General features: G+C 52.3%; 28 protein-coding genes, 2 long non-coding RNA genes and 2 other non-coding genes across 66 annotated transcripts; 14 read left to right on the top strand and 18 right to left on the bottom strand.

Moving 5' to 3' along the window:
* Nucleotides 1-21198: 21198 nt before the first annotated feature.
* On the top strand, nucleotides 21199-117724 carry LOC136113431 (fibrillin-2-like). 3 transcript variants are annotated; one of them, XM_065858607.2, is made up of 65 exons: nucleotides 21199-21399; nucleotides 25095-25397; nucleotides 38800-38882; nucleotides 41212-41310; nucleotides 45482-45577; nucleotides 47941-48036; nucleotides 63772-63969; nucleotides 64758-64883; nucleotides 72111-72236; nucleotides 78385-78537; nucleotides 79193-79390; nucleotides 80031-80174; nucleotides 81175-81294; nucleotides 82627-82752; nucleotides 83210-83332; nucleotides 84027-84302; nucleotides 84766-84819; nucleotides 86136-86261; nucleotides 86642-86767; nucleotides 87595-87714; nucleotides 88709-88846; nucleotides 88929-88979; nucleotides 89946-90071; nucleotides 90501-90728; nucleotides 90842-90967; nucleotides 91328-91456; nucleotides 94273-94398; nucleotides 94688-94813; nucleotides 95137-95259; nucleotides 95940-96065; nucleotides 96196-96321; nucleotides 96429-96551; nucleotides 96956-97078; nucleotides 97453-97578; nucleotides 97982-98104; nucleotides 98350-98472; nucleotides 99043-99204; nucleotides 99668-99736; nucleotides 99979-100104; nucleotides 100397-100522; nucleotides 100950-101099; nucleotides 101512-101583; nucleotides 102364-102489; nucleotides 102957-103082; nucleotides 103922-104047; nucleotides 104775-104891; nucleotides 105437-105565; nucleotides 105960-106079; nucleotides 106447-106572; nucleotides 106653-106805; nucleotides 107773-107838; nucleotides 108126-108251; nucleotides 108480-108599; nucleotides 109022-109144; nucleotides 109928-110059; nucleotides 110599-110724; nucleotides 110944-111150; nucleotides 111231-111356; nucleotides 111464-111586; nucleotides 111937-112053; nucleotides 112318-112446; nucleotides 113046-113165; nucleotides 113372-113603; nucleotides 114120-114288; nucleotides 115015-117724. In XM_065858607.2, exons 2-65 carry the CDS (start codon nucleotides 25228-25230, stop codon nucleotides 115387-115389), a joined length of 8622 nt encoding a protein of 2873 aa, XP_065714679.1. In that variant the 5' UTR covers nucleotides 21199-21399; nucleotides 25095-25227; the 3' UTR covers nucleotides 115390-117724. The 3 variants fall into 3 exon arrangements, with proteins under 3 accessions (XP_065714679.1, XP_065714677.1, XP_065714678.1); XM_065858605.2 differs by lacking the exon at nucleotides 21199-21399 and adding an exon at nucleotides 22377-22528; XM_065858606.2 differs by lacking the exon at nucleotides 21199-21399 and adding an exon at nucleotides 23495-23632.
* Nucleotides 117725-118907: 1183 nt separating this feature from the next.
* CTXN1 (cortexin 1) lies at nucleotides 118908-139783 on the bottom strand. Of its 2 annotated transcripts, XM_071799553.1 has the most exons (4): nucleotides 139627-139776; nucleotides 122252-122306; nucleotides 121106-121210; nucleotides 118908-120439 (listed from the first exon to the last, which is right to left on the bottom strand). In XM_071799553.1, the coding sequence occupies exon 4, from the start codon at nucleotides 120298-120300 to the stop codon at nucleotides 120046-120048; it is 255 nt and encodes an 84-aa protein (XP_071655654.1). In that variant the 5' UTR covers nucleotides 120301-120439; nucleotides 121106-121210; nucleotides 122252-122306; nucleotides 139627-139776; the 3' UTR covers nucleotides 118908-120045. The 2 variants fall into 2 exon arrangements, with proteins under 2 accessions (XP_071655654.1, XP_065714681.1); XM_065858609.2 differs by lacking the exon at nucleotides 122252-122306 and having other exon boundaries at nucleotides 139627-139783.
* Nucleotides 139784-154426: 14643 nt separating this feature from the next.
* On the bottom strand, nucleotides 154427-174474 carry TIMM44 (translocase of inner mitochondrial membrane 44). Its single transcript, XM_065858582.2, is given in 15 exon segments — nucleotides 154427-155711; nucleotides 160408-160518; nucleotides 161762-161851; nucleotides 163263-163313; nucleotides 165229-165353; nucleotides 165698-165790; nucleotides 167530-167615; nucleotides 167852-167991; nucleotides 168789-168938; nucleotides 170028-170108; nucleotides 171180-171350; nucleotides 171829-171933; nucleotides 173588-173758; nucleotides 173761-173821; nucleotides 173823-174474. Coding segments are annotated over 15 exon segments (1689 nt in total). The 5' UTR covers nucleotides 173957-174474; the 3' UTR covers nucleotides 154427-155591.
* A 910-nt stretch (nucleotides 174475-175384) lies between these two features.
* On the bottom strand, nucleotides 175385-190705 carry HNRNPM (heterogeneous nuclear ribonucleoprotein M). 4 transcript variants are annotated; one of them, XM_065858499.2, is made up of 13 exons: nucleotides 190572-190705; nucleotides 190395-190488; nucleotides 186606-186803; nucleotides 186066-186219; nucleotides 182590-182639; nucleotides 182238-182298; nucleotides 180471-180572; nucleotides 179833-179877; nucleotides 179427-179501; nucleotides 178223-178321; nucleotides 176959-177740; nucleotides 176632-176683; nucleotides 175385-175818 (listed from the first exon to the last, which is right to left on the bottom strand). In XM_065858499.2, exons 2-13 carry the CDS (start codon nucleotides 190470-190472, stop codon nucleotides 175655-175657), a joined length of 1860 nt encoding a protein of 619 aa, XP_065714571.1. In that variant the 5' UTR covers nucleotides 190473-190488; nucleotides 190572-190705; the 3' UTR covers nucleotides 175385-175654. The 4 variants fall into 4 exon arrangements, with proteins under 4 accessions (XP_065714571.1, XP_065714569.1, XP_065714573.1 ...); XM_065858497.2 differs by having other exon boundaries at nucleotides 178223-178366; XM_065858501.2 differs by lacking the exon at nucleotides 180471-180572.
* Nucleotides 190706-191252: 547 nt separating this feature from the next.
* Nucleotides 191253-200591, bottom strand: LOC136113365 (heterogeneous nuclear ribonucleoprotein M-like). The gene is made up of 3 exons (XM_065858504.2): nucleotides 200400-200591; nucleotides 197070-197239; nucleotides 191253-191457 (listed from the first exon to the last, which is right to left on the bottom strand). Exons 1-3 carry the CDS (start codon nucleotides 200537-200539, stop codon nucleotides 191393-191395), a joined length of 375 nt encoding a protein of 124 aa, XP_065714576.2. The 5' UTR covers nucleotides 200540-200591; the 3' UTR covers nucleotides 191253-191392.
* A 1437-nt stretch (nucleotides 200592-202028) lies between these two features.
* Nucleotides 202029-208776, top strand: YJU2 (YJU2 splicing factor homolog). The gene is made up of 8 exons (XM_065858502.2): nucleotides 202029-202136; nucleotides 203180-203280; nucleotides 203603-203747; nucleotides 204108-204242; nucleotides 204567-204748; nucleotides 205189-205309; nucleotides 206240-206405; nucleotides 207854-208776. Exons 1-8 carry the CDS (start codon nucleotides 202113-202115, stop codon nucleotides 207937-207939), a joined length of 960 nt encoding a protein of 319 aa, XP_065714574.1. The 5' UTR covers nucleotides 202029-202112; the 3' UTR covers nucleotides 207940-208776.
* Nucleotides 208777-209866: 1090 nt separating this feature from the next.
* SHD (Src homology 2 domain containing transforming protein D) lies at nucleotides 209867-212484 on the top strand. Its single transcript, XM_065858443.2, is given in 7 exon segments — nucleotides 209867-209977; nucleotides 209979-210161; nucleotides 210715-210805; nucleotides 210920-211132; nucleotides 211303-211441; nucleotides 211913-212032; nucleotides 212231-212484. Coding segments are annotated over 7 exon segments (981 nt in total). The 5' UTR covers nucleotides 209867-209929; the 3' UTR covers nucleotides 212418-212484.
* A 563-nt stretch (nucleotides 212485-213047) lies between these two features.
* TMIGD2 (transmembrane and immunoglobulin domain containing 2) lies at nucleotides 213048-214827 on the bottom strand. Its single transcript, XM_065858178.2, has 5 exons — nucleotides 214693-214827; nucleotides 213847-214200; nucleotides 213626-213649; nucleotides 213455-213547; nucleotides 213048-213262 (listed from the first exon to the last, which is right to left on the bottom strand). The coding sequence occupies exons 1-5, from the start codon at nucleotides 214727-214729 to the stop codon at nucleotides 213120-213122; spliced, it is 651 nt and encodes a 216-aa protein (XP_065714250.2). The 5' UTR covers nucleotides 214730-214827; the 3' UTR covers nucleotides 213048-213119.
* Nucleotides 214828-215919: 1092 nt separating this feature from the next.
* Nucleotides 215920-222674, top strand: FSD1 (fibronectin type III and SPRY domain containing 1). Its single transcript, XM_065858251.2, has 13 exons — nucleotides 215920-216017; nucleotides 216583-216678; nucleotides 216754-216885; nucleotides 216959-217060; nucleotides 218824-218846; nucleotides 219002-219123; nucleotides 219481-219690; nucleotides 219841-219939; nucleotides 220058-220217; nucleotides 220307-220386; nucleotides 220815-221066; nucleotides 222113-222201; nucleotides 222311-222674. Exons 1-13 carry the CDS (start codon nucleotides 216006-216008, stop codon nucleotides 222419-222421), a joined length of 1488 nt encoding a protein of 495 aa, XP_065714323.1. The 5' UTR covers nucleotides 215920-216005; the 3' UTR covers nucleotides 222422-222674.
* A 1049-nt stretch (nucleotides 222675-223723) lies between these two features.
* Nucleotides 223724-227940, top strand: MPND (MPN domain containing). Of its 3 annotated transcripts, XM_071799538.1 has the most exons (13): nucleotides 223729-224021; nucleotides 224804-225027; nucleotides 225103-225333; nucleotides 225407-225569; nucleotides 225642-225726; nucleotides 225817-225913; nucleotides 226042-226114; nucleotides 226201-226277; nucleotides 226345-226513; nucleotides 226592-226662; nucleotides 226789-226878; nucleotides 226998-227136; nucleotides 227604-227940. In XM_071799538.1, the coding sequence occupies exons 1-13, from the start codon at nucleotides 223784-223786 to the stop codon at nucleotides 227855-227857; spliced, it is 1911 nt and encodes a 636-aa protein (XP_071655639.1). In that variant the 5' UTR covers nucleotides 223729-223783; the 3' UTR covers nucleotides 227858-227940. The 3 variants fall into 3 exon arrangements, with proteins under 3 accessions (XP_071655638.1, XP_071655639.1, XP_071655641.1); XM_071799537.1 differs by having other exon boundaries at nucleotides 223724-224021; nucleotides 225407-225726; XM_071799540.1 differs by having other exon boundaries at nucleotides 225407-225726; nucleotides 227044-227136; nucleotides 227604-227830.
* Nucleotides 227941-228059: 119 nt separating this feature from the next.
* On the bottom strand, nucleotides 228060-255270 carry SH3GL1 (SH3 domain containing GRB2 like 1, endophilin A2). Of its 3 annotated transcripts, none has more exons than XM_065858131.2 (10): nucleotides 255135-255270; nucleotides 238432-238500; nucleotides 238259-238331; nucleotides 237523-237666; nucleotides 235796-235929; nucleotides 234745-234903; nucleotides 234171-234274; nucleotides 232527-232651; nucleotides 232005-232058; nucleotides 228060-229774 (listed from the first exon to the last, which is right to left on the bottom strand). In XM_065858131.2, exons 1-10 carry the CDS (start codon nucleotides 255177-255179, stop codon nucleotides 229578-229580), a joined length of 1104 nt encoding a protein of 367 aa, XP_065714203.1. In that variant the 5' UTR covers nucleotides 255180-255270; the 3' UTR covers nucleotides 228060-229577. The 3 variants fall into 3 exon arrangements, with proteins under 3 accessions (XP_065714203.1, XP_071655649.1, XP_065714204.1); XM_071799548.1 differs by having other exon boundaries at nucleotides 232005-232061; XM_065858132.2 differs by lacking the exon at nucleotides 232005-232058.
* A 1234-nt stretch (nucleotides 255271-256504) lies between these two features.
* On the top strand, nucleotides 256505-272190 carry CHAF1A (chromatin assembly factor 1 subunit A). 3 transcript variants are annotated; one of them, XM_065858225.2, is made up of 15 exons: nucleotides 256505-256727; nucleotides 257490-257540; nucleotides 258010-258827; nucleotides 261009-261065; nucleotides 262995-263236; nucleotides 264329-264389; nucleotides 264723-264791; nucleotides 265177-265400; nucleotides 265518-265686; nucleotides 265868-265948; nucleotides 266037-266126; nucleotides 266338-266599; nucleotides 267190-267671; nucleotides 270262-270355; nucleotides 271688-272190. In XM_065858225.2, the coding sequence occupies exons 1-15, from the start codon at nucleotides 256520-256522 to the stop codon at nucleotides 271786-271788; spliced, it is 3009 nt and encodes a 1002-aa protein (XP_065714297.2). In that variant the 5' UTR covers nucleotides 256505-256519; the 3' UTR covers nucleotides 271789-272190. The 3 variants fall into 3 exon arrangements, with proteins under 3 accessions (XP_065714297.2, XP_065714300.2, XP_065714296.2); XM_065858228.2 differs by lacking the exon at nucleotides 256505-256727 and adding an exon at nucleotides 256927-257068; XM_065858224.2 differs by lacking the exon at nucleotides 256505-256727 and adding an exon at nucleotides 256939-257103.
* UBXN6 (UBX domain protein 6) lies at nucleotides 271454-279213 on the bottom strand. 2 transcript variants are annotated; one of them, XM_065858229.2, is made up of 11 exons: nucleotides 279053-279213; nucleotides 278527-278681; nucleotides 277414-277475; nucleotides 277139-277270; nucleotides 276471-276568; nucleotides 276062-276137; nucleotides 275892-275976; nucleotides 274947-275166; nucleotides 274733-274863; nucleotides 273946-274091; nucleotides 271454-273304 (listed from the first exon to the last, which is right to left on the bottom strand). In XM_065858229.2, the coding sequence occupies exons 1-11, from the start codon at nucleotides 279133-279135 to the stop codon at nucleotides 273176-273178; spliced, it is 1317 nt and encodes a 438-aa protein (XP_065714301.1). In that variant the 5' UTR covers nucleotides 279136-279213; the 3' UTR covers nucleotides 271454-273175. The 2 variants fall into 2 exon arrangements, with proteins under 2 accessions (XP_065714301.1, XP_071655644.1); XM_071799543.1 differs by lacking the exon at nucleotides 278527-278681 and having other exon boundaries at nucleotides 279053-279134.
* A 1516-nt stretch (nucleotides 279214-280729) lies between these two features.
* On the top strand, nucleotides 280730-291373 carry HDGFL2 (HDGF like 2). 3 transcript variants are annotated; one of them, XM_065858481.2, is made up of 16 exons: nucleotides 280730-280884; nucleotides 283126-283202; nucleotides 283285-283423; nucleotides 285045-285224; nucleotides 285503-285619; nucleotides 285734-285805; nucleotides 286062-286209; nucleotides 286400-286475; nucleotides 286578-286863; nucleotides 287789-287883; nucleotides 288268-288338; nucleotides 288688-288758; nucleotides 289213-289314; nucleotides 289411-289624; nucleotides 290260-290383; nucleotides 290533-291373. In XM_065858481.2, exons 1-16 carry the CDS (start codon nucleotides 280813-280815, stop codon nucleotides 290606-290608), a joined length of 1920 nt encoding a protein of 639 aa, XP_065714553.2. In that variant the 5' UTR covers nucleotides 280730-280812; the 3' UTR covers nucleotides 290609-291373. The 3 variants fall into 3 exon arrangements, with proteins under 3 accessions (XP_065714553.2, XP_065714554.2, XP_065714555.2); XM_065858482.2 differs by having other exon boundaries at nucleotides 287795-287883; XM_065858483.2 differs by lacking the exons at nucleotides 283126-283202; nucleotides 283285-283423 and having other exon boundaries at nucleotides 280738-280884.
* Nucleotides 291374-291811: 438 nt separating this feature from the next.
* Nucleotides 291812-294217, bottom strand: LOC136113169 (uncharacterized). 3 transcript variants are annotated; one of them, XM_065858177.2, is made up of 5 exons: nucleotides 294116-294217; nucleotides 293600-293652; nucleotides 293299-293494; nucleotides 292751-292851; nucleotides 291812-292659 (listed from the first exon to the last, which is right to left on the bottom strand). In XM_065858177.2, exons 1-5 carry the CDS (start codon nucleotides 294123-294125, stop codon nucleotides 291892-291894), a joined length of 1128 nt encoding a protein of 375 aa, XP_065714249.2. In that variant the 5' UTR covers nucleotides 294126-294217; the 3' UTR covers nucleotides 291812-291891. The 3 variants fall into 3 exon arrangements, with proteins under 3 accessions (XP_065714249.2, XP_071655647.1, XP_071655646.1); XM_071799546.1 differs by having other exon boundaries at nucleotides 291812-292422; nucleotides 292606-292659; nucleotides 293600-294217; XM_071799545.1 differs by having other exon boundaries at nucleotides 293600-294217.
* A 98-nt stretch (nucleotides 294218-294315) lies between these two features.
* On the bottom strand, nucleotides 294316-298109 carry LOC136113228 (perilipin-3-like). Of its 2 annotated transcripts, none has more exons than XM_065858293.2 (8): nucleotides 298034-298109; nucleotides 296882-296939; nucleotides 296437-296632; nucleotides 295954-296036; nucleotides 295570-295867; nucleotides 295246-295436; nucleotides 295055-295171; nucleotides 294316-294974 (listed from the first exon to the last, which is right to left on the bottom strand). In XM_065858293.2, exons 2-8 carry the CDS (start codon nucleotides 296930-296932, stop codon nucleotides 294630-294632), a joined length of 1281 nt encoding a protein of 426 aa, XP_065714365.1. In that variant the 5' UTR covers nucleotides 296933-296939; nucleotides 298034-298109; the 3' UTR covers nucleotides 294316-294629. The 2 variants fall into 2 exon arrangements, with proteins under 2 accessions (XP_065714365.1, XP_065714364.1); XM_065858292.2 differs by lacking the exon at nucleotides 298034-298109 and adding an exon at nucleotides 297058-297156.
* A 250-nt stretch (nucleotides 298110-298359) lies between these two features.
* On the bottom strand, nucleotides 298360-303776 carry LOC136113229 (perilipin-3-like). 2 transcript variants are annotated; one of them, XM_065858295.2, is made up of 8 exons: nucleotides 302857-303776; nucleotides 301817-301866; nucleotides 301544-301739; nucleotides 301052-301134; nucleotides 300745-300964; nucleotides 300041-300228; nucleotides 299841-299954; nucleotides 298360-299081 (listed from the first exon to the last, which is right to left on the bottom strand). In XM_065858295.2, the coding sequence occupies exons 2-8, from the start codon at nucleotides 301853-301855 to the stop codon at nucleotides 298659-298661; spliced, it is 1263 nt and encodes a 420-aa protein (XP_065714367.2). In that variant the 5' UTR covers nucleotides 301856-301866; nucleotides 302857-303776; the 3' UTR covers nucleotides 298360-298658. The 2 variants fall into 2 exon arrangements, with proteins under 2 accessions (XP_065714367.2, XP_071655645.1); XM_071799544.1 differs by having other exon boundaries at nucleotides 301817-303776.
* Nucleotides 303777-303869: 93 nt separating this feature from the next.
* On the bottom strand, nucleotides 303870-305622 carry LRG1 (leucine rich alpha-2-glycoprotein 1). The gene is made up of 2 exons (XM_065858299.2): nucleotides 305302-305622; nucleotides 303870-305205 (listed from the first exon to the last, which is right to left on the bottom strand). Exon 2 carries the CDS (start codon nucleotides 305166-305168, stop codon nucleotides 304137-304139), a length of 1032 nt encoding a protein of 343 aa, XP_065714371.2. The 5' UTR covers nucleotides 305169-305205; nucleotides 305302-305622; the 3' UTR covers nucleotides 303870-304136.
* Nucleotides 305623-305722: 100 nt separating this feature from the next.
* Nucleotides 305723-324907, bottom strand: SEMA6B (semaphorin 6B). Of its 5 annotated transcripts, none has more exons than XM_065858283.2 (17): nucleotides 324776-324907; nucleotides 314156-314296; nucleotides 313546-313663; nucleotides 313269-313329; nucleotides 313121-313183; nucleotides 312568-312669; nucleotides 312353-312443; nucleotides 312146-312265; nucleotides 311953-312041; nucleotides 311409-311626; nucleotides 311156-311287; nucleotides 310897-311046; nucleotides 309326-309520; nucleotides 308244-308384; nucleotides 307917-307994; nucleotides 307656-307714; nucleotides 305723-307558 (listed from the first exon to the last, which is right to left on the bottom strand). In XM_065858283.2, the coding sequence occupies exons 2-17, from the start codon at nucleotides 314268-314270 to the stop codon at nucleotides 306573-306575; spliced, it is 2718 nt and encodes a 905-aa protein (XP_065714355.2). In that variant the 5' UTR covers nucleotides 314271-314296; nucleotides 324776-324907; the 3' UTR covers nucleotides 305723-306572. The 5 variants fall into 5 exon arrangements, with proteins under 5 accessions (XP_065714355.2, XP_071655634.1, XP_071655636.1 ...); XM_071799533.1 differs by having other exon boundaries at nucleotides 307656-307729; nucleotides 324776-324883; XM_071799535.1 differs by lacking the exon at nucleotides 324776-324907 and adding an exon at nucleotides 317403-317463 and having other exon boundaries at nucleotides 307656-307729.
* Nucleotides 324908-346969: 22062 nt separating this feature from the next.
* Nucleotides 346970-353605, top strand: TNFAIP8L1 (TNF alpha induced protein 8 like 1). Of its 3 annotated transcripts, XM_071799551.1 has the most exons (3): nucleotides 346970-347174; nucleotides 348490-348903; nucleotides 352320-353605. In XM_071799551.1, exon 3 carries the CDS (start codon nucleotides 352322-352324, stop codon nucleotides 352880-352882), a length of 561 nt encoding a protein of 186 aa, XP_071655652.1. In that variant the 5' UTR covers nucleotides 346970-347174; nucleotides 348490-348903; nucleotides 352320-352321; the 3' UTR covers nucleotides 352883-353605. The 3 variants fall into 3 exon arrangements, with proteins under 3 accessions (XP_071655652.1, XP_065714373.1, XP_065714375.1); XM_065858301.2 differs by lacking the exon at nucleotides 348490-348903 and having other exon boundaries at nucleotides 346972-347174; XM_065858303.2 differs by lacking the exons at nucleotides 346970-347174; nucleotides 348490-348903 and adding an exon at nucleotides 349777-350002.
* A 563-nt stretch (nucleotides 353606-354168) lies between these two features.
* Nucleotides 354169-358464, bottom strand: MYDGF (myeloid derived growth factor). The gene is given in 7 exon segments (XM_065858300.2): nucleotides 354169-355016; nucleotides 355344-355416; nucleotides 355969-356050; nucleotides 356272-356333; nucleotides 356768-356818; nucleotides 358239-358416; nucleotides 358418-358464. Coding segments are annotated over 7 exon segments (573 nt in total). The 3' UTR covers nucleotides 354169-354936.
* A 583-nt stretch (nucleotides 358465-359047) lies between these two features.
* LOC136113230 (procathepsin L-like) lies at nucleotides 359048-363723 on the bottom strand. 3 transcript variants are annotated; one of them, XM_065858297.2, is made up of 8 exons: nucleotides 363513-363723; nucleotides 361647-361772; nucleotides 361391-361513; nucleotides 360766-360915; nucleotides 360333-360557; nucleotides 360097-360265; nucleotides 359821-359935; nucleotides 359048-359251 (listed from the first exon to the last, which is right to left on the bottom strand). In XM_065858297.2, the coding sequence occupies exons 1-8, from the start codon at nucleotides 363513-363515 to the stop codon at nucleotides 359152-359154; spliced, it is 1011 nt and encodes a 336-aa protein (XP_065714369.2). In that variant the 5' UTR covers nucleotides 363516-363723; the 3' UTR covers nucleotides 359048-359151. The 3 variants fall into 3 exon arrangements, with proteins under 3 accessions (XP_065714369.2, XP_065714370.2, XP_071655650.1); XM_065858298.2 differs by having other exon boundaries at nucleotides 363574-363715; XM_071799549.1 differs by having other exon boundaries at nucleotides 361647-361852; nucleotides 363574-363715.
* A 560-nt stretch (nucleotides 363724-364283) lies between these two features.
* On the bottom strand, nucleotides 364284-385313 carry DPP9 (dipeptidyl peptidase 9). Of its 3 annotated transcripts, XM_065858286.2 has the most exons (22): nucleotides 385162-385313; nucleotides 383256-383343; nucleotides 380466-380568; nucleotides 380315-380369; nucleotides 377469-377581; nucleotides 376327-376500; nucleotides 375960-376128; nucleotides 375713-375826; nucleotides 375298-375426; nucleotides 374728-374789; nucleotides 374128-374228; nucleotides 372546-372723; nucleotides 371803-371968; nucleotides 371615-371694; nucleotides 369927-370079; nucleotides 369578-369713; nucleotides 368482-368627; nucleotides 368055-368201; nucleotides 367762-367914; nucleotides 367096-367238; nucleotides 366328-366439; nucleotides 364284-365614 (listed from the first exon to the last, which is right to left on the bottom strand). In XM_065858286.2, exons 2-22 carry the CDS (start codon nucleotides 383309-383311, stop codon nucleotides 365522-365524), a joined length of 2583 nt encoding a protein of 860 aa, XP_065714358.1. In that variant the 5' UTR covers nucleotides 383312-383343; nucleotides 385162-385313; the 3' UTR covers nucleotides 364284-365521. The 3 variants fall into 3 exon arrangements, with proteins under 3 accessions (XP_065714358.1, XP_065714356.1, XP_065714357.1); XM_065858284.2 differs by having other exon boundaries at nucleotides 380315-380568; XM_065858285.2 differs by having other exon boundaries at nucleotides 380315-380568; nucleotides 385113-385310.
* Nucleotides 385314-385680: 367 nt separating this feature from the next.
* Nucleotides 385681-385752, top strand: TRNAG-UCC (transfer RNA glycine (anticodon UCC)). Its single transcript has one exon. It is a non-coding gene; the product is annotated as a tRNA-Gly (tRNA).
* A 305-nt stretch (nucleotides 385753-386057) lies between these two features.
* On the bottom strand, nucleotides 386058-386130 carry TRNAV-CAC (transfer RNA valine (anticodon CAC)). Its single transcript has one exon. It is a non-coding gene; the product is annotated as a tRNA-Val (tRNA).
* Nucleotides 386131-386922: 792 nt separating this feature from the next.
* LOC139825682 (uncharacterized) lies at nucleotides 386923-390104 on the top strand. Its single transcript, XR_011735895.1, has 3 exons — nucleotides 386923-387196; nucleotides 387910-387974; nucleotides 389902-390104. It is a non-coding gene; the product is annotated as an uncharacterized lncRNA (long non-coding RNA).
* A 26701-nt stretch (nucleotides 390105-416805) lies between these two features.
* Nucleotides 416806-419600, top strand: LOC139825681 (uncharacterized). Its single transcript, XR_011735894.1, has 2 exons — nucleotides 416806-418130; nucleotides 418286-419600. It is a non-coding gene; the product is annotated as an uncharacterized lncRNA (long non-coding RNA).
* A 3490-nt stretch (nucleotides 419601-423090) lies between these two features.
* Nucleotides 423091-427197, top strand: FEM1A (fem-1 homolog A). The gene has a single exon (XM_065858289.2). The coding sequence runs from the start codon at nucleotides 423247-423249 to the stop codon at nucleotides 425287-425289; it is 2043 nt and encodes a 680-aa protein (XP_065714361.2). The 5' UTR covers nucleotides 423091-423246; the 3' UTR covers nucleotides 425290-427197.
* Nucleotides 427198-429636: 2439 nt separating this feature from the next.
* TICAM1 (TIR domain containing adaptor molecule 1) lies at nucleotides 429637-433129 on the bottom strand. 3 transcript variants are annotated; one of them, XM_071799541.1, is made up of 3 exons: nucleotides 432781-433129; nucleotides 431766-431888; nucleotides 429637-431648 (listed from the first exon to the last, which is right to left on the bottom strand). In XM_071799541.1, the coding sequence occupies exon 3, from the start codon at nucleotides 431646-431648 to the stop codon at nucleotides 429876-429878; it is 1773 nt and encodes a 590-aa protein (XP_071655642.1). In that variant the 5' UTR covers nucleotides 431766-431888; nucleotides 432781-433129; the 3' UTR covers nucleotides 429637-429875. The 3 variants fall into 3 exon arrangements, with proteins under 3 accessions (XP_071655642.1, XP_065714362.2, XP_065714363.2); XM_065858290.2 differs by having other exon boundaries at nucleotides 429637-431888; nucleotides 432781-433128; XM_065858291.2 differs by lacking the exon at nucleotides 432781-433129 and adding an exon at nucleotides 432191-432485 and having other exon boundaries at nucleotides 429637-431888.
* Nucleotides 433130-433429: 300 nt separating this feature from the next.
* On the bottom strand, nucleotides 433430-438505 carry LOC139825673 (uncharacterized). The gene is made up of 6 exons (XM_071799484.1): nucleotides 438434-438505; nucleotides 437772-437967; nucleotides 437112-437194; nucleotides 435901-436988; nucleotides 434993-435572; nucleotides 433430-434901 (listed from the first exon to the last, which is right to left on the bottom strand). Exons 1-6 carry the CDS (start codon nucleotides 438491-438493, stop codon nucleotides 434338-434340), a joined length of 2571 nt encoding a protein of 856 aa, XP_071655585.1. The 5' UTR covers nucleotides 438494-438505; the 3' UTR covers nucleotides 433430-434337.
* Nucleotides 438506-449499: 10994 nt separating this feature from the next.
* On the top strand, nucleotides 449500-464407 carry UHRF1 (ubiquitin like with PHD and ring finger domains 1). Its single transcript, XM_065858287.2, has 17 exons — nucleotides 449500-449613; nucleotides 450555-450717; nucleotides 453323-453583; nucleotides 454260-454432; nucleotides 455221-455436; nucleotides 455620-455726; nucleotides 455873-456059; nucleotides 456728-456851; nucleotides 456943-457050; nucleotides 457750-457854; nucleotides 458718-458824; nucleotides 459663-459825; nucleotides 459928-460065; nucleotides 461074-461185; nucleotides 461304-461461; nucleotides 461705-461803; nucleotides 462951-464407. The coding sequence occupies exons 2-17, from the start codon at nucleotides 450565-450567 to the stop codon at nucleotides 463095-463097; spliced, it is 2358 nt and encodes a 785-aa protein (XP_065714359.1). The 5' UTR covers nucleotides 449500-449613; nucleotides 450555-450564; the 3' UTR covers nucleotides 463098-464407.
* A 1950-nt stretch (nucleotides 464408-466357) lies between these two features.
* On the top strand, nucleotides 466358-547830 carry KDM4B (lysine demethylase 4B). 4 transcript variants are annotated; one of them, XM_071799555.1, is made up of 23 exons: nucleotides 466358-466501; nucleotides 476649-476796; nucleotides 478885-479060; nucleotides 479786-479900; nucleotides 480374-480567; nucleotides 496694-496743; nucleotides 498839-498942; nucleotides 505056-505193; nucleotides 519255-519451; nucleotides 519915-519947; nucleotides 523828-523997; nucleotides 526804-527288; nucleotides 528011-528131; nucleotides 530718-530896; nucleotides 531948-532170; nucleotides 535007-535083; nucleotides 535273-535328; nucleotides 535777-535885; nucleotides 540836-541021; nucleotides 541125-541289; nucleotides 541992-542111; nucleotides 544736-544840; nucleotides 546523-547830. In XM_071799555.1, exons 2-23 carry the CDS (start codon nucleotides 476662-476664, stop codon nucleotides 546703-546705), a joined length of 3321 nt encoding a protein of 1106 aa, XP_071655656.1. In that variant the 5' UTR covers nucleotides 466358-466501; nucleotides 476649-476661; the 3' UTR covers nucleotides 546706-547830. The 4 variants fall into 4 exon arrangements, with proteins under 4 accessions (XP_071655656.1, XP_065714393.2, XP_065714394.2 ...); XM_065858321.2 differs by having other exon boundaries at nucleotides 466360-466501; nucleotides 544736-544828; XM_065858322.2 differs by having other exon boundaries at nucleotides 466360-466501; nucleotides 526804-527273; nucleotides 544736-544828.
* Nucleotides 547831-551878: the final 4048 nt, after the last annotated feature.

The following is a 551878-nucleotide window of genomic DNA, read 5'->3' on the forward strand; positions in this document are numbered from 1 at the left end:
CTGTCCCCCAAGAATGTCTCCTTGACTCCTGCTACTTCTTTGCTGTGACACACAACAGGTCACAGGCTGCCTGTTTCCATCCTTGTCACTCAGGGGTGTCAGAGCGATGTTGGGCTCTGTGGCTTTCTTAACCTCTTTAAGCCCTCACTTATTCTTGAAATGAACCAAATGAACCAAAAAATATTTACATTGCTGCAGAATATATTACCAAAATTAAAGGAATTCTGGTTGAAGAAGTTATAGCGGTGACTACACAGAATGCACTGAAATTATTCCCCAAACTTCGGAACTTTCTTCGGATATAGACTTAGAAATATGTAATAGTGCAGGAACTATTATTTATGGTACAATTAAAAACCAGCGTGCAAGTTTCTGTGGAACTTCGACATGTTGGTGGCACTGCTTCCATCTGGTAGAGCGTGAGATAATGGAGTTTATTGTGAGTATGTGATGGCTACACTCACATAAAGCTACACCAGGTTGCCTAAGGTGACACCATAACTGCCCCTGCAGTGGGAGTTGTTGATGTTTGCAAATAGGCAAAGTCCTGAAGAACGGGGATGGTATCTGATGGGGGTAAGAGAACTGATGGGAAGAGCTGGAGACGTGGTGCTACTGGAGATATCCCAGTGTTAGGTGAGCACCTGGGCGTGTGTAAACACTCTGTGTCAGTAACATGGGCCTGAACCCCTGAGAGAATTAATCTGCATTGCTAGGTCCTTCACGTTGACCGCAGGTGGTGGCCAGGTAAGATTTGATGTATGTGAAATTTAGGAGATGATGCAAAGGGGACGGGTGGAGGGGAAATGAAGAGTTTGCTGATATGATGCTACCAGGTGGTGCTAAAGCTGGAGAGAGAGCAACCCGGAGTGTCTGCAGTACTCAGGAATCAGAGCTCCCAGGGCTGTCTTGTTTTCTGTGCAATTAGCTGGTGCAAAGTATGGCAATGACTGTAGACCCCTGGAAGCGCTCGGAGCAAGGAGTTGTCCCTCTGCCTTCTAGTGACAGATGTGCTGTCCATAGCGGGTGCTGGAATGAAGCATTACGGTTGCCCTGAAGTGATTCTGGGCACATTTGGTGTGTTTTATAGCACACTGATATTCATCTATTCCTGTGTAACCTCCTTAAGCGGGAGGGATCAAGGATCCCGACTCTAAACCAGCGACTCCCGTGGGGACGCGACTGGGACAAGACTCATTCTGGGGGCTTTGAAGCGGCCTTAATGTGGAAACAGTGACACCGGGGCAGTTCCCATGAACCAGGGGGTCTCCCGCGTGGGCACGGGTGTGGTGCTTTTCAGCCAAAAAAGGGTGAAAAATGAATCATAACACCTTGGGGGAGAGGTCAGTCTTCCCATGATGTGTTTGCTTCGGGCTCGGCTGTTGCTGCTGCCACCGCGGGAAGAAGAATCCCAGAGCAGCGGCACAGTGTGTGTTGATCAGAGCTTGTACATGGCGATGGAGAGGAAGGAGAAATCTCCTCTGGTCACACAAAGAATGACAGCAGAGTGGCTGTAAGGACATTCATAGGTGGTAATTTGCAGACTGGGGAGATCACAGCTCTCCTAAATCCTTTTGTACATACTGTCTCCCCCAGGTCTTGCTGATGGTTTGGCAACACAGCAGGGCCTGTTGCGATAGGACAAGGGGTGGTGGTTTTAAACTAAAGGAGGGAGATTCAGGCTGGACATGAGGAAGGAATTGTTGGCCCTGAGGGTGGGGAGAGCCTGGCCCAGGTTGGCCAGAGAGGTGGTGGATGAACCGTCCCTGGAGACATCCCAGGCCAGGCTGGACGGGGCTCTGAGCAACCTGAGCTGGTGAAGATGTCCTTGCTCATGGCAGGGGGGGACGACATGATCTTTAAGGTGCCTCCCAAACCATTTTGTAATTCTATGAACATCCCTCTCTGTCCCACCTTGGACGTAACTCGGGCAGGGCTGAGCTGAAGCAGAGCTCCTGGCCCAGGGACAGGGTGGGAGTGATGTCCTGGCTGAGGCTGCTTGGGGACAATCACGACCTTTTAGCGCGCTGGAGATGCCGACAGAAACGCATCAGTCGCACGAACCGGTTGTGGCCTCAAGCAAAGGCCGTTTCTCCGCCGCTGGCTCCCGCCAGATCTTCCCAGCCCAGACTCAGGGCCTCACATACCCTTTCAGATCTGCTTTTCATGTGTCTCTCCCCAAAGAAGGGCTGGGACGACGCCAGACTCCAGTAAACCGTTCTGACCAGTCACCCAGCGCTGGCAGGTTATGTTGCTGGAACAAAGTCCATCCATTGCCTCTCTACGATGCTTCTAGTCCAGACATCCTCCTCCGCTTTTTACTGCCAGCATTGTAATGAAAAATGGCTCTTCTATTATGTCTGCTTCCATCTGAATCCCTCTAGGAAAGATCTCGTGTTCTCCAGCCTTTTGCTGCTGAAATTAGCACTGGCATCCTGCAGCATTTCAGGGCTTGACTCTCCCATCTAGCGCTGGGAAGAGTTACTGAGGCTGCAGGGACAAGAGGTGTTTGAGAGCCAAAAGTGTCCCAAAGTAGATGTTTAATAATAACACAGTGCTCCAGCAACGCAGCAAAACGATCCTGCAAAGGATGAAAAATGTATATATATATTTATATATATATGTTCTTGGGGGCTTGTGCAATCCAGAAAGGGTTAAGCTGTGGCACAGCATTTGGGACAGCTGCAGAATGCTGGAGTGGGCACTGGGATTGGAACCAGAATGACAGTTTTAGGTCACTCACAAAGCTTTCTAATTATGCTTTTTTGGAAAAAAAAAAAAAAAAATAAAGAAATGGTGTGTTTTATTCTGTAAGTGCTGAACATTCCACAATTGCTGTGTTTAATAAATACAGCGGGGGCTCCTAGGAGACTGAATGGGGCTGAATGAATGAAGTATGTGAGACATCTGAAACCTATTAGTTGGAGCAAACTGTTAGAGAGGCAGGAATTCTTCTCTTTTTGAAAATATTTATATATTTTGCTTTAATGTCAGGCCAACATCTTATTTGGGGTTATGTTCCAGTGGAAGGAAAGGTGTGTCGGGGGGAAACGCAGGGGGAAGGGAGGTACATTTTTGGTTCATTCCCAAAAGGAGCAGAAGGGCTGTGTGGCTTTAGCAGCATTCTTTCCTTTCGGAATTGAACCCGGCGGATGGAGACGTATGGCGACATTGCCCCGGCCTCAATGGGGGATTAATTTCTTGGGACCCCATGAGTTTTGGGTAGCAAAATGGGCTCATCAGACCCAGAGCCGCTTGCCTGGGGCACTGGGAGAACTCTGCAGTCCTCCCGAGATTAGGTTTATGGATGATTTAGTTTGTTTAATCTGGTTTTGGTATTTAGAGAGGGATTAGAGCGCACAGCCAGAGTCTTCTCCAACACCCGACAGCTCTATGAAGTCAGATTGGTGTCCAGACCAGCAAGAATGACGCCACATCCCTTCCTGCTCTGTTCCCTGCGACGTAAGGTTTCCACCCAGGCTTTTCCGTCTAGTGCAGGAATTAGCTCATCTACTTCTTAAAAGGCAAACAAGTAGGGAAGATGGATGGGAAGAACCAGAGAATAAGCAGAGCTAACAGCTCTTTAGGACCCGTTGCACAGGTGTCTCTGGAAGGGGGTTCAGCATGGAAGGAGCTGACAACACCCAGCTTCAGGCTGGACTTACTTTGAGCCGAACTTGCCCTTTTCTAGCGGCAGCCTCGGGAGCAGAACGCACCAGGGAGGGGACGCAGCGTTGTTTTATCTGTTGGACAGATTTTTCCACCCTGGACATGTGTTAGTGGGAGTGCCAGTGAGAAACGCTTTGGAAAAAAAGTGTCCTAAGTGTGAGCCAAGAGTTTCCTTCATCAGCCTTTTGCTAAGGTGTGCGATTTATCATGACCTTCGCCTTGCTCATACGTGTTTCTGAACGTTTGTCTCATCCAGGCCCCTTGGGAGCACCATTTCTTGGTCTCGCAGGACTGTCTGAACACGTTGCCCTGCAACCTCCCGCCCTGCAGCTGGACTTTGGGGAGGGCGAGAGCTCCTAACGGGTCGTTAGGAGGTGAAATGACCCATGTAACGTGATGAAGATGAGCTGGAGCCTCGGCATTGAATGGAGCAGCTCTGTCAGGTGCTGAGCAGTCGCTGAATTAAACACAACTCTGTTTAATTAGAAGCAAGTGAGAGCAGCACTTGAGGTCAGGGAAGGCAGAACTGCAGGCTTAGGATGATGGCAGGGAATTTAAGTGATGTCTTGAACCTTAGACACAGTGACTGCTGGAGGACAATTAATCAAGTCGTTAGAGAGAGTCCAGCGCAGCCACCAAGATGCTGAAGGGAGTGGAGCATCTCCCGTGTGAGGAAAGGCTGAGGGAGCTGGGGCTCTGGAGCTGGAGAAGAGGAGACTGAGGGGGGACTCATTCATGGGGATCAATATGGAAAGGGGGAGTGTCAGGAGGATGGAGCCAGGCTCTTCTGGTGACAACCAGTGACAGGACAAGGGGCAATGGGTGCAAACTGGAACACAGGAGGTTCCGCTTGAATTTGAGAAGAAACTTGTTGGGGGTGAGGGTGTCAGAGCCTGGCCCAGGCTGCCCAGGGAGGTTGTGGAGTCTCCTTCTCTGCAGACATTCAAACCCGCCTGGACCCCTTCCTGTGGAACCTCAGCTGGGTGTTCCTGCTCCATGGGGGGATTGCACTGGATGAGCTTCCCAGGTCCCTTCAACCCCTGACATTCTGGGATCCTGTGATTGATGCAAGGGAAGGTCTGCAGTGGTCATTAAGGGCTCAAAAGAGTGGGCAACACTCTGATCTGATTTATGCAATAGGTAACTCTGGTATAGTAAGAAAAAGGTGTGTGACACCCAAACCATTAGTGACTCAAAGTCAACAGCAGATGGGTCGTGGTGTGGCTGGCAGTGCCAGACAAAGACAACGTTTGCAAATAGGCAGGAACTCCAGTGGTTTTGTGGCTTCGGGATGTGCAGGTGTGCACGGCACGGATCCCGGGCAGGAGAGACTGGGAAGAGCCGCTTTTCATAAGAAAAATTGGAGAGCAAACCCAACACTGGTTAACTCTATGTTGGGAGGAAGTTGATACCAAAACTACTGACATTAGAAGTAGATTAACCGAGTGAAATGCAGCCTTACAGAGATGGTCTTTTCCCCACTCCCCAAATCACACCGCTTTAAAATTTGTCCTGTTAAGAGATTAGAAGTGTAACTGAATAGCCTCAGTGTGTTAGGAATTCCAGGGTAGGTGAACGACCAAACAGTGCTCATGGCTGGTTATCACATACAAATAAATCCATCCTTGATGCTGGGTAGGCAGCGTTCAGCAATAGCTAAAACATCGGTGTGTTATCAGCACTGTTTTAGTCACAAATCCAAAACTTCAGTGAGCTACTCTGAAGAAAAGTAACTTTATCTCAGCCAGAACCAATATAAGTCATTAATCAATAGATGGCATTGAACTGAGGAGGAATCAGGGCAGCATTTCAGGTAGAAGAGACGTGTTGCTGTTGTTATTGGATCTTCCAGATCTGACAGCTCTGTGCGGTGACAAGATGTGGCCTTTTGGTGATTTTTGGCACATGGCTATTAGATACTTTCAGTTTTATTTTCACAGGGATATTCCTGCTCAGTGGACACGACTTACCCGCTTCCCTGGACTCCAGCTTCTACTGTTTCTCTGGGAGTTCTCAGCTGTACATAATGCAGTGGAGTTTTGTGGTTTTCTTGCCTCCGTGGGTCAGCCTGAGTTTGATTCCAGCCCTTCCTTGTAGGGAAGGACCAAGTCTGTCAGCACAGTGGCTGGAATAGAGAATTTGCATCACAAGAAATAGTCTGAAAGCTTTGACCAGAAGCGCAGTGTTCTTGGGCTCTGAACGTCTTGTGCTCGCTTGCTGTGCAAACAGCAAATTCGGGCTCCCTTGCTGCTTAGTTTTGTCTGAACACAGAGGCTAAATACCACAAGAATGGTTTGTTTTATTGCCAACTTGCCAGAAATGAGGTTCCTGGGAGATGTCCAAGCCCGTTGTTAAACCCAGCTGGGTTTTGGTTGCTCTGTCGCATGTGAACCTGAAGCTCTGGAGATCCCGGATCCCCCAGCAGTGCCACTGTCCCCACTCCCTCTCCTGGCGTCACACCGACCCTTCACAATCGCTCTGTGTTCACGCTTTTAATTTCTCTCCTATCCATCTTACAGCAGCTGGATATTTCTCTGGTTTCTCTCCGAGGCCATGAACCATGTCAAATGCTCTAATAAAGCAGAGCGATATGACTCCCAGTGCATTTTGTCTCTTCGAAGTGTTACTCTGCGAACAAAAGCAATTAAACTGCTTTCTCAGGGTGGTTTTCATGGGCCCCTATTCCCCCATGTTCTTCTAAAGCCTCCGTTGCTTTGTTAAGCGTAGCTACAGTTGTCAGGTTTTCTAACATGCTCTGTTCCTGCCCATGGCTGCGGTTGTCACTGGCTGGTAAATGTTCTTGTTGCATTATAGGCAGATGTGCCCAGAGTTAATGCTGGAAATGCCCCATTGGGTGACTTCAGGGAAAAGAAAAGGAGACAGCGCAGAGACTGAGTGTAAACTGCTCAAACAGGAGCCGAAATCTGATGCAGACGATGTGGAAGTGACAAAGGAAGTGAGAGGCTGACTCTATACAATATTTTTTAACAGCTTGTAACACTTTGGATTGATGCAACAAGTCCTTCCGCACCCCAGACTGGCACAGAATGAATTTCCTACCTGCCCATTTTCTACATCTACGTCGACAGAGCAGCTGAAACGCAGAGCACACCTCGATGGGTAATTTATATTTGTCATATTTCTCCGATTCCCAATATATGCAACGGGATGCGTTCTGCTTGTGTGAATTATTAAAGACGGGGTTGTTTTAAACTGAAGTCACGGTTGTGTGTGTGCACCGCTGCAGATAATTGTGAGGAGGTGATAATTGCGCTGCGGCTCCTGGTCCACGACGGGCAGTTCCTTGGCCGAGCTTGAAGGGACTTGCCGGGCATCTCCTGGGAGCTGGTTTGCTGTGTCGCAGTGGCACGTTGGGGCTAAAACACCCCAGCAGGACTTCTGTGTTATGTCCCCAGCACTAGAAATGCTCAGGCTGAGCCCGGCACATCCAAACGCGCGGCGTGGGGACGCGGCCAAGAGCTTGGCCGCCGTCCTGGGCTCCGAGCGGAGCGCGGCCCCGAGCTCAGCGCCGTGGCAGCCGTCCACATGGAACGTGACGGCGTTGGAGAACTGCACCTCTGCGATCCCCAGTTCCAGGAATGTTCTAGGAAGTGGGCAGAATCCTACTGGTTTTGGTGAAAGTTGGAAAAAGCCTTGAGATTTCCCCTTGGGGTCTCTCCGAGCGCCCATGTGGCACAGCAGCCCGCGGCGTTTGGATGATGTTTAGGGGTCCGAGAGCCACTGTCCCCCATTTAACCTGTTTTCCTTTCTTTATTCCCTTTCATTCACCTAAACCTCTTTCTCTACAGCCAGCAGAAAATGGGCTTTTCTACCTAATACCAAAATAAACACATTACTGTCCAACGGGGAGGGAAGAGAGAAGGGGGAGAGCGTGGGGCTCAGTTGTAAAAGGAGCAGAGTGGCAGAGGGTTGTACGTCCCAGCCTGGGGAGTTTTGGAGGTGATAAAGTAAAATACCAATGGGCTCAGCAGAGCTGGGATGGGACCTGAGTCCTTTTCCAGCTCCTACAGCCTTAGGAGGGTTAATCGAGGGATTTCTTTCCCTTTTTACTTGGGCAGAGACTACGAAACCAGTGCTGAGCATCTGGGGTTTGTTCCAGGGCACTTCTTAGCGATGGGGAAAACACAAGTGACTGCAGCAGATTCATTTCCCTGCTTACGAACAAGACGATGTAACAGGAATAAAACGGGAAGTGGAAAAAGAGGCTGGTGGGGGTGAAGGGTCTTGCAGTGGAATGGCAGAGCGTGGAGATCTCCAGGAAAACTCTGGGCATCTGAATATTCTCTCTGTCTTAGTCCGGGTTTCATCCACCCACTGGGAGAGATTAAAATCGTGCTCTTATCTGTTGGGAAATTGCTTGTGAGCACCAAGAAAGCATGAAGGACTTTGAAGAATCCAACTGTAGAGGCTGAAGTTGTTTAAGAAGGAAGATTAGATAAAATATTTCAGAGCATTTGGGGCTCCTCGACCACTCCGTTGTTGCCCATCACCGGCTGTCAGACCCTGAGCGATCCCAGGAGGAGTTAATAGAGACCTGGGCAGGAGCCAAGAGCTCTTGCTGGCAGCTTATCTTCCCCACCAAAATATCTGATGTCTGCGGCTACGGACATGCTATTGTCCTCATAAAACACAACAATAACAACAAAACAAGCACTGCTATTCACTGCTCAGTATTAAAGAAAAGGGCAGTGGAAATGTAAGAATATTTATTAAAATGGAACCATGTGTTTCGCATAGTCCCATCCTCATAAGCTTATGCGCATCGCATGGATGTTTATGTTCTGTTCTGGTGTGTGAGGGGTTTTTTCCACGCCTGTTAGTGATTAGCCGGAGGGAGCCGGGATGAACTCATGTCTCCAGTGAGCAGGACCAGGAAACCCGGGTGATACGCAGCTGCGGGAGGGACACAAGCGTCCTGCAGAGCCAACTCGCTCGTGTCCCTGCGGAAACAGCCGGGGAAACGCAGGAGACGGGGCTGAAAGGACACGGGAAAGAGAGGATTCCAGTGGAAAAATGAAAGAGGAGACAATTGTCCTCTGCCTCGTTGCAATAAGTGAATTCAAGCTGTGGATTGAGAATCTTCCCTGGGGATGTTCCCTAAAGCTGACATGGATCTGCAGCGATCCTGTCCGGTTTGGGGTCACAGCGGCCAGCATGGAGGTGGCTGTGGCCGCTGGCGCTGGCTGTTCATGGCTTCAGAGAATCCCAGAATGTCAGGGGTTGACGGGCCCTGGAAAGCTCATCCAGTGCAATCCCCCATGGAGCAGGAACACCCAGCTGAGGTTCCACAGGAAGGTGTCCAGGCGGGTTTGAATGTCTGCAGAGAAGGAGACTCCACAACCTCCCTGGGCAGCCTGGGCCAGGCTCTGACACCCTCACCATGAAGAAGTTTCTTCTCATATTTAAATGGAACCTCCTGTGTTCCAGTTTGTATCCATTGCCCCTTGTCCTATAATTGTTTGTCACCGAGAAGAGCCTGGCTCCATCCTCCTGACACTCCCCCTTTCCATATTGATCCCCATGAATGAGTCACCCCTCAGTCTCCTCTTCTTCAAGCTCAAGAGCCCCAGCACGTCCCCATCCCCTTCTGCTGGGAGACTCAGCAGGTCTCTGCGGTCTCCACCACCCATTAGGTGTCCAGAGGAGGGCAACAAAACTGGAACCACATCCTCTGAGGAGCAGCAGAGCTCTCTGGGTTTATCTCCTTTGGAGAAAAGGAGGTTGAGGGGCCACCTCATGGCTCTGCAGCTTCCAAGGAGGGGACATGGTGAACTCAACTCCTTGGGATCTAGAGACAGGATGCCTGGGAACGGCTCAAAGCTGCATCAAGAAGGTTCAGACTTCAGCTTTTTTGTTGAGGCTGGGTGTCATGGACCATGGAGGGAAATAGGTTGGATATTTGGGTATTTTTAGCTGAAATTGTCACTGCCATGGTTGTTATTTTTGTGTGGATGAACAGCCTGGGTAAGGACGGGGAAGGCGTCACACGTACAGGTGCGGTGACATTTGCATGGTGATACAGCTTCACAGATCCGGAGGCCAGAAGGGATATTAGATCATCCGAAGTGACCTCATACGCATCAGAGATGACTGAATTTCACCCATTTATCCTGGTACGGAGCCTAATCCCTCCGTCTGACGGGTGCATTTCTGCATTTCCTCCTGCGGGTCGCCCAGACCAGGGGATCCGCGGCCTCCTTGGCAGCTTGTTGCGATGGCAAACCACCCTTACTATTAAAAACGCTTCCCTTATTTCTAATTTGTAACCATCCAGCTGTTTATGGGGTTTTTTTTCCCCCAATGGTAAAGAACTGTTTTCTATCCCACATTCTCCTCCTGCCCCAGTGATATTAATGCACGGCAACCAGTTTACCCTTCAGACTTCCCTTTGTTTCAATAAACTGGGTAGCTCAGCCTTCCCAGCCGTGTGACCAGGGACTTTCTTTAGGCCTCTGATCATTTTTGAGCTCAGCTTTGCAGCCGCTGTGGCTCAGCTCGCTCTCTTTGATGGCCCTGTCCTTATCCATATCGAGAATTTGTCCACTTCAGGGTCTGCAAATACTCCTAGCAGTACTTTTACATTTATTTCTGTGCATCTGATGAAAACATGGAAGTTCAGAAAGCCATAAATATTGTATGCTCATGATCCATACCAGTAACTGTCTTTAACAACTCTTAACCTGTTGAGTACATATGTTATCGATGTAATTTGTGTGGTATCTGCTCTGCCAGTGTTTTCTGTTACATCCACACTGTCCTTGAACCAAACTTATTTATGAAACGTCACTGGTCCAGCTTCGCTGTATGGACTGATATTAGCTGAACCATTAGCCTTTAACTTGTCATTAAATTACTCCCACAGATTTTTATCATAAGCAGTATAGAGAGCAACACAGGCCATACGTGTAAGCCTGTGTTATTCAGGAAGTCAAAACTGGTTGTCATTTTGTTCCTTCAGGCTTTTAATTCCCTCTCTTGGTGAAAGTCTGGAAAATGCACCAAAAATCAAGACCTATGGGAGCGGAGTTGGTGGAGTTGGGGAATGACCTATTAGAGAGGAGCGTAGGGGAAAGGGACCTGGGGGTCCTGGGGACAGCAGGGTGAGCATGAGCCAGCACTGGGCCCTTGTGGCCAGGAAGCCAATGGTACCTGGGGTGGGTTAGAAGGGGGTGGTCAGTAGGTCAGAGAGGTTCTCCTGCCCCTCTGCTCTGCCCTGGGGAGACCACACCTGGAATCTTGTGTCCAGTTGTGGCCCCTCAGTTCCAGAAGGACAGGGAACTGCTGGAGAGAGTCCAGCGCAGCCACCAAGATGCTGAAGGGAGTGGAGCATCTCCCGTGTGAGGAAAGGCTGAGGGAGCTGGGGCTCTGGAGCTGGAGAAGAGGAGACTGAGGGGGGACTCGTTCATGGGGATCAATATGGAAAGGGGCAGTGTCAGGAGGATGGAGCCAGGCTCTTCTCAGTGACAACCAGTGACAGGACAAGGGGCAATGGGTGCAAACTGGAACACAGGAGGTTCCACTTGAATATGAGAAGAAACTTGTTTGGGGTGAGGGTGGCAGAGCCTGGCCCAGGCTGCCCAGGGAGGTTGTGGAGTCTCCTTCTCTGCAGACATTCAAACCCGCCTGGACACCTTCCTGTGGAACCTCAGCTGGGTGTTCCTGCTCCATGGGGGGATTGCACTGGATGAGCTTTCCAGGGCCCTTCCAGTCCCTGACATTCTGGGATTCTGTGATTCTGTGAGACCAGCACCTTTGCTGGCAGCACCCCCGTCCCTCGGAGGCCACGTCCGCTGCCTGCACCGTGTCACACGTCAGCCAGAGCTGCCTTTTTCAAGGGAATAACTCACGGAGGTGTTGGCACTGGGGAAAATTTGCTTCTGCTGTTAGTTCACAGCTGGCACCAGGCAGGGAGAGCTGAGAAGAAAGAGGGTGTTTTGCATCTCCCAGGGAAGGCAGAGAAGTAAGAGCTGAACTATTAGCTCGAGTCTATATATGTTAAAAGGAAACAGATTTGCTGCTGGCTCTTGGTTTATTCTCTTTACACTGAACTGGAAAAGAGACCCTGCAGGCGACGGACTAAAGACATTTGGGTTATTGTGGCCAAACAATGACATCAGCTGATAGACTAACTCATAACAGAGGGCGACGGTGACTCGCACACGACCCTGACAAGCAGAGCCTGTTAATGAGCCAAAGGAATAAAAAGGAAAATCTATTTCCCCAGACCTTGAAATATTAATAATATTTGCAAGAGGACAAAATAATGATGCAACTCCCAAGGGGCGCAGAATGATCTTCTGCCAGACAGCCCAAGACACAGAGACGTCTGCTCTGTGTTTCTGCTGAGGATGCTGAAGGCTGCGCTGATCTCATGATTTAAGACAGGAATTCTGCATCCTCGCGCTCCAAGCCATTTATAAATGTCCCTTGTAACTGAGCGACTGGTGGACACAGATTTGTTCTCATCTTTCTGTGGTTTTCAGTAATTCATTTCAAATGTATCCTGGATTATTCTTAGACAACAGGGTGAGACCAGTAGCCAAATAGACCCTTGCATGGGGTTGGCCCTTGGTTTGTGATAGTCCAGGTGGATAAACCACCCGTACCCAGGTTTGGAGCAAATCAGTGAAAACTCTTCCAGCCAGTTACCATTTACTGTTTGGGGGATAAGTAGGGTCATGGTTCAGTTTAGATGTCACAGCCTGGTTTAAGGGTCTGGACATGATCCATGATGTGATAATTGTTTTCAGGGCAGGAGAACATCCTTGTTACGCTAATATGAATGGACCTACAGCCCTCATCTTTTGGTACAACATGACTTGTGGGTGGCAGAATGGGGCTTTGCTCCAGTGTTGCAGTTTCCTGCAGAGAGAATTCAGGGCTGAATCTGCTGCCGGGGATGGTTGTTGTCTGTGGCACCGGGCTGCAGTTACGAGGTGGTAAGAGTGTTCCAGCACACGCTGTACTGTTCCAGCTCCCAGGTTGCCTGTGTGGTCTGGCAATGTTCGCAACGCAGATGCAGTTTTGTGCAGCACCTTCTGTGGAGGCAAATCTCAGGACAAGATGTGAAGAGAATGTCCAGGCAATATGAAACCTGAGAGAAGTTTGCGTTTACTAAGTGATTCTGCACAGGCAAGCAAAGCAAAATCTGTGGAGCTCCTCTCCTTCAGTTCCAGAAGGACAGGGAACTGCTGGAGAGAGTCCAGCGCAGCCACCAAGATGCTGGAGGGAGTGGAGCATCTCCCGTGTGAGGAAAGGCTGAGGGAGCTGGGGCTCTGGAGCTGGACAAGAGGAGACTGAGGGGGGACTCATTCCTGGGGATGAATATGGAAAGGGGCAGTGTCAGGAGGATGGAGCCAGGCTCTTCTGGGTGACAACCAGTGACAGGACAAGGGGCAATGGGTGCAAACTGGAACACAGGAGGTTCCCCTTAAATCTGAGAAGAAACTTGTTCCCGGTGAGGGTGGCAGAGCCTGGCCCAGGCTGCCCAGGGAGGCTGTGGAGTCTCCTTCTCTGCAGACATTCAAACCCGCCTGGACACCTTCCCGTGGAACCTCAGCTGGGTGTTCCTGCTCCATGGGGGGATTGCACTGGATGAGCTTTCCAGGGCCCTTCCAGTCTCTGACATTCTGGGATTCTGTGATTCAACAGAGCAAACCAACCATGTGATACAGATGATGTGTTGCTGGAGAAGAATAAGAGAGAATCCATCCAGGGTAATGCGGCTGCAAGAAGAAATGCAGCAGTGATGAATGAGCTGGCTGGGATATGAGAATCACAGAAGGGTTTGTGTTGAAGGGACCTTCCCAGTTCCCCCAGTGCCCCCCCTGCCATGACAGGGACATCTTCACCAGCTCAGGTTGCTCAGAGCCCCGTCCAGCCTGGCCTGGGATGTCTCCAGGGATGGTTCATCCACCACCTCTCTGGCAAGCCTGGGCCAGACAGAACATGGGCACATGGGGACTCCTCCACGTGTGAACATGTAGGAAGCACTGTGTAAATCCTTCACGGGACGTAGATGAGGTTCTTAGGAACATGGGCTAGTGCCAGGGTTCAGTTAAAGGTTGGACTTGATGATCTCGAGGGTCTTTTTCAACCAAAATGATTTTATGATTCCATGACATCCACATCTCTACCCATCTAATGTGCATCCCTGTGCCCACCTAGAGCTCCAGAAATGGATTAGTTGAAACTCTCTGCTTTGAGTAGAACTTGTACAAGAGTTCAAGAAGGCATCATTTGAAAGAAAACTATTGAAAAGCATCCTGCCTTTGCTTGATAGGGAGTAGAGATCCCAAGAAAGAGTCATTATTTCAGGGTGGGATCTATTCAAACAAGAACAATGCAGCTTTAACACAGTGTTCTGCATAACTGCAAAAATTAATAAACATATCATGCTTCGTATTTGGTTTTAAAGCCCTTTACAGACCTTGGCTTGCATGCAGCTGAAAGCTGTAGTGCCTGGTACATTCTTTTCAGTGACTTCTCTAGAATTTACTGGGTTGAGATGGGTTGAAAATGTCTGTGTTTGAAACACCGTCCAAAGGATGGTGGGAACATCCCTTGTCGTTCCCATTGCGCGTTCATACTCTGCTCCTGCTTTTGGGAGTCCTGAGGAATCACTCGTTTGAAGTACCAAACATAAATGGGTTTTGGAGGATAAAACTTCAGATCTCAGTGGTCTCCACCAACCTGAATTGTTTTGTCTACTGAGAAAGGAAAACAAAATATAATATAACATCATGCATTGGCAGAGAATACACCAGATGACCTCACGGGTCTTTTCCATCTGAAAAAAAAGTCATACACAGGACAGCTTTTATTCTTCAAATAAATAGGTAATTAGCCCAGCTGCTTTCACCTTTACGTAATGGGATGGTTGTTGCTTGCCTCTGTGCGATCTGTGAAGAGGTGGGTTCAGTCGGGACTGGACAACGAGTGAGGAGGCAGCTCGTTTGGAAAACACTCGTTAGGCGCAGAAAGCGATGGTGCCTTGGAAGCCAGCGGGGAGAGAAGCAGCTGGCTCAGAACACGCACGTTCAGATCTTAAAACCTCAGGTTGGATGGGACCTCCAGAGATGTCAAGTCAACCACCTGCCCAAAGCAAGTCCAGTTTGAGCACATTGTCTGTCCATGTTGAGCGGGAGTTATCTTCAAGAATGAGACTCCATCGTCCCTCTGTGCCTCTTCACTGCGTTTGACCCTTCTTTGTACAAAAACGCCAGGCTGGACGGGCTCTGAGCAACCTGAGCTGGTGAAGATGTCCCTGTTCATGGCAGGGGTGGCACTGGGGACCTGGGAAGGTCCCTTCAATGCAAACCATTCTATGATTCTAAGGTTTTATATCGAAGCTGAATTTCCCTTGTTCTAACTTGCATCCATCACATTTTGGCCTTTCATTGCGCATCTCTGAGAAAAAGTGTCTTTGTCTTCTCTGTCCCCTCCTGTGTGGTGGCCACAGATGGTAACAAGACCCTCCTCCCTTTGCCTTCTCGCTGAACAAACTCATTTTCCACAGCCTCATACATCATGTTCTCCAAGCCCCGACCATCTCGGTGGCCTCCGCTGGACATACTCCAGTACATCCGTGTCTTCCTCGTACTGGCGAGCCAGAAACTGGAGACAGTGTCCAGATGTGGTCTCCCCAGTGACGAATATTGGGGAATAATTGCTGCCCATGACCTGCCGGCCACACTTGTGCTGATACAGCCCAGGATGTGGTTGGTCTTTCAAAGATGATGGAGAGCAGCCTCGCAGTGACTTCGGCCAGCGCCATCAGCACCTTCAGATGTGTCCCAGCTGGTCCCCTGCGTATTTTTGGGTTTTGGGGAAATAACAAAACGTGAAGTTGCCGCTTTCCAAAAAGTTTACGTCCTTTGTTTTGACTGCAGGAATTTGCGGATGGTTCCAGAACTTCAAACGTGTTTTTTTTTTTCAGAAAATTTACTTTCCACGGGAAAACTCTGATCCGTCATCACTTCAGATTTGTTTGTAAACTTCATGAAGTTGTGCTTATTGTAGTTTTAACTAATTGGTCATTTTTTTGCATGTCGTAAAAAGACCAGTAAGCAGCAACCTCTCCAGTCCCTGTGGGTTCACTCCTTTGCTCCGTCTCCTTGCGCCAACTGGGCTTGGATTGTGCACAACGATCACGAGCATGAACGTGTATTTTAGTAATTTATTTGCACTGAAAGAAAAAAGCACATTCTTTTTCCCAAGAAATGACTCCAACCTGTGTTTTGCTCGTAGCCGGACTCAGAAGTGTATGGATGGGCTTGATCTTCGTCTTCAAAACGAGCTAATTGTGGATTTCACCACACCGATGCTTCTACAGAGTGAGTTGTAGGGAACAATATTACCACTTTCTCTAAAATTACCCTCTTATTTTCACTTGACATTAGTTCACATGGAATTTGCAGATTTTGGACCTTCCTCTGGGGAAGTTGCTCGTGTGTTGACTGTGGGTTAGAGGGGAGAGGTTCTCCTGCCCCTCTGCTCTGCCCTGGGGAGACCACCCCTGGAATCTTGTGTCCAGTTGTGGCCCCTCAGTTCCAGAAGGACAGGGAACTGCTGGAGAGAGTCCAGCGCAGCCACCAAGATGCTGAAGGGAGTGGAGCATCTCCCGTGGGAGGAAAGGCTGAGGGAGCTGGGGCTCTGGAGCTGGACAAGAGGAGACTGAGGGGGGACTCATTCCTGGGGATCAATATGGAAAGGGGCAGTGTCAGGAGGATGGAGCCAGGCTCTTCTGGGTGACAACCAGTGACAGGACAAGGGGCAATGGGTTCAAACTGGAACACAGGAGGTTCCACTGAAATATGAGAAGAAACTTGTTCGGGGTGAGGGTGTCAGAGCCTGGCCCAGGCTGCCCAGGGAGGTTGTGGAGTCTCCTTCTCTGCAGACATTCAAACCCGCCTGGACACCTTCCTGTGGAACCTCAGATGGGTGTTCCTGCTCCATGGGGGGATTGCACTGGATGAGCTTTCCAGGGCCCTTCAACCCCTGACATTCTGGGATTCTGTGATTCTGTGATTCTGTGATTACCGATGTCCTGAAGAAAATTCCGACTTCTCTATCTGAAAATCGTTTTTAGGCTTGGCTTTGGCAGATCCGAGCAGTAAGTGGCTTGAAATCCTGCACACGGCGTTGAGCAGAAGTTTCTGGGATCTGGGGAGCTGCTCCAGTGTTCTCCATCTGTTCCAGCGCCGTTGCCAAGTTAAACTTCTGTGCTGCAGATTGCACAGGGGGGAGAAAAAGAGCTACAAACGAAAAAAATTTAAGAAAAGTTTGAAAAAGGGAGACTTTGAATTCAACCGAGGGAAAAGAGAATAATGTGGGCCTCTCTGGGGCTGGAGCAGACAGCTGTGGTTGGGGAGACTTCACATCTGGCTGGAATGAGCACATCTGGGGGAGATGTCCACCCCCTGGCCCCCTCGAGCCAGGGCAGGACGCAGCCCCCCGCCCACCGGAGGGCAACAAGAAAGGTGTTTGCAGCCCTGATTTGAATTGCACAGGAAACCAAGGGATCGCCTTACTCCTGGCAGGAGAAAGAGGCGATTTTTACATTCTAAACAAGGCAGCTCCCATGTCAGAAGTTCCACAGTGAAATCCCACTGCACTCACTGCATGGCTTTTTATGAATAAAATCTTAATAAATGTCCAGTGCTTGATTTTTCGCAGCAGACTCGCCTGGCTTTGATCTCCACTTGCCTGGGCTCGGCGCGGCTGCTGCTGCCTGCCAAGCTAAAGAGTGAAAAAAAGAAGTTACTTTCCTTAGGTTTAAATAAAAGTGTGGTTTTTTAAACGTCTTGGCTGTCGAGTTGTGTGTTATACATCATGCCTCGGCCCCAGCCCTTCTCTCCCAATCCAGAGCGCACACTGAAACAATTTCCCTGTGGTTTCCCTCCTTGGTGGAGCCGAATTCCTAGAAAACAAAAGGAATGTTGCAACTGTGGTCACAAGCTCTAAGGCTGGAAATCGTACACACGGACGGGAGCGCTGGCGGGAGCAGGACGCTGATAGCAGCTTATCACGAGCGGGGACCTCGGGGTCCGTCAATGCGAAGGAGATGGGTCTGTCCGGTTCAGTACGTGTCCCAGTTCCCACAGGAACATAATGATGTGTGTGCAAAATCAGGGAATATTTCTACAGCCCCGGGAAAGGCAGAAAGTAGCGAGGATCCAGTTGTCTCTGTTGGCCCTTTTCACCCATCCCTGAGGTCAGCTCAGATCTTCCCGTGGCTTCCAGAGGCAAATCTGTCAGGATCTGGATCTGACCTGGACCCGTCTAAATACCCCAGACTGGAACACAAGTCGCAGGGTGGACACAGACTTATCCAAGTTCATCCACATTGGAGACTTTTGAGCAGGACCTGTTGCAATAGGACAAGGGGTGATGGTTTTAAACTAAAGGAGGGAGATTCAGGCTGGACGTGAGGAAGAAATTGTTGCCCTGAGGGTGGTGAGAGCCTGGCCCAGGTTGGCCAGAGAGGTGGTGGATGAACCATCCCTGGAGACATCCCAGGCCAGGCTGGACGGGGCTCTGAGCAACCTGAGCTGGTGAAGATGTCCCTGTCATGGCAGGGGGGGCACTGGGGGAGCTGGGAAGGTCCCTCCAACCCAAACCATCCTGTGATTCTATGTGGTCAAGCAAAGCTGATAGAGCCAGGAATGCATATCGCTGGTGCTCACAGTGGTGACCCAGTTTTCCTCCAGGTGCCCCAGAAGGCTGACCCAGGGCTGCTGGTGGAGAGCTGGGCTGGTCATGGGAACCTCATCCCCACTAAAGAGGTTTTGCTGCTCTTGAGGCTTGTTCAGAGCCGTGTGCCAGCGTGGCCACTGCGCTCTGGGTGTCACAGGGAAGCCCTGGGAAGGATTGGCCTCAAGTTGCACCAGGGGAGGTTTAGATTGGATATTAGGACCGGAAAGAGCTGTGGGGCATTGGAACAGGCTGCCCAGGGCAGTGGTGGAGTCACCATCCCTGGAGGGGTTTAAAAGGCATTTAGACGAGGTTCTCAGGGACATGGTTTAGCGCTTGAGTTAGGTTAGGTTATGGTTGGACTTGATGATCCTGGGGCTCTCTTCCAACTGAAATGATTCTATGATTCTGTGTGTTCAGAAAACATCATCATCCAGAGCACGGGGCTGTATCCTGCTCCGCAGGTGGGATCCTGTCCTGGTGCAGAGGGAAACGTGGACTCATTGCTCTGCAATGACTTCGGTTATTGGTTGGACTCGGTGATCCTGAGGGTCTCTTCCAGCCAAAATGATTCAGTGATACTATGACTCCAGCAGGACCTGAGTGATGCCAACCCCACTGCAGGGCATCCAAAATCATGGCGGTTCCTCTGCCAGCTTGGAACCGAACCCTGCCAGCGTGAGCAGAGCCCTTTGCTGCCCTGCCTCCATCTCTTCTGTCCTTCACGAGTGAGCACAAAATCCGGGCAATGAGATCCAAAGCACAAAACCAATGAGTAAGTGCCACCCTCTGCTCTGTGTTTGGCATTTCAGCAGCTTTATTTAAGCCATCCCACTGCTCCTCACGCTTCTGAGCTTTTCCTTTGCAGAGCTTTCTGGACCATGAAACAATCCAGCTGAGAAACATCAACTGTTCCACCACTTCTTGTTTCTCAGAGGGCTAATGTGCATCCCAGTGTTGCCTGAAAGAATGAAGATTTTGGCTCCAGCTCCCTTGCCCATCCCCAGCTTGAGCTCTGCTATGAAGGTACATTGGGTGTGAACAGCAGAGGTAGGTTACACACTAGGGATATTCAATTTACTCCTCCAGTTTCCCTGGGACCCAGGTAGACCCAGGAATGATTGGGGTGATTACATTATTGTGGATAAATGCAACGTCAAAACAGGCAGCAACCCGGGGGGAAAACAGATGGGGAGCCAGACAAACAAACCACGAGTGTTTGTGACTCCCTGTGGCCAGCAAGAAGGGGTTGATGGCAGGGAAATAAAGAGCTGGTTGGAGGCTTGAATGAGACTTTGAAGGAGATCTTGCTGGGATGCCTGGATCCTGGGGCTTGCTGTGCCCTAATCGCATGCAGCTGTGCGGAAAAGCCCTGCTCTAGAAAATCAGGGAGCTAAAAGCATTGTGTTTGTAGAGGTTTGCTTATATTGGGTGGATTAAAACGCTTCTTAGCCCCCCAAACTGGAATGCAAGGGGGGGAAAGTGAGTATTTCCCTCTTGTGCCAGTTATTTGTAGGGCTGTATCCCACTGCAGCCCTCAGGAAATGTTAATTAAATGTGTTCTCTGGGATCAGTTACGTGTGAATTAAGAGAGGGAGTGGATTGAGCAGGATTGTACCTGGAGTATTGTGTGTGGCTCTGGGCCCCTCAGCTCAGGAAAGAGATTGAAGTGCTGGAGCGGGTCCAGAGAAGAGCAACAAGACTGGGGAAGGGACTGGAACACAAGCCCTATGGGGAGAGGCTGAGGGAGCTGGGCTTGTTCAGTCTGGAGAAGAGGAGGCTTAGAGCTGAGCTCAGCACTCTCTAGAACGACCTGAAGGGCAGTTCTAGCCAGGGGGGATTGGGCTCTTCTCCCAGGCACTCAGCAATAGGACAAGGGGGCATGGGCTTCAACTCTGCCAGGGGAAATTGAGGCTGGAGATGAGAAAGCAATTCTGTGCAGAGAGAGTGGTCAGCATTGGAATGGCTGCCCAGGGAGGTGCTGGACTCACCGGCCCTGGGGGTTTTGAAACTGAGATTGGCCGTGGCACTTAGTGCCATGATCTGGTCAATGGGCTGGAGTTGGACCAAGGGTTGGACTGGATGAGCTCTGAGGGCTTTTCCAACCCAGTCCATTCTGTGTGATTCTGTGATTGTGCCAGAGGTGAGACACGGGATAGCATCTGTTTCTAAGCACAAAGAACACTCTTCACTAGGCAGATACCCTAGACCCAAATAGAATCTAACTGGCATTACAAATGCTTTCCAGAAGTAAAGATCTGTGATGGAGCACCTGGAAGAGAAACAAGAAAACTCCTCCATTTATGTAATATCACCTGATTTGCACACTGGAAAGTCTTTTTTTAGATATGTGGTGTTGCAGTTAAATTTCTGGGAGCTTCTGCAAATACAACAAAGCCTCTGTGTGCATTTCTAGGTGCCTGAATACCTTTAACTATTCAGTGCTCACATAAACAATGTGGTGATCACAGTATAGGAATTAGCAAGGATTAAACCAGACTCAAAAGGGAATCTTTTGCCTTGACCAACTTTCTGTGCCCTCGAGAGGGAGGAAAATGCAGTTTCTTGCGCTTTTCATTGCTATTCTGCTCTATACAATGTCCCGGTTCTGCCATTCGCAAGCAGGTAAAGTCCAGATTTATTTTAAACTGAAATAGGTGTTGCAGGATCAGGCCCAGGAAATAGTTTTTGTATCTCGTGGGGCTCTGCGGACGTGTTGACAGAGCTGCATTCCTTGCGATGCTCCATTATTGGCTGCCTGGGCAAACCAGCTCTGCCTTTTCCCTGTTAGTCCCCACAAGTTTGCTGTTAATTAGGCTGAGCATCATCCTGACTTCTATAAAGCTGGCGGGGGGTTGATTAGGAAGAGCAAAAAGAACAAAGGAGGCAGTGAGGACATTTCAAAGGGAGGCAGGAGGAGAAGGGACGATGGTCTCCCCGTCAGCGTGGGGCTCACCCTGGAATTTCTGCACCTCCGGGAGCTGCGTTTGAGCCTCCTTGGCTGAGTGGAAGGAGGTAACCGAGCCCCGAGCCAGATGGTGGGATCACAAGGGGGGATTTGCTAAACGCACACAGCCGTTTGGGTTCCGTTTGGTGCAAGAAACTTCTCTGGAGCTCTTTGAGCTGAAAAGCGGCTGGATTGGGGCTTTTTGGGGAGGCTTCTGGCACCCATCTGTCCACACTGGGGAACTCCAGCCCTGGAAAAGCTGCGGGTGTGCGGTGGCAGAGGGAGCTGGGACGGGGGGGCATGTGCATTTTATTATATATTATTTAAAGAAAAGCCATCAGTAATGATTCCTAAAGCAAAGAGGCAGAGGAAAGATTTTTTGCATTATACTCAGAGCTGACATTCAAAGTTCTTCCTTAGAAGAAAGACTCAATACTTCCTTTTAAGTATTTAAGTAAGTAAACTTACTTTTTTTAAAAAATATATATTTATTTGGAGAAAATGCTTCCAACTTCAAAGATCTTCTGTGGAACCGAGGTGACTTTTGAGCGTGAAGGTCCTGGGCTGGGTCACCTATCCTTCCAGCCATCTGTCTTTCCTTAATTGTTTCACATTAATTGCACAAAGTGTAGGAAAATGATCAGCGAGAAAAGTGCATTTACTTGAAGTATTTTTTGTTGTTAACACAATATCATTAAGAAAAAAAAATAAATACAACAACAAAACAACTGAGGAATGAATCCCGAATTAGGCAAACTGATTTTCCCCAACTCTTTTGATGTGAAGTCGCTGTCACTAATGCCCTCCTGCCTCCCGCAGCTCCAACCCTGAATTTGGGTCGAGCGCCCACCGCATCCAGCCGAAATGAAAAGCATTCCCTAATTAACCGCACCAAACGAGCCCTCGGCCGGGAAGGTGATAATCATGTCTGCGTTCGGGAGGCTCTTGCTAAATAAACCCAACCTCTCCCCCAGCCCCTCCTTGAAGTTAAGAACTTTTGGCTGAAGAATGCGGTTGGGTTGTCCTCTCGCTACTCCCACTCCTCCTGCACCCCTTGGCCCTCCCCCTGGCCAATTTGGATCAGGCTGTACCTTTTCTTCTCTCCTTCAAGAGTGAGGGTTTTATTCCCTTCTTTTCTGCCCACATCTCCACTAAACAAAGGAGCTCTGGGCACATCACCAGTTCCAGGACGTAAAGGTATTTAAACAGTTTCAGACTAAATCCAGAGCGGCGTAGCTAAGAGCTGATTTATTTCTCTTTATCTGCCTAGTTATTTGTCTGCCTAATTGTATTTTATTGTGTTCTGCACATTTTTTTTAATTGATTTAATTTGCACCCTCGCAGGCATGGTTTTGAAATGTCTTTCCTGACTCCCTCCAAACTTGAAAAATCAGTTTAAAAATCAGATTTAGCGATTGATTCTCTCTTTGCTTTCTCAGTGCGTTTCTTGCAAGTGGTGTTCGATGCGATTTGTCAGGGCTGAAAGTCACTTTTAAGCCTTCTTTTTTTTTTTCTTTTTAAACTGTCTTTTGATGGCGCGAATGACTTTTCCATCCCCTCCGTAAGACCTGTGTGAACGCTCCCCGGGTACGTGCCTGGTTATCGATCATTTGTCACGCTCCCCATTCCTCCGCGAGGAAACGGACGCATCTGGACTTTCTTCGCTTTAAATTTCTGCACCGAAGGCTGGAAATCTCTTGAAGCGCAAATGTTATTTTGATTTCTTTTTAGGGCTTCGTTTTCCATCTGGGCTGCACCTCCAGAGCTCGGGGAGCAGAGGAGGCTTCTCCTATTGTCTCGCTGGAGAACACGGTCCCGGGCTTGCCCGGCCGGGCGTGCGGAGCCCAGCGCGGAGCTGGGGGCTCAGGAAGGGCCGTTTCTTTGTCTCTGCTCCCAGCCCTTCCCACTCCTCTTACTCATTCACTTACATTTGAAATATTAGCCTGAAAAACGCGTGCCCTCCGGAGCTCAGTTTCCCAGCTGGGAACACAGGGGTTTTGAGCTTTTTTTTTGGTTGGTTGGTTTTTTTTTTGTTTAGTTGGTTCGGACACATTTTCTGCCTTGTCTAGGCTGATTTTTTCTTTCTTTTTTTGTGGTTTTTTTTTTTTTTTGCCTGCTTTGGGGCTGGGCTGGAACTGGAAAAAGTGCTGCTGTGGGAAAGCAAGGGGGACAGTCAGGGGAGGCTCGGGGGCCCTGTCCCTCCCCACAGCAGCCGGTGCCTCTCGCCAAGTATTTCCAGCTCTGGGAGACCCGTGAGGATTCATTCCTTCCCTGAAGGAAACAAACTTTTTGGGGCTCGAGGTGAGAGATGCTTTCCCACCCCCCTGGCAGGAGGGGGAAGGAAGGGGCTCGCCGGCCCCGTTTGCACAGGCAGGGCTGGGAGATTTGGGGAATGGCGGAATGGGGGGGACGCGGGGCCTGTGGGGAGAGGGAGGAGGGGGTACAGGCTGTGGAGCGTGTTCCTCTCGCCGTGTTTTACAGCGGCTTTTCCTTGGGATTTTTGGTGCCTGCCACCCTCGGCCTGGCCTCCCGGCCCTGCCCGCCCTCAGCCCGGGGCCATTTGTCTCCTCACAGGCGGCACCGTGACCCCCGGGGGTTTTGCTGGGATCTGAACCCCCCACTCAGGGCTGTTCCCCTTTGCCACTCAGTGCCTGGAGATTCTCAGACACAGGATGGCTGTAAGGACTAAAATAAAGCTGCTTCAGGCAGGGACCTCAAGACCCCTCCACCATGTCACCCACCCACCCCAGGGACACAGGGCTTGTGCCTTTTTTCCCTCTGGAACGGACCTTGTTCATCAGGATGGGCTTGCTCAGGGCAGAAGGTTGCTGGGGGGGTGAGGACATGCCCTGGAGTGATTTGGGGCCAAAGCCTGGATCTGTCCCAGCCCAGGGGACGTCTCTCAGGCTCAGTTACTGGCAGAACTGGTCACTCTGGGCTCGCCCCAAAGGGCGTCCGCAGTCTGAGGTGTGAGGGGTCTCCTTGCCGCCTCCATCGAGCCGCTCCCTGTCCTGAACAGAAGCTTTGGACCCCATGTCATCCCCCTCCCCATGGCCTCTCATGCTCAGCAGCCTGTCCCAGCTTAGGGGCTCTTCTTCTGCCTCCCCCCACCTTCTCTGTCCATTCACCCCCCATGGAAACCAGGTTTAGCTTACTGGAGTGTGTCTTCACTCTGGAGCCCCACCTCATGGTCTCGCATCTCACTCCAAACCGCTCCCCTCAGCCAGCTGGAATTACCAGGTATCTGGGAGGCCGTTTTCCAACAACCGATTGATCTCCATGCCATGGCCCATCTGGAGTATGATGTAGTAAAACAGACCTGTGGGACCTGGGAAAATGGTTCATAAATAGGATCCACTCGTTCTTGAAGACGTGGTCTCTTCTTGCTTTGTAGCCCCGTGTCTCCTGTTGCACTGCGCAAGGTCGGTGTCATAACCCACCGCCGTGGGCAGGCCCAGGACAGATGTGCTTTTGTCCCTCTTCATTTATCCATCAGGAGGGCAGGGAAACAGACACAAGGGTAGAACGGTGACTCTTGGCGATCTTCTCTTGGTTTCCAGCTCTTGGGAAGGCTTCTCAATGCTGCGGTGGAGGATGACAGCGTGAGCATGTTGGCTGCAAGTACGAGGAGCCAAGCTCAGTGTGTCTATAGGACCCCATTGTATTAACTCCAGGGAGGGGCTGTCTGGGGTGATTTTAAAACAGCAAAAGCCCTTGAGAACACTTACATCTCTCTCCTTCTCTTTTCTCTGTTTACTTCTAGAAAGGGAACGGCAGGACGGCACCTCGGCACTTAGGGGCTGCTGCCAAAAACCATCCTCCACCGAGGCAGCAGGGACCCTCCGGCTGGAAGAAGCTTTCGGGGCAGCCAGGGCAATCGAGGATTCCACGCCATCATGGGGGTGTTGTGGCTGGCCAGGTTCATGCTGGGATGTACAGCAGTTATGTATGTGGAACGAGCCCAGGGTCAATATGAAGGGGACTTGCATACCGACAGATTTGCAGGCTACGAGGAAAGACCGCCAGCAAACAGAGTGAGAAGAAGAGGCCAAGACAGTTTACGAGGGTAAGTTTAATGTTCTTTTCTATGTTACAAAGCAGAACTCGGTTTATTGTCATAGCACACAGAGACATGCTTGCAGAAATGTGTTTTCTATCCTTTCCTCGAGCTCAGGAAGGAGTCTGCTTTGCAGCAGGAGGAAAGCTCATGCCACAGGGGGACAACCAAGCAGACTGGGAGCTGCGTGCTGAGCTCTGCTGCTTTATACAGGGGATCGCAGCACCTTAGAGCTCACCTGCCAGGACTGGGAAGAGCCATCCTCGCTCTGCCTGTTCGTGGGAGGGATGTTGGGCATTTCGCTGCAGTGATGGCTGTGGCTGGGCTTTCCGCTGTTGCTAGCAGGGATGCTGTCAACTCAGGTTTTGACTACGGAGTCACCTTTGTCTGCCTGCTGCCAGTTAGTGCTCTGGGCTCTATTGAGAGGTTATTGCCCCTGGTGGCTGCTTTTACGTGATGATAGTTGCTAAAGGAAAGGTGTCATACTAAAGCCTTTGTTGTGAAGCATGGTTGTGGCCTCGTCTATAGACAAATGAGCGCGAGAGCTGGACCCGTGAGCGTTTTCCACCTGAGGAGGGAGACAGGGCTCAGCTAGAAAATCCCGCAGCTCGTGCTGGAGCTCGGCTGTATTTGCATGCTTTCAAGATGGTTCCTGGCCGCGGCGTTGATCCTGGGTTATTTTAAGTCTGCCTGGCTGTAGTTCTTGGAAAGTGTTCCTGTGTTCAGTGGGCAGAATCGGAGCAGAACGTGATACACGCGCGAAGCCTGGGCCGTGCCAGAGTGCTCCGGCGCTTGCTTGGGGAACGCTTCGTGAATGGGCTGGAGCGCCGCGCAGTCCGCCCAGACGGTCAGATGTGTTTGGGCTGGAGCCGGAGCGCAGAGCTGGGCCGAGGAGCTGCCAGGGGCAGGGCCCTGGGGCTGGCGGCGGCCGCGCTTGGGATTCCAACCTGCACGGCCGCTCCCTCCCGCTGCGGCGGGTTCGGAAAAGATGGACACGAGTGTCCCAAGGGTTTGGTCTTCTCAAAATGACCTTCCGAAAGCAGCCATTAGCTCACTCGCAAGGTAGGGACACCCTGTGTCACCCCCAATGTGACCCATAAATGCTTTTGCTATGCTCCTCTCTTTGAGTCCATCATCCCTCAGATAAAACATCCCAAATCTGTATGACTAACGGAGATAAAGGCCATTCCTTGGAAAGGATGTGGTGACAGTCTACCGGATCCAGAGCCTCTTGTTCATCCTGGCTGCCCAGGGCTGCATGTGTTTGATCACTGTGCTCGTAATGGGGATAGAAAGGATGGGAAGCAGTTGACCTGTGCACTGATAATCACAGAATATTAGGGATTGGAAGGGACCTTGAAAGGTCATCTAGTCCAGTCCTGTCTCATGCAGCCCTGTGAAGAGAAAGGATGGGTAGAGCAAGGAAACAATGAGTGTTTCCATTCCCCACGGGACCTGTGAGAAGGTCACTGGTGTCCCGTGGTCTTATGGCACTCAGTGACTTATGTGACCGGATCCTGTTTTCAAAAATGATTTACGGCTTAAATCCTTTTGGCTCTTGGCTAGTCTGAAGGATCCAAATCCCAAGTGCAGTTTAAAAATGGAGCCCAGATTTCCAAGTTAGAAATCACTTCTGAAAACCGTTCTCTACTTTAAAGCCTCAGACGTGGCCCAACATGTAAGTAAAGCAATGCCAAATTATCGGTTGTGTAAGTTCTCAGCGGCCACACAGTAAGTTTGGGCCATGATCAGGATCAGACCTGAAGTGTCTGGCTCCCAGTCCCCTGCAGAGAGCTGAGGACCACACTGCTCCCTCCTTTTTCTCTTCTGCAGCAATGGCTGTAGGAAAAGAAAAAGAAATCCCCACTGGGATAAGTGCAAGGTCTGTTTAAGGAAGTCTGTGCAACTGTAATTTGACTAAAGAATCATTGTTCCTTGGCCCTTGGGAGTCTTGTTTCAAGGGTGGGGATTGTGGTGGGCAGCAAAATGATGGCAAAACTCAGCGTGGCTGGAGCTCCTGCCCCCGGCGCTTCCCATGCTCTGTGTCAAGTGACCCTCACAGTCCCCAAGGTTTTGTGTCCAAACCTCTCCTTCAGGATTCCCAGCCCTTCAGCAATCTCTCTCTCTTTTAAAATCTCTATTTTACAAGCAGAGAAAACCACTTGAGATGAGGAGCCTACTGAAGAGCGACGTTTTAAGTAATGTTCTACTGGGCTTAGAAAACAGCTACAGATGTCACCAGCTGCAGCGCTGGAGATGGGTCTGGCAGCCGGTGAAATCCATCTCCTGCAGAGCCACAGACCCACGAATTTTTGCTGTAGATTCCCCCGAACAGCCCTAGTCCCTCATCCTCATGCTCTGGCTTTAAGCAGCTCTGTAGAGTTGCAGCTATGGATCAACATCTTCCCTGACCCGAGTTTTGCTGCCTTAAGGTACTGGGATTCCTTGCTGCTGTGAATTTTAACCGAGTGTGATATATTTGTTTGGGAAAATCAGATAAGTCCTAATTTAAGATTTGGTTTACTCACAGACCAAAGAAATGAATAAACAGTGAGTTTTCTTGGTGGAACTTTAAGTGTAAAGGAAGGTTGTATTTTTCAGCTTGGTGTTATTTTACAATGTAGGCGTGCAGGTGGCTTATCTTGACTACTGCAATTTGAGGAATCATGTATTCTGTAATGCCGCACCTCTAAACACACATCTAAATCTCCAAACATGTTTACTGTGGTGTATATTTTAATAGCTTGTGGCACCATTTCAAATATTTGCTTTGGCACTTGCTTTCAAAGACCCACAACGTTCTTTTTTCAGAGAGATACACTGATTTCAGTTCAACTTTCATCTGGAATAGCTTTGGTTCTGAGACTTTCTTTGGTTCTTAGGCTTGCCTGGAAGGAATTTAAATAGAACTGGAATTAAAATAGAGCAAAGCTTATCTGCATCACACAGGCCTGAACTGGCAGGTTCCTCAGTGCCACCACCCCCAACCGCTGCCCTCAACACTCTGGATTCTTTGAGAATGTCCAAAAGTTTCTATATTGTTCCGAAAGGAAGGAAACAGCAAACAGACTTGGAGGACTTGCTGGGTAGATATAAGGGTGGTGCAGAATCCTCTTCTTTGTGGAAACCTTCCGCTCGGGGCTTCTGGATTCTCCATGGCTCTGTCTTATGCGTTCCTTGAAATAATTTGTTTTCCAAGCACGAGTTTTGAAGAGTTTTCCTTTCATACACGATGCTGATACCTCCTATCCTGCCCACAGCAGAAATAGTTTTGCTCCCAGGTAGATCAGAGGACTCAAAGGACGACCATCTATCTCGACAAGCTAGATCTGGCTTTTGCTCTACCTTTTATTCTTAAATGCGCCTCCTTCTCTCTTGGGTGGATGGAACCATGGATTCCCATCATCTCTAAATTGTGTTATGTCATAATTTGGACAAGAAATTAGAATCACACCAGAAATGCACAGAGAGGTGCAACCCAGATGTCTTCATAGGGAGATTTTTACCAACTCTGGAAGAATCAAACGCCCAAATATATTTGGCGCTCCTTCCTTCATTTTCTCTTGAATATCTCCTAGTACTAGTAACTTCTGTGGGTTTCTCAGGCAAGTCTTGAGTAAGCCCAAATGCACAGAATATCTGCTCTTTTGGTGGCAAGTTATTTGTTATGAAGTCTTAGTCAATTAGTACTAATAGAAATGCGCTCAATAACTTAATATCATAGAGACTGTAGTGAGAAACCGCTCTCTGGTAACTCCAATGTGACCAACACGAGCTCTTCTTGCTGATGTCTGGAGCGAACGGGCTGAGCGTGAGGACAGTTTTAGGTGCCTTCTTGGTAATGCAGGAGGAAAGGTTGTATATTTTTCTGCTGGAAACATATTTATCTGGAGCTCTGTTCCCACCCCAGTCTCCTTTAATGAAGGGAAAAGTATGAAGTAAATGCAAAGCATGAAATAAATGCAAAATAAACAAGCCCGTTATTCACCAGTGCTTTTACAAATAACAATAAAGTGATGTGGGGTGATAAATCACAGCCAAAGCCAAAATTTAATCTGTCCTTAAACTCATTAAAGTAGAGACAATTTAAAATGACCGTCTCCTGAAAGGAACAGCACTGACAAATCCATTTATGAGGCAGGATTTGAATGGGATTATTAGTTTAATGAACTACTGAACAGTTTCCAAGAGCAAGAATGTGTTTAACAAAGGGGAAAGAAAAGATGATTAGTCTGCAGCCAGCTGAGCTCTTTGCTGGCAGCAAGATTTCCTGTAAGTTCATGGCTGCCTGTTTTTTCAACTAAGAATAAAGGCTCAGCTATAGCCTGACTTTAAACACAACTAATTATGTCAAGCCCATTAATTATGAAATGGCCACTGCAATTGAGAAGATGGATGAAGAGAGGAGGTTTGGGGAGGCGTTTGCCGTACCTCTTCCATCGCTCTGACTTAGGCAAAAAGACAGAGGTGTCTAAATTAATTGTGGGGAATACGAGGAGTTTCCAAGTTGCTCTCCTGTAGATTTTTGACACCTTATTAGTTTCCAGCTCAACACTGGGGAATGGAGAGGAAAGGCACGTTGCGACTGCAAAAAACCAGCACAGGAGGAGCTGCTGGGATGTGGATGAACTCTCCATCCACCACCTTAAGCTTTGGAGCTGATTCTGCACCACATGGCACCAGTTTAAACTGGAGCTGATGCTGGGATGATGTTTAATGTCAAGGGGAGATTGGACATAGCAGAGAGGAGCTTCACCACTTTTGCGAGTTGCTCCAAGACGTGCACTGAGAGCACACCAGCGTTTTGATCTGACTCCATCCCTGACATTGCAGTCCCACAAACATCTTAGTACAGGAATTACTAAAGGTTTTTTTGGACCAATTGTCGTTTTCTTCCCTCTCACTTCACATTTATCAGAAACACGTGCTTTTGAAAAGAGCTGATGCCCAAAACACAACCTGCGCTGTCTGTTGCTTTGTGGTTCAAGCCCTGATTCTGCACCTGCCAAGTTCAAGCATAACATTTGAGCTGACTTCATTGGAAGGAATTAGCCCTACGTGGGATCAGCAAGTCTTTTCTGCAGTGTTTCCATCTCTGCTGCTCCTGTAAATTTAGTGAGAGATAGTGATTTCCTCCAAATCTCAGAAAGAAGTCCTTTAAATGCTGAAGCTCAGTTTTCATTCCTTATAAAAAATCGTTTTCTTGACCTCAAAGTTGTAGGAAACTTCCTCAAAAATTAAATCCTCTTTAGAGTAAGAACCAAGGTGCTACTCAGTGGAAGTTAAAATCACAGAATCACAGAATGGACTGGGTTGGAAAAGCCCTCAGAGCTCATCCAGTCCAAGCCTTGGTCCAACTCCAGCCCATTGACCAGATCATGGCACTAAGTGCCATGGCCAATCTCAGTTTCAAAACCTCCAGGGCCGGTGAGTCCAGCACCTCCCTGGGCAGCCATTCCAATGCTGACCACTCTCTCTGCACAGAATTGCTTTCTCATCTCCAGCCTCAATTTCCCCTGGCAGAGTTGAAGCCCCTGCCCCCTTGTCCTATTGCTGAGTGCCTGGGAGAAGAGCCCAATCCCCCCTGGCTAGAACTGCCCTTCAGGTCGTTCTAGAGAGTGCTGAGCTCAGCTCTAAGCCTCCTCTTCTCCAGACTGAACAAGCCCAGCTCCCTCAGCCCCTCCCCATAGGGCTTGTGTTCCAGTCCCTTCCCCAGTCTTGTTGCTCTTCTCTGGACCCGCTCCAGCACTTCAATCTCTTTCCTGAGCTGAGGGGCCCAGAACTGAACACAACACTCCAGGTGTGGCCTCCCCAATGCAGAGCACAGGGGAAGGATCACTGCCCTTGTCCTGCTGACCACGCTGGTTTGGATACAGGACAGGATATGTCTCATCTCCTAGCTTAATCCTGTAGCTGAAGTAGCCAGACCTTGTCCTACTCATTGTGTGTGTGTTTGAGAAAAAGGCCCTGTAACTGTGGTGATTTAAATACTTTAAAAAAGCAAATTTGCGGGGTGTGTCACTCACTACACCAACTGAAACTACAAACACATGTAGCCAAAGAGTAACAACAGGACTCCAGTACTTACTGGAAGTCGTGGTCTGAAATGGACTGTGCTGCCCACATGTTAGACTTAGATGATCATTGTAGGTTCCTTCCAGCAGAAATATTCTGTTTTATTCTAAATAGCCTTTTTTTTGCTTTTACAAGTTGGTGAAATGCGTGTTCATGGGTGCGTAGAGAGCTCTCCATCTTCAAGGAGGTGGCATCTCCACTTAGAAATGATGAGTAAGAACACGGCGGGGAAGAGCATGGTCAAACTCTAGCAAAGCTTTCTTGCCTTTTCCCTCCGTATTCCTGCTTTGGGCTTACTAAAGCCGGGCTTAGAGTCAGCGTCCATCACCTCAGTAAAGGTACAACCGGAGCTGGTGTCACCGTGGCCCAATCACTTCATATCTTGGCTGCTTCCAGGTCCACACATGAAAACCTTGATATTTATTCACAGAGCCAGAGATAAAATACTACAAACAACAGAAGGAACAAAGTGAGGGCAGTAGTTGGAAACTTCTGACTTAAGACTTCCATTCCTAAATTTTCCTTGTGTCTTGATTTATATCGTGAAATGGTTGATCTTGGACTTCTGGCCTAGGCTGGTTTCTCTTGTTATTGGCAGAAAAAGAATGAAGGCAAATATTGGCATGGCAAAAGATTATCTGGCATACAAGTTAATAGGTTATAGGGGTTTTGTTTGGAAGTTTTAAGAACTGGATTTGAAGTGTTGTTTTATTACAGAATTTAAGGGGGATAAAAAAAAAGGGTGGAAGAGTTGCTAATGCTGCTTTCCAAATGGAAGTGTGAAGCAGTTCTTGGAAATCAGTTGCATTTTTAGTCTTTTTCAGATGAAAGTCTTCTCTATGGTTCCTTGCTGGGTTTGCCTGGATAGGAACAGCTGGTTTCTCTGCTTTCTCATTTGAAAATTACTTATCAAACTATGCATCGCATGTGCATATATAGGCCTGGGGACGTAAGCAGTGAATGTACAGATAGCGTAGCCCAGAACTCATAAAACTGATAAATCACTGAAATAAATACTTGCAGTACTTCTGAGGGATCTTTGAAGTCAAGAATAGGAGGGCACAGATATGCTCCCCTTTAGGCCAAGGATCCAGAAGTCAGCATTGTTTCCAATCTGTTCTCACGCCATGACACAATCCTGAATCCCCCTGGGCGTGGAGGCGCGTTATGAAAACCACTATCACATTTGGCAGTGATTATTGTCCCCTGGTGGTGTCCACTGAGGCCAAGGACGGGCGATGGTTGCAGTCGTGTTCCCCAGTTGTTGCGAGAGATGATCCATGGGGCGCAGCACAGAATGGGGCTGAGATCAAAACCAAAACTAATCGTGAGCCATAGGAGAAATTTCCAGCTTGGATGGAGAGGTGGGATCATCGTTCCTGGAAAAGCCATGTGCTTAATTCATACTAGACCAGAGAATGTAGTGATGATATTCATGTACATTCTTTTTATTTGACTCTTTGCACAGGCCTGAATTTCCTGATAAGGGGAAGGCTGCAGGGGGGAGCAAATAATCTGAAAAGTGCCTTTTCACTAAAATGTCTCTTCTGTGGATAGCAGGCAGCCCTCCTTTTTGCAGTATAAATCAGAAATCCTCATTAGCCTGCTGTTAGCTAAATTGCCATTGAATTGGTGAATTTACAGCAAAAGGTAACTGTGAATGGTCTGGGGAAATCTAGAGCAGGATTTGGGACAATGGCCATTCCTAAAGCTGGACAAGCAGAAGTGCTTTGAGAATTGGCCAGATCTGCTGCTGGATGGTTTGATTTCCTCATAAATATTTCTAAGCTGAAACTTGAAGACAGGAAGAACCTGAAAATAAGGGCCAGGGAGGGTAGTGACTATAAGTTTCCATTCATCCCATGTAAATTGTTGGAACTGCTGCACCCCAACCTGGATGCGTTTGTAGAGCAGGGGAGAGATTTTCACGTTGCTGAAGGTACCCAGAGGACAGAAAGAGAGAACTGAGACTGGTCAAGCTTAAGAGAATCCGAAAATTAGGAGATGATGCTCAAGCAGGCTGTGCTTCTCCTCATCTAGCCCAGGATGTGGTTTCCTTCTCTTGTGGATTTCTCCTCCTCTGATGAATCCACCCCACCTATTTTGAGGACCAGTATCATGGATGAAGTCTCTTACCTCTCGATCACTAGGTTTGTCACTGGGTAGTGAAGCTGTGGTGCCTCTCATCCTTAAACCACTGGGTGTTGATCCCATGTGCTGGTGGGAAAGTTGCTTCTCAGCCTTTTATTATAAAACACTGGGCTCCAGCCCTACTACGAGCCTTCACGGTTGTACTTTGGCAGGGCAGGAGGGTGGTTTTTACTGAGTGTTTTGTTTGAAACACTTGGAGAAAAAGGAATTTGTGCTTGGTCACTTGCCCGACTTACATCTGGGGCCTGGTAAGAGTGCACGCCGTGCTTCTATTAACAAAGTCTTAGTTTACAGGATGAAGTGGGATGAATTTCTGAGCGCGCCTACTCTGTAACCATGAGTTGTTCTCGTCCTAAAGAGTGCAGAGAAGACCTGAAAGAGATGTAAAGTGCTGGCATCTCTGCCCTTCCCGAAAGACTCAAACTGGTCCAGAAAATAATTGCTCAGTGCAGCCAGAGCCTCTTAGCTCAGACTCCTTTTCCCATTGAACAGGGAATATCTTGGAAGGTAGAGCCCAGGAGACAGTCACAGCACCGAGGAAGAAGTTCTAGCTTGTATCAAGGGGGGAAATAAAGAATGACTGTGATAAATAAGGACAAGGACCCCCGTGCTCAGGCAGCAGATACCCAGCCCAGACATTTCCAGGCAGACACAAAGAAAAGGTTGAGCTGGGAGAAGCATTTGTGCCGCGAAACATGAACCCACATGGGCTAATTACAGCGTTACAGACTCAGGACATCTCAGTCACTGGGCAAAGGGCTCTTCTTGGTAAGAAGAGCAGTAAACTGGCCCAAAGTAATGTACTATAATGAATTCTTCCTGATTTAATATGTTGAATCCCCTTAGATGAGGCCAGCGAGAAGGAGAACACGAGGACCCAGGGAGCGATCCCTGTGCAGAGCACCTCGGAGACCTCCCCCAGCCCTGGCAAGCCACCAGTTTTCATTCACTTCTGTCTTCCTTTAATTTAAGGAATGGAAATACCGCTTCTGCAGGCCAGTGGCAACCGAGGTTCACTGATTGCTTGTGACAGGGGAGACAAATCCCGCTCCTGCTGTCTGGAAAGCACACGCTACGTGTAGCCAAGGGTTCGTTAGCTGGGGGTTTTGCTGCACGGCAGAAGTTCTCGTTACAGGACACTGCGGTTGTCACACGAATCATAGGATCATTTCAGTTGGAAGAGACCCTCAGGATCATCGAGTTCAACCATAACCCAACTCTGACACTAAACCATGTCCCTAAGAACCTCGTCTAAACGCCTTTTAAACCCCTCCAGGGATGGTGACTCCACCACTGCCCTGGGCAGCCTGTTCCAATGCCTGACAACCCTTTCCTAATATCAAATCTATACCTCCCATGGCACAACTTGAGGTGGTTTCCTGACTCCCATCACACTTGTGCTCCAGACCTTCACCAGCTCCGTTCCCTCCTCTTCACTCTCTCTAGTCCCTCAATGTCCTTCTTATGACGAGGGGCCCAAAACTGAACACAGGAATTGAGGTGCAGCCTCCCCAGTACTGAAATCAAACCCTTAGTGACTGTGCAGGGCTTTGTGAAGGAGGTTTGAAGGGTTCATTCTAACTGGAGGTTCTTTCTCCATGGCTGGAGGAGCAGACAAAGACCTGCATGTGTATTGAGGATGTTGCTGTGGGTGAGCAGGAAGCTCAGGACAACTTGACTTGTAGTTTTCGGCTGATGCCTGAGTCCACACAGCATCCTCAGCTGGGACTTCACACTCTGCCCTCTCCTACCTTTAACGACTAATGCAATTCTGCTGGGGTCACGTTAGGCATCTGACATTAATTAGCAGGACCGAGTCCTTTTTGGCCACTCCCTCAGCTTATAGGCAACCATTCTCTGCTCTGGGCTGGCTTTCCCAGGCTGCTGCAGCCCCAGCCAGGTGCTGTGTGTGTCATGTCCCCACTGTTTGGTGGGATGGACCATGTCCCAGTCCTTGCTGGTTCCTCCGGCTCCATTGTGGGTGTGGGAGCAAGGCTGCTTGTGCGTTTTCACACTGCACAGCCAGGGCTCTGCTCTGCTCCAGTGGGGTTTTGTTTCTTGGCATCTCCCTGTTCTCTGATGGAGCCACCGCCAGCAGGCAGTGTTTGGTGCCATCAATTGAAATTCAGCCTTACTTTGTCCCTGCTTATCTCTATAATCCTGTTGTTTATTTAAAATGGACAAAGAAGACGCTGTGGCCAGCATTGCTTTTCCATCTGCCCTGCCTTAGTATCACTCTCTTGGCTGTGTTTACTTTCCTTTAAAATAATTCTCTTTAGCTGTCGAGCTCTTTTCCTACACTGCACAGAAGGTGATGGGGGAAGATCTGCCTCATCCTGGCAGGTCTGTTTTTGTGTTGACTGAACTGTGGAAGAAGAAGAGGAGGCTTAGAGCTGAGCTCAGCACTCTCTAGAACGACCTGAAGGGCAGTTCTAGCCAGGGGGGATTGGGCTCTTCTCCCAGGCACTCAGCAATAGGACAAGGGGGCATGGGCTTCAACTCTGCCAGGGGAAATTGAGGCTGGAGATGAGAAAGCAATTCTGTGCAGAGAGAGTGGTCAGCATTGGAATGGCTGCCCAGGGAGGTGCTGGACTCACCGGCCCTGGAGGTTTTGAAACTGAAATTGGCCATGGCACTTAGTGCCATGATCTGGTCAATGGGCTGGAGTTGGACCAAGGCTTGGACTGGATGAGCTCTGAGGGCTTTTCCAACCCAGTCCATTCTGTGATTCTGTGGAGGTGGATCAGCAGCACAGTCCCTTGCCAGAAAACATTGCTAGAAAGGACTGGCACAAATATTTCAGATTATCTCTGTGGCTCTGACACCCCAAAGAAAAGTCGTGGGGACGCTGGCACTATCTCAGCAGCACAACTGTGTCTCTCCAGGACTACAAACAAACCAACACCTCGTGATTTTTAATTTAGGACTGATTGTTCTGAAGTTTCTCAATAGTTCTGAAATATCTGTGGATTCTGATAATCAGAATGTTGTGGGCAAGTTTACTGAATATAAATGATTTTTTTATCTAACCTTGACTTTCATGTTACTCTTCATCACAAGCTGTGATTGCCATGTTCTGTATAACAACTAGATGACGTGTCTCTTATCTCCACCTTCTTGCTGATGAGAACAGGTTTCCAGCTTGTATTTCCCAGCATCAACATAACTGCTATTAATTTAAAAAGCCATTTTGTCACAACTTTGCTAAGGATGTTATTTTTTCTTACAAACCAGCATTGTCCTTGTTGAGCTCTTGCTTTGGAATCTAATTTCAGTCTCTCTCTAGGTCAGTTCTGTGACACCATTAATTTCAACCCATTCAAAATAGATTCTCCCCCATGTTTTGTTTTGCAACTCTGCTAATTTTTAGCATATGTTTTTGAAGGTTTGGTTTGGGAGGAACAATTGTGATGTTGTGGTTTAGCGTCCTGTGGAACAGGGTGCCCAGGACCTCTCCCAGGATCCCTGATCCATCCAGAACTTGATGAAATCCTGGTCTGTCTTTTAAAAAGAGGTGGTACCGTAGTTTAAAATACCCACTTCATTATCAGTTTAATTCAAGCTCCACTTCTGTTCTAGTCCATGGGACTGATGCCAGTTGCTTCTTCGTCCACTGATTTTTGACCAAAAAAAGCCCTCTTAGTCTTTTGTCTGATAAAATGTCTCTAAAATATCCTTTAATCGTTAACAAGGTTTGAAGCAGCCTGAGGCTAGGTGTGAAGATCATTAGTGCACTGAAGTTAATGACTTCTTGCCCCGTACAGCTGTTAACATCCCAGTGTTGAAAAGGGATTCAGATGGAAGTCAAACTGCAATATTTGGTGCCTGGTTGTGAGTTCTCTGGGTGCCCTGTGCGTTGTATGGAGAGTCCTGTATCAAAAAAAGATCACCCACCCATCCACCCATCGTGCTGGGAAGCCTGGCTGAACCTAAGCTTTACAGGTCCCCCATCTGCTCAGAGTGAACTTATCTTCCAAATTAATGCCAACCACAGGCATGTGTCTGCTTCTCACTGGAGATTTACACTTGAATTTCGGTGACAGTACTAGATAGCTTTGTATTTTATCCAGCCTAATGCAACCAGGAGCTGCAATCCAAGACGTTCCCCCATCTGCAGGGAACCTTAATCTATCCCAGCAGAAAGTTCGGCGTTCACGGTCTCGTTTAACTTCTAAGCACAGAAGAAGCAACAGAAACCCAGACTTTTGGGGAATGTAGGTTCTTTTGAAATCAAAATAGAAATTTACTCTCCACCCGCAGCCGTAGAACTGAATTATTTTAGCAGAACGTCCGATTCCGTGTTTGCAGGGCTGGTGAAGGACTCTCCGCTTAGCACTGGGCAAAAACAGATCATGGGGAAAGACGAATGCCACAGTTTTACAGGGGTCATCATGCGCTTGGGGAAAATTAGGGAAAACCTGGTGGTTAAAGCAGTTTCTGCACCGCCACGGGCAATGGTTGTGGAGTTGTGAAGGAACGGAGGGAAGCTGAGACAGTACCCGTGTTATGCACGTTCCTTTCTGGCAGCAGAATAACAGGGAAATAAAGAGAGAGTGCTCCTTGGAAAATTAACCTAATTTGCTGGCCAGGGCCCAGGCGGGGTCTAAACTCTGTCTACACTTCACCTTTCTGCCGCCTTCCCCCATCTGTCTGATCCCGCCTTAGAGCCCCAGCATCTCTGCAAGGGGCTGCGTTCTCGTGACTCCACGCCTGACAGCATCACAAGAGTATGAACATTACAAAGGTTTGTGGTTTTCGTGTTTTCTGTTGGGAACTTCTCTCGGGAAGTCTGTTAGTTTGGGTATGGATGTGTAGCATGGCACGATATGGTGTAAATGCCCTGCTGAGGTTTCTGCTCGGGTTGGGTTTCCTGCTGTATTTGCTAAGTGATGTTAGTTAAACCATCCAACAAACATCAGGGCTGTGCCGCCGTTCCTCACCCCTCCATATGGTCCTCAGAAAGTCACTGTAAAATGCACAGGGAGCTCAGAAGCCGGTTATTAAAATACTTTATGGTGGCTCCTTTTGGTGGGGATGAAACCTGTCTTGTTCAAATGGAAAGGAGCTTGGCAGCGAAACGTCCCACAAGAGGCCGTTCAGCTGATCTCCTAGCACGGTGATACATGCTGAATTTATCCAATAGCGCTGCATAGAGACGTAAGGAAAAACTCTTTTTGGTTTTCAGCCCCAATGTCTGTGGTTCGAGGTTCCACTCCTACTGCTGCCCCGGTTGGAAAACGCTGCCCGGAGGGAACCAGTGCATTGTCCGTGAGTATCTGTTCTCCTGTTAAAGGCACCAAGGGCTGTGTGGGAAGCAAAACACATCTCACACTTCAGCAGATGGCACAACATCTCATAATCCACCAGGACAGGAGCAGCAATGGCTGGGAGCCCTCGTTCCTGCTGCCCTTGATCAGAGCAGGGTGGTTGCCATTGCTCCCGTTTATCTTCTTATCCCTTTTATCTTCTGCCAAATTGCCACCGTGTTCCTCGTTGCTTGGTGGCTTGTGCACCTGCTTTTTGGCAGATCAGCCTCGAAGGAAAGACTTCTGAGAAAGTTCTTTCCAAGCTGCTTGTTTAGATGAAATAATTTAGTCGCTAGAACAGCAGCTGGATGCTGACATTGCAAATGTCACATCATGAGACAGTGCCCACAAGCAGCAATTTGCATTGTTCTTTGAGTGGCCGTCCAAAGCAGGATGCTGATTTAGATAAATCACAGCTCTGTTTTGGCAGGTAGCTTTCCTCTTTGGAGGAGAGCATTATTGGACTCTCAAGTGCTGATATACACCTATAAAATCCATCAAGGGGGCAATGTGTTTTATTTCTGTAGGTTATAAGCAAAAGCTATAGGGCGATGAAGGAGCCTACCCTTTGGAGGATGCTCCCAGGGGAAGTGAAAGTCAGCTCTGGCTTAAATAAGTGAGATTCTAATTAGAGATAATAGGGGTAGTTGTACCTGCATTGGTCACGCTTCGTTCTGAAACACAGTAAATACAGTGTCCTGGGGATATTAAGCATAATCTGGACATACAAACATCCCATAGTACTGTCCGCTATTCTGTATCTGTCAGTATTTTAGCCTTCTGAATAAATCTTCTGCATTAAAGCACACTTGGAATTGTATGTGAATGCACTTTTCCAAATCTTCCTAAAAATAACTGACAAATTGAGGAAAACAATAGGCTCCTCTAGCAGGATCTCCCCCAAAATACAGATCACATATTTCAGAAGTTATTCCATGTTCAGAGTCTAAAACTCAGCCATCTTAGAGAGAAATGCCTCATGTTTCCTAATATAGAGCTGTCTGGGACCTCAGAATATGGCATTCTACTCGTTAAAAGGCAATAAAGAGGTGCGATAACTCAAATTTAAATGCATCTGACTTCAGCCAAGGTGATGGAAAGACAGAGTTCTGTGCCCTTTTGTATTTCCCCACGAGAACAAGCGAACTCACAAAGTCCTTCTCACCATCCCGTGAAGAGCAGATGCCCCACCAAGGCTTGAGCTCAATACAGGCTGCAGCGAAGGGTTAAGGAAATCACAGCCAAATCGCTGCTCCGTGGCATGCGGGGTTAGTGACATTTCGGGGTTGTCTGCTGACTTTTCTCATAACTGTAAAACATGCCATCTGGGCTGGAGGTCCTCAGGGGACCGCGGGTTGTAATTGTATTTATAAAACACACAGAGATGAGATATTTTTGTGGGGCTCTAATAAAAATCTGTGCTTACACAGGTGGGATGGGACTGCCAACTATGCTCTTGGCTCCCATGGCACAGGAAGGGGAAGAGATTAGCAGGGGTTCTAGGCAAGAAAGGATGGGGAGGGATGTGAAGGCATCCTGCTGGTGCATCTCTGGCTGACTCAGGCTCAACCCTCATTCAACAGTAACAGCTGGTTTCCTCCATGGACTGCAAAATGCTTTGTGAAAGCACCAAGATTTGAAGGAAAAGAACAACCTGGCTCGATGTCAATGTCACTTGTCTCTGTTGAGAAGCTTTTCTAGCAGGCAAAAGTAGGGAAATGTGACTCCCCCACCCTCTGCTGCCGAAAAGCAAAGTGGTTGCAGGACCAGACGCAGTCTGTGATAAAAGGAATGTGTCTCCAGGAATTCTCTGTGAACCATGGGATCATAGAATGGTTTGGGTTGAAGGGACCTTAAAGCTCCCCCAGTGCCCCTCCTGCCATGAGCAGGGACATCTTCACCAGCTCAGGTTGCTCAGAGCCCCGTCCAGCCTGGCCTGGGATGTCTCCAGGGATGGTTCATCCACCACCTCTCTGGCCAACCTGGGCCAGGCTCTCACCACCCTCATGGCCAACAATTCCTTCCTCATGTCCAGCCTGAATCTCCCTCCTTTAGTTTAAAACCATCACCCCTTGTCCTGTCGCAACAGGCCCTGCTCAAAAGTCTCTCCCCAGTTTGTCCTTCCCACTGTGGTGCTGCCCACACCAGTGTCCTCAGTAAGCATCCCAGCTTCCTTCCCAGGTTATTTTTCTTAAAAGAGACAAATTCACACCCTTCTGGCAGCCAAAACCACATCTGTGGGCAAATTCACAGCACATTGTGCTAATCACTGTGTCCTTTTCCTCCTCCAGCAATTTGCAGGAATTCTTGTGGTGATGGCTTTTGTTCACGGCCGAACATGTGTACGTGCTCCAATGGACAACTGTCCCCCAACTGTGGCTCAGCTGGAGGTAAGAGAACGTTGCTGGTGATTCTCCTCTCTCTGGAGTGGTTACGTGCTCGCTTAAAAAATGCCCAGTCACAACAAAAAGAAACGTCTCTCTTTGCATCTCTGAAATATTTCGTGTTTTGGCAGCCAGGTTCTAATCTGAATTGGGCAGTAGTCGTAAAATCTTTCATTTCTTGCGGTGCTTTTACTGAGGGTCTTCACTGCTCCTGATACCTGGAGAAAACTGACAACCTCCTTGCAATTTCTGCTACTTCGGTGTGAGTAATCCTCCAAAAAGCACATCCTACAGCAGCAAATAGCAAAACTGCTGCCAGAGAGAACATCCAACCCTGGGTGTTCTTTGAAGCAGAATTAAATCTGTCACTGCTTTTGTTAACCAAATAAGTACTTTTTCCAATGGAAATAAAAAGTATGACATTGTTCTTAGGCTGTCATTTGGATGCCAAGGAGAATTTCCCGGTGTTTTTAGCAAACAGCAGTGACATGATGAATCACAGAATGGACTGGGTTGGAAAAGCCCTCAGAGCTCATCCAGTCCAAGCCTTGGTCCAACTCCAGCCCATTGACCAGATCATGGCACTAAGTGCCATGGCCAATCTCAGTTTCAAAACCTCCAGGGCCGGTGAGTCCAGCACCTCCCTGGGCAGCCATTCCAATGCTGACCACTCTCTCTGCACAGAATTGCTTTCTAATCTCCAGCCTCAATTTCCCCTGGCAGAGTTGAAGCCCATGCGCCTTTGTCCTATTGCTGACTGCAAGTTGCGCCCTGGCAGAGATGCCAAGCGAAGGAGCAGAGCTGTGGTACGGTGCTGTTTTAAGAAGGCTGATTTAGCTCATACCCTATGTAAAGCGCAAAAATTGATGGAATTCTGTGGAACCTTTCAAGGTCTCCAATGGCCATTGCCAGAGACAACCCACAAATTTTCCATTGTTGCCCATCTGTAGGCAAGCTATTGTTAATAAAGTGACTTGCAGGCATCTGATTGAAGGCCAGAGAATCAGCACAGCCCCCCCACCAAACCTCAAAACCACATTCGGGGTGTGACTCCGAGAAGGAAATTCCCAGAATCTGTTTCCAAAGTGCCACGTTGTGCTCCGGCCCCGCCGATGTCCCCAGCGAGCGCTGCTCCGCAAACCTTCCCCGCGCTTCGCTTTGCTGGGAGGAAGGTGCTGGAGACACAAAAGTTTCTGGAGCGAGGGTCCATATGTTTGCAATCACGGAGGAATGTAAGGAATGCTGTAAGCTGTATATACATTTGGGCGCAGACCTGGCGTTCCCCTGAGCCTGGGGTGGATTTCAGCGTGTGCTCGAGGAGAGGGGGGGGTCCGTTCCTCTGCAGGGGCTTCCTCAAATCTGGCATTCATTGTGGGGATGTTTGGATCTGCATTTATCATGAACGCTTCAGGGGAGGTAAAGCAGACAAATTGTGCATTCCACAGGCAATAAAAGCCACTCTGCCTCTCTCTGTCATAACAAAAAGCTTGGTTTCCTACTTTGGGGAGTAAAGATATTTTAGGAGTAATTTGCAAGTGACTGTTTAGATAGTAGCAGGCAGTAAGCAGACAGAAAACCTGCCTGCAAACGCCACGACTGATGGCAGAACAGCTGCAGCCACTGATCCTTTAAAATAAATTGTAGAACTAATCCAATCCAGCCCAATCACGGGAAAAGTGAACTAGGGCGAGCTGTCGTTCTCTTCTTCCTGGAACTTTGGTCTCCTCTACCCTGGAAAAACCTGACAAAGTGTAACAGGCCTTTAAATTCTTGGTTGAAAGGTGTTCTCCTGCGCTCCAAATCTGCAGGGGGTTCTGACAGTGTGAGACTCAGAGATAAGTCAGACAGTGATGGGACCTCAGGGCTTTTGGGATTGTAACAGAAGAAATGGGACCTACTCTCTGCAGCTCCAGGAATACTCTGTGCTAATTAGTTGGAAAGTTTCTGAATGAGCACCAGGGCTCTTCTTATGTCCAGACCCTGAAAACTCCCCAATTTTCTCAGCTTTGCTAAACATTACCCCTCGGTGAACGCATCGCACGCGAGGCTCGGGATGCTGCGGAGGGAAGAGCTCTGACAGACGGACAGCTCCGACAGACAGACGCTTCCTCGCTACCTCTGGGCAGCCCTCCCGGGTTTGCCGTGTGTAATTGCTTTCCCAGGGCTGATTAATTGTAGCGAGGGGTGAGCGTGTGCTGGAAACGGCGCCTTTCCCGGAGAGGCTGCTCTCCCGTCTGACAATCCGGGCAATGCTTTGAAGCCTCAAGCTTAGTTTCCTTAATGATTAAGCTTTCATCTAAATTTGGCCTGATCTCTGGCCGTAGAGCCGTAGGAAGGATAGTAGACATCACGACTAATTCAAACCACACCACGGATTAAATGTACAGCACATGTGCCGAGCTTTCTGAACACAGAGCTCTGCGACTTCCCGCTTCCTTTCGAGCTTCCTATGAACAAGGCGTCAACCAAATAATTGTCCCTATCGGACACTTGTGAGTTCTGCTGCCTTTTGGACAGACGTTTTGCTCTTCCCTGCTTGGAGCTTTGCGGAGGAGACACGAGGCGCAGCTGAGCATCCGCTCCCATCCAGCCCCATCTTCTTCCAGCCGCCAAGTCACAGCTCCTCCTACCCCTGGCAGACACGAACCGTGGTGTACATGCCGAAAAAACAGCTTTCACAGAACCCGCTATAACCTCAGGCACTTGCAGCTGGAATCGTCACATCTTACAAAGGAAAAATGCATCATTCCAGGCCCTTTGGTCAAGAATTAAAGCTGTTTGACCTGTGTTTACAACCCCATGTTTAGTAGATGTCCCATTCTGGGCTCTTCTGCTTTTATACCATGTTTCTTAAACATTGAGTAGTGATGCAACAGTTAAAGCAAATACTGGCTTTGTGTCTACATCAGTATAAAACATCCCTACTCTTATTTATTGCTATTGTTTTCCTACAGTGCGTTAGTCACACTCAGTGTGTCGTAATCTAGTGTGAAAAGCTGAACTCTAACGTAGGAAGAATAGATGATACGTGCTTTTCTGTTCAAATTTCTTAAAAAAAGCTCTCTTGTATTAAATCTTGTAAATAAGGCCACATAATAATTGTAAAAGGAAAAGAAATGTCTTAAAAGTTGATGATTTTCCTCCACGAAAGACATTGTATCCTCTAAAAACTGTTTGCCACAAGAGAACCAGGGTAATTCTAACACGCGTTACACGGGAGGTGTTCGTCTCCTGTCACAGCCAACTCATTGCATCCTTGTGTAATATTTCGCTGCTCTTCTCAGGAAGACAAGAATTCTTCTTTACAGTGAGTTTGCTGGTGACACCAAGCTGGGAGGAGTGGTGACACTGGAAGCTGTGCTGCCATCAGAGACCTGGACAGGCTGGAGAGCTGGGCAGGGAAACATTTAATGAAATAGAACAAGGGCAAGTGTAGAGTCTTGAATGTGGGCAGGAACAACCCCAGGTTCCAGTGTAAGTTGGGGAATGAGCTATTAGAGAGCAGTGTAGGGGAAAGGGACCTGGGGGTCCTGGGGACAGCAGGGTGACCATGAGCCAGCACTGGGCCCTTGTGGCCAGGAAGCCAATGGTACCTGGGGTGGGTTAGAAGGGGGTGGTCAGTAGGTCAGAGAGGTTCTCCTGCCCCTCTGCTCTGCCCTGGGGAGACCACACCTGGAATCTTGTGTCCAGTTGTGGCCCCTCAGCTCCAGAAGGACAGGGAACTGCTGGAGAGAGTCCAGCGCAGCCACCAAGATGCTGAAGGGAGTGGAGCATCTCCCGTGGGAGGAAAGGCTGAGGGAGCTGGGGCTCTGGAGCTGGAGAAGAGGAGACTGAGGGGGGACTCATTCCTGGGGATCAATATGGAAAGGGGCAGTGTCAGGAGGATGGAGCCAGGCTCTTCTCAGTGACAACCAATGACAGGTAATTGGAACAAACTGGAACACAGGAGGTTCCACTTAAATATGAGAAGAAACTTGTTTGGGGTGAGGGTGTCAGAGCCTGGCCCAGGCTGCCCAGGGGGGTTGTGGAGTCTCCTTCTCTGCAGACATTCAAACCCGCCTGGACCCCTTCCTGTGGAACCTCAGCTGGGTGTTCCTGCTCCATGGGGGGATTGCACTGGATGAGCTTTCCAGGGCCCTTCAACCCCTGACATTCTGGATTCTGTGATTCTCCACAGTCCAAACCTGCAACGTGAGGTGCATGAATGGTGGAAGCTGCAATGAGGAGTCGTGTCTCTGCCAGAAGGGCTACACTGGAACGTACTGTGGGCAGCGTAAGTACCTACAAAACCTGCTCTGGCCAAGGCTGGGTTCAGGTTCTCGGGACTAGAGAGGTTATTTGGTAGGGGGGCCTCATTTTTTAGATGTTTATTTGACAATGCTGACTTTCTATAGGGAAACTTCAATATAGTCGTTGAAAGTCATTTTACAATGTTTTATGACTTGGTTTTCTGTTTTGTCAAAGTATTTCATAGGGAGAAATTGAATTTCTCTCTCCTAGTTTCCCATGAAAGTTATTTGGCAATTTAAAATCATTGCTCATGCACATTGCAGAATTAACCAGACAGTTCAGGCATCATCGTTAATAAGTGTGTAGTTAGCAATGGTTTTGGAAAAATCTCTGATCAAATGGAACTTTCCAGGCAGATCCATGTATCAGCATCAGAATCACTGAAGTTCTCCGTGAAGTCTATGAGAATTTTTTAAGATAGGCGAAACACCATATTTCCCCTAAACTTATCCTCAGCTCTGACGGATTCATTTTTGCTGAAGCTTTCCAAAAAGTTCAACTAAAGGCAGACGCACCATATGGAAAATTTCAGTCTGAACAGCTAAAGCTTGGGAAAATTATAAGTAAAAGCAAACCAGGGCTTATAGTGGAATGCGCTAGGCAACCTTAATTATGTGCTGCTACCAGCTCCACCTATAATATCCTCAGTAGAGTTTTCAGAATGGTTCAGATATTGGCAGGACAGCGCTGAGAGGGTGGGGAACAGTGGAGAGTCGGGTGTAGCATTAGAAGGCTGAGAAATGCAGCAGCACCTGCCTGGTTGAGGGCTGAGGTGTCAGATAAGATTGCTGTGGACCTCACCTTTAACGAGATTATATTCTTCTGGTCTTCATTATGTCATTATTAAGTCTGATGGGAGCGGCTGAGGGACCTGGGGGTTCAGCTGGAGAACAGGAGCTGAGGGGAGACCTTCTGATCTCTGAACTGCCTGAAAGGAGCTTGGAGCCAGGGGGGTCGGGCTCTGCTCACCAGGAACAAGCGCCAGGAGCAGAGGAAACGGCCTCAAGTTGCACCAGGGGAGGTTGAGGTTGGATGTGGGGAACAATTTCTCTCCCAAAGGGCTGTGGGGCATTGGAACAGGCTGCCCAGGGCAGTGCTGGAGTCACCATCCCTGAAGGGTTGGACAGATGGACATGAGGTTCTCAGGACATGGGGCAGTGCCAGGGGTGGGTTATGGTTGGACTCAATGATCTCGAGGGGCTTTTCCAACCAAAATGATTCTGTGATGCTCCTATGAAGCACATGCCAGTCCCATGCATGTGTTCTTGGTCTGTTGTTAAGCCTGGGGACTCTGACCTGGCTGTGCTGTGATTGTGGGATACCTGTACGTTTGGAACAATCCCCAGGGATTGTGGGGTGCTGAGGGATGAGAAAAAAGTCACTGTAAAGTGCACCTTTTGTCTGGCATCTCAGGCCATTTTCTCCAATGAGATGAGAAGAGGTTCTCAGGGACATGAGACAGTGCCAGGGTTGGGGTAATGATTGGACTCAATGATCTTGAGGTTCTTTTCCAACCCAAATGGTTCTGTGATTCAGTGCATCGATGTTGGTAACTGAGGAACTCAGGGAGTGAAGCTCTGCATAGGAACTTTAGTAGTGTCATAACAGGACTCCTCTCATCAGTCGTTACAGCTGCTGAGATGTACAGAATCACAGAATGTCAGGGATTGGAAGGGACCTTGAAAGATCGTCCAGTCCATTCCCCGTTTTAATAGGTCAGTGGCACCTGTGACCAACCAGCAATCGCTCACGTCCCTTGCAGAAGTGTTGCTGCATCCCGTTCAATTAGCTCAGCTTCAGCACAGAACCTAATTAGCAACCTACTCCTTTCACTTCAGTCCTAGACTGTTGACTGCAGGTTTTCAACTAAGACTCTAACAGGCCTAATTTTAAGTCAATGAATACTTGTGTGTTGATCAAACTGTTCTTTGCTTTGGGTACGTGGGATTAAATGGCTGAGTAGTCTCCTCTCCTCACGTTTCACTGTTGTCATTCGTTAAACATTTGCCTTTGTGCAGTTTCTCATTTGTATTAGTTCATCTTGACCTTGACATTTAAATCCCAAAGCTGACCTGAATGAACTGAGATTCCAGAGCGCAGGAAATCCTCTCAAGTGAAATAAGAGTTTATGGCCTTTTTATAAATGGTTTCATTCATAAACAGGAAGTAATTTTCCAGGAACAAAAATATCAGACTTTTCTCTGTATGTTCGGTGTGTGGAGGAGACTCCTGATGGGTGAGCAACACGAAGTAGATGACATGCCAAATCCTTCCAGCACCACACATCTCACCTTGTGGTTTCACTCCGAGCAGAAATCCCTGATTCCTCTTTCTATTCCAACGCAGCTGTCTGCGAGAACGGCTGTCAGAACGGAGGTCGATGCATCGGGCCAAACCGCTGTGCTTGTGTCTATGGGTTCACCGGTCCGCAGTGCGAGCGAGGTAAGGAACGCGTTCTCATGATGTTATCACTGACAGGAGTTGTGTATTTAAGCATGTGTATTAAAAATCAAATTCCTGCAGCAACGCAGTTTATTGCCTGAATTTGACCTGTCCTGTGTGCTTCAGGAGACAGTTACGTTTGGGGGAAGCAGGTCAACACCATGTTCCATCAAAAATTGAAACTAATGATGTCGCCAATGCTAACAGCCAATAATTTGACAATGAATGTGGACCTGAAACCCCAAAAGTCAATATTCCGACCTTAGCAAAATTATTTGTATGGTTTAGTACTATATTTACTTGAAAATTATGACCAGAACGTAAGGTTTTCCATGAAAGAACCTTATTTTAGTAGAAGTGTTTTGAAGGGAAACATAAGCCAGCTCTGGTTTATTGAAAACCTCACGCGGTTCGATGCCAGCTGCTCATCCAGTTTGAATCGGAACAGCTCCAGTAAGAACCACAGCTTTCACCAGCTCAGAATGTGGCTCTTCGGGACATGTGGCTTTGCTGTATTTCGTCCAACCAGTGTGTGCCGGGTGGGTAGATCAGGTTTACATTTGGGCACTGAGGTTTTGGCTGAGATGCGACATTTCTCCCTTTCCTGTTGGCTTAAATAGACATCTCACAGCACTGCTCTGATATGAGTTTTGGCAAGAGTCAGAGTGGCACCGAGCAGAAATGAAACCGAAACGCGAAGCCAATGTGCAAACTCCCAGGATTAAGATCAAAGCGCCCTGGAAATATCCTGCTTTTCTAGCCTCTCGCTTTCCTGAGATCGGACTAATTCTTTTTAACTCCATGTCCAAGAATTGGACTGTTCTTGCCTTTACATTTTTCTCTTTTCTTGGGATTCTTGGCAACGTGGTTTAGAGGGTGAGATAGCAACAACAGTTGGTTTCCGGTACCCAGGCATCAGTCGGCCCTGTTGAACAGCGGCCAGCAGAAATACTACAGCTCCACAGACTTGTGCAACGTTCCCGGGGTTGCAAAAGTATCTACTCAAACCTAATGGTGCAGGTGCCCCGTAAAAGGCCTCTGCTGTGGTTTGAGCTTCGCATTTATTGGACGCAGAGAAGGGAAAGCTCTTTGAAAGCCTCCACACGCGTTTACTGAAATAACCTTTTGTTGTTGCAGTCTCCTTCTTTGTGCTCTCCTGCAAACACAGATATCGGTGGAGCATTGTGGTCAAATATTCTTTAATCCTTCTCCTTGTCTTTTCTAACACCTATGTGGGCACACACACACGTGCACACGCAGATATTAATTGCCGTAGTTTTGGAAAGGTGTGATGATAACAGCCTTTCTCTTTCAGAATCTCTACAAGATTCCTTCTCCTAAACCCGAACTCCAGAACTGTGTCTATAGAGCTGCTTTGGGGTTTTTATTCTCACTCACGGGTATCTGAAGGATTTGGGTTCATAAATCGATACGGGCATTGGCTGTGTTTGAAAAGAAAGCTGGAGAGTTCTTAAAGAAACTTCTGGGTACAGAAGAGACTGAAAAATCCAACTGTCCTGACTCTGTAGAGGAGGGGGTGGGAGAGGCAGGGGTCTGAGCAGGGGCAGACTTTGGAGACATCTTGTAATGTATGAAATTCTTTAAATAAAGAGAGCATTTTTACAAAGCCTTTAGAGATTTGGTTCAGTCCAGACTTGTACTAAGAGACAAAACAAGCTCTCCAGCTGTGTATACACAGGTCTTCCCTGCCAAGACAAACAGAGCGCTTTGCTTTGCTGAGAGATGTTAAAAGTTACACTTTTCAAAGCGGCTCCTGGCTGGGCAGGCTGCGAGTTTGCAGCCAGGTGAGGCGCTTGTGACTGACCTACCGAGAATAATTAGCGTGACAGCAAAGAACTTAACCCTTCCAGGGAGAAAATGAATTCCTGCTCCATCACAAGACCTGTTAAGATGAAGTCTCCAAGCACCAGACTTACTGGAGACGTGAGTGCTGCTGAATTTCTGTTCCATTTCTCCATTTAAAGCAGCCATGGTATTTGACATGTTTACAAGCATCCTTGGAAGTCTCCAGTAACAGGAGACTTGAGTAGCAACCTTGGAAGCAACACAGATCACCTGTAGCTCTTGGTGTAGTTCTGAATCTCATTCCTGAAGATACATGTATAGATTTTTAAGAAAGATTCGTTCAAAGCAGAGCCTGAAAACCCCACTGGCTTCATCTGCAAGAAGTGGAGGTTTCAACCCAAGGCGATGCTCTCAGCACGGCTGGGCACCAGTTGAGCAAAAGCACCATGCGAAGGTACTGACTTGTTTCAAAGAACAGATTTATTTAGGATTCTAATTCTGCTACAACCAGAAAAGCAGATAATTTCACTTTTACTCTATAATAAACTAAATTCCTGAAGGCTAAAGCAGCAGCTTCTGCTGCTGTAGCCTCAACAAGCTGCGTGTTCAGCAGCGCAGGGCTGCAGTAAGAGGCCGCTTTGTGATGGAGCAATCTAACCACCTTCACACTTCATTCAGGAAATACCCCACTTCAGAGGTAAATACCTTAATAGCTCGGTACTCAGCGAATCTTAGCATCATTTCCTCCTCCTGCTTGACATCTTCAGGGATGAAGAACTAGTGAATGTATTGTATAACCCCAGCAGCCTTTGGTAACATGAACTCGCATTACATCAGTGTCGGAGGAAAAGCCGCAGTACAGAAAAAATGAATCTGTGGGGAGAGAGGCCAATTTTGTTTTAATAGTTTTGCAGCAAAATGAAACATTTTGATGTCATGTCTCTCAGTTCGCCCTCCTTCAAGTAGGAAAAAATTTGTGGTAAAAAGTTACAACATTTGAGTGAGGTGAAGGTGTGGAAGCTCCTCCTGTGTTCCGAGGATGAGCTTTAAACGGCTTTTTTTCCATCCAAAATGTCAAAGTCTTCACGGACGCCAGCTGCTATCTCTCATGAAAGAAACAGAGAGTAGAGTAACGTGCTTGTAGAGTAACGTTCTTGATCTTTGTGGAGGTTTTCTGTGGTTCCTATGGCGTGGTTGGGTCAGAAAGCCCTTGCTCTGTCTCTTGGCCTCTTCTCTTGATGGTGCCAGGTTTCCAAAAGTTTAACCGACAAACTGACTGGGACAGGAATTAGCAGGGCTCGTTTGGAGAGCTTTAAACTAGACTTGAAGGGGGATGGGGTTGTAGCTGGGCTTGCATCAGTGGGGCATCACTCTAGAGCTGATGAAGGCTGGGAGGCCTCCCATAGCCCTGGGTGAAATGGGTGTGCTCAGCTCGCTCTCTGAAATGCCTGCACACCAATGCATGCAGCACGGGGAATAAGCAGGGGGAGTTAGAAACCTGTGTTAGGGCAGGAGATGATGACCTGGTGGCAATTACAGAGCTGTGGTGGGACAGCACACGTGACTGGAATGTGGGCATGGATGGCTGTGTCCTTTTCAGGAAAGACAGGTCAGCCAGGCGTGATGGTGGAGTTGCCCTTTATGTGAGAGAGCAACTACAATGTGTTGAGTATTGTCTAGCACGGATGAGGAGCGAGTTGCGAGTCTATGGGTGAAAGTTAAGGGGCAGGCTGGCAAGGGTGATACTGTTGTGGGTGTCTGTTATAGGCCACCAGATCAGGATGAGCATGAGCCAGCACTGGGCCCTTGTGGCCAGGAAGCCAATGGTACCTGGGGTGGGTTAGAAGGGGGTGGTCAGTAGGTCAGAGAGGTTCTCCTGCCCCTCTGCTCTGCCCTGGGGAGACCACACCTGGAATCTTGTGTCCAGTTGTGGCCCCTCAGTTCCAGAAGGACAGGGAACTGCTGCAGAGAGTCCAGCGCAGCCACCAAGATGCTGAAGGGAGTGGAGCATCTCCCGTGGGAGGAAAGGCTGAGGGAGCTGGGGCTCTGGAGCTGGAGAAGAGGAGACTGAGGGGGGACTCATTCATGGGGATCAATATGGAAAGGGGCAGTGTCAGGAGGATGGAGCCAGGCTCTTCTGGGTGACAACCAGTGACAGGACAAGGGGCAATGGGTGCAAACTGGAACACAGGAGGTTCCGCTTGAATATGAGAAGAACTTGTTCCTGGTGAGGGTGGCAGAGCCTGGCCCAGGCTGCCCAGGGAGGTTGTGGAGTCTCCTTCTCTGCAGACATTCAAACCCGCCTGGACCCCTTCCTGTGGAACCTCAGCTGGGTGTTCCTGCTCCATGGGGGGATTGCACTGGATGAGCTTTCCAGGGCCTTTCCAACCCCCTACATTCTGGGATTCTGTGATTCTATGAAACCAGAGTGGGCAAGAGCAGCTGCCAGGTGTGAACAAGACATAGTACATGGGAAAAAGGACAGATAGCGTCGTAATCGCTGTTCAGTACATTTTACTTTAAAGCTGTTTCTAATCTACGTCTGTTTTCTTCCTGTATCTCCATTATTCTGCTTGTACCAAGGTCCAGCTTTTTATATTTTAGCATGTACATAACGTGAGGATCTCCTTTGATGTGCATTCAGGAGGATTTATGAGTCTCCATAATGTGTCTGTGCCAATGTTTCCAAAGGAATTTGGTATCGTGTGAATCCAGGGGTCCTTATAACACGTACAATTCCAGTCCTGGAAGAAATCTCTCTTAACAGTGAGTCAGACTAATACAAGTCCCCAGATCGGCATATTTTTATGGGCTATATTGATTTCCCAAAGATCGTTATTGTATAGGACAATAGTTCTTCTCATCCTCCTCATTTCATTGACTATCAGTCTAACTGCCACTCAGCCATTGTCCTGGTGTATTTAAGCACTAGAAGAATTGTGTAAGGACGATGTGAATTTTCATATCTGTAGGTGTTTAGGAGCAAATTGTACAAACATTGGTTCGGTTTGACTCTTGTTCTCAGTCTTGCTGAAGGGAGAGAGGAATCCAGAATGATCTCTGGCGTTCCCTCCAGCCGTAGCTTTTCTCGTGACAGACAGGCCAGCCATATATAAACAGAATACATGATCAAAACCACCATCTCGTACCATACAGATGGATGCTAGCGCATGTCTCAGCATAAACTGCGCTTTAATCCGCTCTGATTCCCAGATGGTGGGAATATTACTCTTGCTTTTAAGGCCTCTCCACCCCCAGTCCTGAGAAGAGTTATTATGAGTGGCTTTGTCTCAGCTTTTCTGTTTCCTCTTCATAATGATTTTAATTTTTTCCCAAATTTCCAGTCTTATTTGGAGGCTTAGGAGAAATGGAGCAACCTCATGGGATTTGTCTGATCCCTGTGCGTGCTTGAAAAAGACGTAGTAGGACGGAGCCAATGGCAACGTGGTCCCTTTGTTCACTCCTGTCCACCCCAGGTCACAGCCCTGAACCTTCAAAATGCTGCTCCTAGTCCAGTCATCAGTGGAGACAGATGTATTTGATTCCATAACTAATGATTTCATACCTACAGCTGGAAACCCCCCCAGAGCCAAGGCACGCAAGAACATGCATCATGGTAGTGAGAAAGGGGCCGCAAATAGTTAATGGAAATTCAATGATATCTGAGATAATTCTGGTCTTTAATCTGAGATTTTGCATTTCAGAGGAAGAGACATCAAATTCATTAATTTGAGCTGCCCAGTAGAATTTTTGTTCAGGTTGGCAGAAATATCTCCTCCGTATAACCTCTGGCTGTGCCTGAGGTCCGCGCACGCTGTGGAACTGAGGAATGCTATTGGCAGGGTTAAGATTCTTCCCCCCAGATGAGATTTTTTAACAAAAGACTCTGTTTACAAAGAGATTTCTCATCCTCGTTAGAAAGCAGCCGTTCAGCTGATTTTTCCTAGTGCTCTGCTGATCCAGATGTTAAGACATAAAGCAGAACTCGTAGCTGAGGTACGTGATGGAGTTCCTTCTCCTCGGCCCGCCGCTGAATCACAGAATGGACTGGGTTGGAAAAGCCCTCAGAGCTCATCCAGTCCAAGCCTTGGTCAAACTCCAGCCCATTGACCAGATCACGGCACTAAGTGCCATGGCCAATCTCAGTTTCAAAACCTCCAGGGCCGGTGAGTCCAGCACCTCCCTGGGCAGCCATTCCAATGCTGACCACTCTCTCTGCACAGAATTGCTTTCTCATCTCCAGCCTCAATTTCCCCTGGCAGAGTTGAAGCCCATGCCCCCTTGTCCTATTGCTGAGTGCCTGGGAGAAGAGACCAATCCCTGAAGGTGAGGCGTGAGCTCCCATTTCTCTGCATTTGGTAGGAAAAGCATTTTGATAATGAACTGTAGTCCAAAGAGCTCCGACATCTACTGCTACAACTTGTCTGTGTTTATGCAGAAAGGTCTGGCAGAAGTGTCACCATGAGCGGAGCTCAACTCCGTACTCAACTGTAGGTTGCCATTTTCCTCCTGCAGACAGGCTTCCTTGACACAATAATTATAGTTCTGCAAAACCACATTTCCCTCTGCAGAAAGCCAGTCGCAGTCTGCTGGGAGCGCTGATGGGATGTAGATGCATCCTGCATGTATAATTTTCCTGCATGGCCGTGGGCTTTATGGTACAATCTGTAATGAGACAATCACAGGCTACTTTTCCCCCTGCCAGTGGGTGGTCAGGGCTCCCAAAACACAGCTACTTAATATCTTCATTTTCTGCTTGTTGTTCAGCATGTGGCTCAGAGGTTCACTGTGCACAACAGGAACCAGCCTCTGGAATTGGAATTAACTTCCTCCAGAAACCCTCAGGGAAGTAGCATTCCCAAGATTTATCTTAACCTGACAGGAGTTGTTTTGACTGGAGTTCTCCAAAACTTCTTAGCCTGGGTAGATAGAATTTGGCAAAGTCATTGCAAAGTGGGTCTTTGCATGAGTTGACCTTGTCCATAGACAAACCATATGTGTTGTGTTGCCACCAAGAAGGACAGGAGAATTTGAGCCAGCTGTAGTCGAGTGAGCTGAGGAGGCCAGACCATCACAGGTTGGGACCTTCTTGTCACTGCAGCTGTCACCTCATTGCCTGCCCTGCGTTGTGCAGGAGGTGACCATCTTATCTGCTGACCTTCATCTCTCTTGGATGCAGTGACGTGTGGCTTTCAGTCCCTCATCCTTTGGAGGGGGGTGTCCGTGAGCAAAGAGATCCTGATGTTGTCGATCCTGCTGATCCTTGTGGGAGAAAAGTGGCATGAAGATGAATGCACGGTCTCACATTTCACCCAAATCTGGAGATTCTCTCTGCAAGGGCTGTGAGCAGCGTGGCGGAATGTCACCTCGCAGTCACAGGCTCGGTGCTGCGCCTTCGGAGGTCAATGCATGAGCGTCAGCCGTGTGTGCTCTTTGTGCTTCAGATACTGCTGGAGTGGAGAACCCTTGGAGGAGAAGTGTGCATGGACCTCTATCTCAGGTTTCATCAGGCTAAGGCTTTGACAGGAAACTGTAAAAATAGGGCAGGAAAACTTAAAAAAGTTCTCCCTTTACTGTTTCCTTTGAATATGTTTTTTCAGCACTTGGAATGTCTGGCCTTATAAACTGCTCCAGCCAGCTTTTTCTTTTCTGCAAAAGTCCAAACAGTTAAACATCAGGAATGTGGCTGTGTTTGTATGAGGTAAGGAAATGACTAGGTGGAGAAAGTATTCCATGAGAAAGGAGCCCTTGACGGAGACCCTCGCGCTGTTCTCCCCGCGTCCACCGTCCCCCCTCCCCCGAAGCCGTCACGTACCGGCACAGCCCGAGGGGCTCCGCGGAGCCAGAGCTTCGCTGTGTGCCCGGACCCGCGGTCGGGGCTGTGAAACCCCCGCGGTCACGTTCGGCGCAGCAGAAATAATCGTGGTTGGATTGTCTCCGTTGGTTGTTCGGCCGGTGGCTTTTGGGTGCTGTTCCTGGGGTGTTTCAAAAAGATGGTCCCAATTTGAAGTTGTCTCTGAAATTTGGTCCATGTCTTTGAAACACCCTCTACTTTCCCTTATGTTTGTGGCCTTTGAGCAGGGTGTGAATTTCCCTATTAAGCATTTAATTTGCAAGTTATTGGCTTTCCCGGGAGGTCCCAGAGGGCACAGCCAGCCATGGGCTCTAGAGAACACTCCCATCACAGGCAGACAGAATTTGGGAACGTGTCTGGGTAAACGTTTGCAGAGGGATCTGCCGGCTTAGTGCCTTGCTCTGTTGCATCGGCTCCCACTGCCTGTTCCCCTCCAGAAACCCCAGAAGGTCCCACATAGACAGAATTGCAAGGCCTGGGCAGGGGGCAAATGGAAATCATTCATTGGAATGAGAAAAATAGATATCGGCCTTGATATCCACTCTCCTCGCTTTCCTAGACGGGCTCGCTGGAGCTTTGGAAAGCAATGTGGAAGGAGGCCAAGGCCTGGGGCCTGTGTCATGGTGACCTCATCCCAGCGAGGTCCCCCGAGGGGGACTCACAAGCAACGTTTGTCCTCACTGTTTGAAGAAAAAGCCTTCAGTGAAAGCATTGTTTATTATGAGAAGGAATTCTGATTTTTAGCAAAGCAAAAGAAATCTCTTCTTCCTCGCTGCTCTTATTTATTTGGTAAAGAAGGAATTCACCCAGCCCATGGCTTGGCTCACGAGGGGATTCCAGCCAAATGGTGCCAGAGAAGGGATGGGCTGAAAGACGTATTCGTGTTTCTGGGATTGTGGTTTTAAATAGCAAGGAAAGTAGTGGAATTGTTCCTGCTTTTTTGCATCTTTACCCAGGGATCTGAATTCCCAATGCAAGCGGTAATTTACTTGGTGACACTCCACCGTGTAGATGGATGTTAGACAAGAGGGCTCAGCTCCCCTTTTTCTTGTGAAAATCTTCAAACAAAGTGCTTCTTTGCCAAAAACTAGTGGTTTTCCCAAAGGGACAGCGAGAACCAGTTAAAAGGGAGTAAAATCTTAGATGTTTGGTTTTGTTTCCTGCAGCAAAGCAGTAATTTAAATTGGAAATGAAGCTGTAAATATCTCAGGTTCAGATGCTGTTGCCATTCAGGTGTTACACACCATTTGAAAAATGTGCTTGTTTGTGGAATGGTTGGTTTGAGATCTCTTTCGAAGAAATCAGTCTGAGTTGCTGAAATTGCCATTTCCAGGCAAAATAATAGCGTTGAGTGATGCTGTATATCCCAGGGATGCTTTCCCTACTAAAGATTTCTGTCGTTTTCATTTAGCATTGCAGAAACTGAGCAGCAGAGCCTGTGCCTTCCAACTGCTGTGCATAAATGTTTGATAGCCTCGGAGTGGTAATTTTAAATAGTCTGCAACTGATTATTCTTTTTTAACAAGACCAAGCTGCATTTCTGGCATAAATTAGAGCCGTGGTTGGCAAAGAGTCATGCATCATTCTTTATTACCTCTTGTAGGAGCTGAGACAGGTTCTGGCAAGGCGAGCTTGGGTTAAGTAGGGTAGGTGAAGCATCCCTGGTCAGCTCAGCACCCCAAGTGCTGGAATTGGGGAAAAACACACACAAAAATATGGGGTTTGTGCTGGTTCAGCTGAACCAGAGGTACTTGAACCCACTTAATGCACTTTATTGTCCCTTCCCTTCAAGCAGGACGCCATGCAGCCCGTTGGTGAAGGTGGATGTCCACAGCAACTGTGAATCGTACCCCAACTTCCATCCCAGACACACTAATTAGGAGAGTTAAAAATGCCTACAGGGATGTTTTCGGGAAGCCGTTTGCAAGTGCAACAGCACGGCTCAGCGTGAGAGCATGTGTGATGGCAGAGATCCCACCCAGTAACTCCCCAAGGCTTTGCGGCTTGGAAGTGTCAGGAATGACCGCTCATTAGCCATGGGGATTCCTGACGATCTCTGTGACAACCGGCCAAACATGGGAACCGGGACTGAGGTCTATTCCTGTGACGCTTCCTCTTCTGAGCACATCTGGGGCCTGTGTTGGCCGCAGGGTTGGGTTGGTAAGACTTGCTGGAGCCCCAGCCTAGTCCCTAGTCCAGGGTGGTGCTCCAAAGCCTCGGTGGGGTGGGGGCAGCGAGGGCTGGAAAACAAAGAACGTGGCAAGGAGTCAGATTTCTGGTGATGAATGCGAACACCTCGATGCTTCCGGGCTGGTTCCTTGGTGCCTTTTGCAATTGGAGCGCTTGCCGTCCTCGCTGGCTGCTCGAGGCAAGTGGGCACGGGTAGTAACCGAATCTAACGCTGCGGCGATAAGAAATCTGCAGGTGGGGTGTGCCAGGCACAGTCTGCCTGCAAATTAATAGGGAAAGGAAGAGGAAAGGAAGAGGAAAGGGAAAGGGAAGGGAAAGGGAAGGGAAGGGAAGGGAAGGGAAGGGAAGGGAAGGGAAGGAAAGGAAAGGAAAGGAAAGGAAAGGAAAGGAAAGGAAAGGAAAGGAAAGGAAAGGAAAGGAAAGGAAAGGAAAGGAAAGGAAAGGAAAGGAAAGGAAAGGAAAGGAAAGGAAAGGAAAGGAAAGGAAAGGAAAGGAAAGGAAAGGAAGGAAAGGAAGAAGAGAAAGACAAGAAAGAAGGAGAGGAAGGAGGGGAAGGAAGGAAGGGAGGGGGAAAGGAAAGGGAAGGGGAGGGGAAAGGAAAGAGAAAGGAAAGGGAAGGACAGGGGAAGGGAAAGGGAAGGACAGGGGAAGGGGAAAGGACGGACAGGGGAAAGGAAAATGGGAAGGGAAATGGGAAGGGGAAGGGAAACGGGAAGGGGAAGAGGAAGGGAAAGTGAAGGGAAGGGAAAGTGAAGGGAAAGTGAAGGGAAAGTGAAGGGAAAGTGAAGGGAAAGTGAAGGGAAAGTGAAGGGAAAGTGAAGGGAAAGGAAAGGAAAGGAAAGGAAAGGAAAGGAAAGGAAAGGAAAGGAAAGGAAAGGAAAGGAAAGGAAAGGAAAGGAAAGGAAAGGAAAGGAAAGGAAGAAGATCAGTGCATGGATGAGGCTGGTGACAGATGCTGTGAGAGATGCTCATGTCTGTCCTATGCTGAGTTTTCCGTTTGCAAAACTGTTTTTGGGGAGGTTAAGTCCCGCAGTGAGCTGCCATGTTTCGCAGCTCCAAGTGATCGGTAAAGGACCAGATACATGTGGCCCTGCTGTGTTAAAAATCTCTTCTGTAGAGGTGGAAAGATTCTGACAGATTCCCAAAATAAAGCCTGATCCACTATTTCTTGCAGTCTCTTTAATGAGAACTTTACCTGCAGATGGAAAGGTGGAACTGATCCAGATCCTACCACTGGACACTGTTATTGTAGGGCTGAGTAAGCTCGACAGAGGGAACAGGATAAAATCTCAGCTTTTGGTGAGGAAGACACTTTTTCTCTGTTTTTCCAAGAAAAGTACAAGCAAAGACCAAACTTCTGAAGGACAAGTACCTGCGACAGGGTTCCTGGAAGATGGGATCCCATGCATGGACTGTGAAAGGGATTTAGACATCTCCTAAGTGTGCATATTTCCTTAATAAATTTTGCTTGGTGCCTCATTAAAAATTTAATAATTTCACCATTAAAATTAGCAACAGATGGGAGCTGGAGTGCAGCCAGGCTTTCTGGACTCCAGACTGCAATTTCCTTGGCTTCATTCGCTCCAAAGAAGTAATCTACATATGAAAATCTATTTTTGTCAATTATTTGTTTAAAAGAGGGTGTTCTCCTTACAGTCGCACATTCATTATCAATCTCAAGGAATTCTTGCTGTGGAAACACGATGATGTGGAAGGTACAAATTTACCCCTTTTCTATATGTCTAGTGCTGCCGTGCCTCAATTTTGGGTTATACATTTGTATTATATTTATGACCTTCTAAGTCAACCAGAGCCCTTCGTACCTACACACCGCAGTGACAGCAGACACGCGTTATCCTCCACGCTCCTTTTGACTAAGGAAAGGGGAACCAAACCCTCTTTATTAGGTGTTTCTACATTGTCCTGGAGGTAACAACGCTTCAGAACAGCTCATAAAATGGATGATATTTCACTGTCCTGACCAACCTGCAGGCCACCAAACCACAGTTACGGAACGCAGAGGCTCCAGCTGAAACGATGCTGGAGCACAATCCTGAACCAAAACCAACTCGAACATTTAGAATAACTGTCCGGATGGCTTGCAGAGTGGTAAGAGTGGATTCACAGCTCTTGCCTAGGGTGATTTTGTGCCTCGAAGCTTTGGCAGCATCCATAAGTGTCTAGGGAATAGTATAGGAACAGGGCAATCCTATATGATCCTTCTCTGTCCTGGGCTCCAAGAAACTGTACCTTGATTTTTGACAATTCACAACATCCTCTGTTAGAAGAATTCCCCTTAACCCATTGCCTGAAAAAAACCCCAAACCAAAGCACTTTCCTCCATTTATCTTAAGCCAGCATCACTTCTTATCTGCCTGTGACACCTCCTGGTCCTGGCTTTGCAAGTCTGTTTCTACTTAAGCCACTCTGAATTTTGCACCCTGCTATCAGGTCTCCCTCCAGCCATTTTCCCACACCTTTTATTATCACTTTTTATTAACATCACCCTTGTTGCCCTTTTTTGCTCCTTTCCCAATTCTGCTTTTGGAGTTTTGGAAGGATGGAAGCAAACCGTGAGTTTAGTGGTGATGCTCTCATTTGCTCTTTATTCCTCTCCTAATACTTCAGTACAGTCCGTTAGTCTTTTTGTCTTTGTGGAGTTGATTTCTCCACTGACATACGATCACAAAGCAATTTATTTCGTAGTTCTTTGGGCTTGATTGTAGAGAAGATGTAAATCGTTTGTGTGGTGATGAAGAGCTCTGCTCAGCTGCTTCCTCAAGGTTGAAAATTTGAGCTAGAACCTCTCAGTTTAAAAGACCAAAAGAACCCAAAAAACAAGTGAGCAAACAACTCAGATTTTGTTGGTTTCTTTTCTAGAAGTGAACTAGAACAAACTAAAGCCTTGCACTTGGCGTGACAGGAGGCATTAATGAGGACCATGTGCTTTGGTATCTTGTTAAAATTGGGGTCAAAACCCAAAAGGTGATTATTTGGTAACTCAGCATTGCAAACATAGCACATATTTCTGTTCTGCTTTCCAAACAAAGACGTTTTTATGAGATCATGTCAGCTTTACACCAATGTAAATTCAATATAATTGCCCTTTTACATTTTTTTCTCCCAAATCCCTCTTGCTCTTTGCCTCTCAATGACATCCACAGACCAAACTTCCTTTGACACTTTTATCAGCATTAATTTATAATATGACTGTGCTCCCAGCCGCTCAAGAAATACAAATCAGAAGGAGCATTAAGCTGGAAATAAACAATTATTGTACTAATTGATTATTTCCCAGACATAGAGGAGGATTTCTTGTGTGGTTTCCATGTAGCTTATGGTTACCCTGGTGCCAGGTGGGATTGGGATTGAGACCATCATCATCACAGTTGCTGATGACACCAAATTGGGAAGGAGTGTGGACCTGCTGGAAGGCAGGAGGGCTCTGCAGAGGGATCTGGATAGACTGGAAAAAGGGGCCGATTCCAATGGGATGAAGTTCAACAAGGCCAAGTGCCGGGTCCTGCACTTTGGCCACAACAACCCCTGCAGCGCTCCAGGCTGGCACAGAGTGGCTGGAGAGCAGTCAGGCAGAAAGGGACCTGGGGGGACCAATGGACAGGAAGCTCAACAGGAGCCAACGGTGTGCCCAGGTGGCCAAGAAGGCCAATGGTGTCCTGTCCTGTATCCAAACCAGCGTGGTCAGCAGGACAAGGGCAGTGATCCTTCCCCTGTGCTCTGCACTGGGGAGGCCACACCTGGAGTGTTGTGTTCAGTTCTGGGCCCCTCAGCTCAGGAAAGAGATTGAAGTGCTGGAGCGGGTCCAGAGAAGAGCAACAAGACTGGGGAAGGGACTTGAACACAAGCCCTATGGGGAGAGGCTGAGGGAGCTGGGCTTGTTCAGTCTGGAGAAGAGGAGGCTTAGAGCTGAGCTCAGCACTCTCTAGAACGACCTGAAGGGCAGTTCTAGCCAGGGGGGATTGGGCTCTTCTCCCAGGCACTCAGCAATAGGACAAGGGGGCATGGGCTTCAACTCTGCCGGGGGAAATTGAGGCTGGAGATGAGAAAGCAATTCTGTGCAGAGAGAGTGGTCAGCATTGGAATGGCTGCCCAGGGAGGTGCTGGACTCACCGGCCCTGGGGATTCTGAAACTGAGGTTGGCCATGGCACTTAGTGCCATGATCTGGTCAATGGGCTGGAGTTGGACCAAGGCTTGGACTGGATGAGCTCTGAGGGCTTTTCCAACCCAGTCCATTCTGTGATTATAACATAGACGAACCTCACACAGCTTTTATTCAGCACTTGGTGAGGAAAGTTTTCTGTCTCAATCCACTTATTTGATGCTTTTCCTTGCTTTTTATTCTTCGCACATGCGTGTCAGGGTTTAAATAGAAGGGAGCTGATTGCAAAGATCGTGGGTGCAAGATTTGTATCTGAGAACTTGCAGGCCAAGAAGTGGAGCTTTGCTTTGTTGAGCATCTATATATCAGTAATAACAATAATAATATAAAATTACATTATTATGTTATTATTATCAATACCATTGATAATAATATTAATATTATTAATAATATTAAGACATTTCTGGAAACAGAGCTGTGATTAGATGTGGGTGCCGGTGCTGCCCATGGATCACATTTTAGGTATAACCACCCTCCACACAAGATTTTTGTTGCTTTGCATGTCAAATTCAAACATTTCACTGCAGAGACAGCTGGGGGCTAATCTAGGTATTTGGGTTCACAGGCAGTTACTAATTACTGGGCTCTCCAACATCAAAATTCTCTAAGCAATTTCGCAAATCTCAGCCAGACTATTTGAAATAACAGCTATTTGACCAACACCTAACTGCCTTAGACAGTTAACGTGGAATTTTCTGGTCTGACAATAACATGGTTAAAGGTCCTTTTTCCAGCCACAGATCAAACACTTGTACGCACTCATCTATTCCCAGTAGAAGGAAAAAACATCTTGTTTAAGAGTTTTGTTTCCTGATGGATGCCTGCTGTGCTAATATCCCAAATCAAGGGTCACAAGAGCCCAGACAGTGGCAAAACCACATTCCTTAGTGCAAACAAGCCCTTCAAAATCTCTTTGGTTTTAAGGGTTAGGAGGATCCTGTTGGGAATGAGAAGCAGGCTGGCTGTTTCTGCCGTATCTGGGCTTTAAAGATCCAGGAATAATTGCCAGGAGACCCTTAGGAGTTAAACCAAAGCAATTAATCCCAATGAGGGGTATTTCTGCAGGAAGTCCCTTTGTGGGATTTACAGTAGACATCGTGGAGAAAGGTTTGGAATTTCTCTCCCAGAATGTTTTGTGGGCAAGATCTAGGGCTCTTCCTCCGCCAGCCAAGCCGAAGCGATGGGCAGGAAGGTATTTCCATCATCCTATATGTATACATGACATGGACTCTTAGGCCCTAAGGCTGTCCGTGAGATGCGTGTATCACATCAGCTCCATATGTACCTTTGCCCCGAGCTAAAATGAAGTTTGACGGCTTTGCTGACCCCGGTGCTTCCACAGAACAGGTGAACTTGCAGCCTTGACATTGCCCCTTGCCTTGATGTTTCGTATTTTGAGTTTGTTGTAGGACCGGTCTTTAAAGAGAGCGACTCAAGGCATATTACTACAATAGGTATAGTTCATGGGATGAGCCTGAGGGACACTATGAAGAGCTGGCTTGGAGAACCTCTAGATGAGCACGTGAAGCACACAGCAGAAAGGAGGTCACCACCTCCAGCTTGATGTTCATTTACGGTTCTTTTCATGAATTTTCCCCAAAATTTGTTGACTTTGAAGGAAGGAAATAGACACTCTGTGTGTCAGACAGAAAACTTTGTGTTCGTGTCTCGATCTAACCTGTGGATGTTCTTGTTCTCCCTCAGACTACCGTACCGGTCCCTGCTTTAGCCAAGTCAATAACCAGATGTGCCAGGGCCAGCTCAGCGGGATCGTCTGCACCAAGACCATGTGTTGTGCCACCATCGGACGGGCCTGGGGTCACCCGTGCGAGATGTGCCCTGCCCAGCCTCACCCCTGCCGCCGAGGTTTCATCCCCAACATCCGTACTGGAGCCTGCCAAGGTAAATGCATCTCGAGGGTGTTCCCTTGTCCATCCTGATGTGCGCTGGAAGGGTGGGCGATGAATGACTGCCAGGAGCCCCAGTACAGAGAACAATTCTCTGTGTAAACTTCACTAAATCCATCATTGTATGTTCCAGAGCATCACCATGGGTCTCTTACGGGATCACCCATGATCTCTTAAAGATTCTGGCCATGCTGTGGTTCTCCGTTGACATTCCTCCATCCCACAAGATGTAGCGAATCAGGCTGGTGTTTCTCCAGGTTTAAAACTAAGCTACAGCCTTCCATATACCCTCATTCTACACTGCCGTTGTTGTTGGAGCTTCTGTCCCAGCACTGGAACACGATCAGCACTTGTATCGGTGCTCTGTAAATGCTATTGTTAGTTCAAAACAGAAGTTGTAGCTCCTTTGATATCACACAAGCAATTAAGATGTGTGTCAGTCACATGCTTAGGAGAATGTCTAGGGCACTCAAGCAAAAACAGCAGGATGGTCCACAGAGTTCCATCAGCAAATCCCGTTCTCAGCCTTTCTGGAGTCGCTGTTGCTTCTCCCCACTGATCTCCATGTAGAGTTGCCTGAATTCCTTTCTGCGTCTAATTTCAGCCTTTAAATGCCACAATCAAAAGCCAAAATTGCAGCCCAAATCCCACACTGGCCAGTGTCTATAGGGTAAAACTGAGAAGGCTGAAGAGGAGAACTCTCTTGCTGTCTATTGTAACCTGCGTTTCATGGTCTTGTCGCAGTGGTTGTACTTTCTAACGTCTTTAATCTTCTTCCTGTAGATGTGGATGAATGTCAAGCCATTCCCGGCCTCTGCCAAGGTGGCAACTGCATCAACACGGTGGGTTCTTACGAGTGCAAATGCCCCGCGGGACACAAGCAGAGCGAGACCAGCCACAGATGCGAAGGTAAGAGCGCAGACTTGTGCGCGGCTTTGCCAGACTGCTCAGCACGGTGTGCCTGGATACGCTGCGAGAGCACAATGGTATCTGTAAACTGGAGAATCTCCCATTGCCAGATATACTCTGAGAGTATTTAAAAACTTGAGAATTATTCTGCTCACGGGGTATCTTCAAGGCTGGCAAAGTTGAGGTGGGAAGTTGCTCCTATGCCAGCTTTGATCCCAGCGTCCAGGTAGGAGGGAGTACTGCAAGCGTCGAGGCATGTTGGAAAGTGGACTTGGGATAAGTTGATCTGCTGTTTTCCTTGAATTCAGGACTCAGATAATGAGAGGCAATGTCTGGTCCATGGTGTAAGGCACGCATTTCTGTAGCACAGGCAGGATGATGCATTCTGTTAAAACTTCACAGTGCCACCAGTCTGAGCCCTCTTCATGAGTCTGTCTCCGGTTCCTTAATATCCAGTCTCAGCATCTCCTTTATCACCACTCGACGTGTCTCCAAGGGTGTGCAGAGCTCTCTAGGGACAACACGCTCTCCCCAAGTGTTTTGTAGTGGTTCTCATGGGCCAGACACACACCTTGCCAGGCAGGCTGCACCTCTCAGAAGTAGGGGAATAAACATTTGCTGTCTATTCCAAACATCTGGCAAATGAAAAGGAAAACAGCATTAAACTTTTCCTGCCTTGGTTGTTAAAGCTCTTTCCCACATACCCTAATGAAACCCGGCTGGCGTGTGTTTGCCATTTTAGGGATAAAACATGTTTGTTGCGCTGGTGTGACTGCATCCCACCTTACTGAGCTTCAGAAACTCCCCTTTCATTCTGCTCCAAGGCTCTGTTGTAACCAAGACAAGAGATGATGAATGCGCTGGAATCCAGACGTTTAACCTGGAATTTGTTTCCAGGTGGCAAAGTTACACAGATAAAGCTCTTAAAGGAGTCAGCATCACAGCAACCCACCCCATGGCACCGGGGTTTTGACAGCACGTGTCGTCCCGTGGGGTTTCTCCCAACAGTCAGTTCTTGGGGAAAGGAGCATCTCTGCTCCTCCACCCCCTGCAATCTGGACTTATCCCTTGCTGGGATGATTGCAGTAGTCTCTGTGTCAGTGTGTGACCTGTGTTCAGCCCACTCTTCCAAAGTGAGACACCCACTACAGAGGTTAATCCTTCTCGTGGTGGATGGACGTTATGTTGAGAAGATCTCTGTGCCTGTGGATCTTCCTCGGCGGGATGCCAGGACGCTTTCTAAAATGTTAACAGAAGGGTTTCTTGCAGTGCTCTGCCATCCAAGGACTTGGAAGAAGTAGAATCCAAACAAGCCTTTTTATGTGCATTTTGGGTGAAGAACTGGTTCTCCGTACCCAGGGATGCCCCGTGCAATTTGGCCGGCCAGCAGGCTAAGGCTGGACTGCACTAGAGCCATGGGCCTAACCTCAGGACACAAAAATTGACTCTCGCCTTGCTCTGCCTCACCCGTGCTGGCTGGGGACCAGGCAAAGCACATATGAAATCAGTTTAGCTGGAATCTCCTATATACCAAGATTAAAAACAATCCATTGTCTGAATCTGTCATCCAGATGCGAGGGGCCTCTGTGTGGGTCCCCGCTTCCCAGAACGCCTGCAAAAGCAGCGTGATGTGGCCATAAACAGTTTCCTTTCACTCTCCTTCCTGGATGGCCATAAAAAGAGACATCTCCAGCATCCTCAGTGTCTGTTCCATCACTTATCTTGCCTCAGTTGCTAAGGAGACCACCAAAAGAGGATGCTTTCCTTTGCTGTGATTTACTGACCTATGGGTCCTTCTGTGGGAATGACATAAACATGAGGCTTGCTCTAAACTGGTTGTTTTCGACGTCTTGTTTCCCAGACGTGAATCACCAGCGTGTCCCCACCAGGCAGTCGGGAGGTGAAGGGGACACCTGATGCTGATACAACACCAAATTCCTGATTTGCTGAAATTATCTGTACTGCCAAAGTTGCTGGAATCGGTCCACGTAACCTCCTCACTCAGCCAAGGGTTTTAATCAAAATAATGACCACAAGCAGGTGTGCTCCAAGCCTAAAACCTCGGAGCTGCAGGAGTTCTCTTGTTGAGTGTGTTTGCACTAACTTTATAGCTGGTGAAAGGAGGGATTTCTCAGCTTGCGCTGACACCATCTTACTGTAGGAAAAGGAGACGGTTTCCTCTTGTTTTCAGATGCCTTATCCAAGCCTAGCATCCAGGAAATACTAAAACTAGATTAAATGTGGATGTTAAATTCTTCCCTAATTCCCAGGAGCTTGTATTTTTCGCTCAGAAGAGGGAGTGAAGTCAGCAGATGGGATTGCGTTTGAGCCAAAGGTCAGAGCTCGTGTCACTGTGTCTGCTGATTAATGACGTCTCCCTCATTAACACAGCAGCATGTACCACTAATCTTCCCTGGGCTGTTTATTGGTGGGAATAGGCAGGAGTAGAGATAATGTTGTTTGTTTCCCATAGTGATAGTTATCTCTTAACACAAATGGCACCTGGTGTTCAGGCTCCGTTTTCAGTCCCTGAATCCCTGAAGAATGAAGATGCTTTTCTTACGCGAGATCTTCTGTGCTGATAATGGAGGGGCTGCAACTGGATACGCTGGATGAATTTTGGTCAACGCCAGAAGGAAAACGGCGTCCTTTTTCCATCCACAACACACAAAAACGTGCGCACGACATCGTGTTTGGATTTGGACCTAAATATCCTCCACGTCCACGGTTGCTGCATTCCTCAGTTATTTCTGCAGCTCATCTCTAGTGAATGTGACACTTTCAAATAGTGGCTTATTTTATGCCCTTGTTCGTTGTAATCTGAGGGGAGCTTGAGGGATCAAGAGTTCCTGAGCTTGGAGCTGTGCAACATATAATGAGAAATTCCTGGCACAAATAGTTGCCTGCTCACTGTCTGCAAGATCCACGAAACGCAGCGGTGGGGAGGGATGGATCGAGGGTAGCGAAGGGGAAGGCTGCAAACATAACCAGCTTTGCAAATGCCAAAGGATTTTTGCGTTTATATCGTGTTTGTGTGAAAAGATGAGCAAGGAGGGCAGATGTTGTTGGCTTAGGGCTAAATCGACAGCTAATACGCTTGTTTTACGGGGGGACTGGAAAACCGCAGGATCCGCTGGGGTTTGCAGGGGGATGAGAAGTGTGTGAGCAGCAAAAGAAGGGCGGTTTTATACCCAGCTGACTTCTTGGCACTGCTGGAAGACACGAATTGTTGAGGAGGACACAAGAAAGCGCTCCCGGCAATCACAGTGCGAAACGAAGAAAGGAAACATCAAAGCTGAAATCAGACGCGTTTTCCTGCTACAAAGACCTTTATCAATAAATCTTAGAGGGCCGACGGTTGTTACACAGAGTGGCATTATCCAAGAAGCAACCATAAGAATTACGCTTAAGGGAACAATTCCACGGTGTGTTCTTAAGGGTGGAATCACCGGCTGGATAAAGCTTTTCTTTCCATAATTCTAGTGGTTCTCTGCCAATAGTTTAACTTATTTTTCTTAATAGCCCTTTCTCTACTGCGTAACAAAGCGCTAAGCCAGCTCCGTTATCAGTGAAGTACGTAATGCCAGTATCTCACCCAGGATGCTTTCCAGTGCCCCAAAAGGAATAAGTGTCTCACATCCAAAATTGTTTCAGGATGATAACATACAAGATGAAAAGGACATGGAAATCACCAGGCAAGGGAGTGAAAGGCAGCGCAGGCTTTGTGCAACAAGCTCCGCTCAGATCTGTCTGGGGTAGATCCTTGTTGAGACTTTGGCATCTCCAGGAGATTCTGCCAAGAGAGAAAATATCGTTTAATTATGAATCTCAACTCTTTTTATTCACCTCTTTGTACTTAGCATTTACAGGGTGGCATATTAGATAGTACTTATGTCCCTACAGGCTGGTCTTTTGTCACCACCGCACAAAATCCCTAATTTTCTATAGAAGACAAGGTTCTTTTTCTATTCAGTTGAATCTCCTACATGTTTCTGAATTGGGAGGAGCTTTCCTGCGTTTTCCATGAGCGAAGCGGGTAGTCTGGCCCACTTTCCTCACAAATGGAACACGATAGCCGTTTTATTAGCGTGTTTTCAGCTTGCTTACAAAACGTCCACAGAAGAGCCCATTGTTTGCATGCATTAAAAGCTCATTTCCATGGATTTGGTGTGGTTTGGAGGGTTCCGTTCCCCTCCTCTGTGGTTTCTTTGTGCTCGCTGGAAGGGCAGGCCCGGGCGGCCGATGAGGCCTGACCTCTGCTACTTGACACACAGAGATTTTCTCCATCAATCCCTGTGTTTTCTTTAATAGATGGAAAGGTTGGGGTTTCAACATGTCTGTGGGCACCCATTTCGGATGGGCTTTGCAGGCAACTCTCTCTTCCCGAAGCTCTTGTAGCCTTTGGCTTCCAGTGTTTTCAGCCTTAGCGATCAGGCCAACTCCAACCCAGCGAGCTGGAGACCAGGTCCAAAATCAACGTTTGCATTGAATTCTGCCATTGTCTGAAGAGCAGAGCTCACAGAATATTGCTTTAATTTTTAACAGAGAGTTGGAAAAGTTGTGAAGTAGCCAGGTTGGAGTTGGAAGAGTTCCCTACCCGGGGCTGGTGTTAATGAGAGGTGTACAAACCCGTCCCGCTGTGTCCAGCTCTCCGTGGGCTTCAGCTCTGAATGAATCAAAACTACGAGACGCTTTACAAAGAGAAAATAAAGGCGGCAAATGCGGTGGGGAGGAACTGAAACAACAACAGAACGCAGAGCTCGGTTTCTCAAAGTACAGGATGTGCGAGGAGTCTTGAGAAATTCTGGCTTTATTTTCCCCGTTTCTCGGGTTGTGAACGCTGCTCTTGTCTGAGCCGCGATTTTCAAGGGGAAAAAAAAGCTGAAATTTGATTTAACCTTTTGAATTAACTCTGTTTTTCCTTAAGAATGGAATGCAGTTGCTGCCCCCACGAATTGTCTGCTTTTTCTTGGATGACTCAGGCTACGTCCCGAGTATGGGAGATGCCTGCCCGTCAGCTGGCCTCCAGACCTCCGATACAACAAACCAGGAGAGCTGTGCACAAGTTTTAAGCTCTTATATCTAATAGCACAACCAGCTTTTGCTTCATAAAGCTCTTTCCCTTCCAGTGCTCTGCAAATTGTAACCAAACACAGGCCTGTAATTAAAGGACAGGGCAGGCTGTAGTGATAAAATCTCTTTTGGCTGCAGGGGCCCAGGTGGGGGAAGTGTTTTCTGGAGATTTGCATTGCTGCCTGTGGAGGTTTCCAGTCCTGTCTGTCTGCTGTGGGGGCTCTGGGCATCAAAGCAGCTTTGCAAGGACAGAGGCGACAGCTCTGCTGCTTGCAAAAGGCGGCTCGAATCTTCGGCTAGCTGAAAGCTGGATTTCAGAGCTCCTAAGAAGCCAGAAATGCGTCTTCCCATCTTGATAGATGAGCATATAACCTGCCCTGCGCACTTGAGCTTAATTTTGTGCACGTTGAAATCGAGATTTCACTTGTTCCTTCAGGAATTGTTTGTAACAGGTTGTGCGAGCGAGGAGGAGAGACTGGAGATTATTTCGGTCTCGATCAGTACCGTAAGCCTTACTTCAAAATGGAGCTCAGCTCATTTCAACATGTACATTGTCAGGGTCTGTCGCTGAGCTTTCTGGCCAACCTGGGCCAGGGTCTCACCATCTTCAGTGTCAAAAATTCCTTCTTTATGTCTAGTCTGAATCTCTCCATCCCAGGCCTTGGAGAACTAGCCATATCTCTGGGTAGGTAGGCCAAAGATTATTTAAGATTGGTGTAAGTCTGTCTGCTTCATTCCATTCTGCATTTATAACGTTTCAGCTTCGGTTTTCACCTTCTCTTTTGGGGACTGCAGAGCACTGTGCTCTCAACACCATCCTGTGCATTTCTCCCCTCCATCTGCAGGGCTGCACTAGCATCGCCAGCCACTGCATGGCACTGTGCGATTGCACTCACACATCTCCTTCCTAACTCCAGTTTTTCTCAGTTTCACACTGGGTACACACAGCCCACACCTGTTTGTTACAGAAATGTCTCCGACCTGCCCTTGCAGCTCATTTCCATCATCACAGCCAGGTCTGCGGGTCCCAGCACAGATTTCTCTTGGTCCCAATGGGTGGGTTCATGTGCCTCTTTCCCATGGCTGTGTGCTGCCTGCACCTCTGCATTCTCATTCATGTTTACAGATATAGAAAGGGTGGGTGTCAGGAGGATGGAGCCAGGCTCTTCTGGGTGACAACCAGTGACAGGACAAGGGGCAATGGGTGCAAACTGGAACACAGGAGGTTCCACTGAAATTTGAGAAGAAACTTGTTGGGGGTGAGGATGGCAGAGCCTGGCCCAGGCTGCCCAGGGAGGTTGTGGAGTCTCCTTCTCTGCAGACATTCAAACCCGCCTGGACCCCTTCCTGTGGAACCTCAGCTGGGTGTTCCTGCTCCATGGGGGGATTGCACTGGATGAGCTTTCCAGGTCCCTTCCAACCCCTCACATTCTGGGATTCTGCTGGATGAGCTCTCCCCAAGTCATCCTCCATCCCTGCTCCCAGATGAGAGGCCTGTGCTGTTCTGCATTTTTTTGTTGTCTTTCAGATTAGTTTTTGCCCTGCAGCAGCTCCAACCCCCACACATGCTAATGCCATCAAACCGTGCTGTTCACATTGGAAAAATCCCCTCGGAGGAGCAGAGTTTGACCAGTTCCTTTTCATTACTTTCCTGCCAGCCCCAGGCAATTGCAGTATAAAAATTTCCTTATCCATTCACAGCAGCATGATAGATTTAAAACACAATAAATAAAGGTATAAAGAAATAATTTATTTTACCAATTGCCAAGACTTTTTTTGCCATTGTACAAACTATCTGGCAAATATTCCTTCTGCCTTTTACCAGCACCTGGACCATGACCACCAACCAGCTGCTTTGGGTGGATTAATTAGAGGTTGGATTTTAATTCCATCTCAGTTTCTGAAACAGATTTCAGTTGGTAATAGAAACAAAACCTGCAACCCTGCACCCAGAGTCCTGAGAGCCAAGTGCCCACACACAGGTCGCTTGATTCATTGCTCAGAGCTGAATTACGGCCTCAAGTGTCCCATCACAACCTGTAACACCAGCTGCTGTCCCCTGAGATCCCAAATCTGATCCCAGACCCACACTGCAGGTAGGAGAGGAGATGCTTCGCATGGAGACAAAAACACTGTTGTTTTTCTATTTCCTAGATGTGGATGAGTGTGGCGCGATCTCCGGTGTGTGTGACGGCGGCGAATGCACCAACACCGCGGGCAGCTACGTGTGCACCTGTCCACGCGGCTTCATGACCAGCCCCGATGGATCGCGCTGCATTGGTAAGGAACTATACAGATCTCAGGACCACATCAACAAAGATGCTGAAGGGAGTGGAGCATCTCCCGTGTGAGGAGAGGCTGAGGGAGCTGGGGCTCTGGAGCTGGAGAAGAGGAGACTGAGGGGGGACTCATTCCTGGGGATCAAGATGGAAAGGGGCAGTGTCAGGAGGATGGAGCCAGGCTCTTCTGGGTGACAACCAGTGATAGGACAAGGGGTTCAAACTGGAAAACGGGAGGTTCCACTGAAATTTGAGAAGAAACTTGTTTGGGGTGAGGGTGTCAGAGCCTGGCCCAGGCTGCCCAGGGAGGCTGTGGAGTCTCCTTCTCTGCAGACATTCAAACCCGCCTGGACCCCTTCCTGTGGAACCTCAGCTGGGTGTTCCTGCTCCATGGGGGGATTGCACTGGATGAGCTTTCCAGGTCCCTTCAGCCCCTGACATTCTGGATTGCTCCTGCAATAGCTGGAAAATGCTCTTTTGTGTGTGCTGTCCTTTCACACGCAGTGGCTGCTGCCATCTGTCCCAGTCACAGGTTTTGATGTGGTTGCAGTTCAGAGCTTCCTCCATCTCTGTAACTTGGACTGCAGGTGCCTCAGTGCTTGAAATGTTTGACAAGGGACATGAGGACATGAGGAGGAGGACTGGGGTGGAAGGTGTCTGGCTGGGGTTGCAATGTGTTTGAGGAAGGATCAGAGAATCACAGAATGGTTTGTGTTGAAGGGACCTTCCCAGCTCCCCCAGTGCCACCCCTGCCATGACAGGGACATCTTCACCAGCTCAGGTTGCTCAGAGCCCCGTCCAGCCTGGCCTGGGATGTCTCCAGGGATGGTTCAGCCACCACCTCTCTGGCCAAGGTTTCAGTGTAAATTCCCCATCCTGCAGACTGAAGGGCTCGATGGGGCTGCTGGGTGCCGCTCCACTGGCTCCGTCCCTGTTCACCCCACGCTCAGGGTGTCTGTATTTCCAAAACTTCCCCAAACTGGCATCACTCCAGACAAGCTTCCCCCAGGCTGCCAAGCTCTCCTGTTCCAGACTACAGAGCCTGGAGTGAATCTTGCATGTTTAACACATCAAAATTCCTTTTCAAGCCTTGTAAATATTTGATGGTCCGTTTCTCTTTGTTACAGACAACAGTTTCTGTGATAAATAGATCAGCTTTCTGTTTACTTGCTCTCAGTGGGGTCACTTCACTTTTGTCAGAATGAATCCCAGGGTTTGTCTGCTTGTTTGGAAAGTTCATTCACTTTTAGAAAGGCAAATATGCAAGGATTTGTAAAGAGAAACTACAACAGAAAAGGCAAAGATCATTGTTAGTGCAACGGGAAATGTCAGGTACAGCTTTCTGTTGGGAGTCCTGGAAATTAAGACAGAAAAAACCCCCAAACATTTCCAAATTCTTTTATATCCGTAGAACCTGGACTGAAAATTAATCATGTTCTAGTTCCGGAAAGAAAAATGTTGTAAAGTATAACATACGAGTCACCGTGTTTGGGAATCTGATAGAGTTTAATGAGAATGAAATTCTTTTCCTCGCTGTTTCCCAGACCCAGAGGGTGTGACGCCTGTCGGATGAGTCATATGGACATTTCCCCACTTTCCTTGAAACCAAGTGCTTCGAGAAACGAGCACCAAATAAAATTAGAAAGCCTACATTTAAAAATAGTCCGAAGCTTAGTTAGCTGCAGTGGGCTATGACTGCATCTGAACTCAATACATCATGCTCCAGCCATTTCCCTGAGCTCATATATTCTGCTCGTGTGCTGTCACATTTTGGGACAGACAATATTTTCTCTGGCAAAACGCACCGTTACCATCGGGGTGTTGCTGCCCCGGGATCCGTATTTTGCAACCTCCGCTTCTATCGTTTGAGGGGGTTTTAGCGCATCTTTTGAGAGCGCGGGGTAGTTTATACCCGCGATTTACATCCTGTGACATAAATCAAACAAATAGTTCGGAAAACTGAGAATTAGTAAATAATGCGGCCACCCCTAAAGCACAAACAGCATCGGGAGAGAGCAGAAGAGATTGTCACTGCCACCTCTCAGATGTTTAGGCTGGAAATGACCACAGTGTCTCATATATCACGGGGCACCGGCACTGCGTATGTGGTAACTTTATGGTGGCAGCCGTGATATATTCCCATCCCTTTTCCCTCCCTTTTTACTAAAGTAAACACCTTTTTATTGCATTTGAATAATCTCCTGTAGTTTTTGCAGCTGAAACAGCAAGACACTGAGCTTGAGCTGATCCCAAATCTCATTAGCTGCTTGCAAACAGCAGCGTAGCTGGAGAAAGTCAGTCATAGCTTGAAACGAACATTTATTCATTTATTAAATGATTCAACCACCTGTGCTTGACACAAAGAATCCAGCTCCACACATTTTCATATAACAGTTCCATTCATTTTCGCTTGTAAAAGGCAGGCTCGGGGTTTCGCAGGCAGCACAAGGATCTGCTCCAGCAGCCTGCAAGCTTTTTGTAAGTTATTTTCCATTATGATGGGTTGGTTTTCAAGAACAGCTTAGAAGAATAATTTTCAAATGAGAAAAATGGCCTTTTAGATGCATTTCCAGACATGCACATGATGTTCCCGTGTTCATTACAAGTCAGCGCTCCTGCACTTCGCTTTCTTTGCTCTTTTTCCTGATAGTGCAGCAAAGCTCTGAGAGATTTGGGGTTTATCTCTTCTTGGGCAAAATCAGCAGATTTACTGCCTAACGATCCAGGTTGGGCCAGATCTTGCTTATCATTGCAAATCCTGGGCTCAGAGAAGGCTGTGAGGGTGTTACTGAGGACATCACCTGCTTGGAGAAACCTTTTGTCCAGGAAGGGAAAGAGCAAGGGGAAAAAGGAAATAGGAGGAGACAACATTTCTGAGGGCAAGAAATGACAGAAGGGATGGGGTGTGAGGGTCAGAGGCTCAAAAGAGATCGATAAGGAGCTCGGGAGGGATGTTGAGCTCTGCCTGGACATCTCCAGGAGCCAGACGGTGTAGAAAGGCTCTGTAGTGTGAACCTGTATAAGAACACAGACTGGGTCATTCAGTCCAGATTTGTAAAGCGTTTCCTGCTGGAGACAACCAGATTTTATCAGATCATTTCAGGGATGCGTCTATACCTTGACCTTACAACAGCTGAACTGGGAGGTGGATGTGGGGAAGAATGAACAGCCAGGGGCTGAATTTATTTAGAGCACTTGCCAGCAATGAAACCGTCCTGCAAGAACACCCAGAGCTGCCCTGTTTTCACCGTGGTGGGTCAACAGGAGCGTTGGTGGCCAAGATGTGCGGTGGACATCACACTTTGGTGAGACCTGTCCCTAGAGGGATGCTTTGTGCCTTTGGTTTGGCGTGGCTCTTCACCGAGACAGATGCTGCCATCTAATCTTACCCAGGCAAGAATGAAATAGGTCAGTTTTTCAGAACCAGAGAACACATGATGGCATCGTTGGTCCAGACTAAGTGTCCCCACCACAGTATGAGGTTCCTTTCGCACCCTTTTTCTTTGCAAGCCCAACACCATTGGGCATCTTGGGTGGGAGAAAGACCTTTGGCTCCATGATGCTGTGTTGCAGATCCATTCTGAGCTGTTAATAATAGCCCTCAGGTCTTTTGTAGTCAGAGCCTTTTGCAAACAATAATTTGTTTGGGTTTGGTCACTCGAGTTTCTCAGTGACAAGACACAGAGTGAGAGGAATCCTCACCCCTCCAAGCTCTCCCCTGAGAAGCGGTGCCAGCACTTTCTATCCCCCCATCTCTCCCTGCCCCACCACCAAATAAACAAACCAGGTTTTCATCAGGTTGCAAACTGCAAAATCACTCCCAGGTGCACTTCAGGTCTTGGACACCTTGCACACATTCCAGAGAGGAAGTCGTAGAATCATTTTGGTTAGAAAAGACCCTCAGGATCATCAAGTACAACCGTTAACCTGACGCAGAGATGAGCTGTGCTGGATTGCCACTCTGGGGTGCAGGTGCTGGTGTGGGGCTGCTCCTGCCATCGGGACACACACCCCAGGACATCCCGGCCCAGCCAGGAGGGGCAGATTCTGCCCGAGCCCAGCAGGAGGGTCCAGCCTGGAGTCGCTCCTGTCCCGCTATCACAGGCAGACCAAACTCCATCCCTTGTGCTCCCGCTCCTGGCTGGACCTCATAAAGCATCTCAGAATCAGAGATTCCGACAGACCTGCACCTCTGTCCCCACCTCTGCGCGCTGTCTGATCTCACGGGGAATTTTACCTCCTTCCTCGCCTGCAGCGTTATCTGATTTACTGAGGTTATTGTGCAGACCTGTTCCCTTAACAGCTGCAGAGGAAGGCGGAACAAAACCACAGCGGCTTTGTGCTCGCACCTCCAGCGTGTGGGTGGTCGTGCAGGAGGTCACAGAGGGACCGCAGGGACCCGCCGTTCTTTCCATCCACCCCTCTCTCTGCCCAAGGCAGCTCCAGATGAGTTTTCAATTAGTTGTGACCTTCATTTCTGAGTGAGATTATTACAAACTGCAGCAAAGACAGCTGAATTTAATAAACATTTGTCCAGATGAATACGGGCTGGACCGTTCCCTCCCTTACACAAACTGCTGTGACCTCCCTGCCTTGTCAAACTTGTCAGCACTTGTCTGCAGGGAAGGAGGTTGGGTGCTCCAAATCGCTCTTTGTCCCTGTATCACAGCTTTTGGGACAGCGAGCATCCCACAGGAGAAGAGAAGGAGCTGGGTGGGATCCGTCCTCTCTAATGGCCGAAGGGTTTATTCCGAGCTACCACCCTCAGATCTAGAATTTCACTTAGGCTCGGCCCTAAGCCCTCACTTAGCTAAACACCCATCAAGGGTTTGAGGTAGGGGTTTTCCAAATAGCCCCTGCTCTCCTGCCCTGGCTTGTTCAGAGAGCAGGGCTTGGGGTGACCTGAACACCCATGTGGCTTGGACTTCATTAGGATTAGGAGCTAATCCATCGTTGCATTCAGTCCCCTCATTCAGGTTTCCCTTCTCCTGGTCTGCCTTTCTTTCTGCAAGTCCCTTGGTGGAGAAAGTTTCCTAAAAGGGACTAATTCCTGCCGAACTCGGTGCTGTGGAAAGGCGGAAAGGGCGTATCTGGGAAAAGACCTGCTGGTTTAGTCGCCCTGGCTTTAGACGGGGTCACTGTCCTCTGCAGGTCGCTGAGCTGTGATTAGAGAAGAAAGGTAACCACAGCCCACAGATCAAACAGCCCCATGCAATTAATTTCAATTATATTTCAGGAAAGTGTCAGCCTGCTGGCTAATGTCAGTCTAGAGGCACAGATGACAAATCAGACTAGACTTTCCCCCTCATTAATTTACTTGAGAAACAAGAACAGGAGATGAATGAGTGGAAGATTCCAGGTTTTCCTAGAGGACTTGGTGCCAGATGGAGCTTGCTAGACATGAGAAAGACCCTCAGTCTCCTGGGCCTTGTCCAGAAGCCACACACACCGAACGCCGGTGCCAGGCTTGGTGTCTGTGGCTTTGGCCAGGCTCATAGGCTTTGACCACCATCCAGGGCTCATTCTCCAGTCCAGGGTGTGGGAACTAACTCAGGACCTGAAACAGCATCCACTGGGAATGGGAGCGATCCGGCTGGGGATGCGGAATTGCGAACAGCTCCATTTGCTTGGTGGGAGATGCTGGGACCACTGGGACCTGGTGGGGAATGCTGGGACATGGGAAGGCTGGGACATGGGACATTTGCCATTGAATCAATTCTGGGAAGGAGAGTCAGGTCCTTGCCGGGTTTGAGATGTGCAGGACTGCACTGGACAGTGGTGGCTGTGGAAAGGTCATAGAATCATAGAATATTTTGTGTGGAAGGGACCTTCCCAGCTCATCCCCTCCAACCCCTGCCATGAGCAGGGACATCTTCACCAGCTCAGGTTGCTCAGAGCCCCGTCCAGCCTGGCCTGGGATGTCTCCAGGGATGGTTCATCCACCACCTCTCTGGCAACCTGGGCCAGTATTTTACCCTGAATCTCCCCTCCTTTAATTCTATGATTCTATGATCTGGGAGGATGAGGCAGAACAGGAGGTCAGACTGGGTCACTGGAAGGGGAAACCATTGGGAACAGCCGGTGAGGACCTGAGCAGGAGTACGGCAATAAGACGTTATGGATGCATCTCCTTCTCTCCCTCTCCACAGACCAGCGTATCGGGACGTGTTTCTCGGCTCTGATCGGCGGGCGCTGCGCCGGGGACCTCCCTGGCCAGTACACCAAGATGCAGTGCTGCTGCGACTCCGGGCGCTGCTGGGCCATCGCCCAGACCCCGGAGATGTGTCCTGTCCGCGGCTCTGGTAAGTGTGACACAAAGGACCTCTCCTCTGCACGCTGCTTGGTGGCTCCCATGGCCCAGGGGGTGCCCCAGGCTTGCACAGACGTGGAAAATCATCAACATTAACACCCAGAGAAAGGTCACACGGGGATGCTGGCTCTCCTACGTGGGTCTCAGCTGAAGTTGAGCCAGATGAGTTCAGCCAAGGCAAGAATTTATCCCTTTCCTCCTACCTCTTCAGCTCGCTTTGGCTCGTGCTGTCGCTGAACCTCGGGGCCAAACGAGGGTGAGCCCGGGAGGCCTTGAGGAGGCCCAGCACTGTAGATCGATCCTTCTGCCTGTCTTCTTCCATTGCCAGCTCTGAACAGGGCAGAGCTTTAGTGTCTAGCACCCTCCTGTGTCCTGTCCTTCCTGCATGAAGGGAGCCCACAGTGCCAGCTGACCCCCACACACCGAGAAGCTGTTGCCAATCACCCTGGCAAGCTCTGTCTCATCATCTGCTCCAGCCCAGAGGGTGTTAAAACCCTCCTCGCCCATCTGTCCTTTTCCCATCAGCACCCACCCTCTTTTCTCCCCATCAATCCGTCTCCATCCCTCTGTTCTCTGCATTCTGGCAGAAGCAGGAGAGGGATCCAGGCGCTCTTGGAAAAAGCGCTAAGGCAGCTGTTTTGTTTCAGATGAGTACCGCAGGCTTTGCATCGAAGGACTCCCAGTCGTGCCAGGGTTCCCTGGGAGCTTTCCAGGAATTCCTGGATTCGGGCCCAATGGTGTTGGGCCGGGACTCAACGGGCCTGGAGGCATCGGACCAAATGGGGCAAATGGACAAGGCGGGATCCCAGGTCTCCCTGGAATGGGCCCAGGAAGTTCAAGCATTGGTAATTAAAATGACTTTCTTACTGTGCTGACCCGATTTGGCTGCCTGTCTCAGAACACAGGCAGCGCGTCTGCCTGCGTGCTGGCCCGCTCCTCCGAGCCCTGCACACACGAGCAGAGCGCCTGTGCTCCACGCCAGCTACGAGGTTTATTTTGACACGGGGGGAGCGGTGGGATGTGACACTAACACTGTGCAGGATGCTGAGCCCAGAAGCAGATCAAACAGCGTCTGCTGGCAGAGCAGGGGAGCCGAGGCTGGCTCCGGTGCAGAATATCTATCTAATTACCAAATAGGAACGAAGCTTTCATGTCACCACCTTGCTCTCTGCCTCCCCTAGACAAAACTGTTTCTCCCACCACCTTACACACCCCTCTCGTGTGCATCCCTGCTAAGGGCTGGAGCCTGTGATCATGCGCTGGGTGTCAATAAATATTGATTTCACCTGGCTTTTGAGAGGCGGTGCCACCGTGTGCATGTCAGTGGGGTAGGGCCAGGTACCACAGCGACTTCAGAGGCAGCTGAGTCTGCAGCCCCATGTGTGCAGGGCACAGAACATCACTGGTTTATTACCCACCCTGCTCCCTGGGGACCATCAGGGGGAGCTGCAATCCGGTCCCTGATGTTGTCTCCGTGCTTTCCAGGAACCGCCACTTTGAATCAGACCATCGACATCTGCAAGCACTTCACTAACCTCTGCTTGAACGGCCGCTGCATCCCCACCCCGTCCAGCTACCGCTGCGAGTGCAACATGGGCTACAAGCAGGATGTGCGCGGAGAGTGCATTGGTGAGTAAAGTATTAGTAACTGGAGTATAGGTAACTGGAGTAATTAGTAATTGGAGATTCCTTACCAAGAGGTACTGCAGCGCCAAATTGCCATCCAGCCAGTTTCTCCAGACAAGTTTGCTGCCTACGTTTGCTCACATTTGCAACATCTCTATGAAACTGGTGAACCCTCCAGATTATCCTCCCCTCCTACTATTCCCTGTAGAGTCCAATGATACTGCAACAACGCAACTTAGAACCACCAAAAGAGACTGTATGTCACTGAGAGCAATGTTAAAAAGAACCTGGAGCACAGGTGGTGGTCTCCTCTGCCCTCCCAATTGGGGTTCCAATTTAACATGTGAATGACTGGCTGCACACTTGGTGTCTCACCACCTTCAGCATCAACAATTTCTTCCTCATGTCCAGCCTGAATCTCCCTCCTTTAGTTTAAAACCATCACCCCTTGTCCTATCGCAACAGGCCCTGCTCTAAAGTCTGTCCCCATCTTTCTTATTGGCCCCTTTTAAGTACAGAAAGGTTGCAATAAGGTCTCCCCAGAATCTTATCTTCCCTTCCCTTCCCTTCCCTTCCCTTCCCTTCCCTTCCCTTCCCTTCCCTTCCCTTCCCTTCCCTTCCCTTCCCTTCCCTTCCCTTCCCTTCCCTTCCCTTCCCTTCCCTTCCCTTCCCTGCCCTGCCCTGCCCTGCCCTGCCCTGCCCTGCCCTTCCCCTCCCCTCCCTTCCCCTCCCCTCCCCTCCCCTCCCCTTCCCCTCCCCTCCCCTTCCCCTCCCCTCCCCTTCCCCTCCCCTCCCCTCCCCTCCCCTCCCCTTCCCTCCCCTCCCCTTCCCCTCCCCTCCCCTCCCCTCCCCTCCCCTCCCCTCCCCTCCCCTCCCCTCCCCTCCCCTCCCCTCCCCTCCCCTCCCCTCCCCTCCCCTCCCCTTCCCTCCCCCCCTTGTTTCCTGTCCTGGCAGTTTGCTGTGTGTAACAGTGACTCATGCATTTGGGTTTTCCTCCTTGCAGATGTGGATGAATGCTCCAGCAGCCCCTGCGTGCACGGCGACTGCGTGAACACCCCCGGCTCCTACCACTGCAAGTGCCACGAAGGCTTCCAGAGCACCCCCACGAAGCAGGCGTGCATCGGTGAGTGTGCTCCGCATCCTTTTGGGAGGACGCAGGGTGCTGTGATATGGCCAGCGGGTTTATCAGAGACTCAGGTACCAAAGGAAGATGGCTGTAAAGGGAAAACAGAGTGAGGAGTCCCCAGCACAGGTGGGATTTCAGAACAACTTAGATGAATTGCCAAGTGTCCTGCAATCTATCTGGGAGAAGAGGTTTCCTTTACTTTTATCTACGTTAAAATTGGCTAGCAGCAATGAAGGAAATTACAGAGTCCTTTTCAAGAGCAGAGCGCTATTTCAAGATGACAACACTTTGTTTTGAAAAAAGAGGATTTTGAGGAATTTTTATATCAACGTAAGGATTGTGGTTTCTAGCAAGGTTGTTCTGTCACTGTCTTGCAGCAAGATGGTGCTCTAGGTGAGCGACTGCTAAAGAAGAGTGATGGGAAGGTGACATCCCATGTGAACAAGAAGCAAAGGCAAATTTCCCTCTCAGTGCCTGATCTTTGATTTTTTAAAATTTACTTATTTATTTTGCTGTCTGGTGGCTTCTGCTGAAGGGGTTTCCAAAGCACGCCCCCACTTGCCTGACAATGTGAAAGGCTTTTCCTGATTTCCAAACTGAATCTTTTAAGCCGAATTATTTCTGGCCATGAAAAATTGCTTCATCGCTATCTCATTTACAACATTTTCTTACATCTTGGGAAACTGCAACTTGTAAGCCCCCTGTCACTTCTCCCTTCTAGACTAAACAAATGCCATTCTCTCAGTCTCTCATTGATAAGGTTTCCAAGCTTCTCATTGTCCTTGTTTTTATCTTCTCAGCTTCCTCCATTTTCTCTTTATCTTTTCTTGCCAAAATTGGATGTGGTTCTTCGGCTGTGACCTCCCTAGCTGTCAGGACAAGAAACTGGCCCACATGGGTCACACAGCTCTTCTGCTGAGGTTTCCTTCTGTGAAGGGACACCCTGTTGCATCTGTGATTCAGATCCCTTTCTGGCTGCCCTCAAGCTGATTTTTCCATGTTAGGAGAAGTCTCCATGGACTTGAACAGCCCTGGGACAGTTTGAAGTGCAAAGGTGGCCCTAGGGCAGGAGGTTCACAAAGATGTCGTGGAGAGGCTGAGGTCCCAGAGCTCTAACCTCACAAATGTCATTCGTGCTGCCTCCAGAGCAGACAGAAAGCTTTCCCCACATCTTTTCCATCTCCTGAAGTTTGCACAGAGTGTGGTCCTGGAGCAGGGCACACTCTGAGTGTCTCAGAGCACTTGCTTGGTGTTCTCATGCACCAGATTAAGCTGAAACCACTTCTCACTCCACCTGCCACTACTTTCTTCCATTTATTTCCCTGCCAGATATCGATGAGTGCATCATGAACGGAGTGATGTGCAGGAACGGCCGCTGTGTTAACACCGATGGCAGCTTCCAGTGCATCTGCAACGCTGGCTTTGAAATCACCCCCGATGGCAAGAACTGCGTTGGTAAGCTGTTTCCTGATCTGCCATCATCTGTGGCCTCGAAGAGGTTGGGACTGGGCTGCAACTGTGTCCTCCTGGTTGATTAGTCTGTGCTGTACTCCCTTCATCTCGGGTAGACATCTTAAAATGAGAGGAGAGGATACAGTCACACTGAAATAGGAAGGCATTTTTGTAAGGGTGGTAGTGCTGAAGTTTTTGGGGTCCAGGAGCATAAGCAGGACATCCTCCATCACCATGAGAGTTGTTATCTCCAGCAGCAAGTGCCTAAGTCCTGTTACGAGCTGCACCGACCGACCAGGATACCAAGAGCAGCGGGGATGCAGCAGGACAGCTGAGGCTTAGCACCCGCTGCCATAAGGAACAATATGACCATGAAATGGGGGACAGGGAGTTTTGGAGCACAGAAGAGTCTTGCTGCAGCTCTCGGGCTCAGCTCATGTTCTCTGTTTATCCTCCCTAGATCATGACGAATGTGCCACCACCAACATGTGCCTCAACGGGATGTGCATCAACGAGGACGGCAGCTTCAAGTGTATCTGCAAGCCTGGCTTTGTGCTGGCTCCCAACGGGCGGTACTGTGTCGGTGCGTAGCTCCCAAAGCCTGGGCTCTGTCCTCTTCCCAGCCTGCTGTCCATGTTTCTGGAGACTTGAGATGTGTCTGAGGCCAAGGAGAGCTCAGAAAAACCAAAGCTATTACCAGACATCCGCTCTGCCACCAGAAAGCAGCCCCTCTCAGCAGAATGGGCACAAAGGAAAATGTTCTTGCACCTCCACTGCTTTGGAGCAAATTAGAGCTTAAATCCTCTTCCTGAAGGAGGTTAAGTGGGGTTTTTAAGCTCTGTATGGCCAAAGTGAGCTGGCAGTGGTCATCTCCATGGCTTTCCCAGCCTCTAGAGCATGTTCCACTACAGTTTGTGTGCCACCTCCCAAAGCCAGGGAGGTCAGGATGTGAAGGCAGAGTGAAGAAAGGAGGAGAACACAGCATTTCTTTGATACGCCGCTGTGACACAGAGTGAATTCTCTGGACGCTGCCCAGTTAACAGCAGAGACAAAGCTACTCTGAGAAGGGGCTGGGTCTCAGGAGACTGAAGAAGTCCAGATCCCTCTTCCTTCCCTTCCCACAAGGGACAGCAGAGCACACAGGGGATGTGATGCTCTGAGCTGCTCCTCTAGCTCCCTCTTTGTCTCCAGGTCTCCCAGAAAAATAGCCCAAAGCCCCATCTGTGTGTCCTGCTGCCCATGGGTAGGTAACACCTGGTTTGTGCTTCTTCTTTCAGACATCGACGAGTGCGAGACGCCAGGAATCTGCATGAATGGCTGGTGCATTAACACCGAGGGCTCCTTCCGCTGCGAGTGCCTGGGGGGCCTGGCGATCGGGGTGGACGGACGGGTCTGCGTGGACACCCACATGCGCAGCACCTGTTACGGAGGCATTAAAAAGGGCACGTGCGCTCGTCCCTTCCCAGGAGCCGTCACCAAGTCGGAGTGCTGCTGCGCTAACCCAGACCATGGCTTCGGAGAGCCCTGCCAGCCCTGTCCAGCCAAAAACTCTGGTGAGCTTCTCTTCCATCCGAGCTTGCAAAAGGCCAGGAAAGTGTTCAGGGACATCCCGGGGTCCTGGCACGTTCTTCTGAGATGGCCCAAACAGCTTGGCAATGACATGATGAGGTTCTCAGGGACATGGTTTAGTGTCAGTGTTGGGTTTGATGATCTTGAGGGTCTCTTCCAATCAAAGTGATTCTATAGGAAGGCCGTAGGTCGGGGAGAGGGATGCCATACATCAACAAATTTAGGTTGGATCCATGAATCTGATGCTGATCTCACTGCAGGGATTCTCACAGTGCTCGGCTATTAACTGCCAGTATCAGCTCTAAAACAGACGCTTCATAAGTATAAACAGACACTGCTTGGAAGCTCAGAGCTGACATTTTAACAAACAATAATCCAACACTACCCAGAATTAATGTTCCTGTGCATGAACTGTCTAGAAAACCTGATGTTGTGCTTTCTCCACAGCTGAATTCCAGGCTCTCTGCAGCAGTGGCATTGGAATAACAGCTGACGGCAGAGGTATGTGCATCCCGTGTCCCACATCCCAGACAGGCACATCTGATGTCGGTCTCAGCTCTTTAACCGAGTGTGCGTGCGCCCGTGTGACTGTGGGAGCGTGTGCTGTGAGAGACTTGGCACTGCGGAGGTTGTGCGAGAAAATCAGCACATTACACCCATGTACGTGAGAGCTGGTTGTGAGTAAGCGCAGGGCAGCTCGCATAGCCTGGGTGGGTGGGAGTGCGTGCAAGAACCTCTCTCTGTGCTCATGGGTGTCTGTGGGTGGGATGTGAGCTCTGGCGCAGCGGGAGAGGGGATGTGCGTTTCTTTTCTCCTCCCTGAAGCACCACGAGTTAACGTTGAGCAACCATCCCCAAGGGCTGTGCTTTGAATCAAGCGGTTGATTCCTGGCACCCTGCAGGAACTACATTTCTGGGGATGCACATGAGGGGTTTGGCTTCCCTCCCTGCTTTGATGGGAATGAAGAGCGTGACCAATTGCATCCTCTTGCTTGTTTGCCCTCCAGCTTCTTTGGTTTCGGGAGAGAAGGGTTCGCGGTCTCCCAGGGAGGTGATAAGCGCGTGTTGGGATGTGTTGCCAAGGGGCTGCTTTGAATTCAACGGCCGCACGAGAGGTCAGGCCAGCGGCTGCGCTGCCAGCCCTGGGCAGTGCTTGGATCAGCAGGGAGAGCACAAAGCAGCCAGACAGCTCCAGCCTTGCAAAGCTTGCTAAATGGGAACGAGCCAGAGGCAAAAACCCTGGTGGCTTCTTGGGCTTCGTTCCAGGGCACCGTGTCTTGGCCGAAGTCAGTCTCAGGCTAACGATAAGATGCTTTCTAGCAAGAAGCAAATGTCAGACGTGCTCTGGTCGGCCCATCGCTGCCCGCAACCCGGGCTCTGTGCACTCAGTGCTCTCCAGGGCTGCGTTTCTCTGGGGGTGTAACTGAACTCCAGCTACATGGAGACAAAGGCCAACAGTGTCTGGGAAGCCCTGGCCTGGGCGGGAGGTTTAGATTGCATGTATTAGGAACAATTTCTTCCTGGAAAGGGCTGTCGGGCTTTGGAACAGGCTACCCAGGGCAGAGCTGGAGTCACCATCCCTGGAGGGTTGGACAGACGGACATGAGGTTCTCAGGACATGGGGCAGTGCCAGGGGTGGATTATGGTTGGACTCGATGATCTTGAGGGGCTTTTCCAACCAAAACCATTCTATGATTTCTGCTGAGGGGTGCCCCAGCTGGCTCTTGACACCAAGGAGCAATAAAGAATTAGGAGGTAGAAGTTTTCTGTGTTTGTGTTTGCTGTGGCCCATCTCATTTTACTTCTTTCTCTGTGCAGACATCAACGAATGTGCCCTCAACCCAGACATCTGCCCCAATGGCATGTGTGAGAACCTGCGTGGGAGCTACCGCTGTATCTGCAACCTGGGCTACGAGTCAGATCCCACGGGCAAGAACTGCGTGGGTGAGTTCAGGGGAGAGGGTGGCACACACAGCACGGAGCGCGAACACAACGTGTGAGGCTGGGAGCCACATGCAGACCTGGAAAGGGCTGTGGGGCATTGGAACAGGCTGCCCAGGGCAGTGCTGGAGTCACCATCCCTGGAGGGCTGGACAGACGGACATGAGGTTCTCAGGACATGGGGCAGGGACAGGAGTGGGGGAATGGTTGGACTTGATGATCTTGAGAGTCTTTTCCAACCAAAATGATTCTATGAAGAGCACAAGGTGCTATCCAAGGAACTACTCATATGAATTAACATCCATGCCAGAGGTCGGTAGGGCTGGCAGAGTAGAAGGGTGGACGCTGGTAGTGTAGCTCAAACCCCATCTCTCTGCTCACAGACGTCGATGAATGCACCGTCAACCGTTTGCTGTGTGACAACGGACTGTGCCGCAACACACCCGGCAGCTACACCTGCACCTGCCCCAAGGGCTTTGTCTTCAGGACGGAGACAGATACCTGTGAAGGTAACGTGACTCTGAAGGCAAAGGAGAACATCTTCACAAGGTGTTAAGCATGAGATATTGCTCAAGGTCCCTCCTGAAAGGGAGCTCAAGGTCTAACGTGTCTTTTGTTCACTTTTGACCGCAGTGGTTTGAACTGGAGTAGGTCCAGGCTTTGGGTTTGTGGGTTTGGGGTTTTTCTTTTTCCTAGGCAGAAATTTCACAGCTCATTCAAAATGGTGGCCATCCTAACCCAGAACATCTGGGCTTTTCAGTGCCTGAAAACCAGGACAATTTCCTCTAGGCCCCGAAAATTTTAGCTAAAACCTGACCAAAATTGCACGTTTTGGGGATTTGATTGCAAGCTTAGAGTTTGGAGTGGGGGAAATTGTTTCCCGACCACAAAATCCTCAAACATTTGAGAACTGGTACTTTGCACGTAAGTGTCTGTTTGGAGAAAAAAAGGGATTTTCTGTAAAGAAGGTGAAAAACGGCACACATCTGGTTCAGACAGGTACGTGAAGGCCAAATCCAATGCGATGACTGCTCCTGTCTTAGCCAGGAGCAACCCTGAGCAAGTCCATCATTCCCCAGTAGTCCCACCAACCAGCCTCAATCCCTCTGTTCTCTCAATCCTGAAGAAGGTCAGTGATTTCATGGTCTCTGCTGTCAGTGCCCACCCCGTTCAGATGGTGCACGCTTGAGCTGTACATGCTGGACACTTGTGGCCTGGCCTGATGATGCTCTGAACAGCTGAAAAACTCTTTTCTTCATGTTCTTTGCTTCTCATCTCCCCCAGAAAACTGGGTCCCGTGACACTCAGGACAGTGATGTTCCCTTTCTTCCTGCAGATATCAATGAGTGCACCTCAAACCCTTGTGTGAATGGCGTCTGCAGGAACAACGCTGGCTCCTTTGCTTGCGAGTGCTCCCCGGGCAGCAAGCTGGACCCCAGTGGCACCATCTGCGTGGGTGAGAATGTGACCCTCTGATACCAACTGTTCTGATACCAGCAGTGCTCATCATCACCCCTTGTTGGTCATCTGAAGCGTGTCCTGTGCTCCTGGTTTGGGGATGGTGATCCTTTGCGACCTCTCTTTCTCAACTAGTGTTTCTGTAACAATTAACACCTCTCTTAATGATCTAGGAAGCCCAAAAACCTGCATATTCAGGCAGTGCTCTGAGCAGCCTGTGTCAGACACAGAAATCCCCAAGTGTGCTGCAGGAAGACAAAGCACAGACATGGGCTCCCAGGGGATGCTGGTGGGTTCTCATCCACCAGATGGGTTTGTGATGTGCCGACATTAAGGTACGTCAGTATGAAGCAGATCCCTCTCAACAAGATGACAAGTCCCTGCTTCCCAGTCCTAGATGTTCAGGACCTTGCAAAGCATCACAGTGATAGCTGTAGAGAAAGGAGGTTGTAGCGTGGAGGGTGTTGGTCTCTTCTCCCAAATAACAAGGGACAGGATGAGAGGAAAGGGCCTCAAGTTGCGCCAGGGGGGGTTGAGGTTGGATCTGGGGAACAATTTCTTCCCCAAAGGGCTGTGGGGCATTGGAACAGGCTGCCCAGGGCAGTGCTGGAGTCACCATCCCTGGAGGGTTGGACAGACGGACATGAGGTTCTCAGGACATGGGGCGGTGCCAGGGGTGGGTTAACGGTTGAACTCCATGATTTCAAGGGTCTTTTCCAACCAAAATAATTCTGTGATTCAATTGTATCACAGAAATACTGCTGCACAGCTCAGCAGTGGGACAAGGCTGTGGGGAGCAGCACGGTTGTGTCCGCGTTGCAAAGCACTTGGCCCCACAGCCTAAAAGACAATTGACACCAGAGAGCAACAGTCACATCGCAGCCCAGGGACAGTTTCTCCGAGCTGCTTCTCATGGCAACCTGGCTTGCATAGAGCTGGGAAGCTCCGTCAAGGATCACCTCTTCGCTCACACCTTGACTTTGCCCCTACAGACAGCATGAAGGGGACCTGCTGGCTGAACATCCAGGATGGACGTTGCGAGGTGAACATCAACGGGGCCACACTGAAATCGGAGTGCTGTGCCACACTGGGGGCCGCGTGGGGCAGCCCCTGCGAGCGCTGCGAGATCGGTGAGGCTCTGCTCGGCGCAGGGGTTGGGAAGGCAGGAGGCAGCCCATTTATTTGCTGACATTCCTCTGTTTTGTCTTCCAGATACTGCCTGTCCCCGGGGATATGCTAGGATGAAGGGGGTCACGTGTGAAGGTAAAGTGCTGCAGGATGCAGAAGGCTTTGTTTTTTTTGAATTGGGAACGTGGTCATTGTCTATTTGTTGCCGTCCTGCATCTTTGAGTCTTGGGCGGGGGGATCTACACGTCCTGGCACTTTGTTGGACTCTCTCCAGTATGTCCTCTCTCTCATACTGGAGAGCCCAGAATTGGACACATCACTCCAGCTGTGGCCCCACCAGCGCAGAGCAGAGGGGAAGGATCCCATCAGGCTTACTGGCCTCACTCCTCCTAACGCAGCCCAGGATCCCATCAGCCTTTTTTGCAGCACGTTGCTGACTCACGTTCAACTTGGTGTCCACCAGGACCCTCAGGTCCTTTTTCTGCCAAGCTGCTGGGTGACCCCCAGCGTCTCTTGGTGTGTGGGATTGATCGTCCCCAGGGGCAGCCACCTCACTCTTTGCTCATCCAGTCTGTACACCAGCAGCTTGTCTATGAAGATCTTATCGGACATAGTGTATGGGACATAAGGCTTGGTAGACAATATCCACCACTCTTCCATCGCCTACCAAGCCAGTCATTTAATCACAGAGTTTTATCAAGCTCATCAATCATGACCTCTCCTTGGTCAGTTCACGCTGATGATTTTCTTGCCATTCATGTGCCTGGCAATGGGTTTCCAGGTTCAGCTGCTCCATCAGCAGCACTGGCATTTGTGAGTCCTGGTGCCACTCTGCCAACACTGTGCCAACTATGGATGTGGCAACAGGACCACCCTGTCTGTCTGTCTGTCTCTGATGAGGCTTTGTAACGCAACCTCCTTGCAAAAGCGTCTGGGCATGGCTCTGTGCATGGAGCATGTGTTTTTCATTGTGACAAGCTGCCAGTTTTAGGCTATTGGGCAGCTCTGGGTTCCTTCTGTCTCCTCCAGGAGCCCCTCCAGGCCCCATGGGTTGACGATATTCCACTGCCATTTCTGTGTCTCTTGCTTTTGTGCTGGCAGATGTGAACGAGTGCGAGGTCTTCCCTGGCGTCTGCCCGAACGGACGCTGTGTGAACACGGCCGGCTCTTTCCGCTGCGAGTGTCCACAAGGACTGACCCTTGATGGCACTGCCAGGACGTGTGTGGGTAAGGACACATCTCACCCAGCCCCTGGCCCCTGCTCAGCCCTCTCCAGAGATCCAACCGCCCCCTACCCAATTTGAAATTGCTATATCTCTGCAACTGCCCATGAATCAAATTCTTACAGTCAGTACAGCAGGTGGAGGGAACATAGAGCATTTATAAAAAGCTTACTGAAACTTGTTAACTCATTAAACCGTTTGTAAATTTTTGTGTAATTATAACATGTTGGGCTCGTCTTTCTGAAGCACCCTGTATTACATCTCTCATAGCATCCCAAACAAGGTGGCCTCATCCAACCTGGGCATTGTTTGGAGGATGCCCCAGCCAAAGATCTTGCGGGAACTTTGCTGACCGTGTCATAGAAAACGATATCTCTGGTTTTACCAGAGGTTGAGCGCTGCAGGTGAGGGCTGAGCTCTGCTCTCTCCCCAGATGTGCGTGTGGAGCAGTGCTACATGAAGTGGGATGAGGACGAGTGCACAGAGCCTCTGCCGGGCAAGTACCGGATCGACATGTGCTGCTGCTCCGTGGGCTCCGCCTGGGGCATCGATTGTGAAGAATGTCCCAAGGTTGGCTCCAGCGAGTACAAAGCCATCTGCCCAAGGGGCCCCGGCTTTGCCAACCGAGGAGATGTGCTGTCAGGAAGACCCTTCTACAAAGGTGAGAAGAAAGAGGGGAGCTACAGCCCAAAGAGCCTGCTGCCTGCCCTGGGAGCCCAGGTTCATTGCAGACATCCCCTCCCTGAAACGCTGTTGTTGTGCCTTCACCCACAGATGTGAACGAATGTAAAGTCTTCCCTGGCCTGTGCACTCATGGGACGTGTCGAAACACCATTGGCAGCTTCAGGTGTATCTGTGGCAATGGCTTTGCTTTGGATGCTGAGGAAAGGAACTGCACAGGTAAGGGAAGAATAACCCCCCTCCTGACCACTCTTGCTGCCTTGCCTGCCTTGTGGGATGTTTAGCGTGATGGTGAAATCTGGAGGAGTTGTGGCAGTTGGGACATGCTCGTCATGTTGGGGATGTGCTGAGAAGCCAAAGGCAGGAGGACCATGAGCTCCTCCTTCCCTTGGGATAAAGGATCACTAGTGCAAAAGCTTAACTGCTGTCTCTCCCTTCAGGAAAAGAGTTCCTTGGTGTGCCGGGTCAGACTTGCCAGTCCTTGTAATTGAGTCTGATGTGCAGAACAGGCAGCCCAGTGCCAGCTGTGATGGTGCTTGTAGCCTGTACTGCCTCCTCCAGCTGGTTTTGTCCCCACAGACATCGACGAGTGCCGCATCTCACCGGACCTCTGTGGCCACGGCACCTGTGTCAACACCCCGGGCAGCTTCGAGTGCGAGTGCTTCGAAGGTTACGAGAGCGGCTTCATGATGATGAAGAACTGCATGGGTAAGGACTTGTCCCTGGGCAGGGCAGCACCCTCACTCTTTTACAACAGGGGAGAAAGTACCTGGTGCCAGATCTGTCAAAGGGGCCAAAACTAGGTACCGCCCCTCAGAGACCTCTGCTGTGAGGTCCTCCTGGGACAGAGGCCGGACCCCGTGCTGGTGGTGCCCCGTGGGCTGGGGAAGGAGACCAGCAGCCCAGACCAGTTTTCCGAGGACTCTGGGTCTAGCACCAAGTCCAGGGGGGCATTTTGGGCTCTTCTTGCCATGACACTCATGGGACGTCGTTGGTCCTGCCCTGCCACCTCCTGGCCACCGTTCCTTCAGCTGTGGGAGCCCAGGTGGCCACCAACCATCTTTTCTCAAGTTCTTTCCTATCGCTTTGCTGCTTGCTATACCCAAAGGGTATAGCAAGATTTATCCCTGCTATGTTGCCTTCCTTTTTTTTCATGCAAATCTAGAGCCTTATATCTCTTTTTCCATCTCTTACAATGTTCATTTTTCATTTTGTGCTCTTCCTTCACTTGGATCCTTGGATCCTTCCCTCTTGTTTCAGCCACCAGCAGCTGGAGCTTGAGCCTGGCATTGCCACACAGGCTTCATGCCTGGTATTTTCATTCCTGCTCCGCAGGGAGATGGCAATCTATTCTGGGGATTGGCAAGTCCACAGTGGAGCTCTGCCAGCCCAGCAGCTTGAACTCGGTGACTCTGAGCTCCAGTTCTCCTCCACACTTGGCTGTTTCCCTTGTGTGACGTCTCATCTCCCTCTGCTTCCCATCTATTATTTATTCTGCCACTGATTATTTACATATCCACACTCTAAACCTACACCCGTTTCCAGACATTATTAATATCATATGTTCAACTCTTGCATGAAACCATTTATTTTAAAACACCACTGCAGAATGTTTCTCAACTTGTAGATCTTTCTCTCTGGTACGCCATCCATGCCACCATAATTATCTTCTTACCTTGGTTCATCTACATGTGCTATATGATGTCCCACATACCACACTGGTCATCTTAATCCAGTTGCATGTAGCTTGGTCCTGTTTCTAGATAATTTATGTTCCTTGCAAGTAGCTGTCAGTTATATCATCAGATCACTGCTGAGATTAGTAGACCTATTATTTCCATTCCTTCACTAGTATGGAGATATAAGTATATTAAGCTTTGGTCTGCATAGCACTGTGTGGCTTCCCGTTGTCATTGCCCATCCTACAGCCACGTGCCATTAAATCAAATACCTCCACTGGCGTGAGGACATGGAGATAAACCTCGCTCAGCAAGAGCTTCACTATTTGATAGCTTGTGTCTCTTCCGACTCTGAATCTTACTGATTTATCCAGTTTTTCTTGGGTTGCTTTCCACTGGGTCTTTTCCAAAATGACTTGCAACCTGGTATCATATGTGATATGTGATCAACTGCTGCTGTTTCCGCACCTTTCTTTAGGATCTGCAGCAATTTCGTAGCAGCCTCAGCCATTAATCAGGCCCCTGTCCACTTCCTCGAACATTTACACAGGTCAAGTCCTTCATGAGAAGTTCTGATAGACCATCTGCATTCCTCTCCATTTCCACTTAGATTTGTAAGGACTTCCTTTCGCCTGCCCATTAAATCGTCTTTTATCCTCAGCTAATTCTTTACAGCTCCTCCCATCTGGCCAACGCTTGTTTTTATTCTGTCAGATCCTCATCTGTTTTCAATTTAATAATTCTTCTTTGTAGCTTAAAAAAATGAAATCCCATCAATGACCTCAGTGCCTCAGTTTGTCTCCAACAAGTCAGCCAGACTCTTGCTGTCCTCTCATTCCTGGCATTCCGTGTTCCTCTTCCCTGTCTAGCCAGACTCACTTGTCTGACTGACCTAGGCTTAATATTCTGCTCTTCCTACTTTGGCTTGGACTTTCAAACCACATCAATCTGTGGCACGATTCTGTACCATTTATTTATTTTTCATATTGGATTCTCTGGGTTCTTTAAACTGTATCACCGCTCTGCCACTTGCATGGGTTTCTGTCTTCTCTGTAGAGTGTGTACGTGGGTTATCACCGATCATCTTCCTCCTCCTCCTCCATTTCTGAGATGTGGAGAATGTCACAGTCCCCACTGTGTTTTGTTGGTTTTTTTAATTCTTGCATTTATTAACTTTTCTATCGCTTCTGGTTTCCTCTTTGCTCAGCTGGATCACATCTCTCTCACAGCAGTTGCATTTACTTCAGGAACTTTTCCAGTTCCTAGTCAATTCGATCCCCTTGTCCATATGTGATTTTCTTCAGAAATGTACAGACTATTTCCTAGCCCTGTGTGTGTGATATGGAACTACTCTGAAGGCTGTTACCAAGACAGCCTGTCTGTTGGTCTTCTGTCAAAGAAATGTAACATTTTCCAAGGAGCTCTCCCTCTGCTGATGGGACTTGTGAAAATGTACTAAGACGGGTGGGATGTGAGCTGGGAACTGTCCTTCTAGTCCTTGCTGGCTCATCTGCACAAAACCGATAACTTCTTTCCTCCTGACGTTCCACTTCATGTCCTACTGAGCTCAAGGTGAGAGTGGCGACTTCCCAAAATGCAGAGCTCAACCATAAATCCACAGGACTTCCCCAAGCCCTGCGTTCGCTGTTCCATTAATTTTGTGATGTCCCTCTGTTTTGGGATATATAGAATCATTTTGGTTGGGAAAGATCTCTGAGATCATTGCATCCAACCATTAAATCTCTCTGGTGATGGGACGGTGGTACGTGGCACCAGCACCACCCCATTACCTGGAAAACCCAGCTGAAGGGGACAATCCGCCACATTTCGTGTTGTTCTCTGCAGATATCAACGAGTGCGAGCGGGACCCACTGCTGTGCCGAGGTGGGATCTGCATGAACACAGATGGCAGCTTCGAGTGCATCTGCCCACCGGGCCACGAGCTGACGTCGGAGGGGAACACTTGCATAGGTGAGATGGTGGAAAGTGCGGTTGTGACCAAAGCCTGTGCAAGGAGAATGGTCCAGGGAGACCTGGATCTCATGCTGGACACATAAAATGGGTAGAACACACTTGTCCAGGGAGGACCGAGGTCACTCCCAGGGTTCTGTTGATCTGTGATGTCTATTTTATCTGCTCTTCACTGAAGACTGACACATGGGGCAATGCCAAATTGGGTGGGGTACCAAGGATGGGTACCAAACGATGCTCAACGTGGCCTTGCCATGGCCGGCTGCTCAAACTGCTTTTCCCACCACAGATATCAACGAGTGCTCCCTTAGTGACAACCTGTGTCGCAACGGCCGCTGCGTCAACGTCATCGGTACCTACCAGTGTGCCTGTGATTCGGGCTTCCAGGCCACGCTGGACCGGCAGGGCTGTGTTGGTGAGTGCTGCCCTTTGGCAAACAGCCATGCCAAGACCCTGGTACGGATCCAGAACCCCCCGGTCTCACACCTCTTGTAATGCTCAGTGGGTGTCTGAAGGTAGGACATGGGGGGAACCTCCTGGCTGAGCTACAGCCGGTTGGTGCTACTGGTGAGAGGCTGTCATCAGCTGTGACAACTTCTGAGAACTGCAAAGGGTTGGCAGAGAAGGCAAGAGGTGCTTTGTTCTGGCTGGAGGAGCTTTGTTTCCTCTTCAGCACCTCTCCCACCCTGTCTCTGTGTACTGCGCCGTGTCTGAGCCTGACCTCTCCCTTCTCCGCAGACATCGACGAGTGCACCATAACCAACGGCGGCTGCGACACGCACTGCTCCAACTCGGAGGGCAGCTACGAATGCAGCTGCAGCGAAGGTTACGCGTTGATGCCGGACAAGAGATCGTGTGCAGGTGAGCGGCCAGCTTGGCTCTCATAGGTGCTGCCCAGGGACCTCTGCGTCCATGGCTGGTCAGCCACAGTGTTGGCTTCCGAGTGAGGTGGTCTCTGGTTTAAGTCACTTCCACAGAGGTGATTTCCCTTCACAGATGTTTTTGCTTTGCTCTGCAATGTCCAGCTCCTCATCACAGGCTCCAGAGTTCTGTAATTACATAGAATCATCCTTCTAGCAGCTGTACGTGAAGATCGTTAACAGTTGGACACAATCTTAAAGGTCTTTTTCAACCAAACTGATTCTATGGTCATCAAAGGATGATGCCTGATCTCAGCAGAAAATAGTGACTTTTGTCTGGAAGACTTTTAATAACATTCCACGCAGTTTTAAGTCCAATGTTAGCATGTCCACTAGTATGACATTTTAGAGCCACTATATGCAGAATATTTAAAATGCATTTATCTTCATGATGTTGAGGACAATTAGAAGCAAGTATATTGATTAATATGAGCTTCAGCGTAGGTAAAACTACTACATTTGCCCACATTCAAGTTGGAATTAAAGAAATCAGTAAAAGAAAGGAGACAAATAGGGATGTGATTTGGAGCAAAGCCCCTCCTGTGACTCCCTCTTGCTCCCACAAAAGCCTTTCACTGCCTCTAATGTCTTTACTCTGGCAACAATCTCCTCTCTCTCTAGATATTGATGAATGTGAGGATAATCCAGACATCTGTGATGGCGGGCAGTGCACCAACATCCCCGGGGAGTACCGCTGCCTCTGCTTCGATGGCTTCATGGCATCCCTGGACATGAAGACCTGTATCGGTGAGGACAAGGGGGATGTGCCAGCACTGTGTCACGAGGCTCCTTGGAGGGAGGAAGGGATGCAGCGGGCTGCCCCAGAGTCATGCCGTGGTTCTTGTGGTGTCCCGAGCAAGTGCTTTTTCTCTTCCAGATGTGAATGAATGTGATCTCAACCCGAACATCTGCCTGCATGGCGAGTGTGAAAACACGAAGGGCTCCTTCATCTGTCACTGCCAGCTGGGCTACTTTGTCAAGAAGGGAACCACGGGCTGCACAGGTGGGAACTGGCCAGACCTGCACCTCAGGGTGCTGGTGGGAGCCCTCACAGACACCTCCTGCCCTGGAGAGTTGTGTCCGTTCTGATGTCCTCCTTCCTTCCTGCAGACATCGATGAATGTGAGATCGGGGCTCACAACTGCGACATGCACGCCTCCTGCATCAACGTGCCTGGGAGCTTCAAATGCAAGTGTCGGACAGGCTGGCTTGGGGACGGGCTGAAGTGCAACGGTGAGTTCTCATCCCAGGAGAGGATGTTTGTGTGTCCAGGTGCTCTGTGAGCACCTCTGATGTCTGTCTGGGCTGAGCTGGCACCTGCACTTCCAATGCTTGTGAGCCCCGGAAGCCCTGCATGAGGATTTATAGAAGCATGGAGAGATGTGGGTGTGATGGAGGGGGACTGTAGGTGGGGACGTACAGGTGTTTTGTTGTCAGGCTGTACAGCTGTGTCTGTGAAGCCATGAAAGGGGCTGATATGAAAGATGGGGATAGGCTTTTTAGCAGGAGATGTGTAGGGATATGACTGCAATCTTCTGGGCCATTTGTGTCCCCTACTGGGCCCTGCACAAGCTGCCTGGGCTTAGAGGGAAGACCAGAGGCAAAACCCTGATGAGGGTGTTCTTCTCCCTGCCCAGATCTGGACGAGTGTGCAACTGAAGAGCATAAGTGCAACCTCAATGCCAATTGCGTCAACACACCGGGCTCCTACCGCTGTGCCTGCCGAGAAGGCTTCAATGGGGACGGCTTCTCCTGCTCAGGTGAGGCCCGTAGACTCCACTGGAAGCAGGAACGTGGCCTGGGTGTCCTGCTGGGACATGGAGTCACCCCTTCTTAGCCACCAGCCTGGCTCAGCACCTGGCTGCCTGTGTCTGGAGTTCCCTAAAGGAGATGTCCCCCAAAGGACACTGCAGCCTGTCCCACACCACAGCCTGCTCAGATACCTTTGACTGAGATCCACCTTCTTCTCAGTGTGTGTTTGGGGAGTATCAAGGCAATGAGAAATATTGTAACCTCCTCTTCTCACAGCCTCCCAGGAGGTGGGAAAAAGCTTGAGTGAATTTTCTGGGCAAGTGGAGGAACACTCCCATCTTTATGTGGACACCGTGTCAGTCTCATGCTTGTCTCTCTCTAGATGTGGACGAGTGTGCAGACAACGTGAACCTGTGTGAGAATGGACAATGTCTCAATGCACCTGGGGGTTACCGCTGCGAGTGCGAGATGGGCTTCAACCCCACAGAGGACAGCAAGGCCTGCCAGGGTAAGTGCCCAGAGTTCCGACCGCTGCTCCAGGAGGTGCAGTGTCCTACTCCTTTCTGGCCTTGGTCTCTCCATGGCACTGTCACCACCTGATCCATTACTAAGGAAGACCCACCATCACCTGGTGGTGTAAAACTCCTGAGGTGTCAGCTCCTCCACCTACAGGAGTTGGTCCCCAGCCTGCAGAGAGGTTGGGCTAAGCCAACGATCAATTTGAAATGTGGACAATGAGCAAAACAGGAATGAGGGGAGGGGACATACACACAGGAGATGGTATCCCATGGCACCAGAACCATCCTGAGATGGGTTACCCTGGGCTGTGGCTCTGCTTTGAGGTGGGAGCAGGAGAGGCCTGTCCTTGTACTTGGCCAGATCCTGAGTCCCCAGCTCTCCTTGTTTTGCAGACATTGATGAATGCACCTTCCAGAACATCTGTGTCTTTGGGACCTGCCAGAACCTGCCCGGGATGTTCCGCTGCGCCTGCGATGATGGTTATGAACTGGACAGGAGTGGAGGCAACTGCACAGGTACAGGATGTTGACGGGGCTGTTGGATGAGGATCAGTGCTGTGTGACCTGCTGGTGTGAACTTGTTCCGACCATGACAGGGAGTGGCACTAGCAGCCTAAAGCCAGTTAAGTGTCCCTGAATGATGTGGTGATGTCTTTGCTCTTGGCAAGGCCTTGATGCTGCTGTGGGTAGGACCGGGGCTGTAGTTTCTGTGGAATTCTTCATCTGTTATTTTTTCAGTCTTCCTCTTTCTGTCCTTTCAGACATCAACGAATGTGCAGACCCTGTGAACTGCATCAATGGCCTGTGTGTCAACACCCCAGGCAGCTACCTGTGCAACTGTCCGCAGGACTTTGAGCTGAACCCCACCGGTGTGGGCTGCGTGGGTGAGTGGGGACCTGTGTGGAGACCACACCTTCCATCCAAGACCTTGGTTGTTCTTCTTGTTGATCCCACGTAGCTGGAACTGGTTACTACCAGGGATTGGGGGGACTGACCATTGGGTGTCCATGATGAGTATCCACCTGTTAAACCTGGCCCACCTTCTGTCACTAGTGTGGGTGCTCTCCTGGTTGAAACAATTTTATTCCTGGGCAACTCTGGAGCTGTTCTTTAGTGGTTTATTCTCAGAAGGCCCTGGGTTACTGACAACATTATTTGGTTTGTGTTCATTGACCACACTGAAGACACGCCACCATACTATGACCTCTGTGTGACATAGTGTGGCTTTTACCAAATGAGCTGGGCAAGCGTTATTCTTGAAAGGTTCCCAAAGTTGCAGGGACAGTCTGGACGTGGTTTATTACAACACTGGTACCTGATAGCGTGGACATGTGGTTCAGGGCCGTGGCCTTATTCCTATCCCTGCTTCTGGAGGCATCAGAGCCATTCATTCCTCCTGTGCACACAAGTCTTTACAGGAGAGGCTTCGCTCACCCACCGCTGTCTTTGTGCAGATACCCGCGTTGGGAACTGCTTCTTGGACACCCAGGATCGAGGAGACGGAGGGATCTCCTGCAGCGCAGAAATTGGAGTTGGGGTCACTCGGGCATCCTGCTGCTGCTCGCTGGGTCGTGCGTGGGGCAACCCCTGCGAGCTTTGTCCTCCTGCCAACACGAGTGAGTTGGGAAGACGCCTGGGATGAACTTGGGCATGGGCCAGCTGGGCAGTGCATAGCAGAGGAGAGATGCATCCACTTCCCTATGAGTTCTAAACTCAGGCTGGGGGTCCTGGGTCCAGGATGTCATCACGATGGAGCAAGGGAAGCCGAAGGGAGAGGTGAAGTGGGATGGGAAGACCAGGCTGGTTGTACCTGAGGGATTCAGGTTGGGATCCTTTGTTCCTCGTCCAGTGGGCAGCAGGAGGGCACTGAATGTGGAATAACCCCAGTTGAGGGTGGGCGGGCAGAGGCAGGGCAGCCAAGTTGACTTGGCATGTGCTGAAAGTCCGGCTGCTCCATCTGGGCCACTGTCACCATCCTCATGGCCCATTTCTCCTGGGTTTCTCCTGGTTCTTCCTTACCCCTCCTGTTTCGTGGGAGTCTGCTCAGCTAAGGATTCCCCTGACTGACTTTTTCCACAGCTGAGTACAAGACCTTGTGCCCTGGAGGAGAAGGTTTCCGGCCCAACCCCATCACCGTCATCCTGGAAGGTAAGATGACCCTGGGTACTGGTAGAGTCCAGCCCCAGATGGACACTGTCTGCCATGGCACTGGTCTGTCTGGGAGCCTGCTGGGCCCCCTGACCACAGAATGATAAACAGCAAGTGTGTGCTCTCCTCGAATGTGCTCTGGGTTCCAGCGAGGGCTGGAAGTGGTGGGATGAACCCAATGTGGATCCTGGGCTGGGCTGACAGGTAGGTGCTCACACCTTCCGAATTCCCTCCCTCTTCAGATATCGACGAGTGCCAGGAGCTGCCGGGTCTCTGCCAGGGTGGCAACTGCGTCAACACTTTTGGCAGTTTCCAGTGCGAGTGTCCCCTTGGCTACTACCTCAACGAGGACACGCGCATCTGTGAAGGTACCTGCACCCCGGTGCTTATGCTCGGCTGTGTGCCTGGTGCGCATGGTAGCCCTGTGCATGGGTGCAACAGAGCTGTACGTGTATCTAGGCTGCCCTAGGAGCAGTTGGCAGAATTCCTCCCCACTTCTCTTCCAGATTTCCCACCCCCATCACACACCCCATCCCCTTTTCTCAGTGCCAGGCCAGCCTGGTCCCCATGCCAGCCCTGTCCATGCTTTGTGCAATCCCATGTCAGGCCGTTCTCTACCTGTGCCCAGTGCTTTGACCTCCCATCTCCTTTATTTGGCAGATATCGATGAGTGCTCTGCTCACATTGGGATCTGCGGCCCTGGGACCTGCTACAACACCCTCGGCAACTACACCTGCGTGTGCCCCCCCGAGTACATGCAAGTCAATGGAGGAAACAACTGCATGGGTACGGCATGGTCCAAATCTGTGGGCAATTAGACTCAAGGAAGAATTCTTTTCACGCTGAGGGTGGTGAGAGGTTGGCCAGAGAGGTGGTGGATGAACCATCCTTGGAGACATCCCAGGCCAGGCTGGACGGGGCTCTGAGCAACCTGAGCTGGTGAAGATGTCCCTGCTCATGGCAGGGGCGGCACTGGGGGAACTGGGAAGGTCCCTTCAGCCCAAACTATTTTGTAATTCTCTAAGGGGGCCTGGCAGTGCTGTGCCTGGGCTGTGCAGTGGGCAGCACAGTGTGGGCAGCTACAACCCAGCACTGCAGCCACTTTGCTGGGCTCCTTGTGTGTCGCCTGTGGTCCCTGAGTGCCAGGACAGGAGAGGGTGGCATAATGAGCACCCTGGGGCTGGCAGAGACAATGTCTGGGCTGCTTTTGCAGACATGAGGAAGAGCGTGTGCTATCGCAACTACAACGACACATGTGAGAACGAGTTGTCCTTCAACATGACCAAGAAGATGTGCTGCTGCTCCTACAACATTGGCAAGGCCTGGAACAAGCCCTGTGAGCCCTGTCCCACGCCAGCCAGCCGTAAGTATTGAAAACCATCTTGATATGGTGGCTGCCCTCTTGCTTATCCAGTGATCCTATGCACTTTGAGTCACAGACACTTAACCAAACAGGGGGGAGAAGGTCTGGGAGGCAGCATTTTTGGTGCCCAGAGAGGTGGTGGATGCCCCATCCCTGGAGGCATCCCAGGCCAGGCTGGACAGGGCTCTGAGCAACCTGAGCTGGTGAAGATGACCCTGCTCATGGCAGGGGTGGGACTAGATGAGCTTTGAAGGTCCCTTTGCCTGGTGCCATATGTGTCTTTGGGGTTCCCCATGTGCTGATCCCCTCCTGCTGTCACACCCCCTCCCCGCTCGCTCTGACCACAGCTGCCTTGTCCCTCTCATCCTTCCCTGCACTCGCTCTGGCCATGACCTTGGTGTTCCCCTTCCAGCCGAGTACCAGATCCTGTGTGGGAACCAGGCCCCCGGCTTCATCATCGACATTCACACAGGGAAGCCCATCGGTGAGTAGGGACCCCACGTCCTGCGGAGCCTACGCTGCTCTCTCCTGCTCTGTTCTCCTCCTGCACTGCCTGTGAGCTCCTTCCCTTCCACTCCCTTAGAAAATTAAGACCTGAGCACAGGAGAGGCAAGAAGAAGAGGTGGCAAGCATGGCCGCAAGCAGCTGGCCAAGCCTTCAAGCTGATGCCCTGAGTGGCTGCGCTGCTCAGACCTCCCCACATTTGCGATTGTCCCGTTGTTTCTGTCCCATCTGGAGAGATAGGTGGCCAGTGACCACAGATGGTGGCCAGTGGCCAGGTAGATCCAGACCCGTGGCAGCCCTGGTGCTCACACTCCCAGGGCACTGCCAAGGGTTCTGGTGGTGTGTTGCTAGATGGGAAGCCAGAGGAGCTGTTGCAAGTCCTGAGATTTGTGGGCTGTCTACAAATATTTTGCAGTTTTCAAAGACAGACTTGCTGGTAGTTTGTGAGACAAATGGACCAGTTAATCCTTGCTTTGCCTGGCGTTGGCAGTGCCAGCTGGGGACAGAAGAGGAGATGAGTTCATCTCCTGCCCCCAGGAAGAAAGCACAGCAGAGGGTGTTTCTGCAGAGCAGCCCCAGCCTGGGATGATCTGCAGGATCCAGCATCAATCCTCCAAAAACTGCTCCACTCTTTGTCTGGTGGCCCTTTTCCTGCTAGTCTTCTTTCTAGAAGAAACAAGGACAGCCATCTCCCAACTCTGGGGGATGTTCTCTCCCTGCCACCTTCCCGGGATGCTGAGAGATGTTTGTCTGTGCGCAGATATCGATGAGTGCAGCGAGATCCCCGCCATCTGCACCAACGGCGTCTGCATCAACCAAATCGGCAGCTTCAGGTGCGAGTGTCCCATTGGATTCAGCTACAACAACATCCTGCTCATCTGCGAAGGTAACGGGGCAGCTGGGGAAGCATCCAGGAGGGTGCTGGGGGCTCCCAGCGTGGCATTGGCACCTCCCCAGCTCATGGGGCATCATGGGCAGGGCTGTCAGCAGACGTGGATGGAGTCTACATGTTCTCAGCCTTCTTGAAATCTTCTACATTTTCCATACCAACAGTTGGACAAAAATTGCTGGTGTTCATTCATATTCTTGTCTGGTTTTCCCTTCCTCTGTTTGTGGGGTTTTTTGGTTAGAAAAAGGTTGCAAATATGAGTGCTTCAAAGTTTTTTAGTTGTAACTAAAATTCCCATTATATTATAGCAAAGCCATAGAAAAAGGCTGAAAATTGACCCTGATCAGAGCAAACCAAGGTTTAAAATTGAGTTGATTCTGCCGAGCCACTCCAGCCCTACCAGGTTGTCGGTGCCTGGTGAGCACTTGGCACACTCAAGGTTTGTGTTTGCTCTCATCCCACAGACATCGACGAGTGCAGCAACGGGGAGAACCTGTGCCAGCGCAACGCCGACTGCATCAACATCCCGGGCAGTTACAGGTGCGAATGCTCCACTGGATACAAGCTGTCGCCCAGCGGAGCCTGCGTGGGTAAGATGGGAGCTCTTTGCTACCTATTCCAGAGACACGTGTGCGAGGCGCTGACACCCCTGCCTAGGCGCTCCAGATGGTTTTGGAGACCACCCTGGGTGGACCCAAGAAAGGACAGGATGCAGGATGTGAAAGGAGGTTGTAGCATGGAGGGAGTTGGGCTCTTCTCCCAAAGATCAAGCGACAGGAGCAGAGGAAATGGCCTCAAGTTGTGCCAGGAGAAGTTGGGGTTGGATCTGGGGAACAATTTCTTCCCCAAAGGGCTGTGGGGCATTGGAACAGGCTGCCCAGGGCAGTGCTGGAGTCACCATCCCTGGAGGGTAGGACAGACGGACATGAGGTTTTCAGGACATGGGGCAGGGACAGGGGTGCGTTATGATTGGACTCGATGGTCTTGAGGGTCTTTTCCAACCAAAATGATTCTGTGATGCTCCTATGAAGCACATGCCAGTCCCATGCATGTGTTCTTGGTCTCTTGTCAAGCCTGGGGACTCTGACCTGGCTGTGCTGTGATTATGGGATACCTGTACGTTTGGAACAATCCCCAGGGATTGTGGGCTGCTGAGGGATGAGAAAAATGTCACTGTGAAGCGCAGCTTTAGTCTGGCATCTCAGGCCATTTTCTCTGATTAAACTGCCTTTTTTTAGAGATGACAGTGCATCAGTCTTGTTCCCAGTGAAGCCACCTCTCAGAAAACAGAAGCCCCATTCCACTGTGCTGCTACTCACAGACACAGCATCCCAGCAGCAGGCAGGGCTCTGCAGGAGGCCAGTGCCTCGGTTCTTCCCATTTGCTTCATCCCTTCTGCTCACTAATACCCATTTTTGCTTTGTTTTAGGTCGCAATGAATGCCAGGAGATCCCCAACGTCTGCAGCCACGGCGACTGCGTTGACACCGAGGGCAGCTACGTCTGCATCTGCCACAACGGCTTCAAGGCCACGGGGGAGCAGACCATGTGCATGGGTCAGTGTGGCTGCACAGCCCTGCCAGGAATCAGATATTGTTGTCCCAAAAATAGAGTCCACCCCATGTGCAATAGGCTACATTTGCACACAGAAACATGATATTATTTATTACAGAGCTGCACAAGTCTGGACACTGGAATAAAGCCAGCACACCAGAAAGAAAAGTGACAGGCATTATATACAAAACCTTATCAATACATTCGCAGCTTCAGGGCAGTCCTAAAGAGCCAATTGGTTACGTATTTGCATATGGGTTACACAACCATTTTAGCATATAATGAGCAACATTCATCTAAAGGACACTTGATCCAACAGTCTCGAGTTATGTGTTATGTGTTAAAACAAGGCTCAACTAATTGTGCAGGGTCCACAATGTCTAAGGTGGCAAGGTCAGTAATCTCTACTTACTGTTTTGGTGTTCTGCGAGTCCCTCTTTGTTGGAGAAGCTAAAACAGACAGGATTTATATATCTTAAGGTTAGGAGTTGCCAACAGGATTCATTCTCTTAAGTGGGAGTGACTACAATATCAGGATGGACAGGAGCTCTCCCCAGTACCCACTGGGTAGTGCCAAGGGCCACTGTGTCCCCTCCATCCCAGGCTGTCCCTGCAAGCACAGGGTGTTGTGCAGCTGCCTGGACCCTGTCTCCACAGCCAGGACAGTGGCTCTCAGCTCCCTCAGCCCCTGGATCAGCCCCAGGATCAACTGTGACCTTCTCTCTGCAGATATCGATGAGTGTGACCGACAGCCCTGTGGGAATGGGACCTGCAAGAACACGGTCGGCTCCTACAACTGCCTCTGCTTCCCGGGCTTTGAGCTCACACACAACAACGACTGCATGGGTGAGTTGTACAAAATCCTGACTGTGCGGATTGCTGCTTGGGGTCAATGTGACAACAGCTGTGGGGCACGGGGTGTCACCCAATGGCATACGGGGGGTCAGCTCTGGGTGTCACCTGACAGTGGCTGTAGGGGTGGCTGTATGTGTCAGACAAGGTGGCACACTGACACGTTCTGTCCATATTATTGCTCCCTATAACTGCCTGAAAGGAGCTTGGAGCCAGGGGGGTCGGGCTCTGCTCCCCAGGAACAAGCGCCAGGAGCAGAGGAAACGGCCTCAAGTTGCCCAGGGGAGGTTGAGGTTGGATCTGGGGAACAATTTCTTCCCCTAAGGGCTGTGGGGCATTGGAACAGGCTGCCCAGGGCAGTGCTGGAGTCACCATCCCTGGAGGGTTGGACAGACGGACATGAGGTTCTCAGGACATGGGGCAGCGCCAGGGCTGGGTTATGGTTGGACTCTATGATCTCGAGGGTCTCTTTCAACCAAAATCATTCTATGATTCTATGATTATCTCTTCCCGCTGTGCTTATCATTTCCCTCCCACAGACATTGATGAATGTTCATCCCTGGTGGGGCAGGTGTGTCGGAATGGCCAGTGCATCAACAGCATCGGCTCCTTCCAGTGCCTGTGCCAAGAGGGGTATGACCGGACCCCTGATGGGAAGAACTGTGTAGGTGAGTGTCTGGACTTGCCCCGTGAGCTGAGCTGGAGGCTGGTGTGGCTGGCACTGGGCAGTGCTGTGACACCTGGCCCCCAAGCTGGTCCCATCACAGGCACCTGAGCAGTGGACTCTCCAGAACCATTCATTACTTAAAAGGGGCTGATAAATATGGGGACAGACTTTTGAGCAGGGCCTGTTGTGGCAGGACAAGGGGTGATGGTTTTGAACTAAAGGAGGGAGATCCAGGCTGAACATGAGGGAGAAATTGTTGGCCCTGAGGGTGGTGAGAGCCTGGCCCAGGTTGGCCAGAGAGGTGGTGGATGAACCATCCCTGGAGACATCCCAGGCCAGGCTGGACGGGGCTCTGAGCACAGACACTATCACTGGTTATTTCTTCTCCTCTGCAGACATCAACGAGTGCGTGAGCCTGCCTGGGACCTGCTCCCCAGGCACCTGCCAGAACCTGGAGGGTTCCTTCCGCTGTATCTGCCCCCCTGGGTACGAGGTGCAGAATGACAACTGCATCGGTAATTTTGGCTCTTGGCCTCCTCCATTGCCAGCACAGCATGTGGGCACCTCAGTCTATTCCCTGAATAACTTATTCCTCCTCCATGGGCTGGGGGTTGAATCACCACTCCCAAATACCTTCTTGAAAGCAATGGGACACTGAGTAAGACAAGGGCTGTTCCCGTGGCAGGGGAGGATGGGTGGGTTTGCTCTGCCTTGGCCTCTTCACTGTCCTGTTTCCCCTGAGGGTGGGTTAAGGGTGAGAACCAGAGTGAGGTCCTGCAGGCATCAGAATTCCCCAAACATCAAATTCAGATGATTTTGTTGCAACGAGGAAATGAGTGACCTTTGGCTACTCTGTAAGTAAAGTATCCCTGGTGCTCCCAGATATCAACGAATGTGAAGAGGAGCCAAACATCTGCCTCTTCGGGACATGCACGAATACCCCTGGCAGCTTCCAGTGCGTCTGCCCTCCAGGCTTTGTGCTGTCTGATAACGGCCGACGGTGCTTCGGTGAGTGCAGCTCGTCACAGTGGGGAAAGGACAGGTGCACAACCACCCCGGGTGTCTGCAATGTCCCCGTCCTCCTACAGATACTCGCCAGAGCTTCTGCTTCACTCGCTTCGACAACGGGAAGTGCTCTGTCCCCAAAGCCTTCAACACCACCAAGGCTCGGTGTTGCTGCAGCAAGATGCCAGGAGAAGGCTGGGGAGATCCCTGTGAGCTGTGCCCACAGGAGGGGAATGGTAAGTGTGCTGGGACCTGGATCCACGGGAGAGATGGTGCATGTGTCCCCAACAAGTGCAGAGTGTGGGGAAGGTGTGCAGGTCAGGTGAGACAACCAGCAGTGCAAGTGGCCGGCTGCGTCCAGCTCTGGGTCCTCAGCACAGGACACACATGGAGCTGCTGGAGAGGGGCCAGAGGAGCCCCAGGAATGATCCAAGCCTGGAACAGCTCTGCTGGGAGGACAGGCTGAGAGAGCTGGGGTGTTCAGCTGGAGAAGAGAAGGCTCTGCGGAGACCTGGTTGTGTCGTTTCCAGACTTAAAAGGGGCCCATAAGAAAGATGAGGACAAACTTTTGAGCAGAGCCTGTTGCAACAGGACAAGGAGTGGTGGTTTTAAACTAAAGGAGGGAGATTCAGGCTGGACATGAGGAAGGAATTGTTGGCCCTGAGGGTGGGGGGAGCCTGGCCCAGGTTGGGCAGAGAGGTGGTGGCTGAACCATCCCTGGAGACATCCCAGGCCAGGCTGGACGGGGCTCTGAGCAACCTGAGCTGCTGAAGATGTCCCTGCTCATGGCAGGGGTGGCACTGGGGAGCTGGGAAGGTCCCTTCAGCCCAAACCATCCTGTGATTCTATGAAAGTGGGCTCCTCCCTCTGGAGAGTGCTGCCTTGAAACCCAGTAGCCCTTACTTGGCTGCAGAATCCCTTGGATCTCCAGCAACCACAGTCAGGCTCTTGAGAAATGGATTGCTTTTTCTGCTTTGGATCTGCTCACAGTTCTCTGTGGGGCTTTAGATAATGCAGAAGCAGCTCAGTGCATCCAGATCCATGGCAAGCACAGGTGTTTCCCAGCCAGCCGGGGTTTTGTGGCTTCCCACGGACAGTGAGCTGTCGAGCTCTCTGTCATGCGCTAGAAGCCTCCAAAGCACATTTCTGCTTCTCGGAGTGGAAACACTTGTAATCACATCTCATTTTTCTGCTTTCTTCCAGTTGCTTTCCAGGAGCTGTGTCCATACGGCCATGGAGCCATCCCAGGCCCAGGTGACACCCGAGAAGGTACGGTCTGATCTAAGGAGGAGAATACATTTGGGGTTTTTGGGGGGGTGCATAGAAGCAACCAAACTTAGGCTATTTGGAGAGCAGAGTTGAATCCCAGTGGCGGGAGAGGAGGGACGTAGGGCTGGGTACCCTCCCAAGGTCAAGGTTGCTGACTGCTCACCAGTGGTTCAACGCCCAGTTCTGGAGAGGGAGTATCTGGGATTGTAGGGCCAGCCCTGCGAGGACAGGGATGATTCTGGCTTCATGCCCACGTGAGGTTTCGTTGCCTTGTTTTCCTTTTCCAGATGTTAACGAATGCTCAGAGAACCTGGGTGTCTGCATAAACGGAGCCTGCATTAACACCGATGGCTCCTTCCGCTGCGAGTGCCCCTTCGGCTACAACCTGGACTACACAGGCGTCAACTGCGTGGGTGAGGGTCTGCGTGGGGAGCGCCTGCTCCCTCCTGCTTTTATCCTCCTTGTGCCAGAGGCCGTGAGCGTGTTTGTGCCTCTGTGTGTGTGCAGAGAGAAGGAACTTGCTTCTCCCCTGCCCCTTTGTGTTTCACTCCTGGCTTTGCTGGTCTCTGGCTGCAAGAAGAGCCCAGCCTGCACGTTTCGGGTCTAACTCATCCACCTAACGTGGTCCTGGCTTCCTCCAGATACCGACGAGTGCTCCATCGGCAACCCGTGTGGCAACGGCACCTGCACCAACGTGGTGGGAGGCTTCGAGTGCGCCTGCGACGAGGGCTTTGAGCCGGGGCCCATGATGACGTGTGAAGGTAACGCTGCTGTGGGGCAACACATTTCATACTGGGCTGTGTATGTGAGCCCACTGGGTCACCACCTCCGATGGACAGGGCAGAAAACTGGCTGGGGCTCATCTCCACTTGAATGTGCACATCAGCACTGATCCCCTTTGGCCTCCAGTGAGGCCTGAGCCCAGGACTAGAGTCCTGCCTAAAAGCAGGAGCTGCCTCCCCAAGGAGCCAAGACCCTATCCCTGTCAAAGCTGCTGAGATACCAGGTGTCTGTCTGTCCCTCTGCAACTGAAAACCATTACAGAGAGCCTTAGGGGAACGAAGTTCTCATGAGATGAATGCTTGGGGTGGGGGGAGTCTGTCCTGGGAAGATCCCCCTGCTGTTACTACCCAGCTGACTCTGAGCACACAGGGTCGAGCTCTCCCCTCTCTCCTGCCCCCAGATATCAACGAGTGTGCGCTGAATCCCCTGCTCTGTGCCTTCCGCTGCATCAACACCTTCGGCTCCTACGAGTGCACCTGCCCCTCTGGATACGCCCTCCGAGAGGACAGAAGAATGTGCAGAGGTAAAATCCCCTTCTGAGCTCTCACACCCTCCCTGGGCCCCCGCACTTGGCCAATCTCTGGTGCTGTTTGGAGAGGAGGCAGGAGCTGATCTGGTGAGAACCCCTGCAGTGCTGGTCCAGCTCTGGGTCCTCAGCACAGGACACACATGGAGCTGCTGGAGAGGGGCCAGAGGAGCCACAGGAATGATCCGAGGCTGGAACAGCTCTGCTGGGGACAGGCTGAGAGAGTTGGGGTGTTCAGCTGGAGAAGATAAGGCTCTGCGGAGACCTTATTGCAACCTTTCCAGACTTAAAAAGATGGGAACAGACTTTTGAGCAGGACCTGTTGTGATAGGACAAGGGGTGATGGTTTTAAACTAAAGGAGGGAGATTCAGGCTGGATGTGAGGAAGGAATTGTTGGCCCTGAGGGTGGTGAGAGCCTGGCCCAGGTTGGCCAGAGAGGTGGTGGATGAACCATCCCTGGAGACATCCCAGGCCAGGCTGGACGGGGCTCTGAGCAACCTGAGCTGGTGAAGATGTCCCTGCTCATGTCAGAGTGGCACTGGGGGGGCTGAGGAGGTCCCTTCAACTCAAACCATTCTCTGATTCTGTGATTGACCTGGTGTCTCTGGGCTTGTGCTCACCTCACCTACCTCACTGTCTGTGCTGTGTGCCACCAGCCAGCATGGACTAGGGCAGCAGGGACTGGCAGAGTGGTGAAGATGTGACCACTCAGTTGTCCCCACAGTGGTGCAGAGCTGGCAGGTTGAACATGGTCTCATGAGGTCCTTTCTTGGTTGCAGATCTGGATGAGTGTGCGGAAGGACTGCACGACTGTGAGTCTCGAGGGATGCTGTGCAAGAACCTCATTGGCACCTTCATGTGCATCTGCCCCCCAGGAATGCAGCGCAGGCCTGATGGAGAGGGCTGCACAGGTACCAAGGACCAGGCTGGACAGGTTCACTGTGGGGCCAGAGGCCATCCTCTTCTAGACATTGTCTCTGTGGCTTTATTTTATGTCCCTCTATCCAACAGCTCCTCCTTGGGGCTTCTCATGTGTCAGAACTTCCTCTATGTCCTACCAGATGCCTGCACACACAGAACCTCTGTTCATCTCTGGTCTGCACAGTTCCAGCACAGGATGACACAGCGTTGTGCCCTGTGCCCTTTCTCTTGAGTTTTTCCACGTCTGTGTCAAGCTTCTTTGCACTGAGCTGCTTTTGGAAGGGTCAGCTCCACTCCTAGACCAGCAGCTTGGCCACTTGCAGATGGAGAACGTGCAAAGCAGAGAAGCCACCCTGCTCTGGGGGTTGTCCAGGGCAAGTGGACGTGGTTCTGAGCTGGCTGAGGATGTGGAAATGGTCCTCAAGGGCTGTGTGAGGGCATTTCAAACAGTGCTAGCGTGAGGACTCGAGAAAAGCTGAAATTTGTCCTATGCCTCACCACAGCTCTTTGGTGGCTCCTTCTTTTCTAGATGAGAACGAGTGTCGCACCAAGCCTGGAATCTGCCCCAACGGCCGCTGCATCAACACGATGGGAAGTTACCGCTGTGACTGCAACGAAGGTTTTGAAGTCAGTCCCTCTGGCACGGAGTGTATTGGTAATTACCACATCCTGGTGGGTCTTGAGTAGCCTCTTTTTAGTAGCACATGATGCTTTTCAAGTGTTTCAGGTTTCTGTGGATAAAGTTGTTGGGGCATCACCTTTACCTTTGGCATTATTATATCCAAAGCATGCTACCATGTGCTGGGCAGGCTGCTGGGTTATCCGTGGTGCTGACACTCAGATCCTGACCTTGTTTCCCACTCTCTCCATCCAGACACCCGCCAGGGATTCTGCTTCACCGAAGTGCTGCAAACCATGTGCCAGATGTCCTCCACCAACCGCAACCTGGTCACCAAATCCGAGTGCTGCTGCAACAGCGGGCGCAGCTGGGGCCCCCAGTGTGAGCTGTGTCCCCTCCCTGGAACTGCCCAGTACAAGAAAATGTGTCCTCATGGGCCAGGGTACTCCACCGATGGCAGAGGTGAGCTGGGAGGCAGCAGAGATGTGGGTACAGGCAGAATTCCCCTGGGAACCGGTCCCCACTGATCCTTCCTCCCGCAGACATCGACGAGTGCAAGGTGCTGCCCAACCTCTGCAAGAACGGCCAGTGCATCAACAGCATCGGCTCCTTCCGCTGCCACTGCCGGCTGGGCTACACCGCCGACATCACGGGCACGGCCTGCGTGGGTGAGTTGGGACAGGGAAACCCTCGGCATGTTCCACCCCTTCTTTTCAGGACCCCCATCCAACAGCACAACCTGTGAATGCTGATGTATCCTGTCTCCTGAGTCTAGATTTGGATGAGTGTAACCAGTCCCCTAAGCCCTGTAACTTCATCTGCAAGAACACAGAAGGCAGCTACCAATGCTCCTGCCCCCGAGGGTACATTCTGCAAGAAGATGGGAAGATCTGCAAAGGTATTCACCGAGCAGAGAGCTCTGGCAGCACAGAGGGGATGGCAAGAGCTGATTAACCTGGTCCAGAATAGTCCAGTCTGGGATTTGTGCATCGCAGGAAAGGCAGAGAAAAATCTCTGCATCTTTTAAGTGCATCTGTGTATGATCAGCAGCTGAGGTGGGGAGAGGACTTGTGATTCTCATGCAAGAGTTTTGTGTGTGTTGTTCCTGAGACTGGTCTGTGTCAGGTCCTGCTCTGCCCAGGGTCGCTGTGTCACCACCTACATGCAGGTGTCACAGACTCAGGCTGCGAAGATAAGATATCTCAGTAAGATAAATTCAGACACATGTTCTTGTGCTTGTTACTTTAGATTTGGATGAATGTTCCACCAAGCAGCACAACTGCCAGTTCCTCTGTGTGAACATTATCGGAGGATTCAACTGCAAATGCCCTCCAGGCTTCACTCAGCACCACTCGTCCTGCATCGGTGAGTAGAGGCATTCACTGCTCTGCTCTACAGCACCAGCGAGGTCCCCGTGGGTTATTTTTAAGCCCAGGAGAGTCTTTGCAGCCCCCTAGCTCTAGATCTAGAGCTCTGCCCCTCTCCAGTTGGCCTGGGGTTGTGCATCTGGCTTGTGTATCTGCTGCTCAGACAGGACTGAGCTCCATGATGCGATGTAGCTGTCTGCAAAGCTCACCCGCAGCCATGTCCTTGGGGACGGACTTACACACGGCCACCGGTGTTTTGCAGACAATAACGAGTGCACAGCTCAGCCCTCTCTGTGTGGAGCCAAAGGACAGTGTCTGAACACGCCAGGCAGCTACAACTGCGAGTGTCAGAAAGGATTCTCCCTGGACAGCTCTGGTGTCAACTGTGAAGGTGGGTCTGTGTCTCTGGGGCTTTGACAGAAACACGGTCCACGTGGAAGAGTTCCTGGTGCACTCACGGTCTCTTAGGCAGCTCTGTCCAGCCAAGAAGGGACTAATCCTTACAGCGGGGCACCAGAAACCCACACAGGAAGCCCTGGTGCCCGACCTGCCTGGAGAAACACTGGCTCTCAGACAAGGAAATGAAGGTCTTGGTGCTGCAACCAGAGCAGCCAAGGGTGGGAAGGGAATGGTCCTGTGTCTCAGTAGAAGAGACCTCATGCTGGCCAAAACCCACCATATGCTATGCTGAAGAGAAGCCTGTGTTCAACACGGGAAGCCTGAAGCAGAACAGATCTGGTAATGGTCCAGGCCAGACTTTAAAGCAAAAATATCCAAGCAGGGGATGTGCGTGGGCCTCGGGGCTGAGGGTGTTGCTCAGGTCCAAGCTGCAGAGACATAATTAGGCAGAAGAACCTCCCACCCACATGAGCACCCTGAAGGACGCTGAGTGCTGGCAGGTACCATGTGCACATGGTCCTTGGGCACCCAGTGCTGCCCGCAGCTCAGGGAGAAGTTTGTCTCACCACCACCTGTGTTATGTTGCTGCAGATGTGGACGAGTGCGATGGAAACCATCGGTGCCAGCACGGCTGCCAGAACGTGCTCGGGGGCTACCGCTGCGGCTGTCCGCAGGGCTACGTGCAGCATTACCAGTGGAACCAGTGCGTGGGTGAGTGTGGGAGGGGGGCTCTGGTGTCCTGTAGCTGTGGGGTGGTGGATCATAGGATCACAGAATGCTGTATGTTGGAAGGGACCTTCAAAGGCCATCTAGTCCAGCCCCCTGCAATGAGCAGGAGTTTCCCTTGGCCGTGCGGGGTGGGGGGCACCAGCAGCACCTTCCAGCACAGCTCTGACTCGTTCTGTCTTTGGGTGCAGATGAAAACGAGTGTTCCAGCCCCACCGCGTGCGGCTCTGCCTCCTGCTACAACACTCTGGGGAGTTTCAAGTGCGTCTGTCCGTCCGGCTTCGATTTTGACCAAGCCTTTGGCGGGTGCCAGGATGTGGATGAGTGCTCAGCGGGCGGCAGCCCCTGCAGTTACGGCTGCTCCAACACAGACGGCGGTTATCTCTGCGGCTGCCCTGGGGGCTACTTCCGAGCAGGACAAGGGTAAGTGCAGCCAGAAGGTTGTCCCCATGGGCACCTGGACGTTCCTGGGGCAGATTGCAGGCTGCCGAGTGTGTGGTGCCCACAGATGTGCTCCATCATCACGTTTCTGACACAATTTGAATAAGCCCCAGAAGCAAATAAGTTCCCATTCGCATGAGCCCTCAGCTTCTCCATGCCAGACTGTTCTTCACCCATCACAAGATCCTCATGCTGATGCCCATCTCCTCTTCCAGTTCACTAATCCCACGGTTAGTGCAGCTGCCCGCACTGTAGCAGATGCTCTGCAGGTCCATCTAGTCCAGCGTGCAGAGAGGTTAAACCTGATGGACGCATCTAAACAAGAAGTGGCCTGATGTTCCTCAGACATGTCCTGTGTCCAAGCCATCCCTGTCTTGTATCCAGGTGTGATCTTCCACGTGTTTGTGGGTGTCACATGGAGAACCTCTGAGGGAAATGGTAAGATTTCCATCTTGAAGCATGAATCTGAGATGGGTCTCTCTGCCTTTCTGCCACCAGACACTGTATTTCTGGCTTGGGTTTTGGGAAAGGCTCCTACATTCCTGCACCGCAAGAAGAGGACGAAGACAACCTGCTCTCCCCTGAAACCTGCTATGAGTGCAAGATAAACGGCTACCCCAAGAGGGGTCGGCAGCGACGCAGCGTCAACGGCACTGAGAAGCACCAGGTAAGAAACCGGTGGCATCCTGGGTGGGGTGGAGCAGAAGGAGAGCTGGGGCGCTCGGGGGATGTCTGTCTGGGGTGGATCCCACGTGATATGTCTGTTCCCATGGGGGTGTTTTGGTCCAGAGACAGCAACTCGCTGTGTGTCTGCCCACACCAGGTGCTTGGGTATTTGTTGATGTTGTTGAGTCCGAAAGTCCTGCAGAAATTGAGGGTCTTGCACAATACCTTAGAGAAGGTCAGGACAATACGCTTGTGTGGTTTGGCCACATATGACTGCAGATAGATGGAAATAAGAAATAAAGCATACGTTTCCTTGCAAGGAGAGCTGGTGGGGAAACAGCTACCATGGGGCCATAAAGGATTGTCAACCCTTGCTGTCTCACTCCAGACTGGACCTGTCACTGTAAATACAGGTTCTTCTTTGGAGGGAAGTTCTGGCTTCTGTCTAAGGCTCCCCCAAGAAGTTCAAAGGCCTGGGCAGGACAGATTGGACTGGGAGAAAAATGTCCCTGAATTTATTGGTTCTTCCCCTGAAGCCGAGGGCTGTGTACTGGCCGGTTCAGTCTCAGAGACACAAATGAAAAAAACACTTAAAGGAAAGCAAGGGCCTTCTCAGAGCTGCTTCGGGGTGACCCATGGGGCAGAACTCCTCTAAATCAAGTCCTCCTTCACCTGGCTATGAGCTTTTCCTGGTTTCTGTAAGTAACATGCTTGGTTCCTTCCGAAGGATCACGCCGTGAACTTGGCCAGCATGGATGTGGATGCTCCTCTGTCCATGACGCTGAACCTCTCTGACCTGGCTCACAAGGAGCACATCCTGGAGCTCCTGCCGGCCGTGGAGCCCCTGGAGAACCGCGTGCGGTACCTCATCTCCCAGGGGAACGACGATGGCTATTTCCGCATCCACCAAAAGGAAGGGCTCAGCTACCTGCACCTCGGCCGCAAGAAAATCCTGCCTGGCACCTACCTGCTGGAAATCGTCAGCGTGCCCCTGTACCGCAAGAGGGAACTGCAGAAACTCGAGGCCAAGAACCACCTCAACTACTTAGCAGGGGAGCTGGGCCAAGCACTGAGGATGAAGCTCCAGCTCCAGCTCTACTAACATCCGTGAGATCCACCCACCCAAGCGACAGTCCGGTCCTTCGCCTTGCCACCCCCACCTGGAAACAAGTGCCTCTTCTCTCGCTGCCCCCCCTGCCACCGCCTCCCCACCCTGCGCTGCACAACTGATGGGACGCGTCCCTCCGGGCTCAGCACCCACCTTGGCCACGCAGGGATCCTCCGCTTCTCGGGGTGCTGGAGTCCAAAACCCAGCCACACCACCAAAGAGCTGATGAAAGCTTGGCCAAAGGTTCCAACCCTGTTAGCAGGGACTCCCTCCCTCTGCTCAGCTCTTGCCGGGCTCCTTTAACCGAGATACTGTTAGTCCGAGCTGGTAAGGGCAGGACCACGGGGAAGCTGCGTGTCCTTCGCGGTCACAGGCCGTATGTCACCTGTGAGGGGGTTTTGGAAGCAGCACAGTGTGGGATCAGTGCATTTCCCAGCAGCTCATGTTACTCCTTTGCTTCTGCCTCGTGATGGTGCTGCAGAAACCATCCCATCCCCATGCTGGCTGGGCTCTGTCTTTATCTGTCCTTTCCATGTCCTCTGGTCCTTTTGGGCTCCTCTGTCAACCAGAACAGTCACCTCTGAGTGCCAGGACAGTTCAGGTTGCTGACCTTCCATCCCAAAGCAGCCAGGCCGTGGGACCACAGGCTCTTGTAGGGAACTGTGGGTTTTTATAGAGTAATAGAATAGTTTGGATGTGAAGGGACCTTAAAGCTCATCCAGTGCCCCCCCTGCCATGACAGGGACATCTTCACCAGCTCAGGTTGCTCAGAGCCCCGTCCAGCCTGGCCTGGGATGTCTCCAGGGATGGTTCATCCACCACCTCTCTGGCCAACCTGGGCCAGTATTTTACCACCCTGAGTGATAAAACTGTGCGATTTTCATCTGAAAGGGCTTTTCCAGAGCTCCAGCAAGTTCCAGGCTAAGGTGTCCTTCTATAGAAGAGGAGGAGCTCTGGGGAAAGACAATTGCATTGTTGAGTGTGGCTGGACAAACTAAACTGGCAGGAAAAAAAATGTTATGGAGTCTGGTTGAGAGCGTGTGGATGCGTCCTGTGACAGAGGACCTGGCAGGACACGTGTGACGTGCTGCAGGGACACATTTCCTGGCTGCCACCCACGTGAATGTTTGCAAATCCCATGCAGAATTTCCCAGCAGCAGGAGTAAGATGGGGATCGGGGGAGTCCCTGCAGCCGGGGGAACGAGGCAGAGCTTCCTTTGCCAACAGCCCTGGGCTCCGAGCCACCCCAGCTGTGTGACCCCAGGCAGGAGCACCTCTGAAAACACAGGGCCTCTGGTTGTCACACCATGGTCCGTCCAAGGTGACAGCGGCGATGGACAGTCTCTGGTTAATGCAGACAAACGAAATGCACTAAAAAAAGAGAGCCTGGAAGCTATTAATTGAGTGAACTGAGGTCTCCCTCCTGCCTCGTTCTGTCCGGGTGGGCTTTCCTTCCTCCCTCCCTCACCAGTCCTCACCCAGCTGCTCTCTGCGATGCCACTTGTTACTTTTGCATGAATTCATTTTCAGTCCTGGTCAACCCTGCGCATCGCCACAGGCGAGAACGGTGCTGATTCACTCCGGTGACACACAGAACTACCTTTGCACACAGCCACGGTGCTTTCAGGAGCTGGTGCTGGGATGGAATCGTCAGCGTTAGTGCACTGCATCCATCCACCCTCTCGTATTTATGTATAACCACCAAAGTTACGGTTGCTCGTTGTTGTGAGGAGTGCATATTCCTGTAGCTTTTTTAGTTTATTTTTGGTGCTCGGGGGGGTTGTTTTGTTATTTCCCAGCGCGCTGCCACCGCCCGGGGTGGGGGGTGTACGTATACTGTATTTGGGCTCATGTCAAACTTGAAAACTCTTTTACATGATGCAGCTCCAGACTCTGGATTGTGCAAGAGTCCCAGAGCTTGTGACAGGATGGGTGGCCTGATGTTTGGGTTATTATTTTTTATTATTATTATTTTGGTTTGGTTTGATTTGTTTTTCCAACAGGTGCTTTTTTTTTAAAAAAAAAAAAGAAAAAAAAACCTATTAATAATAATAAATTAGCAGAGATGGGTTTGTGTGTGTGTGTTGAGCCAGAAGTCTCCAATGAAAAAGCTCAAGGTTTCCTTCATTCCTCTCTGGTGCGGTGTTTCTTTGGTTTATTGTTTTGTATTGACATTTCTTACTGCTTGGTTTGGTTTGGTTGGTTTATTTTGGGGGGGAAGCCGTGAAACCCAAAACCTGTGCCCCTTGTCCCGCACAGAGAGGCGGCTCTTTGTGGAATTCCTTTTTGTATCAGAAGCAACAGCAACAATAAAATTATTTTGGGTTAAGTGGTTGTCGTGTCCTCCTCGGCGCAGCGGTGGCCGCGTCCTGCCCGCCGATGTCCCCTCAGCACCCCGGGGGGTTTGGGGTCCTTTCCCGATCCTTTGCTGGTTCCCAGTGAGGGGTTTCTCTGGGCAGGGAGGTGCCTGGGGACACAGGGGGGAATGGGGACCACATGGAGTCACCTCACCCCTCCACCATAAAGGATCATGGACTAGTTTGGGTTGAAGGGACCTTCCAAGCTCATCTGATACAACCGCTGCCATGAATCACATAATCCCAGAATGTCAGGGGTTGAAGGGCCCTGGAAAGCTCATCCAGTGCAATCCCCCCATGGAGCAGGAACACCCAGCTGAGGTTCCACAGGAAGGTGTCCAGGCGGGTTTGAATGTCTGCAGAGAAGGAGACTCCACAACCTCCCTGGGCAACCTGGGCCAGGCTCTGACACCCTCACCGGGAACAAGTTTCTTCTCATATTTCAGTGGAACCTCCTGTGTTCCAGTTTGCACCCATTGCCCCTTGTCCTGTCACTGGTTGTCACCCAGAAGAGCCTGGCTCCATCCTCCTGACACTGCCCCTTTCCATATTGATCCCCATGAATGAGTCCCCCCTCAGTCTCCTCTTGTCCAGCTCCAGAGCCCCAGCTCCCTCAGCCTTTCCTCACACAGGAGATGCTCCACTCCCTTCAGCATCTTCGTTGCAGGGACATCTTGACCACGGCTCATTCCACCCTTTAAATCCCTGTGGGTTTTTAACCAAGAGTCAAGAGCTAGAGATGGGTGGTGGATGGGAAAGCACAAGGAGTGTCCGAAGCAGAATCAGAGCCCAATCAGGGAAAGCAGCTGGAAAAAGTCTTTGAATCAGCTGGAAAGGAATTTCTGCATACTAACATTTCAGGTATTAGAATCATGAAATAGTTTAGGTTGGAGGAACCTTCCCAGCTCCCCCATTACCCACCCCCTGCCATGACAGGGACATCTTCAGCAGCTCAGGTTGCTCAGAGCCCCGTCCAGCCTGGCCTGGGATGTCTCCAGGGATGGTTCATCCACCACCTCTCTGCCCAACCTGTTCCATGGCACCATCCCCTGCAGAGCAGCTCTGGGGAGATGTGGGGTCTTGGCTCAGAGATGGGACACCCACCACTGCCTGGGCACCTGCAGGGAGGCAGCAAAGAGCAGCAGGAGAGCGGTGTGGGGTTAGCACAGTGCAGCTTTATTTCCGTGGTGGGGAAGAGGTTCTCCTCCCTGGGCTCAAAGCCCTTGGTACAAAGCTCCTTAGTGACCACAGCCATAACCCACCGTGGCCTTCGCTAGCCCTGTGGCTAGCTGCAGCACCCCGGCTCACTGGGCATGGTTCCCACAGAGGGGCAGGAAGAGAGCTTGGTTTTCCCCTCGAAAACTTCCACAGCCCTTTGGATGCCCAGATGCAGGATGGCCAGGGACGTGTCAGCCACCCCCAGCAGCCCAGGGCTTGGGGACATAACCCCAATCCTGCTGGAGCAGGGACTGGCCGTGGTGGGATGCTGATGGGAGGCTGCCAGGCTTGGGCTGGCTGAGAAGCATCTCCCAAGCATCATGTGGAGCTTGGAGCCCTCCTGGGATCCCAGCAGGGCCACCCAGGCAGGTCTGCGTGATGGCACCACATTCAGACCAGTTTCACCAGTTGGGCAGGGACAGGTCACTACGGTGTGAAGCAGAGAGCAGGCTGCAGGGCTGGATGCCAAAAGGGGTCTGCACATGGAGGGGGTCACCATCTCCCCCTCTCTTCTTGGAGGGGGCACTTGGGGCTGCCACACACTGAGGAACAAAGCCAGCACTTGGGTCTGGTGCCTACAAACCCCCCGACAGACACAGCTCAGCTACAGGGACACACACACGCGCACTGGACCATGGCAGCGCTCCGGGGGGACACAGACGGGGGGACATGGGGGGCAGGAGGAGGTGGGGGTCAAAGCTCTGGTCGGGCAGCAGGCAGAGCTGCCCCGAGCAGGAGCCCCATGGGCCGTGGCCAAGGGCAGGTCCCGCCGTGCCCTGTCCCATCGCCTCCTGCCCCACGACACCGCCGGGGGACACGGGGGACGGCAGGGACCACGAGTGACGTCACCCCTCCAACACATCTCTCCGAGAGTCCCGCGGGCTGCCAAGAGAACTGAAAAGTGCTTAGAAAAGAGAGAAACCCCTAGAAAACCCACCGCGGCCACAAGCCCCACCTCACCTCCCTGCCCGGAGCATCTCTGGCGGTCCGGGGTGACACCACGGAGGAAGGGGGCGCCGGGGCCAGCGGGGGTGGGAGGCACAGAGAGCACCCAGCCCCCCCGCATCCCTGCCCTCTACACCAAGGCGTAGTCGAACTGGCCCCTCTCCAAGCCCTCCTTGTGGTCGGTCCAGGAGGAGGCGGGCATGCGGCTGTAGGGGTCCAGCAGGATGCGGAAGCAGCGCACCATCAGCATCACCAAGAAGACCAGGAGGAAGATGACGAAGGCAAAGACGGTTTTCTGCTCGGCGTCCATCCCCGCGGCGCCGGCTGGGTGCTCCACCAAGGAGGGGGAGAGCAGTTCATAATCCATCGTCGATGCATCATTCATGGCAGAGGCGAGGAGCGCGCGGGCTGGGGGCGTTCAGCCGCCCGGCGTCAGGCTCCCGCTGCGCCCACGCACCGAGCACGGGTTACTCCATAGCTGCTCCGCCGAGCTCGGGACTCACTCCTGCACAGGACAAGAGCTCCTGGAAGGGAAAGCAGAGATGGTCAGCGAGGAGAAATTGGCCACAGGTTGCACCAGCTCTGCTAAATAACCAGGGATAGGGAAGTTCACAGGTGGGTCACTGGTTTTCCAGAAAGCTCAAGAAGCCACTCACGAGGGTGGCAGGGGACCATAGAATCAATCACAGAATAATGTTGGTTGGAACACCCGCTCCAGATCATAGAGCCCAACCATAACCCACCCCTGGCACTGCCCCATGTCCTGAGAACCTCCTGTCCGTCTGTCCAACCCTCCAGGGATGGTGACTCCAGCACTGCCCTGGGCAGCCTGTTCCAATGCCCCACAGCCCTTTGGGGAAGAAATTGTTCCCCACATCCAACCTCAACCTCCCCTGGCGCAACTTGAGGCCATTTCCTCTGCTCCTGGCGCTTGTTCCTGGGGAGCAGAGCCCGACCCCCCAGGCTCCAAGCTCCTTTCAGGCAGTTCAGAGATCAGAAGGTCTCCCCTCAGCTCCTGTTCTCCAGCTGAACCCCCAGGCCCCTCAACCGCTCCCATCACACTTGTGCTCCAGCCCCTCACCAGCTCCATTCCCTTCTCTCAACTTGCTCCAGCACCTTGGCACAATGAGGGCCTGTGTTTTGGTACCAGGGATAGAAGGACCCAAGTCCCGATGGAGGACGGCACCTACCTCAGTGCGGCTGCATGGGGACACCGGCATTGCTACTGCAGCAGAAGGCTCAGTTCAAACAGCCCCGTCACTGAGGGAGGATCTCCAGGGTCCAGCTTTCTTGGGCTAAGGGTGCAAAGGAGAAGGACAAAGACAACAAAAGAGGTTAAAAGGACCACAGTCACTAGGAGTCACAGCAAAACACTGCAAGGCACCTCTGAAGTTCATGGTGTCTCTTGTCAGACCAGCACTGGATGGAAAAGACCGTTTAGATCATTGAGTCCAACTATAACCTAACTCCAGTACTACCCCATGTCCTGAGAACCTCATGTCCGTCTGTCCAGCCCTCCAGGGATGGTGACTCCAGCACTGCCCTGGGCAGCCTGTTCCAATGCCCCACAGCCCTTTGGGGAAGAAATTGTTCCCCACATCCAACCTCAACCTCCCCTGGTGCAACTTGAGGGAGGGCAGGAGGATGGGGATGGGTGGACTGAGCTGAAGGAGCCTCCACCTGGGCAGGGAGCACCTGGGTCTCCCGTCCCCAGCCGACAGGCGGTGGCTCCATGTGGTCCTGTCCAGGGGAGAAACATCCACCCGTGGAGGAGCAGGGAGGGGACACAGCATCCCGCTCCTCTCCATGGAAGCCACTGGGGACAGGGAATGTTCTCCAGAGCCTCCACCTCCTCACAGCGCTCTGGTGCCCTCAGGAACCCCCTTCCCACAGACACATCCCCGTTAAGAAAATTCCCCTTCACGGTTCTCAGAGATGCAGGACAAGCCCTGCTAAAACATAAGCGACCCAAGCACAAATCACGTACCTGGAGCTGCCCAACCGGCTCACATCAAAAGTGCAGCGAGGGGAAGGCACATTCAGGACAAAACTGCAAGATTTTCTGCTAAATAGTACCCCCAGTATTAAATCCCATAGTATTCAGGATATACAATTTCCCCCACATTTGGGATGTGTTGCTTTTTCATTACTGTGTGAAGAATCAGATCTTAATTTCCCAGGAATTTTGAACAGAGCAAAAAAAAAGGATAAGAGAGTTAAATGAAGGCAGCTGTTATTTAAGGAACATTTGATTGAGTTTTATTAAGATTCATGTTCCCTTAGTAACTAAAAAGGATCCACGAGCAAAGAAATTGCTTAATAGGGACAGAACTCACACCAAAAGAGGATCAGTGTCAACAATTCAGCGACGCCGCAGTGAGATTCTTCTGGCTATGAAACACGAATTAAATGTTAATTTGGGCAAGGCAAACACTTAACGAGATGTTTCTTTTGGAAGCAGGAGGGGCGGTGCGGTGTTCGCCGGTGCAGGATGCCATCTGCTGTGGGGGGCTCACCTTTCCCACCGCAGCGCCTCCGAAGCGGGGTGTGGGTGGGCAGTGAGGGAGGCGCTGGGCTCTCGGCAGGGACTGGGTGACTCAGCCTGTTCCTGGACCACGGGCTCATTCCACCCTTTAAATCCCTGTGGGTTTTTGGCCAAGAGTCAAGAGCTAGAGATGGGTGATGGATGGGAAAGCACAAGGAGTGTCCGAAACAGAAGCAGAGCCTGATCAGGGAGAGCGGCTGGAAAAAGTCTTCGTGTCAGCTGGAAAGGAATTTCCAGATGCTAACATTTCAGGTGTTAGAATCATGAAATAGTTTGGGTTGAAGGGACCTTCCCAGCTCCCCCAGTGCCCCCCCTGCCATGACAGGGACATCTTCACCAGCTCAGGTTGCTCAGAGCCCCGTCCAGCCTGGCCTGGGATGTCTCCAGGGATGGTTCAGCCACCACCTCTCTGCCCAACCTGGGCCAGGCTCTCACCACCCTCAGGGCAACAATTTCTTCCTCATGCCCAGCCTGAATCTCCCTCCTTTAGTTTAAACCATCACCCCTTGTTCTATCACGACAGCCCCTGCTAAAACGTCTGTCCCCGTCAGACATCTGCTGCTCCGTGGGGGTCGGGGCTCTCGCAGGACCCGGCTCCATTAGTATTCATTGCATCTCTGCACAACCGCCTGTTGCAACCAGCCAGCAAACGCGATCGCCAGGGAGATCCAAAAGCAAACGCCCTCGCAAGGATTGCAGGCAAACAAGCTTCTGCCTCAGCAGGAGGATTTCTAGGACCTAAGCTCCTTAGAGATGGGAAAAGGCTTTACTTGCAAGTGCGGCAGGGCTGCGGTTCTCTGTCCTTCCACTCCTGCTCTCCCAAAGCAAAGGGTCCGTCTGTCCGCGGCGCGTCCGCTGGTCCCTGCTGGGTCGGAGGCAGATAGACGCCTTTTTGGGAAGAGCGCCCTGTGCTTGGCACCGTTACACGGAGCTCATGAGGCAGCTGAATTCTTTGCAGGGTTTCCGTTGCCTTTTTCAGTAAACGCTGGTTCAGACGGACGGCTCCCGCAGGGCTCCTGCGCGCTGCCAGGGCCCGCGGCTCTGCCAGGGATGCTCAACTTCCCGCGGGATGCAGAACCCGAGCACAGAGCCGCACGGTGGCCTCGGGGCTGGTTTTGCCCCATGTTCAAGCACCTTGTGAACCTCCTGGCTGGCCGAGGCTGTGAACACAGGGCTGTGTTCTCCAGCTGCTTTATGGGGTGCACTCTGGACTTGAGAGCAAACAGAGCCAGGACTATCCACATGGATTTCTGCCTGCCCGTCCATCCCAAAGCCAGGGAGGATGCTGAGATACCCCCCAGCCTTCAAACTGGCTGTGTCTGAACCACCTATGGGTGCATCTGGCCCTGTCCATACAGGCTGCCCAGAGACAGACAGTGCCAAGGGACCACAGTCCACATCTGGGCTCTCTCTCACCTACAGCAGGATGCTGGGGGCTCCTTCACGAACCATCCATCCCTCATCACCTTGGCCTTGTCAGAGCTCGGCATGTGGAGGGACGAGGACGTCTGGGACCCAGGAGACATCCTGCCATGGGTCTGGCCCCAATGCCAGGACCCGCACCCAAGGGAGATCCCAAGTCTCAGCAGGATGTCCCAGGTGGTCTGCTGTACCCAGAGGTCCCCTCGCGCTGCTCTCCGTATCTCCACCTTCCAGCACGAGGAATGGCAGGACAGGCTGGGACTCCAGCCCAGCACATCTGTACCCCAAACCCCGAGGTAAGAGCTTGGCCAGTCTTCTGCTAAACCAGCCCATGGCTGGGGAAGGCCACCACCTCCACCGCTGCTTCTCCAGCCTCGTGCAGCCACCGTGGAGGGGCTGTCCCAGCAAAGCAGCTTTACTGGGCGGGAATGTGCAGACCCTGGGCTTGGAGGGGGCAACCGAGCAGATCAGACAAGGGCAGGAGCCTGAGATACGGAGTGTCATGGATGTCCCATGCACTTTGGTGCAAGCAGAAGGGACAACCCTTCAGCCCAAGGGGAGGTCCAGCACACCAGAGATGTTTGTCCCCAGATCCCAGGCTCTGTGATGCCCTCATCCCCCCTTGGCAGGGGGGTCACAAGCCTGGTCAAGCTCTGCAGAACACCCTTCACGAGTCTGTGCTCCGTGGTCATCCCAGAGCACATGGAAAACCCACCGCTGCCAACCCAAGTCACCCAGAAACAAGATAAACCCCCCCTGAAAGGTTGTTCCCACCCCAAACCCCAGCCTCCTGCTCTCTCCACTTAGACCTGACAACCATCACCAGAAGATCCACTGGTCCCCAGCGTCACACAAACATCTCAGCCCATTCCCTGAACCCACCACTGCAAAGGGTGGGGGGCATCCCTGGCAACAAGGAACGACCCCCCCCCTTGTCATCCCCAGCTCTGCAAGGCCACCCTGCTCCCCACACCGGGGGCACACGGACGGTACCTGGTTGGCGTGGGCTCCCGGCTCCATCACTTGCCATCTTGAGGGAAGGAGCAGCCGCCTCTCTCCTGGAGAGCACGCAGGGAAGGCAGCTGCTCCTCACTCGCGCTGGAGCGGGTTCCTATGGCGATGCAGAATCAATTATAATAAAAGGTGGAGCACAGCAATTGGAGACGGGAGAAGTTTCGTGAGCTGCCTGCCTGGGGAAGCCAGACCTGGGGAGAGCGCAGGGCTGGGGCTGAGCCTGACGTGCAGGGACCACAGCGCCTGGATCCCTGTGTTCCCCCAAAAAGCCGCTCTAAACCCCCAGGCAACACGCCTGCATTGCTGCCCCTCCAAGATGCAGAATCAGAGAACCATTTTGGTTGGAAAAGACCCTCCAGATCATCGAGCCCAGCTGTTAACACACCCCTGGTGCTGCCCCATGTCCTGAGAACCTCATGTCCGTCTGTCCAACCCTCCAGGGATGGTGACTCCACTGCTTCCCAGCCCTGTACCCTGTTCCTCTGTCCATGACCAAAGAGCAGCCATGTCTGTACTGGAAGCCCAACTCCAACTGCTCTAATACTTTTGCCTCGAAATTCTTCTCCCCCCTTAAGTCTCTGTTAACAAGTCCGTGCCTGGGGGAGCGGCAATGCGAGGAGCTCCCCACTCCGCCCTCCTCCTTGGAAGCGTTTCAGAGCTGAAGGATATCCTTCTGCTGGAGATTTTGCCTCTTACGACAACAACATCAACAGAAAAACACTGGATGAGCCTCAGGGAAACTCAGGACACAAGTTCCCTGGGGCACACGGAGGCCTCTGGCATTCAGAAATATCGATCCCGACTGCACTTGAGAGCACAGATTTAATGCCGCACCGCAGCCTGCACAGTCACTGCCCCAAAAAAGCACCGGGAAGGGTGGTCCAGGCTTTAGATTATGCTAAACTAATTGCACCGTGGAGACAGCAAGAGTTCGTTCTGCCTGGACTTAAAGGACTTGATAATTAAATGAGGTTCAGCCTTTGCATTATCTCACCACCCGGCCAAGCACTTTTGAAAGCAAAAAAAAAAAAGAGCAGAGTGTTTCTCTAATCAGAAATCTATTCACCTATAAAATGCAATAAATCTCAGAAAGGGATCTAAGCACTTTTTTTTTTAGTGCTGACGAAGTGATATTGTAAAGCACTGCAGTGGTTGCACAGGGTAAAACCCTGTGGCATGGAATGACGGCTTTTGTCTTGGAGGACGGTGGCTGTAAACGCACACTTGGATGCTTCGGTTCAAGGCAAAAATGGTTGCCCGTGGCTCAATGCAAGCCGTTCGTTATTCTTGCGGCTTTCACAGATTGAAGATTTTAAATTTACCTGCCAATGGCAATTAACGAAGATTAACTTCTGATTTATGGCGGGGCCGGATTGCAGCAAGCGCCGCTGCTGCTTCCAAAGGGCTGGACCGCTTGGGAAAGCTTCTGGGCTCTCCCTGGTCTGAAGGCAACGCGCCGAGATGCTGCAGCCTGCCAAGGCGGTGCGGACCGAGCCAGGTCACATCCTCCAACCCCGTTTTAGTCCCCTGGGACTGGCAGGGATGGTGGCACAATCCCATTCCCTTTCCTGGAAAGTACTGAGCGCCGACCTGAACCTTCCTTCCAAAGGCTGGGGACACATTTCTCAGCCTGCTTGGGTGACAAAGAGGGAAGAGATTGCCTTTTCCTGGGCTCGTCCGGAGCACTCGGGAGCAGCTGACTCCTCCGTGCAGCAGCTGATCAAGCAGAGAATTGCACTTCATTGCTCTTCCCTGTGAGCCAAGTTCAGCTTTGCAAAGCTATTATGGATAACGTGAATGATGCTTCATAGCTGACCTGTTCTTTGATATCTGCACTTAAAAAGGGCCCATAAGAATGATGGGGAAGGACTTTAGAGCAGGGCCTGTTGCAATAGGACAAGGGGTGATGGTTTTAAACTAAAGGAGGGAGATTCAGGCTGGACATGAGGAAGGAATTGTTGGCCTGAGGGTGGTGAGAGCCTGGCCCAGGTTGGCCAGAGAGGTGGTGGATGAACCATCCCTGGAGACATCCCAGGCCAGGCTGGACGGGGCTCTGAGCAACCTGAGCTGCTGAAGATGTCCCTGCTCATGGCAGGGGGGCACTCGGGGACCTGGAAGGTCCCTTCAACACAAACCATTCTGTGTTTCTATTCTATGATTCTGTGACCAGTGGGGAGATCTCCAGAGCAGATCAGCCCACGCCTGGTGCCTGTTGCACCCTCCTGACGCTTCACCCCATCACAATTGCTGTGGTGGACAGGAGCGCTGAAGAATCACCACCCCAGCCCCAGCCAGAGGGTGAGCACAGACAGAGAACACAAGTCTGGAACCTTCTCATTTCCAGCTGCTTTGTCCCACCCAGGTACATGCACAGACGCCCAGACCTGCTGGTCACCAGGGACTGTGTGACACAGGCTGAGACTGGGCTGGTACCTCAGGGCTGGCATGAAACACCACCTACTGCTGTGGGGCAGAGAGGAAGCATGTCTGCTTCACTCTAATTAGCATGAATCATTAAATAAAATGTCCCCTTCCTGACTTCAGCATGTGTTAGCGAAATAGCTCTATCAAAGCCGCCTTGTCAGGGGACAAGAAGTATCCTTCTGCTGGGATTTTACAGTCGCGGAATTATCCCTTGCCATTGACAAGAGCAATTAATTACTTCAAAGTCATTTGCAGTAATAAATTAACTTCTCTTTTTTTCCTCCCTGTTAAGCTGGAGTGTAGCTGCTGAGTAAACAGACGTATCTGGGCAGGCACACGGTGTCAGCTTGAGACCCCTGTGGCCGGGCTCTGAAGCACATAAAGGCTCAGTTTTGCTCCCTGGAGGTCTCTGCTGGGTTCCAGACACACAGGAGGTTCTTGACAGAGCTCTAGGGTCTCCTTGTCTCACAATGTCACAGCCGTGGGCACACACAAGCTTTCCACCACCGCCCTGAACAGGCTTCTCCAAGCTGCAGAAGAGTTCGTGCCTTGCAGCCCAACTCATTCGTGCAGATGGGGTTTACCTGCCCATTTCTACCCGGACATCAGCTAGAACAGCACAGAGAGCTGCCCCAAATTGTCCCCACGTCTCCCTGAACTCCTCCCAAAGGTGACCACATGTGATGGGCCAGGGTCCCTGCTCGGGGAGTCTGTCTTGGGTTGGGATGGGAATGCAGGGTGGAGGTTGAGGGGCTGGAAGGGGTCCAGAGGAGGCTGAGGAGAAGAAGGTCCTGGAGCAATAGTTTCCAGGAGCTGGGCAGCACAAACAAACATAAGGAAGAAATCCAGACCTTGAGTCCCAAGGGGAAGACTTGAGGTCTCTCCAGACACCCACTAACAGGGGAAACTGAGACCTGAAGTGAGACCAACAGCGGTGAATGCACCCACGGCTGCAGACAACCGGCCTCCAAAACAAATTCCTGCAGCTTTCAGCCCAACCCAGCCGTTTTCTGGTTGTGCACGGGTGGTTTATCTGATGGACCTGTGGGTAAATGGAAAAGAACAAATGCAAGGCAAGTCCCTGGGCGGACTGATGTCCGATGGAGTGTGCCACGGGTGTCTCCTGCCCCTCGGCCCTTCCTTCAGTCCTGGTGGTGCAGCAGGACAGAGAGCACGGGAGGACATGGGCACAGCAACGCCACCCAGGGTCCAAGCGCTGGGTCCCACCAGCCACGTCAGGACAGCCCTGGTGACGGGGTCTGTCAGACGCTCATCAGCAGGAACTGAGCCATCAAACCCGCAGCTTTCTGGCTGCTCTTTTCTTGCCGTGGGTCTGCACGAGTAGATTTCATGTCCAGTTTAAGCCCTTGGCCCATCTGCCTGGCTCTGGAGGTGGTTCTTTCAAACCCAGGCCTACGCAACAGCAAAGGGAGACGCATCTGCAAAGCAACATGGTTTTCAACAGATATATTCAAATGATGCGTCAGCCCAGGTGACACGGAGGCTCCAGGACACAAATTGTGTTGACACGTTCACTGGGAGACATTAATCTGGTCCTAGATAATTCACGCAGAGAGTCCAGTGATAAAGAGCAGCATTCCCTGAGCAGGCTCTTTCTGAAAGAATTTGTCACCATCAATAAATTGCTGGGAGATTTATTTCTGCCAGCCCTAAAACTGCACACAAAGTAATGCGATTTGTTCAAACTCTTTAACATGCTGTTCTCCTTGATTTAAAGTCTGTTGAACTATCTTTATTTTCTTAGCACATTATTAATTCAGATTCTGGCTCTGACGTGAAGGAACTGAGATGCCTCTAGAGTCTGTAATGTGGGAAGGAAAGGAGGAAAGGGCACATGGAAGGGCTTAGGCAGCAAAAAAACCAGCTCAGCCTAACTTCAAGCTGGGAATAAGCAAACTTAATCCACGTCTTGCACATCACTTACATTCTTCTTCATGCCTACAGCTTTGACCACATCAAGACAACCCAGCTTCAGAGCTCCCAAGGGGTCTTTTCATCCAAGACTATGTAAATGTACTTTAATCTCCTCAGCTCCCCAACTTACAACCCCAGTTCCAAGGCCAGAACAACAGCTCTGAGACTTCACTGAGCTGAACTGCTGGCACATCGGACAACGGCCGCCTCCAACCCTTCGGGATGGTTTGCCAGCTTTCGCAAGACACCTGATCAGCCCAAACACAATTTAATTAATCTTTCCTTCATAGCAGCACCTCTGAGGCCCATGGTGAGGAATTTTATGGTTTTAGCTCGGCTTTGTGCCACAAAATATGGCAACATCTCGTCAAAACTGGCAGCTCCAGCATCTGCTGAACCCAGAGGAGAAGGGGTGAGAACCTGGGAAGTGTCCAGCCCAGGATGGAGCTGGATCTCCAAAGATCCACAAATAAGCATGGAAACACCCCACAAATGGCAAGGAACAGGTCTTCCACTATTTTTGTACAGAACCAGCTGACTTCCACCCATTTACAGTGGGTAAATTGCCTACAGGAATCTTCCTGCCTTTAACCTCCATGTCCCTGAGCTGCGCAAAACAACTTCAGCAATTCCTTGGTTGAAAAAAAAGCTCCCGGTGAACATCTGTTCTGAAAAGCAGCAACCCTTCACCGTCTCATTAGCAAATTCCCCAGGCGGAGGAGCAACCTTTGCAGACACTCAGCTTTTGTTCGCTGTGCCCTGGCCAGGAAGGATAATTCTTGAACTCTTGGGCCAACACGGAGCAGGGTGTCACCCAGCCCCAGAAATGGGAGCTCCAGCCCTGGACGGGTGCGCTGAGCCTCGTTAGTCTCGGTGGTGAAACCAGGCTGCACAGTCACTGCTTCTGGAGATGGAGACTCTGCCTCATCCATCCCATCGCCTTCTCTATCAGTTCAGGGCTTGTCCCATCCAGTGCTCCAAACTATTTATCCTCAAATACTTAACAACCAGCCCTGGAAGGGAAGTGCGGCTACATCAGCCACTCTTTAGAGCAGGGCCTATTGCAATAGGACAAGAGGTGGTGGTTTTAAACTAAAGGAGGGAGATTCAGGCTGGACATGAGGAAGGAATTGTTGGCCCTGAGGGTGGTGAGAGCCTGGCCCAGGTTGGCCAGAGAGGTGGTGGCTGAACCATCCCTGGAGACATCCCAGGCCAGGCTGGACGGGGCTCTGAGCAACCTGAGCTGGTGAAGATGTCCCTGCTCATGGCAGGGGGGGCACTGGGGGAGCTGGGAAGGTCCCTCCAACCCAAACCATTCTGTGATTCTATTCTCTGATCAGTGGGGAGATCTCCAGAGCAGTCCAGCCCACACCTGGTGCCTGTTGCACCCTCCTGACGCTCCCCGGTGCGATTACACTCCCAGCTCATCCATCCATCCATCCATCCATCCACCTCCCAGCCTGTCAGCTCCCGCAGCATCCCAGCAGCATCCCGACCAGCCGGTGGCCGATGCAGGTTGCCATGGTACCCACAAGGTACCTTAACTGCATTGACATTAACCGCAAGGTTACGATGCGGCTTTTCTACTTGTGCTGCTCTAGCTCGGTGGTCTCCAGCCTGGCACAGCGCCCGGGCAGGGTTCAGGTGCTCAGACCCAGCCACTGGCTCTATAGAGTTTACTCTGCCTTGAACGCGAGCCGAGCTCAGCGTGGGATCGCTGCCACCTCCCTCACCAGATTTTTCTTTATTTTTCCCTTAAATCACTGATTCATATTCTCAGTTTTAATTGCATCATAACCCAGTTTTGCCTGGGAATCTATTCCAGGAGCAGGAGGGTGCCTAATATAAAGTTACTGGAATAACTGCACCTGCTTGCACCTCCCAGAGGTTGGAGCTTCATTACAGCGAGGGCTGGTCCCAGCAGAATGTGTCTATCAAAGGAACATAGTGCAAAAGGGCCTTCATCAACATGTTTGAGGAGCTTGGAAACAACCCCAGTATTTCCCAGTTCTCCCAACAGGGATGGTGCTGCTCCTGTTGGGTTCCTCTGGATCGACTATGGAAAACCAAGTTCCAAGACACCCACCCAACATCTGCTTATGGTGTCCCAGGGACTCCAGAAACCAGACGTGGGCTATGACTGCTTTTCCCAGAAACTCAGCAATACCAACAAGACAATAATGAAAATCACAGAATAGTTTAGGTTGGAAAAGACCTTTAAGATCCATAAGTCCAACCGTTAACCCAGCGGTGCCAAGTCCACATCTAAGCCACATCCCCAAGGACCTCATGTGCAAAGAGCAAATTCGAACTGAACTTTGTTTATTCTCAACTCACTCTTCACAGTTTAATGTAAATTGTTAATTAACAGTGCTCCAGAGTCAGAGTCTGAACAGTGAAAAGCTGCTCAAAGAGAAGGGAAGTTGATGCCTTGTTTTTCTTCAGATTACCTAGAAATCACAGGAGAGACAAACCCCGGTGGCAGGTGGACCAGCTGGGTCCCGACAGGCGCAGATGTCCTGGTTTTGCTGGGTTTTGCTGGGTTTCGGAGTGAAGGGCTTGTGTGTTCACCTGAACTGCCCTGGGAGCCTGAGCTGTAGCCAGGGGGATGGAAAAAGATGCCAATTCAGAACGAGAGACAGGCACTGGGCCAGTGGGAACAGCTTGGGTGAGCTGAGCATCGCTCTGAGACCTAACACGCTTTAATCAACAAGATCAGGCAATCTATCCTGTGTCTCCCTTGGAAAACCAGTACTTAAAGTCAGGAATCTTTAGCTGGGATTGCTAATCACAGAATCACTTTGGTTGGAAATGACCCTCAAGATCGAGTCCAACCGTTAACCCAACCCTGGCACTAACCCACGTCCCTAAGAACCTCATCTATACATCTAATAAGCGTGTTGAGCCAGGATATGTGATTACAGGCTATTGATTACTCTCCTCTTTCTGGAGAACAGTAAATATAGTTCCTGGACTGAAGAAAGAGCAGTAGAGACAGAAGCACCTACAGACTCCACATAGACCAGCTCAGGGTTCCTAAAGCTGGGAACAAAGCAAAGGTGTATATGTGAAATAAGAAAACATGCTGCAGCACCAGCAGAGCGTGCCCATGCCAGGCAGGCTGACAGTTCTTTTCAATAACGTCATTGTTTACAGGAAGAAATTCCAATTAATGTCATCCACCAGGATTCCAGCAAAGCACATGGTGTGGTGAGAAATCTGTAGTCAGGCTGGGGGTGATGGTGGACAGAATAGGATGAGCTGTCTTGAAGGAAGAAGATGGGGAACGAAGCTCGATATTCTCCACAGGCTGATTTTAAAGGTCTTTTCCAACCAAAACAGCCTGTGCTGCTCAATTTTTTAATTTTAATTTGCATTTTTCCTCTTGTTTTTAATATCCACTAACAGAAGATGGGGCACATGCCTTCCATCAGCACAAATACAGGGAGAAGTTTACAAGATAACTGCCTAAAAGATGGAAGTGCTTATGCTCTGTGCAAGAAACCCCACAGAAATGCTGATTAATTCTTATAAGATGGTAAGTAACTGTATTATTTTTAATTAGCAATTGAATTACTTAGTAATTTCTTGCATTTAAACAGTAACATAAGTACAAACAATGCTAAGCAAATCGGGTCTTTAGCATTTAATTACCAGGCTCTCCTATGAATTATTTAGCAAGTGGGCAAATACGCTACTCCAAAGAAACCATTGCTGCAATTAAGTGATGTTTTAAACTGTTTCTTTGAGTTGCTGGCCTGCCCAGCACCATTCATGCCGGGGTATTTCTGTGGAAAACGGAGCTGAATTTCCAGTAAAACCACCCAGGCTGGCTGTAAATGTGCAGGAGTTGGGTTGCCCACCCCATGGGTCTGCATGGTACCACTGGCATCAACACAATCACAAGCTACTCTAATGCTATTTTCTACTTTCAGGAAGATTTTAAACATGGAATATCCTGGGCTCATGGATGCACGAGGATCTCCAAACCACACCAGCTCTGGAATAAGCCCAAGGATGCTCAGAACAGCCACTTGCTTTGTTAAAGCACAGCTGAAGGGGATTCTCCCAGAACTCATCGCCCATCTGCACCTCGCTCCTCTCTAACCTAAATCTCATTAGCTCCAAATTAAACTGATCACTTCTCATCTCGTCCTGGCAGATGTGAAAAGTGTTTGATCCCTTTATAACAGCCTTATGTGTTGGGAAGAGCTCCCTCCCTCTCTTTGCTAACCAAATTCAGCTTGTGCCGTCAGCCTCCCTGGTCCTTCTTCACTTTCTCGAGTCCTGCTGCTTTCTTCAGTGGGGTTCAGTTCCAGAAGGACAGGGAACTGCTGGAGAGAGTCCAGCGCAGCCACCAAGATGCTGGAGGGAGTGGAGCATCTCCCGTGTGAGGAAAGGCTGAGGGAGCTGGGGCTCTGGAGCTGGACAAGAGGAGACTGAGGGGGGACTCATTCATGTTTACAGATATAGAAAGGGGCAATGTCAGGAGGATGGAGCCAGGCTCTTCTGGGTGACAACCAGTGACAGGACAAGGGGCAATGGGTGCAAACTGGAACACAGGAGGTTCCACTGAAATTTGAGAAGAAACTTGTTCCCAGTGAGGGTGTCAGAGCCTGGCCCAGGCTGCCCAGGGAGGTTGTGGAGTCTCCTTCTCTGCAGACATTCAAACCCGCCTGGACCCCTTCCTGTGGAACCTCAGCTGGGTGTTCCTGCTCCATGGGGGGATTGCACTGGATGAGCTTTCCAGGTCCCTTCAACCCCTGACACTCTGGGATTTGCATGGGAGCAAAGCTGGGATCACACAGGGGTCTGCAGAGGGATGAACCCCAGGACAGGAACCAGGTCACCCAGGAAAAATTCCACTAAAGGCTTCCTGCCCACACCCCTCTCCATGGCTTCTCAGCCCAGCTGCAGAACACATTTCTCAGGTCTGGTGGAACATGGGACAACCCAAGAAGAAGATAACAACTGCAAGAGGAGCATTCCCTCCCATCACACCCCTACTTGGTGGAAGGATGGGATGCCTGGGATGCAGCCAGACACAGCTGGATCACCCCACGCTGTGCCGGAGAGACAATTCCTTCTGAGCTCTGTCAGAGGGCAGGAACTGGAGCCTGGCAGAGTCTGTTCCGGGGCTGAAATTGGATAATTTCTTATCAATTGTCCGTTTCGGCATCACCACTGAAGCCCAGCGCTTGCCAAGCAGCGCGTTCAACTGCAGCTCCAGTTTCAGAGAGGTAACATTAACAGAGGCAGCCTTACATTAACACATTGCCCCACACATTGCCCCCTCAGCTCTGTGCACCAGCACGTTTCCAAATGAGCAAACATCTCCTAGAGGACTCGAATTGTTCAAGCCATTTTGGCCCAGTAGCTCAAGCTTTGCCCAAAGAGCAAATATCCTGCCTTGGGCAGCTGAATGCTCTGGAATTTATCCTTTCCACCCATACCCTTCAGTGGCAAATGGGAGCAGGAGAAGGAGCGAGAAAAGTGAAGGCAAAACCGCACTGGAACTGGTTGAATGGGGGCTGCCCAGCCAAACTGCAGCCCCCTGGGAGGGCTTTAACCTGGAGAACGTCCCTCCAACACTTTTGCAGGCAGGTGTGGGACATTGCAGGGCCAAGCAGAAGACCCGAGGGGCTGAGGTGACCGACAGCAGCGACCCCCGGGCAGAGCTGCTCCCTCCGCAGCGGTGCCAAAACATCTCCCGTCCGCTGCGATGAGCTGGTAAAGACGCAGATCGGTTCCAGGGCTCCAGCGCGTGTAAATCGATGCTGCTCCCGTGACTGGAGCAGATTGCTCCTAACTCCAAGCAGTGTTATCTGCCATCAGCAGGAAGAGCCACGGAGCTGCAGGAAACCAGGGGATCCCGTTTCTGCCTCCCTTAGGGAAGGTGCGAATCGAATCTCACTTATGCCACAGTTCCTGGCACCTGGAGCACTCTCCTGGCCCAACCGAGGCTTCGACAAGCCACAAACTGGCCACGCAAAGGAACTGGGAGCTACCACGTGGAAGGAGCATCCCCAGAGCTTGAGCCTCAGGCAACAAATAGATCCCCAGATCCCTTCAGCCCACTGCTGAGACACTTTTCCCTTCCCACATCCACTGTGCCAGCCTGATTCTGCATGTGCGGAGAAGGAACAATATCAGGGACAAACAGGAGGGGACTTTCTAACCCTCAGTCCTGCTGCAGAAGGGCCATGGTCAGAGGAGACCTGTGTCCCATTCATGGGGATCTGTGTCCCGTCTGTGGGGTCCTGTGTCCCCTCCAGCCACCTGCTTCAGGCTGCGGTTTTTCGGTTCCACCGAGCGTGGCTCCGGCGCAGCGCCAGGTCCCTCAGCTCCCGGCGCTGCTCCCGTCTGCGCTTGCCTTGCGAAGCGCCCCTTGTGCCAGGACACTTTGTGCCATCTCGATGCCAAGCGCTTGTCGTCGCTTCTTGATTTGCTTCCCCGCCACGTAAAAGGCTGAGAAATGCATCCCCACGCGCATTCCTGGAAGCAGGTCGGGGTTGCTGCAGCAAACTCCTTGCACCCGCATCGTTGCGCCTTCTGTCGAAAAGCAAGGCTGGACAGACAGTGCCAGCACCCTGCCAGACAGACGGACAGCATCCCATGCCCAGAACACATATTTCCTCCCAGATATTCTGCGTGTGAGCTGCGATGCCCCTGGAACGTGTGGGGAGAACAGAGCTCGCTTTGCTCACCAGCCTGTGAACGCTGCTCAGAGAGATTTAGTGCCACAGAGCCCCAACGAAGCTGGAAGAGAAGCTCAGTAATTCACGTCCTGCCTGTTTTGGAGCTCCCAGGAGTTGTTTGTTCTTTTCCATGTGCTCAAGCAATCGCTCTCTTGTGGGCGCTACGATCTCCGCTCTTTAACACTTACATTAACTGGGTAATTCAAGCAGCAAAGTGCGCTTCAAATACAGCATCTGAGCACCAAAACCTCCGCAAACGAGGTTCTGCTTTGGTGTCTGGTGTGTAAAGACCCAGTAGGCACTAAGCCCTGCCAGGATAGGAAGAGAAAGGCAAATAAGGGCTGAAAGGCCATAAATATCCATGGCTACATCTGTATTGCGGGGTCCTGGCAGCTTCCCAGGCTCCAGGTCTACGCCTCAGCAACGTCTGAGCTTCACACCCGCACCCCACCTCCCCACACATGGAAACCTTCAACCTGTGCCGGGGGGCGGGTGCAGAATGGACTGAGCTCTCTGCTTCAAAGCCACTTCAATGGTGTTTCAACACAACCGGGTAACGAACCGTCCAGCAGCTCCAGCAGCCGCGGCACGGGCAGGAGCTGGATCCGGCCGCCCCGCGTGGGACGGGACGGGACTGAGTTAACGCTGGTTTTCCTGGCACGTGCAGACCCCGCGTCCTGCCCGAGGAGCTGCTCCGCTTGGCTCAACAGTGCCATCAAAAAGACCCTCAGGACAATGCGGGGCAGCAGGTCTGGGGCTGATTCCTGTGGCCAAAAGAGGCCACAAGTAAAACATACTGAGAGCAGAGCCAGGACTGGGGACCTCAGGGATCAGAGAAGCGTTTTGATTGGAAAAGAACCCCAAGATCATGGAGTCCAACCATAACCCACCCCTGGCACTGCCCCATGTCCTGAGAACCTCATGTCCGTCTGTCCAGCCCTCCAGGGATGGTGACTCCAGCACAGCCCTGGGCAGTCTGTCCCAGCGCTGCTCCCTGGATGCTCGGCCGTCTCAGACCCACGTTACACATCATTCCTCGGGTCACCACAGCTCCTCCTTCCACAGGCCTCCAGCAGCTTCCCCAGCTCTGCTCTAGGTCCCCTCGTCCTGGAGCAGCCAGCCCCCCACCACCCTCCACCCATCTGGCAGCCCTCTTCATTTATCTTTATGCCCTTAATTCTTCCGTTAAATGGCGCAGCTCTGCACTCAAAGCTGGAAAAAAAAACCCAGCCTAATGGCCATTAAGTTCCCCTACAGAATATTAGATTCAGATCCATCAATTTTACTTTGTAGAGGATATTTGCAGTAAAAATCAGAGCAGCTCCCAGGCGCCTGACAGCCCAACAGTGTTTTCTTCCTAAGAGCAGCTGTTCAGAAAACACATCGGCTCAGGATTTACTGGCAGTTGGCAATACGAGATAGTTCAGAGCCGCGAGCCAGAAGATGCCACCCGCTTCTGCCACTCATGTCAGCATCCGTGAAGAAACCACGGAGCCAATAAAACACGCCTGCTGCTCTAACCCTCCAGCTTTCCGGCATCCAGCCCTGGTCACTGGTGTGCAGCCCAGTTCATCCCCAGTGAGCACTGGGAAGGCTGCCCCAGCCGCGCTGCAGACAGTGCAGCAGAACCGGCCAACTGCTAGGGGGACAAAATAAAGAGCAGATTTCTCTGGCAGAAACACGGCGAGGAAGGCAGCACATTGCCTACATTGCCCAGCCGGTGCCATCCGCAACAGGTTGATGGGAGCAGCTGCCCTCTCCCAGCCCGGGGAGCAGGTTTGCAGGCAGACAGCGTGGTTGTGCATCCCTGGACGTGCGCCAGATCCTCTCCAGGGGGACCTGCATTTTACCCGTGCAATGTGTTTGCAGCTCGCAGAGGCGATGCCGGGTCTGTCCCTTCCCCTCCTGGAGCAGCCCTGAGCACACATCCCAGAGAAGCCCAGGGAACTCGGGGAAGAGCGCAGCCTTACCCTGAGATTTGCACATTTTCTGCCCGCAAGCATCGAGCTGGGGCTGTGCTGCTAACGGCAAGAGCAGGGGTGGAACAAGATGGAACCTGCTCCACCAGCCCACCTGCCAGGACAACCTTCCCCACCTCCCGTCCCACCACCAGCCCTACCAGAGCACCACCAGAACCTCTCACAGAGCAAATCCAGAGGATCACAGAGTCATAAAATTATCTTGGCTGGAAGAGACGCCCAAGATCACCAAGTCCAACCATAACCCACCCCTGGCACTGCCCCGTGTCCTGAGATCCTCATGTCCGTCTGTCCAGCCCTCCAAGGATGGTGACTCCAGCACTGCCCTGGGCAGCCTGTTCCAATGCCCCACAGCCCTTTGCAGCCTCCCAGCTGCAAACCTCTTAATGATACTAACAGCAAGAAACACCACCAGATTCATTTTTTAATGTTGCAGAGCCTTACCCACCTGGCCCCAAATTGGACATTAAAGGGACAACAAGCTCCCACTGGGTGCAGTGATTCTGTTCAGCTTCAAATCTGTGCCCCAAGCTGGCGGGTACTAAACTGGGCAAAGCAATCGGAGGCCTCGAGTCCCTCGTTACAGCATCGCAGCCTGAGCTTGGGGTGGCTTGCAGCACATACAGAGGGAGACTGGGCAAGCAGAACTGGAGTCACACTTCCCCATGTACTGCAAACAGGTCTGCCCCGCCAGGCTCAGCATTTCACCTCCTCTGCTTTTGGGCAGATTTAAGGCAAATAAATAATAGCTGGGAGAAAGCAGAGCATCTCTGGGAAGGGCAGGAAGGTAAGGATGGGAGTCAAGCGCTGGGGAGCCCCTAACCCTTGGCAAATCCACACCTGCCGCTGCCAACAGCTTTTATCCTCATGTTTAACATGAGGCTCTGCACCAAAACTGTCCCTGGCAAGCCCAGTTTTCGCAGGGCTCGGGAGAGCCGAATCCCCTCTGCCACGGGCAAGGCTCAGCGGCACTCCCAGCACCGCATGGAGACTTCCCGCAGCTCCAACTCTTCCCAAGAGGGCTGAAATTCAAATTAAACCAGCTCGTTTGGGAGGCCGCCTTGGCTCGTTCCTTTGTCCCAGGTCTCTGTGCAATCCTCCCCCAGTTCCGCACAGGCCCGCGGCTCCAGAAGGGAGAAATCAGCTCGATTTCATTCAAAAGTTTCACACCCCTCCACCAGCCCTCCAGCATCTTCCAAGGCCCCCCAGCACAAAGGGGTTTTTGCAGTCACCTCATCCTTTCCAGCTCTAAGAACTCTCAAATCAGCAGTTTTGCAGCAGCTGCAGAAATTCCCTGTTTTCGACTTCTTCTTCCCCACAACGCCCAACCCCATTTTCGCATCCAGTAGCGGTATTTCTTCCTAAATCCATATTATTTCCCGCCCCCCTCCAGGTTGTCACAGACCCCCGGCAGCGCATCCACCTCGGGGATACCTCAGTTCTCCGGGATCCCCTTCTCCGCAGGGCACCCCGGAGCCTCCGGGAGCCCCACCGGGCGGCGGCTCAGACCGGAGGGGGAGCAGTCGGTACCGGGAGCGCTCCCCCCGGCCCATCCTCCCCCCGCCGCCCCTGCGGAGCCGCTACCGGGCGGTTCCCGGTGCAGCCCCGGGCTCGGCTCAGCCACCGCCCCGCTGATACCGCCATCAAACTTTGCCGGGAGCCCCCCCAGCCCCGGCTCTCCCCCCGGTTCTCACCTGCGCTCCGGGCGGCAGGCGGGGGCCGAGCCCGCCCCGCGGCTCCCCGAGCCCATCCGGACCGGCCCGGCCCCGTTCCCGGCCGGGGGAGCGCAGCGAAGCCGCCCGGTGGTTGCGGGGCCGGGGTTTGAATTCGTCCAGCCCGCCCTGATTGGGCTGCGGAAGGCGGGGGGGGACATACACACACGGGGTGGGGCCCGGGATTGTGGAGCGGGGGGCGGAGTGTGGATGCGGAGTGGGGGGGGATGCAGCGACGGCGAGGAAGCAGGAGTGGGGGGGGGGATGCGGGGGAGGTGGCAGCGTGGGGATGAGGGCCGGGGGGGTGGGATAACTCGGGGATGCGGGAAGGTGTGGAGGATGGAGTGCCGGGGGGTGCAGGGGGATGTGGTACCTGGGGATGCAGGGGGTGTTGGGGTGCAGGGGGATGTGGTACCCTGGGGATGCAGGGGGTTACAGGGGGGTGTGGTACCCTGGGGATGCAGGGGGTGGGGAATTGTGATGGATATGGTACCCTGGGGATGCAGGGGGGTGCAGGGGGGTGTGGTGGATATGGTACCCTGGGGATGCAGGGGGGTGCAGGGGGGTATGGTACCCTGGGGATGCAGGGGGATGCAGGGGAGTGAGGTTCTTTGGTGATGAAGGGGATGCTGGGGTGCAGGGAGATGTGAAACCCTGGGGATATGGGAGATGTGAGGGGTGTGGGGGATGTGGTACCCTGGGGATGCAGGAGGATGCAGGGGAGTGAGGTTCTGTGGAGATGCAGGGGATGTTGGGGTGCAGGGGGTGTGGTACCCTGGGGATGCAGGGGGATGCAGGGGAGTGTGATTCCGTAGGGACGCAGGGGGTGTTGGGGTGCAGGGGATGTGGTACCGTGGGGATGCGGGAAGTGTGGGGGGTGCTGTCAGATGTCCCCACGGCGGTGACAGCATTGCTGCTGTTTGTGCTCAGCGCCAGCTCGCAGCTGGGAGCGTGATTTGCTGTCCAAGATCAGCAGAGCTCCCCTGTCCTGCTGGGCCATCTCCAGGGGACTTCCAGGGCCAGCACTGGGTGACAGCAGGGACAGGAGAACAGTGATGGAGCTGCTGGTCCTCTCTAGCCAATTGCTACCAGCACACCCTCAGCCCATCCCTGCAGCCAAGCGTAGCTGCTGCTGCAGCACAGCTGTCATGGAATAAAATCATAGAACGGTTTGGGTTGAAGGGACCTTCCCAGCTCCCCAGTGCCCCCCCTGCCACGACAGGGACATCTTCACCAGCTCAGGTTGCTCAGAGCCCCGTCCAGCCTGGCCTGGGATGTCTCCAGGGATGGTTCAGCCACCACCTGGCCAACCTGGGCCAGGCTCTCCCCACCCTCAGGGCAACAATTCCTTCCTCATGTCCAGCCTGAATCTCCCTCCTTTAGTTTAAAACCACCACCCCTCGTCCTATCACAACAGGCCCTGCTCAAAAGTCTGTCCCCATCTTTCTTATGGGCCCCTTTTAAGTATGGAAAGGTCTCCCCAGAGCTTCTCTTCTCCAGCTGAACACCCCAACTCTCGGTCTGTCCTCAGCATCTCCCCATCACCTCCTCCATCCTGCCCTGAGCCTGCCAGGACCAGCTTCCCAGGAGAGCAGCTGCTGAGCTGCACATGCTGGTGCAAAGCCTGGGTCAGAATTCATTACGGCCTCCTCATTAAATGGGAAGAGGTGCCCGTTGGTGAGACAGAGACCTTTGCTTCACAGGCAGTGGGATGCTCAGGGTGCAGAGAAGCTTTAATAGGGTGCTGCCTTGCATTGCATAGAAAAATTCACCATTTGTATTTGCTTATCATTCGCAGCCCTTGCTCTGTGAACAGCCCGAGTCATCGCTGACAGCACCGAAGAGAGGGGAAAAAAAGAGTGGCAAAGTGTTGCTGCGCACCGCTTATGTGTATCTATGGTTACAGGAGATCGTGCCGGAGGATGTCAGACGTTACTGGGGAAATCAGACGTGCCGGTGTCGATGGAGACCGCGGGAGCTCATCCCCCGCCAGGGCAGGGCTGGGCTGCTCGGCGCAGACCCACACGGCAACCGGGGGGGCTAAAAATAAAACGCCAGCCGTTCGGAGAAGAAAACGGCCCCCGCCCCATGGGCGAGGGAGACACGAGCACCGCCCGCTGCCGCAAGCGCCTGGCACCCGCTCCCGGGCACACCCACCGCGCCCGCCCGGGCGCCCCCCGCGTCCTCACAGCCCCGGGTGCAATTAGAGCTCGTCAGGATGTTTGGATCCGGCATCGCGTCCTTTCCAAAAAGCAAACGTTTCTGGGAGAAAAGATTCTTCCAAAATCACGGGGTATTTTCAGTGTATTTTAAGAAAACTGTTTCTGTTGCATTTTCATTTAAAAAATGGTGATGTGTTGGGATGTTATCCTTTTTCTCTTTCAAAATACATGTAAACCTTATCAAAGCATTCCAGTTACCAATTAGTAGTATTGCAGCAACAGAGTGAAAACGAATGAAAGCCATTTTACACAACACCTCCACTGAAAGCATACCAGGAAAATTTAGACCAAGGACAAAATAAACCCCATTTATTCACCTATTAATCTGTGGCCTTTTCTCTACCAAGAGCTGCTTTGAAAACCAGCAGTACGTGATAGCGTGTTGGTTTCACGGGGTAGTGCAGACGCGCCAGATCCCCATGGGATTCCCAAATCTCTTGCACTTCCCCTCTGCTCCCGGTGCATCCTCGGGAGCTTTCCCAAAGGTGCCCACAGGCTTTTTGTGTCTGTGTGTTTTCATTTTGCTGACAGATACCGGCTGTGGCGTGTTCGGCCACACGCCCGAACCGGCTTCAGATCAGACGCGCTGTGTCTGGTGCTTTGGGTTTTGGGCATGTGCCTCCGGACACTTTCACCGACGTTTGGAAGCGCTGGGAGCACTTTCCCTCTGGAAGGTAAATTGCTGATGGCATCTGCAGCTGCTGCCCAGCCCATAATTCAGAGCTGACAATCGGAGTGTGGCTGTTTTTCCTAATGATGTTCCGCGGCTCGGGTTGTGCCGCCCGGCTCGGTGCTGACGCCGTGTTGGGGTCACAGTGGTGACTCCACAGTTTAAGAGCTTGCGCGTTCAACACGTGCACCTTCAAAAGCCATTTGTGCACCTTCAGGACCCTCTGTGCACTTTCAAAACCCCCTCTGTGCACCTTCAAAACCCCTTGTGCACCTTCAAAAACCCCTTGTGCACATTCTAAAACCTCTATGCACCTTCAAAACGCTCTTTGTGCACCTTCAAAAGCCCTTTGTGCACCTTCAAAACCCCCTTGTGCACCTCCAAAACCCCCTTGTGCACCTCCAAAACCCCCTTGTGCACTTCCAAAACCCCCTTGTGCACCTTCAAAACCCCTTTGTGCAACTTCAAAACGTCCTTATGCACCTTCAAAATGCTCTATGCACCTTTAAAACCCCTTCGTGCACCTTCAAGAACCCTCTATGCACCTCCAAAATCCCCTTGTGCATCTACAAAACCCCTTCATGCACCTTCAAAACCCTCTTGTGCACCTTCAAAACCCTCTTGTGCACCTTCAAAACCCCTGGTGCACCTTCATAATCCTCTGTGCACCTTCAAAACTCCTTTATGCACCTTCAAAATCCTCTATGTAGCTTCACAGCCCCCTTGTGCACCTTCAAAACCCCTTCGTGCACCTTCAAAACCCCTTCATGCACCTTCAAAATTCATTGATGCACCTTCAAAACCCCCTTGTGCACCTTCAGCACCATCTGTGCACCTCCAAAGTCTCTTTGTGCACCTTCAAAACCCTCTATGCACCTTCAGAGCTCCCTTGTGCACCTTCAAAACCCCTTCGTGCGCATTCAAAAACCTCTATGTACCATCAAAACCCTCTACGGACCTTCAAAACCCCTTTGTGCACCTTCAAAACCCCCTTGTGCACCTTCAGTACCCTCTATGCACCTCCAAAATCCCTTTGTGCATCTACAAAACCCCCTTGTGCACCTTCAAAACCCCCTGGTGCACCTTCAAAACCTCTTTGTGCACCTTCAAAAACCTCTATGCATCTTCAAAACCCCTTTGTGCACCTTCAAGACCCCCTGGTGCCCTGGGAACCACCTCCCAGTGCAGAGCTCACGTGTCACCGAGCCACCGTCCCACCTCACCAAGTTCCCCAAGGCTAACGTTTCATTTCAGAAAGAACCTTTCAAAGCGTTGTTTCCTCTCTGTGCTTTCTGGAATTGGGAAAACGATTTTAAAGCATTTGCCTTAAAGAAGCTTCTTTTTCTTTTAAATGTGGGGGTATAGTCAGAGCCTGAAGAATTTCTCATTCCTCAGTAACTCATCCCTCTGACGAGCTCGGGTGCACCCACCGCTCTTCTCTTCAGTAGCACCCAGGGACAACTCGCAGCACTTTGGGCTGATCTAATAAAGGAGAAGAATAATTCTGGAGTCATTCACCGCAAAAATGAGCCCATCTCGGCGGCTTTGGCAGATGAGATGAGCATCTTGAGAGACAGAACAGAACAGTTTTGTTCTGGGGAGCTGCACCCGGGCCAGGCGGGTGCGTTGTGAGATGAAATACGCCCCATTCAAAAAATAACTTCCACCACTAATGAACTGTTCTTAAACGAGGTTGATGCATCAGGCTTGGCACGGTGTTTTCCTTGGAGCTGCAATTTGGCAGTGAAAACTTGGTATGCTGAAGTCTGGAAAGAAACAACCCTGTGCCAGGAAGCCCGGGAAGGACAATTTCACCTGGCAGCACAGGCTGCATCCCCAGTCTGAGCCATTTGGTGGAGGAACAGGGGACTGAAGTGGGTGGGGGTCACTGGGGACGTGTTCAAGAACCATCCTGATCACCACATTTCGTCAAAATCAAGCATGAAACTTGGAAATGTCTGAATAAAATCTTCAGTGAGAAGTGTTGGTCTGCAAATGCTAATTTCAAACACAGCAGGATCAACCATCTCCGGACGGGCGGTGGATGGGGGTGACAGACACAGAACCATAGAATCAAAGAATAGTTTGGGTTGAAGGGACCTTAAAGCTCCCCCAGGGCCCCCCCTGCCATGACAGGGACATCTTCACCAGCTCAGGTTGCTCAGAGCCCCGTCCAGCCTGGCCTGGGATGTCTCCAGGGATGGTTCAGCCACCACCTCTCTGGGAACCTGGGCCAGGCTCTCACCACCCTCAGGGACAACAATTCCTTCCTCATGTCCAGCCTGAAGCTGGGTGGACAGTGCCCAACACCAGCTCCTCTGTCCTACAACAGCTCCTACAAAAAGAGGGTACATGGGGAGCCCCCATTAAGCTCTTGTCCTCCATGGTAGACCCACCTCAGGTCACACCAAGACCCAAACAGCAGTTGTGTTCCTGCATCATGGAGGGGACAGAAGGACCGTGTCCTTGTTCCTGCACCACACACCGGTGTCCCAGGCCAGATGGGACCCACACGAGACCCCAAAGTGGAGGCAGCCCCTGCTCCGACCATGTTTGTGTGGGGCAGACCTGCCTCCTCCTGTGGTCCCCGGGGAGGGCTACAAATTGCTTTTCCCCAACCAAGAGTATTGATTGTGGTCAGGCCTGCGGCTCAGAGCTCGCTAATGAATTGTAATTGGAGAGAAGTTCCACTTTGACATGTTTTATTTTATTTATGTCGGGATTTGCCATGCATTAAGCCAGGGGCTCATTAAATTAGCGAGGCAGACAGTTCCCGTCAAGATGGCCTGAGCTGGGCAGACTTCAGCCGGGAACGGGCAGCAGCAGGTCTGGGAGAGACGTGATCTGCAGAGAGACCACGGGCCCTCCTGCTCCCCCCAGCGCAGAAAGGGGCTCCAAGGCCACCATGGCCAACACTGCTCAGCCCTGAGTTACCCCATATATTCCTCGCTCCCAACCCCTTTTTCCAGGGATTTTGCCCTCCCCGAAACATCCCTTTGTGCATTAAGGGTGAGCACATTGTAGGGCAGTAGGTTGGGTCCCGTCTGCCCTGCCTGAGGTTTCTCCTGGCCCAACTCAATGTGGAGGAGCCATCTTGCTCCAGTCAGTGTTCAACGGATGGGACAGCAGCCACACTATGGAGCGCTTGTCCATCCCTGAGCCAAACTCCAGTCTTAGGAAAGCCTGAGAGTGAGAGAAAGAAGATGGACCAAGAGTAAACAGGCCAGGAGAACCTTCCAGTTAAGCAAAGCAGGACCTGAGCCTGAAGACTAAAGCTGCACCACTAATCCCAGTACCACGGGTTGGGCTGCTGACAGAGATTTGCTGGTCTCTGAGGACCAGATGGAGAGATGCGGTTTTGTCCCCTCTCCCAAGACTGTACCCCAGTGTGGGCGCTTGCACCTTACATCTAAGCACTGGTATAGTCTTGAGATTAACCACAGACCATCAGTGACCATCAGCAACACGCAGCACCGGAAACCAACACAAGTACCTGGAGATGCCACCTGAAACTTTGCTGCGAGTCAAGGTCTCCAAGAATGCGGTTGCTGGATAGGAAAGAGTCAAATGGGAGCTTTGTCTCGGTGAAAACAAGTACAGGGAAATGGACAACACCAAGGGTCACAAAATAGATTTTCTATCAAGGTCTGCTAATTAATTAACGTCAAAATTAATCAAAACCCTAAACTGGGGCATGAACTGTGCTTAGTAGACTATTAGGTGACAAAGAACAAGGTGGTAATGAGTAATAACTCATATTTGCTATAGAAAGTAAGAACACCACGCTCCCAGAAAAAATTACAGTGCTTATAATGGACATGAGATTTTAGTACAAGACTTGATTCCAGATGACTTGTAGAGTCCCACCCTCGAGGCAACGCTGTAATGCAGGTCAAGAGACCTCCAAACTGGGGAGGAAAAGTGAGGGGAATTAGGCAGAGAAAGACGGATGCTGCCACGTAAAGATGGACCAGGCAGATCTGGAGGGACGGCATAAGGTTCTGAGCCAGAGTTACAAAAGCAGAGCTTAAAGAAGAAATCGAAGCAAAACTCTGAAGGCAAACGGAATAACATTACAGGAATTAAAGGCTGCATCGGGTGGGAAAGCAACTTGGATAGAAGCAGCGTCTTCTCTTTTTACCAGTCCAGATAAATTTCCAACAGCACGTTTAGAGCATAAACTTCTGGCTGATATTGTGAACAGATGGTACATGTGAAGAAATAAATCAGAGGAGGGTGTAATGTACCTGTAAAATATGCAGAGAGGTGCGGCAGAAGCAGGACCTCACCAGATTTATTAGTCGGAATCAGTGGGGAGATGTCTTTGTTCAGGGACAATTATACTGAATAAAAACGGAATAATTCTTACAAAATTAGGCCAATTCTTCTCTTTAGATCTGGTGCTCAAGTTAATGGCCTGCTTGAAGTTAGCCTGTGAAAACTAGAGAGAAAATACAGCTGCACAGAAATCTTCCAACTAAACCTGGACTAACACCCTGGGACGCCGCACAGCGGTAGTTTAACAGTGGGACTGGATGATCTTAAAGGTCTTTTCCAACCAAAATGATTCTATGATTCAATGACACCTGGCCCCAGAGCTGTGAACCGCGGTGGCGCACCCAGCGGGGACGGGTGACAACCCAACGGGACCCGCAATGTCTGCTACACCCAAGCGGGGACCGCCTGTGAAGATCATTGCTTACAACCTCACAGCACCAAAGGTGGGTCCTTGCTGATCTTCTGCGACACCGGACCAAGGTGGGCGCAGCTTTCAGAGCCCCCCAGCCCCCCAGGCATGAGGGTCTCCCTGGGGACAGCACACGTCTTGTGCAAGGAAAGCGGTTCGTGGGTGGTGGGACAGGATCCCCTGTGGGCTGTGTCCCCTGAGGGTCCCTGGTCCAGCCTCCCTCGGCCACCAAGGGCGGCCGGGATGACCATCCCGCGCTCGTTGTGTGTGAGGAGGCTCTGCAGCAGCTGGGGTGGGAGGCTGGGGAGCATCATCCATCACTGACAGGTCTTCCCGCAGCAGAGAAACACCCTGTCTGAAAGGCCTCATTAGCGTGTAAACGAGCTGCTCCTGAGCACAGCTGGGGCTTCCCTGGCCAGCGGGTCACAACCGCTCATTTACCAGTAACCGCTGCAGAAAGGAGAGACGCTCAACACTGGCTCAGGTTGGCCAGAGAGGTGGTGGCTGAACCATCCCTGGAGACATCCCAGGCCAGGCTGGACGGGGCTCTGAGCACCCTGAGCTGGTGAAGATGTCCCTGCTCATGGCTGAGGGGGCACTGGGGGAGCTTTAAGGTCCCTCCAACACAGATTATTCCATGATTCCATGATTTCCAGGCATCAGCGGGGCTGGAGCGAACAGAAAGAAGCATCACTGAGGGGTGAGGAGGATGCAACCCAAGGATGTGTTGAGATGAAGAGCTGGGAGGACAAGGGCTGGGAGGTCGGTCACCTACACAATCCGCCCCATTCATCCCACATCAACACCTGGAGCCTCCGCCACCCCTGCACGTGGTACCTGACTCTACACGTACCACAAAACTGAGCCTACACCCATAAAAGGGGCCGGGAGGGACGAGGAAAACCCCCCCAGTCCCAATGTCAGCGGGACAAGAGCTCCGCGCCTCAAGCTACACCGCAAACACAGAGGAAGTCACTTCCATTTATAAAATCAGGTCATGTCATTAATAACACGTAATGACTGTATTGCTGCGTGCAGCACGGTAAATATACACACCGCATTACCGAGCCCGGCAAATTCCCAGCTGCAAATTGCTCGCAATTTGCCATCGACTGTGTCTATAATCACGGTGACTGTGTGATTCTTGCTTTCAGCGCTGGGAATCTGGCAGGATAATGAGTGGATCTGCTAATTGGAGTTCCTTTAACTAGAGTTTCTTGCAGCGGAGCATTGCCCTCAAGGCCAAGCCTTCCCCCTCGCTGACAAGAGACCTGATCTTTCACCGATTAGCCCCATTCTGACCCCAAATGATTTTGCCTCAGACTTCTCTATCCCTGGAGACATCCCAGGCCAGGCTGGACGGGGCTCTGAGCAACCTGAGCTGGTGAAGATGTCCCTGCTCATGGCAGGGGTGGCACTGGGGGAGCTTTAAGGTCCCTCCAACCCAAACTATTCCATTATTCTATGGACAGTTGGGGTCCTGCTGGAGAAACCCCACAGCTTGAAGAGAAGAGAAGAGAACATGGAGCAACCAGGTGCCCAGGAGCCCAAAAAGAAGCAACCGAGGCTCTGCAGCCAGGTGAACCCGTTGGCACTCGGTCCCAGTTCAGTACAAGGAACCACCAAGGACGTTGCTTGGCTCCCAGAGCCTCACAAGCACTGTTCTTCATTTGTTGTTACTCCATGGAAGAAAATAAGCTCTTGAGCTGCGGACGGGCAGGCAATTGATTCATACATCACCGGGGAGAGGCTCAGACACTCCTGCACCACATTCTGTGCAGCAGCCCTGCGCTGCAATGCGGTGTCATCGGATAAATCTCCTACTCTGCGCTGGAAAACCATTTGGATTGCGCTCAAATTCTCAAACTTCCAACTAGGTTCCAGGCACTATTTTTGACTTACGACAACCGGGAGCTGCTTCAGAAATTCCCACAGAAGAGAGGCCTCGATGGTTTCTCCTCACCAGCCAAACTTGAGCGCTGTGCTCTGCAGGAACCCCCCCTGCTCGGGTGACCACCGGGAACCCCTGCTCTACAGGTCCTGCTGTTCAAACATAACCACATCTTTAGATCGTTGTCTTGGCTGACTCGGACCTCAGTGTCCCCCCAGGACTCTGGATGTTCCTTGGATGCAGCTTAAACCTGGTTCTCCACAGGCTCAACCAGTAGGTCCCTGCTGGCTCTGCCTGAGCACTCAGACACATCCAGCATTGAATCATAGAATTAGAGAGCAGCGTAGGGGAAAGGGACCTGGGGGTCCTGGGGACAGCAGGGTGACCATGAGCCAGCACTGGGCCCTTGTGGCCAGGAAGCCAATGGTACCTGGGGTGGGTTAGAAGGGGGTGGTCAGTAGGTCACAGAGGTTCTCCTGCCCCTCTGCTCTGCCCTGGGGAGACCACACCTGGAATCTTGTGTCCAGTTGTGGCCCCTCAGCTCCAGAAGGACAGGGAACTGCTGGAGAGAGTCCAGCGCAGCCACCAAGATGCTGGAGGGAGTGGAGCATCTCCCGTGTGAGGAAAGGCTGAGGGAGCTGGGGCTCTGGAGCTGGACAAGAGGAGACTGAGGGGGGACTCATTCCTGGGGATCAATATGGAAAGGGGCAGTGTCAGGAGGATGGAGCCAGGCTCTTCTCAGTGACAACCAGTGACAGGACAAGGGGCAATGGGTGCAAACTGGAACACAAAAGGTTCTGCTTAAATTTGAGAAGAAACTTGTTCGCGGTGAGGGTGGCAGAGCCTGGCCCAGGCTGCCCAGGGAGGCTGTGGAGTCTCCTTCTCTGCAGACATTCAAACCCGCCTGGACCCCTTCCTGTGGAACCTCAGCTGGGTGTTCCTGCTCCATGGGGGGATTGCACTGGATGAGCTTTCCAGGTCCCTTCAACACCTGACATTCTGGGATGCTGTGATTTGGGTTGGAAAAGCCCCTCAAGATCAGAGTCCAACCATTCCCCACCTGCCACTGCTCCATGTCCTGAGAACCTCATGTCCGTCTGTCCAACCCTCCAGGGATGGTGACTCCAGCACTGCCCTGGGCAGCCTGTTCCAGTGCCCCACAGCCCTTTGGGGAAGAAATTGTTCCCCACATCCAACCTCAACCTCCCCTGGTGCAACTTGGGAAGAACAGGCTGGACTCAGGAGAGACGACACCACTGAGTGGATTCTCAGTCACTGGAGATGCGCTGACCTTCCTGAGTCATGAAACTTGGCACATCTCAGTTGATGGAAACGTCTGGAAGTAAACCCAGCCATGTTCCAGCAAAGGGCAGCCACAGCCACCATCTCCAATTGATTTGGTCATGGAAGATCAGTAATTCACAGGGCAAATCGTGACTGTTCATCTCTAATGTGATTTCTACCTTAATATATGGCATGAAGGCTGGAAACCCACCAAAGGTGCAGATGGACGTCAGAGCGCTGCTGAACACAAAGAACTGAGGGAAATACGAAAGGTCAAACACCGTAAATCTGTCCCGAGCACTGAAATTCATTGCAAAGGCCAGGAACTTATTATCTCTAGAGCTGTCCAGGAGAAAACAAGACATCTCTGGAGGATGGAGTGAAGCTGGATCAGCTCCTCCTGTGCAGGGGAGCAGCAGAGCAGCAGGTGAGGAGAGGTGCCCGTGACCCACCGCCCACCAAACTCTGCTCGGGGAGGGAAACCTTTGGGTGCGAAGAGCATCCCTGAGCAAACTGAAGAAGGAGAGCCTGACTCAGCCCTCATACAAGCCTGGGCAGTGCACAAACAACTCTTGCTTAGTGACTGGCTTCAGCAACAGATCCTCATCCTCCACCTTCCTTTCTGCAAAGGCCAAAGAGCTGGGGGGTGATTCAGCTGCAAAGAGGCTCCACAGCTCAGCCTCTTCCTCTTGGAGAGCAGAAGTGTCTCCTGTTGGCTCTAGAATCTGGAAAAGGCCAGTTATGAGCATAGAGAGAGGATCTGGAAGGAGTGGAAATGCCAAGAAGGGAGAAGAGGGGCAAGACAGCAAAGGTTTGAGCTTCTACTTGTTCCTGCTCTGCTTGGGTGGCACCAACATCATCACCTCGTGTGGGACAGGATGAGGAGCAGCTGGAAGGGTCCTCTGATCCCAGGGGAAGGGATGAAGGGTTTGCTGTCCCACCCAGGAGGCCGGTGGGGAACAGGATGAGCCCAGGATGGACAGAACCAGAGCAACCCCCCCATTCCAGGGCAGCCGACCCACCCAACGCTCCCACACACCGGAGTGGTGGCAGCACCTCGCAAGGCTGAGGGCACGGCTGGATCTGCAGCAAAGCAGAGCAGAAACAGCACAAGACGTTGTTTATTGCAGTCACGGTCACTTAACTGGCTTAAATGAGTATTTAGGAGCCATTACCGTGAATCATGAGTGTGTCTGATCCCAACACGCAGCGCGGGAGCCACTGCAGGCAGGCTCCGAATTAGCTGGCAAAGATAAACGAAGAGAGATTAGAGTCTGGAGATGACCAAGGGAATATTTTTCCGTTCCAGGTGACGCACAGGAGGTGTCTGAGGAGCTGGTGGCTGCTGGGCCCACCCAGCAACGCGTGGCCAAGAGCTCCCCGTTTGCAGCACCCGCAGGGCTGTGAATCAGCTTCGGAACGGAGCAGCCGACTGTTGGAAATCAGATTTGAGTGTCCATGGGGGGCCAAGGGCCAAGTCACCACACTGAAAACACACTCATGCTGTTTTCTTTTAGGTTAATATATATATTTATGTTTTAATTATATAATTATTAACACTAGCACTGCTCCATGTCCTGAGAACCTCATGTCCGTCTGTCCAGCCCTCCAGGGATGGTGACTCCAGCACTGCCCTGGGCAGCCTGTTCCAATGCCCCACAGCCCTTTGGGGAAGAAATTGTTCCCCACATCCAACCCCAACCTCCCCTGGGCAACTTGAGGCCGTTTCCTCTGCTCCTGGCGCTTGTTCCTGGGGAGCAGAGCCCGACCCCCCTGGCTCCAAGCTCCTTTCAGGCAGTTCAGAGATCAGAAGGTCTCCCCTCAGCTCCTGTTCTCCAGCTGAACCCCCAGGTCCCTCAGCCGCTCCCATCACACTTGTGCTCCAAATGCAAGAGTCTGTTTGTACCTGATGACTAATTGGGTAGCGCTTCGTCACCCAGGCTAATTGCTGTCACCCTCCAGCGCTGCCTCACATCCTGCAGCACTTGGCCTCCCCAAGCTTGTTAAAGGCTGCAACGCGACACTGTTAATTGGCTTAGCCCAAAAACCCTCCACTTTGGCATGGTCCGGGCCCTAATTACAGCAAATTAGCCTTCATTCATTATTAATGAAATGCAAATTCAGAGGAGCAGACAGTCCCCTGGGGTTCAGCTCTGCTCCTCTGAGCTGATGGTGCCATAGGCTTCGAGAACCCTCTGCATCCCAAGGACACAATTGGCCCCCAAAATTCAATGTTCTCTCTGCTACATCATTATTATTATTATTACTAATATTATTATTACTATTATTATTTTCATCATCATAATACTTAATCCCTATTGGAACAGGCTGGACGGGTTGAGCCCCAAGACACAGCCCATGGGTGCCGATCTCCCCATCCCAGCCGCTCTCCCTGTACCAATCTGACCCAATATCTTCTCTTTGCAGAGATTTACAAGCCCACCACGCTCTCTGCACACACCGGTGCCTTTACAGCAGTGCCAGCAAGCCCAGGCCTGTGTGGTGCTGCCATAACTCAGCGCCGCAAAATATTTACAGCCCCCTGTAAATCCGCTCACTCGTGAGAAGTATTTAAAAATCATTTCAAATCCCCTTCCTGCTGCGTGCGGGCTGAGCGCTGCCTCTCCATCCAAACTGTCTGTGCCTCCCCGGAGATTGCTGCTTGTAATGACTTAAAAAACTCATCAAATTTCAAGATAATTAGCCCAAGAGTTAAAAAAAGATGAAGCAATATACAAACCAACCTTCCCACATGTAGATGACACCTATGACCTGCAAGAGGTTTCCATCCCATCCCTGTTGTGCTGAAAAATCAAGAGCTGGACTCAGCACCACGTCACCCCAAATCCTGAGTCACCCCAAATCCTTAGTCCACCAACAAACCCCGACTATGGTGAAGCCCTGGCAGATGCAGCAGCCACTGGTACAGAGCGATGTGGGTTGACCATCATGGTTTAAACCTCGTTTTGGTAATTACCTTCGTGCCACCGCATCTCTGGAGAAAAGCTGCTAATGGGGACAGGCCTGGCAGGGCCTGTTGTGACAGGACAAGGGGTGATGGTTTTAAACTAAAGGAGGGAGATTCAGGCTGGACATGAGGAAGGAATTGTTGGCCATGAGGGTGGGGAGAGCCTGGCCCACGTTGGCCAGAGAGGTGGTGGCTGAACCATCCCTGGAGACATCCCAGGCCAGGCTGGACGGGCTCTGAGCAACCTGAGCTGGTGAAGATGTCCCTGTCATGGCAGGGGGGGCACTGGGGGAGCTGGGAAGGTCCCTTTGACCCAAACTGTACTATGATTCTATAATTTAGATCATTTTTGCCCCCGACATCAGTTAAAAATAAGTTAAAAGCACACTAAATAACAGAAGTTTTGCACATGCTTCAGAGAAGCATCTTAATAGGTTACACGTACGTACCCCAGCCGGTGCAACTCCTGTCTGATCGGCGACTGCTCCCGAGGACACGGCAGGACAGGATCAGGCTTTATTTTCAGTCAATTTCTGCATGGTCTTGGCAATGAGACGTTCCCCATCCCTGAGGAGGTTCAAGAAGCATCTCAAAGACATTGTGTCAACACTGTATTTGAGGTCCAGATGTTCAAATAAATAAGTCTCTGCACAGACCGTGCGCAGATGCTGCATGAGACCTGTCCCAAAAAGAGCTGCACCAAATGAGGCATCAAACATGCACCCACCGCCTCCGAGGGATTCCTTATTCCATAGGCAATTCCTGCAGTGAGGAATTTATCCTGCTCAGATCTTCAGTTTGTGTACCAGTGCTTAAGATACGTGAGTAAACATTCTGAAATCACTTCAGCGGAAAACATAGCAGCAAGAAAACTGTGTGGTGAGGAGGGAGCAGAACACCCGGCGTGGCAGCAGCTCCGGGCATCTTCTAAGAGAAAGGGGATTCTGCTATCGAATTTGTTGCACTCATCGCAAGACACTGCTAAAGGTGGATGTCTCACCCAAGGGCTGTGAGATAATCCTGTTTCCATTCAAAGGAACCGATCCAGACACTCAGAAGAGAAGGAAGAACTGGCAATTATTCTCTTTAATCATAATGTCAAGGAAGTGCTGTCCTGCATCAGCCCGGTTTGTGCACAGGCAGAACACGGCAGCACATCAGTGCTTTGATTTCCTATTCCACGATCGATTTCTTCCCCCCCTGCAAACCCGACTTTCCATTAAGAGAAGGCAGATGGATCGACCCACATCACAGCCCCAACCTGAACCTCCAGCAAAGCCCAAACCCCAGAGGCCGTGTGTGCCAGCAGCTCTTCCCCAAGTGCCATCCCCCCGCATCACAAGTCATCTGGTGAAGAAACCATGCGTGTTCCGCAGGAGGTGTGTGAACTGCACCCTCTTCTCTCATGTCACATAATACCTGAGCTACAAGAGGCGACGTTCTGCCTGTTATTGCATTTTATTTACATATTTGCTGCTATTCTGTCCATCTCTACCCCTCTGCCTGCTTCCTCAGAGCCCATCGCCATCAGATTAACCCAACAGAGAAACACAGCTGTGCGCACTTGACACATTGAACAGAACACCAGAAATGATAATATTCCCTCTGGGAAGCTGTGGATATATAAATATTATCACTGGCAGCAAACTCCACCCCTGCAGCTGATCGGGAGATGATTCCAACACCCCCAACCCAACTATGCGTCGTGCAAAGTCCCGATTGTATTTGGTTCGGTAAAGTGCAAGACACGGCAGCACCGGAAGGCTTACTGGTGAAGTTCGGAACGCGAGATGTACGTGAGCTGAGACAACGTGCCTTCAAAGCACCTTTAAGGTATTTTAAGAGATGCTGTGAGGCCACCAGAGGATGACAGCGGATGGGAACTAGACCTGGCACATCTCCCTCTCCGATACCCACCTCTGTCCACCACTGGGAAACACACGGGACCCCAACCCGGCCTCCTTCCACCACAATTAAAAGAGGAGCCAACAGCAGCCGCTAGTGTCTGAGAGCATTCACGTTGAGACCCACCGTACGCACTTACAGCGCGGTACTACACAGCAAAGCGTAAGGCAGCCACGTCGTCCAGTTCGTTACGGGGGTTGGTGTTAACGAGGGCGCACCGAGCGGCCCGGTGTTGTGCAGAGGAATGGATCTGGCAGCAGTCGCTGCGCGGCCGGAGGCGGCGGCGCCGGGCGAGAGGAACAGGAAAGCCCTGGTTGTGCTCAGAGAACCTGCTCGGTGCTCGAGGAGGAAACGTCCAGCAGCCTCCAGGCAGCGTAGGGGTTGAGCTCGTCCTGGTCCCTGCAGAGCGCCCACACGTACAGCATCCGCAGAACCTTGTCCTGGAAGGAAAAGCCTCTCGTTAAAACACGTGGTCACCGACCTCCTAAGCTCAGAGCTTCCTGTATCACGATTTTGCCCCCTGGTTCTAAGCCCAAAGCTTCCAACTAAGGATAACTCCAGCAACATAAACTACATTGTGGTTAGAACCTTATCCCGCTCAGGAACAAATATTGAAGAGAAGCTGCCGAATTCATGTTCACTGTGATTCACTTACAAAAGACCTATCCATCATTAACCAAGTAACATCATCAACGCCTTCTGACCACCTGCAAAACGAGGGGATAGTTTTCAAGCTTTAGACCCTTCTGCACAACAAGAGACAGAATATGAAGTGACACATTGTTTAAGCAGAGCGCTTAGTTTATATTTAACTAACAATTAATAGGTGTAAACAAGAAACTAAACAATTATAACTAACGTAATCAATTATTTCTTAGTATAGATGTACTGTATGCCAAAATTGTAATGCATATGTAATAATCATGTGAATATAAGCAACTCAAGAGCATCATCCAGTCGCTGGAGCACTGATGCAGGATTATCCCCAGTGCTCCCCAGTGCTGATAAAGAACGGCGCTTAACAGTATCATTGACTCTACTGTTAGGTTTATTCCTTCGTTTCACTTTTGACTTCAGAAAAATAGAATTAAGGTTTCCAGGTTATCTCTGGCTGACATACATTAACTGGCACCGCTGCCGAGTTTGATAATATTTGACCTTATTTTTAAAATATAAATTTCTGGTTTCAAATGGGTTCAGCCACCTGGTTGTGCTGCTCTCTGTAACCTTCAATCAGGTTTAGGTGTAACCTGCCTGCCTCCCCCCGGCTCTATCTGTACCGCTCACACTGCAGTCTGACCACAAATGATCATTATCAGGTCTGAGAGACGGAGAGTCAAAAAAACCCCAAATTTATCAATGAAAATCAGATCATACCGAGTCCAGCCACAGTGTTAGCCACAGACTGATATTAATTCTGCAGGGCAGAATTAAGTGATATCAATCCTTCGCTGGGCAAACAGGGTTTTCAGACTGAAAAACACAATAAACTTTTCCATCCTTGGTGCACGCATCCTGGGGTGGATTAGAAGGGGGTGGTCAGTAGGTCAGAGAGGTTCTCCTGCCCCTCTGCTCTGCCCTGGGGAGACCACACCTGGAATCTTGTGTCCAGTTGTGGCCCCTCAGTTCCAGAAGGACAGGGAACTGCTGGAGAGAGTCCAGCGCAGCCACCAAGATGCTGAAGGGAGTGGAGCATCTCCCGTGGGAGGAAAGGCTGAGGGAGCTGGGGCTCTGGAGCTGGACAAGAGGAGACTGAGGGGGGACTCATTCCTGGGGATCAATATGGAAAGGGGCAGTGTCAGGAGGATGGAGCCAGGCTCTTCTGGGTGACAACCAGTGACAGGACAAGGGGCAATGGGTGCAAACTGGAACACAGGAGGTTCCACTTAAATTTGAGAAGAAACTTGTTGGGGGTGAGGGTGTCAGAGCCTGGCCCAGGCTGCCCAGGGAGGTTGTGGAGTCTCCTTCTCTGCAGACATTCAAACCCGCCTGGACCCCTTCCTGTGGAACCTCAGCTGGGTGTTCCTGCTCCATGGGGGGATTGCACTGGATGAGCTTTCCAGGGCCCTTCAACCCCTGACATTCTGTGATGCTGTAATGAGAACGCCGGCGGTTTAATTCCAAGTGAATAAGGACGAAAGCCACATCTCAGTGCATCCTGGGCCATCACTTAGGAAAACAACCCCCCAAGAGTCACCATGGTCCCGTGTGACACAGGGGACAGTGCCCAGAGCCTGCGCTGCTGGGGGGTCACACACCCAAATCAAAGCTTATCTCCATTTTATCATTTAACCATTAACCGCAGAGAATATCTCCCTCGGATAACAAGTATCGCCGGGGGATCAAACTGTGCGCTGGCTCAGCTCCCAGATGTGCACTTAACCGCTACGTTTTTGATTGAATCTGTGAATCTTTATAAGTTATAATTTAGGTACACAAATGTGAGGGGGGAGACTTTGTGTCCCAGACCAGTCATTACAAACCTAACGCTTTAGAAATATCACGTAAAGCCTGTTTTTTCCTTGCTCAGTGTTTCAGAAGATTCACTTGCTTCAGCTCTGCTGAGCAGCGGTAAAAGTGACTGAAACCTTGAGTCATGCGGATGTTTGGGATGTGTCAGAAGGACAGAGGGGACGAAAGAACGAAAACCAAACTTCTGCCTGCTCAAGACAGGCCGTACATTGTTGTACTATCCACAGCAACGCAAACAGAGCTTTTGCTGAGTATAAAACACTAAGTGTAAGCTCAAGATGAAATGGGTAACAACTGGTTGAACATCAGAACCTTAATTTGTAGGATTTTTGTGATTTTCAAAGTCCATTTCACAGGATTGCGTAGGAAACACAATTTAGTCGTGCGCTTCTGCATCAAAGCTCTGCTACACCCAGATAAGTTCACATTCTTCAACACGGGGAACAAAGGGATGAATGGTGGGTAAGCTGGGAGTTGCTGGGGATCTTTCAGCAGGGAAACGAGACGTGATGAAACATCACAATTCCACGTTTCTAAAGCTGAGAGATTTCTGGTGCTCTTATTAATAGGGTACATCTCAATCCTCAATGTACAGTGCATGCTGCTGCATATATTCACAGCAGGAGAGCAAACACTTGGACTCCTGAAGGCTGATTTCTAGCCTGGCCGTGCCTGCAAGGCGAAAATTTGTCCTTTAATCCCCCGATCTGCTGTGACAAACACCATCCTGCCTACTGGTCCTCACTTTAAAAAGCTCCCCTTGACTCCTCAGTGCTGCCTGATGAGTCCAGTTGAGGCCTGGATCCAGTGCAGTGCCTCAGGGGTCAGTACTGGGGCTGTATTATTCAATATATTCATCAGTGATTTGGATGAGGGAATAGAGTGACTGTCAGCAAGTTTGCTGGTGACACCAAGCTGGGAGGAGTGGTGACACTGGAAGCTGTGCTGCCATCAGAGACCTGGACAGGCTGGAGAGTTGGGTGGGGAAAAACCTAATGAAATATAACAAGGGCAAGTGTAGAGTCTTGAATGTGGGCAGGAACAACCCCAGGTTCCAGTGTAAGTTGGGGAATGACCTATTAGAGAGCAGTGTAGGGGAAAGGGACCTGGGGGTCCTGGGGACAGCAGGGTGACCATGAGCCAGCACTGGGCCCTTGTGGCCAGGAAGCCAATGGTACCTGGGGTGGGTTAGAAGGGGTGGTCAGTAGGTCAGAGAGGTTCTCCTGCCCCTCTGCTCTGCCCTGGGGAGACCACACCTGGAATCTTGTGTCCAGTTGTGGCCCCTCAGCTCCAGAAGGACAGGGAACTGCTGGAGAGAGTCCAGCGCAGCCACCAAGATGCTGAAGGGAGTGGAGCATCTCCCATGTGAGGAAAGGCTGAGGGAGCTGGGGCTCTGGAGCTGGACAAGAGGAGACTGAGGGGGGACTCATTCATGGGGATCAAGATGGAAAGGGGGAGTGTCTGGAGGATGGAGCCAGGCTCTTCTGGGTGACAACCCCATGGGGATCCCCAGCGTTAACATCCCCTCCACATCTCAGCAGGGCCGAGGCTGCATCACAGCGGCGGGAATTTCAACCATTGCAACGAGGTAAAACACACCAGCAGTTCCAAGCACGTGATTTCTCTTTAGCGAACTTACAACTGGAGGTTCCTCCTTTTCCCGAGAAGGTCATTTGTTCGGCGCTCTGCAGGAGCAGCTCAGCAGTTAACACCGAATCGCAGTCACCAGCCTGCGTCTGACATTTGATTAAAACCGAAGTTTTGTTTCCCGTGGAGAATTTTAATGCATCTCCTTGATTTATTGCTGCTCCAGAGAAATCAGGCAGCAAACAGACTTTGATATCCTGTTCAATAATTATCACATCAATATCCATCTTCTAGGAATGCGGTAATTTAATGCAAGAAATTACTATATCAGATGTTCCTCCCCTGCAGTGGAAGTGACAGGTTGTAAATCAGTCCAGATGGGCCCCATCATTAAAATTAGTCCCTTTTTTTTCTGTTTTTTGGAAACTTACAGCCTGGACTGAAGAGAACGGTTGCAAAAAGCCAATATTTATCAAACACATGTATTCATTTTAACAGAAGTCTGCTAGAAACTGCCAGCTCCAAGCATCTCAAATATCCCCCATTATATGTCGTTAAGTTACTTAAATATTGCGAGGCAGAGCTGTCTGGACAGCGAGCGGCTGGAGAACGGTGTTTGGAGAACACACAGGCTCCTCGAGCCGGCTGTGTCATTAACTCTCGTAACGAGCGCGTTTTGTGGTTCGTCTGACAGGCTCGGTGCAGCATCGCTCACAGCACAACCGGCTGGACTCGCAGCGTTAAGCGCGAAACCACAACGCAGAATCCACAGAGATCTGCTCCACAAACCACCCTAGACCATGGAACTTAACACAGCTGGATACGGGAGAGTGTTGATAAGGAAAGGTTTGTGGTGCTGTAGGGTATTTTGTATTAGTGTAGGGAAACAGCAGCTAAAAACACGAACTTCTGTTCCCAGTTGTTTGCAGTGATTTTCCTGCAAATTATATCGATAACTCCAGCTCCTACCCTGTTTACCAATCACCTTTGTGCTCTGTTCTTACAGCACCCTTTATGAAAAGAAAAGGAGAAAGAAAAGAACAGGGAAACCATGTGCAGACCATGAGCATCACTCACCGGATCACCTTCCACCACCTCCCCGCTCTGGTTCTTAATGACCATCACGACCTGAGCTTGAAAAGTGATGATTAAAACTGGTCCCTGCTCCATCATCTTCCCCATCGCCAGCTGCAACGGGAGAAAATTCCATCAGAAAACAGACGATTTCTGCGGATTAATGTAAAAGCATCAAGTATTTAACACAATTGCTATGGCTTTACAGGGCTAATAATCACACCTTCTCACAGAATCCAGAATGTCAGGGGTTGGAAGGGCCCTGGAAAGCTCATTCACTGCAATCCCCCCATGGAGCAGGAACACCCAGCTGAGGTTCCACAGGAAGGGGTCCAGGCGGGTTTGAATGTCTGCACAGAAGGAGACTCCACAACCTCCCTGGGCAGCCTGGGCCAGGCTCTGACACCCTCATTGGGAACAAGTTTCTTCTCAAATTTAAGTGGAACCTCCTGTGTTCCAGTTTTTACCTACTGCCCCTTGTCCTGTCACTGGTTGTCACCCAGAAGAGCCTGGCTCCATCCTCCTGACACTGCCCCTTTCCATATTGATCCCCATGAATGAGTCCCCCCTCAGTCTCCTCTTGTCCAGCTCCAGAGCCCCAGCTCCCTCAGCCTTTCCTCACACGGGAGATGCTCCACTCCCTTCAGCATCTTGGTGGCTGCGCTGGACTCTCTCCAGCAGTTCCCTGTCCTTCTGGAACTGAGGGGCCACAACTGGACACAAGATTCCAGGTGTGGTCTCCCCAGGGCAGAGCAGAGGGGCAGGAGAACCTCTCTGACCTACTGACCACCCCCTTCTAACCCACCCCAGGTACCATTGGCTTCCTGGCCACAAGGGCCCAGTGCTGGCTCATGCTCATCCTGCCTTCTCCTCGAGGAGTTACTTTAATCTAGTTAACTCTGGTTATTTTCATCAGGTTGTACCTGCTCTATTAACACAGATGCTGCAGGCATTACTGCAAAGTGTTTTCCCAAAAACTTTGCCTGTATTAAGAGCTTTCCCAAGATTGTTCTGAAAGTTTTACAGTTCTTCCAAGCCCAAATCACTGGGAAATGTGAACAAGCTCTGTTCCATGAAACCAAAAATAAAAGAAACTCTGCTCTTAAAAAATAACATTTCCTGAAGAAAGCACCTCAACCAAAGCTTCTTCCTCTTGCTTTTAAATGAACCTTCGACATGAAATTGTACTGAACTAGCTAAAAATAACTAACACAAACACTTCAAGGTGAGAACCTCTTGTTTGACAGGAATTCTTTCTCTGTTCTACGGTTGCTCCGTTAAATATTTAAAGAGTTTATAAACTGAAACACAAAGAGATTCATCCCCCGTGGTGAAAAATATAGAAAAGGGCACTCACGTCGATGTTGTCGATGTCGAGGATCCTGGAGTGGAACTGCAGCCCCATGGCCTTGGCTTGCTGGATCGGATGGGCGAGCTGGCTGTAAGTCTAAGGGAAGCAACAAACTTGTGTTATACATTTGAATTTGTTCCGTCACAAAGAAAAAGGTGTTTTCTGCTTAGAGGGAACCACCAAAAAGAAAAGTGCGTGCTGAACACGTATGTCTTGTGAGGTATTAAACACTCTGGGCTTCACGGAATCAAATTCGCACTAAAAATCCCATTGCCCCTGGCCAGGAGATCCATGATTCACAACAGAATCTGTACACTGAGTGCATCTGATAGCCAAGACTGCGATTTGACAGCAGACGAGGAGAAACAGTCTGGGAACCAAGCTATTTTCCTACTATTCAGCCAGGCCCTGGAGGCGGCCCAGCATTTCCTGGCTCCTTTTAGCCACGCGCATCATTATTTGTGTTATTTATGCATCAAGAGCAGTTGCTGAGGATGGAGAATTTCTATTTGCTTCCAGCATCGTCACCGGATTCTTGGCAGGTATGGAACGAACAGGAGGGAGCCCCTACCTGCCTCCCCACCTTGGAGCTTCTGACCCTCAACGCAAGCCTTTAAATGCAAATATCCAACAGAAGTCACTGGCAAAGTCAGCGAAGCTGGAGTTACAGAGCAGGGATTCTGAGGACGCAGGTCGAGGAACCACATCTTTTTACATTTTTAATAAGTTTTTGCCTTAGTGGTTTTATTCCGACACTTTAGTGACCAGTAGCACAAACTTAATGTGTGTGGAATGATTCTGCTCAAGAGCCTTTTATCTCCTGAATTCTAATACGACTCCCATCTCCTCCCTTGGCTTATTTTACAGATGATTCTTGATTTATGAGCTTAATATACAACTACAACAAGCTTAGAAGGGTTTGCTTTTTGTCTTATAAACTGCAAGAAATCTCCTATTATCCTCTAGAGATCTGAGAGGAGTTCTCTGGTGTCATTTCAAAGGTTGATAGAAGCAATAAAGAACTTGACTTTTATACTGCTTTAAATATCTTACTCTTATATACTGGAATATTGTTATAAACGCAATTAAAAACAGACACCAAATTGAATTTCAAAAAGCCTCTTCCAGTGTGAGCATTTCCAGCCCTCTGGTGGTGATCAGTAATATTCACTTAAAGCAGTTAAACTCTTTAGAAGCAGAACAAGGATGGGTGTGTGTTGCCTACAACACAATTATTTCAGAGCAAAGTGAAGAGCAGAACAAATTTCCACCTATGTTGTCAGGAAATGATCAGATTTCATAAAGTTAAGTGGCCAATACAATCACCGAATCACAATCAATTCACAGTCGCCGTTTCAAGAAGCGGATCCAATTCTGAAAACTTATCCCAGTACAAAAAGAAACCCAGTTTTTGTACAACAAAAGAGCTGGATGGCAAAGAAAGCACAAAACACCCACTTACAAGAGAGAAACAACCTTTTCGGGCATGTTTGGTAGCTGTACTTACCGCTTCATAGCACCAGTCTTTGAGGATGTCAAGCTCTCCAGACATCAGAGCCTAAAATCAAATAAAATACGAATGCTTTAAAACACCTCGTATATCAGAGAGCTGAAATTATCAGCACTTTCAGCAGCATGCTTGAAATCCTACGTCTGAGTCAGATGAACATAAATCTCCCAATAATTAACATCTTAAACTTTCCTGGCCAAAAAAAACCAGCAGAATGGACAGTGGCCAGAAATCCTGGATCTAAGAGAAGCAGGAGAACAAACCAGAATTGTATCCATAGTTTTCAAGGCTCTGAAGAATTCAGGGCACAGAATGAACAGAAGAATCACACGGCGACTCCTGCAAGGGCTTCTCTTTAAGCCGCTGTGTGATAAACACCTGGAATTCATGACAAGACATGCCTGGAGTTCAAAATCAAGTCAGCTAAATGTGGTAGGGTGTTTTTCAATATAATGTCTAGAAATCTTGACATGTGATGGCATCTGTAAGCTGGCTGCCTACAGTTTGAAAACCGCTCTCCTGTGCAAAGAGTCAAGAGCCCATTTTTTGCAGCTTGATTTGTGACACGGCACCATTAGAAAAGCAGGTTCTGTCTTTCTCTGGGGAGAGTCCAGCGCAGCCACCAAGATGCTGAAGGGAGTGGAGCATCTCCCGTGTGAGGAAAGGCTGAGGGAGCTGGGGCGCTGGAGCTGGACAAGAGGAGACTGAGGGGGGACTCATTCCTGGGGATCAATATGGAAAGGGGCAGTGTCAGGAGGATGGAGCCAGGCTATTCTCAGTGAAAACCAATGACAGGACAAGGGGTAATGGGTTCAAACTGGAACACAGGAGGTTCCACTTAAATATGAGAAGAAACTTCTCAGTGAGGGTGTCAGAGCCCGGCCCAGGCTGCCCAGGGAGGTTGTGGAGTCTCCTTCTCTGCAGACATTCAAACCCCGCTGGACCCCTTCCTGTGGAACCTCAGCTGGGTGTTCCTGCTCCATGGGGGGATTGCACTGGATGAGCTTTCCAGGCCCCTTCAACCCCTGACATTCTGGGATTCTGTGATTATTTCACTGCCGACACCACCGTTCCAGCCACACGTCTGATGCACAGTCGCTCACTGCAAAGACAGCAGTGACAAAAACAACTGCGCATCAGCTCGGATGCTGGGAAGCATCAAATCATTTTTTACTTGTCCTATAATGCTACCTCACGCCTAGGAGTACCATAAATATTTCTACATGCATATTAGCATGCATGAATTTGAGATACAATCATGCACGGTGTTGTAGGATGAGAAAATAACACTTTGCTCTCTATTAGCATCTGCTTCTCTCTTCAAGTCTCAGTTTTTTCAGCCTCAGATGAATCTCTCAAAACAATTTCTGCCGTACGTCTTCAAATCCCCTACTTTGACTGTCTTTTCTGACATAGAGTTATGGCGAGAAGAACTATATCCATTTATACGGAAGTCCCATCCTTCATCGGTGCTATCCTCTGAGTGGTTTTACACTTTAAAACATTAAGTTCCACATAGTTCCTTGACGAGTGCCTGAAATATTGTCACTGAATCACCTGTCATGACCTGCTCTTCTTCCCAAGCAGTCTCAGATCACTTAGAATCCAGCAGTGCATACACACTAAATTATTTCTCTTATCAATATTCGATATCAGCATTTGCCCAGTACTGCTCATTCGCCTCCTTCACGCTGATCTCCCTGATGCTATTTCTCACGGGAGAAGATGGTTTGGTGTTTTCCAGGTCAGAAAGAAAGAAAATGTGCTACTAAATTATGAAATACGGTTTTAAATCAAATCGTTACGTGGGATCCGACTCCTTTTCCCAAGGTTATCTCATGTTCTGTGCAAAGCTGGGTGATTGAAAAGTAAATACTGCTCCACCTTCTAACTGTAGCATCAGAAAACTTTATAGTAAAGGAAAACAGTGAAAGAAATGCATCATACTCTCCCCCCACCTTACCTCCAAGACATTGGGGATTATATCACGCTCACATTGCTTTAAAAAACGATCTTTATCAAAGGATGGATCCACTTTGAGTATCTCTGTTAAAACCTCGGACATTTCTGTCTTCGAGAACAATCCACCTAATAAAACAACTCAGTGAGACGGGTGGCACAGCAACTGTTGCCAGAAAACAAGAGAAAGCCCTTTGGTTTTATACCGGAGGGAAGGACGACCTGGGAACAACTGCAGACTTTAAGTGAGGCTTGAGATTTATCCCACACAAGCGTTTGTCATCGCACCGCACTTCGCATCCAGCAGCAGGTTGCAACGCTGCGTGATACTGGATAATGATCCGTGCAAATTGCCATAAAGCTCCAGAATTTGTCCCAAAGGTTGGGAACACACAGAGGACGGCAGCGCCGAGAGGCACTAGGACAGAGCTACAGGCTAAGGACGCATTCCCACAACAGCAAGGAAACGTTACCTATTAAGTCAGTGACTTTGTCCATGACAGCTCGGGAAGCTCGAATGAACGCGTTGTCGCTTTCATCGTACTTCATTTTCATTTCAAAGAACCCTGAAAGGAGAGGAGATGTGAGCAGCAGGGTCCTTACGCGACGCTCCCGACTGAGGAAACAACACGCGACGGGTCGCAGATCAAACCCGCTCGTTCTTTTCTACATCTCTTTGATGATTAACAAGTATCCATTTCCAAACTTACTTTCCTCATTTTCCTGCCAAGCTCTTAACTATCAATAACCGCCAGAAGAATGATGGTTTCTCTGACTTCAGCTACAAGGGTCTCCAGACCTTCTATGCAGATTTTTGGACTACACTTGCTCACAATCCTGATTCAATCTGCTACAAGAGGGAGCGGGATGTGAAACTAACACCAGAAAGTTTAACTAGGGGGGAGGAAATCAATAATAGACCTTCAGCCTTGCCAATTTTGAACAGAATAGGATGACATCAGTGAAGATGCAGTTTAAAGCAGCTCTATGTACTCCTCAACCTTGGTAAGAAAGCACGCCAAGCATGTCCCCAAACTACAGAAGTCACTGATGGGGAAGAAAAACTCCTGCAAAGCAAAATCTCAAAGGTAGAAATAAGAATAGGGGTGAAGCTAAAACATAAAAGTAATTTAAGCAAGCAGGCGTTGTTGCAACAAACTAAGGGCTCAACCAACTCATTAGCTGTCTCTGGACATGATCAGATGGACCAGAACTGCAGAAGGTGGTTGCAGGATAACAGGCCCTGCAGGGAAGATTCTTGCCGAAACGTCAATTAACATTTGGAATCCTGCCCTGAAGCTTTTGCTCCTTCCAAAAAAAACCTACACGGTGTTGTTGGTGCAGGTGGGAGAGGGAGAGCCCAATGCAACCACATCTGCAATGGTGCCTGAAATGTGAAAGCAGAGCCTCGGAAATACGCATAAAATGTGGAGAACGCGGAGAGCTGGTGCAGATGGCGCAGGAGCTGGGGAGGCAGCAGGTGGGGAGTTTTTGCTGTGAGCATCTCTCCTTGGAAAGGCTAACAAATGGCATGGAAAACCTGCTCTTGGAGAACTCCCAAGGCGCTCCGCTTTATAAGAAGTTGGGAAGAAACACAACCCAAAGCTAATTATATATTGCACTTTTATAGTCTGGTTTTCCCTCACCTCAACCCTGCAGTCAAGGGCAGCGATTCTTCTGATTTGTTGAAGGATTGTGGTCTCGGGCTTCTCGATGTCTTTCAGAAACGTTAAGTGTCTAAATAACTACCAAAAGTAATCACTCACCACGGTACAGATATTCAGCATTTTTTAGGTTTTGCAAAAGAAACAGAGAGGAGACAAAGTCCCACACCTCCCTGAGTTCTAAGCAGATGAAAACAGAAACCAGCTCACTAAAACCAACATTTTTCCTTGTTCTAAGCTCAAGGTCAGGGAGAAGAGATCTGAATGTGTGCACACGTGCCCTGTGCCAGAGCAGAGCTGAACAGAAGAAAAATACATAGAAGAAAAGAACAAGAGTTCATTTCTCTTTAAGCAATGGCAAAAGCAGGTTTTGGTGCCTACCGGGAGCAGAGAATCATCAAAACCAACGCCTGACCGGGGAAAGGGTCCAAACACAGATGGAGGAGCTTGGAAAAGCTGCGGTGTTGTCACCTCCGCCCACGTCCCATTCACACCACCTCCCAGCAACAGCGACAGCACCAAAAAGCCGGCTGGGATTTGCATTATGTTGAGACTAGTTGCACAGATGGCATCGGATCCAACACAGCGAGAATCAGAAGAGGGAAAATAACGCGCGACTCCTTTGGCTTTGGAACACTCACGATTGAAGACCACGTTGTTGTCCTTGAAATCTTTCCACTGCTGATACCATTTGGAGTCTTTATGCAGCACCACTCCCATGGCCTCTCTAGAAAGCACAGAAGACGTATAATAGAATTATGATTATAAGTGCCTGGTTTCACTATCAGAAAATTCAGTATCATCAGCTTATGCTGGACATTTGCTCTCAGACCAACCTGCTCTACAAGGTCACATCCTCACTCCAGTACTTGGGTTTTAACCATCCCTGACCGATAGTTATGATTTAAAGGTTTACTAAATCATACACAGAATTATTCGCCCTAAATCCCATTCAATACGTACTCGTTAGCTTCAAATATTCGCTCCTCTTTAATCCTCTCGCCGGAGAATTCTGTTCTTTTTCGGAGTCGCTCTGGCCGTTTGTAAGGACCAGTCTGCCCTAAAACACTTTCATCTATTTCCTTCTTAACGGTTTCTACTCCCTGAAAGGAAAATATCACTATTAGTTCAATTCGCCATTCCCCCTCATTTCCAAGGAACCGAAAACCAGAAAGAAACCACAAGTTGTTCTCTCCCTCCCTCAGCAAATGTGTCTTTATTGTGTGTTGACAAACACACCAAGACCTTAATTATTAATCAACCCCAAAAAAATGAACCCATATAGCAAAAACTATGGGCACAGTCGGCTGATAATGGGTAACGTAACCTCCACCGAGTTTAAATTGGAATAAATGGAGTCAGTGAAGGCAACATCAGCCCCAACAAGACAGAATGACAAGCCCCAGGTAAAAGGAAGAATGATTCCTATAAGGGAGAAGAAAAACTTCAGAAATCAATAACTAACTGCAAAGCCACCTAAAAGGTCAATAAAATCCAGGTTCTAGGCCCAAGCTTAAATAGAAGCACTGCTCTCCCCAAAACAAAAAGGAGCCTCGCGTTTTATGGACTTATCCACACCTTCTAATGGAGAAAACAGCTTGGAAGCAAATTGGGGTGCAGCAGAAGACATGTGCTACCCTGCTCCACAAACACAGCACCCAAGTTTTCCAGGAACGCAACTGAGCTGCTCGAGACGTAACACTTTTCTGGGGTGGTTGTGCGAACGCCAGACCTGCTAAACACATCTCCTGAACGTGTCAGCTTGTTCCAACGGCTCGCAAGGTCTCGCTGTAAGATTTTCGCATTGAATTTCACACTCGGCACAAAGTCGCAGGTAATTTCTGTGTTAACGAGCTGCGCCCGCAGCGCTGGGTCCTAAAGAGGCACAGGATGTACGGACCTGAGAAAGAGCTTTGAAGGCTGCAGTCCTGCCTAATTTCTCCCCTCCTTTTGTCACTGTTTCCGCAGACTGCTTCGCCGTTTTCGCCGCTTCTTCCACACCTTCCTTTATCTTCCGGCCAATATCGCTCTTACTTACTTCATCCAAACTCTGCCACAAAAGACAAAAGGAAAGAAAACGTTGTTTCGGGTGAAATGTGTGAAAATTTATTTTGAGTAACTCCTTTTTGTGAATGCTAAACATGTCCTATCACACACGCAAGAGTAACCAAAGCTAAGGTGAACGTACAGCGGAGATTTACCGGGACACTGCAGCATCACCCAACACCTCTGTGCAGAACAAATTTGGCTACTCGCAGGACCACACGCATTTGTAAGAGCTGCTACCCATAGATTTCTAAAAACGTTTCTTTTTCTTGACATCAAAGAGAAGGAGCAATGATGCAGAGTTAAAATACTCCAGCCAAAAGGTGCTTCGAAAGTTAAGGTATGGAAGAGATTGAGACATTTCTCCGCTATGCAAATCTTGAAATGCTTTTCTCAATCCACCGTTTTCATTGACACCACTTGGGTTGTGATTACAAAGTCAGGATCTTTACGTAAGGGGTGAAAAGGACTGTGCCAGTAGCTGGTCAAATGGAGCACCTCCAGTCTCCAAATCTGAGCGGAATTGTGGGGCACACCGAATAGCTGCTCAGTCTCCTTTTGTCCAGCTCCAGAGCCCCAGCTCCCTCAGCCTTTCCTCACACGGGAGATGCTCCACTCCCTTCAGCATCTTGGTGGCTGCGCTGGACTCTCTCCAGCAGTTCCCTGCCCTTCTGGAACTGAGGGGCCACAACTGGACACAAGATTCCAGGTGTGGTCTCCCCAGGGCAGAGCAGAGGGGCAGGAGAACCTCTCTGACCTACTGACCACCCCTTTCTAACCCACCCCAGGCACCATTGGCCTTCCTGGCCACAAGGGCCCAGTGCTGGCTCATGCTCACCCTGCTGTTCCCAGGACCCCCAGGTCCCTTTCCCCTACACTGCTCTCTAATAGGTTGCTCCCCAACACACTGAGTAAGATATTTCTCATACATTATTGCAGCAACTTTGTTAATAACTCTTGCCTTAAAGAATGAAAATTGTGATCACCTTTGCAATAGTAACCACCGTTCACCAAGGAAAAAGGGGTGATAATTCAAACGCAGACAAAACACAAAACTGCCTTAGGGGATGGTTCCTCCACAGCTGGGATTTACCTCTTTCACTGTACCAGTTATTTCTTCGAGTTTCTTTTTAATCACTTCTGAGGTCTTCACTGTTTCAGATTCAATTGTTTTCTGTGGGAAAAAAAAACAACACCAAACATGCTGCGTGTAACTGTGAGGACAGAAAATACTCCAGAACAGTTTAGCACTCAGCACAGCTCATTAGCGCGGTAATTGAGGGCAAAAAAGCTCCTCTCAGGGAGGTTACTGCAGTAACCAGCCTCAGCATCTCGTTTCTGCAAGTAATAGGGTTTATAGTTCTTCAAAGAAAGCGCAAAGAAAAAAGTATTTAAATACTGCCAACGTTAAATTTAATGGCTCATTATTTTATCTGTTCCTTAATAGGGAAATCAGTGAAGGGTCTGCAGTAAAGATTTTTCACTAAAAACAAAACTACCACCCCTCTAAGGCATTTACCAGTCAATATCAGCAGCCAAACAGAACTTCTCATCAAAACAGACACGCAGAAAGATCCAAATTTACATTCAGAACAGTAACAGCTCGGTGGCTGCTGAGGTACCGGAGCTGCGGGGGCTGTGACCCGTGGTCCTGGGGCTGCTCTGCCCCTCAGTGTCCCCGCTTGCCCGGTGTCCCCAACAAGGGACAGCCCGGAGCGCTCCGGGACCTCCCAGCGCCTTCCCAGAGCAGCTCCCCCTTGGCCTCCTGTGAGCTTTTCATGTGAACATGAAGTTCTTCCCCTCAGTCGAGCAGGTGAACCGATGCGTGGACTGAACGCAAAGGTTCTGCCTTTACAAGTCACTTTGTAGCCTGATGTGTTCCAGAGGTGGTTGATCCTCTGTGCCCTAAGCTGAACGTGGGATTAAGCATCTCTGTGTGTTTTGGGCAAGAGCTGCAATCGGTTAAATCCAGCAGACGGCCTGGCCCAAGTTCTAATGCTGTTCTTGCAGTTAATAGAGGTGTTTAAGTTATGCGTTTAACATCTAGGTTGTTCTTGCTTGCTTCAAAGCCTGGCCTAAGCGCTGACTTGGGCAGCAGGGTTTAAAGATAGGCTGTGGGTAGCGTTTCCTTTCTCGATATTGGCTTAATACTTTAATCTAGTGGAATTTAGTGGTAGCTACAGAGGCAATAACAGCTCGGTGGCTGAAAATAAAAACATCAAAGGGATTCATGAGGAAGACTCACGTATTTCCTCCTTGCTTCTCGAAGCGCGTCGGATTCTTCCAGCTTTCTGGCTTCATCGCGGAATTTTTTAATACTTTCTTTCATCTCCTTGTTTTTTGCTAATTCCTGTTTGATATTCTCCACAAAACCCGATATAAATCCCTTTCTTCCTCCAGAAGAGTAGCATCTAGACTAAAGAAAATCATTACAGGTTGTAGAATGCAAAGAGACATTAATTTAAAATGAGCATCAAAGCTGGTAGATTTACTTAAGCCAAGCACTGAGTCACTTCTAATGAAATTAAATGTCGTAAAAAACAACCAGCTCACTTGAAAAAGAAGTAGCTTCCCCCGATTGCCAAAATGTATCTAATGCCCCATGGAGTACATCCATACAGACATTAAAAAAGATGCTTCTCCAGGGGAAGTTTAACTGCACAGGTTAGTTCAGGCATAAATGATGTAGATGAAGTTACCAGAGCATCACTCCTGAACTCTCTCACTCGGACTCAGCTACTATGAAAATCCTTGAATTCATCAGATACACCTTAAGTGGAATTTTTCGACCTACAACCGATGCTTCTCAGAAACACACTGACATGCAGTAGATCAGCGATCTATCAGGAAATCACTTTTGGTTTGAAATAGAAAAAATGCAGCGGTTCACCAACCTGCTGGAGCTCTGAAACAGGTCTGCTCACTCTGAACGTGCGCCCGTGCAGCGCAGGGACGGGGTATCTGCTGGATATGAGCCATACGCCGCTGAGGAGACATTTCTGCAATGAAAACGCAACATCGGGTTAGTGCGAAACACAGCGGCGATCTCAGAGAGCCAAGGAGGAAAGAACGCTGCAAACAGACAATATTCACTGGTTTTCATGGGAATACACAAGTGCTGCCAAGAAGGCTGAGAAGAAACACTGAGAATATTTAATTCTGTGTCCAAACTAACAATGTGTCCACCTCTTTATCAAGCTCCTTGGTGTTTAAAGGGTTTTGTAAAGAGCTGCACTGTCTGGTCCTGGGGCTTCAGTGATGGCACTGCCAAACACCACAAGCTAAATCCAGACTTCTGAGAAGAAGGAATGGCTTAACTGTCCCGTACGTCCTGCTGGCCCCCGTTGCATTAATTCAGTGGTTTCTACACTTCTATTAACTCACATCAGTGAAATCTGGCTCCCTCCTATTTATTGCCTCTGTACCTACCACTAAATTCCACTAGATTAAAGTATCAAGTCGATATCAAGAAAGGAAATGCTACCCACAGCCTATCTTTAAACCTTGCTGCCCAAGTCAGCGCTTAGGCCAGGCTTTGAAGCAAGCAAGAACAACCTAGATGTTAAACGCATAACTTAAACAGTTCTCTTAACTCCTAGAACATCATTAGAACTTGGGCCAGGCCGTCTGCTGGATTTAACCGATTGCAGCTCTTGCCCAAAACACACAGAGATGCTTAATCCCATGTTCAGCTTTAGGCACAGAGGATCAACCACCTCCGAGCACGTCAGGTTACAAAGTGACCTGTAAAGGCAGAACCTTTGCGTTCAGTCCACGCATCGGTTCACCTGCTCGACTGAGGGGAAGAACTTCATGTTCACATGAAAAGCTCACAGGAGGCCAAGGGGGAGCTGCTCTGGGAAGGCGCTGGGAGGTCCCGGAGCGCTCCGGGCTGTCCCTTGTTGGGGACACCGGGCAAGCGGGGACACTGAGGGGCAGAGCAGCCCCAGGACCGCGGGTCACAGCCCCCGCAGCTCCGGTACCTCAGCAGCCACCGAGCTGTTACTGTTCTGAATGTAAATTTGGATCTTTCTGCGTGTCTGTTCTGATGAGAAGTTCTGTTTGGCTGCAGATATTGACTGGTAAATGCCTTAGAGGGGTGGTAGTCTTATTTCTAGTGAAAAATCTTTACTGCAGACCCTTCACTGATTTCCCTATTAAGGAACAGATAAAATAATGAGCCATTACATTTAATGTTGACAATATTTAAATACTTTTTTCTTTTTGTGCTTTCTTTGAAGAACTATAAACCCTATTACTTGCAAAAACGAGATCCTGAGGCTGGTTACTGCAGTAACCTCCCTGAGAGGAGCTTTTTGCCCTCAATTACCGCGCTAATGAGCTGTGCTACGTGCTAAACTGTTCTGGAGTATTTTCTCTCCTCACAGTTACACGCAGCACGTTTGGTGTTGTTTTTTTTTCCCACAGAAAACCACTGAATCTGAACCGGTGAGAAGGGAGCGAACCAGCACCGGGCCCGGCCCCGCCGAGGCGCTCAGCCCTCTCGCAGCACGCCCAGCTGCCTCCCGCCGCCCCACCGCAGCCCCAAGGCGCCCCGGTGGAGCCGTCACAGCGCCGTTAAACCGCCACAGCCCCGGTGCAGCCGTCACAGCGCCGTTAAACCGCCACAGCCCCGGTGCAGCCGTCACTCACCCGGCAGCCTCCGCCCGCAGCCGCCATCTTGCCCGCCCGGCGTGTCACCTTCGTGCGGCGCCGCGCAGTGACGTCACTCGTGCGCGCCGCCCGCGGCCACGTGGCGGGAGAAGGAGCGGGGACTGGAGAAGGAACCGGGACCGGGGGCGGCACCGGGGAGGTCAAACCCCCCCAGAGCATCGAGGTGCGGGACCCGGGAGGTAAAACACGCCCCCAGCATCGCCGTGCCGCCCGGTAAAGCCCCATCCTGCCGGCGAGGGCCCGGCCTCCCACAAGGAAACGCCAGCAACGTTTTAACGACGTTTTTATTGTGAAGTAAAATGCAACAAGATCTTTTTTTTCTCCTCCAAAATACAAAATCCCAAGCATCTGCTCCTCGTGCTCCCTCCAGCGGCAGCAGCCCGTGTTTCCTCAGTACGCTTTCTGCAGTAACAAGGCTGGTTTGAGGTTCAGTTTACAGTTCATTATTTGCAAAATGTAATATAAATAATTACGAACTACAACGGAGTTTTCATCCCACAACCCTTTCCAGGGTTGTTACTGAGGGGTAAGAAGGAAAGGGTAGGAACCTCTTACAGGCGACTTTCTTAACTGTAAAAGCAAGAGGCAATAGTAAAAATGGATGGTCTGAAACACACAGAAGGTGTTTCTGAGAGTTTGTTATCTTGATGCTGACAGGGAGGAGTAAGAGCCCAAGGTGGGATATTTATTTCCTACACTACAGAATCCACTGGGTTGGAAAAGCCCTCAGAGCTCATCCAGTCCAAGCCTTGGTCCAACTCCAGCCCATTGACCAGATCATGGCACTAAGTGCCATGGCCAATCTCAGTTTCAAAACCTCCAGGGCCGGTGAGTCCAGCACCTCCCTGGGCAGCCATTCCAATGCTGACCACTCTCTCTGCACAGAATTGCTTTCTGATCTCCAGCCTCAATTTCCCCTGGCAGAGTTGAAGCCCATGCCCCCTTGTCCTATTGCTGAGTGCCTGGGAGAAGAGCCCAATCCCCCCTGGCTAGAACTGCCCTTCAGGTCGTTCTAGAGAGTGCTGAGCTCAGCTCTAAGCCTCCTCTTCTCCAGACTGAACAAGCCCAGCTCCCTCAGCCTCTCCCCATTGTACTATTCTAATAATCATTAGGGCTATTTCAAGCTGTTTTTCCCCCATTTAGGATTTCCCCTGCAGTACCACAAAGCAGAGATCAGTGAGAGGCAATTGATAAGAGTTCTCTTAATTTCGCATTGCTGTAAGAAGAATTTCATTTTGGAGACTATGCCGATCTCAAACTAAGCGCAAGACATCCTGTCTTTGGCATAAAGCTTCAGCCCTCCCACCACAAGAACTCCCCCTTTTAATTTGCATTATTAAACTATATTTGTTGCAGAAGGTGAAACAACCCACCTCCTGCTTTTCCCCTGCACCCAGCAAAACGCTCCAAAAAACACCCCACAAACAAACCCAAAACCCACAAGGTTTTCCAATCTATTGTCGGTTCAGGCCTTCAGAACGGCATCGACACAGCTGAAGGTGGAGGATGTTTTATTTGGTTTGGTTTTTAAAATCAGCATTGCCACTGGAGAAAAACTATGAGTGGTCACGGGCTGGGTGTGAACACAGGAAAGGGACAGCGCCTGCACCCCGAAGACACTCGGAGCCCAACGCAAACGCATCTAAAATGAGAAAGTAAGACCAGAGGAACATTTCTCGACGCTTCACGAGATAATACAAAATTCTAGTTTACTGAGCTGGGTTTACAGAGGGTTTTGCAAGCGTGGGACGTGCTGCCAGTAACGGATGCTGTGACTGAGATCTTTAACTTGCATTTATTATCAAAGTCATACTGTTTACATCTGTAATGTCAACGAGATGCCACAACTACAAAAAAAGATTGTGCACATTGCTGTTTCAATGCAAAAACCAGTAAAATGGAAATCCATTTGTTAAAAAAGTAATTAAAATTACTCCAGAAAGCAACTGAATTGTCTTAACACCTTTACATCCAGTCAAATTAAAATGGTTAACAAGAAAAAATACAAATTCAAAAATCTGGTATCAGTGTTAAAAAGGCAACTACTTAAGCGTTTCTATCGATTCGCACATCGATCTCCCTCCCGCGGAGCTGGATGCCGTTCATCATGCGGCAGGCTCGCTCGGCCACCTCTGGGGACTCAAATCTAACCACGCCACAGCCTTTAGACTTCCCATTCTCCATCTTGATATCAGCGTACAGGACGTGACCTGAAACAGAAATGAAAGGCTCTTGTTTAACCTTGGAACGCTCTACCAAATCATAGTTTTCCATCAGAAGATACACCTTGAAAAATGAGCATTACTCTGAAACCTAAAGCCGCAGGACAACGTTAGCAAGTCGTCGTTTTAAAGAAGTGTTCTTGGTTTAAAAGGTGAATTAATTCAAGGTGGTTCTTGATTCTCACTCAGATGCAGATAAATGGAGCAAAGCACAAGGTAACGAGCTCCGAACCAATGAGGCTTTGCCATCGGATAAGCAGCACAAGAAACTGGGGAGCAAATCAGGGGACACGAACCATTGCCATGAGAAAACCCCCAAAAGCTCAATAGCGAAACTCAGTCAGCAGCTGAATTCCCAATTTTTTCAATTATTATATTTTTTAATGATAGTTTTCCCAGACAACCACGTTCATTTAGATATAAAGAATCTGTGCAGGTGCTTTTCACCAGTTGTCAGGACTTTTCTATCTCAATTCCTATCTCTTTGTGCAACTACAAAGAGGCTACAGGGTAACCCAGCCCCTGAGATAGGGGGCATAGAATAAACACTTAAAATAAAAAGCATGTGGTAACGGGGTTATCAAATGTCCAGGTATTCATCTCAGCATTGCAGAACTCTTGCTGATATAGCAGGGATGGTAAACATCCTCACGACACCTGTCAAGTTTAAGATGTAGTGGTTCAGCAAGTCCGAGTGAGATTTTAGTTAAGATAGTTGTGTCATGCACGCACAGAGCCAGGAGTTAACTGCTTAATTCATATTCAATTCTCAAAGTCATTCCCGCGGATAAAGTAACTTACCGCATTCATTAAATTTATCTTTCAGCATTTTCCATGTAAAATCAAAAGGCAGCTGTGAAAAGAGGAGAACAGACCATTACTGAGGGTCTGCCAAACAACCTGTAAGCACCACCAGCTCTTCAAAAAAAACATTTTCCATCCCGGGACAGCCCCAGTTCAGCATCTTCCTTTACAGAAGCTCTTCTCCGGTTAAGGAAATGGTTTAAACTCAAAAGCCTAACCCCCGCCTTGGCAGCATCCAACATTAGATATGCTGACTGCAGTCAACAGAGCGCAGAGGAGACCGCATCAGTAACATTTTCAGGAGGGAGGAAGAAGGCTACTCACATTTCTCACAAATATCTGACAGGCTTTTCTGGCCACCCCAGCTGCAGGTCCTCCAGTTCCTCCAAGGGAGCCTGCAAAATTGCCTGCAAAGTTTCCACGTTCCATGTCCATGGGTCTTTCAAAATTGCTTCCCATCGCAAGTCCCATTCGATCTATTCCTGCTCCCATGCCCTGACCCATAGCAGGACCCATTCTTTCCATATTAGTGGCTCCAATGCGCTCCAAGCCCATCCTCTCCATACCAGCAGCACCCATACGCTCTATTCCTATTCTTTCCATAGGAGTGGCACCTATACGATCCAAACCGGCTGGCATTCTCTCTATCACCTGCCCCATTCCAGTGCCCATTCCGGCAGGGACCATCCTCTCCATGCCTATCCCCATCCTCTCCATGCCAGAGCCCATCCGCTCTACGCCTGATCCCATTCTGTCCATGGTGGTGCCAACGCGGTCGATGGCAGCGCCCATCCTCTCGATACCAAAGCCTATTCCAGACCCCATCCGTTCTATGCCAGAACCCATCCTCTCGATAGCCGGGCCCATCCTCTCAATATTAGGAGCGATGTGGTCTATGCCCAGAGGGGCCATGCGGTCAATTCCTGACCCCATTCGCTCCACGTTGGAGCTCATGCGATCCAAAACGAGCCCCATCCTATCTATTTCTGACCCTACTCTCTCCATCCCGTGCCCCATCCCGGAAGGAATTCTTTCTATTCCCGAGCCCATACGATCAATGCCAGGTGCCATCCTCTCAATCCCAGGAATGCTGGCATTTCCACCACCTAGAACACAACACAAAGATCATCAATAATCATACAAGGACAAAAAACCCCTAACACATGTTTACACTGCTGAAATGCTTTAAGCTCTGTCATCTTTCATAAAAGTGACTGTACACTGTGTGCTTTGTTGCTGCAGAATATAAAGTTCCACACAAGAACCATGGCAGAACAGCCTCTGTAAAGTCACAACACGTTTGGCCTTTTCATGGGGAAAGAAATATACAGAGGCTGCACAGTAAAGTGTTCTCTTAAATCATCTAATGTGTGATGCCCATCTCTACCAGATTCCTAAAATGTCTGGGAGGAAAGGAAGGAAATTAAGGTTTCACCACATTTTTCCTCCCTACTGTCTAGACTGCAGAGTGGTTTAGTGACAGAACTGCATTGTGAATCATTCAGATCATTATAACCAAACAGACGTGATTTTTATCTAGAGTTCAGGTATGAAAAGTAGGTAGAAGTACTTTGCGTCCTGTACTTACCTATTCCTCTCTCCAAGGTATCTCCAAAACTACGAGACATTCCCATTTCATTTCTTCCAAATTCTCTTTCAAATCCTCCACCCATGGCACGATCCATCTCTGAAATATTAAGTTTGATACGTCCTTCAGGGTGTCTAAGTGACCCTGGAGAGAATGTTTTAATACAAGCATGATTTTTAAAGGTTCACAGAATCCCAGAATCCACTGGGTTGGAAAAGACCTCAGATCATCAAGTCCAACCCTTGGTCCAACTCCAGCCCATTGACCAGATCATGGCACTAAGTGCCATGGCCAATCTCAGTTTCAAAACCTCCAGGGCCGGTGAGTCCAGCACCTCCCTGGGCAGCCATTCCAATGCTGACCACTCTCTCTGCACAGAATTGCTTTCTCATCTCCAGCCTCAATTTCCCCTGGCAGAGTTGAAGCCCATGCCCCCTTGTCCTATTGCTGAGTGCCTGGGAGAAGAGCCCAATCCCCCCTGGCTAGAACTGCCCTTCAGGTCGTTCAGAGAGTGCTGAGCTCAGCTCTAAGCCTCCTCTTTTCCAGATTGAACAACCCCAGCTCCCTCAGCCCCTCCCCATAGGGCTTGTGTTCCAGTCCCTTCCCCAGTCTTGTTGCTCTTCTCTGGACCCGCTCCAGCACTTCAATCTCTTTCCTGAGCTGAGGGGCCCAGAACTGAACACAATACTCCAGGTGTGGCCTCCCCAATGCAGAGCACAGGGGAAGGATCACTGCCCTTGTCCTGCTGACCACACTGGTTTGGATACAGGACAGGACACCATTGGCCTTCTTGGCACACTACTGGCTCATGTTGAGCTTCCTGTTCATTAGTCACCCCAGGTCCCTTTCTGCCTGACTGCTCTCCAGCCACTCTGTGCCAGCCTGGAGCGCTGCAGGGGTTGTTGTGGCCAAAGGGCAGGATCCAGCACTTGGCCTTGTTGAACTTCATCCCATTGGAATCGGCCCCTTTTTCCAGTCTATCCAGATCCCTCTGCAGAGCCCTCCTGCCTTCCAGCAGCTCCACACTCCCTCCCAACTTGGTGTCATCAGCAAATGTGCTGATGATGGTCTCAATCCCATTGGTTCAAAGCAAGGCAAGTTTTTCTATGGTGTTCTCCTGATCATTTTATCATGTCTCTCCACTGTTACACACCCAGAGAACACAAGTCAGGAGTTGGATATATAAGAAAATCCAAATGCTCACCGCTCATTCTGCCCATGTTCATCCCAGCGGGGAAGCGACCGAGGTTTTCCAAGGCACCAAAAGGACCTTCCATTCCTAAAAGAGAATATTTTTCAGGGATTCTTTAGCACAACGCATTTCAACTCAACACCAGCTTCATCCACATCAGGAACATTCCCGCAAGCACCAAGACAACTCTACCACAGCTCTGCAACACAAAATTTGGTGACACCAGATCTCCTAAACCAGGAGCATCTTTAAGTCACACGACAAAAAAACATTGGCCATGTTTTATCTGAGGTATTAACCCTTCCCCATACACCTTTTTACTACCCAAAAAGAACAAGTTATTACTAAATTGGTGACGATTTCAAAGAACACAAATATCTGTCCAAGCTATATAGACGTGTCAAAAAACACAGCTTACCTCCCATTTTATTCATTCCAAAGCCCATGCCTTCCATTCCCATTCCTCAAAATAAAAGAGAAAGCTTTATGTAGCAGATGTAATTCTAGCAAAGTTCAGCCATTAGACTGGCTGGAGAAATAAAAGCCAATACAACATGTCCACTGTTTGGACTGAAGAGCTTACATGTGATAACTCGGAGTAGATTGCAACATTCCTTCTCAGAAAATAAAGCAAAAATAGGGGAAAAAAAACCCATAGGCATTTATAAATTGAAAGCTGAATGTGTGCTACTTTTTAGGTGGCTCTTTAAAACTTGTGCTGTTTCAACATATCCTAAACAAAGATTTGCAAGCCCACTAATAAGTGTTGAAAGTGACAGATGGTTTTAAAAGTTTAATGTATATTTGCAGTGTCTGCTGCTCATGCTCAAGAGTCAGAAAATGAGAGCTGTGCCTTGGCCATAGTGAAAAAAATACTGGAGCAATTGGTTAAATTCAAGTTTCCATCATCAAGCTCATTATTTAGCTCAACAAAAACTCGTTTGGTTTTTACACTCCTAATACACTTCAACTTTTTGTGTAGGCAAAACACAGCTATCTACCTTCTACACAGCTTAAAGCTCTCATGAAACAAAAGCATAGGAGTAATCTTCTTACCTCCAGGTCCCATGTTGCCCATTCCCATGCCTTTGTTTAAATGATTTGCATCAATAGGTTGACCTCCAGGTCCTAATCCCATGCCAATACCACCAAGACCATCTGAAGAAAATATTCAGATATCAAAAAAGCCTTCTTTCCATAGTTTGACAAAACAGCAAGTTTTATTCTTAAGTAATTGACTTCCATTCTCCAAAAAGCTTGCTGTGTTCCCACTTTGGGGTGTGTACGTAAAGCATGAATGTGTATATTCAGAGTAGATGTGTTTTGAAATATACTAAAAACTATCTTGATTTTTATTTCTTTTTTTCCTCATAATCCATTTTCCATCTCACTACTGAGAAAACTTGCTTGTTTGGTTGGTTTTATTAAGCTGACTCCTGAAAAATAACTGGCTAGAACACTGCTTATTTTGTGCAACTCCTCGATCTAAGGAGAATAGAGTGGGCAATTTAGTATAAAGATCCTCTAATCTTTGCACGATATTACCCTTGATTGACAAATGGCTTATTTCAACCTGTCATTATGATAGCCACCTATAGAATTCAGAGCACACAGCCAGCCTCTTCTCTGAGCAAACAAAATGTATCATTCCCAAGCAGAATTTTGAATCTTTCAATCTTAATTAAGGATTCCCCAGTCCAAAGAAAGAAGGAAAAAGCCCCCATATTTTCCTTATAGTTTATCAGGAAGAAAGAGTTCTCTGCTTGCACTTGCATCAAACAATACCTTAGTGGCATTTTTTGCCTATGGAAGAGGAGTTTCTCATTTGCAGCTCAGCATCATAAACACAGGAAGCATTGAACCTTGTTTTAAAACAACACAAGATATCCCTTCCCCGCTCTGCTAAAGGCCAAGAAACAGGCTTCCATTGGTACGTGTTGAGTTTTACACAAAGATCATTAAATAGGAACCCAAGGGCTTTCTCTTGAAAAAGAGATACACCATAGAGAAAGCCAAGGCAGCAATAGAACCCATCAATGATATTGTTGCTGATCCACAGAAAACTGAACTAATTAAGGGGCAGATTGATTGTCGATGGCTAAAATTGTGCAACGCCGCAGATTTGATTGCCATGCCTAAGAAAACAGCAACTGGCTGAATTAAGAGAATTAGGGGAACAGCCACACTTGCCATTTTTGCTGTATTTTGACAACTCACACCTGTGTTCCGCTGCCTCCAGCTCTTCCCTTCCAACCCAGGCCCTCCCTGCTCAATACTTCCAGTATCACAGCGCAGCTGAGGTTGGAAGGGACCTCTGGAGCTGAGCTGGTCCAGCCCCAGCTCGTTGCTTCCCCTTAAGAAACCTGAAGACCTTGAAGATTCTCAGGTCTTTAATTCAGCCCTTTCAATTGAAGGAAAGGCTTTAGATACCCAGAATATCATCACATTAAAGGAGGCACAATTTTCCCTATGGACTGATCAATTAAGTTTCCATTAAATCCCACTATTAACAGTATTTTTACGAGGCATTGGGGGCTTTGAATTGCAATTGAGAGATTTGGAAGCCTTGAGAACGTGAATGGGATACTGTTTTAAAACAAGCTTCTAGCTATGAGCTGAAAAAAGTAACAAAAACAAACCAAAAAAGACAAGACTGAGCAGCTCTTCTCTATTATTTCCCCCTTCGATATTATTGAGAGCATTTGGATCCCAGCTTTCCAAAGTTTGAACCAGAGCTTTACTGGGGCTGGGATCAGGCCCCAGTTGCTGAACAGCAATATAAGAAAAATATATAACATGTTCAGTCATGCAGGAGAGACTTACGAGGAAGTTGTTGGGGTCGCTCTGGAGGGAAGAAGTCTCCTTTGGGAAAGGCTCGTTCGTCCTAAACACAATTCAATACATTAAAGTTGGCGAGAAAACTATCGCTTGCCCCTTTTATTTTTAGTTAAAACATAGAAAGTTCAAATCAAAGCAATCCGCACTGTACTTTCGATTGTCTTTTAGCAAAATAAGCAGAATTCACCTTCCCCGATGGTGTGGGTTGATGTGACTGCGAATTAGGCAAGTCACAAGTTCCCTCCCGTGTTTTGACCCGACATTGCAACCTCACGTCATCCAAAATCCAAAAGCACCATTGGCAGGTCAAGAAGCAGTAAGAACTTGACATACTCACCATTTTTACATGCATCGGTCTGTCAAACAGCAGCTGCCCATTGAACATCGCTATTGTTTCATTAAGGATCATTGTTCAAGTGCTAGAAACACAAAGTCTTAAAGCTCTAAGCGCTATCTGATGCAAAATACAAAAACTCGGTCAGAAAACCACATCTGTCTGATCACGGATTATCAAAAATCCTTCTGCTTTCTCCAAAACTGAAAAGCTTTGAAATCCAAACAGCCAAACATTCAAAGAATAGCTTTGTATATTTAAAACGTGAGTTAAAAAGTTCATTAAGAGGTCACTCAAATGTGATTCCAAACAGCCCAGGTGTTTAAGCGTTTCATCAGTTACTTTAAACACTTAAAACAGAAGAAAACATGCAAAAGTTCTCAACATTTCCAAATCAAACTTCGAAATATGCCACGCTAGCGATTCATCTGAAATTTGCATAAGTCTTCATCCCACAAGGCTTAACTTTTTAGGTGCACATGCAGAAGGGAATTTGCATTCAAACAGAAACTGGTGCTGGCAGAGAGGATGAAGGAAACATTTTCCTCATTTCCATCCTATCGTGACAAGTTGAGAGATCATGCCCACAGTAGCATCTGTACTTTGTCGTTGCTTGGTTTGGTTTTGTAGATTGGCACCTAGCTAACCAGCGCTTGCACAGTGTAAGGAGAGAGGGAACAGAGGAACACACAATGCCACAGAATCCCAGAATGTCAGGGGTTGAAGGGACCTGGAAAGCTCATCCAGTGCAACCCCCCCATGGAGCAGGAACACCCAGCTGAGGTTCCACAGGAAGGTGTCCAGGCGGGTTTGAATGTCTGCAGAGAAGGAGACTCCACAACCTCCCTGGGCAGCCTGGGCCAGGCTCTGCCACCCTCAACTGGGAACAAGTTTCTTCTCATATTTAAGTGGAACCTCTTTTGTTCCAGTTTGCACCCATTGCCCCTTGTCCTGTCACTGGTTGTCACCAAGAAGAACCTGGCTCCATCCTCCTGACACTGCCCCTTTCTATATTGATCCCCAGGAATGAGTCCCCCCTCAGTCTCCTCTTGTCCAGCTCCAGAGCCCCAGCTCCCTCAGCCTTTCCTCACACGGGAGATGCTCCACTCCCTTCAGCATCTTGGTGGCTGCGCTGGACTCTCTCCAGCAGTTCCCTGTCCTTCTGGAACTGAGGGGCCACAACTGGACACAAGATTCCAGGTGTGGTCTCCCCAGGGCAGAGCAGAGGGGCAGGAGAACCTCTCTGACCTACTGACCACCCCTTTCTAACCCACCCCAGGCACCATCGACCTTCCTGGCCACAAGGGCCCAGTGCTGGCTCATGGTCACCCTGCTGTCCCCAGGACCCCCAGCTCCCTTTCCCCTACGCTGCTCTCTAATAGCTCATTCCCCAACTTACACTGGAACCTGGGGTTGTTCCTGCCCAGATTCAAGACTCTACACTTGCCCTTGTTCTATTTCATTAAATGTTTCCCTGCCCAACTCTCCAGCCTGTCCAGGTCTCTGGATGGCAGCACAGCTTCCAGTGTCACCACTCCCCCCAGCTTGGTGTCACCAGCAAACTTGCTGACAGTCACTCTATTCCCACATCCAAATAATTGATTAATACACTGAATAATACAGCCCCAGCACTGACCCCTGAGGCACTGCACTGGATCCAGGCCTCAACTGGACTCTGCCCCATTGACCACGACTCTCTGGCTTCTTCCCTTCAGCCAGTTCACAGCCACCTCACTGCCCGCTCATCCAGACCGCACTCCCTCAGTTCAGCTGTGAGGATGCTGTGCAGACTGTGTCCAATGCCTCACTCAAGTCAAGGGAGATCACGTCCACTGCTCTGCTATCATTCATCCATCTTGTTATATCCTCATAAAAGTCAATAAGGTTGCTCAAGCACGACTTCCCCTTGATGAGGCCATTTCCCACGTATCACTGTTTGGACTGGTGTCTTGTAAAACCAGCCGTTATCAAAGAACCCAAAGCCCTGCCTGTAGCACCAGTCCTGTAGGCAATTGTCTACAGACTGAATTTTTCTATTCCCTTCTATATCATCACCCAAAACTGGGAGGAGGGAAGAGAAAAATCACTTGAGTCCCATACTCTTCTACCATCTGTCCCAAGGCCTTGAAATCTCTTTTCATTCCTGTCAGACTGTGGGATGCAGCTTCCTCCCCACCTGTCTGGAAGATCAGCAGTGGGTAGTAGTCCATTGGGCGCACCAGGTTGGGGAGTCTCCTGGTGATGTCCCTGATCCGGGCTCCAGGTAGACTGCACACTTCCCTACGATGAGGGTCAGCTCTGCAGATTGGGCCCTCCATGCCTCTCAGAAGGGAATTGCCTACTACGATTACCCTTCTTTCTTTCTTATCTGAGGCGGTCTTGAGGCCTGGGGTCAACTGCCTCTTTCTATGTGACCTCGTAGGTGGGCCTTGCACCACATCCTCACCTACCTCCTCTTCAAGATCCAGGGCCTCAAACCTATTACGGAGGGGCACCTGGGGAAGCAAAGCAGGTAGGAAGGGGGATTGCCCATGGCCCTAAACTGGAACCTGCTTCCAACCCTCGTCATCTTTTCTGTCCCCTACCTCTGCCGAACAGCGACAGGGCAGGGGCTGTCTCAGGTCTTCTCCCTCTGCCCGACAGGACAAGGGGTTCGTCACCTTTTGGGGGGTATCTCCCTGGAGCATCTGTGAGTGGCACGCCAGAGAGTTACTCCACCAGTCAATTTCCTTTTCGCACTCCCTGATGGTCTCAGCATCTCAATCTCCTCCTTAAGCTTTGCAACCATGCTGAGCAGATCTTGCACCTGCTCACCCCTCACCCAGGTGGGATGCTGCCATCATCACCCAGCAGCAGCAGGCTCTGGCACTCCCTGCAGCCACAAACCTGAACAGCCACGGTTTGGGGCAGACAGTCTGTCTGAGTTGCTACAGCCTTCTTCAGACAAGCTCTCTTTCTGCTCGAGACCATGGTCCACAACAGTATGACACAGTAGCAACAGGTGAGAGTCTAACTAGCAAAAGGTGACAACCTCTACACCCTAGTGCTCTAATTGCTTCTCAGCCTTTTGGCTAAGATCAAGTGTAGCATATTGTGTAGGTCAAGCCATCATACACTGCAAATGGCTCCGCTGCACTTCTTCACCTCCCTCATGTCAATTTAAGACAGATTTTTCTCAGAAACTGCATTTTAATAATAGCTACAACTTAGAGATAGAAACTGACTACTTGACCTAGAAATGCATAAATCCATGTGGGAAAGGGAATCCACTTTGATGATTCTCAAACAACACCAATTATTTCAAGATGGACTTTTTCCGCTGGTTTTTTTTTTCAGTTTTCTTAATATTTTCTGTTCACTGCAATGGCCTGATTTACTGTGACATGGACTATCCTCACTCGTAATACTAAAATTTGTATTTTCATCCTGTTTACCAAGTTATTTGACTACCATTTACCATCATTACTCTTCAAGGATACATATAGCCTGAACAGCCTCTATAGCTTGCTCAAAAGTGACGGTGCCGATCCCACGACTTTTGCCATCTTTATCTTCTAGGATGTCCGCCCGCACCACGACACCGGCCATGCTGAATACTTCTTTCAGTTTCTTCCAACCAACCTTGTAATCCAGCTGCAACACAAGCAATGTTAGAAGGATGAGAAAGATTTCCATCAAGAAACCGCTTTAGTTTTCTTAAATTTCCTTTTCTCATACCAGCAATTTTGAGAATGGAGAGTCTTCAGAGATCAGATAAAATTTAAATAGCATAAAGAATGCTAAAGAGTTTAACGCAGTGTTCTTAGCTCTGTTCAGAAATACAAATTAATAAATGCCATACAAGCTACTTCTTAGTTTACAGCTTCGCTAGCACAGAGAATCAACAAGAGCAGCCACAGATTGAGTTACTCCTCAATTTTACTGGAGCAGAGCTGCAAATTTAAGGCTTTTCTTCTAATTAGTGAGATTTAACTCTGTTAGAACCCAGATGTTCTGCTCACTGATTCCACAGCACTTACATTTGCAACAAAGACAGTGCTCCCAAGCCTCCCTGCCTGCAAGGCGTGAATGATCTCGTTGGGTATGTTGGGATTGTTGAGGATGCTGGGTGGGATATTGATCATGCCGGGGCCGCCTGGGCCTGGACCAATTCCCATCCCACCGGCTGTGGCCATGACCTTCTGCATCGCTCTCCTGGCGTGTTCGCCATCGGGATCCTGCAAAAACACAAACAGAGGCTGTTCCCTTCATGCTCCACTAAACCCGTGGGGACTTAGTGGCATTACTAACGATCAAAACCTCCAGCCAACTACTTCACATATTGCCATCCACTAACCTATTTTCTTTTAACCAATATGCCAGCACCTTTCAAGTTATCAAGTTAATCCTACTCGCGCATTTCCCATGATTCTGAAAGTTTTTCTCTATTATTTGATATCAACACCAAAGCTCACAGTTCATCTGTTCCAAAGACCAATAAACCCAGAATGGTACTGGGAAGGTTTTGGAAAACCAATGTCAACTAACCCTTGACATCTACAAAACAAGGCAACAACTTGTTTACTTTGCACTTGGACTTCTTTACAAGACAGTGTGTAAAATTACAAGAAAATTAGCTTAAGCAATGCCTTTTTTCCCCACCCACACTGGCTTTCTAACCCCCCAAAAAACCTTATCCCCCTATTACTACACAATCTCCTGATTTTAGGACATGCTAGAGAAGATGGAGCATAGGATGAAGAATTCAAGGAAGGAAATAAGATGAATTATTGTCACTTTACACTGAAAGTGAAGGTAAGCACCTTCACAATACAAGGTGGACGTATGTTACTGAGGTTGGAAATGTCACACTATTCAGTGAGCAAAACGCACCAGCACTGCGAGACCGCTGAAGAAAGTCAAATAGAATTAATCAGTCAGAAATACAGGTGCTTTAAAAAGAAAAGATATTCAAGTTAATTTGAATCTTGATTTGAATTTTAAGCCTAAACAACAGACATTTTGAAAACAGGAGAAAGGATAGCTTTCACATGATTATTTCAGCTACAGAAAATCATAGCAGTCTGAGGTGAAGATCACATTAAATGAACACCAGGCCCTTCTCAATTTACATTGCCTATTTCACTGTTAAAATAAGGTATTGATTAAAACTAGATTAGTTCCAATAGGAAGCGTCTATTATAGGCCACCAGATCAGGGTGAGGAAGTTGCTGAGGCTTCTACAGACAGCTGAGAGCAGCCTCACAATCACAGGCCCTGGTTGTGGTGGACGACTTTAACTCCCCTGATGTTTGCTGAAAGGACTACTCAGCCAGCCAGCCACAGTCCAGGAGATTCCTCCAGTGCCTTGACAAGAACTTTCTGATGCACAGGGTGGAGGAGACTACTAGAAGAGGTGCACTGTTGGATCTCATCCTCACTAACAACGAGGGTCTGGTTGAAGTGGTAAAGATTGAGGGCTGCCTTGGTTGCAGTGACCATGAGATGGTGGAGTTCAGGATCTCATGTGGCAGGAGCAGGATAGCAAGCAGGAGTGGTTGACATTGGAAGCTGTGGTGCCATCCAGAGACCTGGACAGGCTGGAGAGTTGGGCAGGGAAAAATTTAATGAAATAGAACAAGGGCAAGTGTAGAGTCTTGAATCTGGGCAGGAATAACCCCAGGTTCCAATGTAATTTGAGGAAAGAGCTATTAGAGAGCAGTGTAGGGGAAAGGGACCTGGAGGTCCTGGGGACAGCAGGGTGACCATGAGCCAGCACTGGGTCCTTGTGGCCAGGAAGCCAATGGTACCTGGGGTGGATTAGAAGGGGGTGGTCAGTAGGTCAGAGAGGTTCTCCTGCCCCTCTGCTCTGCCCCGGGGAGACCACACCTGGAATCTTGTGTCCAGTTGTGGCCCCTCAGTTCCAGAAGGACAGGGAACTGCTGGAGAGAGTCCAGCGCAGCCACCAAGATGCTGAAGGGAGTGGAGCATCTCCCGTGGGAGGAAAGGCTGAGGGAGCTGGGGCTCTGGAGCTGGACAAGAGGAGACTGAGGGGGGGACTCATTCATGGGGATCAATATGGAAAGGGGCAGTGTCAGGAGGATGGAGCCAGGCTCTTCTGGGTGACAACCAGTGACAGGACAAGGGGCAATGGGTGCAAACTGGAGCACAGGAGGTTCCATTTAAATATGAGAAGAAACTTGCTTGGGGTGAGGGTGGCAGAGCCTGGCCCAGGCTGCCCAGGGAGGTTGTGGAGTCTCCTTCTCTGCAGACATTCAAACCCGCCTGGACACCTTCCTGTGGAACCTCAGCTGGGTGTTCCTGCTCCATGGGGGATTGCACTGGATGAGCTTTCCAGGGCCCTTCCAACCCCTGACATTCTGGGATTCTGTGAAGCCAGGAGCATTATTATACAAACTAAAGCCTTCTGATCAGGCAAAGAGCCTTATCTATTCTGTCCTTCATTTTGATTGTGTCACCTGAAGGCCTTCATGCTCCTCAGCAGTGAGGCAGCCAACGCAGAGAGCTGGCATAACCACTGCTAACGACCTCCCACAATAACTTCATTAATTCCACGGAGTCTGATTAGGGCACTTGGCTGGGATAGATATTGCTAAAGTCTCTAATATTGGTACACTACTGCTTCATTGATTTTGAGTATTATTTCTGTTCTGTCTGTATCATAGAGGCAGAAGCATTCAAGTATAACAACAGTTTCATAAAGAATCTGTTGAATTACAACCACCTCTTCTCGAGGACTGATACCAAAGGGCAACACGACTTCCAGTGTTCATGGTGTATCATTAACTGGAAAACTGATCCAGCGGCCCACTCGCAACAGCTTTTTCTTCCACAGTCCCCTTCGAGAGGCCAGTGCCTGCAGACTTCCAGGTGCAATTGTGTTTTTCTAACCTTCCACTTGACCTTGTCCCTCCTTTAAAGGGTAGCGAGAGGTCACTAGTGCCACGAGATCTCAGCAGCAGGCTCACTGCTCCCAGAACTCACCACTCAACTTACAAAATCTGCAAGATCTGAGAAGTGTCACCACTTGTTGTCCCCATCCTTCACTCCAAGCTCTCCTCAGATCTCAGCAAGAAGCCGCTATGGGCAGATCTTCCACATGTCTCCTATCTTAGACGCATGCGATGTCTTTGACCCATTAAGTGGGCAGGGCACAACAGAACATGAAGTCCACTTAGCCAAGAACACAGCTCACATACCCCAAGGCAATGCTAACACTGAAGTCAGTCTCTATTTCTGTTTCATTGAACTTTAAATGCAGCTACAGGTTCCAAACTACTACAATCAAACTTTAAACTTGTCAATGGTTAAGAACTCATGGTGCAGTTGAGCATGTCATACTGGTTGACAATAACAAAGCCACTAAAACGAAAGTAAATCTTGGAAGTATTTCAGAAATCAGCCTGTTTTATGGAATTGTTTGCAGAATAAATTATAAAGAGGCAGAATTAAAAGTGAAGGTAGTCAAGAACAAACAGTACTTGTGCAGGTTTCTTCTTCAAATCACTTAATAAGAAAAAAATACATGTGGTTAAAGCCAAATTCTTGCTTTATCCGACTTCTGCAAAGCTACCATCAGCACCTATTCTTTAAATCAAGGTTAGTCTTGATAATCATGTTCAAACTCAAGTTCAGCGGTACATGCTGCTGGTAAAAAAAGGCTGATTGCCTTTTTTGTTCTTAATCCTGTTTGATGAGTCCTGGCTCTGTCAATTATTATCTGCCAACGACTCAGCCATAAATCTCAACTAAGAACTACCCCTTCACCTTCCAAGTCAACATACAGAAAGAACACATGCACGTCTTACTTCTTTCACTTTCAACGGTCTTCCACCAAGACTATGCTTGTTCAAAACCTCTGCAGCCTTTTTCATGCTTTCTTCCATCTTGAATTCAACAACACTGTAGGGATACAAGACATCTAAGAACATTGCTTATTTCTTAAGGTTCCTCATTTCTTGCTATAAATTCGTAAGTGAACTTACGCGCATCCCTGGTGAGGCGATTTCACAGGCGAACAACAGGGAGAGAAGAAAGAAGAAGCAAAGTAAGTAAAAGCACAAAACACACAAAAACCTTTTTTAAAAAAAAAGTCAAATCACATTAGTTTGCCCTGATAGTGAAAATAAATGTAATCTTACCCAATAAAGCCTTCAATACTTGAATTCCATAAGATATCATTTCTTATGCGTTAACAGGATTAAACTGTAGCTTCTCAAGTTGTAACAAACAGAACTAAGTCCCGATTCTCCAAGAAAAATACCACACGCTTCATGTGACCTGCTCTTCTCTGTCATACAGCGAAACCCTTGCCATATTCTCTCACCCTAAATCCATATCCTTCAGTACACTTAAGTGTGCTCCTATTTTTTTCCTCGTAAGATACTGTCGCTGGACTAAAGGACTTAAGTACCTATGAAGGCAATATGCATTTACGTTTAGGAATGGGATTCTGTTTACTGGCACAGGAAGCGTAGTTTACAGAACCTGCTTTTGCGCACTGGCCTTACAAATTCAGCAAACCGCTACACTGACGTTTTCCAAAACGCAAGGATTACTTTAATATTCCGTACCGCTAGGGTCCCTGGGTCATTCGAACAGCCAACACCAACTGAACACAGTGGAAAAACCACCCTAACGCTGCTTACGAGGCCCCATCCCACCTCCTCCCCGCCCCAAAAGAAGCTGTAAGCAATCCTATGTAATAGCCACTAAACATACACACTGTCTACCTCCCTGACTTCCTTTCGTTCCACGCCACCATACAGTTACATTTGTCATGTAGAAAATCCACAGAAGAAATCTCTCAAACACTTACCCTTGACTTTCCTTCAGCGTCCATTAAGAGCTCCACGTATGTTACCTCACCAACTACAAATCAGATTCCAGACGACACATATACCAAGGGAGAAAAGCCAAGAAAACAATGGGAATTTAGAACAATCAACAACCGTGTATGGAGCCTCTGCCTTATAAGCAAGCCCAGAAACACTCCATGTTCTCTAGACCACAAAACTGGACAATTACAGGTATGCAGTAAAGTCTTCAAAGCAGTTAAACATGTTCTTGATTTTCCTCCACTTCAAAAGCCAGCTATTTCCACAATATCTGTTTCCTTGATCTTTAAGACCCACTCGTTACTTGAGGCAATCCAAATCCATGGGAAAATCTGCAAGAACAAGTTTCCTTTGCTTTACCAAGTATGCAATCTTGTCGCCACAATCTAGAACTTGAGCAGTTATTTGCTTTTCTTAGTTTTTGGAAGTTTGTCTTGAAATTCAGAGTCAGACTGAATCAAGAGATCATTGACTGCCCGCTATGTATTTCAGCAGGTTTCTTTAGCCTTTTGCTAAGCCACAATCAAGTCCATTCTTTAGCTTCCATAAGTGGTATTAAACAGTCTGCCATATTCACTCTCAAGACAAAATGCATTGAAAACTTCATCTGCACCTTTCCTCACAAGATTAGGATTGCCTTTTTATAACCACATAACCGTGTGCCTCCAGAATACAACTACCGAAATGGCTGCTGCCTTTGAAGTGACTGGCATACAGAAGAATCATCCAAGAAAACCCCTTTTCACTTCTTCTTTCTGGTTTTAGAAGTCCTCATTTGGAGGTTTAAGACAGGAGGACTCCAAGGTGCATTCTGGGAAAGGCGGAAAGCAGTCTTCAGGGGAAACCACGACCCATCTTGGTAGCGTGTTTTGAGCAAGGAACCAGAGTCACATCTCAGCAAGGGATGGAGAGAGAAGCTTGACCTCCCACAGGACCAGTCGTTTATAGGACAGTGTCGTTACGCAAAACGAACATCCTGAAGGGTCCCTCTCGAAGCTGGATGAAAAGGAATGCTTAGTGAAATCACTATCTTTTTAAAAATTTCCATGTCTTGGTCAAAAATAACTTGCAATATCAGCATTCCAGCCAAAAAGCAGTTAGCTAGACAGAGTAAATAAGCTCTGAATCATTAATGTTTTTATGAGGATAGTGTTTGAGATGGGTAGAGGCCAATGAGTCCCTTTGAAAGGGACAGGGCAGATCAGAGTGTTCGATTACTATCCAGAACTTCACTATCTAAACAATGCTTCTTAAAACGAAGCCTAACAAAATCCATCCCATCCTATAATCTGAACAACATGAGATGATGTAATATAGATGGAATTGCTTCCAGGGTGTGCGTACTGAAGGGACTGCACTGCACACAGCCTTCCTTGGTGGTACGTGGTGGCTGTGAATATTTCAATATTCAGCATTATCAAGTCATTCTGAAGCCAATCATCTCAACAGCAGCAGCCAGGGTCCAACCAAACCTGGATCGAGAATGCAAATGTGATTCAACAATTTATGGAGCGAGACAACAAATCCCCAGATTACCTACAGTACAAAACCACTCCGCTTCACAGAGGCCAGAAGTCTGTGACTTCGCTCCCAATAACGCTACTGAGCCCCTGGACTGAGGGCTCCCCTTTCCCAGCCACTAACCAAATTCAGCAACAGTTCTTACTTCAGATCCACACAAAAACTTCCAAAGAAGTTCACCAAGCTTGAACATAACATATTGGATATGATTTAACATCTACTTTTTTAATGAATCTGACCTCTGATTCACTGTTACAGCAGCAATTGTTAATACTTGGAAGGGTATGTGCTAATTTTGCTCAATGCTTCACGTAGCCCTATAGACACCTATGTTAAAAAATAAATATAGATCTTGAAATAGCTGTTTTCCTTCAGAGGACACTTGAACTTCCTCCAAATTAAATTTAAAAAGCAAGCAGGGGGAAGGAGAATGACACAAATAGTGTAACAGCTCAGTATCCAAGACACCAAGTCCAGAGTACAGAACAACTGCAATAAAAATGCCTATTTTTTTTTTCCACTTGAAAAACATGTGAAAATATTCAACATGATACTTCTCCCAGGAGACTGTTGTTTGGGGCTGGCAAAGGAAGCTTTTTATTTCTTTAAACAACCTGTGTTGGGTCACATTTTGTCATTTTTCTAGATCCTAAACCACAGTATATCAGGACATCAGGCCTTGGGGATAAAGCAGAGGGGTGGACAAGGGTGGCCTACAATAGTGCACCGGCAATTAAGCCATGGAAAAGTTATAACAGCAGATATCCACATACTAAACCCACCTCAGAGGGCAAAAGAAATGCAGAGTGATCCAAGTAGATGTTCCTTCTGCTAGAGAACAGTTGGTTTACATCAGGAAATGTAGCCTATAGCCACAAGTGAAGAAATTGCTTTCAAGCACATGAGATTGTTACTTAAGGAACTCAAGTTTATTAATGGACCAGCCTCCAAAGGGAGATAAAACTTGCATTGACTTCGAGCTAGTAATTTTTGCAAGCATAATTACAGAATGTGTTCCCCACGGTGTCTTTAAGACTTAACTTGGAGGAGACAGATTTATTTATTTTAAACCTCACACTTGAGATAGTTCAGAAACCTGATGTTTCTTAAAACAAGACATTAAAGCAGAAATCATTTGTTTGTATTTCTAGTTGTTGCAAAGGAATACCCAGTGTTACTTATTGCAGCCACCGAGTTTTTCCCCCTCGAAACTTGATATCCACTTTCCAAGGAAGTTTATCTGCATGGAAAATGGAGATGTTCAAGCCAGGCTGGTCTGCAGCGTTCAGATATTCTCCAGTGACTGCTGAAGAAGCTCAGACAAGTATGTCCATAGTGTGAGCTGAGCCATGGCTCAGATGGAATCACCCAGCCCTACAGACACATCTGGGAAGTAACCAGGATAACAAGCTCAGACACAGATGTCAACTCTGAAGATTCTGAAGTTGGGGAATATGATTTTAATAGTTAGCGACAAACCAAGCAGCTCTGAAAGGCATTAAAGGTGCAGAGAGGCAAGTCTGAGCAAGAGCAGAAGCACAGAAACTGAAAAAGGGGTAACTGCTTCACATCATGGTCAAAAGTAAACACTAGAGAAGAAAGCCTTTCAAGACATCACCAAAATGATATGAGTGTCCCATTATCTTCTGAAGTAAAGAACTACAAGCAATGTGACTGATTCAAGAGGACCCTGCAATCAAAAGTCTAATTAATTTCAACATAAGTCAATTCAGAATTAGTCACAGCTCCTCTTTCATTTACAGAGCTCACCAGTACTAACATCTGGGATCGAGTACAATACCAAGAGGGCACAAGTTACATGTTTAGAAGGCCACAAAGGTTCCCAAAATCTCTGGAAATGGAGCAAGCTGCCATGAAGCATTACCATTTTTCTACCTAAATCAGAGTCATTTGTTGGGGGACAGACTAAGACAGCTCTTCAGGATTCAATCATGTTGACGTTTAGACTTCACTTACATGCTAAAGAACTGCTGCCTCATTCTTCTCCTGAAGCCATTCACCAATTGCCAGTTATCAATGCTGATTACGTCAGTTGTGTTTGTCAGCCAATACAAGGGAGTTTCAAACAAGAACATTTTGTAATGTCATTAATAAGTATATCATACTGCATACCTGTAATTGAGTTTCACCAACAAATACACTGAAATGACTGAACCAAGGCATTACTCTTGAGAGAGAGGTCACCTTTAGAAGACTTCAGATGCACACATCTGAGAAAACCAGGTTGCAGAAATACGAGCAGACCTCAAAGCTCGTGGCTCCTAAACCATACTTACTGACGCAAACCAGCCCAGTGAGTTGAACTCCTCCTACGTTCCGCAACCTGCCAGGCCATTGCTGCTAACAGCTTACGTCTTCACGACTGCCAAGCAATGGAGCAGTCATGAAACGCCTCTGGTTACCGGTTGTGCACACATCTGTTTCACGTGTTCCCAAAACCTTGAACGTTTGGCCTGTAATTCTTAACACTTACAAACCAAGAATTCTAACATTTAGGTTTTTCCACGGTCACATTCCTGGTTCTTGGAACTACTATGCCTTGTATCAAGAAGTACCGATTGAGCAAGTTCAAGCACAGCACGAGAGCACCAATTTGGTAGAAGTCAATGACTGATTAGAATGAATCGCAACTACGCAGCAGATCTAAACTGTTGTATTTTAACAAGCAGTCCCAAAAACCAAGAACAAGGTTTCTCAATGTTTAGCATAACAAGCCCTGCAGACAGAATGAGGAGGTTTCAACGTTCCCCTAGGAGTATCTGCTGGAATGAGCAGCTGAACAGCAAGGCAGGAAACAATCTCACACCGGACTTTTCCATCCACGTGAACTGGAGAGAAACCACAAGACACTTGGAACGGAATTCAACATAGTACTTAAAATTAGACATCTACACATACTCCTATTAACTAATGTACCTTGCGTAGCAAAGTGAAAGCAGAGTTTAAGGCAAGGGACCATTCATAATTAGGGCCTGTTAAAGCAGTCTTTAAGACTGTAATTCTTCATATTACAGAAAACCACTGCTGAATCTCAAGCATCAACATTTCACACCCTCTAATTATGGAATTTTCCCAGGGCTTATAGTCCTGAAGTTCATTACGCAGACTCAGTTCCATTTTGCCTCCAAAGACAGACATTTTATAACCCTTTGGAAATTTGTTTTCCTGTTCATAGGCCACACCTTGTGAACACGTTAACTAACATTCCTTACCTAGGTCACACACAAGTGAACACTGATCACTATTTTGCAAGACATTTATGACTGATGCTATGTATTTTAGAAGTGACCCACAAGAGGAATGGTCGTATTAGTCACTCTTAACTTGGTTTGAGACATTTTAAAGATAGAGTAGCCAAGTATATTATTGCCCTTCTGCTGCATTTCCAAGGTGACTTGAAAACTAGTAAGCTTAAAGAAATAACGCTATTTTTAATACTTGTCACCACCTAAGAGTAGTCAGCTCCATTTCTTCATCTTCCTCAAGAGATGAAGACGCTAAGGTCAACAAACTAAGGCGGCTCCCATTCACACGGGACAGTTAAATACAAGTGGGGAAGGGGGAAACACCATGAACATGATTTCCAAAGCCATAACTGCGTTGCAGCACATGCCAAAGCACAAACCTGGTTTTCTTTTTTTGCAGGTCACCCTTAAATACATTTTACCACTATCAAACAGCAGTATGGATCTTTATCTAAGCACAAATCACTACAACGTTTAGGGACACGGCTATATATACACAGACCAGACCAGCAGTAAATAACTACCTTTATTAGCCAAAAGACATTAAAATGCTTCAGAAAGCTTTGTTGCATGTCAAGGCTAAAATCTGGTTAAAACCTTATTTTTCCCCCCTAAGAAAAATACTCTTTTATATCTGCAATGAAGGTCTATTAGCCGGATGCCAACATGCCTATAAAGGAACTAGCCATCTGCCAGGCTGCCAGCGAGATGTTGTGCAACACCCAAAAAGGCTTCCAGAAGACCTTTTACAAAACTCATGTCACTAAGTCCACCCAGAACTTCAGCTCTTAAGTTGACAAACAAAGTCAGCCACGAGTAAGATGACAGACATCACTTGGCCACCTGAGGCGTACATTACCTTTCTCTTTGACCAGGTCTTTCAGAGACTGCCACTTCACATCAAACGGAATATTTGTAATAAAAGCTCGGTATCTTTTAGCAGGATTAGCATATGGCTCAAAGCGATTTCCTCCTCTTTTGACACTTTTCTCTTTTCTTTTTTCATTTTGGCTTGGTCGTTCACTTTCACTGCAAGCAAACAAAGATAATCGCACACGTTAACTACTCTGGCATGTGATCAATGTCATACCACCTCTTGGAACATAACTTGATACATTCTTAAAACTAAATCAAAACTTGCAAAGCTTCATCCATTCATGTCATTTGCAGAACTGTAAGCCTTTCAACCAAAGCCGATACGCACAGTACCAGCACTACGTAGCGTATTGCAACACAGATTTACTAAGAGCAAACAACTTCGATCATGAAAACCCACTCACTTCTCCCCCATTTATCCCATGTAACCAAAGTTTATTTCGTAAGCTGAATCCCTTTAAAGCCAACCAAGCCTTACTCCATCTCCCCGCGATCCTCCAGACCAGACGTTCAATCTATTTATTTTCTCCTTATCACACTGTACTACTTCAACACCTTTAAGTGAAATAACACATTGATCCACCGTATTTGTAGTCTTACACAAGAACAATGTTTTTTGCAATCCTGCATTTAAGGCTCCCACGTCAGCTTAAAAAAAAACCCTCAAGCTTGCATATATCTGTAAAGAATTCACGCAAGCTACAGTACCTGTGCATAAAGCCAAGCATTAGCCTAGAACATATTCCTTATCATATTCAGTGTAACGAAGCCCAGTCAGGTCAAAAGAAATGTCAAGGAAACTGCTTCAGCTGCAAAGTTTTTTCTCTTTATAGGATTTCAGACACCACCTCCATGGGTTTCACACACCAAAAAGACATGGCCAGGCAGAGAGAGGTCCTCAGCAACCATTTAAAAGAGGTGAAGACAACTGAGCTTCTTTTAAGGGACGTCTAGACAGCAGGAAGGAATGAGCCCCACATCCCACCCAAAACAGACCCCACAATCCACCCAAAACAAACCCCACATCCCACCCAAAACAAACCCCGCCTGCCTGTGAGAGCCCCCAAGTTGGAAGGGCAGGTGAAGTAAGATTCCCACAGCAGCTTTGCTCATCCCAATAAGGAATCACTCAGAGTGACTGTGATACATTTACACCAAAGTTAATGCAATATCTACAGAAATTAATGTACTTCAATAATTATTTTCAGAAGATATTTCATCTATTTCTTTCCCTTGCGTTACAAAACCAAAATGCTTCATCAAGACTGAAGAAAACTTGTCCTGTTTCTGGTGTGTATAGAAGGAGGAGATGAAAGGGAAGTTCTTACTTCCTCCAAATAAATTAACCATTATGCACATTCCTCTGTAAGATCTCTTAAAAATACCTCCAAAAAGTGTACCAGAAACCACTCAAAATCAAAATCTAGTATACAGACAGATCCCCCTTCCCTGCCCCAACGACACCGTAAATACGTTCACATCAGTATTGGCATTATCACTGTAGATATGCGAGTTTTGCCACATGGAGCTTGATATTACAAATAGAATTGAACTTAGATAAAGAGATAAGCTCTCTGGAGGAACTCCACATATAAAGGGGAGCCACGAGAGGGAAGTGGAGGGAATGAGACCAAAGTAGACAACTCTACTTATACTTCCAGGGATAAATCATCTCCTCATATAAGATAAATTACTGATTACATATTACCTAGAGCTGCAGGTTCTGTTCCAATCACCAAGAGCAAGTTTTGAAGCGTAAACAGAATCCAAGACAAAACGTGAACATCCTCCATGTACCAACAACCCAACACACAGAGGAGAGAAGATGGAGGGAAGATCCTTCCTAGCCCTGCTAACATATTGCATGTCACCGTGTCACCTGAAATGGTGGTACTGGGATCCCCAGCTCTGGGATCAGAGTCGCTTCCACTCCTAAACAGGCATGCCTGTTTCTGTCTGGCAGGAAGAAGGCAGAAAGAGTTGCATGTGTCAATATTTTTTCTATTGCCATAAGCACAGTTTAACTATTTTGTGTTGGGGGAGGAAAACAAAAAAATTATGGATGTTTTTCCCAAAAAGTTACACTTGGAAAGCCGACTGCCTTCCTGGTCCTGTGAACCTCAATCCACAAACTCAGGCAGCAGAAGCAGATGAGAGCGGCTTTTCAAATTGAGACACACCGCCAACACCTCACCATACCCATATTATCTCCAATTAACTACAGCCCATCGAGCTGGCCTCTGTTACTGGGATCTGTCAGCTCCAGGTCAGACTACAGATATGCAACATGCCTGGGCGTACCAGCCCAGCAGCCTGATTGACACAGCTATGCAACACACCTCAGATATATCAACCTGACCTAAGGTCTGAAACATTACTCACAGCCCATCAGGTTCAAAACGCTGATTGTTATCTTCACAGCATTTAAGGCCTAGGGCCAAAAAATAAGCGAAGAAAACGTGTTCTTTATTCCACAATTTGGTGTTGAAAGAGCTTTGGTAACTGAAAAGCTTCCCAAAATGAGGTTGGGATCAACACACAAAAGTAACAAGCTTTTCAAGCTCTTTCTGCTCATCATCCCCATATTTACTGACCTAGAACTGTAACCCCTGCAGATTTTTTTTTATATTTCTGCAACATTCTATTAACATCACACACACAACCCTTACTTAGGGCCTGGCATCACCTGCAAACACTTGCTCTGGAGACATTTGTCTCTCGTGTTCCTAACCCACTCCACAGGTAAATCATGAACCACAAAACAAAGCACACTTTGCTCCAAACGTTTCTGTTCTACGATTCTATTAAGCGCTGTAGCAGTACGAGAAATGAGCTTAGCTACTACACCATGCCGTTGATAAACCCAGAAGTCACTAACTTCGAACACCAAAACCCGCCCCGCTGGCACAGCCTCTAGAGGAGGCTTTTAAGTTGTCCACTAAGGCCCAGAACAAACGTATTTCTAAAAGAGATACGCAAACCTCCCCCTGTGCGGTGCACAAAGCGGCAGACGCGGGAACGGCTCCTTCCGCGCTCGCCCCTCAGCCGGCGGGATCCTCCGAACGCGCCTTCCCGGGGCGGCTCCGCGCCGCCTCGGGTGGGCCCCGCCCGGCTTCCCTGGATGCAAACAGCAGTCCTAGCACCAGCAGCAGCTCTACCTCACCTCCCGGTCCCGCCGACATCCTCCCCTGCGCGGCAGCAGCCGCCCCGGCCCCCCCTCCCGCCCCAGCCTGGGCCCGGCCCGCGGCGCGGGGAGGCCGCATGCGGCCCGGCAGGCCCAGGCGGCAGTGCGCCCCCACAGCGGCCACCCTACCTCTTGGGGGGCGCATCCCCAGCACCGCCTGCCCCGTTAGGTGGTGGCGGAGCCGCCACCGGCGCCGCAGCCGCCGCCGGTTCCTCCATTTTGCCGCCGGCGCTCTCCGTGGCCGCCGCTACCGCCGCCGTCGCCGCCATTTTCCCAGCGCTGCGCCTTTGTGTGAGGAGAGCCCGCCCCGCTGGCGCCGCGCGGGGCACGCCGGGACGGTGGCGGCCGGCGATGGCGCCCGCTGGCGCTGCGCATGCGCACGGCGGCCTCCCGCTTCCCGCGCAGGGCCCGGTCGCCGCGGCCGCCCCCGGAGGGAACGGAGGAGCTGGAGCGGCCGTTCCCGGCCGGCGGGGCCTGGGAGGGAGCTGAGGGAGCCGCATCTGCCCGGTGGAGGAGGAGGAGGAGGAGGCAGGGCGGGCCACGCTGCGGGCGCTGCTCCCTCAGGGCCCGTCAGTCCGGATCTGCTTCGGGCGGGCTCAGCGTGGCGGGCGGGCCCAACGCGGAGCCCCGCGGGGGAGGGAGGTTTAAACGTAAATGCCTAAGTGCAGTTCCAGTGAGGCCCCACCAGCATGGGAGACACTCAGCTAACTCAGGGGATCTTATTATCAGGGGGTATTATCTTATTATCAGGAGATGTAGGTCGAGGGAATGGATTCTGCCGCTCTGGTGAGACCCCCTGCAGTGCTGGTCCAGCTCTGGGTCCTCAGCACAGGACACACATGGAGCTGCTGGAGAGGGGCCAGAGGAGCCCCAGGAATGATCGAGCCTGAAACAGCTCTGCTGGGGACAGGATGAGAGAGCTGGGGTGTTCAGCTGGAGAAGAGAAGCTCCAGGGAGACCTTAGTGCGGCCTTTCAGTGCTTAAAGTGAGCCCATAAGAAAGATGGGGACGGACTTTTGAGCAGGACCTGTTGTGATAGGACAAGGAGTGATGGTTTTAAACTAAAGGAGGGAGATTCAGGCTGGACATGAGGAAGGAATTGTTGGCCCTGGGGGTGGTGAGAGCCTGGCCCAGGTTGGCCAGAGAGGTGGTGGATGAACCATCCCTGGAGACATCCCAGGCCAGGCTGGATGGGGCTCTGAGCAACCTGAGCTGGTGAAGATGTCCCCAGGCCCACTGGGGGAGCTGAGGAGGTGCTTTCACAGCCAAACTATAATTTTGTGATCACAATTACACAGTGCGGCTGCTGAGGGACCTTTGGCAAGATGAGACCCCACAGATGGCTTCACAAACACACTCCTTCACTCGAGCTCTCGCCCTCACCGATTCCCCGTTTTTTCCCCATAAGTTCCAGCAGCGATCTCCAGTCCTTGCTGGACGTCACCCACGCTGAGCTCGGAGGATGAGGGTTCCCAGCTGGCCCCTTCCTATCTTCACAACACGGTTCCCTCTTCCACGATCCCGAACTTGACCTCGCACCTCCAGGCAGCTCCCGGAGGAGGCGGTTTGGGGACACTGGGGACAGCACAGACGGACGCGGGGACAGAGCCGGCGGAACCTCTGACCGGGCCGCGGCGGAACGGCGGGCTGCTGGCAGTAGCACCGCGGAGGTGGGCGGGGCCTGCTGACAAACAGCAGAGACAGCCAGTAATAAGCGAGAACCCGCCGAGCGGCGGCTCGTCCCGCCAATGAGCGGCGGAGAGGGGCGGGGTTACTTCCCGGAAGTGGCGAGCGGTGCGGAGGGCAGCAGCTGGGTGGCAGCGGTGGCTGAGGGTCGCAGCCATGTCGGAGCGGAAGGTGTTGAATGTGAGTTTGGGGGGATTCTCCGGCTGGGGGAAAATGTCCGGGGGTCCCCAGGCCGGGTTGGTTCTGGGGAGGGTTCCCTAAGAACTGTGGTTGGTCTCAGACCGGGGGTACGGGGAGTCCCTGGTCGGTTGGGGGCTCCTGGGGCGCAGAGGGGACCCTGAGGGGACAGTCGGGCTGGGAGGGGGCGGTTGGGTGGGGTCTGCAGGCTGGGGGCTCCTGGCATCTTGCGGGGGGCCTGGCAGGGGCAAGGGGATTAGGCCCTAAAATCATAGAACAGCTTGTGTTGAAGGGACCTCCCCAGCTCCCCCAGTGCCCCCCCTGCCATGACAGGGACATCTTCACCAGCTCAGGTTGCTCAGAGCCCCGTCCAGCCTGGCCTGGGATGTCTCCAGGGATGGTTCATCCACCACCTCTCTGGCCAACCTGGGCCAGGCTCTCCCCACCCTCATGGCCAACAATTCCTTCCTCGTGTCCAGCCTGAATCTCCCTCCTTTAGTTTAAAACCATCACCCCTTGTCCTGTTACAACAGGCCCTGCTCAAAAGTCTGTCCCCATCTTTCTTATCAGCCCCTTTTAAGTCTGGAAAGGCCACACTAAGGTCTCCCTGGAGCTTCTCTTCTCCAGCTGAACACCCCAGCTCTCTCAGCCTGTCCTCCCAGCAGAGCTGTTCCAGTCTCAGATCATTCCTGTGGCTCCTCTGGCCCCTCTCCAGCAACTCCATGTGTGTCCTGTGCTGAGGACCCAGAGCTGGACCAGCACTGCAGGGGGGTCTCACCAGAGCGGGGCAGAGGGGCAGAATCCCCTCCCTCGACCTAATATCTGTCCTCATCTTTCTTATATCTGCAAGAGCTGGGTTCTCTGGGGTTAGGACACAGACGCACACACCAATACCTGACTCTGGCAGGGACAGGGTGTTTAGCACCTGAGACCACACCTGGTTAGCAGGGACACGCTGGCTCCTGCTGTGTGCAGCTGGTGTGGCAGCTGAGAACCTGCCCTGGGTGACTGCACCCAGCACACACATCTGTGTTCTGTCTCTGCAGAAATACTACCCACCAGACTTCGATCCTGCTAAGATCCCAAAGCTCAAACTCCCAAAGGACCGACAATATGTGGTGCGGCTCATGGCCCCATTCAACATGCGGTAAGAGGAGCTGTAGGGGTCAGAAGGGACAGCTGTAAAGAGAGGAGCTTGCTTGGGAATTGTTCAGCCTCTGTTCGCCGTAGCGGAGCTGCTGGCAGCAGCTGTTGAGGAGACACAGACCAGAAGGCAAGGGGTGAGGGAGAAGGAAGAGATGCTGGGGTTGATTTGAGGCTTCTTTGAAGAGTAGGTACTGAATTTCCAAAGAAGAAAATAACTATTGCTCAGAACCTGGGCTGGCATGGCCCGAAAATCACTTAGACTTTTCTTGGTCTGTTCATTACCATTTTTGATGTGTTATGCACTTATATTTCTCCTTTTCCAGGTGCAAGACGTGTGGTGAATACATCTATAAAGGGAAGAAGTTTAATGCCCGTAAGGAGACTGTTCAGAATGAGGTGTACCTGGGACTTCCCATCTTCCGCTTCTACATCAAGTGCACGCGTTGCCTGGCAGAGATCACTTTCAAGGTGAAATATGCGCTGTATTTTCCACACTCTTGCTTTCTGGGGAGGTTGTGCAGTCTGTGGACATTTCTGGGTGCTGGGCCCACAGGGAAGGGGTGTCCCAGCAAAAACTGAGTCTGCGCATGTGCCTTTTGGTGTGTTTTCCCTTATTGTGGCAGTTTGCAGTTCTCACATGTCTCATCCATCCATGGGTGGGCTGCAGCAGCACATCAGCTGGAGCAGAACGAAGGCCATGGGTGTTTGGCTGCCCTGTGGTGTGAATGAAATTGGGAAACGTTTGCATGTGGCTCTGGAAGTGGCCACAGGATGGCTGGGGCAGAATTGCCCTGGTACAATGACGTGGCTGTCTTGTTTCTCCCTTAGACAGATCCCGAGAACACAGACTACACCATGGAACATGGCGCCACTCGCAACTTCCAAGCTGAGAAGCTCTTGGAGGAAGAGGAGAAAAGAATGCAGAAGGAGAGGGAAGAGGAAGAGCTCAACAATCCCATGAAGGTACGAGAACATGACCTCTGCAGAAAGCAAACAGCTCTCCTTCCCTGGCTGGTTTTCCCTGGTGAGGCAGGTGGCTTTGGAGCTTAATTCTCCAGGCTCCCAAGGTATCACTGTGCTCTGGGCAGGCAGGAGCCACTCTCTGCCCTCAGGAGGTTTCCCCTTGTGCTTGTGACAGACTTCCTATCCAATTAAGACCCCAAAATGAAGATGATGATGGTGATCCTCTTAGTGTTTCCTGCCCCATACTGGGTGGGGAGCTGGTGTTGGAGATTGCTGTCGGGTTCTGCTACCTCACATAAAGCCAACTTCCCTCTGGTCACCCAGGTCCTGGAGAACCGAACCAAGGACTCCAAGCTGGAAATGGAGGTTCTGGAGAACCTGCAGGAACTGAAGGAACTCAACCAGCGCCAGGCAAACGTGGACTTTGAGGCCATGCTGAAGCAGTACAAGGAGTACGAGGAGGAGCAGAAACGCAAGGAGCAAGAGGAGGATGAGCAGGAGATGAAGTGAGTGGGCTGGAAGCGTTCATGTGTGTATGAAACCAGCACCTCACCCTTTCCTCAGCACCCGAGAACGATTAAGAGAGGTCCCTGTGTTCACAGGAGTTGTGGGGGTGGCGCATGAGGAGACGGGGGACAGTTTGTCATCGCAAAGTGTTTAGAGGGGTGGATGTGGAGGGGTTTTGGTGCCGCTGGCCCACCTGCTGTGGAAATCGGGGCTGCCGCAGGAGCCTGACTCCTCACCTGGAGAGTTTCTGCGCCTGGCTGAGGCTGCAGAGCTCAGCGCTGTCAACCTTCAGGTGCTGCTTGAACATGGCTTCTTAAAAAGCACCTGAGAAGGTGGATCCCATTGCACTGCTGCTCAGTTCCAGCAAATGGCGCAGGCACGTTGCACGGCGGCGGCACGGAGCCAGCTCTAACCCTCCACCCGGCCTCTCTCCTCGCAGGGCGATGCTGGAGGAGGCGCAGAACCGGCGGCTGCTGGTAGACTCCGACTCTGACGAAGAGCCTGCGAAATCACGCACAAAACCTGTGGCGGAAGTTAAACCTACGGACATCTTGCAGGAGGTGAGTGGGGGCTGAGGCTTTCCCACCCACCCCAGCTCTTCTCCCACACCAAACCCGCTGTCCTGGGCTGTCGTCTGTTCTGTCCCTGCGATGCTGGAGCCCTGACACCTGTCACGCATGAGCAGCTCAGAAAGGCCATGTCCCTGTGCACTGAGCTGGAATGAGACGGGGATCAGTTTGTGATTTTAGACTGTGGCTGCTGACAAAGGCTGTGCGGGACCTGCGCTCGCCCTCGCTCAGGACGCGCCTTCCCTTTCAGCTTGAAAAGTACGGGCTCGCCTATGTCTTGCTCGTATTTCAGGCATGGTTTCAGCGCTCTGAAAAATCAGAGTGATGAGACCGCTGCCTGGGACAGCTGCGCCTTTGGTTCTGTTTTGTCCGTGTGCAGAACAAAAGAGCTTTCAGTGCCTGACTTGCAAGGGAGGGATTATCCCCACAGACCGGCCCCCGCGCTGTCGATCCGTGTCCGCGGGGACCTCTGTCCGGCTGGATGAATCGAAGCTGCCGTGTCTCTGAGCTGGGCTGGGGTTAATCTGAGCCATGTTCCCTGGCCCGGCACTAATCCTCCTGCCCAGGGGGGTTTGATTTGGTGGCTGTTCCACCTGCAGGCACGCGGTGCTGGCTCGCAGAGGTTGTGCAGCCCTGCGGCACGTCTGGGTCCTCATCATCTCAGGGCCAGCGTGTGGCTGTGCGAGGCTGGATTTAACTGACACAGGCAGCGGGATGTTTGTCACCATGGGTTGTTTTGCAGCCGTTTAGATCCATATCCCTGTTGTTTGTCCAACTTGTGCCCGTTGCTGCAGGGGGAGAATACCCCACTTGGCTACTCCAAGCAGCTCTTCTTGTGTCTCTTGTGCTTTTTGCTGCCGTTTTTCCACTCCTCCCCCTTCCAAGGCCAGAGCACCCTGAACCCTTTGCTCTGCTCCACAGGACCCTCAGCCCCAGAGTAAGAAGCTGAAGACTGAGAGCTGGGAGCGGAGCGTGGGCAAATTGAACACCAAGTCCCAGCTGGCCGGGCTGGTCACGGTGAAGAAGCAGAAGCCAGATCCTACGCTGGCTAATGGGATGGAAAATCAAGGCACCACAGCCGACACCGGTAACTGCTGATGTGGGGATGGTGAACCTGCTGGAGAGGGGCCAGAGGAGCCACAGAAATGATCTGAGACTGGAACAGCTCTGCTGGGAGGGCAGGCTGAAAGAGCTGGGGTGTTCAGCTGGAGAAGAGAAGCTCCAGGGAGACATTAGTGTGGCCTTTCAGTGCTTAAAAGGGACTGATAAGAAAGATGGGGACAGACTTTTGAGCAGAGCCTGTTGTGAAAGGACAAGGGGTGATGGTTTTAAACTAAAGGAGGGAGATTCAGGCTGGACATGAGGAAGGAATTGTTGGTCCTGAGGGTGGTGAGAGCCTGGCCCAGGTTGGCCAGAGAGGTGGTGGATGAACCATCCCTGGAGACATCCCAGGCCAGGCTGGACGGGGCTCTGAGCAACCTGAGCTGGTGAAGATGTCCCTGTCATGGCAGGGGGGGCACTGGGGCAGCTGGGGAGGTCCCTTCAACACAAACCATTCTATGATTCTTTGATCAGGGAGGGGTCTGGCAGTACCCAGGTGACATGCAGCTCTGTCTTCAGAGCCTGAAAGCTCTCAGGTCAAGTCCTTGTGGTGGGACAGATTGGGCCATGATGGTATAAGAACAAGGGCTTGTCCCTGTTTCCAGGAGATGTCCTGATAGAGGAGAGGCTCCTTCCTGGCCCTTGGCCATAAGCCAAGGCCTTGGAGACAGACTGTCAGGGCCAGAAGCTTCAAAACAGCATCTCAGTGGGCAGATATGATGCTGGGAACCGTCACAACAGCGAGATATGAATAGGAAAGCAAGAAAACTGCTTTGGTTTAGAGCCTGATTATAAAACCTGCCAAACTGTTGGAATTTGGAAGCTTTAAAGAAGTGGTGAAAACAAGCAGAAAGGCTTTCCAGCACTGCATCGTTCACTGCCCTGGGAAGCCAGAGGGTTTGGAGAAAGCTGATGAATCGATTGGTTCTGGGCTGATTGGTCCTAAGCCTTTGGCTTAACAAGTCCCTCTGCCCTCAGGGGATCCCTGGGCTTCCCCAGCCACAGCTCTTGCAGTTGCTTCATTTTTGCTGTGCTTTCCCCAGCCTGGTGGGGTCTGTTCAGCCAAATTATGCCGGAAGAGCTGTCTGTTTTCCAAGGACTCGAGTCTCTCGTGGTCAGAGCCGAGCACTGGCTCCTCTTCTCCTTTCCAGTGGCTGAAATCTCCTGGGGGGGCAGGGTGGAGGGAGAAGGGGGTTTTGCAAACCTTGTGCCCACCTTGCTGCAAGGCAGAAACAGGACATTCCAGCCGAGGGTTCTCCTCATCCACCCAGTTTAACCTCGCTGTCCTCATGGAGATTCGGGCTGGGGGATGAGGCGCCGCTCAGATTCCAGCTGCCTTGTGTTTCCGTACAGCTGGTTGCGTCAAGCTGGGGGGTTTGCCAGCAGTGGGAAGGGCCCTACCTGATGGTTTCTGCTCTCTTCATTGACTTCCAGGCTCGTTTCCCACAGCAACGGGCACCACGTCCTCTCTGAGCTTGTTGGGGGCGTATTCGGACAGCGAGGACAGTGCGAGTGACTGATGAGCGACCGAGCTGGCCCGGAACAGAGATCGCGGGCTGTTCCCCCTCCTGGCTGGCAGCAGCTGCTCTCCAGAGCCCGGCGCAGAGCTGGCAGGGCAGCCATCGCACCCAGCGGGGGTTCCAGGCCATCTGGAGTCCGCACGTTGTCACCTGCCCGGCCCAGGGTGTGCGCCCATCCTCCAACACGGGCGAGGACCCCGCAGAGCGAACCCGGAGGAGAAGTTGGCTTCCTCAGTGGAGGGTATCGCTGCTGCGTTGCAGATGAAAGCCCTGACGCTGTCCCAGGCTGGCTGTGCCCAAACCCAGTGTCCAGCCATCCCCAGAGCACAATGTGTCCCAGTCACACACCCATAAGGCTGGAACTGTGTATTTTGTCTGTTTTGCACTCACCCCCATGCTGGTCATCCCTGGGCTGCGATGTGTGACTTCCTCACCCTCCCATGGCAATAAAGGGACCTTGGGGCTTTCCTGCCGCCCTGCCCTGTGTCCCCGCAGGGGCAGGCAAGAGCTTGTCACCCCTCTTTTGCCGCAGGAGGACCCACCACCACTCTGCTGGCCCTGGGTGTCTCCTGACCCCACTGTGGGGCTCAGATCCTGCCCCATGAGCCAAAATCCCCTGTTGTTTTGCTGTTAGAGGTGACACGTTCTGCAACATGGACTCGGGAGGCACATCCATCCCCACGCTGCGGGGACTGGGCTGCCACCAGCCTCCCTCCCCTGCCCAGGTCCCCCACGCCCCCGCTGTCCCCAGCAGTTTGGTGACAGACCCCTCCTCACCATTGGGGTTCGCTCAGCTCGCCGGCAGCCGCGGCCCGATAATAAATGGGATGTGTCAGAGCCAGTTGTGTCTTCGTCTTCTAGAGCAGCAGTTTGTACACGGGCAGCGGGTCCCGAGTGGGGGGCTGGCAGGGGCAGCCCCACGGCCTCCACCCAGAAAAACTGACCCACGCTGGGGTGCCCACCTGCCCAAAGCAGGGCCCAGCATAGGGCTCTTCTCAGTATGTCCATTAGCTTTCTCCTTACCACAGCACCCACCTCTTAATTAGTTCCTCGCTAATTAACCCACTCTCAGAGCCTCACTAGTGCCTCTCAGGCCATGGGCTGGTGGGGTGTTTCTGAGCACTGAGAAGAAAAGGCAGCCCCCCCCCATCCCAATTAGCATTCCTCACACGTGCTTCATAATTAGCCTCTTCAAATATTAATGCTGGGTGTCAGGCTTGGCCCTGGGGTGTGTGTTGGAAGCAGGGCGGGGGGTGTCTGGTGGGAGGACTTTATGGGGATGGCAAAACCAGGGGTCCCTGTGTTCCCCCCAAGGTGTGTCCTGCACATGTGCCCCCCCAGCTCCCTGCACCCCCAGGTACCGGCCCAGGATCCCGGGAGAGGAACCTTTGTTCTGGGAACACAATACAAAGAGCCAAGTCAGGGCACAGCTGGGGGGTCCCTGTCCTCCTGCCCCCCCAATGTGGTCCCTGCTGCTCCCCCAGGTCAGAGGGGCGGCAGGGTCCTCCCTGACGAGCTTTCTGGGGGGGTGTGGGTGACCCTGCAGCTGGGGGGGCTCCATGTTCTCCCCAAAGCCCCCGGGTTCAACCCCCTCCCAGCTCTTTCCCTGTGCCCCGACCCCTCCGGGGGCAGCTCCAGGAGCCCGAAGGGCTCGGGGGGTTCCGGTGACCCCCACTTCCCCCAGTGCCACCGTCCCGGTGTCACTTGGGGGGGGGGTCACCGCGGGGTGGGGTCTGGAGCAGCCTTCCCGGTGCCCCCCGCGGGGCTCCCGGCGTGTCCCTTGTCCCCCGCGTTGCCCCCAGTGCCCTCCATCCTCCCGACATCCCCCGGTGGGTGTCGCCCCCCACCGTGAGGCGGGTGCGGAGCGGGGGTTTGGGGGGGGGCGCCGGGGTCTCCGGTCCGTGCCGCGCGCGGCGGCGACACAAAGCGGCTCCTGGCGGCGCGGGGGGGTCCCGGCGCGCCCGCGCTCCCGGTGCCGGGTGGCCCCGCCATGGCCAAGTGGCTTCGGGAGTACCTGGGCCGGGGGGCCCGGCGCTCCCCCCCCCCGCCCGCCCCAGCCCGACTACAGCGGCGGCGAGCGCCGCTCCACCGGCCCCGGGAGCGGAGTCCCCCCCGGAGCGCCCCCCGGCGCTGCCCTGCGCGGCCCCGCTGCTTCTCCGCGGCACCGGCTGGTGCGGGTGGGGGGCGCGGGGCCGGGGGGCGGCCCGCGGCGGCTGGAGCAGGTAGGAGCGGGGGGCACCGCGGGGACGCCGTGGGGGGGACGCACCGGGGCAGGACCCGGGGGAAGCGCGGGCACCGGGGAGGGCGGCGAAGGGAGCGGGGGTGCAGTGGGGCAGAGGGGGTGCGGGCTGCGGAGGGGAACCGGGGGGCACCGGGGAGGAACGAGTGGGGCACACAGGAGAGAGCGGGGGGGATGGAGAGCGGTGACCGGGGGAGATGGGGAGGACAACGGGGGGAGACCGAGAGGGACTGGGGAGGACCGGGGGTACCGCGGGGGACCGGGGAGAGCCAAGGGGTCGGGGGAGCCGTGGAGCACCCGAGGGAGGACCTGGGGTCACTGGGAGAGGGAAATGGGGGGAGGGCTGGGGGTGGCAGGGTCACTGGGAGAGGGGAATGGGGACAAAGGGATCAGGTGGAAGGGAGCACAGAAAGGGCTGGGGACACCCATATTGGGGACCTGGGGGAGCCTGCAGGGTCCCAGGGAGGGGACACAGGGACTGGTGACCTGTGGGGGGGCAGTGGGGGTGTCATCCCACCCAGGGCACCCACCTGCAGGGCCCTGGTGAGAGTGAGTACTCGGAGCCCTTTGAGGAGGAGCAGGACCCGGCGCCCGAGAGTGGCTGCGAGGAGCCCAGCGAGGCCACAGGTGGGTGGCACCCTGCGCACCCCCCAGCACCCAGCCCTGGGAGGGGGGACCCAGGACCAGGGTGCTCCCACCCGTCCTGTCCCCCCCGTGTGTCCCAGCCCTGCCTGTCCCCAGGGTGCCCATGGCAGGGCGAGGGCCGGCGGGTGAAGCCGCGGCGGGGACCCCAGCTCTACGACACCCCCTACGAGGAGTGGGAGACGGCGGGGGAGGGCCCGGGGGTGCCCACCACCCGCAAGAGCCGCCTGCCCCGCGACGACGAGCGCCCGGCCGACGAGTACGACCAGCCCTGGGAGTGGAAGAAGGATCACATCTCGCGGGCATTCGCAGGTGACAGCGTCCCGGCGACACCCTGGGGTCCCCCAGCATCCCCCAGCACCCTTGGGTGCTGCAATGTGACACACTTCAGCAGGGCAGAGCCATGCTGGGGACATCTGGGATGTTCCTCAAGGGTGCTGGGACCCTGCAGTGAGGTGACACCCCGCACTTGGTCCCTGCAGTGCAGTTTGAGAGCCCCGAGCGCTCCCCCAGCCTGTCCCGGCAGCTGCCACGGTCCCCCCGACCCCCCGCAGGTGCCAGGCCAGGGTGTCCCCCCAGCCCCAGGCACGTGGACACCTCGCTGCCCCTGGAGAAGCAAGCGTGAGTCTGTGGGTCCCTTTTCCACAGGGTGACATCAACATCCTGTTGCATGGGGACAGCCCTGTGGGGTGGAGGGTCCCCCATAGATGGGTCCCCAGGGGTTGGAGGGTGTCCCATCTGTGGTTGGTCGCTTTGATGTGGTTGGGTACCCCATGGCATGGTTGGTCCGTTTGATGTGGTTGGGTGCCCCATGGCATGCATGGGTCTCCATGAGGTGGAGGGTGTCCCATCCATCTTTGGTCCCTTTGATGTGGTTGGGTGCCCCATGGCATGGATGGGTCCCCATGTGGTGGAGGGTGTCCCATCCATGGTTGGTCCCTTTGATGTGGTTGGGTGCCCCATGGCATGGATGGGTCCCCATGGGGTGGAGGGTGCCTCATGGTGCAGATGGGTCCTGAGGTCCCAGTGCTGTGTGGCAGTGTGCCACATTCCGGGGTGCCACACGCTGGGGTGACATGTGCCACCATGCAGGTGGTACCATGGCCCCATCGGGCGGGCAGGCGCCGAGACGCTGCTGGCGCTGTGCCGCGAGGGCAGCTTCCTGGTGCGGGACTGCGAGACGAGCCCCGACGACTACTCGCTCTCGCTCAGGTGAGGGGTTGGGCACACCAGAATGACCCTGGTGACAACCCAGGCATTGGGGGTCCATTGGAGGGGTGCCCTGGCAGAGGGGCTGGGCTGTGAGGACGGTGCTTGCATCCACGTGTTCCCGTCGTCCGCATCGACGTGCACGTGCGTGTGCAGCCAGGTCATGCGCCGTGTGCCTCAGTTTCCCCTCCCTGCCCACAGGAGCAGCCACGGCTTCGTGCACGTGAAGCTGACGCGGACCCGGGAGCAGCATTTCATGCTGGGCCGCGCCGGGGCCGCCTTCCCCTCAGTGCCCGAGGCCGTGCGCCACTACACGGCGCGGGCGCTGCCCGTCCGCGGTGCCCGGCACCTCTCCCTGCTCTACCCCGTGGCTGTGCAGCCCCTGTGAGCCCCCCGCTGTTGCCCCCGCAGTCCCACAGTGAACCCTCCCATTAAAGGCCGATGTGCAGTCCCTAGACATGGCGACGCTCTGGTCTGTCTTGGGGCTCAGCTCTATGGTGTGGCCGGGATACAGCATGGTGGCCGCACTCCTGGTCCCATCGTGTTCCCTCCGTGTGGTTTCCTGCCCTTGTGCCCCCTCCCACCACCCCCTGGGATGTCCAGGCAAGGAGTAGGGGGGGATCTGGATGTCCACCCCACCCCACTGCAGGTCCTGGCCTTGGGGACAAAGTGTGAAGATGACACTACTCAGAGTCACCCGCCACCAACCTCACACCAGCTCGCCCACAAAGCATGGGGAGAACAGTGACACTGGCCCCCCCGGGGGGTCCATACTGGGGGGTGCAGGCATCGCGTGCTGGGTGCTGACACAAAACCAGGCCACCAGACCACAGAGTGACTTCCCCGAAACAGAGCGGGGGGGCCCTGGAGCCTTCTGCCCCACCCCTACCGACCCACACCCGGCGGGACAGGCTGGGTGCACCGGGGGGGCACCGGATGTGGGGGGTGCTGTGGGCGCCGCATGGGAGACACAGAGAGGGGTGGCAGGATGCTGCAAAACAGGTTTTTTGGGGGATTTCCTGCAGAAATGCAGAACCAGGGGGGTGTTTCGCCCCGCCCCCCCAAGGCTGGTGACACACTGGGGACCAGCTCAGGGTCGGGGGGTGCTGGGGGGGCCCCATGTCCCCCGCAACCCCCCCCGATACATGCTGTTCTCCATCACTGTGTGGGGTGGCGACAGCTTCTTGGGGCCCCCAGCCAAGGAGGGCAGTGTGTTCATGTAGATGTTTGTTTCTGGGGGGGCGATGGGTGTTGGGGGGGCACAGAGCTGGACATGGCCAGTCCTGGCCCCCGAGATGGGGGTACATGGGGCAGGGGGGCACAGGGGTATCTGGTGGGGGGGAGAGAGGGGCTTGAGGGTATTTGGAGGAACGGGGAGAAATGGGGATGGGGTATTTGGGACAGGGTGTTTGGGGACAGGGTTACCTGAGTCCCTGCGCCAGCGCCGGTGGCTGAGGAGGACCAGCCCCAGGAGCAGGGCTGTGCCCCCCAGGGCCCAACCCAGTCCCCACACAAGCCCTGCAAGAACGTGCAGCTGGGGCCACCCCCTTGGTGCCAGGATGGAGGGGACAGTGGGGACAGCAGGGACACGCTTACCTGTGTGATGTCCTCCATCAGCCGCTGGTGGTGAGAGGAGAGCAGTCAGGGATGTCCCTGTCACTGTCACTGTCCCCATTGCTGTCCCCATCCCTCCTGCACTGTGGCCCCCCCAAACCCACCAGGCATCTCCCTCCAGGGACCCCAAGGTGACACTGTGTCTCAGGGACCCCCCAAAAGTCCCCAGGGAGCAGGGGAAGAGCACGGACCCCCCCGTGTACCTGCGGTGACATTGAGCAGGGTGCCGTTCCCGGTGGCCGTGCCGAGACGGGGGATCTCGAGGGTGACCCGGCAGAGGTAGCGCCCGGTGTCATTCCCCTGCGCCTGGAGAACACTGAGGGTGGCACAGGGGGGGTCCCAGGCCAGGCAGAGGCGGGGGGCACAGGTGGACGAGGGGACAGGGGTGGTGGGGCGCAGGCGGGTGGTACAGAGCACCCCGTGTGCCATGTCCCTCACCCACTCCAGCCGCAGCAGGTCCCAGGGTTCAGCCACCAGCACCCGGCACCCCAGGGCCACCTCGTCACCTACCATCACCTGCACCTCTTCCTGGTCCTGTCTCACCTGCAGGGCGCCCACTGCGGGGGACAGCACTGGGGTCATGGGGGGTGTCACCTGCCACTCCTGTAGTCCCCAGGGCCACCCATGCACCTCGGGGACCGGGAGCCACCTTAGCTGCCTGCATGTCCCCCGTCTCTGATGCATGCGCATGTCCCTCTGTTCCCAGCCTCTCCCCACACCTCTGTCCCCACATGTGCTATCTGACCCCATTCTGTCCCCCCACCCATCCGCATTCCCTCTGTCCTGTCCTCCTGCCACAGCCATGTCACCCGCCCCTGTCCACCCACCCATCCCCATCCTGTCCCCGTGTCTGTCCCTCCCTCTGTGTTACCAGCCCCTCTCTGGTCTCCCCCCCAGGACAGATGTCCCCAGCAGCCCCCTTGCCCCAGCCATCAGCCCCGTGTCTCCCCGGTGTCCCCCAAATGCCCTGTCCCCAACCCCACAGCCTGGCCACAGCGTCCCAGGAACTGTCCCCTCTGTCGCCCCAGCCAACCCTGTCACCCACTCACCGCCAAGGAGGGGGATGAGGACCCCGAGCCCCCACATCCCTGCGCCAGCCCAGCCACCCTGCCCGGAGGGGCTGTGTCCCCAGGGCGTGCCTCTCCCTGAAGGGTCCCTGTCCGCAAGCTGGCCTTGTCCCCAGAGTGTCGCTTTCCCCAAAGCCTCCCAGTCCCTCGTCACCCAGGCTGTGTCTCGCTGTGACACCACGGCTTCCTGTCACCCCACCGCACCACGCAGATTAGGGGAGGGTGACAGCGACAATGATGGGGATGGATGGGGACACCATCTGGAGCAAGGACAGGGGACAGCACCGCCTTGGGCTCCCCCCCCAGGTGAGGGAGCTGGAGACACCTTCAGCCTGGCCCCATGTACAGGGACATCCCACCTGGGGACCCTCACTGGGACCCCCCCGTGGTGTGACACACCCTGAGCCCAAGGCAGGCTGGGGACCCAGCGTGGACTCACTGGGAGAGTGAAGATGCAACAAAGATGCTGAAGGGAGTGGAGCATCTCCCGTGTGAGGAAAGGCTGAGGGAGCTGGGGCTCTGGAGCTGGAGAAGAGGAGACTGAGGGGGGACTCATTCCTGGGGATCAATATGGAAAGGGGCAGTGTCAGGAGGATGGAGCCAGGCTCTTCTCAGTGACAACCAGTGACAGGACAAGGGGCAATGGGTGCAAACTGGAACACAGGAGGTTCCACTGAAATTTGAGAAGAAACTTGTTCGGGGTGAGGGTGGCGGAGCCTGGCCCAGGCTGCCCAGGGAGGTTGTGGAGTCTCCTTCTCTGCAGACATTCAAACCCGCCTGGACACCTTCCTGTGGAACCTCAGCTGGGTGTTCCTGCTCCATGGGGGGATTGCACTGGATGAGCTTTCCAGGTCCCTTCCAACCCCTGACATTCTGTGACTGTGATGCTGTGGCATGGGTCCCGCACTGGGACAGCCCCCGCTCTGTGTGGCCGTACCCCGCCTCCCACCATCCCTGCGGCTCCTACGCTGCATCCATGGGGGCCCAGAGGTGCATCTGCCCTGGGGTGGGGGGATCCCCAAACCCGCGGGGTCCCCGTGTTCCCGGGGGTGACACTCAGGCTCGGGGCCGGCGGGTCCCCCCACGCTTCCCACGGACTCCATCTCCCAGCGCGGGGCGGTGCCCTGGGACACGGCCACGCCCATTGCCACGCCCACGGCCACGCCCCGCGGTCCTGGTGACCGGACTACACTTCCTGTCGTGCCCCGCGGCGGGGCGGGGCGGGGCGGGGCCGGGGGCGCCGCTCCCCCTTTGTTGGTGTCGGCGGGGCCGAGCGGCGGCGGGGCCGGCCCGGTATGGGCGACCAGGTGGGGCCGGGACGGGCCGGGGAGGGAGGGAGAGCGCGGATGGAGGGATGGAGAGAGGAGAGGGATGGAGAACGGGGATGGAGGAAGGAAGGAGGGAGGGAAGGAAGGAAGGATGCAGAGGGAGGGATGGAGGAGGAGGGGATGAAGATCTGGAGGAAGGAGGGATGGAGGGGTTAGAGATGGCGAAGGAGGGGTGCAGGGGGGATGGAGGGGGACAGGAGGGACGGGGCAGGAGGGATGGAGGGTGCAGAAGGGATGGAGAGGGAGGGATGGAGGGTGCAGAAGGGATGGAGAGGGAGGGATGGAGGGGTGCGGGAGGGAGGGGGGCAGGAGGGGTGAAGTGGTGCAGGGGGATGGAGGGGGCCAGGGGTGATGGAGGGGGGCAGGGGGTGCAGAGCTGTGCCCCCTCGCTGCCCCCACTCCGCACTCCCACACTTGCCAAGTCATCCCGCTCCCGCCATGCCGGCACAGCCCCCCCCGCGGCGCCTGGCACCACCGGGCCCCGGGAGGGACCGGGAGCCGAGGTGGGGCCGGGGGTGCTGACCGCGGGCGGGGGGCCGGGCAGGAGGGGCTGCGGAAGATCATCACCACCCTGGCCGTGAAGAATGAGGAGATCCAGAACTTCATCTACTCCCTCAAGCAGATGATGCAGAATGTGGAGGTACCGGGGACCCCCCCCAGGCCCCCCGTTCCACACTCTTGGGTGGGGGGGCACCCGCTGATGCGTTGTCACCAGGCGAACTCGTCGCGGGTGCAAGAGGACCTGGAGGGCGAGTTCCAGTCGCTGTACACGCTGCTGGACGAGCTGAAGGAGGAGATGCTGATGAAGATCAAGCAGGACCGCGCCAGCCGCACCTACGAGCTGCAGGTCAGCACCCACCCTGCGTGTGTGTCCCCCCCACTGTCACTTTCACCCACCGCTGTCCCTGTTCCCTCCCCAGGCCCAGCTGGCAGCATGTGCCAAGGCCCTGGAGAGCTCGGAGGAGCTGCTGGAGGCGGCCAACCAGGCCCTGGGGACGGCCAACCACCATGACTTCTCCCAGGTGCGTCCCCACTGGCACAGGGGGTGTCCCTGTCCAGCTGCCCACCATGCTGGGGGTGTCTTGACTCCCCCTTGCTGGCCACTTGATGCTGCACCCTCCTTTCTTTCTGTGCTGGGCATGGGGGCAACACTGGGCTGGCTGTGGGGCTGGGGGAAGCATGGAGACCCCCTGGGGAGATCCCAGAGCTGCCAGGTGCCCCCTTTCTCCCAAGACAAAGGGACACCATGGCAGGGACACGGGGGACACCAGCGGGTGTATGGGGTGCTGTGCCATGGGGCTACTGTGGTTGGGGATGCAGGGATGCTGTGCTGCTGGGTACCACAGCAGGGATGCTGTGCTCTGGGGTAACGTTGTGGGGGTGCAGGGATGCTGTGCTGTGGGGTAACACTGTGGGGATGCTGTGCTGTGGGATAACTCTGTGGGGATGCAGGGGTGCTGTGCTGTGGGGTAACACTGTGGGGGTGCAGGGATGCTGTGCTGTGGGGTAACACTGTGGGGATGCTGTGCTGTGGGATAACTCTGTGGGGATGCAGGGGTGCTGTGCTGTGGGGTAACACTGTGGGGATGCTGTGCTGTGGGATAACTCTGTGGGGATGCAGGGATGCTGTGCTGTGGGGTGACACTGTGGGGGTGCAGGGATGCTGTGCTGTGGGGTAACACTGTGGGGATGCAGGGATGCTGTGCTGTGGGGTAACACTGTGGGGAGACTGTGCTGTGGGATAACTCTGTGGGGATGCAGGGATGCTGTGCTGTGGGGTAACGCTGTGGGGTAACACTGTGGGGATGCTGTGCTGTGGGGTAACACTGTGGGGATGCAGGGATGCTGTGCTGTGGGGTGACACTGTGGGGGTGCAGGGATGCTGTGCTGTGGGGTAACACTGTGGGGAGACTGTGCTGTGGGATAACTCTGTGGGGATGCAGGGGTGCTGTGCTGTGGGGTAACACTGTGGGGATGCTGTGCTGTGGGATAACTCTGTGGGGATGCAGGGATGCTGTGCTGTGGGGTGACACTGTGGGGGTGCAGGGATGCTGTGCTGTGGGGTAACACTGTGGGGATGCAGGGATGCTGTGCTGTGGGGTAACACTGTGGGGATGCTGTGCTGTGGGATAACTCTGTGGGGATGCAGGGATGCTGTGCTGTGGGATAACTCTGTGGGGATGCAGGGGTGCTGTGCTGTGGGGTAACACTGTGGGGAGACTGTGCTGTGGGATAACTCTGTGGGGATGCAGGGATGCTGTGCTGTGGGGTAACACTGTGGGGATGCAGGGATGCTGTGCTGTGGGGTGACACTGTGGGGATGCAGGGATGCTGTGCTGTGGGGTAACACTGTGAGGATGCAGGGATGCTGTGCCATGGGGTAATGCTGTGGGGATGCAGGGATGCTGTGCTGTGGGGTAACACTGTGGGGAGGCTGTGCTGTGGGATAACTCTGTGAGGATGCACGGATGCTGTGCCATGGGGTAATGCTGTGGGGATGCAGGGATGCTGTGCTGTGGGGTGACACTGTGGGGATGCAGGGGTGCTGTGCTGTGGGATAACTCTGTGAGGATGCAGGGATGCTGTGCCATGGGGTAATGCTGTGGGGATGCAGGGATGCTGTGCCATGGGGTACCTCTGCAAGGACTCCGTGCTGCTGGGTACCGCCGTGGGGACGCTGTGGCACTGGGGTGGGGGGCCCAGCCACGCTGCACTGCGCTGGCTCCTGGCGCTGCTCTCTTATCTGCTTTTTTGTTTCCTCCTCTTTTTCCTCTGCGCTCGCAAGGCTGCCAAACAGATCAAGGATAGGTACGGCACCCCCATGCCCCCCCGTCCCACTAACTCCCACCCTTCTCCCAGCCAGGGCGGGTGGCCCCGTGGGTGCTGGGGCGGGCAGTCAGGGCTGGGTGGGTGTCTGGCTCCCATCCCCACTGACCCTTGTCCCTGTGTCCTCCCCCATGCAGTGTGACAATGGCACCCGCCTTCCGCCTCTCACTCAAGGCCAAGGTGAGCGACAACATGAGCCACTTGATGGTGGATTTTGCCCAGGAACGTCGCCTGCTCCAGGCCCTCGCCTTCCTGCCAGGTATCACCCGCGGGTGACGGGGACATGGGGACACAGGAGGACAGGGCACAGTGGGTGCAAGGGAAGGCTGGTGCTGGGGACACAGGGGGCTGTGCCAACCTGGCAAAGGGACAGCACGAGGATGGGGGTCCAGGGTTTAAGGATGCCAGGGGAGGGGGTGAGGAGCTGGGGGTGCCAGGTCTGGGGTGCCCCCACCCAGAGGGGCAAGAAGGTGCTGGGTTGGAGGGATGAGGGGCAGGTTTGGGGTCCCCAGGGCGGGATCCGGGGTGCAGGGGCGGTTGTTGTGGACACCCTGGCTGGCAGTGGGGCTGCAGCAGGGGCGGGGGGGCACTCTGGCATGGCTGCTCCCATGGGCAGTGCCCAGCACCCCCGAGATCGACCTGGCGGAGTCGCTGGTGGCCGATAACTGTGTGACGCTGGCCTGGAGGATGCCCGACGAGGACAGCAAGATCGACCACTACGTGCTGGAGTATCGCAAAACCAACTTCGAGGGGCCCCCCCGCGCCAAGGAGGACCAGCCCTGGATGGTGGTCGAGGGCATCAAGAACACCGAGTACACCCTGTCCGGTGAGGGCACGGCAGGGGCAAAACCAGCCCCAAATGAGCCAGGGCGCCGTGGGTGGCGGGGGTCTGGGGTTGTGCCAGGCTTTGTAGGGGACATGGGGGCCACAGTGCCCCCATCCCTTGCTCTGCTTTGTGACCCTGCTGTGCCCACAGGGCTGAAGTTTGACATGAAATACATGAATTTTCGGGTCCGGGCATGTAACAAGGCTGTGGCGGGCGAGTTCTCCGAGCCGGTCACTTTGGAAACAAGAGGTGGGTACCAGGCAGGTGGCAGGGGACACGTCACCCCTTGTGCCACCCCTTCCCAAGTGTGGCAGGGCTCTGACACCCCTGGGGCTGGGGGCCACGCGCTGACGGTGGCTGTCCCCAGCGTTCATGTTTCGGCTGGATGCCACCACGTGCCACCAGAACCTGCGGGTGGAGGAGCTCAGCGTGGAGTGGGACGCCACGGGGGGGAAGGTGCAGGACGTCAAAGCGCGCGAGAAAGACGGCAAGGGCAGGACGGCCTCGCCCGCCAACTCACCTGCCAGGTAATGTCACTCCCCCTTGTCACCCCAGTGTTGTCCCCGCTCCCCCCGGGTGATGCCGACCCACCTCTCCATGCTGGTGTCTGTCCTAGGGTGGTGCAGTCGCCCAAGAGGATGACCTCAGGGCGCGGGGGCAGAGATCGCTTCACCGCTGAGTCCTACACGGTGCTGGGTGAGAGCTGGGGACACCCAATGGGTGCTGGGGGGGGCCCTGCAGGCACCCCGGGGTGCAGGAGGGAAGAGGGTGACCCTGAGGGTGCAAGGGGTGATGTAGGTGGGTAGAGAATCGCAGAATCATTTGAGTTGGAAAAGCCCCTCAAGATCATTGAGGTCCAACCATAACCCATCCTGGCACTGCCCCATGTCCTGAGAACCTCATGTCCGTCTGTCCAGCCCTCCAGGGATGGTGACTCCAGCACTGCCCTGGGCAGCCTGTTCCAATGCCCCACAGCCCTTTGGGGAAGAAATTGTTCCCAGATCCAACCTCAACCTCCCCTGGTGCAACCTGAGGCACAGGTCACCCAGAGGGACCTGGTGGAGCTGGGGACAGGATGTGGCACCCGTGGGTGCAGCAGGCAGAGCCGTGCCCCGTGCCCGCAGGTGACACGCTGATCGACGGTGACGATCACTACTGGGAGGTGCGGTACGACCGGGACAGCAAAGCTTTCGGCGTGGGGGTGGCGTATCGCAGCCTGGGCAAGTTCGATCAGCTGGGCAAGACCTCGGCCTCCTGGTGCCTCCACCTCAACAACTGGCTGCAGGTCAGCTTCAGCGCCAAGCACGCCAACAAGGCCAAGGTGCTGGACGTGCCCGTGCCCGACTGCATCGGCGTCTACTGCAACTTCCACGAAGGTGGGTGCAGGATGGGCTGGGAGACAGGCAGCGTTGGGGGTGGGTGCAGGGGATGCCAACACTGTGGGCATTGCCACCACCATGGCCACCAGCATGGGCATTGCCACCACCATGAGAACCTGGATGTCCTCCATGGGCATTACCACCACCATGGCCACCAGCATGTCCACCATTGGCATTGCTACCACCATGGGAACCTGGGTGTCCACCATGGGCATTGCCACCACCATGGCCACCACCATGTCCACCATGGGAACTGCCACCAGCATGGGCACTACAGTGTCCATCATGTGCATTGCCACCACCATGGCCACCACCATGTCCACCATGGGAACTGCCACCAGCATGGGCACTACAGTGTCCATCATGTGCATTGCCACCACCATGGACACCAGTATATCCATTGCTACCTCCATGGACACCAAGATATCCACATGGGCACTGCTACCACCATGGGCACTGCCACCACCACCACGGATACCAGCGTGTCCACCATGGGCATTGCCAGCAGTGTGGGAACCTGGGTGTCCACCATGGCATTGCTACCGCCATGGACACCAAGATGTCCAGCATGGGCACTGCCACCACCATGGGCACTAGGGTGTCAGTCATGGGCATTACCACCACCATGGACACCAAGATGTCCAGCATGGGCACTGCCACCACCATGGGCACTAGGGTGTCAGTCATGGGCATTGCCACCACCATGGACACCAAGATGTCCAGCATGGGCACTGCCACCACCATGGGCACTAGGGTGTCAGTCATGGGCATTACCACCACCATGGACACCAAGATGTCCACCATGGGGATTGTCACCACCATGGGCACTAGGGTGTCCACCATGGGCATTGCCACCGCCATGGATACCAGTACATCCATTGCCACCACCATCAACACCAAGATGTCCACCATGGGCATTGCCACCACTGTGGGAACCTGGGTGTCCACCATGGCCATTGCCACCTCCATGGACACCACACTGGGGGTCTGCAAGCTCTGTGCCCACCTGTGACCCCCTCCATGCCCCACCCCTGTGCCCACAGGCTTCCTGTCCTTCTACAATGCCAGGACCAAGCAGCTGCTCCACACCTTCAAGGCCAAGTTCACGCAGCCGGTGCTGCCCGCCTTCACGGTACGGGGCCGGCGGGGCTGGGCAGCTCCCGGGGGGCTGCTGGCAGGAGGGTTGAGCCCCCCAACCCTGTGGCAGCCCCTCCAGCCCAGCCACTCTCCTGTGCCCACAGGTCTGGTGCGGCAGCTTCCACGTCACCTCGGGTCTGCAGGTGCCCAGCGCTGTGAAATGTCTCCAGAAACGCAACAGCACGGCCAGCAGCTCCAACGCCAGCCTGCCCTAGAGCCGTGCCCCCCCCGGGCACCCCAGGCGAGAGCACTGAATGTACCCCCCCAAGCCCCCTTTTCCACATGCGCTGTGCTGGCAGGGCTGTGCCACCCCCAGAGCTGGGGTGCAGCAGCACCCGTGACCCCGCCAGCTGAACCCCCCCAGCTCCGTGCCACCCCCCCCTCCATTGCTGGCACCGGGCTGGGCACGTCCCCCCCACCACTGAGAGCTGCTTCTGGCCTGAAGAATAAATTGGGATGTAGGTGTGACGTGGTGGTGGCTGGGGCATGGGGGGCACCAAGGTGCGGAAGGGGTTTTTTGGGGGGTGTGGGCAGTGCCTTTATTTGGGGTGGGGTGTCCCAAATATATAGCTTGGGGGCTCCATTGCTGCCCCAGACGGAGCTGTGCCACTCGCACCCCCCTTTTCAGTGCCACCCTGGAGGGGGCACCACTGTCCCAGCCGGTTCCTGGCACAAAGTGGGGGGCACTGGCCCCCCCATGCTGGCACCCATCAGTCCTCAATACGCTCGGTGCAGCTGCAGCTTCTTGGCAGCTCCCCCACCACACCTGCACCGTGGGGGGATCCAGGCTCCCTCCCACCCCCTCACCTCAAAGGGACCGCCCCTGCTCCACCACTTGTCCCCATTGCCAGCGGTACCAGGCTGGGGGTGCCCCCCCAAGCAGCTCCCAAGCACGGGGGTCCCATCTGGGGGTGCCGACCCTGGGTTTCCCAGCCCAGGGGTGTCTCCACAGCCTCGGGGGGGGGCCACGAGGGGTCCCAGTCCCGGGGATCCTGCACCTCGTGGTCCCTGACCCCCCACAAGGTGCGCACAGCCGGGTCGGGACCCTCCGGTAGCCCCGGGGTGGGAGGGGACTCGGCACCGCACCGGGGGCTGCGGGGACACCGGGACCGGCGCACCGGGCGCTGCGGGGACGCAGCGGCGGAGAGAACCGGGTGGGGTCGGTGCCGGAGGGTCGGTGCCAGGGGGTGCCGAGGGCAGCTACCGGCACCCGGGGGTCGGTGCCGGGATGCTGGGTCGCGGTCCCGAAGGGTGCCGCCCCCCTGCTCCCGCCTCTCCGCGGAGCCCCGCAGCTGGGCCGGGGTCGGTCCCGCCGGGGCGGTGGCTCCGCCCGCCGCAGGTGCTGCCGGGCCGGCCCCTCCCGGGCTGCGGGCACCGGGGGAAGGCAGCGGGGGGTGTCCCCGGGCGTCCTTGTGTCCCATCTTCCTGTGTCCTCGCTGCTTGTGTCCCCATATCCACATCTTCCTGTCCCCACGTCCCTTGCATCCCTGTCCCGGTGTCCCCATCCGCAGTGTCCTCCCTTGGCCGAGGACCCAAGGTCGCTCTTGGAGGGACACCCACGGGTGCGCACCCCCCGCATGGCTGCGGGCACCGGGGAAAGGCAGCGGGGAGCGTCCCCGGGCGGGGCGCGGCCGCGGGGCGGGTCGGTGTCCCCGTGTGTCCCCCCGGTGCGGCAGGTGCGGGGCTGTTCCCCCCCCGCCCGGTGCCGGTGTCCGTCCCAACCCCCCCGAGCGGGGCGGGGCCGCCCCGTCACGTGGCGCCGCCGCTGCCGCGCGCACCGGGGGAGGCGGGAGCGGCGCGAGCGGATCATGGCAGGTACCGGCGGGCGCGCGCACCGGGCGCGCACCGACACGCGCACCGGCCGGGACACGCGCGCCGCGCGCGCACGCACGCTGGCGGGTCACGCGCACGCGCGCGCACATGCACCTGCGCGCACCACCCGCCGCCCCCCCCCCCCCGACCGTGCACACGCTTGTGCACCTGCGCGCGCGCACACACAAACACGCGCGTGTGCGCGGACACGCGGGACCCTCGGGGCACGAGGCACCCGCGGGCGCGGGGCTGGGGACACCGCGGGACACCCGTGGGGGTGGGAATGGGGACACCCGTGAGGGTGGGAGGGGTTGGGGACACCCGCGGGGAGGGGCTGGGGACACCCCGGGACACCCGCGGGCAGCGGGGCGGGGGCTGCGCTCCCCCAGGGGCCCCGTGTGCCCCCTGCACCCCGCTGGGTTCAGACCGGGCTCTGGGCACCTGCTGGGCCAGGAGAACCTCGTCCTGTGTCCCTGTGTCCCCCGGCCACGTCCCCATGTGCCCCAGTTCACTCTCGCTGTGTCCCCGTGGCCTCACACCCCCACATGTCCCCCGCTGCCCCATCCCTGAGTCCTCATGTCCCTGTGTCTGTCCCCCTTGTGTCCCATCTTCCTGTGTCGTTGCTGCTGTGTCCCCACGTCCACACCTTCCAGTCCCCATGTCCCTTCACATCCCTATCCCAGTGTCCCCATCTGCAGTGTCCTCCCTTGGCTGAGGACCCAAGGGTGCTCTCGGAGGGACACCCATGGGTGCGCACCCCCCGCATGGCGCGTCCCCTCCCGCAGCACTGGCGGCCGCCTCCCCCGGTGGGGACGAGCTGGAGGAGGACGAGGACGAGCTGGAGCCGGGGCTGGACGAGGCAGAGACCGAGCCGGACGGGGGCAGCGGCGCCAAGGAGGCAGGGGGCACGCGGGGGGCCGTGCTCACCCGCCGCGGCATCACCCTCCGCGTGCTGCTCCGCGACGGGCTCCTGGAGCCGGCCCGCGGCGTCCTCTCCATCTACTACCTGGTGAGAGCGGGGGACACGGGGTCGGGGACAGGGATGGGGGACAGGGGACCTCCCTGCTCACCCCAAACTCCCCAGGGCAAGAAGTTTGTGGGGGACCTGGGTGCGGATGGGACCATCACGTGGCAGGAGACGGGCCAGGTCTTCAACTCGCCCAGCGCCTGGGCCACCCACTGCAAGCGCCTGGTGAACCCCGCCAAGAAGTCGGGGTGCGGTTGGGCATCCGTGCGGTACAAGGGCCAGAAGCTGGACCAGTACAAAGCCGCTTGGCTCCGCAAACACCAGCCCAACGCGCCGCCCGCCGAGGAGGTGGGTTGGGGGGACCCTGGGGTGCCCCCCTGGTGTGGGTGGGGGGTGGGTGCCAGCCCGGTGCTGCCCGCAGAGCCTGGCCAGCGAGGGCGAGGAGGAGGAGATGCCCGAGGAGGAAGAGGAGGAGGCGACGAGGGAAGGTCGGGTGCCCGCGCCGGAGCCGGCAGCTGCCAAAAGAACGGAGGAGAAGGGCAAGAAGCAGCAGTGCAAGAGCCTGGCGGAGCTGGCGGGGACGGGTAAGGTGACACGGGGGGTCCTGGGGGACTGCGGGCAGCCCGGCAGTGGTGATGGGACATTGCGGTTTGCAGATCATGGCCCCCCGGGGAAAAGCCTGGAGAGCAAACCCCGGGTGCCCGTCCGCTACTGCACCCTGGGGACCCGCGACTCGGCCAGGTAGGGTGTGACAAGGACCCCACGGGTGCCCCCGCCAGCCCCACGGGTGTGGGGGGGCGGCTGTGGCAGGGGGGGCTGCGGCTCTTCCAGGAGCCCCCAGACCCTGGTGGAGGTCACGTCCTTCGCCGCCATCAACAAGTTCCAGCCCTTCAACGTGGCCATTTCCAGCAACGTCCTCCTGCTCCTGGTGCGTCCCCTCCCCGGCGGGGGACGGGTTGGGACACCCGATGGTACTGGGGACACCCGCAGGGAGGTGGGGGGTGTCCCCAGCATCATTTTGGGAACAAACTGTTTGATTTTAACCTTTTCCTTTAGGATTTCCACAGCCACCTGACGCGGAGTGAAGTGGTGGGGTACCTGGGCGGGCGGTGGGACACCAGCACGCAGCGTAAGAAGTGGGCTGGGGGACACGGGTTGGCTGGGTGGCCCCCCCAGCCCGCGGCAGAGCCTGTACCCTTGTACCCCCCTCGGCAGTGTTGACGGTGCTGCGAGCGTTCCCGTGCCGGACCCGCCTGGGCGATGCTGAAGCCGCCGGTGCCGTGGAGGAAGAGGTAAAGCAGCCCTGGGGGACGGCCCTGGGGGTCTTGGGGGGGTCCCACAACATTAACCCCCCGCTAGATCTGCCAGAGCCTGTTCCTGCGGGGGCTGTCGCTGGTGGGCTGGTACCACAGCCACCCCTTCGGCCCCGCGCTGCCCTCCCTGCACGACATCGATGCGCAGATGGATTATCAGCTCAAGCTGCAGGGCAGCGGCAACGGCTTCCAGCCCTGCCTGGCGCTCATCTGCGGTGAGAGCAGCACTGGGGGGCCGGGGGGGCCAGGGCTGCTGTCACCGTACCCGTGTCAGCCCCGTCTTTCACCCCCAGGACCCTACTACCACGGGAACCCTGGCGTGGAGTCCAAAATCACGCCCTTTTGGGTGATGCCGCCGCCAGAGGTAAATGGTTGCTGTTCCTGGGGGGGTGGGTGTTTGGAATGGGGGTGTCCCCAGTGCCATGGGGTGGTCTCGATGCCATGGGGTGGTCTCAGTGCCATGGGGTGACCCCACTCTCCCGTCCCCCAGCAACGACCCAATGACTATGGCATCCCAATGGAGGTGGAGGTGACCTACATCCAGGACGGGTTCCTCACCAATGATGTCCTGCAGGAGATGGTGAGCGTGGGGGGGGGGGGGTGTGCCTAAAATCCCCACCCGCCCCAGCAAGGACACGTCCCCACCTTGGTGTTAGCCCCGGTGACACTGACAGTCCCTTCTCCGTGCTGCTGGGGCAGGGGGCAGCCCCGGTGTCTGCAGCCCCCCCTCTCTTAACCCCCCCAGACGCTGCTGGTGGAGTTTTACAAGGGAGCCCCCGACCTGGTGAAGTTCCAGGAGCTGTGGAGTCAGGATCAGACCTACCTGGACAAACTGAAGGTGAGGAGGGGGAGTCAGCTCAGGCGCCCACCCCTCACTTTCAGTTCTAGAGCACAAGTGTGATGGGAGCGGCTGAGGGACCTGGGGGTTCAGCTGGAGAACAGGAGCTGAGGGGAGACCTTCTGATCTCTGAACTGCCTGAAAGGAGCTTGGAGCCAGGGGGGTCGGGCTCTGCTCCCCAGGAACAAGCGCCAGGAGCAGAGGAAACGGCCTCAAGTTGCCCCAGGGGAGGTTGAGGTTGGATCTGGGGAACAATTTCTCCCCCAAAGGGCTGTGGGGCATTGGAACAGGCTGCCCAGGGCAGTGCTGGAGTCACCATCCCTGGAGGGTTGGACAGATGGACATGAGGTTCTCAGGACATGGGGCAGGGACAGGGCTGGGTTATGGTTGGACTCTGATCTTGAGGGGCTTTTCCAACCATAATGATTCTGTGACTCTTAATTAACCGGGTTGTGTCCCCATCTCAGGGCTCCCTGGCCTCCCGCACCCCCAAAGACCAGAGCTTCACCCACGTCCTGGAGCAGATCTACAGCCTCCTCAAGCTCAGCAGCTGAAGGACCAGGACCCCCCAACATGGACCAGGTGCCCAGGCTGGGCTCAGCAGCCCATCCAGCCCCAGGGGCTCAACCCCCTGGCACGGGGCAGCGCTGGGGGACGCGGCATCGCCCGCTGCTCCGGGGAGCAAAACCGAGGGGTCCCGGCCCCCCCGGCCCGGGGGTGACAGAGGGAGGGTGGTGGTGACGGTGGGAGTTTCGGTTTTCAGTTGTTTGTGGAAGTGGTAGTTGATTAAAGAGCAGTTCCTGAGAGGTGGCTGGTGTGCTCGGGGACACGGTGCCTTGGGGACACGGCGCTGCTGCCTGGGCTCGGCGCTGAATCGGGGACATCCTGCTGAGGGACGTGCGCTCACAGAGGGGACGCAGCCGTTAGAAAGAAGAAAACATTTAATACTTTCATTCCGAGATACAAGTTGAGATTTGTGGGTCGTCTTTTTGTTTTTCCCCCTAAAAACCAGGAGAAACCATTACAAAAAAAGAAAAACAACAAAAAAAGGTCTAGCGAGTTGTCCCAGCTGACAAAACACGTTTCAATCCACCTGAGCAGGAGCCGGCGTCCCCGGGATGTGACCCCGGTCCCCAGCAGGGAGGGGATGGTCCCCTGGGCTCCATGTGCTGCTGGGATCCTTGGGGGCGACCCTGTGTTGGGGAGCGGGGTCACCGGTCAGCCCGGCCGGGGATGGACACACATGGACATGCACGGCTAAGGTCCCTACAGAGGGGCTGTGGAACTGTAACAGGAGCAGCGGGGACAGGGACGTGCTGCAGCACGAGGAGGAGGAGGAGGAGAGGTGGAAAGTGGCCAAGGCTCAGGAAATGGGGGACAAACCCCACTTTTCTAGCGAGAAAAACCACGGAGAGACGGTGTGAGCGTCACCGCTGCTGCCCCCAGCCTGACCCCCATACAGAATGCTCGGGGCGGCAGGAGCAGCTCTGAGATGTACGATGCCTTTTCTCACCAAACCCAGGGACAGAGGGGGACACGGGTCCCCCTGCAAGGAGGACAGAGGTGGGGGGCACAGGGAAGGCACATGAGGATCAGCCGAGCCCCGGTCCTGCGGGACAGGGGGCTGAGGGCTCCCCAGGGAGAAGCGCAGAGACTGGGGGGACCTGAGCCACGACCTGCTCTGCCCCATAGGGGGGAGACCCCGGGCTGTGTCCCTCGCCCCCCCAAATTATCCCCCAGCTCTGAGAGGGTGTAGCAGGAAAAGCCCAAGGTCCAGACACAACCTGACTTCAAATGGAGGGCAGAAGGGAACAGCCAACCCCGGTTAAACTCTGCGGGGAGGGGGCAGAGGGATAATGCAGGGAGGGGACATCCCCACTCTGTCCCTTGGGGTGGGGGGGACAGCACAGAGCCCCCGAGAGGGCTCAGCACCCGCACTGCAGGGCTGGCTTAGTGTTCGGTGGGTGTTGTAGTGTTTCTGTGCCGCAGCGTCCCCCCCGGGGTCCTGTATGCGTGTTGGGCTGTGGGGAGCGGGGTAGTGTTCAATGGGGTGGGGGGCAAAGGGTTTGCCCCTCCATGGGGCTGCGGGCTCCGTTCCCCCCACCGCTGGGCCGGGATGCTCAGCGGGAAGGACACGTCCCGGCTCTCCCACCCGGCTCGTCCCGATGCTCGACCCAAAGGAAAGACAAAAACAATCTGGAAAGGGAGAGGCCGGTGACAACGGTACAGCCGGGGGGTGCACAAAGTACCGAAGTTCAAGCACCAGAAGGACAAAAAAACCCAAAAATTAAAACAACCAAATTCACAGGGGGTGAGAGGGGGCCTGTTCGAGCCTTCCGGCTTGTTCCCTTGGGGGCAACTCGCCCCGAGGTGACGCAGAGAGAACGGGGTCCCGGTGCGGGATGGAGGTGGAATGGAGCGGGGACGGGAGCGATGCGGCTTCACTGAGGTAGCGGAACCAGCACGTCCACGTAGTTGCGGGGGAAGAAGCCGGACTGGCCGTTGATCATCCCCTCGTACCAGTTCTCGTCGATCTGGTTGGTCAGGGTGATGATGTCGCCTTCCTTGAAGCCCAGCTCGCCGTCGTTCTCGGGTTCGAAGTCGTACAGGGCCTTGCAGCAGGGCTGGTCCAGGGGGGCTGCAGGAGAGGATGGGGGGCACAGGTGAGTGAGACCCCCCGCACACCCTCTGCTCCCCGGATCCCAACACCGCACGGGATCATCGCTCGGATCAACTCACTTCCCAGCCCAGCTCTGCCTGGGAGAAGCTGCCCCATTGCTTTGCCCCCGATGGTAAAGAATTAACTCCAAATAAACTCCTTTAGCTGCTTTTAGCTCTTGAGTTCCTCTGCTTTCTTGCTGCTACAGGCTCGGGGAAGAGCGGCTGGAAACTGCCCCGCAAAAAAGGCCCTGGGGGTGTTGGTGGCAGCGGCTGAACATGAGCCAGAGTGTGCTTAGATGGCCGAGAGGCCACCAGCATCCTGGCTGCTACCAGCACTGGTGTGGCCAGCAGGCCCAGGGCAGTGACCGTCCCTGTGCTGGGACCTGGGGAGGCCAAACCACCAATCCTAGGGGCAGTTCTGGGCCCCTCACACCAAGAAAGAGCTTGAGGTGCTGGAGCGAGTTGAGAGAAGGGAACGGAGCTGGTGAGGGGCTGGAGCACAAGTGTGATGGGAGCGGCTGAGGGGCCTGGGGGTTCAGCTGGAGAACAGGAGCTGAGGGGAGACCTTCTGATCTCTGAACTGCCTGAAAGGAGCTTGGAGCCAGGGGGGTCGGGCTCTGCTCCCCAGGAACAAGCGCCAGGAGCAGAGGAAACGGCCTCAAGTTGCCCAGGGGAGGTTGAGGTTGGATCTGGGGACCAATTTCTTCCCCAAAGGGCTGTGGGGCATTGGAACAGGCTGCCCAGGGCAGTGCTGGAGTCACCATCCCTGGAGGGCTGGACAGACGGACATGAGGTTCTCAGGGACATGGGGCAGGGACAGGGGTGGGTTATGGTTGGACTCGGTGATCTTGAGGGTGTTTTCCAACCAAAATGATTTTATGTTCTTCACGAGCTTCTCCCAAAGCAGATCTCTGCCTCCTGTGTTGTCTGTTCCTGCCGGGAATTCCCCTACACAAAGTTTAACTCCAACCTAAATCAGATCCCATCACACTAGAAACCATTATTCCCGTAGATATGTGAGAACCTGCTGTGTGCTTCATTAATTAATGAGTGATGGGGTTGGACATCAGGACGTGGTGGACAAGGACCCCGGGGGTCCCTCTGCTCTAGAGGGGTCACCCCGAGCCTGAAGGCGATGGGATGGGGAGAAGTGCACTGGGCACAGGGCTTCAAAGCAATTAGCAGCTCAGTGTTGCATGCAAGACCCCCCCCCCAAAAAATGGGGAGAAAAGCCAAGTGTCTTTCTCCCACCTCAACTCCACGATTTAAGCATCAGATCTTTTCACTGCACAAGGGGATTTTTTTTGGAGCAGAGAAAGGCGCTGCTTGCCCTGTCTGCACACGCACGTTTTGGGATGGGGAAGGTGTGGGGGTCCTACCAAAAAGGGACTGAGCTCACAGACCCCCCCTGCACCAGAGCTGTTCCAGCCAGCGTGGAGGGAACGGCGCAGACAGCATCACATCTGGGCTGTGAACACCCCCAGCCAGACGGGACCCAGAGAACACCAAAAACACCCCAAAGCGGCAGCCAAGCAGATCTGTGGATTTTAAGACAACTTCCCAAAATCGCAGGCTGGCCCCACCACCACAAGCTGGTCCCACAGCGGCCCCTCCGGTCCTCCTGCCCCCCACCAGCTCTCCCCACGGTGACACCTCCGAGCTGCAGCCCCAGCCTGGCCTTGGGACCCCAACGGGGACCCCAAAGGGTCCCTTCAGCAGGAGTGTTGACCCACAGACCCCACATCACCCCACAAGGCGTTGCAGGTTCCAGCTGAGCATGCCGAGGCTCTGCCGCTGCCCCAGCCTTCGGCAGGGGTTAACGGGGGAGAAACGGGAGCTGGAGGGGGGTGATCCAAGCTGGGGGCTCATAACAAGAACAGGGTGACCCTCGAGATGTCGGATACCTCATGGAGGAGCATCTGATCCCTGTGCTCTCACGCAGGACGTGCCTGTGTGATGACAGTGGCTACAATTCCTCTGGCTGAGCGAATGCCCCAGCTTTGGGGTGGTAAACACCAATACAGTGCGGCTGTTTTAATCTGGGGCTTAGCTCAAGGCTTAGCTCAGCTCGGCTTAGCTGTTCTACCAGCCAGGCTCAGCATGGAGGTGTTAGCGGCTCCAAGCGGCAGCATCACAGGAAGAAGGAGCGAGGAGGGATGGGGAGAGATGGTTGCACACGCCATGCAGTGAGGAGGGAGGAAACTCACGGATACTCCTGATGGAGGCCCGGAACGGCTTGTCGGATCGGAAAGAGGAGGAAGCTGCTTCCAAACAAAAAGAAACATGCTTAAAACAACATAAACTGGAGAGAAGGGAAGGTCCAAAGGGAGGAGGAGCTGTCTGGAGAAACAGGGGGGGCACACATGCTGTGTTAGAAACCCGCCTGCCTCGCCGGGACCGGGGAGGGAGGGATGCAGGTGATGGAAGGCAGGGAGGGAGGGGAGGATGCTTCTTTTGCCCTGTTTGCCACTGCTGGGTGCTCCAGGAGAGTGGCCCAGGCTGGAGACACCGCTGGGACGTCCCCAAAGCCGCTATCACAAAGCCTGCTGGGTCCCAAGAGAAAAACAGCCCAAATCTAGAGGCACTGCTGACGTTTTCATGGCCACCAGCTTGTGCAGGCACATCCAACACTCCAGAAACATCATTTCCAAGCAGAGCAGTTCCCGTCCATCCCAAGGAGGCTGCTCCAGAGGCACCTGCGTGTGCACACACACAGAGGACAACTTTACCTGGGACTTTGGGGGTAGGATTGTAAGAGAAGCCCCCGTTAGATTGGTCAGGGTCTCCCAAGTCGTACGTCTCCCTGGGTTTGGGTTTGTATTCCCGCCTGGGACGCGAGGAAGCCTCTCTCATCCTAGAAAAAGGAAAAGAAATGCAGATAAATTGAAATACAAACCAGAATACGATGAGATCCGTGTGGTATTTACTCTCCTCTGTGGTTACGCATGGGAGCAAATTGGCTTGTAGAGAAGAATCTGCCCAGCATTCTGTGCTGGGGTGTTTTGAAGATGGATCTTGCCCAGGGTTTGGGGCTTTTCCTTTTGAGAGGGCCACACACCCCAGCCTGTGCTGCAGAGGTGGCTCAGGCAGCTCAGGCCAGCAGAGGACACTCGTGCTACAGCTGGAAAGCTCACGCTTGGCAGGTTCCTCCCAGCTCTTCCTAATTCAAGCCAGGCACAGCATCCACTCAGCAGTTTCTTCTTACAAGGAAAGAGCAGCAACGCCAAATCACCCGAGAGGCTGAGTCGCTGCTCTGGCTCTGTTCAAGCCATCTTGAGCCAGGCTTGGGAACGGACAAAGCCACCTCTGCTTCCTAAAGGGTGGTGAGAGCCTGGCCCAGGTTGACCAGTGGTGGATGAACCATCCCTGGAGACATCCCAGGCCAGGCTGGACGGGACTCTGAGCAACCTGAGCTGGTGAAGATGTCCCTGCTCATGGCAGGGGTGGCACTGGGGAGCTGGGAAGGTCCCTTCACTCCAAACCATTCTGTGGTTCTATGATTCCTTGGCCAGGGTTTGGGGAGACACTTGCTCAGGTGAGACAGAGCAGCAGGAAGAAGGACCTGTGCAAGTCACAGCAGCCACGTAAACCAGCTCGCTTGGTATTTCAACAGCAACTCTGTGTTTCTTGGCACCTCGGCAGGAACCGCACGTTCCCCGGGCCCGCTGCAGAGGTCGGGGACTTGAGGAGGGGCAGGGAGAGCAGCAAGACCAGGCAGCTCCGTGGCTGTGCCTGCTCCTGCCTGCCAGACACACATCTGCATCTCACCACCTCTGCAGCAGCACTGGCCAGGAGAGAGACTTCTGAACGGAGGGGAGAGCAGGAAAACACAGGGTCTGGGGGTGGATCACAGATGTCTGCCTTTACGGACGTGATCTAAGTGCTCTTCTGTCCTGTGGCCACCACATTGTCCCCATCACGCTGCATTCACCTTCTGGGGCACAAGTGTGATGGGAGTGGCTGAGGGACCTGGGGGTTCAGCTGGAGAACAGGAGCTGAGGGGAGACCTTCTGATCTCTGAACTGCCTGAAAGGAGCTTGGAGCCAGGGGGGTCGGGCTCTGCTCCCCAGGAACAAGCGCCAGGAGCAGAGGAAACGGCCTCAAGTTGCCCCAGGGGAGGTTGAGGTTGGATGTGGGGAACAATTTCTTCCCCAAAGGGCTGTGGGGCATTGGAACAGGCTGCCCAGGGCAGTGCTGGAGTCACCATCCCTGGAGGGCTGGACAGACGGACATGAGGTTCTCAGGGACATGGGGCAGTGCCGGGGGTGGGGAATGGTTGGACTCGATGATCTTGAGGGGCTTTTCCAACCAAAATGATTCTATGGTCTTCAGAGCAATCAGGACCCTCCCAGACTGACCTTTCTGGTACTCACCTGCGCTTGAGTTTTTCCGCCAGCTCGTCCAGGATCTGCACCGCCTGCCTGTGATAGTCCAGCTGGGCATCCACCAAGGCCGAGAGCTGGCTCACCTGCTCGATCTGCGGGAACCACACCAGAGTGGGATGATCAGAGGGCTGCAGCATCTTTGCTACAGAGACAGGCTGGGAGAGCTGAGGTGTTCAGCCTGGAGAATAGAAGGCTCTGGGGAGACCTCAGAGCAATCTCCAGTACCCAAATGAGAGCTACAGGAAAGCTGGGAAGGGACTTTTCACAAGGGCATGGAGTGACAGGACAAGGGGTGTGGCTTTAAACTGAAAGAGGGGTGATTTAGATGAGGTATGAAGAAGAAATTCATCCCCATGAGGGTGGTGAGGCACTGGAACAGGCTGCCCAGAGAAGCTGTGGATGCTCCTTCTGCTCTGGACAAGAGCTGGATCAGGACAAGGGGTTACAGGAATGACAAGAAGCCCATCAAGCAAAACCACACTGGCACAAATGAGATTGGAAATTAGTGTCTCATTCTGTGTCCTTCAAGAGATCCCACCCTGGTGCACAGAAACACACTCACATCGGTTTCCAGCAGGTTGTGCATACTGGTCTCGGCCACTTCCTTGGACTCTTCAAACTTCTCCATGGCCTGTCGAAGCTCCTCATCGGGGATTTTGCCCTGTCGTTTCTTTTTGTAGTCAAAGTCCAAGCGTCTGCCTTCCAGCTTCTTGAGATGGTGCTGGGAAGAGGATGGTGATGAAGAATAAAGGAAAAGAAGGAAAAGAAACAGACTGGGAGCAGTGGAGCTCTTCCGCTGGGAAGGCATCTCTAATTACAGGCCAAGTTCATTTGTGTCAGACATCTGATCTTGCAGCACATGTTTCTACAGCTCCCACCTTTGCTCAGACCCCAGAGAGGCTCCAGGATGAGATGAACAGCTCAAGGTTCAAGACAGTAAGGAGCGGACCATCCAAATCCAGTCTGGCAGAGGCTTATTGCTGCGGATAACCCTCAACAAACTGAAACAGGGACATGATTTCAACCCCTTCCAGCACAGAGCTGGAGGGAAACGCTGCAAGAAGCAGCCCAAATCTGTTCCTCATGCTACTTCCAGCTCCCCCAGAGCGACGAGCACCTCTGGAGATGAGGAACTGGGATGCAGGTTCTGGACGTCGCATCCCTGACTGCTCAGGGCAGGGCTGTTTAAATCAGCCTGCAGAATGGGAGTACAGGTAAGCGCTAAACAGTAGTTGGTGGTTATTTTATCCAGGATACCACCGTGAGTGAAAATGCACTTGAGAGAGCTGCCTTGTGAATTCCAGGTTAGGACAGATCCTGTTACAAAGCCTGGCCATGCTTTGCACAGACTTGTCTTTGTGGTAGCACATGGGAGCTACCAAATTGCCCAGCGAGACACCAAAGGAGCTTCTTGAGTTGCTGTGTAAAAACCTACAGGGAGGTTTGCTCATAGCTTGAAAATTATGGTATATGTGACTACAAACAGAATAGGGCCAACGGCTGTAAAGAACATGGTGAAGTTCAACGCCAGTGAGCGGTGACATGTGCTAACAGCCAGGAGAGGCCAGGAACTAAAGAGAGGAAGGAGGAAAGGAAACCACGGTGGTGTTTACCTGGATCTCTTTCAGGTCTTTGTCACACAGGTTCTGGAGGGGATCGATAAAATTTTGCTTGACTTCAATATCCAGCGAGTCCTTCACTTCAGCCAACCGCTTCATGGATTCACCAGCGTCAAGCAGCGCGTCACCTTGGAGCGAGAAAGGGAAGAGAGGAGAGGAAGGGAGGAGGGAGAAGGGGTCAGGCAGTTAAACAGAGCTGGAATCTGCATGCAGAGCTTCTGCCAAGACACCCAGCGCGTGCAAGCCCCGGCTGACCCTCCCGCATTTCGACCCGGAGCAAATCCCAGAGCCGGCGACCGCCCGTCGGTACCGACGCCGCGCAAGACGCGTCACCAACGCGCTTCGCTTTTACCTCTGGAAAACAGGGGCCATCTACCAGCTCCACAGAGGAAGGAAAAAGGTACAAATACTTTTGAAAAGCAGTAGTTTTTTAGGCTCCCTGTTAGCTCGCGGAGCTGCTGAGCTGCTAACTGGCTTTAACCTCAACCGCTGGCAAGCACAGAGCCGCATTTGGGCTGACCGACCCTTTTGTTCAAATCATTTTAAGCCCAGAGCATTCTGAACAACTTTTCCAGTTTCCTCAGATGCTGGCAGCAACCCTGCAACCTTTTATATTCATTTTAGACACCAACCTGCATCAGGCCAACCCGATCCCTTCTCTCCTCTTAATCACAGAGCTCCAAGTTGTTTATAGACATCTATTTTGTTTTGTGCTTTTCAGAGGCTCCTGCCACAACGACCACTAAGCCATAGGGACTTGCAGCAAAGCACATTTAGTCTTGGCTTTATATTCCAGTGAAAAGCATTTATAGATTAAATTATTCCTGTGCAGCTTTGGCGAATCAGTCATTTCAGCACAATATTAGCACAGGAGAATATACAAGCGAAATAGAGGGTACAGTGAAAACATCACTGTCCAGCTGGAAGAATAAATACGCAAGAAGAATTATTTCAATGGTGATATTTCTAGATAACCGGTCTTAGGGCTGTAGTACTAACATCAAAATCCATCACGTTAAGTGTTTCTTTCAAAAGAGGCTACTAAAGGAAATCAGGTTTGGTGTGTTCTTCTAAAAACTTCCTTCCCCTTCGCTCTCTGTAACGACTCCGGTTCCTGTGAGCCAAGAGAGATGCCGGGATTGGAGCTGGCCACAGAAACTCTTTGTCATTCCCACAAAGTAGCCAGAGCTTTTTAATCTTCCTACGGCCAAAAGGTTCCTCCGGGCACTGGGAGCCATGGGACAGCTGTTGCGCGGCCGTCACGTGCGCAGGCTGATGTTTTAGCGGATTAAAACTGATGCCAGAGAAAGGCTTCACCCCCCCCATGTCCCCGCCACGAGTCACACGTGGCTGTGAGAAACCGCCACGCGAAAAGAAATGAAGATTTACGGGCCACAGCCTCCCTGGGGCAGAGCTCGAGCTGGAAACCACGCCGTAAAACTCCACGTCTCGCTCCATCTGGTTTCCACGGCACGGTCGTTCTGCTTAGAAGCAAGGGAGCATTTTTTTCCCTACATGCGATTTTATTTTAGTGGTTAATAAGAAAGAATTAAGAGGTGGTTTTGCACGTAAGAGGTGGTTTGCCAGGGCACTTTTAAGAGCCCCCAGTATCATCCGGTGACACAAATGGTCACAAAAACCCTTCCAGAATTCGGAAGAACAGCTTGGAGATTTGGCAGCGGCCTCGGCCACCTCATCCGCACGCCTCACGGGACACTCACCAAAGTTGGAATCCTCGCCCAGCTCCTTGCCGTAGCGGATCATGCACTCCCCCAGCAGCCCCTCCGACTGCGGGTAGCCGGGGCTCTTCACCTGCCCGCGGATCTTGGACATGGTGTTGAGCATGGTGAGCTTGGCCCTGGAAGCTGGCACAGAAACAGCCGCGTTCGCGATTACTCGAACTCGCCAGCTGGTCGCTGCCAACATTTTTTTGTAGCTTTTTTTCCAAGCTAAACCCGAAGCCAAGAAACTCTATTGTCTTCATCTACCAGAAATATCATGCGCTACCCAAAAGAGAAGTTGCTTTTCCAAGACAGCGAGCAAAAATAGTTCCCCACAGCTCGCCAGCGAAGGCCAAAGGAGTTTCCCCAGCCCTTCCGTAGTCCCCGGAGTGCAATTGGAATCTGGCGGGGAGGACAGCAGGCTCCAGATGCCAACAAAGCAAGTCACCCCTTTCCAGCCCAGAAATGCCACTTTTTCTGGATATCCCAAGAAAAATGGGTCCCCTTCAGGGCCTCTCTAGGTCCAAGGTGAAAGATGTGTCTGGTCTTTAGTTCAACAGCAGTAGCAGCATCTTACGGCCCAGGGCAAGTGGGGTACTGGGATCATCACCTGATGTAGAACGTGGCCATGGGATGGTGACCAATATTTCAGGGACAAAAAGGTTCTGTTTGAGGTCCCCCTGCCCCTTTTGACTCTTTTCCCAGAAAACTGGGGCACAGAGCTTCAGGCACTCACCTGGGTTGGGCTGGAGGTACTCGATGGTTCTGGTCAACACTTCTGTAACAGCCTTGCTGGTCAGGTCCACTTTCTGTGGGGAAGACGAGACGACCAGCAGCAGTGAACCCAACCAGCTCAGGGCTGTGGCTTTATACGGGCAATTTGAGAGATTTCCCTCATTCGCTACTCACCTTTTCCATTTCCTTGAAGTCATCGTCGAGCTTGGTCCCTTCTGCCCCTCCAACCTTCTCACTGACCAGCTGCAGAAAAAGAACAAGGGAAGAGGAATCAATGGCTGTGACTCCTTAAAGCTGCTCATGGAGTAATCCCTGGGACAGAAAGGAAGAAGGGTTGTCCGGGCAGCATCTGCAAGAGAAAGGAGGTGGAAGAACAGCCCGAAGCATCTTAAAAATCATGACTTTTGGCTAACGCTGCCTCATTGCAAACCCAAATGTCTCCTGCTCTCCCCAAGCACGGCTGAGCCAGGATATTCCTCACCCGACAGAAGCGACACGGCTCCTTAAATCACAACACACGGCTCCAACTCCAACGCCTGCTGGAAAAGGCAAAATCGTCTCTCGGCTCCATTTTGAGCCAAAGCTTCAGTTTCGCACACGGTAAAATGCAAATAAACGGGGAGTGAAGACACTGTGCTCACAGCAGCCAGCACAGAGTATGGAGACAGCAGAGACCCCCCAAGCCCCAAACCAGCCCTCCCAGGGGAAACGCTGGAGGATCTGCGGCACGGAGGTTTGGAATTCTTTGTAAGCAGAAAATAAAAGAGACCCGCAGAAAAGCTCCGGTAAAGCTTTCAAATCCATTTATCAAAGCGTCTCTGACACCTTGTTCTAAAAGCAGAGAAAAGGAGAGATGTTTGATAAGCTGGAAAGCTTGGTTATTTGCGTGAAGGGTTTATCAGCTTTCTTCTAAATATTGCTCCATCTGAGAAAAGGCACTGCTCCCTGAACCTCCCCATTCAACAGCCCGAGCTGATAGATAATAAACGCCTTATTAAATCCACCTAAAATTGTCCTTCCCTGCAACAATCGGAAAGTTTCCTTCCCAGCCCCGCGCTGGTGCAGCAAAGCAAGCAGCAGCGCCTGGGGACACAGGACACATGGATTGGCCAAAATTAGGGATTATATTGCCCCAAAGTGGTCCAAACAGACAGCAAATCACCTACACAGACATCAAAAGTGGTCTCAGGATCATGCGCGGACTCCAGAGCCCCCAAGGCCTGCAGGATCCTCCTGTTTGGAGTCAAAGCTCCAGTTCTGGACGAACAATACAGGTTTGTTTACTTGGACATCAAATACCTGATTTTATCAAGTCTTTCTTCCTCCTGCTCCCATGGGGATGCAAAATGATGCCTTATTTTTTTTTGAGGAAAAGGCGAGGGGAACAATAATAAACCAACAAACCCTTTGGGTAATTATCCAGTTTCAAAAGCGCTCGGAGACTCCACACCAGCCCTGCTTGTCGTGTTCAGCCTCCGAAAATCAAGTTACCAAGCAGGAGGTGAAGAAGAAATGCTTGTTATTATGAGGAAGAACAAGATGGGAGTTGCCATCCCTGGAAGGGTTTAAAAGGCGTTTAGATGGGGTTCTTAGGGACGTGGTTTAGTGCTAAAGTTGGGTTCTGGTTGGACTGGATGATGCTGAGGGTCTCTTCCAACTGAAATGATTCTATAAGATCTGCAGCACTTCAGCAAAATCTCATTTTTCTCTCCAAAATAGGGAGGAAATATATATATATATAAATATATATATATATATAAGTGTATATTTAAAGACAAAAGCAACAAAAAGCCAGCACCACCAAAGCACGAAGCATTTGCTGTGCCTGCCAGGACAAGCTCAGCAGAGCAAAGCTCACTCTGACTGCCAAAAATCCTGCAACCTGTACGGCCAAAAAGGGGCACGGAACACTTTTGGTAAAGGTTACACATCTGGGAACCTCCCGTGTTTGTTAATACACCTGGGAAGGGTACAATTATCCCAAGAAATTCCACTCCCACTGTTTTCCACCCACGGATTTGCAGTCCAGAAAGCTGCAAATCACTCCCGTGAGCAGCTGGGCTGTAATCAGGGCTGCGTGCCATGTCCCAGGCACCCATCGCCAGGGATTCCGGAGGCTTAACACCCTCCCAGAGACGCGAAGAAAGAAAAACAACCCCAAAAAACTCACTCACAGACTCATTTAATCCTCCTTTTGACGTCCAAGCAATGCTACTGCTACCCTGCTGGGAAGGAATAATAAGGTTGAGGTTCTCTCCCCGCTGGCTCTAATTGAACCGTGAGGAAAGCAGGAGGGTCTGTGCCATCCGCAGCAGCTCCATCCCCGTCCCCGTGCTCCCAAATCTCCCAGGCAGGGAGACAAATGGATGCAGAATTCCCCCCACAACCAAGACACGAAGCCCTCGCTGGCTCCTTTTTTAACCTCGAGCTCCACGAACCCGAGCGGGAGCCAAGTTCCCAAGCGCTGCATCGTGCATCTCGTCACGAAGAGCCTGCGAAGGATGGCGAGGAGGCGGCTGAACTCCTCCGGGAAGCAAGAAGTTCAGCGAAAAGCTCGCTATTTGCTTGCAGGATGGGAGAGGAAGGACAGCAGGACGGAAGGAAACATCCACACATTGCTTGGAGAGTCCAGCTTGGCTTAAGTGAACCATGAGGTGGTGCAACATCCCAGCACAGCTTCCTCCAGGGGCTGGCTCGGGGGCTTTTCTGAGGATGTGGTGACAATTCTTCCGCACTTTTATTTCTCAAACAGCCAAAAAAAGACCTGGGACAAGCCTGTCTTGCCCTGGTTAGGGACCTGACCTCTCCTGAACGCTGCAACCAGCTGGGTGTGAAGCCAGGGAAGGGACTGGGCAAGGTAAGACGTGCAAATCGTTAACCAAATTCAGCGGCCCAAATACTCCCTGGCAGGTTTATGCTGAAGCGCATCAGCTGGCTCGGCGTGACAGATGAGAACACGTCTATACTCTCTGGTTTCTTCAATCTCCCAGCCCTGCCAGGACGCGACACGAACCAAAAGGTTAAACTTGAAGCAGCTTGGGTAGAGGAGCAGGGTTCAGCGACAAAAACCCTGCTACAGCAGCCCAAGCTAAATACTTCCTAAAACAAATATTAGCACAAGGCGACGCAGTTGGGCGTTACGGCCCAGCGAGACAACAAACTGCTTGAAAACGGGACGGCTGTTTACCTGGCACAACCAAACCCGCCGCGGGGCAGGGGACGAGGCCGGAGCGCGCGGCGCACGCAAACTCCAGCGGGGACGCGGGGAATCAATCCCTTTCTTCACATCCATGTTTAATTAAAAGGCTCCTGGCAGCGAAAAGATGCCCTAGATAGCTGAGAGCAGAGGCAGGGAGGTGCGTTAACTCACGGCTGGGGCCCAGCGAGCGTCACCATCACCAGGAGCACGGCGTCCAGCCCGGATGGATCATCATCCAAAGGGATGAGATGCGGCCGCTTCTTGTCACCCCATGACAACTGGCAGTTTCTGCAGCCTCACGGGGGGTTTCTATCGGTTTCCTTCACATGGATGTGGGAATGTGAACGATCCCAGCTTGCCCTCGCTGTTCAAAAGCCATGGAGGGCTGTGGTGGTGGAAGATCTTCGGAAATGAAAGACCAATTGTTTAGAGTAACTGCTGCGGCAGGAGGCTGGTTAGAGGGAGAGGCAGGAATGGTATGTGCACACACAGGGAGAACGGCCCATGAAGAGGCTTTTCTTTCAGAGCTGGGAGAGAAATGTAACTCGGGAACAAGGGCTGCAGAGCCCCAAAAAAAGCCTCCTTCTAACAGTACAGCCGGGAGAGGCCGAATCCTGGCTGCAGCAACTGGAAATGTCAGCACCAGTGCGGCCAGTGGGACCAGTGACCGGCCCTGTGCTGGGACCTGGGGAGGCCAAACCACCAATCCTGGGGGCAGTTCTGGGCCCCTCACATCAAGAAAACCCTTGAGGTGCTGGGGCGAGTTGAGAGAAGGGAACGGAGCTGGTGAGGGGCTGGAGCACAAGTGTGATGGGAGTGGCTGAGGGAGCTGGGGGGTTCAGCTGGAGAACAGGAGCTGAGGGGAGACCTTCTGATCTCTGAACTGCCTGAAAGGAGCTTGGAGCCAGGGGGGTCGGGCTCTGCTCCCCAGGAACAAGCGCCAGGAGCAGAGGAAACGGCCTCAAGTTGCCCCAGGGGAGGTTGAGGTTGGATGTGGGGAACAATTTCTTCCCCAAAGGGCTGTGGGGCATTGGAACAGGCTGCCCAGGGCAGTGCTGGAGTCACCATCCCTGGTGGGTTGGACAGACGGACATGAGGTTCTCAGGACATGGGGTGGTTAAACTTGATGATCTTGAGGTTCTTTTCCAGCCAAAATGATTCCATGAAAAACCCCGGGTTCCTCCCTGAGCACCCTGCACGTCTCTCCACCGCAGCGGCTCCTGCAGAACCAGTTTGTACTGGGAGGTGTCCCAGGGCTGGTGTCAATCCCCCACAGACACCTGAGCTCTGATGTGCTCCCTGTCCTCGCCAACACAAAGTGTCTCATTAAAAGTTAATTGTGACCTTCCTGGCATAATCCTGCGAAATGAAACAAGACTGGAAGGTGCTGGTTGGACAGCAAACACCATTTGGGATCCAGAGCACGCGAATGTCGTGTTGAGGCCTCACCATTCCTGGTACAGCTCCAGCTCCCGGTCATCACAGCAGTGAGCACCCAGGGCTGGAACTGGGACGACACGACCAACCAGCTCCCAACTGACCAGTTCCCAACCAACCAGTTCCAAACCAACCAGTTCCAAACCAACCAGTTCCAAACCAACCAGTTCCCGTGGAGCAGCAGCAACTGATGCAAAAACACAGGGAGCTTTACCGCACATCGCTGTCCTCCCAGCCAGCCTGCAGTTCCGTCTGTTCACATTAGCTTTGTAGATCTCTCTGTATTCTGCTTCCTCAGAGACTTTTAAGCTTTTTTTTTAATTAAAAACGGAAGGGATCCTTTCTTAAGGAGAGACCGCAGACACCCGGTGTAAGGAGCGATCGGCACGCCCACAGCAAAGCACACGCTCATCCCAGCAACTTCTGACCTACTTTAAGGAGAAGAAAACAGATCTAAGGGTTTATTGTGCAGAACAGGGCATGCACAATGATCACTGTCCTTGTGACGAAGAGGAGGGCACGTTCCCCAGCAGATGCCCGTGCTGCAAATGGGGGGACACCCGGCAGCTCCGTGGTCCTCACAGGCTGAGCACTGTTGCACCCACTGGACTTTTTCACCCGAAAAGCTGCCACTGTAAGGAGAGAAGACCAACAAGTGCGAGAAGAGGAAAGAGAATGAGAGGAAGTGATTTGTTTGCTGTCAAGAGCAGGTGAGCAGCGGAGCTAAAAACAGAAGGTGGATGCGACTCGGCAGACGCTGTCTCACCATTTCTCACATCCCCATTGGGCTGCAGGGAGAACCAGGGGAGGAGGAACAGCAGCTACAGCTTTGGCCATCCTGCCCGGCCAATTAGGACCTCACTGCTGGTCCCCAACGTCAGCGCAGCCATCGATCTAACCCGTCCTGGGGCACCCGACTGCTCCACCGGCACCTAAGTGGTCTGGTCTCCTTGCTAAATAGAGTCATCAAATCATTTTGGTTGGAAAAGAACCTCAAGGTCATCAAGTCCAACCATAACCCAGCCCTGGCACTGCCCCATGTCCTGAGAACCTCATGTCCGTCTGTCCAGCCCTCCAGGGATGGTGACTCCAGCACTGCCCTGGGCAGCCTGTTCCAATGCCCCACAGCCCTTTGGGGAAGAAATTGTTCCCAGATCCAACCTCAACCTCCCCTGGCGCAACTTGAGGCCGTTTCCTCTGCTCCTGGCGCTTGTTCCTGGGGAGCAGAGCCCGACCCCCCTGGCTCCAAGCTCCTTTCAGGCAGTTCAGAGATCAGAAGGTCTCCCCTCAGCTCCTGTTCTCCAGCTGAACCCCCAGGTCCCTCAGCCGCTCCCATCACACTTGTGCTCCAGCCCCTCACCAGGAGCATTTTTAGCCTGGTATCCAACTCTCAACGTTCTCCTGAACTTTCTTGCCTTTATTTTTCCCGTCTTGCACAAGGAGGGCCGGTCCCATCCCAGCCTCGCCACCCAGCCCCAGCACTTGTGCAAAGACACGTAGAGGTGGCTCCGCTGCCTCCAGACACGTGCGCCCGGAAAACGTGTCTAAAAACAAACGGAGCTTTCCACCCCCTCGCCATCTGAGCTGGGGATCTGGCCACTCTCCACCCAACACCAGAGGAACTGCCTTGATTTTGAGCAGGAAGGTCAGCCCACAACAATGAAGAGCTCCTTCCCTTCCCACCCGACCAGGCAAAAAGCCTTCAAAGTGACCTCAAATCGTAATCTTATCATATAGAAAGCGCAACGAAAGAGCCGCTGCATGCAAAGGCAGCTTTCTAGGGAGCCACCTGGCAAATCACCTCCTCAAAGCGCTATCGGGTGACTCATCTGCATCCAGCAGATGGGCTCAGAGGAATGAGGACAGCGTGAATTAAACACATAGAAGTAACTTAAGCAGCAGCCAGCAGGTCACGCTGGCCGAGGTCGGGCAGATACATGCACTGCAATGCGGCCCGTTTGCTCGGGATATTCGTCCTTTCCTTGTCTGGAGTATTTAAAATCACAGCTGTGATTATTATTAGGAGGTTTTTAGCTCCGTGTTCATCCCGGTGCTCTCTGAGCAAACTCTTCCAGCAGCAGAATGATGGTACCTCCTTCCCTCCCTGAGCAAAACCCCATTGCCCTGGCTTATACCAAACCAGGGCTGGGCTGCTGAAAAGGCACAAAACTGCCTTAAAAACACACTCACCCAGAGCAGAAAGGTTTCAAAATGCAGAAATGCTCTCGCTGCAGGGAAGGGGGCACCTCCCAACACCCAGCAACAGCCATTCGCGTGGTAAATATTTCTCCTATTATTAGTTATTTCTCGCGTGTTCTGCACCGAATGAGACGCAAATTCTATTCAGCTGGGAAATAAAACATATATAATTGGGTCATGTTAAGAGGGAAAACAAAACCACGTAAGGAAAAGAGCAGCAGCTCTTGTCTCTCGTCTCTCCCCTTTTCACCCGCCTGCAGTGACCACAGCAACTCAGAGGAAGCCAATAAACCGAGAGGAAACGTGGAATATTTGCTTTGCATCCAGATTTCCTGCGCAACCTCCCTCCATCCTCTCTCGGAAGAGCCCCAGTGAATCACGGCCTGACCTCTGCAAAGCTGCTGAGCCATCGTTCCGTGGCCGCTCCACCCCGCTCCGCGCACCCGGGGGAAAAAGCCGAGCGAGCGACTCGTGGCTGGGGCTCGGAGCCGCTCGTTAAACGCGATATAGAAGTACAAAGCGTTAGAAGTGAGTTCTAATAATGGCGATCCTTGGTTTCTCCTGCAAAGCTTCAAGGATAAAGCGAGGCTGAGTGCGCAGCGGTTCTGGCTTCGGTTGGTGGATGGATGATTGTACCAAAAGATCCGTGTGGATGATGCTCCTAGGGGTTTAACTAAAATAACAGGGGAAATAGGGAACAGGGGGCTTACGACACTTGTATTCCCTGTGGAAAACATTGCGGACACAGGGCAGCTTGCAAAAAAGCAGCGGACGGGATTTCTGCTGCTGTGCAAAGCAAAACAGATGAGAAAACACCTCCCTGGGGTGTGGGACATTAACTGGCATCGGCCAGCAAAAAATCCCCCAAAAACCAGCACCAGAGACTGTTCAAAGAACTGGGGAGAAGGCACAGGAACCTCTGGATTTGTAGCACGATGAGACCAAACCAGGTTGACAGGACACACTGAGCAATTATCTAAAGAGTTTAGTCACGGCTGACACTTGGTTTTGGGTGGCAAAGAGCATTAATGAGCTCAAGGTGAGTTCCGCGGCAGGTTTACGGACAGAAATGGGATCAAAAAAGCTCAGCTCCACCAAAGGGAAGGTACAAAACCCTCTTCCCAGCTCAGACGGGACAGCGGGAACCCCACGCAAAGCACGTTCAATAGAGACACACAGGCCAAGAGAAACCTCCAGCACGGCCCAAGCGCTATCTGAGTGTACACAGACATCAAAGAGGGTGAGAAATCATCGAGAACACTATAAACACGCGTTTTCCTTGTTCATTTGAATACTAGGAAAAGCTTGGCGGCTATCAGAGCAGAGCACGGCATCCGAAGGAAAAGGAGAGCGGGTAGGAGTGAGCAAACGGCCATACGGCTGCTGGGAGAGAGCGGGAACGGCGAGACCACAGAATCCCAGAATGTCAGGGGTTGAAGGGACCTGGAAAGCTCATCCAGTGCAACCCCCCATGGAGCAGGAACACCCAGCTGAGGTTCCACAGGAAGGTGTCCAGGCGGGTTTGAATGTCTGCAGAGAAGGAGACTCCACAACCCCACTGGGCAGCCTGGGCCAGGCTCTGACACCCTCACCCCCAACAAGTTTCTTCTCAGATTTAAGTGGAACCTCCTGTGTTCCAGTTTGCACCCGTTGCCCGTTGTCACTGAGAAGAGCCTGGCTCCATCCTCCTGACACTCCCCATTTCCATATTGATCCCCATGAATGAGTCCCCCCTCAGTCTCCTCTTCTCCAGCTCCCTCAGCCTTTCCTCACACGGGAGATGCTCCACTCCCTCCAGCATCTTGGTGGCTGCGCTGGACTCTCTCCAGCAGTTCCCTGTCCTTCTGGAGCTGAGGGGCCACAAATGGACACAAGATTCCAGGTGTGGTCTCCCCAGGGCAGAGCAGAGGGGCAGGAGAACCTCTCTGACCTACTGACCACCCCCTTCTAACCCACCCCAGGTACCATTGGCCTTCCTGGCCACAAGGGCCCAGTGCTGGCTCATGCTCACCCTGCTGTCCCCAGGACCCCCAGCTCCCTTTCCCCTACCCTGCTCTCTAATAGGTCATTCCCCAACTTACACTGGAACCTGGGGTTGTTCCTGCCCAGATTCAAGACTCCACACTTGCCCTTGTTCTATTTCATTAGGTTTTTCCCTGCTCAACTCTCCAGCCTGTCCAGGTCTCTGATGGCAGCACAGCTTCCAGTGTCACCACTCCTCCCAGCTTGGTGTCACCAGCAAACTTGCTGACAGTCACTCTGCTCCCTCATCCAAGTCATTGATGAATATATTGAATAATACAGCCCCAGCACTGACCCCTGAGGCCCTGCACTGGATCCAGGCCTCAACTGGACTCTGCCCCATTGACCACGACTCTCTGGCTTCTTCCCTTCAGCCAGTTCGCAGTCACCTCACCACCCGCTCATCCAGACCGCACTCCCTCAGTTCAGCTGTGAGGATGCTGTGCAGTCTGTGTCAAATGCCTCACTCAAGTCAGCCCTGATGCATCATTAACGCTTGCCGATAGCAACTTCAGAATGGTCTAAATGTTAAAAAACCCTCCGCAGTTTGCTTTTTGACTCGTGATGCCAGGACGCGTCACTCTCTGCAGCCAGAGCGGTAGGTGCACCAGAAATGTGGTGGATAACACCGAGGTTACGTTATCCCCTTCGAGCACAGAAGTGCGGATTTCCTCGGTCTTTAAAACTCATCCCGTACAATTAGGAGGATCTTTGCGAAGAGAAAACTACACCAACATCTGGCGCTCCAGATTTGTCCCAGCCCAACGGCCCCAAGTCCACCCAAGAGCGTGTGCGTGGACATGCAACAAATGATCTTTTCTAAATGCTCCACTTGAGAGCTTACAGAGAGAAAACCATGGCAAAAACACCACATTTTGGCAAGAACAGCACCTTCTTACGCAGTGGATTTGCTTCATACATAGATAATTGCTCACCATTTTCTGCCTTTTTCATCAGGAAGGTGGCAAGAATCAATGTAAATATCGCTAGTCCTGTAAAGCCAAAACAGATTGAGTCACGGAAGTGGTTAATAAATTATCACTGATGAATAAAGCCTGGGCCAACAAGAAGATACAGCCTGGTTTTCAAGCTCGAGGATGAATTATGAAGCTTTTTCTCAATTAGAAAAGGCCCTTTAAAGCTTTAATCATGCAAATTTTGTCTTCTCTCTGAAAGACAGAATTTCATTACGGAGATGCATTTAACTTTTTTTCGGAGCAAAAAAGCAATCTAATTAGTGACAGTATCATGAACTTTATTAATAGCCAGTTATTACGAGAGAGATTTCGATTTCCCAGTGGCTTTAAAAGGAAAAAAAGACTCCTTTTATTAATAAGGTATCGGCAATGAAGTTAATTACACGCACCAGGGGCTGGAGCAGCCCAGACTCTCTTGTGATCAATTCTTCACCTGCTGCAAAAGGTCCAGGACCTTGTGTTGGCCCCAGGGCAGGATGGAGATCTCACCAGCATCCTCCAGTACAACCCACAAACCCACATCAGCAATGAAACCCAAGAGCAGTGTGTTTATCCCAAATACGGCCCTTTCCTGTCAACAGGAACCTGTTCCTGAAAACCACGGGAGCAACAATGAAAGGGACGATGGGGCCAAGGGGAAGAGGAAACCTTTAAAAAACAACAACAAAAAAAAGGGAATTATCGCTTTTATAATCACAAGGAGAGGCCAAAAGGGGCTGAATCTTGCACTAAGTCGTGTCACTTAGGAAAAGAGCAGCTCAGGAGGGAGCAGATCTGCAGGAAAAGTCACCCCCGGGTGACAGGAGCTCTGGCTCCAGGTCCCCGACTTCACAGCTCATGCTGATGATTTAATCAGCGCAATTAAAAAGATGGGAAGGATGGCGAGCGCAGCCCTCTTATGAAACAGCATCCGCGCCGAGCTGCATCACCGCGTTTCCATGCGAATGAGCTCAGCTGGCACCACAAACCCAGCGCTTTCTGGGTTGTGGATTTATTTCTGGTCTTTCGGGGAGTTTGGAGCAAAGCTCCAATCTTCCCCAGAAGCGATGGCAACATCAATGCAGCAGGTTCAGGTTTTGTAATAACCCCTCGCACCCTGCTGTACACAAATTCCACCCCCCAGGGGCATCAAGCCCATCATTTTGATTTGTTACACTGGCATTTCTGCAGTCTCGGGTGGCAGGAGCTGCCCTGTTGTCCCTCTGGTTTTACCACACAGGGTTTGGATGGGGCTGTGAGCCCTGGCAAAAGGCGCTGGCATATGTAGGGATGGGGGAGACAAGGGTAAAGAAAAATGTGCAAAAGAAATGAATCAGCTTTTACAAGGCAGTCTGCCTGATCTCATCCCTATTTTGCTCTTTCCCAGGAGGAAAGTGTTGGCAGGGGGAGCGGGGAGGAAGGATTTCCTTCCACCGCATCCACAAACCATCCCCCTTTCATGCCATCACTTTCAGTAGTTCACCCAGAACCTGTGAAAACAGAGAGTTGGATAAATAGCTAATTTTAGATAGAAAGCCCCAGGGCAGACGGGCAGATGTTGATGAGGACTCAGCACTCCCAGTGCTGCCAGACCCCTCCAGCCCCGAGTCGCGGATCCTTCCCCATGATGTGTCTCCTCCTCTGCTTTTTCACCTGCTCTACGTGGATCTGCAAACACATTTCCAGGCTGAACTGAATTCACAGAATCCCAGAATGTCAGGGGTTGGAAGGGCCCTGGAAAGCTCATCCAGTGCAATCCCCCCATGGAGCAGGAACACCCAGCTGAGGTTCCACAGGAAGGTGTCCAGGCGGGTTTGAATGTCTGCAGAGAAGGAGACTCCACAACCTCCCTGGGCAGCCTGGGCCAGGCTCTGCCACCCTCACCCCAAACAAGTTTCTTCTCATATTCAAGTGGAACCTCCTGTGTTCCAGTTTGCACCCATTGCCCCTTGTCCTGTCACTGGTTGTCACCCAGAAGAGCCTGGCTCCATCCTCCTGACACTGCCCCTTTCCATATTGATCCCCATGAATGAGTCCCCCCTCAGTCTCCTCTTGTCCAGCTCCAGAGCCCCAGCTCCCTCAGCCTTTCCTCACACGGGAGATGCTCCACTCCCTCCAGCATCTTGGTGGCTGCGCTGGACTCTCTCCAGCAGTTCCCTGTCCTTCTGGAGCTGAGGGGCCACAACTGGACACAAGATTCCAGGTGTGGTCTCCCCAGGGCAGAGCAGAGGGGCAGGAGCACCTCTCTGACCTACTGACCACCCCCTTCTAACCCACCCCAGGTACCATTGGCTTCCTGGCCACAAGGGCCCAGTGCTGGCTCATGGTCACCCTGCCGTCCCCAGGACCCCCAGGTCCCTTTCCCCTACATTGCTCTCTAACAGGTTGTTTCCCAACTTAATTCGGTTGAATTGAATTGAATGCGGTTGAATCCAGCTCCCTCCTGGCCAGATCTCGGCTGGCAAGCGGAGCAGCAGGGACGTCACCCTATGCTGCAGCAAATCCGGCTTTCCTCCGGTCTCAGGAGCAGATTAATATCGAAAGATAAACTAGGGAGGCTGCAGGGGACTCCGAACCAGGTTAATATTAATAGAGCAAACACAAGGTAGCATGGGAGGGAAGGTCAGGCTGGCAGGAATCTACAAAATGCCTTCACTGCCCAGTCCAAATTCCCATTTCTAGATAAGGAACTTAGAGCCCGACGCTGCCAACTACCTGCCGCAGGAATTACCTGCTCGCACCCAGTCCTCGTCCTGCCTTCGTCACCACAACGCAGAAAAGCCAAGGAGCGACCTGCTCCCAGGGTTTCCACTTGATCCTGGGGATCTCAACCTGCTCCCAGGATCTCCTGCTCCTCCTACCCTGCTGCTGAGGTCAATTCGCTCGCTGGGTGCACATTATGGGCATGCAAAATTCACCAGAACAGCTCAAAAAGAACACGGGAGCCCAAAAATAGCATCTCAGCTCGCTGCTGGGTGTCTGGTTCCTCTATTGGTGCTCTCCTGGGTGAAGTTTCAGCCTCAGTGCACCAGCGAAGGCTTCCCCAGGGTGTCACACACAGATGCTGCATGGGAGAGCAGAAAAGCCACCGCACAAAACCTCCCAGGCCCACTCTTGGCTTTACTAACAGCTGGAGGATTCAAGACGAGTCAGCATGAAGTTCTCACACCACTGCAGATCTGGAAGAGCCTCAATATACGGAAGAAATTGTTGGCCCTGAGGGTGGTGAGAGCCTGGCCCAGGTTGGCCAGAGAGGTGGTGGATGAACCATCCCTGGAGACATCCCAGGCCAGGCTGGACAGGGCTCTGAGCACCCTGAGCTGCTGAAGATGTCCCTGCTCATGGGTCGGACTGGGTGAGCTGAGAAAGTCCCTTCAACATAAACCATTCTGTGATCCTATTCTCTGCTCTCCCACCCCACACAATCCACGCTTTAAACTCCAGCAGCAGAGATCTTGAGCAAAACCACACAGCTGAACTTGGGGTGTGTCGGTCTAAACCAGCGAGGTGGAGCTGGGGAACAACCCAAAGCATCTGCAGCGAGACCTGACGCAGACAGGCGAGCCCCGGCCAGGGGAAGGGGCCTCACGGGTTTGGTTTTCCATGCGGAAGGTTCTCCTGCTCACTGCGCTTCCCATTTCACTGCCAGCAGGAGATCCTGTGCTGCTCAGCACATCTGTGATATCCGGAGAAAACCATCACCCATCTGCGTACGGAGCAAAAGCAGCAAGCGGAAAGGCAACTCCTGCCTGCGGGAGAAAGCCCTGGAGAGCCAGATGCTAGAAGAACGGACTTATCCTTAAAAAAAATAGCTTTTAAAGCTGGGAAAGGGATGGAAAAAAACCCCCACATTTGAAAGCACAGCACAAACCCACTGCAGAAAGAACCTCAGCTGAAGAGAAATAAAGGAAATCCCACGTATGGGCAAGAGCAAATAACCACAAAGGGCAAAAAAAGGATGGGAATGGTTTGGTCTTTCTGGGCTGAAATGGTTCTTGGGCCAGACAGAAAGCAAGTGGGAGCTATTTGTGTTCATAAATATCTTCAGAAGCCTTGGGAGCAGTCATCAAACTCAGGAAAAAGCACGCATGTCAAGGGCAGGCTAGTTTTAATTAGCGCTTGCCTCTCCTTCTCTTGGAAAATTGGTTCTGTACTCTGTACGCGGAGGACGAGGTTGTTGGTCTGTGTCTCGGACCAGGAGCCACCACTTGTTAGCCTGGTTCCTAAGCCTAGGCAGGCCGAGCAGGGTTTAGGCTTGGACTACACAGGCTTTGAGAGCACGTTAATCCTGTTTGGGATGACAGAGGTGCCAAGGGCTGAACACCAACCCGGTTTAAAGCAGCGATGCCGCCTTCGTTTGGGCTGTGCCCACTCCCCAAGCACAGCAAACAGCTCTGGTGTCCCCAGAAGGGCTCTGGCACACCCCAAAATGACAGTTTTTCACCCTCTATCCCCAAGTTGTGCCGCTTCTCCTGCCCAAGTAGGACAGTCCTGCTGTCACAGAGGGAGGGGATGTGTTTGTCACCACCGTGTGTGTCACCACTGTATCACAGCAGCGCTGCCACCACCCTGGGGCTTGTCCCTTCAATCCAGCAGCTGATAACTAAACCTGCCGGTGCCTGTTCGATGTGCAGGTGGGGACAGACCCACTGAACTCAAAAAGTGTCATGTTCACCTCAAATAGCACAGGCGGGCGCAGTCGTGACCGGGAAGTTTCACAGGCTTTTAGCCCTTCCACCCATCTGAATAATAAGAAAATGGGGCAAACAAAGCCATTTATACAGCATGAGATCGCTGCAAATTCCCGAGCGGATGCCGATGGATCAAGGACGGTACCCAGGACTCCCCACCCCAAAGCTCTTGTTGTTTCTCCTCCTTCCTTTTGCAAGAATGTTTCCTACTGTTTTTTTTTTTCTTTAATAAGAACATTTTGCTTTGAACTAGCAAAACCTGTTCTGGATGCACACGCAGAACTCCTCACCATCTGCAGCATTTGCCAGCTTCATTTTCTTTTCGTTTTGCAGGATATTATCTGGGTTCTTTTTGGCGTGTGGGTGCCCGGGGAAGACGTGGGCTCGCAGGAATCAGACGGCAAAAGCCCACGAGCCAAACCTGCTCCTTCCCGCTACCGAAAAGGCTGGAACCGGCCCCCTCATCGCACGGGGAGCCGGGGGATCCCAAACCCGCTGCTCCAGCAGCACCGAGGGCCTCGCAGACCTTGGTCCCGGCTCCGTTTTCCTTCAATTAACAACAGCAGTGGAATGAAACATAACGTTTGAGGAAAGATCTTCCACATGTTGGGTTTTGGCAGCGTCCAAGGGCGTGAAGGGAGCCAAAAACATAACTAATCCTCCTCTTCTTCAGCCAAGGGGTGGCTGAGGAGTGGGACCGGTGGAGGGGAAGGGAAAGAGGGTGGAAAGGGAAGGGAGAAAAGACAAAGTGGCCAAACCAGCACCAGTCGCTCTCAGTTTAAGCATCTCTAAAGCATCCCCAGCGCTACAAAGGGGGTGGCAGAACCCCTGTGCCCCCACAAAGCCGGTCGCTTTGCCAATATCGGTGGCAAAACTCACACCAAAACGCGGTTCCTGTGGATTGAACCAGCTCCTGAAACCTTGAGGCGACGTGAGCCACGGACGGACACACGGCAGGACCGCAAATACTCCTTGTCGCCTCATTTAATGAGACACCGAGCACAGAAGCGCTCGAGCAAAGGACGTGCACAAGGCGACTGGGCCACCAAGTCCGCGTGTTGGGCAAGTTACTTCTCCCTGGGCGATTGCACCGGGTTGAATTTTCCGGCGAACAGCCCAAATGGTTCCTTTTGAGCAAAAAACCAACATCTGCAACCAAAACCAAAAAGCCCAAAGACCATATATGTTTCACTTCGCAATAAATCCCCCCAATAAAGGCGTTTAAAGTGACGTTTTAAGACTTAAGCCGCTTTTAAAATTATGTTTTTAGACTTTAGAAACGCGCTACTCCTGACTCACTGACGAGCTTTCACCTCTAATTGCCCCGCGACACCATTGCGGCAGCAAAATCCTCCCACCTTTAGTTCTCAGCACAACCTTCCCCCATGGAAATGGTAAAAAAACCCCCACGACACCGAGGTTTGCGAGGAAGGGGATGGGGGAACGACTTCAGGAATCTGTTATTTCGCTTTGCTGTTTAAGAAAAACGCCTTTTTTTACTTTTCTTGTTGTAAACACGGGTGAGAAAGGAGGCAATGAACATAAAAACACACTCAGGCTGAGCTTAAAGGGGTTTAAACTTTGCGCCTGGAAAAGATGTTGGTAGAACCGTGCGAAATCCATCTTAAATTTAAAAGCAGTGGCAGAAAAGCAGCGACCAGGGGAAGCAGAGAAGCGTGTGTGATTCCTGAATCATCCTAAAAATATGTTAATATACATAAAATACAGAAGATATATTGCAATGCATAAGGATAAATGGAAAAACGCTTAAAAATAAATACAAACTGTTAATTTCAGTGGCGTTCACAAGGATTTGGAAGGAAATCTCGACTCAGGGGGATGGGGAACGGTCACCCCCAAGCAGAGGGTGATGGGGAAGGTGCTGACGAACGCCAATTTGAGGCCGATTCCCACATCTTTGGGGACCGAGCCGTGGTCCCCAAGCTCCAAGGATGACACAAATTCCCCGTTTCCCATCAGGATCGAGTTGAATTTGGCTAAAAATCGCACATTCGATAAGTTTTTTTCCCCAAAAATCCTCAAACCCCCCAAAACCTCCTCACTTTTGGGGTCTCCCCAAAGACCCGGGTATACGGGGCCATCCCCGGGGGTCCGGGGAGGATCCGAAGCGGGGACACCGCGACACCCCCGCGGTCACAGGGACACGCACTGAGCACTGGGGAGGCACCGGGAGCGGTAACGGGGGTGTCGGCGGGCGACACCGGGACACCGGAGGGTACCGAGCTGGATCACCGGACACTGCGAAGGAGCCACCGGCCGGGGTTACCGTGGCGGGGAGAACACGGAGGGCACCGTGAGGGGATAACGGCACCACTGAGCCGCCCGCCCACCCGCCGGTCCCCGGTGCCTCACCTGGCTCGCCTTGTAGAACTGCTTCTTCAGCCCCGCCACCGACATCCTGCCGCCTGGGCCGAGGGACGCCTGGGCCGGCGGGACGCAGGAGCCCGGCCCGGCCGCTGCCGCTTCCGCCGCCGCCGCCAGGAAGCGCCCGCCCCGCCCCGCCCCCTGCCGGCCCGGCGGCAGCGCCGCGAACGGCACCACTGAGAAGCGGCGCTCGCACCGGCCGGAGCCCCCCGCCTCGGCCCGCCACGTGGTGCCCCCGCGCCCCCTGGCGGCGGGGCGGTGAGGGCGGTGAGGGTGGTGAGGGCGGTGAGGGTGGTGAGGTGACTGCGAACTGGCTGAGGGGAAGAAGCCGGAGAATCGTGGTCAATGGGGCAGAGTCCAGTTGAGGCCTGGATCCAGTGCAGTGCCTCAGGGGTCAGTGCTGGGGCTGTATTATTCAATATATTCATCAATGACTTGGACGAGGGAATAGAGTGACTGTCAGCAAGTTTGCTGGTGACACCAAGCTGGGAGGAGTGGTGACACTGGAAGCTGTGCTGCCATCAGAGACCTGGACAGGCTGGAGAGTTGAGTGGGAAAAATTTAATGAAACATAACAAGGGCAAGTGTAGAGTCTTGAATCTGGGCAGGAACAACCCCAGGTTCCAGTGTAAGTTGGGGAATGACCTATTAGAGAGCAGTGTAGGGGAAAGGGAGCTGGGGGTCCTGAGGACAGCAGGGTGAGCATGAGCCAGCACTGGGCCCGTGTGGCCAGGAAGCCAATGGTACCTGGGGTGGGTTAGAAGGGGGTGGTCAGTAGGTCAGAGAGGTTCTCCTGCCCCTCTGCTCTGCCCTGGGGAGACCACCCCTGGAATCTTGTGTCCAGTTGTGGCCCCTCAGTTCCAGAAGGACAGGGAACTGCTGGAGAGAGTCCAGCGCAGCCACCAAGATGCTGAAGGGAGTGGAGCATCTCCCGTGTGAGGAAAGGCTGAGGGAGCTGGGGCTCTGGAGCTGGAGAAGAGGAGACTGAGGGGGGACTCATTCCTGGGGATCAATATGGAAAGGGGCAGTGTCAGGAGGATGGAGCCAGGCTCTTCTGGGTGACAACCAGTGACAGGACAAGGGGCAATGGGTTCAAACTGGAACACAGGAGGTTCCGCTTGAATATGAGAAGAACTTGTTCCTGGTGAGGGTGGCAGAGCCTGGCCCAGGCTGCCCAGGGAGGTTGTGGAGTCTCCTTCTCTGCAGACATTCAAACCCGCCTGGACACCTTCCTGTGGAACCTCAGCTGGGTGTTCCTGCTCCATGGGGGGATTGCACTGGATGAGCTTTCCAGGGCCCTTCAACCCCTGACACTCTGGGATTCTGCGATACTCTACCGAGACTACAACTCCCAGAATCCCTCGCGGTATCATATGCGCATGCGCGCCGCGGCGCCGGCCGCTCATTGGTCACCGCTGCAGCCGCCATTTCGCGCCCTGACTCAGGCCTCTCAGTGGCGCAGCGCGGTGGGCGGCTCCGCCCCTCTGCCCGGTGCTGCGGAAACCTGCGGCGACCACTCCGGGGCCGCCCCGCCGCTCTCCCGGCTTCTGCCCGGCGACCCGGCAGGCCTCGAGCCCGGGTGTAAGGACCTAGCGGCACCCCGCTGACGCTCACCCAGCTATCCAATCAGCACCTCCAGCGGGCCAGACTGACAGCTTCCTCTTCCAGTCAGCGACGGCCGTCGCGTTAGCCAATCGGGAGGCAGCGGCGAGGCCGGCGCCGAGGCTCCCGCCCACCCTCCTCGCGAGACGCGGGCGGGAAGGGGGCGGGGTGGACGGAAGGGCAGGTCACGTGGGGTGCGCTCCGCCTATCAGCGCGGCGAGGCGCGGGGTCGCCCCGGCTCCCGCCAAATACGAGCGGGAGCCCCTGGGGCGGGACCGGGACTTGGGCCGGGACGTGCCGCGTCGGCCGCCGCTGCCGGGGTGAGCGGCTGGAGCCGCGGCGGCTGCCGTGGCAGGTAGAGGCGAGCACGGGGTGTGCGGTGGGGCAGGGGTGCGTTTCCGGCGGCGGTTGGGGTGCGCGGGGCCTGTACCGGGGTAACAAAGGAGGCCCCGCGCCTCAGCACCGGGCCCAGGGCCGCCTCACCCGCTGCCGTCTCCTCTGCCCAACCTCCGCTCCCTTAGCCGGGCCACAGCGGGGCGGCAGCTGTCCAGGGAGCCGAGGGGTGACGCTCCCCTCACCCTGGGGGTGCTGGCGGGGCCGCCCTGGTCCCTTTGTCCGGCCGGGCCCTGCTTTGCCCCGGGAGAGCTGTCGGGCGCTGCCGCCCGTCGGTTGTCTCTGGGAAGTGGGTGGGTCACCAGGAACATCTCACAGGTGTTTATTTATTGTGTTTTTTCCTCATAGCCATGGAGTGCAGAGACAAGGCGGCTGCTCCTCCGCGAAGGCTCGTCCAAGGTGAGGCTGCGGAGCGAGCGGCTGCCGCTCTGTGGGGGTTTACGGTGTTAAAAAGGTGTCAGATGCGGTTTTCTGAAATACATTGGCTTTACAGCAATAAACAGTCCCTAAGTGGCTGATCTGTTTCAATTTTTGTGCTTATGAACTAATAAAACATCTTGATATTTGATTCCACATCCTCCTGTCCCCCATAGAGTCACAGAATCACTTTGGTTGGAAAAAACTATTAAGATCATGAAGTCCAACCATAACCCACCCTGGCACTGCCCCATGTTCTGAGAACCTCATGTCTGTCTGTCCAACCCTCCAGGGATGGTGACTCCAGCACTGCCCTGGGCAGCCTGTTCCAATGCCCCACAGCCCTTTGGGGAAGAAATTGTTCCCCACATCCAACCTCAACCTCCCCTGGTGCAACTTGAGGCCGTTTCAATGACTTATATGACTAAAATAAAAAACGTTGTTGTTGCAGCTCGGTTGCCGTTCAAACGCTTGAATCCTGTACCAAAGGAAAAATATGATGCAGATTCAGAAATAAAGAAAGTAAAGAGCTCACAAGGTGGTTTTGGCCCAAGTAAGGATTCCTCCCTCGATGCATCTCATGCGTCCCTGGACAACGTGGAGAATGACTGTCAGTTGGATTCGGATGTGAGTTTTTCTCCAAAACTTGTCAATGAAAAGGGTCCTTTAGACCATTTTATACAGAAAAACACAAAAGATAGCACAAATGAAACTGTAATTGTTATTGACCTGACAGAGGGCTCTACCCACAGACTAAGAGATGATGCAGACCACGTTGATTCAAAAGCATCTTCATGCCCACCTATAACTAATGGTGCATTAGGAAAAGAGAGAAACCAGTTGAGTTGCCTGAATTCCACTCAGAGCAACCAGCTGGATGATTCGATGGAGACTGATATGCAGTGTGAAGCTGTAGCGAACAAAAATGAAGATTTGGTTCATGGGATCCCGTCACATTCTGGGTTAACAGAGTGTAGCGATGTGGAAAACGCAAAGGGAAACCAGAGCGAACTGAAGGACGTCATCTTCGAGGGGAAGATGCCTGTGGTGCTCCTGGAGGATATTATGACGGCAAAATCTCCCCAGGTTGCTTCTCTGGACGGAAGCATTGCGTCGGAAAACGAGACCATGGAATCGTCTCATGAAGGAGACTCCGGACTTAGCAATTCCTCGCTAAGCTCTCGCTGTCTGAGCTCTCCCGAGGTGCAGCCCGCTGCGGAAACAAAGAGAAACACGAGTCCTTTAGCTTCCTCGACGCCTGTTAGGAAGGTTGGTCTCTTGTTTTTGATTTGGTTTTTAAAGCTGTTGCACTGCGGATAGGCTGTGTGGTTTCCTGCGTCTGCAGTGGAGAGGATGGATAGGATGTTCACAACGATCGTGAGATGTGTGGAAGGTGGTGTTGATTTATTAACAAGATAATTGTTGCTCTTTTGAATCTTCCTTTAAATCCTATAGCTAAAGGACTTAAATCTTGCCTGCTTTTTAGCTACTGGTGTATTTAAAGTTGCATTCACACAATGCAAACTCCATTACAGGTGTGTTTTATGTATCTATATTTATTTTTATGAAATGTGTACCCTGGGACCTAATGTTTTCTAATTGAAATAAGGACAGTGTCAAGAGCAGTTTTGTCCATGATGTGATGTTTTACGGTTCTGGCCGCTCTAATTACTGTGTGGGGTTGTTAACCTGATACCAGTCAGTACAGATATATTTTCCAGCTCTGAATTTCTGCAGCCGTGCCACAGAAAATGCTTTTAAGTGGAAGCTCCGGCGCATCCGTGGAACTGCAGGGGTGTGTGTGAGGATGGAGGGCGAGCCTGGTGCTCTCAGTTGCTTGTTATAGGCAAGCAACCCTACAATATCATCATTTTTGGTACCAGACTGAAGGGGAAGCGTCTGAGGGCACCGGGATCTGCTGCGGCCACTGAAACATTCATGTGGCTCTAATATCTGTTTGCAGCTCAACTATTTTGGGGACCAGAGGAGTGGGGTGTAACATGGGGATCCACAGTGAAACCCATGAAGCAGAACAGTCCTGATGAATGTGCTTGGGCACTGTGGCTAAGCCTCGCCTACAGTTAGGCTGGACTATCTGGTTTTGCTCGACTCCATCACTAGAGGGGAAAACGGGGACAGTGTTGAGGGGTGGGTTGATGTTGTGCTGCTGGAGGTGGTGGCTTGGGGAAAGCAGCCAGAATCTTCCTGCTGATGCCACCCTGAGCCTTTTAAGAAAGATCTTAAACAATTATCCCCCAGGTATTAAAGGAGAAACGGTCCTGCAGGTGAGGAAAAGCCTCGCTGGCCTGGAGGAGGGCAGGTATGGATGGGTTAGAGCCTGGAGCTCATGCTGTGATGGGTCTTTCCATTTCTTCTGCCTGTCAGAAAAATGATTAATTCTGCTGTTGAAACCCGCAATCTTCGATCTCTGAGATAAATACATAAACTCAAGCAGGCGTGAAGTATTTCCAGTGTAGCAGAACAAATAAAAAGAGTACCTGTCTCCTGATGTAATACATCAGTGTAAACGAGTTATTGGTTTTCTGTGGCGTGAGGTGAGGGCGGAACAGCCCAGGTGGGATTCTGCACCTCCACCTGTACAGGTGTCTGTCCTGGCGTGTTTGTTTTCCAAGTTGGAAACAGCACCAATCAGCTACATTTCCCAGTAGAAATAACTTTTATGTTTTGTCAAATACATCCTTGGTACCTTATACTGCAAGTGATGGGAGAAAGAAGAGGAGGATACAAGAAACCAAACCATAGTATGCTGAAATAATGAACAATTCAGCCTCTGAAGAATGCTCTTAACCATAAAATACCTTATTTCCACCTCTAAATAACAGCTTTAAGAGAAATGAGAAGCGTGACATGTTGGGAGCTCAGGGTTGATTCGCTGGTGCTGGTGGAAGAGCAAAAGGGCTGTGATTACAAGAAGGAGCAGCGTTAAGATACGAGTAATAGTCCTTGTGTTCAAGAAGAGTTAAATATTGCAAGAGTAAGTGGTAGGATGCAAGAAAAAGAAAAACCAAACAAAATTAAACCGAGTTCAACTTGAAGGAAGTGACTTTGCTCTAATTAAGTGTCCTCAGTTGTGCCCTCGTGATTTGGAGCAGCTCTGGCTTCTGTTTGTTTTTCTGCACATGATATTCCCTTGCAAATGCTACTTTAGAGCTGAGTAGACCGGAGGGATTTGTTTATGCAAAGCGTAGTAATGTGAGGACTTAATGTAAACCGAAGCGTTTAGATGTAGTCAGGCTTCAATGGCAACCAGGGAGATTAGATACGTGTGAACTGTTCTGTGCCGAAGGAACGCTTGAGTTGCTGGATGTGCCGATCTGCAAGAACAATGTTCATATAATTCAGCTAAAACTTGCTGTTCTCTAAGAGTTCTTGTGCCTTGTGGAAGGGGAATGATGTTGATATCTAAAACTCAGGTTTTTATTGTTCCAGGTATCCCAGAAATGCCACAAAAGCTCGGCGGAGAAGGAGAAGCTGCGATTGCAAAGAGTAAGGCGTTTTCCCCAACGTGTGAACCTAACTCGCTGTGCTTTTGCACGGAATATTCCGCAAAGCCCTTTGGGTTTCATCTTAGTCTACTTCCAGCATCTCTCTCCCTGTTTTGCCTCATTTATGAATATGGAAGAACCTTAACACATGCAGTTAAAGCACTTGGCTTCCTCCAAAGCTTCCTAATGCGGACGGAACCAAGTGTGCGTGGCCCGCGCTGCGTTTCTGGGCACTTTGGGAAGATGTTTTAGCAGCTGTAAATGTTGCTGCCTGCTTGTCAAAACGCTCTAAGTGGACACATCCAAGCGGCATCTTCGAGAGCCTTTTATTTATTCCTTTCATTTATTCCCTCTTTTTATTCCTCCTTTGTCGTTCTCACCCTTCCCCCTTTCAAGCCAGAAAACGCAGGGTCTGGTCTTCATTAATAAATGAAGCAAATTGGCCCCTGTGTTTATATCTTACTGAAGAACCTGCTGGAAGCACTCAAGCTCTGATCTCTGTTTAAGCTGCACTTAAGGAGCTCTGTTCCTTAACAAAACGCCAATAATTTTGCTGCCTGTTCTGCTCTCAGTCCTAAAATGCTAAATATAAAGGAGGCTGATGGATCACATGGAGTTCTTGAGCTGCACGAGTGGGCTTTGCAAGCTGGAAAACTGGGTGTTATTTATATATTCTGATTGTTTCTTAGTAACTAGTTCGTTAAGCTGGTAGAAGGGACTGTTGTGGTGTTTTTGTACAAGCTGTATGCGGCTGAGCCTGCTCCCGAGATGCTTTTTACAGCGCCCCACATAGAAATCCAATCTGTTGTTTTCTTCCAACCTATATGCGTGTTAAAAATATCAGTAATGTGGGGGAGAGACGAGAAGGGAAGGTTTATTACACTAAAAATTAAATAGAGCCGCCGATCTTGCTGAGAACTTCACACCAAACTACCCGGTAGATTTTTCACTGGTGTCAGTTCTGACAATATTGGTTTGTTTGGGTTTTTTTTGCCATTGGCAGCACTTGGCGCGTCGCTCGCCTTCTGCGGTTATTGGTACGTCGTGCCGCCGTTTGAGCCTCGATGCTGCCAAGAGGAGACGCGAAATAAATAAAACTGGGTTGAAAATACATGGTGGGGAATATTTGTGTGTCTGAGCACAGACAAACCTCATTTCCTGCAGCATCGGGAGGCCAAATTTCTTGAGTTTGTAATCTTTTAATAAGCATTTTTCATCTTTATGTGTCAGCAGACCCATGATGAGGATTTCACTTGCTTTGGGAGGGAATACTGTGAAGGGCAACACTTTCAATGTGATTTTCCCCACATAGCGCCCCTTAAATAAGCTCAGGGCACCTGGTGGTGTCTGATTATCTACCAGACTGACACAAGTGATGATTTTTTGGTGAGCTCCAGGTCTTATGAAGCAGCTGCACAGTCCAGAGTTTGGAGACTTGTGTCTCCTGAGATAGAGGAAAAACGTGATCAGAAAATCCTTGTGGTTCTATAGGACAAAATCAGATTGAATGATCTTTTCAAACTCTACACCACGGTCCCCACGCGTTGATAGAAAAGCGTGAAAGCTTAGCTCAGATTTCTAAATAAAGTATTTTGGAAACAATTTGATATTTTAGGAGGACCCAAAAAAATTCTCATGTAATTTTCCATAATGCCACGTGAAGGTGACTCAAGTAGAACACAAAGCTTTCCTTGGTGCTTAGAGAATGGAAACACCTCTATTTTTTAGAGCAATTATTGCTGAGCTGGCTCGTGTATCTGCGGTTCACAACTTGGTGTCCTGCGATAACTAGAAATGATGCTGCAGGCCAAGGGTGCGGGCAGGAATCGACTCCAGTATCTCAGCTGAAGAAATGAAGTCCTTATTTTACTCACGTTTCTTCTGTGAGCAGCTATTACAAAAAGAAAATGAGTTTAATGCTTCGTTTCAGGACCAGGAGCGCGCGGACAAGCTGCAGAAGCTGCAAGCGGAAAGGGAGGAGAAGGGGAGGCTGAAAGAAGAAGCGAAAGCGGCGAAGGAGCGAGCCAAGGAGGAGGCCAAGAAGAAGAAGGAAGAGGAGAAAGAGCTGAAAGAGAAAGAAAGGAGGGAAAAGAAAGAGAAAGAAGAAAAGGAAAAAGCCGAGAAGCTGCGGGTGAAGGAGGAGAAGCGGAAGGAGCGACAGGAAGCGTTGGAGTAAGTGACTGAGGAATAATGTGTAATGATCACAGAATCACAGAATGGGCTGGGTTGGAAAAGACCTCAGAGATCATCCAGTCCAAGCCTTGGTCCAACTCCAGTCCATTGACCAGATCATGGCACTAAGTGCCATGGCCAATCTCAGTTTCAAAACCTCCAGGGCCGGTGAGTCCAGCACCTCCCTGGGCAGCCATTCCAATGCTGACCACTCTCTCTGCACAGAATTGCTTTCTATCTCCAGCCTCAATTTCCCCTGGCAGAGTTGAAGCCCATGGCCCCTTGTCCTATTGCTGACTGCCTGGGAGAAGAGCCCAATCCCCCCTGGCTAGAACTGCCCTTCAGGTCGTTCTAGAGAGTGCTGAGCTCAGCTCTAAGCCTCCTCTTCTCCAGACTGAACAAGCCCAGCTCCCTCAGCCTCTCCCCATAGGGCTTGTGTTCAAGTCCCTTCCCCAGTCTTGTTGCTCTTCTCTGGACCCGCTCCAGCACTTCAATCTCTTTCCTGAGCTGAGGGGCCCAGAACTGAACACAATACTCCAGGTGTGGCCTCACCAATTATGTGAGCACCTTTCCATACGCACCTTTACTGTCCCATCTAGAGGCTCCACTGTTTAAACAGCACGTGCCTCTGTCACAGGAATATTTTAAACTCTTGACAGACCCTGTACACCAGTTTCAGCGCTGCTGTTTGCACGCAGGCTGACCTGGGCTTCCGCTGCAAAGAGCCGTCGTGCTCCGCTGAATCTTCCCTTTATGACCAGTCTTGCTTGTACTTTTGCAATTTGCTGGCGCCCCGTCTGTTGAAGAAGTTGCCTGTAATTTGATAATACCAATAAATACCCTTTCTTGGTGTTGAGGGAAGCTTGGAGCAGCCTGGCTACTTTGTGGCTAAAACAGGTCAATATTTGCTCTCAAAGGGATGAAGAGAGATTTCTGCAGGCTTAACCAAGCGTGCTCCTTGGCTGAATTAATAGATTTACCTTCTTGCCTGGCGTGATGGGGTCTTAGTTAAGGTCTGGGGCTTCTCACTTCTTCCTCGGTGCAAATAAACACTTCATGAGTTGTGACATTTCAATTAACTTTGTATTAAAGGGCAAAACTGGAGGAGAAGAGAAAGAAAGAAGAGGAGAAACGGTTAAGAGAGGAGGAAAAGGTAAATGCTTCACTCTAGCTTGTCTCTAAACTGTCCTGCTACGGTGAAGTGACATTCATGAGCTCCTGGGGTTCTCCAAGGAGCAGAGTTGCTTTTACCTCTTAAAGTCTTTTCTGCCCATGAGTTGAACTCTCTCCTTTGTCTTAGCAATGACATTGGAATCCATAGAGAAGACAATGACTTATTTTTGTTGAGTTACAGGAGCTGGTAAATGACTGAACTTTGCGTTATGCCTCGCTAGGTTTGAAGTTGGGTCATGCATCAGCTCACCTTGAATTATAAGGCTTTGTCCTACCTTTGTGTTTGTAATTTGGCTTTTGATTCTGATTTCAGCGAATTAATGCTCAGAAAGCAGAAATTACGAGGTTCTTCCAGAAACCAAAGACTCCACAAGCCCCGAAGGTGAGGTGTTGCTATTCCTGCGTTTTGTTGATCTAACAAGGACTCTGATTTCCTTCTGATCCATCCTTTGGATCTTAGGTGGACAAAACATCAGTATTTCATACTTCCTAATTTTAAAAGTGTAACGAATTTTAAAGTCTGTGACCAGTGCAGAGGGACTACAAAAGAAGTTTTGTAGTCGCTTTAGTAAAGATCTCAGCTCTGTCTTCTGCTGTAAAGACTTAGACCCCCTTGGAAGGTCTGTTGGAGTCTCAGATAGAACAGGCTTAAGGTAAATCTTCATTCAGACATGACCTTGTATTGAGGTTTGGTTCATATCTTGAATGTGTTGCTACTGTGGTTTCTCAGGTGTTCAGACCCTAACAATCCTCACTTAACCTTTCAGATTCTCGCTGGGTCTTGTGGGAAGTTTGCTCCTTTTGAAATCAAGGAGAACATGGTCTTAGCTCCCCTCTGTCGTGTTGCCCCGGATCCGGACGTCCTGGAGCAGCTGGATAAGCTCCTGCGTGCACAAAACAGCGACGTTTTGTTCTTGAGGGACCTAAAGTGTCGTAAACCGCGTAAAACTGGACCTACTTTTGTCAATAACAGTGCTGACATAGTCAACAGGTTAGTCTGTGTTTGGGGGGTTTGCTTTGCTTTGCTTTCTTGTTTTAATGAAGTGCAGGACGGTTTGGGGGTAGTGGTGTTCTAATATGTACTGAGGATGGTGTCGTCTCTTTACAGCGATGTGGTGGTTGTGGATAACTGCAAAACAGACGCTGATCCTGAAAGGGGGAAATTTGGTAGAATGAAACTTCTGCAGTTTTGTGAGAATCACCGCCCCGCGTACTGGGGCACGTGGAACAAGAAAACCACTATGATCCATGCCAGGAATCCGTGGTCTAAGGACAGTGTAAGCGTGGTTGGATTCTTTTATTTCTTTATGCTCTCAAAGTGAATTTGTGGTTGGGCAAATTCACCTGTTCAGTTGGATTTCTGATCCGCTTGCACGTTCCCGTTTTGAAACCCTGGGTGGGGTCTGGTGTCGTGCTTTCAAATTATTGACAGAAATGGTGTGTTGGCTTCTCTTCCAGAAGCTGCTGGACTACGAAGTAGATAGTGATGAAGAATGGGAAGAGGAGGAACCTGGAGAAAGCCTCTCCCATAGTGAAGGGGTGAGGATTCCTGGAAGCTGGAAGAACAGCTTTCTGAACCAATCGTGCTTGTCAGTGTGATCTCTAATAAGCAGAGTTTTCTTTTTAGGATGATGAAGAGGAGGGAGAGGATGAAGATGACGACGATGGGTTTTTTGTACCCCATGGGTACCTATCTGAAGATGAAGGAGTGACAGAAGTAAGTGAACTGGGTGTCGCTGGATTTCTATCTTCATTTCCAATGAATCTATAAGAAATATTGGCAGAGGAAGAAAGCCTGTAGTCTTGGCAGTGATGTAACTCGTATCTAAACTTCTGTAGCTTAGGGAACATGGTAAAAACCTGGGTTTAAAAAGCTTTTGTTTTCCTTGGGCTGGACGTGTCAAGTTCTTTCTCTGCTGTGGCTTTAGGAGTGCGATCCAGAGAATCAGAAAGTTCGTCAAAAGCTGAAAGCAAAGGAGTGGGATGAGCTGATGGCCAAGGGGAAGAGGTTCCACGTTCTACAGCCTGTGAAGATTGGCTGTGTCTGGGAAAGCGCAGAACACGACAGCAGCGCCAACGCGGACCTGAAGGTTCTCCAGCAGTTCGCAGCGTGTGTCCTGGATTCACCGGTCGCGGAGGAAGAACAGCAGACACAGAAATGCAGTAAAAAAAGAGCGAAAGATCAGCAAAGTAAGACCTGAAGGGCTAAATAGTTGCACTTAGACACTGTTGTATGCTGCTTTTGTTTTGTGCTGAGTGTCAAATTCAGAGTGATCTGATTATGACAAATGTGAAATCAGAGAATATCTATAAGGGTTCTTGGAAAGGAGTTTTCCAGTGTTGTGTCCGCTGTGGCCTTAGTTATGCTCTCCGAAAACTCCTGTGGTGTGTAATGTAGGAGATGAAGCCAACAGGACTTGGTAGGCTGAGATCTAGGCTGGTTTACTGGAAGCGCTCAAGCCCATCAACCTGTTTATTCATAGGGAAAGGATTTAGTTTGTGTGCTGGGTTTCAGTACTGAATATCTCCTGCGTGCGTTGTAACACAAGGATGTCAATAGTGCACATAAAGGCTGGAATTGGGCTTGACGCTTTTACTTCAGGGGCCGTTATTATTTGGGGATGATTTCTCTAACATTCAATTTAGCTCCTGTTACAATATCTAAAATGAATCTCAACCTATTTGTCTTCCTTCTGGAGTGCGTGTACTGATGGGTTATGTCAACCTGGCTTTTCCTGACGTTTAATCTGTCGTTTCCCACAAACCTTTCCTCTCCGCAGTCCTTGGGCAGCTCCTGCCGCTGCTGCACGGCAACGTGAACGGGAGCAAAGTGATCATCCAGGAGTTCCAAGAGTGCTGCCGGCAGGGACTGTTCAGCGACGTGACAGTGGCTGCCGATGGTGACACGAGCCCCACGAGCCCCCACGCGTCCCGACCGCAGACGCCCGTGGGCGAGGATGGCGCCGTCCCTTCCAAAGCCAGGCTAAAGAGAATAATTTCTGAGAACTCTGTGTACGAGAAAAGGCCCGAGTATCGCATGTGCTGGTACGTCCACTCTGAGGTGCTGAAGAGTTTCGACCAAGAGCATCTCCCCGTCCCCTGCCAGTGGAACTACGTCACCCAGGTCCCTTCGTCGGGGAAGGAGGAGGGTGGCAGCGTGTTGGGAGCAGCGGCCCTGCAGACACCCCCCCCGGCAAAGAGGAAATCCAGCGGGACCGTGTCCATCACAAAATTCATGAAGAGACCTCGGGATGCCGAGCAGGTGAGTTCACAGAATGCCAGAATGTGGGGGCTTGGAAGGGACCTGGAAAGCTCATCCAGTGCAATTCCCCCGTGGAGTAAGAACACCCAGCTGAGGTTCCACAGGAAGGTGTCCAGGCGGGTTTGAATGTCTGCAGAGAAGGAGACTCCACAACCTCCCTGGGCAGCCTGGGCCAGGCTCTGCCACCCTCATCCCGAACAAGTTTCTTCTCATATTTCAGTGGAACCTCCTGTGTTCCAGTTTGAACCCACTGCCCCTTGTCCTATCATTGGTTGTCACCTCCATCCTCCTGACACTCCCCCTTTCCATATTGATCCCCAGGAATGAGTCCCCCCTCAGTCTCCTCTTGTCCAGCTCCAGAGCCCCAGCTCCCTCAGCCTTTCCTCACACGGGAGATGCTCCACTCCCTTCAGCATCTTGGTGGCTGCGCTGGACTCTCTCCAGCAGTTCCCTGTCCTTCTGAACTGCGGTGTTGAAAGACCGTGGGGATGTAGCCCTGTGTTTTCAGCAGGTAAAGGTCCTTGTGTGCCGCCTACATCCGCCATGAGCACACGCAAAATATTAAGCTACGGATCGTCATACAAAAAAAACCCCACTCCAACCTTTTTGTGGGGAAAGGAGCGAAATTATGTGGCTCTCAAGAGATGAGTTTCTTTTGTGTGCCTCCAGCTTGGTCTGTCTGTTCCATTGGAAATGCTGCTCTCCTGCTGTTCTTCCATTTTCCGTTGTTTGGCAGTGATTGCATCCAAGCTGTGAATAGTTTCTGAGTGGCTGCTTGGCCTTGATTTTACAGCTGTATATAATTTGTATGCAGGTTTTTATGGACATGTATGGCTGCCAGATGTATAGCAGGGCTGGTGACTTACATCAGTTGCATGTTTACTGGTTAAATGCAGTTCCCAAGTGCTGCGATGCAACCCGTAACAGTCTGTAAAGTCTCCGGCTTCTACTGTTGTACATAAAGCTTAATTTCAATGTTTTATAAAAATAATAATAATTCATAGGAACAAAATGAGGTGGATTTGGAGTTGGAGTAGTTACCTCCAAACCCAGAGGCAGGACGGGGTTTGTGCTGTTGCTGGATTTATTCCTCATGCCCTGGGGACAAGGGGCTGAGGAAAGAAGCCCCAGATGAGGCTTTTCATGCTTTTTCTTCCCACTCTATTCTTGGCTTCTTTGGCTTTTCCCCTGAAAAATCTCTGGATTCAAGCAGCGATGGGGATCAGAGACTCGGGAGAAGCTGCTCAGCCCCCAAATTCCATCTGCTTGGGTTGTTGTTCTTTTCCTTATGCACTAAATAAAGGCAGAGATATAAATCTCTGCTTGGCACGTGCTGGAAATTCTGCTTAGAACCAACTACTTGAGCAGAAATAGCGAAACAAAGGCTACTAATTCTACTAAAAAGCAGAATGACATCACTGGCCTGAATTCTTCAAAGCTCTCGGAAGCGTCTTCAAATGGCCTTTGAGGTGCGACTGCCCCGCGGCTCCGAGCAGAGGTCAGAGTCCTGAAAACCTTTCATTCCTGACCTCTAAATCAGCACTGCTGAGCAATTGAGAGCCTGTTTAGCGAAGCTGGAGCTTGAGGAGGACGTAGGAGCGATCAGAAAGTCACAACCAGCAGGTTTTCTGCCCCTGGCACTGATTTTTCTGCCCCTGGCACGTGTTTCTCTGCTGTGAAGCTCACGCTGAGACTCGTGCGAGTAAAGGTGCTCTTACATAAACCACAGAGGGAGGACAGCTCGGTGCTGCAGCGGGCAGCACCTGCACCGCGTGTAGGAGGCGAATGCTTCATCTGAGAGCTGTGACTTTAATAAGAGCTATAAATTTAAAACCTCTCCTCTTAGAACAGCTTGTAGGGGGTGGGGAGCAGGTTCTAGGTCTGAGGTTTCGTCCCACAGTTCCAGTTGAGGGGAAAAAACCCCGACAGAAACATTGGCAGCTGTTGAATTCAGGTTGTGTCACTCCTTGTATTCATTTTCTCAGTTCAAATGAAGTAGCTTGTGTTGCTCCCGCAAGGTCCGCAAGGAAGAACTGTCACCCTTCCCCGAATAAAAACTAATTGGCAGCGATGAGGAGGGTTTGGGGGGAGAACGCGCTTCAAACTTGACAAGCAAAAGGCATTTTTCATCTTCAGAAGGAAGAAAGCATCCAAAATAATCAGCGGGGGGGAAGGTTTCCCTGCCAGAAAAACAACACAACTGAGTCACTTCTCAATTAAGGTTTGCGCTGACTTTTCCCTGTGTAGGCTCAGCGTTGTGTAACATCGGAGCAGAGCTCGGTGTGTTCCCTGCTGTCCGTGCCGCTGCGGATGAGCCCTTTGATCAGAAACCAGTGTCTGTTGAAGCTGGGGGCTGCTTATTTTTCTTATTCTCTTATTTTTCTTCCCTTCCTTCCGATCCTGCAAGTGCCCATTGGGTCCTTGGCAGCGCTGGCTGCGCTTGAGCTCGCACATTATCACTTTACATCCTCAGGAGGAACAAAGTGTTCAACATAATCAGCAGAAGGGGAAGAGATTTCCCTTAAAATAAACCAACCCAACCCAACCCAACCCTGAGTCACCGGAACCTTTGTTTGGTGTTTTCCCACAGGCTGAAGCTGCAGAGATGGACGGATTTCAGGCAGACACCGAGGAAGATGAGGAGGATGACGACTGCATGATTGTGGATGTACAGCCAGGCCAAGGTGGGCAAATCAATTAAAGACGATCTCTTGGCCAACGCTTCTCCCAGAAGGGAGAAAACAAGAGCAGGACGGTGTCCGGCTGAACCTGTTGCAGTATTCTGCCACATTTTCATCACACCTGTGCTCTCGTTTCTCTGTATGTTATTCTACACACTCCTCTGCTTTGTATGTTTTATTCCACATGCTGCTTTGCTATTTATGGTCTCCTCTAACCTGCTCTTGCCTTTCCTTCCCTCCTCCCTCCAATGGACTAAATAAAGTGCTTGTGACTGGCATTTGGCTGCCAGTCCTACCATTGATTTCATTAAAAAAGTGAACACTGGGGTCAGTATCAGCAGTTTGGCCGATGTTGCTGCGCCGGCCTTGTCGCTAGAGCACCAATATTTATGTCCAGAGCCCTTCCAGGACTCACAAGGTCTGAACATAACTCCGCTCTGCCGCCTTCTCCAAGTCTTAGGTGGGCGCTGAATTGTCTGTAGGAAATAAAACCCAAGCTCTGTGTTGTTTGGCGGGCGAAGGATCTGAAAACACAGTTTGCTTTGCTCTAGAATCTAAGAATTGCTTTTGTGTCCCAGTTATCCCTTTGTAAAGAGCTTTCAGAGCTCTGCTGCCGCAGCGCATCCCATCAGGAGCGGGATGAGGATGTGGCTCCTTTCATCTGCGCGACGTTTTAACTGCTCGGTTGTACAGATCGGTGACGTTACACCCACCGCCCGATCTGCGTCCAGCGCCTCTAAACCGCTTTGCAAAGCCTCCGAGCCCGTTCTTACTTCTCACAATAGAACTAAACACGGCTGGTACAACCTAGATTAACTTTTTGTGTGTGTTCTAATTGATAAGAGCTCACACATATCCCTCAAGCCTTAAATTCTACAAGGTGTCTGACCCATTCTAGACGTTCTCCTTTCTACATTCCTCCTCTCGCCTCCCCAACAGCTGTTTGACAAGAAGCTTTTGCGTTTAATCTTAAGCTGCTTCTGCTCATTACGAGGCTGCAGCTGAAAAGCCTCGCGTCGGGTTCATCGCCTTCCTCGGGCTGCGTTGACACGTACGCAGCTCTGTTTGTTTAGCTCTGCACCGAAAAGATTGTGAAGATCCTTTTTATGCTTGAAGTAATTCTTTTTTATTGTTCTGGATTGCTGGTTAACCCAATATTAAAACCTCTTTTTTTAAATAGCGTCAAAAAGACTTGCAACAGATTGGGGCAGACAACCTGAGACAGATAAAGCAGATAGTTAAATTTGACAAGATTAATGAGGATTAAAAAAACCAAATAAAACAACAAAAAACACACAAAATAAAACCAAACCCAACACGTTTTCTCCTTTGCAGATTCAACATTGGCAGCTACTGAAACAGGCTCAGGATCCAGCGGCACAAGAGGCGCCGCTCACCAGGATACCAGCTCCATCAGCCCATCTAATCCAGTTTGAGACTTAAACGCCTACTAACTTCTCTGTATGTATGTAGAATGAGTTAGAACATCTTAAACCCTTGTGTATCTTTGAACGAGATACTTGAAAGTATTCCACATTTCTTGTAAAGAGAAGACAGCACTTTGTTCTGCTTCAGACCACATGGAAGCTTAAAGTTTTAGCTCTAGTTTTTAGCTTAAAAAAAATACTGCATATTAATCTGTCCTTAATAAAGCATTATTGAAATTTTGATACTTCTTTGTAATGGAAGGTATCTAAGTTATCTCAAACTAGCGGAGGGATTTTGAAATAAGCTTATTGTGATGCCACTGGGGGAATGACTCTGTTCATAATGTTGTATAGCATGGCCGTGGGTATAAATGATGTACAATTATATTTGAATTTATGCTATTTGTATCATCCTGTTTGTGGTCTTACTTGTTCCAGAGAGCAGCAGCAGGTCTTTACCCTTTGGAAAAGAGGACAAAAAGCCCTACAACTTATTTCTCCTGGTTTTGGGATTGGATGGTATTAATTACACCTCAGGGTAGGGATAGATTGTCTCCTGTGCCCATCGCTGCAGCTTGATACGTAAAAGCTGGATTCTACCCTAGAAAAACCTTAAGATTGAAGTATAAAGGACCAAACGTGCATCAAATTTCTTCAGGGATATAACAAACTTGCTGGGGGTTTAACTATATTTGGATGGATTAGTTTCCTAAACTTCTGGTGGTAATTTGAAGCTCAGTCTCTCACCCGTGGGCAGCACAATTATCTGTTGTCTGTCCCCCGATCTGTCTGCAAGTGCCATGAAGTGAAAAGGTGGGTGATGCCACAGCTGTACCAGTAACACCAGTACCAGCCCCGTCTGATTCCAAACCTCTCCCAGCAACGCGATTCAAACAACTTCCAACAGAACGGCGTCTTTAAATATACCACTTAATCACACTAAACATAATTTTCTCTAAATATATTCTCTCCAATAGGAGTTACAGTGCACACAGAAGCAAAAGGAAAAGCTGAGTTCTAAGCCCAGCCCTATATCCAGGCTCAGTCAATGGGTAATCCAGCCTAGTACTAGTGCCTAATCCCTCCGAGGAGGAGGAAACTTGTGCTTCATCCCCGTCTTGGAAACACCTCAGGCAGTCACTGCCAGAACCTGGTTTTTAGGGCCGTTCAGAGTAGTCCCGTGTCTTACTGGGCCAGACTGGTTCAGCGTGTGGCTGCTGGAGCTGCGGAGGTGGCGGCAGGGCTGGTGTGACCTGGCAGAACCAACACTCCCGCTCTGCAGAGCCAAACCAACATCGTTCCTGAGGTCCCGGAGCTGGAAGCTCCAACAGTCTCTATGGGGGAAAATAAGGGAAAAGTGTGAAAACCAGCAGCCCTGAATCCACTGCCCTTTATTTCATGACAGTGTCTGGACGCTGCAGAGAAGTTCTGGTTTCAGGGGACTCGCTGGCGGCTCCTCTCGCGACGCCTGAACATCGGCCATGACCGCAGCGTCCCAGGAGAGCGTCAGCAGCGCCGAGGGCACCTGCAACAGCAAAGGCAGAGCTGTTCAGCCACAGCGATGTTCTGCTTCGACCTCTTAATGCGCTGTGCGTGTTCACGCATAAAGAGCATCTGTGTTATGAGGAAAGGCTGAGGGAGCTGGGGCTCTGGAGCTGGAGGAGACTGAGGGGGGTGACTCATCATGGGGATCAATATGGAAAAGGGGCAGTGTCAGGAGGATGGAGCCAGGCTCTTCTGGGTGACAACCAGTGACAGGACAAGGGGCAATGGGTGCAAACTGGAACACAGGAGGTTCCACTTAAATTTGAGAAGAAACTTGTTGGGGGTGAGGGTGTCAGAGCCTGGCCCAGGCTGCCCAGGGAGGTTGTGGAGTCTCCTTCTCTGCAGACATTCAAACCCGCCTGGACACCTTCCTGTGGAACCTCAGCTGGGTGTTCCTGCTCCATGGGGGGATTGCACTGGATGAGCTTTCCAGGGCCCTTCAACCCCTGACATTCTGGGATTCACAGACCCAGACAAACTTAAAAAGCTTCAAAGAAAGGGGCCAGAGCACAATTTGGGGCACTGAAATCAGAACACACCAACGTGTCTCTCAAGTTATGAGCAGCAGATGCCTCTGACAACCTGAAGACCCTTTGGAAGGATCTTTTATTGTATACTCACCAGCCCACATTCATTGAAGGCCAAGTTGTCATCGGTGAGTTTGAGACCCCCGGGTCCCAGCAGCTCAAAGGGCAGCCAGTCGTCCCTGAGCGCTCCTCTCACAAAGCTGTACAGCGCAGATACGGGTTCTCGTGCATAAAAAGTCCCTGAGATGAGAAAATGAGGTGAGATATTGAAAGAGCCTCTGCCATTTACCAGATCTGACCTTTTTGTGGTCAATTTTGTGGGGCTCACGTACTGCTACTAATTTTCTGAAGTGCTTCAGTCACACAGAAAGAGCCTGATCCGACTGAGAAGCATCAAAGCAGAATCTCCAAAGTAAAAAGATATCACTGCAATTGTTGCAAACCCCCACCAGCCTGCAACAAAGGGCTGGGAAAGCCTGAAATGATTTCCAGAGTTCCACCGCAAAATTTGAAGAGGATTTACACCGTTGTGTAGCCTGGCACGGCACCGACCACCTCACGCTGGTTTCTCTACCAACCTGCTCTAATGAGCCCGGCTTGTTCCAGTAGCCTGGGAAGAGCATGCTGTAATTAATTAATTAACAGCGCTTTGAGATATTTTCCCCTCTGCTCAAGCCTGGTTTACAATCCCAGCCCTGTGGAGGGCTTGGAAATGGGAAGAGTTCTCAAAGAAATGTTACCCCGCTCTGTTTTGTGTGGTTTTATCCCACCAACTGTGTCCAGCGCACCTCGAGCCCGCTTCTCATCCAAGCTCCTGCACTCGCAAGTTTTCCTCAGAAGCTTTTGGGTGCGCACAAAGAAAGGGTAACAAGTCTTTTTACCTTGGAGGATGTAACCGTCAGGAAAGCGGACTCGCAGCAGCGTGTAGTTGTATTTCCGCATTTCCCTTTGTTCTTCTTTCTCCCGCATGGCTCTTGTCCTCAGCATCGAAGCTTTCTCCACTGCTTCTGTCCTTTAGGGAAAAAGCCATTTTTAGCGCAAATTACAAGTCCAAGACTCGTCCTGGGCCCTCAGGACCCTCCTGAGCGCACTCACCGGAGCCGCTGCTCCCGTTTGATCTCTTCTACGGTGAGGTTGTAAAAGTCATTGGGCAGCTCAAACCGAGCGGCTGCGGGGGACGGTTTAAACACGCAGAGCTGGCGATCGAGCTGGGCTCTCACCGGCCCAGAGCTCAACAGCTGCTCTTTGTAGGCCTTGAGGTCTTCCAGCCTGGTCAGCATCTCTTCCTTCAGTACGTAATAGTCCTCTGTGGTCTCTACAAGCAAAAGGATGGGATTTGAGTCTTTGTTCTTTAGAGGAAGAACGTATGAAATAGAAGGGTGAGGCACTCCAGAAAATGTGACATCTTAACGGGGAAATTGGAGGGTGAGAGGCTGTTTCTGTTACAGCCTTGGAGTAACATGGAAAGACATGGAGCTGCTGGAGAGGGGCCAGAGGAGCCACAGGAATGATCCGAGGCTGGAACAGCTCTGCTGGGGACAGGATGAGAGAGTTGGGGTGTTCAGCTGGAGAAGAGAAGCTCCGGGGAGACCTTAGTGCAGCCTTTCCAGACTTAAAAAGGGCTGATAAGAAAAATGGGGACAGAGTTTTGAGCAGGGTCTGTTGTGACAGGACAAGGGGTGACGGTTTTAAACTAAAGGAGGGAGATTCAGGATGGATACAATGAAATTGTTGGCCTTGAGGGTGGTGAGAGGCTGGCCCAGGTACCCAGAGAGGTGGTGGCTGAACCATCCCTGGAGACATCCCAGGCCAGGCTGGACGGGGCTCTGAGCAACCTGAGCTGCTGAAGATGTCCCTGTCATGGCAGGGGGGCCACTGGGGGAGCTGGGAAGGTCCCTTCAATACAAACCCTTCTGTGATTCTATGATAACAGCTTTTGTTACAGCCTGCGGAACGTTCTCGCTGCCTTGCCAGCCTCCCTGGGACATCCCACCACCACTCAAACACCTGACTCCAGTTTAATACACTTGAATTTCTTGCCTTGTCCTGGAACAGGCAGCGTTTTTGTCTCAAAACCGACAGCCTGGAAAAATCTTTGTGTCCCCTCCAGGCAGCTTATCCTTTCCTGGAAGAAAAAGAAAGAATTTCACTGTCGTCTGCTCCAGGCAAAGACTTTCTCAGTGGGGAACCTGCAGGAGTCTCGACCTCACCTGAAACACTTTGTTCTGCAGTTTGATTTTCCGGTACTTCTCCTCCTCTGGATGGGAACAGATGTTATCCAAGTATCTGCACAAAGAGGAACAGGTGGATCAAAGCAGGCGCTTCACCACACGCTACCCCAAGGTATAAAAAGAGACCTCACAGTATTTCTTGCAGATAAGAGCTGAAAAACTGAGGGAAATTAAAATAAATCAGCGTTTTGTGCCCAGATCAGACACAGGATGGTGGGGGCTGATGTCAACCCGCAGCTCTTGGACTACCAGAATAACTCTTAAAATGAGACGCTGACCTTATTTCTTAATTAACAGTTAAGATGGTTTGAGTGTTTGGCTTTGGATTTCCTTCCCAACAAGAAAATCCAGGGAAGGGACGAGCTCCCGGGTGCTGCATCTCACGTACTTGGCCACGGTCTCCACGCCCACGCGGACTTTCTCCTGGTCCTTGTTGAAGGTGTGAATCTCCATGATGGAGGCAGCGACCGGGTCTACGGAGAAATGCTGGAGGAGGAGGAAAGAAGCTGGTTGGGGAGGAGCCGCTGCTGCTCTGCACAAAGGGACATGGGGGTTTGCCGTGGGTTAACCCCGACCAGCAGCTCAGCACCGCGTTTGTTCCTCCCACGGTGAGACAAAGAGGGAGACGCAAAGGTAAAAATGCAGAGTAAAACCCCAAAAACCCAAAACGTGAGTTGGGCTAAAGACAAACTAACAGGTAAAGGAAAACTCTGCGTGCGAGCAAAGGGATTTATTCAGTGCTTCCCGGTTCAGTTGTTTCCAGCACGTAACTGACACTTTGCACTACAAATCTAAAACACGGCACCATCTGAGCTGTGATGAAGAAAATTAACTCTGTTCCAGCCAAAACCAGTATGGGGACAGTGCTCCCAGTCCCAGCATTTTCAGGCAGGGCGACAACGGAGCAGAGCTGCCCTTTCTGGGGACAGCGGAGGGTGAAGATTTTACAAGGAGAAGGCAGTGGGGTGGGGACATCCCCGCTCGAGGGGACCCACACCGCAAACCCGTTAACGCGGGAGGACGGGACGCCGCGCAGGTGGCAGACGTGACGCTTACCGACTCGATGGCTTCTCTGAGGTGCTTTTCCTTCTTGTCTTTCCTCACAACTGTGCCGGTCAACGGGCAGATGAAGTAAACCCCCGAAACCGAGAGAGCAGCTGCCCCGTCCTCATCTGGGGAGGTGACAACCTACAGGAGACAGAACCGGGCACCAAGCTGAGCACAGGATGCGTTCTTTGCTTCTTTTTTGTTTTTAAATGCCCTGACACATCTGCACAGGACAAGGACAGCAGGGCAGGAAGGTGTGGGTCAAACAGCAGCATCTCTCGTACCTTTTCCTCCTCAGAGAGCCCTTTCTCACTGGCAGCTGCCTCGGCCATCAGCTCCTTCCTCACTACGAGACACAAACCCGGGTTACGACGTCGCAGAGGTTCCGCCGATTCCTGAGGACTTCAGACCACACAGCGACACAAACATCCACCCGGCTGCTCTGTCCCTGGCTCAAGAGCCCATGGGAGAGTGTCACCAAGGTTTCTATGACACCCAGGCAGCCGCTCAAGGCCCAAAACGTCCTGGAGAGCTGAGCTATTCTGACCCAGGATCGGATCGGAGTTCCCCCCGTCCCAGCTGGTCACAAAATCACACAGAATCCCAGAATGTCAGGGGTTGGAAGGGCCCTGGAAAGCTCATCCAGTGCAATCCCCCCACGGAGCAGGAACACCCAGCTGAGGTTCCACAGGAAGGTGTCCAGGCGGGTTTGAATGTCTGCAGAGAAGGAGACTCCACAACCTCCCTGGGCAGCCTGGGCCAGGCTCTGACACCCTCACCCCCAACAAGTTTCTTCTCAAATTTAAGTGGAACCTCCTGTGTTCCAGTTTGCACCCATTGCCCCTTGTCCTGTCACTGGTTGTCACCGAGAAGAGCCTGGCTCCATCCTCCTGACACTCCCCTTTATATATCTATAAACACTGAATGAGTCACCCCTCAGTCTCCTCTTCTCCAGCTCCAGAGCCCCAGCTCCCTCAGCCTTTCCTCACACGGGAGATGCTCCACTCCCTTCAGCATCTTGGTGGCTGCGCTGGACTCTCTACAGCAGTTCCCTGTCCTTCTGGAACTGAGGGGCCACAACTGGACACAATATTCCAGGTGTGGTCTCCCCAGGGCAGAGCAGAGGGGCAGGAGAACCTCTCTGACCTACTGACCACCCCCTTCTAACCCACCCCAGGTACCATTGGCTTCCTGGCCACAAGGGCCCAGTGCTGGCTCATGCTCACCCTGCTGTCCCCAGGACCCCCAGGTCCCTTTCCCCTACGCTTCTCTCTAATAGGTCATTCCCCAACTTACACTGGAACCTGGGGTTGTTCCTGCCCAGATTCAAGACTCCACACTTGCCCTTGTTATATTGCATTAAATTTCCCCTGTCCCCACGCAGCCCGTGTCCCCACCCTGGTTCCTGATGGCCTCCTGGGACGCGGCCACCTTGGCCTTGGGCTTCAGCTCCATCCGCGCCAGCGCCGCGGCCGCCGCCATCTGCGCCTCATCCGTCGGGCCCTGCCGGGGCTTCGGCGCTGGTTCGGCTCTCGGCTTCTCCTTGGGGACCCTGCGCGGAGGGAGCGGCGGACACGGCGGCGTCACCCACTCGTGACAGGGACACGGGGACACCGGTTGCCGACACGGAACGGTAATTACCAGCCGGGGAAGCGGCTGCCCCGGTGCGGCGGCATCGCTGCCCGGTGAGTGTCGCCCCCGCGGGTCGGGGAGCGCCGGGCGCTGCTCAACAGCCGGTGCTGCCGGTCCCGGGGTCCCCCCCGCCCCGCAAAGCACCGGGGTCCCGCGACACCCGCCCGGCCGTGGTTACGGGCAGCCGGGCAGAGCGGGGCCGGCTCCCCCGGGTACCGGCAGCGCCCGGAGCGGCCTCACCCCCTCAGGCTGGACCCGCCGGTTACCGAAGATCCCCCCCCTACCCCGTACCGGGACGGATCCGAGAGCTTCTGCCCGGGCCCCGCGGTCTTGAACTTCAAGTCGGCCTTGATCTCCTGGAAAAACTTGCGCATGGCGGCGGCACCGGGACGGCGGCCCCGGGACTCGGACAGCGGCCGCCGCGCCCCCCGAGCTTCCGGCCCGCCCACGGCCCCGCCGCCGGAAGGGGCGTGTTCATCACAGTGCCGCTAGTGCCGATCTAGGCTCCGGCCACTCTATGACCTCCGGGGTCCTCCAGGGCCTGAGGTGGATGGCGGGGTCGGGCGAGACGGGGACCCCATGGCCCTCAACGTCCCCACGGCCGCCAGGCCTTGCTCTGCAGCCACCCCAGGAGGAACCAGCAGCCCTAGCCTGAGAAAACCGGCCCCAAACACTGGGAGCAAGCGCTTGCTCGCAGGGTGACATCAAGAAACACACAAGGCTGAGGGAGCTGGGGCTCTGGAGCTGGAGAAGAGGAGACTGAGGGGGGACTCATTCCTGGGGATCAATATGGAAAGAGGGAGTGTCAGGAGGATGGAGCCAGGCTCTTCTGGGTGACAACCAGTGACAGGACAAGGGGTAATGAGTGCAAACTGGAACACAGGAGGTTCCACTGAAATATGATAAGAAACTTGTTTGGGGTGAGGGTGGCAGAGCCTGGCCCAGGCTGCCCAGGGAGGTTGTGGAGTCTCCTTCTCTGCAGACATTCAAACCCGCCTGGACACCTTCCTGTGGAACCTCAGCTGGGTGTTCCTGCTCCATGGGGGGATTGCACTGGATGAGCTTTCCAGGGCCCTTCAACCCCTGACACTCTGGGATTTTGTGAAACCAAAGAAACCAAGGAACCAAACCTGCTGCTCCTGCCACCCTTCGCTCCATTAATTCCCCCTCACTGTCCCTGTCACACCACAGGTGACACACCAGGCACTGCCCATGGTTCATCAAATCATTTAGGTTGGACAAGACCTTTAAGATCACCGAGATGGTCCCGCTCGGCTGTCCCCAGCCCACAGGCGTCCTGTAATTCATTTCTCTCCTGAGCGTGGTTTGTGTTTTGTACTCACTGGCTCCTGCTGCCCTGTCAAGTGGGGACTTGGCACGGGCAGCAAACCCTTTGTGTTTCCGTGGCCTTGCAGAGACAACAGCCTGGGTTAAAACCAGGTTTAAGAACTAGACAAGCTTCCAGCCTGGCTCCTTGCACCGTTTAGCTCCGGCTTAGCTGCCTTGAGCTCAGGTTTTAAAAGCAAAGGCAGGTAGAGCTGGACTAACCTTGTCCCCCAGTGCCAGTGGCCCTGTCCTCACCACGGGGACAATTCCTGCCACCCCAACCACACAGGCCCCTCAGTCCTGGGGCATAGGGTGCCCCTGGCTGCTCTGTCCCATTCCCTATAGCCCTGTCCCTCACCCTATGACACTGTCCCCCTCCCTACAGCCCTCATCCTCACCTCATGGCCTTGTCCCCCTCCCTGTGGCCCTGTCCTCCCCCCAGCCTTGTCCTCCAGCCCCGTCCCACGCAGCTCCCCCGCCCCTCTGGCCACGCCCCCCCAGCGCCCCCCGCTTCGGCGCCACTGGCGGCGCGGCCCAATCCCGTTATCTCGGCGTGCCCTCGCCTCGCTCCCATTGGGCGAGACAGCGGAGCGACGTGGCGCCGAACCAACGGGATCTGGAGCCGCGGGCAGGGGCGGGACATCCTGCAGGCCGGGCCGTTCCCGCCCCGCTGCCCGGTGCTGCCCGCGGCCTGGGCCTCCGCCGCCGCCCCGCCCGCGGCCGCCATGCCGCACAGCTTCAAACCCGGAGACCTCGTCTTCGCCAAGATGAAGGGCTACCCGCACTGGCCGGCCCGGGTGAGACCGCGGGACCGCGCCGGCTTGGGAACGCACCTGGGAGGGGGGTGGACGCACCGGGCCGGGGGAGGGCCCGGGTCGGACCGGACCGGACCGGAGATCCCGTACCGCGATGGGGGGCGGTACCGGGATGGGGGCCGGTACCGGGGTAGGAACACGCACCGCCTCCTGTCCCGGAGTGGGGAACCCGTAGCGGCATGGAGGTGCCATAACGGTACCTGCACCGGGATGGGGTGTCCGGTACCGGGATGGGGTGTCTGCTACCGGGATGGGAACCTGGTACCCCCGCCTGCCCCGGGATGGCGCCGGTGTTGACATGAGGGACTTGTACCAGCACCCCTACTGGGATGGAGATCCCATAACGGCACCGTTCTGGTCCTGGCATGGAGCATCCCACACCGGGATGGGGGTCCCTACCGGGATAGGACCCTGTACCGGCTCGGGGTGTCCCAAACCGGGACAGGGGACCCATCCTGGTGTCTGTCCTGCGGTGAGGGATCTGCAGCAGCCCCTGTGCTGGTGTGGGGATTCCCATCCCAGCACCCACACCAGACTGGGACATCCCGTGCTGGCGTGGGAGCTCTGGCACCAGCACCTGTACCGGGATGGGGAGTCCTGTGCCAGGATGGGAGGTCCCATTCCAGCACACAGACTGGGATGGGCACCCAGTATGGGAATCCCGTAATGGAACGAGGAACCCCATGTCTGCACCTGTACTGGGATGAGGGCTCGGTGCTGGCACAGGGATCCTGTACGGGCACCGTGCTGGGGTGGGGGTCCCGGACTTGAATTTGAGGTCCTGTTCTGGGATGAGACCCTGCACTGGGATGGGGCACCCCACACCAGCACCCAAACTGGAATTGGGGTGTGATACCGGGAAGGGGTGCTGTGATGGCACCTGTATCAGGATGGACAAACCCAGACTGGGATGGGGGTCCCAGACTGGAATTTGGGGTCCTGTGCTGGCATCTCCACTGGGAGGAGATCCAGCACCAGACTGGGGGTCCCGTGCTGGCACCTGCACCAAGAGAGAGATGGGGTGTCCCCCACACCCTCTGCCCTTCATCCTCCCTCCTCATCCTCATCCCCCTGGCCCAGCAGGACCCTGCCCCTGCAGACACCCACATTCCCCTTCCCAGCATGGATGTCACCCAGCACTGGGTGGGGACAGAGCTGGGGGCTGGGGACAGCGCCTGGGTGTGACACGTGCGGGGGCTGCACTGGGCACTCATGGGGTGCTGGTGCCGTTTGGGGGCGCAGATGGAGCGCGTGTGGCGGGGGACACGGGGTCCTGCCGGCTGGGTGACAGCGTTGTGCCGCGGTGACACCCAAGACATGGGGGCCGGTGTCGGACAAGCTCCCGAGGGGAGCGTGAGGTGGCTCGGGGGCTTGGACGGGGGCTCCGTGGTGGTCGCCATCGGCGGGTTTGTCGTCTGAAGAAGCACGTTAGCGAGAGACTGGCAGGTGGAGACTGTGCGGGATTGGGGCCGGTGGGTACCGGGGAGGCTCCGGGTGCCAGAGATGCTGTCGCTTGGCCACACCATGCCGGGAGATCTGGGACGCCGTCCCCGCGCTGCCACGGCCGGCCTGGCGCCAACAGGACTCGCTCCTTCCAGGAGAGCCCTTGCGCTGCCGGTGTCTGCAGCCCCTCCTGCTTTTAGCTCGCTTGCTCTTTTGGGGAACACTTCCCCGCCGACCCGAAGACCTCCCCAGCACGTGGGGCACCCCCTGCGCACCCCGAGGCTCCCGCCCGACCACGTGGAGCAGCCGGACGGGCGCAGGGAAGAAGATGGGGTGACCCCCCGACGCGTCCCGCTGGCAGCAGGGGCTGCTCCTGCGGCTGGTCTCCAACCTGGAAGGACCCTCAGGAGCAATCGCCCCCCAACCCCGGGCTGGAGGGGCTTCCCTCGGGCGTCCCCCCCGCCGAGGCGGCCGGTGCGATGGATCTCTGGGGAGTAGCACAAGGCCCGCGCTTCCCCGGGCGGTGAGAGAGACGACCTCGCGCCGAGCTCTGGCCGCAGAGCCCCCGCGCCGGATCCCTTCTGTTACTCTTCTAGAGATCCAGACGCCGCAGCGGGACTCCCGTGCGTAGCGACGTCCCCGGCCGGGTGCTTTCTTGCTGTGCTTGCCTCCAAGCGGGTGCAGGTTGCCGACGCCGCTAGCCGGGGGCTTGACGTGCCTTGCGGAGGACGTGCTCCAGCCTCTCTCTCTGACCACCTCCTGCTTTGGGTTTCCTTTCAGATCGATGACATCGCGGACGGCGCCGTGAAACCCCCACCGAACAAGTACCCCATCTTCTTCTTCGGCACCCACGAGACGTAAGCGCTGCCTCGCTCTCCTCTCGGGGCTTTGTCCCGCTGCCTCCGCTCCGGCCTCACCTCTGCTTTGTTTCTTCTCCAGCGCCTTCTTGGGCCCTAAAGATCTCTTCCCTTATGAAAAATATAAAGACAAATATGGGAAACCAAACAAGAGGAAAGGCTTCAACGAGGGATTGTGGGAAATCCAGAACAACCCTCACGCCAGTTACAGTGCCCCAGGGGTGAGTGCGGGCCCGCGCGGGACTTCAAGGCCGTGGGCTGCCTCCCGCTCTGCTTTCCTCCCGATCGCTCTCTTTTTTCCTGCTTCCCGTTGCTCTGGTGTCTACGCGCTTCCAGCTCGGCTCTCTCAGGGTTGAAGTAGCTTCCCTACCTTGTCCTCTCCCTTCCTGAGGGAGTCAGCCCTCCTCATCCTCCTCCTCCTCCTCCTCTGGAGGAAGATGCTTTCGCCCCATTTTCGAGGTGGAATCGGGGATGTGCTTTGTGCCGCTTGCCCAAAACCACAGAGGGTTTTGTTATCAGGGTGAGAACTTGAGGTTTGCTCATCCCCCGCTCCCAGACCTGCGCCCAGACGGTTGGGCAGGCCCGTTCTTCATCCGTTTCCAAGGTCCTGACCTGAAAGCTGCTCCTTGAGCAGGCTGGGAGACGGGTCTTTGCTGTCAAAATGGCTTGTGTGGGTATTTCGTAACCATCATTGCGTGGTTGTAAAGCCACATTCAAAGAGGACATCGAGGGCAGCTCTGTAGGTGGTTGGTCTGAAGAGGCAGAGGAAGGTTTTTAAGATGAGTTCCCGAGACAAGGTGTTTTAGGAGCGGGGCAGGTGTGGGGAATGAGCCCCCGCTGCCAGCGCGGGGGAGAGGATGCGGCTTGAGTGGCTGTGGGAGACGGTTGGACCCAAAATCATAGGTGCAGGGTTAGGAGGGATCATGGAGATGCTTGAAAACCTGGAGAGCTTGAGCTTGTTGGGTGGGAGGTTGGTGCTGGTGAGGGAGCAGCAGCTGCATTGCCCAGGGCCTCCCAGAAAACCTGTTGGTGAAGGATCTGCTGTGATCAAGGGACCGAGGTGACACCAGCGGCCCCGCCAAGGCTGCGGGTTCACCAACGCCAACTGCATCTTGTGGCCAAAAGAAGAACAGCCTGAAGTTGAGATCTTTTTTGGTTTTGAGACCTCAATGAAGTGAGTTGCCAGAAACAGTCAAGGACAAGGAGAGACCTGGAAGATTCCCAGCTCCAGAAAACGCCTTGGGTGCGATGTCCTTGCGTGAGGAACCTCATGGAAAGCCAGGAGACCTTCCCTACGTGGGAACGAGGGAGCAGGACACCGGAGATCCCAACTGGGAAGAGCTTTGGGTGCCGCACTGGACTCCTCATGTGGACATTTTCCTGAACCACGTTGAGGGCTGGTGACCAGCTGAGCAGAGAACGGCTGCTCCCTGACACCGAGGGGGCTGAACTGAACCACCCAATGTGTCTGGTGCTGTTGGGCCGTCGGGTCTTGGCTCCTCGGGGGGTCTGTGGCAGAGCATGAGGATTTGGGGACGGGGGAAGCCGAGCTGGGGGATCCAGAGGGAGAAAGCGTTGCTGGTGGTCTCGGGGTGAGGGGCAGAAGAATTAGAAGGGGGTCGTTGATTGAGTGTCCTCGCTGAAGGGCTGGTGGTGTTGTCCCCCTGCCCCAGAGCAATGCTGAGGGGTTCTGTGCCATGGGGGGGCTGCCCCACACTCCTGCACCCACATCTCTGCCATCCATCGCTCCTCACCCCACTGTGCCCTTTCTCCTCTCACCCCAATGCACCACAGCCCCTCGGGGCGATGCAATAACACGACTCTTGTCTCCGGTGTCTTTAGCCCACGAGCTCCTCGGACAGCGACGTTCCCGAGAACGACCCGATGGGGGGAAGCGATGCGGGTGACGATGAGGAAGATGCTGCCATGGCTGCAGTCGCCACGGGGAAAATGGAAAGCGATGAGGACTCGGATCAAGGCAGCGACCACAGCGGGATGAAGCGGAAATCGCTGGCTATGAAAGTGAGCGTGGGGGTTGAGGTGGGGACGGGAGGGTGTCCTGGTCAGGGGTCACTGTTGGAAGGGGGCGGAGGAGCCACAGAAATGATCTGAGACTGGAACAGCTCTGCTGGGGGACAAGCTGAGAGAGTTGGGGTGTTCAGATGGAGAAGAGAAGCTCCGAGGAGACCTTAGTGTGGCCTTTCAGTGCTTAACATGAGCCCATAAGAAAGATGGGGACAGACTTTTGAGCAGGGCCTGTTGTGATAGGTTCTCTGACATTGTCACTTCTTGGATATCAGATGCCGGTGACAAAACGGCCTCGGAAATCCTCCAGTGACCTGGATCAGGGCAGCCCCTCCCCATCAGAAGAGGAGAACTCGGAAACGTCTTCCGAGTCAGAAAAAAACAGCGACCAGGTGAGAGGGTTTGGGGAAACGCTTGTGCGGAGGGCGGCGGCCTGAGGGAACCTGACCGGTTCTGAAACCCTCGTGAGACTCTTCCCTCATCTTCCTACCTGTGTTTTCCTTCAGGACTTCACTCCTGAGAAGAAGCCGGTGGCCAGAGCTCCGCGGAGGATGCCGGCAGTGGGGAGGAAGAAGAAGGTAAGAGTCTGGGGTCTGTGGAGCGGGCTGGGGGGTGTCAGGGCTCTGCTGCCGGCTGAGTGTAGATTCAGAGCACCAGGAGGGACCTTGCTGGTGCTTCTGACTTGGTTGTGCCTTGTGCTGCTGTGGTTTTGGGGCACATTGTTGTGGTTTTGGGGCACATTGCTGTGTTTTGGGGTGCATTGCTGTGGTTTTGAGGATGCTGCTGGCCCACTGCCACCCTCCCGGTCCAACCCCGCTCACTCTCTACCTGCAGAAAGTGGAATCCGGCTCAGACTCAGACTCCAAAGTGGACTCGGATTTGGAAATGAGAAACACGACTGTGGATATGACCAAGTCGGATTCCGACTCCGATTCGGACTCGGACGTGTCTGTGAAGAAGCCTCCACGGGGCAGGAAGCCAGGTGAGACCGAGGAGGCTTCTTCCACCACCTCTGTACTCCTCACGGGCTGGAGAGAACGTGAGGTTGGGGGCTCCTGGGGTCCCCTTCTGTCATGGCCGCCTTCCAACAGCCTTCTGCCCCCCTGATTTGGGGCTGTTTTAACAGAGGGACACCCAGGGCTCCTGCTGAACATCTCCCCGTTGTCTTGCAGCTGAGAAACCCCCTCCCAAGCCCCGGGGCAGGAAACCGAAGCCCGAGCGTGTCCCCACCAGCTCCAGCAGCGACAGGTGAGATCAGCTGGGACGCTGTCACCCACAGAGCTGGGCTGGGGAGGATGTCACCCACCTCCCCTCCGCATGAGGGGTCCGAGCGTGCTCTGTCCTTGGCAGCGACAGCGATAGCGACGTGGATCGCATCAGTGAGTGGAAGAGGCGAGATGAAGAACGACGGCGAGAGCTGGAGGAGAAGAGGAAGAGGGAGCAGGAGGAAGAGATCCGTCGGCTGCGGGAGCAGGAGAAGGAGGAGAAGGAGAAGAGGAAGGAGAAGGCAGAGAAGGGCGAGGAGGTGCGCTCGGATTCAGACAGCAGCGCGGAGGATGAAGTGGCCAAAAAGGGCCGGAAAGGCCGGGCCAAGGCTGCGTCCTCCTCGGACTCTGAACTGGAGCTGGAGAAAGAGGTGAGTGCAGCACCACGGGGAGCTGGGGACGGACAGGCAACCGGTCACCTCCCTGCCACCGCAGGGACCTCCAGGAGCCACAAGGACCTGCTGTCTCAGTCTGGGGTGGTCCATGAGCGCTGGGGAGGTTTGTGTCCGTAGGCACATCCATGCCAGGGCTCTCCCTGGTCCAGGACACCCCATCCAGCTGTGGGTCTTGCGTCCCAATGGTTCTGTCCCTTGCTCCACGGTCATTGGATTTGTCCCCTCTCCTTCCTGGAGCCAGAGGGAGCAGCAGCCAGACTCAAATCCTGGGGGCAGTTTTGGGCCCCTCACGCCAAGAAAACCCTTGAGGTGCTGGAGCGAGTTGAGAGAAGGGAACGGAGCTGGTGAGGGGCTGGAGCACAAGTGTGATGGGAGCGGTTGAGGGACCTGGGGGTTCAGCTGGAGAACAGGAGCTGAGGGGAGACCTTCTGATCTCTGAACTGCCTGAAAGGAGCTCGGAGCCGGGGGGGTCTGGCTCTGCTCCCCAGGAACAAGCGCCAGGAGCAGAGGAAACGGCCTCAAGTTGCGCCAGGGGAGGTTGAGATTGGATCTGGGGAAGAATTTCTTCCCCAAAGGGCTGTGGGGCATTGGAACAGGCTGCCCAGGGCAGTGCTGGAGTCACCATCCCTGGAGGGTTGGACAGACGGACATGAGGTTCTCAGGACATGGGGCAGGGACAGGGCTGGGTTATGGTTGGACTCTGATCTTGAGGGTCCTTTCCAACCAAAATGATTCTATAATGTGTTTTTTATCCTGTGCAGGGGATGCCCCTGCATCCAAAGGGACCTGCAGGGGTGGTGTGATGGGTGCCGGCTGCTCGCATTGCCAGAATGTGGCACCATCACCCTCCTGCAGCGGGGAGGGCTCTGCTGCTCTCGCCTGCATTGTTCTCTCCTCCAAGGTAAAGAAGCCTGCGAAGAAGCAGCCCTCGGAGTTGTCAAGGAAACCAAATCAGAAGGAGAAGAGGGGCCGAGCAGAGGAGAAACCACGCAACAAGTCAGCATCTCCCCTCCCCACACCGGTGCTTCCCTTCCTCTGAGGACAGGGCTGTTCCCGCTGCCACCCTGGGGTGGGGATGGGGCTCCCGTGGGGCTCCCCTGGGCAAGCAGTGCCTGGAGGGGGCTGGGCGGTTGCCCCCGTCGTGGAGGGGCTGGAGAAGGTGTTGAGGGACCCCCTGGTGTTTTCCATCTCACAGGGGCAGATCCTTGGGGTGTTGCATTGGGGCTGTGCCTCTCTGCAGTCCCGGGGAGCGTGGCTGGAGTGTGTTGGGGCTCTGCTGCCTGAATTGTCCTGGGGGGACATGCCGACAGGGGCTGTCACCCTTCTCATTACCCTCACCTGAACCGTAACCCTTTTACCTCTTTCCTTTTCCTCCTGCAGACCTGTGAAAGTGGAACGAGGCCGGAAGAAATCTGACCCTGTCCCCGAAAGGAGGATGGAGAAGAAAAAGGGTGAGAAAGCTGTTGCTTGCTGTCACAGAGGGAGAGAAGGAGACCAGGGTTGGTTCCCCCCTTCCAGGAAAGGGATTTTTCCCACTGGGATCAGTGTGGTTGTACTGGGGCCCTTCCCAGCGCTGCTGTGGTCCCAGTATCATGTTGGGAAATACTGGCAGGGTGTGCAGAGACAGTGAGCTTGCCGCATCCCTCCCCATCTTGGCACATCTCTGGAGAGGTCCCTGGGGCTCTGCTTGACCTTGGAGGTGCAGGAGGAAACCAAACCCTTGCTGGGTGGAGGTCCAGGGCTCCGGGCAGTGCTGCTCCGGTGACCTGATGTCTCAGCCTGTCTTTCTTGTTGCTGTAGAACCCACAGTGGAAGAGAAACTTCAGAAACTTCACAGCGAGATCAAGTTTGCGCTGAAGGTGGATAATCCGGTGAGTTCTGAGAGCCTTGGCCTGACCTGGGAGGTCCATTTGTCTTCGGCCATCGTGTGAGCTGTGCCTGGCTGCGATACCTGGGGGTGCTGCACCTGGCTGAGCCTCCTCTTCCTCATCTGCACGTGAGGAAGGAATTGTTGCCCTGAGGGTGGTGAGAGCCTGGCCCAGGTTGGCCAGAGAGGTGGTGGATGAACCATCCCTGGAGACATCCCAGGCCAGGCTGGACGGGGCTCTGAGCAACCTGAGCTGGTGAAGATGTCCCTGTCATGGCAGGGGGGGCACTGGGGGCACTGGGAAGGGCCCTTCAACCCAAGTTATTCTGAATCTACAATTCTGTGATTCCCCTTCGGGGTGCTGGGTGGCATTAGGGGACTGTGCTCCACGCCGCACTGCCCCGGGTGCCCACAGGGAGACTTCCAGGCAGCTGCTGATCTCGGTGTCACCCTTGCAGGACATCAAGCGGTGTCTGAACGCGCTGGAGGAGCTGGGCACACTCCAGGTCACCTCTCACATCCTCCAGAAGCACACCGACGTGGTGGCGACGCTCAAGAAGGTGGGACAGAGGGCTGAGTCCCTGCTCCAGGGAGCGAGGCGCCTGCGCGGGCCCCCCCGGCCGTCAGACCATCTCTCCTCCCTTTTTCTGGCGCAGATCCGTCGCTATAAAGCAAACAAGGACGTGATGGAGAAAGCTGCTGAGGTCTACACCCGGTTGAAGTCGCGTGTCCTGGGACCAAAGCTGGAGGCGATCCAGAAAGCCAACAAAGCTGGAACGGAGAAGGACAAGGGGGAGGCGGAGAAGGGCCAGGAGAAGCTGGCGGGTGGGGAGACACGGAACGAGAAGGGGGAAGAGGAGACAAACGCGGGTAACGTTCCCTGTGTGTCCCAGCGCTGCTCCCTGGGGGCTGGGGATACAGTGACACAGCACATCCCGCTGGGGTTACAGACAAGGGTGGCTCTTGGCCTTGGCGGCAGCAGGGTTAGTCAGCCCCACGTGTCACCTCCCCTCCTGTTTCACGGTGCCAGGAGGGGGAAAGGTTGGGACGGGGAGTGCCAGCAGCACTGGGAGCAGAGGGCGAACCCCACCCCGACTTTGGGAACCTCGGGGCTGGTTTTTGGGCCAGCGGCTCCTCTGCCAGCCCCAGCGCTGCCCCGGGAGCTGCAGGAATGCGGAGCCGCCCTGGGCCGCCGGCTCCGGCTCTTGGCAGGCGCTGGGGAGCGGGATCTTCCACCCTGCCCAGGGACATCCTGGCGATGCTTCAGGAGCCTTCCCGGAGGAGCTGATGGGGAAAATCCGCTCTGGGTGCGGGGGTTGGAGTCTTTGGGGCCCTTTTGATAGCAATCGGGGTCAGGCCAGGCCTGGGGTCCCCTTGCTCCAGTCTGCGTGTCCCCTGCCTGGATGGGGACAACCTATGGCTGTGGGTTGTGCAGCCCCTCGGGGTCGAGATGGACGATGTACCCCATGGGGATGGGATGTCTGAGCCTCTCTCTTCCCTTTTAGACTTATCAGGTCCTGTGAATGGTGAATCCCTGTCCCAAAAAGCAGAGGGCACGGAGGAGAAGGACAAAAGCCAAGGGCTGGGAGCTGGAGAACTGGAGGCGTTGGCTGAGGAGACGCACAACAAGTGAGCGCAGGGAGCGGGAGGTGCACAGGAGCTGATTCATGTCCCCCCTGGGCTCTCGTAGCGTTGTTTTTGGGAGATTTTGTGGGGTGTTTGGGCTTTTCCCAGCTCGGGAAGGAGGACACTGGCTGAGAGATGTGTTTTCCCCGCAGCGTGCAGGACTATCCCAAGGCCGAGCGAGCCGGTCGCGAGGAGGCAGAGGCTGCGGATGACGCCGAGGAGAGCTGAGGAGGAGGAGGAGGAGGAGGAAGAAGAGGGGCTGCAATGGCAGAGCAGCCTCTGCTTGAGTTACTTCACTAAGTCACACAGTAGCTGATGTCCTAGATCTTGTCCTGTGCCCCCCGCCCCGCCAAAGCACCGGCCACGGGGGGGCTGTGCTGGTTGTCTATGTTTGTCCCTTCTCTTTTTTTGTTTTGTTTTGTTTTAATTTTGGTTTCTTTATTTTGGTTGTTTTGTTTTTCCCTCCCACAAAATTTCTTGTGATTTCAACCGCCATGAAATGAATATAAAGGGTTTTTTAATGAAAAAACAAAACACAAGGAGCCCTAGTGTCTTGTTTCTTGAGGCATCGCTGACTGTGACGAGGGGAGGGCAGGAGCATCCCCCCCAACCTGGGACTGGAAAATGTCCCCATAAGCCAGGACCAGGCACCGCTGGGTGTCCCTGTCCCTGGTGAGGGGAGCGGGACAGCCCAACCTGGCTCTACCTTGGACACAGGGGCTTCTCTGAGCCCCCTTCCCCACCATCATCATCCTCACTCTGGCCAGAGGCAGCTGCTGGAGCCAGGTCCCTCTGCCCCAAGGGAGGCAGCTTTTGGATTAAAACCGGAATAAAACCGGTGTGTTCTCTCCTATCTCAACCAGGGAGGGACTGAACTGTGGCAGCATCCTGCCTTGTGCTGGGCAGCACCTTCGGCCATCTGTCTGTCCGCTCTTTTGCGAAAGATCTGAAGCTTTTGTATATGGAAAAATAAAGATGTTCCCAGCTCAACCAGCTGCCGCGTCCTCGTTTGTGCCAGCGCGGCGGGGGGATCCCCCCACCCCACTTTGAGGCTGCTCTTGCTGTAACTCGGCCCTTGGGGAGAAGCTGATTTCATTCTCCGTAAACAAAACCCAAATAAAACCTAAAAAAATATATATAAATAAATACAAAAAGCCCCATGTGCCTTTTACCCAATTGCTGGGAAGCAGGAGGAAAAATGGCGAAGATGGGGGTGACATGGGGGCTGGTGACACATAAGAGAGGAGGGGACAACCCGGCCCCCATGCTGGGGAAATGGGGACACGGACATGTCACCACAGCTCAGGAGGGGCTGGTTAAGCCCTGTGCTGCCCCCGCAAGGGGTTTGTATCAACCTCCCCCCCAGAACTCCCCTCTTGCCTTTGGCTGATGCAGCACCGAGGGACAATAACACCAGGACACAGACATCAGCACGAGCAGAGGCTTGTTGGTGGTATCGAGGACACCATGGGGTTTCAGGTCCTCGCATGGCTGGTTAAACTGGGGCAGTCTTAGGGCTGGGGGTCCGGGGGGGCAGCGTCTGGTGGCTCAGCAGCCTCAGTGCTGTCTGGTGTCACCGTCTCGGCAGCCTCGGTGCTGTCTGGTGTCACTGTCCCAGCTGAACTGGTTGTGTCTGGTGCCACCATCTCTGCAGATTTGGTGCTGTCTGGTGCCACCATCTCAGCAGAATTGGTGGTGTCTGGTGTCATCATCTCCGCAGATTTGGTGCTGCTCAGTGCCACCATCTCAGCAGAACTGGTGGTGTCTGGTGACACCGTCTCAGCAGAACAGGTGCTGTCTGGTGTCACCGTCTCAACAGATTTGGTGGTATCCGGTGCCACTGTCCCAGCAGCCTCGGTGGTGTCTGGTCTCCCTGTCCCAGCAGCATTGGTGGCGTCTGGTCTCACTGTCCCAGCAGCATCCTGCAGCCACCCCAGTGCCGGGTGCTGGAGCAGGAACACCCCCAGCGCCTGCCAGGCCTGGGTCACCACCTCCTCTCCCCGGGTCACCACGACCACCAGCAGCTCCTCCAGGGACCCGACCTGGACAAAGACGTCACGGAGCTCGGCCACCCTGCGCCGCGCTCTCCGCGCCGCCTTGCTCAGCGGCACCCGCAGCCTCTCGGCCCCAGCCCGCAGGTTCTCCGAGACGTCCCGCAGCCTGGCCGAGACATCCCACAGCTGCTGCACCAGCATCCAACCCGCAGCCGCCACCTGTCCCCGCACCGTCACCATGGTCCTGTACACCTCCGGGCCGCCACCTTCCCGCGTGGAGTCCGTCTGCGGGAGGAACGGCACCATGGGGATGGGGGTCCTGGGCACGGTGGGGATCCCCCAGCATCCCCCAGCATCGAGAATGAGCGGTTCTCACCAGGCCAAGGACACGCTGGAGCCGGGCGAGCTGGGGGCGGATGTCTGGTGGCCGTGGCCAGAGCTGCTGTGTTATGGCCACCACTCGTCTCCGGGCTTCATCTGTGAGGGAGCAGAGGGGAAGGAGGCGGTTGAGCCAGAGAACTCCGGCCAAGGCAAATCTGGACCCTCCACAGTGCGGGGGGAGAGGGGGTGCTGGCCCCCAACAGCATCCTGGGTGAAGAGGACATCCAGCAACATGCCAGAGCAAAAGGGACATGGGGATGCCCAGCAGCACCCCAAAGCAAACGGTACATGGGGACAACCAGCAGAATCCCAGGGTGAAAGGGACACCAGGATGCCCAGCAGTGCCCTGAGAGGAAGGGGACATGGGGACCCCAGCAGCACCCCAGGACAACGGGACCATGGGGACCTCCAGCAGCACCCTGAGAGGAAGGGGACAGGGGGACCCCAACAGCATCATAGGACAACAGGGCCATGGAGACTCCCAGCAGCACCCCAGGACAAAGGGGCCATGGGGACCCCCAGCAGCACCCCGGGGTCTCTTACCCGCCTGCCTCTCGCTCAGGTGCCGGTTCAGCCACCTCTGGGACGTGTCCAGCGCCCGCTGCATGCTGTGGAACACGATCCGGACCCCCCGGGGGCCCAGCACAGCACAGACGATGGTGCTCACAACCGAGGGGTCGCTGGCCCCGGGGTCCTGGGGGAGCCCCGGCTGCCTGGGGGGACCCCTCGGGGGAACAGCCTGGGGTGCAGGGGGGGCTGTGGTCAGATACCCCCCCCGGCACTTGGTCCCCACCAGGGACCCGTGGGACCGCAGGCAGGGTCACAGCCCCTGGGGACAGGGTACCTGCTGGGGTGGCTGCGCGGTGGCCTCATCCGCAGGGTCCCAGGTGGCTCTGCCTGTGGGAAGGGGGGGGCACAGCACTGACACTGGGGTGCAGGGGGGGCCATGGAGCCCCAGTGCCATCTCTGGGACAAGCAATGCCCGTGGGGGCAAGTTGTGTGGGGTGAGGGGCTGAGCGGCACTGGGAGGGCCCTGCTGGACCCCTCCATCATGAACATGGAGCCCCACAGCCATCATCACCCATGGTGTGGGTGAGACGCTGGTCTGGGGGACAGAGCAGGGTGCCACCAGATGGACTGGGGGGTGTGGGGTGCTGGCCCTCACTCCTGGGGGGGTGAGGAGCTCCTGCCCCCCCCAATCAGACCCTTCTGTTGGGACAGGCTATGCCTGAGCATCCCCCCCAAAACGAGCCTGCACACAGGACGGTCCTGGTGTCACCTCCTGCTCTTGTCCTCCCACCCCAGGACATGGGGGTCCCTTGGCCTTATGGGGGGGGAAAAAAGGGGGGTTGTTCCTCACCCTCAGCCATGGGCTCTGCTCGGGGTGGGGGGAAGAGGCCGGTGTCCTGGGGGCTCAGCACCTGCTGTCCCCTCCAGTCATTCCATTAGAAGCCAGGGACTCTGTGACATCACCCCTCAAACCCCTGGGGAAGGGGGGGGGGGCACAGCCATGACACCCCTGTCACCACCCTGTCCCCCCCAGAAGAAGCCTCAGTCCAGTGCAAAACTAACCAGAGTTTATTGCTCATGAGCCACCCCAACCCTACAAGAGCTCAAAGGCACCGAGGACAAGTGGACGGGGGATGCAGTCAGGGTTAGAGGTGACCCCCCCAGGCACTTGGGGAGGACCAAGGCACATTACTGCATGTCCCTGGTACAGGTGACAAGGGACAGAGCTGCACTTGGGGCAGGCAGGAGGTCCCCGTACAGGCAGGCACTATGGTTATGGGCAAGGTGGGCCAGGCTGGGGTTAGTAGATGCTCCTAACTAGGCTTGGGGTGGGGGGGACCAACATCACCCCACCCCAGAGGCTGCTACTTCATCTCCAGCTCCACCAGGCGCTGGCCCGAGGGGGTAAAGGGTCCCACGAGCCAGGTCAGGGGGGTGTTATGGGCCACGTGCTCCACCAGCTCATCCATCAGCTGCCGAGCTTTGGTGGCCCGGGCACGCGCTTGGGCCAGGACACTGCCCGTCACGTCCTGCAGGGAGGTGGCGGAGGCCAGGGCTGCCCGGAGCTCCTCCACGTTGTTCCGGACCTGCCCCGCTGTGTCCTGGATGCTGGCGGGGAGGCCCTGGAGACTGGACACCAAGGGCTGGCAGGAGCTCTGGAGCTGCTGCGTCAAGCCCTGCAGCATGGCCAGCGTCCCCGACTCCACCGGCTGCGGGGGAACAAGGCGATAAGGGGTGGTGGGGGACACACCAGGTGGCCCTGGGGACCCCCCTCTGCCCTTCCACCTACCTCTGGTGGCACCTTGTCACCACCTGGTTGCTTCTTGCTCCACTCCAGCCACATCTGCTGCAGCTTCTCCTGCCCTCCCTGCAGCTTCTGGTCCATGCCCTGCTTGAGCTGCTCCACCTGCGAGGAGACAGAACCCAGTGTGGGTGTTGTCACCGCTATAGGTGGCATGGGGCACATGGGATGGGTCCTACCAGGTCGAGGGTGCACTGGAGCTGGGCCAGCACGTCCTGGCTGCTGCGGCGGGCGCTCTGCAGCTTGCCCAGCGAGTGCTGGAGGGCTCGGTTCCGCAGCTTGGTCGAGAGGGAGCCCAAGCGCACGAAGTAGCTCTGCTGCTGCTTCTGCTGCTCAGGTTCGAAGCCCTCGACAGCTGTGGCCAGCTTGGCTGGGGGAGAGGAGCTGCTGAGGCGGCCCCCACCACCACCAACCCCATGGAGAGCCAGCATCACCCTGCCTGTGCTCTACCCACACCCCCCAGCCCACGGCACATCTCCAGGAGGTTGTGAGCAGCTCCTTACCCAGCTCTTCATCCGTCATGGGCAGGTAATGGTCCACCAGCTCCTCCGACTTCTCCAGCACGGAGCCCACCCCGCTCACCACCATCTGGCCCACGGTGGAGCCCATAACGGTGTTGACGCCGCTGCTCACGGCCGACTTGGTGAGCTCCACGCTGCCCTGCACGGCCCCCTTGGTCATGTCCATCACACCCGTCACCCGGCTGGTCACCGCGTCCTTGGCCCCAGCCACCGTGCTGGTCAGGACATCCTTGGCCCCCGTCACTGTGGATGTCACCAGCTGCTTGGTGTCCGAGATGAGCTGGTTAAGGGGTGGACAAGCTTCTGTTAAGTAGCACTGGGGGGGAGACATCAAGTGTGTTTGTTCCCTCCAGCCCACCCCATTACCTTCTCCGTGGGCTGCTGCAGGATGGGCAGCTTCTCCTCCAGCTTATCCAGCCCTTTGCAGGCGTATTCATTAGCGGTGGAAACTAGAGAGGTGAAAAGAGATGGTTCTTGATATCCTGCAAGAGCTCTGCTGGGGCCAGGCTTTGGGGCACCCCAAAACTCATGGGGTGCTGCTCCCCCCAGCTTCTCCAGCCCTTTGCAGGTTTGTTTGTCCAAGATGAAAACCAGAGATGAGAAAACACCTTCTTCCTACCCCGCTGCCTTGCAAGAGCTCTGCTAAGGTCAGTTTGCCAGCACCTCAAAATTCGCAGGGTGCTGCCCCCCCTCAGCTTCTCCAGCCCTTTTAATGCTTATTATTGACAATATAAACTACAGACACAAAACCAGATTATTCTTCTCCTGCTGCCTTGTGAGAGCTCTGCCAGAGCCATGTTTTGTGCACCCCAAAACCCCTGGGGTGCTGCCCCCCCAGATCCCACTCACTCTGCGGCTCCAGCTTGGTGAGGATGGGCTGGGCCCCGCTCACCGCCGCCGCCGTCAGCGTCTTCACCCCCTTTTCGGCGGCGTCGCAGACGGACCTGACGTAGGGGTGGCTCTCCTTGGTGGACGCGTAGGCGGTGGACACCATCCCATAGGCAGAGCTGACCAGGGGCAGGCTGGCCACCCGCGTCCCGATGCTCTGGTGGGGGCGAGAAGGGGGTCCGTGAGAAGGGGGTCAGTTGAGAAGGGGGTCAGTGTGTGCTTGGGGGTGATGGATGCCCAAATCTCACAGGGGATGGGGAGGCACTGCGTGTCTCCAAAACCCTGAGGTTTGGGGTACATCGAGGACTCTCCAAATGCACCCAAGGGCGGAATAATAACGCAATGTCTTGTCCCCAAGCGGGGACCGCCTGGACCCCCCCACACCAAGCCCCTTTTCCCCCCTGACCTGCTGTTCTTCAGCCTTAGGCTGCGCCGTCCCGGGCTCGCTGGTGGCCATGGCGGGGCTGGGGGGGAAATGGAGCCGTGAGTGGGGTCAGGACCCCCAAATCCAGCGCGGATCAGCCCCCACCAAGCTGGAGCTCCCCAGAACAAGGGGGTCGCAGGGATCGGGACCGAACTCACCTCTGGAAGCCAAGCAGAGCTCTGAACTCGGTCCCCTCCCTCCCCGCCGCCCTTTGTAGCCCCGAAGCCCGGCCCCGAGCGCATGTGACCGGACCCGCCCCGCCGGGGCCGGCCCGGGGCGGTCCGGGAGCACCGACCCGGCGGGAGCGGAGCGGCTGGGGCTGCAGCGACCCCTCCCGGGACAGAGAACCCCCCGGGGCTGCTGCGACCCCTCTCGGGACAGAGAACCCCCCGGGGCTGCTGCGACCCCTCCCGGGACAGAGAACCCACCGGGGCTGCTGCGACCCCTCCCGGGACAGAGAACCCACCGGGGCTGCTGCGACCCCTCCCGGGACAGAGAACCCACCGGGGCTGCTGCGACCCCTCCCGGGACAGAGAACCACCCCCCCCCGGGCTGCAGCGACCCCTCCCGGGACCGGGAACCCCCAGGGGCTGCTGCGACCCTTCCCCGGACCAGGCTACACCGGCCGCCCTGGGACCGGAGCTCCCGGGACCCGGTTACATCGACACCGAGCTCCTGGGAGTCAGATCCTCCGGTCCGGGCTGCACCGATACACCCACTCCCGGGAAAGGTTCCCCCCCCCGGGCCCCAGTTCCCCGGGACCGGACTGAGCTGATCCCCACAGGACCGGGTGTCCCCCGGGAACGGGGTTCACCGGCCCCCCCACCCCGGGCCAGACTGTACCGATCCGCCCCGGGACAGGGAACCCCCGGGGTCAGATTCCCCATTAGGACCGGGCTGCACCGATCCCCCAGCATGGGATTCCTCGGGACCGGGCTGCACCAACCCTCTCTGGGACGGGATCCCTTGTGATCGGGTGTCACTGACTCTCCTGGGACCCGATTTCACTCTCCCATCACCGGATCCCCCACGTGAGGCTTCACCAACCCCCCCTCCACCCTTGCACTGACTCCCCCAAACCCTCTCTCCCCTCAGGGGGATCCCCCAGCACGGGGCTCCCAGTGTTGCCAGCACCTCGCCCGGTGGAGGTCAGACTGGTTCCAGCAGGACGGGACTGGGCGCCGTGGCCGCGCTGCACTCGCAGCGTGGGGGTGTCCCAGGCCCAGCCCTGCTGTGGTGACAACCCGGACGAAGTCCAGTGCCACATGGCCGCAGTTCACAGTTCAGCCACCCCTGCACCCCCTGTCCCAGCACCCTGCTGGCACCCATCCTGCTGTCCCCACCCTGGCACCCCAAAGGGTGAAACCCTTTCCGTGGGGTCCCCCCAGCTCTGCCAACCCCCCGTTAGCCCAGCGTCACGAGGCGGCTCCATCACAGCCGGTGCTACAGTCTCGGAGTCATTTTAAGGCCTAAAAAGTTGTTTAATTCTTCTTTAAAGTGCTTTGAAACCACTAAAACAAGAAATCCTGACACTCTCCAGGCTTGGGGACACCGTGGGGACCCCCAGACGGGCAGGGCTGGGCACACGCTGTGTCCTCCATGTGCCACCGTCCCCTCCCTCCCCAAACAAGTCCCTGTCTGCAGCACCAGACGTCCCACGCCGTGTCACCGAGTCCATTGTCACCGAGTCCCTGGTAGGGATGGGGTTCACTGCCACGGCTGGGTGGGTGCTCCCCCAGTTTGGTGGCACAGGGGGGGCTCAGCGCTGGCTGCAGGGCCGCGGGGGAGAGGGCACGTGGTGTGTCCCCCCCACCGTAATGCAACCCTCCCACTTGGCCATCTCGACAGGGACATCCTCCGGATACTCCACCAGGGCAGGGGCGAAGGGTCCCACCAGCCAGGGCAGGGGCGCGTGTTGCCCCATGTGCTCCAGCAGCTCGTCGATGCTCAACTGCGCCCACGTCACCGTCTCCCGGCTCTGCTCCAGCACCAAATCCGACAGGTCGCGGATGGAGTGGACGCGGGACAGGGAAGCCTGCACGCCCTCCATGCCGTGCCGCACGTGTCCTGCCGTCTCCTGCACGCTGCCGGGGAAGCTGCGGACGCTGGTGGCCAAGCGGGTGCAGGCGGCGTGGAGCTGGCGCAGGAGCCCGCGCAGCATGGCCAGCGTCCGCGCCTCCACCTGCAAGGCAGCCAGTGGGCAGCGGTGGCCCTGGGGGGTGATGGTCCCCCTGTCCGGCCCGGCTTGGACCCCTGTACCTTGGTGTCCTCCATGGGATGGTCCCCAACCCATACTGTGATGTCCTCCATGGGATGGTCCCCCAACCCCATACCTTGATGTCCTCCATGGGATGGTCCCCCAACCCATACTGTGATGTCCTCCATGGGATGGTCCCCCAACCCCATACCTTGATGTTCTCCATGGGATGGTCCCCCAACCCCATACCTTGATGTCCTCCATGGGATGGTCCCCCAACCCCATACCGTGATGTCCTCCATGGGATGGTCCCCCAACCCCATACCGTGATGTCCTCCATGGGATGGTCCCCCAACCCCATACCTTGATGTCCTCCATGGGATGGTTCCCAAACCCCATATCTTGATGTCCTCCATGGGATGGTCCCCCACCCCATAACATGATGTCCTCCACAGGTACAGTATCCCACCCCATACCTCGATGTCCTCCATCAGATGGTCCCTCAAACCCATACACCTAGATGTCCTCCATGGGATGGAGCCCTAACCCCATACCTTGATGTCCTCCATGGAATGGATCCCCAACCCCATACACCTTGATGTCCTCCATGGGATGGTCCCCCAATCCCATACCATGCTGTCCTCCACGGGTACAGTGTCCCAACCCGTACCTTGGTGTCCTCCATGGGCACAGCCGCCCCCACCCCATACCTTGGTGTCCCCCAAGGGAAGTCCCACCCCATACCTCGCTCTCCTCCATGGGCACAGCGTCCTGCTGGCTCCACTCCAGCCACATGCGGTGGAGATGCCGCTGGGTGCCGTACAGGGGCCCATCCAAGCTCTGCCGCCCCTGCTCGATCTGGGGGAAGGGACAAGGAGGTGGGAGCACACCGGGGGGTGCCGGGCTGGCACCAGGAGATGTCATGGTCCCCACCGCATCCTTACCAGCTCGAAGATGCGGTGGAGCTGTGCCAGGACGCGCTGGGCGCTGTGCCGTGCCCGCTGCAGCTCAGCCAGCGAGCGCTGCAGGGCTCGCTGCTGCAGCTTGGCCGACAGCGAGCCCACCCGGACGAAGCAGCTCTGCCGCCGTCTCTGCCGCTCCCGCGAGGCCACCTCGGCACCCGCTGTCACCACTGTGGGGTGAGAACTGTGGGGCTGGACCGTCCGGCACTGGAGCTTCCCGCTGGGGTTGCCCCCTGAGTGCCGCACCCCATCATGGAGACAAGGCTCCAGGATGCTTGGTCACCGGGTCATGTGGAGGTGTCACCACAACGTCAGGTGGCCTCTCGGGTCACCTCTGCTGTGACACAGGGCCAGCTCTGCCCACTGCCACCCCGTGCCGAGCTATAAATACCCAGGGGGGCGGCACTGGGCTATATTTGCTTTCTGGTTTCCAGGTGAGAGTTCACCCATCACATTCCCCCGCTTTGGGTCCCTGATGGGTGGGGACCGTCCCCTGCACGGTGCCATGGTGGCCCCAGACACCACGTGGGGCTCAGAGATGTCCTAGCACTGTGCAGCCACCCAGGCATCGACCTGGGGGGCTACACAGGGGCACCAGGACCAAGCAACAGGGTGGGGATCCCAGGCGGGGCTTGGCACCCCCAAATTTGGGAGATGGTTTGCGGCACGGCGCGGTCAGCACTCACGTGGCTGCTCGTCCATCCCGGGCAGGTATCGCTCCACCAGCTCCTCCGACTTGCCCAGCACCGCGTCCACCCCTGTGGCCAGCAGTTGGCCCATGCGGGAGCCCACCACGGTGCTCACCCCGGTGCTCAGCGCTGAGCGCGTCCTCTCCACGCCGCCCCGTGCCAGGCCCACCGCGCCGCTCACCGTGGACGACACCAGCTCCCTGGTCCCGGCCACCACCTGGGAGGGGACAGCACAGGGACGCTTTGTCCCAGCACGCCATGCAGGGCTGGACCCCCTCACTGTGTTGCCCAGGGGAGACGTTACCTGCTGCGGGGGCTGCTGCAGGATGGGCAGCTTCTCCTCCAGCTTATCCAGCCCTTTGCAGGCGTATTCATTAGCGGTGGAAACTAGAGAGGTGAAAAGAGATGGTTCTTGATATCCTGCTGCCTTGCAAGAGCTCTGCTGGGGCCAGGCTTTGGGGCACCCCAAAACTCATGGGGTGCTGCTCCCCCCAGCTTCTCCAGTCCTTTGCAGGTTGGTTTGTCCAAGATGAAAACCAGAGATGAGAAAACACCTTCTTCCTACCCCGCTGCCTTGCAAGAGCTCTGCTAAGGTCAGTTTGCCAGCACCTCAAAATTTGCAGGGTGCTGCCCCCCCTCAGCTTCTCCAGCCCTTCTAATGCTTATTTATCGACAATATAAACTCCAGACACAAAACCAGATTATTCCTCTCCTGCTGCCTTGCGAGAGCTCTGCCAGAGCCATGTTTTGTGCACCCCAAAACCCCTGGGGTGCTGCCCCCCCAGACCCCACTCACTCTGCGGCTCCAGCTTGGTGAGGATGGGCTGGGCCCCGCTCACCGCCGCCGCTGTCAGCGTCTTCACCCCCTTTTCGGCGGCGTCGCAGACGGACCTGACGTAGGGGTGGCTCTCCTTGGTGGAGGTGTACGCTGTGGACACGGCGTTGCAGGTGCAGCTCACCAGGGCCAGGCTGGCCACCCGCGTCACCACGCTCTGCGGGGGGGATGACAATGAGCCGGAGCCCCCAGTGATGCCCCAAGCACCCCCCCAAACCCTCCTTGCACTCCTACTTTCAGCTCCTGCCCATCCTTGGTGTTTTCGCCTGACATGGCTGCAGCAGCTGGAAGAGAAAGATGTTGGGGTGTCATGAGTGGCTGAGCCCATCAGGGACCCCCCCGGGGTGGCCAAGCTCCATGTCCCCCCCTCACTGTACCGAGAAGAGCAGGACATGGTGGGGTTGAGCCCCCCAGCACACCCCTCCGAGGGTTGAGACCCACCAACTCATGACACGAGTGGGAGGCAGGTGGAGGCCCCCGAGCTGCTCAAAATGGGGGCTCATGGGTGGCCTGGGGTCAGGACTGACCTGCCCCGCCAGGGTGAGGTGGGGTGAGGTCCCCCCATTCACTTTTGGGTCCCCCCATCCCAGTTTGGGAGGGGTTTTTGGGTGATTCAGCCGGAAGCCGGGCTGGATTCGCCTTTCGCAAGCCCGTGCTGGGGACGTGCCGCTTGTCACCGTCACCTCGGCCGGGGCAGCCCCGGGGACACGTGCAGGGAGCGGAGCAGCCAGGACCCCCCACACCCCTCCCGCAGCGTCTCTGCCCTTTGGGGTGTCTCGCTGCACCCCGGGTCCTGGGGGGCAACTTCTGGGGGGGCTTTGGGAGGGGGCTGGGGGGCTCAGGTCCCCTTGATTCCTGGCGGGCAGGTCCCCGAGGGGAGCAGGTCCCTTTGTGTCTGTGCGGGGGGTCCCTTAGGTCTCTGGGGGGCAGGTCCCCGGGGGGAACAGGTCCCCTTGTGTCCCTGGGGGTTCCCCTCGGGGTCCCTGGGGTGCTCCGGGGCACCCCCCGCGGAAGGACCGAGGTGGAGACCGTCAGGGGACACCTGGGACCCCCCGGCCCCCGCAGGGCTCTCAGCAGCCCGAGTGAGCTCTGCCCCCCTCCAGCCCCCGGAGCTCCCCCGCGCCCTGCGGGGCCGGAGTCGGGGACCCTCGGGGAGCCCCCGGACCCGCCCCCGGAAACCCCGGGCCCCCCCGGGAACCCCCGGGCCCCCCCGGGAGCCCCCGAGCCCGTATTCCACCCTTCAGCCCCCGCACAGTCCCGTGGTCGGTACTTACGGGGGCGGGGGGGGTCTGTCGCGACCCCCGGTCGTGACCGTGACCCCCGGTCGTGACCGCGATTCCCGGTCGCGATCCACGACCCCCGCCCAGCGCCGAATTCATAGTTGGTGGCGGGAGCCAATCAACGAAGGGGAAGGACGCGCCGCCACCAATGAGAAGTGAGGGGCGGGTCCTGGAGGGCGGGGTTTGGGAGGTGTCGCCACGTGAGAGCTCCCACGTGGGGCCGCGGGGGGGCCCGATCCTGCCCCGGGGGCTCCGGGGACAGCGGAGGGGACAACCTGTTCCCGGGGGGCGGCCAGGGGCTCCGAGCCACCGCCCCATGCCAAGTGTCCCCCCGCCAGGTGTCCCCTTGCCAGGTGTCCCCTTGCCAGGTGTCCCCTTGCCAGGTGTCCCTTTGCCAAACATCTCCAAACCAAGCATCCCCTTGACATGTGTCCCCATACCGGGCATCTTCACACCAAGCGTCCCCTTGATGTGTGTCCCCATACCAAGTGTTGCCTTGCCAGGTGTCCCCATGCCAAGCACCTCCATACCAAGTGTCCCCAAGCCATGTGTCCCCTTAGAAAGTGACCCCATACCAAATGTTCCTATGCCAGATGTCCCCATGCCAAGCATCTCCATACCAAGTGTCCCCTTGCCCTGTGTCCCCATGCCAAGCATCTCCATGACATGTCCCCACCAGGTGTCCCCATACCAAGTGACCCAACAGAACGTGTCCCCATGTCAAGCATTCCATACCAAATGTCCCCAAGCCAGGTGTCCCCAAGCCAAGTAGAGCCTGCACAGGGTCCCAGGTCCCCCCAGTCCCTGTGGGTGCTCAGGTCAGGGGACAGCAGTGTCACCCAGCAGTGAGCAATGCCAGAGGGTGGTGGCCCCATTGGGGACCAGGCCAGCCTGGATGGGCATGGGAAGGGGGCACAGCAGGTGTGGGACAGGCACAGGTGGGGGACACGGTGCCTGTCATCGCTTCATCCCCTGGCCCTTCACAGGATGACACACAGGAGTGTGTGTGCAGTGGCACCAGGTGACCATGTTTAATGTGCTCTTGTGGGGTGGGGACAGGGACATGTGCCAGGTAGGATGGGGACAGGGACATGGGACAGCCTGGGCTGGGTGGGAAGGGGCTGGAGGCCACTGGGGTGGGCATTGCAGGATGGGGACAGGGGCCATTGGGATGGGGATGGCTGCACTCCTGCTCTCCCTGCCTCAGTTTCCCCAGGAGAGCTCGTCTCGTCTGGGGACAGAGTGGCAGGGAGGGAGGTGACACACAGAGTCACCTAGGGGGACACCAGACCCCTTGTCTCGGTGTCTGGCAGGTGTTGCACGTCCCCTCTGGGCTCACAGCCGGTGTCCCCAGCCTGGACGACAGCGGCCACCTCCTGTCCCCAGTGGCGCGGGGGGCTGGCACAGACGGTGTCCCGGGTGGCAGTGAGACGCGGTGTCACCCGCCGCAGCAGGGCCACCAGCTGGCACCCGCAGTCCCAGGGGTTCCCCGAGATGTCGAGGTCCAACGCGGGGCCGGGGGGCCGGGGGGGCAGCTCCAGAGCCCGCAGGCGGTTCCGCGCCAGGTCGAGGACGCTGAGGTGGCGCAAGGGGACGAAGATGCCGGCGGGCAGCGCCTGCAGCTGGTTGTCCTGGAGGAAGAGGAAGCGCAGGGCGGGCACGGGCACGAAGGTGGCGGATGACAGTGTCCCCAACCTGTTCCCCTCCAGGTCGAGCCGCTCCAGCGCCCCCAGCCCCGCCAGTGCGCCCGGTGCCAGGGACACCAGGCGGTTGTGGGACAAATCCAGGCTACGGAGGGACCCCAACGGGTGGAAAACCTCCGGTGGCACCTCAGTCAATGCGTTGTCACCCAGGTCGAGCCAGAGGAGCCGGGGAAGGTGCCGGAACCAGGCGGGTTTCAGCGCCCGCAGCCGGTTCTCCCGCAGTACCAAGTGCTGGAGGTGGCGGGTGGTGGCGAAAATGTCAGCGGGGAGGGTGGGCAGGAGGTTGTTGGTCAGGTCGAGGACGCGCAGGGTGGGGACGGGGCGCAGGAGGGTTCCGGGGAGGGCGGCCAGGCGGTTGGAGGAGAGATGGAGCTCCTGCAGGTGCGGCACCCCGGCCAGCGCGGTGGGGACAATGGTGGCCAGAGCCGTGAACTCCACCGAGATGGCCAGGGTGGTGGGGGGCAGCCCCGAAGGGAAGGTGCTCAGGGTGGGCTCGGTGCAGACGAAACGGGTGGCATTGGGGTGGGGGGTGCAGGGTGCAGCGCGGCACGGCACCAGCAGGAGCAGCAGCAGCGCTGACAGGATCTGGCCCGGTGGCATCATGGCGCTGGGCTGATTGTCACCGAGGGCTGTGCAAGCCCTGGGGGGGGACAGGCAATGGCTGCAGGCAGAGAGACACCCTGAGCCCCATGTCCCCCCCCCCGACCCCCTCTGAGCCCCCCAGCCCTGCCCTCACCTTCCCAAGTCCCCGGCGAGGCTCCTCGGGACCGTCCTGGCTCCTCGGGGACTGTCCCTTCTCCTCGGTGGCTGTCACCCCCGGGGGGGTTAGTGGCTCGGCCTCACGTGTTGGTTGGGAAACCGCTGCCAGCTCGCAGGGTGTTGGCATCCGGGGCAGGGTCAGCGTGCTGGCGTCCCAGTGTCCCCATTGCACCCCGCGGTTCTTGGGGACACAGCACTGACACCCCCTTCCCACCCTCACCGCACCCGCACGGGGAAACTGAGGCACGATGCTTCATGGGTGCTGGGGAGCGGTGGGACCCCACGGGTGGCTCTGTGCACACTGGGGGTCCCTGGGCGGCTCCGCGTCCCCCCCCTGCCGCCAGCGCCCCCATGTCCAGCAGGTCCCGGGGGGGTAAGAAGGTGCCGAGGCAGCAGCGGGGGAGTCGCCTCCGGTAAACGGGCGTTTATTGGGGCCGCGGGGTACAGACCGCGGGCGGCCGCATGCATGGCCGCTGGGGGGGGGGAACGCGGTCACCGCCCCCCACCCTATTTACAGCCTGCCACCCCCCCGGGGATCCACTGCCCCGGGGCCAGGCAGGGGTGGCACCGAAAGGGCACCCTTTGCCAGCAGAGAGTGGGTTCGGTGGGGACCCCCCAGCCCCAGCAGTGCCTCCCAGGAAGGGAGCGCTAGGGGAGGTGCCTGAGCCCCCCTCAAACTGGCACTGGGCAGGGGTTAAGCCCAGTCTGGGGGGGCTGTGAGTGTGCCCTGTCCCCAGATAACACCCACATTTGAGGGCCCCCCTACCCCCTGCACCCCAAATGTTCACCGTGTCCCATCACTGCCACCGACGCACCCCGGTGCCACCCCCAGGGTGCCGGCAGCACCCACCAGCCTCCCTGAGCACCCGGGCATGGCCGGTGGGTCTGAGGGGAGCGGGGCAGGGGGCACAGCCCTGCTCCACCTCGGCCGTGCCTGCGTCCGTGCGTCCGTCCTGCTGCCCCCCAGGGATCCCCCCCCAGGGTGCCGCCATCCCTGGGTCCAACCTGGGGAGGGGACGGGATGGACAGACCCCCCCAGGACCCGGGGCAAAGCAGCCAGAGCGCAGGGCACTGCCCCACGCCAGCTGGGGATACCCCAAACCCCAATGGGGGCACCAGGGGGTGCCTGTCCCCCCCCTCTCCCCATGCAGCATCTCATCCCGTGCCCACAGCTCCTGCCCAGCCATCCCCTCCCTGTCCCCAGGGGACCGCACTGGTGTCCTGGGGGGGGACACACTTGGCGGGCCCCTATTTTCCCGAGGGAGTCCGCTCCACGCCGTAGCGCAGGAGGTGGTGCAGGTCCGTCAGCGCCCGGGGGGGGCCGGTGCCGGCTGCCCGGGGTGCCGTGCCGTGTCGCCCGTAACCGCCCCCCGGCACCTCGCCGCTGTTGAACGTGTGGTTCCTCTTGAGGTGGGCGCCAGGGCGGCTCGTGCCGTTGTTGGCGTTGAAGTTCAGCTGCTCGGGGTGCCAGGGTGGCCCCTCGCTAAAGTCCCCCCCGTCCCCGCTGGGCGCCGAAACCACCCGCCGGCGATCGGGGCTGGGGTGCGGCGTGCCGGCGAAATCACCGTAAGAACCGCGGGGTTGGCGGCGGGTGGCGGCGGGTGGGTGCTGCCGGGTACGGGGACCCTCTTGGGGGTCCCGTCCCCAGTGCCCATCACCCGAGGAGTCGCTGAGTTCGGCCTCCAGCTCCTGGTCCACCAGGATGGCGTGACAGGAGAGGGGGGGGATGCCGCGAGCCGGGCGGCCGGAGCCGCTGTGCATCCGAGCGGTGCCGGCACCGGTCGTGCCGGATCCATCCCGCAAGGCGGCATTGATGATGTTGTGACTTTGCTCCCAGGTGCAGTTTTGGAGGGCGCCGGGGCAGCGTTTTTGCTGCAAGGGCGTTTGCTCCGGCGTGGGAAGAACCCCCGAGTCCAAGTCGTGTTGGGTGACTTTCCCCAAATCCTTGGGCCACCCGTTGGGCATGAGCGGGGCCAGCAAAGCGCCGGGTTGGCCCCCGCGCGCCCGCCGCTCGCCCAGCCGGCTGACGCTCACCACCGACTCGCTGTGCGCCAGGATCGTGTCCTTGTCCTTGCGCCGCGCCAGCTCCTTGCGGTCCCGGTGGCCGATGAACCAGCAGACGCTGAAGCCGGAGATGACGGCGCCGATGACGAAAGCGGCGACGGAGGAGATCACCAGGAGGTTCACCGACACCAGCCCGTCCGGCTCGTCCACGAAACTCTCTGTCACCAGCCCTGGCGGGATGGGGGGACGTCAGGGGACACCAGGGGACAGCTGCGGCGGAGCCTGGCGGTGCCAGCACCGTGTCCCCGAGCCCCATCCTGCACTCACCCTCGCACTCGCCCAGGTGGGATGTGCTGCTGCCGGCGATGTCCTGCTCAAAGGCCACCCTGGGGGGGCACAAATTGGGGGGGGTTAGTCAGTCCCTAATGGCCTGGCAGAGGGCTCCCAGCTCGCTTCAGCAAGCAATGAGTTTGCTGGATCTCAGCCACGGGGGGTTGCAGGAGCCGATGCTCTCTGGGGAGCCCCTGAGACCCACTTTTCCCCCCCACTGTGTCCCCCAGTGTCCCCTCTGGGGCCTGGTGGTGTTACCTGGGGCTGGGCTCCAGGAAGACGCAGGAGCCCTCGGGGGTCCAGCCACAATAGGGGTCCCGGCTCCCCAGGCAGTTCCTGGCAGGGAGTAGAGACATCAGGAGATAGGGGTGACACCCCAGACACCCACAAGGGACCTGGACCCCGCGCCACGCCGTGCCTCAGTTTTCCCGGCTGTGCTCCCAGCCATGCTGAGCCCTTCCCAGCTGGATCCCAGCCCGGGGCAGATTGTGGGGGTGTGATGTTATCCCCCCCTGCTCCCCTCATGTGTCCCCCCCTGGTGACTCCTGCCCAGCCCGGGGGGGTGGCTGAGCCCGGCGCACTCACTTCATGCAGCCCGAGTGCTGCTGGCAGCGAGCCACGGGCACCCTGGCCACGCAGGGGGGAAAGGCCAGCAGCAGCGCCCCCGATGCCTTGTCCAGCTCCAGCCCCAGCAGCCGCCGCTCGTCCTCGGTGTCCCGGCCACACCTGAGGAGGGGACAGAGCTCAGAGTGCCGCTGGTCCAGCCTGCGGGCCATGGACCCAGCCCCAGGACAGGCTGGTCGAGAGAGGGTATCTCACCTGTCCCCCCACCCCATTCACCCACCCATGACCCATTGCATCGCTCTGACACAGCCCCTTCAAACATCCATCCGTCCGTCCATCCACCCATCTGTCCCCAACCACCTCATTCATCCTCCCCTGTCGCCTTGCAACTGTCAATCAGTCCCTCTCCGAACATCTCATTCATCCACCCGCCCATCAGTCCAACCACTCCCACCCCATCCAGCTCTCCAACCACCTGTCCACCTAGCCATCCATCTCTCTGTCCATCCACCCATCTACCCAACCACTCACTCAACCATCCATCCATCCATCCATCCATCCATCCATCCATCCATCCATCCATCCATCCACCCATCCATCCAAACATTTATCCATCCAGCCATCCAGCCATCCATCCAGCCATCCATCCATCCACCCACCCACCCATCCATCCACCCATCCATTCATCCATCCACCCACTCAACCACCCACCCACCCACTCAACCACCCGTCCACCCACCCATCCATCCATCCATCCACCCATCCATCCATCCATCCACCCATCCATCCACCCACCCACCCACCCACCCACCCGTCCATCCACCCATCCACCCGTCCATCCACCCATCCACCCATCCATCCACCCACCCACCCATTCAACCATCTGTCCACCCACCCACCCACCCACCCATCCATCCATCCATCCATCCACCCATCCATCCATCCATCCATCCATCCATCCATCCATCCATCCATCCACCCACCCACCCACTCAACCATCTAACCACCCAACCATCCATCCACCCACCCACCCGTCCACTCAACCACCCATCCAAGCACCCCTTGACCCACCTGAGCACCCTCCCCACCCTCCCAGCACCCACCTCCCGGGCTGGTAGGTCTCAAACTCCTCCAGGAAGACGCTCTGGCTGCCGGGGGCTGCGGGTGCGGGGCTGGTGCTGGCGTTGGGCTGGATGAGGAACTTGAGGATGGTGCCGGTGCTGGAGCCCAGGAAGACCACGGTGTGGTTGCCCCACGGCCCCGCTGCCGTATCCACCACGATCTTGCGGAGCTGGTACCTGTGTGGTGTGAATGGAGCTGGCGCTGGGATGGGCGGGAACCCACGTGGCCCCGGGAAGGGGGAAACTGAGGCAAGGTGTGGGGCTGGGACCTCCCGGGGGGATGGAAACCCATCCAGATCCCGGTCAGGAACCAGCTCAGGTCCCACTCAGACCCCCCAAAGAACCAGCCCAGCTTCCCGCAGTCCCTCAGCAGGATCCCAACTGGTCCCCAGTCCCACATCACCGTCCCCAGCCTTGTGTCCCCATCCCCAGCCCTGCATCCTTGTCCCCAGCCTCGTGTCCCCATCCCAGCCTTGTGTCCCTGTCCCCAGCCCCGTGTCCCCAACCTCAGCCCCACACGTGCCCCTGCTGCCCTGCCAGCGGGAGGCTACGGCCTGAGCGCGCCGCTTGATTAATTCTCCATCAAGCAACAATTAAGGCAGATTTAATTAGGACGAGACAATCTCGACTGCAAAGTTTATGAGATTTATCAGCTCTCCCGGCGCTGGCACGCACAGGCAAGGGCAGCACGAGAGGTTCCAGACAGCGCTCACCAGCATCCACCATCACCTACCAGCATGCACCAGCACCCACCAGCATGCACCAGCACCCACCAGCATGTGCCAGTACCCACCAGAATGCACCAGTGCCCACCCGAATGCACCAGTACCCACCAGCACATACCAGTACCCACCAGAATGCACCAGTGCCCACCAGGATGCACCAGCACCCACCAGCATGTGCCAGTACCCACCAGAATGCACCAGTGCCCACCACAATGCACCAGTACCCACCAGCATGTGCCAGTGCCCACCAGAATGCACCAGTACCCACCAGAATGCACCAGTGCCCACCAGCATGTGCCAGTGCCCACCAGAATCCACCAGTGCCCACCAGAATGCACCAGCGCCCACCAGAATACACCAGCGCCCACCAGAATACACCAGCGCCCACCAGAATGCACCAGCACCCACTAGAATGCACCAGCACCCACCAGTATGTGCCAGTGCTCACCAGAATGCACCAGCATCCACCAGCACCCACCAGAATGGACAACCATCCACCAGCATGTACCAGTACCTACCATCAACTACCAGCATGCACCAGCACCCACCAGCATGTACCAGTACCCACCGGAATGCACCAGCATCTACCAGTATCCACCATCACCTACCAGTATGCACCAGCACGTACCAGTACCCGCCAGAATGCACCAGCATGCACCAGTACACAGCAGAGTGGACCAGCATCCACCAACACCCACCATCGTGCACCAGTACCCACCACCATGCACCAGCACCCGCCATTGTGCACCAGTACCCACCACCGCATACCAGTACCCACCACCATGCACCAGCACCCACCATCACCCCCCGTCGCCCCCCAGCACCCACCGGCCCATGGTGCGCAGGATCCAGGGCGCGTGGCCCAGCGCCGGCACCGCCTCGTCCATCAGCGGGTGGGTCTTGACGAAGGTCAGGATCTCATCGGGGAAGGTGCTGGAGGAGTTGTAGCGCATCCCCGGGGACGCGCAGCACCCGGGCCTGTGGCCACCACGTCACCCGGTGTCCCCACCGACACACTGGGCTTGTCCCCAGCGTTGTCCCCAACCCTACCTGTCCCCAGCCCTGTCCCCTGTGGCACATCACTCACCGGGGCTTGGGCACCATGTCCTCGGGCACCGGCGTCCAGATGGACTCAGGCGACTTCTGCTCCCGAAAACGTCCCTCGAAGACGGCGGCAACTTGGGTCATGTCAAAGGCGCAGACGGCCGAGCCGGGGATGCTGGGGAGGACACGGGTGTGTGGTGAACACCACGTCCCCTTTGTCCCCATGTCCCCTGTAGGTATGCAGAGGAGTCCCAGCCCAGCCCTGGGGCTCTCGGTGGGGCACAAGAGGGTCTGACCTGTTGGCAGGTGTGGAGAAAACAGCCAGGACCACCGGACGCCCGTCCAGCTCCAGGATGTCGGTGACGGCTTGGATGACGTTGAAATAGAAATGGGAATCCCCCGGCACGGAGCAGTTGAGTCGGGCTTTGAGGAACGAGGTCCACTGCTTCTCCAGCACCCGCTGTGAGCCCCCCATGTCATTCTTGCACACCCGGGCCACCCGGGACACCACCACCTACGGGATGGACACCCGTCACCACCTGGTCCCCAACCCTGATAGAATCATAGAGTCATATTGGTTGGAAAAGACCCTCAAGATCACCGAGTCCAACCATAATCCACCCCTGGCACTGCCCCATATCCCTGAGAACCTCATGTCCGTCTGTCCAGCCCTCCAGGGATGGTGACTCCAGCACTGCCCTGGGCAGCCTGTTCCAATGCCCCACAGCCCTTTGGGGAAGAAATTGTTCCCCACATCCAACCTCAACCTCCCCTGGCGCAACTTGAGGCCGCTTCCCCTTGTCCCCATCCCTGCCCCACATGTCTCAGGATGTCTCCCACCTTCTCCAGGTAGTTGAACTCCATGGCGATCTCCCTGAAAAAGAAGTAGACGTGGCTCCTCCATTCCACGGCGTGGACAAAGTAGGGCTCTGCGGGGACAGTGACAGGGTCAGGGATGTCCCAGGAGGGTGGGAAAGGGGGACGTGGCACATCTTGGCATGGCACATGGTGGCCACCAAGTGAGAAGAGGCACCTTTGAACCATTTGGAGTCGTGTTTGACGGTGCGGAGGGTCGGGCTGTCCCCCAGGCTGCGGTAGATGACGGCGTCGATGGCCAAGAAATCTGTCACCGTGGCGGTGAAGAGCATCCCCCCTGCGTGGGAGAGGGGGTGTCACCAGGTGCGGGGCAGGGGACACCGGGGCAGGAGCCCAGAATGGCCCCAGCGGTGCCACCACTGACCTGTGAACAGGGCCACGTTGGCATGTTTGGGGTCATAGGGACACCGGGCCATCCCACTGATGTTGTCCCCAACGGGCTCCAGCGTGTCCATCTGTCACGGGGGAGACGGGGACATGAGCGATGCCAAGTGGGCAGCAGGGTCTGGGTCACCTGCACACGGTGAGGGGTGACACATGGGGGTCCCAGGTGTCCCCATCCCCACGGGGGGGACTCACGCTGTAGTTGGCGCAGACGGGGTTGAAGGCGTTGGTGCCGCAGACGAACAGGAGGTTCTCGTTCCGCACCAGCAGCACCTTGACGAAGTTCCGGCACTCGGCCTGCGCGGCGAGAGGGGACGGTCACCTTGTGTGTCCCCCCCACCCCAGGTCCCCATCGCGACCATAGTCTGCCTTGAGGGGGGCGTTTTCACCCCAAAATGGCATTTACAGAAAAGAAAAAATTGGATTTCTGGCAGCTGCTGGGCTGTGCCTGCCTGAAATAATTAATTACAAACCCAATTATCCCAGTGGCCGATAAATCACAGAGACACAACCGCTGGCACGGAGCGGGGAGGGTGACAGCGGGGGGGACATACAGAGGGGGACACACAGCGGGGGGTTTTGTGGGGTCCTTGGGGGAGCAATGAGCATCCCCGGGACAGGGACGGTCTCACCGGAGCCCCTCGAGGTGTCCAACCCCCCGGGTGCCCCACGGCAGATTTGGGGTGCAGGAGGACGCTCAGTGCTGACCCGGGGGGGTCTCCGGGGTGCGGACCCCCCTAGTTTGTACCTCGTGTTTCCCCTTCATCCGGCAGATGCTGATGTCGTGCTGGTTCGAACGCCACGTCAGCTTCTGGGGGGGGCAGAAAAGCCAATGTGGGGCTGGGGTGAAGCCAGCAGACCCCATGGGTCCCCCCCCGGAACCCCCCGGCACATACCCGGTGGTAGCGCATCTCGCCAGCACCGCTGGTCTCCAGGCTCACCCTGTAGACGTTGTCCCTGGGGAGGGGGACAGGGGTGTCACCACCCTGATGGGGTGCACCCCCTCACACACTTTGGCATGTTGCGGGGGGCTGTGTGATCTGCCACCCACCCAGGGACATACGGGGTTCTGGGGTGGGCAATGAGCATCACCAGGGACCCTCAAGGTGTTCAAGCTGCCCCCCATGGCAGGTTTTGGGGTGCCACAGGGGGTTTGGGTGCTGTGGTTCAGACCTGTCCCCGATGAAGAGGGTCCGGTTGACCTTGAGGATGCGCTGGATGTTGAGGCGCGGGGTCCCCCCCCCGTCGGGGTTCGTCCCGTGGCCCACGAAGACAGCGTAGTGCTTCACGTCTGGGGGACACGGGGCGACACGCTGCTGGGGCACCCCGAAACCCCTTCCCATGGGTGCTCCCCCTTCCTTCACCCCAAAACCCCTTCCCATGGGTGCTCTCCCTTCCTTCACCCCGAAACCCCTTCCCATGGGTGCTCCCCTTCCTTCACCCCAAAACCCCTTCCCATGGGTGCTCCCCCTTCCTTCACCCTGAAACCCCTTCCCATGGGTGCTCCCCTTCCTTCACCCCGAAACCCCTTCCCATGGGTGCTCCCCCTTCCTTCACCCCGAAACCCCTTCCCATGGGTGCTCCCCCTTCCTTCACCCCGAAACCCCTTCCCATGGGTGCTCCCCCTTCCTTCACCCCAAAACCCCTTCCCATGGGTGCTCCCCGCTTCCTTCACCCCAAAACCCCTTCCCATGGGTGCTCCCCCTTTCCTTCACCCCAAAACCCCTTCCCATGGGTGCTCCCTGCTTCCTTCACCCCAAAACCCCTTCCCATGGGTGCTCACATTCTGGGGGGGCCACAGCGATGGGCCCAGGCTCCTCGGGGAAGGTGCCCCGGACCGTCCTCTCCACCGCCAGCAGGAGCAGCAGGACCAGGGGGACACGGGGGGGTAACCCCATGGTGTCCCCCAGTGCAGGGGGGGCACCTGTGGGCATGGGGAGAAGTGGGAGGGGGGCAGCACCCACCCGGATGCCTGGGTTCCCTCCCCATTGCGTGATGCTGACACCCATCCGGGTGAAGAATTTGAAATATGTGGGGAAAAGTGTCACCATGCCCCCCCCAGCACCACTGTCCCCCACTGTTACCCATCCCCGGGGCAGGGCTGGGTAATTAGCAGCTGGGCAGGGATTTAATTGATTATCAATTAATTCCGTGAGAGCAGGGAGCGGGTTTGATCGAACTGTCGCCCTCCTGCCACTGTGTCCCCACGGGGGGGGTGACATTGCGTGGGGTTGGGGGTCACAGTGCCAGGACACCGGGCAGCATCTGTGGGGACGCTCATCCCTGTCCCATGTGCAGTGTCACCGGCCCCTGTCCCCATCCTGGTCCCCTCTGCGGTGCCACAGCCTCTGGGGACATCTGCCCCCAGTCACCCTGTGTCACAGCCCCTGGGTAGGACCTGACCCTGGTGTCACAGCCCCTGGGGACAACTGACCCTGTTCCCACGGTGTCACAGACCCCAGGGACACCAAACTGTCCCCATGGTGTCATGGACCCCAGGGACACCCACTGTGTCCCCACGGTGTCACAAGCCCGCCCAGCCACGGAACACGGCTGTGCCTCAGTTTCCCCACCTGCCCAAGGCACAAATGGCACCGGTCTTTTAATTTCTATTAATTGCCTTAATATAATTCTATTATTTCTATATTTCTATTAAAAATGCCTCAATGCAGGTGACAAAGCGGGCAGGATGGGCCCCATCCCCTGGGTGCCAGCCCTGCCAATTCCTATTTTTTAATTCATTTTTGGTGTCTGAGCTGGTTTATAAAAGCCATTAACAATTTAATTGCTGTAATTAAAGTCTCCGAAGCTTTTACCACCCAATCACCCAATTTAAACATCTCCCAGATGCTGGGTGGGGGACACAACACCCCAAAAATCCACCCAAGGGAAGGGGGGAGCTGAGAATTCACCCATCGGGGGGGATTTGGGGTGCGGGGTGCTCGTGTCACAACTTCAAGTAGGGGGCCCAGTGTCACCGTTGTCCCCCCAGCCTGTGTGGTGACAGCGAGCGGGCGCGGGGGTAACCGGAGCCTCCGGCGACATAAATGCCTGTGATTGTACAGGGGAAGAAAAGGCAGCGGGGGGGAAGGAGGGGACACGGCGGGGAGGGGGTGACAAACAGGGACCCATTCACGGCGGTGGCGGAGGAGAGGGGATGGGTGGCGTGTCCCCAACGTGGCTGTGGGGAAACTGAGGCAGCGGGTGGGGACAGGGTGGCCGTGCCGGGGATGCGGGGGCGTTGCTGGCGGGGGGGCTGCATGTCACCAGCCTGGATGTCCCCAACAATGAGTGGCTGAACACCCACGTCCCTTGTCCCTGTCCCAGCGCTCCGTGCCTCAGTTTCCCCAGCTGAAAGCGCGCTCAGCCCTGCCCCTCTGCACACAACGCTTTGCTGGGGGGCGCAGCCGCTCACCCTGTCCTTCCCCCCCCAGCATCTCCCTGACACTGGGGTAAGGGGCAGGAAGCAGGGGCAGCCCCCCAGGTTTCCCCCAATGCTGATAACGGGGGGCTACAGCGATATCCAGCCCCGCAGAGGGGTCTGACAGCCCCCCTGCCCCCCAAAGGCTGGTTCACTGCTCCCCGCCCCCTCCTGGGGGTGCGAGGCCAACCCCGTGGGTCGGGGCCCCCCCGGTGTCCCCCGCTCTGCCCACCTGAGCTCCGCCGGCCGCCTCCGCCGCTGGCCCTACGGCACGGCCACCGCTGGCCCCACCGCTCGGGGGGCGCCCGGACGCCTGGGTCCCATCGCTGGGGGTGGGTCGTTGTTCCCCCCCCCCTCCCCCAGGACGCCCCAATGGCACCGGGGGCTCCAGCGTCCTGAAAGCGGCTCAGCTGTCACATAACCCCCCCCCAGGGACCCCCGGGGAGGGGACCCGCGCCCCCCACCCGCGCCAGGTGGGAAGGTAGGGCTGATGTCACCGTAACCGGAGCCACCGTCCCCCCCCATGCTGACAGCTGTCACCACAGCCGGGGACATGGGAACCCCCCCACGAAGGGCACCACGGTGCCAAAGAAGCACAGGAAAGCGCCAGCACGAGCCCCCCCAGTGACACCCCCCGTGCTCCAAGCCACGGTGGGGACGGTGGCACCGCTGTGTCCCCCCCCATCCTCACTGGCCATCAGCACCCAGAGCTGAGCCCGGCTCAGGGGATCCCAGAATGGGGGGGCACTGGGAGTTGGGGGTGACACTGGGAAAGGGGGGGGGGACGACACCTGGAAATTAGGGGGGGGCACCTGGAAATCAGGGGGAACACCAGCCCTTAAAATACAACTTCTTTTGGGGGGAACAACAGCAGCAGCAGCCCAGCACCACCAGCCCCCAGCCCCTAATTAATCAGGGCTCGTTAGGAGGCATCTGATGAGGGGTGGGTTCTTCAACCCCTCCAAACCGCGGGGGGGTACCCATGATATTATCTCAATATCTAAATTAATCCTTTTCATAGGGCTAATGCTGGATTTTCTTTGCTGTTTGGGGTAATTTCCTTTAGAAAGCACCAATAAGCAATTAGATATGCTAATGAGGCCCTTAGAAGCAGCATTAAGGAAAATGTCCCCCCCGCAAATGTGGCTCCTGACCCCCAGAGCATCCTTTGCTCAGGGGGGTCACACAGGGGGGCACCCCCCATCGCCATAGGGGGTCACCACCAGTAGCCCCCTCCTCCCCAAACTGGCCATGGGGACCCCCCCCTACCCCAGCTGCTGCTGCCGGGACTGGGGGGGCTCAGCCCCCCCCCGGGGTTTCCGTTGCGGGGCCGGTTCAGATGGCAGAGCCAGGAAGCAGCTGTCCCCACGGCGGGGACGGAGCAAATGTCACCCCGGCCACCTGGCACCACGGGCTGGCCCTGGCCCTGGCTCCCCCCATGGCCCCCCCAAGCCAAGCAGCACCTCCCAGGGGGGCTGCGGGCACCCCAGAGCTGCGGGGGGTGCCAAGAGGATGGGGGACCCCAGCATGAGTGGGGTCCTCATGCGGCTGACAGGGATGGGGGGTCACCAGTGTGGCGAGGGGGACACACACAACACCCACCATTTACCTTGGCGCTTCCGCGGCCCCGCCGGCGGCTCAAATGTCCCCCCCGGGCCTCCCGCTCCGGTTACCGGCTCCACTTACAGCTGCCGTTTATAGCCCCTGTCCCTGTCCCCTCCCCAGCGCCCACGACCCCCCCCGACTGGGGACCCAGGCATATGGGCCCCCCAAGACACCCCCAGGCACCAAGGGGTCAACCCCCCGCAACACTGGCTCTGGGGATGGTGGGGACCCGTGGTCACTATGGGTGGCTTTGTCCCTGCACTTGTCACCCACCGCGGGTGCCCAGGGGTGACACGAGCCGCTGGGTGCTGTCAGCACCTCTGACACCAGCTCGGTGACACCCATGGGTGCTGGGTGTCCCCACCCTGTCCCTTCCAGGGCAGTGCTGGTGGCTGGACAGCTGCAGGGGCATTCGCATACTCAATACATCCTCATCTGTATATTAAGGACATCGTTTCCTAGAGAGGAGGTGACACGCTTCACAACAAAATAATCCCCACGGTGGGGACAGAGGGGGTGACAGGCAGGGTGCTGTCCCTCCCAGTTCACAGCCCTTGTCCCCTGTCCCCCCATGTCACACAGATCCTCCTGTCCTGCTGGTCACCCCCAGGCACTTCTCCTTACAGACACACATCCCCACATGTCCCTCCTCTCACCGCCCAGACTGTCATCCCTCTCGTCCCCAAAGACACTCATTCCCTTGTCCCTAAAAGCACTCACCTTGTCCCCACAAAGGGCACTGTCCCCCTTGTCTCTCCTATCCCCCCAAAACAGCCATTCCCCTTGTCCCCAAAGACACCCATCCTCCTCATCCTCATCCCATGTCCCCAGGGTGCCCTGTCCCCCTGTCCCCGAGCGGGCAGAAGGACGCGTAGCTCCCAGTTCAGCCCCAACAATCAAACCCAGCTCTATATGGGAGAGCCTACAAAACCAAACCAGCGCACACAGCCTCCGCTCCAGCGGGAGACCCCGTAACCACAAACCATTGCGTTTGCACCCGGCTCCGAGTGGCAACCCTACAATAACAAACCAGGGCACAGAGCCCATCATTAACCCAATGGGATGTCGCTGTACGCACCCGCATTGGTCAGAAACAACACCAAAAAAACCCCAAAACAACACCAAACCCAAGAAAGCAACCCCACAATAACAAACCCACAGCAAGGAGGAGCTGGTGGAGGTGCTGGGGAGGCTGGGAGCGAGCGCTCAACCCTTCAGCCTGCTCATTTTTTAAGCTTTAATAAAGTTCAGTTGTTGGTTTGGGTAGTTTTATTTCCATTTTGGGCTCCCCGCGCCGGCCGCGCTCGGCTGCTCTGCTCCGGCCGCGATAATGGGGCTTTTAATTGCTCCAAGCCCAGGCGCCCGCGTCTCCAGTTCAGATTTCTGCACTTCAAACCGCTGATTTGGAGTTAAATAAGATTAAATATCCACTTGGTCAAACAGCGTAAGAGGGGAGGGGATGTGAGCGAGCCTGGGGACACCAAGGGACAGGGACACTTGTGGGGACAAGAGCCACTGCCACCACTGTTGAGCCAGGAAGGTGGGAAGCACGTGAGCCCAGCCTTCGTCCCACTACCTCCTCCTCCTCACAGTGAGGCCACAGGCTGGTGGTGTCACCTGCTCTGTTTTGCAGACGCCAATGTCAAAGGTTTGGTGGTGGCACCTGCCCCATGCACTGCAGGGTCCCGTTCCCGCCATGGCTGGGGACAGATGGGAGTCACAAGGGTGACACCCCAGCACGGGGGCACCCTGAGCCCCAAATGGTTGAGGGATGCAGCAAAGCCAGGCTGGCGTGGGCGCTGGGTGCTGGCGCTGCCGCGGTGCGGGATGGGACGTGGGATGCAGGATGCGGGGTGGGATGTGATGCAGAATGCATGTGGGATACAGGATACAGGCTGGGAGGCAGGATGGGATATGGGACACAGGATGGGATGTGAGATCCAGGCTGGGATGCAGGATGGATTGCGGGATGTAGGATGCAGGATAGGATGCGGGATGGGATGCAGGATGGGATGCAGGATGCAGGGTGGGATGCGGGATAGAGAATTGGATGTGGGATGCAGGATGGGATGCTGGACAGGATGCAGAATGGGATGCAGGATGGGATGTGGGATGCAGGGTGGTATGCAGGATGGGATGCGGAATGCAGGATAGGATGCTGGACAGGATGTAGGATGGGATGTGGGATGGGATGTGGAATGCAGGATGGGATGCAGGATGCGGGATGGGATGTGGGATAGGATGCGGGATGCAGGATGGGATGCAGGATGCGGGATGCAGGATGCGGGATGGGATGCGGGATAGGATGCGGGATGCAGGATGGGATGCAGGATGCCAGAGGCAGCGCGGAACAAAGGGCCATTGTTTGCGGGTGCGCGCCCAGCGCCGCCGCCTCCGTGCTCACCGCCTCGCCGGAAGGTCAGGTGTTTCCTCGCTGCCCCCGAAACGGCTCCTTGTTCTCCCACCAGCACCAGCAGAGCCCGCTCAGCCGCCGGCACCCACCGGGCCGGCACAGCCCTGCCCCCTCCCCGCCACCCCCACCGCCTGCTCCGGGACACCGGCACCGCAAAGCTCAGGGTAGGACGGGTGACAAAGGTCCCCTGGGTGGCCCCGACAGATGTGCTGGGTGTCATGTCTGTGCACCACGTGTCACACGTGTGTGCTGGTGTCAGTGTGTGCACCGGGTGTCACGTGTGTGTGCACCGGGTGTCACGCGTGTGCAGGTGTTGGTGTGTGCAGCAGCCAGCACATGCGTCTGGCACATGTGTGTGCCCCAAGTGTCATGTATGTACAGGTGGCAGCGTGTGCCTCGGCTGTCACATGTGTGCCAGCGCGTGTACATTACATGTCAGTGTGCGCAGGTGCTGGTGTGTGCTGTGCAGGTGTTGGTGAGCGTGTGCAGGTGTCTGTGCACCGTCTGCCACGCATGTGAGGGCTGTGCAGAGACGGGTGACGCTCAGGATGGGGCGCAGGTGGTGCTGGGGTTATTTTCAGCTCCGCACTCCCCACCTGTGCAGGATCCGGCCCCGTGTGGGACCAGGAAGGATCCAGCTCCCAAATCACCCTCTCAATGCTTCCCAATTTCCTGACGCTTTAGCTCGATGTCCCCCGGTGGGAGATGATGGATGGGGCTGATAATCAACGCCAGTTCTGTTTGCACTGCCCAAACTGGAGCAGATCCGGTCTCACCGGTGACACACGGGTGCTGCCACCAGACCCTCTTCCCACCGCCCTTCGCCGGCGCCTTGGGTTTGCTTTCGGTGCTGGAACACGGGTGGCTGCCACCCCCCTGTCCTGGTCCCCAGCTACTCCAAAGCCACATGCCTCTGTGCCTCAGTTTCCCCATCTGATGCCCAAGCACCTCTGCAGCCCTGCATCACCCTGACAAGGACATAGTGCCACCAGGGCCACCATGTCCCCACCCCAATATCCATCCAGCACCAAACCCGGCGCCGAGTTTGGCCGTGGCGCCAGGTTTGATGGGATTATCCCATCGGGCAGGACTGCACAGGGAAAAGCCGGGGATTAGCCACAGCACTTCGGCACGTCACCACCACAACCACGGCCGGCCTCACCACCAGCAGGCCAGACTGGGCTGAACTGGGAGGAACTGGAGCTGGTGTGACTGCGAAGCCCTGGGATACCCCTGGGAGCTCCTCTAGGGATCGGTGGCTTCACCAGCCGCTGTTTAATTAACCGGCTGCCAGGAATCGGTACAAAGAGATGAGAGCGATCTTTCTTTCCCCCCCCCCCTTTTTTTTTTTATTTGACAAAATTGTAATTAAATAGGGAGTAAAATCCTGTTAGCACAAGGCAGCCCCACTGGGATCTCCTCCGCACCAGACGACTGCTCTTCCTCTCCCTCCCGCCTTCGCAAAGGGAATCGAAACCTCCATCACCCCTTTTGGGGGACGCAACCAAAGCCCAGAGGTCCCCGAGGACAAGCCGGGGGGTACCCAGAGCCACCACATCCCCTCTGAGGTGGGGCTGGGCACTGCCAGGGATATGGCAGCGTCCTTTTGGGCACCAGCTCCATCCATCACCATCCTGGGGATGTGGGGATGGGAAGAAGAGACCCCGGAGCCCCCAGGATGCAGCACCCATGATGCTGGTGGCAATCGGGCAATGCCGGTGGCAATCAGGTGCAAATGGGTTAAGCCAGCACAGTGGCACAGCCCAGATAGAACCGGGCTTGCTCTTGGGTTTTCTTTACTACTATTTATGCTGCTGAACGCACAGCGGATGCCACTGCACCGGTACCACCGCGATACCATCCCATCCGGGCTGGTGACAACCCGCTCGGCCGGCACGGCGAGAGATGCCAGCACCAGCAAAGCCACCACGGCCTGTGCCGGGTGGGAAAACCTCACCCGAGGCAACGCCGGGAGATGGACGCGGCTGGAGCGGCCGTGGCGCGGGAGATGCACCGAGGGGCCGGCGCAGCTCAGCCCACTGAGAAAATGAAATCGCATCCAAACTGGCAGGTTTAATTAAAAATATTCGAGCTTGTCTAAGGATCCAAACCGCGGCCGGCACTGCAGCAGGGAGCTGCATCCAGCGCCGGCACCCGGCGAGCATCGCGCCGGCACGGGGCCTCGTGGCCGGGCTGAGCCCCCCCAGCACTGCTACAGCCGAACCGGTGGGGAGGGAAGGGCCCTGGCAGGAGGCACTGGTTTAACTGGGAGCCAACCCATCACGTGGCGTGTGCAGAGCGAGCTGCAAGGGATGCCGGTGGCGCCGAGGACCGAGGGGGCGTGCGAGGGGGACGGTGACACCCAGCTTGGCACGTCAGCACCCTGCCCCGTGACTCGGGACGGCTTGGAGGGCTGCAAAGCCACCGGGAACCTGGATTTAGGGAGAGCACCGGGGTCCCCGCATGTCCCCGGGGGGAGCGGCATGCCCACACGCGTGCAAACCCATGCACACGCGTGTGCCGACACCTCCAGCCCGCTGCGGTCACTGGTTTGCCGGTGGCCTTGCCGCCACCCGGGGGGGTTGAATTTAGCGATTTCTCTTTGTTTATGAGAACAGCAGCGAAACATCTCGGGAAGCAGCTCCTGGGGGGTAACGGAGCCGTTCCCCCTGCAGCTGAAACACCGGCAGCACCAGCAGGGCGGGGGGGGCTGAGCTGCCCCCCAGCATCCTCACAACGCAAACCTGTCCCCCCCAGGCGCCACCTCCAGCCCCACCACGCACAGAACCCGCCGCAGCCACGTGTCCCGGTGACAGCGGTGACCCAGTTCCCGTGTCACCCCGGGGATCCTGCGAAAGGGGCGTCTCGGCGGGGCCGGGAAAGCGTCGCTGCCGGTGCTCGACACCTCAGCACCCGGATCCGGCCCCCCCAGCACCCAGCGGGACACGCACCTGCAAACAGCCCCCGGGGGGGACACAGCGCTGCCACGGCCTGATCCTGCACCCTCCAACACGCGCAGAACAGGAGCTGCCCTCTAGTGTCACCAGTTCAGGCCACCAACTGTGGCTAAAACTGCCGGCGGGGACACAAAGAGGGGGCCCCCCAAGCCAATGCACCCCTTCCCTGTGGCTGGTTGGGGCGGGAGGCTCAGCCATCACCTCTGAGAGCAGGATTCAGCCCCACTGGGGCACCCCCAGAACCAACGCAGACCCAAAGAGATCAGGGTGCGGGGATGTGGGGGGGGTGGGGGATGGTGGTGCCACATGTGTCACCATCGTCCCCACCGCTCCCAGGCACTGGGGACAAGCAGGGGTGGGTGCCCCTGATGGGGGGTGTTGCTTGTGGCAGGTCCCCCAGCTACCCAGGGGGGTGGAAGGATTGGGTGCAGCACCCAACACCAGGATGGAGGGGGCTCCTTCTGCACCCACCACGGTTCACAGCCTCATTTGGCAGAGGGGAAACTGAGGCAGGGCGGGAGGCAGAGCTCACCCAAGGTCACCTCGAGGGGATGGCACAGCCCCGTGCTCCCCCTCCGGTTCATATGGGGGGTGCTGGGCCCCCCTAGAGTTCCCCACACAGGGTTGGGGCTTCTCACTCCCAAAGGGGGGACCAGGACCACCCCAGCCCTGCAGACGTTGCCTGCATGGGGGACCCCAGCCCTACCCTGGTGCTGGGGGGTGTCAGCCCCCCCGCCATGCATGGGGGGTGTTCGCTACTGCCAGGTGTCCCCCCAGTCCCCACCATGGATAAAATTACAGCTCCGGTAAGACAGTGCCAGACACCCCCCTAATTCGTGGGGCTCTGCCCCCACCCCAGCCCTGTGGGGTTATTTGCGGGGGGGCTGTATCACCAACCCCCCCGGCGGAGCCCTTGCCGCTCCCGTCTGCCCTTTCAGGGGCTGCATTGGCCGAGACCCCCCCCATTCAGCCTCTCTGACCCCCCCAGCCCAGCAGAGGTTGCATGGGGGGAGAACACACCAGCTCCCCCCTTTACCCTGCCCCCCCCAAACAAACAAGCAACCCTGGCTGCTCCCCAAAGAGGCGGCGGAGGCAAAACGGAGCCCAATGAAGCAGGGGGGCCCCAATGGGAGCTCGGGGTGGGGGGTGGGGGGCCCTCAGTATTTTGTACCCATCACCGTGTCCCGCGGTTTTTGTGGGGGGAGTCGAGGTGCCGGCCCGGGGTGCTGATGGGTGGGATGGGGGTGTGTGAGGGGATGGGGGGTGGGACTGGGTGCTGGGTGGAGGTGATGGGGTGTCGGGTGCGGGGTTGAGCTGCTGGGGGGGGCGATCGAGGTGCTGGGCTGAGGAGAGGGGTGCGGGATCGGGGGGCGGGGGAGAAACGGGGGTGCGGGATCGGGATGCTGCAGGAGCACCAGGGTGCTGGGGGGGACATGGGGGAGCAGGATCAGGATGCGGGGGGGTCAGCGGGGTGCTGGGGGTGGGCAGGGGGTGCAGGGTCAGGGTACCAGGGGGCTCAGCGGGGTGCCAGGGTGCGTTGGGGTGCGGGGGTGCCAGAGAGGGCTGGAGGGACGGACTGGGGTGCCGGGGGGGCCCCCAGGAGCGCTGGGGTGTGGATGGGGATGCAGGATGGAGGTGCCTGGGGGTGTCGCGGTGCGGGCGGGGGGTCGCAGGGCGCAGAGGGGAGGGCAGAGGGGTGCGGGCTGGGGGTGTTGGGGACACCGAGGGGTGCGGGGGAGTCCGAGGGGGCCCCTCCAGCCCGTGACCCTTCAAGGTTCCGCCCGCTCCACCCGGAGCCGCTAACAAAAGCGCCGCTTCCCAATGCAGCAGCCGGCGGCAGCGGGAGGGGGGAGAGCTGGGGAGGGGGCACCCCCCTTTCCTCCCATCCCCCCCACCTCGGAAAGGGGCAACCAAATGGGGAAGGGGGGGATAAACCGTAGCGGGGGGGGGACACACACCGAACCGCATCGCCGGGGGGGCGGGAGGGGGCACCGGCCGCGCTCTTACCTCCGCCGTCCCGGTGCTGGTCGGGGGTGTCCGGGGGGGGGCCCGGGGCACCTCGCACCTGCGCCCGCCGGCAGCGCCGCTCGGCCCGGCCCCGCTCCGCTCCGCGCCGCCGCGGCGGGAGGCGCCGGGGCACCGGAGCCCGGGCGGGGCGGGGCCGCGGGCGGCGCGGGGGGGGCCGCGGCCGGAGCCGGAGCCGGGCCCGCCCGGTGGCTGCGGCTGCACCGGGGCCGCTCCGGTAACAGCGGCGCTGGAGGAGCCGCTGCTGCCGCCGCTCCCGGAGCGGCTGCGTGCCCCCCCCCACCGCCCTGCCCCCGCCCCGGGGAGGCGGCCCGGCCCGGCCTCGGGCCCCCCCGGCGTTGAGAGGTGGGGAGAGGTAGGGGGAGGGGACCCGCCTGCCTTGTCCCCCCCCTCTCTGCCTTCCCGGGTACGGGAAAGGGCTGGGACTGACCCACCACACTCCCTGCCTCAGTTTCCCCCATCCCTGACACCCCCGTCACCCCACCTCAGCCTCACACCCCCCGACAAGGGGCCTCCCCCTCTTTGCTGCCGACACTGCCCTCCTGACTCAGTTTTCCCCTGCAAAATGTCCCCTCCCGCCCCTTCCCCTCTCTGGCACTACAGAGGTGGCACCGCCAGCCCCCTGCCTCAGTTTCCCCTCACAGAGCTGCCCTGTGCCCCAGGGGTGCTGCCCGACCACAGCAGGGGGAGGCCTGGGTGCGTACCCACCCGTGGGTGACCTCCCCACCCACCCCAGGGTGCAGGGGATGCCAGGGTGGGTGCCCGGGGCGGCACACAGGGTGGGGGCCGAGCGTGGCAGGTGAAGGTGCTTTGCTTTCACTGCTTTAATGCTTCACCACCATCCCCCTGCCACCATCTGCTTCCCCAGCCCATTTTAGCTGAACTTTCCCCAAATCAGGGCAGTCAGAAATAAACCAACCCCCCCAGGCTGGGAAATCTCAGCTCGGCCCCCCCACAGGTGCAGGGGTTCACCGTGGGCGATGCCACCGTCCCCAGCATTTGTGTCACAGAGCAGCCACGCGCGGATCCCGCAGATCCCACCTGTGTCGGTGCCATCGGTGCGCTGAGCTGTGCCCGGTGCTCAGCCGGCCTGGCCAGCGTTTCTCACGCTGCTGGTGATTCAGCTCTTCCTGCCTCTCCTCCCGGTCCCCAGGGTGGGGAGGGGACAGCCACCCCCGGGGGGGACACTGGGCTGCAATGTGGGGTCTGGGGAAGGAAACTGTGGCCGTGACTCAGCGCCTGAATCACGGTCCCCAGAGGGACACCGAGGGGACACCGCCAAGCGCCTTGACCTGTTCACACACCCCCTGGCCCTCAGCTCCCTGTGCTAGCCAAAGTCAGGCTAATTAAGGCCAATTAACACTCCTTTGAATTAATTCCTCCCAGATTCCTGTTTTTCCTCCAAGTATCGCTGAGATGCTTTTTGCTGAACATCGCCAACATCCCACAGCACCCTGACATCCCACATCACCCCACGTCCCACGTCACCCGACGTCCCACATCACCCCAATGTCCCATGGCCATGGTGGCCACAGGAATCCTCCCGGGCTGGGATTTTGGCCGGGAATCTGGAAAACCGTGGCTCTGGGAGGGCTGTTCTCGGCCACAGCCTCCACGTTGAGATTTATTCCCGGGCTGTGGGGTTTATTTGACCTTTTGGGAACAGAGCAAGTTGCAGAGGAGCTAATTGGCTCGGTGGAAACCCCGCAGCCAGGCGTGTGATGAGCAGCACCTTTTGCTGCTGCAGGGTGTTGGGGGGTTCCCGGAGCAGGATCGGCCTTCACAGCAGCCCCCATCCTCACTGGGGTCCCCAGCCCGGATCAGGACCCTGATGGGTTCCACTCCACAGGACAGGGACCCCTGTTTGCATGTGACAGACCCCCAATAGCACCCTGTTCCCTTTCCACACCTTGGGGGGCAGGACGGTGCAGGGCTGGTCCCCAAAGGGCCCTGGGGCACAGTGGGTCAGGGGACAGGGACACTGGCTGCCCCTCCAGCGCCAGGGGGGTGGTGGCACTGGGCGCCGTGGCTCAGGGGGGTCAGCTACCACGGCTGGGGGGTCCTCCCCGTGCTCCCTCGGCTGGTGAGGGCCAGCCATGGGCATCATTTCCTTGGGGACATCCCCTGTACCCACCCGTCCCCCAGCAGCCCTTCCTGGGGGGCTCGGGGGGCCAGACAGGACACGCAGTTCTGTTGCTGTCATGAACACCCCCCTGCCCACTATCAGCCCTGCCCCAAGCAGCCAGCTTAACCCCGGCTAATTGCCTGGCTCCTAATTAGCTGCTGCTCACTGCCTGCCTGCACCTGCGGGAAGGCCTTGCTTTGTCCAGCAGCTCTTAATGGGCTGCACTGGGAAAACTGGGAATTGTACAGCATCCAATCCAGGCTGAACCTCTCTCCTTGGCCAGCTGCATGTGTGTAAATGTGTGTGCGTACGTGTATGTGTGTGCATGCAGGGGTGTATGTGCATGTATGTGTGTATGTGTGTTCATGCATGTTCATGCGTGGACGTGTGTTAACGTGTGTCCGTATGTCCGTGTATGGGCATACGTGCATGTGTGCGCATGCACGTGTATGTGTGTGCATATGTGTGTGTATACACATGTGTGCATATGTGTATGTATACACATGTGTGCATGCAGAGGTGTATGCACATGTGTGTATGTGTGCGCATGCATGTGTATGGGTGCGTGCATGCGCGTGTGTGTATGCGCATGTGTGTGCATGCACGCGTGTATGTGCATGTGTGTATATGTGTACATGCATATGTGTGCACATGTGTATGTACGTGCATGTGTGCGTGCATGTGCGTGTCTGCACGTGTGTGTAGATGTGTGTGCATATGTGCATACATCTGTGCACACGCACATGTGCGCGTGTCCTTATCTACATGCGTGTGCCTACATGTGCACGCCCTGCAGCGCAGGCACCGCATCTCCCCAGCCCTTCCAGCTGCAGCCGAGGCCGCCGGGGCAGGTTCTGGGAGCTGGGTGCTGGGTGCCCCGGCTCTGCAGTGCTGGGTGCTTGCAGCCGGGCAGGCAGGCAGCTCTGCAGGCAGCTCGCAGGCAGCTCGCAGGCAGCTCACAGGCAGCTCGCAGGCAGCTCACAGGCAGCTCACAGGCAGGCGGCCCCGCGGGCAGGCTGCCCGCACACAGCCTGTGCCAACGCCACCCACCTGTGCCGGGAGCCGGGTACCCACCACAGAGCCGCCTTTGTGCCGCCGGGCACGGGTATGTGCACACATGTGTGTGTTTGCGCGCACACGCGTGTCCCTGCGTGCGCACGGCTGGCAGCACCGCCGTCACCCCCAAATGTCCCCAGCTGGCGCCACCCCCCCCCAAAAGAGATGCCACTGGGTCCCCAGCACCTGCCGCCGGCCGTGGCTGTGCCCGGCCCTTCCCCGGCACGCCGTGGCGCTCGGGGAGGAAGAGTGGTAATTAAGTTAATTTGCACATGCAAATCATCCTCAGTTTGAATCTGTTAATTTTATAATTTGATGTTTAATGTACATATCTGCTGTGTTTTCCCAGCCAGAAACCCAACATTTTCTGGGTGCTAATGATGGGGGCTGTGGGCCGGGGGGTGGAGGGGAAGGACCCCATGGGTGCACAGATGCGGATGATGCACAAGAGATTAATCACTCTTGGTAACGAGGGCACCCTGCGATGTGGGTGCTGGGAGATGGGGCTCACCCACCCCCTCGCCCACCCAGAGCAGCAGCAGCCGGGGCCATGCCGCAAACCGGCAATTTGAGTTGGGTTTTTAAATATTTACAAATCACTACCTGTCGGAGAGAAGGCGATGAGCTGCTGGACACGGCAGCTCCTGGTGCGAGGGAGGTGCTGCATACACAAGAGGAAGCCCCAAAACCCACTGAATTTGCCCTGTTCTGGTCCTTTCTGTCCCTCCTGACGGTTCTGCCCGGGGGTGTTTTGGGATGCGGGTGTTGAGCTGAGACCTGGTGACTCATGTCAGCCACCCACCAGCCTCCGAGGGACACGTGGTCACTGGGGTGTCCCCAAACCGCGGGGCCACCTGCAGCGTTTGCAGCAGCTCCCTGGGGAGCCCAGTACCCACTCTCAGCGCTGGGAGCTGCCGGGCATGGAGGACACGGCGTCCTTACCCCTTCCTGAGGCATCTCGGAGAGCTCTGCTGGCTCATCCCTGTCCCTGAAAGTCCTGCCTGAAGGGGGGAACTGAAAAACTGAGGCTGTGCTGAAGTTGGGTGTCACCCCAAGGCCAAATGTTGCCCTGGGTCATGCATTGCCCAAAGCTGAGCATCACCCCAGGGCTGATCATCCTGGACCTGAGCATTGCCCCAAGGTTGATCATCACCCCAGGGCTGAACATCATCCTGGACCTGAGCATCATCTCAAGGCTGAGCATCGCTCTGAGGCTGAGCATTGTCCTGAAGCCGAGCATCATCCCAAGGCCAAGCATCACCCCAAGGCCAAGCATTATCCCAGTCAAACATCATCCCAGAGCCAAGCACCACCCCGAGGCTGAGCATTTTCCCAAGGCCGAGCACCGCTGCAGCAGCCGTGGGCTGGCAGAGACCGACAAGCCACATCCCTGTTTATCTGCGATGCCGGCTGGGGTTTTGCATACGCCGGATTTGCAGGTTCCCTTTGAAGCTCCGGCTGCTGCCAGCCCCTCGTCTCTGTCTCGGTGCAGATAAAGCGGTTCCCCCCAGCCACCGAGCTCAGGAAGGACGTTGTCACCCACCTGCCCGGGGCTGCATCCGTCCAGGTGATCCCCATGTCCCCAACAAGGCAGGGAGCAGCCCTTGGGGAGCAGAGGAGGGGGATGCCGCCTTCCTAATGAAAACTAATTGCGATTAATCCCATCTCATTGTTTACTCGGAGCTGATTTAAGCACATTTCAGGCTAGACTGAGCAGTTGAACATTTCTAATGTATTTTTCTTTCTGCTTTAATGACCTCGTTCCCGCCACCCTGCTGCCTCTCCCTGCTCCAGGAGATGAGCAGTAACTTCATCAAGTTCATCCGGAAAGAGAGAAACCCTCCATGGCTGCTCTGGGGGTGACTGGGAAGCAATTGAACCCTGGGTTGGCCTGGTGCCAGCCCCTTGTCCCCATGAGTGTCACCCAGCCACAGCCACCACCGTCACCAGGGTCTCCCATCCAGCTGTTCCCCAAGGCCACATCCAGCTGTTCCCATTGCCAGCCCTTCACAGCCCCTCCGGCTGCTCTCCCCATGATCCCAGGGCTCTCCCATCCAGATGTGTCGCGCATGATCCCACCCCAGCTGTTCCCATCGCCACCCCAAGGCCACCACCCATCCAGCTGTTGTCGCCATGCCCCCAAACCAGCTGTTCTCACTGTCACCCAGATCCCCCATCCAGATGTGCCCAGTGTTTCCCTCCCAGCCATCCCCACACCTCAGCCTGTCCCCATATCCCCCTGTGTCCCTCCACCAACCCAGGGCTATTTTTAAGCTCCCCTTCAGGTCTCTCCTGCTCCGTTTCCTTCTGGAGCTTTTCCCAACCTCTTTTTCCCAACCCCAAGACTTTCTGTTCTCCTTCCTCCCTCTGGTGACAGCAGAACCTTGGGGGGACCCTAGGAGATCTCTGTCCCTTCGGGTCCCTGCCCAGGGGCTTTGCCACACTCACCTTTTCCTCCGCGGAGCTGTCGCCCGTCCTCACTCCTCCCCAGCTTTTCTTTCCCTTTTCTCCCAATGCGGACAAAACCCTTTGGGTTTCAGTCTCCTGCTGAGGAAGAGGAGCAGAGCGAAGCCTTTTGTGGGGGCGGAGGGGATTTCCCTACTGGGGAAAAACCCATCCACCCCCTAAACACTATTGCATCCCACTCCCCCACCTTGGAAACCCCTCATTCCCAACCCGTGCCTCAGTTTCCCCAAATCACCATGACCAAGGGACCCCTCCCAAACCCAACCACCAGCTTACCCCCCCCAGACGAGCTGTTCCCATGGCAGCTGGCACCGAATGCCACCGTCCCCCCCGCTTGGGTGCCCTTTGGCAGCGCAGCTCTGGCCGGGGAGGCACCGGCCCCCCCAGCGATTGTGATTTTCCCCTCAAGCGTGGTTAACGCCGGCACTCGCCGGGCGCCGCAGCCCAAGCCAAAGCATTTTCCACCCCCCCGGGGTAGCTCAGGCAACACTCACTGCAGAGACAAGTCCTGAGGGCTGGGGGGATTGAATCCCCTCCATTCCCTCCCACGGCCAGGAGAGAAAGAGAAATCACAAGAGTTTCACCCAAAATAACGGCACCAACTTGGAGTGGGCTGCTCAACCCATCCTGCCGTTTATTTTGTATTCCCCCCCGCCCCCCCATCACCTATTTAGCAGCTTTCAGCCCAATACTGAAGCTCTGATGAACCCACTCCAAGAGGATAAAAGCCCAGGAGCCAGGGATGCACACTCTGCTCCCTAAACAAAGGTCAAAATCATGAAATCTAAGGACAATCGGATGGGAAGAAGCTGGGGGGATTTATTATTATTTATTTATGATATTATTATTACAGTGGGTTGGTAAAAAAGGATGCACTCCCAGTTTTGAAGTGGAGCAAAGAAACTGCCATAAGTGGCTAAAATCCCCTAATTAAATGGTGAAAATCCTGCTCATTTTTCCTGTCTGAGGACTGGAGTTAAGGTCAGCCCTTTTTCCTCTTCCTTTCCTTTCCTTTCCTTTCCTTTCCTTTCCTTTCCTTTCCTTTCCTTTCCTTTCCTTTCCTTTCCTTTCCTTTCCTTTCCTTTCCTTTCCTTTCCTTTCCTTTCCTTTCCTTTCCTTTCCTTTCCTTTCCTTTCCTTTCCTTTCCTTTCCTTTCCTTTCCTTTCCTCTCCTCTCCTCTCCTCTCCTCTCCTTTCCCTCTCCTTTCCCTCTCCTTTCCCTCTCCTTTCCCTCTCCTTTCCCTCTCCTTTCCCTCTCCTTTCCCTCTCCTTTCCCTCTCCTTTCCCTCTCCTTTCCCTCTCCTTTCCCTCTCCTTTCCCTCTCCTTTCCCTCTCCTTTCCCTTCCTCTGTGATTTTTTACCGTGATAGCAATTTTCCCTGGGCTGCCAGCCGGTTGGTAAATGGCCTCTTTTGTCTTTACCCTTTCCTTCCTTTTCAGGAAGATGGAATCCTATTTTTCCCTTTAATTGTGTGTTATTTATCCACCGGCAGCGCGGTTCCCAACCCCCCAAGTCGGGGTGATGCTCCGGTACCCACCGCACCCCGGGGAGGCCGATAAACCCCCACCGGCCACCGCGGGACCAGCAGGGCCGGTTGCTTTGGCCATCAGCCCACAGCTTGTTTAATGTCCCCGTCTGTCACCGCCAGCGCCCGGGACGCGCTCCAGCGAGCAGTTTGCAGCGCTCAAGTGCCAAGCGGGCACGCCGCGGGCGCCTGGCAGGCGCGGGGTCGTTTCGGTGGCGTTTCCCATGGCCGAGCATCACACGGTTGTGTGTCCCCAACCTTTGTCCCCGGGAACGCTCCCCACTTTGCCTTCCAGCCCCCCAAGGCTGGATCCTGGATGTCTCCGCCCAGGGAAGCCTTCGGCCTCGCTACCGCTCAGGGCTTTGCTCCGATCGATGCTCCAGCTTCTCTTAACACCTCGCAGGGATCGATGGACAAGGCAGGGAATTGCCAGCACCGGAGGGACTTGGCTAATCCCCCTGGCAGGGCTCTGCCTGCGGCCACTCGCCTTAACCCTGCCGGTGCCGCGGTTGTCACCGCGCTCCCTCCAGTGTCCCCTGCCCATCACTGTGGCCTCTGGGCACCGGTGCTGCATCCCTGTGGCTCAGCCTGTTTTAGCCTCCTGCTCCTATCTCTGCCTCTCTTCTCTTTTCCTCCCACTGCAAAGAGCTCCCCGAGGACACAGCCACCGAGAGAACACCCGAATCCACCAAAATCTCCCCCAACTGGTGGCACTGGGGCTGTTTGCCTGGCTGCAGGGACACCACGGCGGGTGGCCGACCCTCCAGACACCACACTCCACTTCCACAGGTTCTTCTAATCACCAAATGGCAATTTGGCACCTTAAAATCACCCTCGGCACATGGGTGCCGGGGTTCCCATGGGGCTCCTGAGTGGGTACGTGTCCCCAGTGGGCTGTGGGGGCTGGAAGGGGGTCCCATATCATGCGCACACTGCTGCCCTGCACCTGGAGCACTGGAGCATCCTTAGCGGGACCAGGAACCGACTCGGCTGGTGCCAGAGCCGTGCTGAGCCCTGGCACAGCTCCGCGCACACCTCAGTTCATCACAACCTGGAGCCAGGTTTCCCCGAAGGGCAGCGGGATCCCGGGGAGCTGGTGAGGAGCTGGATCCCATCCTGGGAAGGCGGCTTTCGAGGAAAAGCGGTGCGGGGAGAGGGAAGAGGAGGCTGGAAAGGCTCCAAGATCAGCGGCGCTGATACGAAACCATAAATTATCCTCCCGGCTGAGGCGGCTGTGGGGAAAGGCGGCCCCTCCAAAAAGTGTCACAGCCGGCGCTGACCCTGACGCCGCCGAAACCGAGGTGAGCCGGCCGCCATCCTTAGCAGGGGTTGTAATTTCTCATCAATCCAAAGCGAATAATTAACGGGAGCCGGCGGCTGGGGCTGCTCCCTCCATCCATCACGGCACCGACCCGGGTTTGGCGGGGTCCGTGTCTATGGTAAATCACCAGCACCGGGGCTCGGTGCCAAAGCACACAACTGGCTGGCACCAACACTCACCAGCCCCCCAGTGGGAGCTGGTGCCTTGGTGGAGCAGAAACCCCCCAAATTTTGCATCCGCGGTGGGATGTAGCGGTTGGGCTGGGATGTCTATGGTTCCCTTCATCTCCCCCATGGCAAGCATTAACCAGTGCCGCTTCCCGGCATCCCCGCAATCTAATCACACCCCAGATGAAGCAGGGAAGGATACCTTGCCTTTAATTAATAACTCAGCAGGGCTGAGAGCACGAATGCCAGGTGCCGGCCATTCAGAGTGCTCAGATTTTCGGGTGTAAACCCCCTGCACCCACAGGCACCCTCCGAGCCTGAACGGGAAACGAGAGCTGAAAATTGACATTTAAATAATAAATCCCAGCTATTAAGGGGAGGCCGTACCTGGAAGAGCCAGCCAGCGCCGGCGGCCAGCCGGGTAATTAGACCGCGGCTGAAATGATGAAAAGATATTTGCAGGCTTTGAGGCCGAGGCTTTGAAGCTGTAAATCCTCTGAAGGCAGCATCCCCGCACGCACCCGCCGGGAGATATTTACCCGGGACTTGCTTTCTGCCATCCCCGCTGTGCTCGGAGCCTGCAAAAAGAAGCGTGTCCCCTCCCACGGGAAATGCTGAGCCCAGGAGGAGGCTCCTGGGTACCCCGAATCCTGTGCATCTTGCTCTGGGGAAAGACGACCCCAGAAACCAGTGCCAGGGAGCACCCGAGGCTTGGCTGGGGGGACCAGAGGGAATCGGGGAGCGCTGGTGCCTCTGGGATGAAGGAAAAGGCCCCGGTTCAACCCGGGAATGGAGGAGCTCAGCAACAGGGAAACGTGTCGCTGGGGAAGGGGGAGCATTGTGGGGGTCCCACCGGCCGGATGGGGCAGCTCCTCCAGCACACGGAAGGGCCTTGATTTGAACACCACCCCATCGGGTTTGCGTGCACGCCCCCATGTACACATAGACACCCCTGAGCACCTGTGTGCGCACACACACCTCTGCATGCATTCACCAGTGCATACATCCACCTCTGCACGCACCCATGCATGCGTCTACCTCTGCATGCACTCACCCTTGCACACATTCATCTCTGCATGCACCCATGCATGCGTCTACCTCTGTATACACTCACCCATGCACACTCACACCTCTGCATACACCCATGCATGCATCTACCTCTGTATGCTCTCATCCGTGCATACACACACCTCTGCATGCACCCATGCATGCATCTACCTCTGCATGCACTCACCCTCGCACACATTCACCTCTGCATGCACCCATGCATGCGTCTACCTGTGCATGCACACACTCGTGCACACTCACACCCACACACACACTCACTCCTCTGGCTCCCCAACACCCCCAATGAGCAGCAGTGAGAGCAGCACAGCCTCCCCGACCATGTGTCCCGCAGCCAGACGGATGGACGAGCTCCTGGGATGCCATCGTACCACCCTGCAGCTCCATGGATGTGGAGCTGTTTCTGCCGCACTCACCAAGGCCATGTAGGGATGGAGCCCACCTCAGGGTGCTGCTGAGGACCCTTTGGTCCTTAACCACCACCCAAAAGGATGCCACCAGCTCTGCAGCAGAACCAGGAGCATCCCGGGATGCGGGTGCCAGAGAGCACCTGCCCTAGGAGAGGGCACCCATATGGGAACACCCTTGGACTTGGCCTCCCACCTGCCCCAAAAACCCCCGTCAGGGGGGTCTGAGGCCGGAGGATGCTGTGAAGGATGCGGGTGGGATCCGGACGGACGGACAGACCCCAGCGGGAGCACCGCAGCAGCTCGGCACAGGGGTAATTAGCAGCTTGTGAATCCAGATCCTCATTAGGGGCTGGCACCCCCCTGCTGTTGCGCTCTGTGCAATTAGTCGCTAAGTAACACGCGGATATTTATACCCGGGTGAAGAACCGGGGCCGGTACGACGCCCGCATCACCGGGATGCTCCGACGGGGCCTGGCCGGCGTGGGGACGGTGACATCTGGGGACAAGCAGCCGGTCCTTGCAGGGCAGGGAGATGAGACCGGGGCCCAAGGGGCACCCTGGGGTGGATAGCGGTGGCACCCACAGGGATCCCCGTGACCCCAGTGCCACAGCCCTGGCACTGCCATTGGGGACTGGCTGCTCCCAGAGCCATTTCTATAGGGAAGTTGTTTTATCTTCCCTCTCACCCCGCCCTAATTAATTGTTTTAATTAAGGAAATGCCACTTCCACTCCCGACTGCCATTTGCCTGCAGAAACATTGCTAATTATGGCGAGGGAAATGCGCTGTGGCTTGTTAAACCCGTTTGCAGGCAGCTGGGAGGGGGGTTGCGTGTGTGGGGGGGTGGGGGGCTAAAAATATATGAGAAAGGGAAAACAAACGAGCTCCAAGATGCAAATCACCATCCAGGGAGCAGAGTTTTGGGGGTCCCCGGGGAGGGGACAGGGTTATCTTGCTCCAGGGATACGGCTGGAGGTGGAGGTACCAAACCTCATTAGCGGGCACTAACGAAGCCCGCTCTTCTTTAACGTGTCACCCAGATGGAGCCTGGCTTGAGACTCGGGGGTGGGGGGGGTGTTTCAGTCCCGAGTTTGCAGATGTACGGAGCTGTCACCAACGCCCCCCGCGCCGCCTTTGTCACCAGCAGCCAGGAGCTCGCGCTGCTTTCTGCTTTTTAACAGGTTTCATGAATTTTAATGGGCAGTTGCTGCTGGGTTTCTCCTTCTCTTCCCATCGTTTTCCCCCTCCAAAGCCCTTGGGGTCACTCTTCTCCTCCCCAGGGCACCTCCGGGCTCAGGGCCAACCTCTGTGTCCCCAAAGCAACCTTCCCCAGCATCCCCATCATCACCCCCGTGATGGAGATGTCACCCCAAAGGCACAACCCTCGGTGCGGGGTGTTTGCCACAGCGATGCCGCTGCTCTGGCCGGTGGCTCCAGGCACCTCCGTGGCTTTTCCCGAAATTCTGTGGATATAAAGGCTCCAGAGACGGCACTTCAGAAACATCCGTCTTTATTAGCAGCTGTTTAACACCTCCCCGAGGGACCATAACGAAGGGAAGCAACTTAATCACCAGCGTGCAGCAAAGTGCGGGCGAGCACGTCGCTCCCGCCGCCCCCACCGCCCGCCCGCCGCTTCCCGCCGTGTCCTCGGCTGCTCCCACTGGTGACAGTGTCCCTCTCAGCCCACCCAGATCTGTGGCCACGGCCCTCCCGGTGTCTGCGGGTCCTCTGGTGGTGTCTCTGATAATGTCACTCTTGGCCCTGCAGCCGTGTCCCTAATGGTCCCTTCAGGTTTTCCTGGTCCTGCAATGATGTCTCTCCTGGTTCTCCAGTGATGTCCCTCATGGTCCCTCCTGGTCCTACAATGATGTCCCTCCTGGTTCTCCACTGATGTCCCTCATGGTCCCTCCTGGTCCTGCAATGATGTCCCTCCTGGTTCTCCACTGATATCCCTCATAGTCCCTCCTGGTCCTACAATGATGTCCCTCCTGGTTCTCCACTGATGTCCATCATGGTCCCTCCTGGGCCTGCAGTGATGTCCCTCCTGGTTCTCCAGCCGCGTCATTCCTCCTCCCACACAACATCTCTCCTAGTCCTGAGCAATGATGTCCCCTTGGTCCTCCTGAACCCTAATGGTCCCTCCTGGTCCCTTTTGGTCCCTCCTGGCCCTGTGCAATAATGTCCTTCCTGGCTGCACAGCGATGTCCCCCACAGTCTTTCCTGATCCTTCCTGGCCCTGTGCAACAACGTTCTTCATGATCCTACAACCATGTCCCTCCTGGCCCCATGACAATGTCCCTCCCGGTCCCTTCTGGTCCTTGAGACATCCTTCCTGGTCCAGCCCCACATGGGACCCCAGCGTCTCCCCCCACCTGTGGACCTTTGCCCACCCCACCCGGCCAGATCCTGCACGAGGGGCTGGGAGGCGGTGGGGAGCTGGGCCAGGCTCTTTTCTTTCCCCATCTCCTTTATATTTGGGTCCTTCAGAACACAAAGCGCCGCTTTGAAACGATTTGCGGTTGCTGAAGCGATCGAAATAACGTTTTCTGGCAAAGATTTCACTTTGTTTTCGAAAAAAACCCTCTGCTTAGAAATCGCTCGGTGCTGTCGGTCCCTGCTCTACCACAGCCAAATCCTGGGAGATTTTGGAGCTGAGCCCGTCTGGCTCCAAAATTCCCCTTTTTCTTGGGAAGACGCTGGGTGCAGGAAAGCCAAATTTCCCAGCTCCATCCCCTCTGCCAAGAGCTGGTGTTGGACCCGGGTGGATTTTGGGAGGGAAGGAAACGAGCCTGGGCTGCCGATGGCTCCATTTGGCTCCCCGGGCTGGGAAAATCTTGTTCCAGAAAGGGTGCGTGGGAGGGGGGAAGGTGGGGGAGAAGCTGCATCAATCCTCCGGCTTCTGCTATGATGCTGAGCTGGATGTCACTGTCCCAGCGGGGTGGAGGGACCGTGGTGCCATCCGTAAGTGTCTGTCCTCCCGTCTGTGGTCATTGAATGGCCCTGTCTGTATGTGGAGAGATGGTGGTGGTGGCCATGGGGAGATGGTGGTTGTCACCATGTGGAGATGGTGGAGGCCATGGGGAGATGGTGGTTGTGACCATGGGGAGATGGTGGTTGTGACCATGGGGAGATGGTGGTGAAGACCATGGTGAAATGATGGCTGTGGCCATGAGGAGACTACGGTTTTGAAAATGGGGAGATGATGGTTGTGGCCATGAGGAGATGGTGGTTGTGGCCATGGTGAGATGGTGGTTGTGGCCATGGAGATGGTGGAGTGCATGGGGAGATCGTGGTTGTCGCCATGGTGAGATGGTGGTTGTCACCATGGAGAGATGGTGGAGTGCATGGGGAGATCGTGGTTGTCGCCATGGTGAGATGGTGGTTGTCACCATGGAGAGATGGTGGAGGCCATGGGGAGATGGTGGCAGTGGCCATGGGGAGATGGTGGTTGTCGCCATGTGGAGATGGTGGAGGCCATGGGGAGATGGTGATTGTGGCCATGGGGAGATGGTGGTGAAGACCATGGGGAGATGGTGGTGAAGACCATGGTGAAATGATGGCTGTGGCCATGAGGAGACTATGGTTTTGAAAATGGGGAGATGATGGTTGTGGCCATGGTGAGATGGTGGTTGTGGCCATGGAGATGGTGGAGTCCATGAGGAGATGGTGGTTGTCGCCATGGGGAGATGGTGGTTGTCATCATGGTGAAATGATGGCTGTGGCCATGAGGAGACTATGGTTTTGAAAATGGGGAGATGATGGTTGTGGCCATGGTGAGATGGTGGTTGTGGCCATGGGGATGGTGGAGGCCATGGGGAGATGGTGGCAGTGGCCATGGGAAGGTGGTGGTTGTCATCATGGTGAAATGATGGCTGTGGCCATGAGGAGACTATGGTTTTGAAAATAGGGAGATGATGGTTGTCGCCATGGTGAGATGATGGGGGAGGCCATGGGGAGATGGTGGTTGTGGCCATGGAGAGATGGTGGTTGTGGCCATGGTGAGATGATGGTGGAGGCCATGGGGAGATGGTAGTTGTCACCATGAGGTTTGCATCAGCTCCTTGAGTCTGCAACCAGGCAATTGGTCCCTGAGAGGTGAGTATCATGGCCCCATCTTCTGTTTTGCAGCCTTCATACACAAGGTAGGGTGAAAATGGGCCAAAAGGGGAAAAAATGGGAGGTGCAGCCAAGGGAAGCTGCTTGTCCACAGCCCCTTTGCCAGAGGATGCACATGTTCCCTGTGCTCCCCACCAGCCCTCCCCAGGGAGGGTCTTCACTCCCCACTTCATCCCCTGGCCCTCATCTTCCTCACCCCCAGCTCTGCCTTCACCCCTTGACCCCCATCTCCATCCCCTCTGCTCCCACCTTCATCCCCACCACATCATCCTCATCACCACCAGCTCCCGCATCCCTGCGAGAGGAGGGAGGCAGCGAGGAGCACGGGAACCGTCAGGCTGGAGATCAAGAGGAAAATGATCAAAGGAGGGATGTGGGTGAGCACCGGCAACCCCGTCACCCTGGAGACGGGAACCAAATATTTGGGCTAATAGAGCTCTCGGGGAGCGGGGCCGGGAGCTTCCCATTGTCAGGCGGCAATAGCGGCAGGCAGCCGCCCCGCTGATCCGCCGCGGGCCCGGATTCATTAGACACCGCCGGCGCGGTGGGGAATTCAGAGGATCGGCAGGTTCGTTAAGGGAATCTTATCAGGCAGTGCTGGATGCTTCGCTGGGGGGATGCTCGGCCAGAGGATGCTCAGCTGGGAGATGCTCATGTTGATGCTGATAATATTTTATTTTATTTTATTTTATTTTATTTTATTTTATTTTATTTTATTCTACTCTATTCTACTCTATTCTACTCTATTCTACTCTACTCTACTCTACTCTACTTCTATTCTATTCTATTCTATTCTATTCTATTCTATTCTATTCTATTCTATTCTATTCTATTCTATTCTATTCTATTCTATTCTATTCTATTCTATTCTACTCTATTCTATTCTATTCTACTCTACTCTACCCTACCCTATCCTATCCTATCCTATCCTATCCTATCCTATCCTATCCTATCCTATCCTATCCTATTCTATTCTATTCTATTCTATTCTATTCCTGAGCTGGCCAAGGGCCTTTGGCTGGTGCTGGGAGCAGAGCCGTCCCCGTCCGTCCCCAGACACGGTACCTGCCGTGCCGCCCGCCCGCCGGTTCCAGGAGCGTGCTGGAATTGGAGTGACACGGAGGAAAATCAATCTGAATGAATGAGGTCACCTGCCTCATAAATAATTCATCAAATCCGCACGTTAATACACCTCTCCCTGTGTGCTGCCGGGGGGAGCTGCGCAGCTGGGCTGGGCACCGGTAACTGGTACCAGTCCAATCCAGACAGGCTGGGCACTGGTAACTGGTACCAGTTCAGTACACACAGGCTGGGCACTGGTAACTGGTACCAGTTCAGTACAGACAGGCTGGGTGCTGGTAACTGGTACCAGTCCAATCCAGACAGGCTGGGCACTGGTAACGGGTACCAGTCCAGTCCAAACAGGCTGGTAACTGGTACCAGTCCAGTACACACAGGCTGGGTGCTGGTAACTGGTACCAGCCCAGTACAGACAGGCTGGGTGCTGGTAACTGATACCAGTTCAGTACAGACAGGCTGGGCGCTGGTAACTGGTACCAGTCCAGTACACACAGGCTGGGTGCTGGTAACTGGTACCAGCCCAGTACAGACAGGCTGGGCGCTGGTAACTGGTACCAGTCCAGCACAGACAGGCTGGGTGCTGGTAACTGGTACCAGTTCAGCACAGACAGGCTGGGTGCTGGTAACTGGTACCAGTTCAATACAGAGAGGCTGGGCACTGGTAACGGGTACCAGTTCAGTCCAGACAGGCTGGTAACTGGTACCAGTCCAGTACACACAAGCTGGGTGCTTGTAACTGATACCAGTTCAGTACAGACAGGCTGGGTGCTGGTAACTGATACCAGTCCAATCCAGACAGGCTGGGCACTGGTAACGGGTACCAGTCGGGTACAGACAGGCTGGGTGCTTGTGACTGGTACCAGTTCAGTACACACAGGCTGGGCACTTGTAACTGGTACCAGTCCAATCCAGACAGGCTGGATGCTGGTAACTGGTACCAGTTCAGCACAGACAGGCTGGGCGCTGGTAACTGGTACCAGTCCAATCCAGACAGGCTGGGTGCTGGTAACTGGTACCAGCTCAGCACAGACAGGCTGGGCGCTGGTAACTGGTACCAGTCCAATCCAGACAGGCTGGGCACTGGTAACTGGTACCAGTCCAGTCCAAACAGGCTGGTAACTGGTACCAGTCCAGTACACACAGGCTGGGTGCTGGTAACTGGTACCAGTCCAATCCAGACAGGCTGGATGCTGGTAACTGGTACCAGTTCAGCACAGACAGGCTGGGCGCTGGTAACTGGTACCAGTTCAATCCAGACAGGCTGGGTGCTGGTAACTGGTACCAGTTCAGCACAGACAGGCTGGGCGCTGGTAGCTGGTACCAGTCCAATCCAGACAGGCTGGGTGCTGGTAACTGGTACCAGTTCAGCACAGACAGGCTGGGCGCTGGTAGCTGGTACCAGTCCAATCCAGACAGGCTGGGTGCTGGTAACTGGTACCAGTTCAGCACAGACAGGCTGGGCGCTGGTAACTGGTACCAGTTCAATCCAGACAGGCTGGGCACTGGTAACGGGTACCAGTTCAGTCCAGACAGGCTGGTAACTGGTACCAGTCCAGTACAGACAGGCTGGGTGCTGGTAACTGGTACCAGTCCAGTCCAGCCATGCTGATGCAGGAGGGTGGCAGGATCCCTATGCACTGGAAGAACCCACAAGGTCTCTTAACACCCCCCCCAGCACGGAGGTGACACCACAGCACCCAGCTGCTGCCACCAGCTGCCACCGGCATGTGTCCCCACCATGGGCAGCGCTGGCAAAGGGGCTTTTGTCCCCGGGTCTGGTTGGAAGGTGATGGAGGTGCAGGCAGGACGGGCCGTGCAGGCAGGGATTACAGCGGGAAGAAAGCGATGCAGTGTGAGGCCAGCAAATGGTTTAATTCCTTTTAATTCCCCGTATCCCCACACTTGGCCACCACAGCTGGGGTCACCGTCCCCCCCCCAGTACACACAGTGCTCTTCCCAACCTCCCTCCTTGGAGCGAAGGAGCCCGGCAGCACCCAAATGTTGCAAAAGAACATCTTGAAACCGTTGTGCCATCTGTTGTGCTTTCAGCACAATTAAGCAGGCAGCAGCCGTGCCAGGCAGCGGGGAGCAACCTGCAACATGCACCCCGAGGCTGGCAGGTAACCCCGCGGGGCTGCGGGTGCGTTTTGGGGTGCAGGTGGGGAATAGGACGGGGATGGTGGAGTTCGCACCAATATGGAGGGTTGCAGCACCCCGAAAGCTGCCATCCTGCTGGCCTGGGGACACTTGGCAGAGGGAGCCAGCAATTCAGTGACACCACACACAAGAAGCTGCCATAGACAGGGCTTGGCATTGGGTTGAGAGCTGCCCAACTCGTGACATGACCCCTGATGCCACCCCCAGACCCACAGGCAGCGTCTGGGGGGGGATTCACCCCCAAAGCTGCGGCTGCTGCTGGCTCAGGGCTGGTCACCGCGTCCCTTGGCCTCGGGCAGCATTCGCTTTCCCGGTAACTGTTGGTTTATCCCCTTGATCTTGACGGGAAACGGGGAGGCGAGAGAAACATCCCAGGGGGAATCGCCGCTGCATGCGCTGAGCGTTAATTAGGGATGGGAAATCTCTGCCGACAGCCGCGCGGGTAAGCGAGCCCGCTGCTGGAAGAGATTACGACCAAAATCAAATTGCCTGTTCTGAAATGGTGAACAAAATGCTCCCAGCCCAGCCCCTGGCGATGCTGCGGGACCTGCGCTGTGGGTACAGATTTGGGGAGAAAATCCCCCCCAGCTGGGGGGGTCTCAGCAGGTGGTGGAGATGAGGCAATGAAACATGGGATGGATCCAGCAAATGGCAGCAGCTGTGGAGAGGAGGGTCTGGCGCCAGCTCAGATGGGGACAGAGGGTCCCCAGGACAGCCCCTCCGGGACACCCAGGCTGGCTGGGGACAGTGGGGACAAGGCCATACATGTGGCCTGAGCTGCTCTCCTGGGGGGTAACGTCCCTGCGGGCAAGACTGGGGTGACGCACCATGCAGGGCTGGTCCCCAGCACCCCAGTGCCAGGGTCCCCCCAGCTGGAGATGTGGGGACACACATGTCGCCTCCACCCGCATGGCCCAGATGGCACAAGGACATGTGGCAGGCGGCTGTGCCAGCTGCTCCACCGCCATCTGCCCATCCCACCTGCCAGGGCAAGTACCACGGTGACACTCACCATTTTGGGTTAAAACCCTGGGGGTTTCAGGTCACCAATGCACATGGCAGGTGAGGCCATCATGCGAGTCCTGGGGATCGCAGGATCATTTTGGTTGCAAAAGCACCTTGAGGTCATTAAGTCCAACCGTTCCCCACCCCTGTCCCTGCCCCATGTCCTGAGAACCTCATGTCCGTCTGTCCAGCCCTCCAGGGATGGTGACTCCAGCACTGCCCTGGGCAGCCTGTTCCAATGCCCCACAGCCCTTTGGGGAAGAAATTGTTCCCCACATCCAACCTCAACCTCCCCTGGCGCAACTTGAGGCCGTTTCCTCTCATCCTGTCCCTTGTCCCTGGGGAGCAGAGATGGCAATGTAGATGCAAACTACCCCTTCCCACTGGTGAACATTCCGTCTGATTTAATCTATGATTTTGGCCCTCGCTGCCACAGCAGCCCCGGCCTCGGCTCCTGACCACGCAGCGATATCCGGCTCCATCAGCATAAAACACCGGCTCTGAGTCTGGCTGGCGATGGGGAGGATTAAGCAGCTGGCTTCTTCTGCTAATTAATAATCCACTTGATTAAGAGTTGTCAGTCAATATGTCACCAGCACAAGGACAGGCTCTGCGGCCCCAAGCTGGGGACACTGCTCCATGGAACTGGCATCTCCCTCCGCCCATCGAAACACCCCCAAAATGCTGGGGGAAAGCCAGATCGTCTCCGGTGCTAAGAACATTGTCCCCACTGTCCCCAGCAGTGACATCAGGGATGCAGCATCTAGCCAGGGGGGTGGTGGGTTTGGGGGGCAATGTGCTCCTTCTTATTCCAGCCCAACCCCCCCCATCGCAGTGGGGTGCAGGGAACAGAGGGGACAGGACAGTGTCCCCTGGGGTGGCTGCAGCACAGGGAGAATGTGGGGCAGAGTGACAATAGCATCTCCCCCCACCCATGCATGGGAATACGGAGCAATTAGCTAATTGCAGTGGGATGTCGTGGGGGGTGCCTGCCCAGGCCCCCCTGGCACGGCCAAGCTCCGCATCGCTTTGTGCTTAACCTACATTTGCTTTTGTCCTGGCCAACACAACCAGACTGTGCCCGGGGCCTTGTGTTCAGCTCCGCACAGTGTCCCCAGGATGGGGACAGTGCTTTTTGCCTTCTCCCAGGTGGGGAGGGTGAGCTCAGGAGCCCCTTCCCCAGGGTGCTGCTCTGGAGCATCCTCCTCTCACCCTATCCCTGCCCGGGAGGCGGGGAGCGCTCGGCAGCGGCACTTGCTGACGAAGCTTCAGCGGAGCTTTAATTATCTAACGAGCCTCGGCGTTGGCAGCCGCTGTGCTGTGAACACACAGGGGCTGAAGGCACCCGCTCCAGCTGTGGCACGGGGGCCAGATGTGCAGCAAGGATGGGGGAGCACCCAGGGGGGACTCTGCTCAGTGGGGACTGTCCTGCTCTGAGATGTGGCCCTGGAGACCCCGGAGAGGTCGAGGTGGTGCAGTCGGCACCACTAACATGGCAAGAAGGGGCCATTGTGGCACAGCGCAGCTGCACGGGGCACGGGAGGGGAGCGAGGGGAATGCAAAATGCGGGCGATGGGAAGGACTTGGGGGATTCGCCACCCCTCTGAGGGTGTTTCCCCTCCCCATATGTGGACAATAGGGGCATTATGGGGACTGCGGTGATGTCCTGTCCCGGGAGCTGCTGGGGTCTGGCACGTGCCATCCCAATGAGCACGAGTGCTGGAGACACCTTGTCCCCACTCTGTCCCCCTGCACAGCTGGGTGCTGGGTGCTGTGGTGCTCCAGGGAACCTGGTGCCACCAGCAACCTGCTCGCAGGGCTGATGGGGATGGGGTCCGTGAAGCAGCATGACAAAGTGACACTGGGGACAAAGGGGAGGATGGAGAGTGGCTCAGTGCCCTTCCTCTGCAACCTGGCGGGCAGCAGCTCCTGTTTCTCTTGCTGAGCTCTCCTGAATTATTCAGATGCTCCCTCTCTCAGGATGCTCCCCCCTTGCTCGGGAGTCACCAGCAAAGACCTCATGCCCAGTTGTGGGGTGCAGAGGTGGGGGGCAGTTGGGCTGGTGCTGCTGGGCTCTGCTGGCCGCCCCAATGGGATGTGCCGTGCAGGGGGAGCGGGATGGGACGCGTGACATCCCCGAGCACGGGGCGATGCTCAGCGTGCGGGAGAGGAGCCGTTGCAAACAGCATTTCATTCCATTGAAAGGAGCAGAGGAGGAAAGGCAGGGCGGAGGGGGGGGACACAGCACGCGAGCTGGCCCAGATCCTCTTTCTTCTCATTTGTTATTCTCTGCTTTTGCGCAGCGCCAGCTCTCATCCCCCGCCGATCCGCAACGGCTTCATCGACGCCAGCGGTGCCCAGTGCCACCAGTGGGATAGGGCTGGGGGGGCCCCCGCAGCGAGGCTTTGCTGGGGTGAGCCCCAGTATGGCTGCAAGCACGCACTGGGGGGAGCAGGGTGCCCCCCCACATCCCCAGTCCATCCCACCACCTTCAGTAATGGCCTGAGCAAAGCGAGCACAGTGGCTGGGGACATCCCAGCAACGAGGATGTGGGACGGGGATGCAGAACAGGGTAGCAGTGGGGACACAGGACAGGGCAGGAATGGGGACACAGGATGGGGTAGCAATGGGGACATGGGCAGCAAGAGAGACACAGGACAGCAACGGAGACACAGGACCAGGCGGTGAAGGGGATGTGGTGCTGGGCAGAAGCCGGCTGGAAGCCCTTATGTTCTGCCAGTGCTTCCCCAGCTCCATTCAGCGCCTCTTCCCAATTTGTCACCGTCTCCTTAGCCCACAGGCCTGCGCTGCTCCCGGCTAATGGCTTGTTTCCCGTTGCGGCAAGTGGCCACCAGGAACAGATGAGCCTGGGAGGGTGATTTATGCCGGGCAGGTTGATGGCACAACTGTTCGGGAGAGCGGCAACAGCTGCTCCGGCTGTTCCATCACAACATGCAGCAAATCCTGGGCAGGAGCGGGCGCTCCGGGTGGACGATGCCCCGGGGATGCTGGGCATCTCTGTGGGGTGGAGGGATGGCAGGGCTAGGGGGTGAGGAGGAGCTGGGCGGACTGAGGCTCACTTCCCAGCCACTGTGTGAGACCAGGACTCAAGTCAAGGATCTGGTTAATTCGAACTTTAATCCGATCTAAATCCCACCTTTAATCTGTTTAATTCCTTAGGATCCTGTGCGGCGGCTCCTTCCCGCGGAGAGGAGGAGGAGGATGAAGGACGGTGCTCCAACAGCCCCAGTGCTGCGGAGCTGGGGGTTGGGGGTGCAGCCTCGGCACAGCACAGCGGGCAAGCGGGGATTTTACGGGACCCTCCGGTGCTGTCCGTGCTGAGCCCGATCTACCATCGCTCTCCTGAGCTCTCGCTCAGAAGCGCCCTCGCACCCCCCAGCATCCCACGCAGGTTCCACGCGTGACCCTCTCACTACCCCCCCAGCCGGGTCCCCGTCACCCCCCAGGTCCCCGCCACCCACGCCGCTCCGTTCGAACCCGAGCGAGGCCGCGTGCCCGGTCCACACCGCGCTCCTGGGACCGTCCCACGCGCGATCCGTGCGCACCCCCGGGACCGCGGCCCCCGGGGATCCCCGCTGCGCGCTCCCATTGGCTGCTTCGTAGCAAGCCCCGCGCCGCTATTGGCTGGCACCGCCCGCCGGCCCCGCCCCCTCGCCGCACCCGGCCCCGCTCGGGACTTGGCCGCAGCCGCGGGCGGGAGGCCCGGACCCGCCGGGCACCGGGCACCGGGCACCGGGACCCGCTCGGAGAGGCGCTGGGGGGAGCGAAACTCCCCGCCCCGTTCCGTCCCGTTCCGCCCCACCCCGTCCCACCGGGGGCACCGGAGCAGCCGCGGTCCCGGCGCCGCGCTCTCCCGAGGCAGGCAGCAGGTAAGGGCCGGCCGGGCTCTGCTGCCCGCCGGTGCAGCGCTGCCGGGATCGGGCCCCCCCTCGGTAGCCCCCGGTTCCCCCGGTCCGTGGGGGTGGGCGCGCACGGTACCGTCCCGGTTCGTAGTTGTGAGTGCGGGATAGGAGCGAAGCCTCTCGTCCCCGGAGGCGAGCGCAGCCACCTCGGTCCCCCCAACCGTGTCCACCGGGCACTGGCAGCCCCGCCCGGCCCCCGGGGCAGCGCAGCCGCTGGAGCCCCGAGGCGGGGGAGACACCGAGGGTTGGGGATCCCCGACTGGTGAGCAGAGCCCGGGGCTGTTCCCGGGATCCCGTGGCCGTGCCTCAGTTTCCCCAGGGGGGTAAAACACGGGGAAAGTGCGCTCTGCCCCCTCGTTCCAGTGCAGGGACGTTCGCCCCATGGCAGCACTTGGCTTCGTGCATCGCCCCGTCCTCCCCCTGCACCCGTCCCACGGGCCCGAAGGGACAAAATTCCCCCATTCCGGGACAGATTAAACCCTTTAGCGAGGCTGGATCCAGCCTAGAGCTGGGTTTAAAACTTCCCAACTCCCACCAGCCGAAGCCTCATCGGCTCCAGAGCAGGGGCAGGATTTGGGCTGTAAATCTTCTCTCCCGACCCCAAACTCAGCACCAGATCCACATGATCCTGCGGAGCTTTTCTCCCTTCCCGGAGCAGCTTTGTCCTCGCCGATCCCCGGGCGGGAAGCATGTGATGCACCAAAGCCCCCGCCGCGGGACGGACAGACAGACAGACGGTGGTTTGGCCTGTTTCCCCCCCTTTCTGCTCCGTTTTCTACTTCCCCATGAGTCTCCCGAGCTTCTGTCTGCTCCGAGCGACGGAGAAAGGAAGTTGCTGCCAGCGCGAGAGGCTTGATGGCAGCTCGATAAAGAAAAGGAGGAAATGGAAGGCGAGACAGATGCTCCAAAATAACCCCCCCTTCCTTCTCTCCATAAAATTACCCCCTCTTCCTCTTCCTCCTCCTCTTCCTCTCTGTGCTGCAGCTGCCTCCCCTCTCCCAGGGTACAATAGTCCTGGGGGGATCCCTTGGTTTTGTCCCCCATCCCAAGTCGGCACTGAGCAGCACCCCAGGATTACACCAGGTGTATCACCCCCCCAAACCAGAGCACCCACGTTTGGCACCTCACCGTGTGCCAGGATCCCATTCCCACGCCGTGCCGGCAAACGGGAAACGCCGGCGGGGTTCACCACCCACGTCCCGGGGTTGGCATCGCCGGAGCCCCCCCTCGGATCTTTGCACAGACACGTTGGGAGAAACCAAAAAGCTGCTCCTTCCCGCAGGTGCATTCGCGGCCCCGGTGAGGGAAGGAGGTGATGGGATAGGAGAGCTCAGAGGTGGCAGGGACAATGATGGGGACATGGCTGAGAACTTGGCAATGCCACCGGAGCGAGCGGAGCAAAATGCACCGTGCGGTGCCCGGCGAGACGATGCCGCAGCATCCCTGGTCCTTACTGGCTGCAAGAAGCTCCAGTGGCCGTGTATTTATTTTGCTGGCCTTGCCAAAAAATGAGGTTTTTCTCCCCCGGGCGAGGTGTTTACTCAGTGGTTTCCTCTCTGGCCTCACCCCGCTCGGCACACACGCGCCGGACCCAGCGGCTCTCGCTGCTGTTTGCACCCATGGCAACGTGCGAGGGACGGCTGCTGCAAAAGGCTGCGTGGCTCCTTCCTTCTCCTCCTCTGCCACCCCGGCACTGGTAAAATGGGGTCTGAAAGCCAGAGGGGTCACAAGTGGTGGGGGACGGGCTGGTGGCAGCGGTCGGGCTCTCCGGTTACATCCCCATGCCGCGCTGGCCATCTCCTGTAATCCAGCGCGGCGGCAGAGTTTAATTAATTAATGGCGATTGGAGGCACCGGGAGATGATGGAAAACGATGCGGGGGACGGGGAGCAGAGCGGTGGGTGAGGATTTTGGGGGACTGGGGATGCTGGGGTGCAGAGCAGGGGAGTTTTCTGGAGCAGCAGGAGGAAACGGCGCATGGGATGGAGGGAGAACTGGGGAAATCGCCACCATAAAGTGTTTCCCTGATGCTTGTGTGTTGGAGAAAACCTGTAGCAAGACAGCTACACATTACTATGTCCCCAGCGAGGAGGAAGAGGAGGCAGAGGTGTCTTTGCTCTCAGCTGCATTTCAGAGCCGTTCCATCACACCGCACGCTTGCTCCTGTAAATTATTTAGGGGCTTTTGCTTTCCCGCATGAAATATTCAGCCGGGTGTTGGATGAGATGCTTGCGGGCTGTGTCACCATGTTCCCACCTCATGCAGACGTCCCAGCTTTCAGCCGTGCCCTTGTACCACCGCTCAGGGCTTCGACTCCCCCCCAACCTGCAAAATGGGTGGAAAACCCCCCAAAAAAGGCCTGTGACTGTCCCCAAAGCCACCGTTGGGACCACAGCCCCACCGCGCTCTTCCGGAGCAGGGAGGGACTCGGTGAAAGCAACACCCGGTTGCTCTTTTTTTGGTGAAAGAAGCTGGTTTTCAAGGGCGTTTTCATTAAAAAGAAGAAGGGGAAGGGAAGAAAACAAGCCCTGAGCTGGAAACTTCAGCGACAGGAAGGAAACGGGGGGCGGGGGGTTAGTTCAGTCTCGAATTTGCTCATTGGGGCAAGTCTTGCTTCTTCCGTGTGCCGGCAGCAGCCCCTCCGCAAACAATGGGGTCGCGGGGCCCTTCCCAGCGGGAAAACGGCTCGTTCCGGTGAAACCCCCCGGCCGGTGCTGAGTCAGCAGGTTCTGGTGATGCTGCGGGTGGTGCTGGGTGAACCGGGCTGGCGCTGAGCAGGAGCGACGGCGCTGGGAGGTGAGCGGGGGTTTCCTGGGGGCTTGCAGAGGGCGGCCTGCAGAACAGGCACTGCAGAAGGAGCAGGTTGTGGTTTTGGGGGGCTAGGGAAGAACGGCTTTGTGCCTCAGTTTCCCCCCACGAGCAACACGTCCTCCTGGTCCCTGGCAGGAGAGGGCTGCGTTATTCAGCGCTGGGAGCGGAAGGTTAATGTGTTGTTATAGTCGCTAATTAGGAGCCGTGGGCGCGCGGGGCAGCTCGTGAGAGCCAGCACTTCCTATTTTTCACGGCTCCATCGCTGGAGTTTGCACTCGCTTTATGGCTACAGGCGTGCAAATTCTGATTTATCAGGGCACCGCTCCCTGCGGGGAGCACAGGACACCCCACAACCACCGTGGGACACAAGGGAGGGGACAGCCAGGGTGACAACGCCGCGGCAAAGCCCTTTGTAAAGAGGGAAGATGGAGCCGTGTGGGCTCTGCCCGTCCCTCCAGGCTCGGCTCCTGCAGCACCTTGTGGATGGGGCTGTTGGCCTAAAATGAGCCCAAGCTGCCTACAGCTCGGCGAGAGCAGCCTCTGCTTTGTCATTTCTCTCTTATTAAGAGCGAGAGCCTCGGCTCGAAGCTCACGCTGGCAAAAATCAATGTTTTCGCGTTGAGGGAAATACTTACAAACCTCCGTCGTTTTCCTAAGGGCTGTAAATAACGCTGCGTGTGGCAGCTCGCGTGGTGCCGCCGATGGCAGCTCCGTTACCGCTCGCTTCAATTCACGCCCTCGCAAAGCATCGGTCGAGCTCGGGGAGCCAGTGGCTGGAATGTTCTGAGGCTCAGTGTGCACCGTCCTTGCACAACGGCTGCATTTGCACCACAGCGCTTGCACGACGGCTGCAGTTTGCACCACAGCCCTTGCATGATGGCTGCATTTGCACCACAGCCCTTGCACAACTGCTGCATTTGCACCTCGGCCCTTGCACGACGGCTGCGGTGAGAAGGAACCTGGGCACCGTAGGGTGTCCAAACCCCAGGGGTTTGCTCCCTAGAGCCTGGCGTGTGCTCCATCGCAGGAGCAGCAGGATTGGGGTCCCCAGGACGGGGTGGTGCTTGGTGACAGGGACAGACTTGGTTCTGTGCTGTGGCTGCAGATGAGACCCCCCACTCCTCTCCTCTCCATATCCCTGGCCGATTTATCCATCCGTTCTCGCCCCAGCAGCGTGCTTGAGCTTCAACAGCTCCTCTCCCCTCCCCAGTGATGCATTCCTAGTGCAATCCCACCCCTTCCCCGCTCTCGCTGCCCGTGCCGCACACATAAAGCAACCCCGGTCCCTGCCCATCCATCCCGGCGCAGGAGCCGCTTGTTCTCCTGCTGTTTTTCGCCTTCCCCGTGATTTGTAGCTCTGCGATTTTACGGGGCGAGATACATCTTCAGGGTCAGCGGCGTTTTATTCATTCGCAGTGGTTTTTAAAGCCATCATCTGCCTAAGACGGTGGGTTTGGTCCCACCAGGAGTTGGGCTGTAGGTGAGGCGGGGGTGAGGTTTCTACCTTGCTGAATTATTCACCCTGGTGTTGATGCTCGTGCTGCTCCAGAGGACGCTGAGACGGTGGCAGAATGGGTCTGAGCTCCGGGAAAAAGGGCTTTGACATGTCGGTGGGTGCTGCAAACCGGCCGCGCGGCTCCGGCCTCGGCGGGCCGGCCGTGGCACGTGGCTGTGCCGGCTGCCGCGGTGACTCAGCCATCACCTGGGTTTGTCCCCAGCTCACCCTGCAGGAAGTGAGTCAGGTTTTAAGGAAGAAAAATGTGAAAATGATGGGGGAAGAGTCCTTCCGGCACCGGGAGGAAGGGCGGCGCCGGGCATGGGACGGGACGGGGATGGAGGCTCAGGTAGGAAGACCTTGTTCCCCTCCAGCGCTGCCTGTCACGCTGGAGCTTCTCCCCAGATTTTGGGGGAAGGAAGGTGGGAACACCCTGTAACTCACCCCACCAACAAATCCCCGGGTGGGAGCTCAGCTCTGGCCTGCCCTGGCACCCGGGAGCTCCTCTCAGTCTTGAGATGCTCTTTGTCCTCCTAAAAGGATCATTGGATAGTTTAGGCAGGAAGGGACCTTCCCAGCTCCCCCAGTGCCACCCCTGCCATGAGCAGGGACATCTTCACCAGCTCAGGTTGCTCAGAGCCCCGTCCAGCCTGGCCTGGGATGTCTCCAGGGATGGTTCATCCACCACCTCTCTGGCCAACCTGGGCCAGGCTCTCACCACCCTCAAAAGGCTGCGTGGGAAGGAGTGGAGACAGGGTCTGATCCAGGGCATGGGCTGAACTCTGTGTGTGCCTCTTCCCCCTGCAGAGATGGACACCTTCAGCACCAAGAACCTGGCCCTGCAGGCCCAGAAGAAGCTCTTGAGCAAGATGGCAACCAAGAGCATAGCCAACGTCTTCATCGATGACACCAGCAGCGAGATCTTGGATGAGCTCTACCGGGCCACCAAGGAGTACACCCACAACCGCAAAGAGGCCCAGAAGATCATCAAAAACCTCATCAAGATCGTCATGAAGTTGGGCGTGCTCTACCGCAACGGGCAGTTCAGCCCCGAGGAGCTGCTGGTGATGGAGCGTTTCCGCAAGAAGGTCCATACCTTGGCCATGACGGCCGTCAGCTTCCACCAGATAGACTTCACCTTCGACCGCAGGGTCATGTCGGGTGTCCTCACGGAGTGCCGGGACCTGCTGCACCAGGCTGTCAATGGCCACCTGACGGCCAAGTCCCACTCCCGCATCAACCACGTCTTCAACCACTTTGCGGACTACGAGTTCCTCTCAGCTCTCTATGGGCCGTCCGAGCCTTACCGCACCCACCTGAAGAGGATCTGCGATGGGGTTAACAAGATGCTGGAGGAGGACAACATCTGAAGGTGGCCAAGATGGCAGCGATGCCGGACCCTGCCTCCTGTGAGACCGAGGACAGGACGTACGCCTGTTTTGACCATCACCAGGCTTGGTGTCCTCTTCTCCTCTGCAGTGCTAACTCGTTTTCTCCTCATTTCTACAAAAGATTGAACCTCTTGACTTTGTCCAACCCTTGCCCGGGGTCTGCAAACCGCCCTGTGCTGGGCTGAGTCCTTTCCAGGTGATCCTGGGCTCCTCCTGTCCACTTTGATTTCCCTTTTTCCACCAAGTGCTCTTAGCTGAGAGTCCGGGGAACTGGGACTCATCACCTTGAACTCTTATCGTCACCCTCCTGGGGGGAAAAACCAAACCAAAGACTGGTGGTGCGTTAACACCTCTAAGGTGTCTCTGGCCGGGTGGGAAGTTGCTTGGATGAACGGTTGTGGAGCACCAGGGTTGTTTTCCAGTAGCTCCATGACATAGTGGGAGCAAATTAAGGTCCAGGCTTGTGCTGCCCAGGGTAGGAAGGTGCTTCTTGACCTCACCTGGGCTCCTTTCCTCCATCCAAGAGCCATCTCCCCGCATGACGGTACCGCTGTGATGGCTCTGACACCTTCCTCAGTGGTTCTCCAAAGCTCTCCCTGGGATTTCATACATTTTCTGTCTCCTTGACTGAGTTATGGTTGTTATTTTTTTAGCAAATGCTGTAGCCCTGATGAGTTATTTAAATAAACTCACCTGTTTGGCCTGGGTGCTCCATGCGGTTGTTACAAAGGCAGGTGACAGCGAGAAAATCCGCACCGGGGGCAGCTGGCGTTGTCTTTTGAATGGCGATTACTCCCCGTGGCCTGAGGCTTTTAGTCTCCGTCCCCTGGCATCACTGCAGGAGCTCTGGGCTCTGCATGGCCAGCGCTGAATAGTGGGAGGAAATTGGGTGTAAAACCCGGCAGCAAAGGTCTGGGGGGAACAAAACTCGCTCCTCTGCATCCTCTTGCTACACAGGGGGAGCTACAAAAGCACCACCCTGATGGGGGCAACTTTGCAGAATTCAAAGTTGGAAATGCGTTGTGCGCTCGCAGTGTGGACGCGCCAGCCGTGCCCGGCTTCCGACCCACCTTTGAACACCAAAAGTTGGCCTTTTAGCGTATGAGATGGTGCACATCTAAGCCGGGCTTATCTCCGTGACCTTCTTGTGCCTCCCGTCCCATGGGATGTCTCCAGGCGCGGGAGCTGCCAGCGCTCGTGGGCTCGTGGCCGAGCAAATGCCGCAGGTGGCGCCGCTCGGGGCAGAGCAAACTCAGGCCAGAGCGTGATGCTTTCTTTCTTTATTTGCGTTGTATTTACACAGGAGAGGAATTCCACGTTCCCTCACTGTTATGACTCTAGATAAGAAAAAAATCACTTCTGTATGTAGAAAACAGTCCTGCGGTTGTACTGAGACATGAAAAGTGTTTGCTCGGATTGATTCCTGGGTTGTGTCAGAATAAGCAGCTCCGAGTGATCCCAACCTGCGCTCTGCACCAGGGCAGGTCCACAACATCCTCCCATTGATGGTTTTCAGTAGCCACACTCACCAAAGAGCCTGAGAGCTTTGGCCAACTCCATCCCTTCCTTGCCCCTCCCATTCAATTTCATTATTTCCTCCCGTCACGCTTGCAAAGAGGGAGAAATCCCATCTCCCCTCCAGAGGCTACAGAGTTAACAACTTCTCCTTGAGCAAACCACGGTTAAATCCAGCCGCTTATCTCCCCACATTGCTCTTCCGAGCAAGGGAGATAAGTTCGGGGGGAGCTTTCCCCTATGCAGCAGATCAGCCAAGCAGAAAGTGGGAGGCAGCACGGCTGGCTGCAGATCAGGAGGATTCCAGCTGCAAAGCACATTGTTACTCTGACACAAGACAGAATATATCTGTCTTAACACCTCCGAGTGCCTCGTGTTGGACCCTGGCACGTTTTAATATGGAAAAACATAAAAAGGTTTGGCCAACCCCCCCCCAAAAAACCCCGCAGTTAACAAATAATCCTCTTTACTGCCGTGTTCTTCCGGCTAAAACACGCGGCCCAGTCCTGGCCTCGGGGTCACAGCTCGTCACGGGGCGTTTTTGCTACGATCATGAGTTTGGACAGTTCGAAACGGAACTTGCCTTCCCTGTGAGAGACTGGAGAGAGAAAACAAGCGCGGGATCAACAGATGGTAAGGCACGAACAAAACAGCCCTGCTGGTTCCCTTCCAGGACGATAAAAGCCAGCAAGTCGGGCATTGCACTTCCTTCTTATGCACACGCCAAGCGTGTTGTGATAAACCCCTTCTTCCCCTGTGCTAATTCAACATTTACGCCGGGATGGGACCCACAAAATGCTGCTGGCAGCTCTGGATCGAAAGCATGCACTGTCCTGTACATTGTCATCAATCTGTGTTTAGCTGAAACCCTCAGCTCCTGCAGACACACCAGCCCCTTCTTCACACAGTTCTCTCGATCACAAACCTGTTGTTTCGGTGATTTCAAATTCTTCCTGTTTTAAGGGGACGTCGCTTTGTCCACCCGCTGCAGCTTGAGACTGAAACGGGAAGGAAGAACATTGAAGCAGCTGAGGCAGTTCAAGAAGTTACTGCATTTAGAAGTAAACAAGCAAGCAGCACATTTTGAAGAGGGAAGTTGGGTTTTAAGAATGTGGAGTGAAAGAATTAAATCCACAAAGGAAATCTAAAGGAAAATCTCTGGCCATGTTTCCATTTCCCATTAAAGACGCCTGTGTCCTTCGGGTGACTGCAAGCGTCACACCGGAGACTGGGAAATGGGAGAGTGAACCAGACAAAAGCACCAGCGGCGGTTTTATTTACTTTGCCACGTGCAATTTGTCGAGGCAAATCACGACTCCCCGTGTGCAGCGCACACCGTGTCTTTTAGAGTCACCGACGCCAAATCGATGGCGTTGAGGGAGCAGAAATAAAACAGCGCAGGAGAACCCACCTGCGGCCGCTCTCCTGACCACACCGCTCTCTAATTAGGGATGTGGTAGAGGATATTTTATTGCACAGATGTCAAATAAACATTTTCCACGTCCAATTCATGTGTTAGAGCAGCCCCCCGCGTGCCAGCTGGGACTTACATAAGCCATGGCGTGCTCTATCTTGGCTCCTTTCACTTCAGCTTTAAACTGGGTGAAGAAGAGATACGACTTCCCTTGGGGCCTGAAACAAGAAAGGAGAGTTTTTGACAGGGGCAGAGAGGGCGGAGGTGCAGACACACTCAGGATTCACGGCCACCTCTGGCTCTCTTGGAGCTCCATCTAGCGCAGAGGGTGGCCAGGGGGGAGCCATTTCTCACCCACCGCCTGGAGGAGGGTCCCTTGCCCAGATCCCACCTGCCCTCTTGTTGCTTTGCCCTCAGCGTTCAGGGTTAAAGAACGAACCTCCAGACGGAGCAGGAGAAGAGCAGGTTGTCCTCGCTGACTCCAATGTTCATCTGCCATTGCTGCAGAGGGCAAAAAGGTCCAAAGAGTTAATGTGGGGAAGAGCCTCGCGCTTTCCGCTGCCCCCAAGGCTGCTCACCTCCCCTCCCAACCAATTGTAGAAAATAACATAACTATGCAATAGTTGCAGATGGCCCCTTTTACTCAAGGCCTGGTTGCCCTCCCTCTCCGTAACTTCATTAATACAGTTACAGAAAAGAGTTAAAAGTCTCGTTTCCCTTTGTGCTAAAAGTACCTGATGCTAACAGGACTTGCAGGTAAGAAATGTGTATCTGAACAGCACTCAGTGCAGCAGCAAGACGAGCTGCAAAAGCTGCAAAACCCCTCAAGCCTCCTAAAGAACACAGGATTTACGCCTGTGAGGCCATTCCTACCAACTGGGGTACAAAAATGACACTCCCTGTTCTCCAGAGACTTGAAGGTTTGCCCGACTCACCTCGTTGGTTCCGCCCTGAGCTGAGTATGTGAAGGTGCAGGTGTAATCCCCCTGGAAGAGAAGATCACAGAATGTCAGGGGTTGAAGGGCCCTGGAAAGCTCATCCAGTGCAATCCCCCCATGGAGCAGGAACACCCAGCTGAGGTTCCACAGGAAGGTGTCCAGGCGGGTTTGAATGTCTGCAGAGAAGGAGACTCCACAACCTCCCTGGGCAGCCTGGGCCAGGCTCTGCCACCCTCACCGGGAACAAGTTTCTTCTCATATTCAAGTGGAACCTCCTGTGTTCCAGTTTGCACCCATTGCCCCTTGTCCTGTCACTGGTTGTCACCCAGAAGAGCCTGGCTCCATCCTCCTGACACTGCCCCTTTCCATATTGATCCCCAGGAATGAGTCCCCCCTCAGTCTCCTCTTCTCCAGCTCCAGAGCCCCAGCTCCCTCAGCCTTTCCTCACACGGGAGATGCTCCACTCCCTTCAGCATCTTGGTGGCTGCGCTGGACTCTCTCCAGCAGTTCCCTGTCCTTCTGGAACTGAGGGGCCACAACTGGACACAAGATTCCAGGGGTGGTCTCCCCAGGGCAGAGCAGAGGGGCAGGAGAACCTCTCTGACCTACTGACCACCCCCTTCTAACCCACCCCAGGTACCATTGGCTTCCTGGCCACAAGGGCCCAGTGCTGGCTCATGGTCACCCTGCTGTCCCCAGGACCCCCACGTCCCTTTCCCCTATGCTGCTCTCTAATAGCTCATTCCCTAACCTATAGATGAAGATAAGGAGCCATGCTTGAGCAGAACCTTCTCTTTATTCACCATCAGCCACTTCCTGGTGAGAATGTGAGATCTGAGGACACCTGAGCTGTCACCCTGGTGGTGACACAGAACACACCACGTCCTCATCTGGAGCAGCCGGTGCTGTGGACCCTCTGGGCGTCAGCAGGACTGTGTGTTCTGGGGACCCCCTTCTCCATTGGATCCCCTCCTCTTGGTGATTCCCCTTCCCATGGAGACCTCATTGCTTCGAGACTCCTTTCCCCTGGTGATCCCTCCCCTTGGGTACCTCCTCCCTTTGGAGCTCACTTTGGAAACCCCTTTCTCCTTGGGGGACACCCTCCATTCAAGCCTCACTCCCATGGCACCTCCTCTCCATGGTGACTGTCCCACCTTGGGGACTCATTTTCCTTAGGGACTCCATTCTGCTGGAGAACCCCCCCTTGGAAACCTCCTTCTCTTTGGGGGCCCCCCTCCTCCCTAGACCCCCCTGCCTTTGGAGACCCCCCTTGGGAGCCCCTCTCCCCCAGGGGTCTCCCCGCCCATAGCAACCAGCCCCAGCAACCGACCCGGATTCCCCCCCATGTCCCGCCTTCCTCCGCTGACAGCCAATCCCCGCGGCGGGAGGCGGGAGCGACGTGCGCCGCAGCCAATCAGTGAGAGGCGCGTACCCTCTCCTCACCCCCTTCCCCTCCTCGATCCCTCACCAGGCTCCGGGAGAAGGAATGAACCTCCCCGCCGGGCCGCACGTCGAACTCGGCCGTGCTCGATTCCTCCGCCGCCCGGGCCGCCAGGCACAGCAGGGCGGCGGGCAGCAGCGCGGCCCACAGCCGCCGGCCGCTCCTCCCGCTGGGCGCCGCCATCTTGGAAAGGAAGCCCTGGCCACGGTGGGCGGGCGGGGTCAACGCGTGCGGCTGGCGCCCGGGCGGCCATCTTGGATGTGGGCAAGGAGCCCGGGCGGGTTAACCCTTGGGGGGCCGCGGTGGGGACAAAGGACGCTGGGTTATGGGACAAGGGGACAGGGAGACAGCAGCCCTAGGGCTGTGCCACGGCTCTGCTGTGTGTTGGGTCCCACAGGGAACGTGGGGGAGCCATGGGACATTTTGGGGTCCCCATGCTGCCCCTGGCCACATCCGAACCCCTGCATCCCCTCTCACCCGACCTTGCTGGGCCGTGCATGGCACCAAATGCCCCAAGTTGTTCAGGAAAGGGAGGAAATAAAAAGCAGGATTTGGGGGGGAAAGGTTCATTTTCTGGCTGGTCACAGAGGTTTAGTGGGATAAAGGGCTGTTTTTAAAAGAGCCGGGGCTGCAGGGGCAGCGGTGTTGGCGGCCACAGCCAGAAAATCCAGCCCTGGGAGAAAAAAGGGGCCATGAGAGGGGAAGGAGATGGACGAGGAAAAAGCACCGAGAAAGCGCCGTTTCTGAGCATCACACGGAGGGAGCTTCGCCTTTCCCACCGGGAACAGGACGGGCCACCAAACCCTGCTCGGCCCCACTTTGCAGGCGCACAGTGATTAGCTGTACCGCTTTTAATTGCTTCTCACCACACACAAGGAAAAAGGCCTTTTGTTTCCAGAAGGCAGCGGCTGTGGATGCGCAGCAGGACAGGGCTGGCCGGTCACAGCGAGGGGAAGCTGGCCTGGTTGGCCACCCCGCACTGGTTGTGGGCTCCCTTCAGCAGGCGCAGGTAGCCCCGCTCGCCCCACAGCTCCGACCAGCTGCAGGGACAGATGGGGAGTGAGCATGGCCGTGTTCACACACACACACACACAGAGTCTTTTGGGGTGGGAAAGACCCTTGAAATCAGAGTCCAACCGTAACCCAGCCCTGTCCCTGCCCCATGTCCTGAGAACCTCATGTCCGTCTGTCCAGCCCTCCAGGGATGGTGACTCCAGCACTGCCCTGGGCAGCCTGTTCCAATGCCCCACAGCCCTTTGGGGAAGAAATTGTTCCCCACATCCAACCTCAACCTCCCCTGGTGCAACTTGAGGCCGTTTCCTCTGCTCCTGGCGCTTGTTCCTGGGGAGCAGAGCCCGACCCCCCTGGCTCCAAGCTCCTTTCAGGCAGTTCAGAGATCAGAAGGTCTCCCCTCAGCTCCTGTTCTCCAGCTGAACCCCCCAGGTCCCTCAGCCGCTCCCATCACACTTGTGCTCCAGCCCCTCACCAGCTCCGTTCCCTTCTCTCAACTCGCTCCAGCACCTCAAGGGTTTTCTTGGCATGAGGGGCCCAGAACTGCCCCCAGGACTCGAGGTTTGGCCTCCCCAGTGCAGACGCCCTCAGCCCTCACCTGTTCTTCAGGATCCAGTAGCTGACGTTGTGCCCGTTGTCCTGGCTGGTGCCGTAGCCCACGGCCAACATGCCGTGGTTCACCCGCTGGCTGCAGAGCGCGCTGCTGAAGACGCCTGTGGAGAGCAGAGCTGCGGAACCAGCCCCGGTCGCCCCTTCTCCAGCCAAAGGCAGAATGGCGGGTCCTGCTCCCCCGGGACTCAGCAACTCACCCACCCCACGGCAAGGCAGCTCTGCCTCAGTTTACCCACCCGCACTGTGAAGGTTGACACAGTACCTGACTTGTAGAAGTGGAAATGGAAGCCGCTGGCGTCCACCGCCACAGACACAGGGCCCACGGTCGCCACCGCCTGCTCCAGCGCCGTCTCATTGCCCTGGGCCACCAGCCAGATGGCCGAGCAGTTGGCCGCCCTATCCCGCGGGTTGTATCGGCAGCTGGAGGTGTCCTGAGAGGAGGGACAGAGTGACACTGCGGCTGGGACCTGTGTCCCCAGGGCCACCCGTGTCCCTTACCGTGGCCATGTAGGGGTAGACGTGCTCCGAGTTCAAGCCGCCATTGTCCCGCACGTACTGGAAGGCGCGGGTCATGTAGCCGCCATGGCAGCCGTTGTTGCCCAGCTTGCGGGAGCAGTCGATGAGGTTCTGCTCGCTCAGCACCGCCGGCTTCCCTGCCCACTTGAACACCAGCCCCTCCAACGCCCCCGTGGCGCTGAACGCCCAGCACGACCCGCAGTGCCCCTGGGTGGGATGGGGACAGCGCAGCGGTCACAGCGTCACCCCAAACCCACCGCACCGGGATCCCATCGCCCCACTGCTGCTCTGCAGCTGCCGAACTGCAGCAGCCGGAACCACAGCCCAGCTTCTCTGGGTTGCCCTGGTTTTGGTGCTTGGGGATGCTGCTGCTTGTTTCTGCTGCCCAGACACCCGCTCCCCACCCCATGCCCACCTGGTTCTTTACGGGTGTCACGTAGCCCTTGGCTCTCCAATCCACCTCTGCCGGGGTCTTCACGGCCGCCGATGCCTGGAAGAGCAGCGCTGGCTCCTCCTGCTGCGCTGGCGCGAAGCCGTTCAGGAGCTGGTTGAACTCCTCGTCTGTCTGCAGGTCACCAAGGGAAAATGCGCGTGGTGCCACAAGTGCCCGGATGGCAGCACCGCGGGTCCACACCGGCCGTTTGAACCCCGCAAACAGCCCAGCCCTGGGGCACCCACAGCTCCCAGTGGTGAGGGGTAGCTGGTCCCCGGGTGCGTCAAGAGGTTCCTGTTACCCAGATCCAGCCCTGGGTGCATCAAGAGGTCCCAAATCCCCACATCCAGCCCTGTGTACATCAAGAGGTCCCAAATCCCCAAATCCGGCCCTGTGTGCATCAAAAGGTCCCAAATCCCCATATCCAGTTCTAGGTGCATCAAAAGGTCCCAAATCCCCAGATGCAGCCCTGGGTGCACCAAGAGACCCCAAATCCCCAGATGCAGCCCTGGGTGCATCAAGAGACCCCAAATCCCCAGATGCAGCCCTGGGTGCATCAAGAGGTCCCCAGATCAGTCCCAGGTTTGCGGGTCCCCGGGGCAGGTACCAGGTCCCCATAGTGGTTCATTTCCAGACGGAACTGGTGCTGCCCCTGCGACTCCTCCCAGTTGTGCTGCTGGATGCGCCGCAGGTTCTTCTCCCAAACCTCCCTCCGGGCAGCCTCGATCTCCTGCCAGGGACAGAGGGATCAGAAACGTCCCCCGGGAGCACAGGGACATGGGATGGGGTGGGGGCAGATGGGTGGCTCTGGGTGAGACCCCCTGGAACCAGCCCCAGTGTGTGCTGGGAGGGACAGGACCTACCCCTGGGTACTCCTTGGCGTGGAGGCTCTTCCACCCTTCCCAGGCCGCCTCCAGCGCAGGGTCCAGCGCCGCGGTGCAGCCCAGCAGCGCCAGCAGCAGCCCCAGCCGTGGGGACATGGCACCCGGCTGGGGGGAACGGTGACACTGGGGTCAGGGGGGCCCTGGGCTGAGCGCCATGGGCTGGGCTGGGAGCAGGATGAGTCCCCCTAAACACAGGTTTGAGGTGCAGGGGGAGGCAGAAAAATGCAAACAGTAGCATGGGAGATTTAGAGAAGATATAAGGAAGGAATTGTTGCCCTGAGGGTGGTGAGAGCCTGGCCCAGGTTGGGCAGAGAGGTGGTGGCTGAACCATCCCTGGAGACATCCCAGGCCAGGCTGGACGGGGCTCTGAGCAACCTGAGCTGGTGAAGATGTCCCTGTCATGGCAGGGGTGGCACTGGGGAGGTCCCTTAACCCAAACCACCCTGTGACTCTCCGCTGGTTCCATCAGGGGGATCAGTTTTTGTGCGGTCACGATGCCGCTGTGACAGGAGCTTCAGGAGGTCCCAGCTGTCCTGTGGGTGGCACTTAACTGTCCTTTATGGGACAGGAACGAGCAGCTCGGTGAGGCAGCAGAGCAGGGGAGGCAAACACAGACAGGCACAAGAGCTCGGCGGCGCAGGAGCCGCGGCCGCTGGGTGGGATGGAGCTGTTTGCACTTGCAAGCGGATGAAATCTGCACCAGCAGCAACCGCGCCGGCCTCCGAGCGAGCGGCTGCAACCGGAGATAAGATGGTTTTCTGCCCTCCGCACCGCCGACTGAAGCCTCGCATCTGTCCCAGCGCGGCGCTCGACCCGCGCGTACGTGCTTCCCCGAAATCCCTCCACGAGGATTTTCCAATATCGCTTTACACCCTTTTCTTTGTGCCAGCGGCCACACGCTGCCCTCCCCCAGCCCCATCCCAGCCCCATCCCAGCCCCCCCGCGCTGCAGCCATTTGTCTTCCCTCCCCAGTCGCCTCCTTTGATGGACCCTGGTATTTCAGAGCCACCTCAGTCATTTGGGGGTAGAGCCACGCAGCTCACGGCCGGGAGCAGGGATCAAATGCCCCTCATCACCCAGCACAGTTTCCACTGACGTGGCTTTCCAAGCGCCGTCATCGCACCTCGATTCCACGCGCCTCTCCGAGCTAATTTTGGCACTCGAGCTGTGTTTTTGTTTTAAAAATAAGCCCTCCAGAACATCTGCTCTCTCCTCCTGCATCCTCCGCCTAAAAATAAAGCCCCACGTGGCGGGTTTTCGTGGGAGAAATGCCTCCCAAGCCACTCTCATGCTCAGGTTCTTGAGGAAAAGTCGCTTTCTGCCCCATTTCCCCAGCAGCCGCTGCTTCCTCCGGCCGTTACCCCTTGCTCAGGAAATTATCTCAACCTCACATTGCAGCTGCGAATCCTCTGGTCAAGAGAAACACCCTGAAGCAGGGGCTGCATTGAGAGAAACCAGCACCCCAAACTGGGCTGCACCAGGACAAACAAACACCCCGAATGGTGTCTGCACCGTGGCCATCGCCTCCCACACCAATCGCGTTTCGATCCCCTCGGAAGACCCCGTTCCATACGGAAAAAGCTCAGGATTGCAATGGGCGATTTCCTGGTTAATGCCTCCTTGGGATTCTCAAAAAGAAGCAAAGCAACCCCCCCTTTTTTATGGTGTTAAATAAACCTGCAGCTTCAGAAGGAGCTCGGAGGATCAAAGGAGCTGACAGGTCTGTAAACTCTTTCAGACAAGAGCGTGTTGCGGACATTTTAGGAAACGCTTGCTCTTTTAGGACAGGATAAAACGCAGTTTGAGGCTGAAAAGAAGCAAACCCTGTAAAATAAAGCTGCTTACCATGCACCAGCACCCACCCGGCTCTAAGGGCAGCAGGGAGAAGGGGGAGCGACTGTTCTACCTGCGGATTTCTCTCAAGGAAACTTCAGAGATGTGCAACTTCCTCCATCGTGTCCCCTTCCGCCCCTCCGACCTCAAATACTGCTCTGGGGTTACCCAGCGGGGCGTGCAGCCACAGCTAAAACACAACGGCAATAGCGGGGACAAGAAGGGGGGGCAACAAATCCACTCGTGTCCAGAAAACAAAACACTCCGGCTGTAAGATGCTTTGCATTTAAAACAAAAGCCTCCAGCTCGCATCCTCGGGGTGTTTAAGAGCGGATTAATGAATGCCTGAGCCTTGCAGAGAAAGAAAGAGCAAGGCCGGGTTTTGCAAGCGCTGAGCTTGGGGAGGGCGAGCGCGGGCAGGCCCAGCACCTGCACCGAGCAGCTCCCCGAGTCCCAGCGTGGGAGGGGAGGCTGGAAGCGCTGGGATCCGAGCAGCTGCGTCCCCCCGGGTCACGGGAGTCGGGGCGCGGTACCAACCCCGGTGCCAAACACGAGGCGTCTGACTCGGCCGAGGTCACGCGGAGCCAAGAGCGCGGGCCAGGGTTCCCGACGTGGATCGTGCTTCCCCCCGAGGAACATCGGGGATTTAATATTCTCTCCAGCGCTCGGCACGGAAAGCGAACAGAGCGCTTTGCTTTCAGCACAGACGCGGCTTTGGCGACGGGCGCCCAGCTGCCGCTTCCTCCCGAGCCCTCTCCTGCACTCCGAAAACAAGCACAAATGTCTCTTCCCAATATTTTAATGAGTCGCTACATCTTACACTCATAATTATAAAAGAATAAGAATCCATAAAAATATTTTCTTTTCATAATACGCACTTAAAATACTCCGGGGCAGGTCAACGTGGTTCATTTGGGTTTGGATTTCTTGGTTTTGTTTCCTTTTTGCCCCTGGCAGAACCCTTGGCTTGAGGGGGGTATGTGCTCCCCTGAGGTGCGATTGCTCAATATCCCCCTCCCCAGAACTGCAGTTCCTGTTGAGCAGGTACATAAAAAACCAGAAGAGAGCGTTTGCTGAGTAGCCGGGCAAAGGGAACAGTCACTGACCCGCAGAGAACTGAAGCGAAGCCGATTTCAGTGCACATCGGAAAGCTGGGGGAGGAGAAAGGTGGGCAGAGAACGGAGGGAGGGAGGATTTGCATAAATATCATCCATCTCGCGTTGCAAAAAACCCAAAAAGCTGCTGTTGATGCCCGGAGAGGTGATCTCGGGTTGTAGCCAGCTGCTCCAGCCACCGCGCTACCTGTTGGCACAACTCTGCTCGTGAGTGGCCGTGAGAGAAAGGGCTCCGAGGACGCTGTTCGTGACCCCAGCCGCTTCCTCCATCTGCTCTGCCAAATTAAAACTGAAAAATAATAGAAAAATACTAGTGTTGCATGCTTCTGTAGAGCCCCCTTCACAGCCCAGGGCTCCACGTTGTGGCAGCAGGGCCAGGACGCAGCAGCAGCGATCGGCTCCCCTGGGGCTTAACGATAGGTAGTTCTGTCTTCCCTCCTAGTCCTGGCTTAAGGCAGCTTGCTGATTCGGCTCTTCCGCTTCCAACACAGGCACTGAGTTCTCGCAGGTGAGAGTATGGGAACCATAGAGGGAGGGGAAAAGGATGGGGGGAGAGAGATGGACACAAACCTTGGGAGACAGACCACAGTCCATTGATTCCCAGGAGAGAGGGAGTAGCAGCAAAAGAAAAACCAAAGAAAAGAAAGCATTAACAGCCAGGCCGGAGGAGAGAACAGGACGAGCAGCTGAGCAGGAGCAAAACTCCAGCTTGGGAAGTGAAAGAAGGTGGCACTGTCCAAAGGGAAGGTGCCCTCCAGCCTCCCCCCTCGCTCGGGGGGACACCCGGCCCGGTTGGGGCTCTCAGCCCGTTGTGCTGGGGTGGGATGGCTGGCGAGGGGGTGGCAGCGGCGGGCACGGGCTGGGGAAGGCGAGCTGTCAGTGTCCAGTTTGCAGAGGCTTGTGCTCTCAGAGGTATTCTTGTAGAAAGTGCAGCAGCGTGATTTCGTAGTGCTCTCCGGACTCAGGGCACCGAATACTGTGTCTCTCGTTGGGGTAGATCTGTGCGGAAGCAGAGACGGGGCGGTTAGTCTGGAGCAGCTCGGTCAGCGCCGACAAGGCTGCCCTCGCATCAGCCCTTTCCACAGCATCCCAGCCTGGTTGGGTTGCAGGGACGTCCATAGATCCCCCAGCCCAACCCCTGCTAACACAGGGTCACCAGAGCAGATCACACAGGATCCCAGGCAGGTCTGAATGTCTCTAGACAAGGAGACTCCACATCCACTCTGGTCCAGGGCTCTGACACCCCCAAAACACGGAAGTTTCTCCCCATATTCAGATGGGCCCTCCTGTGTTTCAGTCTGTACCCATGCCCCTCACCCTGGCGTTGGGCATCCTCTGACACCCACCCTGAGATATTGATCCCATTGATCACATCCCTCTCAGCTTCTCTTCTCCAGGCTTCTCAGCCACCTCCGCTGCCACCAGCCAAGTGAGACGGCAACAGCTCAGCCAAGAAGGAAAGTTCCAGGCCTGAGGGCAGGTGCCCTGTTCAAATGCTTTTAGATACAGGCCACATCTACCAGCAAGGAAACAGCCACAGTGCCACCTCCCGGCCACCTCTCCGAGTCAAACAAACACTTGCTGCCATCTACACTGCAACAAGATGTGGGAGCAGCTGCTTCCACCTTCTCCTGCCCCCAGAACACACAGCAGAAAACTTTTTCTCATTCCAGATGTAAGGGACCTTCCTGCTTCACTCTTGTCGCTCCTACCTGTAGCTGGTAAGGTTTTCCAGCCCGGATTAGCTGTGATACCAGGAAGTTGGTGTGAAAAAAGTGCACATTTTCATCCAAAAAGCCATGTAGGATCAGCAGACGATTTGGCCTGGAGATAGGATGAGAGACAGCATGAGAAGAGCTGCTGGTCAGCAAGCTGAGACTGAGCACCGGATGGGGAGCCAGAACAGTGTAAACCAGTCGTGGTCCTCAGCCCCCACCAGCAAAGGGTCTGAGGGTACAATCACAGATGGTTTGGGTTGGAGGGACCTTCCCAGCTCCCCCAGTGCCCCCCCTGCCATGAGCAGGGACATCTTCAGCAGCTCAGGTTGCTCAGAGCCCCGTCCAGCCTGGCCTGGGATGTCTCCAGGGATGGTTCATCCACCACCTCCCTGGCCAACCTGGGCCAGGCTCTCACCACCCCCAGGGCCAACAATTCCTTCCTCATGTCCAGCCTGAATCTCCCTCCTTCAGTTTAAAACCATCACGCCTTGTCCTATCACAACAGGTCCTGCTCAAAAATCTGTCCCCATCTTTCTTATCAGTCCCTTTTAAGTCCGGAAAGGCTGCACTGAGGTCTCCCCAGAGCTTCTCCAGCTGAACACCCCAACTCTCCTCACAGCACAGTGGTTCCAAAGCCCCAGTTTGCTGCAAAAGGCAACAACCAGCCACACGAGTTCAACTGAAACGGGATCAGAATCCACCCCTTCTTTTGGGACTTGGGAGCAGGTTCTGACGCGGATCACTCGAGCCCACAGTACTCACTCGTTGGGAAGCTTTTCTACGTGTAATGCCACAGAGCCAGCCTCGTAACCTTGCTGGTTGTTTTCTGGGATATCCATGTACCGCTCAGTATAACCGGTGTCATATGCCATCCAAACTGTGACGGGAGCACCTGCTATAGCAATCTGTCAAACAAATAGGTGGCAGGAGACAGGCTCAATTATCACGTGCTAACGAGCTTAAGGTTCCCTGTCTTCCTGAAGAGGCAGAAAAAAAAATAGTCCTTGGACTGTTCTGTCTCTCAGACCAGAACAAACCCACGTAAAATCCAGATTTCTCCTTTTGCTATTTCTATTATAGTCACAATGGGGTGAATTCCTGCACACCGGCACTAAAGGCTTCTTCCCCTTTCTGGAATGATCCAGAAACTGCACTGGGGACTTGGGGAGGGGGTGAGGAACAGCTCGTCAGTTATCTCATTGGATACTAGGCTAATTCCTCCACTGGGAAACACTGGGGAACAACCCCATTGAGCCTCAGACAGGTATGACCTGTAAGCACAATGTAGCCAGGAGCTACAGGCATGTCCAAGGGACATTTTTACCCATCCACCAGAAACATCAAGCAGAAAAAGCCAGCGCCACACACCAAGAGTTCCAGACGCTGAGGAAGGGAAGTGCCCTAAAACAACCCCACACCCAGACTCACCTTGAAGACGTTGGGTTTACAGATGAGACCCATGAGGGACAGAAAACCCCCGTACGACCAGCCGTGTATGGCCACCCGACTCAAGTCGATGAACCCGTATTTTTCTGCTACATAATGTAAACCTTCCACCTGGTCCTCAATCTCCACCTGACCCTAAACGGCAACAAGGAAGCTCAAGTTAGTGGCTTTCTACATCCAGAAGCTTGGGACGGAAAAGAACAACGCTCGCATTGGAAACACGCAGCCTCAGAAAGAGCAAACGAGCAGAGATTCAGCAACAAAAAGTACATTACCATTTGGTTTTTCAGGGCCCCTTCAAATTTGAGTCCTCGCTGGCACGAGCCCCTTCCATCGATCACCACCACGGCGTAGCCTAAGGACGCCAGTGTGTTCAGCCGCAAGTACTTGATTCCTTTGAAGGAGTTATTCACCAGCTGCACCTGCAAAGGAGGGCAGGAAAGTTTCACAGCTGAGCAGCCGCTTTCCAGTACCCTCCTCTGTCTGTCCCGCTGTGTAGGACCCCGAGCCGGATGGCAGCCGCTAACTGAGCGATCAGAGCCACGCAAATCGGCCTGAGCGCTGGAGAAATCACCTGAGGTTTGAAGCAGAGGTCAGAACCAAGATTCAGTGCTGACCAAAGCCTAAGTCTTGATGCACAACTGAGCTACACAGAGCTCTGCCCTGGACAGCAATCCCACAGCCAACAATCCGGATGATTACCTGAGGGCCTCCGTACACAAAGAGCACCGTGGGATGCTTCTTCCCAGGCTGGACATCATGAGGTTTGTAGACCATTCCGTAGAGCTCCACATCTGCCTGACTGCGGAAGTGAAAGATCTCGGGTGGGATGTAATCTGGGGGACAACCTGCGGAGGAAGTTCAGACATGAGCGATGCAGTGACGGCACCAGGCTCTGCTTCCTACCCTGGTGAACAAGCTCATTCTGCTCAAACTTGACCCCAGCCGGGGCTCTTTCCACATCAAACCGTTCCAAGCCTTCACGTCTCTCACTAGGAAACAAGCAGCCTCATTCTGCCTGCGGAGGGAAATAGGCCATATAAAGAGTGAAGGGACTACCCAAGAAAACATAAGCAGTGGGTGTCCTCAGACAAAGCGTGCCCTGCCGCAACAGCAAGATGTGGAAGGTGAAGAACAGGAATTGGTAAACTGGAAAAAAATATTTGCAGGAGAGGTTCAGGTGCTGCTGCAAGCTCTATCTAAATCTTTAGAGCCTACAGTCTTAGAACGAATTAACCGCTGCATCTCAGATACTTGCCCCCTCCCCCTTCAGACAAGTTGTGAAGACAGAATCACAGAATCATTTTGGTTGGAAAGGACCCTCAAGATCATCGAGTCCAACCATAACCCACCCCTGGCACTGCCCCATGTCCTGAGAACCTCATGTCCGTCTGTCCAACCCTCCAGACATGGTGACTCCAGCACTGCCCTGGGCAGCCTGTTCCAATGCCCCACAGTCCCTTGGGGAAGAAATTGTTCCCCAGATCCAACCTCAACCTCCTCTGGTGCAACTTGAGGCTGTTCCCTCTCATCCTATCACTTGCTAAACACCAAAACCCACAGCCATATAAACACCGCACCCTGGAGCACTGCGGTACTACGGTAACATCTTAAAAGCCTATGAACCATTTCTTGGATGACTGACCTACTAAGTTACCTCCCTTGCAAGGTAAAACAATTCCTTTTCCCTCAGAGTGAAGTTATTCGGGTCACTTCCCTCTCCCCATCACTTTGGCTACCACTGGTAGGAAGAGTATCACAGACACAACCCATCACCAATAAGTTCTACGGGACTTACTGGCTGCCTCCATCATGCTGGCCCAAAACTTGGGCTGCTTGTGGAGCGGGTCGTCATCGGAGCCACTGAGCTTGTAGACGTGCACGCAAGGCGGAGTGCTCACACTGCTGTAGTGGCTGATGAACATGTCAAAGTTCTGCAGACGGGAGAGAGGAGAGTTTGTGAGAACCAAGTCTTTCATTTCCCACATCTAATTTCTTCCGTGCAGTTCTCAGACAAGAGCTCCCACATCTCAACCACGACACAGAAGCCCTCAGGACTCATTACTGGTCATGATTCATCACCATTCCCAGTCAGGATCCCTGTCAGTCAGGAGATGAGAGTGGTTTTCAGCTAAGAAACAACAAACCTGGCTCATTGAGCAGCTGTGGGAGAAGCCCGGCGTGGTGAGTCGTACGATTTCTCCGGGAGACTCGTAGCTGACAACGTAGAGATGGTGCTCCAACGGGGTGTCCCTCGTGCCTTGAAAATACACCAGCTTCGTGGCCTCGTTGACCCAGATCTGTGTGGAGAAGAGAGGGCTCAGTGACAGAAGGGTGACAACTGCTGCTCCTCTGCCAGTTCAACCAGCCTGTCCCCAGGCAGAGTCAGCGCGAAGCACAAATAGACCATGACAGGCTGCTGGTGGCACTGGGGACCGCACGCAACGCCTGTTCATTCCAGGGGCGAGAGAAAACACATGCGGCGCTCCCGGAGAACCGCACAGAGTCCAACAAAGAGCCATTTCTCAGCTTTTTTGAGAGACTCAAAGCATTTGCTTACTAAGGAGCATAAAAAGGTGGGCTCTGTCCCCCACAGGTGAAACAACCAACATTCTGTGTTTAAATACAGTATCATCCTGTAGTATGTCTGGATTATAAGGGTATAGGTATATTTTTTCCAGCAACCATGATCATGAATCCCCATCTGTGGAAGGATCAGTCTAATAGCTCTAACAGTACCAAACTTCAAGCCACATTAAGCATGTTTTTAATGTCCAGATAAAGCTGTTTCTGAAAACCACCCAGCCAGCCACAATAGAGACAACAGCTTTTAAATACTGCATCGATCCAGCAACAGTCACCAAACTGTTTTCCACCTTAGTTTCCAAGTGCTGGAGCCCAGATGCTATTTCTGACTAAGCCACGGTCTGAAGACCGCTGTGGACAGCAAAGGGAAAAACATCCAACTCAATTGGCCAGGAAAACTGGGCAGAGCCCTGTGGAGCAACAAATGCATCAAAATAATTGCTGCTAACACAATTTTAGCCCCAACACATGCAGGGAAGAGCTGCGGCCAAAATCAACAGCATGTACAGTGAGAATCCACATGGGGAGGGGCAGCAGGTTAATTGCAGATTGAGGAAAAGCAGCAGAAATCAAATGCACGGAGCTGTAGGGCTTTTAAAAAGCGAGAAGTGAAAAATCAGATTAATTGGAAACGAACAGACAAGGTCTTTATTTTGACAGAAATCAGCTGGGAGCGGTAAAGATCAGACTCGGAGTTAATTCCTCAAGAAAAGATGGCACTAGATTTCTACAAGATTAATAAAAATTCATTTCTGGCTATTCTGCAACCAATAACAGATCCAGTTTCTCCATATTCTAAATTGTGTTACACTCCCCAGCTGCCTTCTTCCTAAAGGTTCTGCTGAGGGATCGGCTGGAAACCAAGAGTTCACTCTGTGCACTAGGACCTTTTTCCAATTCACCGGTACTCATTGGGGTTAAAACGCTTCGGCAAAGGCAGCAATCCCAAGCTCCTCCACAAAATGGTTCTTTGTTGCTTCTGAACCTCAGCCTTGTGTCCTTTTTTACGGCCTGACTCACTTGTGGGATTTACCTAAGGAGCAATCTGAAGTCTGATTAAAAAGGCAATCAGTTCAATGCGCACCGACTACAGCACTTCTGGGGAAAGCAGAAGCAGCAATAAAAAGAGAAACAAAATGAAGCTTAAGCAGTTCTAGCTGGTCCCAGGCCTAACAGAGGGCGTAGGCCAGAAGGGTGGGCAGACAACGCAGAGCTGTAACACAGAGAAAAGAATAAAAATAACCACTACCTTCGATCCATGCCTTGCCAACACCTCCCATTCCCCACCAGTCAGGGCAATCTCCTCTTTGATAGGACACTTGAAATCATCTAGATGAAAGAACACGAAAATAAATCCCTGTGTTCTCCAAAAGACAAGGGAAGCAAATCAGAGAGGGAGCTCCCAAAGCTGCAACGCCGACAAAGTACAGCTCTTACCCTCGCTGTGTGCGTACGGCTGCACCCAGTCGTAGCTGCCCTGCTTGAGAACCGCCGTGACTCTGTACAGGTGGCAGAAACCTGTTTTGCACTCGTTGGCTCGGATAAAGCAGAGCTCTTCCTCCTCTCCCTCCGGCTGGATGAAAGGATAGAAGATATCGTGGACCTGTCACACAAGGCAAAAGACCCATGAGTGATTTGTATTGACCTGGCAGAGATGTAGCCAAGGGAGTCGGTGCTCAACTACTGTGATTTCAAAGGAAAATAAGAGGGCAGAGAAGTAGCTCAGATGAAGAGGCCACAGTGCCAGCTCCAGGTCCCTTTGTCACTTCAGTACCACGATGCTTCATTTTAAGAGAACGAAGTTTATTTCCTGTCCCTTATGTCTATTACCCACCTAAATAAGTACAAATTCCAGGGATTAGGGTTGTTCATGCCTCAAGAAGCCATTTAATCTTTGTAATAAAATAACCCCACAAGGACGACAATGTTACATCCAAAAGCGTCATGTCCAAAACGCCTGTGTTCGCCCTGAATGTCAGCAAGAATTAATCAAATGAACAGCTCCACCTGCAAGGAGATGGCAGGATCCTCAAACCCCCTGAATTAACACCGAATCTGGCACTACTGAGCAGTTTAGGCGGGGGGCATGGACTAAACCGGACACACAGCCAACATGAAAATAGTCAGCTATGGGGAGGAATGGGCAGCCTGTGTTCTCCTCCCAGCCCCAAGCCTCTTACATTTATCCACACATCAGTGGTTTCTTCATAGATCACAAATGGCTGGACATTATCTGGCACGGTTTTGGCAAATTCGGCTCGCTGCTCCTCGTTTTCTGGGACTGGAATGAAGAGCGCTGGAGGCAGAAGGACGAGCTGCAGCCGCTGCTGAGGTCTGTCGAGCAACATAGCCCAGGCGCTGGGGAGAGGAGTCGGAGGTGAATGTCAGCACCACAAAATAAATGTCCCTTTCTGACACTCAGAACATGCGACCGTTTCCCCCCAGCAGCAGAAATTATTTAGAGGCATCTGAATGCAAAGCTTCTCCCCTCACCGCCGCTTTCTAATCTCCTGGAAGCTCTGCCAACAAGCGCGGATTGCCAAACAACTCTGGTATTTCACAGGGGTATCGCTCAGACACGGTGTCTGACAGATTTGCCGGTGTCTATTCCAAGGGACCACTGTCAACAGAACCCTGTCTGCAGAAGGGAACTCTTCCTTCGACACCCCTCCATCAAAAAGCACTGCCTGTTTTTCTCGCAAGCTGCTAATGAGCTAAAAAGTGATCCATTTGTAGCTTCCTCATCACACGCAGGGAAAAGCACAGACTGAAGACAACTACCAAGCGACGGAATCGCTTCGGTCTCAGCCCGTTCCTTGCGAGGAGAGTCCCTCGAAGCGGTGCTGTGCTGCACGACGGACAGCAAACCAGCGCTGCAGTGCGGCTGCCCGAGGCCGGGAAGCGCATCAAGGGAAGTTCCACCATTGAGATCGGCTTTCAAAAGAGCCAGTTCTGCCCTAACATCTCCATGACTCTGGATTGCATGAACTGATGTGTTCAGCACGTTTAGATACGCTCCGGTGCGGAGCATAAGGATCACTGAGGGGATTACCTTCTGTAAAGCTGTGTGAATTTAGTTTCAAGAGCAGAAAATTAATGAGTTACAGGATGCCATCTTCAAAGGGAGTTAAATCACTTTAACTTGACCTGGACAGAAACTACTGAACAAGCTCTTGAGGGGGGAAAAATTAAGAGCTTTAAAATTTCAAACCGATCAGAATGGGGTGAATCCTGTAACTCTTGGGGCAAGGCTGGCAGGACCAGATTGCATCGCATTTGGAGCAATAGAGAGCTCTGGGAGATCACGGTCACAGAGCAATCTTTCCTCTCGTACACACACACAAAGGACTTGGAACCCTGCAATGTGCCCACTGCCCCGTGATACATTTGGCATCGATCACAAACCGGATCAATGAACAACGATAAAACTGCTTACAGGACATTCTCATTTTCAGCAGGAAGCATATTGTACTTGCATTAAACATCTTCAGCTCAAAATAATTCCCTAGGACTGCCTGCTTAATATATCAATGTCATTTAGCTCTGCGGTTGTGACTTAAATCCCACAGCTTGTCACTCCAGTCTACATTTGATTAATTCCTACTTTTAGGATGTTATAACACTGAAGAAACCAAATATTCATGTGCCATTTCTGGCTTTAAAACTGGGGTCATGATGACAATACAAAGCACGTAGAGGGCCTGCAATAGTTCAGCCAGGGAAGCCCTTGGGAGCGTTAGTCTGGAAGAAAACCATACGTACTATTTGCCATCTCGGGTCCATCCAGCACGGGCAATGTACTCCACAGTCGGAAACAATGCAGCAAATGGTTGCACCAGCTCCTTGTCCTGAGCACACACGATCTGCAGCAAAAGGAAGGTTCAAAATCCAATCAAACCGCTCGCAGACCTCCTCACCTCCTCCCACGGCAGCTTAGGGGATGGGATAGCAAGGAAGTTTAACTGTTGGCATCAGCAAGGGCCAGGCCAGGAGAAGCAATGGCAGGAGAAGGGAAAAACAAGCTTCAATGCTAAAGGATTTCGGCATTCATCCTCAGAAAAGGGGACAGCCAGGGACTGAAGCTCAGGATTAGATGGGGCTTCAACCCTCCTGACGTGGTATACAGCCAGTGAACCCAACATCTCGCCTACCCTCCCCGTCCCAGCTGCTTCTCCACCAGAATAAGACTTGTCAGCATTTTAAAGCTTTTCTGCTTCTTGAATAAACACGTTACAGAACCAGGTGTTACAAGAGGAATGAAAACAAAGGGTAAAACTGGCTCAGATTTCTTAGTGACCTTGTCTTACTTCTAGGGAGCTTCAGGAGGAGTCAACCCTCCCATTCTGGGCTGTTATCACTTACCTTACCCTTACTGTCCGATTTAAATTCTGCCAGTTTTAATGTAATCTTGGGGTTTTTGCTGCCTGCAGAGAAGGAAAAAATAACAAGATGACCAATCTGAACACTGTATTGTTATACACAATAGTTTCTAGAGAAGCACCAACCCTGGTCCTGCTAAAATGGCTGTGCGTGAATGTACAAATATCAAATTATGTATGTGAGCAAACATCACTGGAATCGCAGGAGTCATTCTGGGTATGGGAAAAGTTTGCTTTTGCCTTGCCTAGTTGGCTGTGCATGTTCTCAGGAGGAAGAAGGAAGAAGGGATTAAAAAAATGTATTCCACAATATGCCATCAGGTATATTTCATTTTCTCCGCAATCCTTTCCTTTAAGCTGAACTTTAAATCCCGTTCCTTTCTTGCAGTAGATTTTGGGCTCAGAGACTCAATTAGGCCTCGACATTTACAAGCAGCTTCTACCATCCTAGTAAGTACCTAGATTAATCATGCAAAGTTTACAGCACAAATTCCACCGCTTCTGCCAGCAGGAGTCAAGAGCTGCATTAGCAGCCCCGCGGTATTTCACTTACCCGTCCTGGGGTACCGATAGGAGTCTGTTTTTCTCTCCTCCAAGGCAGGTGAAGGAACGTGAATTATCTCCACCTCTGACTCATCCACTTCCTCATACAAGATCCGCAGTGTTTTTAAATCCTCTGAACCTGGGAAAAGATAGCGAGCATGTTTGCTGGAGTGTTTTCCAGCTGTTTCTGGCTCGCCTGGAGCACTGCGGCAGAGTCTGCACCTCCCGTGCAACCGCAGCGCCGAGCGACCAGCTGCGAATACTCCTTGGAGCACAATTACATCCCTTCTGTGTTCTGTTCCTTCATACGGCCGCCTCAGACACAGATCAAACCCAGGCCAAAGGAAAAGCTCGCTCAAAATTATCATTCATAGCAGGGGCTGGCAGTGGTTACAGCATCAGAATTCGATAAGCAGAACACTGACCTTCCGTGGAAGCTGTGGGACACCACCAATAGCCCGTGAACCGATCAAACTCCTCCTGAATGACAAAAGTGGCTACACCAGCAGACTTGGGGTCATCGAGAACATTGGATAAGCCTGGAGACGAACAAAGATGAGACTGCATTGACATCTCCTTGAAAAAAGCTGATCCAAAAGAAGAATGTGATCTTGAGAAATGAGCCATTCCAGCCTAAGTCTGTCAGGAGGAGCTTCCTTTTGCAGCAGGTACCTTTATGGCAGTACGTCATCCGCTTCTCCTCTCCCGTCTCAATATTTGCTACCCACAGATCATTGTTATTAATGAATGAAAAGAAGGCAGGGTCGGCAGGGCAGATCTTGGGATCCATTCGTGGCCCCGTGCACTGAGTCTTGATCTCCAGAGGCTTCATCGGAGACACCTACAGCGACAGACACAGAAACAGCCCTGAACCAAACCAGCTTCGTATTTAAAATAAAGGCACATGAAATGAGCTGTAACCATAGCCCGAACATAAGAGAAATGAGCAGAACCAAACAGATGCAGATGTGCAGCCATTTCCAACCAAAAACATTAAGTCCGTTTCAGGTGATATTCATAAAATCCTTAGCAGACTCACCATGAAACCATTCTTGCCCCCATCTCGACAATGAAAGAGGCTGTTGCTGGCCTGGAAGAGGAATAGGCCGCTCTCACTGTGGAAATCATAAGACGTTATACCAAAAACACCAAGGCGCTTGCGTTCCCTCAAAAGTTCCTCTTCTCTAGAATACATCCCGTGATGAGGGGTTGCCTAGTATTGAAGGAAAGGAAAATCTGAAAGAACCTGCAAGGAGAGAAGCTTTCACAGAACAGGAATGCTCCACGACTAGCACCAGATAGTCTGTGAATGCCCAAATACCACCAGCAGTCTCACCACATCAGTCCATAACTACAGGCTACAGGTGTTGCCCAGGAGGACTAAAACAATCACACACCCCAAAGTTCCCTCTATGTAAGAGGGATGAATTGTGAATCCATCATTTCTGCAGTCAGCACTTGAGCATGAACCAAGGACAGCTGTGCTTGCTCTGCTTATGCAAATCAGATGTAACCAATTAGCTTAATGACGTTATCTACAGCCTTCACAAACAGTTTCCATGTCAGACACTGCAAACAAAAGCTCTTCCGGGGATCTTGAATTACCCTGAAAGGGACTAGTGATCCAAATGGGGTCAAGACAGCTAAATTCTTTTCCAGCAGGAACCTTTTTAGCAAGGAAGAAAGAGCAAGACCCTCCACTCTCTTCTTCATTAACGCTGTTAGCGACACTGGACACCGAGATACTGAAATCAGGGAAGGGGAAATTCACTCTCTTTCTGGTTCACTCACAACAGAACCTGCAGCAGTTTAAATTCAACTTTCCCATCTTCCTTAAAAGCAGGAAAGATGACAGACACGCATTCCACTGAGCGTGATACTCAGAAGAAAGGAGCCCTGTGCTGATGGTTTATAGTCTGAGGGAGACTCCGTGATGGTTTAGCGAGTCCTCCTTGCTCAGTCAGCCCTTTGCTCACCACATCCACTGCTGTTTCACGCTCACCATCAGCTCCATCACACACACAAGTAACTATTTTGCGTTGTGAAGCGCAGCAATTCTCGATACGTTCCTACTGACACCGTTCTCAATGTCTCACACGCTCTACAGTTCAGCAGAGCAGCACCCACATCACCCAAACCGTCCCAAGCGCCGTCAATCCGGCTCTTCACGTTTTGGTTTACCTGAAAGTGATCCAGCATCTGCTTCCATGACAAGAGCAGCAAGGCCTCCTTCCGTACCTTTTTGGGAATCTCTGAGTAAAGAAGGGAATTCTCTCGGCTGCCATATGGCATTCCTATGAGGAGGACAAAAGCATCATCCTATTTAAGATTTGTTAGTCAGGACAAACAGCACCAAGAGCAAGCTGGAAAAATGAAAACAAAAGTCCTTGATAACAGAGGGGTTGGGACTGTTCAGAGGCTTTTACCAGCTCTCAATTCGATCCCAGAATAATATCTAAATTATTTAAATGTAGATATTAATTTATTTAGCAATTTCCCTAAGCCAGGCTTAACACTAAACAACCTCTTCAGAATTAGTTAGGTCCACGTTTCCTCTCCGTGGACTCAGCCCACGCCCCAGATTCATTCTAAAAAAGCCACTCCCTGAATGGGTGACTCAACGTTACTCTCTGAATTTCTGAGCCAGAAATGTGCTCCAGGGACCTCATTCATGCAAACACACCATGCAAGAGGGGGAGAAAAAGCTTGGAAGCTCTAGAGAGCCCCTTCCAATAGGAAACAGTACACAACGCGGTCAAAAGACCTTGTCATCTCCAATAAGCTTTTGCCTGTGGTTATCAAATAATCAAATTGGCCTTTATCCAATTTCTGAAACAATAATGAAAAATAATATATCCTGACACACGATATTGGCAGTTCTAACCAAATCAAAGACCATGAACGCTGTAGAGACTCCCTAGATCAGAATTTCGCACAGAGAAATGGTCCCTGGTATCGTCTGCTCTGTGCATGTTCTGGGCAGAACAGAAAGAGTTCTGAGCTGATTAACCCAGCAGTACTTAGAATTAAAACTGAAATATTAATAAGCGCTCAGGAAGCAAAGCAATATGTGAGCATATAATCCTCAGAGATACCGAAACACCAAAGTGCTGAGCATGTGGTGTTTAATATAAGCAGCATCTGCCGTGATACAACAAAAAATTCTATGGGGACAGCCCAAGAATGATTTAAGATGTCCAAATTAGAAAAAACTGCAGATAGGAACAAATTACTATATATACACACATTTGGCACTCATGCGGCTGTGACCTGGACTTCCTTTCTCCTTATTACATTAGTACTTTCTACAGTGACCTCGGGCTGACTACAATCAGCATTTACACGAAAAATCACAGAATGATTTTGGTTGGAGAAGCCCCTCAAGATCATCAAGCCCAACCATGAAACCAAACCCTGGCATTAGAACACGTCCCTAAGGACCTCATCTCCACGTCTTTTAAACTCTGCTCGCAAGTGAAGAAAATGATTCAACTTCTACGGCAAAGTTGTTGAGAATCCTCCGTCCCACTCCTTGGCACGCAGTCGCTAGCAGTGTTCACACACCAACTTGAGAATGTTATTTAACATCGGGACAGGAATAGCACGCTGATGTTAAACACTCATGAACCGTTGAAGTGGGTTCTGAGCGTTTAACAGCACGTGGGATGCCACTCAAAAGATGCTCATTACGGCAATAAAAAGCAGCAGCGTTTACCCTTTATTAGGAATGGCTGAGAAGAGGTTCCCTGGTGTTACCTGGCAGATTCTCATCTGAAATGATGGATTAACCTGCTCTGTGAATTTCCTTAAGGAAGACAACACTGGAAAGACACTCGTGTGTCTTCATTCCTGCTTCTGGCTCCTACACCGGTCACACTCCTGCAGAAAACCAACCACCCGATACCTGCTCTGGTTGCCTTTTCATACAATAGAAGAACATTTATTTATTTTTAAATTAGCCAATTAGACCCTTAGCCATCTAGATAAAGAACTGTATCAAAGTCAACTCGGCCTTGAAATACATTCAGCTTTAAATGAAGTCTCACTGCTCAGACTCAACACGAAAAATACGCTCGCTCTGGATACTGCTCTTTAGAGCAGCACTCGTGCCTAAGAATGTTTGAGCAACTGTAAGAAATCAAGTCACTGACACGCAGGAGCTGCTCAATGACAAAACAAATCAGTCCCTCAAATCCAGCACCCGATGTCCTACAGTGACCTACACTCACAGACCCAAAAAAAGGAGAACAAAAGCGGGGTCACTTCAGGAAAGCCGTCGCTGTATGGAATTGCACATCAGGCAATTTCTTTACCGGGCCAGTAACAATCAGCTCATGCCCCAAAGCACAACAAACTCTTTATAGTCTATAAAGCTTCCCATGCTACGGACCACAAAATTATCCGGTTACTAAAATCCAACCACTCTGTCACTAATTACATTGTGGCTCCGGCTGTAATGAGGGACCTGCACAACACAGCGTTCTGCTGTCTCTCAGTCCTATTTCCCTGTGAATACCATTAATAGTTAATCCCCACCTCGTCTTTTTTATGCCTCCCCCACTCTTGACAGCATTTTATCAACACAGTACTTAAAGCAGGGAGACACCACCACCTTGTCATTAATACCTACAACTTGCAACATATAATGAGTAATTACTGACAGCGAATTCCTTGGAAAGTCAGTCTGGTTGATCAATCGAGTAAATCCCATTTCTCCTAAGTCCTGAATTTGAGGGACATCCTTTCTCTTGCCTCATTGCCTGGCCTGCCGCAGGACGCAGCATTTCTACCTCCATCACGAGGTAAGTCTGGTCAGGCAGCGCTTCCCCCCGATCCGGAGTTAAATCGAGGTTTATTCTCAGTACTAGCCGTTGCTATAGGCTGAGCGTGCAAACCTTACGCCACATTACTTAATCTCGGTTCCCCCATCTCACAAACGGAGATCCCTCCCATCCTTTTCCCCGCCTGTTTAGATTGGAAGCTCTCCCGTAACGCACTCCCACCCGGCACCTGGCACGCTGGCTTACCCAGGTAATAAAGACGATGAGAGTGCGGGCTGGACTCTTCTGTTTTCCGGACAAACTGGAAATCATGGGGAGCTTTGTTCACTATCATGCCCGAATACTTCCTGCTGCTGTGAATAATGTCACGCAGCCCATCCCAAGAATGCTTTTGCACCTGGAATTGGGAAGGCACATCCTCCATCTCGACCACTTCAGAGCTGTCTGATAGCGCATCCACTGCAGTCATCCTCTCTTCCCCTTCAGAACTGGACAAAAAACTGAGGGAGGAGTTGAGGGAGAGAATTAAGCCTTCAAATCAAGCAGGTACATTATTTTGTTGCTTAGAGAAAGCTCTAAGCATGCAACAAGCTTAGGAGAACAAGCGCTCTTTAAACTACAGGTCTGAGGATTCTCTGCACTCAAAGATTACATTTTAAACACACATCGATGTATCGAAAAGTCCACCTCCCATATCAAGTCCTGTAAATGAAGACATTAACCTCAGAAAACTCGCTCTCCCAAGACTAGTTGTAGAAACAAGCTGTTAAAGGAAGTACAAGCAGCAGATTCTAGTACAGGAAACAATCAGTTTGACTCAAAGGAAAACCAGCCCAGGAATTTGGATGGATAAGTCATCAAAGCTGTGAGCTATCGCAAAGGCACATAAACTTCTGCCCTGGAAGACCACAGAAAAGAGAGGTTAGAGCCCAAGCACAGCACCTCACTTACCTGAAGAGCCGTTGCAGCCAGGAATGAAGTAGGAGAGATGGCAAAACACGAAGAAAACAGCGCGACTGCCTTTGCTAACAGAAAGAAGACAGCAGGAACAGACCCTGCTTGTACCCTGCAAAACGTGGCACGCGTTCCTCAGACATTTCCAAGCTGGCAGCTACTGAATGAGTGTCTACAAAAAACGCCTCCACACGCCACTCCAGCAAATGTTAATGTGAGGAGAAGTGGACTGACAGACTTGCCCAAGGTCAGTGATGTCATCTGCTGCAAAGCAGGAATGAGACCAAGACTAGGGAAACCAGTTTTTGTCACCCTGTTGGAGAAGCTGGGTTTCCCTCCATGAAGACATTTTAGTTGTTTTGGGGGGTATCCAGAAGAACGTTACAAAGATTTTGAGAACAACTTCAGTTTACAGAAACAGTCAGGCTGGAGAAGTTTGCTCCACGGAGACAGAATCGCTTCCTTTGACACGGCATCAAGATGGCAAAACAGTGCCTGAGGATGACACCAAAAAAGGCCTTGTCCTCAGCAGCCCCAACATTTACATTTTCAAATGAGATGTTTCCCGAACAGTGACCTGCATTCTGACAGGAGAGCAGCTCCTGAGATGAAGGATTCAACGAGAATTATACACCAACTGAATGTGGAAGACTTCAGCCTCAGGAAGATGCGTCATGAGTTCTCCCGGCGGAGGGAACCAGGGGAAAGAAGGATGGTTACATGTATCACCACAAGAAAACACTCGCCTCTGCCCATTTTCTACCCCAAGACTTCCTTGAGGATTTTTGCACCTTCTAACAAACTCTCTAAAAGGAACTTCTCACCTAGTTTGATATCCTACGCAATTAAAGCAGGAGATGAGCAAACCTGGACTTCCTTAAACTACAGGTACAAGGGCTGGAAATACAACCACATCTTCAAATTGTTCAGTCCCCAAATTGTACCAAATGTGAAAATAATAAAGAAAAAGTTTGTGAAACAAATCTAGGTATTCCTGGTATCTACTGCCCACAGTTTGAAAATGAGTAAAGAGTATTTTCCAATCAAAGCCAGGCAGGAAGATCAAGTGAAACCACAAAAGAGAACGTGACGGGATGTTTTAAGACTGTGAGAGCATCTGTGGCCTCTGCTGTCTATAGCCAGGGTCTCCATTACAGCAAATCAAATCACATCTGCAGGCAGAAGTGTTGCCTGTCAAAACACATGACGAGAAGACCACAAAAACTCATAAACTGGGAACAATTCTCTCAACCCGATCGCACTGCAGGTCAACTCACTCAATTAAAATCATCTGGATTGGGCTCAAGACACCAAACCCTCTTGTTACTCTCACCCAGGTGGAGGAAACATCTTTGCTCAGCCAGCTCGACTCCTCACGAGGGAAAGTTGCACCTTTAAGGGCTTGAAACAGTCCACAAATGTCATAGCAGTAAATGGACCAAACAAGACTGGAGGCTGGAGTCCCTTCCAGATGATGTTGCCATGATTTTATGATTCACTAGAGAACTAAAACGCACAACTTTAGTTTGGTGCTGCTCTCATCATGGTGGCTTTGACACTAGAGCAGAGGGGAGTAGCGGGATAAGCAGAGTAGCCGCTGCACAGTTACACAAGTGCTGGGAAATGCCACCGTCATCGCTGGAGCGCCGTGGGGTCGCACAAAACCTGGGTTCTGACTCCACAGAGTAAAATGAAAGTCGAATGGCTCCATCTCTCCCCGCAGCCACCTCTGGGACAAAATGCAGCAAGTATTTGGCAACACGATAGACCTTTCCAACAGGTCCACGTGTGTCCTGTGCTGAGGAGCCCAGAGCTGGACCAGCACTGCAGGGGGGACTCACCAGAGCAAAGGGGCAGAATCTCCCCCAAACCTGCTGCCCACGCTGCTGGAGATGCAGCCCAAGATACAATTTGATTTCTGGGCTGCAAACCCAACCATTCATCCCCCAGGACCCTCAAGTCCTTCTCTGCAGGAGGTAGTTACATAACTACTATGTTACTACTGCATGGGCAGACACCTTAGTCTGAAGGCAACAAGCCAGCACAGGTGGGACATCAGCACTAGAAAAACAACTGTAAAGCTTGGAATTGGAAGCGAGTGAAACAAATTATCTTTCTGAGCCACTTCCTGATGCTCCCAGGGGAGAACTGTGTACCTGGGATTCTTCAGAAACCTCCTTCCCTCCAAGAGCTGATCATCGCTCTGTCCCACACGAGCAACCGGGACACGTACCTTCTCCAGCCTCCTGCAGTCTCGTTTTCCAGACGAACCCTCTTTATCTTCTGCATTAACTACTCAGCGAGCTGGGCAGGACAGGAAACTGGGGAGGAAGAGGAAAAAAGCACATTTCATCCAGCTGCAGTTTCCCCTCTCGTAGGAATCGGGCTGTGTCAAAGCATCCTCTGTAGGTCACATTTCCACAAACAAAATCCTTGGTTTGCATTTCACAATCCGAATCGTTTCACCAACACATGCTGGATGTTAACAACCCAGATAAATCCAAGAGACTTCTTCACCTGAACAATGGGGCTCGGTGAACTCTGTGGTCTTTCTTTCCTAAAGATTTCTTCTTAAAACTTGAGAATCCTCAGTACTGACTCTTCCTTTCATTTCCCTCCCAAAATCTTTAAATCCTCTGAAGTATCAGGCACTAAGAACTGAGAAATGGGAACTGTGGGCTGTAAACTTCAAGGCAAGAGTCAAACAAAGGACACCATAAGGAGCCAGACCGAGGGTCAGCAGCCCCACTGCCAACAGCGTCACAGTCCCATCCGGGACATAAAAACCCCACATTTGTCCCTGCCTTGGCCTGATGCTGTGTGGGAGCCCCGGCACCCCGCACAAACCCATTTTCCACAAGCATAAGGTGCTACTGTCACTATCGTCCTCTCAAGTACAAAGATCTTTGTCTCCTCTTGGCCAGAGCTCTGAATCACAGACACACCCCGGACCGGCCGCTATCTTTTGCGCCGGGCTGCCCAAACAGCCATTTCTCCACCAAAATCACACTCGTGGAGGATCAGGAGAGACAAGAGGCCCCAGCAGTGAAGTTCCTAAACTGCAGGAGAACAGAGAGGGATGAAGTAGCAGCACTTGGTAATTTAAGGGCAATTTTGGGCGCAGGGATGAAGGGCAGCAGGAGGATGCTCGGGAATGCTGAGTAACCTGCTCTGATCTCACAGCTCTGAGCCGGGGGCTGCACCAGAGACCGCCCGAGGTCCCTTCCAGTCCCCGTTATTCTGCGTTTTTAATGATTCAGAGGAACATCTCACCCTCATCCCACCCGCCACAGCCCACACATTTCACAGAGACAAGGAACAATAACATCCTCTGATGCTGAACCCAAAGAAACCGAACAAAACAGAGACGAGAGATCAGAAATCCGGTGCAAATCGTGATAATCGTTTGTCAACAAGACCCCACAGGGCCTGGGGCGTCTGGGAAGAGCCAAAGCAACACAGTCACCTAGAGAAGTCCTTAAAACACATCCCTGCCGTGGCTGGGAGCTCTGGGAACTCCTCTCCAAAAATAAAAGCAACTGAGGGTGGAATAAACCGGTGGGGGCTTCTCTAGAGAGGGACGAGCTCTGGCAAAAGCTGCAGCAGCCGTGTCCACCCCTGCGGTGCAGAGAGGGGCTGGGAGCCCTGACAGGAGCTGGGAGCCCCAAGAGAAGCTCCTGGCCCGGCTGTGGGGGGAGGATGGGCCGGAGGGGGGGCCCCATGGGCCAGAGCTCCTGTGTCCCCCCCACGGCTGGAGGCGGCTTTTGCCTGTGGAGAAAGAGCAACGAGCAGCTTCTCACCCACCCGGGGGAGCACAGGCTGCTGGGGGGGAACACCCCCCGACCCCGTTCCCCGAATCGCTGAGGGGGTGAAACACCAGCAATCCCCTCAGAGACCTAAAGGACAAACGGGGGGGGGGGACAAGCACCCCCAGGACGAGGGGTGGCCGAGCCCTGGGAGTGGGGACACCAATACCAACCAACCACCAATACCTGAGGCACCCCCAGCCCAGGGGAGGGGGGATGCGGCCCACGGAGGGAACAAACGCCCCTTTCTCACCCCCGGGTGGGCCCCACGTCCCCGGCCGTACCTGTGGGGGGAAACCCCGCGCCTCGCCGGTCCAACCCCTCCTCACTCACCCCGGGGCGCGGCGACCTCCCCCTGGCGGGCGGGGACGCGGCTCCTCAGCGGGAGGGCGGGGGGGCCGGCGAGTCCGTCACTCCGGCTCCATGTCCCGGACTCGGGGGCAGCCCCGGAAACGGGGGAGGGGACGGGGGGGGGGGGGCGGCCGCCGCCTGCCACAGCGCGACCTTTCACCCGGCGGCGGAAGTGGCGGGAACGCGCGGGGCGGGAGGGCGGGAGCGCGCGCACTTGGGAAAGTACCAAGTCTGGACGGGAGGACGGACCTACTCGTCCTAGCGAGGGTGGGGTAGAAAGAGAAATGAGGCTGACAGAGCGTAAAAAATATCGCGAACAGAATATTTTTCCCGCACTCAGCCTTCGAGACAGGCCCCTTATTCGGCATTTATTGCCGCCTCGGGACAATTATGGTGCTAGTGTAAGCGCTCGCTGCACTCTCTCCCTCCCCGCTGTTGGAATATGGTTGGGTCCAGGTGTTTGAGCTTGCTGAGGGAGGCTGGAAGCTCATTTGTCAGAGGGCGTTGGTGGTATAGTGGTTAGCATAGCTGCCTTCCAAGCAGTTGACCCGGGTTCGATTCCCGGCCAACGCAAATGTGTTTTCTTTCCCTGTTTTTTTTTCTCCCACTTCTCACAGATTCCACAGCCAATTCTGCACGCGGAACGCCCCGCCCGGCCGCCTTTTTACCCACCCGAACCCCGGTGGTCGCCTGGCGGGACACGGGCGCTGTCTGGTGGCGCGGCACGTGGTGTCGTTATTTCCCTCAAAGGTCCCGGCGGAGAAGCCGCGGGGCCTCGAGTCGCAGGCGGAAATAAATATAAACGGAAGGAAAAGACACTAAATCCGAAGGAAAAAAATAAAATCGAAAGGAATAAACAGCCGAACCGCAAAACTAGGTGTTTCCGCCCGGGATCGAACCGGGGACCTTTCGCGTGTGAGGCGAACGTGATAACCGCTACACTACGGAAACCCGCCATATGGAATAGTTGGGAGCGGCGGGTGATGTTGGCATTACCGACGCGAACTCCCGCCTCACCTGAGGAGATAAGTGTGTCCCTCGGAGCGTCCCGCACCGCACAGCGACCTCAGCCAAACCTCTTCCGAGTAATTAGTGTTAATGAGCAATTAGCGCTTCCAGGGGCCCACTCGGCTGAGGTAAGTGTCCCCGCGTCGTGCTCGGCTGCGTTTCGGTGCTGCTCCCCTCAGAAGGGGGACAGCCCAACAGGGAACTGCTGGAGAGAGTCCAGCGCAGCCACCAAGATGCTGAAGGGAGTGGAGCATCTCCCGTGGGAGGAAAGGCTGAGGGAGCTGGGGCTCTGGAGCTGGACAAGAGGAGACTGAGGGGGGACTCATTCATGGGGATCAATATGGAAAGGGGCAGTGTCAGGAGGATGGAGCCAGGCTCTTCTGGGTGACAACCAGTGACAGGACAAGGGGCAATGGGTGCAAACTGGAACACAGGAGGTTCCACTGAAAGAGGAGAAGAAACTTGTTGGGGGTGAGGGTGGCAGAGCCTGGCCCAGGCTGCCCAGGGAGGTTGTGGAGTCTCCTTCTCTGCAGACATTCAAACCCGCCTGGACCCCTTCCTGTGGAACCTCAGCTGGGTGTTCCTGCTCCATGGGGGGATTGCACTGGATGAGCTTTCCAAGTCCCTTCGGCCCCTGACATTCTGGGATTCCCCCAAGGGTAGGGCAGGATGTGCCTGCGCTTGGGCCACTTTGAAAGAAACATTTATTATTTTTTTTTTTCCTAAGGCAGCTGCCACCAGATGTCGGTAGAATAGTGGCAACTTCTCCGCAGAGCTGCTCAGGAGGATCCAGCGCAGGAGCTGGAACAGGACCGGCTGTCTTCTGAGCAACGGGACAGGCCCTTGGCAGCCTTTCTTTGCTGAGGCAAAGTTTTCCCTCCCTGCAAATGAAACTTGAATGCACAGTGAGCCGGATTCTGTTCTCATCAGCAATGTCTCTCCAAGGCAGTGGGAGCCGAGCGAGAGGATGGGACAGTGCAGGGTGACATGATGCCAGTATCACACTGCTGTGAGTTTCCCATCACAGTTTACCCTGTTGTGATCCCAGGTGGTTCTGGAACATGCTAGTTCCTCTTCTTTTATCACGATGCAGTGTTAACAACACGTACACCCGTGGCAATCGTTCTTTTTTAGGTAAAACCTCAGCCCTTGGAATCAGGTGGTAATGTGAGAACTATTTTTCCTGGTTTGTTTTGATTTGTCGAAGTGTGTTTTGTGCTCTGCTGGCTGCAGGGAAAAGCTTAGAAGGGAGAAATGAATCATAAACTCAGATGAAAGTGAAAAGAACCTCACTTTCAAGAAAACTTACTTTTAACAAAACTTACTTTGAATAGAACCTACTTTTAATTTTTCATTTTTGTGGCTACTCTCTTGATTTGGAGCCAAAAAGGATAGAGAGGATAGAGTTATCCCCTGTCCTTTAACTCCAGGACTTGCCAGTACTTTATGCTGGTTTGACCTGTGATAAGGATGAGAACATTACATTAAAAGTCCATGAAAACCTGGAGCCTCGGGACTTGTTTGCTTCACGTTGCCGTTAAGCGTCCCACTCTTGCACCCTCTTTTTGCCTGCAGGAGAGGACTCTGGCGGCAAACTTTGCATTGTGCACCAGCTGAGGGAGCTGGGGGCAAAACTCCCTAGAGCAGGAAGATGTGGATCTGTAAGTGACCCAAGACCATCAAGGAAAAGATTCAAATGCTTTGGGGTTTGTTTTCTTCCAGAGACCTCTTCCAGCCTGGTGATCGGTGGAGGAAGGAGAGCTGCAGCCCCAGGGAGGATGCTCTTGGTGGGTACCTGTGGGAGGCAGAAACCAGGCAAAAGACGCTGTTAACTCCCAAACCTACATAATTAAGATGTTGCATGGTCCCTTGTTAAGGCAGCACTGGGCTTTGGTTGCCTTGAGATGATCCTGGGCTCTAGATCCTGCTGGCATGGGCAACTCTGGCTTTGAGAGACCAAACAGACTGGTTGCCGCTTGCTGGAGTGGCTCTCGGGGCTGTTGTTGCTTTTCTCACAAAGGTCCATTGTCAGTGACTGCTCAAACTTTGCCCCGCAGGACAAAGAGACCGGCAGCGCCTCGGTCTCCCCTCCAGCCCCTGACCTGTCCTGCTTCCTCCACTCCCCAAACTCACAACCCCGTGGCTCTGCTGCTGTGTCAGAGCCCCCTCTGCCTCCCCCCCGCCCCAAGGACAGTCGCCAGAGCGCTAGGAAGGGCTGTCACATAAATACCCAAGAAAAAACGAAGCAGGGGGCTTATTTGGAAGTGAAGGATGGATATTCTCTACTATTTTCACCAGCATCTGCCCTTTCTGAACAAGCGAGCCCTCCCCCCGGCAGCCTTTTCACCAGCGCGCTCAAGGCGGCCATGCTCCGCTTTGTTTCCCTGCCACGCTGCGATGGCTGCGGAGTCCCCTTCTCCCCTTTTCCTCCCTCCACTCCCTAAACAGCCTACGCGGCTCTTACAAGAGAGGGGAGCTCGGAGCACTGTGGAGCTGACAATCAGGGCTGGGAGACAACGGCCGCCTCGCACAATACCCCCCCAATTAGCCATTCATTTCTGCTACCTCTGAAATGGGGAGCGCAGCCCTTGTGCTGGGAGATAAAACAAGAACGGCTTCAATAGCACTGATTTAAATTAGGTCAGGCTAGCTTTTGTGTGGCGGGGACCGCACAATAGCAGTCACACGACGGTGGAGGGGAGCAGCATAAAGGAAAAGAGGCCAAGCGAGTGGCACAGATGCTCGGAGTCGGGGGGTGCCGGGAGATGAGGGGTGCGTGTGTGTGATAGTGGAGGGGCAGACACTCCAACCACGCGCTGCTGATACTGAAAAGGGGACGCATGGTCAGCGGGGGACAGAGATGTCAAATACTTTACCTGTAGAAACAAAATTATTGGCTAATTGTGCCGTGCCAAGGGGTGCGAAAGCAGAGCCCGTGATGGGCACTGGGGAGGCCAAACCTTGAATCCTGGGGTCAGTTTTGGGCCCCTCACACCAAGAAAACCCTTGAGGTGCTGGAGTGAGTCCAGAGAAGAGAATGGAGCTGGGGAAGGGGCTGGAGCATAAGTGTGATGGAGAGCGTGCCAGCCAGTGCCAAAAGGAGAAAACCCGGTTAAACTTTGAACTATGGGTTATTCTCATTCTCCTTCATTTGTTTGTTCACGTATTAATGTATTTTTTTAAACCCAAGACAACCCAGAGTCATTCTGGGGGGCATCTTCTGACCCCCGTGGCCTACGGCGTTCACGGGTTGATTCAAACACAGCGCTTCCTACATGCAAACACAGACAGCAGAACGTTCAGTGGCCAGAAGCCGATATTGGAAAGATACATGCTAAAAATAAGTTGTCCTTTTGTAACAGTAAGTGTAATTAAGCGCTGAAATAGTGCCTGTTGTAGGGAGGTGGCCCTGAAGGCATCAAGCCAAAATGCGACATGTTGCTAAAAGGTATGTTCGCATTCAGCCAGATGGTCAGAGCTTTGATGCATGAAGCACCAAGTGAAATTATCTACCCAGTTTATATAGGAAGCCCATCTGGAGCAACCATAATAGCCCTAATTTCTCTCAAAATACAAATACATGGTTGCTAGTTTTCACTGCTTTACTGCTATGCTTTTTGGCATATTTTTAGCCTTTTAGTTGTGCGAACGCAACGAAAACAACACAACAACAAAGTCCCACTTTGTTTTTCATTGTGTTTTTGCTTTCTAAAGCTCCTGTCCATGCTGCAGTGGGGAGCAGAGGTGACCAGATGCTGGAAGTTGTTTAGTGGTAGCACTAAATTCTGTGTCATTGCTCAGTCCTGCTGCTGTGCTCTGCTCACATGGTGCAACACACAGACAAGAGGCAAGACTCCTGCTCTCACAGAAAACTTACAAATGTGATCCCTGGGGGCTCCAAACAAGAACACATAAAGATTATATATAGTTGTGTTAATGGTACACACATTCACATATAGAAATAAATCAAAATTATACCATTAGGTGTGCATAGCTAGAGACTCTTATTCTCAGGGGCACGGGCTGGGATGTTCCTGAGTTGTGATTTTGTAAATCCTGGTGTTGCTGAGGTGGACTCTACAAACTGAAATGCTCATTTGAGCCCTTCAGCTCTCCAGCAACCAAAAAACCACTGCAGAAACAAAGATGTTTTGCAAAAGGCTGGTTTATTCCCTGGCTATTTATTTGCTGGTTTAGGTTGGGGGTACTTTTATTATCATTATTTGTTTTGTTTATTTCTTCCTCTTTTATCAGCTCCAGCTGAGACATGAGAGGGTGGGAGGAGGGTTTTGTTCCTCTGGAGATAACAGGAGGCTGTGTCTGTGCAGCCATGGTGACAAGATCCAGGGTGCTTTCTGGCTTCCAAGCAATTTGCTCCCCACCCCTGGCTCCCAAGTAAAAGTGGGGCAGAGAGAGAGAGAGAGCAGCTTTTGTTTCTCAAGTACTTCAGCTGTTGCTACTAATTAAGCAAAGAGCTCTAGTGCCTTCCCACCTCCCAAGCCTAAGGAGGATCTTGCTGGGGCGAAAGGAGAGTCAAGAGGCTGTGCTGCCGCTTCTCAGCACCCTCCTGTTGCTCCGAGGCTCTTCTGTTCCATCCTTGCTCTGCCACAGCCTCGCTGGGTGACCTGTGGCCAACTCTCTGCCTCAGATTCCCAGGCTGCAGGGGGGAAGAAATGAGAGACACCAAGCTCAGCACACGAGGCCAGATGGAAACTACCACCCTGCTGTTCAAGGTGTTATTATCGGTTTAATGCAATATGTCCCCAGCTTCTCAGACATGCTGACTATCAGCAGATTGCTCTTCCTTCTCCTCCCTTCCCTGGATGTTATTCCCTTCTCTCTCTTTCTGAGATGCCATCCCCTTCCCTGAGCTCTAACAGCATTTCTGCCACCTCCCCGGCATGCCTCTTTTTAACCCCCTCCAGTGTCACCAGCATGTGCTGGAGGAGCCAGGTGAGCTGTCAGTGTGCAGGTATCAGGCAAATGGCCTTTGAGCAGGGTGGTTGTGCTTTTTTTGGACAAGGAGAGCAGGGTGGTTAAAGGGCAGAGACAGCAGCAGCTGCAAGGGCTGCAGGGGAAGGAACTACGTAGCCTCTGCCCAGTTCTGTGAGTGAGCGCGTACTGTACTGAAGCATTGCACGCATGTGGGAAGGACTGCAGAGAGGAAAAGAGGGTGGAGATGTGGAGAGAGGAAAGAAAAGAGAAGTAATAGAGGGAATAGGAATGCTGCAAGAATCCAACAGCTCGCAGAATCAAGGTCTGAGCGCTGGCTCGGCTCTGCAAGATGCTCGGTCACCAAGGGCTGAAGCGAGTCACGGCTGCTCCCCAGTGCCTCTGCGCCCATTGAACTCAGCTGGGTGTCTTCAGCCCAGGATCTTGCAGGGAGAAGTTTCGGGCCGCGCTCAGGAACAGATGGTCTCCCTCGTGGGCCCCATCTGCCAGGCAACACTGGAGCAGTTGGTCTGTGCAGTGCTGAGCAGAATCTTGTTTACTTTCGCCTCATGTCAGCAAGGTGATCCATTGGGTAACAGCCCTGCTGCTGCAGGGCTGGATTTCCAGGAGTGGCCAGGAACTCAAAGGTGCAAGAGCCTAACCCAAGAGCCATCTTTGAGAGGCCCAGGCAACATGGCATCAACCGACCTTGATCTAAGTCTAGCTCAAGAACAAGGCTGCAGCTGCAAGGGGTCAGGATATTCTTTGGGAAGCCCTTGATTCGTATGCAGGAAGAAAGTGCGTGGGCTAAAGGAGAAATCCAGAGCAAAGTTTCACAAGGGGAAGCTTGCAGAAGAGGTGCCTGGAGCAGCAGGTGCATGAGCCTTGTCTGTGAGGAATTGGTTAGTGCCCAGACTGCCCAGAAACACCCGGTGTGTTTGATGGAGGTTTTTGGCACTGACCTTACCTGCAGCCAAGTTCTGAGTGGTCTATTTGCAGTTCTCAAATTGAGGGAGGGGGGATAACAAGGCAGCAGCCTGCCCTCCAGGAGCCAAGTGAGCGCAATTTTCAGGGTGTCTGTGTCATCTGGAAATCCTAGTGAGCTCAGCTTACTCAAGCTCAGTGTTTTAGGCCAGGCAGATAGCTAGTGGCTGCTCTGGAAAAGTTCAGCCTCAATGCTCAGAAGTGCCTATTTGAAATCCTAGTCAGCAGGAAAGCCGGGACCTGAGCTGGCCCTTGTGCTGGACTCTTCCCTCACCAGCTTTCAAAGGTGCATCCAGCCAGGCAGCAGGGCTTAGAGAGACAGACCAGTGCCTTAAAGCTGCTCCTTCTGTCCCTGCTCAGGGCACAAACAGTCTCCAATCCCCAGGGATGTGGAGAAGCGTCTCAAGAAACTATTAAGCACACACAAAAATAGCAAGTGAGGCCGGCTCCCCTTTAGCAGCGCCAACCATGATTGCTGCAGCATGGCTGATAGAAGAACTTTATTTATTCTTTCCTAGGTTCTGATCCTGAAGCCCAGCACCAGGGACTGCAGAGGATGTCGTGCATCCGTGCACTCACGCATGTTTTCCAGAGCCCTTGTCCCCAGAAGTCAGGCTGGTGAGGTCCTGCTCTCTCAGGCTGCCAGGTTAGGCAGTCAGTGCTCTAATGCTGCTTGGCGAGCAGAGGGCACGGAGCTCCACTTTATCCCCTCCCCTGAGGGTTCCCATCCACAGAGGCTCCGGCGCAGGATGCTGCCTGTGTCAGCTCCGCAGTAATCAGCCCAGAGGCAGAAAGTGGAAACTTTCTGCTTGCAGCCACTTAGTTTCATTAGAAGCATCGCAAGAGAAAACAGGCCTCGAGTGGGGCAGCGAGAGGCAGAGACATGCGGGAGGTGGGGGAGAGGGGGCTTGTTTTACGTGTCAGTTAGCGGGTAAGCTTCAGCTAAGGACTGGAGAAGAGCGGTAGGAAAGCGTTCAGGTTCAGCCTGAAGCTAGAGCCTGTCACTGTAAATTGCTGTCAGGAGATTGTATGGCTCTGTAAAACCTGCTCTAACTGTGTTTCACAAGACCAGAACTAAATTTGAGCAGCAGTCCCATCCTGCCACCCTAAGGCTCCCTCCTTGCCTCACATCCCGTCTGGAAGAAGTTTGTCTGAATTTCTTTTTAAAAAATCTTTGTGCACTGAAGAAGAAATAGAAGGCAAGGCTCGGAGTGGGGTTGTTAAACACTGCAGTAGCTCCTGGATCCTGTTCCTGTTTCCTCTTGCCTCTGTGTTTCTCTTTGTTCTGTAGGGAACTGGGGATCTAGGACCAGGCAGCAGCAGCTTTTTCAATAAATAAGGCAGGAAAGAGTGACCAGGAGGTCCCAGAAGAACAGATTCCAGATTCCTGAAGTCCCACTCACTGAAAAGTGTTGTCTCTTATTTGTGGTCCCTGCCTACTTTGTGGGCACAGATGTTCTATTATTCCCACATGGACGAGCGGTTGTTTTTATGTCGGTGAGCCACGCATCTTCTGCTTAGAAAGGTTTGTTTGTTAGCTTTGGAGATTTCAGCAGAAATAATCATGTTTGGAGCCACCTGCACCGTTCTCCAGTGAGCTCGACCGGGAGATGAATCGGGGCTTGGCCAGGGAGCGCAGGCAGCCAGGAGATGGAGCAGCTTGGCTCCTCAGCATGGTGCAAGCCAGGGACTAGAGAGAGAAAGCCCGGGCCCTTAGCAGGGCTCTTCTCTTTGATGAAGCAGATGTGACTCCTTTTTTATGCCACAACCGCTCTGCGTTTGCGAAGAAGCAAAAAGGCTCACAGATTTGTGTCTCGGGGCTGGGACACAGGGCCTTTCATTTTCTTCAAGGGCACTTGAGGAAGATCTCTTTGTACCTGTTTGGAATTAATTCTGCCAGTCCCCGATCTGGTCACACTCTCCCCATGCTGGAGTTCAAGAGATGCCTTCCATTTTCTTTCTTCTCTCCGGGACAATTGATATCCTGGGACAGAGCTGCATGAACAACCAGGACCTGATTCTAATGGAGGCTACACAGGCTCGGAACCTCCAGGAATCGGATTCTCCAAACCTCACTGCTGCAGCAGCTGCTGCTGACACATTTGTCCCATTCCCTGACGCACGTCCCTGTCCCCCAAGCCCCAGGGCCCCCTCTGTGCCCCATCAGCAGAAAGTGCTGTTCTGTTTGGGGCTACCTCAGAGCTGCTGGCACAACAAAGCTGTTTTGTTTTTGGCTGAGCGCTCAGCATCTGAGCTCTCATGTGGTTGGAGCCCATTTTTTTTTGTTGCAAGAATGAAAACAGTGGATTAATGAGCTGCTTGTGGCTAATGTGCAGGGTTTCTCAGAACTGGTGCTATTAGAGCCCAGCGTCATGTAGGAGGTAAATGGCAGCACATGGTGAATAAAGCAGTGATATAATAGGTTTAAGTAGTCCATTTCCCTTTGGAGTGTTACTGATAACATGCCCAAATGCATACGAGACCATTACTTTAATGAATAAGACCGCTCTCTGGCAGAGCACACACTGCAGCTCCTCACAAGGGGTTTATTTTTCATCATTTTCATCAAAAAAAAGCCTTGGGTCTTAGAGCTGGAGTGGGGAGGCTAGGACAGAGACAGGGGAAAAGAGAAGGACAGAAGAGATGTGAATGAGACTAAAAAGGGAAGAGAAATGACGACGGGACATGAATAAATGCAGAAGAGGCATGATGTGGTTTGGACCAAAATGGTCTCCAGGAACCGCAGTAGGAGGAACCGGTACATAGACACCCAGAGGACAAGGAGTGGACATTTGGTCCTGTCTGTTGGAAGGGACACATCTTTCTTTGGAAGCATCGTTGTCCACAGCCAAAGTGACGTACTACAAAACACACGGGCATCAGTGGGCTGGTGCTCAGTCTCTTTTAGGTAATCAATGGCCTCTGGAAGTCCCAATCAGTTCAGAATTAGCATCACTTTGTAGTAGGTAATTCAATCCACATCAGTAGAGTTTCTCAGGACTTAGCGTCTCTAATCAGCACTGCGAAATCCCAGTGCTCACTAATTGCCAGCCTAATTCTGAGCTAGTTAAGCATCTGTCAGCTTGTTGGAGATACTCCACACTGACACCACTGCATGTGAGAGCAGAATTTCCCTCCACGTCTTTCCTCATAGGCAGTTGACTTTTCTCCGGGGATGGGCATGTAGAGCATCATTGCCTGAAAAACCATTCGAAGCACAATAATCATGTGGTTTCTGAAGCTGCTTCTAACTGGTGTGGTGGGATCAGAATTGGGCTGCCTTGTTACACGCTGGTATGTACTCTTGTGCCAACTAAAGCCTTGTTTTGGCCAACTTTTTTCCAGAATCTCTCTATGGAGGAGACACTGTGTTCAAATCCAGCGTCAAATGACCCTAAATTAACTGTTTGGAATTCACCAGATGAGGTGAGTTCCGCTGAGGTGTAATTCTGTTAGGGTCTAGTGGCAACAGCAGAATAAATGAGATGAGAATCACTAAGGATCAGGGTTCCTAAAGGATGGGTTATTTTTTCCCTCTGAAAGCCTAAATCAGTGATTCACAGGATGTTTAGGGATATAAACATGGTCTGTGTGATCCACAGCAGACCTGGCCCTGGTAGGAAGGAGAGGAAGCAGCTTAGGACAGCGTACAAGGGACATATAAAGAATAAAGCTTCTCCTACCTGTAGTTTTGTAGCTTCCAGCAATCTGTGAGAACTGCCTGGATGGTGCATCCAGACTATTAAGTTTAATCGCCACTGATAGACCAAACCTCCATAAACTTGTCTAAAACCTTTTGAACCTGTTTATGCTCCCAGTCTACACAATAACCTGTGGCAAACGAGCTCCAAAATGTAATTACGTGCTGTGTGAAAAAGCGCTTCTTTCTGTTTGTTTTAAACTTGACTGGTAATTTCACTGGGGCACCAACTTCTCATATTGTGAGAAACAGCATCTCAAATATCTACGGGACATAGAATCCCAGATTTTATGGAAAGATCGTGGGATTTTGACTTGTAAGTGTTAAAACCACTTCTGAAAATAGAACACAGGTTCTACTTGTAATGCTTATGAAAATACTGCCTTCAGAGCTCGTTTGCTCTTGAGCTTGTTTTTATTTATTTCATTTTTGTCCTTTAACCTCTCCTTACAATCCGCGCTAGCCCCTGACAGATCCAGTTCTCAAGCTTCTTGTTTACTCGGTTAGCATGGGCTTTGTTTTTACAGTATTCTCCTTTGAACTGCTTCAGCAGCTGAGAGTCTGCTGCTGGAGACACGAACGCAACTCCACCAAGGACAGGCCGGTTTGTCTGAACGACCTCTTTCTCATTATATTTGCGATGGTCGCAATGTCACAGGTTCAAGTACATGCACATGGGGTTTAATACAACGCAGAGATAAAGGCAGGGAGATAGACTTGCATGCTCTCCCCCGAGACGTGAACATGTTCCGCCACTATTTGATTGTGCCTTTTGCAGACACCTCATTAAAAGTGTGTTCATTACACATAAACATGTCCTTGTACTTGCGCAGGCGTGCGTGCTCGCACACCGGGTTTGAACACGGTGAGGGATAGCTCACCCTCACACAAATATTAATATCTCTGATTCCATACAGTTCGGACAGAGAGCTTGGCTCTAACAAGCCATTGTTCATCTGTAGCCTTTTCTGCCCTCCATGGAACTGGATCGTCCTGGTTGCATTGTTAACTCACTCTGTCTTATATGTAGTTTTGAACATGCCCCCTCTTGCCTTTGAACTTAGTTCTGAGTCTGATACACCTCCTCTATCAACTGCTGGTACCAACAGTGGTGTAGAACTGAGTTAAGAGGCAGAGGAACCAGATCCTTTGAATCTTTCTCTTCCCATCATGTCAATCCAGTTCGCTACATGAAGCCATTCACGTCTTATATTCCTGCGGGCACATGCTCTAGTCTGGAAGATTAGATAAAAGTGGATAAGCATCTCCGGATAGTGGTTTGATGCAGAGAGTTAGCAAGGATGCATTACCTTCCTCGGGAAAAGGAGGAAGATTTTGGAAGGTAAGGGGTGTGAGGAGACCAAGCATGTCTGAGACATGTTCCCCCGAGTTTTCACGTCCTTCAGCAGTGCAAACCATTGCGTCAGCGAGGATAAACCAGTGTTGCTCTACAAAAAACAGCTGAATGAAGCTGACTTTCTGCTGCCAAGGATCAGGTGTATGTGAGATGTGAATGGAAGGTCTCCTGGCACAGCACTAACAACCTCTGGAGCCTTGTTGTGGTTAATGCTCACCCCACGACTAACGAAATGAGCAGCATTAACAGGCTTGGGAAGTTCCTGTCAGAGCACGCGGTGCAGATCTACACACCCTCCCCATCTCCCTCCATCATAGTGAAAGCGAAAAGAGGCAAGACAGGCTGTTGTGAGACTGCTTGGTATATTTGGAAGGCTGGTATTACAGAACAGTGCCACTTGCCAAGTCAACTGCATTTGCCAGTTCAGAGGCTTTATTTTTACTGCCAAGATCTGCTGGCCTGTGTATATGTGTACCGCACGCGTTAGGCGTGTGAGACGCTGCAGAGACAACCCCTACAGTGACAGGGAAGGGGAGAAGGGATGCGGGGTGCATGTAAGCAGAAATCCACGTCAGAATTGTCAGGGTGTGCTGGTGGACACTGAACGTATAGTACGTTTACATGTGCCCAGCAAGCGATCCGGAGGTGTGCATCGCGTGGAGATTGCGGGGAGTAAAAGTGCCGGTGTGTGTGCACATGCATAAGGGTGTCTCCATCTGTGTGCAAACAAGCAGGAACATCTACAAACAAGTGTAGTGCACAGAGGGAGAAAGTAGCGTGGAGTGGGCGCGTGTGTCTAGAGGGGAGGTGTGAGGAGATGCTGTGTCTGTGGAATCTGTGTGTAGGCAGCAAGTCTGCTTGTGTGTGTGGGGAGAGGGATTTGGGGGAAGGAGATGAGATTGGTCTATGTGGGAGCTCAGTGCCAGTCCACACAGGTAGGCTGGATCGGTGCGTGCAGTGGTGGAAAGCTCTCAAGGTGGCTGGATGCCTGTCCGTAAAGGTCTCTGTGATATGGATTCTAAACACACCTCAGAGAAGGGTCTCAAATGTGTGCTAGAGCTCCTCTGTGAAAAGAGGAGAACACAGGGGGGCTGGGAGCACGTCTCTGTTAGCACGTAGCTGTTGTTTTGTTTGTGATGTGTCTTCGGTTTGACGGGGCGTATGTAGGATGGTGCATGAGCGATGGGTGCGTGGGCTGGGATAGGTGTGCAGCGCCGGCTGTGTGCGCAAGGGAGGGGACGGCGGGGAGGGCTGAGCGAGGCAGCCCCGGGGCTCGGGGATTCTGAGTGCTTTGTCCTGCTGCCTAGCATCACTAAATTCAGAGCAGGCGCTTTCTATTTTGGGTGTTTCTCCCTCCACACACCTTTGCTCCCCATCTTCCGCCCGGCTGGGCGCCAGGCCCTCCGAACCGCGGCTCTCCCGCACTTGTTGAGGAGCATCGGCAGGAGAAGGAGCGGTTCCCTTGGAAACCTCTGGATGCCCAGCAACAAGTCGCTGGCAGCTGCCATGTGACCAGGTGCATTAATCAGACATGTTGTATGAATCAGGTCAGTTGGGGCCAAAGTCCAGCTCGCTCCCCCTTCGCTTCGTTGCTAATTACCGAGCTGCGAAGGCTGCGAAGGCTAGGGGGTGGAAAACAACTTGAAATAATTAAATAAAACAGTGACCTTCCCTGTTGCGGCTTCTAAGTTCATCCCAGACTTTCTCCACAGAAAAATCTATGCAATCCACTCTTCCACTTAAATGAACCTGGAATGCAAATGAGTGAGGCAGGGGAGTCTCGCAAGGTGGGAAAGCCAGAGAATGGATCTGCCACAGACACAGTGAGTTTCCAGGTCTTTTCTCACAACAAACCCTACATTTCAAATTCAGCTTTTGAATGAGTAACTCAGGCTTGAGACAGGTTGGGCTTGACAGGGACACCTCAAGTTCACAACTCAGATCCCTTTGCAAATGAAATTTCTGAAGTCTCAAGTGAAATTGCTGGCCAAAATTACCGGTTAGATGGCACGGAGAGGACTTGAATCCAAAGTCCTGCCCGATACCTCTAAAAGAAGGGGTTGCAGCTCTCAGGAGAACAGGCAGTGCCTGTACACTTCTGATCCCTTGTGAACAACTGCAAAATGGCTGTTCTTTGTAGATATGCAACTGGAGAGCTTATTCATCCTTCCTCATGGCCTGTTTCATTAACCTCGGTGGGGCCTTTCTCCATCTGGCTCAAGAGCAGAGGGCTCAAAGGCCAAAGCTGGAGGAAAATCCAAGCTGATTTTGTAGCTGCAGCTCTGGACCAGGGGACAGCAGCAGTTACCACGTTAAGACTGAAATGAGAGCAAATTGGGAGAGTCCTGGTGAGCAAATGAGGCAAAGGGAAAACTAAGGATGAAGAGATCCAGCTGGGGCAATAACAGCTGTAAGCACTGGCCTCGATCCCTTACTCTGGGTTCCTTTCTAGTAGGATCTTCTGAGGGAATTAGGTACCCAAGTCTTCCTGTCCTTCTGATGTATGTTCTGGAGGGACTCGGGCACCCCTCAGCATCTTCCATAAGATGCCATTTGCAGTTTCAGCTTCTGTCCTTTTCACATTTTCCCCAAATTCCTGCCTTGTCTGGATGAATCCAGAGCCAAGGCTTCCAGATTTGGCTCCTGAATGGAAATCTCTCACAGACACACATTCAAGGCCAGGCTCTAGCAAGGCTGTAACTTCTTTTACCCGTACACCAGCCTGCATTCTGCGTGCTGTGACTAATGCATTGCAAGGTCATCGGGTACCGCTCAATCTCCATCTCCTCCTTCGAGAGATCAGTGCTTGAGCATCCCAGGGTATTCACCAATTTACGTCAAAACCAGGTACACTCTGCTGAAAAACACCTTTTATCTTAGGCAACAACAAAAATGTCGCAGTGGCTGGTGAGATTTTCAGCTGATGTAAGTGAGCCACGGGATTTGGCCCATAATCCACAATGGTGCTGAAGACGAGGAAAAGGAGAAAAAAAAGGAGTTGGAAACACAGCACCTGGCTTCATTGTAATCACACTGCAATTTGAATAGCATCCAGTGCCACTTCAAAATGGATTCTTTTCATGTCATCTGCTGCTAGATCCAGACTTTAAGAGCCCAATATTTACCCGCAGGAGATCCATTTGTAGCAGGCATGCGGTTTCCCCAAATCAGAACTGAACGTGGATCTCAAGTATTACCTAGACCAAGCCTCTAACTTTGGAGCACTTTGATTTATATCTAATTAATCTTCCAAGCAATTGTTATTTTTCCTTTGGTGTCATGTGGTAATATTTCCCGTGCACAGGATATGCCAGAAGACAAAGCTTTACCTCAACGTACTGACCATCTAGGACAAGCTAGGGCAGTCTTGAAGAATTGATGTCTGCAGCTTGTGTGTTTGTGATTTAAGAGGTGCAAGACAAATCCATCCCAGACGACACCCTCCAGTCAAAGTCAGAAACATATGCTTGTTCCTGGATGTGAGGGTTAGGAAATAGATTTGTTTTCAGTGATGTGTTCCTTGGCACACTCGAGGGAATAACCGTCTGACCTCCTTGCTGTAGCAATGTGAGAGAACCAAATGGATTCTAGATACTCAGATCTGGTCTGCAACTCAGCTCAGTGTCTCTGGGAAGAAGTGGAGGGCTGGGGTTTTGTGTAAGCTCCAAAACCTGGATGATAAAGGCTGAGAATTTAAGATGAAACTTGGCTTGTCCATTGAGCTGGGAAATCAGGGGGTATGAGCAACACAGGCTGAGGGACGGTCTGGTAGGATGGAAGGAACAGGCTGTTTAGGGTTTGGATCTGGGAGACACTGAACATCTTACCTCCACAAAGCAAAACATGCAGGTCCTTGCTCAGACTGAAGCACAGGAAGAATCTCGCTGGCTCTTCGGCAGCCTGCGCACAGGCAGAGCGTGTGTCCCTCGTGCGGACAGTCCCTTCACCCACCGCCCTCTCTCCAAGGGCTCCAGCCATCGCTACCCCCATGGACAGACCTGTTGCTCTCTGCCATCGCTCCCCGACCCGCCTTTACGTGAGGAGGAGACTTTTACACTGAAGCGCAGGCAGCTCTCCATGATGTAATCTGTGCAATCTCTGCATTCGCAAGGAAAAGCAGCCGCCCGTTGGCCAAAGCCACGAGTCCCCGCCTGGGTGCTCCTCCCGCCGCCCCCCCGGTGGCTCATAAAAGCCCCGAGGCAGAGGCAGGGCAGCTTTCCCAGCCCCTCTGCTCGCAAAGGTGACCCGGGGACAGGTGAGCTCCGGCCAGGGTGCGGAGAGAGGCTCTGCCGAGGGCGGAGAGGGCTGGGCTGAGCCGGGGGTGCTGCCGGGGCACCCTGCCCGCCGGCGGGGCCGGTCCCACCCCTGCCGGGGCGCCGGACAACTCCTCCAGCGGCGGGTTGGGCAAGGGGACCCCGGCCAAGGCCGAGGGGATGCGGTGTCTGGGGGGTGCTCAGGGGAAGGGTCCGACCTCCCGCGGCCCTTGCCCTGGGGGCAGCCGGGGCGGAGGGGCAGGGGAGCGGGAGCAGCGGGGCTGCGCCGCCCGGCCCGCCGATCAGCACCACGGACAGGGCCCGAGCGGCGCGTCCCGTTCGGGGCCGCGGCGGGAACCGGCACCGGGTACCGGATACCGGGAACCGGCACCGGGCACGGACACCGGGTACCGGGTACCGGCAACGGGCATTGGCACCGAGCACCGGGAACCAGCACCGGGTAGCGGCACCAGGCGCGGACACCGGGTACCGGCACCGGGCATCGGGCACGGGCACGGGCACTGGGTACCGGTACTGGGTACCGGCACCGGGTACCGAGCACAGGCATTGACACCGAGCGCGGGCACCGGGAACCGGCACCGGCAGGTCGGGGCAGGACTCTCCCCGGGGGACGTCGCCAGGTCCCCCCTCCCAGAGCCTGCGAAGCGACGCCCGACTGTTCCCCGGGGGCGGACGGGGCCAGGGTGAGTCCGGTCCCCAGGGGACACAGCCCGCGGGGCCCGGGGCGGCGGGACCGGGCACAGCCCGGTCAGCCCGCACGGTGCCCGGGGCTGGGGCGTCTCACGGTCCGGCTGCTGCCTGGGCAGAAAATCACCCCAAGGGGCCCGGGGGAGGCGGCTGCGACCGGGAAAGTTGGGATCTGGGCAAGGGACAAGGGCTGGATGTGGGGAAAGATTGAGCTGGATTTTCCCCAACACCCCTGGCAGGTAAAATACACTCACAGCCTCGGGGTTCAGGTAGTGCAGGGACTAAAATAGTGCAGGAAGAACCTGAATGTCATCCACACTGTCCAGCTACTCCAATATCAAAGGTTTACACTGCAAAATTCAAAATCATTGCTTTGAAAATGTGGCTGACTGGGAGTTTGTGTATAAAGTTGCTCCTAAAATTTATAGGAGAAATAGGATGTTTCACCGAGGGGCTGTTGGGTGGCAATTCTTCCATGAACAGTTATTTGCAAATATTTTTCCTCGGTAGTTTATTCTGTCTGACGACTCAATGTATGTCTTGCTTTGGTGGTACAGTTAGGGTCCATTGACGGAAGGTGTTGTATTTGCGTGCTCAATAGTGGATTTTTTCCCGAAATGCTTACCCTGCCCTAAATCGAGTGGTATCCAATTAAACAAAGTATTTCTTTCTAAGATTTGACAAAATTAAGCCAACAAAAGTATTTAATTCTGGCTTGACTCAGCCATTTGAACATAGGTGAAATAAAACGTTTTCTTTTCCTGTTTAGATTATTAAACCACAGATGTAATTTAGAAAATAAAAAATCTAAAATGTTGAAAGTGAAGTGTTGGAGCACTTTGGAAATGAAGCGTTTCTTGCCGCTTTTGTCAGCTGAAGTGATTCGCTGCATTCGTTTTATCTCCATTTTTGGAAGCTGAGACTGTTCACTAAATGAATCCCTATTCATTGAAAATTCTCACCCAGCTCTGTTCAACATATGTTTAAATACTTTGCTAAACAGAGGCTCAACCAGGCAATATAATCCGAGGCTCAGACTGTCCCTGTCTCCAGTCTTTACACCTGTATTTTCCCTAAGTGACGTTGTTCTCTGAGAGGAAAAGGAAACAAGCTGTTCTCCATTTTAAGGAAATTCCTATTTGCTGTTTCTGAATTAAATCTTTGTGGGAGTAAAAAGAAAAGCAGCACTTGTAAAGAAAGCTGATATTTCCTTTAAGGCCTTGAATATACAGGCAGCCTTCAGAGATGAGCATTATACACAGCGGCCAAACTAATGGTGGAAATGCCGACGGAGTTTGAATGGAGAGGGATCTTTTTGTTATCTCTCTGTGAATCTTCCAACATCTTCCATCAGCTCTGTGTCCGCACAGTGACTGTTTGTGATCCTTCTTCCATGCTACATAATGCTGAGGTTCAGTTTCTTGTGGTGCCTTCTTACAACATCAATGTAAAGTCTTTTCCCTTTGAAGTTCAGCTGTAAAATAAGGGCAAGAAAACATGTTCTTTATCTCCTGCCCCAGCACAGGCGTGTGAAAGAACTTGAGGAGAAGCCGGGAAATTACATTGCGCCAAATACCTATTCCTGCTTTTAGGGGTTTGTCTCCACATTCTGGGAAATTGCCTAATGACATTTCATATTTAATATCAAAAATATTAGGACAGATGATATCATGTCCTCAAAGCTAACTAAATTTTGCATTGTGCAGAGTGTGTTGCTTAATCAAAGTCACATTTCCATTTGTTTAGGGAATATTTTCTCATGGTTTTTTTACTAGCGATCTTTTGTAGATCTCAAAACAAATACATCTTGTAGAAGGATACAATCCTGTCTGTTTTCTGAGAACTCCTAACGCAGAGGCCTCTGAGCAACAGGGGATTCAGGGTAAGATCTGTACTTAAATCAGCTTAATTCCCGACCCTTAAAGTATTCAGCAAAATGCGCAAACTGGAAATCAATCTGGCAGGAGGTTACCATATTGTCTGCTAGGAGGAAACATGTTAAGTTTTGCTAGAAATAAACACTGTATAGATTTTTGTTATTTAATTTTGCTAAAGGCAAGCTCCTCCTTTCCCCTCCCGTCACGCAGACGATGTCTTCCAGTCCCCGCGCTCTTTATTCCCTGCACAAATATTTGTCTGTGCATCGCCTGCCACTCCAGCACCGAGCTGCATTTCCACTGCAATCCTGGTGTCTGGTGGGTTTGGGGCTGGGAGACTGGGAGGTGCTTGGGAAAACAGCAGGAAAACGAGCGTGGATTTCAGACACGAGATCTGCAATGGCTTTCGAGCTCGGATAAACACGTCAAGGTGCTTCTCCCTTTGGCAGAGATTTGTTCCGCCCCAGACACCTGAACTTGGCGCCTGCTCCAGGCACCTGCGTTCACACGCAATGGTACGTTTGGTCTCTTCCCAGCACCTAAATGTGTGTCTGTGTGCGCCATGGGCCAGCGCTGCGACACCTACGCTCGGTTCTCTCCCTTGAGCAGCAGCCGACAAGGGCTCTGGCTCAGCCTTGAAGTGTATTTAAGCATACGCTTCAATTTAAGGCTCGGCCTTAAGGTGTATTTAAACATAAACTTCAATTTAAGCCCCTGCATCCACCCGCAGGTTCAGCAAACAGCCTGGTAGGATTTAGATGCGCGATTGAATCAGGACCAGAATGAGATCTCAAGGAGCAACTCTGAGCAAAGAATTGGGCTTTTTCCATTAAAAGACTACATTCTGGCCCCTCCACAGCAACCCCTTACTAGGAAAGACAAAGAAATAAACCTGCTGTGGAACTACCCTGAGGTCCTGATAAGGACCTGTAGCACAGAAGAGACCCAAAGCAGGTGATAAGATGGGTGTAGATGTTGTGTCCGCCCTCAAAGGCTGTTCTGCTCCTTGTGTGGCCTCCAAGTTAACACCTCTTTAAAACTGAATGACTTTAGAACAAACGCTGGTGTCCTGGTGGGATTTGTAGAACAAATCAGCATACACTTCACCTGAAAATAAGTAGGAGTAGGGTTCCAAATTCATCGGTAAATTCTATTAAAATGATCTATCTTTAGATGCTGGAATATTCTTGTTAATCGTGTCCTTAGTGAAATAGATGTTGGGATATTAATTTAATAAAATTTCCTAAATTTAAGCCTAGAGACAAAATAGGAAAAGAAAAAGGATAGCTAAGGAGCAGTTAATACAATATTCAATATTGATGTGTTTGTTTGAGTGTCCTGAGGCTGCCCAGGGTATCTGGAGGCTTCAGCACTCGCCAAGATTAAAAGGAATCACCCTCCAAACAGCTTTAAAAACCCCAAACATGGTTAATTGGCAACCGCTCAGGACCGAGCATGCATCCTCCTGACTCCTGTCTGTGCAGAACGTGTCCACCCCACGCCGTAAGAGTTCAGCCCGGTAGTTACGGGTTTGACCCTGCAAGAGGAAAAAAACCCTTCCTGCCCCATTTCTGTTTGACTCAGCAGAGCCTTAAGCACACTACTGGCTTACTACTTGTTCTACTACTCACATGAACAGGGCTATTCACGTTCTACAATCCCGCCCTGACTCCGGGAGCCCTTATTTACAGAGACCAGATGGCTCCTGCGAGTTTCGATTGTGAGATACGGCCCCTTCCCTGTGGATAATGAGCCTGGAGTCCTGAGTTTTACCTTGTTTATAAACAGTCGTGTGTACAGCAGCTCAGGGTCAATACCAAGATCTTACCTTCAGCAGCCTCTGAGCTGGAAGGGGAGGCTCTAATGTGTTGCCAAGCAAGGATTTTTCGGATTGATGAGGGGAGGAGCTGGGTGGGGTTTGTTTGCATGATTACTCAGTTGTTTTTCATGTGCGTGTTTGCAGCCGTGCAGAATCTTGCATGAATTCAAGCGCTACGGTCACGTCGCCGGGGTGAGCGCGGTGAGCACTGGGGCACGGACACCTTGTGTTTGTTCAGCACTTCACACAGCCTGTGACTCAGGCTGGGGGTTTTATGAATTGCAGAGAATAAGGCATTTCGTGGCACAGCCTGTGGCTCTGCGCGGACGTGCAGAAAACCAGCAGAAACTTGTGCGACCCGCTCAGCTTCACCCTTCAGGATAGAGGGGAAAGGTTTGCCTTTTGTTTTAATTTGGAGACTGACTCAGAAATTGTCCTAAAGCAAACCTACAGTAACTTCCACAATGTCACAAATGCACTCGCAGAAACTTCAGCCCTCAACCCATACAGGAATCAAACACAGGCCTAAAGTTAAGCACTGGGCTAAAGTGAGGATTAAAGGATGTTTCTATAACGTTATGCAAAAATCTTACTTTTATCCTGTGTTACTTAAGGCTACACAGTCTTCCCAAGTCATGTTCAGAAATAGAACACCCCCTTATGATTCTCCAAAGCATTTCATGTTTTCAGGTGCCCAGCATGACGTATTTCAATTAGTTCTGATTTTTCAGGGGGCTCTAAGCACCTGCTTCTCTCATAGTCTCATAGTCCCCTTTCAAAGGGTGTCAGACATGAATAGAAAGTATCCAAAATTGCTAAGTTCTTTTGAAAATGTACAGCCATGATGAACAGTCCACCTACAAGACTCCAGCCCAGATGGAAATTGCGTGGATTCGAGCTCTCCGAATCAGAAGCAATAGTCGGTACCTGCTGCCGTAAGATGACAATGCACCCTGCCATTAAAGCAGAAACGAGAGTTTCTCTTAAGAAGGAGAAAAATTGCAGAGTTCTCAGGGAGAACAATTGCAGATCTTTCCAGTGAAACTCACAAAATTATTAATGTTGCGGTCTGTAATTCTGTCTAATCAAATATTCCATTGCTCTGTGTTGCCAGTTGAATGTACGTGGAGAAATCAATGACACGAAGCGATGGGAAACTTTACTTCAGAGCCTCCTCCAAAGGTTGGTTCAGACAAACCTCCTCTGAACCCAGAAAGCGCCGTCATAGTCCTGAATGTTTAACGAGCTTGTTGGTTGCTCATATGGATTGTTTAGATTTGATCCGAAATAAGCTGGATTCTGAAAGCAAAGGGCACAGAAGGAAAGTGTAGCTCTGATCTTACCCGCTTGTCTTCAGCGTGCGGTGCTGCCCGAGGCACGGCGATAACTGAGAAGCAAACTAACAAAAGAGAACCGTTTGGTTGATTTTCACAACCTTAATCTTAAACTTAAGCCTATTCCTAAGCCACGTACCTCAGCTCCGTTCTCTGCAAAAATGGACATTGTGCTACCCATTTCACAGGGGTAACAGAAGAACAAATTAAGTGACGTTCATAAAGCTCTGGAGATCCAAGAGCAAATGGAACTAGAGAAAAGAAAAAGGTTATTATCTTGTCATGTTTAGCCTGGGAGGAAGATTATCCATCTATCTCGCCAGACCTATTTATCGTCTTATTTTCTCCTAGCTTATCTTTTATCATCTTTCTAATCCGCTCCATCTCATTCAGCCAACATTTTGTTTCAGCGGCGCTCCCAGCGACGCTGATGAAGGTGTGTTGGGAACAGAGGAACATGCAGATTTCACATCGCCTCACCCGCTGCAACACAGGTAGGCGGAACAATAGATGCCGACTAATGAGTTCACAGCTTTTAAATATAAATCAGCTGTTTGTTTGTTTTTCTAGAAGGCAGGCGTTGTAGTTTTCTGTTGCCCTATCAATGAGGGAACAGGTTTGGAAGAACTCTTTGTCCTGAATTTTGACAGAGTGGACTCCATTCTGTGTAATGCATACTGATCTAAATAACGCCTGTATGTTATACTCCCTGTGAAGCGTATTTGATACATACACACAAAATATATGTATTTAAGCGGGTGTAACATATGAAATAGGTTTCTGTGGTGGGAAGTGCTGGGTTGCATCATTTTAATCATGCAGGATTCTATGATAAATTCGAGGTGGACTATGTCTTTCAAGTGCTGCTTACGATTTGGCTGAAGTGACTCAGAGAAAACAACGAAGCTCAAGGGCCTCCAGTCCCTTAGCGTTCAACAACCACATCCCAGTGTGCTGGAGGTTTTTCTGAATACCCAAGCCCCTTGCATTTTTCATCTCCAATCAAACGGCGCTTTCCACCCCCCACTCTTTATTGGTGGTGAATGCATTGGGGTCTAAACTTTCTAATCTCCAGAGCTGTTCCTGGAATAGATTGAAGCGGAGTGCGGGGCGGCCGGGAGGCGGGCAGAGATGATTACCTCCAGGCAGTCTCGGTGGAACGTCCCAGGGTTCCTGCAGGCGCAGCCTAATGCGGGACTTACGATGCTGAACAGATTTCCATTACGAGGGTTGGTGATGTTGATGCACATCCGCACATAGAGAGCTCCTTGTTAAAATGCACACCAGCCGCTCCGAAATACAGCGGCTCGGTCGGGGTTCATTAGCAGCAAAATCGTTCCAAGGGACATTGTTTCAGAGAGGAAAGAATTAGGTTTCTGTCAGGATGGGGTTTGAGCTGCATATAGCCTGGAGGTTTTGCTGGGGGTTGCGTTGAAAGTCAGCTTAGATGGGGCTGGGGTTTGGTTGTGCGGCTGTGCTGAAGGCTTTAGTAGGCTTAACTTGAGGTGTACACGCAGCATCTGCCACAGTGGGGCCCCAGCTTCCATGGGGGGCATGATTTCTATTAAAAGGTGGCTTTAAAGTGTGTGTGTCCTGCAGGAATCAGTAGCTGGTGTCACGGACCCCGCGCTGCTCGTGGAGGACGCTGCGATGGGAGAGCAAGCGCACTTTGCTCTGCCCTCGATATTCCCTTCAGCAGCTACCCCAGCCCTGTACAGCTTTTGAGGTGGCGAAGGGCTGCTGTGATAAGGAAATCTTGGTCCATTTTAACCAGCAGGGATTAAATAAACAAAAAAATTATCACTAATAGGTACAAATGAATTGCCGCACAGCTTGAGCGTCAACTTTCTCTTACTTGTTTACCAGGGACCATGCACTGGAGCACACAAGATATCTAATGGTTTAGCAATACACTGCGAGTGAATACCTAATTGTCAGGTTTAAGAGGGGAAGGAATGAAAAGCAAGTAGGATGAAGCTCTCGGTCATCAGAGCTTTGATTTCTTGTATGGAGTCTCGCGTGGAACGTGCTGGTAGCCCTCATGGCACACGTATGCCACCGCTTCTCAGGAATAAGGCTGGTGCCTGTTCATTCAAGGCTCAGCTCTATTTTAAAATCTACTCCCTCTGAAAGGGCTGTCTTTAAAAAAAAATTGTACAGCGAAAGGGACAAAATTGCTCCTCAACAAAGGGGCCTATCAACAGCCTGTCAATAACGTGCCAAAGGCCAGAACCTGCCTTTCAAAGAGGCTCCGCAGCCTGGGTGAGTACTTTGAGAGCAATTAAGGGACGTGAGCAACATGATGATTATCTCATGGGTGACATTTTCATTGGCTCTTTGGGGAAAGAGAGAGATGGTTTGAGATGGCTGTGATCAATGTTCACCCCAGTCCCACATAAATGGCAGGGGAACATGTGGTAGATGGGCCTGGAAAGCAAAATTCACAAGGAAAGGAAGGAGGGGAGGAAGAGATGATGAAGACGGAAAGATTTGAAAATCTGGGGAGCTGAAAGAAAGAGCTACAGTGACAAGTAGAAGGAAACAGCCTGAGAAATGAGAGCGGGAAGGTTGGGAGGGCTGGCAGGACTGCAGAGCCTGCGAGGGTGGGAACAGGAGGGGAAGGGGCTGCGCGATTCCCGGTGGAAAATTGCAGGAAGAGGGAAATGAAACCCCCTGGGTGAGGAGAAAGTCCAGAGAAAGTGGATAGAGATGAGGAGCTTGTGCAGGGAGAAGTCTCTTGTACCATGACCATTCCTTTTCCCATCACAGGCCCTGTACTGATGGGCAGAATTGTCCCAGCTGAGCCCATGGTGTCGTTTACATCGTGTATAATCAGGTCAGAGTTGCACTCCCAGCCTATGGAAGAGGAACAGAACATTCCCAGGGACTAAAGTGACACCTTAGGACAGAAGCTTTTTCACCAGCGTTTTCCCACCAGTGTTGTCCATCCTGCATCTGTCTTTGTGCTGCAGGTACCACGAGAAGCCCAGAGCTGGGAGCAGATGGGACAGCGTCACCTGGAAATAAACACCGTCCAGACACATACACACGTAAGAACCTCAGCGCAGCGTCTGAGTCTCATTGTGTGGTGACAAACACCCAAGGGATGAGAGGAGCCTGGATACCAACCCAGAAACACCGACGCAGAACCGCTGAGCGCAGAGTGTCCCGTGGGGACCGCCAAGCCTGGTGCTGCGTCACCCGCTGGTGCACGCACAGGGACCCGTACAGGGGCCAGTGCGATCCAGAAACCCCGTGATTCCCTGTGCCCAGCTGTTCTGAGCCAGGCAAAATGTTGCATGGAAAACACATACACAAAAATGCAGATTTGGTTACACTCTTTCCCCATTTTGCTGAATTGCTTGTTTAGGGAAACAAAATTTTGGCAGAAGAAAACGTTGCTTGATTTGCTATAAACCACTCTCCTTCCTGCTTTTGCATTTTATGAAAAAAATTAGAATGTTAATGTTGAGCAAAAACAAAATTAATTTTTAAATATTTGGGAATCTTCCCTGTACCCAAAGATGCTGTTTTATTTCCAGCTCCTCTATTTCGCAGCGGTGCGTGTATCAGCACATATCTGTACGCATCTCCATTTATACACAAGCGCACACTCGCACGCTGCGCAAACCATTTCAAGCAGATCCGACAGCCGTCAGCTTCTGCTCTGCGTTCTGCAGGATTGGCTATTCAAGAGGATCTTAATAATAAAAACAATGTTCTGTTACTAGTTAAACATTGGGGACAACTCTCCATCCTAGGCAAACCGTGCTGAAGACAGAAATCAACTGACGTGTTCACTGGAGGAATCCCAGGGGTGCCAGCAGGATGCATTCACAGCGCTGCGATGGCAAGAGCACGGAGCCAGAAAAGAAGGTAAAGCGGTTAAAAACAACTTTTATTTTTACACGCTAGTCTCCCATGGAAATCGTAGGAGACGCCGAGCTCGCCACCTCTGGAAATGGGGCCTCTCATTTGCAAGCAGAAATAATGTTTCAGAAGCCCAGCTGAGACTCTCGCTTTTTAAACATTGTCCGTAATATTTTTCTCCAGCCCAGTTTGCTGTCCTGTTAATTAATCTCGCTAATGGTTAGATTTTTGTTTCCCTTCATCAGCGGTTTTGCTTTTTGTTAACAATAGCAGAGCGGACACGAAGGAAACAATCTTTGGAAGGATACAGACTGGCAGCAATATTGCCATCTGACTAAAAAGAACACAGACATATGCATAATCCTCAGCAAAACTCATCTCCACCCTCCCAACAGACCCTGGTGAGAGCCCTTGAAGTGGTAATTAAAGTCTATTGAGTGGCAACTGCACCTGTTTAGAGAGGAGAGCGCGGGTAAGAGGTGCACAAAGGGAGATGAGCAGCACGGGGAGAGGAGCTGCTGGAGGTGGGGGAGAAGTGGAAAGAAGGGGAAAAAAATAAGACGGTCTTTGTTGGAGGAGTCAATCCAATCAGATGTGCATTTCCCATCCTTCCCGTTATTCGCTTTCCGCACCCCTTCGCACACACAGCGGCTTCTGCCCCGCGCTCACACCCGCTGATGGAAACTCCAGGGGGTTCCCCAGCCAGGCTGAGCCCTGGCCCAGCGCTGTAAATCAACATAGTTTCACTGAGTCCTTGCGGACTTACAATCAGCCAGTGCTCATTTACGCCAGCTGAAGACCTGTCCCAGCGACGCTCATTAACAGTCACCGGGACATGCCAGCTCTTGTCTTTTGTATTTTATTTTTTCCTAGAAGTGAGCACATCCCTTTGTGTCGGCTTCGTCGCCCCAGCGCAAACCCTACAGCATCCGGGAGGAGTGAACCAGGGATGCTTCCAGATTTCGGCAGATGCGTCTGACAGCAGCCTGGGCAGAAACCAAAGAAAATGGAAGCAAACCGGAGAGGTGTGAGGCCGTGGGACCGGTAAGGCTGCTGGTTTTGCACACACGCGTGACTCCCAAATGTTCTGAGCCAGTGTCACCCCAAATGTTCCCAGGGTCTGTAGGAGAAGCCATGCAAAATGGATTTATTCCTAAATACTCCTGGTAGCTGCGCATTTTTCCACACCCTTGCAGACCAGCACTGACCCAGGGACCACAACTGGTGTGTCCGGTGAATCGACAACTCATAGACAGACTTGAGAGGCAAATACTGTGGTAGCACAGGATCAGGGCACTTCTGCCACCTTCGGCAGACCAGTGCAGCTTGTGCCACTCCATAATCACACATTGGTTTGCTAATGGCCCAAACCAGCAGATTAAGTGGTAAAATTATGTGGAAAAAGGCACATGCAAAGTGGAAGAGGGAAATCCTCTGGTGTTTGAGAGTAAGAAAATGAGGACATTCTTCAGTACAGAAATCTGGACCGGCCGAGCAAGCAGGGAGCCAGAGCCCAGTGCTGCACAGTGATTGAGACACAGGGTCTGGGGAATCTGTCACCCTTAGACACACAGACTCGTAGCAGAAACCCTGGCTCCTCCTGCCATAATCCTGACTTCACCTCTGATGCCAGCAAACAGGGTTCCCCGCTGTTTGTCCTACTGAACATTTCGGGCGAGGCTATAAAAACTTAGCACAGCACCTTTGCATAATTAGTCAAACACCCTGACAATATCATCCCTTACACTCTACATATGCACATGCACTACTGAGCCCTACTCAGTTAATTCCCTTTATCCAACCTAAAAACACCTTTCTGTGTTACTACTTGCAAGGCGCTGCAGTAATATAAGCTGTCCCTTGTCACTGCGATTCAATGTGTGCCCCAGCAATCAACCGGACTAACCCAGCACTCCTGGGGTGAGGATAGAAGAGGGAAGAGGTTCATCCTGAGAGCACCCTGAGGCTGAGCTGAGCGAGTAATTGAGGCAGAATAATTGGAACTGGTGTTTACAGAATTTACCCTTTCAGTGGACCCGATGGCAGGCAGTCCCCTGTGAATCCCTGACCTACAGACTCCGTGGGTGCCGCAATGGTTGACATGAACCGCAAGAGGTTTTTTCCCCTTCTCGGATGGTCAGAGCTCACAACAATCCTGGTGTAAACATCGTTGCGTCTGCTTTCTACAAATACCCTTAGCAATGCCTCTGTCGCATGCTCCCCTGGCAGCTGTGCCAGGACATGCCTCCTTGTGAATACACATAGAAAGGAACACGCACCCAGCAAAAGCCAATCCTTCGGCTGTTATGGGGGGGATTTGCAGTTAGTTGGATATCTGATCCAACCGTTTGGCTGCAGTTAATGGAGACAGACAGATAACCCCGGACAGCAAGTCAGCCAACCCGCCAAGTCGTGTCTTAGGGCGCGATTAATTCTTGCACTGGCTGCAAAAGGAGCCGCCGTGACTCACTTAACACTAAAAGCCCAACTGTTAGCCGGCTGGAGTTGTGTGAGAAGAATCATGCCTAAAATACCTCGCTTGCCTCCTAAATTCTGATCTTGTGCATTAACAAAACCATTGGGTAGATGGACGTCATGTGATATATTGCCTCATTTCTCCCTTTTTGCTCCCAAACACTCCTCTCTCATTTTGTCCTTTCAGCCCTTCCGTTCCTCTGCCTTTTTATCTTCCCACCTTCTCTCTGATTGCCGAGCAGCTTTTTGACTTTTCCATCAATAAGTCTAAAGAGCATTTGAGCCGCTCTGTTCCCCCTTTCTCTCCTCCCTCCAGTTGCAAGTCAGGCAAGCTCATCGATCAGAGGAGCTCAGGAAATATCTGGTGTTTTGTTGTCAGGATGATAATAACATTGCAGTTGTGAATGGGCTGCTGCAGGCCTGATCATGGACACCTGCAGGGTTTGTTTAATTGCATTTAATGACAAATCCTATACGGAGGAGCAATGCCAGAGAGATTTATTGTCCGCCAAAGAGGCAAAGCACAACAGCTCAAAATATAATTTGCACTGAGCATTTTTCCCCCTGCCTCTCTTTAAACCATTGTAATAAATAACAAATCGGGTAAAGTGGGCAACACCGGGCTGAGAAGGAGGTGTGGGGCAGAGGACAGAGATTGAAACCGAAGGAAATAACAGCAATAAGGCCACACTGTTCTTTCTGCCATCCCTGTGGTCTGGTATATAGGAAATATTGTTTGTTTAATTTACAGGCTGGAAGTGCAGCTGGGGAGCTCTGGGTGATGAGCCAGCCTCTCTCAGATAGCTGCAGGCTAAGCTCTGAATCCCCTCACCAGGCTTTATTTTCACCGGGTTCTGTAGCTAAGTTTAGATCTTATCTCTACAAACAATTACCAAGAAACTTCAGTGCCCTCTGAGCAACGGGGTTCATCTGCCATGGGGTTCAACTGCCGTGGGGTTCATCTGCCGTGGGGTTCATCTGCCATGGGGTTCAACTGCCGTGGGGTTCATCTGCCATGGGGTTCAACTGCCGTGGGGTTCATCTGCCATGGGGTTCACCTGCTGTGGGGTTCACCTGCCGTGGAGTTCAACTGCCGTGGGGTTCATCTGCCATGGGGTTCATCTGCCGTGGGGTTCAACTGCCATGGGGTTCAACTGCTGTGGGGTTCATCTGCCATGGGGTTCATCTGCCGTGGGGTTCAACTGCTGTGGGGTTCAACTGCTGTGGGGTTCATCTGCCGTGGGGTTCATCTGCCATGGGGTTCACCTGCTGTGGGGTTCACCTGCCGTGGGGTTCAACTGCTGTGGGGTTCATCTGCCATGGGGTTCATCTGCCATGGGGTTCACCTGCCGTGGGGTTCATCTGCCATGGGGTTCACCTGCCATGGGGTTCATCTGCCATGGGGTTCAACTGCTGTGGGGTTCATCTGCCATGGGGTTCATCTGCCATGGGGTTCATCTGCCGTGGGGTTCACCTGCCGTGGGGTTCATCTGCCGTGGGGTTCAACTGCCGTGGGGTCCATCTGCTGTGGGGTTCATCTGCCGTGGGGTTCATCTGCCGTGGGGTTCAACTGCCGTGGGGTTCATCTGCCGTGGGGTTCATCTGCTGTGGGGTTCATCTGCTGTGGGGTTCACCTGCCGTGGGGTTCATCTGCCATGGGGTTCATCTGCTGTGGGGTTCATCTGCCGTGGGGTTCACCTGCCGTGGGGTTCATCTGCTGTGGGGTTCATCTGCTGTGGGGTTCACCTGCCGTGGGGTTCACCTGCCGTGGGGTTCATCTGCTGTGGGGTTCATCTGCTGTGGGGTTCACCTGCCGTGGGGTTCATCTGCCGCCGGTACAAGGAGCCAAGAGCGTCCACGGTGTTGAAATCTCTGGGATGAACGAGAGGTGGCAGGTCCCACCCTGAAAAATGTCACACGGAGAAATACAGCCCTACGGAGACAGATCTGGCTGTTCCAAGTCTAGACAAAGTCTCGCACACCTCTGAGCCTGGAATTTATGTTTTCTGCTAAATACCTTGCTCCAAAAAGGGAATGCGTGTGTGTAAAACCAGCAGAGGACCTCATCCCTTGCTCAAACTTCACCTATCTTGATTATTACGTTATTTTCTAGGGATAATTTGTGACAAATCCCGTCCTGGACCTGGTGTGTCGCTTGTTCCAGAACAAGGACTGTAAAGTGTTCTTGTCACCTGAAATTACAGTCCAGGTTGGCACTTCCCAAACTATCTTCTCTCTCTCAAATTCATTCATCTTTACATTTCAGTCTATTCTAATTGTCCTTCCCAGGTCACTGAATTGTCTTGTCCCCCAAAGTGTTTTCATTTAAGCACACTCGGTGATAGGGCAGAGAGGAAAATACGTGACAGACCAGAGGAAATGCCTTAGTTTAGTAAAGCCAAGCCCAGGCCAGGCAGGCACCAGAGTAAAGCCGTATTTAGCGTGAGCAAGGAGTGCACACTCACTACTCTTCCACTTTATATTCAGATTAAATTTTGCACTTTAACCCTGGGAAGTTTGGGGCTGTCAGCAATCTTGTACCAGGTATTATCCCCACCGCGCAGCGTCTGGTCTCTGTTTTAGCGCAGGTAGCACTCGGCAGTTGGCGACGTGGTTACACAAACACGGTGTAGGGTAACACCTGGACTGCGGGTTTATCTGATTTCCCGGACAATGGCGGGATCGCTAATACCCCTGTTAAATAAGACCACCTGGCCATCTCCCGCTATCGGCTGCAGCGATCGCAAACACGCTCGCTACCTCGGCGGGCACAATGGGCTGTTATCTCCTGAGCAGCACAAATCCCCAGATTGAAACGACCCATCTGGAGTTTGATTAAAGTGGCACATATGTTTAAAATATAAAAAAAGAGAGGGAAGGAGGGAGGGCAGGAGGGACCGGGTGCCTACGCGGGGCACAACCTCTGCCGCAGCCGCAAACCCTCTCCTTTGCTGAATATCCTTTCTCCATCTCTGAAAGGCGCTTTTCACCACAGCAGCTCTGCAAACCGGGGCGCTCGAAGGATACTTTTGTTCCTTTCCTTTCTTTATTTCAGCGCTGCTTACAAAAGTACATTTAACAGGGTTTGAGGACGGGAAGGCCGCCGGCTCTTGTTTGATTTCGGCGGCTGAGGTAAGCAAACCTGGCTCAGAATACAGCGAGATCCTTCCTGTGGATGTGAGCCAGCATTGTCCTGTCACACCTTATTTGTGCCATATGCGAGGTATTAACAGAAAGAAGCCGGGTTGTGGACGCAAAACTAAACCTGGGGTGAAATAAAGACCGCTCGTCAACAAATTCAGAGGAAAGGAAACAGCAAAAAGGTTTTGTTTTTCTTGCTTAAATCAGTCTCTCAGCAGGATTCCAGGAAACCCGGCACTATCATTATCGTTTTCTTTGCTAACTGATGCCTTTTCTCTAGCGTTCTGGAGTATATATTGCATTTGCTTATTTTAGTCAGACCAAAATACAGCGGAGGGATAGACAGGTTGACAGAGCATTCCTGGAGAAGTTTATCATAGGGTAAGGAAAAAGGAGACCCTGCTGAGCTCTGATATCCCTGAAAAAAACATTATCCGATTTTTTATAGGCATATATAGTCTCCTGAGTGAGTAAATGGAGCAGAAACTCAAAGGTGCAGTCACAAAATCGGACAGACTATAATAGTGAGATTTGACAGTCTCACAAAGAACACTGTGGGTTTGTTTCTTTGGTTTTTGTTGCTTTTTTTCACTGCAAAGGGCCGCATCCATCCCTGAAATGAGAAACAAGCGTGGAAAGAATGAGAAGAACTGAGGAAGGCTGGCAGAAGGATGTCCCTGAGGAGGAAGCGCGGCTCTCGGGGGTCTGGCTCTGCGTGGAAGACTAGTGATTTTGTTGTTCTGATTTATAAAGGTGACAACAAATCATAGCCTGCCACCCAGCCCAGACCTGCACCTCGCTGCGGGAGCCACCGCGATGCGGGACCCGTCCACAATGCTGCCGCTCCGGAGCTGAAAGCTAAGTGTGTGTTAGAATCATAGAACCATTTGGGTTGGAAAAGCCCCTCAAGATCAGAGTCCAACCATAACCCACCCCATGTCCTGAGAACCTCATGTCCGTCTGTCCAGCCCTCCAGGGATGGTGACTCCAGCACTGCCCTGGGCAGCCTGTTCCAATGCCCCACAGCCCTCTGGGGAAGAAATTGTTCCCCACATCCAACCTCAACCTCCCCTGGGGCAACTTGAGGCCATTTCCTCTGCTCCTGGCGCTTGTTCCTGGGGAGCAGAGCCCGACCCCCCTGGCTCCAAGCTCCTTTCAGGCAGTTCAGAGATCAGAAGGTCTCCCCTCAGCTCCTGTTCTCCAGCTGAACCCCCAGGTCCCTCAGCTGCTCCCATCACACTTGTGCTCCAGCCCCTCACCAGCTCCATTCCCTTCTCTCCACTCGCTCCAGCACCTCCAGCTCTTTCTTGTCTGAGACCCTGTGTGTACGTTGATGCCCAGGGGGGGTTGCTTTGAATGTCCAGCCCTTTGCTTCCAACAGGGCTTCAGAAAATGAAAAAGGCAAATTTTCAATACCACCCAGAGCCTCTATTCTCAAAGGTATTTAGGTGTGAAAATGAAACTCCAGAATCCTGCTGAGGCCAGTGGTAAAAGTAAGTACTGAAATGTCTTTAATAATTTGGGGGTTTGGTGCTTTAAAGCTTTTTGTTTGTGTTTTGCTTTGTTAACCTAAACAGGACATGCTCAGCGTTGCACACTTGTCTTTGCTATTATGGCACATGTGATTTAGGAACCCAATTCCTTTCAGCTTTACCTTCAACGAGGTCCCTTATGTTGAAACCGGACCCCTATGTGGACAATTCCCTGCGAGCTGGAGAAGACAGTTCACTGCCCTCCAAATCTGTGCTTTGCACTTCGCAAACGTACTTTACCATCCTCAAAGCTGGTCAACAACACCCAGGTTCTTAGCGGGTCCTAATGCTGCTTTGTTTGCAGCTGGTATTGAGCAGCAATCGGGACTCCCAGGATCTATTTCCTCCGTGTCCATTGACCTATTGCTGCTTCTTAGGCCAGTCTGCGGTTCCTCTGGAGAAGGAAATAGTCATCCCTGCTCTTTAGGAAGATGGAAACTTAGTTCTCTAGCGAGAAGTCTCTATGTCCCTCGTGGGTTTTGTGTGGCAATTGGTGGCACCACAAATGCCAACATAGCTCATGTCCAAGCCTGCTCCCTCACCATTTTCCTTTTGTCCGTTCCCTTCGGGAGAGGGAGGGATCCAAAGACACTATTGCTATTATCACCTTAGATAATCGGCGAGGCGGGAGCAGAGCGACACTTATCCGAGGAAACCCATTGCCAAAAGGATTTAACGACGGTACAAATCACCGTCCTTTGGTGAGGCATGAAAGAAAAAACCTACAGATCATAAGCAAGAAGGACTCGCGCTCCCCTTTTCTTCCACCCCCCCCTGCTGAGACATTAAAGCCACAAAAATTCAGAGGGCAGCAGCGCAACCATTAACGTTGGAATTGCCAGGCTGGTGTCCAATGTAAATGAAACTCCATTGATTTAGTGTTACCCAACGCGTCTCTCCCGCCCGTTCATCTGATCAAAATCCTCCCTTCCAGGGAGCTGTGGCCTCATGCCCTGTAGAAGCGCAGCAAATAATGTCATCACAAGCCTTAATGATGAAGGTAGTTACAGGACAAGAGCCCCTGCGGCAAGTTGGGTATTGGGTCATTGTTCCTGCTAATGTCATGGTGCCATTTCTCGCTATTTTTAGAATTGTTCCCTTTCTACAGCAAATTTCTCATGTAGTTGCTGAACTGTATAGAAGATCTTGTCTTCACTGGGCATAGTAGCAAGGAGTCACCTTCCTCTGACTTCTGGAAATCAGACAAACCCCTAAAAGCTGCAGAGATGGGTAAAAACCTGGTACACGGCTGCCTGCAAACCTACATTTTAAATTGGAATAAGTGAGGATCTCGGCTCAGTGTGCGGCCGCCCCTCAGTGCGGGGACAGCCTGGGCACAGAGACCTTGCCGGGAACGTTGCGGGCATCTAAATTACCTGCTCGTGCTTCTCAGAAGGAGCTCAGGGATTCAATAAATCAGCGTGGACTTTGTTATTGAATTCTTTATGTGCTTTTGGAACTCTTAGCACAAACTTCTCCACATTTTGAGACGTGGAACGATGGGTTAGGAACTCTTGAGCCTTTCGTGCTGAAAGTGTTCAAACCACATATCCGAGCCCATTTATTATTATCTACATTGTATATTATGCTTGTCCCAGACACTTTAACACCAATTGGAGCTCTTTGGCTATGGTTGCCCCATAAGCGCATAAAATGCACACTGTAAATTCTGAGTTTGGAGTCTAAATAAGCAAGACGGATAAAGAGCAGTTATTATTCTCATGTTATTGGCAGGGAAATAAGACACAGGAAGATTAAATTACCAGCCCAAGGTCACAAAAGGAGCCTCCAGCAAAGGTGAGGGCTCAGCCTCGATTTCTCAAGCCTCTGCCTGGTACTTCAGCCATCCATTCACTGGCGTTTTAAGTGCCCTGTCATTATTTCTCTGAAGAAAATTATGCAACTCCTGCAGCAGCCAGAACTGCGTAATTCCGCTTGTCTGAAAGGGAAAATGAAATGGCAGTTTCGAAAAAAATTAACCCTCCTGCCACACAATCTGGCAGCCCTGTCAAAATGTCTCATTTTTTATCTTCTTTTCCTCTGGTGGGTATTTAATTTTCCTCTATAATCTCAGAATAGTGCCGGGGGCTTCATCTGCGTTTTGTAGGAAACCTTCAGCGGAGCCTCCGGGGCCTGGAGGAGGACGTGGTGTAAATGGGGGACATGAGAGCTGGAGCACCAGTGTGATGGGAGCGGCTGAGGGACCTGGGGGTTCAGCTGGAGAACAGGAGCTGAGGGGAGACCTTCTGATCTCTGAACTGCCTGAAAGGAGCTTGGAGCCAGGGGGGTCGGGCTCTGCTCCCCAGGAACAAGCGCCAGGAGCAGAGGAAACGGCCTCAAGTTGCGCCAGGGGAGGTTGAGGTTGGATCTGGGAACAATTTCTTCCCCAAAGGGCTGTGGGGCATTGGAACAGGCTGCCCAGGGCAGTGCTGGAGTCACCATCCCTGGAGGGCTGGACAGACGGACATGAGGTTCTCAGGACATGGGGCAGGGACAGGGGTGGTGAATGGTTGGACTTGATGATCTTGGGGGTCTTTTCCAACCAAAATGATCTGATGATTTCCAAGACCAAATAATCCATTTAGAGCTGGGTTGGGGACAAGATCCTGAGGTGTGAGTACGTTTCACATTCCCGGATCTACAGGGAGAGGCTGTTGTGACATGACCCCTTGTGCTCTTTATTCTCTTTCTCATTACTAAGCAGTTTCTTTATTCGTGGAGAAAACCCAAAAACCAAACCCCAAACATTTTAATCAGCTGCTTTTACACTGTGATATTTCCAAGAGCCGCCCAAGACCTGGGGGCAGGCTCCCGTGTAATTTTGGGACCTAAAAAGCTTACCTGGTGATCTGGTGAATTCCACATGCGTTCTACGGAGGAGAAATTAATAGGAAGCTGTAGTTAATAGATACTTCAGATAAAAGTGCGAGTGCATCTGATCACCATGGCAACGCGAGAGAGCAGCAGGGAGAGGAAATGTCACCGTGTCTGCGCCCTGACCCGCAGCACAAACAGCCCGAGCGCCGCGGGTTTCACACGCGGGTGCTGCCAAGCGGGGACGGGGACGCAGAAAACAGCCCGTGCGTGTGTTGGGCCGTTAGACGCTCACACCGTGCGAGCTGTGGCACAGACAGGGCTCACACGTTAGCACTGAAACAGCCCACATGTGCTGATGGCTGTGAACTCATCAGAAGTCACTTTGTGCTCCATCACAGGTGTGTGTTCGCACGTTTGAGGTGGGGACACAGTGAAATGCAGAAATAAACTTAACAGCAGAGTCATTAATACTGGTAAGCGGCATTCTTCATCAGCGCTGGGGGGCTCTGGGGATCATCCTCCATCAGTGCTCCAATGCCTAGATGCTCTTGCCTTGCTATATTCACATAATTATTACATATGCATTACAATATTTGAAGATTTTGACATACATCTATACTAAGAAATAATTTATGATGTTAGTTACAATTGTTTCGCTTCTTACTATTACTAGTAGTTATTATTACTTACTATTAATTACTAAATATAAACCAAGCACTCTGCTTCCAAACAATGTATCACTTCATCTTCTGTCTCCCTCTTGTAGTGCAGAAGGATCTAAAACTTGACAAACATCCTCTCATCTTGCAGGCGGTCAGAAGGCATTTATCTCACGTCAATTGGTTAACGACGGGTACGTCTTTTATAACTTAATCACCGTATTCACTAATTTGGCAGCTTCTCTTCAATGGGAGCACGTGCGGCCATCCCAGCGTGCAGGAAACAGCGTGGACGTGCGGGAGAAAATGACGTGTTTTCCTCCTTTTAATTTCACGCACAGAGCCGCGGTGTCCCCGAGCACCTCGGGGTCTGGGCTGGTGGGGACCCGGTGGCGGCGGCTCCGTCTCCGGTGAAAATCAGGCCCACGCTGTTATGCAAAAGCAGTTTCTTAGCAACAAAAGCGATATTCTGGGCGCAGGCAACGCGCATTAGTAGGATAATCCTGGGTAATTCCAGACGAGAACGAAATGGGTGGATGGATGGACTGAATAATAATGACAGACAGGAGAATAATAATGGGAATAACGAGGCTAATCTTATTTCCCTGGAAAGGAGAATAAACAGCTATAAATACAACACAACAGGAGAAACCCTGCGCCAATTCCCCGTATAAAGATTAGAGCCACTTAAATTCAACTTATGCCCTAAAAATAGGCTCTGCTAACTGAAGCTCCACTAATCTAAGGCAGGTTATTTAATGTCCTGAATATTTTTCCCTGGCTCTAGTTGTTTATTATCATCTGGGAATAGAGAAACCTGCACATCTTGTGCTGTGACAGGGACCAAAGGGAACAAATCCGGGTTTGCTGCCTCCAGCGCGTCTTGTCCAAGTTCTTACAAATCCAAATTGATTACATTAATTAAATTAAAACCACGTCGGAAGGGCACACGCGTAGTTGTTGTGGTTGAAGTTCAACCGGTTCAAGGAATTTAACAGAAATCGAACCTCCCGTGGAATTCCCACAACCCGCGAAGTTACAGAACAACGTTGACAGAACAGATCGCACCGAACGGGCCACCCCGGGGCTCACGCACCCGGGGCTCTTCCCCCGGTCCTGTTCGGGCTGTCGGACCCGCGGCCGCTCCGCTCTGAGCGGGGACGGGGCGAACTGCGCCCCCCCGCCCCAGCAGCCCTTGCGTGACCCGGCGCGGGGCGCGCTGGGAAATGCAGGCGGGCGCTGCCGGGATCCCCGGGGCGGGGCGGCCCCGCGGGCACGGCGGGACTACACTTCCCAGAGTGCCCCGCGCGGCCCGGCGGCCCGACCCCATTCCCGCTGCCTGCCGGGAAACCGAGTCCGCGCGAAGCCGCTCCCGCGGGGGGACCTGGGCCGCGGGACTACATTTCCCATCGTCCTCCTCGCTCCCCGCCCCTGCGGCCGCGCGGGCGCCATTTTGTTTCTCCTCACAAGCTGAGATGGCGGCCGGGCGGGGAGGCTGAAGGTTGCTCGCTGAGGTGAGGGGGTCTCTCTCCGGGCGCTTGGCCCCGCAGGGCTCCTTCCCCCGGGGGGGAGCAGCCGGTCCATGGCCAGCTGCGGTCGCCATGGACCTGCGCACGGCCGTGTACAACGCGGCCCGCGATGGGAAGCTGAAGCTACTGCAGAAGCTGCTGGGCAGCCGGAGCCGGGAGGAGCTGGAGGCCTTGACGGCGGGGCCGGGCGGGGGTGACGGCCCCGGGGGAGGGAGCACCCCGCTGCTGATCGCCGCCCGGCACGGCCACCTGGAGGTGGTGGAGTACCTGCTGGATCACTGCGGGGCCCGCGTGGAGGAGGGCGGCTCGGTCAGCTTCGACGGGGAGACCATCGAGGGGGCCCCGCCGCTCTGGGCCGCCTCGGCCGCCGGGCACCTGCGCGTGGTTCGCAGCCTCCTGGACCACGGCGCCTCGGTGAACCAGACCACGCTGACCAACTCCACGCCGCTGCGCGCCGCCTGCTTCGACGGGCACCTGGACATCGTGCGCTACTTGGTCGGGGAGCGCGGGGCCGACCTGGAAGTCGCCAACCGGCACGGACACACCTGCCTGATGATTTCTTGCTACAAAGGGCATCGGGAAATCGCGCGGTACTTGCTGGAGAAAGGGGCCGACGTCAACCGGCGCAGCGTGAAGGGGAACACGGCGCTGCACGACTGCGCTGAGTCCGGCAGCCTGGAGATCCTGCAGCTGCTGCTCCGCTCCAAAGCCCGCATGGAGAAGGACGGCTACGGCATGACCCCGCTGCTCGCGGCCAGCGTCACCGGCCACACCAACATCGTGGAGTACCTCATCCAAGGGGGGCTGCAGCAGCAGGAGGAGGAGGAGGCTGCGGGGAGCCAAAACGGGACCTGTGCCTCAGGTGGGAGCCGTCAGAGGTGCTGCAGCGCCGGCAAGGAAAACCCTCAGGGCTGCGATGAAGAGACGTGTTGTGCCTCAGCTTCCAGTCAGGATGAACAGCAGGTCCCGAACGTGTTCTGCACTCGAGAGGCTGCTGTGGAAGCGCTGGAGTTGCTGGGGGCTACGTTTGTGGATAAGAAACGTGACCTTTTGGGAGCCCACAAGTACTGGCGAAGGGCGATGGAGCTTCGGTGTGAGGGTGGGCAGTACCTGCCCAAACCCGAGCCCCGGCAGCTGGTGTTGGCCTACGACTATTCCCGGGAGGTGAGTTCTCTGGAGGAGCTGGAAGCCCTGATCACGGATCCGGACGAGATGCGCATGCAGGCGCTGCTGATCAGAGAGCGCATCCTGGGCCCTTCCCACCCAGACACATCCTATTACATCCGATACCGAGGAGCGGTCTACGCCGACTCCGGCAACTTCGAGCGCTGCATTAACCTGTGGAAATACGCTCTGGACATGCAGCAAGGCAACCTGGAGCCTCTCAGCCCCATGACTGCCAGCAGTTTCCTTTCCTTTGCCGAGCTTTTCTCTTACGTGCTTCAGGATCGCTCCAAAGGCACTTTAGCTACTCACTTGGGCTTCTCGGACCTGATGGGAGTGCTGAGCAAAGGGGTCCGGGAGGTGGAGAGGGCGCTTGTGCACGGCAAGGACCCTGTAGTTGACTCGGCGCAGTTCACCAAGACGCTGGCCATTATCCTCCACCTGGTTTTCTTGCTGGAGAAGGTAGAGTGCACCCCGGAGCAGGAACACCAGAAGCGCCAGACTATCTACCGCCTGCTAAAGTGCAGCCCCCGGGCCAAGAACGGCTTCACTCCTTTGCATATGGCAGTGGACAAAGATACCACAACAGTGGGACGTTACCCTGTGGGCAAGTTCCCGTCGCTCCACGTCGTCAACTTGCTTCTGGAGTGCGGGGCCGACCCCGACAGCCGCGACTACGACAACAACACCCCGCTGCACGTCGCCGCCCGCAACAACTGCCCGCTGATCATGAGCGCCCTGATGGAGGCCGGAGCCCACATGGACGCCACCAACGCCTTCAAGCAGACGGCGTATGAGCTGCTGGATGAGAAGCTGCTCACCAAGAGCATGATGCAGCCCTTCAACTACATCACCCTCCAGTGCCTTGCTGCTCGCGCCCTGGACAAGCACAAGATTCCCTACAAGGGCTTCATCCCCGAGGAGCTGGAAGCCTTCATTGAACTGCACTAGGGAGAGGTGACATCCTCAGCCTTGCTTGTCACCCATTTCACCCCGCAAAGCCTGAGATCTCAGGCCAGCCTCACCTTGGTGCCGAAGGCCATCGCTGTGCTGAGATGGGCTGCGAGCTTTGTCCTCGTGTGTCGCCGTGGAGCTGACACGCAGGGGCAGGGGAGGAGGAGGCTGCAGAGCTCCCGCTGTCCCTTGTGGTTGGTGTCTCCGGGTACCAGATCTCTCCAGCGCGCTGTGTTCAGAGAAGGCTGGAGCCCCTGCCCCTTCCCCTGCCAACCGCCTTGTCCTGCGACGGAAAACGGAGATTCCCTGGGACCCGCCACCTCTCCCCTTAGTGCTGGATTAACTCAGCATTAAGCTTTGGAGCAGCTACACATCACACACGTGCTCTCGCCTTCCCATCCCAAATACTGAGCAGATAGCAATGCAAGTGAGGAATAAAATACCTTCCAACTAATTATTTCCCCACCCCCTTCTCAGATTTGGGACATCGAGTCTCACAGCCCAGTGGCCTGTGCTCTCTGAGGCCGTCCCTGTGTGTGGCCGTAGGGCTGGGTGTGCTGATGACGGTTTCGTTGGTTCTGCCTTGGTTGGTTAAGTAGCAAGTGGTGTTAAAAGCCTGAGATTTCAATGATTGTGCATAAAGCTGGGTTATTTCTTCTCTTTTAGAGCCAGGCCCTATCTATGCTGCAAGACTTCTTCAACCCTGTAAGATATAGTAAGGTCAGTTCTGGTTATATAGTTTCATTGATAGATGTTGGGGTTTATGAATGGGGAGGAGAAACTGCTACCTTACAAACAAAACCCTACCATGATGTTCAGGCCCTTAGCTTGCCCGTTCTGTGCACCTTCGCTCCCTTCTCCGCACGGAGATCCCGGAGCTCAGTGGGATTGGGCTGCGCAGTGTGGATGGATCCAGGTTTCAGAGCCAAACCAGAGCACTTGGAACCAGTTTTTGGGGACAGGCTCTCACAAGCCCTCTAGGATGAGAGGTACTTGGAGCGTGGGTGGTGCTTGGAGGGTTATTAAAGCAAGTGAGTGTTGGTGGCATGTTTGCATGAGGGTGGTCTGAAGGAAGAAAGAAACGACAGTTCAAGGTGCCTTCTTGTTCTTCTGAGGTTCATTAGTATCAGCCCAGTGGGCTCTGTTAATTACCCCATCCTGAAAACCTACACCAAGGCAGTTGTTAGCATCTGGGTTTGGCTGTTAATTCTTTTTTGCAACTTTACTGAGGAGGGTGCTACTTCAAAGACGGAATTTGAAATCTTCTTTGGCTACTGGTTGGGCAAGCTCCCTTCTTTCATTAGGATCTGCACACAACTTGTTTTTCTCTTGAAACCCATGGTCTCATGGGAGGGATTCGCCTCCATGAGCAGAGCCCTCCTCGGTGGTGGCAGCGCTGGTAAACACGCTGCTGTCCCAGCAGTTTATGGTCTTGCAGGGGAGTGACGGGGCCTTGGCAGCCGGGGGCTCATTTCTTGGCCCCGAGCAGGGTGGAGAGGGCACAGTTGGGGGTGAAGCAACTGCCGCTGAGCTTTGGGAAAGGTCAGGGCTGGGAGAGCAGAAACGCTGATAGAACAACCATGCGCTATATGCTACTGAAGCTTCTCTACTTGTATTTATAAGCCAGCGTATCCATACGCCTCGATAATCCGACGCTCTCTGCCCCTTCAAGGTATCGCAGCTCTGCCGTTACATTTTTGCAGTGTTAACTATAACATTTATTTATAAAGCAAGGAGGCTTAACTTTTATTGAGCTGTAAAGTGCAGAGTTAGTTTAGCTACATTCTATATTATATTTTCCTTGCGGCTGAAACCTGAACTAAACTGCAGGAATGGAATTTGTTAACTTGTGAGCTGTTGAGCGCTCTTAACTTTAAATAATAAAACAAAAAATGGCTGCTAGAACGCAAGTGCCTTGGACTTCTTGCTGGTAAGCTTCTATTTTCAGCTTGTTTCCTAGGGCCGATACACTCGTGGGTACCGAAATACTGTGATTGTTTCATTCTATCTGAATTTATTCCTGGGCAAAGCTCATCTGTGCTGCAATTGCAACCATTTCCCCTGGAAAAGGATAACGCTGACACGGAAGCACCACTTTGTACACCTTGTCTTATCTTTTGATGTGGATGAAACTGTGAAAAGTTGCTGCTCTGCTGACTCAAATTCCCTGTGGGCACTGCAAGTGGGGAGAGAAAAGCCTCAAGGATGACAATACTTTGTGTGCTAGAAAAAGGCATTACATATTTTCTTCTTCAACACAGAAATAATCTAATTACGTAGTAAGGAGCCAGCACTTAAATGTTGATAGTAATTACTGGGTGGGAGAAATCGCTGCATGAATTTAGGGGTAATTACAGTGAACAGTCTGCATTTATTGTGAGTGTGATCCGGGCCAGCTTCCAGCATGTGGGGCAGAACGAGGAGTTGTGGGGAGCACTGAAACGTTTCAGTGATGATTTTGTTATCCAAATAATTATCTTGGGCAGAGAGTGAAGGGGTTTTGTGGGTTTTTTTCCATGGGGGTGGCTACAGCCCTTCTGTGCACCCCACGAACAAAATCTCTGCCTTCTATTCCTTTCTTAAAACCTAAGATGTGCTTTTCTCTCCCTAATACTGGTAACGGGCCTTCTTGCCGATAAAGCCTCATGAGCAGGTTTCTTTAGAAGTGCAAAACGTTAAGAAATCCATTGAGGTTTTCGTGGAGCTGGCCCTTGGATGGATGTCTTGTGTCTGGAGCCTCCTGATGCTGTAAGATCAGCATTTCTGAAGAAAGCGGCCTGGGCATAAAGATGCAGATGTTGTGTCAGCATTTCCCAGCTTCCCAGAGAAACTGGGGGACAACAAGAGGGTCACAGGCACACACACGTTCTCGTGGTGAAAACACGGCCCTGGTGACAAATCTTCCAGCAAAGAGAGCCCTGAAAATGTGGGACAACCTGCGGTTCAAACTGGGCTGTGGCTCCGAAGTGGCGGCTGCTCCCTTTAACCTTTGAGCCTCTCAGCTCACACGCGGAGCTTAAAAAACCCCTCACAACCCTGTGGTGTTTTACATTCTGCTGCGTGTCTTCCCCTCTCCCTTTCTCCCGTCCCAACAAACCTGATGTGACTGTGTGAAGGTTGTTTACAAGCTAAAGCAGCTTCCAGTTGACTGCTTTTGCGTGACATGTATTAATAGAAAGCTGTGCTGTCTGGGTTTTCTCCCAAGGGGAGGGGCTGTGCTGGTGGCTGCAAGTGCGGTGTGACAGGAATCGCAGTAACACAACACCTATTCGACCAAAGGTGACGAGGAGGAGAGAAAATAGGGAAATGAAAGAAATCCAAGCACTCGAAGGATTCCAACAGACACTGTAAAGAGTAAATGAGTTAATCCACAGAATCCCAGAACGTCAGGGGTTGAAGGGACCTGGAAAGCTCGTCCAGTGCAATCCCCCCATGGAGCAGGAACACCCAGCTGAGGTTCCACAGGAAGGGGTCCAGGCGGGTTTGAATGTCTGCAGAGAAGGAGACTCCACAACCTCCCTGGGCAGCCTGGGCCAGGCTCTGCCACCCTCACCCGGAACAAGTTTCTTCTCATATTTAAGTGGAACCTCCTGTGTTCCAGTTTGAACCCATTGCCCCTTGTCCTGTCACTGGTTGTCACTGAGAAGAGCCTGGCTCCATCCTCCTGACACTGCCCCTTTCTATATCTGTAAACATTGAATGAGTCCCCCCTCAGTCTCCTCTTGCCCAGCTCCAGAGCCCCAGCTCCCTCAGCCTTTCCTCACACGGGAGATGCTCCACTCCCTTCAGCATCTTGGTGGCTGCGCTGGACTCTCTCCAGCAGTTCCCTGTCCTTCTGCAACTGAGGGGCCACAACTGGACACAAGATTCCAGGTGTGGTCTCCCCAGGGCAGAGCAGAGGGGCAGGAGAACCTCTCTGACCTACTGACCACCCCCTTCTAACCCACCCCAGGTACCATTGGCTTCCTGGCCACAAGGGCCCAGTGCTGGCTCATGGTCACCCTGCTGTCCCCAGGACCCCCAGGTCCCTTTCCCCTACACTGCTCTCTAATAGCTCATTCCCCAGCTTACACTGGAACCTGGGGTTGTTCCTGCCCAGATTCAAGACTCTACACTTGCCCTTGTTCTATTTCATTAAATTTTTCCCTGCCCAGCTCTCCAGCCTGTCCAGGTCTCGCTGGATGGTGGCACAGCCATTTCCCTCAAATGGTTTGCTCAGCAGCAGGTTACGAAACAAACCTTCTGTGCCATCTCCCTGCACCCCAGAGGTACAGACAGAAGAGCTTTCCTGATATCCCAGACTGCCCCTTTGCTAATTCTACAGGAAAGAACCAGAGAAACAAATAAATTAATTAAAATTTATTTATAAAACCCTCCAGTAGCCTCCAAAAATCAGGAAAATCATTTTCTCAGTTACTTGAAAATAAGAACAAGGTAAGCAGTTTCAGGAGGATGCAACCTCTTTTGTCCAGCAACAAAGAGGGAAGTTTTCTCCTGTGCTCCAGGAAAGCAGCACCTTTTACCCACAGAGAAATAAGAGTAGTCCCAGTCCCAGAAAAATCGCTATAATCTAGGGTTTGAGATTAAGTCTGAGTGTCTGGCCTTGGCTGACCTGCTGCACCAGTGGTGTCACCATCCCTGTCCTGTGCACCCGCTGCGGCAGCTTCCACCTGCATCATGTTGTGGTCCCCGATCTGCACCATTCGGGCGTGTTGGATGATGAGGTGTGTGGCACCTGCACCCGCTGTCATGGTGTAGTGGCCCAAGGGGAGCTGGAGCTGTTGGACAGGAGAGGGACCCACCGGGGCAGGCGTGGGGTGCCCAGTGGGGGGACCCCACTGGTGGGACGATTGCTCCAGCAGTAGCGGCCGTGTTGCTGATAGAGGCACCTGGGGAAGGGAGCCCAGGTTCAGAGCAGCTAATTGCTGCCGAGTTTGCTCCTCATACAGCTGCAGTTTCCTTCTCTGCATCAGAGCCCACATGTCTTTTCTCTCTTTGATCCTACTGGGCTTGAAGGTGTTCTGCACAGTCCTGGAGAACATGGGAGAGTTCTCATCCAGGGGCGTGAGGGTGCCAAGCACGCTGGGAATCTGACTCCGCTCCAGCGGGTTCTCCTTGGGCACAAAAGGGATGACGGAGTCGCGCTTGGATGGCTTCAGGATGGACTCCATCAGAGCAGTGTCTGTCTGGAACCTGCACTGGCTGCACAGGAAGTTCTTGGTCAGCAGAAGGATGATGAACGCCGAGTTTTCCAGAGCATCCTGGAAGCAAGTGATACGGCTGCGGCCGGCGATGGAGAAGTCCTCGCAGAGCATGGCACCGTTAGGAACACCCATCTTCTCCAGCAGGTTCTTGACCCGCTGGGCAACAAGCTCATCTTCGCTAGCGTGTAGGACGACAAAAGTGTAGAACTTCAACTCTCCACTGTCTGGCTCTGATGTGGGCATTGGTTCCTCAGTTTGGAGAGGAGCAGGCCAGGCTGGACAGGGCAATGAGTGGAGGGGAGGGGGACAGAAGTTGGAAGGAGCTCTCTGAAGAGAGGGAAGGGTTGAGGAGGAGGAATAAGTAGTAGGAGGAAGGGAACAGGTTGAAATGGGAGCAGATGTGGAGTTAGAAGTGCCTGCTGGAATGTATGAGTCCCTCATGGACGTGTGGGGAGGACCAGGATCCACTATAGCTCTCAAGTCAGGAAGGCCTGTAGATGATTCATTTCCATCTTGCTTTTTGTCTGTGCATTCTTTTGGTACATGAGGTTCTGCTGCCAGCGTGCTGGAAACATCACTGCTTTCTTCAGGGTGGTTCACAGCACCTGGCGTGGGCACCTGCATCTCAGGAATGGGGAGAGTTGGGCGACATGAACTGACCTGCAGAACCTCTGGCCAGGGCACTTGGGCACCCGTGTCCTGCCCGGGGTGAGAGCTGGGTCTGCTGGCCCAGCTTGTTTCCTGCAGGCCATGGCTCTGTCTGTCCCCGTCAGGCTGTCCAGCAGCGCCGGTGCTCCCTTCGCACAGCCGGCTGGGCAGGCGGGCGCGCTCGTGGGTGTCAAAAACAACTGTCGGCGATGCGCTGACCTCGAAGCAGCTGGAGAGCGAGGGACTCCCTGAGGAATGCAGGGTCCGTGGGCCTGAAAGGTCCGACTTGCCTCTAATCTGCACCGGGGAACTCCTCACCGCGTAGTTTGGGCTGGCCGTCGGGAGAAATACTACGTCCTCGTGAGATCTCAGCATCTGGAATTCATCACCTGGGCCACTGCTGATGGCAGAGCTGTGGTTTTCCTGCTCCTCAGCTGGGATGCTGCTGAGCGTCACCCCCTGAGCCTCCGTGCTGGTGTTGCTGAGGACTTTATCTTCTGGCATCTGGGATAGAAAATTAAACACGTCCTCAAAGTTTGGCTGGAGCTCAGCGCTCTGTGCCATCTCAGCTGGTGGCCCAGGTGATGGACCAAAGCAGCATAGATGGAAAAAGCATATTACAGAGTTCGGAGAGAAGGTTTGTTCCCCTGTGATGTCTGGTCACACTTCAGGTACCACACGAGCGATGGTTCTTTGCTGCTCAGGGGCTCCTCTCAGAACCGGGATGTCCGTGTCCTGGGGAATCTGCGAGGAGAACACAGGGCAGTGTTTGGAAATAGCAATGTGGGGAGCTGAGGGAATCCTCACATTAATTACAACTGGTTTAAAATAATCGCTGAACTAATTATTTAGGTAAATCCAAGTGTCTGTCACTTCCAGGCAACTGGTTCCAGGGGCCTCGTGAGCTCCTTGCGATGGGCAGTTGAGGACTCAAGCGCAGGGTTGATAACCCGCATGTATCCTCTCTCAGACTGCCTAACGTGATCATGGACATTCTATCTCCATCCACATCTATTCCTTGAGCCTTCTTAAACCCCCGCACTCACCACAGGCCTCTGACCGGGCTTAAATTAAACAGCAGAACTTGTCTGGAGTGGAGGAGCTGGAGTCTGGAGGGTCCACAGCAGCCAGAGAGACTCCACTCACAGGCACTGAGGCTGCTGCAAAAGCTTTCCCTATTTAAAGGGAGCGCCAGCGAATGCCCAAAATAGCTCTCAACTGGGGAAACTTTATAATTTCATTTTTTTCTCTTCCTATCTCATAAAAATCCTCTGATTGCCTAATGCACGAGTTCAGGCCGAACCGGGAGGAAGCTGCTTCCACTTTCTCCAGAAACCTCTCATTCAGTGAAACGGCGGTAGGGAAAGGAAGAGGAGGGCAGGACCAGGCAGGGAAGGGGCGGGCAGGCGCTGGAACCGGCAGCCGCTCCCTCGGCCGCCCCCCGCGGCCGTTCCTCCCGCTGCGCCCCCGCCTCGCCCCGCTCCTCTCGCCGCTTCCCGCCGCCTCCCCGCCCGCAGCCCCTCGGCTTCGGCTCCGGTTCGTGTGCCGGGCCCCATGGGAACGGCTTCCCCCGGCCCTCCAGCCTCCCGCGGCGGGGACGGGAGGGGAAGGGAAGGGGAGGAAGGTGCCGGTTTACCTGCGGCCGATGCGCTGCCCGGGGAGCGCTCGGTGCGGCTGGTGCTCGGGACGGGCCCGGGGCCGCGGGCACCGCTCGCCCCGCCGGAGGCTTCTGGCACACGAGGAAGCGGCGGAGCCGGCGGGGCGGAGCGGGTACGGCCGGGGCGGAGCGGGGCAGCCCGCGCCAGCCCTGCAGTGCCCGGCCCGGTGCCCGGGTGCCCCGGGCAGGAGCGGCTCGGCCCGGCTGAGCTGCCGCTTCCTGGCCCGGTACGTGGGACGGGAGAGCCCGGCCCGGCGTCCTCCCCGTGAGCACCCGGAGGGGTTAAAGCCGAGCGGCTGAGGGTGGATTTGGTCCGAGAACCCGCCTTTGTCTCCAGCGAGAGACGGTTGGCGTTACTTCTGTGAAGTGTCGGTGTTTGGAACCTCAGGGCTGGGAGATGTGGGTGCAGCTGAGCCTCCAGAGCACAGGCAGAAGTTGTAAGGACAAAATTATGACACTACTATTCTGCTTAATACGGAGGCAAAGCATGGGACCTGCTGGAAGTGCTTGGTTTTTTCCTCCAGCAAGCTGCCCAGACAGTGATTTATTAACTACATACTTCTAAGGGGTGGGACAGGGGACATAATGCTACAGCTTTAGATATGCACAAGAAACTGGTATGTCTTCGAACAAAGGTCATGTTTTATTTATTTATTATAAAGTCTGCTTGCCATTCATTCCAGCCTTAGCACAGGGACCATGCCAGGACATAGTTATCAAAATAAGTTACATTCGAAATGATTACACAGCATTATTTGCTGGGAAAATAACCCGCACCCACCTCCCCTATTTTAGCAGGAGATCCTATCACCACGGCAGAGGAACTCCCGGGAAAAGCTGCCTCATTTACCACCTTCTTAATGGCTGCAAAAGATTTCGTACATGGAGTTGAACACAAACAGAAAAGCCTTGGAGTAGTTTCCACTGCAAACGGGAGTGTTTAAAAGAAAATCCCACCTTGCTAAGTGTTTCTCTGTGAAAGAAAAAGTGTTTGGCTGATCCATAAAGAGAAGTTTCTCTTTGGGAAGCGGCCCCGTGCCCCGAGCTGTTGGTCTGCAGGGCTGAGCTGCTCTGGAGGCACAATGGGCAGAGAGGAAATAGTGTCTGTAACGTGTATTTTTAAACTTGTAGAAGGAGGGAAATGGTATCAAAGCTCAAGCACATTGTCGTCTCAAGACCTCTGCGGCTTGGATGAATTAAACACAAATCCAACATTAAAAATAAGTTGAGAAAACAACTTCTCTTCCGCAAATTGCCTCAGCAATGACTTGTCATTCGCACACAGAGCTGGGCTGACTTAAAAGCTGAAGGACAGGTCCCCATCTTCCCTTTCAGTGCAGCAGCATGATTTAAAAAAAAGAGTAAATCAGGATATGGAATCATCCCACGTCGGTTAGCAAGTGTCCTTGCAAACTAAGCCTCACTGTAAACTCAGCCTGGCTCAGGCAGAGAGCAGGAGGCACTCTTGACACGATTTGCAGTTGGACACACGATAAAAAGACCAAATGCTGTCCCAGCCAGAAGAGCTGGAATTGTTCAGAGATCTTCCTCTGGTGGATCAGTTTTTATCTCCTTTGCAGCCACTGCCACCTCTGGGTCTTTCTCTGCCTTCTCTTCCAGCTTCTCCAGCACTTCACACCCTTCCCCCAGGGTCCTGTTTGCTCCCTTTGGTTCTTCAGGTGTCTTAGTCTCCTCCTTTGGTGGTGTAGCCATTTCCAGCGTGGCTGATTTGATCTCAGTCACTCTATTTTTCTTCTTCTCGGGCTTTCTGCTGTCCTGTGACACTTTAGCTCTGGCTCGGAAGGGACCCACAAGCCAGTTCAGGGGGGTGTTCTGAGATACGTACTCAAACAGGTCATCTAGGGACCTTCGGGCTTCCACCACGTAGTCGTGGCTCTGGCTCAGGGTGGTGCTGGAGAGGTCCTGGAAAGACACAGCACTGGCAAAAGAGCTGTGGAGCTTGTGGATATTTCGAGTGGCCTGGTACACAGCTTCTTGGATGTTGCTGGGGAGGCCTTGAATGCTGGTTTTCAGATTCTCATAAACAGGTTGTAGCTGCTGGGTGATGATGTGCAGCATAGCTAGAGTGCGGGACTCTACCTGCTGGGAGAGAGACACAGCTCAGTTACTGGGGCGGGTGGGATGTGCAGCAGCCACCAGAGGCTTGGGGAAGTACACCCTTTTGGGATACCTCTGCTTGGGAGGCAGTTTTAACTTGGATTCCTTTGGGTTGAGTCAGGCACCACTCCACCCACAGCCGATGGAGCTTCTCCTGCCCATCCAGAAGCCTCTGGCCAACTTCTTGTTTCACGGATTCAATCTGATGGGAAAAATGAGAGGAAGAGCTGTATTGCAAGCACACACAGAGAAGCACGAGTGTTTCCCTCCCAGGGAGGGATCCAAGGTGACACGTAGCTGGTGCAGGATGGAGGAAGAGCTTCCATCTGGATAGCAGAGCAGGAGGACTACAGACAGGAGGAAAAAGGAAAAAGCATGTTTGTACCAGTTTTATTGCCAGCTGTAGTCGCGAGAGAGCGTCCTGGGTGCGCTGCTTAACACGGTGCAATTTGCTCAGGGAGTGGCGATAGGCTCGGTGACGGACTTTGTTAGAGAGGGAGCCCAGACGCACGAAGTAACTCCGTTGCTGTTTCTGCTCCTCCACAGAAGCCATTCCGGATCCCTCCACGGCAGCAGCCAGCTTACCTGGAGGAAACAAGAACAGAGATGCAGCTGCGCTCCACTCCCCCAGCTGGGAGGCAGGGAAGAGGTAAGATCACCCATGGTATTAGTAAAGCGTGAAGGCTGAAGCTTGCTGTGTAAACAGTAGAGGTTTGTAGTTGCTCAGGTATTAAAGGTAGGCTAGTCCCTGCTCAATGTGTTCTCTTCCAATAAGCAGACTTGATAGGTTGGAGCACACACCCATGTGTTTATTTGCCTTGAGGCTGACGGGCAAGGACCAGCCAGCAAACACTTCAACTCTGTCCCATTCCATGTGACAAGTCAGTGTTGACAGGCAGCCAGCTCGGTGACAAATTCAGAGCTACCTGTCTGCTTCAGAAGATGGCTCTCGCAGTCACGTGGGAAGGGATTTGCGTTTACAACTTCCAGCTAAGCATTTTCTCACCTAGTTCCTCCTCGGTCATCGGGAGGTAGTGATCCACCAGCTCTTCCGACATACCCAGGACAGATTCCACCCCACCAGCCACTGCCTGGCTCACGGCCTTGGCTTTGCCGATGCTGTTGTTCACCACCAAATTGGTCTTCTCCACTCCCTCCTGGATGGCCTCTCTGCTCTGCTCCAAGGCTGTATTGATTTTGCTACTTATGGTGCCATATGCAGCATCCAGAGCTGTAGTGACTGTAGAAGTGACCGCTGATTTGGTCTTCTCAACACCATCCTGAACAGCCCCTTTGGTCAGGTCTACCGCCTCTGTCACCTTGACAGTCACAAGGTCCTTGGCGCCCTGAGCAGCCTCCATGGCATTGACAATAGTAGAAGCGACTGTAGACTTGGTCATTTCAACACTGTCCTCCACAATATGCTTGCTGAGGTCCACTGCTTCGGTCACCTTGTTAGTCACAAGGTCCTTGGCACCCTGGGCAGCCCCTACAGCAGCAGTAATGGTAGAAGCAACTGCAGACTTGGTCATTCCAACACTGTCCTCCACCATGTGTTTTGTGAGGCCCACCGCCTCGGTCACCTTGACAGTCACAAGGTCCTTGGCACCTTGAGCAGCCTCCACAGCATTCACAATAGTAGAAGCGACCGCAGACTTGGTCATTCCAACGCTGTCCTCCACAATATGCTTGCTGAGGTCCACCGCTTCGGTCACCTTGTGAGTCACAAGGTCCTTGGCTCCCTGAGCAGCCTCCACGGCATTGACAATAGTAGAAGCGACTGCGGACTTGGTCAGTCCAACGCTGTCCTCCACCATGTGCTTTGTGAGATCCACCGCCTCGGTCACCTTGTGAGTCACAAGGTCCTTGGCACCCTGGGCGGCCTCCATGGCACTGTGGACAGTGGAGGTGACCACTGACCTGGTCAGCTTGACACTGTCCCCAACAACATTTTTAGTGAGGTCTACAGCTTCAGTCACTTTATCAGCCATTGCTTCCTTCGCCTCACAGGCAGCATCCATAGCAGATATCACCTTGGTGGAAACCAGCTGCTTGGTGTCTGAGATGACCTACAACAGGGAGAGGCAGAGAAAAATACATTTTATTCTTCTGAAATAAGTTTTTCCCTCCCCGAAACAGGTTTTCTGTATGAGAAGAGGTCACGTCATGGCTTCCCCAGGAAAAGCCTTTACCTTATCTGCTGGCTGTTGAAGAAAAGGCAAGTTCTCCTCCAGTTGATCCAGTCCTTTACAGGCATATTCATTTACAAGTGCAACTGGAAAAGACAACAGGTACCAGTTTATTCTCCAATTCGGGGAGGGGGGTTTTGACCTTACAATGGCCAACTCAGGACACGTTCGTGAAAGCAAGCCAAAAACCCCAAACAAACTGAATTATTCTGGGGTGGTGTGGGATGTACTGGTAAAAAGTGAACAAACCCTGTGATTTGGCAGGTTCAAATATTCTCCATTTTGCCTTCCCACATTGCTCCAGGGGGCATGGAATACCTGCCCCGGTGGGTGAGATGATTGGTCTAAAGGGTTGAAAAGCGTTGGGATGAGGCAGACTGAGCTACATCCAAGATGGGATGCACAGAGCTTGGAGTGACAATGGAAAAACAAGGAGTTTTTGCTTAGTGACTTAAATAACCACAGACAAGAAGCCAAAGTTTGATTCTGCCAATAACAGTTTCATGTCCATGAAATTCAGTGGGTTCACTAAGCAGGAGACTCGGTGCTACAAGTAACTAGAACGAGGTGCCGTAGGGGCTGGATGTCACCCAACAGGCACATGAGAGTCCCCTCCCCGCCTGCTCCTCTGTGTAGAAAGGGTCCCTCCAGCCTCTCACTCACTCTGTGACTCGAGTTGGTTCAGGATGGGCTGCGCCCCACCAACCACGCTGCCCACCGCCACCGCAGCCACGGTCTCGGCCACGTTGCAGACACCGCTGAGGCAAGGATGCGTCTCCTTGGTGTGGTTGTAGGCAGATGAGACCAGGTTGAATGCGGAGCTGAGCAAGGGCAAGCTGGTTACCCGGTTGACAACGCTCTAAAAGCCAAGAGAAATAAGTGACATTAGAGACCCAACCTCGGGCTGGTGAGTGAATACAAGCCAAGTGTCTATCCAAAAAGGTCCTAAGGGGACAATGAGTCCATCTCCTCATCCTTCTTAAACTCAGAGTCGAAGGGACTCATCCAAAGACCACCAGCAAGTCAGAGACAGGCCAGCATTAAGATTTCAAGCTCTGAGCTCCTGAACTCAGAGTCACACTGGGTTTCGGCACCAAACCCAGATCAGCTCGTGTTTCAGAATCACTTGCATTACTTGAGCCAGCTCTGGAGTTTTCTCTTGAGCTAAAACATTATTAACTGAGTTTAGATTTAGCCACAGCTCTATATGGTTGATCTTTCTGCTCCTCCCAGCCTGGTTTTGAGGTGCTGACAGTTAGTTAACCAGCACATCTGTGAGCAGGTGAACTGTTGCTTGTTAGAGTGCGAGTTGCCCTGGCACCTACCGCTTGCTGCTGTTCCTCAACCTTCGGTAGGCCTTGTTTTGTGGTCTTTTCTGACTCCATACTGAACTCAGCTGCAGCTGAAAGGAAAAACAAGAGTATAACAGCATGAGCATGACTTAATTTCCTCCAGTGAATTAAAGTCTTAGCAAAACTGGTGAAAAGCAGAGGGCAAAGTTGGGACCCATCATTCAGCACATCCTAGGAACGAAGTGTGGCATCGCTCATCTTTCTTGTAAAGGTACCAAGATATTTGGGAGACTCCATGATTTATGATGTGCAAATATTTACATAGGACAAGGGCTGTACTCGATGACCCCCCTCAATCCCAAAACAACCAAATGCTTTAAACTAAATGACCGTCCTGCTTATTTTGTTGCTGATGCCAAAGTTGCAGGTTGGAAGTGGGTGAGAACTCTCAGGTCAGGCATTTTCTCTGCTGGAGATGCTTGTGGTTCAGCTTCCCACTGCGCAGGCTCTTTGCCGGCCAAGGGCTGGGGCGCTTGGAAGATGCACCTGCAGAAATGACGCTAACGGTGGGAATCACTGAATATTGTCTCACTCGATCGTGACACGTTACTGTCCTTCTGACAAGCCCTCCTGAAATGCAGCTGCAGCGGGATGTCGGACAGTAGGATAAGTAATTTTCTACAGCAATAGGCATATTTTACCTTCTTAAACAATATTCATAGCCCCTTTCCTCTGAGAGCATTCTGGAGTATCCTTGGCAAAGGACATTTTGATGTGAGTCATTTTAGAGAGGTCCCGCTGTGCCCTTGCTCATAGTGGGGAACTGACATCAACTTTCCCACTGGCACCAAGTCACAGCTCTGGGGAGGATGTGACAGCTCTGACTGGCTACCTTGAAACTCATGTTCCTGTCCCACTGACCAGCTGGGCAGGAAATCTCTCCTCGCTTCCTGCGAAACCAAATCTCAGAAGTATTCTCGTTACATAATGGGATTGAAGATGTGCAAGTATAAAAATTGTGCAATATCTTGAATGTGTATCCAGGATTACTTCTCAGCCTTAGTCAGGCATGCCATGGGTTTTGGCATATTTGTTCTTTAGTGCAGCATCCGCTTTTGTGTCCGTTAGCATTTAATTCCTCTTCTTAGAATTGCTAGGGCATTTTCCAATGGAAAAATCCCCAAACCAAAATGCTTCCCAAACCGGATTCCCAAGCCAAGCTCTGCTCCAGGCTCACTGGCAGGCTCTACCCAAAATAACTTGTCTGGTTTGTCACAAAGACCATTGTCTTGTTTCTTGTGTTCTCTGACTTGTGTAAGGTTCTTATTTTGCTGCAGAAACAGGAACAGAGAACTGGGGAAGAAGTAGTGAAACAAGCATTTGTTAGCCCTGGACTATGGATACAACAGGGGAGTCATCTCAGGAGGTAACTTGGCAGGGTGTCAAATATTGCAGCATTAACTCTGCAATTACTCAGCATTTTAGTGGGATTCAAGCCAAGCGCTGCACATCAATGACAAAAGTTGTCACAGACCTCGGGACCTCCGGCCTCTCGAGCCTGGAGCCAACGCTCCTCTGCACATTCCTGCTGACCCCCTGCCCAGGGGGCTGTGGATTTAACAGCACGGCAAAAATACACCTTGAACTTTAGCAGAATGGGAGAACTTCTAGAAAACTGCTCCAAAAAAAAAAAGCAGAGCTTAAATGCAAAGTCTCAGTCCCAAAGTCCACAGGGTTTGCTCAGTGAGTTGTTGTTCCTCTTGCACTGCTTCAGGGCAAGTCTGTTGGGTTTTTTAAGCCAAAGAGACTGAGTCAGTCCCTGTCAGAGGGCAAAGCCCAACTCTTTCAACACCATTGCAAACAATCGCTTTGCTCAGTTATTTTACTTCTAGACACACGCGGAAAAACTCAAACTTCAGAGTGTCTTGCTGGCCTTGGTGTCAGCACAGAAACACCGCAGCCAAAACAAGAGGAGAGGACTCTAGTTGCTGGCATAAGTCAGGAGTAACTCCTTGGCTGATGTAAAACCTGGTATAAGCTTAGAATCAACCTTTCAAGCACTGGCAGCCCATCTTAATTACAGATGCAACTGTGTCGGTGACAGTCCATGCAGCGCAGTCACGGTTTGCTCTCCTCTGTGTAGAAGTGAATGGGGTGTGTTGCAACGCTGGCATTTGTGGTGTGACTAAGTGCTCAGGAGCCCACAGCATGGTTTTATTTTCTCTTTCTAGTCTCTGCCCTGCAAAAGCGCTGAGCAGACCTTGTTTTACTTCAGCGAGGGCAGGAAAGCACAGTGCTCAGCAGCGCCGGGGCGGTTGTTTCGGAATTCTTTGGAGAAAGGCACAGCTTCGAGCCGGGGCGGCCGCAAGTGGGAATCACCAGGCAGAACCAGCATCACCGTTTGCTTTGGTTACAGTTTGCTTTGTATGAAAACGATGATCAGATGATTTCATACCATTGCTACATCAGAAATATTAGGTCACTGCTGGAGGAAGTTCTTGAAACTACATAGTTTCAGAAAGAACTCTTCCGTGCACATTTTTAGTTTGATACAATAGCTTAATTGCTCATCATTGCCCAATTTGGCACAAGTCTCAACTCAGTGAAGCAGCAAGGGTGATGGCACCACAGCTGCCAAGTTGCTGTCCCTTTCCCTGCCGGGTGCTGTCACCGCCGGTGCCACATGCTGGCCTGGCAAAGGAGCCAGTGCTTTCCTGCTGGGGTGAGCACCTCCCTGGTTCCTACAGAAAACAAGCTCTTCAACTTGTGTAGGTTTTTATTTTCCCTGTGAAAGAAGCCCTGCCTGTTGTTCCATTGCCCTGCAGACAGAGGTAGGATCTTGTTCAGGAACCTTTTCTCCCCTCCAAACATATTTTACTGTGGGAAGACAGACCGAGCCGTAGCTAGCGTTCTATAGCTTAGCTGGCAATTCCTTAATGACCATTTAGGAAAAGAAAGCTAAACTTAGTGCTTTAGATAGGAGCAGGGAGGGCTTATCAGGGTACTAATTTGTGGTTAAAGCACTTAGATTCTTTTTGAGATTTGCCACAGATAACCTCAGTTACCACAAGTGCAGAACTGGGTCAGTGGGTGTCTGCGTGGGAAGGGCACTGCCCAGGCATCGTTCGCACATGTTCCACGGGCAGAGTTAGTCTTAGGAGGAGGATCAGATAGATTTCAGCTTTGACCATAGGATAAGTTTCAGAATTGCTGGCAGAGGTGTCCATCTAACCTCAAAGATTAAAGCCACCCTTGCCCCACACACACTTCCGATGGAAATTAAGCACCACAGTCAGTGGCCACCACTAGGTTGGGACAGCGAGCATAAAAGCTATCCAGGCTATTAGAATTTGGAGATATTTTAGGAAAGAGGAGAGAGAATTTACTTAAAACAGCCTCTGGGCTTTTCAGTACTTTCCATGTACCAGTTTTTCCATGAGGACAAAACTCAGTTTCAGATGGAAGCTGTAACTTGCAGAGCAAGCAGCATGGCCCTTGCTCTTCAACACACATTTTCATATGGAAGTTTCAGCAGAACCAGCTTCAGTCTTTGAAGTCCTGCACAGCCACACAAGTTTCAGGTAGTGCCGACCACATTTAAGAACCCTGTTCGTCTTGAGAAACACTGAGCTAGTTTGCCAAGAGCTGGAGCTGACAGGGCCTCCATCTGCAGAGACACGGAGCTCTTGAGCAAGAAGTTACCTTGTCAAGTCACGCCACCCTTCGTTAACGCTATTATCATGCCAAACTGTCATGTGAAATAGCTACAGGCAGGCCTGGCAGCGCTGTCAACAGGAAGGGGATGCCCAGCTGATGGCTGGTCCCGCTGCCCAAAGCCGGCGGGGATGGCTGGTGCGGTCACGGGATGTCCCCGCACGGCTGGGCACCAGGGCCACCTCCTCTGGACCCGTCTTGGATCTTCAGGGAGCAGGAAAGGGCTTTCAGACCCAAAGCTCCTCAATCACACCCATAGCGTTACCAAGAAATCATCTCAGGGCTAGGAAGAAACCCTTGGGGATGGATTTGGAGCCTTTCAGCTCTTCCCCAAGGCACAGCAGATTCAAGGTGACACTGTAAGATGTCACCTTTGGCTTCCAAAAGCCCAGCACGAGACACACCCCCATGCACAGATGGGGCAAAGCAGCAGAGACACAGCACACAGCTCTGCGCTTCCCCGGGGAGCTGGAAAAGCCCCACGGGCACAGCATGGGGTACAGAACCCCCTCAGCAGGGACGTTTTAGCTTCACTGCTCCCAGCCCAAGGCTCTGGGCATGGAGCCATTTCCAAGCCCAGCTTCCAGCCTCCATCCCCGAGAGGGGTGCAGAACCCCTGGGGAAGCCAGGGGCAACTTTGGGGGGTCCCTCCCAGCCCCAAGCCAAACCAGCAACCCAAAAACCCGCCTCCCCCCAGCCCTGCCTTACCCGGCTCCTGCGCACCCCAGCACTGACGGGACAGCGAGTGCTGGGCGTCGCCCCACAGAAATACCCCCCAGGGCCTGACGAGCTGCCGAGGCAGCCAATCGGGATGCTGCAGGTGTGGGCCTGGCCAATGGGGAGTGGGTGGGAGAGGGAGGGGCGGGAGGTGTGTTCGGGGATCGGGGACCCTCCAGGGACGTGGTGGCCGAGGAGTGGGCTTGCTACTGTGTGTCCACTGATGTTTGTCTGATAGAGGTCGATAAGAAAGATGGGGACAGACTTTTGAGCAGGGCCTGTTGTGACAGGACAAGGGGTGGTGGTTTTAAACTAAAGGAGGGAGATTCAGGCTGGACATGAGGAAGGAATTGTTGGCCATGAGGGTGGGGAGAGCCTGGCCCAGGTTGGCCAGAGAGGTGGTGGATGAACCATCCCTGGAGACATCCCAGGCCAGGCTGGACGGGGCTCTGAGCAACCTGAGCTGGTGAAGATGTCCCTGTCATGGCAGGGGGGGCACTGGAGGAGCTTTAAGGTCCCTTCAACACAAACCATCCTGTGATTCTAAGAAGGACGCACCTGCCAGGGCATCTCAGAGCACTTGGCTTTTTCCGAAGAGCAGCTGCCTTAGCAGCCAGTAGCACGGTTGGCAAGTCCACACCAACACCTGCTCTTGGGCTGGTCCTGGCATGGCAGATGTTGTCAGGGAGTCCCAGAGAAGCAGGACATGGGGGCTGTGATGTGGAATCAGCGCTTGGATGTGATGTTTTCTTGGCACATCTCTCCCACCCCGCAGCACGGGTGCTGTAGCTGCCCCAGGAGTGAGATGTGCTCTCCACTCAGCCCTTGCCTGGCAAATACATGATGGTGGGATTTTCAAGATAGGGCTTACCTTTTATTTTTGTACTTGCAGAGGGCCCAGCAATGCAGGACTCTGAGTCCAGCTGCAGGAAGTTGGGGCTCTTGAATGGCAACAGCAGTAACACAAATTTGTCTAAGGCTTTGCTTTTCTATTTGTGCCTTTTCATCTTCAGATCTCAAAAACTCGTTTGAAACCATCAATTAAGCTTCCTGTTGTCTGTTTTCAGGATCAGTGGGGGAGGAAACTGTGGCACAGGTAAGAATTATCTGAAGTCTTCTAAAGCTATTAAAGTGATTGAGTCACCTTGTTTTGGCCGGTGAATGCAGGAGACAAGAGTCTCATTTCTGTCTTGCCCACAAAAAGCCGTGAAGGCAGCGGGAGCAGGGGGTTGTCAACATTTTTTGAAAATGTGCTGTTAAGGTGACAAAAATGTAGACAATTGCCACTTCCCAGCTTTGAGGTTCAAAGGAATCCCCCTCTTTACTTGAGTCAGATTTATCGTGGAGTCGTTGGCTGAAAAGGCCTCTTCCTCATGTCCGCTGTGAACTACAAATTGTGGCTTTTGCTTCTTGTTTTACCACGTGCGTTGCTGAGAAGACCTTTTGTGTATTTGCCTGTGTGACATAAACTTCATATTGTAGCGTCACCTGTGAACCTTTCATCTGCCAGACTCCCTGTGCACGGTCCCTCCTTTGATCTCATTCCCTTCACAGTTTTGAAGTGCTCGGTGTCTCGTACTAAAACTTAAGCTGATTAGTAGGTATCACACGGTGGCTTTTATACGTTGTGATGTGTGTAGGGGAGAGAATAGATGTTCTTCTATGTCCTCTGAAGATCTGATGATCTTGTAATTTTATTTTCAGGAACTAGGAATCAAGAAATCAATCCTAATTTTCTTCTGAATGCATACAGAGAGTGGCCGCGTCCTCAGGTTAAGTGTCAATGATGCAAACAGTTTGTGGGCGTGAAGGGCCTGAGCAGGCCAGTTGTGGAGGTGATGGTGAAAGTCTCATCAGGCAGGTTGTATTTCATCACCCCGGTGGGTAGAACAGCGCGATGTGCATGATACACCTCCCTGGGGCTTGTAGCATGGACGAATGTGAGCAGAAGTGTCACAGGGTTTGCCTGAGATAACGTTGATAATTATAATTAATGAGGCAATGTTTAATATCTAAAGTGTAGCTTTAGTTACTAGGTCAAAGTCCCAATGCTTGGATCTCCTGCCTGCAATGGCAGAACACTGAAAATTCGTTTGCAATTCCAGAGCAAAGGCTTGCGTGATCATTTCTGTGAATCTCGCTACTGTATAAACACCGCATACTTAAAGCTGAGATAAAATCGGTTCTAAGAAGTTTGGTGGGCGTGGGAAGGGCGTAGGAGGAAGCAGAGAAACACGTTTGGGGAAGAGAAAGGGAATTGTTGGCCGGAGCGAACGAGCCCTGTGGCACTGGGCAGCGCTTCCCACAAGAGGCAGCGTCGTGGCAGTGGCTGCGGTGACTTTGTGCAAACGCTGTGTCATCAAGACATGGGGCAGATCCTTTCGGTGGTTCCCAGATGTAAACCCCATCTCCTGTGCCCATCAGGAGCCAGGAAACCCCGCTCGTCTGCTGGCTCACAGCTCTCATTTCAGCTGCGTCCTGGGGTCTGCATGTGGCTGAGGCCTCTCCAGCTCTGTGTTCCCACTCCTGTGTGGATTCCTGTGGTGCGTCACAGCTCAGCATTGTCACTTTGGGGACCAGAGGCCGCATGTGACACTGGAGCGCCCACCTGCAAGTGTTCATGTGCTGCAAAGGAAATGAGTTACTGATCTTCCATGGCATTTACTCCATTAATAACCCGCCGCGGTGCCTCGGTCACCTTCCCTGGGGCAGGTGCAGGCACGAGAAAAGCCGATTCAAGGGCGAGGCACGCGTTGCTTTGCTTTCTGTTCCTTGGTTAAGTCAAGCAAAGCCCTTGGGCATCCAGCAAACTGCTTGAGCTGCTCTGCGCTGCTCAGCTCAGGTGTTCCTCTTGTACAAGCTGCAGTACAATGTTGTCTGGAGCCCTCTGAGGGGACAAATCAACCTGTGCAAGGTCCACAAGATGTTTGCTGACATCTCCACTTCCCAGAGCCTCTGCTTTCTCCTGGTCCCGTCTTTCTCTCCCCCATTGCTTCCCCTTGTTGGGAGCAAGTGGTCCTTGGGGTGGCGGTGGCAGAAATGGTGTTAGCTGCTCGCAGCAACTCGGAGCACTCTGTCCTGCCAGCCGCAGCAGTTGCTGGTGCTCTGTTGGGCATCCTTGAGCTGGTCCCGCAGCGCTGGTCTGGATCCTGAGCACAGCGATGGAGGCAGGACCGCGGCAGAAGGTGACGCCTTGCTGGATCCTGTCCTGTGCCACCCCATCTCTATCCCCAGACTTTGCCTGACGATCTCTGAAGGCAACAGCCTGCACAGTGCTGTGTCCTTCTGCAAACAACTCTCCAGCGAGGTACCAAAAGCTTCAGCCCAGCTCTTGCCTCCCAACCACCCCCCGTGGTGTCTCCAAGTGTTCAGAGCAGCTCAGGGCGCGCTGCAGCTCTCTGCTGCCCTCACCTGCACCCGCACACACAGGACTTGCGTGTCTCCAGCTACCTGGAGGCTCCCGAGCCCCTTCTTCCCTTCCAGCACCTCCCCTACCCGAAAACAGGGGCAGGTTTCTGCCCCGAGCCCCCGTTCGCTTTGCTTTCACTGCAGGGACCAGCCTGATGGGGCCTTGGCTGCTCTCCCAGTTCACCAGACTGCAGACTGGTTTTCTACACACCCATCTGCTCCTCCCTCTTGTCTCAGACCTCAGGCAGCCTTGGGGTGGTTGACATAAGGCTGGTTTTTGGTAGATGAGAGAGTGGATGGCGTCTGGGCCTGCCAAGAGCGTCCTGTCCATCTCAGGCCATCGCTGAGACCCCCACTCTGGCTTCCCCAGCAATCAAACACAGGCTTCTTTCGCAGCCCCCACTCTTGGAGTTTCATCAGCTTTACCCCTGTTCTTTTAGATGAATCTGAGCCCCAACAAATCCCTCGAACCAAGCGGATGTGGCCTCTTCAGCTGGTGCATGTGGAGGGGAGCCAGGGGTGAGCTGAGCATCCCCGAACCCAGCTGGCTTTCTGCAACTTGCTGTTACCATGAGCCTCTTCATCATTTAAGGTGTTTGCACCTCTTGTGATGCTTCTTGTGGTTTTGTAGGACCAGCCCTCTGCTATTTTTCCCAGAAAGTGCTGTAGAAGCATTGTAAGGGGTGTTCTGTGAATCACAGGAACTGTAACGGGGACACTGTGCTGCCCACCCAAGGGTAAATGTGGCCCCCTTGGAACCGATGAGATCAGTTGTCAGTTCTTCAACATGCAAGGCTTGTTTTAATGACGTTTATCAGCCGATCTTAGTGCATGCCTGGACTTTGGTTTCTCCTAAAAACCTTGTGCCATAATTTCACTCCAAACAACACAACCATGGGCTGGGAGACTGAGAATTCTGTCTTGTTAACCACATCGTTCTGCAAACGAATTCAACAATGTGTTAAGTTTCCATAAACCAAACTGGATCTCCCTGCTGGCAGGAGGAGCGAGATATTGTTTCCTCACAGCGTGGGGCTTTTACCAGATGGCAGAAGAGTGTTTTCAATCAGAACTGGAACTCCAGAGCAAAGAAACGCATCAAACACTCTGAAAGGGAGGAAACTCAGACTCCTCAGCCTCTCAGGTAACTGATACAACCAAATAATGTCTTCAGTTACTCCAGCAATGTTCTAGTTTTAACAGAAGAGAGGACCTGAAAAGGAGAGCATATATAATCTAACCTCTACAAAATCACTACTAGAATGATCTAGATTTGAGCCTTATTTAAAGTGATCCGTAGACCCAACTGAACAGCATGGAGGATGCAGCACGGTTTTTCGCGGTGTGGGTTCACCGGGTGACTAAGGGTTTCTAGAGAAAGTGGGCTGACAGTTTTAGGGGTGCTACGAGTCACGCACAACAACCGGCCGGAGCCTTTTTCCTCGAAGAGCCCGTGTCTTACGGTAAAACCACGTCCCCTGCGCTGGGATGGGAACTGTGTTGTGTGTTTGGGTCCATGGGTGTCTATTGTTAAATGAACACGAGATGGAACGCAAGGCAATAAGGTGCTCTCAGAAACATGTTTAGCACCTGTGTGTGTGACATGAATAGGTAACTATTCAAATATACAGTTAATGTACGTCAGCCCAATGGGACACACTGAAGATCTGTACCTGAAAGTGGCTTTTTTGACCTTCTTACAGCACTTTACTATAGAGATGGAAGCGATGCTGGAAAAAAAAGGCAGAAAGAGGGTAGTAAAAGTCTGTTATTAAACTGCCCTGCACCTGGAAGCCATGAGGGATGTGGGTTCCTCTGGAAACAGGACGTGTGGGTGGCAGAATATGGATCCAGGTGCGCTGGTGAGCAACATTGATTTGAACTTTAGGCTGGGAGATCCAAACCTGAGATGCTTTAGGCACGTGACGTCTCCTTTTGAGGGTGAAAATGGCTTTTCCAATACTCAGGCTTTGCTCCTGCTCCTTGCCAGGTCTGTAACGTCTGATAACCCTGCGGGAAGGTCAAGGTTAAGACTCTGATGCATCTATAAGGAGAAAAAGATGAGTTTCTGGCATTGCAAAACCTTCAGCTCTGCGCGGAAATGAAGCCTGACCGCTGCAGGTCGCAGGTCAGATTCACGGCTTTTGTGCAGTGACACAAGCCTAACCTTTGGTACTAACCTAATCTAGGCCAGCGACTTCCAACCTGCGAGCCGGGGCTTAACCGCGGGATCCCCAACAGATCCTACGGCAGGAGGGGGATCGGGACGAGGCGCCCGCTGCTCCGGAGGCTTTGAGCGTGGTGTGTATTCAGCCCGGCTGCCTGCAAACCGGGCGGGGGGTGCTGCATCCTGGCGATGTTGGTGCGTTTTCACGCGCGAGGTCGGCTCTGCGGGTGCAGGGGCGGGGTGTAACACGGGAAATACCAGTTTTTGCATTTCTCTCGGCGGCGCCTCGTGTTCTCTTTGTGCGCGGTCAGGCCGCCGGGGCCTCGGGTGGCGGTGCCGCCGGGGCTGTGCCGCAGCGCCCAACCCGCCGCCATTCCCGCTCTCCCACCCCGGCGGCTCTTCCCCCCCAACCACCAGTTTTTGTGCTTCTTTTGGAGCCGACTTTTCTCAGAAACCTCATGGTAATCCCCCGCTTACAGTTTACTCCATCCGATGGCCATCTTAAGAAAACTTTATCATTTTTAATTTCCTCGTAGCAGTAGGAGTTTTGGGGAAAAACCTCCTTCCGGAGCAGCTCTTTTTGTCCGCTCGCGCCCCACGTGTGCGGTTCTGCCATGTCACCCAGGCCACGTTTTTAGGAGCGGGGTCGTGCACAAGCCCCAGAAGCGACCCAGACCTAACGGCCTGGGGAGTTAGAGGCCTCTTGCGGATTATTTGGATTATTCGGTTTATTCCGATTATTCCGTTTATTCCGATTATTTGCATCACAGCAGGGAGAGCAGCTCCCTGGGGGAGACGCGACCCCTCAGGTGAGGAGAGCGGTTGTCACAGGGGGAATCATTCCTGTCCCCTCTCCGGTGACCCCCTTTTTAGAATAAAAACCGGCACCGTGGTCTCAGCACCGGAGGGACTTTCCCGGACGGGGACCTTGGGAATTTGGGGGAGGGGGGTTGCCTGCTCCCCCGCGGTAGCAGAGCGGGGATCGCGGGGCCGGGAATCCCCGGGAAGCGCCGGTTCCGGCGGGTCCCCCCCCCATCCCGCGTTCCCGGGAGGCGGCGGCTCCGCCCCCCCGGCTCGTTCCCGCCAGCGGCGGCCAATCGGCGGCCGCCCGCCGCGCACGGGGCTTTTCCGCGCCAAACTCCAAAGCCCGGGGACAGGCGCGGGCGGCGGGTGCAGCACGGCACCGGCCTCCAGCACCGCCACACCGGTGAGTCCCGCCGGGCCGCACCCCTGCCCCCGGGGTCACCGGGAGGGTGGCGGAGGGGTTTGTATCCCCCGGGAGCGTTGCGGGGAGCGGCTCCCGAGGTGGTGACAGCTGCCGGTTAGCGGTGCGGCTCCGCTGCTCGCCCCCCCGGCTCGGGACGGGTCTCCCCGGGGGGTGAGCGCTCCGGTGCCGGTTGGCGGGAGGCGTCGCTCGGGGGCTGCGGCAGCGACCCCCCCACCCCCCCGATCCCCGCGCCGCCTCCGAAACGGGCCCGCGGGAGGGGGTGTGAGCGGGGGGTGGTGACCGGCGGAGGCGCGGGCCGGCATCGCCCCGCTTGGCTTTCGGGGCTGGCGGCAGCGGGGGCCGTTGACACCCGTTTTTTTTTTCCGCCGTCGGAACGAGAGCGATTCCCGCCCCGCCCCGTCCCGGGGTGAGTGTGCGGGGTGTGGGTCCGCAGCCGCCGGGCGATGCGCGGGGGCTGCTCCCGGGGGACAGCGTGGGGACCCCCGGCTGGCGGCGGCCCCTTTAAGACCGCTCGCTGCCCCTCTGCTGTCATTTGCATGTTCTCGCGAGAGCCGGGCCGTGGGCCGCGCGGGGCGGGGGATTCCCCCGCGAGAGCCGAGGGAGCATTTCAATTGTGGCGCGAGATACAGTTGGCGCGCGGCGCCCGCCCGCGGGGCGGCCAGAGAGTCACGGGCGCAGCTGAAGCCGTTAGCGCAGCGTGGGAGGGGGCGGGGCCAAACCTCCAGTAGCCAATCGCTGCTGGAGCCGGCCGGGTTGTCGACCAATAGCGCGGGGGGGAGTAGAAAGCGGGCGGGGCGTGCAGCTGGCGGGCCGGGGCGGCGCGGTGGCTTGAGCGATCCCATTGATACGGTACCGGGCGGACCGGGCTCCGCGGTTCCCGTCGCTTTAACCCCGTTCCGTTCCCTCCCGGGGCCGAGCAGGACCGGCGCCATGTGGATCCAGGTGCGCACCATGGACGGGAAGGAGATCCACCGCGTGGACTCGCTCTCCAAGCTCACCAAGGTGGAGGGGCTGCGGCTGCGGATACACGAGGTGTTCGGGGTCGAGCCCCACCGGCAACGGCTGTTTTACCGGGGCAAGCAGGTACCGACGGGCCGGGGGGGTTTGACAGCCCCAGCAGCGGGGGCGGGGCCGCTCGAGTGCCTGCGGGACCCCCCGCCTTCCCCCGCCCCCCAGACTCTGTCCCCCCCGCCAGCTGGGGAGGGATCATTTATTTTATTGTATTTTTCTTGCATGAAAACGGGATATTTTGCTGCCATCTAGTGACTCCCGGCTCCCTTTCCCGCTGCTCTGCAGGGAGAGGAGTTAGCCAGACAGTGGGCTTTATTTTCCCAATTGCAAACGTGGGTTTCTCCTTATTATTTTTTGTCTAGTGTGTTGCCTTTGCGAAGCATCTCTGAACGCACCAGTGTTACCGCGGCCTTTGCGGTCTAGCGCTTAAAACTTCTCAAGCCTTGTGGGCTTTATTGCTCTGGAAGCCGTAAAGACCCCATTTCTGGTCTTGCTTTGTAGGCTGGACCAGCAGGTCGTCACTTTTAGGTTCTTCTATCAAAATCTCATTAGGTGCGGAACTCGCTGTGAAATCTTGAGTGGTTCAGTAGTTTATTGTGTTCTCGACAGTATATTTACTATCACAGCTGTAATTTCTTCCACGTGAGTTAGTAACGCGTCTAAATTAGTATTGAAGACAATTGAGACTGTTTTCAAAGGCTTTTTCCATACCCTGTGTAGCACCAAACCTTCCTGCTCGAGACTCGTCTGAAACAGTGGTTGGTCATTCAAATGCATTAATTACAGAAATAACAAGTTTAGTCCGCATTTGAAATACTGTGAGATGGGGGGAATTAGACTCTTTTTCCACATTTCCCTCCATTTTGGGGTGATTAGAGCGAGCTGCACGTGATAATTAGCAGGTGCGAGTGTAGGATATGGGAATACACCTGGAATAGCTTTAATTAACAAACTTGGGGACAGGTAGGAGTAAAAGAGGCTTGTAGGAATATGTAGAATCTGAAGGGCTCGTGTCATCTCCGTTCTGTAAATTGGGGTGTGGTAATAAACCATTTGTGGCTGTAGATAAAGCGATAAGGGGGGGACGCTCACAACCGTCAGACTTCCCAACACAGAAACCTCTGCGGGCGTCTGAGGTTAAACAGATTTTTAGCGGGAGCAACAACGTCCTCGGGAAGGATGCGCTTGCCTAACAAAGATAATTCCTCTTTGTGGAATTCCACTAGTCCTTAGTTTAGGCGCGGTTTTAGGCAGGAACAGTTATCCGGTGTGATCTAACCTCTTAGTCACCATTCCCCGCCGCGCTCGCTGGTGCTTTGGCATTTTGAATCATCAGGAATGTGATTAGTTATTAGTTAACATTGAGAAATGATGGTAGGGAACCAGTTGTTAATGAAAAACCCGCCTCCTGTGTCAGGGGGACGTTTTCCGACGCCGCGTTTCTCTCAGGGCCCCCCGAGCTCCTGCGGTTTCCTGCGCTCTCTGCTGTTCCAGTTCTGCCCGCACCTGTTGTCACTCATGTTCTTCGGTGATAACGGCGCCGTGTTTGCGATCCCGTCCCTCTGTTCGGAAGAAACAACCCATCTCTGCTTTGTTCTCACCTATCTCAATGAGTTTTCATCTCTAAACCAGAAAAAGAAGTCCAGATCGCTTCCTGCACAGTCAGATTTCCAGGGATTGTTCCATTGCCATTTTATGCCATAAATCAGAATTGAATTATCATGGTGATTCCTGTGAAGTGTAAATTTTTGTGGTTTTGCTCTGTTTCCCACTGATAGAGAACAAAGCCCTGGGGGTTGCTTTTTCTGGTGGTTTGGGCTGGAAGGGGACGATCATTTCCTGTATAATTTCTTAGTCAGACCTTAACTATGTGGTGAACTTGTCTAAACTTCCAACTGCCCGACAGTTTAACTCTCAAATGGTTGCGCTTCTCGGCGCTCTTGAGGGGAATTAAGACAGGCTGGGTCCTCTGTACTTTCGCAGGGGCAGGATCTTGATTTGACTACGTACGATGCAAAATACGCTCTTAAAATTAGCGAGGGTGTGAAATGAGGGCACATCTGGCCGCGCTCCAAAGCCATTGGCTGCTTTCAAGTTGAATCGAACCTCTCTTGATTTTACTTTCAATGGAAGAAAGTTGTGCGCTTTCCCAGAGAAAAGGTGGCGATTAACTCTTGGGCTTCTACTTAGACCGCGTTTAAGAGAGCGATGTGACAATAATCTGGAGCGTACACAATTAAATATGAAGACTCATTTGTGTTAGTGTTACGGGATGGCTGAATTGCAGAAAGAACTTCGGAGTTTGCACGGCATGTGGAATTAGCTTTAAATCTTGATGGGAATGTAGGGGATCTGTCGTTCTTTAAGTCAGAATGCACCACAAACCTTCCCAGATCCTGTAGAATTCTGTGGCTTAATCTGGGCAGCAAGTCTAGCACGGCGTGGGAGTCTCGCTCTTCTAGCTGATAAAGCCTATTGAAAAAAGAACATTTTAAATAGTAAGAAGAATAATCTATAAGTAGCTGCGATGCAGAAGAGCTGCCAAGTTCCTCCATTGCTGATGGGTTTGAGCAGCGTGGCCTCTCGGCGCACAGAGACGGCAGCGCCAGGGGTGGGTTTGAGCCGGAAAGGCTGTGTTGAATGAAATAACCGGATCCTTGCGATGCTCTCCCTGCAGATGGAGGACGGGCACTCCCTTTTCGACTACAGCGTCGGCCTCAACGACATCGTGCAGCTCCTGGTCAGGCAGAGCCCGGCGGTTCCTCCCGCTGCTCAGGACAAGGCGCCCGAGCTCTCCGACACCGACTCCGGCTGCGGCTCCGGCCAAAGCGAATCGGACAAGAGCTCCCACAACGGCGAAGGGGCCGCGGAGCCGCAGGACCAGCCCGGCACGGCCGCGCAGCCGCTCTGGACCGACCCCGGCTTCGGCCTCTATAAGGTGGGTCGTTAAACAGCTGAGATGAATTAAAACTGCGCTTTGGGGGGGATTTGGTTCTGTGTAGCTGAGAATTTCTGACGATCTTTCACGCCTCAATTGTTTCCTTTTTATTTGTAATTTTTTCTTCAACCCTCCAACCAACCCACAAACCAATTAAATGCAACACTGTGGGTCAAAATATTTTCCGTTTTAGCCTTTCAACTAAAACTACAATACGTTAATTGCTTTTTTGCTTGGAGTCACTGCATTCGTCAAAGCCCAAACGTTCTTGAATGAACAAAAGAAAATCTCAACCGGCTGTTCAGAACCATTTTCTTCTCCGTTTCAATGGATTTTATTACAGATCTGGTGATGTCTTTGCCAGACTATGAGCAAGACAGTTCTGGAAGCCTGTTCTAGAGTAACTCGTCATGGTTGGTACTAAATAAGCTGTTTGTATGTGTTGGTGTCAATGGAATTTTACCCTTAAAAGTTCAACCTGAGAAACCTGTAGGGCTGCACGATGGGTTTGGGAAGGCAAAGGAAATCTTAATTTTTAAGACAATGTGTTAATTACCTTGATAATGCTGATGTTCTTGAGGTGGTTGAGGCTTCGGGGAGACTTGGAAATTAGTGCTTGATTTGGTATTTAATTTGCTAATCCATCTTCCTGAGCGCTGTGCTTTGCTTTGTGTAGATCAATGACTTGGTCGATGCTCGTGATACGAATATGGGAGCGTGGTTTGAAGCCCAGGTTGTGAATGTCACCAGAAAAAACCCGCCAAATGAACCGACTGACAGCTGCGCGGACCCCGATCAGCCCACAGCCGTTCCTGAAGAAGATGTGATATACCACGTCAAATACGAAGAGTGAGTTCTGTTCGCTTCTTGGCTAATAAAGTCATTTGGGTCATGATGTTGATGGGAAGTTTTATTGTAGTGATCCACAAGGTACAGCAGAACGGGGCTAATGCAGTAATTACATTGGTGAGTCCTGTGAATCACAGAATCCCAGAATGTCAGGGGTTGAAGGGACCTGGGAAGCTCATCCAGTGCAATCCCCCCATGGAGCAGGAACACCCAGCTGAGGTTCCACAGGAAGGTGTCCAGGCGGGTTTGAATGTCTGCAGAGAAGGAGACTCCACAACCCCCCTGGGCAGCCTGGGCCAGGCTCTGACACCCTCACCGGGAACAAGTTTCTTCTCATATTTAAGTGGAACCTCCTGTGTTCCAGTTTGAACCCATTGCCCCTTGTCCTGTCACTGGTTGTCACTGAGAAGAGCCTGGCTCCATCCTCCTGACACTGCCCCTTTCCATATTGATCCCCATGAATGAGTCCCCCCTCAGTCTCCTCTTGTCCAGCTCCAGAGCCCCAGCTCCCTCAGCCTTTCCTCACACGGGAGATGCTCCACTCCCTTCAGCATCTTGTTGCCCTACACTTACAGTTGGGATTCAACGGGAGTTCTGGGGGCTGGGATCGTGTTTTTGGAAATATCCAAGTTGAAGTGGGACACAATAGTAGTAGAGTTGGACCATCCGGTTCTGGCCGTGTCTCTGTGGGAGAAGATTTTCGTTCTTCATGGTTTTCTTGTCTGTTGTGTGGCACTGGTCCGTAAATCGACCTTCTCTGTCCCTCTTCGCCTCCCTTCTGCTTCAAGTTATCCAGAGAATGGAGTTGTACAGTTGAGTTCGAGCGACGTACGGGCTCGTGCACGGACTATTTTGAAGTGGCACCAGCTCGAAGTAGGACAGGTGGTGATGGTCAACTACAACCCCGATGAACCCAAGGAGAGAGGCTTTTGGTACGATGCGGAGATCCAGCAAAAAAAGGAAACCAAAATGGTCAAGGAGCTGAATGCAAAGATAATACTTGGGTAAGCGAATTCCTAAAGAATAGAAATGTGGAATAAATTGAACTATTCAACTCTGCTTGAGCTTTCATGAGGTCTGAGTGAGCCTGCTGAAAAACCAACGTGACACCAGTGGTGCAGGAGAATGGTACCGATGTGGATTCACGCTGTCTGATCTGTCTGATTGTTCTCACCTTCTCCTTGCAGGGAAGCTGGTGACTCCTTGAACGACTGCAGAATTATTTTAGTGGATGAAATCTATAAAATTGAAGAACCAGGCAGTACTTGTCCGCTTAGTGCCAGGCCATTAAAACGTGAGTCTGTTGCAAAGATATTGTGCTAATTGTCTTTGTGAGGATCAAAGGTCCAAGACACTCGTCGCTGTGACTCTTTGACCATTTCCAGCGTATCTTGGTGCTTTCTGGAGCCTGAAGTAACCTGTGGTTTCTCTTGGCTCCAGGACAAAGTGGACCTGTGTGTAAAGCTTGTAAGGACAACCCCAACAAGACCTGCCGAATTTGTGCTTGCCATATCTGTGGAGGTAAACAAGATCCAGATAAACAGCTAATGTGTGATGAGTGTGATATGGCTTTCCACATCTACTGCCTCAACCCTCCCCTTAGTTGTATACCAGATGATGAGGATTGGTAAGTTCTAAGTACGTGTGTGTGGTATCGCAATTACCATCTAATTAGGAGCAGAAAGTGAGGTCTAGAGCTTTAGGCTCACCCTTAGGTGCAATATTATGACTGTAAAGAGAGATTTGTGTCTTTTTTGTGGTGTTGTAGGACTTCATAGCTTTCCTTGAGCATCACTTTAGTGGCTTTCAAACTTATTTTCCTAGCTTTTGGATCTATTTGCATGTTCAAAGAGAAGCGCAGGTACCCGTAAACCAAATGCCAACCTGATGCCAGCAGGCTTAACGTGTATCATGGTTTTTGTGGGTCACTTACAGGTGTTCACAGCCCCCATCACCATATGAGGCTGGCAATATGTACTGGTTTATATATGAAATATATATGGTGATAGACATACTTCACTGACTGTATCTATATGCATATAGATAGTGAAATATACGGCTTGCGTCCTGTTTCAGCATTTTATACAATGAGTTTTAGGAAATCAGCTGATTTCCTGACACATCTGCAATGGCTTTAGAAGGTGGTGCAAGCACAGGTCTAATTCCGAGAGTTGTCTTGGTGTCTTGTCTGGTTTCACTTGGGGAATTTGTAACATAACTCAGTATGTTTTGAGCAAATTCTCTTTTCATTTAAGGCTTTGTTACTAGTTAATTGTCATTGACTGGTGACTTTAGGTATTGCCCTGAATGCCGAAATGACGCAAGCGAGGTGGTTTTAGCAGGAGAGAGATTAAAAGCCAGTAAAAAGAAACAAAAGATGGCATCTGCTAATTCATCCTCGCGGAGAGACTGGGGCAAGGTCAGTTCAACCAAAAGCCGTTTTATATTGAAGAATAGCGCATGTTGGTTCCTTGTAATTCTTGGCTGATGGGTCCCACCCTTTGGCACAGGGTATGGCCTGCGTGGGTCGCACGAAGGAATGTACCATCGTCCCCTCCAACCACTACGGGCCCATTCCCGGCATCCCGGTTGGCACCATGTGGAAGTTCCGAGTGCAGGTACGGAGCTGAATCACCGGCCTGAGCCACCGTAGGAGACAAACGGGAATAACCCAGCTCATGTGAGAAACCTGAAGCGGTTAATCTGGGGAGTGTGTGTCACTGGATGTGTAAGAGCAGAACGGACAGAATTCTGGCTTTGTCCAGGTCAAGTGTTCCATAACTAATGCTGCATTGTCCAGGCGTTGCCAGTGGGTTGGTTTTTTTCCTTCAGTGCTTTTTTCGGTGACTCAAAACCCCCAAACCAAACATCTTTGTTGCCAGTAGTTTCTCCTGGAGATGTGTGGAGATGTGTTCTTCTCAAGTATTAGATGAGGGTTGCTATTGCAGGTCTTTCAAGACCAATCCCCTTATACAAGCGTTGCATTTTAATACCTGCGTTATTCTGAAATTCCCGGAGCTTTTCAATAAGAAATCTCAGTGAGAAAGATGCACATTTCTAAACCAACATCACAAAAAAATATCCACAAGTTCCATTTACTGAAATAGTCAACAGCTTAATTTTTACAACAACTTTTCTTTCCCCTACCTCGAGTTTTTTGGAGGATAGTGGCAAGAATTTTCACCCTGTAATATATACAAACCGAATGTTAGATAGTGTTATTTGTTAACTTATTCTCAAGAGCAGTGGTGGTTATATTGTTCGTAGCCTGTTGACAGCAGTCGCATTGCAAACCTTGCTGTGCTTTTGTTTCTCAGGTGAGCGAGTCCGGTGTTCACAGGCCGCACGTAGCGGGGATCCATGGCAGAAGTAACGACGGCGCTTATTCCTTGGTTCTGGCGGGAGGCTATGAAGATGACATAGTAAGTGAATCTGCATTATTTATGTCTGACAACCCACCTACCACGTAGCTAAAACAAAGTCTTGGCTTTAATTACTTTTTACAAGATATCAGGTGTTACTCCGTCTTGATGAAACTTATGTTCCTCAGAAGAAAATTAGGCAAACTCCAACGTGCCGAGCTGAGAAACAGGGTCGTTTAAATCAAGTTTAATATCTGTACATCAGCTTTTAATCCTCAAGTCCTTAGCTGCGTTTTCAGGGTCTCCATTGCATCCGTGGTTTGAACAGCCTCACAGTATGTGCTGACAGATCTTTCTATGTCAGAATAGCGTTCAGAACAAAATTGGGAGCAGAAGTTCTGCTCCCGCGTGTACCGTTTGGTTCTGCTGGCCAAACCTGACCCGCGTGGGGCTGCACCAGGTCCTGCTGCTCGTTCTTCTTGTGAATCGCTGGTGCATTACCTGCCCGCACCTCTTCACCCCAAATGCCTCTTAGAACTTGGATCTGGGGAACAGTTTCTTCCCCAAAGGGCTGTGGGGCATTGGAACAGGCTGCCCAGGGCAGTGCTGGAGTCACCATCCCTGGAGGGCTGGACAGACGGACATGGGGTTCTCAGGACATGGGGCAGGGACAGGGGTGGGGAAGGGTTGGACTCGATGATCTTGAGGGGTTTTCCAACCAAAATGATTCTATGAAAGCGGAGCCTGGCTCTTCTCTCTTGACAATATAAAAGGACCAGAGACTGAGTTGGGGAGCATGAACGCAGGAAGCATCTTTGCTTTTTCTGAGAATACTGTATTGAAGCTACTTAATTAAAGGACTCTGCTGCTTTTACTGAATTGGGGTTTTTTTTATCTGTCAAAACCATCTGTGTGTGTTTCAGGATCATGGAAATTCCTTCACGTATACGGGGAGCGGAGGGCGCGATCTTTCGGGAAACAAACGCACAGCAGAACAGTCTTGTGATCAAAAACTCACGAATATGAACAGGTTGGCAACTTCGACGCTCCCTTCCTGACCTTAGCAGTAGCCGGGAATCTGTTTACAAGAGCCTGTAGTGATGGGATGAGGGGTGATGGTTTAAACTGAAAGAGGGGGGATTCAGGCTGGACATGAGGAAGGAATTGTTGGCCATGAGGGTGGGGAGAGCCTGGCCCAGGTACACAGAGAGGTGGTGGATGAACCATCCCTGGAGACATCCCAGGCCAGGCTGGACGGGGCTCTGAGCAACCTGAGCTGGTGAAGATGTCCCTGTCATGGCAGGGGGGGCACTGGGGAGCTGGGAAAGTCCCTTCAACACAAACTTTTCTCTGAGTTTATGAGATTAAGGAGCAGAGCAGTAAACATGAGTAGAAGTTTTCATACTGTCACCTGAAGATCTTTGCAGCCTCTTGTCACCTTTGGAGGCCAGATCACTTGTAATTTTGAACTGTTGCTCTTACAAATAAGCGTGGACTTGAGTAGGTGGGCCATTAAGGTACCATAATGGATTATCGACATATTTAAAATGTTGTCTCCAGCCAGGAGGCTTAATTTCTACCTCCCAGGATTCTTAGTGTAATTCAAGATACTTGAAAGTGTTACAATGTAAAATAACAAGCAGGGCTCATGGCTACATTGTTTTTACAAAGAAGCAGGAGGTTCCAGGTCTTTGGGAGCCATTGCTGTGGTTCAGCACAATGCCCCTACCAGTGTATTGCTCTGGGTAATCTAGTTAGTTTTCTTACCTTTCGGTAGCTGGTTTCCCATGGAAGTTTTGCAGAATCACAACTCCAGAATGCAGAGTTGTGCCTGGTAAATACACGGGTGATGGGCCTTTCCCTTGCAGGGCTCTGGCTCTGAACTGCAGCGCTCCCATCAACGACAAGAGCGGGGCCGAGGCCAAGGACTGGAGGGCCGGGAAGCCGGTCCGGGTGGTGAGGAACGTCAAAGGAGGCAAACACAGCAAATACGCGCCCGTCGAGGGGAACAGATACGACGGAATATATAAGGTAAGAAGGATTTGAATTCACCTGCTGAAGTGGGAAAGATCACTTGGTTACGGCCAAGGGGTTTTCACAGTGTATGATGGAATTGCATCCAACTTGTTTTAGGTTGTGAAATACTGGCCCGAGACGGGGAAATCTGGGTTTTTAGTGTGGCGTTACTTACTTAGGAGGGATGATGAAGAACCTGCTCCTTGGACCAAAGAAGGAAAGGACAGGATGAAAAAGCTTGGCCTAACGATGCAGGTACTTGTTTGGGACGTCATCATGGTTCCCCCAGGCAATGAATTTGATGGATCGCAGGAATTTTTCTATTGTACATTCGTACTGAGCATGATCCTTGCGTAATAATCAAGATAACCCCCCTTAGACCGAGGGGAACACAAGTGCTTTTAGTCTTGTGGGTTGTTTTCTTTTTACATCAGGAGGCTGAATGGACAAAACTCCCCTTTTTGTACAGAATTTCTATAGTTTCACAGAATCACAGAATGGACTGGGTTGAAAAAGCCCTCAGAGCTCATCCAGTCCAACCCTTGGTCCAACTCCAGCCCATTGACCAGATCATGGCACTAAGTGCCATGGCCAATCTCAGTTTCAAAACCTCCAGGGCCGGTGAGTCCAGCACCTCCCTGGGCAGCCATTCCAATGCTGACCACTCTCTCTGCACAGAATTGCTTTCTAATCTCCAGCCTCAATTTCCCCTGGCAGAGTTGAAGCCCATGCCCCCTTGTCCTATTGCTGAGTGCCTGGGAGAAGAGCCCAATTTCCCCTGGCTAGAACTGCCCTTCAGGTCGTTCTAGAGAGTGCTGAGCTCAGCTCTAAGCCTCCTCTTCTCCAGACTGAACAAGCCCAGCTCCCTCAGCCTCTCCCCATAGGGCTTGTGTTCAAGTCCCTTCCCCAGTCTTGTTGCTCTTCTCTGGACCCGCTCCAGCACTTCAATCTCTTTCCTGAGCTGAGGGGCCCAGAACTGAACACAACACTCCAGGTGTGGCCTCCCCAATGCAGAGCACAGGGGAAGGATCACTGCCCTTGTCCTGCTGACCACGCTGGTTTGGATACAGGACAGGACACCATTGGCCTTCTTGGCCACCTGGGCACACTGTTGGCTCAAAGCCAACATAAAAGCTGTGCAAGAGCAGGGATTTATTGCATAAAATAAGAATCCCAGGGATCATTTTGTGACATGTAACAGTCTTTATGTCCATAAACTGGCACGTTTGCATCAAATGCTTCTTGCTTTGTGTTTTGCTGCAGTATCCTGAGGGGTATCTTGAAGCTGTTGCAAACAAAGACAAGGAGAAAGAAAATAATGGAGATGATGATTTTGATACCCTGGGGAAAAGGAGGAGGAAAAGGAAATCAGCAGGTTTGTGGAGTAGGCAAGTGGATATGAAAGCCTTGTAGGTTTTTGTGCATTTTGCCTAGTTACTCTCTTCTGGTTGCATTTGTTTGTGTGTTTAAAAAGTTATTGTGTTTTCTTTCAGGTGGGGAGGAGAAACTCATCAGTTCTCCTACGGGAACTCCGAAGAAAACAAAAGTTGAGCCGTACAAGCTGACATCTCAGCAAAAATCTCTTATCAAAAGCGATGAAGCCAATGAAAAACTGTGGAATGAAGTACTAGAAGCTCTCAAAGATGGACCGGTATGTCATGGGGTTTATTTTTCCTTGAAATAAAGTGACAACTGCTGTTCTGTCCCCAGACACAAACCTCTTGGCTGCATTAAAGAAACAGCCTCAGCCCCTTAGCCTTGCTAAGCTTGACAATAAACCTTTCTATGACTACAGTAATCCCCTGCATTTAACGCAGGGTGGTAGGTGGGGTTATTTTGGCTGTATTTTTCAGAGAGCAGCAAGAAGAAGTTGATTCCAATGTTTTCTTTCCAGAAATTTCTAAATAAAGTTGAAGAGGCCTTCCTGTGCATTTGCTGTCAGGAGGTTGTGTTTCGGCCGGTCACAACCGTGTGCCAACACAACGTGTGCAAGGTGAGTGATGGACAAAACTCTGAGTTCTGAGCCTTGAGCTGACCTGTTTAGTGGTGAGAGAGGTGTTGGGGTGGTAATTAGTCTTTTAGCATGAGTCAGGTTTATATATTAAATCTTTGATTTGATGCAAGTTCTTTTGGCATAGAAAGTCTGTGCTTTAAAGAAACATCCACTGTTGTCGCTGCTCCGGTTCCTCTAAGGCTGACGAGAGCTCCAGCGATCCTGGCAAGTGCTAAAGAACCTGCTGGACACTCACAGGGCGCGTGGGGTTCGGGTTTGTGTTTTGAGGAACAATGTGAAGTTGCCGAAGCTCCAACACCCTGTAACAGCTGTAGGGGAACTGTTGGTGTTTAGAAATGTGCTGGAAGGAAATATCTCCACCCCGTACCTGAACACTGTCAGCAACTGCTGTGCTGACGCGTGGGTGCTATTGCACGTCATGATGGGATTTTCACTGAATGTCAGAATGTCAGGGGTTGAAGGGCCCTGGAAAGCTCATCCAGTGCAATCCCCCCATGGAGCAGGAACACCCAGCTGAGGTTCCACAGGAAGGTGTCCAGGCGGGTTTGAATGTCTGCAGAGAAGGAGACTCCACAACCTCCCTGGGCAGCCTGGGCCAGGCTCTGCCACCCTCACCCCCAACAAGTTTCTTCTCATATTTAAGTGGAACCTCCTGTGTTCCAGTTTGCACCCATTGCCCCTTGTCCTGTCACTGGTTGTCACCAAGAAGAGCCTGGCTCCATCCTCCTGACACTGCCCCTTTCCATATTGATCCCCAGGAATGAGTCCCCCCTCAGTCTCCTCTTGTCCAGCTCCAGAGCCCCAGCTCCCTCAGCCTTTCCTCCCACGGGAGATGCTCCACTCCCTTCAGCATCTTGGTGGCTGCGCTGGACTCTCTCCAGCAGTTCCCTGTCCTTCTGGAGCTGAGGGGCCACAACTGGACACAAGATTCCAGGTGTGGTCTCCCCAGGGCAGAGCAGAGGGGCAGGAGAACCTCTCTGACCTACTGACCACCCCCTTCCTGGCCACAAGGCCTTCCCTCCAGCTTGTGTGTTTCTCGGCCTTGTCAGCACCTGGATGAACAAGGGTATAAAAAGATTAAGCTGCACATCTGGATTTCTTAACCCGTTGTTTTGTCCCCCGCCAGGATTGTTTGGACAGATCCTTCAAGGCCGACGTGTACAGCTGTCCCGCCTGCCGCTACGACCTGGGCAAGAACTACACCATGCAAGTGAATAAAACGCTGCAGACCATTCTCAGTCAGCTCTTCCCCGGCTACGGCAACGGACGGTGATTCCGTAAAGCACTTCTCATTTCCTTGCCTTCAGACTTACTAATGGGTTTTCAATGGGCATAAAAAACGAAAGCAAATAAGAGTAGTCTGTGTTCTCCCACACCCCTAAACAGTCTTCCCTGGTTTTAAAAAACTATAAACTTCAAGGAATATCCTTTTGTATGTTTGTGGGGTTTTGTTTCTAAATGTTGAAGTTGCGTTTGTTATTGGTTTCTTTTCTTCCCCCCAAGCTGCCATTCATCAGCACGGAATTCTATTGTTTTTTAATGGACTTACAAAGTGCTTCTGGTAAGGCTGCTAACGATGATCAAAGTTCTCAGAGCGCCCCCTGTGCCCCCTCTTTTTTAATTAATATTATTTTTCTTTAATTAAAAAAAAAAATGGCTCGGTTGCTAGAACAATCTTCAATGGGGATTTGGCCATACAGGTAGATTTGTGCATCACCTTGGCAGCATTTCGATGCTCGATTTGTACAAAACAATTCCTGGCTTACGCTCTTTTTTTTTTTTTTTAATACCACAAGTGGGTATTTGCCTTTTGTTTTATTTGAAAGAACTATTTTGAATAAATTTGCTAAATCAGAAGCCATTTTCTGCTAATTTTGCATATCAAAAGAAGCCGCTTGCGCGTCGCCAAGCACTCGAGCAATACCAAGTTCTACCTCAGTTGGGTTTCTTTCTTTTGGGGAGCTGTCCCTCTCGCCAGAAATGCCACTGTGGGAATCGCTGAAGCCATTCAAGTGCCTTTTGTCCTTTGCTGAACGACGGGCTCTGAACCACCCTATTTCTCCTTTTGATTTCATAAGCACTGAATTGTTTCAACCTGCCAACCGGATTGGGGTAAAACACGACACTGTAGCTGTAAATGATGAGCGTGGATTTGCAGACGTTCAGGTTTCTTCCTACCGCTGGGTGTATTATGGTAACATGATTTCTCTGCCTTTTGTTTCGCTGCGTTTCTACCTGGAAATGGAGAATAACCAATTCTGACTCTTTTCTGAAGTGTTTTCTTTCTTGTACGTGACCCCGAAAAGGCTGAATTTTGTGAATGGGTTTGTCTTTTTCTACCATTACCAAAGTTTGCAGTTTAATACCTCAGCAAGACAGGGATGTTTTTAATCACACTTTACTGCAGACAGACTGGAACAAATGTGCCTATTTTTGGTTTACTTAACTCTTACCCTTTTTAAAATTATAATGTTAATATGTTAGGGAAAAAATACACATTTTATAGGTTTTTTGATGAATTTGTCAATTTTTTGTACAATGTGCAAGTTGAAGTTCTCAAAATAAATATCTTTTCAGATGAAAGTGGTTCCTCTTTTCCTTTAACTCTTATTTGAAGCTGCTTTCCAGACCTAATTGCTTGTGCAGGTATTTGTGTTTGTTCTATTTTACTAAACCTTTCTTTTGCTAAGACCTAATATTTCCATTACGATTTTCCACTATGAAGGAACAGGGAAAACACTTAATCTGATATTCTTCAAAATGTTGCTATTAATTGGAATTTGGGAAACAAACTTTGTCTTCCTGCACAGGTTTTGGTGTGCTGTTCTGAGTGGTGAGTTCAGCATGATGGATGGATGATGGCAGAGCGGTGGACGTGATCTCCCTGGACTTGAGTGAGGCATTGGACACAGTCTGCACAGCATCCTCACAGCTGAACTGAGGGAGTGCGGTCTGGATGAGCGGGCAGGGAGGTGACTGCGAACTGGCTGAAGGGAAGAAGCCAGAGTCTCGTGGTCAATGGGGCAGAGTCCAGTTGAGGCCTGGATCCAGTGCAGTGCCTCAGGGGTCAGTGCTGGGGCTGTGTTATTCAATATATTCATCAATGATTTGGACGAGGGAATAGAGTGACTGTCAGCAAGTTTGCTGGTGACACCAAGCTGGGAGGAGTGGTGACACTGGAAGCTGTGCTGCCATCAGAGACCTGGACAGGCTGGAGAGTTGAGCAGGGAAAAACCTAATGAAATAGAACAAGGGCAAGTGTGGAGTCTTGAATCTGGGCAGGAACAACCCCAGGTTCCAGTGTAAGTTGGGGAATGACCTATTAGAGAGCAGTGTAGGGGAAAGGGAGCTGGGGGTCCTGGGGACAGCAGGGTGAGCATGAGCCAGCACTGGGCCCTTGTGGCCAGGAAGCCAATGGTACCTGGGGTGGGTTAGAAGGGGGTGGTCAGTAGGTCAGAGAGGTTCTCCTGCCCCTCTGCTCTGCCCTGGGGAGACCACACCTGGAATCTTGTGTCCAGTTGTGGCCCCTCAGTTCCAGAAGGACAGGGAACTGCTGGAGAGAGTCCAGCGCAGCCACCAAGATGCTGAAGGGAGTGGAGCATCTCCCGTGTGAGGAAAGGCTGAGGGAGCTGGGGCTCTGGAGCTGGACAAGAGGAGACTGAGGGGGGACTCATTCCTGGGGATCAATATGGAAAGGGGCAGTGTCAGGAGGATGGAGCCAGGCTCTTCTCGGTGACAACCAGTGACAGGACAAGGGGCAATGGGTGCAAATTGGAACACAGGAGGTTCCACTTAAATCTGAGAAGAAACTTGTTGGGGGTGAGGGTGTCAGAGCCTGGCCCAGGCTGCCCAGGGAGGTTGTGGAGTCTCCTTCTCTGCAGACATTCAAACCCGCCTGGACACCTTCCTGTGGAACCTCAGCTGGGTGTTCCTGCTCCATGGAGGGACTGCACTGGATGAGCTTTCCAGGTCCCTTCCGGTCCCTGACATTCTGTGCTCCCAGCGCTACCTCAGTGTCAAACCCCTCAGGGTGCGCTGCCCCAGCCCCGGGAGCAGGCCGGGTTCACGGCGCCTTCCCCGGCCCGGCCGCCATGACTCTCCTCAGCCGGGGGGCGGTCGGGCCCTCCCATTGGCGCAGGGCGGCCGCAGCGCCCCCCCTCGCGCTGCTGTGCTGCTCCTCACGTACTCACCGCCTCGCGCCCCTGCCGGAGCGCAGAGCGCTGACAGGCACCTCGCGCCGCCTATCGGAGCCCGTCGAACCCCTCTCTCGTCCAATAGCAGCTGAGCGCGAGCCGCCGTCTCTAAACAGCCGCGTTCTATTGGCGGAGAGCGCCTGAGCGACGTGTGGGCGACAGCCTACACCGCCTGTTGTTGGGTGGGCCGTTACCCAGAGCAACCGGCCAATCAACCGCCGCACTGTTCTTGTTGTTCAGTGACAGACTCCACCATGGGTGGTAAACGCCGCCGCTCAGTGGCTACCGGCCCAATCCCTGCGAAGGTGGCGCCTGCCACAGCCAACGAGCGAGGCGAGGAGGCGGGCGGCAGGTGCTGCCCGGGGGATGCTGCGCTCTCCTCAGCGCCTCCCTTCCGCTCTGCCCCCAGCGCCGGGCCGCTCGGCGCTCCGCTCACGGGCAGCTCGGGGCCGCCGCCGCCGAGGGGGACCGCCGGCCGGCTCAGGTACGGGGCTGCCCGCCGTCCTCTCTTCCTCCCCGCGGGGGGCCCTGCCGCCGCCTGCGGCTCCACCCCCGGGACCGCGGCGCTGGAGCCCCCACGGCTCGGCGCTGCCCGCCGGCTTTCCTCCTCCTTCCCCAGGCCGAGTCCCTTCCCCACCGCCTCTCCTCAGTGACGGCCCCCGGCTTTGCCTCTCGTTTCTGGACGGCGGCCGCCGCGCCTCCCTCGGCCGGCCGGCCCAGCCCTCGGCCGGGCCCCGGAGACACCGGCCTGTGCGCCGGGACACCGGCCGGGCCCGTTGCGGCCGCTCCTCCCAGTCCCACCGCCCGCTTTGTGTCGGGAGCCCTCTCCGTACCGTGTTCTCCCCCGCTCACCCGGGCCCGGTCACCCCGGGAGATCGGCGTTCCAGCGCAGGGTTGTGCTGTGTGAGGGGGAGGCCCCGGCTGGTCCCGCACCCCCGGGGGTACCGGCAGCGGGCGCCGTCTCGGCGGCTGTTCCCCGCCACAGCCGATTTCTGGGTACGGTGGGTGACAAACCGGCGGTTTCCAGCGGGGTTTCCGCGGGGTGAGGGGGCTCCGGGGGCTGCGGGACTGCTCATCTCCCGGGGATGAGCGACGGGCCCGGTGTGAGGAAACCCGGCACCGACAACATGACACCGGCCTTTTCCCCCCCCTTTTTCGTCGTTTTCTTTCCCACTTCGGAAACTGTCAAAGTCTTAAGGCCCCATCGAAGCTTTTTATTGTCGTAATAAGCCCGAGTCGGACAGGAGCAGCCCTGGCTGCACACACAGCTCCCTCCTCTCGCCCCTTGGGCACACACGGTACGGGGTGGAAAAGCGAGGTGAGCGGCTCCCAAACTGCCAGCTGCGGGAGCTGTTTGTCCGGTCACGCTTTGGTGACTTGTCCTGGGTTTCAGCTGCTTTTTAAACAAAATAAATAGGTAGATGTACCAGGTTCTTTCGGGATGTCATGCGCGGTGGAAGGGGAAACTATTTAGGAAATCAAAGGTGGGACTTGGCTTTGCTTTGATACTGGCTGTGATCTGCATGGGTGAAGATGTTGTATGGGGGTGTGTAGGAGCTAGATGTGTTGCAGAAAGACTACTTTGGACTGCTTTGTTTTAAAGGATTAAAGTCCCAAATTAGGTTTAGTTTTGTACGCATCCCTTAACTCTGATAGCTCTCGTTAGAGCTGCTGCAGGGAGCGGCGCTGCTCACGGGCACAGGCGGTTCTTGTGCTGCTGGTGCGGCCGCGACCGCTGGAGTTTTGCTGTGTGACCCAGTTTGTGCTGGGGTGGTGTAAATACATTATTGTGTTATGTCAAACCTGACCGTTCCAAAGTTGCCTTTAACCAAAAGGAGTCAGTTTTATGGAATGCTGTTCATCAGAAACGTTGTAGCGTTGTTTTTCCCCTTTTCACACACGTTAAGTCACTTCTTTCTTATGAACTTTTCATTTTTCCTGCCGTCTCCTTTTTCTGTCTCGTTAAAATTGACGTTATCACTCGAAATCTCAAGACTAGAACTTAAAAGTTACAGTTATGTTTCAACAGTTACATAAACTAACCGTTGGTGTATGGAGGGGTAATTAATTGCTTTCAGACAGTAAGTTCCTAATTCTGAGGTTCCCCTGTAATGAGTGGAAGAAGCTGAGGCAGGTAGAGTGACTCCAGTGCCAAAGGAGTTGGTGGCTGCTGCTTTCTCATTACTGGTAGGAGTTGCTCCTATGCAAAATATATGTAGGTGGATATGGAGCTACAGTTTGCCTCTAAGACCCTCACTGAAACATCTTTTGATGGGCAAAATGCTGTTCAACACTCAGTAATGTATTATTCTCATTTTTTGGCTCTTTTTTGAGATTATTCGCTTAACCAACCCAGTGGCACCAGCCACTATATGGTGTTAGATACAGAAGTCAGTTTTCTCAGTAAGTTAGAGCACGTGGGCAAAAGAACAAAGTCCACAGGTCTGACGTTTAAAGTGTGACTTTAGGGCGAATATGGGGTTTTATATGTAAGACCTGACGTACGTCAGAGGTTTCACCGGCTTTTGGTGAGAGGTCGATAGTGAAACGCGCTTCCAGGGTCAGTGATTCCACCTATTTCCTCTAGATAATGCAAACACGGTGTTGGAACCGCTTCCCAGCCGGTTCGACTGAGCTCTTGGAGCAAAGTGAAGGGAAAACTATTTCTAGTGGTGCCGTCAACTCCTGTCATGTGCCAGATAACATTGTTTTACAGATCTGCAGGCACTTGGTGCTTTAAATTATCCGAAATAGAGACAACTTCTGAAAACTTCCAGCTATTTCCATATGAAAGGTCTCAAGTTGGGAAAACCAGTTTACCCAGCTGTGCTGGACGAGCCTGTTCGGTGTGTGGGGTTTTCTTGTACATTTGTCCAGAGTTAGATACTCTTATTTTCTTTTAGGATGTCCAGCTGTGATACACTAAACAGTGCGTTGCCATTCAGGTGACTGTAATTAACCTTCACATTTACATCTAATTTTGATCAATAGGGAAGTTCACCCAGAAGTAAAAATAAATGGAAATAAGGCTGAGACAACCGCGTATCGGTTCACCCGTTAGGAAAATCTCATTGTGGTCAGAGGGATGATGAACTTTATTTCCTGTTAATTAATTCTAGACAATATAGACCTGTGGGCTGGTGAATTTCCCACCTTTTCTGCCTCACTTTTTAAGGTTTTACTGTGTGCTGTTGGAAGGGATTTGCAGCGCCTGTTCCTGTCTGTCTGTCCGTGTGTTTCACGCAGCGTCACTTGCAATATCGCATCTGTTGATGGCAAAGATGGATGACAGCTAAATATGTCCCTGCAAGCCGGGGATTTGCTTAATATATTTGGGTGCCATCAGGATTCTCTGTGGCTGTGCAAGGCGCTGCTTGGAGTAATCATTTGTCTTCTATTGAACAGTCAAAAGATGGTTTGCTAGTGCAAATGGACAAACCGCAATCCCGGAGTAGTGCAGATTTACCATTTCCCATAGGTTTGCTGATATTAATGGCATGTTATTATATTGGATAATATAATAGTGGAATGAGAAAGGTGTTTCCCTGTTTTCAGTATTTGCAGTAAACTGGTCAGTGCTTTGTAAGATATTTTTTTAATCTTTGTTTTGCACCAAATGTGTTTTGTCACGACTTATGAATATGATCACTTACTATCAAGGCTTAATTAAGGTACTTATTTTCATATATATTTTCATGGAGTAAATGATTCTGTGTTCTGAATTAAGCGGTTCCTCAGTGGTGCTCTTACTGCGTGGTCGCTGACACAGGAGAACACATTCATATTCTGTATTAATATTCCTCCGTAATATCAGGTCCTTAGTCTGTGTGTCTCCGTCATGGCATGAAGGACCTGCAACTTAATTCTTTATTTCCTTTGCTGTTTCATGAAAAAAGCCACAATTCCCAATTTCTCGGAAAACTGATCGTTCTTTTGTTTCCTAAACCTATTTGATAAAAATACCATATTTGAATGTGGCCTAAGGATTTCCTGAGGTGTTCTGATATTCCTTTGCAATATCCCATAGGCATTCAGGGTGGTGGGGAGGACTTTGAGCCTCTGTGGGGTTTTTGTTGTAGGTAAGAAGTTTATATGAAGTTTATATGTTTGTTCTCAGTTCTGTGTTGGCAGCACCAGCAGCTTTGGCTGGATCTACGTGTTAAGGTTTGGAGCTGTAGCTTCCAGAGAGAAGAGCTGCAATAAAACGGAGCTGGGAGAGCTTTAAAATTGTCTGGTGATGTGAAACCGGCTCAGTTGTCTCCCAGGTTTAGTTTTATTTGGGGTTTTAATTTTCACTCCTTTCAGTTGCGCTTTTGGTTAAGAAGTGTGAAATGGAGATGAAATAAGAAATGCCAAAGAGCAGACTGTGGGGCTCCCCCTTCTCCTGCCTGTGCCGATGAGGATTTTAAGCTGTTTACAGGTGCGGCTGAGGGTGGGTGTTGTGTTAAAACGCTGTTGTGGAGCTGTACGAGCTGTGTGATGCTTCGGGTCCCCTCCTGGCTTCTCCTTTTGCTCAGTCTCTCCCCCACCAGATGATTTTCTGGCAATGCAGCTGCTCTTAAGCCTGGAATCTGGGTCAGTGTGTCGCACCCACTCTGGGCAGGACCTAAAGCACCTTGTGCAGAAAACACAACCGAGGTTCTGATTTTACAGTGCCAAAATAGTTGAAAGCACTTAGAACAACCACATTTGTTCAAATTCCGGCTTAGAAAAATCTGAAACGACCTGGAGAAGAAGTTGAGCGAGTTACTGAGGATGTTACTGCAGGCTTGGGGTCGTGGCAGGCTTGAGGAAATAGTGGTGGGAATTAATCCGCATGAAGGTATTAATCTGATATAGGAATTGCCTTTTTGTACAAAGCGGTGCAGTCAACTTTTCTGAAAGGTGTACAGTTTCTGATAACAATACACTGAAGTTTGTATCGCTCGCATTGAATTCGAGCGTCGTGCATTGAGTTAATAGTGGATTTAAAGAATTCTTTCATTAACAGAATTCTTATTTTGTTGCTGGTGAAATTTCTCAGGAATCTGAAGTGAGAACAAGAAGTTAATTCGGGCACACTTGGTATGTATTTTGTTGGGGGTTTTGTTTCATTTTGTAATTTTCAACTGAGGATCAGCTTCTTTTATTTTATCCCTCCTTAAACTACACTTATTTTCATGTCGAGTTTGCCCGGGACGTGCAGTAGCCTTGGGCAAAATTCATGGGCCGCTATTTTTACCCTCAGATGAGTCAACCCTCTCTTTTTCCAGTTATTATTGAAAGGCCAGGGGAGGTTTAGTAGATATCTTTGGATCAATAGACAGGAGTTTTCAAGGGAAATTGCCCGGTAAGTCACTGAAATTAAAAGGTTGAACAATTTGGGTGTTGAAACAAGATTAGAAGGTTTGTTACCATTGATATTCGGTTTCTTCTGTGATATGCGGTGCTGCCAGGCTCTGGTTGTGCTCTGACACATCCAGAGGGTTATCAGGAAAAACGGAGGGCAAGAGGGGTTTTAAGGTTTTGTTGTTATGATTTCAAAACCTTGCTTAAGATACAGCATCTCTCTTTGTCTCTCTGAAGTGCTCAAACAGTAAATTAGTTGCCTGCTAGCAGCTTCCTCCACGCGGAATTCCTTCCCCAAAGAGTGAGCTGCTGCGTTTTCAGCATTGAAATGAGTAATTTGTTATATATTAATGGTTTTTAGGCTTTGTGCTGGATACATCTCCTTTATGTCTTCAATTATCTAAGCTATTTAGATGTGCCTCATTTAGATCTTCTCGTTATATCTCCTCTTTTTTTCTTCCTTGGTATCTAGGACTTATTACACTTCCCTGCCTTGGGTTGCTGTGGGTTGTCCTTAGACAGTTTCCTGCAAGGCTGCATAATTCACTGTCCTTACGTAGCGTAATGAGCTGTGAACTTCATTTTCTTAAGTGCTAACAGCAGTTTTACTGGTGTGACAAGTGCAGTGATGTTTGTTGTCTGCATTGATTAGATTAAGAGTTAGTGGGTTCAGTGTTGTGTAATATAAGGGCAATTGGATTGAAGAGCACCAGTAACCCTCAGTCCATTTTTAGGCATGTGCAAACTCCGGTTTATATATAATAGGAGATAACAAGATCTCCTGTTTGGGGAAGAGAGACTACATTGTAGGAGGAAAATTTGTAATAAGTGTGCATTCTAGAAAAGTGTAATCCACTGAAACTCTTCCTGTAGTTGTTTCAGGTGTTTGAAACTCTGAGGCTGTGGTTTGAGATGGTGACTTGGTTCTGGTATAAGTTGGGGAATGAGCTATTAGAGAGCAGCGTAGGGGAAAGGGACCTGGGGGTCCTGGGGACAGCAGGGTGACCATGAGCCAGCACTGGGCCCTTGTGGCCAGGAAGCCAATGGTACCTGGGGTGGGTTAGAAGGGGGTGGTCAGTAGGTCAGAGAGGTTCTCCTGCCCCTCTGCTCTGCCCTGGGGAGACCACCCCTGGAATCTTGTGTCCAGTTGTGGCCCCTCAGTTCCAGAAGGACAGGGGACTGCTGGAGAGAGTCCAGCGCAGCCACCAAGATGCTGAAGGGAGTGGAGCATCTCCCGTGTGAGGAAAGGCTGAGGGAGCTGGGGCTCTGGAGCTGGACAAGAGGAGACTGAGGGGGGACTCATTCAATGTTTACAGATATAGAAAGGGGCAGTGTCAGGAGGATGGAGCCAGGCTCTTCTTGGTGACAACCAGTGACAGGACAAGGGGCAATGGGTTCAAACGGGAACACAGGAGGTTCCACTTGAATATGAGAAGAAACTTGTTTGGGGTGAGGGTGCCAGAGCCTGGCCCAAGCTGCCCAGGGAGGTTGTGGAGTCTCCTTCTCTGCAGACATTCAAACCCGCCTGGACACCTTCCTGTGGAACCTCAGCTGGGTGTTCCTGCTCCATGGGGGGATTGGACTGGATGAGCTTTCCAGGTCCCTTCCAACCCCTGACGTTCTGTGACTCTGTGACTTTGCGCTGTTGCTGTAAAAGTCGTGTTTTAAAGCCCTGTATCCAGAGTCAGCTCCCCAATCGCTTTACACTGTGGCACCACAAATCATCAGATTTGGCACAGGAGGAGAACAAATGGCCGCGGACGGGAGCTCCGTTGCTCTCCAAGTTGGTACCGCTGTGAAATTTCCTCTCACTTCAAAGTGCGGCCAACGCTTTGTTTGCTCACTGGGATTTTGACGGCTGTGCTGCTTCTTCTTTCGGCAGGGAGTGCCCACGGTGCCAGCGCGTGTGCCCACCGCCGTGCAAGCTCCATAACGTCTGTATTTTCTGCTCGGGGGGGATATTTCCTTGTGTTTTTTGTCCCCTTCCAACACAACCCAAGTGGAATCTTGTGGAGTCACTGCGGATGCTCTGTATCCTCGTCTCACGACGTTATTTTTGCTGCCTGTGGCTTGCGTGCAATGGTTTTGTCTACCAGATTTTGAATACCTACTTTCTCCTTTTTTTTTGCTATTCATCTGTTCCAAAGGGCTTTTTCCTTCATCTTTTTGAATTTTGGTTGGATGGTTTCAAGGCCTTTGGCAAAAAGCCAGGATGATGGTTTTTTTGAGGGGTTTGATGGTGAAAAATGGCACCTTTGGAGAGACAGCAGGTTGTTGAAAAGTGGTTTTGCCAGGTGTATACAGTGTAATGTATATGGTAGCAAGGACATATGTCACTTGGGTAGGAGTTCACCTTTAGACCTGGTGCCTTCTGTAAAGGGCTCTGGAGGTGCAGGGGTTCTGCTTTATCGCAGAAACTGATAATCCCAGAGAGCACGTTCAGTTTGTTTAGCAAGATTAAAGATGGTCTTCTCGTCTTACTGTACAAACAGAGCGAGTCTCTCGTCATAAATTCCGCCTGTGTTTTTACTGTTCAAATCCGGATTGATAACGGAGGGTTTATGGCGAAGCGGCAGGACTGGTTTGCATTATGTATTCAATATTTACCTCCGGCGCTGGTGCCTAAAGGTGGGTTTGTTTCTATTGATAATCACACCCTTCTGTGGGGTCACCCCCGACTCCAAAGCGGAGGAGAATGAGTTGGAATTTTCCCCTCTTGGCGATCGATAGCGAGGGAGCAGCAGGGAACGACTTGGACGTCCCAGCCTGTCCCTGGAGTGCAGATTCCCCATCCCGAAGTCCTTGAGCAAGCACAAGTCGTTCTCAGCCGGGTTTCTTGGGCTTTTTCTGCGCTGTACAAAGGTTTCAATCAACAGGTATAGGATTTTAGTCACAAAAGTGTCTCAGTTCGCATCAGTTTCACAGGGAAAGTTCTCATGTAAAAGTCACTGAAATGAAAAACTCCGCTCTTTGTGTCCGTTGAGATCATCTCTCTGGAGCCAAGTTTTAGGGTTTCCTTACCGTGGCTGCAAATTAGAGGGTATTTCATAACATTTCAGGTTGTTACTCTCTCTTACAAAGGAACAGAATGCATCCAGCCGAGAAATACCTTATTACTTCTTTTCAAGAACTAATAGGGACTTAGACTCTTTCTGCAAAATTGTCCTTTTCAGTATTAACAGTGAGAAGATTTTGTTCACATCATCACCATCCACTCTACTTCCACGGCAGAGCTGTGGATGAAAAAAGCTTTGGGTGTTCTGAGAACAGTTGGATTCTGCTGTGAAATCTTCCTGGTGAGCTTATTATGGCGCTGGTTTTTATGTGAGGATATCCTGAAAATCCCATAAGGAAGCTCCTGTCGCAGCCCTGGGCTTGTCCCACTGCCTCTGGTCCTTTGTAACACCAGGAGCTGCGAAGGAGTTACCGGTAAATACTGAGACTATTTATCCGAAATACACTGGTGCAAAGCAGTGAAGAAACTGGACACTGAAGCTGTAGAACTGATTCTCCCTTCCCAGGAGCTCCCTGGCTATATTTTTGCGATAACTTAATTAGTTTAGCTAGATGAGCGTACATTGCAGCAAACGTTATCTAGGGTAGGTGTTAACATGTCCCGTAGAATGAAGAGATGGGATTAAACGTGGAAAAAACTTGTGCTTTGTCATCTATGAACTGCAGTTTTCAGAGTACTGGGTGACGTTGCTTGTGTTGAGGCAGTTAGGCCCTTTAATTAATTAATTAAGCTTTGCATGAAGTGGTTTTTAATCCCCTTCCTGGAGCGGATATTTTGATTATTCATTCCCAGTTCAAAGCATAAAACCGGCAGTAGCTGGAGATGATCTTGAGGAAAAAGATGGAATAAAACCTGGCTTTGACTATTTATATTTTTTTCCCCTGGTTGCGGCAAAGCTGCAGATCCCGGGAAGGGATCCCTGGAGCAGATGGTGCTGGCACCGATCCCTCGGGACGGAACTGAAGCTCTTTCCCCAACCCGGTGCTGCCCAGCGGGGGAACTCGCTGGTGTTTCTAGACCCGCATTACAAATAACACAATCTCAGTGAGATTGCGGTGGAATCAAAGTTCAGGGATGGTTTCCATCAGCATCCCCGTCTCCAACAGTCACTTTGCTTTTTCTTCCAACTCTTTACCAGGATCACAGAATCCCAGAGTGTCAGGGGTTGAAGGGCCTGGAAAGCTCATCCAGTGCAATCCCCCCATGGAGCAGGAACACCCAGCTGAGGTTCCACAGGAAGGGGTCCAGGCGGGTTTGAATGTCTGCAGAGAAGGAGACTCCACAGCCTCCCTGGGCAGCCTGGGCCAGGCTCTGACACCCTCACCCCCAACAAGTTTCTTCTCAAATTTAAGTGGAACCTCCTGTGTTGCAGTTTGCACCCATTGCCCCTTGTCCTGTCACTGTTTCCTCTTGTATTTCTGCAAAACATTCGTGTAGTTGTTCTTATGGCTATAGATCATATGCTGAGGCAGCAGGAGGTGCTGCGGGGCTGGACCAGCACATGAGAGGCTGCGATTTGATGCGTGAAATTCCTTTAAAGACTGGGTTGGAAGGGCTTAGACTTGCAGACCATTGTCCATTTTTTACATGAAAGTTATGGAAAATTGTACCGTGCACGCTGATTAAAGCAACAATATATCAGTGTTGCTCTGTTTTGTTTGGTTTTTCTTAACACAAAGAGGACTTTTAGTAGCATCGGGAATACTTCTTGGCTGCTTTAAAATCAATTGAAATCCCGACATACTTTGCTTGTGGTTTCAAAGTCGCGTTTGACAAAGCAGAAGCTCCGTACTGCCCTCTCGTGATAACTCGAGCATATCGTATGTGCCGTGGGGAAGATTTTCATAGTTATGTTTGCAACCAAAATAGAATAGAAATAACAGGGTCAGAAAACCCAAGCCCACAGAGCATTCTGGTGGGGAAAACGCTTTGAGGGGCGGCTCTGAGGGTGGTTCTGATGAACCGAGGGGCCGATGCTGGCTCTGGATCTATATTTAGGCTCTATCCAGTCTCAGATGATACCGGTATCAGGACTTCCCTGATACTTGACCCTTCTTAGGGTCCTGCCAACAAATAACTAAGTGGATTTTTTGGTCAGAGCTCTTTGTGTTAGAGGATGGTACTTACAAATACTTACAAATACTTCCTTGGTGGAGCAGGGGAGAGAAATGAAAAATCAATCCTTGCCTTGCTGTGAAATTCATTAAAGCACATCGAAAGAAAATAAACCTTTTAAACCAGTATTAACTTCCTCTCTCCTCTCTCCCTTTTTGTCTCCCCTCTCCAGGCGTGCTAGAAGGATGGGGTCGGAAAGCCAGCAGAACCCTGGCTGTAAGATTATGACCTTTCGTCCCACCCTGGAGGAATTCCGGGACTTTGGGAAGTACATTGCCTACATGGAATCGCAGGGCGCTCACCGGGCAGGGCTGGCCAAGGTGAGTTGTCCTTCCTGGGCTCAGCTTTATCCCAGGTGGCCGTAAAGTCTGATTGGTTTGCTTTCATGTAGGGAGCGGAGTGTGGAGTTGAAAACTGAAACAGAGGTCGCAAGGACAATTTATCAGGAGAGGAAATGCAGAGGAGTTACAGGCCTTTCTTTAGAAGTCTTTATTTGCAGAATGACTTTTCCTAAATCTTAACCGGAAAAGGACACTCCAGCCCCTGCAGAGATGGGTTAAGGGTATTTCCATCCCCTGCTGCTGTTTCTGAGCATACACACAGTGTATCCATGTGCAGTTCCCAAATTCCTGAGAGCCTTTTTGACCTTTAGGAAGCAACCAGCTCTAAAGCCCCTTCTCATCCACATCTTTCCTCCAAAGCTGACGAAACATGTGAACTCTCCTTGTGAAGCTTCTGAATTCCAGTACAACTGCTTGGAAAGGATCAGAGCTGCCCGCTTAGAAAGGGCATTTCTATGGCCATTCCGTGTCGCACCGGAGGCTGAGGGTGATCTTTTGTTCTGTAGTTGTTACATACAGCATTTAGCAGAACTTAATAAAGCCCAGCAGACAAATAAAGCTGTTGGGCATGAAATAACTCTTATTTCTTGTAAAACATAGGTCAATTACTGGGTTTATTACAGTTCTAAATAGAGCTGGGTATTGAGAAAAAGCTCTGTGAAATGTTTCCTTGTCCACTCGAGTGTAGTAGCAATTACATTCCGTGAGTCTGTTAGGGTAGATTATTTTAATAAAGGTTGTTGGTGAATTCCAGATGTTGTAAGGAAATTACTCTACTTGTAGGACTAAATCTGAGCATTTCAAGTGATTTTTTGCATGTCTCTATTGCAACTGCGGCTCAGACCCTCGTAATGGAAGTAAAGCTCATCATATCCTGGAGAAACCGTGCCCGTGAAAATCAATAACTTGTCCTCCAGCCCCTGTAACTTTAGGTTAATCCTTACACCAAATTAGATTGCAGATATTTTGTTTTTTCATTCCATGTGCCCGCTGAATGTCCTACTGATTGTTCTCTGATCTCGAGCCTAGAATCATTGGCAGCTCTTCTCTTTTAAATTACAGATTTTTCTTCAAGATTCAGCACTGCTTTGCAGCAGTGTTTTTGCATACTCTCCAAAAACAAGGAAAGAGTTCTGGACACATTCCTCATGGTTTTATTTCACAGAACCCCAGAATGTCAGGGGTTGAAGGGCCCTGGAAAGCTCATCCAGTGCAATCCCCCCATGGAGCAGGAACACCCAGCTGAGGTTCCACAGGAAGGTGTCCAGGCGGGTTTGAATGTCTGCAGAGAAGGAGACTCCACAACCTCCCTGGGCAGCCTGGGCCAGGCTCTGCCACCCTCACCCCAAACAAGTTTCTTCTCATATTTCAGTGGAACCTCCTGTGTTCCAGTTTGCACCCATTGCCCCTTGTCCTGTCACTGGTTGTCACCCAGAAGAGCCTGGCTCCATCCTCCTGACACTGCCCCTTTCCATATTGATCCCCAGGAATGAGTCCCCCCTCAGTGTCCTCTTCTCCAGCTCCTCGCCGCTTTTTATTTAAGGAGTTGGACCCCGATGTGTCACCAGCAAATACAGAAACATCAATAACGCAACAGGATTTTGAGCTTTCCTTGTTAAAAATAAAACAAGTGAATAAAACAAAAAGAACCCAACCCAAAAGGAAACCCAAATGTGTGGAGTTGTAGAGATCCAGCATAAAGCTGCTGGAGTCTTTGTGCAGCTTTGCGAAGTGGTAGATGAGAGGAATTCCGTGCTGAAGTGAAGCACATTTGGCCCTTCTGGCATGCAGCGTATTTCCTTGGGATATCCATATATCTTTTTATCTTTGCCTCCGTACGGGTGGGACCGTGCTCTGACCGCGGCAGCGACTCCTGTGCGTCAGCAGATGCACAGCATGTGTCTTGTCGTATGTGCCGGTTATTTGAGATGCTGCTGTTACCCGATAACCTGCGGCAGGCTGAAATCCCTTCCGCTTAAACAGCTTGTTCTCCAGTACAAGTTGTGTTTGCCTGTTGTGAACATGAAGTGTTTATATTTTATTTAATTCCTTTTATTCCAATTCCAGGTGATTCCTCCCAAGGAATGGAAGCCCCGAAAGACCTACGATGACATAGATGACATGATTATCCCAGCTCCTATTCAGCAGGTGGTTACTGGCCAGTCGGGGTTGTTCACCCAGTATAACATACAGAAGAAGCCGATGACTGTGGGAGAATACCGGCGTCTGGCTAACAGTGAGAAGTACGTTGGGGTAAAGCGAATGGGCCAGTTGTGTGGGAAGCCTTTCTTCCTAGAAACACGCTTATTTATTGTTAAATAAATAGCCTTTTGGGGGAAGCAGCTTTTTCTTGAAAGCTTACCTCTGGAATCTCAAACAAGTTTGTAACTTGGTGCTTTGGAGTGTATCTTAGATCTTTTGCTGGGAGTTGGTGTAGAAAGATTCTTTGCAGTATTTGGCTGAGAATCTGCCTGAAAAGGATGGATAGAGACTCAAAAAGAGCTCTCAGCGCATTAATGGTTGTTCTGGAAAATGTGTTCTGTTGCTGAGGTAGAAATCCAAGCATCTCGGAGTGCCTGAGCTGATATTGATCACACGAGTGTCCCCGGAGTGACGGGGAGCTTTGCAGAGCACTTCAGTTCCCGGGGACAAGAGACTGAAATATTGCTGTACAGCACGTACAGCAGTGCTTTACCTGCCTAAAAACGGCATCTCCTGCATCCTTAGGATGGGGATCTGGTGCTTCACAGAAGTGCAAATCCCATTTGTCAATATGCAGTAAGAGGTTTTAATAGAAAGGTTTAAAAGGCAGTAAATTATATGAATCTGAATGGAAGTAAAAATGAAATGCACCTTCAGTAACCCCCGAGCGTGCCTGCTTTGACGTTCACGCTTCTTTTTCAGTTGCTTATCTGTGATGAGTGTTCCTTAGAACTTCTTACATCCTTATCTTTTCTGCTCTTATCAGGTATTGTACTCCGCGCCATCAAGATTTTGAAGACTTGGAGCGCAAGTACTGGAAGAATCTCACATTTGTCTCACCCATTTATGGAGCCGATATCAGTGGCTCACTATATGATGCAGTGAGTGAAATACTCTTTTATTAATTTTAAATATGAACACTCAATTCGTATTGCTCTTTTCTTCTTAAGGAACAATAATTCAGAGTTTACTTGATTTCAAGTCTAGTGTTTCTCATCTGTGTTCATCAGGTGAAGGACGACTGGATGGAAAATATCCTTGAGAGAAGGGTATTTTGCCCTTAGTTTATTAGTAGAACAGTTACTTAATTGGTAGAGTATCGCATAGTACAAGGGCCTCTTCAGAGAGCACGTGTAGGGAGAAGCTGGAAATCAATCCCTTTGTTACAGAGCTGTGGTAATGCAACCTTTTCATGGTTATTGATGATCGTTAAAGTAAGCTTTCTGGAATTAAATTAATGCAGATAACACTGGGATATCCACCTTTTAAGACATTGAAAGGAAGCCGTGGACTATTTTTCTGCTGTAGTGAGTCCTGATATGTTCCAGTACAAACCATTTATTTTGAATTACAGGATGTGGAAGAATGGAATATTGGCAACCTGAATACCCTCTTGGACATGGTGGAACACGAGTGTGGCATCATCATAGAAGGTGTCAACACTCCCTACCTCTACTTTGGGATGTGGAAGACGACATTTGCTTGGCATACCGAGGACATGGATCTGTACAGCATCAACTACTTGCATTTTGGGGAGCCAAAATCCTGGTAAGTGATGGAGTAGATGGATGGTACCTGTGCCCTCTGCCCATTGCAAGATCCTTTTCTTCAGGTCTACCTCATTCCATCAGGCCTATCGTATCTCTCACTTCCCAGTTTTTCCCCTCTCCTACTTGATATTTGAAAGCAGTTTTACTGGTTTCGTGCTGACTTGCTCAGAGCCCTCATTCCTGACTTCCTAGGAAAGCAGCAGAATTCAGGGAGCTCGTTGACATTACAAGTAAACCCAGATTTCAGCACTTAGGGCTTTTTGCAAGGGAAGGCACAGGAGAGCACTCGTACTAATGTGGGAGAGCAAATGGTGATGGGATTGTGTGGATGCTGCAGATGCACTTTAACAGTGAAAGACTCTTGTTCTTGCATTGTGCTGTAGTCAGGAAACATCTGTTACTTTACAATTTCTATTATTTAGCTATGTAAATGTACTTAGAACTCCAGGGACAAGGTAGGTCAAAGGGTCACTTTTTCATGGCAAATTCTTAGAATAACGATAAGCATTTTTCAACACTGTTATTGCAAGGACTGCTTGGAAATAACTTTCCACAAAAATAATCAACAGATCGAGGTGAAATTAAGCAGCTAGGAGATCTGGACTAAGTTACCAAGAACCATCCTGTCTTCTTTTTCTCTCAAGCATCCTATTCAAAAGTATAACCAGAGAGACTTAGAATCCCAGAAGAGCTTTGCGGAAGATCTCGATGTGACTAATAAATATTGACATTTGCGTGCAAATTAGAGCTTAAATGTCACCGTGAAGCTGCTGTCATTGTGCCCTGGCAGGGGCAGACACGATCCTCCCATCCCTCTGCAATACGAGTCCCCGGTGACACTGACTATCTCTGGGCTGTTAGTGCCTGCGGGCATTTAAAATCTACCGCTGTAATGAATGGATTTACTGTTCTTTTACAGCCTTGCAAAGGAGTGGAAGGAGGGACTGAATCTCTAATGTTCAGCCATAGTCTGAATGTGAATTGTTTAAATCTTTCCAACATGTCAGAAAACGGTTCCCCCCATACCTGATCCTTAGTGTCGCTCTTTCAGGATTTCACAGTCTCTTGTGATACCTCTGCCAAACCAACCTCATCTCAAGAAACATCTCTCCGGGTTACCGATGAAACGGGACGCGCTCTCATTTTAGATCCTGTTGATTTTGGTTCTTCAGCAGCGGTGAATCAAACCTGTTTTTGTTGGGTCCCCATCTCCTGTAGATGGTGCCAGCAGCACATGAGAAGCCCTCGCTCTCCTTTGCCCACAGTGGCGACCAGCAAAACCAGCGTGTGCAGTGTGGTACGAGGTTTGCGCTGGGGTCGGGACATCGCGCTCTCTGCCCAGTCCCCCATCCCTGTGTCTTATCAGTTCTGCCTCATCTCCCGTCTGCTCGACTTTGTTCGGAGCCCACAGTAGAGAGTTCTCACTTTCAGAAAGCAGAAATAAGGACAGATTACCTTGAAAAGAGAAGGTGGTGTGAATGGCTATGCAACAAACTCTCACGTTGTGAGCAGAAGTTGGAGAACAGATAATATGTGGATATACACATACTGTGTATATTATAAGAATGATAAACGCATTGCACGAAGCTGTTACCTCCTTTTAACACTGGATCTTCCTTATGTCCTTATTTGATGTTGTTTTTTGTGGGAAATATGGATCGCGTAGTAGACAAACAAACCTCCAAACAGTAGATCCAAACCATCTTTGTGTAGCACGTTTGTGTAAAGAGGTTCAGAATCAGGAAAGCGGAAATTGTAATGGAAAATTGTGTTTGGCAAATGTTGGATCTTGTAGCTTTTATTTCTGTCAAATCTTCTGAGAATTTGGGGGACATCCTGGGGAACATTCAGTGTTCCCCTAAGAGGGGCGATTCAGCTGTTGGGGCGTTCAGTCACTACTGCTTATCATTGGAACAGAACAGGGGAATCACTAAAGCTTTTGCTAAAGGAGCTCAGGTGTTGCTGGTTACAAGTAAAGCCGGATCATGCTCTGCACCTGCTTGTCTGTGGGGGTTTGTTGTTTTTAAAGGTACTTTTACCCCACTCGAGGGGAGGATTTTTATCCAACCATTCTGGTTTTATACAGTTTTTTTGTAGTAACTACCGCTATAAACCTTGCAGGGCTGGAGGAAATGAGGATTTTGAGGACAGACCATGTTTTGGGCAAAACGTTTTGCCGTTGAGCTGAGTTTTCTTCTACAGATGACAGCGCGTAGCCCAAGAATAGATGCATTGTGACAGATGCCAGTGCTGGTTTGGCAGGACTCCCTGCTGCTCCCTTAAGCGTGAGGCAAGAGTCTGCCGCTTGCCCCAGTCATTTCTTCCTTGTCCTTCGCTCTGACAGCTTCTGTTAATGAGTTCTCGAGCTCTTCTGTGAACAAGCGTTGGCTTCTGAGGAGTAGATCTGAATTACCCCTTTGAGCGAAGCTGGAATCTGGATACCGAGCAATCTCTGGCTGGGATTGCAGTGATCCTGGAGCTCAGCTGGGGGAGCTCGTGGACTGCGGCGCTGAGATTCCAGTGGTGCAGCCTCAAAAGATGCTCAAAAGATGGCTAAAATGGGAGCTCTGCGTTGCTGGCACCACCTCGGTGGAAATTTCCCAGCTTCCTTCATCCTTTTTATAGACTCTCTGAGTCTGACAGTGATCATCTTAGAAGCACCTCGGGGATTAGCAGGAGTGTGGGGAGTTATGAACTCTACCAGTTTGGGGTTGAGCTCTAAAATAAGAGGCAGAGTTATTGTTTGGCTGTCAGAGATATTTATACAGTGGTACCAAGAACTCTGTATATTGGTAGTATTCTGCTTCAAAATTGTCTGTTCAAACCCATAACTCTTTGTTCATGTCTCTCAAAAATTATCTCAGGCTACTTTAATGCAGGCTGTGCAGCCCGAGCCCTGCTGTGCAGGGAGTGGGGAGAAGCCACCAGCTGCTTCCTTAGGAAGGAGAGGTGAGGAAGGAGTCGTGCTGGTTGAGGTTGCCTCCCAGACATCATTCAAGTGGCTTCTACAAGAAATCTCTATGTTCATTTGGTGTGGAAGAGGGGAAGCGCCTTCTCGGGGAGGTCTAGATGCAGACTGTGAGAAGCCACCTCAGTGGCCAAAGATAAGATGAGAATGAAATCTGCCTCATCAGTCAGGGGGATAGTTACCCAAGTATTTGCACAGAATCCCAGAATGTCAGGGGTTGAAGGGCCCTGGAAAGCTCATCCAGTGCAATCCCCCCATGGAGCAGGAACACCCAGCTGAGGTTCCACAGGAAGGTGTCCAGGCGGGTTTGAATGTCTGCAGAGAAGGAGACTCCACAGCCTCCCTGGGCAGCCTGGGCCAGGCTCTGACACCCTTACCAGGAACAAATTTCTTCTCATATTTAAGTGGAACCTCCTGTGTTCCAGTTTGCACCCATTGCCCCTTGTCCTGTCACTGGTTGTCACCCAGAAGAGCCTGGCTCCATCCTCCTGACACTGCCCCTTTCCATATTGATCCCCAGGAATGAGTGCCCCCTCAGTTTCCTCTTGTCCAGCTCCAGAGCCCCAGCTCCCTCAGCCTTTCCTCACACGGGAGATGCTCCACTCCCTCCAGCATCTTGGTGGCTGCGCTGGACTCTCTCCAGCAGTTCCCTGTCCTTCTGGAACTGAGGGGCCACAACTGGACACAAGATTCCAGGTGTGGTCTCCCCGGGGCAGAGCAGAGGGGCAGGAGAACCTCTCTGACCTACTGACCACCCCCTTCTAACCCACCCCAGGTACCATTGGCCTTCCTGGCCACAAGGGCCCAGTGCTGGCTCATGCTCACCCTGCTGTCCCCAGGACCCCCAGGTCCCTTTCCCCCACACTATATTGTATGTCCTTCATTTCTACCTTTGAAATTTTGGGTTATACCTCTCACAAAACAGGTGCCTTGAGGACTGTTGGGACTAGAGTTAAATGTCTGTGGCTCAACAGCTGGAGATGAGTTCATTGTACGAGCTAACGAGCATCTGCGTCGTCACACAACTCCTTGATTAATGCGTGTCTTGCTGCAGAGCAGTCGTGCTGCCAACGCTTTCCCATCCTGTTTCTTTTCCATGAGCAGAACAGGCTGCAGCAACACGAGTTGTCTACACAGTTGTGCCCCTGGGGATGCAGGTTAAAAAAATGGTTCAGCGCTAAGTGAAGCACTTGAACAGTAAAGGGTCATCCGGTGAGGAGGGAGAGGAGAGGGGATAATGGGAGAGACAGCTCTTTTCCTGCTCCCAGTCTCATTAAATGATTTATCCACGCCTCTAGATTGCAATGCATTTATTTCTTGCATTCCATCTCGTTGTACCAAGAGCGATGAGTGCGTTAGGTGTGTGTAGCCGCTGTGGTTGCTGCTGCGAGGGGCTCTGTGCTGCGCGCTGGGGTCAGGCTTGCCGAAAATCCCTCATCTCTTGTGATGTGCTGTTTCTCAGGTGATGCGGCCGGTCCGTGCTGGACTCAGCCTGTTGGTTTTAACTGGAAATCGCTCTGGCAGGTGGAAGAGGTGGATGGGGACTGTTGTGTAACTTCAGGTTAAGCTGCTCGGGCAGGGAGCTGCCACATTGCATCTCCTGCTTGCTTATTTTTCACATTACAATAAAACGTCCTCCTTCAATTAGTAGTTTAATTACAACCTTTTCATAGCATTCGGTTGTTTTTTCAAAAGTTTGAATGTATTTCATTGCGCAGCCCTATATTAAACCTCTTGTGCTAGGAGTTTTTACTGTATCAATTATACATATTATGTATAATTACCTTATGCATTCATATGCCGAGATCTAAAATAGAGCACATTGTCAAGCAGTACTAACAGAAGACTGATCTTTATGATGACAGAAGCAACACAACTGAATGCCAAGCCTCATCCTTCATGGTTATTACGGCACTTTGTGGAGTCACAGAATCACACAGCATCCCAGAATGTCAGGGGTTGAAGGGCCCTGGAAAGCTCATCCAGTGCAATCCCCCATGGAGCAGGAACACCCAGCTGAGGTTCCACAGGAAGGGGTCCAGGCGGGTTTGAATGTCTGCAGAGAAGGAGACTCCACAGCCTCCCTGGGCAGCCTGGGCCAGGCTCTGACACCCTCACCATGAACAAGTTTCTTCTCATATTTCAGTGGAACCTCCTGTGTTCCAGTTTGCACCCATTGCCCCTTGTTCTGTCACTGGTTGTCACCCAGAAGAGCCTGGCTCCATCCTCCTGACACTCCCCCTTTCCATATTGATCCCCAGGAATGAGTCCCCCCTCAGTCTCCTCTTGTCCAGCTCCAGAGCCCCAGCTCCCTCAGCCTTTCCTCACACGGGAGATGCTCCACTCCCTTCAGCATCTTGGTGGCTGCGCTGGACTCTCTGCAGCAGTTCCCTGTCCTTCTGGAACTGAGGGGCCACAACTGGACACAATACTGGAGGAACGTGTGCGTCTCAGCCCTCGCCATTTCAGAAGTGTGTTTTTAAACATTGAGCTATTCCACCATTGCTTGGTTTCATCTCTACAAATCGCCCGATTCCCACCTTGAGGGCTTCCTGTGGTCAGGAAGTGCCGGAGGAGACTTTAAATCTCAGTGCCGTGAATGTGACGGATGCGCTTTGGAAGTGTAACGTCTCTGTTTTGTTTTGTCAACACTGTAACACCTGCCTGGGTAATAAGGTTATTTTTCTCAGATATTTTGTGACTGATCTTGCTGTATAGCAACAATATTTCATGTTCCTCCTGTATGTACTAATGGGATGTTACACTGTATTCTTTCCCTCAGAAACTGCAGGTGTTAGACCAGAGTGACACTGAGGGCGGTAATTGATTTTATAAAGTGTCCCTGTTTCCTTATCATGATGGATGTTTAATCCCCTTTAATTAAAAGCTAAAGCTGGCTCCCTATTTTAAGTAATATGGTCTCCTCTCCCTTGCTGGAAGTGGATGATGCCTAATCTGTTTGACTTTGATAACGCAAAGTACACGTTATGCCAGAGCAGCAGTTTGTGTAGAATTAAGGACAAATTACCAAAGGAACTTTAAAATAATGTGATTAGTTGGAAGTGCTGGTCACAGATACAATTACATTTAAAAAAACCTACACCACTTCTGAAAGTCTGTCTTGTAAAGTCTCGAGGATGCTCACCTGAAAGGACATCAGAGTTACCCGAAAACCTTGTTGGTTCTTTTAGAATTACTGACTGTGGGCAGCCAGCGAGGTTCCCTGTGCAGGGTGGGTCTGGCTGTAGGAACACGGGAGGACTCGCTTGGAACATCTCCAGTTTAATCCATTCATAGTATCTGTTAGTGACACCACCAGCAATAGCGAAACCTCACAACTTCTAACATGAAGATGATGGGGAGATTGAAAGCAAGAGGTGATGGTTCCCCCGGGGTGGGTTTTGAGAGGAACCCTCTTTATTCTCGGCTAACGGCGTCTGCTGAAGCAGCTGCAGAGAAGCAAGTGCAGAGAGCTCACTGCTGGGTTTATTTCCCTTTGTTGTCTTAGGGAGTGTTGCAGCCGTCTTAGTGAGAACCCTTGTTCTGTCCTCCCCCAGGACAGGAAATGTTAATCCCTGGAAAACTATCTTGGGAAAAGAAAATGACCTGATACAGTTATGGAGCTCAACTCTTCCAGCTTCTCTCCTTCATCATTTTCGGTGCAGGATGCTGAGTCCTCATCCCCGTTTCCCTGTGCTGGATTCTGCGCCTTCCCTCTGCTTTAACACACTCTCCCATATGCTGTAGTTGGTTGCGAGCCTGATGTAATCTCATTTAAAGCAGCCAGGTTTAGTGTTTGATCCTGAGGTGCATGGCAGCAGGGGGAAGGGCACTTGTCCCTTGCAGCATTTATTGCCTTCTATTACATTCCCTTAGGGGGCCGTTGCACAAGGTGCTTGACTTGCTGAATTGATCAGATGTGATTATAAGTCTTGATTATTGGGATCTCAGTAACCCTTGCACCCTGGAGATCCTGTGAGTTCCTTAAAGCTGGATTAGCTGGAATCACATCTGTGTTTTGCCCTTGGGGGAACTGAGGACTCTGAATGTGTTTCACTCTATCTTTCCATTTTGCTCCATACAGAGAAATGTTCTCTTTCCTGAGTTTTACTTCTCCTCTTTCTTCACATTAGGGAATTCAGAAGAAGATTCTGCAGCCGTTCCTCCCTCCATCCTCCATCAGCCTTCCATGCAAAGCATGTGGGGTTGCCTTGCTTTTAAATACGTGCACACATTTGCGGTTTGTGTGTTCCACCCCGACAGTGGAGATTTATGGGCTTGTTGGGGTGGAGTGGGGGGAAAGCAGAGCAGGGAAGGCCATTTGGCCATGATGGGCTCCTTGCAGCTCACAAATTTCCTTCCTGCCTCTGCTATCCCGTGTAATCTGTTTTACAGCTCTGCGGTTTTGGATGGAGAACGAGTAGAATTTATGGTGATGGTTGATTTATAGATTAACTGCAACACCATTTGCTCTCAGGCAGATTTGGCAAAGCAAGACCCTTTCTGTTGATAAAAGGGACTGAGGAAGGAGCAGTGATATTCATTAAAGAAATAAAAGGAAAGTGAGATAAAGTATGGCCAGGCAGAGCAGCTTTTCACTCTCCTGCCTCTTCCGAAAGCATTAGGTGAAAGCTGCTTTGGAACAGGCTTTGTGCATCGTGAGTCTCTGCATGTTGATGTGCTCCGAGATTCACGAGGGGAGTGATGTATTGAGATGCAGAGTTGCATCCCCCTGTAATTCGCTGATAAATGAGAGCGGTGCAGCAGTGAGTTATTAATACAGCCTTTCAAGCTTCATATACTGCAGTCATTAGTTAATCAATACAAACCACACTATACTACTGATATTCAAAGCAGCCTTCCTCGGGCTGAGGGTGCTGTTTGTCCTGGAGATGGTGCTGTGGGTGAAGGATGGCGTAAATCGTTTGAGACGGAACAGTGTTAGCCGATAGCTTGCTTTCAAAATCCTAGGGATCGGCATATTGCACGGAGACTGAATCTTGGGTGACTGGAGTGGTTTTAATGTGGTTAAGTCATCAAACCAAACTGTGTGAAGAGTTATAAGCTCTAACTTGTGTTATGTTGGATTATCTCCCCAGTCAGGTGCCTGCAATTGGAACAGTGGAGATTTTTCTTTTTAATAGACTTAGATTTTGTTGTGTTTTACTATGCTGCTCTAGACAGATTATTAAAAGGTAATTTTTGCGGTGCAGAGGCGGCACAGTATCGTGGAGGGGCAGGATGCATCTTGCCTTTCTTCATTCACCCTCATCTAACTTTGAGACAAAGTGTTGTGAAGATCAAGCCAGACCCTTGGGCTGATGGGATCAACGATGGGACTTGTCCAAGGAGGGCCCGTTGCTCTGTAAGAGAAGGGATGAAAAACCCTCAGCTTTTCGTACTTTACTGCCATCGTAGTTTCCAGTTGGTGCATTTTCTTTCCATCTTTACTGGGCCTGTTTAGCCAGTTTGTTGAAAGTACAAACTCTTAGAGGTTGAGGTTCGTCTGTGAGTTGTTGGACCAAACCTAGCGAAGTGGAGAACCTTCCCATCTCTGGTTCGTCTTTGTATCCGTCCGTAATGATCTTGAAAGGTGGTAATGCCAATCTTTGATCTCATCCTCGTTTTTACAGCAGCGTCTTCAAGTGGGCCCCTGCTCCACTGACACGGTGTTTAACGCGCGTGCGGCTGCTTCCGCCAGCGCTAATAATTCATCACAGCTCAGTAGTCCCAGTCTGGATCGAGAGCAGCGCGTCTTTGATCCAAGGAGGCTCTTGCTGCTACTCATTCTTGCGTTTTGAAAGTGTCTGCTCAAAGCTCGGGCCTGATTTGAAATGAAGATCTGTGGAAGTCTGACAGGATTGCAGATTGGTTTTAATAAGTGAGGCTTTTGAACAGTGCGCTCTGCCGCGAGATGAGATGGGGGAAGATGAGCTGCTTTCTGTCAGCCTGAGCTGCCTTGGGCCCTGGGGGAGAACGAGCTCGCAAATCCTGACTTGGCGTGGAGCTGAAAGCCGGGCTTGGAAAGACCAGAAGGAACCGACAGTGGGGCTGCAGAGCCTTGTCTTTATTCACGTTTTGTTAACACGTTGGCAGAAATCAACGGGGATTTTTTTCTTTACTCAGCAGAGAAAATTGGCGTTGGGTGATGCCAAGTGCGGCACAAGTGTAGTTTAAAATACCAGAAGCTTATAGTGATGATGGTGCTTAAATAGCGCTCGGTGTCGTCTGAGTGCTGTGCAACTGTTAACTAAGTTAATGTGCTAAGTAGTATATATGGGTTTCTACCCGCTTCATTTCCAACCGGCCAATCAACGTGACAAAGCGGCTCAAGTAGAAGAAACAAAGGAAACTTTACAAACCGTGTCACTGATCTGTATCAAATCTTAACTATAACACTTCCAGCTTTGCTGACACGAGCATAGGCACAGCTTCAAAGTGTGGGAGCTGTGGTTTGAAACAGTGCAGCTGGGTGGATGAGGAGCATTAAACCTTTCCTAAGCAACAGGTACCTTTCATTACTGTTGAGCAGGTTTCTCTTGTTCTGCTGTAGGCAATAATGTGTATTTTCCCCAGAGCAGCGGGCAGGAGCGTTCGTGTCCCTGGGCCCCTTGGTGCACGATCCCAACATCTGTGATCTCCCATCACCTTTTTTCTCCGTCCTTGAGTCGCATCGAGCTTGGTTTATTTAGAACGTAAGGTCTTTGAAGGGTAATCATCACTTTTCTTTGTATTCCTACAGTATCCACTACAAAAAGCAACCAGTAATTAATAACCTGATTGCCAGTTTTGGGAAATGAATCCGATGCGAACAGATTCTTCAAAACAAATAATAGAGAATGGCAAGGGGATGAATATTGTAGTCATTCATCTCTGTTGAATTGTATACTAATTACCTTCTTGGCCAAACTGAATGAATAAATGATTTCATAATGTTTTTCCCCAAACACCTTTTATTAGTAAAATAGCTCCTTCTCCCTGCTCATCCACCGCATGCAGGAGCAGCCCATGGGTTTATTGTGTGCGTGTGGAAGGAGAAGTCACTCCGCTGTGATTTGTGCTTTGTGCCTGACATGAGTGGCTGTGGAGCTTGCAGCGCTGCCACATTGAGACTCTTTCCAAGAGCAGATGGTCGTTCGTATTAAACTGTTTTAAAATAGTATTTAAAAATTACATTTGAGTACTGGAAAAACCTCCTTTTTGTATTCATGGAGTTTTGGGGCGGTGAAGCAATGTGAAAGTAGCCGGTTGTTTCATTGGTGCACATCTTGTAGTGATGAGTTCAGGTGTTCCGCAAATGCATATTGCTTTAAAATTATAATTTTAAGAAGCTGCTGCCTAATTTCACTCTTTGAAACTAATGCCTGTTTAATACTATTTTTTGGCTATGGCAACTTTAGGGGTTCAAGAGTCCTTTACCAGTGTGTGGTTGGCACAAGGTGGGTTCGACTCTTGTCTTCCTATGGGGAATCTGTAAGAATTCTACCCCAACTCCAGAGTGATCTGAGATATTCTGCCCATTGTGACTGGAAAACAAATTGAGAGTTTGCAAATACGTGAGCTTTAATTTCTTGGGGGAAGGAGGAAGTTTCTTATCTATCTTATCTATTATAGGCCACCAGATCAGGATGAGCATGAGCCAGCACTGGGCCCTTGTGGCCAGGAAGCCAATGGTACCTGGGGTGGGTTAGAAGGGGGTGGTCAGTAGGTCAGAGAGGTTCTCCTGCCCCTCTGCTCTGCCCTGGGGAGACCACACCTGGAATCTTGTGTCCAGTTGTGGCCCCTCAGCTCCAGAAGGACAGGGAACTGCTGGAGAGAGTCCAGCGCAGCCACCAAGATGCTGAAGGGAGTGGAGCATCTCCCGTGTGAGGAAAGGCTGAGGGAGCTGGGGCTCTGGAGCTGGACAAGAGGAGACTGAGGGGGGACTCATTCCTGGGGATCAATATGGAAAGGGGCAGTGTCAGGAGGATGGAGCCAGGCTCTTCTGGGTGACAACCAGTGACAGGACAAGGGGCAATGGGTGCAAACTGGAACACAGGAGGTTCCACTTAAATATGAGAAGAAACTTGTTTGGGGTGAGGGTGGCAGAGCCTGGCCCAGGCTGCCCAGGGAGGTTGTGGAGTCTCCTTCTCTGCAGACATTCAAACCCGCCTGGACACCTTCCTGTGGAACCTCAGCTGGGTGTTCCTGCTCCATGGGGGGATTGCACTGGATGAGCTTTCCAGGGCCCTTCAACCCCTGACATTCTGGGATGTGAGCAGCTCTCTGCACAGCTCCTTTTCCTCCAAGCTTAAGCAGCTGGGTTGATGTGATGTGTTTGGGTGGTTCTAATCTTGTTCTGTCATTACCTATTTACTCCTTATTACGGCTTTTTGAGCAGCTACTCCCCAGCCTCTGTGTTTATCTCTCTCCCTATGTGTATTTCAATAAAAAATGTCGTTATTTGAAATCATTGACGCTGCTACTTAAAGATACTGAATTCCATCATCTATTGTCCTGTAAAATGATCCATTAAAGATAAGACTGCAGACACTTGATAAAGGTTCTTTCCTAGGAACAAGGAGCTCCATCTGTCTGCAATCTTATCTTCAGAGCTTGTATTTGCATGTTGGCTGTAAAGAAGCCAACACGGAAGGGGACAGACGAGGGAGGCCCGAGATTTTCCTTTCCAAACCGTGATCTTGAGAGGGGAGCTGGATACAGCAAATTGACTGCGGGGTATCCTCAGATATTGATGAAGAAGAGAAGAAAGGGAGAGGATATCTGTCTTTTAACAAGAGAGGAATGAAGGGCTGTTAAACGTGGAGGAAAATAAAGGTGAGGAAAAGAGAGCTGACCATGAAAGAGAGGAAGATGACGGCGCTATCGACGATGGAGCAATTAATTCTTCTTGTTGAAATGTACTCTTTTTTATCATGCAGGCTGCAAAACAGCTTAAAAATAGCGGGAAAAACAGCGCTTGTTGCTCTGAGCTTTGCTTTGAGATGTGGTATTATATGTGTTTTACCTTGTAGAACAATTAGGCCTTAGGAGCCAGAATATGAGCTTTGCACATCAGGGGCTGCCCTGTATGTAGTGGAGCTTCTTAGTGGTTCTGGTGGGTGATAAATATCTCAAGAGACGTGGGGGTTCCTTTGGAGGCTTTGCTGCCATCACGGGGGCTAAAGATGGTGGAGGTCAGGGTTCGGATGATGCGTTTCTGGACACGCTTTGCCTTACAGAGATTGAAATAATGGCTTTTTATTCCGCCTGTCATGCCGGAGAGCGGGCTGGCATTTGAATTGTCAAAGGGTCAGTATTCTTGGCACAACTAAATCTGCCTCAAAGACAGATCACTAACCCCCAGCTCCACACGTGGTCTCGGGCATTTGAAACGTGCCGTTCTCTTTTGCTTCTGTTCCTTATTTGGGTAATTACAGCGTGTTGAAGTGCGTGGGGCCCGCTTGGCCGGACCTTGTGCAGACACTGTGAAATTGGCTTCTTTACCTTCTCCTGGGAATGGGGCTGAAGTGACATTTTGAAGCTTTGTGGTTGAACCTCCTCCTGCCCACGGTGCCCGAGCTCTGATGGAGAGCTGGGCGCGTGAAGTTTAGTGATTTAATCACTGCTTAATTGCTGTGTTGATGCAAGGAGAGCCTGATGTGGGGAGGCATGTGGTGGAATTGTCGAAAACACAAGGTACGTGTGACAACAAGAGCTTTGTGGGGAGGTTGAACCAAGGGACAGGATAGAACCATAGGATCGTTTTGGTTGGAAAAGACCCTTGAGATCAAGTCCAAGCATTAACCTGGCACTAAACTGAAGAGCATCTGATGCTGAAAGGGTCGCTGCCGAAGTGAATTCTATGTTATGTTGTCTTGTAATGGCTCCTCAACTGGTCCTTGTATCTCGGGATGGTCTGTCTGCTCTTTTATACTGACACACTCATTTAATTCTTAACTCGCGAGACATTTGCTTATTTATTTTCATTGTTCCTGATAATAATTCTAAGCCATTAGAGGGGAAAATTGTATTCAAAAATGCTGTTTCACACTTTATTTGTTTGATGATTTAGAGCGATAGAAAATAGCACATTTGCTGGCTTTTATAGTCTGATAATTATCCACATCCATCAAGTCATTCCAAGGGAATAAACAAAACACCAAGAAAATTACACTATTAATGACATCCTTTATGGCAAATAGGAAGGATCTTTCTTTTGTGGTAAGGATATAAAGGGGACTGTCCAGTTAAACTCGTGTTAACAACAGCAAGCTACCACTGAAGGGAAATGATTATCTACCATGTCAATAGCTGTGGGGCAAGAACCTTCTGGAGCCGTGACCCTGATGTTTGGTCATTACGATCAGAATCAGTTTTGCAGGATGCTCGAGAACTCAGAAAATTACACAGGAATAGAGATGAGAAATCATGGAATGAGGTTTTGTAAAACAAGTTTGAAAAGCTTTCAGCTAGAACAGTGAGTTCTGTGTTTGTAGAAGTGATGCTTCAACCATTTCGGGGGCCTGCTCTTGTTTTCGTAGAAGACGGTAATTTAAAAGGATCAGTGTATTACTTGCAGATAGTTGACTGCAGGGTAAGATGACATTTGAGACATAGAGCTCTGGCATTCTTTATCTTGAGCTTGTTTTTTAGCTCCGTTCTGTAAATCTTGTGTTTCCTGGCAGAGCAACAAGACGTTATTCATGCCGTAGTCCCACAGAGTGCTGAGCAGCAGGTTTTTGGGTTCAACATGGCCTTTTGTCTTGGTCAAGCATTGCAAGGCCGGCCCTGGGAGTACAAACCTGAGGCATCAGTCTCTTGGTTTGCTGCAAGCCCAGTTTCTTGGAAGTTTTCTATGCCATAAACCAGCTTCCGTGCTCAATAACAGTTCTGCTTTGATTGCAGTGATTTCTAATTTTCCCGTGTCACCCCTGTCGTTATTCGAGCTTGTAATCAATCATTTGATGGGTAGATTGAGCTGGCTCAACCTGAGCAATACTTGCAGGAGTTTCTGTTTCTCTTACTGGTTTTAAATAGCAACCCAAGCTCCTTATTGCCCGTCTTCATGTAAATCAGTCACATTTGGGAGTGTAACTTACAGCAGAATTTGACCTGCTTCTAATTCTCTTCTGCGCTTAATTCTGCGAATTCCGAAGAATAAATGTATAAGGATGTATAGGCTCTGCTTCCTAAAACCTGGCCTAAACAAAGCAGTTGATTTCTACAATTGGAGCCAGCCGTTCCCAAGAGACTGTTCCGCTATAGGGTGTTCTGGTTTGTGTGTTATTCCATATAGTTCTTGTTTATAAGCTGGAAACTCCTCCTCCCTTGCTGGGGTCTATCCAGTCAAGTCCTTTCTGTGCATCTCTCCCCGGCCCGTTCTCTAAAGCTCCGCTCGGCTTTTGCGGTCTGCACTTCCAGATAACACAATAACCATGTTCCGACGTATTAAACTTTTAACATCCTCAAGATTCAATTAATCTTATCTTTACAACTCCCAATTACAGGCACTAATTAAGTGAAGGTTGCATTGTAGACTGGGGATATTACATTAATCATCGGCAGCCTTGTAGCCATAAATGAGTTCTTTCCCAATCCTTCAGCGTTTTTCCCAGAAGGAATGGAATGTCTCATTTCCCTGTTTTAAGGGACGTTAATCCCACAAAGGAGCTTTGGATCGGGATTAGTTTTATCACATTTATGTAAGTGATGAATGGTCTTTGTAAAATTAAAGCTACTAGCTTTGTCCAGGACAAATGAAATTGAATTGTTTGATAATTATGCAATTTAAGGCACTGTCAAACTTTGGTCGGAGGATGTTGGGAGCCCCTTGCTGTATTTATTATTTTACAAGATTAGGTGCCATCAGTTTAAATCGGCTTAATGTCTAAATCTTGAAACATCCTATGTTTGATTTCTGTCCTTTGTGATCCTTTCTAACCTGCCAGACCACAACCAGTGAATTTTGGTTGTGCACAAAAGCAACATGAGGTGTGGCTTTGATTTGTTTCTCCTTACATTGTAGAGAGACCTGGACAGGCTGGAGAGCTGGGCAGGGAAAAATTTTATGGAATATAACAAGGGCAAGTGTAGAGTGTTGAATCTGGGCAGGAACAACCCCAGGTTCCAGTGTAAGTTGGAGAATGAGCTATTAGAGAGCAGCGTAGGGGAAAGGGACCTGGGGGTCCTGGGGACAGCAGGGTGACCATGAGCCAGCACTGGGCCCGTGTGGCCAGGAAGCCAATGGTACCTGGGGTGGGTTAGAAGGGGGTGGTCAGTAGGTCAGAGAGGTTCTCCTGCCCCTCTGCTCTGCCCTGGGGAGACCACACCTGGAATCTTGTGTCCAGTTGTGGCCCCTCAGCTCCAGAAGGACAGGGAACTGCTGGAGAGAGTCCAGCGCAGCCCCCAAGATGCTGAAGGGAGTGGAGCATCTCCCGTGTGAGGAAAGGCTGAGGGAGCTGGGGCTCTGGAGCTGGAGAAGAGGAGACTGAGGCGGGACTCGTTCCTGGGGATCAATATGGAAAGGGGCAGTGTCAGGAGGATGGGGCCAGGCTCTTCTGGGTGACAACCAGTGACAGGACAAGGGGTAATGGGTGCAAACTGGAACACAGGAGGTTCTACTTAAACATGAGAAGAAACTTGTTCGGGGTGAGGGTGTCAGAGCCTGGCCCAGGCTGCCCAGGGGGGTTGTGGAGTCTCCTTCTCTGCAGACATTCAAACCCGCCTGGACACCTTCCTGTGGAACCTCAGCTGGGTGTTCCTGCTCCATGGGGGATTGCACTGGATGAGCTTTCCAGGGCCCTTCAACCCCTCACATTGTGGGATTCTGTGAAATTCTTTTGCGCTCTTTTTTTACCCCTTTAACTTTCTGCATCATCACTTTGTTGTCTTGGTTTCTCCTTTTACCTTGTGAAGTCCTGTTTAACAAAAATTGCGGGAAAATAATACACATCATACAACATGTCTAAGGACGTTTATTGAAGTACTGGCTATCTTCCATGTGTTATAATTACGTGTTACCGATACCTTCCAGACTTGGAAACTTTGGAATGTATTTCCAGATGTTCATCACAGGCGTGCTGTGCTGAAAGTCATCACCGCACTTGTTTCTAGCATTTTTCTTTCATATTATAATGTGATTTTACTGATATTTTCTCGTGTCCCTGTCTCGCAGGTACGCGATCCCTCCAGAACATGGCAAGAGGCTGGAGCGCCTGGCCAAAGGTGAGTCCTATGGGAATTCTGCCCATTTCCAGCTGGTCGCAGTGGAAACTTCAGAGGGGAGGTCTGACTGCAGAAATACGGACTTTTAAATTCATTGTGTTTGGTTTTTATTGCTATTTTCATTCACTCGCAAACACTCTAAGCGCTGCCCAGCTAAAAAAAGAATAATTAACTCAAAATCTATGTGTTGCATCTTCTCTGAGGATTTTAATGATTTAAATGTGGTGCTGGAAGCAGGCAGGAGAATCTGGATGACTCTCCTGATGCAAAATAAAGACATATTCGGATACTGGTTTTCCAAAAATAGACAAATTCATGGTCGTGGCGTTTCTTGCTCATAGTCTGATGTCCTATTAACTGTTTTGTATGTGAATAAGGAAGGAGAGGATGTTGAATTGAGCAACTGGTTGTGTAGGATCAATGTAGAATAAATGGTATAAATGTCCGAGGGCACAGTAGCGTTGTGTTCTGTGCACTGAGAGCTGTGATCCCTACATACAAATAACATTGAAAATTGCTGCTCAGAAACGTTGCATTTCAAAGCTACAGTTGAGTTGGATCATTTCCCAGGTACCACACCGAAGTCTGATATATGTAATACCAAATTTCTTGCTGTTTGTAACCTATTTTTTACTGCTTATCCATTTTCGTGACACATCGATGGTTGACAACACATCAACCAGAAGCAAATGATCGATGATCTTGTCTTTATTTTAGTTTCCTGTTGCTTGGTACCTTTTGGAAGTTGGGATGAGTGATGTTTAGGAACCCGGGCATCCTGTCTGGTGCGTCAGCGCTCTATAGGATGACGACGTTTACTGTGGAGAAACGAGCGTGCAATTAATATGGCAAATGAATAGCTGAGCCGTAAATGGGCTCACTGGGAGAGCTGCGGAGCCCTGGGAGAGAATGTTAATGTGTTGCCAAGTTATTGGTGCTAATCACTTAAAATGTGCTTCTTTATTAGTAGCTTTAATGAGAGCCACTTAAAGTGCGCATTAAAAAGAGGGACTGCGGAGAGGGATGACAGACTGGGTAGCTGACAGTCATCATTTTAATTGAAATGCTTTTAGTACAAAAATATAAGGAAACCTGGAATCCAGTAATCCTTTTCACTTTCTGCAACCCCTTCCATTATGTCTCATCAATTAGTTTTGTTTCCTGAGCTTGGGTTATTTATTTTCCTAAGGGGTGATCTTTTGAAATCCCTATAAACACATAATTTGCCATTGACTCCCCACTTGGAGAGGAACCCTTGGGCTTGAACAGAGTGACGTTCTGTCGGTTGAGCTGAGATTTCGGGGCGCGCTGTGCTCACATCACGGGCTTTGTTTAGTTTTTACCCCCAATTTTAGTATTTTTAATTAGTTGTGATTTGTTTTAATAGCTCAGCGTGGATCTTGTAGAACTGAACCATTGATGGGGTTGAGCTGCAGGATCAGATCACAGCGTCCCCACCAGACTTGTTGGTGACCACGGTGGATGTGTGTCCCTCCTTCCTCTGTCTTCTCATGGATATGGGGTTTATTCCATTATTTTGACTGAATATTGACATCTATGTGCTTATTTTTCTTTAGTGGGTGGTATGTAGAGCTCTGGAATCTTAGGACTTGTATTTCTTTCCCAGGAATAATATAGGTGCCTTTCAGAGAAGACATAAAAAGGACCTTGCAGTGTTGGGAGCAGATGGTGGATGCTCGTGGCTCTTCCCTTGTCCATGCTCAGAAAAACACTGACTCAGGGTTTAGGGTTTTAGCCCAAACTTGAGACAGACAGGTTCTATTTCTTCATTTGCCAGGGTTTCTCTGAGGTTTTGACCAATTATTCCCAGACATAGAAGACTTAGATGCTAACTCTCAACTTGAATGGAATTCAGGCTTATGTGCCTCAACGTCTAAGTTTTTGTCACAAAATTTATGTGGTATTTTAAGCGGTGAGGGATGTGCTAATTACCGCCATCCTCGCTTTTATGCCCGTTGTTTTGATCTATATAAAGTATCGAGGCAGGTTTTCATTTTGTCGGCTTGTCTCTGCTTAAATAACGACTGGATGTAATGTGCCTACAGTGACATTCCTCTTCTTAATGTCCCTGCAGGGTTTTTTCCAGGAAGCTCTCAGGGCTGCGATGCTTTTCTCCGCCACAAGATGACCCTCATTTCGCCCTCCATCCTGAAGAAGTACGGCATTCCTTTCGACCGGGTACGTGCCAGGGATGCGCTGGAGACGCTGGTGAATTGTGGGGTGCGCAGAGCACACCCCTCTTTTATGGCAACAATTAATTGCAGGCCGCTGGGGAGCAATTTGCTTCATTTCTAAATGCTTTATTATGCTAAATGTATCCTATCGGTTTAAAGCAGGTGGCTGCTTGTAAATGAGGATTTGTGGTTTGGAAAAGCGCTGTCTGAAGTGCTTTTCTCCATAAAACCTTTCACTAGAACTAACTTTGTCACTTCAGGAGCCTCTCCAGGTAGAGACGCTGGGAGGAGTGGATGACACACCAGAAGCTGTGCTGCCATCAGAGACCTGGACAGGCTGGAGAGCTGGGCGGGCAAAAATTTAATGAAATAGAACAAGGGCAGGTGTAGAGTCTTGAATCTGGGCAGGAACAACCCCAGGTTCCAGTGTAAGCTGGGGAATGACCTATTAGAGAGCAGTGTAGGGGAAAGGGACCTGGGGGTCCTGGGGACAGCAGGGTGACCATGAACCAGCACTGGGCCCTTGTGGCCAGGAAGGCCAATGGTACCTGGGGTGGGTTAGAAGGGGGTGGTCAGTAGGTCAGAGAGGTTCTCCTGCCCCTCTGCTCTGCCCTGGGGAGACCACACCTGGAATCTTGTGTCCAGTTGTGGCCCCTCAGTTCCAGAAGGACAGGGAACTGCTGGAGAGAGTCCAGCGCAGCCCCCAAGATGCTGAAGGGAGTGGAGCATCTCCCGTGTGAGGAAAGGCTGAGGGAGCTGGGGCTCTGGAGTTGGACAAGAGGAGACTGAGGGGGGACTCATTCCTGGGGATCAATATGGAAAGGGGCAGTGTCAGGAGGATGGAGCCAGGCTCTTCTGGGTGACAACCAGTGACAGGACAAGGGGCAATGGGTGCAAACTGGAACACAGGAGGTTCCATTTGAATATGAGAAGAAACTTGTTTGGGGTGAGGGTGTCAGAGCCTGGCCCAGGCTGCCCAGGGAGGTTGTGGAGTCTCCTTCTCTGCAGACATTCAAACCCGCCTGGACCCCTTCCTGTGGAACCTCAGCTGGGTGTTCCTGCTCCATGGGGGGATTGCACTGGATGAGCTTTCCAGGTCCCTTCCAACCCCCGACATTCTGGGATTTTGGGATTCTGCGAGACAGGCAAACTGTGCTACAGATGCCATGGCTTATCAACAGGCAGCATAACTCACTGGGAATTCTTAAATACAGATTGTTTTGTTTCCCCTGGATCCAGTCTGAAGCAAAACCTGGAGCAAGATGCGCTGGGTGTTTGTTGTGTAAGCGTTTGTTCTGCGCTAAACCAGGAGGGATCTGCGAATCTCTTAAGTCCCTCTTATTCAAAATGAGGGGTCGTGTTTATTCGGTATGATCGTTTTAATGTGCTTATTCTTCAAGTCTTCTAGTAAGAAGTAAATCTTCTCAGCCAAGCATGCTTACCACGGATTTAGTATCTGTGCAGAATCAGTTGAACAACTGCTGCTGCCGTCGGTTGTGGGGAAAGGGATTGAGGTAGAGGGACGGGGACGCTCAGCTCAGTGGGAAGCGCCAGAGAATTCCTGGTGGCTTCATCCTTCCCCATCGCCTCGCATCAGCATCTGTACAAATCATGGCCAGCTTTTTTGATATAAGAACTCTCGAGCTCTGATTTTTTTTAAGCATGGTTTTGTTAGAGTTAGTCCACCTGAGACTGCGTGTAGCACCTGTTTGATGAGCCTAGTGATTCTTTGCGATGGAAGTAAAAAGATCTTGGCTCTTATAGCATCAAAGCTATGAATTCATTCAATTTGCTGCTCCAGAGGCTGTTTCATTTTTCCTAGCGGAAGGCTGTGATGAATGAACGTGCGGTGTGATCAGCTGGCTTGTCAGATGAGTTTGCTGTCAGTGCAGGGGACACTTGACGAAGCATCGTGGTGCTTACGGTTCAACATCATGGGTTAGACTTGGCCTGGTTTGCACACCATGGTTGATATTAAATTGTTCACAGAGAGCAGCAAACAGTTTTTCTTGTACTTTCATCTCTGGAACCTAATTCCCAAGTGTGAAAACCCAGCTGCCTGCTACACATGGTTGAAAATAATAATGAAAATATCTAATTGTGGGATCTGGATTTGTCCGTAAGGATTTTCACTTTACAGATTTCAGGAAAGTGGATGTATGGATTAGAACATGAGAGACATTTAAGTTTAATACAGAATCCCAGAGTGTCAGGGGTTGGAAGGGACCTGGAAAGCTCATCCAGTGCAATCCCCCCATGGAGCAGGAACACCCAGCTGAGGTTCCACAGGAAGGGGTCCAGGCGGGTTTGAATGTCTGCAGAGAAGGAGACTCCACAACCTCCCTGGGCAGCCTGGGCCAGGCTCTGACACCCTCACCCCAAACAAGTTTCTTCTCATATTTAAGTGGAACCTCCTGTGTTCCAGTTTGAACCCATTGCCCCTTGTCCTGTCACTGGTTGTCACCAGAGGAGCCTGGCTCCATCCTCCTGACACTGCCCCTTTCCATCTTGATCCCCAGGAATGAGTCCCCCCTCAGTCTCCTCTTGTCCAGCTCCAGAGCCCCAGCTCCCTCAGCCTTTCCTCACACGGGAGATGCTCCACTCCCTTCAGCATCTTGGTGGCTGCGCTGGACTCTCTCCAGCAGTTCCCTGTCCTTCTGGAACTGAGGGGCCACAACTGGACACAAGATTCCAGGTGTGGTCTCCCCAGGGCAGAGCAGAGGGGCAGGAGAACCTCTCTGACCTACTGACCACCCCCTTCTAACCCACCCCAGGTACCATTGGCTTCCTGGCCACAAGGGCCCAGTGCTGGCTCATGCTCACCCTGCTGTCCCCAGGACCCCCAGGTCCCTTTCCCCTACACTGCTCTCTAATAGCTCATTCTCCAACTTACACTGGAACCTGGGGTTGTTCCTGCCCAGATTCCAGACTCTACACTTGCCCTTGTTCTATTTCATGAAATGTTTCCCTGCCCAACTCTCCAACCTGTCCAGGTCTCTGGATGGCAGCACAGCTTCCAGTGTCAGCCACTCGTTAGCTGCCCCTCCAAGAAGTTACTTTTGATAGATTATAAAAGACAATCTCTATCCTGAGCATATTCAGAAAAGAACAAAATCTGTAGCCAGCTCAAGGTCCTGAAAAACGTCTGATCTTATCTTTATTTGTTGACCCAAACTGTAAAGTTCAAGGATTTCTCATGCTTCTTTCTGCTTCAGTATAAGTTGAACGCTGTGTCTTGCTGCTTCTTGTGGTGTTTTCCTTATGAAGTTGTTTTAGCCAGTGGGTGATGCAGTAATTGCCTGCACAGAGCCTGAAATGTGTGCGCTGCTTATCCATAGCAGCAGCCAAAAATATGGATGTTAAAAGCCCCTGTTGGTGCGCAGTACCTGTTCTAAGTGCATTTTGCCGCGTGATTGTCCTGCAGAACGGGGGAGAATAGAAATGGGGTGAATTCCTGCTGTTTTGTTCTGTGGCGGCCGGGGTTGGGAGTAGAGGGAATTCTCGCAGGGCTTCAGATATTGAGTGTTGTAGGTGGGAATATCTCTCCTAGAGTAACACGTTGTGTGTTCGCTTTTCCATCTGTCTGAGGAAAGTGGCACTGATGTGGAATCATATACTGAGTCATTTCTGATCAATAACCAAGGAAGAGTTTCTAACAAGGGAGTAGAAGAAAACTTTCCACCCGAGCTTACCAAGTGAGCGTTGCCGGGCTGTGTGGTGATAGGGATGACACACGCAGTGGTTTAAATATGGGAGTTTCTAATTTATTGCTTGGTGAAAGTCTTTACCTGCTTAGCCGGGCATCCTCTATGAATCTTTTGATTTGCGACATGAAGGTTTTTTGCAGATGGATGGCGCCTCTTTCCTCCTGAGCATATGTAGGATCTTAATGCTGAGAATCTGATTTTATCTCCCTGTTTTGCAGAAAAATAGGAGAGACCAGTGTACGCGTAGAGGACGATATTACTGTCCAAACCAAACTTTCTTTTTGAAAAGAAGGGGGATTATTAACATGTTCCTTAAATACAATTCCTAATCCTGATTTAGGGAGTGAGGGCGGTGATTTTTATGATAGATTCTTTATGGTGTTCACTGGAAGGATGTTTTTAAATGGGAAAAGGGGGAGGAGATCTCTTCAGCCTGAGCCAGATCCGAACGGCTCCTGTTCTGAAATAGCCGCTTTAAAGGGGAACCGCAGTTATTCAGGAACGGGGAACACGAGCCATTTGGTTCAGCAACAGCGATAGCGTCCCTTCATCTGGATTCAATGGAACCAATAGGCACACATTTATAAATCTCTATAATGGTATTTACCTCTGGAAAAAAAGAAACAGATCAATACTGGGGCTTTTTAATAATTAAAAATGTGTATTTCTGTAATCTCCTATTGATTTCTCCATTTATTCCTCAAGAGCTTGCAGAAGTCAGTAAATTTCGGGCTTTCTCCATGAGTGGCAGTTTGCGCTGGCTCTCCCTCAATAGTTATTACTTTTCTGCATGGCCTATCCATCATCTTGAGTGCTTTCTAATTTATTGTAGGGATAATGTTGACAGCAGTGCCATGGAGGACATACACTGTGGGCTCCAAATGAAGACACCAAGATGTAGATTTCCTGACAGAAACATAATCTTTCCGTCTTTTGAAGTTGGCAATCTACCGCTCGCCTCTGATTTATGGGGGGAGCTGGTGGTGCTGGTGCAGGCCGGACCTGAGCGCCTCCAATCCAGAAATACTGCAGGAGCTTCTTGTGTTACCCTAGGATTTAATTCTCATTTATAAAATTCATGCTGCCCTCGTGATCTGTGCCACATTCTACCGATTCAGATCCTTTTTTCCCCCGTTATAGGCTGGCACAGAGTGGCTGGAGAGCAGTCAGGCAGAAAGGGACCTGGGAGGACTAATGGACAGGAAGCTCAACAGGAGCCAACAGTGTGCCCAGGTGGCCAAGAAGGCCAATGGTGTCCTGTCCTGTATCCAAACCAGCGTGGTCAGCAGGACAAGGGCAGTGATCCTTCCCCTGTGCTCTGCATTGGGGAGGCCACACCTGGAGTGTTGTGTTCAGTTCTGGGCCCCAGCTCAGGAAAGAGATTGAAGGGCTGGAGCGGGTCCAGAGAAGAGCAACAAGACTGGGGAAGGGACTGGAACACAAGCCCTATGGGGAGAGGCTGAGGGAGCTGGGCTTGTTCAGTCTGGAGAAGAGGAGGCTTAGAGCTGAGCTCAGCACTCTCTAGAACGACCTGAAGGGCAGTTCTAGCCAGGGGGGATTGGGCTCTTCTCCCAGGCACTCAGCAATAGGACAAGGGGGCATGGGCTTCAACTCTGCCAGGGGAAATTGAGGCTGGAGATGAGAAAGCAATTCTGTGCAGAGAGAGTGGTCAGCATTGGAATGGCTGCCCAGGGAGGTGCTGGACTCACCGGCCCTGGAGGCTTTGAAACTGAGATTGGCCATGGCACTTAGTGCCATGATCTGGTCAATGGGCTGGAGTTGGACCAAAGCTTGGACTGGATGAGCTCTGAGGGCTTTTCCAACCCAGTCCATTCTGTGATTCTGTGAAAAAGAGGGATTTCTAGAAGCATCACAAGTTGCTTGGCCTCTCATTACAGCTGTAATCTGTGGAGTTTTTACTGCAGTAGACCAATGGCTGTCATTTTTAGGGCGAACAGATGCCAATAAGACTGATAAATACAAACGGGGAAATACAGCAGGTACTTCAGCAGGACCCTGCAGTGCATGTTAGGAGGGAGATCCAGTTTTCTGGCTCTGCTGTGGTGGTGGGAACGCAGATTTGGACCTGATGGGAGCTGCACTGGTCACAGTTTTGAGGTTTATTGCTCTCAAAGCTGCAGCCTGAGACCCTTTTTGTAACTGGAGCCTGTGAATCTAAGTGTTCAGATCTTGTGACCCCTTCCATCCATTGTACTGTCCTCTTAATAGAAATACTTCAAGATTTCTGCAGTTAACAAGAAGTCATTCTGGGTTTAGCAATGGGTTGGCAGTGGCTGTTCTGCCTCCGGTTGGAAGAGATTTAACCAGTGAATTTGGTTTCTATAGGTCTTTGTGCTCAAGCTGCGATATCGACTGATCTGTGGGGTATCTCTTCCTTGTTGTTTCCCAGATCACCCAGGAAGCTGGAGAGTTCATGATTACATTTCCCTATGGTTACCACGCTGGCTTCAACCACGGATTCAACTGCGCTGAGTCCACCAACTTTGCTACTTTGCGATGGATCGACTATGGAAAAATGGCAACACAGGTAGGTGTCCGACTCCTGAAACGCAAAGGAGCAACACGGGGATTTACCCTTAAGGACAAGACGGAAAGTGCCTTTTTTTGACAATGTGCTCTTTTATTGCACCCTGTTTTTATACCCCTTGATAATTCGTGTCATTTTGAGGGCACAGAAGCCACTTTCTCAAATGCTGGATGTTACATACACCTTGCAAAGACGTTGTTCTGAGACTACTAAGTCGGGCTTAGTTTTCTGATACACCTAAACTGCATTTCACAGTGAATAAGGTGGCTGACGTAACAATAGAGCTCATTAGGTACACATTGAAGGGGAAGGAATAAGCTGGAAGTACCTTTAAGCTTTAGTAAGATTTTAGCATAGGATCGGCGAATTTTAAAATTAGGGTTCAGTTCCACACAATCTTTGGGGAAAGGGGAAATTATTCCAGTGGGGGTAGCAGTTTAAAATTGCTTTGGATATCCCTTTCCAGAAAGCAGCCTTGGCTTTCACTCCCAAATAACTTGTATAATATCTCTTTCCCTTCTTTTTCTTCTGTCAGCTCAGCTTGACTCTGTAACTTCTGTAATGCATCCTCATTATTTGTTCTGGCCAAAACCAATTCTGTTTGAAACAAACTGCGAGTGCATCTGTGTCTTAATCTGTGGGACGAGGTAGCGATGTCCATTTTCCCTTTACAAAGGTTTCTATTATATAGTAAAAGGTGGATGATTGCTGAATGGCTTTGGGATCCCGGCGTCCTGTTTAACCCTCCACCTTCTTGCTGTGATGCCTTTGGCCATTTCTGAGCCATTTCCGCACAGAATTGTGTTTGGTAGTGATCGATGTTGTGTGCAAATCAGCCCCCCCATGCTGTTTCTTCCTGTTTTTCCTTTTTCATAAGTGAACATCATTAACCCTACTGGAAAAGGACGGTGGTTGGCACCCAGCAGGAGCTTTTTTCCTGCTTTTTTCCCCCTTTTTGGTGCTCTCTATCGTCCATGAGCAACCGCAGGCAGTTGGTTACCTGATGGTTCAAGAGCTGGTGTCTGAGAAGCTTGACCCATGGAAAAAAACCTCAGCCCATCAGGTTCCCCAAAGGTTCTCTTCCTCCTCCCCTCTTCCTCCTCCCCTCTTCCTCCTCCCCTCTTCCTCCTCCCCTCTTCCTCCTCCCCTCTTCCTCCTCCCCTCTTCCTCCTCCCCTCTTCCTCCTCCCCTCTTCCTCCTCCCCTCTTCCTCCTCCCCTCTTCCTCCTCCCCTCTTCCTCCTCCCCTCTTCCTCCTCCCCTCTTCCTCCTCCCCTCTTCCTCCTCCCCTCTTCCTCCTCCCCTCTTCCTCCTCCCCTCTTCCTCCTCCCCTCTTCCTCCTCCCCTCTTCCTCCTCCCCTCTTCCTCCTCCCCTCTTCCTCCTCCCCTCTTCCTCCTCCCCTCTTCCTCCTCCCCTCTTCCTCCTCCCCTCTTCCTCCTCCCCTCTTCCTCCTCCCCTCTTCCTCCTCCCCTCTTCCTCCTCCCCTCTTCCTCCTCCCCTCTTCCTCCTCCCCTCTTCCTCCTCCCCTCTTCCTCCTCCCCTCTTCCTCCTCCCCTCTTCCTCCTCCCCTCTTCCTCCTCCCCTCTTCCTCCTCCCCTCTTCCTCCTCCCCTCTTCCTCCTCCCCTCTTCCTCCTCCCCTCTTCCTCCTCCCCTCTTCCTCCTCCCCTCTTCCTCCTCCCCTCTTCCTCCTCCCCTCTTCCTCCTCCCCTCTTCCTCCTCCCCTCTTCCTCCTCCCCTCTTCCTCCTCCCCTCTTCCTCCTCCCCTCTTCCTCCTCCCCTCTTCCTCCTCCCCTCTTCCTCCTCCCCTCTTCCTCCTCCCCTCTTCCTCCTCCCCTCTTCCTCCTCCCCTCTTCCTCCTCCCCTCTTCCTCCTCCCCTCTTCCTCCTCCCCTCTTCCTCCTCCCCTCTTCCTCCTCCCCTCTTCCTCCTCCCCTCTTCCTCCTCCCCTCTTCCTCCTCCCCCCTTCCTCCTCCCCCCTTCCTCCTCCCCCCTTCCTCCTCCCCCCTTCCTCCTCCCCCCTTCCTCCTCCCCCCTTCCTCCTCCCCCCTTCCTCCTCCCCCCTTCCTCCTCCCCCCTTCCTCCTCCCCCCTTCCTCCTCCCCCCTTCCTCCTCCCCCCTTCCTCCTCCCCCCTTCCTCCTCCCCCCTTCCTCCTCCCCCCTTCCTCCTCCCCCCTTCCTCCTCCCCCCTTCCTCCTCCCCCCTTCCTCCTCCCCCCTTCCTCCTCCCCCCTTCCTCCTCCCCCCTTCCTCCTCCCCCCTTCCTCCTCCCCCCTTCCTCCTCCCCCCTTCCTCCTCCCCCCTTCCTCCTCCCCCCTTCCTCTTTATTTTATTATGTCTTTTTTATTTCTTACTAACGTCCAGCCCGTAGTTTGAAGGACCTCACCATTAGCCAACAAATTTGCCACAGAAGATCAAAACGAATATACCATGCAATTTAAAATAGGTGAACTCCCTCTGCCAGTGGGGTGACACCTCTAAACTGCTATAACGGTACCTGAAATGGTTCTCCTAACAGAACAACCTTCATGCTGCAGAGTTGCGTGTTTGTCCTCTCTGTGCAAGCAGGGAACCCCGTGCTGGTCCCATCAAGACCAGCCCAGAAGTGGAGGCTCCAGGGCCGGCTGGAGCGCCAGTCGTACATGGGAGTTTGTTCTGCAGTTAAACGGGTGGTCAGAAAAACCCAGAACCATAGAGACCTCAGATCAGCGTTAAGTGTCTTGTACTCAAAAATCACCGAGCAAATTTGGTTGGAATATTTTAAAAATGGTGTTTGTCTGCTGTGACCTTGTGTGCCAGGTTTATCTGTAGCAAACGGTCATGGTATTACACCCCAGAAAATGGGGTTTATCGTGGCGATTCTGACAGAGCCTTAACCGCAGCAGCTCCGGCAGGCCCCGCTTTAATATTAAAAGCAATTTTGGGTTCAGCCATGTGTTCCCAAACAAGTGACATTTGGGAAGTGCAGTTTTAGATTGAGCTCCATGCCTACATTGTTAAGCAGCGTAGCGTGAAATTACTGAACAAGCAGCATGGAGAGCTCGGAGCAAATCTGGGGAGAGCAAGTTGAAGTGTGGAAGGAGACGCCCAATTTATTTCCATTGCACTCGCTGACACTTGTCTGGTGAGAGATTTCCATTTAATAGCGCCGTAACCACGCGCTGCACACGTGTTAATTAACCCTTTGATACCTTCCAGATGAGCTATGAATGCTGTTACATTCTAAGGGCAGAAGGTTTGTTTAAATCTCATTTGAAGTTAAACATGGACGTAATGAAATACGAGCTGGGTGCGTACATTGGAGCTGAGAAGAGCGAGAATTCGCGGAGAGGTGCGTCCTGGAGCCTGTGGTTCTTGGTTAACTGCTGCAGGTTTGCTAAATTAAAAAAAGGTGGCTATATTGATTACTGTGCTCTTGGGCACAATTAGATTATCCCTGTCCACATCAGAGCAGGTATTTTTTCCTTGTCGTATACTCGTTTATAAAGTTATCGGAAGCTCCGCGGGTACGTACTCGTACTGCACTGAAACCAGCTGCTGATTCTTTTCCTTTCCTTGGGTTAGCAAAACTATCTTGTAAGGTTCAAAATTAGCCTGTTTTAATGTTCTCCTGGACGTTATCCCGGGGGTTAAACTTGGATTCTGCTCTACTGAGAGCGATATACGTCAATGGCGCAGCGTAGGAGCGCTCCTATGGGCAGGTGACGGCTCATCTTGGAGAAACGTGGCCAGGGCCACGCCAGATGGATGGGATGTTCTGCCAACCACAGCACAACCTGCACAGGCCATAAGAAAGTACATACTAACCACACTGAAGTTTAAAGCTCAGCTTCTCACACGCTGGTTCTACTCTGATTGTAGAGTTGAGGCAGTGTTAGCAAAAATAAGTGGTGGCGGCAGGGTTGCGTAGGAAACTCAATAGTGGGTAAATGTGTTTGTGTGAACTTGTAACCAGGATGAAAAGATGCCTAAAAATTGAAGTGGAAGTTGGTTTGGTGAATACCCAGGTGATTAAACCAGCTGTTCTGTTTGGTTCAAAGCTTTTTGAGAACCCAGTGAGAGGTTTTGGAGCCTCTTTTAGACCTGCCCAGGAGAAGCTGATGTGGAGGAACTGGAAGCGTGTGACGGTAACGAGGATGTGATGCTGGGTTTCGTGTCGTTAGATGGAAGTTGTAACCATTGCTGACAAGTAGCCTTTTACTGTAAGAACATATTGACTAAAACATCTTTATGAACTAAACATAGGGTCAATACACAGAGATAAATGTGTGTCTTTGTTTAGCGTGTCCCAGGCTCACGTGGGCAATGTGGGACTTGGTGGGTTTTGGAACATGGGTTACCACACGTGTTCAGCAGGGTTCCTTGGTGCGTCTCTAGGTTGGGCCTGGTTTCTGGTTCAGGTTTTCAGTTAGCGCCGGTGCTTGTCTCTGCAGTCTGATCTGATCTTGCTGGTAATTGTTTCTCAAGCCTCCAGGCCCCGTGCTGGATGTGACAGACCAAATCCATCTCTCATGATGTGCAGAAATCCCCAGGACTGATGGGTCTGTGTTCTTAGCAAATGTCAGTCTCCGTGGATTCAGAGGAGGGGTGTAACATCCTCCTTACACCATGTCTTTAATTACGTGGTGCTTGCCACTGGGAAAGAGATGTCTTGTGCCTACAGCTGGACATTGTGCCCAGAGGTGTAAGAATTACCAGCTCTTTAACTGCTACCCGTTTATTGTCAATGTAAATGTCTCCATCTGTCCTCCAGGAACCATGTGCTGCAGCTGGCTTGTCCCAGTCAAGGTGACTTTGAAGTGCATCTGATCCCTGTGCAGAGCTGGGGTGGGACAGCACGACTGTCAGGGACACGTCTGGGTGGCACAGGGACCTCATCCAGAGCTGGGGTGGGACAGCACGACTGTCAGGGACACATCTGGGGGACACAGAGACCTCATCCAGAGCTGGGGTGGGACAGCACGACTGTCAGGGACACATCTGGGTGGCACAGGGACCTCATCCAGAGCTGGGATGGGACAGCACGACTGTCAGGGACACATCTGGGTGGCACAGAGACCTCATCCAGAGCTGGGATGGGACAGCACGACTATCAGGGATACGTCTGGGTGGCACAGAGACCTTCAGCCACTCTTGGGGCTCCCCTGGATGACCGCACTCTGCTCCTGCTGGGTCTTCCCAAAGCCGCGATGGGAATCCATGTCCGCGTTCTTTGCGTTGCTGCAGGGGCAGATCAGACTCTGGTGGGGGGCGGTTAGAGGTGCATTCCTGTTTGATTCACGTATCAGTCTCCCAGTGCACAAGTAAAAAGACACCCAGAAGAAACAAGTTAAAATAATTTTTCATAGTGTTGGAGGTGCTGGCGCAGTATTTCAGGAGTCAGTTGTAATCTGAATAGACCTTAATATTACTGATTAAATAATACAGTTGAGTAGGGCTGGATTTGCTTTTCTATTCTGTAGTTCAAGTTCAGCTGCACAGGCAGAGCCTGGAAAATGAGGGAGAGATCTTGCTTTGTACTCCATAGTTGGAGTTGTTCTCTCATTTGCCTTCCATTAGCTCTTTGGCGTGTTCTTTCTTCTGTTTGGCTGGTGAGGAAGGGCTGCTGAACGAAGGACAGGTTTTCTTTGCTACACGAACCTGCAGTTCCTTTCTGCATTTCTGTTTTGATTTGCTTTGTTTCTGGAAGCTCTTGGACGCAACCCTGGACAAACAGAAGGTGGTAATAGCTGTGGATTTGACTAAACAACCTTTTAAAGTAAAGTGTAAAGTAGTAAAATGTCCTTCCCGAAGTCGAGGTGGCCTGCAAGTCTCCAGGTATTCAAGTGTGCGGTTTTACAGGAAATTCAAGTGTACCTCCCAGGTCAGCTTTTCTATTTCTTTTGCCAACTGGACTGGAAATAAGTGGGTGGGAGGGGAACAGTTCCTTGTACATTCCTCTGTGGTAATAGCAGACACTCCTGGATGGTAATGTCTGTGTTACTATCGCTTGACATTTTCCTCCCTTCATTTTATCTCCTGTTTACTCCAGAGATAGTGCCAGAATTCTCTAGCCCAATATAAAACGGGGTCAAGTTGCCCTTCCTTCCCAAATCCTGTGGTTTATGTCCTGAAGTAAGTTTCCTTCGCCTCATCCTACGCAATATTCCGGTTCAGCCCTCTGCTCCGGTGCCGCTCCGTCCTGCGCTGCAGCACTTCAGCCCCTGGGGAGAGGGGAAGACAAGGGAGACTCTTCCGTTCGGATTTTACTGATGTATAACAGCATCTTCAAGTGAGGTGCCTTTCAGATCCCAGACTACGGTCTTTTATGTACCCTATTGCTTCTGAACCTACTCCTCGCTTCTTGTTGTTGTTATAATATGGGTGCTGAGGTACCCGGCCTGTCCGTCTGGATGTCCTGCCCTCGAGAAGGGGTATCTGAGAGACTCATTTTAAATCCAAAATGTAATTATAAACCACTCAGGATTTGATTCCCCCAGCGAATGGGCCATTTCTGCTTTGGGCAGCTCGTCGGCCCCTCTGCTCGGGGTTAGAGCGCTGAAATGGGAAGGATCTGGGCTTTTTTAAACAAACAGACAAGGCCTATTTATGCTGCTCAGCCTCATTTACTTTAGCTTAATTACTGCAAGGTGTAAATCATGCTGCTGTTGACATTTTGAATGCTGCTTCCTCGTGACTTTGCCAGCTCAGGGTGACTCTCCGGGAGCCTGCGATGGAAACTGCCGCACATCCAGGATGAAAAGCTGCGCTGAACCCGCCGAGTCCTGATCTCGCTGGCTTGACAGAGTCTCCCATTCTCTCTCTGCCTCGCTAACCCCGAGATTTATAGCGCGGAGGCTGCGCCGCGCTTTGTGCCCGCAGTAAATAGCGATGTGAAGAATGTGCTCCCTGCAGCTTATTCGTTCAGCTGCTCTGTCACACAGGAGTCCCTGATAAAGTCTCCCAGCCCCAATCGCTCATGTGTCAGAGCGGAGGCTTAGGGGTCATCTGGCTTTGGGGATGCTCGTGTGGCAGGGCCATCAGAAATCCTCTTAGAGCTGCCTTGGTGCTGTGCTGTGCTGCGCGCTCCGCTGGAGCTGCTGCGGGACCGATAGACGTGAAGAAAGAAGAGCAATCTTACCTTCCACCTGAGAATAAAGAACAACATAGTGCATTCTGCTCATGAATTGCAGAATGGTAGAACTCGAAGTGTAACGTAGCTGCGAACTGGCATTACCTTTCTCATCAGGTACCTTTTCCTTTTTGATGTCCACTCAAATTCCTTCAGTGCACCAGCACGCAGTGCCTTTTATCCTTCTGCCTCTTTGCTTTGTGCACAAAGAACACTATAAAAATAAACCCTGCTATTTATTATAGTGCAGTGAGGCTAGAGTGCTCATGAACAGCCTTTGATTTCTTTTTCCACACTCCATTTTCCTTCATTGTTTGTCTCTCCTGGTAGCCGCGCTGCTCATCTCCTTCCAGTTCGGTTCCCAGGGACCGTTAGCGGGTTCGGGGGTTTTGTGGGGTGGCTCAGAGCTGGCGCTTCCTGATCTCAATCATCAGGATTCAGATCTTGCTGCTTCTCCGTGCTCACCGTACTCTCCTAACTCCTTCAGAACCACGTGCAGGTGGGTCCGGATTATTGCGGGCGGAGACAAAAACGCTTCATTTGACGTGCGGTTTTCAGAGGAGTCTTGATTGCTGTTTCCTTTAGGATTGATAGATAACATCTTTCCTCCCTTATTTATACATCAGCCCTCCCTTGATTCTAAGTTGTAGCATTTGGAATTGCAAAAATATATACTTTCAGCTTCATACCTGCTTGAGAAATGTTACTGGAGAACACTCGTTATTACCAAGGGAAAGACTTTGATAGCGTGCTAGAAGCAAAGCTCGGGTTGTCACTTCAGACACAGACACTTCATATTGCACCAACATCATCATTCTTGTTCCTACAAACTGCTGGCAGATCTTCGTTGTCGTACGTGGGATGCAAAATGGTGGAGTTCCTGCTCCGTGCTGGTTTACAGGTGTCACACAGCACAGCACCGGGTTTCTCTTTAAAAGAAACAACTGAAAAGCAGGTGATCAAACAGCAGATAAAAGGGTGACTTGGGTCGCTTAGCAAGGGCTGTCTGGTGTGTCCGGATCTGCCGAACCCCGCGGTTTGCGCCCCGCAAAGGTCCGGCCTCCCACACACCAACGTGCTCGGCCATAAACTGTCGCCTGCTTCAAGTCTTGTGATGCAGAAGAAATACCTTGAGATAAGCTCGGCATGATGTTCGCATCATAACCACTGGATAAAAGTCTTGTTTTTGTTTATCCCTGGTACTGGAATGAGCCTGTCAAAATAGAAAGGGACGGGTGCTTCATTGAATCCCGGTCTTGTCACGCTGCTGAGTTTCCTTCTCTTGTTTGAGCCTTATCTGAGACACATCGCCCAGGGCCCTGCCGAGATGATGATGCTCCCCCCGCTGCGCTTGTCTGCTCTTGGGGATGAGGATTGCAGGGAGATGAGGCGGATTCAGGGCCGGTCGGCATCTTTACAACTGGAGTCTAGAGAATAGTGAAAGAGAAGCGGAGCGGGGTAAACCTGACTCCCCATTTACCCCGCTTGCTGCTCACCCAGCTCTTCAACCCGCAGAAATCCACGTGGAACACTTTGGAAGCGAAGGAATGAAGGAGAGAGCAAACCCTGCAGCCGGGACCAGGGGGAGCCCTTGCAAATCTTTACCTAATTGTTTTGTTTGTGAAGCTCTGTGGAGGATTTCCAGTGGGTTTCCTAATGAACTGGTTTGTTGTTGAGACTCAGGGCAATGCTGGTAATTACCATAGAAACAGGGGGTCAAGACTCATCTTCTTTCCCACAAGCTTTCAACTACCAACCATTAACCACACAAACTGTGCGGTTTAGGGTTTTTCTCCTTCTTCTCTGAGTTTAACTCCTCAGTTACTTCCAGAACAGCTGCCACGTATCTTCCAGGCACGTACTTGCAATTTTGGTGCCTTGGTCGCTTTGGCCGTCGCTGTGCAGGGGATGGAAAGTTCAGCTGGAGCCCAAACTGGTCTATTCTGTCACGTTGGGTGAGTGGTAACTAGATCTCAAGTAACACAGTTGTAATCCAATAACAGATGAAGAGTGTTGTACTCAGAGGGCTTTGTGTTTCTCCCCAAACCTGAAACTTTATACTTTGTCCTGGAAATTGATGGAGAGACGCTGAGGAGCGTTGTCTGCATTAGCAACACAGGTTCTGTAATGCACGGCAAGGATTTCTCAGCTGCCTTTGGAACGTAACCTTTGTTCTTTCCCAGTCACTTCATTTTTAGGCTTTGTTGTTATGAAAAAGTAGATGCAAAAGCTTTAAGCAAAGATTTAGGTCTGGTGGTTAATGGTGGCGTAATAGCTGCAAAAGCTTCAACTTAGAGCGCATCGGGTTTTCTTATATGTAGAATTCCATGAAGGTGAAGTGGGCGACTTGTTGAGCGTTAAACTGTGCGGAGGGCCCTGATTTCATCCAAACGTGAGGGGGTTTTCCATGAGGAGCAGAGGTGCCAGTTTAAACAGACCATTTTATGACTATTTCTACAGAAGGAGAAGGGTTATTTTACATTAACTTTACGGAACAGCCGGGGTTCAGTTTACTGTTAATAGCTGGGCAAATACCCTCACAAAAACAACGCCCAAGGTTGAGGTTGAACGAGGTTGCGTTTTTCCATGTATCATTTGATTTTATTACTTCAAGGAGACAGTCTTTTTATTTGACTGTTATTTTATAGAGACTTATTAGTGTTTTTATTTTAAAAAAATATTGCGAATGAGATAAGTTACACATGCAGCAGCCACAAATTTCCTGCTATCGGTCTTTGAGCTCTTATTGATGAGACAGGGCTCCTGCGTGGTCAGATGTTGTACCGCGGTCTCCAAGTTGGAGTAGCAGACAGTAAAATAATGAGTAGGGGAAGAACATTGCTTTTCTGTGGTGGAAAAATGCTTCACCCTGTGCATTTCCTCATTGTGTTCTCGCATGCGCTCAGATCGAAGGTTGCCTTGGCACATCCTTATCCCGCGTGCTTAACAAAGTCATCGGAAGAGCCTAAGATGGACCAACTGAAGTTCCTGCAGATGTGGTGAAGATGGAAACTCCTCTTTTTGCTGTTTTGGATCTCGCATCCCCTGGAACCGAAGGCAAAGCGCTAACCCTAAAACTCTTCTGATGTTTTGTTTTGCTTTATAATCCCCAACCCACCTTTGCAGGACTTGCGGTCGGTGTGAAAATCCCGGTGTCCTGGTTTTGTTAGAAACAAGAGCGGTCTCTTTTAGTGATCTTCCTTCCAGCTCAGTTCTTTAGCTGGCTGTACTTTTCTGAGTTTTAGCCTGTATATTTTTCCTAGGATGCTGCACTTGGTGCTGATCAGAGACCAAGGGAATGCTGAAGAAGCTCGTGTTTAGATTTATTACTATGGTAGCTAAGAAAGACTGATAAGTTTTCCCCCGTTCCGTTGTGAGAGGGGCCCTGTTTGAGGAGGGGTGGATGAACAGGTGACCAGAACTGACCAACTAAGTATTCCATCCCATAATCGTCATACCCCCTATATAAGAGGTGATCGCGAGGGTCACGCTCTCTTCGACTGGAGAGGCCCCTGTCTGTCTGTCTGTCTGTGACCCACAGACCTCAGGCCCTGCACCCAGGTTCCGGTTGCTGTGCAGTCCCACTCGTGACTTCCGAGGCCTGAGCTGCAGCTGCTGGAGCCGCCGGCTCCGCACACCCGGCTCTGCTGCTCAGTGACGCCAGCTCCACAGCCAGAACTCCAGATTGGCTTTGTATATTTTGTGTATATATTCTCTATTAGTAGCATTAGTAAAACCCTTTAAAACTCTCCAGCGTGAAGTCTAAGTCTCTCTTCCTTTCCTCTTATCTTCCTTATCATCTTTCCGATCTAAAGGAAGGGTGGCGGGAGGTAAAGGGGATAACAGGGAGCGTCTCCCGCGGTTTATTGCCACCTTGCCTTGAACCGGGACAGATTTAATTGGTGGCCTATATGGGGAAAGAAAAGAGACCGTACTGGGGAAACGAGACCATACAGAGAGAGAGCATACGGGGATGAGATGAGAGGGACCGTGACACCCGGTTATGAGGTTTTCATGTCTCTCTTTACTGGTGGTGTTTATGGAATATGGAAGGAAACGTTCTGCAGAAATCGGGATAGGAAGAGACAGAGGTTGAGGGTGTAGGTATAGAACGTCCTAGGAATTATGTGTGTTTATGACCCCCATGCAATACTTCGAGATAAATACGACTGTGTGTACGAAAGGGGAGGCAGCACATGGAAATGGGGATCAGTGACAGGGAAACAGCAGCTCGCTGGTTTTGTGCAGCTCTGATGGAACAGAACAGGGCATTAATTGCAAAGGAACTTCCCTGCGGTTGTTTTGGAAGCACCCACCGTATGAGCAAATCTTGCTGCTGGTGGAGGGCAGGGTGTGGAAAACACTCCGGCCGCTATGGGCGCGTGAACGTGACACAGCGGCAGCAGCTGAGGAAATATAACCGTGCGCTCTGGAAGGAGCCCCAGAGGAAAGAGGCTTTGTAAATTATTCATGCTCGCTAGTGTGAGAGCAATAAAATGAAATTAAAATTGAAATGTAAACATACATCATGGTAGATTTGTGTAGAGAAAGGAGCTTGGCTCCGCAGGGTTGCGATGCGCTGGAGATCGCGGCCCAGCGTCCTTTCTCTGAACAGCACCCAGGTAGCTCGGCATGCACGTTCTAAATAATCTGTGTATACTTTACATTTTGCAAGGCTCCGAAGCTCTGGCGGTGGTTGGAGGCTGTACCGGAGACCTTTGGACCCGGCGACTTGGGATTTGCTCCGCTCGATTTGCAGGAATTGACATTTGTGCGCCGCGGCGTGTTGGTTCCGGGTTAGGATCACAAAGCGGACTGTTCCCCTTTTAAGCCGTTTTTCATCCTTTGTGGAGGCAGAGAAAGGTCAATCTCCGTAGCTCATTGATGGGGTGCTCCGCTGTATTCCTCTTTGGAGCCGTGCACAGGTGCTTTTAAAATTTCTTTAGGAAAAGTTATTGAAAACTCAGCTCAATACAAATCCCTTAAGCCGGTTTGATGGAGGCGCCGGTGAGAAGCTTCTGCCTGGCCGGGAATTGGAAGCGTGGTACCGTCTGTGTTCCTGCTGCTCTTCGGCCAAATTGCATTTCCAGCCTTTCTGTCCCGTGCGATTTTTCATCAAATGAATGGAGTTTTCCTGAAAGTGCTTGTCCATCCGTGCTCACACTCGCCAGGCTTTGCACATGGAAACAGGAGTCGGGAGGGAAGGGGGATAGCAGAGAACTGCACAGAAAGAGCCTCTTCTCTCTCTCCTAACTATACTAGTAATGATAGCGAAAAATGGAAGAAGGAAGGGGACAAGTAAGTGTAATTTCATGCGTTTCTGCTGAGAAAGGTGAGAATAGTTTTGAAAAGGTGTGAAAAACAAGCCCTGCAAAGTGGCTCTGGTTACCTCAGCCTCGAGCTGAAGTTGAAAAGCAATTTAGTGCAAGAGCACACTGAGCAAGGCTTTGCACCGTAGAGCAGAACTCAAACCAGGCTTAGCTCTGCCCGCAGCACAGCTGGAGCTCAGCACAGCTGGAGCTCAGCACAGCTGGAGCTCAGCCCCTCTGGGGTGTCGCTGTGTCCTTTGCAGTCCCGTACCCTCTGAACACGCTCGTTCAGGCTGCATCTGTGTCCTGGGTGAGAATCCCTGCTCTAGACTCCGTTAATCTGTGCTTTATCAGAGCAAACACATCCAAGTAAAACCACCTGTAAGTAGCCCTCATGTAGGCGTGTGCAATCACAAGGGTGCGATTGCAGAGGTTAATTTTAATGAGCATGTGCTAGTTGAAATGAATAATACGCATTTTCTTTGGCTTGGGCAGGTGTGGTTTAGATGCGGGATGTAGTTATTGTTGTAGCCTTTTCTATTTCTCTGCAGTTTGTGAAGGATTTATATGCCGTGTCATGATGTATAATTATGAAGTTTAACTACCTCATTCTCTAGGTTAGTCTTTTGTTCCTTTAAGGGTTTTTCAGTTATGAAATGATATTAATAATCTCTTTTCAGCCTGAGAAACTCAGCGAGAGGCTGGCTAATGGGGGGAGCGTAGGCTTGAGGTCAGGCACAGACCTGGTTACATCGGCCAAAGTTATTACTGTCTAATGACTGTTGGATGGTGGACAAGCAGTGTATTTGGTATCAGTTACCAGGAAGCTTTAGCTCGGTTGGTGGGCTCAGAGAGAGAAGAAAATCCTTGGGAGCAGGGTCCAGGTGCCCTCAGAGAAGAGCTGTCTCACATTTTACCAAGGGCAGGAGAGACACAGAATCCCAGAATGTCCGGGGTTGAAGGGACCTGGAAAGCTCATCCAGGTCAATCCCCTCATGGAGCAGGAACACCCAGCTGAGGTTCCACAGGAAGGGGTCCAGGCGGGTTTGAATGTCTGCAGAGAAGGAGACTCCACAGCCTCCCTGGGCAGCCTGGGCCAGGCTCTGACACCCTCACCCCGAACAAGTTTCTTCTCATATTGAAGTGGAACCTCCTGTGTTCCAGTTTGTACCCATTACCCCTTGTCCTGCCACTGTTTGTCACCGAGAAGAGCCTGGCTCCATCCTCCTGACACTCCCCCTTTCCATATTGATCCCCATGAATGAGTCCCCCGTCAGTCTCCTCTTGTCCAGCTCCAGAGCCCCAGCTCCCTCAGCCTTTCCTCACACGGGAGATGCTCCACTCCCTTCAGCATCTTGGGGGCTGCGCTGGACTCTCTCCAGCAGTTCCCTGTCCTTCTGGAGCTGAGGGGCCACAACTGGACACAAGATTCCAGGTGTGGTCTCCCCAGGGCAGAGCAGAGGGGCAGGAGAACCTCTCTGACCTACTGACCACCCCCTTCTAACCCACCCCAGGTACCATTGGCCTTCCTGGCCACAAGGCCCAGTGCTGGCTCATGGTCACCCTGCTGTCCCCAGGACCCCCAGAATCAGTGCTTTCCATTAACCTGAAATACCCACGTTTTGGTGTCTGGGTTTCTCTTGCAGTGCACGTGCCGCAAAGACATGGTGAAGATTTCCATGGATGTCTTTGTGCGGGTTCTGCAACCGGAACGATACGACTTATGGAAACAAGGCAAAGACATCACTGTCCTGGACCACATGAAACCCACGGCTCTGAGCAGCCCGGAGCTGGATGCCTGGAATGAGACCAAGGCGGAGTTGAAGACGAAATTACTTCGCAGGTAAAGAGAAAAACAACAACAATAGGAGAGTTGTGTCTGAGCGCTCTGCTTGATTTTAATTTCTAAATTTTGGGATAGTTCGAACCTGTCTTGTTTTCTTCCTCTTTTTTTAACGCTGCTTGTAATTTTTTCTTGGGTTATGTGCTCCTTCATTGTTCTGTTTGCTTTAAATATTCTAGAAGCACATGTTTGCAGAAAGTAGGACGCTGTGTGCCCCTCACATCTCATCTCTTATCCTGGAAAACAAAAGAAATCCATAGTAAACATTTATAGCTTCACTTATCAGACAGCAGGAGGGGAAAGAAATCCCATCAATTGCAAAAGGGATTTAATGCATGCCTTTCCGTGCTCCCTTTGATCTCTGTATTAATTTTCTGCAAGTTTGCGGGTTTTGTGTATTACAGCATGCTTGAGTTGCAAATTTGGCATGCTAACCTTTTGCTGTTGGAATCTTGCTTTATAGGATAGGAGACGAGGAAGAGGACACCAAACACCGGTACGTGGCTTCCCTCACCAACTTCACTGGCTTCATTCTTTTTCCTGTCGAGTTTCTTACAATATTCACTCTGAAAGTGTTTCCCAGTTAGATTTTTGTGTGTTCTTCCTTGAAAGGGCACAGAAAATCCTTGGGATTGAGGTTTCTCAGCTTCATCTTGGTTTCAGGCAGTTCTCTGCCATCTCCTCTGCCGCCGTTAGGGCAGCTCAGCCATCTCGTGCCTGTTCTGGTTTTCCATTCTTGAGTTGGCAGTTAATCTGCTGAACTAGTAGTGACGGGTACTGGTTAACTGGTGATGGATAAGCTGACCAGTCACTGGTTAATAAAAAGCTGCTGCTGTCCCAGAAAGTGGATTTCGAACAAGTGTTGTAGCCACGGGCTGCCCATGGCAGAACTTCTTCCTCATCAAGCTTGGCCGAGGAATGAGACTCTATAATATAGGAAATCGAATTATCATAGGGCTTTAATGCACTCGGATGTAAAGTGTGTGCCCTCCTGTATAGACTCATGGCGTAGTTTGTGCCGCTTCATCCAGATGTGATAATCTGCTCGTAATTTCAGTCGGTTGAAATCCAGGAAAAAGGCTTTAAACAGACATTAGGTTACTGAGGCCATCTTGGGACTTGGAGGAACAGCTTAAACACTGTTAATGTAGTAATTTGATGAGAGTTGATTTATTGATGCATTCTATCAAAGAAAAAGAGCAGAGTCTCCCCTCCCCGTCCCTGCTCTTCATTGTCCTCCAGGTTTGTCACCTGCTGGTGGTCCCTGGGTCTTGCCTTTTCTACATTTTCCATTATTTCACAAGTGCTGAAATGGGAAAGCGTGTTCCCCACTGAATCTGTGCTTCAAAACATAATAAATAGGGTGTTTGGGCAGATAACTGACCTGTGCGACGGTGCTCTTCTCCAGGGGTTTTATCCCTAAGATGTTTTCAGCTCCAGGAGCAGCAGCGTGGTCGGAGTCAGAAGCTGAGATTTACAGACCCCAGTGAGCCACTGGATCTTTTCCTTCCCCATCTGGAAATCGGGGATCTCTTTACTGCCTATGACTGTTAAGGGTTACTCAGATATCTATAATGTTTGCACAGTGTAAGGTCCTATATGAACACGAAGGATTATTTTCCCTCTCTGAGCCTATTGCTTAGCACAGAAGCTTCTCTCTTGACCTGAGCTATTGCAGAAGATCCAGGTATTTTCTTTTTTCTTATCTATTCATTGTTTCCTAGATTATTTCAGTATTATCCTGAAACAGTTTTGAAGCTCTTAGCAAGTTTCTCTGCTTATGGCTTGGAAAGACGTAATTTTACTTGGAGACGGACTTTTCTCAGCAGGATGGACTTTACTGGGAGAATGGGATTTACCTCTGCCCGAACCTTTTCACAGTTGTATCTACTTAATTTAAGTCACTTTGTGGTCTGTTCTTCAAAGAGTCCAAATGCTGCTTTTTTGCCAGCTCTCTTGGGAAATGGAGCTTTTAATGTCTTCAGAGGGATGTGTTGTTTCTTCTCTAAGGTCACATTTAGTTACCTTGAAAAACTCTGCGTTGTTTACTTTGTGGCGTCAGCAAGAGGCTGTTTTAGGCTGGTCCACAAAGAGCCCATTTCTGATCTGTGGATTCCATCAGACACAAGCCGTCTTCTCTCTGGAAATGTGCGGCCTTCAGCTTTAGTTCCGGAAGCGCAGGTTCTTTAAATGATGTGCTTTCTGCCTCTCTTCATCTTCCCACAACTTCAGAGGGAGAAAAGCACTGCAAAGAAAAATCCTTTTTATCTACTGTGAGTATAAAGAGTTGTGATTTAATTTTCACCCGGTATTTCTGCCCCACGAGAATAAACCACACACTTTACTAAAACCAGCTTGTAACGATTCTACTCCCATGCGGGATGTGGCAAGGTCTGGCGGGTTTATCTCCTCCTCCCACATCAGTTTACCCCCAGAGAAGGTGATTTGTACCCAGAATATGGGTGAAGAGTTGATCTTTCTGGGCTCAGCCTTGTGTTCCTGCTAATGAGTGTCTTGCAGGCGTGAAGTTACCACCTACACGTGGACGGCTTCCTTATGGTTAGCGTCTAGCAATTAGAAATTCCTGTGCATATGGATCAGCTTTCTATTAGTGACCAAAAACCATCACGCTGATCAATAAAAACTGGGATAGAGAAAGAAGGAAGGGTTGGTTTGCCTGTGGGAGATGGTGACTGCGTTTCCTTGGCTTATTTCTTTCTCTTTTTATTGTTTTCTTCACCTATTAAACTTTCTTTATCTTGATTTTCTGGCTCTTGTTCTTCCCATTTGCCCTCCCAGTCTCACTGGGAGTGAGCGAGTGGCTGCGTGACCCTTAATACAGTTCCTAACCACAATACATTGTCCTGACTTTGGAATTCACATTCATCTTTACATTGTGGCTCCTGCAATCTCTCATCGACTCTTTAGAAAGAACAGCATTGCTATTGGCTTGTTAGTATTAATCTGATCATCTTAATATGCACTTTTTTCAGTGAGACTTCTTCACAGGCCTTGGACCGTGTGAATTATAGCACTGAGAAATCATAGACTGCCTATTGATTATACTATAAGCATTAATTATACTGTGTTTTTAGAAACTGGCAGCACTAGGTAATGGTTCAGAGCAGGAAGATGATGCTTTGCAGACTTCCAGCTGTTTGCCAAAGGGAAGCACGTACACAATGAAAAGAAATCACTCACAGAATCCCAGAATGGACTGGGTTGGAAAAGCCCTCAGAGCTCATCCAGTCCAAGCCTTGGTCCAACTCCAGTCCATTGACCAGATCATGGCACTAAGTGCCATGGCCAATCTCAGTTTCAAAACCTCCAGGGCCGGTGAGTCCAGCACCTCCCTGGGCAGCCATTCCAATGCTGACCACTCTCTCTGCACAGAATTGCTTTCTAATCTCCAGCCTCAGTTTCCCCTGGCAGAGTTGAAGCCCATGGCCCCTTGTCCTATTGCTGAGTGCCTGGGAGAAGAGCCCAATCCCCACCTGGCTAGAACTGCCCTTCAGGTCGTTCTAGAGAGTGCTGAGCTCAGCTCTAAGCCTCCTCTTCTCCAGACTGAACCAGCCCAGCTCCCTCAGGCCCTCCCCATAGGGCTTGTGTTCCAGTCCCTTCCCCAGTCTTGTTGCTCTTCTCTGGACCCGCTCCAGCACTTCAATCTCTTTCCTGAGCTGAGGGGCCCAGAACTGAACACAATACTCCAGGTGTGGCCTCCCCAATGCAGAGCACAGGGGAAGGATCACTGCCCTTGTCCTGCTGACCACGCTGGTTTGGATACAGAACTTGACACCATTGGCCTTCTTGGCCACCTGGGCACACTGTTGGCTCCTGTTGAGCTTCCTGTCCATGAGTCCCCCCAGGTCCCTTTCTGCCTGACTGCTCTCCAGCCACTCTGTGCCAGCCTGGAGCGCTGCAGGGGTTGTTGTGGCCAAAGGACAGGACCCGGCACTTGGCCTTGTTGAACTTCATCCCATTGGAATCTGCTCATTAATGGTGGAACGGAGGCAGAGGATGAAAGGAAGATTTATAGCAAGTTTTCCTCTATATTTTGAAATGCAAGCAGAATAGATTTAAAATACAATTAAAATCATTGCAGCTGCGACTCGTGAGCTTACATTAGTGATGGTGGGAAAAAGCTTTTCAAGAAATCCAGACAATTAATGACTGCTGTGAACGGATCTGCAATGCTGTGTGATCCGGGGTTCGTCTGTTGCCTTTCAGATATCTGCTCTGCCCTGTAGCTATTGTTACCTACCTTGTGTTTTCTCTCCAAAAAGATCCTTTGGTTTGTATTCAGCTTTTTAAGTCGGTGATGGTTTCATACATTGAAGGCTGTTCTTTCATGGCAAATCACACTCCTGTACTTCTAGGTCTCAGCGCAAAAGAAGTCAACCCAGAAGACATAAGACGGAGGATCAGAAGTCCCTTGGGGACGTCATGGCCATTGAAACTGCCTTGGAAGATGTGAAAGTAAAAGAGGAGCTGAAAAAGGGCCCGGAGCTGGAGGAAGAGGAGAGAAGCAAAGGGACTGAGGGAGAAGGTGAGGAACCCATTGGGAGCTGGCTGGGCTATCTCTCTAAAACACATGGGGAAATAACTCGGCCGCTCTTGTTTATTTCTAGTGAAATATCAGTGGAGTCTTTCCCAATATTAAATCTGTGCTCGCTGAAATACACCATCATTTACAGCAGCAATTGATTTTTCCCTCTCTTTAAGGATTCAGTCCAAATAGCTTTCTTGGCAGGGCTTGAAATTTCTGCCAAAACTATTACAGGTTTGTAAAATTATATATTAGGGGAGGAATATTTTAAATATCTCATAGAGAAACAAATAAATATATTTTGTGGCCTACGCTGAAAAGGGATGATTTGTGCACTGCCTTGTGCAATTAATCTTTCCCCTTTCCCTTCCTCCCCTTTCTTGCAGCGACTGTGAGTAAATTCAGCCTTAGGTTGTGTGGGATCCGCAGCTGCTGCACAAGCGCGAGTCGCAGGTTTGGTTTTTAAGTCGAGCTATAGGAAGGGATCTCTTCAGCTTTCTTTGTGTGGCTGGAGTTAATACCAGTCCATGCCAATTCCCATCCGTTATGATTTCTTCTGCATATGGTTAGTCCAAAGGCCTTTTTTGGTGCTACTGTATCTTATTGTCTTGGCTCTGAATGAATTGGTTGCGATTCTTGCAGGGATTAAGCTGCGTGTACACGGTTAAGCAGTTGATGTCTCTATGATGCACTTTCTCATTGAGGCACTTGAGCATTTCATAAACACCAACTAATCCATTTTCATATCTTGTAATATCCGTTACTTGTTTAGTGTTTGGAGAAAACCAATGATGATTATAAAGGAAATCTATGGAAGCTCTGGGAAAATAATTGAGGTCTTCGCTCATTTCCGGAGTCTCTTAGCTAGACAGTGTGTGTTCTCTTTTCATGGGAAATAAGGAGTTGGGAATGATTATTGTACAGAGCAGGAGCAGCACAGCGCAGACAGTTAATTCCTATTGCCCGGAGCCTGGAAGTGTCAGCAGCGTGTTAAATTGTGCTCCGAGCTCTTGTACCATTTTAACAGTTGATGCTTGAATAAATGGCCTGAAACTGCTGATATCCCTTTGGAGACAAGAGATAAGTGACATGGACAGATCTGAGATCCTTAGAGTGGCAGGGGAACAGTAGAGACTCTGTTCTAGCCGAATAGATTCTGAATCATAACTCTCTACATGTTAAGAGCTCTTTAACTATTAGCACAGGAGGGAGAGACTTATTTTCAGCACCACTGCAGAATCATCACTAGACCCAGACTATTTCCTTTGCAGTTTTCGAGGGGTGTATGCTCAGTGTGGGTCTTAGCAGATATTCAAGTTTCTTAATGCAATATAGCAATTAAATACCACCGAATTCTCTAGTTTTCTCCATCCTGCTGCCTGGATGACCTCTCACAAGTGTCTCACAGTTCATCTTGAAACAGAAAATATCATCTGTGTGGATGGCCCTGGATGCTCAAGGCAATTTAGCTCCAGTGTGTGATCCTATGTCCATGGTTTGATTTCACACCAACACCCTCTCAAAGAAATCTTATACCTGCAACTTTACTGAACTCCATAATGTATTTTAAGTTATCTCCAGACAAACAAGCTTTTGAAACCTTGAAAAAACCCATTTTCGCGCTACAGTTTTCCACGTGTGGTGGCTCAGTTGCTTGTGCTGTTCTTGTTCAGCAGCATCCAGGTCAATTTGTGCATAAAGGTTCCTGTCCTTTCCGCAGGGTCTGTGAGGGCCAGGGAGGCCTTGGAGTTCTGCCTCACTTCTTCCTGGCTTCCGATCATATAGATTTGCTTGCAAACTAGTTTGTTCCTCTTAATGCAAAAAACTTCTAAGCAAAGTTCTACATGCCAGCTGCTGTCAAATTACCCGGTTAGAAGTCAATAAAGCTGGTGAATGGCATTTGTTTTGTTGTTGGGTAGAGAATTCTCCGAGTGTATAGAGAGTAAATATGATCTGCTTTCGTGCAACTGGGGAAAAATCCAATTTGCCTTTCATTCAATATGTTTGTTTCTCTAAGGAAATTCAATATTCCTTTCTCTGCGATAGAACAAACCCGTTTATCGGAGGGACTGCCTACACAAGTACAACAATAACTATTTGGGCTGGACTGGTTCCCATTTTTATAAATTAGTGTAAATAAAGTCATCACACCAGGTGTGGCAGAATGCAAACCTCCTCTCTCCCCCTCCCTCCTTCGATATGGAAGGAGTAGACACATCTCTCACCACCCTCAGGGCCAACAATTTCTCCCTCCTATGTTAGGAATCTTGTGTCCAGTTGTGGCCCCTCAGCTCCAGAAGGACAGGGAACTGCTGGAGAGAGTCCAGCGCAGCCACCAAGATGCTGAAGGGAGTGGAGCATCTCCCGTGGGAGGAAAGGCTGAGGGAGCTGGGGCTCTGGAGCTGGACAAGAAGAGACTGAGGGGGGACTCATTCCTGGGGATCAATATGGAAAGTGGGAGTGTCAGGAGGATGGAGCCAGGCTCTTCTGGGTGACAACCAGTGACAGGACAAGGGGCAGTGGGTGCAAACTGGAACACAGGAGGTTCCACTTAAACTGGAGAAGAAACTTGTTTGGGGTGAGGGTGGCAGAGCCTGGCCCAGGCTGCCCAGGGAGGCTGTGGAGTCTCCTTCTCTGCAGACATTCAAACCCGCCTGGACCCCTTCCTGTGGAACCTCAGCTGGGTGTTCCTGCTCCATGGGGGGATTGCACTGGATGAGCTTCCCAGGTCCATTCAACCCCTGACACTCTGGGATTCTGTGAATCTTGACCTATGAAGCTAAACATTGCTTATTTCTTGAAACAGGTGACTGCAAAGCAAAGGCCCGTCCCCCGAAAGTAAAGAGTGAGAGGAAGAGGAAGCACCTTTTCCATCAACACCAGCAACATCTGCCAGCACCGCAGCCTCCCCCGCCGGCCACGCAGCAGCTGGCAGAGGACGAGGTGCCAGCGGCACGGCCACCGGTGCCCCCAGCATCCCCCGCGTCCTCTGCGGCACAGAAGAACCTCCCTCCAGCGCCCCTGAATGTCATCCAGCCCTTGGAGACGCCCGTTGAAGAAGACGACTTTAAATCTCGGCCCATCATTCCCATGCTTTACGTGGTTCCGCGGACCAAAAAGGTGGCGTTCGACAAGGAGCGCATGTCCTGCCAGCAGGCCTTCGAGCAGTTTGCCACGCAGAAGAGTCCCGGCTGGCAGGAGCAGGCGGTCCCCATGGAAATCCAGGTGAAGGACGAAGAGAATGCTGAAGCAGAAAATACAGAGGTCACTACAGAGGTCAGTGATTCACAGGTATGAGTGAGCAAGGAGGTGATGATAAGATTTGGTGGTTTTAAGCAATGACTTGAGGACCAAACCTGGAATGAGAGGAGTCCTGAATTGTGCCAGGGCCTGCAGGGAACAGCTGGGGAACCATAGGCTGCTCTTGCAGGAAAAGATTGCTGATTTTCTCACAGTTAGGTCCGTGGTTCAGTCCATCATTGCACTGATGCTGGCTGGTTCATCAGACTTGGCCTTGTTGTCAAAAGATTGCCGAGGAGAACTGTGAGCCCCTGTGATTGGGATGCACGTGGTATTTACAATATTGGATGGTACGCAGGGCACTGGGTACAGTACAAGATAAATAATACACTTGTCATAAAATGCGCTGTGATGTTCTGATGACCATTTCTGGTCCGGTATGCTCTGTACGTACTTCTCGTGCCAGAGTTCCTCTCTGTTCATGTGATTCACCAGACTTTTCACAAGCTAATGGCATTGGCAGGCTTGAAGCTATTCTGATTTTAACAAAATGCTGCATCTTACGATTTTAACTTGACATCTTAAGAGATAACATTGGCTTTATCTGCTGCAGTAATTGCCTTGGGAGGCTTAATTGCAGCCAGAAGGCAATGAAATTTGCTGTGTGAATTCAACAAGTCTTTATGATAAGGATTCTGCCTCTTGCCCTGTACTCCCCTTTGCTTCCCTGTGTGTTGTGGGGTTCCCATGGAGCTCGTTCTGGTTTGTTACAGACTGCTGCTGCTTTTGCAAAAATGAAGATGAAGATAAAGAAGAGTCGTCGTCACCCACTGGGCAAACCACCAACCCGCTCCCCGCTGTCGGTGGTCAAACAGGAGACCTCCAGTGATGAGGGTGAGCGACCACAAACCTTTTGTGTTATGCTTAAATGGTAGAAAACGCAGCGTGTTCCCATTTTGATAACCAAACTCATCCGTGGAGATGTCCCTTCTCACCTCCCACCTCTTTTTCTGTCAAGAAAAACATTTTGCTGGCTGCAGAATGAGGCAGCGTTTGGGCAAAAGGGAGGAAAAATAGTTGGCAGAAAATAACATCTCAAAATAAAAGCTCCTTCTTAGATATTGCATCAAAGTGAGAGGTGTTCACCTCAGTCACCTCCACTCGTGTTGTGTGGTGTAATTTACTGCTTCTGGGTCTTACCCACATTATGAATACTCGGAAAAGTCCCCAATAAGCAGCTTTTGCATGGTGGGGCAGGTACCTGGGGGTGTAGTTGGCCATCCTGCTTTCACGGTACTTACAACCTCAAGTTCCAAAGGACATCCTTCCTGTTCACTCTCCTTCAGAGAACATATCCACTGATTTGAGAGGAGCCTTGTGTAGAAGGGGATATTCTGTACATGCACAGCTCGTTTTCTTACCAAGGCTGATGCATTTGATGTCTTGTATCATGGAGCGAAGTGTCGAGAGGCCGTTGAGACCATTTATCTGGTTTGGTGCGATACCTCGCAACAACCGTTGTGCTGAAGGATCCTCACCAGACGGATTCTTTTTGCTGGTTTGACTTTTTTGGGTGGCGCGCGGGGCCTTTGGTGGCCCCGGGAGCAGCTTCCGCTGGTGTTTCCTGGGCACTGATTGCCAGCACTGTTGGGCAACATCTCACCCAACAGGTTCTTCTCCTCCAACTGGGGAACAGAAGCAGCTCCGCACCCCTCGCTTTTTCAGGGCAGGTGTAGGACAATCTGGAGGCTGCTGTGAGGAGCAGTGAGCGTGTAAATTAAGGGAAATCATATGCAAAACTCCAATTCAGTTGAGACAAATCGTTAGCCTTTTCCACTTGGGTATAGCTTGCTTGAAATGTAGGAGCTGTCCTGGATGCTGCGTCTCAAGGATCCATCCTGGGGTTACCGAAGGTGATAACATAAAACAGTCATTTCCTTTTTCCTCTCAGCCTGTCGATCTGGATTCTGACGGTGGTTTCATTGATTTCACTGGTATCAGAAATCCTTGCTGTCTCCTCATGTGCTTTGAGAGTAAAGGCATCTTGGAGGTATCGATCTGCATGTCCCAGGTCACTGGTGGCTTTAGGTTTTGGCTGTGCCTTACGTGAGCTGTGGGCACGTGTAGCTGGAGTTCAAACCGCAGAGCACGTCCTTGTCCCCTCTCCCTCTCCAGCAGAATGCTGTGGGAAAAGCTGTGCTATTAGCAATTATTGGTAGCCTTTTGGATACCAATATTCAACTGAAAACGTTGGAAGAAAAGCCACTTTTGGGGAAGGAACAGAGATAGCATTCATCATCTCAAAAAAAGGATTGATCAATGAAACACAACAAAATTTACCACTTTGCCTGGCAAAACATATCAGATTAGTTGGGGGAACTTTTCTAATCTGAGTTAGTGTTTTACTACAAGTTTCTTTTATCCTTTCTGGCAACTGTCTGAAAATCCTCAAAGGGAGGTGGGCATGGGGAGGAGGCTCAGACTCGTTGAGAGCAGAACATCAGCTGCGTATTTGCAGTAATTAACAGCGAAGCACTGAACGGTTTGGTCTGATGTGCTGAGCTCTGGGGATAATGTTCTAGAAGATGTTTTTGAGTTGCCCTGCCAGTTCTTTTGGAAACTTTGCAGGCTGGCAACGCAACGAGTGCTTTACGCTTAGTCTTGCATGGAAAATTCCCTTCTTTAACTCTTAGAGTGACTCGAAAGTCCTTAATGAGGAATGGTAAGAAACTTGGACCCTCAACTAACACCAATGGATTCCGTGGTGGTTTAATCGTAAAATGCCAAGAGCCTTTTACAGGTTTTGTGCAAACAAAGAATTAGCAAACTAATTAGTGCCGGCAGTACCTATCAGAGCTCTGGCAGGAGAGGGGTGGTGGGGAATGCAGATTGAAGGCTTAGCGGTGAGCGCTTGAGAGAAGTCGCCGTGGAAAGAGAAAATGAAAACTTGGAGCTGGGAAATTTCACGGCCAAGAAAAAGGCACAGGATGCACTTTGGTGGGTGGGAAACCCAGCCTGGCTGCTGACTGGGAACCGGGAGCTGGCTGCGCCGAACCAGCGCGGACTGCGTGCGCATCTGGAGCCGCTCCCGGCTGCGGAGAGGAGGAGGAGGAGGATTTCTTGCGCTTGCGTCATGCATTCGGAACTTGGCTCCAGTAAAACGCTGGTTTAGGTTTCTACAGCTAGAAAGTGGAGAGGGTTATGAAGGCGATAAATCTGGATTCTCTTCCTTCTTCCTCGTGGCCAGTTCCATCTGGTCATCGGTGTCTCTGTCTCCTCAATCGCACCCATAAGTGGAGATTATTTCCATCAAAGTCTTTGAGGCACACACACATCAAAAACAAGTTGAATGTTCTTATTTATTGAACTTGTGTTGTTGAAACTTTAGCTGTTTAACCCAACGTGGCTGCCTTTTGCCTGTACTCTCTGCAGCCTGTTTGGCCTCTACTGACTGTCCGTTGGGGATTTTTTTCTTCCTAGAAACATTTCCATTTTCTGGGGAGGAAGACATGAGTGACCCAGAGGCTCTGAAATCATTGCTTTCCCTCCAGTGGAAGAATAAAGTGCATAATTTCCCAGCCGAAAGGAAATTCAACGCGGCCGCAGCGCTGAGCGAGCCGTACTGCGCCGTCTGCACCCTGTTCTACCCCTACAACCAGGTACGTCCTCCTGCGGCGCCGCTGCCGCTGCTGTGCCAGCTCTGCTGCAGCCCTCAGGATAAAGACTCACGCACATTTGCACACCAAAGAAGGCTGTTTGGATTTAGCAGAGGCGGTGGATGAGGCTTTTTTATCTTCTTGGCTCCTCTGGCTTACCCAGCTTTCATTTTATTTAACTTTTTAAAGAGCTTTGCACCGCCAACACTATTCCATGCAGAGAAACGGGGCCGTATTGGGCACGCGATTGCTCTTGTTTGAAGGCCGGACTTGTGCATATATGCAAACAAGCAACAAAATAAAAATGTACTGAGTAAGCACATCCATCATTTCTTGGAAACTACCAATATGCTTTGGGATACGTGATGAGCAGAACGGCAGAATTTATCAGATGAATTAGTCATTGGCCCAGTTGTGTATCGATTTGTTCTTGCGTGCTCATCGAGCCAAATCTGCCTTTGTGTGTCCACTAGGAATTCGGGCCTTGGATGCATTAAATGTGTTGGAAGCTTTTTCTGAGAAAAGCAGAACCCATCTCCCTCTTCAATAAAATCTCTTGATTTATTATACAGAGCAAAAAATATAATATCTGTTCTGATTGCTGGATGTTGCTGTGCAATGGTTGTAGGAGAGCTGGTACAGCTGGGCCGTTTCAATCCACTGCTTTAACTCTGCTACCAGGAACCTTGAAATGTCCTTCAGGGTGAATTCTGGTGGAAAGAGGGAAGGATGCCAAGAGGATGGGAGAGCGGGAGGGCAGGTCTTGCTTTTATTAATATTTCTTTTCCTTGGCGACTCCAGCTGCAATTTAGGAATTTAGCTTTTTACAGAAGAAAAACAGGGAAAGCTTCTCATTATTCTAATGCTTCTTGGAGCTTTCAAACTAAATTACAGATCCAGCACAGGCCTAAGGAAGGGAGAGAGGAGCAAAAGGGAGGGCTGGGGGTGTGGATTTAAAGTTCATTATTAGTTTGCACGGGGAGCGCTCTGAGTTCAAAGTGGAAACTGTGACCATGGAAAGGGCGATTCCGTCTGACGATCTTTTCTCTTTAAGTCCTTACAGATGGATAAAGAAGCCGTCCCGGCCTCGGGAGGGGAGCCCAGCTCTTTCGTGCACCTCTCCAAGTGCGGACAGAAGACCAAGCCCCTGATCCCCGAGATGTGCTTTACCTCAAGTGGAGAGAACACTGAGCCCCTTCCTTCCAATTCCTACCTTGGGGAGGATGGAACCAGCCCCTTGATATCCTGTGCCAAATGCTGCCTGCAGGTTCATGCTAGTGAGTGTTTCCTTCTTCACCAAAGCCTTTCGGGTATTGAGAAGCTTGAAAGTTTCTTTGTACGTTGCCTATATTCAAATTGTTGTGCTCGCTGTACCTATTGCTCCCACTTTTTCCCTTTCTGGTCCTAGTATGCGTGTGTATTCGAGTCCATCTTGGCAGCCACTGATCTTAAAAACACACACAGATACTCTTTTTACTGGTTGTTTCTTGGCTGATTCTTCCATCTCACAGCAAAGATTCTTTTGTCATCTTTCATTTTTTCAGTAATAAAGCAGAAATCACAAAGCTGATCTCACTCTTCGCTTGCTCAGATATTGCTCTGCTGGGTAAGGCTGTATTGTTCTTGCCTGCGGCAGAGATTATGGACTCGTTTCCGAGATATATTTTATTAGCATCTGTGTTACTGTTTGTAGGAATGGCCCTTGATTACAGAAAGCAACATATGTCTGTTTGTTTCCCTGATAGTCAGGTCTAAAAGAAGATCTGATTAATCCTGGTAGAGCGTACCTTCACCGTCGGTTGTATGACATGTAGTTAACATTTGCGCTCCTGCTCGGAGATGTGACGAATTACTGTTCAACTCTTTGATCTTGACAGATGGGGAATCTTATTTGACTTGCATCAGCTGGAATTACTTGGGTTGTTCCAGTTGTACGGTCCTCAGGTCACCGTGCAGCTCAGCAGGGCTGGCGCTTGGGGAGAAATAAAGCGCAACTTTCATTTCTGTCCTGCGCCCATCATTACAGTCACTTCTGGCAAATAAGAGCGTGTGATGCAGAGTGTGAGGATGAAGACGGATTTCATGTTCTCTACAGCCATCAGAACAGAGATGCTGCATCTTGTACATCAATATGTCTTCAGTAGTCACAGAATCCCAGAATGGACTGGGTTGGAAAAGCCCTCAGAGCTCATCCAGTCCAAGCCTTGGTCCAACTCCAGCCCATTGACCAGATCACGGCACTAAGTGCCATGGCCAATCTCAGTTTCAGAATCCCCAGGGCCGGTGAGTCCAGCACCTCCCTGGGCAGCCATTCCAATGCTGACCACTCTCTCTGCACAGAATTGCTTTCTCATCTCCAGCCTCAATTTCCCCTGGCAGAGTTGAAGCCCAAGCCCCCTTGTCCTATTGCTGAGTGCCTGGGAGAAGAGCCCAATCCCCCCTGGCTAGAACTGCCCTTCAGGTCGTTCTAGAGAGTGCTGAGCTCAGCTCTAAGCCTCCTCTGCTCCAGACTGAACAAGCCCAGCTCCCTCAGCCTCTCCCCATAGGGCTTGTGTTCCAGTCCCTTCCCCAGTCTTGTTGCTCTTCTCTGGACCCGCTCCAGCACTTCAATCTCTTTCCTGAGCTGAGGGGCCCAGAACTGAACACAACACTCCAGGTGTGGCCTCCCCAGTGCAGAGCACAGGGGAAGGATCACTGCCCTTGTCCTGCTGACCACGTCCAGTCTATCAAAATGGTTTCAGTGACCAAATTGAGGACGGAGGAATGTGGGCAAGGTGATATTAATCTGCAGTCCCAGAGTGCAGAGAAATTCCCTTTTCTATTCCGGCTGTGCTCTACCCTTGAGGGTAGGGGTTAAATCCAGCCTGATGTGGTCTCCAGCGTCTTGTTTCCTGTTGCTGTTTGTACCTCTAGACCACAATGTCCCTTTGACTTTGCAGAGAATCCGTTTGCTTTTCTGGCAGATCGTTTGGTTGACGTGGCCGCACGCTGCAGAACCAGCTGCAGTCTCTTGTCCTTGCTGTGCCGGGTCCTGGCAGCACCAGAGACGCAGGGAGAAGGAGCTTTTGGGAAGGTTTCTGGGCTTTTAAGGCATTGACAAAACCCACATAAAGAGCATACTTTTACTGGTCCATTAGGACCTTTGTTATGGGACAGTCTAGAGCTCAGTAAGTGGGAGTTTCTCCCCTCAGATCCCACAGCCCAGTCACCTGTGGTCCTGAACCAAGAGATCAGTGCTGACATTTCAGCATTTCCCCCTTTTTTGCTCCAGCAGGATTTTCAGCTCAGTTTCCAGATCAGGTTTATAGACTCGGTTTTCTAGGACAGGGTTGAATCTGCTTTCTTGGCTTTGCCGCATGATGAAAAGAGATTTCAGATGTGGAAGACAGCTGCGGATCTATATTATTGACTTTCTTTTGACATCATGTTTATCTGGTTAAGTGGATGATTTTTATAAATCAGGTTATTGTGGCAATCTCAGTGCTTTCTGAAGAACTTGTTTGAATTCAGTAACTTGAGCCTGTCGTTCCCACCTGAAACGTTCTGCTCGGCTTTGTTAGGACAGGTAGAGGCCGTGGGATGAGTTTGTGTTAGTAGGATGCTGGCTGGCAGTTTGTGATGTTTCATTCTCGTGTACATCTACTTCTTCAAAACTCCTTCTCTGTCTTTTCCCCATTGTTTTCAGTGGCAAACCTCAGTGCCTTTTACAGGGTTTTAAGGGCTTTTTTGGTCTGATTTCCTTGTCTTTATAATGGGTATAATACCTACATGCTGCAAAGTATGTAGGAGGGTTTGGTGCTTGCATATTGCAAGCTCTGTAAAATCATATGTTTCTAGCACTCATAGAACCAGAAATCAGTTTAAATACTGTTAAATATGTGAAATGCATGTATTTAAGTACAGTTCTTATAATACCACTTAGCAAAGCCAACTGCTTCGGTGATGCTCATGTTCCGTGCTCTCCGCTGTTGCGCTGTGCGGGCGCGTTCCTGCAGCAGCAGCATCGCTTCTGAGTCCGGTTCTGAGTCCGGGTCTTGTCTGCAGGATCAAGCGTTGCAGTTGTAGTCCTCGCAAAAAGAAGAAGAAAACTAAAGCTAAGCTGTTTCCTTTCAGGCTGTTATGGAATTCGTCCAGACTTGGTGAATGAAAGCTGGTCTTGCTCACGGTGCTCAGCCAACGCGTGGGCAGCGGTAAGTGTCGGCGCGTCTGGAGGCAATCAGTGATTAGCTGTGGGAATTAATTAGATACAGAGGTGGGTGCTGGGGAGGGTCCAGTTTGCCTTTGCATCCCAGATGTGGTGTAACCGTTTATTTTTTGGGCAAAGCGGGCAGGCTCGTGGAGCTTTTTGGGCCGATTCTGAAGGTGTTTTGTTCCCCCAGGAGTGTTGCCTGTGCAATCTCAGGGGAGGAGCTCTGCAGATGACCACGGATGGGCGGTAAGCGATGATTTTAAACATCCTGTCCTTCCGTACTGCATTTAATGCTATAGTGTTGTGAATTTGGTCTTGGCGCTCAGGGTAGCGGCTGCTTTGGCATTAGAGACATAACTGCTACTCACTGAGTTGGAATAACCATGTTACCCTAAACTCTGACCCGAGTTTTTCAGTAGCAGGGGTGATGCGGCTCTGAACACTGTGAAATTTGGTTTATTCTCAGAAAAAAGTATTTTCAGAGTGTTTAGTATCATGCAAGATAAGGTTGATCCCAATTGTTCCAGAGACATTTACCTTGTACGACCGTGATTAACAATCACCTGGTAATGTTCCCACGGCTGCCCACCGTAAATATACCTTGATACCGAGGGAGTCAGAGAAATGTTAACTGTCCTCTTGCGTATTTAATTCAAATATTGGTAGACTGATTTCCCTCTCGCTTTTTTCCCAGGTGGGTCCATATAATCTGTGCGATCGCTGTCCCCGAGGCCCGTTTTCTCAATGTGATAGAGCGTCAACCTGTAGACATCAGTGCTATTCCAGAGCAGAGATGGAAACTGGTGGGTGTCTTGTACCTATAGAGAGAGTGTGAACAAGAGCTAGAGAAATGACTTTAAGCAGACAGGAAAACATCGCATGGGATCATAAAGTAGCTGGGACTAGAGGTGATGTTCTTGCTCTTATTGCCAACACACGTACCAGGAGGAACAGGCTGTGATTTCCAGATCTGCTTGTGCTTTCCAGGAGTTGCTCTTCCCCTGGGACACTTTCCCACCTCTGGCTCAGGGCTCAACTACCTGAAAGCTTCAGGTATTGAAAGTACCGCACGGCGAGAGTGCAAAGGACTGCGGTAACTTAGAAAGAACCTGACGTATTACTGACTTGTTCATCTGTAATCTGGTTCATCTCTCTTTACAACATTTCTCTTTTTCTATCAAGAAATCTCTTGCAGAAATGAATAATCATTCTTTGTGACCGTGACTGCAAGGCGCAACTGCAAAGGATTTAACACAAGTCCAGCTCCGACTTGTTACTTAGTGGCGTAGCCTTATCTTGAGGGATTAGTAATGGATGATTCATTAGCTCAGAGCAATTAATCTTGATGTTAGTTAATGCCCCATCACTGTAGTGTGTTATTGCAAAATAAATGGTGCTTTTGCTGCTTTTTTCGTGCAGAAGTCAGCTGGGTGACAGTGGGAGTGCGGTGCGGGGGAAGGTGATGCAGCAGCCGTACATTAGTTAACGGGTGATGTGTTCGTTAGCCGCGCGGCTATTTAGTGCAGCCTCAGCCTGGGCCTGCCTGGGAGACGAGGAGGAATCTCTGTCTGCTTCCAGAGTTATTTCTCTGTTGTGCAAATGGGTTTTGTACACAAATGTGGATGTAAAAAGCATTCATTATTCAGGTGGAGTGATGGAGCAGCGTGATGCGAGAGCGATAAATCTTGCAGCAGTGGTTCTTTATGGATCGTCTGACATTTCCAGCAAGCATCCTCTTCATTACCAGCACTTGTAACGATGAACTAAAAATCCTTTTACACAAGACTCACTTGTATTGCTTAATGGAGCCTCACAAGACTTAATTCTTTAACTCTTCTGTGGCTGCCTCACAATCCTATAGAGCCAGGGCGGTATTAAAACACATAAAACTGTTGCTTCATTTTGCTCCGAAGCATTGGCTGTTCTGCACAGACCTACTGCGCATTTCTCTGTGCTGTTCCCGAATTAAAGCTTCTCGGTGGTGTTGATTTCTGCAGGGTTGTATTCCATTCACACCTCGTGCTTTCTTCATGTCCCGGGAAAGGCAGAGAATTTTCATGTGAAATACCTTGTCTAATGATGGGATTCCTTATGTTAAAGCGAGCAAGAGCTTGGTTTTTAGCTCAGTTCTTGGCAAAGCCTGGCTTTAAGAGCTCTGCTTGGAAAGCAATGACCCTGTGGCAGGGCCTGTTGGCTGCGTTGGGCAGCATTGGACACAGGTTCAGATTATTTTTTTATTGATTTTTAAAATATATTTGTATTTTTAAGTTAGTGGGAGATGCTGAGGTATCAGGGTGTTGCGGTGATCTGTTCAAAGCCATCTCCTGCTTTCTGAGCATGTGCCCTTTCAAGCACAAGTCCATTTGTGGCTTTGCATCATTTTAAAGAATGCAGCTTGCGTGCTCCCTGATTGATGGCGTATTACGGGCCCACGCGCGTAAATTATTTATGATGTGGAAATTTGGAATAATTAGCTGTCATTCCTCGGTGGAGTAAATGAATTGCGGTGTTCATCATGCAGGAGACAGCCCATTTCTTACTCTCGCTGTGACCCCACGCTCCGCTGTGCGTTCATTCTGGAGATTTTTCTCCTGTGCTTTAGAAATTCTCTCTTCTTGCTCCCTCCGCTCCCATAGAAAATGTCTTTAAATCCCCATGTGCCGCTGTCCTTTGGCACCGCTGCTTCTGCCCGCCCATCTCCCGCATCTAGATTTTCCCTCTTCCCACCATCTTCCACATTTCGGTCTCGCTGTAGCTCAGTTTTCTTTATCTTTTGATCACATTTGCTTTGGCTCCACTGGGGCAGAGTCCAGTTGAGGCCTGGATCCAGCGCAGTGCCTCAGGGGTCAGTGCTGGGGCTGTATTATTCAATATATTCATCAATGACTTGGACGAGGGAACAGAGTGACTGTCAGCAAGTTTGCTGGTGACACCAAGCTGGGAGGAGTGGTGACACTGGAAGCTGTGCTGCCATCAGAGACCTGGACAGGCTGGAGGGTTGGACAGGGAAAAATGTAATGAAATAGAACAAAGGCAAGTGTAGAGTCTTGAATGTGGGCAGGAACAACCCCAGGTTCCAGTGTAAGTTGGGGAATGACCTATTAGAGAGCAGTGTAGGGGAAAGGGAGCTGGGGGTCCTGGGGACAGCAGGGTGAGCATGAGCCAGCACTGGGCCCTTGTGGCCAGGAAGCCAATGGTACCTGGGGTGGGTTAGAAGGGGGTGGTCAGTAGGTCAGAGAGGTTCTCCTGCCCCTCTGCTCTGCCCTGGGGAGACCACACCTGGAATCTTGTGTCCAGTTGTGGCCCCTCAGTTCCAGAAGGACAGGGAACTGCTGGAGAGAGTCCAGCGCAGCCACCAAGATGCTGGAGGGAGTGGAGCATCTCCCGTGTGAGGAAAGGCTGAGGGAGCTGGGGCTCTGGAGCTGGAGAAGAGGAGACTGAGGGGGGACCTCATTAATGTTTACAGATATATAAAGCGTGAGTGTCAGGAGGATGGAGCCAGGCTCTTCTCGGTGACAACCAGTGACAGGACAAGGGGCAATGGGTTCAAACTGGAACATAGGGGGTTCCACTTAAATATGAGAAGAAACTTGTTCCCGGTGAGGGTGTCAGAGCCTGGCCCAGGCTGCCCAGGGAGGTTGTGGAGTCTCCTTCTCTGCAGACATTCAAACCCGCCTGGACCCCTTCCTGTGGAACCTCAGCTGGGTGTTCCTGCTCCATGGGGGGATTGCACTGGATGAGCTTTCCAGGTCCCTTCAACCCCTGACACTCTGGGATTCTGTGACTATTCCATTGTTGTAGCTCCTTCCCCCGTCATGAGGAGCGTCCTGTGCCGCTGGGCTGTTTGGGCACACGCTGAATCTTGGACGAGCCCTGTTCACATCAATAAAAGCAGATTCGTGATAGCACGGGGTTAGCGCTCCCTGGAGAGACACTATTGAGCACACCGCGGATCAGCGGCGGTCCTGCCAGCAGCAGAATTACCTATCGACACTTTAATAATGAGATCTCGTTGCTCTCAGCGCCCACTCCTGCTGCGCACTTTGCTGTGCTGCTTATCTGACTTTGGAACATGGGTTACGAGCGATAAAGGCACAGCTTATTAAATCCTGAAAAACCCCACGTTCTGGCAACACTAAGGCCTTGGCTTTGAATTTCCTGGCTTTTGTTAGTTGAAGTAAAAAGGCCAAATTAATCTTTGGTGTAAACATACTGGCTTGAGTTAATTCGCAGGAATTATTCGCTACGAATGTGGGGCAGATCCCGTCAGGGAGGGCTGATGCTGGCACCGAGATTGCCAAGAACGCATCTCCCCTTTTCTTTTGCATGTTTTGCTTTCAAGGGAAAGAGAAATACTCTTTGGAGAAGGAACGGCCTTTTATTTGGCTTGGCGGTGTGTTGTGGCTCTCGGCTGTGACAACACAAATAGAACATTGAAATTTGACAATTCTTACTTTGCATTTACTGGCTGGTTTGTAATATGATAGCACTCCTTATATTTTTGAGGATGCTCTTTCAAGTCAGACCTAGCAGCAGAGTGAATTTGTACTTCTGGGCGTCGTATTGGCTTATTGTGTGATCTCAGGCAGCTTACGCTACGTTTCTAATCCCACGGGATGTTGTAATTCATATGGATCTAAAATTTAGGTCACGCGTTCGGAAATGTTGCAGCGTTTCAGCAGGAGTTTAATGGGAGTGAGGTAACGGGAGGGCACGAAGAGGGGAAGGAAGGCTCTGTTTAGTACTGGATGCTGCAGAGAATCACAGAATCACAGAGTGTCAGGGGATGGAAGGGACCTCGAAAGCTCATCCAGTGCAATCCCCCTGCCAATACTGACCCCTGAGGCACTGCACTGGATTCAGGCCTCAACTGGACTCTGCCCCATTGACCACGAGACTCTGGCTTCTTCCCTTCAGCCAGTTCGCAGTCACCTCCCTGCCCGCTCATCCAGACCGCACTCCTCAGTTCAGCTGGGAGGATGCTGTGCAGACTGTGTCAGATCCCTTACTCAAGTCAAGGGAGATCACGTCCACCGCTCTGCCATCATCCATCCATCTTGTTATGTCCTCATAAAAGTCAATGAGGTTGTCAAGCACGACTTCCCCTTGGTGAAGCCATGTTGTCTGCCCCTAATGACCCTCTTATCCCTGATGTGCCTTGAGATGGCACCAAGGAGAAGTCATTTCATCAGTTTCCCAGGGATGGAGGTGATGCTGACCGGTCTGTAGTTACCCGGATCCTCCTTCTTGCCCTTTTTGAAGACTGGAGTGACATTTGCTTTCCTCCAGTCCTCAGGCACCTCTCTTGTTTCCCAAGACTTGGCAAAGATGATGGAGAGTGGTCCAGCAATGACCTCAGCCAGCTCCCTCAGCACCCGCGGGTGCATCCCATCCGGACCCATGGATTGATGGATGTCCAGATTGCCTAACTGCTCCCTAACCCAGTCCTCAGCAGCCCAGGCAAACTCCTACGTGTACCGTCCGCACGGTCTCCAGTCAAATTTAAGTCTTTGTTACTGGCCAGCGAGCTCGTGAATTACTGCTGAGTGTTGTCATGTTTGAGGGGATGCTGAGTTAGGCTCTGCTTTAGTTTCTTTGGGTTTTAAGTGAGTCCAGGCAGGTGTCTATAGGCAATTCTGGAAGTGCTGGACGTGACCTCGCAGCAGGAAACGTCCCCGGTTTTCGCCGGGTAATGGGGCGCCCCGTGGTGCAGTAAAGCGGCTGTTGACCCTCTGCCCTGTGTTCCCTTCCAGAAGTGCGTGTACTGTCGGAAGCGGATGAAGCGGGTGTCGGGCGCCTGCATCCAGTGCTCGGACGAGCTCTGCTCCACGTCCTTCCACGTCACCTGCGCGCACGCGGCCGGCGTCCCCATGGAGCCCGACGACTGGCCCTACGTCGTGTCCATCACCTGCTTCAAACACAAAGCCGCTAACCAGAATGTACGCTTGGGGGTTCGGCTTTTGTTGCGTTTTTATTTTGTGGTTTTGACGCAGCTTTTAGGATTGCAAAGAGCAAATTATTCCCATTTTCTCTGCAACGCAGGTTCCCTTTCGAAGAGAGGTGACCCTTGGACAGACTGTGATCACAAAGAACCGGAATGGACTCTACTACCGATGTAAAGTGATTGGCATGACAACACAGACTTTCTATGAAGTGAACTTTGACGATGGTTCATACAGCGACAACGTTTACCCGGAAAGCATTATCGTAAGGAGCTCTGTTACCGTTATAGACGAGTACAAACTGTAATGTGTGCATTCCTCTTCTGTGCGCTTTGGGGTGGAACAACAAAGTAAAACTTAAAGTTGCTGCTTACATAGAAAAATTCACACTGCTTTTCATTACTATCGTTTCATTACTATCATTTCACTTCGTTTGTTCCTCTGTGAAGATGTGATTTTGCCACACGTGGATGGCTTAACAGCAAGCAATCTTTGGTTTAACTTGCATCCTATTTATTTTGTGGTTGAATAATCTCTTCTTTTTCAACTGACAAGTGTGATTCATGGGGGAAGCAGATTGTCTGTAAGCGCTTGTGGTTCAAAACAGGGAATTCACTTAATAGCGGGAAGGTGTGGAAGAGGCCGACTCGTGCATTCCTTTCCTGATCACACCTTCCATTCGCTGTGTGACGCAGCGCAGGTCACTCCGCTTGGTTGTGTCGATACAGGAGATCTGATGTTCAGGGATTTGTAAGGAGAAATTTCCCAGAACCAGGCTCTGTCCCCAGAAGGAGCTGCAGGTCTCTGTTATTCCTGCTCTCTCACTTGGTAATAGTTTCATTTGAGATGACTGCAATTAATCACAAGCGCAGAAACTTTCTTATACTTGATGCTAGTGTTATGTAGCAACTTGAGCAGTGATTTAAAGGCGCGTTTTTAGGTCTGACCTCTTTCCCTGTGTCTCCAGAGCAGAGACTGCATCCAGCTGGGGCCCCCTCCGGAGGGAGAGCTGGTCCAGCTGCAGTGGACGGATGGAATTGTCTACAAGGCCAAGTTTATTGCAGCCCAGATCAGTCACATTTACCAGGTGAGTGTGGGAGGGCACCTGTATGCTGATTATTACACAGATAATGTGGCTCACTGCTGTTGAACACTTGCTCTGGTCTTGAAGGGAGAATTTCCCTTGTGAAATGAATACTGCTGGTAGTCTAAAGAGAAATATCATGTTAAAATAGGATTGGGGTAAAGGTTTCCGTGGTAGAGTGGATGTATGGATAGACATACGTCTATGAATTTGCCCTTTTCCTTGTGGCTCGGAGCTGACTGAGCTCACAAGTGACCCAGCCTGAACCACTCTCTGCTCTGGACGAGCTGAGCTGGTGGGCCAGAGCTTCCCAGGGGTCACATCTACAAAATCACAGCTTTCCCCCACACTTTGAGGAAAAAAGGGAAAGAATTGGTCAGGAGATGACTGTGAGGGGAGGAACAGTCCTCTGGTCATGGGAAGGGACTTTGTGGAGCGGCAGCAGCGTGTGGGAATAACATCTTGCTGTTGTGTGAGGGACTGGAAACCTTCAGTTTCCCCTGGCCAAAAGGCAAAGAAAATCTCCTATCTTGTATTTATTTTAAATGGGGTTCTTGTTTCTGTCCTTTCTACACTGGAGTATTTGTGCCCAGCACAATAACCCACCTGGTGGGTGAACCGGCTTTTGCGTGTGTGTAATGGATGTTAATTGCCTCAGAGAGGATGCGATCTGAGGTGACCCTGCTTGTGAATAACGACAATAGATAGTGCCATAAGGATCTATTGTTATGCATGCTTTCCAGTTTAATCACAGCGGAGGAAATTGTCATTGATTTCTCGAAGGTACAATCATTTGAAACAGGCTATTCCAGCGATAGCGCCAGACAGCAGGAAAATATGCATGAGGAGTTTGTGTTGTTCAAATCACGCCGTTACCTCCAAGTAAAGCTCTTTCCATGGGGAGAACAGCCTGGGTTTCCACATGGGTTCACTATGCAGATACTTTTTCAGTATTTATGGTACTTTTACCTGTGTTGGAACAGATAAAAGAGACAGTTTTGTTACAAAATAAGTGTGTTTGTCGGAAGACAGCATGGATTAGCTTTTGCATTTTAAACTGATTTTGCAGCAGCTCCCCGGTTCACATCTCTAAGTCTACAATTGCTGTGCTAAGATTAGATGTGTATCTATTGTTAAAAATTGGGCCCAGACGACTGTCTTGCAACCCGATGTGCTCTAATGTGTGGCCATAACGGGTCTAACCCCTGTCAGTGATTTGGAACTTCAGTGACCAAAATCCAGCCGCTCTCGGTTCCTGAGCTCAGCTGATGGGAGGCAGCTTGGTTGGTCTCCATTAAGTGAAATCTTCGAGGTACAGAGAAGCCTTTTTTTGGGGGTCTTTTTCTCTCAATGGGGCACTTTCGTTCTCAAGAGACCCGGCAGCTCCCAGATTGCTGGAAGGGGCAATTGGGTTGTGACACAGGTGAGCAGCACCCACGCTGTGCCGCAGCAGCAGGTGCGGTAACCCGTGCACTAGGGTGTAGAGGTTGTCACCTTTTGCTAGTTAGACTCTCAGCTATTGCCACTGTGTCATACTGTTGCGGACCATGGTCTCGAGCAGAAAGAGAGCTTGTCTGAAGAAGGCTGTAGCAACTCAGACAGACTGTCTGCCCCAAACCGTGGCTGTTCAGGTTTGTGGCTGCAGGGAGTGCCAGAGCCTGCTGCTGCTGGGTGATGATGGCAGCATCCCACCTGGGTGAGGGGTGAGCAGGTGCAAGATCTGCTCAGCATGGTTGCAAAGCTTAAGGAGGAGATTGAGATGCTGAGGACCATTGGGGAGTGTGAAAAGGAAATGGACTGGTGGAGTAACTCTCTGGCGTGCCACTCACAGAGGCTCCAGGGGGATACAGGCTGCCCAGGGGGGTTGTGGAGTCTCCTTCTCTGCAGACATTCAAACCCGCCTGGACCCCTTCCTGTGGAACCTCAGCTGGGTGTTCCTGCTCCATGGGGGGATTGCACTGGATGAGCTTTCCAGGGCCCTTCCAACCCCTGTCCTACTGGGGTTCTGTGTTTGTGATAGTTTAAGGTGTAACTGGTTTAACTGGTGAGCTGCAGGACCTGGGCAATGCAGGTGGGGTCAGAGCACAGACACTTTCTCCTGAATTTGTCCAATCTGAACCCGCCATCCCATATTAAGCTGTGGTTTATGTCCTTCTGCATTATCCAGAAAAGCCTAATAAGTCTGAAGCAAAGAAACTGAGAATGTCTTAAAAACTTCTGATAGTTTTAACATTTTTATGTGCACGTTTCCATGAATAAACATTCCTGTAACATCTGTTGCATAATTCATGATACAATCAGTGCTTGGCGGAAAAGGTTTGATGTGAGGAGTTGACACCGTTTTTTGTACCTGGCTGACTGTTTCTGCTTGTTAAAATACAAGTACGTTTTAGTAGCTGGAGATGTTTCCTTATGACACGAGAAAATGCTTTGTTTAAGATGAAAGAAATCCGTATTACCATATTGGTCTGAATACAGAATTGCCTTTTAGAAGTGAAAAGCGTCTTTTTTTCAGGCTTTTTGGGTTCAGCATCCTCAAAACGGTTTGGTGGAATCTGGGAACGGGCAGTTCAGGTACCGTAAATGTAGAGGCCAAGTTCTTATGTCATCCTCTGCCTCCTCTGCAGGTCGAGTTTGAAGATGGTTCCCAACTCATGGTAAAGCGTGGAGATATTTATACCTTGGAGGAAGAGCTTCCCAAGAGAGTGAAGTCTCGCCTGGTGGGTATCAAGGTAACAGAAACAGCCTGTGCTTTGCAGTATTCACATTTTTTAGCATATTGTTTAGACATCAGGTGAATGCAACCCACAGTTTCTGCGGCCGTAAAAGCTCTTGTCATTCACAAAATATGTTGAGTAGAAGGAATCCTGGATGTGAATGCTTAAAAAGTGTTTAAATTTTTTTCCCTTTCACATGTTTGGATACAATTTTTGTGTTCTCTGGCTAAAAGGTGATGTTCATATCACTTTAAACCATAGGAGTTTAGTTATATGGACTGCTGTTCTGTCTGAATATTGCGTTTCATTAGAAGTGGGGTGAACTGAGTGGGTGCTGCAGAACTGATGAACAACAAGGGACAAACCCCCGTTTCTCCCCAATCAGATTTAGAACGTAGCTCTTACCTATAAAGCTCTTAATCCAAAAGATCAGTCTGTCTTTAACTAGAAAATATGAGGGATGTATTTCATAGCTCTTTTAGTTCCAGACTTGCTGGGTGTTCTCAGACATGGTGCTTCAACCTTTAAAGACGTCTCATTTAACCCAACGATGCGACTGGTTTCTACAAAAATGGCGAACATAAAGTTTTCTTCTTCATTCTAAATGTCACATCAGGCACTGCGAGACAGGAACGGATCCCCAGAGTTAACCTGCCATGAGCTTCTGGGCTTCTGTCCCCTATAGAGACACAAAGAGGATGGTCCCCCCTTCCCTTGAGACTCAGTGAGTTGCTGGTCTGGGTTAATGTGGCGATTCACTGACCCGGTGAATCCGCAGCCACCAGCAGGAGTGTGAGACGCACGTCGTCAAAATGACCCATGACAGGAAGCTTTTGTGTGCTTATGGATGAAATCTCCAAGGGTTTTATCCCAAAAAATGCTTTCTGTAATGTAGCTCTGGATGGCATCTTCATCTTGTTTGAGGCTGTAAGACCTCACGGCATAGATTTGAGAGGTTAATAATAATTTACCTTGTTATCCTTGAAGGACTTCTGGTGGCAAGGAAGCACCCTAGAATTCATTTCTAGGATGTGCACAATATTCCAGTTTATTTCAGCTGCCTAATAATAAAAAGAGTGTATTTGTGCCCTGAAAAACAGCATTTGGGAAGCAACGCGTTCCCTGCAATGGAGACATCAGGGTTTGTAGCAGTTCCAGAGGAAGGCAGGCGAGCTGGAAGGTGACTAAAAAGCTAAAGGCTTTTCTCCTGTACTTTCTGCTGCCAGAGGCGTCAGACGATGCTCTGGCTGTGACGCTCTGATATCGAACAGCAGGACAAAAGAACAGAACGGTAGGAGGTGATAATTTCTACCAAGAAACGCATCTCATTGAGAGCGTAAGAGCAGGACGAGCAGGAGCGATTGTTCAAACAGCGATCCCTAAGCGCTTTCTTTGGGTCTTTTATCAAAGACGTCAGGGAAACCCCAATTCCCTCTGCGCTTTCCATTCTGAACGAATAACCCGAAGAGGCAGAGGACAGGAGCAGAAAGAGAACGGGCAAGGCAGGAGCTGAAGTGAAAGATTCTGAAACAGAAAGAAGGTTTGGTTGTAATTGTTGATTGCAGCTGCATGCTTTGCATGTTCCGGAGTTTGCTTTTTCTCCAGAAATGCTCCGACCAAGCGGTGCCGTTGCTGTCCCCACTGTTGCGCCCACGTCTCTCTGCGCCTCTAACGCTGTGCTTTCCTGTCTCCCGCAGTCCCTCAGCACCGGGGCCCCTCAGGAAGATGTATTTTCGGGAGATGAAGTGAGAGCCAAGCGTCCCCGGCTGGGGAATTCAAGAAATCCCGAAGAATACGGACAAAACCCCGATTACTTGGCCTTTATGGAGAGCCTCTTGCAGACACAGTACCAGCCTGGAACTCAGACCAACATGTTTTAACTAGGATTAATTAAAAATAAAATGAAATTAACCCTTTTCAAGCCTGCGGATAAAATAAGGAGGGAACTGTGGACTAGAAGACCGGCCTTGTGCAATAGCTGTGAATATCGTTCATCTTCTCTTGGTTTAAGTGCACAAAGTCCCGTCTGGCTGCGCTACCTCCACTTGGCCAGGAACATAGAGCTTGAAAACCTTCCGACAGCATTTTCCATGGAGACTTTGGGAGAGTTTGTCCTAACGGGGCTTTGTGAGCGGCTCCTTTTTGTGAGGCTTGCAAAGGGTTAAATTTTAACACAGTGACTTTTTCAAATATGTCAAACTTTTGTCTTTCAAGGTGCTATTACATTGACTACTGAAGCAGCCTTCGGAATGGTGTTTTCTGTACATAGACATCACCTTTGTGAAGTTTTCTATAAATGAGCATTATTAAAAAAACAAGCCAACAAAAATAGGAAAACAAAAGTTTCCACAAAACATTTTTCTAGCTGATGGCTTTAAAAGCAGAAAAGAAACAAAATCCTCCTCGCTCACCCCGACCGAAATGTGACAAATGTGACCGCGGGGAGAGCAGGAGCCCGTGTCCTGGAGAGCTCCGGCTTCTTTTTTTTGTAAAGAAACACTATTTGCTTTGTAAACTGGGGAAGATGGGGACAAACGTTTCACAACCGGGATATTTCTTACCCTTAGTTCTCTGCAAGACTCGCGATCCACGTTGCTTTCTGCCTTGGCACCAGGAAGGGACACCGGGCAGAACCGGCAGGTTGGGTCATTCTCATCATCTTCCCTCCCCACCTTTGCCATCACCGTTGTTTTCTAGTTCCAGCCAGCATGGCTTTCTGTTCAATACGCCAGTTCGAGTTTTGACAAGCGTTTTGTTGCCGCTTCTTGTGTTAATTCCTTTTGGAGCCATCCCTTCCCATTGCGGCGGAGCCCCGAGGATCGCTCCGCTAGGCATGTCCCCCATAGGAACCTGTTTCTTTTCTTTGTCTTCTTATTTTTATTTGATTTTATTTTATTGAGTTGTGCTCCTTAACAGTTGTGAGAATCATTCCATGACGGAAGCCTGGGAGGTGTTTGTATGTTTGTTTGTTTTCTTTTATCTTATTAAAGAAGAAATTCCCCAAACATCTTTGATTGTTGTGACATCTTTTACCTAAACTGAGACTGAGCCTTTGAGATACTCCCGGGGAACAGGACCTCAAGTGCTTTGCTCGACTCGCTCACTGCAAACTGAACAAGCGTTGAAGGTAAAACCCAAATCCTCCATAGTGAGTGGGCAGCTCCCGCTTGAACGCTTGAAAACCACCTCTGTTGGTTGTGGAGCGGTGTTTTGTACCAGAGCCTGGTCCCCAACCCCGCTGAAGTCTCTGGGAAGTCTTCCTCTCTCCTTAGAGAAGCTCAGGCAGGTTGGAAGCCAGAAGAAGGCACCGTTAACACAGCATTGCGATGGGGACATGGACCCACGGGGCCGTCGCACCACGCGCCCCACGCTGCGGGATCCGGAGTGATCCTTACCGCTTAATTCCCTCAAATTACTGCGCAGAAAGAGACAATGTCCTTCATTTGGTTTTGAAACCCCTCTGCAAGGCGGTCGCAGTTCTGCAGAGAGGATTTTAAGCAGCGCTGGAGCTGCATCTTTAAGGGAGTAAGTGGGAAGGATTCGTGGGCTGGCAGATGGTAGATCAGCATCTTAAGGGACTCGATGGGTATTAAACTGTGCCAGTGAAAGAGCGGAGATAGAATAACGCATTTTTCTTAGGTTTTTGTCCTCCCTTGGAAGACCTGGAGTTCCCTTGATTCCTTCTGCCTCCACTCCGGGTTCTTTTCTGTGCGCGTTTGTAATGGGGTTTTATTTCGGGGTTTTTGGCGTTTTCAAGAGATGGCTCCGAGAATCAAAACAAACCGAGCCTAATAAAAATTTTAAAAACCAACAAGGTTCCCGAAAGCCTGGGTTGTCACTCCTACACAGGCGTCTCCTGGCTGTTACGACACCGAAAACTTGCTTGTGTAAAAGAGCAATTGGAAGAGAATTGGAACAGCAGAGTTGGTTTTTGGAGGCGGGAGGGGAAGGGTGGGCTGAGCAATGGGGAATCTCCTCTGCACGTTCAGGTCCTGGCTGAAATGGCACCGCTACTGTGTTCATGTGTAATACCTTTCCAAAATCCTCTTGATATTGTAAGAACAAAGTGTGTTTCCTCAGCCCGTATTCAGATGCTGAGTTATGTTTAACATGAACCTGGGACTGTCCAATGCTCTCCCTTGTTGCAGGGGTTCTCCCTTTTTTGTTTCCTTTTAATCCCTTGGTTTGGTTTAGGAATGATGTGCATGGTCTATCATGATCATATCGACGGCCCCTGTGCATCAGGCTATTGAAAAGGAAATAGGAAATGCACATCCCTCCCCTTCCCTCAGTGAATTATATTTGTAAGTGTCTGATTATGTGCTATAAAAACAATCATTCCCCTCCCCGCTTCCAGATGAAGGATGTGATGTATTTCATTTTTCTCTGCCTTTAGGTTCATAATGAATTAAAGGCTGTTGAGCACTTCAGATTGACGCTTTTTGGGGGGTTGAAGTCTCTTCATTTCTAAGTTTAAAGGCTTTTGTGCTGCAGGAGAAGGCGGCTCCCAGCTCCGGGTGCAGAGCCGGCTGGTACGACTGAGCCAAGAGGAGTCGAGACCCTGGGGAAGAGCGTGGTCTTCCCTTCCTCTCCGGTAGCGGTGCAGGGGACGAGCTCTGTCCTTCCACCCCTGCCCGAAACCCAGAGCCGAGCTCGCAACGCCTTTCTGTCCCAACTCCAGGTTTGCTCTGGCGTGAGAAGTTGCGAAGTAGCCAGAGGTTGCTCTAAAATCCTTTCTCTTTTAAATCACCGGTTTGCTGCTTCCTCTCTGGAGTCTGCTCGCAGCTTTTCTTTCTGGTCGTGCTGACACCAAAACTCTTAAATAGCGGCTTCCTCAACCTCGTCTGGTTGGAGAAGGGTCTGCAGCTTGGTGAGAAGAAATGGGAGAGAGAATTCCTTTTTTTTTTTCCTTTGTAAAGGGCAGGTTTATTTAGCAAACTGAAAGTAGCAGCATTGATTGGGGTGAGGCTATTTAGTGCTATTTATTGCTGCGGCTGAGTGGGCAGCTCAACCTTCCGTAAAGCTTGAGACAGAATCACAGAATGGACTGGGTTGGAAAAGCCCTCAGAGCTCATCCAGTCCAAGCCTTGGTCCAACTCCAGTCCATTGACCAGATCATGGCACTAAGTGCCATGGCCAATCTCAGTTTCAAAACCTCCAGGGCCGGTGAGTCCAGCACCTCCCTGGGCAGCCATTCCAATGCTGACCACTCTCTCTGCACAGAATTGCTTTCTAATCTCCAGCCTCAGTTTCCCCTGGCAGAGTTGAAGCCCCTGCCCCCTTGTCCTATTGCTGAGTGCCTGGGAGAAGAGCCCAATCCCCCCTGGCTAGAACTGCCCTTCAGGTCGTTCTAGAGAGTGCTGAGCTCAGCTCTAAGCCTCCTCTTCTCCAGACTGAACAAGCCCAGCTCCCTCAGCCTCTCCCCATAGGGCTTGTGTTCCAGTCCCTTCCCCAGTCTTGTTGCTCTTCTCTGGACCCGCTCCAGCACTTCAATCTCTTTCCTGAGCTGAGGGGCCCAGAACTGAACACAACACTCCAGGTGTGGCCTCCCCAATGCGGAGCACAGGGGAAGGATCACTGCCCTTGTCCTGCTGACCACGCTCGTTTGGATCCAGAACGTCATCAACTTTGTCCTTTGCCGTGTTGTGGTTCTCTTACTCATGGTAACTTTTTGTGCTAATAAAACAACTCTTCTTGCAAAGGTGCTTATTGCAAATCCCCAGCATGCAGATCTATGTTCACACGGGGTATTTTTGGCTTTCATGGCCTCTCCTTCTGACTTCCAGCTTTGCAGCCCATACACGGGAGGACATCACAGGCTTTGGACGCTCCCCCTCTGCAGAACTTGCTCCTTTTTTCTTTGCTTTTGTGACTGTTCAGCTTAGGGAAAGAGCAGATGATGGAAAAAAACCCCGTCACATGCTGTAGACATCTGTGCTTCAGCCGGTTTTGCAGAACTTCTATTTCTTGAGGTTATTCTTTGGGGATTTTTCTCTTTTCCTCTTCCCTCGCTTTTCATATTAGTTCTTCGTCAGTAGTTCTCCTTCAGCTTGAACAAATTGCACCAGTTTAATAAAACTGCTCATTAAACAGGTGCAGTTCCTTTCTGGAAGAATGGCCTTGCTTTGGTTGGAGTGGTTTACTTGGCGAGTTTTAGCTTAAGGTAATCAGGAGCTGTTTTAGACTCAACTTCACTTTGAATCCGGGCGTGTTGGTTTAGTTTAATGGCAATTTAAATGGAACTAGTGGGATTTCTGGGGGGGGAAGGTGTTATGTAGGAAATGGGCATCGTTCAGCTGGGGGCTCAGAGGAAGATGGGGATGGATCAGCACGTTGCGTGTGTCAGTTCTCTCTCCGACTTAAACTTCTCCAAAGCGAGAGGTAAAGGCTTCCCTGCAATAGGCTCCTTGTGTGCTGCACTAGGGAAATCGTTGCTTGCCTTCTTTGGGCTTATTTCCCCACCCTGCCTACAGCTCTAGGTGGACTACTGAGCTTTTTGTCCCCTTTTGGCGATAATTCAAATGGTTGCAAAGCCCTGACCTACAAATAGACCGGGTTTTAAAGAGCGTGGGTTTGCGGAAGAGCTTTTGCAGGCCTGCGATTGTACTTTGGTGGATTAAAGCAAAGAGCAACGCTGTGTGTGTGGACCCTGCCGAGCGCCGGGTTGTCCCTGTCCCCAGGTAGGTGTGACAACACGCGCGACCGTCACCAGGTGGATGAGCCAAGTCCCTCTTGTAACCCCTGTTATTTCCCATGACATTATTTTGGTGGTTTTTTTTCTTAGGAGGACAACTGGTCCCTTTATGTCATTTATAGGTTAATGAGGAGACCCTGCAAATGAGTTTAATGGCTGATTCAGGGTGATACCGACCGCTGCTCCTGGAGCTCAACGACGGGAATGAAGGTCCAACAAATCACCTGAGACTCCAGCAGAGAAGATGCTGGGGGTTCCTGGTCTCCAGGAACATGTGCAGTTCACCTCTTGCTTCTCGTCCCACCACCAACTGTACTGGCAAACCCACCAACACACACAAATAAGGCAACTTTGGCAGA

This window comes from Patagioenas fasciata, chromosome 27 (genome assembly GCF_037038585.1).
Source record: "Patagioenas fasciata isolate bPatFas1 chromosome 27, bPatFas1.hap1, whole genome shotgun sequence".
NCBI classification, from domain to species: Eukaryota; Metazoa; Chordata; class Aves; order Columbiformes; family Columbidae; genus Patagioenas; species Patagioenas fasciata.

Coding starts and splice junctions, on each gene's coding strand:
- LOC136113230 (XM_065858297.2), bottom strand. Junction 360,266..360,332: donor TCTACCCCTACATGGCCACG/GTAAGGGACACG, acceptor CCCTCCTCTCAG/GACACCTCCAGCTGCCGATA. Junction 359,936..360,096: donor TTTCCACTTCTACAAGTCAG/GTACTGTGTCAA, acceptor TGCTCTCCACAG/GCGTCTTCAGCAGCGCGCTC.
- SH3GL1 (XM_071799548.1), bottom strand. CDS start 255,179: ATGTCGGTGGCGGGGCTGAAGAAGCAGTTCTACAAGGCGAGCCAG. Junction 234,904..235,795: donor AAGACCTGAAAGAGATCCAG/GTAAACACCACC, acceptor TCCTCTTCCCAG/CACCATCTCAAGAAGCTGGA. Junction 232,652..234,170: donor GCGGAAAAACTCAAGCGCAG/GTGAGTACCAGA, acceptor TCCTTTTTCTAG/GATGAGAGAGGCTTCCTCGC.
- LOC136113229 (XM_071799544.1), bottom strand. CDS start 301,894: ATGACACCCCAACATCTTTCTCTTCCAGCTGCTGCAGCCATGTCAGGC. Junction 300,229..300,744: donor CGGGATGGACGAGCAGCCAC/GTGAGTGCTGAC, acceptor CTCACCCCACAG/TGGTGACAGCGGGTGCCGAG. Junction 299,082..299,840: donor TGCCCATGGAGGAGAGCGAG/GTATGGGGTGGG, acceptor GCTGCCTTGCAG/GTGGAGGCGCGGACGCTGGC.
- CHAF1A (XM_065858225.2), top strand. CDS start 256,520: ATGCGCATGCGCGCCGCGGCGCCGGCCGCTCATTGGTCACCGCTGCAG. Junction 265,687..265,867: donor ATCCGTGGTCTAAGGACAGT/GTAAGCGTGGTT, acceptor CTTCTCTTCCAG/AAGCTGCTGGACTACGAAGT. Junction 265,949..266,036: donor GCCTCTCCCATAGTGAAGGG/GTGAGGATTCCT, acceptor TTTTCTTTTTAG/GATGATGAAGAGGAGGGAGA.
- YJU2 (XM_065858502.2), top strand. CDS start 202,113: ATGTCGGAGCGGAAGGTGTTGAAT. Junction 202,137..203,179: donor CGGAGCGGAAGGTGTTGAAT/GTGAGTTTGGGG, acceptor CTGTCTCTGCAG/AAATACTACCCACCAGACTT. Junction 205,310..206,239: donor CTACGGACATCTTGCAGGAG/GTGAGTGGGGGC, acceptor TCTGCTCCACAG/GACCCTCAGCCCCAGAGTAA.
- LOC139825673 (XM_071799484.1), bottom strand. CDS start 438,493: ATGGAGTCAGAAAAGACCACAAAACAAGGCCTACCGAAGGTTGAGGAA. Junction 435,573..435,900: donor AAAATGCTTAGCTGGAAGTT/GTAAACGCAAAT, acceptor CCATGGGTGATC/TTACCTCTTCCCTGCCTCCC. Junction 434,902..434,992: donor AAACTGCCTCCCAAGCAGAG/GTATCCCAAAAG, acceptor CTCTCCCAGCAG/GTAGAGTCCCGCACTCTAGC.
- KDM4B (XM_071799555.1), top strand. CDS start 476,662: ATGGGGTCGGAAAGCCAGCAGAACCCTGGCTGTAAGATTATGACCTTT. Junction 479,901..480,373: donor GTGGCTCACTATATGATGCA/GTGAGTGAAATA, acceptor TTTGAATTACAG/GATGTGGAAGAATGGAATAT. Junction 541,022..541,124: donor ACAAAGCCGCTAACCAGAAT/GTACGCTTGGGG, acceptor TCTGCAACGCAG/GTTCCCTTTCGAAGAGAGGT.
- FEM1A (XM_065858289.2), top strand. CDS start 423,247: ATGGACCTGCGCACGGCCGTGTACAACGCGGCCCGCGATGGGAAGCTG.
- LOC136113228 (XM_065858293.2), bottom strand. CDS start 296,932: ATGGCCACCAGCGAGCCCGGGACGGCGCAGCCTAAGGCTGAAGAACAG. Junction 296,037..296,436: donor CACCAAGCTGGAGCCGCAGA/GTGAGTGGGATC, acceptor TCACCTCTCTAG/TTTCCACCGCTAATGAATAC. Junction 295,868..295,953: donor TGCAGCAGCCCACGGAGAAG/GTAATGGGGTGG, acceptor CCCCTTAACCAG/CTCATCTCGGACACCAAGCA.
- TICAM1 (XM_065858290.2), bottom strand. CDS start 431,708: ATGGCACAGAGCGCTGAGCTCCAGCCAAACTTTGAGGACGTGTTTAAT.
- SEMA6B (XM_071799533.1), bottom strand. CDS start 314,270: ATGGGGTTACCCCCCCGTGTCCCCCTGGTCCTGCTGCTCCTGCTGGCG. Junction 312,042..312,145: donor CGACTCCAAATGGTTCAAAG/GTGCCTCTTCTC, acceptor CTGTCCCCGCAG/AGCCCTACTTTGTCCACGCC. Junction 309,521..310,896: donor ATCCTGCGCACCATGGGCCG/GTGGGTGCTGGG, acceptor CACACCACACAG/GTACCAGCTCCGCAAGATCG.
- TMIGD2 (XM_065858178.2), bottom strand. CDS start 214,729: ATGTGGGGGCTCGGGGTCCTCATCCCCCTCCTTGGCG. Junction 213,650..213,846: donor CCTGCTCAATGTCACCGCAG/GTACACGGGGGG, acceptor TCTCACCACCAG/CGGCTGATGGAGGACATCAC. Junction 213,548..213,625: donor TGATGGAGGACATCACACAG/GTAAGCGTGTCC, acceptor ACGTTCTTGCAG/GGCTTGTGTGGGGACTGGGT.
- FSD1 (XM_065858251.2), top strand. Junction 219,124..219,480: donor GGCCCTCGCCTTCCTGCCAG/GTATCACCCGCG, acceptor TCCCATGGGCAG/TGCCCAGCACCCCCGAGATC. Junction 221,067..222,112: donor CTACTGCAACTTCCACGAAG/GTGGGTGCAGGA, acceptor CTGTGCCCACAG/GCTTCCTGTCCTTCTACAAT.
- LOC136113365 (XM_065858504.2), bottom strand. CDS start 200,539: ATGGCGGCGACGGCGGCGGTAGCGGCGGCCACGGAGAGCGCCGGCGGC. Junction 197,240..200,399: donor GGGGATGCGCCCCCCAAGAG/GTAGGGTGGCCG, acceptor GTTTGCTTGCAG/TGAAAGTGAACGACCAAGCC. Junction 191,458..197,069: donor AGACCTGGTCAAAGAGAAAG/GTAATGTACGCC, acceptor TCTGATTTGTAG/TTGGTGAGGTAACATACGTG.
- CTXN1 (XM_065858609.2), bottom strand. CDS start 120,300: ATGAATGATGCATCGACGATGGATTATGAACTGCTCTCCCCCTCCTTG.
- HDGFL2 (XM_065858481.2), top strand. CDS start 280,813: ATGCCGCACAGCTTCAAACCCGGAGACCTCGTCTTCGCCAAGATGAAG. Junction 288,339..288,687: donor GAGGATGGAGAAGAAAAAGG/GTGAGAAAGCTG, acceptor TTGTTGCTGTAG/AACCCACAGTGGAAGAGAAA. Junction 290,384..290,532: donor GCTGAGGAGACGCACAACAA/GTGAGCGCAGGG, acceptor TTTTCCCCGCAG/CGTGCAGGACTATCCCAAGG.
- UBXN6 (XM_065858229.2), bottom strand. CDS start 279,135: ATGCGCAAGTTTTTCCAGGAGATCAAGGCCGACTTGAAGTTCAAGACC. Junction 278,682..279,052: donor AAGCTCTCGGATCCGTCCCG/GTACGGGGTAGG, acceptor CCCTCCGCGCAG/GGTCCCCAAGGAGAAGCCGA. Junction 276,569..277,138: donor TCAGAGAAGCCATCGAGTCG/GTAAGCGTCACG, acceptor CTCCTCCTCCAG/CATTTCTCCGTAGACCCGGT.
- LOC136113431 (XM_065858607.2), top strand. CDS start 25,228: ATGGGGGTGTTGTGGCTGGCCAGGTTCATGCTGGGATGTACAGCAGTT. Junction 79,391..80,030: donor CCCAGGAAGTTCAAGCATTG/GTAATTAAAATG, acceptor CGTGCTTTCCAG/GAACCGCCACTTTGAATCAG. Junction 111,151..111,230: donor GTACTCCACCGATGGCAGAG/GTGAGCTGGGAG, acceptor TTCCTCCCGCAG/ACATCGACGAGTGCAAGGTG.
- HNRNPM (XM_065858497.2), bottom strand. CDS start 190,472: ATGGAAGAAAGCATGAAAAAGGCTGCAGAGGTTTTGAACAAGCATAGT. Junction 186,220..186,605: donor GCACTGTCTTTGTTGCAAAT/GTAAGTGCTGTG, acceptor CTTGTGTTGCAG/CTGGATTACAAGGTTGGTTG. Junction 175,819..176,631: donor AGATAAATTTAATGAATGCG/GTAAGTTACTTT, acceptor TTTCTGTTTCAG/GTCACGTCCTGTACGCTGAT.
- LOC136113169 (XM_071799545.1), bottom strand. CDS start 293,833: ATGATGGCTGTGGGGCTCCATGTTCATGATGGAGGGGTCCAGCAGGGC. Junction 292,852..293,298: donor CCTGAGCGAGAGGCAGGCGG/GTAAGAGACCCC, acceptor GCTCCCTCACAG/ATGAAGCCCGGAGACGAGTG. Junction 292,660..292,750: donor TCCAGCGTGTCCTTGGCCTG/GTGAGAACCGCT, acceptor TTCCTCCCGCAG/ACGGACTCCACGCGGGAAGG.
- DPP9 (XM_065858284.2), bottom strand. CDS start 383,311: ATGCAGAAGATAAAGAGGGTTCGTCTGGAAAACGAGACTGCAGGAGGC. Junction 380,569..383,255: donor ACTGCAGGAGGCTGGAGAAG/GTACGTGTCCCG, acceptor CTCCTCCCTCAG/TTTTTTGTCCAGTTCTGAAG. Junction 376,501..377,468: donor AGATGCTGGATCACTTTCAG/GTAAACCAAAAC, acceptor CTTCAATACTAG/GCAACCCCTCATCACGGGAT.
- UHRF1 (XM_065858287.2), top strand. CDS start 450,565: ATGTGGATCCAGGTGCGCACCATGGACGGGAAGGAGATCCACCGCGTG. Junction 454,433..455,220: donor TACCACGTCAAATACGAAGA/GTGAGTTCTGTT, acceptor TTCTGCTTCAAG/TTATCCAGAGAATGGAGTTG. Junction 457,051..457,749: donor TGTGGAAGTTCCGAGTGCAG/GTACGGAGCTGA, acceptor TTTGTTTCTCAG/GTGAGCGAGTCCGGTGTTCA.
- MPND (XM_071799537.1), top strand. CDS start 223,784: ATGGCTGCGGGCACCGGGGAAAGGCAGCGGGGAGCGTCCCCGGGCGGG. Junction 225,334..225,406: donor ACGCGCCGCCCGCCGAGGAG/GTGGGTTGGGGG, acceptor TGCTGCCCGCAG/AGCCTGGCCAGCGAGGGCGA. Junction 225,914..226,041: donor GCAACGTCCTCCTGCTCCTG/GTGCGTCCCCTC, acceptor CTTTTCCTTTAG/GATTTCCACAGCCACCTGAC.
- LRG1 (XM_065858299.2), bottom strand. CDS start 305,168: ATGATGCCACCGGGCCAGATCCTGTCAGCGCTGCTGCTGCTCCTGCTG.
- TNFAIP8L1 (XM_071799551.1), top strand. CDS start 352,322: ATGGACACCTTCAGCACCAAGAACCTGGCCCTGCAGGCCCAGAAGAAG.